General features: G+C 36.4%; 1 protein-coding gene across 1 annotated transcript; it reads right to left on the bottom strand.

Annotated features, from left to right (window-relative positions):
• Window positions 1-17,528: 17,528 nt before the first annotated feature.
• On the bottom strand, window positions 17,529-456,544 carry Cbl (E3 ubiquitin-protein ligase CBL; the record flags this gene model as incomplete). The annotated part of the gene is made up of 10 exons (XM_090412949.1): window positions 455,997-456,544; window positions 397,809-397,955; window positions 397,547-397,678; window positions 372,682-372,819; window positions 363,788-364,007; window positions 316,725-316,892; window positions 281,762-281,836; window positions 203,301-203,431; window positions 26,716-26,807; window positions 17,529-17,858 (listed from the first exon to the last, which is right to left on the bottom strand). Coding segments are annotated over exons 1-10 (1,981 nt in total), but the record flags the coding sequence as incomplete, so codon positions are not given.
• Window positions 456,545-504,325: the final 47,781 nt, after the last annotated feature.

The raw sequence follows: 504,325 nt of genomic DNA, 5'->3' as shown, positions 1-504,325 counted from the left end.
GGAAAGGACGCAAGTTTTTGGATGTATGGAATGAGTTTGGAATATTCATTTGTGTAAGAGGAATGGCCTACACTTGAATGTGTTTGGTATCAGAAGTCTTGAAAAATCATTAATCAATATAAAACCTAACACAGCCAGAGAAACTGAATTCTAATAGGAGGAATCATGTGTAAGATCTGTGTAAGAGTGACAATATTAGGTAACTGTATTAATGATGGGAACGTTATTATTATGGAAATGATTATGAAGAGATAACAATTCTGTGTTCATCTGGTTCGGACCTATCAAGCATCTGTAACGATGTTGGCAAAAGTAACAAACTAGATAAGAACAAAGATCTGCAAGTTGTCAAACTGTGTCATGTAGAGACAAGTGCATGCAAAAGAGCTTCCAGGTAATTTATTATGTCTGTACACGAATGCTAGAAGCATCAGAAACAAAGTAGTAGAAACTCTACTCCTTTTAACCAAGAAATATACAAAAATTCACAAAATTAACCAAGGCAATAAAATGTTGCCTTGGTTATTATATTGGAACCTCATGTTATAGGTATTAGTGAGACTTGGCTATTAGAAGCAAATGTACTAACTGTTATCGAGTGCAAAGAGTAAAGTATTTTTAGGAAGGATAGATAAGATAGCAGAGGAGGGAATGTGCTCCTAATAATATCAAATGTTTTGAATACAGTTAGAGTTGAGACCTATGACTGCAATACTAGTAGCAATTTTTCATGTGGCAGTGAGTTTGAAGCTATCTGGTGTGAGGTGGGATGTATCAAGACGATGGGTGCGAAAAAAGTAATCATAATAGGGGACATTAATTATCTGAACATTCTTTGAGTAGTTATGAAATCACATGAGAAAAATGAAACTGAATTTATTGAGCTGTTGCGAGACAACTTCCTCAAGCAGCATGTGACAGAAGGAACTCAGTGTCAAAGAGTGTTAGATCTGATTATAGCGAGAGAGAGAGAGAGAGGGGGGGGTTCAGTTAAAGACATAACTTTCTGCCTCCGGATGGTAACAGTAATCATGCAGTAATCACTTGGGAAGTGGCGACTAAGTTTATGAATGTTCCATTCAGAAAAGGTTACATGCTGAACTACAAAGCAGGAAATTATGACCACCTGAGGGGTATACTGGGTTTGTTGCCATGCTATCAGTTATTGGATGGGAAGGATATCGACAGTGTGTGGGAAGTGTTTAAAAAATACTTAAATGCTGCAATATCAGAATGTGCCCCTAATGTTTGAAAAATAAATAAAGTAGGAGTGAAATGGGTGTGTAATCTAATTAAGCAAGAGATTCATAAGAAAAAGAAAATGTGGAAGGAATATCATGTGCATAAGAATAATGTCAGTTATGACAATTAAAAATAGATTTGAAAGAAAGCGATACTGAATATAGATGGTATGTGGGTGGCTGATGTATAAGTGATTGTTCAATTAATGACCAGCCATTTTGCTAAAATCTATCAACCCGGTATGTGAAACATTGAACTAACTGCTATTTCTTCACTGTATGAGGAAACTCATGTGGATGAGGAGGAAGTAAGAGAGATGTTGCACAAATTTACTAAGAATTCTACTCAACAGGAACTGACAGGATATCAGCACAGATACTAAAAGAGTGTTCAGCTGAACTGGCTATTCTCTTGACTAGGCTATATGATTTGAGTTTCAGAACAGGGAAGATTCCACAGGAGTGGAAAGAATGTAAGGTATTCCCATTGTACATGGGTGGCATAAAGACTGATGTAGCTAAATACTGACCAATCAGTATCACAGGAGTGGTGGTGAAGATTGTGGAACAGTTGTTTAGGGCTTGCATTCAGAAATGAGATGACAGGGATTCTCTACTTTGTAACAAACAACATGGGCTTACTAAAGGAAGGCCATGTTTTAGCAACTTGCTCACATTCTATAATAATATTACCATTCAGTTAGACACGGGGAATGGATACTCCATGATACTTTTGGATTTTACAAAGACTTTTAGCAGAATACAGCATGGAATACTGTTGCATAAATTGGAGAATATGGGATTGGATTATAAACTATTGGCATGGATAAGAGGATGGTTGATGGACAGATATTACAAAGTGATATATTGGGGGGGGGGATGTGAATCAGCAAGATTCAAGGTAACCAGTATTGTGCCTCAAGGATCACTCCTTGGTCAATTTTATTCAGTCTGTATATTAATGACATTAGGAAGGATTTGACATGTGCAGTTATTTGCTGATGATGCAAAGATAGGTGGGATAATCAGGAGTGCTGCTGATATGCAGTACTTGCAGAATGATTTGAATAGGCTGGAATTGTGAGCATGTGAAAATTGCTGTGATTAGATATCTAGTGTCATATTATATTGATTGAATTATGCTTGAAGAAACTGATAGAGATCTTGGAGTTTTAGTAGACAGAAAGTTGAAGTTCAAAGGGTCGTATAGCAAAACTTGTAAATACAACTCAGAGAATAATGGTAATGCTGAAACAAAGCTTGACATGTAAAGGTGAGCAAGTCATTTTGTATCTTTGCAAGGTCTTGACAAGACTGCACCTGGACTACAGCACTCATGTCTGATCTCCTGGTTTCCATGGTGATTCTGATACAGTGGAAAGAGAGCAAAGGAGTGTGTCAAAAATCATATCAGGATTGTTGAATACAGATTAGGAAGACAGATTGAGAATTTGTAGATTGCAGATACTAGCAAACAGGAGAAAGAGGGATTCTGTATAACCCTTCTGAAAGGGTTATAAAGAATTTCAGTAAATGGAATTTTTCATTTTATAGAGGGTGGGGAAAGGACATCCATGGAAGTTGAGAATGAACGTTGTCAAGAAAGGGGTTAGGGCTAGATTTTTCTATCACAGAGTAGTGCGTAACTGGAATGGACTGCTGTTGGATGTTGTGTGTACAAATAGTGTGAATGAATTCAAGAACAGGTAAGACAGCTGGTGCAAATGGTATGGCCTCCCTTGATGAGTTCCTGAAGGTCTCTTAATAAGAATAATAAAAGAAGAAGAAGACATACATGGAAGACAAAACATAGCCTACAAAATATTATACACAGTGATTAGCATTAATTTTACACAAATTATGGACACCACAACTGTGTTATAAATAATTATCTTAATTTCCTGATGTTTCGACCTTCATATTAAGGTCATCAATCTGGAGCGCACGCGCACACACACACACACACACACACACACACACACACACACACACACACACAGAGACAAGCTATATTACATTTCAAGTATGCTGAGAGACAATGATTTGATCAACGGTTATTCTACTGGCCTGACCTCTAGTGAAAATAAAAAAAATTACAATAAATAAATGAATTAAAATAAATTAACTACATCAAAGCTATATTCTATTTAAAACAACATCAGAGAAACATTCTTTCATACAGATAGTTTTGTTACAGTAAAATGATGTCCTAATTTAACATGACAATTGTTATATTAGATTTAGGATCCAGGATTACCTATGGTCCTATTTATAGTTAACTCTTAGGGCGAAAAGTTAAGTGGGTAGAATATGTGCCTTCCATATGCTTGGGATTTTTAGAACATCATTATTGTTAAGATTAGGGTGATTGATAAGAATCTCACAGGCCTCTTTAAATTTACGTTCGTACCATGTTTTGGTGTGATGTAAACAACAGGTGCTTTTTCCAGTCAATTCTATATAAAGTGTTCAGGGCATGATCAAAAAGACCAGCTTGACCATAGTTATTATATTTAATTAGGAATTGTGTTTCTCCTATATAGGGCAAATTATAGGTGCAATGAATACGGTATACTCCAGGGTGAACCAGCAGAGGGAGTCGATCCTTGGATGAGCTGAGTAAGTTCTTTAATTTTGCAGGAGGTTTAAAGGTGGCTTTAAGGTTGTATTTTTGAAGTATTCTGTTTGTTTTATCTGATATCCCTTTAATGTATGGAATGGTTATAGTTTTATTGTAGTCTTGTTTATTTTTGTTTTTAAGTGAGGTCTTGTACAGAATTTTGTGGATAGTATTTTGGCTGTAAACATTTTTTAGGAAGGTACTGCTGATAACTTTTAATTCATCTTTTTAATGTTTTGAAGTGTATTAATGACTCCTAGTTTTTGTGTTCAGAGGTGGTAGGGGTTTTTGCGTATATATTGGCCAGTATGTGTTGGTTTCCAGTAAACAGTAAAGGAAAGACTGCCAGAAGGAAGACATATGACAAGTGTGCTTTTCAATCTCAATTGTGAATTGTATGTGTTTGTGTTGTTTGTTTAGGTGGCTGAGGAAAGTGTCTGGTGGCAATGGGGCCAGATAGCGAAAACATCGTCAATGTATCTCAGCCAGACTTTGGGTTTTAAAGGAGAGGAATCTAGAGCACGTCGCTCAAAATGTTCCATGTAAAAGTTAGCGATAGGGGGGGATAGTTTACAAAAAAGAAAAACATAATACATCACAGATTCCTAAAATTAATAAATAACTGTTGCAGGAAATGCAAAGTTCCAGCAGATTGGTCAAAAGCTAAGATTAAATCTATATTTAAGAAAGGAGACAGATGATGATTGTGGAAATTACAGAAGAATCAGGAATGATAGTTTCAGATACAGAAGATTGTGTATAGACAATATTTGTGTGTGTTAAAACAAATTATTGCAAAAAGATGAGAATTTAATTTTGAGATTCATCTGGCCTTGATAGATTGTGAGAAAACTTTTGATAAAATACACAGAGCAAAATTATGGAATATAATGAAAAAACAAGGATATCCATTACATCAGGTACAAGCTATACAAAGTTTATATAAAGGATACAAAAATGCACTTACAGTTAGGTAACTGAAATTAATCAAGGTTAATTTATCAATTAATCCAGGGAGGAAAGTAGCTTATATCCATTTCTATTCAATATATATAATATATTGATCAGATTATTAAAATATGGAAAACAACAACAAAACCAGATATCCAGTTAACCAGAACACCTTATCAATATAATGAAGATTACTTTCAAAAATTAATTTATGAATTAAACAAAAGAAACAAACACTCTCAGGCAATATGTTTCACATTCCTACAACACTCACAGAAAAATACTACTTCTCACTTTGCACTTGCCACTTTCTTTTTCAACATCCAGGGTTGTCCCTTGTCCTTGTTTTATTTTTACTGGTGACTCTATGAAAAATTTCAGAATAAGTGTCCTGAGAGAATACGAAGAAAACAAACAAACCAAGCTATGTGTAAAACTAGCTTAACAAAAGTCATGAGGAACCATTGGTATGGGTATTATATACAGTAGACTCTCGACTATCCAGCCTCCGTACTATCCGGAGCCCAGATTTTATCACGGAGAATTATAATAATACAGTAATTCTCTGTGATAAAATGAGGAATACATACATACTGTAATTTACTTTGCCAAGGCGCTGCAAGCGAGCATTTGCTACAATCCTCCTACGTGCTGTGTGCATAACACAAGTTGAGACATGCAAAGTGCGGATTTCCCCGCCTCATCAGTTGTGTATCGGATGTACACAAGTGCAGAATAAGTTTGCCACTGTTCCTGGTTACATTAGTAAATTATTGTTTGGTGTGCTTCATTGTTTTTTTAATAAAGATTATGAAATGGGTGATAAACGAAAAAAGGTTGTAGTGACTATGAAGGAGAAACTACGCGCTATAAAGCGACTAGACTATGAGGTAATGGCAAAAACTATTGCTTCGGAGGTAGGAGTCGGGAAAAGTACAGTTGGAGACTGGAAGAAAAATCGAGCAGAAATTGAAAAGTGGTGTGCTGCCCAAGCTAGTGGAAGTGGAATGAAAGTAAGAAAAACGATGCTGAAAGGTAAGCATAAAGAAGTTGAGGAAGCTTTATTTTTTTGGCATGAGCACATAAGAGGAAAAGGCTTGCCTGTTACTGGGCCGATATTGCAGGAAAAAAGCATTGCAATTTAAGCGACAAATACATGTAGAAGGAGAAGATTCGGAATTTAATGCCAGTGATGGATGGTTAGATCAGTAGAAAAAACGATTCAGTATTCGCCAGATTATCATAAGTGGGGAGGCTTTATCCACTGATAAAGAGGCTGTACCTTTGTTCAAAGACTATCTTTTTAAGCTTATTGAAAAGGAGGGAATTTCTGGGGAGCAGTTGTACAACTGCGATGAGACCGGTTTAAATTATAAGATGCTCCCTACAAAAACAAAAAAGAAGCCGCTGCACCAGGATGCAAGGAATGAGTCACCATCTTGGCTTGCAGTAATGCAACTGGCAATCACAAGCTTAAGCTTACGTTAATAGGAAAATCAAAGAAACCTAGAGCTTTTAAAAAACTGAAAAATCAGGAATCACTACCCCTATATTACACACATCAAAAGAAAGCATGGATGAATTCACAAATCTTTAAAACCCGGTTCCAAAATGAATTCGTACCGACTGTAGAAAAACATCTGAAAGACAACAATTTGCCGAGAAAAGCTGTGCTACTTCTTGACAATGCACCTTTGCATCCCGCCAATGACGAACTCACAGATGGAGACATCAAAGCTTTATTTTTACTACCCAATGTGACTGCTGTTTGTCAGCTGATAGACCAGGGGGTATCCTTCAAATGCTAAAGAAAAAGTATCGTCAGCATCTTCTCAGTTTGTTGATATCTTAAAAAGATTGACTTGCTAGATGTCATAAGGTAGTTGGCCGAAGCATGGGAAGAGATTCGAAACATATCACTTGTAAAGTCTTGGAAAATTCTTTTGGACCATGAAGGTGGACATTTTAACCTTGAATCCGTGTGTGAAACCAAAGAGGAAGATGCAAATGATAAACTTGTTTCGTTGCTCAAAAATGTACCGAGCTGTGACGATGTCAATGCACAGGACATTACAGAATGGATGTCAAACGATGAAGTTGATGAAATAACTGACAACGATATTGTGGAAATGGTGACACGGGGGAAGAAGAAGAGGAGGAGGAGGAGGCATCCTTAGATGATAGGAAAAATCTCATCTCACATTTGGAAGCGTTCAAGACGATCGAGGCAGCACTGCAGTACATTAGTGAGCAGGAGGAAGCGACGTCAGCTGATATCATCTGCTTGTGTAAGTGGAGGGACATTGCGTCACAGAAGAGGGCTAAAAGGCTGAAAGATAGAAGCAGTCATCTATCAGGGACTTTTTCAAAAACTAAAAACTGTAAGTTTTGACTCTTTCATCTTAGGCCTACCTTTCACATTTGTGTGAAAAGGTAGGCCTAGAACTCCGGCCTGCCCTTCCGCCACATTAGGCCGGATAGTCGAGAGTCTACTGTATTCTTTTTTCTTTTTATTATTATTACCCAGGGATATGCACAGATGATGGCAGACTCATCATGGGAGGCTCACACTAGCCATTATTCACACAATACGAATCATACTTCTTAAACTCATTCATTATAAGAGCATGCACAACCATCTCTGACAATCCATTCCAGTCATTCAACTCTCTCTCTCTAAGCTCGGTAACCAGATTCTTACAAAACTTCTAAGAGTGACCCCCCCCCCATTTTTCTCTCCCTACTTGCGATGTATGAAACATTTCTTTTGTATTAAGGTTATTACAGAAATTTAAATAGGGAACAGCATTCCACAGCCCATCGTTGTGATGGGCTGTGTCAAACTAGCTTAACAAAATTCACGAGGAACCATTGGTATGGGTATTATATACAGTAGACGCTCGACTATCCAGCCTCCGTACTATCCGGAGCCCAGATTTCATCACGGAGAATTATAATAATACAGTAATTCTCTGTGATAAAATGAGGAATACATACTGTAATTTACTTTGCCCAGGAGGTGCAAGCGAGCATTTGCTACAGTCCTCCTACATGCTGTGTGCATAACACAAGTCGAGACATGCAAAGTGCGGATTTCCCCGCTTCGTCAGTTGTGTATCGGATGTACACAAGTGCAGAATAGGTTTGCCACTGTTCCTGGTTACGTAGTAAATTGTTGTTTGGTGTGCTTCATTATTTTTTTTTATTAAATGGATCCAGTTTAAATGTTTTTTTATTAAGAGGATCCAGAGACAAATGATAACGATGTTACCATCGTTGTCATTTGTCTCTGGATCCTCTCCACCACTACCTCATCTCAGGCAACCAAAATCTATATATAGTAGTGAAGATGCAGCTATAGCCTATTCTTATAAGGAGGGATAATAATCTTCCTATCTCTACTTGGCACTTTGTTCTTCAACATTCAAGTAATCCTTTGAAAAAATTTTCCCCACTTTTGCAACATATTTTATTTCAATTCACTGTCCACATCTTCTAATTCCTAGCCTCATCAATTTCCTGCTGTCCAGTACTGTCAATGTAATATATAGTATGTAATCTTTCAACCCTAAACTGCATAACTTTGCACTTTGCCCCATTAAACTTCCAACCATTACCTGCCCACAGTACCAATTTAGTTAATTCATTCTCTATATTTAATATACAATTTACATAGAGCCTTAAGGCATTCAACTAGTCACCCTCAGTCTACTGGACTTTTCTTTGGTGAATTTATTTAACTTATATGTTGGTTAAACATTAAAAGAAATTTAATGGTTATTCACAACACAGATAAAAAATTGAATAATTATTGAATAATTTTATTCTAATATTTTGCATAAGACAACTGAAGCATTGTCAAGGATAAAGATAGTTTAAAATTCAATGCAGCGTAAATTTTCCCAATTTTTACTGCATCGACTTTTACAGGGGTCACATCCAAAAAAGTCACAAAGGTAAATTTGTAACATTATATGTAAATAACACTAAAAGCCCATGTATAAAAACCCAGAGGAATTAACATGCTAAACAGAGTAAACAGAAGATATCTTAAAATAGAAGTTCAAGGGCAATACTTTAGAATTCGGAAATGTATTTGATGTTAGTATTTAGTATTGTATAAACCTATTGTATCCAAAGCCAGTTCAATACTGCCTTCAAGGTCAATAGTAAAAGAAGGTATACATCAGAAGCTGGTCCACTATGCTGTTAAAAGGATTAAATGTGCACTTCAGGGAGAGCTAGAAGTCTGTGCTTTCAAGAAGGTTAAGAGTTTGAGCGTGAAAGTATGGGAGTCTCAGACCTTTGTTGAAAGTTTCCATGGGAATGTTTGGGGGTCCCAAACCTTCGCCCAGAGTCCCGTGAAAAACCAAATATAAGGATCGTAAAAACGTTATCGAAGATCGACCATCGGCAGAGTTGACTCCAGAAGAAAAAGAGGAGGGAATCGATCCATGGACTATGTGGAATTCGGATGAGGTCGTGGAGGAAGAACTGGAGGCAAAAACTTTCAGAGCAAATAGCAGCCCAGGACCAGGATGACTAAGCCTTGATCATCTGACCTCACGTCCAAGTATCCATAACGCCGAAGAATCGCAATCTAGGCCCTGTGAGCCTTTCCAGAGGAGAACACGGTATCCATGAAACCTCTAAAGTGATAGCCCAAGACTTGACATAGAGAGGAATCCAGGAATTCTGTAAAGGAAGTATGAAAAGGTGCACCATACTGATAGAGGTGTCATGTGAGTTTAATTTTTGTGTAATTTTTCTTATGTTGTGAGGGACTGTTTACAAGGACTGATAAGTTTTAGAAATACTATACACAGTATAATGGAAATTAGTTTGCATAAAGAGAAGTTATTTTTTAGGTAATTTTGTCTATTGTAAAAGACTGTTTAAGAAGGACTGATAAAAAATATTATGAAAAATAGTTTGCAATGAAGGCTAGAATTCATGGTTATAGTTAATCAAGGCATAATTATTCCTAAATTGTAAATGGACTGATAGTTATCTAATTAAATTGTTTAAATTATTTGTATTTTATTGCATGTTTAAGTAAATGTCCTAAAGAAAGTTTCCTCTAAAGTGTTTATCTTAGAGAGGAGTAAAAAGTAGCATTTCATTAGTGCATAATTTGTATGATTGTTTCAGCATAAATAAACATGTTTGTTTTATTTACAAAGAGTGGCGCCTGATCTTTTACACAGTGCACTATTCCCAAAAAAAATGCAATTCTGTGAGCAGGGAGTTTAAAAATAGGTACGAATTAGAGTTAAGAGTTAGCCATGCCTGTAAATAATTATTAAGGAGGGCCTTTAATGGAAGTATTGATATTTTCTTATGCCACGTGGAGATCTAGTGGCAGAGTCTTTAATAGAAAAAGAAATTTCGAGAGATCTCCAGTATAAGGAAGGAATACTGAAGGTAGAGCAAAGAGATTAAAGTTAAAAGGAGGATTAAATAAGTTTAATGAAAGAATAGAGAAATAGAAATAATTTATAATAGTAATAATAAATCAGAGTATAGATAAAGCAAAGATAAAGAAATTAATTATATAATAAGTGCACAAAAATAAAGATAGACATAGAGATCACACAAAAGCCACAATAAACATCACGTTTACAATAGCATAGTAGAGAAAGTAAATTAAATAACACAAAACAAAGCATTCAGTTATTTTGAGTATATAAAGCATTCAATTATAAATGCTGGTTTATAGGACTACGTCCTATAAATCAGCATTTTTCAAAATTTTCCTATAATGGAACACTTCGCAAATCCTGAAATTTTAAATGAACACATTGGTTAGAGTCGAGTATCATCGGTCTCGTATTCAATGTAAAGCTAAGCACACACTATCACTGAAGCAGGTTATATCACATCACAAAATGTGACAGCGCACACTACAGGCATGCTGAACCACAGCACATCACATTGACCTTGCTTGTGATGTGCTGCGATTGACTGCACATTTCCTAGAATAGATACCTCTGTACTTCACTCGCGCTCGGAGGTGTTGATCACCGCGTGCGGCTGAGTCGAGACCAGCGTGTGCTGGCCTTAATACCACAATCCACAGGCAAAGTGAGGAGCGCCTGATTTTCAAACATGTTTGAACTTGTTGTAGCATTTAAAACCATTCTAGGCTCATATCAATTTTGATAAATTTTTCATGGAACACGTATTCACTTTCCGCAGAATACTGGTGTTCCAAGGAATATAGTTTGGGAAACTCTGCTCTAAACAACACTCACTTTTTTTTTTTTTTGATTTAAACAGAATTACATGTAATTTACCTCCAAATTGAAGGAATGACAATGGACTTTCCTATTTTGCTGCTGTTTACAATTTTTTTCATGTAAACTTTGAAGTGTTATCCCCCCCCCCCCCCACACACACACCAAAACCCTCCTGGTTGTATTATGTTGCCAGCAAAGGTTGGTCGATTGGTAGAGCCTCTGCTACTAATGGTTCACGCAAAAAGTTAAGCAAGTTTGAGCGCGGTTAGTAGTTGGAAGGAGTTCAATCGTTCGATGCTGTTGACACACTCTCCCTCAATGAGTCTTTGGACTCCCTGGAAGTGTGAAATAATAATAATACATTAAAAAAAAATAATAATTAATAAGTGTTCACTATCTGTCCAGGAGAGATTACTTATTATTAATACTTGCTTACAGAAACACTGAAGTACTACCTACATTTGAACATCAAATACTGATAGTTCAAGGCACTAAACGTAGCACATTGAAAGACAAGCATCTTTGATTGTATGCATATCTGCTGCAGGATGCAGCAAAAGGTTAGATGTTGTTTCTGGAGGCTGATGAGGAAAACATGCTTGAAATGCTCTGGGAAAATGTCACGCGGAAAAAAAAAGAGCATATTCCCTGGGGAATACGGTAGATGTTCCAACAATTCAGAAAATGCCACTGCCAAAACACCTTTGTGGGCAAAGCATTGTCCTGATTATTATTATTATTATTCAGGCCTCCATGCAGTCAAAAGACTCATCGCAAGGGGGTCCTTCCTAGGAAACACAAAGTCTATCATACCACTCCTTGAACCCGTTGACCATTCTCAACACTCTATCAGGCAATGCATTCTACGGTTCAGCCATCCTTCATGCAGAGAAACCACTCCTCACTCTCTTGCTCACAGCTTCCTTTCATAACTTCCAGGGATGGCTCCTTGTCATCACTCCTTCCCACTGCTCAAGAAAGTGAAAGAACTCCACAATATCAACCCTGTAAGCACCTCTCAACAGTTTAAAAGTCACAATCATATTACCTCTCCTTATTCTATCTACCTACCAAACTCTGCAGTTCACATTCCCTTAACTGATCCTCATAACTAACATTGTACAGTCTTGAAATCATCTTTGTTATCTGCCTCTGTACCCCTTCCACTGTTAATTTATCTCTTTCAAATCCTGGGGACCAAATTTGAGAACAATACTCTAAGTGTGGTCTGATCAGGGTCTTATATTGTACAATGGAATGATAACTCTTTTATCTCTGCAGGTCAGAGTATTTCTCAGTACTCCAGCAATCCTCTGTGTTACCTTCACCACCTTTGCAATATGTCCCCTGAATTTCAGGTTTCTATCAATCAACCCCAGATCTCTTGTCCCCCCCACTTTCTCCAGTACAACTCCTCCAACAGAGCATGAAGTGTCCCAAACCTCAAGACCTTACATTTTGATGCATTAAACCGAACCCCCATTCATTTGCCCATCTGTCTAGTTTATTCAAATCGTCTTGCAGGGCTACCACATGTGCACTATTATTACTAATAACCTTTCCCAGCTTCACATCATCTGCAAACAACTGAATATTCCCTGCAATCCACTGACAATGTCATTGATATAAAGGTTAATCAATATAGGTCCCAGTACTGAGCCCTGTGGGACCCCACTTGAACCTTCTGCCTCTTTGAAACTGCCCCACCATACACAACTCTCTGATACCTACCAGACAGCCAACCCTGAATCCAGTTGATCAACCATCCAAACCCATGTGCTGCAACTTAAATATCAGGTTATCGTGTGCCACTCTTTGCTAAATCCAAGAAAATGGCAGTATATACCTTGCTGTCATCAACTGCTCTTGTAACTTTATTATAAAAGGCTACCATATTACTAAAATAAGAGCGTCCCTTAACAAATCCATGTTGACTCACAGATAACATTACCCTCACCTGAGCAACGTTGTATATGGTCTCCCACTAATTTCTCCAAGATCTTAACAACTACTGATGACACATAAACTAGTTAGACACTTCCAGTCTGTTACCACCGTTATGCAATGGCATTATCTTACCTTCCTTCCATTCCCTGGGCACTTTTCCTGTAGCCATACTTTCATTGAAAAGCCAGGTCGAAGGAGCTGTCAATTCTTCAGCACATTCTCTCAAAACTCATGGTGAAATACCATCCAGTCCCCCAGCTTTACTGACATCCAGAGTACTCAGTTTTGGAACACACTCTCCTGCTGCACCTCTAAACCTCAAACATGCCCTATCCCTCTAGTATTCCAATTTACTCCTCCAGGATGAAATACTCCAATAAAGTGTTCATTGAACGATTCCACTATGTCCTCTGCATCAGTCACTCTATTCCCATTGTTATCCCACAATGTCATTCTTCCACAATCATTTCTCCTCCTACTGGCCACATGACTAAAAAATTCTCTAGGATTTTAAATTATATATTTAGTTTAATCCTTTATCCAAATGTAAGCAAACAAAGTTTGCACCTGAAGTATCTTCAGGACTGGGGCAACTTGTAGTAAAGTTGGTATATGTTCTCATCACTTGCCTTAGTATCTATCTCCCATAATGCAAAGCACATCTCCTTGCAGACGTGTATAATGCTATGCATTAAGGGAAGGGCCACTACCCAGACTGGTTATGACCTTTATTGAGGTCTCATCAGTGGGAGCCAAACTTAGTACTAGTGATACCAAGGTGGAAGTAATGGAGAAGTCATATTTACCTATACGAGTTGTCAAAAGGTGTCACACCTCATTATTAAATTACTGTGGATTAGAGAAAGATGTTGGAAGTTTTTCCACTTGGGTAGACTATAAATTATATATTTAGTTTAAGAAATATTTGGTAATTTAATAAGGTGTAACACGTTTTTGCAACTCGTATAGGTAAACATGACTTTTCCATTACTTCCACCATGGTATCACCACCACTGGGTCTGGCTCCCACTGATGAGACCTCAATAAAGGTTGAAACTGGTCTGAATAGTAGCTCTTCCCTTAACATAGCATTATACATGTCTGCAAGGAGATGTGCTTTGCATTATGGGAGATACTAAGACAAGTGATCAGAACTTATACCACCTTTACCACGAGTTGCCCCAGTCCTGTAGATTCTTCAGGTGCAAACTTTGTTTGCTTAAACTTGGATAAAGGATTAAACTAAATATATAATTTATAGTCTAACCAAGTGAAAAAACTTCCAACATCTCTAGGATTTTTTTCTTTGGATCTTAGGGCCAATCTCTTCTCATATTCCAGTTTCACCTTCCTTACCATACTAGTCACTCTCTTGGCCTGTGTCTTATATTCTTCATGCATCTGTTCTTCACCCGTCTCCTTATATCTCTTCCATAGCCTCTTTACACAAGCAGTTCCTGTTTATATTGTTTGTCATCCACTTTATGCCAAATTGTGTTCTGTTCTTCTTCACTTGTGGAATACAGCTTACTATTGCAGCTAACAAATATTCCTTCACAATTTCCCAAGCACTAATGATATCTTGGCCTTCCAATTCCTCCCTCCATGAAACTTCTCCAAGTTGATATCTAAGACTATTTGTAATCATCTGCCTTATAATTCCACATGCATTCCCGTCTCTCTTTGATACTCCTGCATGTCTATTCAACTTCCAAGTCAAAATCACGTGGTCACTCTCTCCAACTGGTGGGAGAGATGTCATCTCAGTTATTATCAACTCTTCTGATGCTATGACCAAATCCAAAACTCTTGAACCTCTTGTTCCCTCTATTACATGTTGCCTAAGATATTTGTCCCTCAAAAATTCTAGAAATTCCATTCCCTTATTACTAAATGCATTTTCCTCTTCCCAGCTTATACTGCTGTACCTAAAATCTCCCATAACAATCATTCTTTTTGCACTTGCCAAACTCAATTGCCTAAACATCTCCTGCTCCCCACCCTCTCTGCTCCTTGGTTTGTAGCAACACCCCACTAAATATTCAAGATACCAAGTAATTTTCTATAAACTTGGTTTTTAATCCTATTTCCCAAGTAAGCAAACAGAAAGTAAGTCAAGTTTGCACCTGCACATAGCAAGTCTGAGGCAACTCGTGGTAGTGCCACTCTAGGCAACTCGTGATAAAGGTGGATTAAGCCCTGATCACTTTCCTTAGTATTTTTCCCTTAATGTAAAGCACATTCTCTTGTGGAGATGTATGATGCTATGCATTAAAGGCAATGGTTACTACCCATACTGGTTTCGACCTTTATTGAGGTCTCGTCAGTGGGAGCCAGACCTGACAATGCTAAGATTGAAGTAATGCAGGGCTTATGAATTTTACCTAAACAAGTTGCCACGAGGTGCTTTGACCTTATTAAATAAAATCTCAGGATGAGAGATAGATGTAGAAAGTTTTTTAACTTGGGTATATTATGTATCAAGATACCAAGTAATTTTATATAAACTTGGTTTTTAATCCTATTTCCCAAGTAAGCAAACAGACAAGTAAGTCATGTTCACGCCTGCACGTATTGCAAGTCTGAGGCAACTCGTGACATAGCATCATACATCTCTGCAAGGGGATGTCCTTTACATTAAGGGAAAAATACTAAGGGAAGTGGTCAGAGCTTAATCCACCTTTACCACAAGTTGCCTCAGACTTGCACTACATGCAAGCGCAAACTTGACTTACTTGAAATAGGATTAAAAACCAAGTTTATATAAAATTACTTGGTATCTTGAATACATAATATACCCAAATTAAAAACTTTCTACACCCTACTAAGTATCCTGTCTTGCCCACCTCTACCTCACACCATATGCATTCAAAATCATTAGTGTTCCTCCTTCCAAAGCCTCCACCCTTAGAGGACATAAGTTGTCACTTATCATAAGCAGTACTCTACTACCACGCTTTCCCTTCCTATCCTGCCGAGAAATGAGAAGTTTCCGCCTGAAGTATCATCAGGACTGGGACATTTTGTGGTAAAGGTGGTATAAATTCTCATCACTTGCCTTAGTATCTGCCATAATGCAAAGCACATTATGGAAGAATCAATATTACTGTTCTTCTACTCAGCTCATAACTATCATACCTAGGCAACATGCACACTATCTTTCCTCTCTGTATTTTCTTTTGTACAACCTCAAGCAAGAATCTCATATCTCTCACTGCCCAATTTACATTGCCTCTCAAGTCATTCGTTCCTACCATCACAATCATCTCATCCACCCTTTCACCCCTCTTAATTGCCATATTTAAGTGTTCTGACACTAGTGATATTCTGGCCATCCAATTCCTCCCTCCATGAAACTTCTCCAAGTTGATATCTAAGACTATTATAATCACCTGCCTGATGAAAGATGATTTTATTTCTCCTGCAAGCCGGGTCTTTTCTCACAAATTTTTTCATCTAGTCTGGTTAAAAGATCAGAATAATATTCCTTGGTTACTGTTTTGTCCTTTTCAAGATAATTAATAAACAAAATATCTTTAGCATACCGCTGCCATGACCTTTCCTGCTGATGGAACCGACTTTGTCTTCTTTGACGATGAACACCGGCTTGTGTCCACTGTGTTGACTGCTGTTTGGATTCTAGTGTGTAATGGTGAATCCAAGTCTCATCCATAGTAATAAATCGACACACGAAATCAGTTTGTTCTTGTTAAAATGCTCCAAGCACTGTTCAGAGATTTTCATGCGAGTGCGTTTTTGATATGCTGTGAGCAAGCGCAGCACCCATCTTGCGCAAAGCTTTTTCATTTACAATTCTTCATGCAAAATATATCCTACACATTCTTTTGAAATGCCTATAGTCTCAGCAATTTCACGTACTTTGACTCACCAGTCATCCAATACCATATTGTGCACTTGATCAATTATTTCCGGTGTTGTTACACTTTTTAAACATCCTTCGCATGGATCATTTTCAAGACTGGTACAGTCACATTTAAACTCGACAGTTCATTTCTTAATTGTCGAAAACAAAGGAGAAGAGTGCCCATAAACTTTTATGAACTTTTAATGAATTTCTTTTGCTGTTAAACTTTCTTTTACAAAGAATTTTATAACTGCACGATACTCAAATTTATCCATTTCAAGTGATACAGACAACACATTTGCTTTAGACAGCTGTATAAAACAAACTACTTGATAGAATGACTTGAAATTTCACATGGATGCTTATGACAGATGTACCAACTTAGAAAAGAAAAAATCTTGCCGATAGTGTTGCCATTTATGGTTGAGGCTGAGAACTTTTCAGTTCTCGGCCTCAACCATAAATGGTTGTTAATGTAAGTAAGTTTATATAAAGCCATTTACTTGGTTGTGATGGTGCCATAATGCCTAAACATGTTGAGGGAAGATCAGATGTTCCATGCCAATACATCCTCATAAAAATGTATGCATGGTGGTTGTGATTTGGGAAATTAAATCATAATGAAAAAACAAGCCTAATCTGGTCATAAAAACTGAAATACATACCAGAATTTGTATTAATATCAGTATTAGCATAATTAGGTTCCTCCCTAATTTCTTCAAGTTCAGCATAATGTATAGAAGCTCCTGCTGTTGCTTTTGGCGTGTTTCTGGAGAAGGCAGAATTAGAGGGCTCAGATGGCGGAAGTTCTGGAGTTGGAGTAGAACTAGGAGGAGAGAGGGTGGACAAACTGATTCCAGGGGAAGACCTTGGCCATGTACTACAGGATGCAACTGATGATGACTGTGGAGTTGCAGGTACAGTTACAGGAAAGGATGAAGTCATCTTCAAAGGTGCAACAGTACGCTTTATTTCTGAATAGGATACAGCAGTGCCTACAATTATTTTAATGAAATATATTTTAATGAAAATTAATAGGAAAATCAAACAATTTAAAAAAGAAAGTTTTGCATTTGATTCCATGTGTCAAATTGTATAAATTATTTGACAAAATGTTATATATATTTTATATGTAAGCAGTGAAATTTGTTCAATGACATTTGTGATAAATTAAAAAAAAAAAAAAAAATCAATCCTGAATGACTCTATATTCTATAATCTATTATACATAATCGAATAACAATAATAAACGTAACATGTGTGTAAAGTTAAGGGGATAATAAAATCCTTCATTATTTTAAAGCCGGATACAAAACACGGAGATCGAAATCTATCTTACATATACCCTTATTATACGAATTGCCAGACTGCGTACCCATATATTATTATTACTACAATAAAGAGCCAAGAGGCTATTTTTTTCCGGTGCCATGAATTAAGTTGAGGGGATAATAAATCCCTCATTATTTTAAAGCTGGATATGAAACTCGGAGATCGAAATCTAAGAGTTTCATGCCGAAGAACTATCATATACCCTTATTATACGAATTGCCAGATTGGTGTACCCATATATTATTATTACTACAATAAAGAGCCAAGAGGCTATTTTTTTCTGGCAGCATAAATTAAGTTAATTTAAGTAAGTTCGGTTTGCTTAAACCTTGGTATTATCTAGGTCTACCTGCTCATTGATGAGACCTCAATAAAGGTCGAAACCGGTCTGGGTAGTGACCTCTCCTCATAATGTAAAACAGTAATACATCTCCTAGGAGCTGTGTTTTACACTGTGAGAAAATATTAAGGATAGTGATGGATCTTGCTCCACCTTTGCTCCGAGTTGTCCTAGTGTTGTACTACCCAGGTGTTGACTTACGCTTGGACTTGCCGATAGTTCTTCGGTATGAAACTCTTAGATTTCGATCTCCGAGTTTCGTATCCAGCTTTAAAATAATGAGGGATTTATTATCCCCTTAACTTAATTTATGCCGCCGGAAAAAAATAGTCTCTTGGCTCTTTATCGTAGTAATAATAATATATGGGTACACCAGTCTGGCAATTCATATAGTAAGTGTATATGTAAGTTCGGTTCACTTAAACCTTGGTATTATCCAGGTCTACCTACTCACTGATGAGACCTCAATAAAGGTTGAAACCGGTCTGGGTAGTGACCTCTCCTCATAATATAAAACAGTAATACATCTCCTAAGAGCTGCGTTTTACAGAAATATTAAGGATAGTGGTGGATCTTGCTCCACCTTTGCTCTGAGTTGCCCTAGTGTTGTACTACTCAGGTGTTGACTTACGCTTGGACTCGCCGATAGTTCTTCGGTATGAAACTCTTAGATTTCGATCTCCGAGTTTCGTATCCAGCTTTAAAATAATGAGGGATTTATTATCCCCTCAACTTAATTCATGGCACCGGAAAAAAATAGCCTCTTGGCTCTTTATTGTAGTAATAATAATATATGGGTACACCAGTCTGGCAATTCATATAATAAGGGTATATGTAAGTTCGGTTCACTTAAACCTTGGTATTATCCAGGTCTACCTACTCACTGATGAGACTTCAATAAAGGTTGAAACCGGTCTGGGTAGTGAACTCTCCACATAATGTAAAACAGTAATTCATCTCCTAGGAGCTGCATTTTACATTGTGAGAAAATATTAAGGATAGTGGTGGATCTTGCTCCACCTTTGCTCTGAGTTGCCCTAGTGTTGTACTACCCAGGTGTTGACTTACGCTTGGACTCGCCGATAGTTCTTCGGCGTGAAACTCTTAGATTTCGATCTCCGAGTTTCGAGTCCAGCTTTAAAATAATGAGGGATTTATTATCCCCTCAACTTAATTCACGGCACCGGAAAAAAATAGCCTCTTGGCTCTTTATCGTAGTAACATGTGTGTGTATACAGAAAGTCCTCAATATATGTAAGAGTTACGTTCCAAAAATTTTATAATTATAATAATTAAGAGACACTTTCAGGGAGTCAGGGACTCATCGAGAAAAACCACATACTACAAGCACCAACTATCATACTTATTCTTGAATTCATGTACACTGATTGCACACACAACATCAAATAGCAATCCATTCCAATCACACAACACCCTATAAAGAGAAAAATCTAGCCCTCACCACATTCTTAGCAGCATTCATTCTTGGCTTCCAAAGATCCCTGCATGTCCTTTGAACATTCCCATCAACTGTATGATCCATACAGAAGTTTATAAGTCTCAATCATATCATCCCTCTTTCTCCTGTTTGCTAGTGTCTACAGTCTACAAATTCTCAATCTGTCTTCATAATCAGTATTCTACAATATGCATTCTCTCTCTCTCTCCATTGCATCAGAATCCCAACAGAAACCAAGAGACCAAATCTGTGCACAACAGTCCAAGTGAGGTCTTATCAAGGCCTTGTCAAGAGGCAAAATGACATCCTTATCTTTACATGTGAAAGTTCGTATCAGCATTGAATTATCTTTAGTGTTGTATTTGGAATCTTTGCTACATGGGCCCCTGAACATCAACTTACTGTCTAACTAAACTCCCAGATCCCTAGCTTGATCAGTTTCTTCTAGCATTATCCCACCAATATAAAACGACACAGGATATGTAATCATGCCAAAGTGCTTGATTTTACATTTATTAACATTGAAATTACAAAAATTTTCACATGCCCACAATTCCAGCGTATTCAAATCAATCTGCAAGTAATGCATATCAGCAGCACTCCTGATTACCCTACCCACCTACCTTTGCATCATCAGCAAATAGCTGCGCACATCAAATCCTTCCTAATCATTAATGTAGAGATTGAATAAAAATGGACCAAGGAGTGAGTTACCTTGAATCTTGCAGATTCACATCCCATCCCATTCACCACTTTTTGATATTTGTCCATCCGCCATCCTCTTATCTGCCAATAGTTTATAATCCAATCCCATATTCTCCAATTTATGCAATAGTCTTCCATGCTGTATTCTGTTAAAAGTCTTAGCAAAATCCAAAAGTATCATGGAGTATCCATTCCCCTTGTCTAATTGAGTGATAACATTATTATAGAACGTGAGCAAGTTGCTAAAACATGACTTTCCTTTAGTAAACCCATGCTGTTCATTTCAAAGCAGAGATTCACTGTCAACCCGTTTCTGAATGCGAGCCCTAACCAATTTTCTGAAATCTTCACCATCACTACTGAGAGTGATTGATCAATAGATGGATACATCAGTACACCACCCTTTTGCAATGGGATTACCATACATTCTTTCCATTCCTCCAGAATCTTCCCTGTTCTGAGACTAATATTAAATAGCCTGGTCAAAGGAATAGCCAGTTCAGTTCAACACTCTTTTAGCACATGTGCTGATATCCCATCAATCCCTGCTGAATTGTTATTCAATTTGGGCAACAGTTCTAATATCTCCTCTTCATACACCTGAGTTTCTTCATTCAGTTAAGAGATAAGAGTGAACTCAATTTGTATACATATTAAATAGCCTGATCAAAGGATTATTATTAATATATTAATAATTAAGCCCCAACCCTACCTTGATGCCTTATATTAATATCAAAGGATATTAATATAAGGCATCAAGGTAGGGTTGGGGCTAATGGGGGTCTTAAATTCATGTACACTAATACTAGGAGTATTAGGAACAAGAAGGAAGAGTTTTTGGCCATGGTTGGCACTTCCAGACCACAGGTTATAGGTATTAGTGAAACATGGCTGACTGTAGATGATATAACTAGTGGGATTGAATGTGATGGGTATAGTGTGTTCAGGAATGACAGAGAGAATAAAATGGGGGGAGGAGTATTGTTGATGATAGCTGATGAGCTCCAGCCAAGGAGAATAGAAGTTGAATTGCAGGATAGAGAAAAGAGCACATTTGAGGCCATTTGGTGTGAGATTGTGGCTAGCAGAACTAAATATACAATTGGGTGCTGCTATAGACCAGGTGATGGAAAAGATGGTGGTGACAGTATGCACAAGCAAATAGAAGAAATGGGTGGAAGGAGAGTGATTATTATGGGAAATTTCAACTATGGTCGCATTGACTGGAGTGAGGAGAGGACACACGGAAGGAAGGAACTGGATTTTATGCGGTTATTAAGGGATAACTATCTGGGACAGCATGTAATGGAAAATACTAGGGGTCAGAGAGTGCTTGACCTAGTAATTACATCTGAGGATTTGGCTGTAACAAATATGACCACATTGCAACCAATCGGTGAGAGTGATCATAGGGTCTTACCTTGGGAGGTGGCTAAAGGTGTAGAATTTTCAATTAAGACAGGGTACATGTGGAATTATCGGGCTGGAAAGTATGACAAGCTTAGGAGTTTGATTGGTTCAGTGCCATGGCATGTACAACTGCAAGGACTAGAAGTTGATAGTGCATGGGAGGTAGTTAAGAAGTGCTTTCATGAAGCAATGGCTGACTGTATACCTAGAGTCCGAATAATAAATCAAGTAGGGGTTAAATGGATGAATAACACCATTAAGCTTGAGCTGCAAAAAAAGAAATAACTATGGAAGGAATTTAAGGAGAAAGGTGACCGACAGGCACACGAACGGTATAAAGCGCAGGCCAGAAGGGTAACGAGTGTGGTAAGAAAAGCAAAAAAGGATTACGAAAGAACATTGGCCATGCAGGCTAAAGAGAATCCTAAACAGTTTTTTAGATATGTAGCAAGTAAAAGGAAAAATGTACATGGCAGATTGATTTTAAAGAATGCCGATGGTAGGGAGGTAACTAAATCAGTTGAGATAGTTGAGTTACTGAGTGAGCACTTTGCAAGAGTATATCATCCAGGTGGTGACATTGCAGAAACGAATAAACCAGTAGATTATACGGGAATTGTGGTGAATGATGTGTAGGTGAGTAGTCTATTGCATAACCTCAATGTCAATACATCTGTGGGATTGGATGGTATACCAGCTCGTGTTGTACGAGAAGCAGCTAAAGAATTGTCAGTACCCTTGACCATTTTGTTTAATTTGAGTCTCGGGTCTGGGTTAGTCCTGAGCGGGTGGAAAGAGGGGAAAATAGTTCCACTGCATAAAGGTGGTTCCAAGACTGCTGTTGTAAATTACCGACCGATTAGCATATCAGGAATCATTGTCAAGGTCTTAGAGAAATTAGTCAAGAAAAGAATACAGGATTGGATAGATGAAAATGGGATATTGTATGGGGGACAACATGGTTTTGTGAAGGGTAGATCATGCCTCAGTAACTTGCTCACGTTTTATAACACAGTGACGGCTGAACTGGATAGGGGTAATGGGTTTACAGTGATACTACTGGACCTTGCCAAGGCCTTTGATAGGATACCACATGGAACCCTAATCAGTAAACTGGAGCAGATGGGTATAGATATAGGGTTGGTGAGATGGATAGGAGGGTGGTTGAAGGAGAGATATCAAAGAGTGGTTTATTCAGGAGTGGAGTCTAAAAGACGTCTTGTGACTAGTGGAGTGCCACACATAGCTCTGTTCTTGGACCACTGCTTTTCAATTTGTTCATCAATGATATTGGAAAGGATCTGAGAGGAAGTGTTCACTTGTTTGCTGATGATGCAAAGTCGGGTAGAGCAATTGTGAGTGCACAGGATGTCAAAATTTTACAGGATGATTTGGATAGTTTGGAGGACTGGGCTAGGAAAAATGGATGTCAATTTAATGTGGCAAAGTGTAAGGTTATGCACTTTGGGGTGAAAAGAATAGCAGCAGTATATCGCATTGGTGGAACCATACTCCAGGAGATTGATGAGGCCAGGGATTTGGGAGTGTTGGTGGATAGGGAGTTGAAGTTTAGGGGGCACATTGCAAAAGTAACTAAAACAGCTCACCAAATCACTTGGCTTCTGAAAAATACTTTAACATGCAGAGACGAACAAGTTGTTGTTTCTCTGTATCGAGCCTTGATAAGACCCCATCTGGACTTCTGTGCCCAGTTATGGGCACCAGGGTTTCTTTGTGATGGGGAGGAAGTGGAGAGGGTACAGAGACGAGTGACCAAGATGATAGCAGGTCTGTGGAATGAACCTTATGAGAATAGGTAGAAGATTTGTGGGTTGCAGAAATTGGACGATAGGCGAAGGAGGGGTGATATGATTGAGACATTCAAATTACTGAAGGATTTTTATAAGATTGATCCAGAAGATATTTTTGAAAATATGACTGGTGGTAGGAGGACTAGGGGCCATGAATGGAAGCTGGGCAAGAGCGTGGTTGACAAGGGTGTTAGAGCTAGGTTCTTTACTTGGAGAGTGGTAAATGAGTGGAATAAGCTTCCAGAGTCTGTTGTGGGTGCTACGACCGTGAATGAGTTCAAGGCAAGGTATGATAGATACTGTGTGAATGTTGAATAGTTGTTCTTGACATGATGTTAGGGCCTCCCTCGATGAGTCTGTCGACTCCTTGGAGTTCCCCGGAACAATAATAATAATAATAATAATAATAATAGCCAGTTCAGTTGAACACTCTTTTAGCACATGTGCTGATATCCCATCAGTCCCTGCTGAATTGTTATTCAATTTGTGCAACAGTTCTAATATCTCCTCTTCACACACCTGAGTTTCTTCATTCAGTTAAGAGATAGGAGTGAACTCAATTTGTATACATCAGGTTGACCTCTTCTGCATCTGTCAACCTCACACCATCTGCATTCAGAAGAGTTATTCTTTCATATTTATTCTTTCTTTTACTTGCAGCATATCAATAGAATTCTTGTGGACTGTCTTTAACTTGCAGAGCCAGTTTCTTTTCTTACTCAGACTTAACTTTCTGTACAACAGTTATGACTATTCTAGCCTGCTGGTTATAGTTTTCATAATAGGCATCATCTTTATGCACATGGTATTATTTCCACAGCATCCGTTTCTTACGAATCGCTTGTTTAATAGATCATACATCCATCTGATTCATACCCTATTTATTCTTTGAACTTTCGGGACGCATTCTGATATCATATCATTTAAGTATTTTTTAAATGCTTCCCATGCACTATTGGTATTCTTCCCATCCAGCAACTGACACCATTCCACCGAACTCAGTATTCTCCTCCTGCTTTGTAGTTCAGCATGTAACCTTTTCCAAATGAAACATTCACAACCTTAGTCACTTCCCAAATGAGTACCGCATGATCACTGTCACCAACTGGGGCAGAATAGTTACATCTTTAACTGAAATGCCCTCTGACACTATAATGAAATCTAACACTCTTTGTCCTCGAGTTCCTTCTATCACATGCTGCTTGAGGAAGTTGTCTTGCAACAGCTCAAGAAATTCCTGTATTTTTTTATAGCTCCTGTTTTAATGCTACCCATCCATTTAACTGCCATTTTATCCTCCTGATTTGGGTATGCAATCTGATACTGTTTCCCTCAAACAATCTCTGACTTCCACTTCACTACTAACATTCTTCTCTTGTAGCTTCTTATGCTATGGCATGATCCCAAGCTGACTCCTAAGTTTATTATAATAGTTCAGTTTGTGGTTCCACATACATCCCTTCTTTATTAAAAACTCCACATGTTTAGCAAGGCTACAAGGTGACTTGTCCTGATTAGTGGTAGAGTGAATACCTTTCATGTGATTATCAGATTCAATCCTCTCAAACCCAGCTCTCCTCCATTACATGCAACTCCAAATCATTACCCATAACAAATTATACAAATTCCATGTCCATCTTGCCATGTAATCTTTATTGCAGACTAACAATATATTTTGGCTGAAAGTATCTATCTCACACCAGACAGCCTCAAATGAACTCTCAGTCTTAAAATCCTTCTTGACTTCTACTTTTGCTGGTTGTAGTTCTTTGGTTATCATCAGCAATATCCTCTTCCCATTCTTTTCCTTCTAGCTTCCCTGAAAATACAATATCCTTTACAGTCTATCTCAATAATTAAACCATCTTCTATCAACCAAGTCTCACTGATGCTGATAATTTTTGGCCAATTTAGCAAAGTTGACCAATGCTAAAATCTCCAATTTATTTCTGATGCTACCAACATTCATATATATGCATTTCAGTATCGCATTGGATCAATAATTACCCCCTGCATAATGTAATTCACAATCACTTCATATTATAAACCTGGGAAATGCCACTCAACATTGCATGATCATTTCTGTGCACACATTCATTTGTTCCATGGTGGCTGAACTGATATCTGACTGCATCTCTCCCATTTTTCTTGATTTTACACTCCCCACCTTTCACTGACTTCAGTGAAATGCAGTTCGTTAAGCATATACAAGTCCTTTCTTCCATCAAATTCACACAACAGACAACATCTATAAACTGTACATTATTCCTTCTGCACAAGTTCTTTGTTGAATCATTCTCAATTATGGCCCTTCTAAATTCATTCCTATCATATGTCAGCTGACTTACAATCTTAATAGAAATACCGCCAAAAGACAGTAAACAATGAATGGCAAATATCATTCACTGTTCTCGGTGAACAAACTGCTTGTACAAATCAGACAGAATGAGCTAACAGCCAAAAATACCTGAAAAGAGCCAATGAAGTTTTGAAATATCAATATATTATTATTGTTGTTGACCAGTGTCATTATTATTATTATTCAGTGTGTTTATATGACATATTAAATAATTGTTGAAAGTTTTTCAACTTGGTTATACTATAACTTAAAGATACCAAGAAATTATACACTTGGTTTAATCCTTTATCCAAGTGTAAGCAAACAAAGTTTGCAACTGAAGTAACTTCAGGACTGGGACAACTCGTGGTAAATGATCATACACCATATGCAATCCTGTTTCAAAAAAATTTAGTTTTAAATTTTCACTGTAATTTAAATTTAAGATAAAATTTACCTGAATTGTCGGGTGAACTGGATGGTGTGACCATAACCTTTACCCCTGATCCACCATTAGAATCATCTGGTGACTTGTGAACAAACTGATGCCTAAAAACAGAACAAACTCTCTTAGTTTCCTTAATTATCACTAATAGCAGCATTTTTGTGCAATTTCCAACATGCATAAGTTCATATATATTCAAAGTGTAAAGTACACTAGATATAGTAATAAATATTCATTATTGTATTGTATTCTATATTGAAATTTTTCCTGATTATTAACTAATAACAGCAGGCACAAGCTAGAAGGATCATATCAAACAGGTAATTAATGTAAACAGCATAAAGTACATTAGATATAGTAATAAATATTTTGTACTGAAAATTTTACCTAATTGTTAACTAATAACAGCACATGCTAGAAAATCATATCAAACAAGTAATTAATAATTTTTGATATACACACACTGGATGAGGTTCCCAAATGTTTGGAATAAGAAGCAATTATTTTAATTTACATCTGGATGATGCATCTGAACTTTGAACCCCAATGTCCAATGCTTACATCCCTGTAGTTTGCCCCATTACTAAGCAACCAGAATACTGAATGATTAAGGATGGACTAACAATTTGGGATTTAGCATATAACCAAGACCAGAAATAAATACATAGAAATATGTCATTCCAGGGACAGCGTTGCCCAATTAAACAAAGCCTTCACATAAGTTTAAGGGAGATGGTAAATCTCATATTATTGTACAGCCGGGTATGAAACTCGGATCGAAATCCATCGAATCCTAGAGTTTCATGCCGAAAAAACTATCGGCGAGCTCAAGTGTAAGTAATCACTTGGGAAGTACAACACCAGGGCAACTCGGAGCAGAAGTGGAGCAAGCTCCGTCACTGTCCTTAATATTCTCTCATAATGTAAAACGCAGCTCCTAGGAGATGTATTACTGTTTTACATTATGAGAATAGGTCACTACCCAGACCGGTTTCAACCCTTTTTGAGGTCTCATCAGTGAGTTGGTAGACCTGGAATATCAAGGTTTTAAGTGAACCGAACTTACATATACCTCTACTAACGAATTGCTAAAATGGTGTACTTATATATTGTTATTACTACTATAACAGTAATACATCTCCTAGGAGCTGCGTTTTACATTATGAGAGAATATTAAGGCCAGTGATGGAGCTTGCTCCACCTTTGCTCCAAGTTGCCCTGGTGTTGTACTTCCCAAGTGATTACTTACACTTGGGCTTGCCGATAGTTTTTTCGGCATGAAACTCTAGGATTCGATGGATTTCGATCCGAGTTTTGTACCCGGCTGTACAATAATACAGGATTTACCATCTCCCTTAAACTTAACTTATGGTTGCCAGTAAAATGGCCTTTTGGCTTGTTAAAGCCCTCACATGTTCATCAAGAACTGGGTCTAACGATAAAAGGACAGCTACAGGAAAAATTTCAAATTAACTAAGATATAGAGGTACCATCAACACAAGAAGCATGTAGATGAATATTTACAATTCACTCAGCATGGTTGGTAGGTAAGCAGGCATGCCAACCACTTAGCCTTAACCTACTTATTGGCTTAGTAATGTCATCATGAAATTGGCTGTGGGTTTGAATCCTTCTGTGTGGACATAGATAGTTGTGAATGTCAATAGCCAGTAGATGAATTTCATTGCCCAGCATCAAATTATCTTCTTGTTTATTTGAGGGCTGAAGTAGATTGAAAGAGTTCCATGTTTGTACTCTAAATTGAGAGAACAAATGAAACTGGAAATGGCATGATGCAGGAATCTAAAGGGGAAAAAACTGAAAGAATGAATGACAGCGAAAGTTGAAACGAAAGTACGGAAGCACAGAAGGATAAATGAGAGTGAAAATGAGAAGAGGGTGTCGAGAGTTAGAAAATTAGAAAGAATGAATGATAGAGAGAATGTGATGTGAGAGTTGAAAGTTGATTAGATGAGAAAAGAGATGAAATGGATGCGGAATGAAATTAAGAAAATTCAGGTAAAAACTATTAAAACTAATCATGATGGCACGAAAAAGTTAACAAAAGATGAGCGAGTGGCGTTATATGGCGACTCCATTATTAAAGGCGTGCTGGATGATAGGATGCACAAGGTATGTTTTCCAGGCGGTAAAATGAGTAGAGTGATTGAGGCATTGGATATGAGGAGGAGTGAGCAAAGGAGTTAATGGTTTTAATTGGCATGAATGATTTGACAGAGGAAAAAGAGCAAGTCAGAATGGATATCAGGAGGCTGCTTAGAAGGATAAAAGAGAATAGTGTGACAGGAAGGGTAGTCAGCGTGTTGCCTAGGTATGACTGTGGTGAGATAAGACAGAGAGCAAGAATTACGAATGATATGCTGGCTGAAATGTGTGAGGAGATGGGGGTACAGTTTGTTAATGTATGGAATGAGTTTGAAGGAAGAAGTGAACTGTATGGGAGCGATGGACTGCATTTGAGTGGTTATGGTGTGAGTCGCTTGGAGAGACTTCTGCTGGAAGGTAGAGAAGCGAGTAGAGTGAAAGAGAATGAATCACATCAAGCAGGAAGTGATGTGGAAGAGCAGGAGAGTAAGACAGGAGAGATTGAAGAGGTGGTTATGAATGAGGAAGCGAGTGATATGATGAGAACAGAAAATGAGAGAATGGGTGTGCAAGAGGAGCAGGGAAAAGGGGAGGCTCAGGGTGGACACGGGTACACAGCGTGAGAAAGGTGGATGCTCTGAGAGCACGTGTAGACAGGAAAGAAATGGGATGACCTGGGATCAAGAGGAAACAGTTGGAATTGATAAAGGGTTTTAAAAAGAAAGGGAAATGGCCCAAGTCAAGCATGGAGAGATCACATTGCGTGAGTGGTATCAGTGGAACTAGCTGTAGATTCAGAAATGAGCTGTTGTGTTTGTATACAAATGCTAGAAGTATAAGAAACAAGGCAGATGAAATGGTTGCATTAATTGCATCTGTTCACCCAAAGATTGTAAGAATAAGTGAGACATGGTTGGAAGAGGACAACATGCTGACAGGAATAGAGATGGAAGGGTATGATGTGTTTCGTGAGGATAGAAGGGATAAAAAGAGAGGGGGAGTGCTATTGATGACAGAGAAAGAGTTATGTCCATACAAAGTAGAGATGCAAGACGGGAATAGTGCCAGTGGTTTTGAGGCAGTATGGTGTAAGATAGAGGTGAATGGAATCAAATACTTGGTGGAATGTTGTTATAGACCAGGTAATGTGGATGGTGGAGATAATGATATGTATAATCAAATTAGTCAAGCAAATAAGAAAAGGGTTATCATTATGGGTGATTTTAAATATGGCAATATAGACTGGAATGATGAAATAGCAACTGGAAGTAAAGAAAATGAGTTTCTTGAGTTTTTGAGGGATAACTACCTCAGACAGTATGTAACAGAGGGCATGCAAGGATTCAGGGTCTTGGATTTGGTCATCTCATCAGAGAATGTAATTATAAATGAGGTGTCAAATCATTCACCAATTGGTAAGAGTGACCATGAGGTGATTTTCTCACCTCTGTGAGAAAAGGGTATATGTGGAACTACAAGGGGGGGGGGGATTATGAAGAGCTCAGGAGACAGCTTGCAGGTGTAGCATGGAATGAGGAGTTAGCTGGAAAAAAGATCAATGCAGCTTGGGGGATTTTCAAAAGCTATCTAGTACAGTGGTGGCGTACCTTTTTATGTGCGCGTGCCAAAAATTTACAAATCCGGTTGCTGACGTGGCAGTGCATGCCAAAAATTTACCAATTGAGTTACTGACGTGCCAGGAAGTTTTTAATAGGGGAAAATTAATAGAAAATTAATCTAACTTAATTTATTTATAAATTTATAATATACATATTTATTTATAATATTTTATAATTATTTATAATATTTTATAATTATTTATAATATTTTATAAATAATCTTTGTTTACAATATATATAAATTTATAATATTATTTAGTGTAAAATAGATTATTATATTATTAAATTGATAGTAAAATCAGGGTTCGCACCCCTGATTTCACTTCATGAACAAAGACATTAAAACGTTTTGCATATATCTTGCACACGAAAAATGTTTGAACATTGAAACTTTTTTCACTTGGTTAGACTATAAATTATATATTTAGTGTAATCCTTTATTCAAGTGTAAGCAGGGGTGGCAAGTGCATAGGTACTGTGGAACTGCAGCACCCTCAATTTTTCTCGACATATAATATATATTTATTAATTTATTTATATTTGCTTGTAATATTTAATTTTATCATCAACAATCCTACACAATTCTCTTATTTTGTATAAAAATTATTTTCTTATTCTCTAAATTCTCTTATTTTGTATAATAGTGAGATAGGAGCTATTAGCATAATGCAGCACTGTCAGTTGTGCAGTTTCACTGTTGTTTATATGCAGTTTGGGAGAGCAGTTGAGTGTTCATAGTGCTTATCATGTTTACTCAGTCTCTTTAAATATTTGGACATTACAATTAAAGACATAACATTTGTTATAGTTTTTATTTTAGAACATTATTGGGGTTACGATAATGGATTTTATTTTTAAATAATTTTGAATTATACTAAACTGTATAATTTTATCGATAATAAACAATATTTTTTCACGAAACAAAACAAGAAGCATGTATTTTATTTTTTACGCAATTTTGAATTATACCAAACTGTATAATTTTATCGATAATAAACAATATTGTTTCTTGTTTAATTTTTTTTTTAAATTTTTACCATAATTTTGATATTTTATCCAAACATGTATATACTGTACTCATAGTGTGTATGTATATTTCAAAAGTTGCAGCACTCCCACGATTTCAAGCCACGAACTGCCACTGAATGTGAGCAAACAAAGTTTGTGTCTGAAGTATCTTCAGGAATGTGATATGACTTCACATCACTTGCCTTAGTATCCCATAATGCAAATCACATCTTCTTGCAGACATGTATAATTCTATGTATAATGGGAAAGGTCACTACCCAGACCAGTTTCGACTGTCTTTCAGGTCTCTTCAGTGGGAGCCAGACTCAGAGGTGATACTAAGGTTGAAGTAATGCAGAAGTCATATTTTCCTATACCAGTTGTCAAAAGGTGTCACACTTTTTATTAAATTAATCTGGATTAGAAAAAGATATTGGAAGTTTATTCACTTGGTTAGACTATAAATTATATACATGTTTCATCTGAAAAGTTCTCGGCTTAACACAATGAAAAAACAAATTTATAATTTTGAAATTATTTTTATTTTTCGACATAATCTCCCTGAAGACTAATACATTTATTCCAGTGATGCTCCAGCGCCATTATCATGTCCCCATAGTAGTTCTCAGTAAGATCTGCAAAATACCCCTCTACAGCTGCAATCACCTCTTGATTCGAAGAAAAATGTTGACCGGTGAGGAAGAGTTTTAGTTTTGAGAAGAGATAGAAGTCAGAGGGAGTCAAATCTGGGGAATAGATTGGATATTCCAAAAATTCATACTGCAGATCCATTAATTTTCTCATTGCCAAAACACCTTTGTGGCAGACGCATTGTCCTGATAAAGGATGATTTTTTTTTCTTCTGCAAACCGGGTCTTTTGTAACGAATTTTTTTCTTCTAGTCTGGTTAAAAGATCAGAATAATTTTCCCCGGTTATTTTGCCTACCTCACTGGCTGAGTGGTTAGCGTGACCACTCTTCAGCCAAGAGGCTGCAGATTCGAATCCCGCCATGGGCATGGATGTTTGTGATTGTCTTACAAACTTTGTGTGAAAAGGGAACCTGCGACCCTACCACTTATTCTAGCGGAAGACATCATTGTCAAAACCATGTGAGTTACAGCAGTGACCATACGGTGTCTACGGACAGCAATGTGAATTTTTTTTTTTTTTTTACTGTTTTACCTTTTTCAAGATAATTAATAAACAAAATGAGAGGCAGTTTTTTTCATGCAGAGTTGTAAATGATTGGAATGCCTTGCCTGAGAGTATGGTGTCTGCAGGGAGTTTGAATGTGTTCAAGGCATGGTATGATGAGCTGTGTGTGTGATAAAAGGACCTCTCAGATGAGTCTTTGACTCCATGAGGTCTTGGGGTAATAATAATAGTAATAATAATAATAATAATAATAAAGCAGGCTTTCCCCATTATGTAAAAAATAAAAGAAAATACAAAAAATATATATTAAAAAAAATCCTTTTCATGCCCACAGTACTGATGTATTACAGGTTTATGTTTCGTGGGTGGGTGTCATATTAAAAAAAAAAAAATCCTAGCAGAGGAATTACAAAAACACCATATTGACAGGAGTTGTATCACAGATATGAAGGAGGAAAACAACAAACAGGCAAGAACTTTCTAAATAAGTACTATAAGCTGTTATCATAATAATAGTGATCACAGAAAGGAAGGAATAGTCTTCCACAATAATATCAACACAAATTTCTTCAGTAGCAGGCACTTTAGATTGATGTACAATAATTTCAGAATGGACAAGGAGATATTTTATGCCAATGGTAACACAAAACTTTCTAGGAAGAAAGAAGTAGTGAAATTTTTTTAGTGACCAGTAGTGACCAGACTTGAGCACAGTAATCCAAATATGTAAGTATCAATGCTTTAGAAACAGGAATAATAACCTCTTTATCTCTGGATGTTAGTGTGTTCTTCAATAACAAGTAATCTTATGTGCAATCTTGGACACCTTAGCAATGTGGCCTCTGAACTTCATCTCTCTATCCATCAACACCCCTAAGTCCCTAGCCTCGTCAATCCTTTGGAGTACCGTTCCATCAATGTGGTACATAGCCGGTAATCTTTTAATCCCAAAATGCATAACTTAACACTTTTCCACATTGAACTGACATGCATTACCTTTTGCCCATTTTGTCAGCTTATTTAAATCATCCTACAAACTCTCAACATCAGCTTGATTTTTTATTGTGCTACCCAACTTTGCAATATAAGCAAACAACTGAATATCTCCCTTCAAGCCATTTCCTATATCATTTATGTACAAATTAAACAACAACGGCCCAAGCACAGAGTCCTGAGGCACACCACTTGTCACTTGCCTCATGTTCGACTCTTCTCCTCCATACATCACTTTCTTGTATCTCTACATGGGCCATTCTCTTATCCATATCACCAGTTTAGTATTCCTCCCCATCTGCTGTAATTTGCACAACAGTATTCCATGGGGTATCCTGTCAAAAGCCTTAGCAAAATCCAGAAGTATCACTATGTAGCCATTCCCCCTTGTCCAACTCAGATGTCATTCTATTACAAAAAGTTAATTAATTACTAAGGCAGGAATCACCTTTAACAAAACTATGTTGGCCCTTATAGAGTATCATATTCTGATCTACCCATTCTTGAATTCTGTCTTAACCAACTTTTCTGATACTTTTACCACCACTCCCAAGATGGTATTGTTCTGTAATTAATTACCACAGTCTTAGAGCCACCTTTATGAAAGGAACCACATTGCCTTCCTTCCACTCCCTAGGGACCATACCAGAGTTCAAACATAAGTTAAATAACCAAGTAAGAGCTGATGACAATTCCGTTGCACATTCACATAACACCCGAGCTGATATTCCATCTAAACTTACACAGTGTTTGCATTTAAATTCTGCAGTATACTAAGTACCTCTGATTGATTAACTTGAATTCTCACATTAGTTATTGCTACAGGTACAGTGATATCCTCACTTGGGTGATAGACTTTTGAAAAGTCATTCATTCATTCATTTCGTATGGTGATTCAACGGCCATGAGCCCCTTTTATGGGGAGGTATATGGCACCACCTCAATTTTTATCTGTGCTCGGGACCGGCATAGCTGATGATTCAGACCTAAGACTGGAAGGATTGTCTTAAGTATTCCTGACTGTATCCATGTGTGTTCACGGGGCCAGTTTGCCTGCTTGAGGGATGAAAAACCCAGCTGTCTACTGGGTTTTTCAGACTGGTTAACTTGATTATGGCTGAGGAAGATCCTTAAGCTCCTCACGTCGTCGATGGGAATCGAACCTCGGACATTCCTTCCCCAGGCATGTGGTTGCAAAGTGCATAGCCACTAGGCTAACCGCACAGACCTTTTGAAAAGTGATCACTCAATAACTCTACTATTACATCTGAATAGGTCACCTCAATACCACCAGCACCTACTAAGATTATCCTTCCAAAGTCATTCTTCCTTTTACTTGCCACATAGCGGAAGAACTCTTTGGAATTACCCTTGATCTCCTTGGCTAAGGTCTTCTCATAATCTGATTTAGCTTTTCTTACTATGCTGGTAACCTTCCTAGCTTGAGCCTTGTACTGCTCATGGGTGTATTGATCACCTTTCTTCTCGTAAATTCTCCACAGCATTTCTTTTTTTGCAGATCAACCTTGATACTACTACTCATCTATCTAACACCTATCTTGTTTGTCTTCCTGACCATATGAATACATTCTGACATTGCCTTTCTCAGATACCCACTGATTATATTCCATGCACTGCTAACATCTTCCCCTGGAATTTGTTCTGCTATGGGATGGCTGTAAGCTTACTCTGAAGCTTGTTATAATTAGCTAACCTGTAGTTCCTTATCTACCCCTTTTTAAGAGTGAAATCCACAAATTTTGCAACCTCTCAAGTCAATACCACGATTGCTCTCATCAATTGGAGGTAACGAGAACACCTTACTTATGCATGTGTCCTCTGAACCTGTGACCAGATCCAACACGCACGCCACGAGTCCCTTAAGTTATGTGCTGTTTCAAGTAATTATCTCTTAGAAAGTGTATGAATTCCATTTCCTTTTTGTCACGTGATATTTTTTCCTTCCAATTGATATCACCATAATTAAAATCCCCCATAATAATCACTAACCCGGCACTCATTGCACTAATTTGCTGATGCATGAATTTTCAATATCATCCACCTAAGCATTCTCATCTCTGCTACCTCCATCCTGCTGATGTTATTTTTCCTCAGGGCCACAGTATCCATAGCATACGTCATAGCTGGTCTCACTACTGTCCTGTAGAGTTTGCCTTTTAGATTGATTGGCACCCTCTTATTGCATAGCACTCCAGCCATCTCTCTCCAGTTCCTTCAACCCGCTTGTATCCTGCATCCCACTTCCTTCTCAGCTCCTCCATCTTCTTCCACTGTTGAACCTAAGTATCTAAAGTCTCTCACCTTCCTGATGACATTTCCTTCCAGCTCCAGATCTGTCTCCTGTCCGTCTCCCACTATGCAACACATATACTCTGTCTTACTTCTGCTCAGTCTCATACCTCTCGCTTCCAGTACTTTTCTCCATCTTTCCAGTTTAGTTCCCACTTCTTCTCTTGAATCTGCACACAGCAAGATGTCATCTGCATACAACATTGTCCAAGGTGCATCTTCTCTCACCTCCTTCACAATATTAAACAGAAACGGACTTAATGCTGACCCTTGATGCAAGCCAACTGTTACTTGAAAACTTTCTGTCTGTCCCAGACAGGTCCGAACACGTGTCTTCACATTTCTGTACATTTCCCGCACCAACCTGACATATTTCTCCGGAACCTTCTTCTCCCTCAGACACCTCCAGACTTCTTGTCTTGGCACTCTATCGTATGCTTTCTCCAGATCAATAATTGCCAGATGTAGCTCCCTTTGTTTCTCTCGATACTTTTCCATCATCTGCCGTAACCCAAAGATAGCATCTGTTGTTGATCTACCAGGCATGAAGCAAAATTGTTCCTTTGCAATCTCCACCTCAATCTACCATCAAGAACCCTTTCTAGGATTTTCATTGTGTGGGACATCAACTTTATTCCTCAGTAATTTTTACAGTCTTGTGCATCCCCTTTACCCTTGTAGATGGGAACAAGAGTACTCTCCCTCCATTCCTTGAGTATATTTTCTTGTTGGCAAACTTTCATGAACAGGTCCCACAGCAGGTCAATTCCCTCTTCCCCCAGTGCCTTCCATGCCTCCACTGGAATTCTGTCGGGGCCCACCGATTTTCCATTCCTCATCCTCTACATGGCCTCCGTCACTTCCACTCTACTGATGTTCTGCACCATTCCCTCAGAAGGCTGCCCATCTTCTCTGTGAGTCCTTGCATTTTCCTCATTCAAAAGTCCCTCAAAGTATATTTTCCATCTGTTTCTTATGTCCACATCCCTCCATAATACTCTTCCTTTAGCATCTTTGATCTGCCTCACATGTAAAATGTCCTTTGCTGCTTTAGAACTCTGTTCTTCAAATTATTCCACAAAAAAGGATCAACAAATATACATTCACTGCATAAGTTTCTCCCACTTACACTCAACCTTTTCAATTTTAGTTTCCCTGCCCAATTTCTTCAACTTGTTCAGAAACAGTAACTTCTTCAAACGTTTATGACCTTCCGTGTTTAGATGCAACCCATCTCTTGCATACAGCTGTCTTTTGCCTTCAAACACACACTTCAGACATCAACAAATTCCAGATCTCTTTTTTTTGCACATGCTTGCAATTATATCATGCATTATTATCGCTCTTCTACTTAATTCATAATTGTCAAAATGAGGTTGATACTTTCTTTCTTCACAATATCTAAAAATGTTCTTAAATATTTTGCTACCCGATTAATACTATGACTCAGGTCATTTTTACCCTGCATCATGCCCTCTCTTTATTGCTAAAGTCACTCTCTGTATTGTTCCACCAGACAAGCACTCCTCAGGCATACTACCCATTCCGTTAATCATTGAATCACCATATATTATACCACTCATATCTTCATTCAAACCCAAAAAAAAGCGTCACTCACAAGCTAATTTTCTACACTATTCAGCATGACTCTCCAAGTTTCATTACTTCCCTCAACACTCTTTTACTTACTCTCTCATTTTCACAAAATCTCATTTCATCTAGACCTCTTGTGCTTTCATTCTGCTGACTCCCAATCACTTCTATACTATTCATTCATCATTCACCAAAGTCTCTCCCTTACTTAAACTTGTTCTAGTTACTTCAGCTAAAGTAATCTCCATAGTCTTAATTTTTCTATTCAACACATTTAACTCAGTCTTAACATCCTGAACCTCCTCACTGAGCACTTCCAATTCCTCTTACAGGAGATGAAGGTCGCTTTTCATTTTCACGAACTCCTGCCAAAGCTCTTCTGCTATGGTTCTGACATCATAAATGATATTGGGAGAGGGAATTTTTCATTTTATGGTGGGGAAATTACAAGAGGGCATTCTTTCACGTTGAGAATGAATGCTGCCAAAAAAGAGGTGAGAGGTAGATTTTTCTCTCATAGAATGGTGTGTAATTGGGGTAGATTGCCATCGGACATTATGTGTGTGCAAGTACTGTGAATGAATTCAAGAACAGGTACTTGCTCCGACTCCCTGCTGGAAGGCTCTCCTAAAATAATACATCGTTTTATTTAATATGATTCATTTTAATCCTCAGTATAATCCTGCTCCAAACTGAATGCTTCCTATTTCATATCTTCTGTATATGCTTGTATCCTGAACCAGTTTGGAGATATTGCATGGTTAATAGGACTTCTCTTATAAATTAAAGATACCAAGAAATTATATACTTGGTTTAATCCTTTATCCAAGTGTAAGTAAACAAGTTTGCACCTGAACTATTTCCAGAACTGGGGCGACTCATATATAGAAGCTTATGACTTCACTTCACCTGCCTTAGTATCCCACAATGCAAAGCACATATTCTTATGGGCTTTGCATTGTGGGTATATATAATTCTATGCATTATGGGAAGGGTTACTACCCAGATGGGTTTCGACCTTTATTGAGGTCTCTTCAGTGGGAGCCAGACCCAGAGGTGATACCAAGGCTTGAAGTAATGCAGTCATATTTTCCTATGAAGTCATAAGCTTCTATATATGAGTTGCCCCAGTCCTGGAAATAGTTCAGGCTCAAACTTGTTTGCTTGCACATGGATAAAGGATTAAACCAAGTATATAATTTCTTGGTATCTTTAATTTATGGTATTAAAGATACTATAAATGTGGAAAAACTTCCAACAAAACTTCTCTTATTTTGTGAGTGTTCTCACCATGTGAGTTCATGCATATCTATGTTAGAACATGATGTTAGTAATTACTAGTTCATCTTCTGTACAAAAATCCACCAGGTTCTCTACTATTGTTAACTTTACTCTTTTTTTCCACATTTGCTCAAGATATTATCTGGGATTTGTTTCCTACTGTTGATTAAGTCTCCAACAAGATTTGTGGGATACAGAAACTGGTTGATAGGTGCAAAAGGGGTGACATGATTGAGACATTCAAATTACTGAGGGGTTTTCACAAGATTAATTCAGAAGAAATTTTTCAGAACAAGTGTGGTGGTGGAAGAACTAGGAGCCATCCATGGAAACTGAGCAAGAGTATAGTTACCAAGGGTGTTAGAACTAGGTTTTTTTTACTTGGGGTGGTGAATGAGTGGAATAAGCTGCCAGAGTCTTGTGTGAATGCTGAATAGTTCTTGACATGATGTTTAGGGCCTCCCTTGATGAGTCTAAGGACTCCTTGGAGTTGCTCGTAATAATAATAATAATATGCCATTGAAGATGTGGTTCAGCAGCACAAGGTGATGGAATGCATAAAGGTGAGGATGAGTCAGGAAGGAATGGAAATTAGAATGAGGATCAGGTAAATGGGAGTGGGTAAACCAAAGAGAGAGAGAGAGGTGCAGTACAGTAGCTAGAATAGAGAATATTGGTGCTGGTAGAATGGCCTCAAAGACACAGGAATTGTGATATTTGTACACAAATGTAAGAAGTATTTGAAACAAGAGGACTGAGTTTGTTGCATTGATTGAGTCAGTATGCCCAAAGATAATGGGTAGATGAGCTGAGTTGAAAAGGTGATGACAATGCATGGAAAGTCAAAAGGCAGTATCTGACAAAAGCAATGTATACCAAAGATTCAGTGAATAAATAGAGTAGGAGTGAAATGGATGAACAGTGAAATCAAGCAAACTGTGCTGGAAAAGAAAATGTTATGGAGGAGGTACAAAACAGTTGGTGGTGATCAGATTCACGAAGAGTATAAAACACAGGCTAGAAGGTGACAAGCATAGAAAAGAAAGAAAAGGTGCAGAATGAGAGGCAATTAGCTAGTCAGGCCAAGGTTAACTCAAGGGAATTTTTCTGCTATATGGCAAGCAAGAGAAAGAATAATTATGGCAGGTTGACACTGGTGAATAGTCATGACAGAAGAATAACAGTTGCAAAGGATATTGAAAGAGCACTTTATCAGTGGAATTAATGAAAAAGCACTTCATCATTTACATCATGCTGGTGTAAATTATGAGGTGCAATATATAGAAGGAGAAACAAGTATTACGAGAATTGGAAGTGAAAGTATTAGAGGCGTATTAGGTGTTGGTTGGGTTAGATGTTAATAAGGCTGTGGGAATGGATGACATATGACCATGTATTCTTAAGGAATCTGCACTACAATTGGCTATGCCCTTAACCTAGCTATTAATAAAAGTCTTGCAGCGGATAGCATTTCTAAGGAGTAGAAAGAAGGCAAAATAGTACTACTCCACAAGCATGGTTCTAAAGCAGATTTCCAATTATAGACCAGTCTGTATAACTGTGGTTGTGGTCAAGATGTTGGAGAGATTGGTTAGGAATAGAATACAGGACTGGGTTGATAGATATAGCGTTCTTTATGATAGTCAACATGGATTTGTAAAGGGTAGGTCTTGTTTAGCAATTTACTTGCATTTCATGATAGGGTAACAAGTGTGTTAGATAAGGGAGAATCATATACAGTGATATTCTTGGACTTTGCAAAAGCGCTTGATACTTTACCACATGATAATTGGTGTACAAACTGCAGAGGATGGGAATAGATAGTATATTGGTTAGACAGATTGAAGATTGGCTCTTTGAACAATACCAGCAAGTTGTGTATGATAGAGCAGTGTCTCAAAAAATGAGGGAAACCAGTGGGGAGGGTCTCAGAGTTCTGTTCTTGGGCCCCTGCTGTTTAACGTGTTTGTAAACAATATATCATGTGAACTGACTGGGGATCTTCAGTTGTTTGCTGATGATGCAAAGTTGGGAAGAATTGTAAGTAGCACCTGATGTTAATTCCCTTCAGGAAGATTTGAATAGACTTTTGACTTGGACAAAGGAGTGGAGTTGTAGTTTTAATATCGATAAGTGCAAGGTATTGCATTTTGGTTTGCAGAAATATAAGGCTGTGTACTATATCAATGGTGCCATATTGTAGGAAGTGGATGAGATTAGAGATTTGAAAGTGAAGGTTGAAGTAGGCTTAAGTTTACAGAGCATATTGCTGGTGTCACAAAGTTTGCACATTATGGTGCTCCTCCATACACTACTCTCTGGTATCTCTCCCTGAGCCATTCTCATATCCATATCACAAGTTTAGTATCATCTCCATCTGCTCTAATTTGCGCAACGGTATTCCATGGGGATCTGTCAAAAGCCTTAGTGAAATCCAGAAGTATGACTGTGTAGCCATTTCCCTTGTCCAACTCAGATGTCATTCTATTATAAAAAGTTAATAAATTGCTAAGGCTGGATAAACCTTTAACACAGCCATGTTGGCCCCTATAGAGTATCATATTCTGATCCACCCATCCTAGAATTTGTGTTTAACCAACCAATACTTTTACCACCACTCCCGAGATGGTGATGTTCTGCAATTAACTACCGAAAGTCTTAGAGCCACCTTTATGCAAAGGAACCACTTTGCCTTCCTTCCACACCAGAGTTCAAACTTAAGTTAAATAACCAAGTAAGAGGCCTTGACAGTTCCTTTGCACATTCACGCAACACCCTAGCTGATATTCCATCTAAACAACAGTAGTGTTTACATTTAAATTTTGCAATATACTAAATACCTCTGATTTATTAACTTCAATTCTCATATTAGTTATTGCTACAGGTACAGAAATATGCTCACTTAGGTGAGAGACCTTTGAAAAGTGATCACTCAGTAACTCTACTATTATATCTGAATTGGTCACCTCAATACCATCAGCACCCACTAAGGTTATCCTTCCAAAGTCATTCTTCCTTTTAGTTGCCACATAGTGGAAGAACTCTTTGGGATTACCCTTGATCTCCTTGGCTAAGGACTTCTCATAATCTGATTTAGCATTTCTTACTATGCTAGTAACCTAATAATGATGTTAGGAAAGGCTCAATTCCAGGAACTTAGTCATTACAATTCATTCTATCCATGCCTGTAAGTTCCTGGAATTGAGCCTTTCTGATATCATTTGTCTTCATCCTTAAACCAGTACTGATGAGAGAGAGATCTGAGGTTGAGGGGACTTGGATATTGAGAGTACTGGATCTTATGACAGCATCACAGGATTTGTAAAAAAACAAGATGGACTCAGTGCTCCACTTAGGGAGAAAACTGAAGAACCAATGATTATGGTGAACTTAAGAGACAGTTTAGAGCAGTACAATGGCATAAAGAAGGGAAGAAATTAATGTGAGAAAGTGTCAAGTTATTCATTTGGAGCAAAAAAAATTACCAGTTGCTTACTACATTGATGGAACCGTAATCCAGAAAATTGATGAGGCCAGGGATTTGAGGGTGTAAGTAGACAGGGAGTTAAAGTTTAGAGGGCATATTGAAAAAGTGGCAAAAGCAGCTAATCAGATTACTTGGTTACTGAAGAATACTCTGACAAGAAGAAACAAGTATGTTATGCCTTTTTATTGAGCCTTGGTAAAATTTCATCTTGATTATGATGTGCAGATGTGGTCACCTGGGTTTCTTGATGATGAGGGGGAGGTGGAGAGGATCCAGAGACAAGTGACCAAGATGGTAGCAGGTTTATGGAATGAACTTTATGATGACAGGTTGAAAATTTGTAAGTTACAGAAATTAGTTGAAAGGCAGAAAATGGGGTGATATGTTCGAGACATACAAATTACTGCATGGTTTTTATAAAATCAATACACAGGAAATTTTCAGAATGGGTCTGGTGGTGGTGGGAGAACTAGGGGTCATCCTTGGAAACTGAGCAAGGGTGTAAGACAGGGATGCACAAACTTGTTAAGGCTGCGGGCCGCATAGTTCCACAATATAAGTAACAGTTCCACTGTTACTTATATTGTTTATTTTATTTATATCTATCATAATTGTTACAAAAAAAGTAAGTGAATTTAATTTGATGCATGACATTGTATTGATTTGACAATTGTTTTGATATTTGATTCGAGTTTTGTAGTAGCCAACTGCAAAATTGATTCTAAATTTTTATCAGTCAAGCGGCTCCTATTTTTCGATTTGTTAATATTCATGACTGAAAAAGTTTATTCACAAATATATGTTGAACCAAAGAGGCTTGCACATTTTAATGCATTATCTAGCAACCATTTATAATTGTTTTTATCGATACAACGATAGAAGTTCAATAAATTGCTTTCGTTAAATTTATTTCGCAGGCTCTCATCGTTTTGAATGTTGATGAGTTCAAGCTATGCTGATTCGGGTGCATTTTTGGGCAAAATGGCAAAAGGATTGATAAATAAATCTAGCAAAGGTTTCACTTTTTTAAAATCAGAAAACCGATCCTTGAAGGCTGATATCAAGTTATCAATCTTTTCAACATACACAGTTTTGAAGTTGACATAAAACTTTTCAGAAACTTTCTTATAATTAGGAAAATGGATGTAATTCCCTGACTTCAGTTGGATTTGAAATAGATTTAACTTGCACTGAAAAGACAAAATGTGACTGTAAAGTTGAGTAACCAATTGATCTTTGTGCTGAAGTCGCGTATTTAAATGATTAGTAATGTCAACCAGAAAGGCTAAGTCACATAACCAATCCGGATTTTTTTATGTCAGGGACGTTTTTGTTTTTTTCAGTCATGAAGATTTCAATTTCATCAATTAAATTTAGGAACCGCTCCAATGTTTGTCCATGACTTAGCCACCTCACTTCTGTGTAAAAAATTAAGTCACCATATTCACTTTCAATGTCTTCAAGAAACTTTTTAAATTGTTGGTGACGGATTTTATAAAATTAATCGTTGAAACCACAACTTTCATGACATGTTCAAATCCAAGTTTCTTAGGGTACAAGCTCTCCTGGTGTAATTGTATATAATACAGTGGAATTGTATCAACTCATCGTCGTGCTGTCCCAAATGCTGTTTCAATAATGTTACCAATCCAGAATTAGCTCCTATCATGGAAGGAGCTCCATCAGTCGTGATACCAGATCTAAATCAATTTTGGAACACTGTTCCAAAAGCCCAGTGAACATGTCATTACCTTTCGTTTGATCTGACAATGAATAACTCATTCCAATCAGCTCCTCACTTACCTCAAACTCTTGCATTATTCTATGTGCAAATATTAACGACTGGGCTGTGAAGTAATAATGTTGGTTGATTCATCAATAGCTAATGAAAAAAAGGTAAATTTCTTTGAATAAGATGTTAATTGGTCCTTTACATTTTCCGACATTGCAGTAATTCTTCTTTGCACAGTCATCCTATTTAATTGAATTTTCTCAACATTTTTGGCTGATTCAGGACAAATTTTTTTAGCAGCTATCTCAAGGTAATCTTTAACGAAATCTCCGCCTGTAAATGGTCGGCACCTTTTTGCTATAGGCAAGATATTTCAAAACTTATTTCTGTTGCGATTTCTGAATCTTGAGTAGAGTTTGTAAACCTCACTTGCTGACCTGTCAATTCTCGTTTCAAAAATGAAATCTTTTGTTTACGTAGTTCTTCAGGTAGATTTGAAAATGTAGAATGCAGACTTTCATAGTGTCTCCTTATATTATATTCTTTTGGTATGGCTACAGCACTTTTGCAAATCAAGCACACGATATTATTAAATGATTGCACAAAACCATATTTTTCGGTCCAGCTATCCTGAAACTGCCGTTTTTCATCCTACAGTTTGCATTTCCTACTTGGCCCTGCTTTATCCATTGTAGAATTTATTTTTTACCGCTTCCTAGGGGGTGATAATTAATTGTAGCAACTGCACCTACGAAAACAAAATACTCGTATGACAAATAGACGAATTATGAAATTTGTTAACATTATTACTAACTGATTATCGTAAGTAGACAGGCAATCGTGATGTCAAAGCTACTTTGCTTTGCGCATGTACCATTTTTAAAAATTACCTATCGTGTAACTTGTTAAGGTTAAAATAATACACGGTGAGGCAGGCTGCCAGCAAATCAACGGAGGGCCGCATGCGGCCCACGATATGTGCATCCTTAGTGTAAGGACTAAATTTTTTGCTTGGAGAGTGGTGAATGAGGGAAATAGGTAGCTAGAGTCTGTTCGTGCCATGACTGTGAATGAGTTCAAGGCAAAGCATGATAGCTACTATGCAAATATTGGATAGTGCTTGTCATGATGTTTGGAGTCCTTGATGAGTCTAAGGACTCCTTGGAGTAGCCCATAATAATAATATTATTACCAGTGCACATGGGAAATTATCAAGGGTATGCTTGAGTGAAGTAATATCAGAGTGTATACCCATGTTGAAAAGGAAAAATCAGATGGAATTAAAATGTGATTACCACCATCAAACTGCAAAAAAATGAGGGAATTTGGTAAAAAAAAAGAGACTGGAGTAGGGGCATGGCATGAAGGACAACCAACATAGTGAACAAAACCAAAAGAGGAAACTGCTGATGCTGGTTAAAAGAAATCCCAATGAGTTTTTTTGCAACATGGCAAAGCAAAAGAAAGAATAATGATTATGGTAGGATAGTTTTAATGAAATCTGATAACAGGGAGGTGACAGATGCTGAAGCAATAATTACAGAGTGATCATTCTGCAAAGGTGTATTATTCAGGTGAGGTTAATGTATTGATTGATGTGAGAATAGAGGCATATAACTATAGGCACTGAGGATATTACACACACTCTCAATATGAACTTGGCACAACACTTTAAATTGGTGTACAGCAGCTACGAAACGGGTATTCACGTAACAGTGATTTATGAAAAGTCAAAATTCAAGAATTGAAGAAAAGATTGTTATCATAGCAGTTATGTTTCATTAAAATAATATCAAACTCAGAGACAGCAACAACTGCATCGTTAAGAGTGAGCCATATTCTTGCCAAATGTAAGAAACCCTTTAGTGATGGTGCAAGTTTTAAAAAAACATTTCTTGCAGCCTAATTGTTAATTTGTAATTCTGAAAATAAATCAGAAATAGTTGCTGCTATCAACGAAATACAGTTGCAAAATGAGCAGAAGAAATAAATTTGGATCTAAAAGTGCAACTAATGCATATTAAGGATTGCCAGGCCTTTTCACTTCAGTTGGACGAATCTACTGATGCAGTTGACATTGCCCAAATGATTATTTTTATTAGAATGGTTTTTAAAGACTTTTTTACTAAAGAAGAATTACTTACTGTCATTCCTTTAAAGGGGCAAACATGGGGTGAAGATATATTTACCAGTTTTATGAGTTACAGCAAGACCATTCAACTGCCTCTTTATAATATTACCACAAATGGAGCACCAGCTTTAACAGATGGCCGATACGGTTTTATCATGCTATGTAGGCATGAAGAAGATTTTCCTAATTTCTTTACAGTATCATTGTATTATACATCAACAAGTGTTGTGTGCTAAAGTTTTAAATATGAAAGAAATTATGAACATAGCTTTCAAAATTTCCAATTCAATTTGGCAAAAACTCTGCAAAGGTGCCTTTTTAAGTTGCAAATGGAAGAAAGTGATAATGATGGACCTTCTGAGCTGCTTATGCATACTGATATCAGGTGGTTAAGACGGGGCAAATTTTTTCAAAGATTTAGGGATTTAATTGAAAAAATTAAATAATTTCTTGCCGATAGGGGCGACAAATATGAACAGTTAAAAGATGATATTTGGCTACTGGATTTAGCTTTTTTGACCAACATAACCAGTAAATTAAATGAATTAAACCTAGAACTTCAGGATCCTGGAAAACAATTTTTGATATGATTAGTTCTATCAATGCTTTTAAAGAAAAATTGAATCAACTGACAGTGAAGCTTGAAAATAACAATTTATGTAATTTTCAGAATATGACCGCACAATTAAGTAATTCTGCTTTTGCTAATTTCAACAGAAATAAATATATTGGTGAAATTCGGAAAGTAATTACAGAATGTGACAACCGCTTTCAGGATTTCAAGAAACTTGAGAATGTAATTCTCTACATGAGTTTTCCATTTGATACCAATGTAAAGGCAGAAATAATAGCAGAAAACCTTTCCTCTATTTTTGATGTGCATATTGTTATTCTAGAAAAAGAAATAATAACAATAAGAAATGATATTTACGTCAAAGCAAAGACACATGAAGAGAGATTTTGGAAATATTTACCGGAATGCAAGAATCCCAACTTAGAAAATGTGCGGAAAATATTTATGCTTGTTTTGGTTGGACATACTTGTGCGAATCGGCATTTTCACAAATGAACATTATTAAGTCAAAATATCATACCACGTTAACATTAGAGCATTTGGAGTCATGTTTGTGAAATGCATTGACTAATTACACATGAAATTACGCAAAAATTGTGAACTCGTTGCAGTGTAGAATAAGTAATGTTGGTTCATCAGGAAGTTCAAAATGAAATGTTTATTTTAATCAGTGTGGTTAAAAAACTGCAATATTCTTTTAAGCATTATAACTAATTAATATTACGATAATTATAATAATATATTGTAATAATAATAAATAATATTACGATACATACGATACGATATTATATAGCATACAATATCTCCAGCACACAAGAAAGATGTAATGAAGAACTAAAATACTTAACACAAATCCTCCAACAGAATGGATATGAAACAAAAACCATCAAGAGAATCCTTAAAATGCCTCCAGCTAACAACACAATAAAACAGGATTACAAAAATGCAATCTCGCTTCCTTATATCAAAAATGTTACAGACAAGCTAGCCAAATTAATGAACAAACACAATATAAAAGTAGCCTTCCTTCCTATGGAGAAAATCTCAAGATTCCTACATCCACCAAAACCACCTCGTCATCCTCTTAAAAAACCAGGAGTCTACAAAATCCATTGCTCTTGCAGGATTTGCTACGTAGGACAGACAGGAAGATCTGGAGAAATACGCATGGCTGAACACCAAAAAGACATACAATACAAAAGAGAACAAAAAACGGGTCTTGCTTTCCATACCACTTCCACTGGACATGATGTACTCTGGCAAAAAACGACGATGTCATACATAGAAAACAACAGTTATATAAGAAAATTTAAAGAAGCTGCTAATATGCTAAAAAACCCAACCCAATGCAATAAAAATCAAGGTTTAATTCTCCATCAAGTGTGGTCAGCTCTAATAAAAAATCTACCTCAATCTGAGCTCGGACTGTATGAACGAGAACAAGCACACGTGACATCATCCAGTATTGTTCAACGTGAATAACGTTATATATCTGCATTCTGCTATTCGAGTTTTATGAATAGCCAGACGGTTATGATTTGTATTTATTAATTCTCTTGTTTAAACTTTAAGTTATACTATTTACCCCCTGAAGATGTAAATCCTAAGATTTACGAAACTTGTCGGGAACTATTATTTCAGTGTTTTATAGAACTGAATAATAAAAAAATGTGGTGTAATCACTGAAATATGTCTTTTGAACCAATTAGCCACAGAAGTTTACGCCTGCAATATTACGATAATTTTTTTGTGTAAATATAAATTAGAAATCTTATAACTTATACTCCAATTTTGAAAAAGGTAGATCGCAGGTATGTCTGTATGGACAATGTAGATCTTATGCAAACATTAGTTGACACCCCTGCCTTACACTTTACCACATTAAACTGGTAGCCATTATCCCTTCACCTTACTGGCAGTCTTTCTAAACCATCCTGCATTTCTTTATATATTCTTTATCAATTATTGCTCTACTCAGATTTTTGTAATCAGCAAACAACCAGATAAGTCCTTCTAAATCAGCTCATATCACTGATGTACAAATTAAATAAAAGCAGTCCAAGTATAGTGCCCAATGATACATGATTAGTCACTGCCTTATTCTAAATTAAATTCTCACTTATACTACTATGATGCTTGTCCATCAGCTTCATCATTTAAGGTGACCAGTGGTGTACCACATGGATCAGTCCTTGGATCACTGTCATTTAGTCTATACATTAATGACACTGGGAAGGGTGTGACAACAAATATTCAATTGTTTGTTGATGATGCAATGATAAGCAGCACAATCAGGAATCCTGTTGATTCTTTCTTTCAGGGTTACAAGGTGATCAGCAATCGCCATGTTCAAGAATTTACTTTAATTAAAGTAAAACAAATTTCAACATTTCAATCTTTATATCAAGGCCATCTTCAGGAATACATATATACATCAGGGATCACAAGCTACATTGGTTCATTCTACATTGCACTGAGAATAACTGCTTGGTTGCTCTACTGTTGAAAATAGCCTGACTTCTGGGAAAATAAATAAATAAATAAAAATAAAATAAAAAATAAATTTAAATAATAGTAAAATAAAGAAAGCCACAAGTATATTAGGGCTGCTGATTCCTTCAAGAATTGGCCCCAGTAGTATGTTATTTTTATGCATTTTTTGAAGGTTGTAAATTTTTTGGGAGCATGATAGTGCAGTAACTTTTTAACTGCTTCTGTAAGCTATGTGGTTACTGACTTAAGCAATTGTGTTGTTTTCTATCTAACACATTCTGTTGAATTATAGTTAGCCGATTGGTATGTATTGTGTTGGATATCAGTCGGTTCATTTTTTCTAGGTAAGCTGTTCAGTTAAGAATGACAGTAGCATTATCGTTGTCAACTTTGGTACTGTATCTTGATCCATTTTAAGTGATTTTATGGCTACAATTTCTTCTTTAGTAAAACTGTTCTTCAGAGGTTCTTTTAGAGATTGTGCTTTAGATCCATCACTGTCTATTGTATACCAACACACAGATCAATATATACAAAGATTCGTACCACCATGCTACACAGTGTTGTCATCACCTTCAAAAACAGAGTCTTAACAATTTACAATGATGAGCAGGCTCTGAAAAATGAATTTCAAAATTAGAAAAATGTTTATAAAAATGAATAAACTCCAACAAGAAAACAATCTACAGATTCCTTTGCAAAAATACAACCAAAAAATAAAGATTACAGTGAGGCCATACCCATCTCCTATATATGAAGATTACAGAAAAGAATAGACAATATACTGCAAAAATACAACATTAAGACCACATTTAAGCCACCAATGAAAATTATGCTAAGTTCTAAAGATCCTCCTTTCCTCCTCTTGCCTATCAAAATGTATACCAGATCCACTGCACCTGTAACCTATTCTACATAGATGAAACAGGTCGGATTGTGACAGTGAAGCTGACAGTCATCCTCAACTACTAGAGAATGCAAGGAGAAACAGAAAGAATACATGCAACACATCACGTACCTTCATTACAGAAAAGCAGTCCTTGTACCTGAAACATACCACTGGATTGTCACCCAGTCCTTACATCAGACTAGAACATGGTATGAATGTAATGTAAATTAAAAGAAGTGAAATGCTCATCAACCAAGCAAGTTCTCAACAGAAATGAACACCTGAAAGTCCCACAGATAGTATCTGGTAAAATAAGAATAACTAAACCTAGTGAACACCAAAAGAAAAAAAATTTAATTGGATAACAACACTGTAACACCCAGACAGTAAACAGAAATTTAACATAGCAGGACTATAGGAAAGGAATAAATGCTGATATAGTTTTACTAATATTATTATTACCACCCCGAAAACCTCATGGAGTCAAAGACTCATCTGGGAGGTCCTTTTATCACACACACAGCTCATCGTACCATGTTTTAAACACATTCAAACTCTTTGCAGACACCACATTCTCAGGCAAGGCATTCCAATCATTCACAACTCAGCACGAAAAAAACCTGCCTCTCAATCCCCTACTCACACCCTCTTTATACAGTTTCCAGGGATGACCTCTGGTTCTCCGCTGATCTCACACTATTCTCTGTAAAACTTCTCCAGCATTGATCTTATAACAACCCCTTACCAACTTGTAGGTCTCTATCATATATCCCCTCTTCCTCCTGTCCACCAGACTCTGCAAATTACATCTTCTCAATGATTCATCACACTCGACATTCCAGATGTCAGAAACTACCTTAGTCAGTCTCCTTTGGACCCTTTCCAACATCTTTTCATCCTTCTGAAAACTTGGTGACCAAATCTGGGCACAATAGTCCATGTCTGGCCTAATCAAAGCCTTATACAATGGAACAAGAATCTCCCTACTTCTACACGTCAGTGTCCTCTGCATCATTCCCAGAAACCTTTGTGTTGTCTTCACAATTTTGGCAATGTGTCCCCTAAATTTTAGATCCTTATAAACTATCACCCCGAGATCTCTTATTTCTTCCACCTCCAACAATATATCCTCACCAAGCATAAATTCTGCATCCCATCTTCGTTTTCCAAATTTTAAAACCTTACATTTTGCAACATTGAACTCGCATCCCCATTTCCGCACTCAATCACCCAATCTATTCAAGTCTTACTGTAAGGTCACAATATCTTCACTACACTTCATGGTTCATCCCAACTTTGCATCACCTGGAAACAACTGAATATCTCCATCCAAATCTTCACCTATATAATTAATATACAAATTGTTTAACTTGTATATTAATTATATAGGTAATGGACATAAAACAGAACCCTGAGGCACTCCATTAGTGACTTTCCTTTTCCTGGATATCGCTCCCCCATACACAACTTGTTGATACCTATCAGACAGCCAGTCTCCAATCCAATGCACCAATCTAATATCCAACCCCATATGCTCTAGTTTGACTGTCAACCTATCATGAAGTACTCTATCAAAAGCCTTTGCGAAATCCAAGTATATTACTGTGTATCCTTTTTTCTGTCAAAGGAAGTAGTCACTTTATTGTAATAAGTAAGTAGATTACTAAAACATAACCTCCCTTTAGCAAATCCATGTTGTCCATCAATGATAATACCATTGTTATCAACTCAATTCTGGATCCTAGTTCTCACATGCTTCTCCCACAACACCTGATACACAGATAGGCCTATAGTTTGATGCTTGAGTTCTATCACCTCCTTTATGAAGTGGCACAATCTTGACTTCCTTCCACTCCTTAGGAACTTGACCGAGTGCAAGACTCATATTAAAAAAATATGTCAAGGCAGGTGTCGACTCCCTGGCACATTCTTTCAGAATACGTGGTGATATATTATCAAGTCCGACAGCCTTATTAACATCTAGTTTACTCAACTCCCTATACACCTTTTGCTCACCTACAGTCAGTCTCTCCTCCCTATCATCAACTGCTCTCAATTCCTCCATGAAGTCACATTCACAAGATTGAAAGATCTTTATGAACTGCTCATTAAGTATCTCCACCACACATTCTGCATCAGCTGTCTTTAAATCATTTTCTCCAATCAATGTTATCCTTCCATAATTATTCTTTCTTTTGCTGGCTACATATCGAAAGAACTCCTTAGGATTCTTTTTGGTTTCATTAGCCAAACGCTGTTCATACCTCTCTTTAGCTACCCTCACCAACCAAGTCACCCTCCTTGCCTGGTCTTTGTAGACCTCATGGAATTGGTTATTTCCACTTCTCTTATGCTGTCTCCACAATGCCCCTTTTTTTTGTATTGCATACTTAATCTCTTTATTCATCCATCTCACACTCACCTTATTTAACCTTCTCACCGTTGGAATACATTTAGACATTGCATCTACTAAAGTTTTTGAAAATCCTCCAAGCTGCATTGATCTTTTTTCCAGCTAACTCCTCATTCCACGCTACACCCGCAAGCTGTCTCCTGAGCTCTTCATAATCATCCCCTTTGTAGTTCCACATATACCCTTTTCTCACAGAGGTCCTTGCACTCCTGGCAACCACCCAGGTAATCACCTCATGGTCACTCTCATCAATTGGTGGATGATTTGACACCTCATTTATAATTACATCCTCTGATGAGATGACAAAATCCAAGACCCTCAATCCTCGTGTGCCCTCTGCTACATACTGTCTGAGGTAGTTATCCCTCAAAAACTCAAGAAACTCATTTTCTTTCCTTACAGTTGCTATCTCATCATTCCAGTCTATGTTCATAATTAAAATCACCCATAATGATCAACCTTTTCTTATTTACTTGGCTAATTTGATGGTACATTTCATTATCACTACCATCCACATTACCTGGTCTATAACAACATTCCAACTAGTATTTGATTCCACATTCACCTCTATCTCACACTATACTGCCTCAAAACCACTGGCACTATTTCACTCTTGCATCTCTACTTTATATGGACATAACTCTTTCTCTATCATCAATAGCTCTCCCACTCCCTTTTTACCCCTTCTGTCCTCACGAAATACATGATACCCTTCCATCTCTGTTCCTGTCAGGATGTCATCCTCTTCCAACCATGTCTCACTTATTCCGACAATCTTTCAGTGAACAGACACAATTAGTGCAACCATTTCATCTGCCTTGTTTCTTATATTTCTAGCATTTGTATACAAACACAACAGCTCATTTCTGGATCTACAGCTAGTTCCACTGATATCACTCATTCGATGTGATCTCTCCAGGCTCGACTGGAGAGTTAAGGCATTTTTTTAAAAATTGTGTGTTTAATTTTATTTGTTTTTGTTTTAATTTTATTTATTTTTCACTATCAGGCTATGGTGGATTGACCAAGGAATTATTCTCAGCCCACTGAGAATAATTATAAAAGTCGATTCAATGTTTGTAATATGTAACAATGTAACATTTGATCCACTGTATGTATGTATCCTGAAGATGATCTCGATATAAAGGTCAAAATGTAAATTTTACTTTATTAAAATAAATTCTTAAACACAGTAGCATATCTCCCAAATTATTCATGAGGGATGTTGATGATACTCATCAACATATAGAATAATTCTGAATAGGCTAGAACTGTAAGCAATTGATAATGGCTATTGAATCAACATTAGTAAGTGTGAAGTTACAGATTATGGAGGATAAGATTTGAAATTCAAAGGTCACATAATAAAAACTGCAAATACAGCTCAGGGGATATGTGCAATGCCAAAATGAACAGTGACATGTAAGCATAAGGAAATCATTTTGCCCCTTTACAAGACAGTACCTGGTAAACTATGCATAAATTTGGTCTCATGGTTTCAAGAATGAAGAAGCTGTGGGAAGGGTGTAAAGAAGCTGATATCAAAATTATGGAATTTAGATTATGTGCACAGCTTGAGAGTATATGGATTTCAGACAATGATAAACAGGAGAAAGAGGAATGATATGAGAGAGATCTATAAACTTCTAATAGGCTGCTATTAGATATTGGTTGATGACATTTCTCTTTATATGGAATGTGGGGGAGAGGACAAGGGTGAATCCATGAAAGTCAAGTCTGTGTGCAATAAAGAAAGGGTTGAGAACTAGAATTTTTTTTTTCTTACAGAGCAGTAAGTGAGTGGAATGGTTTGCCCATTGAAATGGCAAATGTGCTTAGTGTGAATAAGTTTAAGAGAAGGTACGATAGCTGGTGTGAGTGATATACGGCCTCCCTCGATGGGTCTTTGACTCCCTGTAGGTGTCAGATAATAATAAAGTTTGCACAAATTCACATGGTGAAAAGATACAAGAAATAAGTATTTGACTATGTTATTGTTAATAAATACCGTAATGCTAGAGGGATAGGGCTGGTTCGAGGTTTAGAGGTACAGGAGGAAAGTGTGTTTCAGATACTGAGTACTCTGGATGTCAGTAAAGCTTTGGGACTGGATGGTATTTCACCATGAGTTTTGAGAGAATGTGCTAGGGAACTGAGAGTGCCTTTAACCTGGCTTTTCAATGAAAGTCTGGCTTCGGCAAAGGTGCCCAGGGAATGGAAGGAAGGTAAGATAGTGCCATTGCATAAGGGTGGTAATAGACTGAAAGTGTCTCTAATTATAGGCCAGTCTGTGTGTCATCAGTAGTTGTTAAGATCTTGCAGAAAGTAGTGAGGGACCGTGTACAGCATTGGGCAGATGAGGGTAATGTTATCTGTGAGAGTCAACATGTATTTGTGAAAGGGTGCTCTTGTTTTAGCAATATGCTAGCCTTTTATAACAAAGTTACAAGAACATTAGATGAGGGAAAGGCATATACTGCAATTTTCTTAGACTTAGCGAAGCCATTTGACAGGGTGCCGCATGATAAGCTGATATTTAAGTTGCAGTACATGGGTCTGGATGTCAGATTGATCAACTGGATTCAGGATTGGCTGTCTGATAGGTATCAGAGAGTTGTGTATGGTGGAGCAGTTTCAAGTGGGGTCCCACAAGGCTCAGTACTAGGACCTATATTGTTTAACCTTTACATCAATGATATTGCTAGTGGATTGCAAGGGGATATTCAGTTGTTTGCAGATGATGCGAAGCTAGGAAGGATTATTAGTAATAGTGCAGATGTGGTAGCCCTGCAAGAGGATTTGAATAAGCTAGATAGATGGGCAAATGAATGGGGGGTGTCAGTTTAATGCAGCAAAATTTAAGGTCTTGAGGTTTGGGAAACATCGACGGGATGCAGCATACTCTATGGGAGGAGTTATGCTGGAGGAAGTAGAGGAGACAAGATATCTGGGGTTGATGGTTGATAGAAACCTGAAATTTAGGGGACATATTGCAAAGGTGGTGAAGGTAACACAGAGGATTGCTGCAATTATGAGAAGGACACTGAGTGCAGAGATAAGAGGGTTATCATTCCGTTGTATAAGTCTCTGATCAGACCACACTTGGACTATTGTTCTCAGATTTGGTCTCCAGGATTTGAAGGGGGGATAAATTAACTGTGGAAAGGATACAAAGACGGATGACAAAGATGGTTTCAGGACTGTACAAGGATAGTTACGAGGATCGGCTGAGGGAATGTGGACTGCAGAGTTTGGTGAATAGAAGAAGGAGAAGTGATATGATTGAGACTTTTAAACTGTTGAGAGGTGGTTACAGGGTTGACAATGGGGAGTTCTTTCGCTTGGTTGATCAGCAGGAAGGAGTGATGACAAGAGGCCATCCCTGGAAGTTACGAAAGGAAACTGTGAGCAAGAGGGTGAGGAGTGGTTTCTTTGCATGGGGGGGGCAGTTGAACCGTGGAATGCATTGCCTGATGGAGTGGTGAGAGCGAGAACGGTCAATGAGTTTAAGGAGTGGTATGATAGACTTTGTGTTTCTTAGGGGGATCTCCCCTCGATGAGTCTTGACAGACTTGATGTTCTTAGGAAGGACTTCCCATGATGAGTCTTTCGACTCCACGGAGGCCTGAATAATAATAATAGGTATCAGAGAGTTGTGTATGGTGGAGCAGTTTTAAGGAGGCAGAGGGTTACAAGTGGGGTTCCACAGGGATCAGTACCAGGACCTATATTGTTTAACCTTTATATCAATGGCATTGCCAGTGGACTGCAAGGGGATATTCAGTTGTTTGCAGATGATGTGAAACTGAGAAAGATTTTTAGTAATAGTACAGATGTGGTAGCCCTGCAAGAGGATTTGAATAAGCTAGATAGATGGGCAAATGAATGGGGTTTCAGTTTAATGCAGCAAAATGTAAGGTCTTGAGGTTTGGGAAACATCGATGAAATGCTGCATTCTCTATGGGAATTATACTGGAGGAAGTAGGGGAGACAAGAGATCTGGGGTTGATGATTGATAGAAACCTGAAATTTAGGGGACATATTGCAAAGGTGGTGAAGGTAACACAGAGGATTGCTGCAATTATGAGAAGGACACTGATCTGCAGAGATAAAAGGGTTATCATTCCGTTGTGTAAGTCTCTAATCAGACTACACTTAGACTATTGTTCTCAGATTTGGTCCCCAGGATTTGAAGGAGATAAATTAAATGTGGAAAGGGTACAAAGGCAGATAACAAAGATGGTTTCAGGACTGTACAATGATAGTTATGAGGATTGGCTGAGGGAATGTGGACTGCAGAGTTTGGTGGATAGAAGAAGGAGAGGTGATATGATTGAGACTTTTAAACTGTTGAGAGATGGTTACAGGGTTGACAGTGGGGAGTTCTTTCGCTTGGTTGAACAGTGGGAAGGAGTGATGAAAAGAGGCCATCCCTGGAAGTTACAAAAGGAAACTGTGAGCAAGAGGGTGTGGAGTGGCTTCTTTGCATGGAGGGTAGCTGAACCGTGGAATGCACTGCCTGATGAAGTGGTGAGAGCGAGAACGGTCAACGAGTTTAAGGAGTTTTATGATAGACTTTGTGTTTCTTAAGGGGGGGGCCTCCCCTCGATGAATCTTGACAGACTTTATGTTCTTAGGAAGGACCTCCCACGATGAGTCTTTTGACTCCATGGAGGCCTGAATAATAATAATAATAATACACTGTATTTGAATTTTACATCAGCAAAAGGCATATGATGAGGTTGCGAAAAAACGTCGTTCAAAACACTACAATTATATAATATAAATGATATGTTCTAATGAGCAATAAAGACTACATTTGAGTTCAAAAATCAGCAGTTAGAATTAAAGAGGCACAGGAAGATGGTTTGATGTTATATCAGGAGTAATACAAGGATGCACTTTATCTCTGGTTATTCATTATTGATTCATTTTTTCAGTGTTCCTGCCTATTTACATAGCTTTTATTACATGATGAAGGAAAGTGGCATTAGGCCTGATATCAAAACTGGAGATTTCAAATCAGATTATGTTTGTAAACATAATCTGCATAAAATGTTCTAAACAAATCCAGTAGACTGTTCTAACTGTAATAGGAGTAATAAATTTGGCATAAAAATCAGTAATAAAAGCAATGAAAATAGGCAGGAACACTGAAAAAACAAATAGCCACTTGAATGCAAAACCTATAGAACAAGTAAAACATTTCAGCTATTTAAGCAAACTTAAAGTGAAGATGGCAAAACACATGGAAACAGACAACAGAACTAGCAAAGCTGGAATGGTAGGAAATCAACAGAATAAATTTATATAGAATGAGAGGGGGAGAGAGAAATTAGTCGAAACATTAAACTGGCTGTATACAAGATAGTGTTTAAAGCAATTTTAACTTATGGATCTGAGAAATAGGTTAGAAATGAGACTTGATTAAAGACTAGAGACCACAGATATGAGTGTGCTAAGAAAAATTAGAAGAGTGAAGAGATGGGCATCAATGGCAGAATCATATTAAAAATTAAGATATTAGAAAAGAACTTGACATTGTTAACATTCAAGAATGTGTGAACAGAGCTTATCTTAGGTGGTGTGACCACTTAAACAGTGAATAAAGGTCAGCAAAATAGGTGTTTGATGCCAAGATGACAGGAAAAAGACCCAGAGGAAAGACCAATATCTAAATGGACTGATATAATAAGAAGCACCTTAAAAAACTATATAAATATAAACTATACTATAAAATTCCTCAGGGGCTCACTTTAGTGAGTACGGGTGTGGCAAACCCGAGGTACCTTCATGTAATATACATCTGTTATATAATCTGTAGACTGGTCCCTCCTCTTCCTCCCTTGCTTCTTTCTTTCTTCTCTTCTTGCTCCTTCCCCCGAATGCTATTAGAGTATTCGAGGGGAATCTTTCCTATTTTTCTGTGTCATTTCGTCTTGTGCTAACAGGACATTATCAAACACTGTAACATGATCAGGCCATCAAAAAATGTTCATACCGCATCGTCCATCACGCGGAAGGAACGTGTTCGGGTTTTAGGCAGAGGGAACCGTTTGAAAAATATGTTACAGTCTCCCTTAGACACCATTCCTCAGCACTCTGCTAGAGGAAACTTCATCAATGGGCCCGCTACCCATTTGAGGAGGTGTTTAGGGGCAGCGCAAAGAAATGGTTCTGCAAAAGGATGGAAATGGCAATGAAAACGGCACCAGACTATGGCTTTAGGCAACTGGAACATCTCTCTGACAGGGAAGAAGTTGGAACTGGTTGAGGAAGCCAAGTGCTACCAGCTACTCTGGTGTGAGCCCGACAATGTCTGCTCAGGCAGGTGTGGGGATACTCACAAGCCCCCAGCTGTCAGACTGTGTTGCTGGGTGGATCCCATCGGGGGTGACGGGTATGTGTGTTAAGGCTTCAGATGAAAAACCATGATTTGGCTGTGGTGCAAGCCTATGCACCTAATCTGAAGTCAGAATACTCTGCCTTCCTAGAGGAAGTGGATGCTGCTTTTGACAGGGTGGCAGACATGGAATCAGTCCTGCTAATGGGTGACACATGTTGGAACAGATGACCAGATATGGAGGGGTGTGGTTGGGAGGAATGGTGCCCCTGACCTTAACACGAATGGGTTGAAATTATTGGACTTCTGCTGTACTAACAGCTTGTCCATAATGAATACCTTCTTCCAGCACCGAGAAGTCCATAAGTATATCTGGTACAGGGATACACTAGAACAAAGGTCTCTGACTTCTTTATAGTCTAAACAGACCTATTTTCCTCAGTGTTGGACGTTTGTGTGAGAAGAGGGGCAGAACTGTCAACTGACCACCACCTTGTTGTGTGCACTCTACGGCTTCAGAAACCAGATGCTACCATCAACGCTAGTAGGCCTAAGCAGCTATGCTGCGTGAAATGGGAGACATTGGAAAATGAGGCTGTGAGGAAGAATTTTGCAGATGACATTTCCTCCAGGTTCAAAGAGATTCCCAAGCATACTGCAGATGTTGAGGAGGAATGAAAGCAGTTCAGAACAGCTGTCACTGCCTCTGCACTCTCATGGTGTGGCAGAAAGCAGCTCAGCGTGGCAACGGGCAGTGAGAAAGGGACACCTTGGTGGAACCAAGAAGTCCGAAAAACTGTCTGGGCAAAAAAGGAGTCCTACCTAACATGGCTTAGAGTCAGGTCACCTGAGATGCGTTTGCGGTATGCTGATGCATGAAAAGCTGCTGCTAAGGCAGTAAAGACAGCAAAGCACAAGGCTTGGGAATCCTTTGGAGAAAGATTAGACTCATCCTATGCAAATGTAAACAAAGTATCTGGCAGACCATCCACCGCCTTCGAGGGAGGAAATCGTGCACAGCAAGGGCAATTAAGGCCTCTGATGGTGCACTTTTAACAACCGAGAAGGATATCCTCCACAGATGGAGGGAATACTTTGAGAGCCTTCTTAACCCAGGTGGCCCAGCAGTTGTGGACATCCAAGAGGTGCAGATCAGGGCAATGAATAGTCTCACAGCAGAAGAGATCCATTTAGCAATAAAATCACTAAAATTGGGCAAGGCTGCTGGCGATGATGAAATTTGGCCCGAAATGCTAAAAGCCTTAAATCGAGACAGTTCTCTGGCTGACTCGAGTGTGTCAGGCTGCTTGGATATCTGGGCGAGCACCAAAGCAATGGCAGACAGGCATAATAATACCAGTCTTTAAGAAGGGAGACCAGAAGGACTGCAGTAACTATCGTGGCATCTCTCTCTCTCTGCTCAGCCTGCCTGGGAAAGTGTATGCTAAGTGCTTGGAAAGACGGTGCAGGAGCATAGTTGAGTCAAAGTTCCAGGAAGAACAATGTGGCTTTCATCCTGATAGAAGCACAACTGACCAAATCTTCACTTTAAGGCAAGTCTTTGAGAAATCTTGGGAATATGCCAAGAATGTCTACACATGTTTTGTGGACTTGGAGAAGGCATATGACCGGGTTCCTCGGGATAAGCTTTGGCAAGTAGTACAGGAGTATGGAGTGGATGGCCAACTATTAGCTGCCATCACATCCCTGTATGAATGCACAGAGTTTTGTGTCAGGGTAAACAGCACAAAGTCTGAACCTTTCACAGTCTCCGTTGGCCTCCGCCAAGGATGTGTTCTGTCACCCCTCCTTTTCATAATATTTATGGACTGGATCGATAGGCACAGCTGAGGCAGTGAGTGTGTCAGAATTGGAAAATGTAGCATTGGACGTCTGCTTTTTGCAGATGACCTAGTTCTGCTTAGCTCTTCCACAGATGACCCTCAGCGGACCCTGGATAGGTTTGTAGCTGTTTGTGCAGACGCCGGAATGAAGATCAGTGTGGCCAAAACTGAAACATTTGTGGTCTCAAGAATCCCAGTGCACTCTAAATGTAAGTGGAGTCCCAATGGGGCAGGTGGAGAAGTTTAAATACCTTGGGTCCATATTGACGAATGATGGAAAATGGGATGTAGAGCTAGATACGCAAATTGGCTTAGCAAGCTCAATATTGTGGGAGCTTGGCCGTTCGGTAGTATTGCAGCGGGAGTTAAGCCAGAAGGCAAAGCTGGCTGTCTTCAATACAGTCTATGTCCCCCATCCTCACCTATGGTCATGAGAGTTGGGTAATGACTGAAAGAATGCAGACACGAATCCAAGCGGCTGAAATGAGGTTCCTTTGAGGGGTTGCGGGGCTGACAAAACTCGACAGTCAGAAGCTCTGCAATTTGGGAAACCCTCAATATCCAACCGCTGCTTCTCCGTGTTGAGAGATCACAATTATGTTGGTATGGGCACCCGGTCAGAATGCCACAAGAGAGGCTCCGTCAGCAGGCCCTCTTTGCCAAGCCAGATGGTGGGAGGCCACGTGGAAGGCCAAGGACTCACTGGATAGATTATATCCAAAACCTTGTGTGGACACGTTTGGGAATCCCACCAGAACACCTGAGGTTGGTGGCAGAGGATCGTGACCATTGGAAGTTCCTCTTGCAGCTGTTGCCCCCACAACCCAATTAGGAAAAGTGGGCCTTGAAGATGTATGTAATATAAAAGCTGATGATATTTTGGTACTGACAGATAACAGATTAATTTGGAATGAAAACTGTCAACAGGAAATTAGTAAAGATATAAACTATTCACATCATAATATCTCACATACACCACCTGAAGGTACAAATCAGGAATTTGATGATGATGATTTGGGGAGAAGGTCTCCATTTGTTTTTCAATGCTTCTAAACTGTTGAGAGAAATAGTTAATAAAAGAATGTAGACATTCTGCAGGATACATAATATATAAATAGATAAGCAGTTTAGGTAAAAGGATAATGGATACAAATTTAATGTGTCAGTGCAAAGTTATGTATTTTGGGACTAATACTATCTGAAAATGTATTGAAGAAAGAGATGAAGCCAGGGATTTAAGGAAATAGTGAACATGGTTGAAGTTTAAGGAACATATCACAAAAGTGGGCAAACCTGGATGTTAAGAAATACACATATTAGGGATAAAGAAGTTATTATCTGTCTTTACAAGACTTTAATGTGACTAAACCTGACCAGTCTGCACAGAACAGGTCATTTGGGTTTCATGGGGATGTGGAAGTAGTGGAGTGATTGATTCAAATGCACTTACCAATACAAAGATTGGTGTATGCAGAAAAGTGGATATGCTTAACAAGTCTTACAAAAGCACAAGTTCCAAAGCAATGTATGGAAGGCAAAATTGTCCCACTTCACATAGGTGATGATAAGGCTAAGGCTACAAATTATAGGCTAATCTGTATATCTGGAGTTGTAGTTAAGGTATTTGAGAAATTAGTGAGATATAGGATACAAAAGTAGATTGATAACATTGATATTCTTTGTGCTTGTCAGTATGGGTTTGTTAAACTTGCTTATGTACTATAACAAGGTGATAAATGTACTAGACAAGGGAGATGCATATACAGTGTTATACTTATATTTTGCAAAGGCTTTTGATAGAATGCCAAATGACAAGCTGTTAAATTAAATGAAACAGATGAGAATGGATAAGAGACTTCTGAGCTGGATCAGTGTCTGGCTGTTAGATAGGTATCAGGATGTTGCATATTGGGGTGAAGTATCCTGAAACAGGAAGGTCACTAGTGTGTGCTGCATGGGTCAGTTTTGGAACAATTGTTATTCAATTTGTATATTAATGATATTGGGATAGGTTTAATTGGTGATTATACAACTGTTTGTAGATGATGCAAAACTCAGGAGAGTGATGAGGAAACCAGCAGATGTTGTGGCCTTACAGGAGGACTTCAATAGATTGTATGAGGGCAACAGTATGAAACTATCAATTCAACGATGCCAAGTATACACTTGGCAGGGAAAGTTTGGAGGAAGTTGAGGACATAAGAGACCTTGGAGTGGTAGTAAACAAAGTAAGGGGGGCAAGAAACTGGCCCGGCATTTAGCCAAGTCGCTTTCCCCCCTTACCGGCAACTCTTCTACTTTTGTAAAAAATTCAATCCATTTCAAAACACTGGTTAAAAATCTAATCCTAAAAGATTCAGACATAATGGTTAGTTTCGATGTCATCTCCTTATTTACCAATGTACCACTTATAGACACTCTCTTGATTTAATCAAGTCTAAATTTCCACCAGATATTTTTGAATTATTTCAATTTACCATGAATGCAGGTAACTTTACGTGGGGGGGGGGGAATTCTACAAACAGATTAATGGTACTGCTATGGGTTCCCCCCCTTCTCTCCCCCGTTAGCAAATTTTTACCTGGAACACTTTGAAAACAAAGTACTTACCACAGCTACATACAAGCCACAAGTGTGGTTACACTATGTAGATGATGTGTTTGCCATCTGGCCCCATGGACAAGATACTTTGGATGCTTTTGTCACCTACCTAAACAGCCAACACCCCAAAATTCACTTCACAGTAGAAAAAGAATCAAATAACTGTTTACCATTTCTTGACACATTAGTCACCCACGTTTCAGATGGATCACTATCTTTTCTATTTACAGAAAGCCTACACACACAGGAAGATACCTACATAAACAATCACGTGATCATCCAGTCCAACAGTACGGCATTTTAAAAACACTTACAGAGCCAGAGCCATTTGTTCTAACGATACAGCTCTGACCACTGAACTCCAATACCTGCACCATACGTTCTTAGCCAACGGCTACAATCCCTACAAAATAGATAAAATACTACATAGGCCCATTACTCTGCCCTCCCCTAATACACAAGAATACAACATGACCATTTCTATTCCCTATATCAGAGGTAAATCGGAAAAGATAGCCAAAGTATTGTTGAAACATGGCCTTCACACCACTTTCAAACCTCATGTCAAGCTGGCAACTCTGATCCACTCGCCTAAGGATAAACTTCATCCTTTAGCACACCCAGGAGTGTATGAAGTTCCGTGTGACTGTGACTTGGCCTATTATGGGCAAACAGGAAGATGTTCACTGATCTTCCTAGTGAACATCTGCCTGGAAGAACATGAAAGATACATTCTCTACTATTACTATGGCAAGTCAGGACTGGCAGACCACGCTTTGGACACTCCTTCACACAGGATTAGATGGAGGAAAACGAATGTGCTATTTAGGAGTCGTTATAGATCTGAAAGATTATTTTTTGAGTCAGCAATGGCTTTGAAGAATTCTCCCAACCTTAACAAATATGGTTGCATTAATTTGCCAAAAATTTGGGACTGTCTTGATGTATGTTTGTGTGTGTGTTTGGCAAGCAAGGAAGGATGTAAGGGATGTGATTTTGTTTGGAATGTGATGAATGAGTGGAATGGGCTGCCAGAGGCAATCAAGAGTGCACTCTCAGTGAGTGAGTTTAAAGAGAGACATGACAAGCATTGTATCAATAACGGTTAACACACACGCACGATATCCTATAATAAGCATTCAGACTGCAAGAAGATGCTGGTATAATAATAACATCTAGTTTGAACAACAGATGTGCCAAGCACGGCTTGATGGGCTATTTTATGAGCCTATTTTATGCCACTCATTGCCCTACACATAAGTCTTTCTCAACCAGAATTCTCTAGAGTCCATTAATCTACCATTCCTATCCATTTTCACAATTTAAACATTAATTTGTCATGTGATAATACCACATCAAATAACTTTGCCAAATGAAGGAACAACACAGAATATTCATATCTCTCTATTAATGGCTGTTGTTATTACACCATTAGAAAATACTACTGCATTATTAAAGCTTGATCATCTGTTTAAAGAGTTTCTCAAATTTTTCTCTTCATGGCCCACTTGGATAACATGCATAACTGAAGTTCAAGCATTAAAGAAATTAAGTTAGTATTAAAAAAAAAAGTACAAAATATATTTAATATATTAATTTGAATAATGCTGGCTTTCCAGACCAGTAAATATGTCAGGTTCCAAACTGAAGAGTTTCAATCTCACATCCAGTTCCAAGTTTAGCCAATTTGTTTTTTGTTTGCAGATAAAGCACTGAAAACCAGAGTTTTATATCAGAAAATTTTCAATATTGCAATAAAAAAAAAAAAAAAGTATACAATTCTCTCATGGCTCATTAATGGGTCACAGGCCACACTTTGAGAAACAATGCATAAATACCCCCTGAAGGCTCACATACAGAAAGAGATCAATCTTGTATATATCTGAGTCCTAACTAATTTCTTCAAACTTCCATCCTTGTATTGCAAAAAGACTCACTCAATAACCAGAATAATGGTGATTCACTTTTAAAAAAGTATGTAAGCAACTACCATGTTATAGCAAAACTTCAATTTCACAAAAATCAAAATAATTACCTGACATTTCAATGCCATCATCTTGAGCGCACACAGATATATACAAAGAAACAAGCTACACTCCAATCTGCCATACCAAGTCAATTTGACTTGGTATGGCAGATTATTAGTTAATTTGACTTGGTATACATAGTATACCAAGGCAAATTAATTTGGTAAAAAAAAAAAACCTTAATGAAAAAGTTCTATTATTTGGTGGTGAATAAAAGCAGAAATTACTGCTTAGAGTCTTAGCATGAGGTTTGTTGGAGAACTTGAAACAGAAGTAATTATTATTATTATTACATGGTATCTCCTCGGAGTCCCAAGACTCATTGTGAAAGACCCAAACTAAATATTTTACTCACAAAACCTAAACTCAACTAATTATAGCAACCCATTCCACTCATTCACCACTCTCCATTAAAAAAATATAGTCTGTACACCCTAACTAACCACACTCATGCACAACTTTCACAGATGATCCCTAGTTCTCTGACTATTTGTCATATATTGAAAAATTTCCTTTGCAACAATTTTATAAAACCTCTTTAATATCTTATAAGTTTTGATATGTCCCATTGTTTATGCCTATCAACCAAACTTTGTAACCAACACATCTTCAACCTATCCACATAGGGAGTATTCCATAGACCTGTGAATACTACTACCACTCTTGATCTGCCCAAGAAACCCAGATGACCAAATCTGTGCATAGTAATCAAGATGGGACTGAAACATAGCTACCCTTTTCTATCTTTACTTGTTACTGTGTTTTTCAACAACCAAATAATCCTTTGAGCTATATTACCAACATATGCAATATGTCCTCTGAACTTCAACTCTCTGTCCACCATTATCCCCCAAGTCCCTAGCCTCGTCAATTTCCTGCAATTCAGTATACAGTATGTAACCTTTTCAACCCAAAGTGCATAAACCGTACATTTTGCAACACTGAATTGACAATCATTATCCTTTGCCCACAATGCCAATTTATTTAAATCATCCTGCAGAATATCTAAATCACCTTTATTTACTAATCCTCTCCCCAGTTTTGCATAATCAACAAATAACTGAATATTGCCTCACAAATCTTTCCCTATATCATAAATATTCATATTAAACAGTAGTGATCCTAGAACAAAACCTTGTGGTACTCCACATGTCATCCTCATTCTCCTAGATTCCACTCTACCACATGCTATTCTCTGGTGTCTGCCTGTCAGTCACTCCCCTATCCATGCTACTAGCTTCATATCAATTCCCATTTGATCCAAAGTTTGTTATAGTTTCCCACTTGGTATGCTTCAAATGCCTTTGCCAAGTCCAGTAGTATCATAGTATAGCCATTTCTTCTATCCAATTCTGCTGTCACTTTATTATAAAATGTAAATAAATTAATAATACAGGACCTAACCTTTACAAAGCCATGCTGCCCACTATAGAGTATCAATCCATATCTACCTACTGTTGGATTTTACCTTTAATCAACTTTTCCAATACTTTAACAATCACTCCTTATATACCATATTCACTTGAATGTAACTCACCCTCACATATATCTCAACCTCCTGATTTTACTTTATGGAAAAAAGAAATTAAAAAGTTTTGCATATACCTCACACAAGAAAAAAGTTTAAAACTTTAAGAAATAGATAATGAATTTTGTTATGTATTTTCATATTTTGGAATTCAGTTGAAGAGAATCAGCATTTCCACGCAAATTGTCAGCTTGCCTTTGTCGCTGAGTTGCACAATCTTTTGTTAATACTGCACCAAATCATATGCACGTCATCATAGCTGCACTATTTCTACCAGCCTATGTTTGCAGTCTACTTCGTGCTCCACTTCTCATTACTCATCCGTGAAGGATTGTTCATAACGTATCTCAAGTCTTGTAAATTACTGGTAATTTTTGCTTGAAAGATGGAGAAATGTTCAAGTTATTGCCACTAAAGATTCAAATAAATTGCGTGATGAAGGTGAGCACCTGATTGCGTAAATAATGTGAGCAATTATAAATTATAACTGAGGATTTAATTATAAACATCAATTTTTTTTCCTGAAAAACTTGAGTAGTTTCTGAAAAATAAGTCCTGCATATATCTCGCACCACAATTTTTTAAGGAAAAAAGTGTGAGTTATATTCTAGTAAATAGTATTAATTGGTCTGTAGTTTACTTCTTCTGCCTTGGAGCCACCTTTATACAATGGAACTAACTAACTTACTTACTCTCTTTCCACTCCCCTGATAACCTGTCAGAGCTGAGGCTTCGAACAACTTCATCTGAGGCAATGCCAATTGTTTGCACATTCAAATAGTACACAGACTGACATGCCATCCAGTCCTATTGCTGTATTCACATGGATATTTTTCAATATGCTGAACATCTCCTGTTTCGCATACATCAATTTTGATATGCATCTCTGTCACATCAACAAGTGCAAAATCTCCACCTGGATGATACATATTTTTGAAAAATGATCACTCAGCAACTGAACTTTTTTTTTTTTTTTGCCTCTATCACCTTCCTACCATCAGCATTGTTTAAAGTCATCCTACGACAGTCATTATCCCTCTTATTTGCCACATAATGAAAAAACTCTTTTGGATTTACCTGCTTAGTTAATTTTCTCTCATAAAATGATTTTGCCTTTCTTACCATACTAGTCAACTTTCTTGTTTGCACTTTGTACTGCTCCTCAGTATACTAATCACCTTTTTCTTTATATTCCCTCCACGGTGTTTTCTTTTTTGGGAGCTGTTGCTTTATATCTCTACTCATCCAGTTAATCTGCATTTGGCTTATCCTCCTGACCTTGGGCATGCAGTCTATACTGCTTCTCTCACACAATTTCTAACCACTTCATATGCACTACTGTGACATATATTCCTTGTAGCTTCTCAAGTCATGGCACTGCTCCATGATGACCCCTAAGTTTGTCATAATTATCAGCTTTAGACAACATAAACCCTTTCTTGATAGGGTTTATGTTGTTATAATTCCACATGTTTGGCAACTTCCCAAGACAAGACTACATGGTCATTCTCCCTAATTGGAGGCACCATGTCTATCTTGGTTATGGATATATCTTCTGATGCTATTATCAGATCCAACACTTTCAAACCGCTGCTCCTCTCTATAACATTGGTTTCAGATAATTATTCCTTAGCAACTGTATAAATTCCACTTCCACTTTGCCATGCCCCCTTTCCTCTATCCAATCTATGTCCCCATATTTGAAGTCTCCCATAATACTATTCAGCTTTCACTCATTGTGCTAATCTACTGATGCATGGCATCTATATCTTCCTGTGGACCCTCCCCCAGTATACAACAGCAACCAACAATGTATTTTATCCTATTGGCCTCTATCTCACGTTGGCCTTTATCTCACACTATAATATAATAAATAAAAACCCAATATAATAAAAATTGGGGGTCGTCTTATACAATCGACATAAGTTTAAAACCTAAAAATAGCCTAAAATTTAGGCCTAATATTATATGCTGGTCATCCTATATGCCGACATATACAGTAATTATTTATATTAATTATAAAAATAAATAAAAATTGCTAATGCCTTTTATTCCCATATAGGGAGTAGGTGAGGTGATTTTAGCTATATCTAACTTTTGGAGACTGAGTGGGAAGTTCAATCTCCACTGGTACCTAATCAGAGATAGTTGGCCCAAGGCTATCTAATTAAGCACAATCAGATGGCTCAACAAGTGCAGACATCTCATGGTCCCTAACACAATATACTTAAAGTCTGAAATAGTGTGGTTTCTATGGTCGATTTTCTTGAGTTTATAGGATGAAAAAACCGAGTTTCTGGGAGAAAAAACCCATTTGCCTGTGCCAGAGATCGACTAACTTGAGAACCGGTTGACAAAAGTTTAAAAAAATTTCCTCTAGTTGCAGACTAGATTTGAAACCAAGTCTTCCTTCATGCGATCAAGTGCTGTGGTGCGTAAACGATCATATCCACTGAGCTACATAGGCTCCTATATTAATTATTTAATTAATTATTTATACCTGCCATATTTATTCTATTAAACCTCCATAATGAGTCTTCTCAATCTTTTAGGTGGATTATAGTTCACAAGTTGAGAAGTGTTAATATCAGAGACTAGTGGATTCATTTGTGAGGGTAAGTAGTCTCTTTAAGATGACCATAGCATAACCTTTGTCAGTCTTTGCTATGACAATATTTTTATTGACTTTTAATGACTTCATTGCTGCTAGGTCTGTTTTGGTGAGACTGCTACTTATGGCTTTCGTATTATTCGAAATACAGTATTACAAGTTTCTAAATGAATTTTATCTGCTATATTACTTGAAAGAAATTTAAGGCCCATTTCAATGGTGGTATTATTAGATATGGACACCTCCATGGAATCTACAAAACCTTCACGGAAGGTCAATTTCAAAAGCATTAATAATCAACTATCAACACGTCATATTTTGCCTTGAAACCATTCACCAATGAAGAACACACAAATGATTCTGATAATCTAATCTACTCATTCACTGTTTTCCAAGCAAAAAATCTAGTCCTCACTCCCTTTCTGACCACACTCGTACTGTTTCCATGCATAACCTCTAGTTTTTGTCACATTATTCATGTGCTGAAATATTTCCTCTGCATCAATCCTATAATCTCTTCCCTCCCATTATCAACCAGCTTCTGTAACCCACAAATCTTCAATCCCTCTTCATATGGAGCATCACAGAGACCTGCCATCATCTTGGTCACTAGCCTCTGAATTCACTCAAACTCATCCACATTTCAAAGAAAACCAGGTGACCAGATCTGTGCACAGCAATCCAGATGAGGTCTTATTAAAGCCTTATAAGAAGGAATAATAATAACATTATTATCTCTGAATGTCAGGGTGTTCTTTGATAACCAGTTAATCCTATGAGCTGTTTTAGCATTTTTGCAATATCCCTTCTGAACTTCAAATTCCTATCCACCATCATCCCCAAATCCCTCCTGGTTTGATCATTACATGAAGTAGAATTCCACCAATATGGTAATCTTTTCCATCACAGCTGGTAATATTTTCACCCCAAAATGCATAACCTTATTTAAACTTTGTGACATTAAATTGACATCCACTCTTTTTTGTCCGTACTGCCAGTCGAGTTAAACCATCCTGTAAAATCGACATCATTTTATTGACCATTGCTATATCTTTTGCATCATCAGCAAACAACTGATTATTTCCCCTCAGATCATTTCCTCTCTCTTATCCACATCACCAGTTTCATAGCCATATCCATTTAATGTAATTTATATAACAGGATTCCAGACAGTATCTTGTCAAATGGCTTTGCAAAGTCCAACAGTATCACCATCATTATCCAACTCAGCTGTCACTTTATTATAAAAAGTAAGTTACTGAAGCATGACCTGCCCTTCACAAAGTCATGCTGGCCCATACAATATCCCATTCCTGAATTTTGTCTTTAACCAACTTCTCTAATATACTTTGACCACTGTTCTTGAAATGCTAATGGGTCAATAATTTGCTAATTCAGTCCTGGAATCTTCTTTATGCAATGGAGCAATTTTCACCTTCTATTCCTTTGGTACTCTACCTGAGCTGAGAATCAGTTTAAACAATCTAGTTAACAAGATTACCAATTCCCTAGCACATTCCCATAATACATGAGCTGATATCTCATCCAAACCCATAGCTGTATTCATATCCATATTCTGTAATATCTGATGTACCTCGACTTCCTCTATCCTTACTTCTAGATTAATTCCTTTCACATTTACTACTGTAATATCTTCAACTGGATGATAAACTTGCAAAATGACCACTTAATAAACTAGTTCATATGCTTCAGTCACCTCCTGCATTCTTCAAAATCATTCCACCATGGTTATTCTTTTTTTTACTTGTCACATACTGAAAGAACTCTTTCAAATTACTCTTGGCTCATTCGGCTAATTTTCTCTCATACTCTGATTTTGCCTTTCTTACCATACCAGTCACGCTTCTAGCCTATGCTTTATACTGCTCATGGGCTTGCTGGTCACCTTATTCAATCTCTTCCTCTTTCTTTCTAACTCCTGCTTAATGCTGTAGTCACCCATTTAATTAAGATATTTAATAAAATTAAGATAATTAATACATTAAATGTATTAATTCTCTTAACTCTTGGTATGCAGTCAGCTACTTGCTCCTTCTAACATTGCTTTACTACTCCCCATGCGCTACTAACATTTTTTCCCTGAAGTATATCCTCCCACGGTACCACTCCCAGCAATTTTAAGTTTTTCATAGTTCTCAAGCTTTACAATTCCACACAAAACCATTCTTTATTGAATATTCGATATGCTGAGTCATCTTCCCAAATCAAAACTGAATAATCACCCTCAATGATTGGCAGCAACATATCCATCTTATACACAAATCTTCAGATGTAATCACAAGGTCTAGCTCTCTCTCGATCCCCAGTACCTTCCATATGTACATGTTACCTTAGGTAATTATTTGTAAGAAGCTGCATAAATTCATTTTCTTCTGCCCATATGACCTTTCCTCCTCCTAATCTATATCCCCATAATTAAAATCACCATAATAATTACACGTCCTTTACTTATTGAATTTATTTGCTGATACATATCTCCCACATCATCCTTTGAATTCCTTGGCCTATAGGCAGCCAACCAAATACTTTGTCATTGTATCATCAGACAGCCTCAAATGCACTTTTGTACTACTAATGTTTTAGACTGCAACTCATCTGATATCAGTAATATCCCCCCCCCCCCATCCTATTTGCTCTATCTACCTTAAAAGTACTATAAACTTCACTTTCAATGCCCATTATTATATTGTCCTCAGTCAGCCATCTCACTAATACCAATAACTTTTGACCAATAGGAACTAATCAATGCTAAAATTTCATCCTTGTTCCTAATATTTCTGGAACTAGTATAAATAAATGATATAAACCTCATTGGCTTATAATTAACTTTATGCTTTTTATCCACAATTCCATTCTTATTTCAAACCTTAGAAACTAAAGACAGAATTATCTTTCCAATCACACACCCATTTGCTTTATTGATGTTTATATGTTCCCTCGCTTGCTTCCTCTCTAACAACTGGTTGAAGGTTGAAGAAAGCCAGAATGCGAGTGAAAATAGTGGATCAATAGGGAATTGCGGTGTACAAGATGGCAATGTGAGCGGTGATCTAAGAAAGAGCGAGAGCAATTATACAGAAAGACAAAATGGTTTGAATGATAAAAAAAATGAGGAATTATTTGTAGGAAGTGAGATCGCTAGGCTGCGCGCAGTGATACAAGATGCGCAGCGGCAATTAGAGCACCTGCAAAACTCTTTCCAGAGTGATTCGGCTAACGTAAATAAACAGCGTGGGCGAGTTTCCGAAATGAAGGAGAGAGTGTTGTATGGTGACTCGTTATTAAGAGGAGTAATAGATGGGAGTGTAACTAAATCCTACTTACCAGGTGCGAAATTTAAGGATGTAAGTGAGAGCATTAGAGTGCAAAAACAGAGGGTGAAAGAAATAACAATTGTGGCTGGTACGAATGAATTGAAAGGTGATAAATTTTTTATGAGAGCGGACTTGAAAGTATTGTTAAAGGTAGCGAAAGAAAAGAGTGACAGAGTTAGAATGGTGAGTCTGTTACCGCGGTATGATAGAGAGGAGTTTAGAAGGAGGGCCATAATCGCAAATGATATTATGCGCAGGTTATGCGGACGGTGTGGTGTGGAATTTGTGGACGTGTGGAATGAGTTTGATGGGCGAAAGGACTTATACAAGATGGATGGCCTGCATTTGAATGGACTTGGTGTGCGGAGACTGGAAAAAGTGTTGCTGAATGAAGTGAAAATGGATGTGCAGAACCAGGGAAACTAGAACTACCAAGGAGGGGGGGAAAGTGGATATCCAGACATCAGTGAGACAGTTGAGTGTAAAAATGTATATAATGTACCTGAGCCAGCAAAAAGGACAAAAAATGGGAATGGGATATTTAGAATAACGCATCAAGATAGGGGTGGGACAAAGGGAACACTGCAATTCATGTATACTAATGCCAGGAGTATTAGGAACAAGAAGGAAGAATTTTTGGCCTTGATTGGCATTAGTGAAACATGGCTGACGGAAGATGATATAGTTAGTGGGATAGAATGTGTAGGTTATAGTATGTTTAGGAGGGACAGAGAGAATAAAATTGGGGGAGGGGTGTTATTGATGATAGCTGATGAACTGCAGCCAAGGAGAATTGAAGTATTGCAGGATAGTGAAAGGAGCTCATTTGAGGCTATTTGGTGTGAGATTGATACTGGCAGAATAAAATATACAGTTGGGTGCTGCTATAGACCAGGTGATGGAATAGATGGTGGAGATGGTATGCATAAACAAATTGATGAAATGAGTGGAAGGAGGGTAATTATTATGGGGGATTTCAACTATGGTAACATTGATTGGAAGGAGGAGAGGACACATGTGAGGAAGGAAATGGATTTTATTCAATTATTAAGGGTTAACTATCTGAAACAGCATGTAATTGAAAATACTAGGGGTGTGAGAGTGCTTGACCTGGTAATAGTATCTGAGAATTCGACTGTAATGAATATGACCATGTTGCCACCTACTGGTGAGAGTGATCATAAGGTCTTGACCTGGGAGGTGGCTAAAGGTGTGAAATTTGTGATTAAGACAGGGTATATGTGGAATTACCGTGCTGGCAAGTATGACAAGCTTAGGGGATTGCTTGGATCAGTGCCATGGCATGTACAACTGCAAGGGCTGGACGTCGATAGAGCATGGGAAGTGATCAAAGAGCATTTACAGGAGGTTATGGCTGATTGTATACCTAAGGTCCGAATAGTGAAACAAGGAGGGGTTAAATGGATGAATAACACCATTAAGCTTGAGCTGCAAAAAAAGAAACAACTATGGAGGGAATTTAAAGAAAGGGGTGACCTGCAGGCACACGAACGGTATAAAGTACAGGCCAGAAGGGTAACGAGTGTGGTAAAAACAGCAAAAGCCGATTATGAAAGGAAACTAGCTATGCAAGCAAAAGAGAATCCCAAACAGTTCTTTCAATATGCTGCAAGCAAGAAAAAAACTGTACATGGCAAAATGATTTTAAGGAATGACGATGGTAAAGAGTTCACTGAACCAGTCGATATAGTGGAGTTACTAAGCGCACACTTAGCAAAAGTATATCATCCAGGTGGTGACGTTGAAAAAATGAAGGAACCATTAGTTTATATGGGAATTGTGATGAATGAAGTGGAGGTGAATAGTCTATTACAGAACCTTAATGTGAATACATCTGTGAGGTTTGGATGGTATACCAGCACGGGTCTTGCATGAAGCGGCTAATGAATTATCAGTGCCCTTGACCATGTTGTTTAATCTGAGTCTCAGGTCTGGCTTAGTCCCGAAGGCATGGAAAGAGGGGAAAATAGTTTCACTGCATAAAGGAGGATCCAAGACTATGGTTGCAAATTACCGACCGATCAGCATATCAGGAGTCGTTGTCAAGGTCTTGGAGAAAGTAGTCAAGGGAAAAATACAGGAATGGATTGATGAAAATGAGATACTGTACAGAGGACAGCATGGCTTTGTGAAGGGTAGATCATGCCTCAGTAACTTGCTCAAGTTTTATAACAAGGTGATGGCTGAACTGGATAAGGGAAATGGGTTTACAGTGATACTGCTGGACCTGGCAAAGGTGTTTGACAGGATACCACATGGAATTCTAATCCGTAAACTACAACATATGGGAATGGATATAGGGTTGGTGAGATGGATAGCTGGGTGGTTGATGGAGAGATATCAAAGAGTAGTTTATTCAGGAGTAGAGTCCAAAAAACGGCCTGTGACTAGTGGTGTGCCACAGGGTTCTGTTCTTGGACCACTGCTGTTTAATCTGTTCATTAACGATATAGGGAAGGGTCTAAGTGGGACAGTTCATTTGTTCGCTGATGATGCAAAGTTGGGTAGGGCGATAGTGAATGCAGAAGATGTCAAAGTCTTGCAAGATGACTTAGATAGATTGGAGTTCTGGACTAAGGAGAATGGATGTCAATTTAATGTGACAAAATGTAAGGTTATGCATTTCGGAGTGAAAATATTAGCAGCAGTATACCACATTGGTGGAACTGTACTCCAGGAGATTGATGAGGCCAGGGACTTGGGAGTGTTGGTGGATAGGGAGATGAAGTTTAGGGGGTACATTGCGAAAGTAGCTAAATCAGCTCATCAACTCACTTGGTTGTTGAAAAATACCTTGACGAGCAGAGAAAAACAAGTTATTGTACCTCTGTACCGAGCCCTGATAAGACCTCATCTCGACTACTATGCCCAGATTTGGTCACCTCGGTTCCTTCTCGATGGGGAGGAGGTTGAGAGGATCCAGAGGCGAGTGACTAAGATGATAACAGGTCTATGGAATGAACCATATGAGAACAGGTTGAAGATTTGTGGGTTGCAGAAACTAGTTGATAGGCGGAAAAGGGGAGACATGATTGAGACATTCAAATTGCTAAAAGGATTCTATAGGATTAATTCAGATGGTATTTTTGAGATCAGGACTGGTGGTGGGAGAACTAGGGGACACCCATGGAAGCTGGGCAAGAGCATGGTTAGCAGGGGTGTTAGAGCTGGGTTCTTTACTTTTAGAGTGGTAAATGAGTGGAATAAGCTGCCAGAGTCTGTTGTGGGTGCTATGACAGTGAGCGAGTTCAAGGCAAGGTATGATAAATACTGTGAGAATGTTGAACAGCTGCGTGAACATGATGTTTAGAGCCTCCCTCGATGAGTCTAAGGACTCCTGGAGTAGCCCGTGGTAATAATAATAATAATAACTGTAGTGTCCTGGTTTTGCATATCTAATATTACTATGGTAAACAACACTTTTTCTAAAATCCTAACACCAAATCCATTTAAGTGCAGCCACCTGCCTTATGTCTTTTTTGGCCATCAAAGTCATTCCACACATCCAGAAACTGATTTCCACTCTTCCTCTTACACAATCTATGCATTGAGTCATTTGCAATTATGGACTTTTGTAACTCACCTTTATCAAACGTTAGCAACAGATTCACTATCTTTACATTCACATCCTTGTCTTTCGTTACTGTCAGGAACTCTTTCACATACCCTCCCTCATACCACACCTTTCTCCGTTCAGATCATTTGTACTTGCCAAAACAATCAACTCTTTTACTTTACCTTTCTGCATGCTAATAGCATCACTAATGTAATTAATATCTGCACCTGGGAAACAATTTTACCATTCCCTCACAAAGCACTCCTCTTATCATAGAATCTCCATACAAAAGTCTCACTCCACTCTCACTATCATTCTTTGACATATATTCCTTTCTCTTGGTTGGTATCTCTTTTTTTTTCATTCTTTCCTCAGCAGCATCACTTGCCAATTGTTTATTCAGTCTATGAAGACTACACTCAAGCAAGCTATCTCTCTCTTTCTCATTACAGCTAACACTTCTACCTCTCCCTCCATGCTTCTTACAAAATGATGATGATGACCATGCTTTTATTTGCACCTATACTAGCATCCTTTTTTCTCAACATCTATCATCCTCAACACTATCACATATGGATCTCACATCATCAAGTCTTCCATTCATCCCTCCTTTACATACTCCCTCACATTTTCTTGGAATTTTCTAATTTCCTCTCTTACCATTATACTTATCCCGCCCAGGCTTTCATTTGTTTTTTTCATTCTCTTGACTCTCTCTCTCACATTTCCTCTTGAACTTTTTATATTAGCTAATCTTATCTGAAGTGTCCTAATTTCTTTATTCGCTGTTTTCATCCGAGTCCTCAAATCATTTACTCCTTTCTGAATACTTCTATTTCTTTTTCCGGAGAACGAAGAGTAGATGATGCAGGGCCAGAAACTAAAAGACAGGCAATCCTCACAGGTCTTAGAATCCAACACTGAAAGCATAGTCTTGAAATATAGACTGATAGAAGAAATATCCATATCAGATATCTGATTGGTACTTGGTCCAGTGATAGCAGGCACCTCAAAAATATCCTTAATACTGCTTCTATTATCTCAGTGTAAAATATCACAAAAGATGAATGGGGAGGCTTTTCAGATAAGGGTGGAGACCTTGGGCTTTAAGTCCTGGATGATATCATGAGTAATCTGAGTGGATGTGAAAAGCTCAGAGAGTATAGAACAATGGACTAAGGCTGATCATCTTCACATGCTTCTCATAAATTTAAGATGAGGTTAAATGTTAACTAATCCAACAGTGGTAAGTACAGGCTGTTTGTTACATGGAATTAACATATCGTCTTGATGACATGCATCAGAAGATCCACTATTTGTTGTTGACATCTGTGTTAATGGTGGTAACTCCATGTATCCTTTCCAAATAGTGATCCATTCACCATTACAGAACACCAACCATCAGAAATTATTTCTGAGTCACCAGTGTTTATAAATGAGGAAAAGAAAGTTGAGCTGATGGATGGTTAAGCAATGAGAAGGCATTCTCTTGTAATCAACATTGCCTCCTCATTAATATCTTCAAACTCTTCTGTTGATAACAGCTCTATGGTTCTTGACTTCACCTGTTCCTTTATACAGTTATCTGATGCAAGAAGTCTTCTCCAAGGTCTCTTTTCCACCAACTTAACAGAAGCACTTCAGCCTCATGTTTTTATTGTGGCCCAGTAGGAGGCAAGGCCTGTACTTCTAATTACATGCAGCCTGAACATAAGATGATTGTCAACTAATCCAGCACTACTAAGACTGGATACTTCATCAGTAACTGGGGATTAACACAGTATCTTGATGCAGACTATCTGAAGATACAGACATATGGTTTGAAGTATCCAGAAGCTCACCCGAAGCCTCTTTAAAACTTTTACTTGTTCAGCAAGAGTAAGAAGCATAGACAGCTGGCCTTGCAAGATGTTTGCTTCATCACTTTCAGATCTGTGAATTTTATGTAGTTGAGGATCACTATGGAATAAATACAAGAATTTTCAATAAATAATTGAAAAACAATGGGATGCATGAAGATCAGTGGTGTAGCTAGTTTTTGCCACCCCTCTCAATACACACCAAAATTACTACAAAAAGTCAAAACAACATATTGGGAAGTAAATTAAAACACTATACTTAAATATAGAGAGCCAATAGGCTTCACTTTTCACTATACCCTTTGGTATCTATTTGGTCTAGCTACTGACTGATGAAGCCTCAAAAAAGGCTGAAACTAGTCTGGGTAGTGACCTCCCTACCATAATGTAATAACAGCATACATTTCCTAGGAAATGTGTTTTTACATTATGGAAAATACCAAGAATAGTGATCAGAACTTTACCACCTTTGCTGCGAGTTGCCTGAGATTGTACTATGTACTAGGACTACTTGCATTAGCTCACGCTAGTAATCGCTGAAACTTTTATAGTTTACTATATTCGGCATGAAACTCTCTGATTCCAATCTTTGAGTTTCTTATTCGGTTTTAAAACAATGTGGGATTTAATATCCCCTTAATTTAAACTAAAACACTATGTTTATTTTTTAAGTAAAACTTTAATTTCAATATTCTAAAATGTTATTTTTCTTGCTTTTCTGTTAGCAAATTCGTCGATGACATTGGCGAAGTCTATTTCGTAATAACGTAGGTAATTCTTAATCTATTTTATTTAGAAAAACTCCTCTCAACTAGAAACACTAACAGCAATTGTGAGGAAAATTCGCAGTAGTATTACAATATTTGGAAATGAGTTCTCCAGAGTGTATTTTAGAATTAACTGTGAAAGTTCAAAAAGGTTAAAAGTGACACCTGGGGCAGACCGCCCCCTCCCTAGCTACGCCCCCGATGAAGATAACACTATTCTGTGAGCTGTGAGGCTCTTACTTTCGCATGCTAAAGTTACATTTACAAAAGCATTCCTAGAAGGTAACTGATCAAACACAGGTAACATATTGCTGCAGTGACTATTCCATTTCAAGCAAATAGTTTACCCCTTTAAAACTTTTAGCAATAGTAAGAAGCACAGACAGCTGGCCTTGCAAGATCTTCATTTCACCATCACTTTCAGATCTGCAAATTTTATAACGTTGAGGATCACAATGGAATGAATACAAGAATTTTCACTATATAATTGAAAAAGAATGGGCTACATACAGATAACACTATTCTGTGAGCAACGAGACCTTACTTCCACAGCTAAAGCTACATTCACAAGAGCTTTCCTAGAAGGTAACTGATGAAACAACATAGGTAACATATAGTTGTGGTGATTGTTCCATTTCAAACAAATAGTCTGAGTTTCCATCCTTATGAAAATTAGTTATAATTAATAAACAGATTGACAGCAGCAATCCCCAATGTTATGTTTACATTGGCAGTTCAACATGCGTGTTGTGTTAGGATTATTATTAACATCTGACCTCCATAGAGTCAGAGACTCATCGTGGGAGGTACACACTATCTCACACAATGCTCATTCAACCATGCCTTAAACTGATTCAATGTATCTGCATTCACAACACACTCAGGCAGTTCATTCCACTCACCAATCACTCTTCATTAAAAGAACCTGCTCTTCACTCCTCTGCTAGCACCCTCCTTATACAGTTTCCAGGGATGGCCTCTTATTCTACCTCCCATGTCAACCTGATAACAACCCGACTAGCTTACATGTCTCAATCATATCTCCCTCCCCATCCTCCTGTTCACGAGGCTTTGCGACTTATATTCTCTGAATCTGTCCTCGTACTCCACATTCCAAAGACCACTGACCACCTTTGTGAATCTTCTCTGGACCCTTTCCAACATATCACCATGAAAACCCAGTGACCAAATCTATGCACAATAATCCATATGAGGCCTGACCAAGCATTTATTCAATGTCATCATAACCTCTCTATTTCTGCATGTCAGGGTCCTCCGCATTATTGCCATTATCTGATGTGACGTCTTCACAACTTGTGCAATGTGGCCCCTGAATTTCAGGTCCTTGTCCACCATCTCTCATTTCCTCTACTTCCTTTAAAGTTTCCCCACCAAGTGTATACTTTGCATCCCATTGTTGCTTACCAAATCTCAAAACCTACACTTTGCAACATTAAACTGATAGTTCTACTTATCTGCCCATTCGTGTAATCTATTCAAATCCTTCTATAAGGCCATAACATATGCTTGACTTTGCATTGCTCTCCCCAGTTTTGCATCATCTGCATATCACTAGTTATACCCATTCCAATATCATTAACATACAAATTGAACAACAATGGTCCCAAAATTGACCTCTGCAGGACACCACTATTGTGAACCAAATATGACAGAATCATATTAAATATGAGAAAATTTTCTCAAAACTGTCATATCCCTATAGTCTTAAGTCTTTGTTCAGCTTTTTACTTCTAACCCAAATCTCAAATCCCTAAGTCGAAATTGGTTGAATATGCTAATTTAGAATTTTGGATAATTTCTCCATTAGTGCTTATAAATTTATTATACTGGCCTCACCTCCACAAAATCCTTGCTTATTCTTTTATCTGTTTCCAAATTTAATTTTTGTCTTTACTATCATTTTTAGCTAAATAGACAGCTGAAAAATATTACACTACATGTTCTCTATTAAGGATGCAGCTGATGTTTCCGGTCTTCTTTAGAGTAAACATACAATTCAGTTATAAAAAAAAAAGTCCAGAAGAATTATTTAGGAGTATAACATCATCTTCAAACAGATAACGTAAATATTTGTAATTGTGATAACACTTGAAATAAGTGATCCAAACTATCAATAAACAACAGTAGAAATAGCATCAATATCAAAGCATATTTCTGTATATGCCTCCTACTGGTTACATTTTTGCATTTTGGATAATTTCTCCCGTATTAATTATAAATTTATTACATTGGCTTCACATCCACAAAACCCTTGCTTATTCTTTTATCTGTTTCCAAATTTAATTTCCATCTTAATGTTGATATTTCTCTATATGTCTCTCAATTCAAACTGGTTGCAACTCATGTAAGCTTTATACTGCTGTCTATAATGTAGATTGATTGCTTATAGCATTTCCATTGGCACATTTTATATGCTGTTTACAGACTTCATCATCATCGAAAGCAACAAATTCCTGATACATAATCAAGTGATGTATGGGATAGTATGATAGATCTACACAGATAACTCTACATTATTTCTAACTTCCTATTAACATTTTCCTCCAAATTACTCTATTATTTTTTCAAGATGTCAATATTATCAGGTCTTATATTTAAACTTCTTACAGACTCAATCTACTTGGATCTTGGGCTTTTTTCCTGCCATTAAATAATTGCTTTGATAACCTTTCTTCTTCCATTCTGTTTAAGTGACAATAGTAGCATAGATTAGCTCTGCTCACATGTTTCAGACAATGTCAAGTTCCTTCCTAATTTCATTTTTAATATGATTCTGCAAATGATCTGATTATTCACCACTCTAAATTTCTTATTTTGCATGATTTGAATGCCAAATTTGTTATTTTATTTAGTTAATGACTCAAAGTTGGATTTATTTATGAGTATAAAATCATCTACATAAACTTAAATTAACATCTCAAATTTTGATATTGGGTTTAATGCCACTAGTGAAGATAGTATACTCTAGTCTTATACACTATTTGATTTCATATCAAATGATCATCTTTCTGTGTCACATTAAATTTTAAGTTAATATTGACAATAATTGCTCTGTATAATGTGCACCATACTTAAACTGCTTTTCTCTTTGCACCATATGTAGAAAACTTAAATCTGGATCCTTGATATATTCTAATAATTTCTCAAGTATCTGTCTTAAAGTGAAAATCTGATCTTGACAACCTCTATTCAGCATGTCCCATGCTTTTTCTTTTCCAATTTCTCTTTACCATTTTTCTTAGCCTATTATCAAGCATGAATGTATAAATCATACCAGAAACACTCCTCTGTCTTTTCACAGTTTTATTTCACTTTTTTTTTTTTATGGTTGAGCCGTGGAATGCATCGCCTGATGGAGTGGTGGGAGCGAGAATGGTCAGTGAGTTTAAAGAGTGGTATGATAGACTTTGTGTTTCTCAGGGGGGGGGGACCTCCCCTCAGTGAGTCTTGACAGACTTTATGTCTTAGGAAGGACCTCCCTCGATGAGTCTTTTGACTCCTTGGAGGCCTGAATAATAATAATAATAATATAGTGGGTACTATAAGAGCTCTACTCTAATCATCTGAAATTCAACTTCTGTTTATGCTTTCTGATTATACAATATATAGTCACATAAAGCTTTCATACCTCTACATTTCCATCAAATATCTACTCTGGCTGACTTTCCACCCTTCAGGTGTTTGATGGCTTTTTACACTCCAAGTACTGTTATGCTTTGTAGTTGGAAGGGGACCAATCGTTCGATGCTGTTGGCACACTCTCCCTCAATGAGTCTTTGGACTCCCTGGAGGTGTCTAATAATAATAATACTTCTGATATTGCACTCCTCTTGAATACTTTCTACCACCATTCTGGTAGAAAGTATTCAAGGAGTACAATAAGTGGGACAACAATATGCTACTTTACTAGGGAACAGGGGTGTGCCGGCCATATGTGCAATGTGTGCAATGCACACAAGTACCAGGATAGTAAAGGCGCCAAAGAGGAGGAAATACTTTAAAAAAAAAATATTTTTTTTTTTAAAGTGATTTTTTTTATTGGAGGGGGTGGGTGATAGGGTCACCAACTAAAGTTTTGCACACAGGTGCCGGACACTACTTGCGTGCCCCTGCTAGGGAATAATGATTTATGGAACAAAGTGGTTTCTTTCCTTCCCTGCAGTAAGTATTAATGTCTGGAGATGTGTGTTCACAGGACCAGTTTGCTTGTTTTGAGGGATGTAAAACCCAACTTTCCAGGAGAAAAAAACCCCTCCATCTCCATATAAGACTGGCTAACTCACCTTTGGATGAAAAGACCTGATAAAGGTTAATTGCATCATGGACAGGAATTGAACCCTGGTCTTTCCAATCAAAGGGCTCTGTCTAGACTAAGCTATGGAGGCTCAGAATATCTTTATCAGTTTTTATGTCACTTTTGTGTCATCTGTGATTTCTTTTTATAGTACTCTTTCCACCATTTGTAGGTGTTTTTTTTTTTCAATAGCGCCCACCTGTCTGATAATATCTATCTTTTATATGGTCGACAGTAGATGGCATTAATGTAGTTACGGTCAGTTGGTGGATTGAGTGGTGGAGACAGTTGTAGATCAGGTACCCACCCTAGATGAGTCTTTGGACTCTCTGGAGGTGTCAAATAATAATGTTCTTGGCAAAGACTTCATGACTTTTAACTACTTTTACACATTGTAATTCTGTCTTACTTCTCTGAGAGCACATGTTACTTGTTAGGGACTTTCAATATGCTCTCTTCTTTTCCACAATTGCCTCTAATTTCCTCAGTCAACCATGAAGAGTTCTGATTTTTCTATTCTCACTGACACTGCACTACATGCCTCCAATGCTGATTCAATTAATATTTTCTTGTTTGGCAGTGAGTGTTCAAGATTGTTTTTTTCAACCACTCATTTTTTATTCTTGAATATTTATATCCCCCCCCACACCTCCAAAAATTTTTTTTTTATAACTTTTGTAGATATATATTTTTTTCAATTAGAAATTAGTTTTCATCCTAATCTAAATAAAATAGTGATCACTTCCTATTTCAAATCTCCTATATACCTATTCTACTGTATTTCTAGTCTTCTTTTCATGTGAATGTGTTTTAGTCACCAATTTTTCTGATAAGAAGTCAACAACAATCAGCTAATCAAATTCCATGTTCTCTGGAAATGTTTATCCACAGTGCAAACATCTGTGATCCCTACTCACAAAACTTATAAACCTCTAGTGCATTGATACCACGGATGGGATAGAAGAATTTTTTTTTTTTTTTTTGAAATTTATTTATTTTTTTTATCTGGAAACCCATGTCCATGGAAGGATCTAATCCTTCCATGGACATAACCTGCTTGATAAAGAACAAGTATGCTATGACTTAGTCAACCTGGCTGGCAATATAAATCGCAATGTCCAAGCTGGAAGGATATTCAGATAAACAAGAAATTCAGTTTTCACAACAATTTACAACTCAATGTTTAATAGTATCTTATCTTCTTCAAAATATTAACAGACTTGACATTATCAAAGAAGTGTGAACAAATTGACATAAACAACAACACTGAATTCAGTTTTAATTCCCCCCCCCCCTCCCCCCAACAATATCAGTTTGTTTTTTTATATCTGATCCACACAAGAAAGGCCACCAGACCTATAGCACATTAGTGTTGTGTGTGGGCAAGAGGAAACATTTTGTTGGAGCATTTTCTTAACTTTTTGGTCATTACCAAAATTAAGATGCATAAGGAAATGGATTTTGGAAAAAATAAAGTTGATCTTCTTCCAAGTTCAAATACAGGACAAGGTTATTCTGGCATTCTAAAGAATTTCAATCTTTTCTTAGGTCTTTTTTATCTCTCCTTTCCCTTTAGATTTATATTTAATTGATTCCTTATGTAATCTTCTATCCACTGTTAAATATAGTACAGAGTGGTCATGATGAGTACTCAGACTTCTTGGAGGTGTCAAGTAATTATTATTATGTAACACTTCCAAGGAGTCCAAAGAAGCACTGAGAGAGAGAGAGAGAGTGCCAACAGCATCAAACAATTGATCCCCTTCCAACTAATAACATGCTCAAACTTGCTTAACTTTTTGCGTGAGCTATTAGTAGCAGAAGCTCTACCAATCAACCAACCTTTGCTGGCAAAGGTTGATCGATAATAAAAATAATAACATAAATTATACTTGCCAAGAAATTCATATTCTTGTTTAATCTTTTACCCAAGTGTAAGCAAAAGTTTACATGTGAAGTATCTTAATGACTTGAATGCTGATTATATACAGAGGTTAATGACTTCACTTCAATTGCCTTAATATCTCATAACGTAAAGCAGACTTCTTTTCAGAAGTGTATAATGTTCTGCATTAAGGGAGGATCACTATCCATACTGGTTTTGACCTTTACTGAAGTTTCATCAGTAGGAATCAAGCCCAGGATAAAGGCTTGACAAAGGACAAAACCAGTCTAGGTGCAGACTCTCTCTTAATGCATGCCATTGTGTACTTCTGAAAGGAAATGTACTTTACATTATACGATATTAAGGCAACTATCAAAAAGTCACCAGCCTCTATATACAAGCAGCCAAGTTGTGAAGCTACATCACAGGTAAACTTTGTTTGCTTACATCTGGATAAAGACTTAAAGAATATTATTATTATTCATAGGAGAGACCTCCAAGGAGTCAGAGATTCATCAAGAAAGGCCATATACTAAATGCACCAACTATCATATTTATTCTTGAATTCATTCACACAGTTTGCACATACACACATCCAATGGCAATCTATTCCAATCGTGCACCACCCTATGAGAGAAAACGCGTGGATAGGCTTATGTATTCGTCAGACATGTTGTAATAGGTTTCACGGTATAAAAAGAACACAGATGGTTAAGAAAATAACTATTTATTAACTTAAAAGCTAATATTTCACTGGTATTATATCCAGCATCTTCAGAGCACACAACACAAAGTTTGTTACAAGGGCAAGACAACCACAATCCGGTGTAACAGTGGGGACAGTATAAGTGATTGCAGCGTGCAACCCAAGACTAAAGTCCTAATATGGCGCCATCTAGGTTAAAAAAAAAAAAAATTCAAAGTTTTGAAATAGTAGTCCAAATGATAAAAATAATAAATATTAATTTGGTCTTAGGATGAATGTCTCCCAAATCTTTGGTAGATTTATACAGCCATATTTGTTAAGGTTTGGAGTATGTTTCAAGGCTTCTGTTGATTCCAGGAACAACCTCTCTGACTTGTAGAAGCTTCTGTGCATTACTTTTGTTTCTTTCCAATTGATCCTGTGTGCAGGGGTATCCAAAGCATGGTTTGCCAGACCCGACTTACCATAGCGAAAGTGTCGGATATATTTTTTGTGTTCACTGAGGCGGATGTCCAGATTTCTTCCTGTCTGTCCGTAGTAGGCTTGATGGCAAGAACAGGGCACTTCATAGACACCTGGATGTGATAAAGGAGTGCATTTGTCCTTAGGTGAACGGATGACAGTTGCTAATTTTATATATGGTTTAAATACTGTGCGTAATTGGTGTTTGTTAAGCACCCTAGATATTTTTTCAGATGTGCCTTTAATGTATGGGATGGTGATGGTTTTGTTGTAGTCTTCTGTGGTAGACAGAGGGGATTTATGGGTAGCATTTAGTATGTTATCTATTTTACGGGGATTATAACCATTGTTTAAGAAGGTTTGACGTAGGTGAGAAAGTTCAGCAGTGAGAGCAATGTCATTGGAACAGATTGCTCTAGCTCTATGGGTTAGTGTTTCTAAGATACTATATTGTTGAGAAGGGTGATGGTGTGATTGTTTGTGTAAGTATCTTCCTGTATGTGTGGGTTTTCTGTAAACAGAAAATGATAAGGAACCTTCTGGAAGACGTGTGATCAGTGTGTCCAAGAAAGGCAGGCAGTCATTGGCTTCTAGTTCCATTGTAAAGTGGATTTTAGGATGCTGGCTATTTAGATGCACTAAAAATGTATTCAATGTGTCTGGGCCATGTGGCCAAATGGCAAACACATCGTCAACATAGCGTAGCCAGAGACTAGGTTTGAGAGTGGCTGTGTTGATAGCTAATTTTTCCAGATGTTCTATGTAGAAGTTGGCTAAGGGGGGAGAAAGAGGTGAACCCATAGCTGTCCCATCTAACTGTTTGTATATTTTCCCTTTCCATGTAAAATAACCTGCCTGTACTGTGAATTTAAATAGCTGGAATATATCTGGGGGAAATTGTGAATTTAGTAAGTTAGTGTTTCAATCAGTGGTACATTAAGTAAATTAGCTTTTAAGTTAATAAATAGTTATTTTCTTAACCATCTGTGTTCTTTTTATACCGTGAAATCTATTACTACTATGAGAGAAAAAATCTACCCCCCCCCCTTCTTAGCTTCTGTCTGCATGGTTAGCCTAGTGGCTTTGTGCTTCGCAACCATATGCCTGTGGAAGGAGTGTCCTAGGTTCGATTCCCGTCAACGACGTGAGGAGCTCAAGGATCTTCCTCAGCCATAGCCAAGTTAGCTGGTCTTGGGCATGGACAGCAGGGTTTTTTCTGCCAGTTTATCTGGCGTTTTTCATCTTGCAAGCAGGCAAACTGGTCCGAGGACACACACACGGATTACAGTCAGGAATACTGCCCCAGCCATAGGTCTGATTCATCAGCCCAGATAAAATTTGGGGGGGACTAGATGGTACTGTGAATGCCCGGATAAAGGGGGAATGCTGTATCATCACATGGAATTTATTTATTTATTTATTCTTAGCTTCCAAGGATGACCTCTTGTCCTTATCTCACCCTCCATAAATCGAACTCCCATCTACTGAAATCCTGTATGATCTTTTCAAAAGTTTGTACATCTCAATCATATCACCCATCTTTCTCCTGTTTGCTAGAGACTGCAGTCTACAACTTCTCAATCTGTCCAAATAATCAGTATTCCAAAATCCTCATATCATTTTTAACACTCTCCTTTGCACTCTCGCTCTCCAATGAAACCAGAACACCAGATCTGCAACAATAGAACAAGTACAGTCTTATCAAGGCCTTGTAAAGAGAAAAATGACATCCTTATCTTTACATGGTAAAGTTAGTTTCAGCATTGCAATTATCTTTTGAGTTGTATTTGCAATCTTTTCTACATTGTCCCTGAACTCCAACTTGCTATCTACTAACACTCCAAGATCCCTGGTCTGATCGGTTTCTTCTAGCATAATCCCACCAATATAATAGGACATTGGGTATCTAATCATGCCAAAAGGACCGACTTTACATTTATTAACATTGAAAGACATCCGTATTCCCATGTCCAAAATTTCAGCATTTCAAATCATTCTGCAAGTACTGCATATCACCCTCATTCCTGATTACCCTACCTATCTTTGCATCATCATCAGCAGCAGCAAAGAGCTGTATCTCACCTGTCAAATTCTTCCCAATATCATTAATGCACAGATTGAATAACAGAGGACCTAGGACTGATCCTTGTGGTACACCACTAGTTATCTTAAATTTTGCAGACTCGCATTCCCCATATACCATGTTTTGATATCATGAAATTATATCAAAACATGATGAATGTCATTCCTCCTTGTCTAATTCAAGGTAACATTACAGATAATGTTATTATAGAATATGAGCAAGTGGTAAAACATGACTTTCTCTTAGTAAACTCATGAAAAGTGACCCACTTTTTAATGCAAGTCCTAACCAATTTTTCCAAAATCTTCACCACCAATCCTGAGATACTGACTGGTTGATAGTTGGATATGTCAGTCTTTGCACCACCTTTGTGCAATGGGATTACCACACATTCTTTCCATTCCTGCAGTATCTTCCTTGTTCTGAAACTCAAATTATACAGCCTGATCAAAGGAATAGCCAGTTCAGCTGAATACTCTTTTAGCACCCATGCTGATATCTCATCAGTCTCTATTGCTGAATTCTTATTCAGTTTGTGCAACAGCTCTAATATCGCCTCTTCATCACCTGAGTTTCTTCAGAAGCGGTAGTAGTGAACTCAATGTTGCATATAAGTTGATAGCTTTTAGCAAATGGGCACTCATTAGTAGAACAACCTTTTCTGCATCTGTCATTTCACACCATCTGCATTCAGAAGACTTATTCATATTCATTCATTCTTTCTTTTACTTGCAGCATATCGATAGAATTCTTGTGGGTTGTCTTTAGCTTGCAGAGCCAGTTTCTTTTCATACTCAGACTTAGCTTTCTATAAAACAGCGGTGACTCTTCTGGACTGCTGCTTATAATTTCATAACAGATATCATCCTTATGCACATGATATTCCTCCTAAATCATTCATTTTTTCCAAATCTCGTGCTCAGTGGTAGCTCTTGGCATTTCCAAGGCATTTGATAGTATCTAGTATTGTGTCCTTCTTATCAAGTTACCATCTATAAATTAAAGATGCCAAGAAGTCATATTTCTTGGCATCTTTTAATCCTTTATGCAAGTGCAAGCAAACAAAGTTTGCACCTAACTGTTTTCAGGACTAGGGACTAGTATAAAGAAGCTAATGACTTCACATCACTTGCCTTAGTATCTCATAATGCAAAGCACACATCTCCTTGAGGATATGTATAATGCTATGCATTATAGGAAGGGTCACTACACAGCCTGGTTTCGACCTTTATTAAGGTCTCATCAATAGGAGCCAGAACCAAAGGTGATACCAAGGTTGAAGTAATGCAGAAGTCATATATCCATATACAAATAGCCAAAAGGTGTCACACCTTATTATTAAAATGCTCTGGATCAGAGATAGACGTTGGAAGTTCGTCCAGTTGGTTATACTATATATTAAAAATGTCAAGAAATTATTGCCCCAGTCCTGAAATTACTTCAGGTGCAAACTTTGTTTGCTTACACTTAGATAAAGGATTAAACCAAGAATGTAATTTCTTGGCATCTTTAATTAGAAATGCTTGATTGTATTCAATCAATTCACTTAACTGAGGATCCTTCTTTCACTGATTCCCTCCAGTTTCTGCATCATGCCTTTCCTATACATATTTCCATGAGTAATGATCTACTGAACTGGCCACTACCTTTTCTCTGATGATGTATGAACACGAGCAGCTGCTAGTCAACATTAACATACAGTTCACCTCCAAGCTTATCAAACCGACTTCTCTTTCATTCTCTACACCTCTACTTTTTTGGAACAGCTTCACCCATACTGATTGTCCTAATGAAAGAAATTTGTTTCTTCTTTCTAACAACTTTCCCACATGTCACTGTCGTGTTATAGTACTGGGGACTTGTGTATGGGGCTGAAATAATGGGGGAAAATGTACATTATTAATAGAGTATTACTGTATTACATTATTACTATATTCCTACTATATTGAATATTATTATTATTACATTGAACTTTCATGGAATCACAGAACTTATCACAGAAAGCCACTCCCACTGATATACAACACTACAGTCTCCAGTCTTCACTACATCTATTACACACTATGTATTATTTCTGTTTATTAATTTCATGCACTCTTTGGTTGGGGTGGCATGTATTATTTCTGTTTATTAATTTCATGCACTCTTTGGTTGGGTGGCATGTCCTACAGGATGGAAAGCTTCTACCTCCATATGAGACCAACTACCTCACCCTCATTTGTAAAAGTTCATACAAAGATTCATTGTGTCATGATGAGAATCAAATCTAGGTCATTTCCAATAGATGGATACATATTTCTATATTGATATATATTATTTGGAGTGATCATTATGGGGGACTTCAACTATGGAGATATAGACTGGAAGGAAGAAAGATCACATAGCAGAAAGGATATAGAATTACACCTACTAAGAGATAATTACTTAATGCAGCATGTGATGGAAGGGACTAGGGGTGGGAGGGTATTGGACCTGGTCACAAAATCAGAAGAGCTATCCATAACTAAGGTGATCACATTGCCTCCAATTGGTGAAAGTGACCATGCAGTTTTGACTTGGCAGATTGTACAACATGAGAAATATTCTATCAAGAAGGGGTATATGTGGAACTACAAGGCAGGTGATTATGACAAGCATAGGAAGAAGCTTAACCCCCCAACTGGCCATGATGTCTATAGACATCCAGCTAAATCTGGATACAATTCTGTAACACCTGTTGAATAACGTGGATAATAAGTGCAATTTGGTCTCATTATTCATCCACCTTTTCCAGCAGGGAGGTTAAATCTGTCCACGACATAAAATATTGCAGGGTAACAATGTTAGTAGTGCATGGGATATAGTTAAGGTTCATCTAGAGGAAGCAGTAGTAAATTGTATACCTAGGGGAAGGAGGGTTAATCAGACAGGAGTTAGATGGATGAGTAATATCATTAAGCATGAGCTGCAGAAAAAGAAAATACTATGGAGGGTATATAAAGAGAAAGGTGACGAGCATGACAAGGCAGGTGATTATGACAAGCATAGGAAGAAGCTTAACCCCCCAACTGGCCATGATGTCTATAGACATCCAGCTAAATCTGGATACAATTCTGTAACACCTGTTGAATAACGTGGATAATAAGTGCAATTTGGTCTCATTATTCATCCACCTTTTCCAGCAGGGAGGTTAAATCTGTCCACGACATAAAATATTGCAGGGTAACAATGTTAGTAGTGCATGGGATATAGTTAAGGTTCATCTAGAGGAAGCAGTAGTAAATTGTATACCTAGGGGAAGGAGGGTTAATCAGACAGGAGTTAGATGGATGAGTAATATCATTAAGCATGAGCTGCAGAAAAAGAAAATACTATGGAGGGTATATAAAGAGAAAGGTGACGAGCATGACAAGAAAGGCAAAATCAAATTATGAGAAGAATCTAGCCAAGCTGGCTAAAAGAATTCCCAAAGAGTTCTTTCATTATGTGGCAAGTAAGAGAGAGAATGACTATAGAAAATTAACCTTAATGAGTGATGATGGTCATGAGAAGACAAAAATGGATAAAATAGGAGTTATTGAGTGACCACTTTGCAAGAATATATCAATCCTAGTGAGGTTACTACTTTAACCTATGTGACAGACACTAATGTGAAACTACTGCCATATCTTAAGAACCTTCAATTCATCCACCAGAATTCAGGTGGATGAATTGGAGGTTCTTAAGATATTGCAGAATATCAATGTAAATACAGCTGTGGAATTAGATGGGATATCAGCTAGGGTTTGCAAGAGAACTGGCAACGCCTTTGACTAGGCCATTTAATTTAAGTCAGCTCTGGTAGAGTTCCAAGCGAGTGGAAAGAGAGCAAAATAATTCCCTTGCATAAGAGGGGGTTCCAAGACTGCAGTAGCAAATGACAGACCAATCAGTATCTCGGGTGCGGTGGTAAAAGTACTAGAAAAATTGGTAAAAAAAGAGAATTAAAGAATGGGTAGATAACAATTCATACTGTATAAGGGTCAACATAACTTCATGAAGGGTAGGTCATGAAGTTAGTAACAGCTGAGTTGGATAAAGGAAATGGTTACATGATTATTTTGCCAAGGCATTTGACAGAATCCCACATGGAACTCTGTTACACAAATTAGAACAAATGGGGGATGGATATGACACTGGTTAAGTAGATAAGAGGGTGACTGCTGGACAGATATCAAAAAGTGGTATATGGAGGGGTAGAATCGAAGGAAAAACAAGTGACTAGTGGTGTGCTGCAAGGTGCAGCAGTGCTGGGACCACTGATGTTTATTTTGTACATAAATAATATAGAAAATAATCTGAAAGGAAATATTCAGTAGTTTGCTGATGATTATTATTACGGGCGACTCCAGGGATCCTTAGACTCATCGAGGGAGGCCCTAAAGATAATATGCAACCCACAAATCTTCAACCTGTTCTCATAAGGTTCATTCCATAGACCTGCTATCATCTTGTCGAGTATCACAGTAGTCGAGATGGGGTCTTATCAAGGTTCGGTACAGAGGTACAATAACTTGCTTGTCTCTGCTCATCAAAGCATTTTTCAACAACCAAGTGAGTTGATGAGCTGATTTAGCCACTATTGCAATGTGCCCCCTAAACTTCAAAATGATGCAAAATTAGGTAGAATAATAGTTCATCAAGGCAATGTGGAGAGCTTGCAGGACAATTTAAATAGACTGTCAGTTATGGGCAAAAGATAATTGGGTGATAGTTTAATGTGGAGAAATGTAAAATTATGCATTCTGGAATAAATAGATTACAAGCTGTGTATCACAATGATGGTACTGTACTCTAGGAAACAGATGATGCTAGAGATTTAAGGGTGGTGGTAGACAGAGAGTTAAAGTTTAGAGGACATATTGCTAAGATAGTCAATAATATTACTTGGCTATTGAAGAACACATAAACAGAGATAAGGAATTTATTCCTCTTTATAAGGCCTTGATACACCAACATCTAGATTACTGTGCTCAAGTCTGGGAGTGCTTTGTCTGTTAATGGGTTCAAGGAGAGGTATGATAGATTGAGTTTCCCACAAGTTCTTCAGGCTCAATGAAGGTGCCTGACCCCAATTAGTCTCCACAAAGTGAGTAACTCATCGTGGGAGACCGATCCATACCAATCATTATTTACACAATATCTATTATACATCTTCTTAAACAAAGTTCCACTCACAGCTTCCTCTGGCAATCTGTTCTTGTCATTCCATACTTGCCAAGAAAATATTCTAGTCCAGACACTTACTAACCACACTCTTAAAAAATTTCCCTTTATTCTGTCTTCACTTGTCATGTACTGAAAAATTTCTTTTCTGTCAATCCAACAGAACCACTTTAGTAACTTATTCTATGATGTCTTTCTCTTCCACTTGTCAACTAAATTCTGTAATCAACAACTTCAAATTTATCCTCATAACGAGAATTCCACAGACTTCTTGCTAGCTTGGTCACTCGACCCTGAATTCAATCCACTACTTATTAATCCCTAGAAACCTAGACAACAAAATTTGTCCACAGTAGTCATGAAGTGGCAAAATCATAGCCTTACAAAGTGGGATAAAAACTGCTCTGTTTACTTGTCATGTTTTTCAACATTGAATTAATTTTTTTTAGCTAATTTGACAACTTTTGCAATACACCCTCTGAAATTCAACTCGGTCTGCCGTCACTCTCAAATCCCTCATCTCTCTCTCTCTCTCTAAAAGCACTACAATTAGTGGTAATTACTACAATTATGTGGTAAATATTACATTATACTGGCAATACAGAGTCTACATTTAAGCTGTAATTCAGCAGTTTAGAACTGAATTATTATTACATGACTATCTCCACAGAGTCTGAAGATTTATCAAAGGAGACTCACACTAACCTTTATACACACAATATCTATCATACTGCTCTTGAAACTCATTCACTGTCAGGACACTCACAACTAATTCTGGTAATCCATTCCACTCACTCACCACTCTCCAAGCAAAAAATAGGTGATCTCTAGTTCTCTCTCTATTAATGAAAATTTTCCTTTGTGTCAATCTTATAGAACCCATTTAATAACTTAGAAGTTTCCACCATACCCCCTCTTTTCAGTCTATCAACTAAACTTTGCAACACACACTTTCAATCTATTATCATAGGGAGCATTCCACAGACCTGTCACCAGCTTAGTCATGTCTCCAAATTCTCTCCATCTCCTGATCCCCAAGAAACCAAGGTGATCATATCTAAATGAAGGTGATACAAGAAAATGGCTTATGTAAAATCAGGTATCTGGAAATAGACAACAGAATAAGCAAAGCTGGTAGGGGTGGGTAGCCAGGTGAATATATTTATATGGAATAAGAGAGAAATTAGCCAAAATACCAAACTAGCAGTATACAAGATAATGTTCAAACCAGTTTTACGTATTTGAGAATTGGGTTAAAAATAAATAAATCACATGACCAAAGACTAGAGGCCAGAGATATGAGAGTTCTAGGAAAATTAGGGAAGTGAAACGATGGCATTAATGGCAGAATCATATTAGAAAGGAAGTTGACACTATTAGCATTCAAGAATGTGTAAGCAAGGCTAATAGAATGGGTGAGGAAAGATTATCAAAACAGGTTCGATGCCAAGGTGGCAGGAAAGAGACCGAGAGGAAGACTAAGGTCTAGGTGGATTGATTCAGTCAGAAGCCTTAGAAGCATGGAATGTTAGATACAACAATATTGGAGGAAAATTGTTGATAAGAGATTAATAATAATGTAACCTTAATCATGTAGTGCTGTCATAGTAACCTGAACATCCTTTGGGGATACATATCAGGAAATTGATGATGATAACGATGATGTAAAATCAGGTATAAGACTAGGTTGCATCATATTTCAACTGTTATTATTTGCCACTTACATGGATCACAATATAGAGAAAATCACATTATATCAAAATTGGAGATGATGTTAATCTCAGTTCTTTGCTTTATGCAGGTGATGTTATACTCCTAAATAAATGCAGTACAAGTGTGGATGATTCTTTAACTAAACTGAATAATTAATGTAACAAATTTGAAAACAGCAACAGAAGGAAGGAGACAAAAATTATGAAATTAGAAGTAGAATGGAGGATGTACAACAATCAGGCTGTAATTTGAAAAGTAAAACATTTCAGCTATTTCGTCCCATTTTTCAGTAAAGACAATAAATTATATAAGGAATAAATGAACAGGAACAGCCAGTGTGGAATAAAACTGAATAAATTTATATGAAATAACAGAGAAATTAGTCAAAACACCAGCTAAAAATATGAGTGTTCAAACCAATCTGATTTATGGATCTGAGAGCCAGTTGATTAAAGACATATATAAATGTTCTGAGAAAAATTAAGCAATTAATCAGATGACAATAACAGAATCATATTCAAAATGACGATAGTAAAGAACTTGACAAACAGCATTCACGATGGTGGGCAGGTGGTGTGATCACTTAAACAGAATGGGAGAAGAAAGATTAATAAAGCAGATGAGGAATAAGACTGAGAAAAAACAATATCAAATGAATCTTGATAATTTGCTATAAGGTCTGATGACACTGGAATCCTGAAAGATAATCAAATTTGGAGTTATGTTGTTTTCATGTAGAATACAATGAAAGTACTATATGGAAGAGAGTGCTCGTGAGGCAAGCGTAGCGGCAGTGTGTAAGAAAAACTCTGGATTCAGATGTTATTTTTGAAATAATTAATTGTACGATTGTACTTTATCTCCTGATAAAGAGATATCAGGAGGCTGCTTAGATGGATAAAAGAAAATAAATACTGTGACAGGAAGGGTAGTAAGTGTGTTGCCTAGGTATGACAGTGGTGAGATGAGGCAGAGAGCAAGGATTATGAGTGATATGTTAGCTAAAATGTGCGAGGAGAAAGGAGTACAGTTTGTTAATGTGTGGAATGAGTTTGAACAACGAAGTGAACTAAATAAGAGAGATGGACTGCATTTGAGTGAATATGGTGTGAGTCGCTTGGAGAGACTGCTGCTGGAAGGTAGAGAAGCTAGTACAGAGAATGAATCAGATCAAGTGGGAAGCAATGTAGAAGAGCAGGAGAATCAGACAGGAGAGATTGAGGAGGTGGTTATGAATGAGGAAGTGAGTATGGAAAATGAGAAAATGGGGTGCAAGAGGAACAGGAAAATGGGGAGGCTCAGGGTGGAAAGAGGTACACAGCATGATAAAGGAGGATGCTCCAAGAGGATATGAAAGCATGTAGACAGGAAAGGAATGGGATAACCTGGGATCAACAGGAAACAGTTAGAATTGAAGAGGTTCTAAAATGAATAAGCAGCAAGGGAAATGGTCCCAGTTGAGCATGGAGAGAGAGAGAGCACATCGAATGAGTGGTATTAGTGGAACTAGCCATAGATCCAGGAAAGAGCTGTTGTGTTTGCATACAAATGCTACAAGTGTAAGAAACAAGGCATATGAAATCGTTGCAACTAATTGAGCCTGTTCACCCAAAAATTGTTGGAATAAGTGAGATATGGTTAGATGAGGATGACATCCTGATAGGAACAGAGATGGAAGGATATGATGTGTTTCGTGAGGATAGAAGGGGTAAAAAGTGAAGGGTGCTATTGATGAGAAAGAGTTATGTCATACAAAGTAGATATGCAAGGGGGAAATAGTGCCAGTGATTTTGAGGCAGTATGGTGTGAGATAGAGGTGAATGGAATGAAATACTTGGTTGGATGATGTTATAGACCAGGTAATGTGGATGGTAGTGATAATGAAACGTATGATCAAATTAGCCAAGCAAATAAGAAAAGAGTGATCATTATAGGCGATTTTAATTATGGCAATATAGACTGGAATGATGAAATAGCAATTGGAAGTAAAGAAAATTAGTTTCTTTAGTTTTTGAGGGTATGACAGTATAACTCAGACAGTATGTAACAGAGGGCATGCAGGGATTAAGGGTCTTGGATTTGGTCATCTCATCAAAGGATGTAATTATAAACGAGGTGTCAAATCGCCCACCAATTGGTGAGAGTGACCATGAGGTGATTACCTGGGTGGCTGCCAACAGTGTGAGGACATCTGTGAGAAAAGGATATATGTGGAACTACAAATGAGGGGGGGGGGGTGATTATGAAGAGCTGAGGAGACAGCTTGCTGGTGTAGCATGGAATGAAGAATTAGCTGGAAAAGAGATCAATGCAACTTGGGGAATTTTCAAGAACTATCTAGTAAATGCAATGTCTAAATGTATTCCACGGGTGAGAAGGTTAAATAAGGTAGGTGTGAGATGGATGAATAAAGAGATTAAGCATGTGATGCAGAGAAAAAGAGCATTGTGGAGGCAGCATAAGAGAAGTAGAAATAACCAATTTCATGAGGGCAACAAAGACCAGGCAAGGAGGGTGACTTGGTTGGTGACAGTAGCTAAAGAGAGGTATGAACAGCAGTTAGCTAATGAAGCCAAAAAGAATCCTAGGGAGTTCTTTCGATATGTAGCCGGCAAAAGAAAGAATGACTATGGAAGGATGACACTGATTGGAGAAAATGGTATAAAGACAGCTGTTGTGGAATGTGTGGTGAGATACTTAATGAGCAGTTCATAAAGATCTTTCCATCTTGTGAATGTGACCTCAGAGAGAGATTGAGAGCAGTTGATGATGGGGAGGAGAGACTGACTGTAAGTGAGCAAGAGGTGTTTGGGATGTTGAGTAAACTAGATGTAAATAAGGCTGTAGGACTTGATAATATATCACCACGTATTCTGAAGGAATGTGCCAGGGAGTTGACACCGGCCTTGACATATTTTTTTAATATGAGTCTTGCACTGGGTCATGTTCTTAAGGAGTGGAAGGAAAGTAAGATTGTGCCACTTCATAAATGAGGTGATAGAACTCAAGCATCAAACTATAGGCCTATTCGTGTGTCAGGTGTTGTGGTTAAGTTGTTGGAGAAGCTTGTGAGAACTAGGATCCAAAATTGAGTTGACAACAATGGTATTATTTTTGATGGACAGCATGGATTTGCAAAAGGGAGGTCATGTTTTAGTAATCTACTTACTTATTACAGTAAGGTGACAGCTCCCTTGGACAGAGGAGAAGGATACACAGTAATATACTTAGATTTTTCAATGGCTTTTGATAGATTACCGCATGTTAAGTTGATATTCAAACTAGAGCGGATGGGGTTGGATATTAGATTAGTACATTGGATTGGAAAATGGATATCTGATAGGTATCAACAAGTTGTGCATGGGGGAGCAATATCCAGGAAAAGGAAAGTCACTAAGTGGTGTACCTAAGGGGTCTGTTTTAGGGAAATTACTGTTTAACTTGCATATTAATGATATTGGTGAAGATTTAAATGGAGATATTCAGTACTTTGTAGATGATGAAGTTGGGATGAACCATGAAGAGTAGAAAAGATGTTGTAGCCTTACAAGAAGTCTTGAAGAAATTGAGTGATTGGGCACAGGAATGGGGTTGTGAATTCAATATTGCAAAATGTAAGGTTTTAAAATTTGGGAAACAAAGATGGGATGCAAAATTTATGCTCGGTGAGAATATATTGTCGGAGGTGGAGGAAATAAGAGATCTGGGGGTGATAGTGGATAAGGATCTGAAATTTAGGCGACACACAGCCAAAATTGTGAAGACAACACAAAAGCTTCTGGGAATGATGCGGAGGACAGTGACTTGTAAAAGTAGGGAGATTCTTGTTCCATTGTATAAGGCTTTGATTAGGCCACATATGGACTATTGTACCCAGATTTGGTCACCTGGTTTTCAGAAGGATGAAGAGATGTTGGAAAGGGTCCAGAGGTAACTGACCAAGGTGGTTTCTAACCTCTGGAATGTGGAAAGATGAAGATGCAATTTGCAGGGTCTGGTGAACAGGAGGAAGAAGGGAGAGATATGATAGAGACCTACAAGTTAGTAAGGGGTTGTTATAGGATCAATGTTGGAGAGGTTCTACAGAAAACAGTGGGGGGATCAGGGGAGAACCAGAGGTCATCGCTGGAAACTGTATAAAGAGGGTGTGAGTTGTCAAATGAGAAGCAGCTTTTTTTGCATGCAGAGTTGTGAATGATTGGAATGCCTTGCCTGAGAGTGTAGTATCTGCAGAGAATTTGATTGTGTTTAAATCATGGTATAATGAGTTGTGTGTATGATAAAAGGACCTTATAGATGAGTCTTTGACTCCATGGGATCTTGGGTAATAATAATAATAATAATGAAAATAACATAACTCCAAATTAGACTATTATCTTTCAGGAATCCAATATTGTCAGATCTCATAGCAAAAGATCAAGATTCACTTGATGTTGATCTTAATCAGTCTTTTGAGGGTGTATGTATACACATATCAGGAATTTGAACATAAACAGTATGAAATACTGTTTCATGTATAGTGGGGAAGAAATTGTTCATAGAATGGGGAAAAAATGGTTAAATAGCAGGATGTCTCTAGATGCTGAATAAGGAGGATGTGAGAGGAGATTAAAGAGCAGATTTTTTGTGTGTGCGTGGAGTGCAGATAGTGAATGGAATACATTGCTTGAGAGTATGGTGAATATGGGAACAGCAAATGAATTTAAGGACAATTTGATGAGCTGTGTGTTTGTGACAGTAGCCTATTAATGAAGAAAATAAACTTAAACTTTTATTTGATGAAGTGGATGCTTTAAAAAACATTAATTAAGCAGTACATTAGAATTAGAATGACAACAAATTTATAAACATACAAAATTTGTCTTTCTAGGGCAATTGTGATATCAAAGTGTAGCATGGTAATTATAATCCTGTGAAAAGAGAGCAAATGGGGAAAAGGAAAGCTGCAAATGCTTATCAAGAAAATTTAGACTATGATCAATAACATACTAAATTCCTATATGGGGTAAGAGTGTTCTTTCTTTTTTTTAAAAAAAAATCATCACCACACAAGTCTCAGGACCTATGACATGATATTGCCATGTGTGGACAAGTGATAAGAGAAAAGAAAGGAAATCGTTGATGTGTTTCTTGAATACCAAGGGGATTTGCAATCATTAGAGAAAACAGTATGGATAAGATTGCTCCAAAGAACAATAAGTTTGGAACTGAACTGTACATGGGTTTTGATCAACAGCTACTCATGTTTGTATATGATTAGAGGAGGATGGAAGAATGGTAGTTGCCAGTGCAGCACAGCAGTGTCAATGGAAATATTTTCAGTAAAGATATAATTCAGCAGCAGAGCATCTATGGGAAAGCAAGTGAAAGGAATGTGTGTGTGTGGGGGGGGGTTCCTCTGTTAAGCAAATAGCTCTTTTCTGAAAACAATCAGCATTCTGAGGGAGGCTTTAAGTCACACTAACCCAAATGCGAGAATATTCCTAGGACAGGCAAAAAGTGCAGGACTTGAGCAGAAGAGAAGTATTGTTTAGAACAAAAAGGCATACCAAGCTTTTTGGGGAATGAAGATGCTATGGTGATGTCTTTCTGTCAGGATATACATATGATCCAAGGCAGAACTATCATAAGTGAGGAAAAGTAAAGCACCCCCCCCCTCCCAAGGAAATGTGACAAGATTGCATTTTGGTGGCAGTAAAACTCACCAGGTTATCATCATCACTCCACTTGGGAATGGTAAGAAAGTATGTGTTTTAGACAATGTTTATAGAATAACTTTAATCAGTCAATGACATTAATGAGAAGACTGCGCAGGAGGTGTGCAGTTTATATATGTGTGGAGTGAATTTGATGGGACATAAGGACCTGTATATGCCTGATGGATGGCACTTAAAACCTGCATCATCAAAGCTAGAGTCCAGTTAACTAGCTAGAAATTACTAACAGATAAATTAACTAAGGTTAGGCTAGAGATTACTCACAGATAATTTAGAACAAAAACTGTGATAGTGACCAATATATATATAAAATAAGAGCTGAAATTATTGCTAAGAGTACTAAAGTGAGGGCTTGCTGGAGAACTTGAAACAGAAGTTATGTAGGCTGAGCTCAATGTGTGTGGCAATCAGATGCTTGGCCTGATTTAACAATTTTTTTTTTTTTTTTTTTTTTTTTTTTTATGGACTGGAATTGTGCATTCAGTCTGACCAATATAAGGTAAGTTGCAAGTGCAATGGATTCAATATACCCTAGGGCAAGACCAGAGGGATCCTTAAATATACTTGCTCGTTTCACTAATTTTTTTTTTCTTTGTTTGAGAAATTCTAAAGAAAAAGTGATGGAAACATACAACCTATACACAAGTAGAGAAACAGATATAGAACCTCTACTAAATTTAAATGGGAAAGATACAGAACAAACAGATGAATTATGGAAAGTCCTCAAATCAGAAGAGAAGATCAGATATTAGCAGAACACATAAAATCAGGAAGTTCACAGTTTCATGACATTATACTAGATATGATCAATGATATTTTAACTACAAAAAAAATTACATTCCAAGAGATGATATCCATAACAATAGACTAATCACTTTGCTATCACAAATTGTACAAAATGTTCATATCTTGTGATTGCATAGAATCACAAGATTTTTGGATGATACACAGTCATATAAACAATCAGGCTTCTGAGCAAGATTTGCAACAACAGATTATATCCATACTATTAATCAAGTAATACAAAAAAGTAAACAAATATAATCATTCTGCATATTTAGTGCTTGGAAATTTTGAAAAGTCTGATTCTTTATATCAGAAATAAAATGCAGCTTAAAGCAAAAACCATCCACCCAAGTACACTGATTATTAAAAATTGTATATCAGAACACAACAGCCAGTACAAAAATTAGATCAAGGAAAGGAATTCAGCACTGAGAGAGGCAAGGAGATCCTATATCAATCAAATTGTTTTTTTGCTACATCAGCAGTATTCCATTAACATCAATGGAAAAAATCTAAATCTTTACATTCTAAAAATGACATTGTTCTTTTAGCAAAAAAATAATGGCTCAGGAAATGCTAAATGAAACTGATAAAGAAAGCAAGTAAAAAAAGGTTTAAAGGCTAACATCCTTGGAAGTTACGAAAGGAAACTGTGAGCAAGAGGGTGAGGAGTGGTTTCTTTGCATGGAGGGTGGTTAAGCCATGGAATGCATTGCCTGATAGAGTGGTGAGGGCGAGAACGGTCAATGAGTTTAAGGAGTGGTATGATAGATTTTGTGTTTCTTAGGGGGAACCTCCCCTTGATGAATCTTGACAGACTTTATGTTCTTAGGAAGGACCTCCCATGATGAGTCTTTTGACTCCATGGAGGCCTGAATAATAATAATAAACTAAAACAAAATCATTATTATTACATAAACACCTCCAGGGAGTCCAAAGACTCATCGAGGGAGGGCACCTACTCTACGACTCCCCCCAACCACACTAACACCATCTACTACCTAACACAGCCACTAGTATTTCCACAGACAATCACAAACATCCACACCCACAGTGGGATTCGAACCCACAGCCTTTTCTGGCTGAGAGTGGGTATGCTAACCACTTGGCCAACCAGGCTGGCCTTATTGACATTGTGTCAATAAGGCCAGCTTAACCCCCAACAACACCTCAAAGAATTAGTTTCTAAGGAAAAATAAGATAAAGAAATAAACAGAAGAATTACAAGGAAACAAAGCATTTTGGCGCAAAACGTTTATCTATTAAGAGACTTGCCTGTATGCTTAAAAAGATGGCTATTTAATAAGTGAATTATTCCAGTGATTTCCTATGTGAAATGGGAAACATGGGAAATGGCTAAAAAGGAGAGTGTGTGTGGCCCAGAGAGTCTTGGAGGGAGGAATGTCTACATAACAAAGGGATAAAATTAGACAGATGACTGGAGTAGATGAAATTGTGAAGCACGTAAACAAAGATGGCCACATTTGCAGAGTAAATGATGAAAGGTAAACAATAAGCACTCAGTGGATATCAAGAGAAAGAAAGATTACTAAAGAACACGAAGGGATGATTTACAATGACGATATGAGATGGTGGACAAAGACTAAAGGCAAAAAAACTGTAAATTTAAGTGAGAGGCCCAGAAAGAAATGGAAACATGTTAAAGAAGAATATAAACATACTGGACAATGCTAATTCATCTAATACCTATGGTGTCTGGTACTGTACTTCAGAAGTTTGTCTTTTTCTGAGAGGTGTGGACAGATGCTAAACCTTGATATTTATTATGTTGGTTATTACGTTGGTTTACTCTTGGAGAATCAGCTGATGGGATATTATATATAGCATTACTAAGAGATCTACAAATTCATTGGCAAAGGAACTGGTTGAAATGAACTGAATGTCAATTCAATCAGCATTTTAGATTTTTACGGTTTAGCATAATAGTTGGGTACTACAAACCATGTATTTTATTTGGATACCTCAAGAGGAAATCTACATTTCACATTTATTTTTAGGCTTGAAATCATTCTAATAAAATTATTTTGTTACATACAATATGGCAATTCATGCTGAGCACACAAGTCTGTCTGGGTGAAAAATTACAGTGGCAGGGATAAGAGTTCTAATCTGTTCATTCAAGTAGGCTTGATAAAAATGTAGTAATTAGGATGTTTGTCACCTCAAATCCTCTGTGATCACTAGTGATATGCACACAGGAATCATCGATTTTTACACACACACATATTAAAAATTAACTAATGAAACAATGACAGAAATTAGTTAACATAAAAGTATCCTTCAGTATTACTTGTCAATAGTGAAGATCACACAGTAGGAGGCTATGAAGAAGAAATTATACAATAAATTCAACTCATTTGGTAGCCACTCGAAAGAGACTTCCCAATTCTGCCTTAAAAGAAAAATGACAGTTGTATACTTCCAGTCATGACATATGGAAGTGAGCAGGTAATGACTAAAAAATTCACAACCAAGTTGATGATTAGCCAGAGGACAATGGAAAGATCATTGCTCAATATTAACATTCAAGACAGAAAACACAATAACTAGGGTCAGAACTCAGATTAGGGTTAAAGACGACATAACAGCCATTAAAAGATCCAAATGGCAATGGACAGATCATACTGCACGAAGTACAGTATGATTTGTCGGCACATAAGACACATTTTTTTTCTTTGAAAATAGGTCTGAAAAACAGGGTGCATATTATATGCCGATAGTCAGTTTTTTATTACTTTCATTTCTGGAAATTTTCTGTTCCAAGTTAAATGATTTCTTTCTTGCGGTGTGTGAAAGCATTCCAGTTACAGAGTTCAGTGGATGTGCATGCGCTGTCATTGACGATCACAGCTGTGTTCCTGTTCATTTAAACTTGCCAATTGTTGTCATGGTTGTTGTGAATGGTGATAAATTTCTGCAGTTAAATTTTCTCTAAATTTCTTGGCAAATTATGGCTGAAAAACATCGGCATTGCTACAATATTGCATACTATGTGTGATTGTGTATGCTAAAGAACATGTTAACAGGGCTGCATAGAGGCATTTCAGGCCACCCCCAACTGAGAAAATGATAAGAACTCGGATAAAGTTTTTTCCCTAAAAAATGTGTACAAAACAGCGGGGTGCATCTTATACGTTGGCAAATACGGTAACACTCGAACCTGGACAATTGATATCTGAATGGTATCTCAGAGATTAAAGAGATGGCTAGAATTCAGTGGCATATAAAAACTTAAGATAGGGCTATATGGAGGACATTGAGGAAGGCCTTCATCCAGAAGTGGATAGAAAATGACTGATGATGATTATTTATTATACTGCTCTTAATTGTCCTATAACTTTTTATTTTTGAAAAAAAAAAAGAAAAAAGTGTTTTCATTTTATATAGAGTTTTTAGGTTAAACAACTCAAATCACTTGGTCAGTTACCAATATCATATACCAAAGCCCCTACTTACATTTTTTATGAATGAGAAAAACTGTATGAAATTTTAAATTACAAAAAATAAGTAAAATTAACTAAGAACTTACCTTATACTAATACTGATTTGTCTAATAAAATTAACAGCAGATGGAACACAAACATATAATTATGACCTCTCTTGGCATATTTAAAATATTTCTTAAATTTGCATTTAATTCTGTGTAATTATACACTTGCAAGCCCTACTAATTTGCAGCTACTCCAGTCATTCATGAATTTTTCACTATCTTGTTTACTTAAGAGATTGCTACCAAACGTATAAAATATTGCATGCAAACCCATAAACCCAGTATAACTCACTGTTAGCATCTTGTAATATAAAATACATTAAGAAAGCATTACTCATAGCTTTTCATTATCTGATTGCAATCCACTGTTTCATTTTAAAAAATCTATCACACAGAACTGCTAAAACAATGCATAATTTCTAGCTAAACTGAATCTCCAATATGCAGACAGCAGAAAACTATGCTAAACAAAATTAAAACTTCGATGAAAGTAATTATAGAATCACACACATACCACAGTAAAAATTAAATGGTACAGGGGTTTATAATTATGGATACTCCACAGGTTGCATTATACAAGAAATGTCTTATCTGGGTAAGGTGGTGCTCAAAAGCACTCACTTATAAGGATAAAATATTTCCAGGCTATATAGTGAAATTCCATTTTTATATAACATCAATTCCAAGAATTCAAGTTAAAAGAAAGAAAAATTAATGGAATACACACAAAAAACCCATTATCCAGTGAGATATTTTATTTTATTTTTTTAACATATCAATCTTATTTATAAAATTCTGTTGTACACATATAGTACATAATATTATCTTTGACCAAGAATTATATAAGTCAGAATATTAGCTGGAGCAAAGATGGACTATGTCACTACATACCTGTAATAAGCAAAATAATGGTATCAAAATATACATAATACACATGAACAAATGCCACAAGTTGAATAAAAACACCAAAATATCAATACAAAATAAGTTTATTTATTTCATAATATACACAAATTATCACAGTAAATATTTTGATTTGTGACTCATGTTTCTGAAGCAATTCAGAAATATATGGAAATACATTTTTATGTTCTCAACATTATTAGATAAATAAAAAATACACCTTACATAAAAGGATTTAAAATGTAACAAGCACTGGCAGTTATCAATTATACTAAAACTGAAATGTACAAGATTCTCAAACTAGAATAAAGTAATTTGTTCAAAAGCATTTTGGAAATGATACATTATACACTTTTCCAAACTGTGATTTATTTAACAAACTACTGACAATAATTTATATAAAAACCCAACAAAAATTTATATAAATGATACAGAACTACTAAGTTTAAACCCTTTATTTTTTCTTCTGTTCATGAAATTTTTGTCAATTTATGCAATAACTCCATATCACTATCTAAAAATTTCTGCAATATTTTTATACATTTCTACCATCACTGGTTGCACAAGTATTTTGATATATATATATATATACACACATACTGGAAGGCTTATTTATATATTTATTTTATTTTTTTTACAGGAAACTTTTTTTTTTTTGGTGGTACCTCTGAACAAAATACACATTTTGATACTCCAGATAGACAGAGAGAAACTGTTACAAGAGAGAGAGAGAGGGATGCATGTGAGCAATTGAGAAATACGGTGGCAAGAGGTGTAATGTATGGCGACTCAATGATCCGTGGTGTTCAAGATAGGATGTGTGAGGAGTGTTTGCCAGGAGGAATGATAAAAAGTGTGGCTAAGGCAATTAAGAGAGGTGAAAGGGTGGATGAGATGATTGTGATGGTGGGAACAAATGACTTGAGTGGTGGTGTAAATAGGGCAGTGAGAGCTATGAGATTCTCGCTCGAGGCTGTACGAAAGAAGACACAGAGGAAAGATAGTGTGTGTGTGTGTGTGTGTGTGTTGCCAAGGTATGATAATGTCGAGCTGAGCAGAAGAGTGGTGATATTGAATGGCATAATAGTGAGAATGTGTCAGAAGAGAGGATTTGAATATGTGGATGCTTGGAGTGCGTTTGAGAGCAGAGAGGAATTGTATGCGAGAGACCACTTGCATTTGAATGAGGAAGGATGTAGGCATCTGGAGAGATTGCTGTTTAGAATGATTCAGTGTGTCCCAGTGTGAATGGTAGCAGGGGTGGCCTCTTGGGGGAATGGGTACTTGGGAGAAGGGGGACGACATCAGGTAATGCTGAGCCCAGTGGAGTCTAGAAGGGATAATGCTGGGTATAGAAACAATGCAAATTTTATGCTTTATACCAATGCCAGGAGTATTCAGAATAAGGGAGAGGAATTGGTGGCATTGATAGCATCAGCCGGGCCAAAGGTTATTGGGATCACAGAGATGTAGTTGACAGAAGAGGTTATAAAAACAGGAATAGAAGTTGCTGGGTACAGCATTTTTCATCAGGATAGGAAGGGAAAGCATGGTGGTGGGGTACTGCTTATGATAAGTGATGACCTATGTCCTCTAAGAGTGGAGGCTTCGGAAGGCTGTTACACTAATGATTTTGAAAGCATATGGTGTGAGGTGGAGGTGGGCAAGACAGGATATTTAGTGGGGTTTTGCTACAGACCAAGGAGTACAGAGGATGGGGACCAGGAGATGTTGAGAAAGTTGAGCGTGGCAAGTGCAAGAAGAACGATCGTAATGGGAGATTTTAACTACAGCAGTATAGATTGGGGAAAGCATGCACGTAGCAATAAGGGAATGGAATTTCTAGAATTCTTGAGGGACAAATGTCTTAGGCAACATGTAACAGAGGGAACAAGAGGTTCAAGAGTTTTGGATTTGGTTATAGCATCTGAAGAGCTGATAATAACTGAGATGACATCTCTCCCACCAGTTGGAGAGAGTGACCATATAGTTTTGATTTGGAAAATGAATAGACATACAGGAGTATCAAAGAGATGGGAAAGTATGTGGAATTATAAAGCAGGTGATTATAATAGTCTTAGACGTCAACTTGGGGAAGTTTTGTGGAGGGAGGAATTGGAAGACTGGGATATCATTAGTGCTTGGGAAATTGTGAAGGAATATTTGTTAGCAGTAATGGTGAGCTGTATTCCACAAGTGAAGAAGAGGACACAATTTGGAGTAAAGTAGATGACAAACAATATTAAACAGGAACTTCTGCAAAAAAAGAGGTCAAAGGTCAAATGGAAGAGATATAAGGAGACAGGTGAAGAGAAGATGCACGAAGAATATAAGACACAGGCCAGAAGAGTGACTAGTATGGTAAATAAGGCGAAACTGGAATATGAGAAAAGATTGGCCCTTCGATTCAAGGAAAATCCTAGCGCATTTTTTAGCTATGTGGCCAGTAGGAGGAGAAATGACTGTGGAAGAATGACATTGTGGGATAGAAATGGGAATAGAGTGACTGATGCAGAGGACATAGTGGAATTGTTCAATGGACACTTTATTGGGGTATTTCATCCTGGAGGAGTCAATATGAATACTAGAAGGATAGGGCAGGTTCGAGGTTTAGAGGTACAGGAGGAGAGTGTGTTTCAAATACTGAAACACACTTCAAGTACTCTGGATGTCAATAAAGCCATGGGACTGGATGGTATTTCACCATGAGTTTTGAGAGAATGTACTAAGGAACTGACAGTGCCCTTGACCTGGCTTTTCAATGAAAGTCTGGCTGCGGAAAAGGTGCCAATGGAATGGAAGGAAGGTAAGATAGTGCCATTGCATAAGGGCAGTAGCAGACTGGAAGTGTCTAATTATAGGCCAGTTTGTGTGTCATCAGTAGTTAGTAAGATCTTGGAGAAAGTAGTGAGGGACCATATACAGCATTGGGCAGATGAAGATAATGTTATTACCATTAGGTGAGGGAAAGGCATATACTGCCATTTTCCTAGACTTAGCAAAGGCATTTGACAGGGTGCCACATGATAAGCTGCAGATTGGTCAACTGGATTCAGGATTAGCTGTCCGATAGGTATCAGAGAGTTGTTTATAATTGAGCAATATCAAAGCATCAGAAGGTTACAAGTGGGGTTCCACAGGGCTCAGTACTGGGACCTATGTTGTTTAACCTTTATATCAATTACATTGTCTGTGGATTGCAAGGGGATATTCAATTGTTTGCAGATGATACAAAGCTGGGAAGGGTTATTAGTAATAGTGCAGATGTGGTAGCCCTGCAAGAGGATTTGAATAAGCTAGATAGATGGGCAAATGAATGGGGTGTCGGTTTAATGCAGCAAAATGTAAGGTCTCGAGTTTGGGACACATGGATGGGACGCTGCATACTCTATGGGAGGAGTTAAACTGGAGGAAGTAGGAGAGACAAGAGATCTGAGTTTGATGATTGATAGAAATCTGAAATTTAGGGGACATATTGCAAAGGTAGTGAAGATAACACAGAGGATTGCTGCAATAATGAGAAGGACACTGCCTACAGAGATAAAATGGTTATCATTCCATTGTATAAGACTATGATTAGACTACACTTAGACTATTGTTCTCAGATCTGGTCCCCAGGATTTGAAGGGGGGGATAAATTAACTGTGGAAAGGTTACAAAGGCGGATAACAAAGATGATGTCGAGACTGTACAATGTTAGTTATGAGGATTGGCTGAGGGAGTGTGGACTGCGGAGTTTGGTGGATAGAAGAAGGAGGGGGTGATATGATTGAGACTTTTAAACTGTTGAGAGGTGGTTACCGGGTTGACAGTGGGGAGTTCTTTCGCTTGGTTGAACAGCGGGAAGGTGTCATGACAAGGGGCCATCCCTCGAAGTTACGAAAGGAAACTGTGAGAAAGAGGGTGAGGAGTGATTTCTTTGCATGGAAGGTGGTTAGTTAAACCATGGAATGCATTGCCTGATGGAGTGGTGAGAGCGAGAATGGTCAATGCATTTAAGGAGTGGTATGATAGACGTGTTTCCTAGGAGGGACCTCCCTCGATGAGTCTTGATAGACTTGTGTTTCTTAGAAAACCTCCCACGATGAATCTTTTGACTCTATGGAGGCCTGAATAATAATAATAATAGGATGTTCATTAATCTATGTTTCAGTCTCAAAGACTGAAACATAGATTAATATGATTTATTAATAAATCAAACAAAATTGAAATATTAATGTTATTACTTTTGTATGGTTGTAAATGACAAATTTCTGATTAAATTCTGTCAGATGTTTAATTTTTAGTGATATGTTAACAACCTCCATCAACATGAATAAAGGTGCATTCTGAACATCAAACTATGATAACACATGGCCTAATTTTCTCTTGAATATAACATTTACCTTACAGCTTGAATTAGTATTCCAACTATCAATAAATTAAAAATGCCAAGAAATTATATACTTGGTTTAATCCTTTATCCAAATGTAAGCAAGTTTGCACCTTAACTATTTTCAGGGCTGGGGCAACTCGTGGTAAAGGTGGTATGACTTCACATAACTTGCCTTAGTATCCCATAATGCAAAGTACATCTCCTTGGGGACATGTATAATGCTATGCATTATATGGGAGGGGTCACCATCCAGACCAGTTTCTACCTTTATTGATGTCTCATCAGTGGCAGCCAGAGATGATACCAAGGTTGAAGTAATGCAGAAGTCAGACTTTTGGCAACTCATACAGAAAAGTATGACTTCTGTATTACTTCAACCTTGGCATCACCTCTGGGTCTGGCTCCCACTGAGGAGACCTCAATAAAGGTCGAAACTGGTCGGGGTAGTGACCCTTCCCATAATGCATAGTATTATACATGTCCACAAGGAGATGTGCTTTGCATTATGGGATACTAAGGCAAGTGATGTGAAGCTTTGTCCACCTTTGCTACAAGCTGCACAAGTCCTGAAGATAATTCAGGTGCAAATTTGTTTGCTTACACTTAGATAAAGGATTAAACTAAATATATAATTTATACAAATAGTTTCAGTGGTGATAATGTTCTCTTCCATCCAGTAATAGAGAGTATATTTGATAAAATATCTGATCACCAACTTATAAATCTCTAATATTTCACTACTGCCTACAAATTGCACATTCTAACCTATTATCATAATACAACTCTGACTTGATACATTCTGCAGTCAAGGCATTTCTCTATCTACAAGATATACAGGAAACTAAATCAGTGCACAGGGTCAAGAGGGCTGAATTAGTGCCTTATCCCAACTAAAACATTGTCTACTTTAATATGACGATAATACTTGAGAAATTTACCTCAAAATTTAAGCTCTTTATCATTAAATCTCTTGCTTTTCACAACTTCTCAGATGCAATTCCACCAATAATATAGTAAATTTCTAAATATTCATATATTTTCATCTTACAACTTTCAAATTATTTATATATTATATTAGTGATATAATTGAAGGTGTTAGAGAAAGTATTGAGATGTTTGCTGTGATGCTAATTTAGTAAGAGCAATCACAGAAAGTTCTAACATGATGTCATAGCAAGAGGATTTGAACACATTGGTGCTTTGGGTTGAAGAATGGGAATGTCACTTCAATGTTGCTAAGTATAAAGTTATGAACTATGGCCAGGGAAGATGGAATGAGGTGTATCATATGGGAGGAAACTTGCTTCAGGAGGTAGAGGAAACAAGGAATGTGGGGATCTTGGTAGATAGGGAACTGAGAGGAAATATCAAGATAGTTATAAGATTTACCCAGAAAATTACTGCCATAATGTGAAAAACCTTCGAAAGTATGGATGAGGAAGTAATAATTCCAATGTATAAAGAATTAATCAGGCTTCATTTTGATTTCTGCGCACAGATCTGGTTATTCAGATTCAAGAAATGTGGTCTGCAGAGCTTTGCAGATAAGAGGATGTGGTGATATGACAGATGTACCAACTGGTGAGAGGAGCCTGTCAGGTAATGCAGGGAAATGATTGCATAGGGTGATGAAAGAGGTCATGCGAGTAAGGATGTGAAAATTATTATTTTTTTTTTTTTTTGCATGGCAAGTGGTTAACCAGTGGAATGCAATGCCATAGTGGGCAGAGAGTGTTTCAATAGTGAATGTCTTCAAGACAAGGTATGATACTTGTAGTATGGGAATGTTCAACATCCGGCGATGAGTCTTCGGAAGCTTAGAAGTAATACTAATACTAAATATCACAACATAGAATCAGTTTAACACACTCTTGTCTGGGATGATCAGAATACTCTCACAACCAGCTGGACTTTCTGGTGGGTCAAGAGGAAACATCATGTCCAACCACAATTTCCTGTTTGTGTATTAGCAGATGAACCACACCTCATATGATATCTTCAAATCTGCACAAAGGAGGAAGTGAACGTGTTTTAGAATATATTAGAAAACAATAATTAAGGAGAATGTTATATTTGGTTTGTATATTTGAATTACTAAAAGGTGTAAATATGTCATCCAACATTAATGAACCATGTGAGAATGGCAAGTAAGAGCAAGAAAGGACAGGTATAAATGGAAAAACCTTCAATAATAGTAAATGAATTATTAATAATTTAAATGTGTGATATTATATATCCTATAAGTTACTGGGATGGAGTGAATTACATGCAATTCTAACAGTATAAACTCTAGATATGCATGTTTGCATTTATGATGGCCACAATTAATATATATATAGGGAGAGAGAGATTTGTTTGCAAGACATAAATAACAAACCAACAGTAAATGGTGCTGGATACATTGATAGCTCAGTAAATAAATATAGGTATGGAATTATCCAATCAACTAATAATGCTGACCAAGCAATTCATCTATGCATGGCAGAAATACACGTGGGTTGATGAAGCAGCAAATCATTTTGTACAACTTGTTCTGCATATTTATTTCCATGTTTTATTTACTGTCAGGTCTCCAATACTATTAGATATTATATTTCTGCCTTCTAAAGCACCGTTTACTGTACAGTCCACCTAGATCTTGGTCTTCCTCTGGGTCTTTTTTCTGCCAGCCCAGCAGAGAGCAGCTGTTTTGCTAATCTTTGCTCTCTCATTAACACTGTTTAAGTGACAATACCACCCAAGATTAGCTCTACTAACACATTCCTAAATGCTAACAATGTCAAGTTATTTTTCCTAATATCATAATTTTTAATGTGATACTACCACTGATGCCATCTGTTCACTCTCCTAATCTTTCTCAGAACTCTCATATCTCATTTGATGAAGATTTGCCATCTTCACTAAAAACTGTGCATTAATAACTGAAATGCTTTAGTTGTTCTTCCTTCAGGATGTAGTTGACATTTTCAGTTTTTCTGCTAATTGTCACTGTCTTTTTATTTTCATACCAAACTTCAATTTACTGAAAACTTCATATTTAGTATATTTAATGAAAACTAGTGCAATGAGAATGAAATGACTCTACATAATGACAAACACCTCTCTCACAGGCACCATGCAGCATATAGTTTCTAAATAAATATGAAATAAATATTTCATATTTACTTAGAAACTAGTAAGAAAATATGTAGGAAGTATTTTGAGAGCAAGTGTCAGAGTGTAAACTATTATTATCTCAAGACCCTGCAGAAAAGTACAGAATACTGCAAGTTAGTTTTGGCAATATTTTTAAAATCACAATGGAGGAAGGAGAGAAAAATGAAGAGGATCTAGTGAAAGAAATAGCATGCTTATGTGGAGTCCCTGACAGGACAAAAAGAGAGATTGAATGATTGTAGAAAGATCAGGCAAATGGTAATGCTGGAAAAGAGAAAGAGTTGTGGGGTAAAAAACAGGAAAAAGTTTCATGGTGATTCTATGATGCAGGAAAATTTAAGAGGGGTGTGACTATTATTTACATGGTACGAAAATTAATAATTTTAGTGAAGCTGTCTGAATGCATAAAGGTAATCTGAAAGAATTAATTTTTTTTTGGCTAACACTAAAAACCTGAAAGGTAAAAGTCGGAAGTTTTTCCCACTTGGTTATACTATAAATTAAAGATATCAAGAAATTATATTCTTGGTTTAATCCGTTATCAAAGTGTAAGCAAAGTTTGTGCCTGAAATAATTTCAGGACAGGGTAACTCGTATATAGAAGCTAATGACTTCAGATCACTTGCTTTAGTATCCCACATGGAATACTAAGGAAAGTGATGTGAAGAACCTATGAGACCTCAATAAAGATCGAAACCAGTCTGGGTAGTGACCCTTCCATAATGCATAGCATTATACATACCCATAAGGATATGTGCTTTGCATTATGGGATACTAAGGCAAGTGATGTGAAGTCATTAGCTTCTATATATGAGTTGCCCAGTCCTGATTATATTTCAGGTGCAAACTTTGATTGCTTACACTTGGATAAAGGATTAAATTATAAAATTTCTTGGTATCTTTAATTTCTCAGTGCTGTTTCACTCCATTTAGCCTCTAACATGAGTTTCTCCCAGCACTTAAGACTTAACATATGGATTGTGATTTAAACTCATTCAACATACTTGCATTCACCACATTATATGGCAATGCATTCTGCTCACCAACACTCTCCATGAAAAGAACATGTTCCTTACTCCCTTGACCACACCATCTTTAAACAGTTCCCTCAAAATGTCTTCTACAACTTTTGGTAACAAGCCATTACCAACTTATGGCTCTATAACATACCTTCCCTGCCTATTCTTGAGGCACTGCAAACTGCATTCCTTCAATCTGTCTTTTCATATCTTACATTCCAAAGACCAGATATTTTCCCCTGCCCCAGTCAATCTTCTCTGGATGCTTTCAATGTACCCTCACACTCTCATAAAAAACATATGATAAAAACTGTGCAGAATAATTCAAGTGTAGCCTAATCCAGGCCTTATATAAAGAAACCATAACTACTTTATTTCTGCATGTTAAGGTCCTCCACATCAATACCTTAATCCAATGTGATAACATAACTTGTGCAATGTGACCTCTAAACTTCAGATCCTTGTCCACCACACTAAGAGATACCTTCTCTAGTCTTCTGGGATGAGTTAAGGGAGGTATTACAGAGAACAGGTGCAGAGGGTTGTTCAGTAAATTGGATGCTGGACAGTAAGTGAAGAAATGATGGGTGCTTGGTTAGAAGAACACATCTTTGAAAATACCTATAGAACAGGCATAGGATACTAAGAGAATTCCAGATAGTATAAAGCATTCTTTGGGAAGCTTCCTTTCAACTTTCATGTATTTCCTCTCTCTCTTTCTATTATTCGCCCTTTCTTTATTTCATATATATATATATATAAAAAAAAAGATAAGCCGAAATTTGAAACTTTTTTTATGTCACGTTTTTTTGTCTCTTCATTGTTTTGAAACATCCAACAATGTGTTTGCCTTCATGAGACAAACCCATTGTTGTCTCATGTCTCGAGTCATCAGAATTGAAGGAGAACTAGCTTACCAGTCCGGAACTCATGGGGTTGGGTGGCGTAGGCACCAGGGGCGTGGAACCCCCTAGTATATATATATGACTTTCACTCTTATACCAATTCCCTCATCTTTGATATATCTTTCCTCTTAATGTTTCACTGCATTATCTAATCTTATTTACTCATCAAAATTTTCCAGCCCCACACTAAGCTTCATGCACACAATATCTACGAGTATCGAACCTCAACTTAAACTCCTCTTAAACTCGCGCAAGATTTGGTCAACTGATTTATAAATTAAAGATGCCAAGAAATTATACTTTTGGTTTCATTTTTTATCCAAGTGTAAGAAAACAAAGTTTGCATGTGAAGTAACTTAACGACTGGGCTACTTGTATATAGAGGCTAATGACTTCACATTAATTGCCTTAGTTCAATATACATGTTTTTTTCCAAGTGAAAAATCTTTCAACATCAACTGAATTTCTTGATTATCTGGAAGTTGTGGAGTGGATCCAAAGATGAGTAATTAAGTGGGTGACAAGGCTGAGGAAAGCTCCTTGAGAGGATAGATCAAAGGTGTGTGTGTGTGTGGACTGCAAAATTTCTTTGATAGGTAGAAAAGAGGCAACATGATAGAAACTAAGTATTAAAAGTGTTTTATAATATTGAAAAAAAATTCTCAATACATGACAAATAAAGAGAGAACTAGAGATTGTCCCTATAAAAGTTTGGTTAGTAAGGGAGTGCATATTAGATTTTTTTAAGTGGTGAATGAGTGGAATGGATTGTCAGAATTAGTTGCGAGTGCCCTGACAATAAATGAATTTAAAGAAGGTATGATACGTATTTTTGTGTGTGTGTATGTGATTGAGAGAGATGAGTGTGGATCTCCCACAGAGTTTTTGGAACTCCATGGAGAATACCTGTATAATAATAATATTTTTATTTTACTTTGAATTGTGTAATATACACCATGCAAAAATCATTTCAAGCAAAGTACAGAATTTAATTCCAACACTTTTTTTGGTACTAATATCTTGATTACTGTAACCTGAATGTTAAATGCAGGTTTCTAGCTCTACAGATTATATAGTGTGCTAAATAATTAAAAAAAAGAAATGCATTTAATCCTGATCAAAGTGTAGCAAGATGTAAATTCATCTAAGGATCAATTTTATGACTAAATGTCACAAAATTTAACTGTGCAGCCCTCACAATGCCATTGAAGGCAAATAAGCAGTTTATTAGACAGATGACAAGGAACTACGAACAGATTTTAGAGGAACACAGGGAGAATAAAAAAGTTTAGAAGGAAAAATGGAAACAAAGCACAGAATCAGGTAAGTTAGTGTGTAATAAGAAAAATCTGGCAAGTTAAGAATATAAAAAGAAGAATATTAGTTTGTATGGCGACGCCATCATAAAACATGCCATTGATGAGCAGGTTATGACGTCATGAGAACAACCTTTCGTTATCGGAAAAAAAAAAAAAAAAAAACAGTTAATTGAGCTTCCAAGTTAGTGGACTTAAAATGCAATTCTGTGATCTTGGTTTGGCCCGATTCTGGATCTCGCCTTCAGTGAGAAATGAATTTCCAATTATCTGAAGAAGCATTGAAAATCATCATGACGTTTTCTACAACCTATCTTTGTGAGAAAGGATTTTTATCGCTCCCTCAAATAAAAACAAAATACAGAAATGTTATTGTGTGTGCCGATCTTCAACTGAAGTTGACCAACATTGAACAAAGTTTCAATAAAAATTAAAACTTTGTTCAATGATGATACACTTTTAATCATTTACTTCTAATTTAATTATGTTTCAATATGTATTCAAAACATGCTTTTAAATTTATTATGTTATAAATAGCACAGTTTTTCCCAAATGTTGGTAATCCCCACATAGGTTTTTAAAAAAATTACATAACTTAGTGGTCTGTAGAATTGTTTTAGGCATTTTACTGGTCCTTGGGGTTAAAAAGGTTGAGAAATGCTGCTTTAATGGATCTGGCATCAGGAGTCTATAAAAATTATAAGACCTAACAGAGTCAGGGAAACTGAATTCTGATGGGAGGAATGGTGAGAATTTGTACATAAGAGCAACAATATACGGTAACCATGTTAATGATGGGAATGGTTATTATTATAGAAATGATTATAAAAGAAAGAACAATTCTGTGTTTGTCCAGTTCAGTTCTATCAAGCATGTGTAACTATGTCTGCATAAGTAAGGAACTAGATAAGAACAGAGATCTGCAAATTGTCAAACTGTGTCATGCAGACCACAGACAAGTGTATGCAAAAGAGCATGCATGCAATTTATTATGTCTGTACCCATTTGTTTCTGATACTCCTAGCATTCGTGTACTCACATAAAAATTACATGTATGCATACAATATATTAACCAAGGCAACAAATTGGAACCTCATGTTATAGGTATTAGTGAGACTTGGCTATAGAAGCAGACATACATAACAGGTATCGAGTGCAAACAGCCAGGTATTTTTAGTTTTTAGGAAGGATAGAAAGATTAGGATTAGAAGGATTAGGAAGGATAGGAGGGGGGGGTCATGCTGCTAATGATATCGAATGTATTGAATCCAGTTAGAGTTCAGACCTATGACTGCAATACTAGTAATAATTTTTAATATGGCAGTGAATTTGACGCCATCTGGTGTGAGATGGAGTCTAACAAGATTAAATATATACTAGGGTGTTGTTGGAGACTTGGTGGATAGGTTGCTAGTGACGAAGAAATGCATCAACAAATAAATACGATGGTTGAAAAAGAGTAATCATAATGGAGGACTTTAATTATCCCAACATTAACTAGGTAGCTATGAAATTGCATGAGTCAAATGAAACTGAATTTACTGAGCTGTTGTGAGACAACTTCCTCAAGCAGTATGTGACAGAAAGAACTCAGTGTCAAAGAGTGTTAGATCTCATTATAGTGTCAGAGGGGATTTCAGTTAAAGACATAACCATTCTGCCTCCAGATGGTGACAGTGATCATGAGGTACTCACTTGGGAAGTGGTTAAGTTTGTGAATGTTCCATTCAGAAAAGGTTACATGCTGATTTTTTTTTTTTTTTTTTTTAATCTGCAAAAGACATCAAAAATCATACTCTACCAGGACACAGGTCACAGCAGTACATATAGTAATTGGTTTGTAGGATAATCACAAACATCCATGATCTTGACAGGATTCGAACCCACTGGCTTGAGAGAGGATACACTAACCACTTGGTCAACATGCTGAACTACAAAGCAGAAATTATGACTACCTGAGGGACACATATGCTGGGTTTTATGCCATGGTAAGTTAAATAAATGGGAAGGATATCAACGGTGCATTGGAAGTTTTAAAAAAATACTTAAATGATGCAATATCAGAATGTGTCCCTAGAGTTTGAAGAATAAATAAAGTAGGAGTGAAATGGATGAGTAATCTAATTAAGCAAGAGATTTGTAAGAAAAAGATTATGTGGAAGGAATATTGTGTGCATAAGGATGTATGTCAGGTATGATAATTATAAGCAGCAGGACAGAAGAGTCGCAAGAGTTGTACAGAAAGCTGAGTCCAAGTATGAAAAGAAACTGGATCTGCATTTAAAGAACCTACAAAAATTCTATCAATATGCTGCAAGTAAAAGAAAGAATGAATATGAAAGAACAACTTTTCTGAATGCAGATGGTATGTGGGTGACTGATGTAGAAGTGATTGTTCAATTAATGAGCTGCCATTTTGCTAAAAGCTATCAACCTGGTATATGCAACATTGCACTCACCACTACCCCTTCACTGTATGAGGAAACTCATGTGGATGATGAGGAAATACAAGAGCTGTTTGCACAAATTGAATAAGAATTTTGCAATAGGAACTGATGGGATATCAGTACAGATGTTACGAGAGTATTCAGCTGAACTGACTATTCTCTTGACCAAGCTATGTAATTCGAGTTTCAGAACAGGGAAGATTCCACAGGAGTGGAAAGAATGTAATCCCACTGCACAAGGGTGGTGCAAAGACTGATGTACCTAATTATCGACCAATCAGCATCTCGGGAGTAGTGGCGAAGATTCTGAAAAAGTTGGTCAGGGCTTGCATTCAGCAATGGATAGACAGAGCATCTCTACTTTGCAATGAACAACATGGGTATACTAAGGGAAGATCATATTTTAGCAACTTGTTCACATTCTATAATAATTTTACCACTGAGTTAGACAAGGGGAATGGATACACCAGGATACTCTTGGATTTTGCTAAAGCTTTTGACAGAATACAGCATAGAATACTGTTGCATAAATTGGAAAATATGGGATTGCATTATAAACTATTGGCATGAATAAGAGGATGGCTGATGGACAAATATCAATAAGTGGTATATGTGAGGGATGTGAATCTGCAAGATTCAAGGTAACCAGTAGTGTGCCTCAAGGATCAGTTCTTGGTCCCATGTTATTCAATATGTGCATTAATGACATTGGGAAGGATCTGACACGTGACATACAGCTATCTGCTGATAATGGAAAAATAGGTTGGCTAATCAGGAGTGCTTCTGATATGCAGTACTTGCAGAATGATCTGAATAGACTGGAATTGTTGGCATGTGAAAATGGCTGCGATTTCAATGTTAATAAATGTAAGTCATGAGCTTTGGTGATATTAGATATTCAATGTTGTATTATATTGGTGGGATTATGATTGAAGAAATTGATGAGGCTAGGGATCTTGGAGTTTTAGAAGACAGGAAGTTGAAGTTCAAGAGGCATATAGCAAAAATGGTAAATACAATTCAGAGAATAATTGCAATGCTTTAATGAACCTCGCTTGGAGCATTGCATGCAGGTCTGGTCTTCTGGTTTCTGTGGTGATTCTGATACAGTGAAGAGTGCAAAAGAGAGAGAGAGAGAGAGTCAAAAATGATATCAGGAATGTGGAATACAGATTATGAAGACAGATTGAAAATTTGTAAGCTGCAAATACTAGCAAAGAGGGTGATATGATTGAGACTTACAAACTTCTGAAAAGGTTATTCAGAATTTCAGTAGATGGAATTTTTAATCTTATGGAGGGTGGGGAAAGGACGTGAGGGAATCCATGGAAGTTGAGAATGAATGCTGTCAAGAAGGGGGTTAGAGCTAGATTTTTCTCTCACAGATTAGTGCATGATAGGAATGGATTGTGTGCAATAGCATGAATGAATTCAAGAACAGGTATGACAGCTGGTACAAATAATATGGCCTCCCTTGATGAGTTCCTTATCCTCTGGAGGTCTCTCTTTGTTGAAAAATGGTCTAAAAAACTGCTATTATATCATAATTTAAGAGACAGAAGACTAACTTCAGAAGAATAAGTTTTGTAATGTGGAGAAATTTCTGAAAATGTTATTTCTGTACAAAAGGTTTTACTCAAGATGTGATTGGTAATATAACACACAATGGGTTTTATTAGGCCATAACAGTATAAATGATTATAACAACTAGTTCTGCCACAAATGCAACTTCTTCTGGGTTAGGAAGAACAAAAAAATAGAATAAAGGGATAAACATGAACTAATATGTAACTAAAAAAAACCAGAATATGTAGGAAACCATTACACAGGTCAGCCGTTGTTCAAGTTTGAGTGAAAACATGTTCCCCATTTTTTTTTAATGTTGTGTAATGGTTTCCTACATATTCTGTTTTTTTTTTTTTAAGTTATGTAATGGTTCACATTTATCCCTTTATTGTATAATTTTTTTGTTCTTCCTAACCCAGAAAAAGCTGCTAACATATGTGGCAAATTTAGTTAGTATAAGTAGGGAGATTCCAGTACCACTGTATAAGGCTTTGATTAGGCCATACATGGACTACTGTGCCCAGATTTGGTCACATGGTTTTAACAAGGATGAAGAGATGTTGGAAAGGGTCCAGAGGAATGTCGAAAATGAGGAAAGATTGAGAAGATGCAATTTACAGATCTGGTAGATAGGAGATATGATAGAGACAAGTTAGTAAGGGTTGTTATAGAATCAATGTTGGAGAGGTATTCTACAGAAAACAGTGGGAAATAAGGGGAGAACCAGAGGTCATCCCTGGAAACTGTATAAAGAGGATGTGAGCAAGAGAGTGAGCAGCAGGTTTTTTTGCATGCAGAGTTGTGAATGACTGGAATGCCTTGCCTGAGAGTGTGGTGCCTGTAGAGAATTTGAGTGTGTTTAAAGCACGGTATGATGAGCTGTGTGTATGACAAAAGGACTTCCTAGATGAGTCTTTGACTCATGGGGTCTTGGGTAGTAATAATAATAGTAATTTCACATTAAATTTGATTTTTTTGATTGAAAATTCTATATACTCATCATGATTTTATTCCTAATTTTAGAAGTGAGTAAAATATATTATTCTTATTTTTTTTTTTAGCACTTGGTATTTTAGATGAGCCACAATATATATTCTGAAGCTAATGTTAAAACTCCATAAAACCAGCAGTATCTAAGGAATTCGCACAATAATATTTACAAATTCCATATTCAACACATAACCATTACCATCATCTACAGTGGTACAACCTCAACAAGCTTACCAGACACTGAGAGCTCATTTAGTATTACGGTGGAACCTCAGTTATTGAACGACTCTCATCTCAAACAAATCAGTTCCCGAACAGGCAAACCTGTTCTCAGCAGCTTCTTGGTTCGAACTCGCAGCCTCCCCATGTCTAACCACACTATGTATGCCACTTCTCCTCTTAAATTTCTCAAACCACCCTACTAGCCTTGAACACATCAGTATCAGCACTCTGTACATCTCACCCCACTGGGCTGAGATGTACGGCAGGAGAACGGCAGTTATACCGCAGCCTCTGCTCAGTGCAGACACCTGCTCAAATTTGCAGTACTTTTTCTTGATTTTCTATAAATTATTTAAAAAGCCACCATGGGGCCAAAGAAGGATAATGATAGCAGCAAAGCAAAAAGAAAAGTTGTTAGAACCACAATGGAGGTGAAAAAATAAATCATATCCAAACATGAAAATGGCATTTGTGTCTTGGATCTTTCTATGCAGTTCGGTATGGTGAAATCAGCGATCTGTACAATACTCAAAAATAAAGAGGCAATCAAAGGTGCTGATGTTGCAAAAGGAGTGAAAGTTTTTGCTAAACAAAGATCACAGATGACTGAAGAAGTTAAAAAATTGTCGCTGATTTAGATAAACGAGAAACAGTTAGCTGGTGATAGTGTTTCTGAGGCTGTAATTTGCGAAAAATCAAGCGATTACATGATACCTGTTAAAGAAAATCCCTGGTAAGAGTGCTGATACTGATGTGTTCAAAGCTAGTAGGGTGGTTTGAGAAATTTCAGAGGAGAAGCGGCATACATAGTGTGGTTACACATGGGGAGGCTGCAAGTTCGAACCAAGACGTTTCTGAGAAATATGTGCAAGAATTTAGTGAGTATGTAAGGGCTAAGGGTTTTCTTTCCCAACAAGTGTTCAACTGTGATGAAACCAGCCTATTTTGGAAAATATTACCAAGGAGGACCTACATCACCCAGGAGGAAAAAAGCACTACCAGGACACAAGCCAATGAAGGCCAGGCTGACTCTTTTGCTATGTGTAAACGTAAGTGGGGATTTCAAGGTCAAGCCATTGCTTGTGTACAACTCTGAGAATCTGAGGGTATTTAAGAAAAATAACATGATGAAAAGTAAATTGTCTGTTATGTGGAGGGCTAATAGTAAGGTTTGGGTAACCAGGAAATTTTTTATTGAGTGGATCCATGAAGTCATTGCCCAAAGTGTGAGAAAATATCTTCAAGAAAAAATTTGTCAATAAAATGACTTCTTGTGATGGACAACACTCCAGCTTAACCTCCAGGCTTGGAGGATAAGTTTGGAGGAGTTTGATTTTATCATGATGAAGTTCCTGTCCCCTAACACAACTCCTCTAATCCAGCCCATGGACCATCAGGTCATTTCGAACTTTAAGAAACTCTACACCAAAGCATTGTTTCAAAGGTGTTTTGAAGTGGAAAAAACTTCAAAACACTTTTGTGTCAACTTCCAAGCATTGGCTTGGAAGTTGACAATACTGATGTGGAGGACCACAGGACTGAGCTCACCACAGAAGAACTGGAACACCTTCAGAAGCAGCAGCAAAAGACGATGGTGAAGGAAATGTCTTCAGAGACAGAGGAAGGATGGGAGGATGTTCCTAGTTCTTTGATCAACAAAATGTGTGCAAAATGGAGCGATGTGTGCAAAGTTTTGTGGAAACATATCACCCTGACAAAGCTGTAGCAAACCGTATCATAAACCTTTTCAATGACAATGGTATGTCTCACTTCAGAAACATTTTAAAATGCAGGCAAAAACAAATCTCATTGGACAGGTTTTTAGTGAAATAGAGGCCCAGCAATCATCTGGAGTTTGGGAATGGATTAATCCATTTTTACATTAATTCTTATGGGAAAATGGTTTCAGTTTTCAAACAAATTGGTTTAAAAACAGTCTTTAGGAATGAATTATGTTTGACAATCGAGGTTCTGCTATATATAGTTTCCAATCAACAATTTTCTTACAAAGTGGGCAATTATTTGTTAAGCTTCTAATCTAATCAGCTCTTTCATCTTTTAAAGCACTAATAAATGCATCATCCCACTACATTTTAATTTTCCTCCGAGTCATTTTTCTGCTTAAAATATCTGTTTTTATGGTCTCCAATTATGTATAAATTACCACATCATCTTAAATTAGCACTGCTTCCATGTTCTTGAATAATAATAATAAAAATTCAATTTCTTTTTTGATATCTTTATTTTACATAGTTCTGCTACTTATGCCATCCCTACACCTCCTTCAGTCTTTGATCAACCTACAGGTTAAATCTGATTTGAACCATGTCTTCTAAAATCAACTTGTGTTTTGGCTGATATAAAGTATACAGCAGTTTATGTATTATATATAAAAATTACAAGGTCTTTTTGATCACCTGTTTCTTTTCTAATGAATTATCAAATCCATGTTTTGGGACCTATCATCTAACTGTTATCAGTTAGCTATAACAATCAGATCCTCATTTCCTTCTATGCTCAGATATGTTTAGCTGAGTTAAGAGAAGTTACAACTGAAAATGTGTTGTAAAAGTCAGAGTAATTGATGGAAGAGAGCAGATATAATAGAAATGTAAGTTGGTTACGGGATCTTACAGTATAGACAAGTGAAATGTTGTCCATGGAAGATCAGGAAGCATATGAAGTCCAGGTTCTTCTTAGGGAATAAGTCTGTGAAATAGGCTATCAATGGATATCAGTGATCTTCAGTGAATATTTTAAAGAAAGATATGATAGGTATTTAGGCACTGATATGTTATGTTCTTAGCCTGCTACTGTGTAATTTGTTCATTAATGATATAGGAAAGGATCTGAGAAGAACTGTTCAGTTATTTGCTGATGATGCAAAGTTGGCTAGACCAATAGTTAATACAGATGATGTCAAAATTTTGCAGGATGATTTGGATAGATTGGCAGACTGGGCAAAGGAGAATGGATGTCAGTTTAATGTGGCAAAGTGTAAGGTTATGCATTTTGGGGTGAAAAGATTACTAGCTGTATACCACATTGGTGGAACTGTACTCCAAGAAATTGACAAAGCCAGAGAGTTGGGAGTGGTAGTGGATAGGAACTTAAAGTTTAGGGGACACATAGCAAAAGTGGATAGAGCAGCTCATCAGATCACTTGGTTACTGAAGAATACTTTGACGAGCACAAACAAGCAGGTTATTGTTTCTCTTTATCGAGCCTTGATAAGACCCCAATCTTGACTACTGTGCGCAGATCTGGGTGCAGGGTTTCTTGATAATGAGGAGGAGGAGAGGATCCAGAGCTGGTTGACCAAGATGGTAGCAAGTCTACAGAATGTACCTTATGAGAACAGGTAGGTTTGTGGATTACAAAAACCGGTTGATAGGCAGAAAAGGGGTGATATGATTGAGAGATACAAATTACTGAGGGGTTTTTACAAGATTAATTCAGAGGAAATTTTTCAGAACAGGTCTGCTGGTGGGAGAACTAGGGCCATCCATGGAAACTGAGTAAGGGTGTAGTTAGTAAGAGTGCTAGAACTAGGTTTTTTGCTTGAAGAGTAGTAAATGAGTGGAATAGGTTGCCGGAGTCTGTTGTGGGTGTCATGATTGCAAATTAATTCAAAGCAAAGTATGATAGATACTGTGCAAATATTGGATATTTCTTGACATGGAGATTAGGGCCTTCCTCGATGAGTCTAAGGTCCTTCGAATTGTCAGTAATAATAATTGTGCAATCTGGAAAACACACTCCTTGATGAATTCTTGGCTCCCTAGAGGTGTCTGCTAAGTAGATTCTGGTAAGGACAGGGAAGACAATGTGAGCATGCACTAAAGAACAGATTGTGGTGATGGACTGCTCAATGAACATTTTCCATGAAAATATCTATATACGATGCAAAAGGCAGAAACAAGAACATCTATGAAAAGGTGACTGAAGTGAATCCATGAGAATTGGAGAGAGGAATCATCAGTTAACTAGTGATTCCTCTCTCCAATTCTCATGGATTCACTTCAGTCACCTTTTCATAGATGTTCTTGTTTCTGCCTTCTGCAACGTATATAGATATTTTCATGGAAAATGTTCAATGAGCAGTCCATCACCACAACCTGTTCTTTAGTGCATGCTCATTGTTTTCCCTGTCCTTACCAGAATCTACTTAGCAGACACCTCTAGGGAGCCAAGAATTCATCAAGGAGTGTCTTTTCCAGATTGCACAATTATTATTTTTGTAATACCCTCTTTTGTAAAGATATGGCAGATATGGGATATATACTGTGTGAAGAGTAATATCTTGAGGAAAAGGACCCAGTTTTTTGAGACTGAAGTCTATGTGCAGTGTTAGTGACAGGAAAGGATAGAGGTATAAGTAACTCAAGAAAAATCATACTCTTATTATAATTATTATTATTACATGACACCTTCAGGGAGTCCAAAGACTCACTGAGGGAGGGCACCTACTCCACAACTACGTCTCCACCACTCAATCCAACTACAACAAACTGCAACTACTTTCATCATCTACACCAATGCCATCTACTGCTTACCACCACAACTAGTATTTTCACAGACAATCAACAAATGTCCATGCCCACAGCAGGATTCGAACCCGCAGCCTTTTGGCTGGATAGCGGATATACTAACCACTCGGCCAACTAGGCTGATTTGGAAATCTGGATATTATGATAAGGGGAAATAGACTAGTGTTTAGGCTATATGTTGATTTTATAGCATTGTGTTGTTTAAGGAAACTGACAACATAGGATAGATAATAACTAAAAATATTTAAATATTACTTCCTATATTTCACAGAAGTTAAATCAGCATCTTCAGGGATTAATATACTGATATTAAACATCTGCACACAGGCACACTTCAGGAACAAAGATGGAACAGGAGAGATAGGGGGATAACCTAAAGTCCTATAATTTCACCACCTATTGGCTTTGGTTGGGTGTTCTTGGCTGTTGGGCTGACTGTCTGAGATGAGGGTTTCCCATATCGAAGGTAGTTTGATAAACCATTGTTATACTGTGATAAGTTGGAACATAAAATATTTCATCTTACCATTGTATAACAGAGCGAACACACAATAAGAAAAACATTATACCATACTTGCCTCTGAGCATTAAAATAATGCACTGTTGATATATCAAATATTTTATACTATGAGAAAACAAATAAGTATGCATTTTGTACCACTGACAAACTAGTTAAATAATAATGGAAGTGTAGACCTTTAACAGTTTAATAGAGCATTGTGTATTAAGAGATATAGAATGTTAGCACAAGTTCAAGATGGGGGGGGGGGGGGAGGTGAAGTCCAAAGGTCACGGAGCAGCAATGCAAAGGAGCTGTTCACCCCAAGCAATCGCGTGCCGTCAGCACACGTGGGATATAGCAGAGAAAGTTGGATGCCGTAACATGAGCCCACGTGAGTGCATTGGGTGGACATCGCGGAATGCGAGAATCGCCGAGAAAGAAAGGTGAAAATATAAGGGTCTAGCACCCCTGAAAAAAAAACTTTTTTGTTCCTGGATCTCCTGGTGTTCGTCTCGCGATGTTGTGAGCAGGTGAAGGGTGGCAGTGTCTCCATTCTGGAGGATTTTGATAGAGGCAGCGGTGGAACTGAACATAGTATCTCCACGGAAGGAATAAGCCCGGCCATCCATAGGAAGCCAGATTGGAGCACATGGACATTTCATCTAAGGAGAGGCAGATTCTGGTAGACCTTTGACGCAATGCAGAACCAAGGACAGATAAGTAGACTTTATTTGTATTTGGCTAATTGTGAATGAAAGATTTGTGCCACGTTGTAAAAACAGAGGAAGGAACATTAATGATATTAATTAAGACTGAGCTGCAGTGATCTAGAGAGGGTTACCCTTAAAATCTTACTGTCTCCTATTGTGATAGTTACATAATATGTTCTAGGAGGTTAAGAATATGTTTAAAGTAAGGAATTGCTATCAACGAAGGGATTGTAAAAGATATAAATGCTATCTTGTGTGGTTTGATTGAACTACCAAAAAAATAGAGTTATTGTGATAATCATGTATGATTAAGGTATTTAAGGGTAAAAATAAGAAATCTTACTTCAGAGATTTACAGTTTAATCAGTTTGAGTATACTTATATTATTATAATGTTCTAATTCTATCCTGACTGTCAGGAACTCCCTTAAGGTGGGAATTAAGTTTATTGTATTGAATGTACACGTTTATGATATCTAATAAACCTTGCTTTTGTACCCAACTAAGACTATCTGTGATTTCTGGAATCCGATGCACCGCTTACAAAAAAAAGTACTATGAACCTAGGCGGGAGACTAGAATGAGTATAGTTATGGCCACGTCTGCAAAATTACAAGGGAGCACTTAAATACTGTCTTGAGATCACCTCTTGATTGATAATATTGTCTAATCTAAAAGTGCTAAGTGGTGCAGCAAAAAATATAAATTTCTTAGTGTTTTACGAGGGGTTGATCTCAGACAATCTGATACTCTGGTTTTGGCTCGATCTCGAGGTAATTTCTTTGTCCCCCAGATGTACCACGTAATACCTGAATGAGAGTTTAAAGGGGAATTGACCCAAAGACTAAAGGATAGATATATGAGTAGAAAGTACGACACAACACCATATTTGTATAAGGTTGGGATAGTTGGTTAAAAACTATGAGATTCGAGGAAAAGCCTCTCGAATTTAAATTTGCTTCAGTGGAGTAAAGTGGCTTTTTTCCAATGGATCCTGTGCTGGGTATCCATGGCATGGTCTGATAATCCTGAGCAGCTGTAGTGGAAACAGATGTAATCCTGTTGCTCTGATATACAGATGTTGCCTGTCCTACCTGTTTGGCTATAGTATGAATGACTGCAGATGCAGGGTACCTGGTACATTCCAGGTAAATCCAAATTGTAGCTGGTCTTTGCAGGAGCAGATAAGGGTTGCAAGCTTTCTGTGTGGTTTATAAGTGGTCACAAGGTTGTGCTTTTTTTTAAGATCTTGGACACACATTCTGAGACGCCACACATATAAAGGATGGTGATGGATTTGTTGTGATCTGTGTTTGTAAGGGGAGTGGGGCAGTACATGGCATTAAAATTCTTTTTATCTGGTGGGAAGAGAGGTCATTGATCTAAAAGAGGTGTTTTTTTGTGTGTGTGAATTCTGTGTTGAGTGCAGTGTTACTTGAGCAAATTAATTTTACCTGGAGGACTAAGGTTTTTATAGTTCCATATTGCTGGGAGGGAAGGATGATGTGACTGTTGATGGATGTATTTACCTGCACGCATGGGTTTTCTGTAGATTGTGAAGGTCAGAGATCCATTTGGTTGTCTTGTAACTATGGTGTCTAGGAAGGGCAGATTGTTGTTGCTCTCTATTTCTCTAGTGAATTGGATCCTTGGATGTCGGTCTGTTCAAACAGGATAACAATATGTGTAAGGTGTCCTGGTCTTGTGGCCAAATTGTGAACACATCATTCACATACCATAGTCTAAAAAAATGTATGTTTATGGGGATGGCCAAATTGTGAACACATCATCCACATACCATAGTCTAAAAAAATGTATGTTTATGGGGGAGAATATAGGGTATTATTTTCAAATGTCTCCATGAAAACATTAGCCAAGGGAGGAGAAAGAGAGTTTTTGTAGAATTTTCCCTTCCAAACAAAGTAGATAGAGTTCATAGTGAGCTGAAACAGGCTGAGATATTGGGAGGAAATTATCCTCGAATAAGAGCCAGGGCATCCTTAAGTATCTGGGATGGGAGAATCAGATAGGGGAACAGTCTTCAGATATGGAAACTAGCTACCAAAGTAGCCCTGGACAAGCAGCACCAATACCAGTAGAGCACGGAGGTGCACCCCTGGTAAGGACACTCTTTTATATGCTGCAAGGCTCCATGATAGTATTGGGGCACCGGCAAGTCAATGCTGCCATTTCAAAAAGGCACTTACCCTGGCAGCCATCAGCAGGACTGTCAGTACATCTTGAAGGCAGAGGATCCCGAGGACAGACATGGTTCCTGTGATAACCATGGGTAATGACGAATTGTTCGTCTCTGTGGTCATGACACTGCAGTAGAGAAGGCAATGGGAAACCACTCTACTATGATCCCAGGATAACCTTCATGATGATGATATAATAGAGAACAGATTTATAATAGAGGGCGGCTGTCAGCCTGGTATACCATGGCAGTACCTCTAAGCACATAGGGGAAAGAAATGCACAACAAAGACCAAATTTGACTAGGCTGAAGAATAATGACGTCGGCAAGACTGATGACACTCCCAGCCCACAAAAAATCACCAATCAGATCATCATAAAATAACTTTCAGAAAGACCTTCAAGATTTGAACGTTAGAGGACTCAATCAACCTGGGAAACCAGACATAATATAGAATGAAATGGAATAATAAGATACTAATCTTAGGGTTGGCTGAAGCCCACTGGAAAGAACATAGCCATTTTACAACACATAAGGGAAACAAGGTGTTTTTCTATGGGCCAGACCATAACAGTGAAAAGGGAGTTATCACTGTTAATAAAAATATCAGTAGACCAGCAAAAGGATGCAACCCAGTCAACGACAGAATTATAACGGTAAGATTAAACACCAACCCAATCCCAACAACGATTCGGGTTTATGCACCCACATCCAACGCAGAAGGTAAAATAAATCAGAAATTCTACAAAGACCTAAATAAAACTATGGATGCAATACCAAGAAAAGATATTCGAATAATTCTAGGAGACTTCAATGCCAAGATGGGATTCAATACACATGATGATCACTTAAATGGAATCATTGGAAAATACGGACTGGGAATTAGAAACAAACGAGGATAAAAACTACTGGGAATTAGCAATCACTAACACTATGTACAAACATGTACATAGTGTTAGTACATGTACAAGAGGAGATTATACACGAGTAGTGCCTGGGAATCAATGTAAGAATCAAATCGACAGAAGATGGAGGACACTAATCAATAACACCAAAACACACTGTCAGGTGTGCAGACTGTGGATCAGACCATCAATTATTAATTTCTAATGTAAAAATCCATCTGAAAGCAAATAAGTATAACAGCAACAAAAGATATGACTTTTCACAAATGGACAACAAATTTACAATGGACATTGAATCAGAGCTAAGAAAAAAAAAAAAAAAAAAAAACCTCAGGAACAAAGCACCAAATTATTATTATGTGACACCTCCAGGGAGTCCAAAGACTCATCGAGGGAGAGTGTGCCAACAGCATCGAACAATTGATCCCTTTCCAACTACTAACCTACTCAAACTTGCTTAACTGTTTGTGTGAGCCATCAGTAGCAGAGGCTCTACCAATTGCCCAACCTTTTGCTGAATCATACTGGACCTAAAACAAACCATTGTAAAATATGCAGACAAAAACATCCCAATAAAAAAGATGAATGGCAGTCCATGAATTACAAAAGAAACCCAAGAATTAATTGAAAAAAGGAAACAAATTAAAACAACAGATTGGCAAAACTCAAATTACATGAACCTGAACAAAGCTATTAAGAAATCTTGCCAAAAAGATAAAAATAGCTATATCCAAAACATCTGTAAAGAAATAGAAAGACACTCCAACTCTAATGAAACGACAGATTTATTCAAGCAGGTTAAGGATATAACCAAAAAATTCAAACCAAAACTTAATATAATTGCAGAGGAAAATGGCAAAATCTTAAATGACACTAATGACACAGCCAAAAGATGGAAAGAGTACTGTGCCAAGCTTTACAAGAAACCAGCTATTCAACAGGAAGATGAAGGAGCCATAGAAAACATGGAAACAGAACCAAGATCCTCAAAAGAGAAATAGAACAGGCAATCAAAAACAGGAAATAACAAATCTCCAGGTCCTGATTCAATATCAGCTGAAATGCTGATGGAGAGAATGCATGATTTAAGCAACAAATTGATTTAAGCAACAAAAAAGCAACATGATTTAAACATGGATACATGATTTAAGCAACAAAATCTAGAAGATGGCGAAATGATTGTACTAGTTCCATCATTATCCCAATCTACAAAAACTTTCTCATACTAGCAAGATTTTACTATACATTATCAAGAAAAGATTACAAAGTTTCATTGACTATCAAATCTCAGAAGAACAAGCAAGATTCAGAAAAGGTCGAGGAAAGAGAGATCATATATCTAACATTGGTATCACCAACAGGGTGCAGCATAGAAGCAGCCTGCTTAACAGTGCTGCTTAATTAAGGGCACTCATTCAGCCATATTGCAGTAGGCACCGTATTAGAGTAACAAGTTATTTTACATCTGATGTAGATGCAATAGATTTATTTGAAGAACTAAAATTTCCCTTAAAAATAATACAAGAGAAAAGTAGTCCTCATCAAATTTTATCATATCACATACATATATATATATATATAAAACCAAAATCTTGTAGAAATTTATCCCAATGTAACCACTGCCCTAAAGATGCTAACAATTCCTGTTAGCATAGCAAGTATGGAAAGAAGTTTTTCCAAGCTTAAACTGATTAAAAATTATTTGCAAACTGCAATGACCCAAGAAAGACTGGTTGGTCTAGCAACTATATTGATAGAGGCAGACACAGCATATAATTTAAATTTAGAGGAGCTTATAAAGAGTTTTATTGTGTGATATCCCTGTAGAGCAAACATTTAATTAATATTATTACGTAATTGTTTTGCACTAATGTTTCTCTTGTAATAAAAACAAAATAGCAATTTGAGATTTTCTTATATTTTTGTCTTATAATCCATCAGGGGTGATATTTAATTGTTTGCTTCAGGGAGCAATCTAATCTGGCGACGGTCCTGTCTAACATCAGACAAATAATCAAAAAAAGCAAGGGAATTCAACTTAAGCCTTTATCTATGCTTTATAGATTACTCCAAGGCCTTTGACTGTATGAGATGGGATATTTTATAAGATATCATGCAAGAATCAGGAATATCAAACCATCTAGTAAACCTCATAAAAAACTTATATCAAGGAAATCAAGCAACAAATGAAAATCAAGTAAGAAGTGAAAACTCAATGTCCCCTGCATTCCAATTGGAAAAAGGATCAAAACAAGGGAAGCATACTTGCACCATTACTATTCAACCTTTGCAGCGAAACAATAATGAAAAGATCTCTAGAGAAGTGGAATGGAGGCATTAAAATAGTCGCCCAAAAAATCACTAATCTATTATCACAGATGATACAGTGATAATAATCACAAACAAACAGAAATTAAAATCCATCCTAAATCAATTAGAATAGGAAAGCTTAAGCCATGGTTTACGAATAAATAAAGATAAAACCAAAATAATGATTTAAAACAATGTAGAAGAGATAGACATAGAAGGAATTTAAATTGTTGACAATTTAAACTACCTTGGAGTGATAATAATAAACAAAAGATGGATGTAAAAAAGATATAAGAAGAAGAACAGCGCCAGCTAAGAAAGCAACGACTGATTTAACTAAAATCTAGAAATATAGACACATTCCCAAAAAGACCAAAATTAAGCTTGTAGAAACTTTAGTCTTTTCGATTTTTCTCTATGTTTCTGAGTCTTGGACAATGACAAAAGATGACAAAAAAAGAACTGAAACGTTTGAGCTCTGGTGCTGGAGAAGATTGTTAAGAGTGTCTTGGATAGAAAAACGAAAAAACAAAAGTATCCTAGAAGAACTGAATATCCACACAAGACTGACAAACATAATTGACAAGAGAACTGCACAATATTTTGGACATATATGCAGAACTGTCTGGAAAAAATAATCATCCAAGGTAAACCGTGTGTAAAGAGAAAAAGAGGGAAATCCCCCAACAGATGGACTGACTAAATATCAAGAATCACCGGACTTAAACTAGAACAAGCGATAAGAGAAGCACAGGGGAAAAAGAAATGGTGAAGCATCACCAGGAAGGTCATGAATACTCAGACATGAGGAGATTGAAGAGAGAGAGAGAGTCCTTAAGTAGAACATTTGTGAATAAGGAGGAGACATTGAAACTGACTATTAGGTCATGGTTGTTGAGCATAAGGTCATGTATACTGGACTTAAAATGGGCGGAGTTTTTCATATGTGAAGAGGTATTGCCATAAGTATAACAAAGAACTTTGGCTAAATGTGTAGCTAGTTTGTACGTGGGTGACAATATACAATCTATAATTGGATGTAGAGGTACATCTTTTTTGTGGATTTTTGGAAGTCTACAAATATGGGAAGGAGAGGTGTCTGGAAGTGTATAGGCATTTTTTTAGTAATCTATGGATGGTTGTGATCTGTGTGTAGGTGGGGAGTCATAATTTAGTTAGCAGTAGGTGGGTCAGCCTTTAAGAAGGGTGGTCACTTTTTTTTATTATAATCTGTGTAGTTTAAAATGCTAATACCATTGCCCTTGTCTACTTACAGGATTATTATTATTACTATTTCTAAGATATAGAACAGCTTTATATTTTCTGTTGGGCAGCTTGCTTGCAGGAGGTTTCACCTGTGATAGCATGTTGGCTATGTCTAGCATAAAATTGTTAGCCTCAATTTTTTAAATTGTATTAACATTTTTCAACTAAAGTGAGTTAGCTAGTCTGGATACTTGAGTTTTCCCTCTGTAAACAGGAAAACAAGTCAGTAAACACAATATAATTAACAAAAAAAAAAACATTTAATATGTGAAGTATCTGATGGATTTTAGAGCGACTTCTTTCTCCAATGCAGTTGCCAAAGAATAATAACGAACACTTATAAACTAGGGAAGGGGGAGGAACAAAGCATTTAAGGTAATAAAAGTCCCCATACTCTAATCTATGCTAAAATTATATATTATATTAATTATATTATATTATTATATTTTATCAAAAAGGATTATTAATTTGACATATCAGTATATGCAGTTATGGAAGGTAATGATGGCATAGTACTTGGTACAGAACTTGATAGCACATAATTTTGAAAAGAATGTTGGGCATAGAAACTTTTTGAAAAAATTTATATTCTCACCAATCAGTGAGAAATATTTATCAAATAGCCAAAATAAAGCACAGAATAAACCCAACTAAACTATGAATTAAGTTTTACAGTGGGCAGAAGGCAGAATTTCTGATGATTGGAGTAGCTGTCACAGAATCCATTTACAAAAAATGGGAATTAAAACAGAATTACAGAGGAACTTCTCTACTAAACATTGCACATAAGATTTATAGAAGCTTAGGAAAACTGTCAAAGAGAAACTTAGAGAAGAATAAGCTGGATTCATGCTAAATAGGGATTGTCAGCAGGTGTCAATAAAGATGCTCATCCATTGCATGTGGGGAGTATATTTTCACCAGTTGGTGAGTAGCTTCAGACTCGACAAAAACTTTATATATGCACTAATTCAACCTTAGTATCACCTCTGGCTCCTACTGATGAGACCTTAATAAAGGTCGAAACCGGTCTGGGTAGTGGCCTTTCCCATAATGCATAGCATTATACATGCCTGCAAGGAGCTTTGCATTATGGGATACTAAGGCAGGTGATGTAAAGTCATTAGCTTCTTTATACTAGTTGCCCTCCTGAAAATAGTTCAGGCACAAACAACTTGTTTGCTTACACTTGGATAAAGGAGTAAAGTATATAATTCTTCTTGGTATATTCAAGTTAAATCAACAGTTAGATTTAAAGGAGGTGAAAGAAGATGGTTTAATGTAAAATCAGGTGTGAGACTACTGCACACCATCTCCAAAATTATTCATCATCTGTATAGATCCCATTATGAAGGAAAGTGGCATTAAATCTGATATCAAAATTGGAGATGCTAATCTAACCTCTTTACTTGATGCAGATGACTGTTATACTCTTAAATAAATCCAGTAAAATACATGTTTACAGGATTCTTTTATTAAACTGAATAACTGTTGCAACAAATATGGCATGAAAATCAGCAATAAAAAGACAAAGACAACAAAAATAGGCTGAAACATTGAAGATATCAAGAGCATTCTGAATGGAGAACTCATATTGGATGGATGGATGGATGAATTCAATAAAAATTGTGCCTATTTAGGCACAATTCAATAAAAATATGGCAAATTAAATATGGAAATACACAACAGAATAGTGAATATGGCAAATCAAATATGGAAATACACAACAGAATTATCAAAACTAGTATAGTGACAAGTCAACTGAATAAATTTAAGTGGAATAAAATGGAAATTAGAACACTAAAGTAGCAGTATACATGACAGCATTCAAGCCAGTTTTAATTTGTGGATCTGAGAACTGGGTTAGAAATAAAACAGTTGATCGAAGATTTCAGACCATAAATATAAGACATGAGAAAAGGAGAGTGAATATATGGCATCAATCGTGGAATTATATTAAAAATAAAGATTTTTGGAAGGAACTTGTCATTGTTAACATTCAGGAATGCACGAACAGAGCTTATCTTAGATATTATGGTCACTTAAACAGAATGGGAATGGAAAAGTTCGTAAAGCAGGTGTTTGATGGCAAGATGAAGGAAAAAGACCAAGATAACAGTGGATTGATGCAGGAAGAAGTTTCTTAGAAGACCAAAATATAAGATTATTATTATTACGGGCGTCTCCAGGGAGTCCTTAGACTCATCGAGGGAGGCCCTAAACATCATGTCCACACAACTATTCGACATTCATACAGTATCTATCATACTTTGCCTTGAACTCATTCACCATCATAGCACCCACAACAGATTCTGGCAGCTTATCCCACTTATGTAAAAAACCCAGCTCTAACAACCTTACTAACCACACTCTTGCCCAGCTTCCATGGATATCCCCTAGTCCTCCCACCACCAGTTCTGTTCTCAAAAATATCCTCTAAATTAACACTATAGAAACCCTTCAGCAATTTGAATGTCTCAATCATATCTCCCCTTTTTCACCTATCAACCAATTTCTGCAACCCACAAATCTTCAACCTGTTCTCATAGGGTTCATTCCATAGACCTGCTATCATTTTGGTCACTCACCTCTGGATCATCTCCACCTCCTCCCCATCAAGAAGAAACCTAGGTGACCAAATCTGGGCACAGTAGTCGAGATGGGGTCTTATCTCTGCTTATCCACTTTTGCAATGTGACCCCTAAACTTCAACTCCCTATCCACCAACACCCCCAAGTTCCAGGCCTCATCAATCTCATGGAGTACAGTTCCACCAACGTGGTATACTGCTGCTAATCTTTTCACCCCAAAATGCATAACCTTACATTTTGTCACATTAAATTGACATCCATTCTCCTTAGCCCAGACCTCCAATCTATCCAAATCATCCTGCAAGATTTTGACATATTCTGCATTCACTATTGCCCTACCCAACTTTGCATCATCAGCAAACAGATAAGAGATGATATATTGGAATCCTGGAAAATAAACTAATTTGGAGGAAAATTGTTGATAATGATGTTATTTCATATTCTTTTACAATTACAGTATGATCATTTCCAGATACACTTGCTTCTAAAATTAATGAAATGACATCCTTGCATTTTATTTCTTTCCTAAGAGCATGACTGAAGTTCCTAGTGCCATCAATTCTAGAAAAACTGAAGCAGTTATCATAATTTATCAGTTAGTTCCAGTGAGAAGATTAAAATCTTTCTCAGAAAGTCACCTGTTACATAGGGCTTAAGAAGTGAATTCTTTCTTTTAATTAGGAAGTGAATGCTATCCTGCTACAATTTATTCACATGGCAAATTGTACTGTCACAAATGTCTTCAAAAAAGAACTGCATCTTTCTTTCTCAAAAGCAAACAAATAAAAAAAAAAAAATGTTTGTTGGCCTCCTATCGAACCACTTACTATATTTTATTAACTACTTTATCCATGATGGATAAAATAGTTCATAATTTTTTTTCTACATTATCAAGCATATCTGTGGTTTTGAGCATTATGATATAGAATGTTCAGAAATTACCTAACACACTCTTTCCTTACATCATAATACTTATATATAGGCACTAAGTAATGCTAACATTGTAGTGCTTTAAGTATACTAATATTGACATATGTGCATCTTATGATATATTACCAGATATGAACCAAATAACTGGGAAAACAGTGAACACAAATTGTATTATAATTTAATATATCAGGTATTTCAGATCATCTACTTCAACAAGTGTTACAGAATAAACTGAAAAAACATCTGAGATCTATACAATTGAATGGTTCAATGAAAAAAGACTTCAAGGAAGTGGCAGAGAAAATCACATACACAATTGTCTCCAATTAGAACAATATGGTTGACAATTAGAATAACCTACCTATTGCAATTTCAATTTATCCTCTTTACAATATTATACAGATAATGCAAGTGAGACATACAGTATAATTATTTATATACATCATAAACCCCACCCTCCCACACACAAACATACACTAATCTTTCTCATCGTAATGCTACTGTCTCTCACTCTTTCTTTCTGCCACCCAGATAATCATCTCCTACCATCACAGTCAAGACAATAGAACTCCATAGACTTTACAAGTATGTGGGCTAAACAACCCATAATCCCAAACAACCATCACCACTTAGCTACAGTTAGAACTAAGAGTATTATGTCTGTAAATTGTGTTCTTCTGGCCAGTTTTCTTGTTATACAAGATGAAAAACCCAAGTTTCTATGAGGAAACATTCAAGCTCCATAAGATGGGCCAACTCACCTTTAAAGAAAAAAGCCCTTATAAAGTTCTTCACACATAGACAGGATTCAGACCCAGGTCTTTTCACCCACAAGCCATCATCAATATAGATTGAGCTACAGAGTCATCTCATTAGCAATGAAGAATCCTCTCCAGTTAATTCTTGGTAGACTATTAAGGGACAACAAGACCCTAAATACTCTGATTAGAAGAAAGCAATTCACCATAATTCAAAGTACTGGTCACTCTTCCTCTTTCCTTATCTATAACACTCAGGGAATCACTTACACAGGAATTGCCACAAACAGCAGAATGCTAGGAACCCCACACCTGCAGCATCATATGGATCTGTGGAATTATTTGAATTTCAAAGGTAGTACTTTTAGTCTCTGATGCAGTGGCAAACAGTGCTTCTGCTCTTGCATGGATAAGAAGTAATGCCATCTAGCCATGAAGGTGTTCCCTGAAATATTTATGGGACAGACTGTGAATTCCTGGTTAATCAAATTATTTATTACTATTTTAATTAATTAATTTATTTGAAACACAAGACAAACAAACAAAAAAAAAAGTTTTTTTTTTCCCATTACACAATAGCCTTTTATTGTATTTTTTTTTTTTTTGGCCTAACCTAGAAGAAGCCACAAGTAATTCAATTTTACTGATCAAAAGGCTCCACATTAACCATACTACACTTAATGTTTCATATATGATGATGACAGCATCAGGATATTAACAAAATTACCATTCAGTCATTGGTAAGCATAAGAAAATATTAAGCTTAACAGACTGTGGTCCAAAGAATCAGTTCTGACCCACCCTGTTGTTATTATTATAATTTTTGAGTTACAGAACTCACTGAAAATAATATAACTAATTTCTGCTGGTGCATAATGTGCTTGCGTTGCCAGGAAATACTAATAGCACGTGTTGCATTATTAGTAAGTGCATCTCCTCAAAGCATTAACATTTATCAAAACCTCAATTAAATTTTATGCCCATCCGATTTATAATAATAGCTATATGAAAGTTATCAAGATAATTCTGATACAAATTTCGTTTTGTTGTTTGGCTAAAGTTACAGAAGTTTTAAAAAAAAATTTTTTTTTTTAAATGTGTGTGTGTATATATATACAGGGTGTTCGGGATAAATTTGACATATTTATAATTAATTATATTTTTCCGTAAGTTACATGTATTAACACACACTTCTCTTCATTTAAAAGTTTGGACCCTTCTTCATTCATATACAAGATGTCAGAAAGGATGGATAGCTGGAACCCACCTGAATCATGGAAGAGAATAACTTGTATCATGATGATTCGTGCCCGCCATCAAAATAAGGATATTACGACTGCTGCCCAATGCTCCCTGAATACAGTAAAAACAATCAGGCATGAACTAGAGACTTGCAATGGTGACTACGAGGATGTAGCAAGAAGAAAGATCCCTAGCAGACGATCTGATTGCGTTCGTACAGCAGAATTCCTCGCAAATCTGCAGGAACAGGTGTTGAAGAACCCTGGCATTGGAATTCGGGCTTTGTTCGTGGAGTTGCTAACTGTAGTCAAGCCCTGGATAACAAGGGTAGCCAATGGTAGGCCGTATGTATGGCAGCAGGATTCGGCCCCTTGCCACACCTCTGGGAAAAGTCAAAAATGGTTGTCTGAAAATTTCTACGACTTCACCAGTCCAAATGTTTGGCCTCCAAACTCCCCAGACCTTAACCCCATGGATTATTTTGTATGGGGCGCAGTTGAAAAAGACACCAATCGCACTTCCAGTAATACAAAAGCCCAGTTAATGGATAAAATTAAAACAGTTTTTGCGGCCCTTCCCAGGGAGACTGTAGCATCAGCTTTTTCGAGGTTCCGAAGCAGAATTGAAGCTGTGATCGATGCTAATGGTGGTTATTTTGAGTAAATCTTGTTGATAGTATTGTAATTAACTCTGCCTGTAATGTTTTTTTGTCAATTCATTAAATTTAATAGATACAAAGAAGATTTTCTTTTTCCTTACGAAACTGTCAAATTTATCCCGAACACCCTGTATATATATATATATATATATATATATTTGTGAATAGACAATCTTGAAGAGTTCATCTGCTTGATTACCATAAAAAAAACATTTGATCAGCTTATAATCAGTAAAACTGATTATAAGCTGATCTAAACTTCTGAAGTTTACTCTCTTCCATCAGTAACTAATAAAACAAAAATGATCTGGCACATGATGAAACACTGACAATTAAGAATACTTGTTTACACTTATATCCTACTTTGGTAACATTTTGACCATAAATATGGCTTTTAAAGATAAAACCAAATAAATTTATGTTTGTGATAATTTTATGATTTTTAAGCCTCTTTTTTAAGATGCTGGAAGGTATTGCAGTTTCCACAACCACATGGGCTCTTGTAGATACATTGGCACAACTCTAATGGAATCAGTTTTCATAAATCAGTTACAGCTGAGGACTACTAGTTAGCATCATTAAACAGACAAACAAAAGAGATACAGATAATAATGCCTTTGGTAACAAAATATAAGACACTACAGGGAGAAGGAAATTACTGGCATATCTAAATCAAATCATGATTGGACTGTCTTTGATCTAAAAAGTTAGAGTTTTTCAAGAGTAACAATAATATCAGTCAAACCATGCTTTAAAAGTGCACACACACACACACACACATATATATATATATATACATGTTAAAGATACCAAGCTATTTTAAACCTGCACATATATATATATGTGCAGGTTTATAACTTTTGCATATATATATATATATATATATATATATATGCAAAAGTTCAAAGATGGCACACAAAGTTACTTAATAGCACAATGATTTCCTTCCCATGTAGATTACCAGAAAACATACTATTGAAGCTCTTTTCATTCTTGTTAGTGTTTTAATAATCTAATAACAATTATGTGATAATTTTTGGGAAGGTGATGGTAAACGAAGTTGTTTTCATATTGCAGCCAGGTAAAGACCTGCATTTTAAATTCAGTGCATATTAAAACAAAAAATTTAAAAAAAACAGCTATCTTATGCATTTTGGCTTTGGCTACTCTTAAATCAGGTACTTGCATATGTTATTCTCAGTTTAATAAAAATCAATAAAAAAATGAAATTAAATACAAACAAATCATGTTGTACAGTTATATAACAAAAATTATGCATTCATTTTCCTATAAGATATTGATGCAGATATTAGCAGACTGCAAAAAAAAATTGATCACTGAAAGATTTTCACCACATATACTGCATATATGTGTGAGCACACGCACACTACTTTATAATATAAATTTTCATAAGAAATCATTCTCATTTTTTGGACTTTTTTTTTTTTTTTGCTTGTATGCTTTACAATAGTAAAATTTATCACCAAATCCATGATATTACACTTTCAAAAAAAAAAACAAAAGAGCAATACATTGTGGTTATAAACAATGTTTATGATTTTCTTATTATTATTTTATGAATCTCAAATATGATACAAGAGATATGAATCCTTGAGCATAATGTGCTGCAGTTCAACCTAATTTATAAAAACAATGTATTCTAAAAGATGCATTTCTTCCAAATGATTTCACTTTTATTCAGTGTTCTTTCCCATCCTCTTACTTCTCCCCCCCCCACCCCATACCCGCTCCTTGATCCTCCTGCTTTCTCGAGAATGGTCATTTCCAAGTTTTTCTTTCAAGAAAGATTTTCACAGATGTCTATTCATGATCTATGCTTTATCTGTATATACAAGCAGTTCATGATGCTATCATTTGATTCGTCCTTTGATATACCTAGAATGATAATAAATATTAAAACTGCCTTTTATTAATAATATTATTAATTCATGCAAACAACGATGCAAATGCAAATATTACTTTGACACTAATAATTATTTTGCAACATGCTGCACTGCAGTGCATTTACATATTTTCATAACTACATATCGAAAATACTTGCAAAATTTCAAACGTGCATTGATTAACGTGAAAAAGAAGGTACCCATACTTACCAAGTAAAGAACTTTTGCCATCATTTTCATGAATTTGTACTTGATAATTTAAGCACAAATATGCCATCATAAGAGATGCAGATTCATTCACACAAACATGGTGAATAGTTGACTTCAACAGCTGAAGCATTCTTGAAAATGATGAAAATTAACTGAACTTTGAAGAAATGAAGTAAATAAATAGAAAAACTATTCTCTGGTGGGAAAAACTTTAAATATATTATAATTATCTGTACACTCAGACAGGAAGAATTTTAACACAAGTGCATAAACAGCTGAATTATTTTATGTTTTATAAAAAAATGTGCATCCATCAACTGTAATTTATAAATCTAAATCACTTCTGTGCATCGCAGAATAAACACTGACCAATACAATATTAAGTACTAATAAAAAAAAAAATAAAAATAAAGGAAGCAAAATGTGTAAAACTTGGCAAAGACATATGATTTATACATTTCAGAAACGTATCTACGATTTAAATATTTAACATAACAGTAATTCATTTTCACACTGCAAAAAGAATGAATTACTTTTTATTATTATTATTATTTGGAAAGAGTTCATTAGTTTCATGGTTATTTATAGCTTTTTTTTTCATTATATGGAAAACTGTTTATAAATTTCTCAAATATTCTGTTATTACTTCTATATCCTCAACACATAAAATTAAAGGAAATACAAAAGTTTGCATGCCAGTTTTCCATAAATAGTAATTCTAAAACATGTTAATAAATCTCTATAAAAGTTATTATTGTATCTCTAGCTGAAATGCTGATAACATGAATTACTCATATGTAGAATATATGGTCAACATGCAGGTGGATGCACGTGTCCATTAGCAAGAAGCTCATTATATATACAAGTGGACTGGCAGTTCAGATTTAACAAATAATCTCCAACACAAATATATTCTTTATAATATGAAATAATAACAAGCATTTAATAAAATGTGACAATTCATGTTTCCACTCACAGTTCACTCATACTTTCTCTATTATAGTATGCCCACAGATTCGAGACCCTTCGACACTTCTGCGCATGTCAACAGGAGGAGAATCCATTCCGATAAGAGGGTAATCAGTGGTAATCAGTCCGTATTGTGGGATGAGTTGTTTATTGTTACACATCGGAAAATTAACTTCTCTTTTATGATCATTGTAGTTAACTGTTGCTTGTATAACAGTTGGAAAATTTTACCTTCAAAACACGTGATTTTGGGTGTTGGCGACCAATTCGTACATCCTTCATTTATTTCTCCCCTTCAGCACGAATAGACTATTCTTGGCAAGACGCCAAGCAGAGATCTACAAACTGTGGGCGAACTATATTTTATTTATTTATTTTGTAGTGTTTGCTATAAATCATTCAACATAAAAATATAAAATGCTCACCTGTCATTTGAATATATAAAGGAACTGACTGCCTCCTGACAATTTACATACCAATTCACAGATCATTCACAGAATCATTATGCAATAGTTACATAACTAATAAGTCACAAGTTTATAGCTACTCCAAAAATAATAAGAGTGAATCACAAATAAGAATAAATCATGTCCAGCAAACAAAAATAATTATTATAGGATATCCCCACAAAGTCCACAGACGCACTGTGGGAAGCCCGCATTAATCATTCTTAACCTTTCACTGCTAAGCTTAATTATCTCAAGCCGTTTAAAAATGGCATTCTTGGGTGCACTTCTGCATTAAAAGAAAAAAATAGTTTCCACTAAAACAACATTTGAATTTACAGACATGTGGAGACATCCATTATGAATATAATTCATAACGGAGGTAAATATTTGTCACCCTGATTGACCAAGTGGTTAGCATATCTGCTCTCCAGTCAACAGGCTGCAGGGCACTAATGTTTGTGGTTGGCCTTTCGTAGGTGGAAGATAGATTTCATCAACTGGTGTGAGACCACCTCCACCTCAAAGTAGCTCGAAAAAGTTCCATGTTTCTAGAGCAGGGTTTCTGGATTATGTAAAATATTACATATATAATCAATAAAAACAGAGAAAGAAATCCTTAGCCCACCCAGGGAGCAAAGGTAATATAAGTTTATAAATAAATCTTTCATGGGTAGGAGAGACATAAAAACAAACAAAAAGTTCCATGTCATAATATATATATATATATATATATAGCAGAAGAAATCGGTTTATCACTGTGCTTTGTAGTCAGTATACGTGCTGAGCATAATTCATAAAAATTATATGAAATCACCAGGAAAGAGATCGGCACATAGACCAATCAGCAAATAATACTATAAGAATAACATGAACAGCTGACATGTCATACATGATGAGAAAAGAACTTTCCATATCACTTCAAGTCCTCATAAACTCTGTAGAATGTTTATATGAGGACATGAAGTGATATGGAAAGTTCTTTTCACCTCTAGCACATAACAGCCCTAAATTCTCAAATGCTGTATAAAATAAATACAGGGAAAAACATATTATATGTAGATCTTCAACTGTCTGATAAGAGAAATTTTTCAAATCTTCTATATACCAACATATACCATGAACAACCACTGCAATGGGGTGTGTGTTATCTGGTGACCTCCCTTACCCTCCACGACAGAAAAGACATTTGCAAAGCTGATTCTTCTTACTAAAAAAAAGAAAAAATCCCACCAAGGTAGTATGCATATCCAAACAGAGAAGAAAAGGAGAGAATGACAGAGCAGCTATAGCTGTGAAAATATATAACTGCTAAATTTTGAATGTATGGTGGAGGTGATATAGAATTTTCAATATTGCATGAAAATAGTGAACAAGATTTTCAATAAAATGCAATTTATATGTTCCTTTTTTGATTAACTTTGAACTAAAAAGAAAAAGATAAAGTTTTATATGTAAATTTTTCAATTAAATTATAAAAGACAACAGGTCAGCAAGGAGAGTTTGGCTGGCTCCTATATTCTCAGCAGCGAAAGGATTTATTTAATACCTACTGTTCCATAAGAAACTCATAACTGCCTCTGGCAATGGTGGAGGTGATATAGAATGTTCAAATATTGCATGAAAATAGTGAGCAACAGTTTTGCACATATATCCTTCTTACACACCTTTCAACTTTGTTCTCTTCACGGTGTACTGAAAAATATTCTTCTTATAGAACCACTTGAGTAACTTATGTTTCTATCATATCCTGTCCCTTCTGCCTATCAACCAAATGTTGTAACACAAAAGCATTCAATCTCTCCCCATAGTGGACATTCCAAAGACTTATCATCACTGCAATCACTCACTTCTCTATACTGTTACACCACTTGCACATTTCCAAGAAACTCCAGGTAACCAAATCGGTACACAAGTAGTCAATAAGTATATGCTTTAATATTCAAAGAATCTTTTGAGCTATTCTGACTATTTTTATAATGCTCTCTGTTCAACTTCAGTCCAATTTCCTAGCCTCATTAATTTCCAGCAGTCCAGTTCTGTATATGATTACACATATTGTATCATTACACCTATAAGAAGGTTATTATTATTATTACCCTAAAACCAAATGGAGTCTCATCTAAGAGGTCACTCTTGTCATACACAGCTAATCATACCATGTCTTAAATCAAATTCTCTGCAGATACCATGCTCTCAGGCAGTGCATTCTAATCATTCACAAGTCTCTATGCAAAAAACCTGCTTCTCACTCTCTTGCTCACACCTTCCTTATACAGCTTCTAGGGCCCGCTCGGTGTCCCATCCCAGTCTCCCACCATTTTATGAAAAACCTCTTCGAGGTTAATCCTATAGCAACCCCTTACCAACTTGTCTCTACCATATCATCCCTCTTCCTCCTATCCACTAGACTCTGCAAATTGCATCATTTCATCCTTTCTTCATATTCAACTTCCAGAGATTAGAAACTATTTTGGCCGATCACCTCTGGGGCCTTCTCCAGCATCTCTTCATCCTTTTGAAAACCAGGTGACCAAATCTGTGTACAGTGGTCCATATGTGGCCTAATCAGGGCCTTATACAATGGAACCAGAATTTCCTTACCAGTCAGTGTCCACTGCATCATTGTCAGAATTCATTGTGTTGTCCTCACAATTTCGGCAATATGTCCTCTAAATTTTAGATCTTTATACACTATCATCCCAAGATCTCTTATTTCCACCAACTCCAAATAATATTATCTTTTTTCACAACACTTTGAGCATTACCTCTGCCCACAATGTCAGCCTACTTGAATTATCATGTAAGATCTCTATATAACCATTGTTAGGTTTCTCATGCATGTTGGGCATCTCATGAAAGCTTACTTCACTGTATATCAAATCCCTCCTGAACTGGGGAGTTTACAAATTCCCAAATATATAATACATTTTACTCTTTTGTGTGTGTGTGTATGCATGCAGGTTTATCTCAAAAGTAATATCTTATTTCAATTCAGGAAAATTACTTTTTGATATACTGCCCATTACATAAAATGGCAGGGTTTCTGCTCCTGGTGATATATGTATGAATACCTAGCAATATTTCAATTTTATAATTATATAAGACTGTATTATGCACAAAAACAGTAAAAGAAATCAAAGCAATCATCATAATTGGGGCTCACCCCTCCCCCCTCCCCCATAACACCAGCAATATCAAAGTAGCACTGCATGTAATTATGAACAGAGCTCCAGAAATACAACTTAAATCTACTAGCCACAAAAAATTTTACTCAATCAAGCTATCAGTCTACTTTATTTAAATATTAAACAATAGATTACATAATAACAACAATAATTAACTTTAACGAAATGAAAATATGGATATTTCGTTAAAATTAATTACTGTGGTTATCGTGTAATTTATTGTTTATAGTCATGCCACAGGTACCTTTAAAGATTAGATTTGTTTAAATATTGTTATAAGTAATGTTTTAAAAAGCAATGTTATGATAAAATAAAGTAATACATTACATGTAATTATTCAGAAATATCCTTTCAATGTGGGTTTAAATCTCATGCCACTAACACTTACTGTTTTATTATATTAGGGCTTCATATGTCTTCCAGTATGTCTTTTCTTGAATAAAATCCTGGGGAAAGGGACCATTCATATATCTTCAACAAATATTCAGGGTGTAGGGATTCACTGATGACCTCAACTTCCCTTTTATTAAATTCACTTAACTAAAACCTTAATTTCTTCTTCCTGAAAACCTTCCGGATCTTCAAAACCATGTAACTTTCAGAAATCTCTAAAATACATTATGCCTTCATCTATTAGATATTTTCTTTCAACATTGGAATATCTCTCTGCATGCATTCTCTGGATACCATTATATGTTTACTTTTTTATTATTATTATTTTAAACCTTTTGATATTGCAACATCATCGCGTTTTCCATTTGCTATTTCCTCCAAATGCATTTCTGTTGCAGAGCAGTTAGCAAGTGCAGTCAGTACCCTGCTCTATTAGACATTTGCCTTACTGAATGCTGATACTTGAACTTCAAGATTTTTGTTTATAACATGGCTGCTACTTTTCTCAATTCTTTGTCTTTTTGGTGAATTCCAATAAAAGGTATATAATTTTTTTATTATTAGTATTTCAATTTCAGCAACAAAGAGAACATCTTTTATAGAATTTAAAACAGCAGTTTCAAATTATGTGCAATATGATGTGTTAATATAAGATCTGGCATGTCTATCTTTAATATTGCCAACCAGCTCATTATTTTTCCCCAGTATGTTATTTGCTCCATCAGTTCCAATGTCTATTAACCATTACAAGTTTTTCATAATCAAAAAACTGCTTTTAAGGCATCTTCAAGGCTAGGCTAATTGTATATAGAGACACTGTTGAATCCACTTCAATTGCTTCACATCACTAGCCTAGTTGTGAATATACTTCACATGCAGAGTTCGTTTCTTAGCCCGGAAGGGAGTGTGTATTTATGGTATTTATCATAATATCATTAAAAGCAAAAAGATATTACAAGAATGCCATAGCCATACCATACATTAGGGGAATATCAGAAAAAAATAGATAGACCACATAAATACAACATTAAGACAACCTTCAAACCGCCTTCAAAATTAAGAAGTATACTCAGCACACCCAAAGAGCCCCTTTCCTACCTTGCCCATCCAGGGGTTTACCGAATTCAGTGCACCTACAACCTACCCTACATAGGGGAAACAGGGCATATTATCCCAATAAGAAAACAAGAACACAAACACCGCATTAAATTCCTCCACTATGGTACCACAGGCATGTAAGAATATGATTCAAACACATCACAGAATCAACTGGAAAAGCACCAAGTCCCTACACTGCAACAAAACTTAGTTTTAAAGAAAGTTCAAGGAAGCTTGTGAGATGCTGAAACATTACCCAAATCTAAACAAGAATGATAAATTACTAATTCCAAGAATCTGGAGGACCCATCTACTATACAGCATCCAGAACATGATGGCAGAACCCCCCCCCCCCCCTACATGAAAACCTTAATATAAAAGAATTGTAGAGATGTGTTTAATGTAGTTCTACTATAAACCTTTATTATAAAAATTATTTTATATTTTTGTATACATTTTATTTCTTTATTATTTTTATTTCTTTATTTATTTATTTTTTTACCAGATGTCACACTAGGGTAAATGAATAACAGAGCATTTAGATTTATCTTACTTTTGTGTAATGCCATGTAGCTTGTGTCCTGTGCATATGCTTGTTTTCCTGATGATGATGATCTCAACACAGAGGTCGAAACGTCATGTTACTTTCTTAAGTAAAGTAAAGTAATTATTCCAAAGGTGTGCTTTTATAAAGGTTTAAATAAAGGTGTGTTTTTGTCTCCATAAATTCTTCACTATGAACAATATATCCAATACATCAGAACACACACACACACACACACACACACACACACACACACACACACACACAGGATATATTGCAAATCTATATAACAAACCTACATAATTTTATTTTCAGAATTTGAAATATCAAATTAATATTGCAGTAATCACAATTAACCAATAGGATATGGATTGGATTAATTCCCAAAGGAATATTTTTTTAAATAATGAATCTGCACTATTTTTATGATTTTTTGAATACTATTACATTGTTCAATTTTGCAACAATGTTCAAACACCCTCCACTTCCTCCCTGTTGATATCACAATGCATATGGAAGGGGAGCTGCATCATGCTTCCATTAACAACACCAATATCCCCATGTTCACTATAAAGAATCAATCAAATGGGTCTTCATTTCATGATTATCTTTTGACCACCAGATTTCCAAAATGCTTCTTAATTTCTATATAAACAATATAGGAATTATATATGATTAAGATATAGAACCCAATATATTATTAATTAATAATAATAATAATAATAATAATATTATTATTATTAATTATATATGATTAAGATATAGAATGCTTTCCAATACAAGGCTAAGAGCCTGTGTAGCTCAGCGGATGTGGCGTTTGCACACCGCCGCGCTTGGCCGCACGAAGGAAGACTTGGTTTCGAGTCTAGTCGGCGACTAGAGGAAATTTTTCTAAGCCTTTTTTCGACCGGTTCCCGAATTAGTCGATCTCTGGCACGGGCAAGCAGGTTTTTCCTCCCGGAAACTCGGGTTTTTCATCCTGTAAACTCAAGAAAATCGACCGTAGAACCCACATTATTTCAGACATTAAATATATTGTGTTAGGGTTAGGGACCACGAGATGGCGGCACATTTGAGCCGTCTCTCTTCACTTGCACCGCTTAATTAGTGATAGCCTCGGGCCATCTGTCTCTGATTGGGTACCAGTGGAGATTGAACTGCCCACTCAGTCTCCAAAAGTTAGATAGGGCTAAATGGCCTCGCCTACTCCCGTATACGGGAATAAAAAGGCGTTAGCTGATTTTTTTTTTTTTTTTTTACTTTGCTTTCACAAAAATATGACCATATCACTTCAAATGATTTCTTAGTGAATAGCTTGAAGGTTGTGTAATAAATAAAATATTAATTATAATAAAAAGATAAAATATTAGATAAAAAGTATACCATATTCCATTTCCAATATTAGAAAACACATCACTAAAACTTGAATAATCCTTAGAAAATTTAATTACCGCATTTTGTTGGCAAGGCTAAGTGATGGAAGTGATTCATCTATGTTTTTAATAGTATTAAACGACATCAAGAAAATAAATGATAAAGAAATTTCTATCACTGGTTCCTATTGAGATTTCACTGGATTTCAAAGTAGCATCATCAGAGTACAAACTATTGCCATAGTACACAAGGGATGATAAGAGAACAGTTCACAATGTCAAAATAGTCATAACTTGGCACCCTTTAACACTATATAAACAGCAGTTTCAATAATCACTGCATTGGAGTTGTTCTTGTAATGATTGTCTCTGGAATTTTAGATAATTTAATGTAATCGCATTTGTTACGGTTGGGAGAGTTTGTCATTGCTGACAAACTCTCCTAAATGCATCAACATACGCACATAACAGCAACATATGAGATGGCACTTTGCTGAGACTTGATAGGGAGTTCTTACCATGTAGCTGTCTACAAATGAGTTGAATGACTGGTCATTACACTTAGAACAAAGTATCCTGTAATAGGGAAATATGAGTAACTGTTTCACTCCCTCATAGAACAATTTTCCTGCAACAGTATAATAAGAGTATTACTATTTCATTCCAATCATAGAACACTGATAAGAATTCTGCTGAATTCTAATCCTAACAGCTTGTTTCTGTAACCCTGGTGGTTTTCTAACAAATTGTTCAGTATCAATATCACATGCAGAAGGTGCTTACTTTAGAGAAGAAGGTTCATATCAAGGTCTAATGAAGTGCTGTCTGGTAGCAGAATTAATGAGATCCAGCATCTTGGAATAATTCAGATAGAGTAATGAGAGATCTTTTACTTTTGCTCATTCATGAGGTTCTTAGAACATTTGAAAGAGTTCTGTTGAACTCTAATAGTTTTGAAAGAATTGTCCAACTCATTAAGGTCACCAGAGGATGTCAATAAGACACCTAGAATATCTCAGAGGAAATGAAGTGGGGTGATGAAAGATGTAAAGCATTATACATGTCCTATGAAGGTGTGCTGTGAATTATGGGATATGACAAGCCTCAAATAAAAAGTTAACTTTTTTTCTGCACATAAGAAGTGCAGCCGCAAAGAAATTCACAAGCAAATTTTCATTTATTTATACGATGATAAAATTTAATCTATCATCGTATCATCATTGTAATCTATCTATGAAACACTCCTATCTCTTCATCTGCAAGCAGGGTCTTATTGCTGTTAAGCTGCTTAACTGCTTTTTCAATCTTACGCCTAAGTGGAGGAGGTTCAAAATTGAAATTTTCCTCGTGAAAAAGCTCCTCCAAATTTAGGTACAAAGACATATAATTCTGAGATATAATTATTATTTCCACATGTCTCTAATTAGTTTTGTATCATTTTTTTTTTTTTTTGTATACATCTTTGTAAGAGTTGTAAGATAGTTAAATAACAAGAGACATTTTCTGTATCTCATGTTGATTCAGGCCAGACCTGGTGTTAATAGTAAGAATATATTCACTTCTTTTAATTTATGTCACTTAACCAGTCTGTCCATGTTGTATAACTGATTTTGTAAAACTCTTCCAAAGAAGCATACAAAAGTTTATATATGAAGCTAGCAGAAGTGATAGATATTTCTGAGATAAGTTTTATTTCAGAAATATGCAGTCTTTATACCAGAACTTGCAAGAATTTAAACATTACAGAAATCTCAGAAGATCAAAATGCTTTCTTGCCAAATATATATACTTTCCAAATTCCAGATTTCTTCTATTTCAGTTCTCACTAGCACCTGCACACATCGTTTAGTGTTATCTCACCCACTTCTAATTTTTTTAAGAAATAACAACGTAAATTAAATTATTAATTATAAAAACTTTAATAACTGCCTATATATCGGGGAATGTTACATTGCCATCTTCAGGGATGACAAAACAATGACGTGCACTCAGGCACTCACACTAAGCAAATAAGGCTGAAGAAATAATAAATTTAGTTTAATCCTTTATCCAAGTGTGAGCAAACAAAGTTTGTGCCTGAAAGTATCTTCAGGACTGGGGCAAGGTGGTAACAACACTGGGCAACTTGTTGCAAAGGTGGAGCAAGCTAACATCACTCCTATCTCAGTATCTCCCATAATGCAAAACACATCTCTTTGCAAATATGTATAATGTTATGCATTAAGGGAAGGGCCACTACCCAGACTAGTTTTGACCTTTATTGAGGTCTCTTCAGTGGGAGTGAGGCTCAAGCAGAGATACCAGGCAGAAGCATTAGCAAGGTCATCTGTACCTATAGGAGTTGCCAAACGGTGGGCCACCTTTTTATTAAATTACTCTGGATTTAGAGAAAGATGTTGAAAGTTTATTTTTCACTTGGTTAGACTATAATAAATTTAGTTTAATCCTTTATCCAAGTGTGAGCAAACAAAGTTTGTGCCTGAAAGACCTTGCTAATGCTTCTGCCTGGTATCTCCACTTGGGCCTGGCTCCCACTGAAGAGACCTCAATAAAGGTCGAAACTAGTCTTGGGTAGTGGCCCTTCCCTCAATGCATAACATTATATATCCGAAAGGAGATATGTTTTGCATTATGGGAGATACTGAGATAGGAGATGTTAGCATGCTCCACCTTTGCAACGATGTGTCTGGTGTTGTACTACCTTACCCCAGTCCTGAAGATACTTTCAGGTGCAAACTTTGTTTGCTCACACTTGGATAAAGGATTAAACTAAATTTATTATAGTCTAACCAAGTGAAAAATGAACTTTCAAGGCTGAAGAAAGGCAACTAAAGTCGTTCCTAGAATCCTAAAAGGTGCCCCCTAGTGGGCTAAATTGGGCTGTCTTGGCCGCTGGGCTGGCGATCTTGGAATGTAAGCTCCCCAAACTTGGGGCAGTCTCAAGCATCCACATTTATTGAGGTTTGGGAATAAGGGACACCATTTAGGACTCTAGGACCGATTTCAGTTGCCTTTCTTCAGCCTCATTTGCTTAGTGTGAGTGCCTGAAGATTGCAATGTAAGATTGCCAAAATATAGGTAGTTGTTAATTAAGGTTTTTATAATTAATTACATTGTCATTTCCTAAAAAATTAGAAGTATGTCTAACCAACGTATGAGAGTATCTACAAGCAATTATATATTTGGTTTAATTCTTTATCCAAGTGTAAGCAAACAAAGTTTACTCCTGAATTATTTTCAGGACTGGGACAACTCGTGGTAAAGGTGGAATAAGTTCTGATCATTTGCCTTAGTATCTCCTATAATGTAATGCACGTCTCCTTTTGGAGATGTATAATGCTATGCATTAAGGGAAGGGCCACTACCAAGACAAACTTTTTCACTTGGTAGCATAGCCAAGTGAAAAAACTTCCATCAAGTATCTACAAGCATTGCTATTTCGCCTCTCATGTCTGGAAGATATATATGAAAAAGCTTTTTTGCCCCTGAATTACTTGTGACAGTGATGAATGGTATAACTGATTTCTATCCTTGAAAACTTTCTTTCCTTTATTTTTAGTGCATCTTTAATTCTGTTTTTCTCATATTTTTTTCTTTGATTTCTGATACTGCTTATATCTTCATGATGAATTTGCAGCTTTTCAATGAGGAGATTATAATAACAATTCTTATTTCTTTCTTGTTTTCAGTTTAAATAAAGTAAAAGGAAAAATGTACATGGCAGATTGATTTTAAAGAATGCCGATGGTAGGGAGGTAACTGAATCAGTTGAGATAGTTGAGTTACTGAGTGAGCACTTTGCAAAAGTATATCATCCAGGTGGTGACATTGCAGAAACGAATAAACCAGTAGATTATACGGGAATTGTGGTTAATGAAGTGGAGGTGAGTAGTCTATTGCATAACCTCAATGTCAATACATCTGTGGGATTGGATGGTATACCAGCTCGTGTTGTACGAGAAGCAGCTAAAGAATTGTCAGTACCCTTGACCATTTTGTTTAATTTGAGTCTCGGGTCTGGGTTAATCCCGAGCGGGTGGAAAGAGGGGAAAATAGTTCCACTGCTTAAAGGTGGTTCCAAGACTGCTGTTGTAAATTACCGACCGATTAGCATATCAGGAATCATTGTCAAGGTCTTAGAGAAATTAGTCAAGAAAAGAATACAGGATTGGATAGATGAAAATGGGATATTGTATGGGGGACAACATGGTTTTGTGAAGGGTAGATCATGCCTTAGTAACTTGCTCACGTTTTATAACACAGTGACGGCTGGACTGGATAGGGGTAATGGGTTTACAGTGATACTACTGGACCTTGCCAAGGCCTTTGATAGGATACCACATGGAACCCTAATCAGTAAACTGGAGCAGATGGATATAGATATAGGGTTGGTGAGATGGATAAGAGGGTGGTTGAAGGAGAGATATCAAAGAGTGGTTTATTCAGGAGTGGAATCTAAAAGACGTCTTGTGACTAGTGGAGTGCCACAGGGCTCTGTTCTTGGACCACTGCTTTTCAATTTGTTCATCAATGATATTGGAAAGGATCTGAGAGGAAGTGTTCACTTGTTTGCTGATGATGCAAAGTTGGGTAGAGCAATTGTGAGTGCACAGGATGTCAAAATTTTACAGGATGATTTGGATAGTTTGGAGGACTGGGCTAGGAAAAATGGATGTCAATTTAATGTGGCAAAGTGTAAGGTTATGCACTTTGGGGTGAAAAGAATAGCAGCAGTATATCGCATTGGTGGAACCATACTCCAGGAGATTGATGAGGCCAGGGATTTGGGAGTGTTGGTGGAGAGGGAATTGAAGTTTAGGGGGCACATTGCAAAAGTAACTAAAACAGCTCACCAAATCACTTGGCTTCTGAAAAATACCTTAACATGCAGAGACGAACAAGTTGTTGTTCCTCTGTATCGAGCCTTGATAAGACCCCATCTGGACTTCTGTGACCAGCTATGGGCACCAGGGTTTCTTCGTGATGGGGAGGAAGTGGAGAGGGTCCAGAGACGAGTGACCAAGATGATAGCAGGTCTGTGGAATGAACCTTATGAGAATAGGTAGAAGATTTGTGGGTTGCAGAAATTGGACGATAGGCGAAGGAGGGGTGATATGATTGAGACATTCAAATTACTGAAGGGTTTTTATAAGATTGATCCAGAAGATATTTTTGAAAATATGACTGGTGGTGGGAGGACTAGGGGCCATGCATGGAAGCTGGGCAAGAGTGTGGTTGACAAGGGTGTTAGAGCTAGGCTCTTTACTTGGAGAGTGGTAAATGAGTGGAATAAGCTTCCAGAGTCTGTTGTGGGTGCTACGACCGTGAATGAGTTCAAGGCAAGGTATGATAGATACTGTGTGAATGTTGAATAGTTGTTCTTGACATGATGTTAGGGCCTCCCTCGATGAGTCTGTCGACTCCTTTTAGTTTCCCAGAACAATAATAATAATAATAATAATAATAATAATAAATTTGCTGAATGAGGTTTGCATACAGAATATTTTCATAAATTGAGAAAATACAGAGTCCATCAAAAAAATGTATACACACTTCAGCAAAAGAAAAACCTGTATAAAAGTTGTAATACTAAATTATACAGACATCAATGGATGAATGCAAGTCGCCTTTGACTTCTACAATTACACGAGGTGCTCAAAGTGGTTGCCATTAGCGTCCAGACACTTATTATTATTATTATTACAGCAAACTGCTGCTTGGCCAACGTTGTCCAAAGTGTCCAGTGGATTGCTGCACATGCCGTTTCAATTTCTTTCCAAAGGGCCACCAGTGTAGCTGGTTTTCGACAATACACTACATCCTTTAGATTAGGTAGAAGTCCAAGGGTGTTAAATCAGAAGAATGTGGTGGGAACGCAACTGCACCTCTTCGTCCTATCCATTGTCCCTGCAAACTCTCATCGAGGTAAGGCTCATGTCTCAGTAGTAGTGCACCATTTGTGTTGAAAGAGAAATTGATCATTCCCATAAAGTGCATGAATGGCAGGCAAAATGGATGTGCATAGCATGTCTAAGTACGGCTGACCACCGTATCTTCAAAGAAGAATGGTCCTATTAAATCCCTAGATGACAATCTACACTAGACACTGAGCGCCGGTAAATTGACTGCCTTGTCCACATGAACCCGGATTTTCCTAAGCCCAGTAAACACAATTATGCTGATTCACTGTTCCATTAAGCTTAAATTGTGCTTCATCAGACCAAATCATCTTCCTCAAAAACTCCTCGTCTTCATCTACCATGTGTTGAAACCACTCACAACACTGCATTCTTCGATCAGGATCATCTTCATTCATTGCATGTAATAATCTTGGGATATAAACTTTCCATATTAGCTGCTTTAAGAATGTTTGAGAATACACCATACACCATATGCTTGCACTGCTAACTCCTCTCTCATGTGCACATTGTGTGGTAGACTTCTTTGGCGAGCGTGTAAACTGTTCCAACACCATAACCAAGGAAGCAGGACTTGTTGTGTAAGGCCTCCCTGATCTTTCCTTATGCACATTACACACGGTACCATGGAGTCTCAAACTTATCACAAATGCATGCAATTGTCAGGCGTGTTGGAGGTTATGTTGCAAACTCATGACTTCATTGTCGTTGAATTTCAACATCATTCTCAAATTTGAAATACCACCTTAAAATGGTCTTGCATTCCTTGAACAACAATCATGACTCGGCCATTTTGTTTGACTGTCCTACCAGTCAGGCACTGATGCTAGTATTCATGTGAGTAATGACATCTTTTGAGAGAACATCATACTACACATTGCTACCGTAATTTGATCCAACTTCGAAAAAAGTCCATAAATGACATCTGCTCAAGTGTGTATACATTTTATAACAGACTCTGTACACTGGATAAAAATAAAGATTAATATAATGACCAAATAAGTGCTGCTTTACATAATTATGAATAAAATGAATTAAAACCAAAGAAAATGAAGAATGCTTCAAGTTTGAGAGACTGCCAATCTTCCAGTTCAGTTGGGAAATTTACTTGCCAGTCAGTTGAGGACATGATTACATAACGCTGCTCCAGGATTCATTTGATATGTTAACCTATTCAAATGAGAGTCCTGAGAAAGATTAGGGGCATGAACAGATGTCATCAATGCAATATCATATTAAAAACGAGGATATTAGGAAAGAACTTGACATTGTCAGCATCCATGAATGCATTAGCAAAGCTAATCTCAGGTGGAATTGGTCACTTAAACAGAATGGGAGAGGAAAGATTAGAAAAACAAGTGATTTCTGCCAGGTTTGCAGAAAAAGACCCAGAGGAAAACCAAGATGAGTGGATTGATACAGAAAAGTGTCTTAGAATATAGAAATATCTTCCCCATCATCTCGTCTTCCCTCTTTTACCTTGCTGTGTCAAGGGTTTATTAATCATCGAACTCAAACCGTTCACAGGATAAGGTGGTTAGCCCTACACCCCAGTGTATGCTATGTCCGTAGTGCTGAGTTCTCAAGGCCAGTTTGTCTGCTTTGCGGAATGAAAAACCCCAGGATAAACTGGAGAAAAAACCCTACTGTCCACACCCAAGACCGGCTAACTTGGCTATGGCCGAGAAAGATCCTTCAGCTCCTCACGTCACTGATGGGAACAGAACCTAGGACACTCCTTCCCCTGGCATATGGTTGTGAAGTGCACAGCCACTAGGCTAACCACACAGATAGAAATATAAGATCTGATAATGTTGGAGTTTTGACAGGTAACAGAGTGATTTGGAGGAAAATTGTAAATAGGAAGTTAGTAATTATGTAAATTTTTCATGTAGTGCTAGTGGCGTACTTGGGGGGGGGGGGGGGGAATCCACCATGACAGCACTTTTCACGTGAAACACAATTTTATTTTTCGACGATTCTTTTATTTATGTTAACTTAGTAAATTTTATTACTTAATTATTAATTAGTGTTTAACAACTATACTTACAACTAAAATAAACAGTGTTCTAATTTATTTCCCTATTGAATTTTTGTAGTATTTTTGGTAGGTATTGAGAGGGGCGGCAAACTCAGAAACCACCCCGGGCGACAAAAGCTCTAGCTATGCCACTGCGTAGTGACAAAAGCTCTAGCTATGCCACTGCGTAGTACTATCATATCCTGTACATCCCTTGAGGGTACAAGGCAGAAATTTTATGATGATGATCTATTCAAAGTTAGGTTGAGAGAATGTGAATAATATTATGAGAATAATGACAATCAAGGAATGTGAATTAGCCACGTTTTTTTTAATAAATTAAAGATACCAAGAAATTATATACTTGGTCTAATTCCTTTATAAAAGTGTAAGCAAATAAGTTTGCGCATGAACTATTTTCAGGACTGGGGCAAATCGTATAAAGAAGCTAATGACTTCACATCACTTGCCTTAGTATTCCATAATGCAAAGCACATCTTGCAGATATGTATAATGCTATGCATTATGGGAAGGGTCACTACCCAGACCGGTTTCGATCTTCATTGAAGTCTCATTAGTGGGGGCTAAACCCAGAGGTGATATTAAGGTTGAAGTAATGAAGTCATTTTCATATATGAGTAGCCAAAAGGTGTCACACCTTACTATTAAAATTCTCTGGATTAGGAATAAAGAATTAATCTAAGTATATAATTTCTTGGTGTCTTTAATTTATAGTATAATCAAGTGGAAAAACTTCCAACAACTTTCTCTAATCCAAAGTATTTTAATAATAAGTTGTGACACCTTTTGGCTACTCATATATGAAAATATGACTTCATCATTACTTCAACATCACCTGGTGAGTAATTGATCGTGAGATGTGGTGATTAATACCCTTGGAGGGTAAGATGGCAATGCTGTAGCCAATAAAGTTCTAACTGAGGCTCAGCTATTATTATTATTATTCTGCCATGATCAGAGCTTTAATAGCTCAATAACACCTTATCCTTACACTGTCCTCTACAGATAACAGGGAATATGAAAAGCATACTTGCTTCGCCCCTTTAAGCCAGTCCTTATAAGGACAGTATCACCTCTGCCTGGCTCACACTGATGTGACCTCAAAGGAAGTCAACAATACACATGCTTTGCGAGGAATAACTAGGAAGGAAAATAAGGTATTAGCATATGCCGATGTTGTAATGGGAACTTGGAAAGATAATGATTCCATATATATATATATATTTTTTTTTTGGGGGGGGGGGAATTCAGCAAAAGCAGTGGATTAATTATTAATGCAGACAAGACAAAATTAAAAGTTTATGGAAAGTGGGATCTTGGAAGTATTCCTTTTGGACTAACCCCTAAGAGAGAACCCCTCATTATACTTGGAATTCTCTTTTCCACTTATCCAATATTACTAGTCCAAGAACTTATAAACTTCGAAATGTTAAAAGACTGGAAAATAGCGCCACTCTCCTTTTCTCTTAAAGCCACAGTACTCAAAACCATAATTTTTCCTGCTCAGCTGTACACAATAAATATTACAGACATCACAGAAGCTGAAGAAAAGCAATTATATAGTAAGCCTCTGGAATTTTTTTGGTCCAGTCAATACCAAGAAGTTAAAAAAGGAATTTCTTCAACTATCAAGGAAGTATGGAGGATTTGTACTTCCAGTCTTAAAATTCTGCTATCTAAGCAATGCAGCTTCTAAAATCCATAAAATATTGCAGACCTTCTCCATTACTACTTGGGTTCTCATCTTCCCCTGTTTAGAGTTAATGATTATACAGGTCCAAAAGCTGAGATTGCTCCTGAACTACAAAACCCTGTGCTTAACTCTAACACTGTTAAAACACTCTGGAATTGACATTCTTTCCATTAAAAAAACGAAAATTTGGTATAAAGAAATCTTAAATCTCTTTCGTCGAAGTTCCACAGTTGGGTATGGACAACAATATTTTGTTTCATAATTTGTTCCAAGGGTAGCCTAACAGGAGGGATCTTGCCTGGAGAATTGCATATGGCCACCTTCCAGTCAATACCATCACAAATGGAGGTACTTTAATATTGGTGATCCAATCTGTGACATCTGTTACCGAATGGAAACAGTAGAGCATGCATTCTACAGCTGCCTTCTTGCCCTGCATATTTGGAACAGATTATGTAATGTGTTGGGCATTCCATTACTTACAACAGGACAGATTATTATTATTATTATTTTTTTTTATTTTTTTATTTTTTACAATACCCACCACCTGTCAGTAATGGGAAGAAAATTTTGATTTTTATAATGAATGAATTAAAATACCATTTATGGAAGGGCAGAAAGAAACGTGGATTTGAAAACCAGCAATATGACATCCAAATGCTTTATAACATAGTATTGTGGAAATTTTATTGTTCAGTCAGATGATTTTTGTATTTAGAAAGAAACATTCTAGGAGATATCAAATTTATCACCAGATGATGTAGACTACCCATATTATGCAATATTCACTGGGGGTGATAAAATTCTGCATCTTCTTGCTATGAGAGGTTTTTTAAATAGTTCCATCCTCTTAATTCAATGTGGTCTTATAGTCAATTGCAGGGATGACTGGAGAGCAATCCCAAGCGGATAAGGCCAATTCAAGGCAGTTAAGCAGTTAACCCAAATGGGGCTAACCACTTGGGTATTAGTCATCTATGCGCTTTAGTTTCAATTAGTCTTTTGATTGTTCAAAATGAGATTTTGAACACTACATGAGATTGGTGAAAAGGAAAACTGATAGTCATTGGCTATATGATGACATAAAAGAGCTGAGGCCTTTTCTCTATCTCTCATGAATCTATCTGTCTTTCTTTGTCCTAATACTATCAAGCTCTCTCTAGCACCCCCATACTAACTACTCTAGGCCTATGATGAGCAACCCTTTACATTTTCACATCAATGAAGCTCGAAACTGGTCTGAGTAGTGATCCTTCCCATAACAGACAGCATTATACATGTCCACAAGGAGATGCACTTTGCATTATGGGATACTAAGGCAAATGATGTGAAGACATTAACTTCTTTATATAAGTTACCCAGTCTTGAAAATAGTTCAGGTGCAAACTCGTTTCGTTATACTTGAATCAAGGATTAAACGAAGTACATAGTTTCTTGGTATCCTTAATTTACAGCATAACCAAGTGAAAAACTTCCAACAAGTTTTTTTTTTTTTTGTTTGTCTCTTCATTTAAAAAAAAAAATAAATAAATAAAAGGTTGGGTAGACTCCATGGAGGCCAGATGAAAGCAACATTGAGTAACTGATCAAAATACCAAAAAAGGATTTAACTGATTGCAATAATAATAATCCAGATTATTAATAATATTATTAATAATCCAGGAAGAACAAAGTAGTGCACCTCTGGCAGCCACCTACAACACAGCCGATTATACTGGAGGCAAAATCAGACGACGAACTGAACAGACAGAAAAAAATGCAGGCGAGTCCTATAATTTCAACTCTTCAAATATACTAATAGAAAACGATCTAGAGACTAGACTATAAAAGCCGGCTTAGTAGATCTTCTGCAAGAACTCTTTGACAAACAGAACGAACAAATAACAACAAAAATCTAGCGAATATGAAGATTTGGTCAAACATAATAATTTAGCAGAGATGCAAATGGTAAAAGACATTAAAATCAGCATTAATGCACTAAATGACAGGCAACACAATTTGATGAAAGCGACATCCGAACTTCATCAAGAACTTCATTCTCTAAAACTACAATACAAACATTTAAATCAGTAGCAAGGCTTAAACGTTGGTCATACATAACAGGTAATTAGCTTACGGAATTAACAATGCATATAAAGGATATTAATTAAAGGCAACTTTAATGAATAACTTCAATATTTCGGCAACATCATGCTGCCATCTTCAGGAACATAAAAATATGGTATGTGCACGCAGGCACTAACAAAAGCAAATGAGGAAGAAGGCAAGAAACTAATATTGTTACTAAAGTCCTAATGGTGCCCTCTGGTGGGCTAATTTGGTTGTCTTGGCCATTGGGCTGAAGTTCTCATAATGTAAGGCTCCCAAATTTGGGGTAGTTTCATGCACCCAAATTTGTTGAGGTTTGGAACGTTTTTTTAGAGCTGCTGATGATTCATTGAATAATCTTTCGTACTTAAACTTGCTGCGGTGTATTATTTTAGTTTTCTTTCAATGAATTCTATGGTGGATATCTAAGGCATGATCTGCTAGCCCAGAGTGACTGTACTGGTGAAACTGGATGTAGTCTTTGTGTTCTGAAATCCTGATATTTGCTGTCCTGCCTGTTTGGCCAAAGTAGAACAATTTGCAGCTGCAAGGGAACTGGTATACACCAGGTAGGTCTAGGGGAAGTGGTTGGTCTTTGGTAGAGTGGATAAGGGATACCAATTTTTTATGTGGTCTATAACAAGAAGTCAGGTCATATTTTTTGAGGATATTGGTTATTTTCTCAGAGGTGCCTTGGATGTAGGGGAATGGTGATAGATTTGGTGTAATCTTTATTGTGGAGGGGGGGGTTGTGGTTTACTGGTTTCAGTATTTTCTGGCTTGTTTGGGGGGTTATAGCCATTGGCTAAGAAAGTGTTGAAGATGTGATTTAGTTCAGTGGTTAGGGCATCGTCATCTGAGATTAATTTTGCCCTGTTATATAGTGTTTTTATAACCCTGTATTCTTGTGAGGGGGGAGGGGATTGCTGGTAAATGTATCTGCCAGTGTGGGTGGGTGGGTTTTCTGTAAACAGAGAAAATCAAAGATCCATCAAGCTGGCGAGTGATTAAAGTGTCTAGGAAGGGGAGGGTGTTGTTTTCCTCTTTTTCTAAGGTGAACTGGAATCTTAGGTGTTGGTTGCTTAAGTGTGTCAGGAAGGAGTGGAGTGTATCTGAGCCATGTGGCCAAATAGCGAACACAGCATCCATATATCGAAGCCAAATAGTGGGTTTTTGTGGGGCAGAGTTTAAGGCTTTCTCTTCAAAGGTCTCCATAAAGAAATTGGCCAAGGGTGGGGAAAGTGGTGAACCCATGGATGTCCCCTCTATCTGTTTGTAGAATTTTCCTTGCCAAACGAAATAGCCTGAGTTCATTGTGAACTGAAATAGGGCTGAGATATCGAGAGGAAACTTGGCTTGGATGAGCTCTAGGGTTTCTTTGAGCAGGACATTAGTGAAAAGGGAGGAGACGTCAAAACTGACCATTATGTCAGTGTGTTGGAGTGAGAGGTTTTCTATACTGGCTTTAAAGCGGGCTGAGTTTTTTTATGTGTGATGGTGTGTTGCCAGTATAGTGTGTGAGCGTTTTGGCTAAATGTTTGGCTAATTTATGTGTGGGGGAATCAATGCCATCCACTATGGGACGTAATGGCACATTTTATTTATGTATTTTTGGGAGTCCATATAATCGTGGGGATCTAGAGTTATAAGGTTTTAGTTTGTTAGTGACTTCCACAGGCCAAGAAGTGACTTTCTTAAGGAGTCAGTGGAGAGTTCTAACCTGAAAGCTGGTAGGATTATATTCAATAGGGAGGTAGGTAGTACGGTCTAGTACTAAAGCATTAAGCTTACCATTGTAGTCTTTTTGACTGAGCATCACAGTGGCGTTTCCCTTATCCGCTTTGGTGATTACTACTTTTTTTGTTTTTCTTCATTTCTAGTAGAGCTGCATATTCGTCTTTGGATAAGTTAATTTTTGGAAGTTTTGCTTTGATGAGAACACCGGCTACATCTAGTCTGACGTTGTTGGCGATATGGTTAGGAAGGTTGCAAATACCACATTCCATTTGGATCATGATTTCCTCAGCAGGTATTCTTTTAGGAGCTAGGGCAAAATTGTGGCCACGTGAAAGTGAGGCGAGTGCTTCAGGCTTTAAAACTACGGATGAGAGGTTGACTACAGTCTTGAGTGGTGGCTGTGGTAAGGAAGTAGAATTATTTATCAGGTTTTCGTATTTTTTCAAGTGCCGACTACGTATTTTTTCGAATTCTTTTCTTGCCAAAGTGCATGAGACATCATAAAGAATCGTCCAAAGATATGCCGAGCATATCTGAAAGCTCTTCCTCTAGTGCCCGTAAGGGTTTGTGTTCATCAGCAAGGAGAACACGCGTCACGGTAATTTGTTCTCTTAGTAGGGCGAAGCTAGCGCGATTATAAATACGGAGAGCTTTCTGTGAAGTAAAACGGCGCTTAAATTTAACACAATTAGGGATTACCTTGTTATCCCGGCAGCCTTTTAGGAACATCAGATGATTTAGTTGTCTCGATATCTAAAACCTCATTTTGCCATATTTGACAGACCTTTCGTTTATGGAATCTTTGTGGATGATCGTAATTCTAGTACGTACCAAGGCTTATACGTTGGTCATACATAACTGGTAATTAGCTTACAGAATTAACAACGCATATAAACGATATTAATTAAAGCCAACTTTAATGAATAACTTCAATATTTCGGCAACGTCATGTTGCCATCTTCAGGAACATAAAAATATGGTATGTGCACGCAGGCACTAACAAAAGCAAATGAGGAAGAAGGCAAGAAACTAATATTGTTCCTAAAGTCTTAATGGTGCCCTCTGGTGGGCTAATTTGGTTGTCTTGGCCATTGGGCTGAAGTTCTCATAATGTAAATCTCCCAAATTTGTTGAAGTTTGGAACGTTTTATAGAGCTGCTGATGATTCCTTGAATAATCTTTCGTACTTAAACTTGCTGCAGTTTATTATTTTAGTTTTCTTCCAACGAACTGATTCCCCCACATATAAATTAGCCAAACATTTAGCCAAAACGCTCATACACTAGACTAGCAACTCACCATCACACATAAAAAACTCAGCCCGCTTTAAAGCCAGTATAGAAAACCTCTCACTCCAACACACTGACATAATGGTCAGTTTTGACGTCTCCTCCCTATTCACTAATGTCCCAATCAAAGAAACCCTAGAGCTCATCCAAGCCAAGTTTCCACCTGATATCTCAGCCCTATTTCAGTTCACAATGAACTCAGGCTATTTCGTTTGGCAAGGAAAATTCTACAAACAGATAGAGGGGACATCCATGGGTTCACCACTTTCCCCACCCTTGGCCAATTTCCTTATGGAGACCTTTGAAGAGAAAGCCTTAAACTCCGCCCCACAAAAACCCACTATTTGGCTTCGATATGTGGATGCTGTGTTCGCTATTTGGCCACATGGCTCAGATACACTCCACTCCTTCCTGACACACTTAAACAACCAACACCTCAGAGTCCAGCTCACCTTAGAAAAAGAGGAAAACAACACCCTCCCCTTTCTAGACACTTTAATCACTCGCCAGCTTGATGGATCTTTGATTTTCTCTGTTTACAGAAAACCCACCCACCCACACTGGCAGATACATTCACCAGCAATCCCCTCCCCCCCTCACAATAATATAGGGTTATAAAAACACTATATAACAGGGCAAAATTAATCTGCTCAGATGACGATGCCCTAACCACTGAACTAAACCACATCTTCAACACTTTCTTAGCCAATGGCTATAACCCCCAAAACAATCCAAAAATTACTGAAAACAGTAAACCACAACCCATCCCCCCCTCCACAATAAAGATTACACCAAATCTATCACCATCCCCTACATCCAGGGCACCTCTGAGAAAATAACCAATATCCTCAAAAATTATGACCTGACTTCTTGTTATAGACCATATAAAAAGTTGGCATCCCTTATCTGCTCTGCCAAAGACCAACCACTTCCCCTAGACCTACCTGGTGTATACCAGGTCCCTCTGCAGCTGCAAATTGTTCTACTTTGGCCAAACAGGCAGGACAGCAAATATCAGGATTTCAGAACACAAAGACTACATCTGGTTTCACCAGTACAGCCACTCTGGGCGGGCAGATCATGCCTTAGATACCCACCATAGAATTCATTGAAAGAAAACTAAAATAATACACCGCAGCAAGTTTAAGTACGAAAGATTATTCAAGGAATCATCAGCAGCTCTACAAAAACGTTCCAAACCTCAACAAATTTGGGTGCATGAAACTACCCCAAATTTGGGAGAGTTACATTATGAGAACTTCAGCCCAATGGCCAAGACAACAAATTAGCCCGTCAGAGAGCACCATTAGGACTTTAGGAACAATATTAGTTTCTTGCCTTCTTCCTCATTTGCTTTTGTTAGTATTACCATACACATACCATATTTTTATGTTCCTGAAGATGGCAGCGTGACGTTGCTGAAATATTGAAGTTATTCATTAAAGTTGCCTTTAATAATATTCTTTATATGCATTGTTAAATTCCGTAAGCTAATTACCAGTTAAACATTTAAATCAGCAACAACATAAAGATCTTGTCATAAAAGGTCTGCCTGAAACTGCACCTACAGAAAACTTCAGAGACATAGTTTTAAAATTAGGCCATGCAATTGATATCCCCTACAGCTTAACGGCGTTAAGCTGTAGGGGGATATCAACGGCGTTAAGCAAAAAAACAAGGCTTGCCACGACCTGCACCAGTCATAGTTCGTCTTACAAGCAAGTCCACAAGAGACAATCTCATAAAAGCCAGCAGACACAAAAAACTAGTTGCCAAGGACTTGAATGCATTGAAAGACAACACACCAATCTTCCTATCTGAATATTTAACACCATTCAACCAGAATCTGTTGTACCAAGCAAGGAAAACAAAAACAAAAAAAATTACCAATTTTTGTGGATCAGAGATGCCAAGATATTCTTGAGGAAGTCACAAACTTCAAAACCTCAGTTATTATCAGTTCTTCTGATGCTATGACCAAATCCAAAACTCTTGACCTCTTTCTCCCTCTATTACATGTTGCCTAAGACATTTGTCACTCAAGAATTCCAGAAATTTCATTCCCTTATTACTACATGCATTTTCCTCTTCCCAGCTTATAGTGCAGTAGTTAAAATCTCCAATCAAAATCATTCTTCTTTCACTTGCTAAGCTGAACTGTCTAAACATCTCCTGCTCCCCACCCTCTGCACTCCTTGGCTTGTAGCAGCACCCCCACTAAATATCCTGTCTTGCTCACCTCTACTTCACACCATATGCTTTCAAAACCATTAGTGTCACTGCCTTCCAAAGCCTCCACTCTTATAGGACAAAAGTCATCACTTATCATAAGCAATACTGCACCACCATGTTTTCTCCTCCTATCCTGCTAAGAAATGCTGCACCCTGCTATTTCTATTATTATATCTTCTTCCATCAACCATGTCTCGGTGATCCCAATAATCTTTGGCCAGGCTGGTAGCATTACCAATTTATTTCCTTTATTCCGGATACTCCTGGCATTAGTATAAAGCATAACAATGTCACTGCTTCTATACTTATCATTATCTCCCTCCAGACCCCACTGGACTCAGTGTTACCTGATGTTGTTCCCCCTTCCCCCAAGCACCCATTCCCACAAGAGAGCACCCCTGCTGCCATCCACCCTGTGAACTGTAGTTTCCCTGCATTGACACACAGACTTGTTCAGAAAACAGCAATCTCTCCAGATGTCAATGCAAGCGGTCTCTTACATAGTTCCTTTCTGTCCTCAAATGTCCTCCAAGCATCTACACATTCCAATCCTCTCTTCTGGCTATTATGCTAAGCTTCTCATTATCATACCTGGGTAACACACATGCACACTATCTTTCCTCTCTGCGTTTTCTTTTGTACAACCTCAAGCATGAATCTCTGATCTCTCACCACCAATTTACTCCGTCTCTCAAGTCATTCGTGCCCACCATCACAATAATTTCATCCACCCTTTTATCCCACTTAATTGCCATAGCCACACTTTCTATTCCTCCAGGCAAACACTCCTCTGGCATCCTATCTTGCACACCATGGATCATCGCATCTCCATCCATCGCATCTCTTACCACTCTGTTCCTTGATTGCCCACTTGCATCCCTCACTCTCTCTCCTCTAACTCTTTCACTCTGTGTTCCAATACTTATCTGCTGTCCTGGCATCACTATTCCTGGTTCCAGCACTCCCTCACATTCTTCTCATTGCTCTGACTGTTTCTATTCTCTGCTCTTCTATCATTCTCATACCTCTCTCTCTCATTCCCTCTCTTCTATCATTCCCATAACTCTCTCTCACTCCTCCTCTGATTCACCTTGCATTCATCTCTTCCATCCGCCTACTCTCATCTTTCGTACTTCTCATCTTATTCCTGAGCCATTTCACCTCCTCTTTCAAACTCATCTATCTCTCTGCAAGTTAGTCACTCTTGCCATTCATCCTCCCAATTAAGACCATCTTTGAAAACTTCACAATCATTCAAGTCTTCCACACTTCCCACTCATATTTTTTCATTCATATTTTGCTCATTATTCTCACCTATTACACTACTCATCTCTCAAGATTCTTCCATTCCTGATGCAACGAGGTTGGATATCATAACATCTAACTCACTGAATTCCTCCTATTGCCTACATTTTACGCATATACGCACTCACCTGCTGGGACGCATACATGCCACAAAATCCTTTATGTTATGCAAAATAGAGTCCTTGAATGGGGGAGGACTTGGTGACACGCCATTTGTAATTGGAGCTGCAGTTACTGCCATCATTAACTTAATGCCAAGGAACTACTACAACTATACTAAATACTATTATAACTAAATGCTAAATACTATGTTATTCGCTCTACTAAGCTAATTTACTTATGCTATACCACAAGTATAAACTATATTTAATATACTAAATAACAAAAACTTATCTTCTCTTCCACCACAGATGCGTCCGACTCTGACCTCGCCTTCTCGGTAACCCAAAAATAACACAATATAACAACTTAAGTCCAAAAGCAATACCACTAAAGAACACTTGTGTTACTGAGAAAAAAAAAAAAATGTAGCACAATTCATGAGTCACACCATACACTGTTTAAAAACATTTTTTTTTTTTTTTTTACCACAGCTCAAAATCCACTGCCACAACAAGAATACTAGAAAGAATAAAAAAAAAAGAAACAGACCAAATAACAATGCTAAGAATAATAATAATAGAATAGCACTCAAATCTTTATATTAACTTTGTTGATATTATCAACAAATATTTGAAACAGCTTTTGACAGCATTGACAGAGAAGCAATATGGAAATGAATGTGATATTATGGTACACCATGTAAGATTATTATCAATATAGTTTAAAAATTTATGAAAAATATAAAATACAAATCATACTCAATGGAGAACTTTCAGAAAAGTTTGGAATTCACACAAATTAGATTGGGTTATGAGAAATGCCATGAAAACACAAAACGAATACAGTGGAATTTAATGGAACAGCTACATGGCCTGATTTTGTAGATGATATATATTTACTGGCACATACATAACAATATATGAAGACAAAAGCAATAAAGCCCATTGAAGAAGCCTTTACTGTTGGATTAAGAATAAATAAAACAAAAATAATGAAAATAAATAATAAACAAAACGAAGAAGTATTACTGGAAGGTAAAATTTTAGAAAGAGTGGAGAACTTTAACAGGGTGGAACAGAGGAAGACATAAAATCAAAGTTACAAAGCACAGCACATAATTTTTAATATGTTAGGAAAATATACAGATCAAAGCAAATAGACTTAAAAAACAAAATCAGGTTATTTAATACAAATATCAAATCAGTTCTACTCTATGCATCAGAAACATGGACAACAAGAAAAGCAATTAAGAAAAAACGGCAAAGGTTTGTAAATAAATGTTTCAGAAGAATTTTACAAATAAAATGGTCAGAAAAGATATCCAATAAAGAGTTAAGTAAAAGAAAAAGTCAAACAAGCATTAGAGTGAAATCTGAAAGGAAAGAGAAAGAGAAGTAGACCAAAGATTAGCTGGCAGGAAGAAGTAGACCTCAGAAAGATTGAAAAGTACAGAAACAAAGAGAGAAGCACATAACAGAGTCAGATACATATCCATAGTCAAGGCCCTATGCTCACCATTAAGTGAAGAGCAGCATTATGCAACTGCATGTTCAATAAATCATATTCTCAACTGACTGGCAAATAAACTTTTTTTTTTAGAGACTGAGGAAGATTTTGATGTCCTGCCATAAATGCCAGGAAAAGCTTGGAGAAAGATATTCTCAAAAGCAGAGGAGAGAGATCTAATCCTGTCTGATGATTATTATGCAAGGATTACAGTGCAATATTCTGCTATTGATGAATAGGTCAGATAGGTCCTCTTGCATAAAAACTGTTTCACTTTCAGTAAGATCTGATGGTCATGGATTTTGCAAAGAACTTAAATCAGTTCTTTCAATAAGGAACTGAAAGAACTGATTTAAGTAAATTTACTGCAATCAACACTAATCTTTTGCGTTTTCATCACCTGATGTCCTTGTTAAGGTAGTGCTCTGACATGTAAGAAGATGACATGAAAATGTTATCAAAGAAAGTGACACAAAAATTGAAGATATACCCTAGAGGTCTGGAGTAATTTGAAAGATTCCTAAATGAAACATACAAAAGAATGCCATCAGGAAGGAATATCAATACCTGTAGTAGAAAAAGCATCATAGACCTAAAACTTAGGATGACGGCTGGAGATGATGATATTCAACCATCATCATCATACGTATCAAGGATTTAGGCCTAGCATGGCCTGTTCCGGCCTTAGAAGTCATCGTTTAAGAGGACATCCTGGTTTTCTTTTTCCTAATGGCTTGTACTTTAAGGCTTGTTTTGGTAATCTTTCAGTTTTCATTCTTTGAACGTGTTCCATCCATTTATGTTTATATTTTTTAATTTTTTCTATTATTGGTTCTTGGTTTAATTCTTTCATAATATCTTCGTTTCTTTTGTGATCAAATAGGGTATACTTTGCAGTTTTTCTCATAAACTTCATTTCTGCTGTTGTTAATCTTCGTTTGTCTTTTTGTTTTATTGTCCAGATTTTGCATCCATACATTAAGAGTGGTAAGGCTAATGTATTGTATACTTTTAGCCTGGTTTGTTTTTTGAACTAGGTTTGGTTTAAATATAGAGTTAATTACACCTGTTATTTTTAAATATTTTGCAATTTTTACGTTTATATCTTTTTCATTTTCATATGTGATCATACATCCTAGGTAGTTAAATGAATTCACCTATTCTAAGATCTTGTTATCTATTACTATTTTAGTTCTTGCTGGATCTTGTCCTTTAAAGACCATAGTTTTTGATTTTTCTGTTGATATTATCATACCATAATCTTTGGATATCTCATTTAGATTTAAAATAGCTTTCTGCAAGTTATCTTCAGAATTTGTAATTATTATTTGGTCGTCTGCAAAGAGGAGAGTGTTTAAGTTAACTGTAGGTGAAAGTTTAATTCCTTGGTGTAAATTTTTACTCCATTTTATTATTATTTTATTTAAGTAGATATTAAAAAGAGTTGCTGAGAGGGGACATCCCTGTCGGACCCCTTGGTTTATTTCTCTTGTATATGATAGCTCGTGATTTAATCTTATTTGTATTTGATTATTTTCATATATACTTGTGATAGCTTTTAGGATATTATTTGGTATTTGTCTTTCTTTTAATATGTTAAATAATATGTTTCTTTTAACTTTGTTAAATGCTTTTTTCAAAGTCAATAAATGCGATATGTGTTTCCAAATTATATTCTCTTCTTTTCTCTACTATTAATTTTAGGCAAAAGGCTGGGTCTATACATGATTGTCCTTTTCTAAATCCATTCTGTACCTCTAGAATAAAGTTTTCGGAATATTTCATTAGTTTGTTATTCAAGATTCTGCTATATATTTTGTAACAGGAATTTAGTATACTGATACCTCTATAGTTTTTAGGGTCATCTCTATTACCTTTCTTAAAGATAGGAATCACAATTGCTTTTTTCCATTCTATTGGGGGATACCAGTTGAGTAAATTTTATTTAAAAATAGTAAGAGTCTTTTTTTGAATCTTGTTCCTGCATATTTATATAGTTCTGAACCTAGCATATCTTCTCCAGGTGATTTTCCGTTTCTTGTTTCTTTCAGGCTGATTTCTAATTCTTCTTCAGTTATTTCCTTTTCATTTTCGTTAATTGTTTGCCAGTTGTCTTTTTTAAAATATTTGTCTGTCCACAGTTCTCTGTAGTAATTTAGAAATTCTTCTAATTTTAATTCAGTGTTTAATTTTATGTTTTCTTTGGTATCTGCATTTAGGTGTTTCAAAATCTAATATACATTGGGTCTTATTTTATATAAATCATGTTCTAAATTAGAAACAAATTTATTCCATGATTCTCTATGTCTTTTTCTGACTTCTCTTTTAGCTATGGCTCTTATTCTTTTATATTCTATTTCATCTTCTAATCTTTTACTGCTTAACCATTTGTGATAGGCTTCTTTTTTCTTTTTAATTATTTCTTTGATTGTATCATCCAAGATCTTCAGTTTTTTTCTTTTATTGAATTATTTGGTCTTTCCTAAGCTTTCATTTGCTGCTGCATTTAGTATCGTTTTTATATTAAGCCATTCTATTTCTATTTCTTCATTTTATTTTATTTTATCTAGATATTCAACCAGAAATACTCAAATATGGAAGCATAAAACTTTTATATGGCTTTAACTGTATAATCCAGAAGACCTGGTCAGAAGGTTAAATTCCAGATGAATGGAACAGAGCTTTCACAGTACTCATTTATAAAAAGGCAAATAAAACTGAATGTTGATATAATAAATTTAGTTTAATCCTTTATCCAAGTGTGAGCAAACAAAGTTTGCGCCTGAAAGTATCTTCACCACCTTAACCCAGTCCTGAAGATACTTTCAGGCGCAAACTTTGTTTGCTCACATTTGGATAAAGGATTAAACTAAATTTATTATACTCTAACCAAGTGAAAAATAAACTTTGAATGTTGATAATTATAAGGCAATTTTCCTACTGAGTTGATAAGATTTATGCAAAAATACCTGAGAAAATTATTATTATTATTATTAACACCCGAAGAGCCTGTGTAGCTCAGTGGATGTGGCGTTTGCACACCACGGCGCTTGATCGCATGAAGGAAGACTTTGTTTCGAATCTAGCTGTCGACTAGAGGAAATTTTTCTAAGCCTTTTTTTGACCAGTTCCCGAGCTAGTCGATCTCTGGCACGGGCAAGTGGCTTTTTTCTCCCGGAAACTCAAGAAAATCGACCGTAGAACCCACATTATTTCAGACATTACATATATTGTGTTAGGGACCATGCGATGGCGGCACTTGTTGAGCCGTCTCTCTCCACTGAGTGCCGCTTAATTAGTGATAGCCTTTGGCCACCTATCTCTGATTGGCTGCCAGTGGGGATTGAACTGTCCACTCAGTCTCCAAAAGTTAGATAGGGCTAAATGGCCTCGCCTACTCCCATAAAAATAGGGAATAAAAAGGCGTTAGCTGATTTTTTTTCAACACCCAACCTCCATGGAGTCAGAGACTCATCATGGGAGGTACTCACTATTGTATACAATGCTCATCCAACCGCATCTTAAACTGATTCAATGTGTCCACATCCACAACACACTCAGGCAATGCATTCCAACCACCCTCCATGCAAAGAACCTACTACTCACTCTTTGCTCACGCCCTCCTTATACAGTTTCCAGCAATGGCCTCTTGTTCTACTCCCCTCTCCAATTCTATGAAAAATCTCTTCCATGTCTACCTGATAACAACCCCTGACCAGTTTATATGTCTCAATCAAATCTTCCCCCTCTTCCTCCTATTCATGAGGCTTTGCAACTTACATTCTCTCAATGTGTCCTTGTACTCCACGTTCCAAAGACAACTGACCACCTTTGTGAATCTTCTCTGTACCCTTTCCAACATACCCTCATCACCATGAAAACCAGGCGATCAACTCTGTGCACAATAATATATATGAGGCCTGATGGAGGCCTTATACAATGGAATCATAACCTCTCTATTTCTGCATGTCAGGGTTCTCTGCATAATTGCCATTATTCGATGTGATGTCTTCACAACTTGTGCAATGTGGCCCCTGAATTTCAGGTCCTTGTCCACCATCACTCCTAGATCTCTCATCTCCTCTATATCCTTAAAAAGTTTCCCCAGGTGTATACTTTGCATGCCATCGTTGCTTACCAAATCTCAAAACCTTACACCTGGCAACATTGAACTGATAGTTCCACTTACCTGCCCATTCATGCAATCTATGCAAGTCCTCTTGTAATCAGCCTGTGTGTGCATTGCTCTCCCAGTCTTGCATCATCTGCAAACAGCTGGATATCACTAATTAAACCCAACCCAATATCATTAACATACAAATTGAACAGCAATGGCCCCAAAACTGATCCCTGTGGCACACAGGGGTCAGTTTTGGGGCCATTGCTGTTCAATTTGTTCTTGAAAGAGAAAGGTCACCATTGACCTTTCTCTTTCAAGATACTACACCCTCATATACAACTTTTTGATACCTATCTGACAGCCAGTCACTGATCCAACACAGGTTTGTTATCCAATCCCGTCTGTTTCAATTAATTTAAGAGCTTGTCATGTGGCAGTCTATCAAAAGCCTTTGCAAAATCCAATTACACCACTGTATATGCATCTCCTCTGTCCAAGGTATTTGTCACCTTGTTATAGTACATAAGTTAGTGAAACATGATCTTCCCTTAACAAACCCATGCTGATAACCACAGAGAATACTGCTGTTATCAACTCATTTCTGTATCCTACTTCTCACCAATCTCTCCAGGACCTTCACCACAACTCCAAATATACAGATCAGTTTATAATTTGAAGCTACAGCCTTATCACTGCCTTTATGAAGTGGAACAATTTTACCCTCCTTCAACTCCCCTGGAACCTGTGCTGTTGGAAAATTCTTGTAAAACAGGCATGTCAATGCTACTGCCAGTTCCCTGGAACATTCTCTTAAGATGTGTGGTGACATTTCATCAAATCCTCTCGCCTTATTAACATCAAGGTTATTTATTTCCTCAAATACCTCCTGCTCACTCACATTAAGCTATCCTCTCCTATGTCCTCTACACTTAAGTTCCTCATGATTCCACCCTGATCAGAATGAAACACACCTCAACAATGTCTTCTTGCAGCAGTTACCATTCTACCACTTTCATCCCTTAACTTCATCTTTTCATGATCATTCTTCTTCTACTTGCCACATATCTAAAAAACTCTCTAGGGTTTTTCTTAGCCCGATTTGCCAATTTCTTCTCATACTCTACTTTTGTTTTCCTTACTAACTGAGTTACTCTCCTGGCTTGTTCTTTATATTCTTCATGTGACTGATTATCATTATTCATCTTGTAATTCCTCCAAAGGATGTTCTTTTTCCAGATTTCATGCTTAAGCTCCACACATTCATCCATTTTACACCAGCCTTATTCAGTCTTTTGGCCTTTTGGATACATTCGTACATTGATGCCGTTATGCATTTCTTTGTAAGTTCCCATGCAGCATTTATTTCCTTATCGCTCAACTCCTCATTCCATGTTACAGCTCGAAGTTGTCTCCTAAGCTTGTCATAATCACCAGCCTTATAATTACACATATATCCTTTTCTCTCAAAAGCCTGCATATGACTAGCCACAACACAAGTGATTACTTCATGATCACTTTCACCAACTGGAGGAAAAGGTGAAATCCCGCTAACAATTACATCCTCTGATGAAATAATGAAATCTAGAACTCTTGAACCTCGCATGCCTTTCTTTACATGCTGCCTGAGATAGTTATCTCTCAAGAACTCGAGAAATTCACTTTCCTTATTCCAAAATGCTATCGCTTTATTCCACTCTATACCACCATAATTAAAATCACCCATAATAATTACACTTCCTTTGTTCACTAATCCAAGTTGTTTATACATTTCTTCATCACCACCTTCCACATTCCCAAGCCTATAGCAACATCCAACTACATATGTCTTCCTCTCAACCTCCACGTTACACCATAATTGCCTCATAACCATTGCCACTATTTCCCCCTTTCATGTCTAAGAAAAAAGTGTTTTCACTTGAAGACAACTGAGAAATCATGGGAATATAACAAGGCTCCATATATATGTTTTGCAGATCTAGAAAAACCAGATGACAAGGTGCCGTCCCCCTTCCAAAAAAAAAAAAGTGTTCAAAATGTTGCAATCATGAAATAAAATGGGTCATTATATAGCAAGCAATATATATAGTCTATATTTGACTTATGTCAGCAGCAAAAATTGAAGGGGGGGGGGGGGGGGTAGAGAAAGATGGCTTGATGTTAAACCCAGTACGAAAGAAGGGGGCACATAATCTTCATCTATATGGATCACATCAGGAAAGAAAGTGGAATTAAACCTAGTATTAGAATTGGAGATATCAAATTTAGCTTTTTGTTTATGCAGTTGGTGTTATACTTCTAAATAAATCCAGTACAAGTCTGCATGATTCCCTAACTAATTTGATTAACCGCTGAAATAGTTTTAGTATGAAAATCAGCGATAAAAAGATAGATACTATGAAAATAAGTATCTGTACCTTGAATAGAGAACATATAGAACAATAAAACATATTGGCCATTTAGGCATGGTTTTTAATGAAGATAGCAAATTAGATTTGGAAACAGACAAAAGACAAAGTTGATATGGTAGGAAGTCAACTAAATCAATTTATATGGAGTAAGAAAGAAATCAGTCAAACACTAAGAGATAGTTATGTAATTTTCAAATGACTGTCTGAGATTTTAAATAAGAACTGCCATAATAACCAGATATTTTAAAGAAAATGTGCAGCAGACATATATTTTTAATAATGGATGACATGCACAGAAAAAAACAGAATTTCTTAACTCCAATATGTTGGATAGGTGGTATGTTTGTCAGAACATCGCTGGTTAAAGCAGCAAGATAAGTTTTATTTTCTGTTATAAGGTGAAAAATTCTCTGCATTTAGTGATAACTGATTTAACAGCAATAGTTTAGACAATGTATAGTAACTGTCAAGGTTGTTGCTAGTCATTTTGTGTTATACAGATGTTCTACGGTTTAAGAAGGCAAAATGGCAATGAGGACGAGAAGCAGCACCAGACGTGTACTGTACAAATCACATATGGTGAGTTGTGTAGCTTTATTAGAGATAGTTCATTGCAAGTAGAGGGAGAATGTGAGGACTGATATGCAGAGATCACTGAGGAGAGTGAAACGCAACAGAGTGGTAGGAAGGGTAGTTTTGTGTTGCCTCAGTATGATGATGAAGTGAAGCAGTGAAGGCAAAGATCATGAATGGCATGCCAGCAGCAGAATTGTATGAGAAGAAAAGAGTGCAGCTGGTCGACATGCAGAATGCATTTGGGGAGTGAATGGAAATGTACAAAAGAGATAGATTGCATTTAAATAGATTTAGTATGAATCAATTGCAGAGACTGTTGCTAGAAGGAGGTGTAATGAGTAATGTGAACAAGGGATTAGAGGTGATATGAATGAGATGAACAAGCAAGAGATTGCAACAGCTGAGATTGAAGTGCTTGTGACGGGAAAAGAGAGCAGTGGGTGAGAGTGAGAGAGGGAAATGAGGAAAAGTGAAAGAGGAAAAGTCAAGGCAGACAGGAGACAGCAAAAGGAGAGTGGATTCTGGAAGCAGATGAATCCATAGATGTGGATGATCACCATAGGAACAGAATGACCTGGAATGCATGAGTAGATGAGTCTGGGGGAATTATTATTAACATTTGCCCTCCATGGAGTCAGATACTCATTGTGGGAGGTACTCACTATTGCACACAATGCTCATCCAACCGTACTTTAAAACTGATTCAATGTGTCTACACCAACAACAACACACTCAGGCAATACATTCCACTCGCCAACCACTTCCCCCCCCCTCTCCTATGCTCACACCCTCCTTATAAAGTTTCCAGCAATGGCCTCTTGTTCTATTCCCCCCCCCCCCCCCCTCCCAACATTCTATAAAAAATCTTTTCCATGTCGACCTAATAACAACCCGACAGTTTACGGACAACTCATAGTGGAAAAATTTAGCTGTAAATGTTATTCGCTAGAAAATTTAAATGATATTGCATTAATACAGGTATCCTTCACTTTACGCGATTAAATGGTTCTATGAAATAATCACTTAACACGAAATTGCGTAAAGTAAGTTGAATTTAGCATGGGTGAGAGGGATGGGGGTTTCTTCAGAAGGATAAAAAAAAAAAATGAAAACTTTACACCTGTGAGCAAAAGAAATTTTAATGAATGAATTATTTAAACTTATAAGCAAAACACACCAATTTTAATGAATGAATGGCTGGATGAATGAATTTAATTAATACAATGTCATAAACACCTAAACACTACATACTCCTGACAGTCTTCAATCGGATAATGAATGGACTGGGTCTGGTAAGTCTGGATCATCACTCTCTTGAAGTCCCTGGGATGATAGGCTGATGATCTTCAACTTTTTTTAATGAAACAATCAAGACTCAGCTGACGGGCAGCATTCTTCCTCTCTCTATAAAGTTCTTTGTAGCAAGTCAAAGAATTCTGAATTTCTCTTGCAACTTTTAGTCTCATTACAATCGTTTTCTTCAATTATTCTGATGGCACTGTCAATGTGTTTAAAAAATTCAGTCATTTGTTTTGTTGAAAGCTGTTTGATGGGCTCAGCAACAACATTTGTCTCATCTACATCCTCAAATCCAATAAATTTTGCCATTTTAACTATATCATGTTTTGAGTTGACAAGTTCACTTTCAGGATCAAAATAATTAGAATCAGAAACTGCAGGCCAAATTTTCTTCCAAACTCCCTTCGTGCAGGACTGCTTAACTTCTGCCCATGCCTCTCCAATGTTGTCAAATTGCCATTTTTATATCATATTTCTTCCAAAATTCTTTCACTGAAATTTTATCTTCACCATCAGTACATTTAGCTTGAACTTCCTGTGAAAATGTTCTGCGGAAATAATAACTCTTGAAAGTTGCAATAACACCCTGATCCAAGGGTTGAATGAGGGATGTTGGCAAAAAATAACTTTGATATTATCATCAATTTTGGTGATGCATGGGGGATGTCCTGGTGCATTGTCCAGAAGCAGAAGAATTTTGAAGGGTACATTTATCTTGTCACAATAAGCCTTCAATTCACGATGCAGTTCGTTGCAAAAGTAGGATTCAAACACAGCTCCAGTAATCCATGCTTTTTTATTTGACCGCCATACAACACGCAAATCATCCTTTGATTAGCTCTTGAGTGATAAACCATCAGTGGTTTAATCTCCAGATGTATTTCCTCCTAACAGCAAAGCGAGATGGTCCTTGGAAGCTTTAAAACCTAGGGGCCCTCTTTTCTTGCACCGATAGAAATGTTCTACTAGGCATACACTTCCAAAATACCCCATTTTGTCGAGATTGAACACTTGCTGAGGCAAATAACCATGTTCCTGAACACTTAGAAATTTTGCTGGAACGTTCTCGGCAGCAATAACATCAGCTCCCGCAGCCTCACCAGTCAGCTTGAGATTATGGAATCCATGTCGCACCTTGAAACATTCAAACCACCCAGCACTTGCAGCAAAAGATTACACTTTAGGATCAGGATCTCTAGAATTCTCGTCACACTTTTACAACTTTTATTTTCTCTGCTTGATTTCTTATTGTTCTTAAAGTTGATTCTGAAATTCCTGTAGTTCTGACTATGTCGACTGTGCACTCATTATGTTCATACCTCTTTATTATAACTTCTAATTTTTCCTCCAGTGTTATAGCTTTTCTCTATCTTTTTTTTAGTCTTGGAAGTATTTTGATCACAATTACCTCTTTTTTCCATAATGTTTGTGTTGCAGGAGATTCCAATAATGGAGCTTACTAGTTCAACACTTTCTGTGAGACTGACATGCAGCACGATGCCACCTTGCCAAAGAGGTGCATGCACAAAGTCACGTGAGCACACACAGGGTGACACGGAATTGCTACTGGTTGCGATTTTTTAAATGAACTTTTTAAAATCGCATTATAGCGAAAACCCGTAAAGTGAGATCACATATAATGAGGGATACCTGTATATAAAAAGTGAATGCAGTGAAAGATAAATTTCACAAAATATAGTTTTTTTATGTATTTATGTATTATTTGTTTAGATTTTAATTAGATGTTCATGATATTTTTATTCTTATAAAATGAAGGTAATGTATTTATTGATCGTGAGTTTCCTAATTTCAGTTTCATTGTAATTTTTATTCGTTTAAACCTGGTTCGGAAATCCTGCTCAAATTCCATGACCAAACATGGAAACTACTCAAGCCACTTCAGGCCTCCAATAAGCAGCACTGTGGTCTAACATCAGACAACAAAATTCATCTCACCAAAAAAAACCAATTACAAACATCCATGCCCATTGCAAGTTTCCAATCTACAGCTCGTTGGTGGGAGAGGATATGCTATCTAATTGGTTGTTAATGACAAGATATTTTTTATAACTGTTTCTTTTTGAACATTTCACAAGAGAAGTAATCAATTACTTATTTCACTTTGGGAGCATGCATATATATTATTATTATTTTTTTTTTTTAAGTAAAGAAGACTAAATATTCTTCTTCTCTCTTCCATCATCCATGTGGATGATGATGAGGCTGAATGAACTCTTTCCACTTCTGTCTGTCCCAGGAGAGTCCGAACAATTCTGTCCAGTTTGGTGTCACTTGTTGTGATTTGGTTTTCAAGTCCTCTTTTATTTTGTGTATCCATCTAATTCTGGGCCATCCTTTCAATCTTTTACCTTCTATCGTTGTATTCAGGGCTTTAGATGGTAGCCTTTCTGTTCCCATGGCCAAACCATCACAGTCTTCTTTCTCGGATTTTGTCCATTATTGTTATTTCTTGTTTTAGTCGTTTCCTTATATCTTCGTTTCTTAGTCGATCCAGCAGAGATACTCCAAGTAATCTTCTTAGGCAACCCATTTCGGTAACTAATAATTTTTTCTCTTCAGCCTTTTTGAGATTCCAGCATTCACTTCCATAAAGGAGTATTGGGAGGACCATTGTTTCATAGATTCTTACTTTTGTCACTTGCTTTGATGTCTCTTGACTTCCATATTTTATTAAGTCATCCAAAAGTTTGGGATGCTTGACTGATTCGTCAGTTTATATCTTTTAAAATTTCACCATTGTACTCAATAACTCCTCCAAGGCAGGTGAAGTTTTCTACCTGTCTAGATTCTTACTATCAATTTCAATTTTCAGATTGGTGCTTCTTTTTCCTATTTGCATAATTTTTGTTTTGTCTATATTTATGTTTAATTTAGATTTTATACACTCCTCCTTTATTTTATCAGAAATTCACTGTAGATTTTCTTCTGTGCTTGCAAGTAATGCAATGGTGTCTGCATATTTTAAATTTGTCACATTTTCCCTATATATTTTGATTCCGGAGTCTTCATTGTTTAAGGCCTTATTGGATGCTTCTTCCAGTGTAAGATTGAACAGGCCTGGTGACAGATTACATTCCTGTCTTACTCTGCTCTCTGTGTGGAACCAGTTGGTTAAGGTGTCCATTCGTACTGCACTTTCAGATTTCTCATACAGATTCTTTATTATTCTTATGGTTTTGTTGGAAATTCCAAATTCTTCCATAGTTTTCTTCTACGGACTGAATTAAATGCCTGACGAAAGTCTATGAAATTTATGTAGCAACTTTGGTTGTACTCTAGTGTCTTTTCTATTAGCTGTCTTAAGGTGAATAGTTGATCAATTGTGCTTCGCCCTGGTCTGAAACCGGCTTGTTCTTCTCCTAGTGCCAGTTCTATATATGGCTTAATTTGTTTTTGAAGTACTTACATAAAAACCTTACTTGGAATACTGAGAAGACTAATGCCTCTGTAATTATTGCATTCTGTTTTATCTCCTTTTTTTTTGTAAATAGGAGTTAAGGCTGATTTGGTCTAATCAGTAGGCACTGCTTCGTTTTTGTAGATCCTTTCAAATAATGTTTTTAATGGTTCCAAAAGTTGTTCCTTTCCTGCTTTTAAGAATTCTGCATGTATTTGATCAATGCCAAGTGCTTTCCTGGTTTTGAATTTTTCTATGCTGTGTGCTATTATTTCTTTGGTAAAGATATTTGTTTCCTCTTCCATTTCAGTTGCTGGAATCGTAATATCCTAATAATGGAGCTGTTTTTATTATATAAATCTTTGAAGTATTCTTCCCATCTGGCCATTCTTTTTGATCAATTAGTTGTCCCTCTTTGTTTTTGATCATTATAATTTTTGTTGTCCGTGTCTTACTAATTTGGTCTATTTGTTTATAATAACACATGAAGGTTATTTTCTTTTGATAGCTTTTCTGCCATTTTGCATTTTTTTTCTAACCTGTTATTCTTGTCTCTTTTAACTAGTTTTCTAATTTTCTGGTTAATCTATTCTATTCATTTCTGTTATAGTTCTTTTCATACGGTATTAGTGCTCACCATGGTATTACTGGCGCCCTGGAACTCATCAATGATGTTCTGTGCCAATTGTAGCCAGTTTTAGCTTGCCACTCATTTTTACACCCTCCTGTACCTGTCAGTCACTTTTGGTAGTTGCCCTGGGTGTTTTCCTGCACTGGTGATGCCAGAACATCTCCATTTGAGCAGCAATGGCACGTACGGATATGTCACCCAAATGCAACAGCCCACGATGACACCTCTCTCAAAGTCTGAGTTCATGTCGTGTTGCCATACTACCTGAATTCAACTTCTATGATGAAATACTGCTTCCTAATATCTGTACACCATATTTTATGTTATTAACAAACCTGGAATGTTTCATAACTTCAAATAACAGGGGTTTCCAGACAATTATTGGTAGATAGTGTATCAATGTCATGAAATAGGCAAATTTATATCGGGATGTACATATGACTAAAATAAATTGTGTTCAAAGATACCTTTATATTTGTAAGGGGGAAACTGGAGCACTCAAAGAAGCAGCTGTGGTTCACCCACAGCCAAATTCTGAGACCCACTCGACGCTTAATGGGGGTGAAAAAATTAACAGTTGGTGAACCACATATTGACTAAATTTCTCTTGTATACCAACACTAATTGATATCACTTTCACTCCCACATAAATTCAATATCTTCCCTGCTTATATGTATTACTCATAACAGAATCATCTAACATGGGATGAAATCGTTACCTTGGTTTGTGGGCTGCTGCTATTCCATGTAAATCCAGAAAATCTAGTTCTTTTCATACAGTATTAGTGCTCACCATGGTGTTACTGGCACCCTGGAACTCGCCACAGATGTTCTGTGCCAAATGTAGCCAGTTTTAGCGTGCCACCCATTTTCACACCCTTCTGTCCCTGTCAGTCATTTTTGGCAGCCGCCCTGGGTGTTTTCTGCACAGTGATGCCAGAATATCTCCATTTGAGCAGCAATGGCACGTATGGGCATGTCACCCAAATGCTGTCGCATTTGGGTGACATATCCATAGTGTCAACAGCCCAATTTGGGCTGTTTGATTCTATTTCATAAACCAGATAACCTCAAATGCACCACAGCCTATTATCCTGCTTTCATTTCTACTCTTGTTTACAATTCTTGTTAACAATAGCTATTCTCTAGCACTGTTCATCCCTTAAATACAAAACCTTTCATATTCTATCCTGTTATTATATTCTCATCTCAACCAAATTCACTTACTGCCTTCAATTTTCAGCCAAGCGAAGCTACTCAATGCCAAAAATTGTCATTCTTTTTCCTGGCTTCTTTTACCAGTTTACATGTATACTGGTAAAATATCCCCTTGCACATCCAGATACTGTTGCACTTTTAATGAGTATTTTCCATTCTGATTTCAAATCTGATAAACCGCATCAGTGCTGCTTTGATTTCTTTCCTATTCTCATGCTCACTCACCTCAAGGGTGACTGCACTCATGCTCACCTACATCACCACTAATAGCCTTTTCTCTGATTATCACTTCCAACAAAGGTTGGTCAATTGGTAGAGCTTCTGCTACCAATGGCTGATGCAAAAAGTTAAGCAAGTTTGAGCATGGTTAGTAGTTGGAAGGAATTCAATCGTTCGATGCTGTTGGCACACTGCTCCCTTGATGAGTCTCTAGACTCCCTGGAGGTGTTACATAATAATATTAATTTTCTCACTAAACAGCACTTTTGTTCATACATCTAACTCAAAATCATTGCAAGTAGAATCTTTTTATGTAACCACTTCAACCTGTACATCATTTTTCCTGCACAACCTACGCATTAATTAGTTTGAAATCATGACTTCCTATTCAGATGATATAATACTTAGCATACCATGGCAATAAATATCCTTTACACTCTCTTCTTTTCCACCTCTTTCATATACTACATATACTTGTCACCTTTCAAATCATACCTGCTAAAAACCATCACTTTATCTCAATTGCTCTTTCATAGTCTGTATTATAATAGTAAAATGCTACTGCTGTATCATTCAGCAGATGCTGCTCCAGTCACTTGAGCTTATACTTTTTCCTGCAAAAAGTCTTAAGTAGATTGTTCCTCATTATGACCATCTTAATAATTTGTCCATATCAGTGTTTCTCAAAATGTGGTATGCGTACCCCCAAGGGGTACGTGACAATTTTCAGCTATGCATTCATTAACACATGGAATCATTATTAAGAAAAAAAAAAAGAATTATTTTAATCGTATATATTTCTCAATAAGTTATATATCATGTATAAATTCTCCTACTGAAATTTTGATAACTGCTTCATTTGAATAGTTCGCAAATTCATGGGTGAGTACTCGTGAATCTTCATTCTGCTTCATACATGAAAGTACATTATTATAATTATTGTTCAGGGCAACTCCAAGGAGTCGACAGACTCATCCAGGGATGCCCAACATCATGTCAAGAACAACTATTCGACATTGACACAGCATCTATCATACCTTGCCTTGAACTCATTCACAGTTGTAGCACCCACAAAAGACTCTGGAAGCTTATTCCACTCATTCTTCACTCTCCAAGTAAAAAACATAGCTCTAACACCCTTGTTAACCACGCTCTTTCCCAGCTTCCATTCATGGCCCCTAGTCCTTCCACCACCAGTCATATTCTCAAAAATATCTTCTGGATCAATCTTATAGAAACCCTTCAGTAATTTGAATGTCTCAACCATATCACCCCTCCTTCGCCTATCATCCAATCTCTGCAACCCACAAATATTCAACCTATTCTCATATAAGGTTCATTCCACAGACCTGCTATCATCTTGGTCACTCATCTCTGGATCCTCTCCACTTCCTCCCCATCACGAAGAAACCCTGGTGCCATTAACTGGGCACAGTAGTCCAGATGGGGTCTCATCAAGGCTCGATACAGACGAACAACAACTTGTTTGTCTCTGCATGTTAAAGTATTTTTCAAAAGCCAAGTGATTTGATGAGCTGATTTAGTCACTTTTGCAATGTGCCCCCTAAACTTCAATTCGCTATCCACCAACACTCCAAATCCCTGGCCTCATCAATCTTCTGGAGTACAGTTCCACCAATGCGATATACTGCTGCTATTCTTTTCACCCCAAAGTGCATACCCTTACACTTTGCCACATTAAATTGACATCCATTTTTCCTAGCCCAGTCCTCCAAACTATCCAAATCATCCTGTAAAATTTTGACATCCTGTGCACTCACAATTGCTCTACCCAACTTCGCATCATCAAACAAGTGAACACTTCCTCTCAAATCCTTTCCTATATCATTGATGAACAAATTGAAAAGCAGTGGTCCAAGAACAGAGCCCTGCGGCACACCACTAGTCACAAGCCGTCTTTTAGATTCCACTCCTGCATAAACCACTCTCTGGTATCCTTCAACCACCTATAACGTGTGGACAGACTTATGTGTTCGTCGAACATGTTGTTTATTATTTTAACGGTATAATAGAACACAGAAACTAAGTAAATAATTAATTTATTAACTTGATGCTGATATTTCGCTGGTATTATAACCAGCATCTTCAGAGCACAAAAACACTGTTTGTCACAATACGCGAGACTAAAACAACATGGTGTATATTAACAAAATTGTAGCAGCAACACAAAGACTAGAGTCCTGATTTTGGCGCCCTCTATCTGAAAAAATATACACCATGTTGTTTTAGTCTCGCGTATTGTGACAAACAGTGTTTTTGTGCTCTGAAGATGCTGGTTATAATACCAGCGAAATATCAGCATCAAGTTAATAAATTAATTATTTACTTAGTTTCTGTGTTCTATTATACCGTTAAAATAATAAACAACATATTCAACCACCTATATCTATCCCCATCTGCTCCAGTTTACTGATTAGGATTCCATGTGGTATCCTGTCAAAGGCCTTGGCAAGGTCCAGTAGTATCACTGTAAACCCATTAACCCTATCCAGTTCAGCCATCACTGTGTTATAAAACGTGAGCAAGTTACTGAGGCATGATCTACCCTTCACAAAACCATGTTGTCCCCCATACAATATCCCATTTTCATCTATCCAATCCTGTGTTCTCTTCTTGACTAATTTCTCTAAGCCCTTGACAATGATTCCTGATATGCTAATCGGTCTGTAATTTACAACAGCAGTCTTGGAACTACCTTTATGCAGTGGAACTATTTTCCCCTCTTTCCACCCCATCGGGACTAACCCAGACCCGAGACTCAAATTAAACAAAATGCTCAAAGGTACTGACAATTCTTTATCTGCTTCTCGAACGACACGAGCTGGAATACCATCCAATCCCACGGATGTATTGACATTGAGGTTATGCAATAGACTACTCACCTCCACTTCATTCACCACAATTCCCGTATAATCTACTGGTTTATTCGTTTCTGCAATGTCACCACCTGGATGATATATACTTGCAAAGTGCTCACTCAGTAACTCAACTATATCAACTGATTCAGTTACCTCCCTACCATCGGCATTCTTTAAAATCATTCTTTGCCATGTACATTTTTCCTTTTACTTGCTACATATCTAAAAAACTGTTTAGGATTCTCTTTAGCCTGCATGGCCAATGTTCTTTCGTAATCCTTTTTTGCTTTTCTTACCACACTCGTTACCCTTCTGGCCTGCGCTTTATACCGTTCATGTGCCTGCCAGTCACCTTTCTCCTTAAATTCCCTCCATAGTTGTTTCTTGTTTTGCAGCTCAAGCTTAATGGTGTTATTCATCCATTTAATCTCTACTTGATTTATTATTCGGACTCTGGGTATACAGTCAGCCATTGCTTCATGCAAACACTTCTTAACTGCCTCCCATGCACTATCAACTTCTAGTCCTTGCAGTTGTACATGCCATGGCACTGAACCAATCAAACTCCTAAGCTTGTCATACTTTCCAACCCGATAATTCCACATGTACCCTGTCTTAATTGAAAATTCCACACCTTTAGCCATCTCCCAAGTCAAGACTATGATCACTCTCACCAATTGGTGGCAATGTGGTCATACTTGTTACAGCCAAATCCTCAGATGTAATTACTAGGTCAAGCACTCTCTGACCCTTAGTATTTTCCATTACATGCTGTTGCAGATAGTTATCCCTTAATAACCACACAAAATCCAATTCCTTCCTCCCGTGTGTCCTCTCCTCACGCCAATCAATGCGACCATACTTGAAATCTCCCATAATAATTACCCTCCTTCCACTCATTTCTTCTATTTGCTTGTGCATACTGTCGCCACCATCTTTTCCATCACCTGGTCTATAGCAGCACCCAATTGTATATTTAGTTTTGCTAGCCACAATCTCACACCAAATGGCCTCAAATGTGCTCTTTTCTCTATCCTGCTATTCAACTTCTATTCTCCTTGGCTGTAGCTCATCAGCTATCATCAACAATACTCCTCCCCCCATTTTATTCTCCCTGTCATTCCTGAACACACTATACCCGTCACATTCAATCCCACTAGCTTTATCATCTACAGTCAGCCATGATTCACTGATACCAATAACCTGTGGTCTGGAAGTGCCAACCATGGCCAAAAACTCTTCCTTCTTGTTCCTAATACTCCTAGCATTAATGTACATGAATTTAAGATCCCCATTAGCCCCAACCCTACCTTGATGCCTTATATTAACTATCCCACTCTGATTTGTTGTCCTTATTCACTCGGGCATATTATATTCATTCATACATTCAACTGCCTCCCTAAAGACTGTATATCTATCCCCCCCCCTAATAAATCTAGTTTCCCTGAATTTGCACATCCACCACATTCAGCAACACTTTCTCAAGTCTCCTTACACCGTAACCATTCAAATGCAAGCCATCCATCTTATATAGATCCTTTCGCCCATCGAACTCACTCCACACATCCACAAATTCCACACTGCTCGTCATACATAACCCACGCATAAAGTCATTCGCAATTATGGCCCTCCTTTTAAGCATTTCACTGTCATACCGTGGCAAAAGACTAATCATTCTAACTCTCTCACTCTTTTCTTTTGCTACCTCAAACAATTCATTCAGGTCTTCTATAATTTCCATTTTATCTCCTTTCAAATCATTCGTACCTGCCACAACAATAATTTCTTTCACCCTTTCCTTTTGCTCTCTAATAGACTCAGTTACATCCTTTATGGTCACACCAGGTTGGTACGATTTTGTCAAATCCTCTACTAACACACCTCATACTAATGAGTCTCCATACAGCACTCTATCCTTCATTTTGTTCATGTTCACACTCATACGCCTATTTTTCCTGTCATACTTATTATTATAGGCTGGTTCATTCAGTCGACTTTTGCTCATAAGCTCCTGTTTTGCCCTTTGTATCGCACCATTCAACAATGTGATCTTGCTAATTTCATCTATCTCATCTTTTTTTATTCTCTGTAAAACCATTAATACTATCATTCACAATTCTCTGGTACAACCTCACCGTTTCTTGTCATATCCCTATTTTCTTTATTCTGAAGTTTGACAAAAATATCACACTCACGATCCGAAATACACTTCAATTCCTCATTCTCCCTACATTTTCTACACACATTCACTCCTTTATTATCATCTAACCACACTCTGACCGCAATCCGCAAAGTGTACATTTCGCAGATAGTACACTGAATCATCTCCTTTACATTACCGTTCTTGAAAGAAGATGGCGAACCATCATTACGGCCACCATTTTCCTTTGTACTGGAGCCATACTTACTAGTAACGTATTTTATCAAATTATAAATTATAAAACACCAAAAACACACAAACAGATGCACTAAGATACACAAGGCAAACAAAACTACGCAATATTAAAGTAAATTTATCAATGATAACTGAAAATAACGCTTATTTTATCAGGAGCTTTCACGAACACTACACACTACGAATCCCTCTAGCGGCGACTTCCCAACATAGATTATGTTATAAAACACTTTAGTACACTAACTACACTAATAAAACTACAATAATATACTAAAATTACACAATTAAATCTAACAAAATATTAATAAATCAACAAAAATCACAAATCTTTCAGGAGCTCTCCGACAGTACCAAAATTTCCTCTAGTCGGTGATTAGATTTGAATCACCAAATCCTTTTTTCGTGCGGTCAAGCGCCCTAGAGTGCAAATGCCACTTCTACTGAGCAACACAGGCTCTTACTTTATTGCGAGTCTGCAACAACACGAAGAGCATACGATAGCAACTGATAAAAAAATACTTATGAATAATTAGTAGATGTAATTAAGATAGTTAAGCAGATATTAATAAATGTGCTTTATTATTTGGTCATATTACAAATTTGTTATTAGTTAAAATAGCGATTAATAGGGTTGTACTACTTTTACAGTGATATAATTGCTTTAATAATGTACGGAAGTTATAATACCTATAATAAATATGATAATTTTAGCTTTCAAATTCTTAAGTATGGACCATTGGTTAAAGACTGGATTTATACAACACACAAAAGAGAGTGATATAGCAGATACAATTAGCTGTATCAAGAAAACATTGATACTGTGTCTGGATGAAATGAAATTGATAATGTGTATCATCTGACACATAAATTGATAAGGTGTATCATCTGACATCTCTAAAGAACCAACTAGGAAGATGAAAAAACTTCATAATTACGACATGAATTACTTGAAATGTGGATTTTCATGGAACCTATTCCACTATGTATCATTTGTGGTGAAACTTTAAAAAATGAAAGCATGAAACCATCTAATTTAAATCGCCATTTTGAATCAAAACATAATGAATACAAGAACAAACGTAGAACTATTTTCAAAATAAACTAAAAAATTTAAAAGAATCTCAAAAAAATTATGTCAAACGTGTCAGGAGGTGAAAATAAGAAGGCTTTAGAAGCTCCATATCGTGTGTCCCTATTAATAGCAAAAAGTGGTGCAGCAGATATTGGTGAAACTTTGGTCAAGCCTGCAGCAAAAATAATAGCAGAAATTATGATCGGAGATAATGCAAAAAGGTCTTTTGATCAGATTTGCCTTTCAAATAGTACTATTCATTGAAGAATCACTGAAATGGCTGAAAATATAAAACAAACATTGTTACCTGATATACATAAGAGTCGTTATGATCAAAAAATCAAATTTGATGTTATCAAAAACTTCATGACGACCTTTTATTTTGGCAGCCTTTGTCAGAACATACAGCAGGAGAAGAAATATTCAACAATATAAATACATTTATGCATCAAAACAAGCTTGATTAGAAACGTTGTGTTGGAATAAACATGGATAGAGCGAAATCCATGGTCAGATCTAAAAAAGGGCTTGTTTCAAGGATTCAAGCTGTTGCACCAGATGCAAAGTCGACACTCTGCTGCATACACAGGGAGGCTTTGGCTAAACATATGTCTACAGATCTAAGAAAAGTTCTGGATGAAGCTGTAAAAATCAAATTATATTAAAGGCCATCCTCTAAATGCCAGACTTTTCTCTCAACTTTGCGAAGAAATGGGAAGTAATTCTACATAACTACTTTTCCATACCAATGTTCTGGCTTTCTCGTGGAAAAGTCCTTACTTGTTTATTCGAACTTTGGAATGAACTACTACAAGTTTTTCTTGATGAAAGGTTTGAATTGAAAAAACATTTATATAATTGGAAATGGCTTAGCTATTAGCATACCTGGCAGATATATTTATTGAATTAAATAATCTTCATTTGTCTTTACAAGGCAAGGAAATTTCTATATTTCATGTCCAAGATAAAGTGAATGCCACATTGGCAAAGATGAAATTATGGCAAAAGCAGGTTGGTAATGGAGAATTTGACACGTTTCCATCTCTTCATGAATTGCTCACAAGTTCAAATGAACAAATTGATGATGATGTGAAAATTACTATCATGCAGCATTTAGAAAGCTTACAAATGAATCTAGAAAAGTATTTCCCTGAATTGGACATTAATATTGAGTGGATAAGATACCCTTTTAATATCAACAAATCTATGCCAAAGGGTCTGTTGCCAATAGAAGAACAACTTTTAGAACTAGCTTCTGATGGTTTCCTAAAAAATAAATACAATGAGAATAAGTTATCATTTTGGCTACAAATACAGAATGAATTTTCTGAATTAACAAATAAAGCTGTAAGGTTCATTTTTCCATTTCCAAAATTCATATTTGTGCCCTTGTAGATATTAAGACAAAGAAGAGGAACCGCATTTGAGATTGAAATTAACAACTATACGGCCAAATGTTTCTGAAATATTATCCCACCATAAGCAATTTCACTCCTCTCATTAATGATATATTATTTAAATTAAGTAAAAATTTATAGTATCCTTAAAAATATTAAAAAAACATTTTTTGTTTACATGTACATCTAAATTCAAATAAAATAGACATTTTCAATGAAATATACTTTATTTTATTATTATCATTTGATAAGGGGTACTTGGTAAAAATGAAAATTTAGGATGGGATATACAGATATCTGAAGTTTGAGAAACAATGGTCTATATCAAAAGGATTAATTGTACTAGTGCTTCATGTATAAATGACACCAAGAGGAAAAAAAAAGCAAATTAATGTACTGAACTTACTAATATTTTGCTGCCTTTCTACCCAGTATCTTCAGAACACAAATTATAACTGTGATAAACATGCAGGCACTACACAACATTAGAAACAATTCCATTTGTAACTGACAGAGAACTAATGTACTAACAAGGTGCCATCTATAGCCAGTTACCTATAACATTAATCGGAGAACTCAGGCTATCTGCTCTCAAAATGACTGTCTCTCAGATTTTTGGCAAATTAATGCAACCATACTTGTTGAGGATGGGAGAGAGTGCTTCATAGCAGATGATGATTCTAAAAATAGTCTATCGGATCTATAGCAACTTCTGTGTATAGCTGATGTCTTCTTCCATTTAATCCTATGTGAAGGAGTATCCAAAGCATGGTCTGCTAGTTTGGACTTGCCATAAAGATGATCGCAGATGTAATTTTTATGTTGTTTAAGGCAGATGTTAACTGATCTACCACTCTGTCAAAAGCAGGTTAAACTGCATACACATAAAGGAACTTGAAACATCCCAGGAATGGATGAAGATAGCTAGCTACATGAGTGGTTTAAATTTATTTTTTATTTATTTTATTATATTTTCTGAGATGACCTTAATATAAAGGAATTGGAATAATTTCGCTGTGATCCTGTGTGTTGGTTACAGAAGGGTGGGGTGCATATAGTATTTTATCTATTTCATACAGGATGTAGCCATTGGTTAAAAAAAAGGTGTTACAAGGTCCCTGAGTTCAGCTTTAAGGAGCGTCATTTGAATAAATAGCCCTGGGTGAGTGAGTGAATGTTTTGAGGATGCATACCGTTGGGATGGATGGTAGTATGTGTAGCTGCTATTAAATAAGCAGCCACACAGGATAATGAGCCATTAGAAGTCTTGTCACTAGTGTATATCTAGAAAGGGGAGATAACTGTTACTTTCTTTTTCTGTGGGAAAGTTTATTTTAAGATGCTAGCTGTTTAGACGTGCTAAAAATATATTCAGTGTTTCTGGGCTATGAGGCCAAATAGCAAGCACATCATCAACATGGTGCAACTAGACTAATGGTTTGAGTGTAACTGTGGTGACTGCTTGGTTTTCAAAATGTTCCATGTAGAAGTTGGCTAGTGGGGGCGGGGGCACAGTCCCATCCAGCTGGTTATATATTTTTCCTTTCCATAAGAAGTAACTGGAATAAATAATGAATTTGAATAATTCAATTATATCAGAAGGCAAATGTGATAAATTCAAGGATCTGTACCAAAGGTGGTGAACAGCGAAACAATGTAATTTCATTAAATTAATTTATTTTTTCATCTCTTGGTGTTCATACTGTGAAGCACTATTATAAATGAACATCTCACTAATTTCCTCATATTTCATTAGTTCTTTAATGTCATCTTTCTTCTGATTCATTCTCCCATTATTTGCATTTCATTCTCCTTGATTCACTCCAACAACAGCATTTTTATCTAAGAACTACCTAACACTTCATGCCTTCTGTCATTAACATTCACCTCTCTCGCTCTTGCCACTAGCCATGCTTCTGGCACTCTAAGCAAAATTTTAACAGTCTCTCTCACCATTCTTCCACCCAGAAGCCTCCCATCCTCATTAATGAATACATTACACACACACACATACACACTCTCCTAGGACTTTAGGCTAATAATTTCTGTGCACATTATAGTTTTAAATATTAAACCAACATGAGAGCTTCAACACTAGCACTTAAACACATGGTGATGAAAAGAAATATATAAATTCATGTCAAGTGTAACATACGAGAAAAATATTGTTTTCAGAATGTGAACGTAAAACCATAAGTATAAAACCTAAATTACTTCTCACTTAAGAAAATAATTTATGACCCCACACAAATTCAATCTCCCCTGCTAATCTGTATTATTATTCAGTATTTCGGAATACACTTCTAGTGTATTATTACCGCCCAATGAAATATACTGAAAGGACATCATCTTATTGAGCAGTGATTTTCAACCAGTGTGCCGCGAGATTTATGAAAACAAATTAATTGAAAGAAATAATGTTATAATTTGCGCATTTATTTATTAGTATCTGGTCTTCCCTCTTCTTGTGTGTGTAAATCAATCAAAATTATGCCTATTTTTGCCAGATCATCAAAAAAATTAAAAGAATATATTTTTAGTGTGTCGCAGAATTTTAGTAATTAGTTTAGGTGTACCGTATTATGGAAAAGGTTGAAAATCACTGTTATAGAATATACCTCCAAGTAGTATAACAGAAAATATGTCTAACATAATATTTTTATTTCATAACTTTTTTCTTATTGACAACACTCTTTCCAAATTTGTATATTATTTCTCTAGTCTCTAATTTGATCAACTTTTAAGTTTCAGTCTTCTAAAGTATACCTAACTACATCTCAACTGATCTAGTCCTCAACTTACACAGATCCAAGTTATGGGGATTCATAAATATGTGGTTGTGGTACTCTGAATTACAAAAGCATCATCTATCAACCACTACTCTGTGAACATAACAGATGACTAAAATATAAAGCCACAAGGCTTTAATTTGGCATAGCTAAGAATTTAAAATGGAAGATATTATGAATTAATTCTTATTTTATAATCATATATACAAAGACACTTAAAAAGTTCCAAAAATTTACCAGAGAGATTATGAGAATATTATCTTTGGAATTGGAGTTGCCTTGTGAGTCCTGATTATATTTCAGGTGCAAACTTTGTTTGCTTACACTTGGATAAAGGGTTAAACCAAGTATATAATTTCTTGGTATCTTTAATTTAATGTGGAGTTGCTTTGGTTTACACTACTTAAAAGACATAAGCTGTTCCCAGAGCCTGTATGTTTACTTTTTACTGGGCAAGGCATGCGGGCTTCTAAAATTAGAAACTTTTTAAAGTTGCTTTCTATATTTGGCTATAAAATATGACGCGATACATAATATCCTCTATTTTAATATAACAGATGGCTTTCCTGGTAAACTGATGCACAACTGATGTCATCATCATTTTATGTCTACCTTGTTAGTTAACCAGGTATTTATATTAACTAAATATAAACACTAAATATGTCTGAGCAATGTATTTAAAAGTGATGAGAATAAATACATGTATTGACAATGATAAGAACAAGAGCACTGTAACTATGGAGACTAATAAGTTCATAGACAGAACTATGCATTATGCAGCACATGGAAAGTTCAGTCAGTACAGTCCACGATGATTCCAAGAAAGAGACATATTAATAGAAGAAATGGAAAAATTGTTGCCAATTTGATTGAAGACCTGCAACAATGAATGCTAAGTTTTATGCTTATTACAAGAGGAAAAAAAACAAAAAAAACCAGGTGATATTGCATGTTATAAATTGATTTATGATAAGGGATATGTAATTATATATGTAATATATAATAACTGTTTGTATTAGTTCTATTATTATGACACCTTCAAGAATTCATCATGGGAGAGCACTCTATTCTACTATACTATACACACATCTCACCATCTCTCCTACTACTTAATTCTCCAACAATACAGTATTTTTTGTCCATAAACTGCATGTGTTCTTTTCTGTATGATTTTATATTTTATGTACTCCATAGGATATGAAATTTTATTTAGTACCTGTTGTGGCTTAAATTATCTTTTAAACTGAACATATGTCAAACATTCAATGTATGTAAGCACAATTTGACTTATGCAGATTTTCAACTTGCAAGGAAACTTTCGTAACAAATTAACTACATAAATCAAGGACTTACAGTATTGTTTTTCTTCTGAAACTTTTTTCCCCCCGTCATTTTTGCTCAAGCACCTATGTATATATCTTCTTCTATAATCTATCTTCCTTACCATTTTAGATTAGCTCTTCTTACATAATCTTGAATATTAGAGTTAATTTTGTTTCTGATATCTTCATTTTTAAAATTATTTCTACCAAAGATGTAATTTGTTAATTAACACTAAATTTTAGATCGAACTTGAATATCTGTGATCTCCAGCCTTTCAACAAATTGTTTCTTTTTTTACCAACTATGTGATACATATGTTAAAACCTGTTTTGTATACTCCTACTTTTATATTTTGACTTTTTTTCTCTGAAGTTTAGTTATCTAAACAAAGAAGAATTTTTATTATTAGAAGATTTAAGTGCTTCTATATTGTAAATGTTTGCAAGTCTTGACAGAGAGAGTAATAAATGGAAATAAAAGCTGCATCACTGGAATTTCCTATATTTTTGAATCAGAATTGATTTCTGAGAATCACACCCTTCTGAAATGAAGTGTATTTTACTCTTCTGTTAATCTTAAATAACAATTTCTCTCTCAAACCGTTCATACTCAATAACTAATTTTATTCAAACTCTCCTATGAATTTTAAAAAAAGTATGCTAGATGACATTAGAATACTGTTATTTATCTAAACTTATAGAAATAAACCAACCACTTAAAATTTTAATATTTTATTACTAGTCAATAATAATCATACGATTGATCACTATAATTATTGGATTGGGGTGCTTAAGGGTCAAAGCTGTATAACTGAGAGGAGACCTCCACATAGCCTTTAAAGGAATGCGGAGAACCGACCAGGGCTTCTGACCTAATGTCCAATCCTCACCTTCTCGTGGTGCACCCTGTTGGGTATCTACTTTGATGCTGAACGAACGAGGATGGGCTGGCAATTTGGGATTTAGCCGACCAAATTGTATTCTTATTGGTTAAACCAAAATAAAAAATGATGGTACAACATGACAAAATTTCATGCCGGCTGGGGCATCGCCCGGTTAAACAAGGCCCCCATTGTTTTCGCCAGGGAACCAGGGTGAACAGCGAAAAGTCAGCTACTGGAACAAATCTGAAAACAAACCCCAACTCAACATCACCAGAGTTAAAGATCGGTACTATCAACGTAAGAAGCCTGAATGGCAAAGAAATGGAGCTAGCTGAGGAATTAGATAAGTACCAGATCGACATAATAGGGGTGACTGAAACAAAAAAGACCAAAACTGGTGAGATCTTTCTGAGCAATAAATACAAAATGTTATATTCAGGCAATGACAATCAAGGAAAAGAAGGAGTAGCCATAGTATTCAACACAAAATACGAGGCTAATCTTCTTGAATGGCAGTCAGTCTCAAGTAGAGTAATGTGGGCAAATATGAGAATGGGGAACTGGACAATGAGACTTATTTGTGCCTATGGTCCCACAGAAGGTTCTACTAAGGTAGAAGTGGAGGAATTTTTTGAGGCTTTAGAAAAAGCAACTGACACAATGAAAAAGGAAAAGTTGGTCCTTGTTGGGGATCTAAATAGTAGAATAGGAAATGATTGTGAGACATACAAAAATATTCTGAGAAAATTTGGAGAAAAGAGCAAAGCTAATAATAATGGCAAATATCTGTTGGATTTCTGCTCAGGACATGGAGACTGGTTATTACTAACACCATGTTCCAACATAAAAATGTGCACAAATTCATATGGAGAGAAGAGGCTAGGAATAAGAAAAGTCTCATTGACTATGTTATTGTTGATATTGATATTTTCTCCCTGGTGCAGGACACCAGAGTGTACAGAGGATTTGAAATTGGAAGTGATCACTATTTAGTCTTGAGCAGGATAAAATTGAATTTCATATTGAAAAGAATAACATGTAAGAAAGTTTTAAAGCGAATAAAAGTTGAGCAGCTCTCAGATGTGAACTGTAGACTAAAATACAGAAATATTATTGAAAAGAAAATGAAAGAGTTTGAGAACAGGAATCAAACCTTGGAGATTCACTGGCAAACTCTGAAGGAAACATTGATTGATTCTGCCAGAGAGGCATGTGGTGAGGTTGTGTGCAAGGATAAAAAAATCAGAACTCCCTGGTGGACACAGGAAGTTAAAGAGGCAGTGAAGGAAAAGAAGAAAGCATATCAAAAGTTCCTGGCAAATAAGTCAGCTTTTACTCTTACAGAATACAGAGACAAATGTAAGAAAGCTAAACAGTGTGTAAAACTAGCTAAACAAAAGTCATGGGAGGACTTTGGCAAGAATATAGAAAATAAATATCAAGAAGGTGGCAAAATATTCTGGAGGTTGTTGAAGAAGCTTAGGAATGGAGGAAAGAGTGCTGTAAAAGGAATTGGAGATGATAAAGGTGAAATGAAAACAGGAGAAAAAGATATCCTTGAAGTATGGAGTAATTACTTTGAAAAACTGCTAAATGAAACAAGCAGTGATGACAGCGCAGTGATAAAAAACACTGACCAGGCATGCAGTCAGGAATACATATCCATACTTGAAGTAGAAAAAGCCATCAAAGGCTTGAAATGTGGAAAGGCAGCAGGAGTAGATGATATTCGACCAGAAATGCTGAAGTATGGTGGTATAAGAGTCTTACAGTGGCTGCACTGCATAGTTCAGAAAGCCTGGACAGAGGGACGAATTCCCGATGATTGGAGTAGAGCTCTCATAGTACCCATATATAAAAAGGGAAATAAAACTGAATGTGAGAATTACAGAGGTATTTCCCTACTGAGTGTTCCTGGCAAGATCTATGCAAGTATACTTGAGAAACGGTTGAGAAGAATTGTGGAAGAAAAGCTTGGTGAAGAACAAGCTGGATTCAGGCCAAATAGAGGCTGTCAGGATCAGATCTTCACTTTACGACAAATAGTCGAGAAAGCATGGGAATATAACAAAGATCTGTATTTAAGTTTTGTCGATTTGGAAAAGGCATATGACAAGGTGCCAAGAGAGAAGCTATTCAATACGCTGCAGTTATATGGTGTCAATGGGGCATTATATCAAGCAATACTTAGTCTTTATTTGAGTTGTGAGTCAGCAGTTAGAATTGAAGGAAGTACAGGAAGATGGTTTAATGTTAAATCTGGTGTGAGACAAGGATGTACATTATCCCCTCTGTTATTCATTATCTATATGGATCACATTATGAAGGAAAGTGGTATTAAACCTGATATCAAAATTGGAGATGTTAATGTCAGCTCTTTGCTTTATGCGGATGATGTTATACTTCTAAATAAATCCGCTACAAGTCTGCAAGATTCTCTGACTAAATTGAATAGCTATTGTAATAGATATGGTATGAAGGTCAGCAATAAAAAGACAAAGACAATGAAAATAGGCAGAATCATTGAAAATGTCAACTGTGTTGTGAATGGAGAATCTGTGGAACAAGTAAAACATTTCAGCTACTTAGGCACAATTTTTACTGAAGATGGTAAACTAAATATAGAAATAGACAACAGAATCAGCAAAGCTGGTATCGTGGGAAGTCAATTGAATAAATTCATATGGAATAAGAAAGAAATTAGTCGGAACACTAAATTAGCTGTATACAAGACTGTGTTCAAACCAATTTTAACTTATGGATCTGAGAGCTGGGTCAGAAGTAAAACACTTGACCAAAGACTAGAGACCGCAGATATGAGAGTCCTGAGAAAGATTAGAGGTGTGAACAGATGGCATCAATGCAATATCATATTAAAAACGAGGATATTAGGAAAGAACTTGACATTGTCAGCATCCAGGAATGCGTTAGCAGAGCTAATCTCAGATGGTATGGTCACTTAAATAGAATGGGAGAGGAAAGATTAGCAAAACAAGTGTTCTCTGCCAGGTTGGCAGGAAAACGACCCAGAGGAAGACCAAGATATAGGTGGATTGATACAGTACAAAGTGCCTTAGACGATAGAAATATAAGATCTGATAATGTTGGAGTCTTGACAAGTAACAGACTGATTTGGAGGAAAATTGTAGGTAGGAAGTTAGTAATGATGTAATTTTTTCATGTAGTACTGTCATATCCTGTACACCCCTTGAGGGTACATGGCAGGAATTTGATGATGATGATGATGATGAATTATTGGATTGCATCTTTTTATTATTATTATTATTATTTAATTTTGTAAACAAATAATAAAGTATTTTTAAAGCTGATCTGGATAAAACCATTTTGGAAATATGTCATTCCACTCTGATACATTAAACTACATTCTCAAACCAACCAACTAATGTAATAAGAAATAGGAGAGCTATAGGAAAAAATAACAATATATTTCACAACATAGTCTATGGCTCATATGAGTCTTCATATAAATAGCATACAGTATCAGAAACAAAGGAGAAATGTATTATTATAAAGAGAGACCTCTAGGGAGTTAGGAACTCATCGAGGGAGGCCACATACTACATTCACCAGCTATCATACTTATTCTTGAATTCCTTCACATTGCTTGCACTCACAACATCCAATGGCAATCCATTCCAATCATGCACCACCATATGAGAGAAAAATCTAGCCCTTCTTAGTGGCATTCATTCTCAGCTTCCAAGGATGCCCTCTTGTCCTTTTCCCACCCTCCATAAATTGAAAAATTCTATCATTTGAAATCCTGTATGACCTTTCTGTAAGTCTCAATCATATCATCCCTCCTTCTCCTGTTTTTAAAGCTGAACTGGATAAAATCATCTTGGAAACATGTTTGTCATTCCACTCAGGTACATTAAACTACATTCTCAAACCAACCAACCAATGTCTGCAGTCTACAAATTTTCAATCTGTCTTCATAATCAGTATTCCACAATCAATATTCATTTCCATTACAGAGAAAAGTTTTCAAACTCAGTTCTGAAGAACCAGTAAATAAGTACCCTCCTTTTATATATATATATATATATATATATATATATATATATATATATATAAAAATGATAATTTTACTCGTGAAAGACTGTAAACCTATAGCACACTAGTACCATGAGTTGGTATCAGATAATCAGGGAACCTTGCACTAGAGATCACACATATGGTACTTTTTCAGCTTTTTTTTCACAGACTTGCAACATGTGCTCACTCAGAAGAGAACAATTTAATGTTGCTCAACTACAATCAGCAGAAAAAAAGTGTAATCACTTACCTTAGTGCAGAGATGTTAGAATATTTATCATATAGAATATGTTTGGCAAGGTGCATGCATAGCCTCAAAAAGAGTCTACATATGATAGCTATATCGCTAGATTATTAAAATCATCCACAAGCTAAAGATCTTCACAAAAAAAAGATTCAAATCATGGTATGTAGGATGGAAATTGAGGTATTATCAGCTCTGTCTGGAACAATATGACTGCTTTTAGTAAGGGTCCATGAGAGGAGACTACATTATTAAAGTACACTAAAATGTCTTGAGGGAAATAAAAAAAAAATAGTAAAAAGTCTTTTTGACACTTGCACAATTAAGATGTCTTTTTTTATTGATTTGTTATATTCTAACTTTTTTATTGATTTGTTATATTTTGACAATTCAATCCACAAATAATAAGTTCAGAGTGATCTCTTTTGACAAATTCAGACCTAGATGTGATAATGTTTGGGTCTGCAAAGGAGACTATGTAAGGTGATTCAAAAAGCTGATCAATATCATATTAATGTTCTGCTGGTAAACATGCAAGCTTTGTTATTACATTATGCACAAATTTCACTCTAATCGTGTAAAATTCATCTGTCAAACAAATCTTTCTGACTGATGATAAATTTGAATACTATACTACCACATATATAAACTTTACAGTAATGCTTAATGCATTTGTTAGAAGAAGTAACAGTCTAGAAGTAAAAGTAAAATGCTGAAAGCATTTAATAAAGCCTATTTAGCCAGGTTCTAAGAAGTTCAAATATACAAGAGATGACAATACCTTATCCAATCTTACAACTAAAATAGAGTTCATGCCTCCTCCCCCTGCTTGGATGACTGACAGACAAAGCATTTTAGCATGACAATTCACACAAGGCACAAAAAATGTGAAACATTTACAAGTTACCAACATGAAAACCACGACTAATACAAATGAGTAAAAAATAAGTGAAGCGAGTAAAAGACAAATGAAAACAAATAACATTATTGATGATATCAGACTTTTGGGTATCCACAGTTGAACAAAGTATCCTAAAAATGTACTTCAAGTCCTCCCCACCTCCACCTATTGAGAGAGATGAAAAAATTAAAATTATGTGAAAACATTATTCACAAACTCAACTCAGTATACATGATTATAATCTTCAATTTTCTGTTCAGTTTTTCCCTCCCTTCTCTAACCTATGCTAGGAGGTGGCAGTATGTGCATATTATAATGTATATTTCAATACATTATAATACAGACTTTATTGTTCTAACTGAAGATAAGTATGTGATATTTTATTATTAAAAAACTTTACAAAATGCCAGCTGATAACGTAATAAATTCACTTCCTGATATTTACAAAAAATGAACATCTTGGAAATACTGATAGCTTCCAATGATTATGTCAACAAAATCACATAAAATGTGAAGAAAATTATGATAGAACCAACTAAGGTCCCTGGATACAAATAAAAATTAGGCACTAACCGTGGCGAAGTTCCTGGAGATTGCCCAGGTGAAGCACGGCGGGGAGGAACAAGGGGAGGAACACTAGAAGGGGGTCTTCTGTTTGCTTGAGGAGAGGCTCGGGGGGATACCATAGGAGAACGACTGTTTGACTGTAAAATAAAGGTATAAGGAGAAAAGATGCTGATGAATTAATTTTTATGTGTTATATGAGTTATCTGCTACCAACTCACTTCATTTCATAAAACAAAAACAAAAAAAAAAAAAAAAAAAAACTATTGTTTGAAATTCTTATTTTCTATAAGAAAACAGACATGCTTTAAGTAACGCATGCTTGTTCTCATCATATATCAAATTGTTTGAAAGCAAAAATTTAAATAGTTTTCTTTTATCAAAAGAATTTTATCACAGAAACACTTAAGTAGAATAATGCAGAAAATTTTAAAACAGAAAATTGAAAAATGTGACTCATTTAGTAGCCCATGTGGTGCAATTTGACTACTATAAGATTACACTACTGTTCTCAAGTATGGCCAAGGCTAGTCATCAGGATCAAGCTAGTCAAAATTAGAAAGCTGACAGGTGATTTAAATTAGGAAGTCATTATGTGCAAAAGAATTGAATCATACGATAAAGCAATAATTATTAACATTAGGTGGATTAAGCTTACAAAATATTTATAGCCAACATAATTTTGCCACTCCAACACTCTAGTATAGTTGGCCAATTTCACCTATCCTTACCAACGATTTCATGTAAAACTTCAAACATATCCTTAATGCCCTCATTTCTTGTCCTTCAGTATGGCTATAATATATGGATAATATAGTCACTGTCGATAATTCCTAGGGGGATTTTTAAAATCTAACGACATAAAATCAATTTATCACAGTCTTTAGTTTATCTCAGCTGATTAATCAAATAATTATTACTAATTTTCAGGATTTTATTTTAAGGCAAATGATAGCTCCCATTTTGCTATAAACAGAAATAAAACCACCTTGATTTTTTTTTGAAGTTTAATTTAAAAAACAAAAATTAAGACATATATTTAATGACTTAGCTTGTAATATTTTGCTTGTTTATATTCGGCATCATCAGAGCACAAACAAACAACATAAAGAAATAAATTTGATGCCATTCTATTGATGGTAAAGAGAAGTTTCACAAGAATCTGATTTAAACTGACTGTCTACCAGAAATCTTTGGAAAAATTATACAGACATGCTTGTTCGGGTATGGGAAATGTTTTACAGGTGCTGATGACTCCAAAAAACAGTCTCTTTGACTTCATCTCAACAAGTATGACTGTATCAATTTGCAAAATTCTGGAAGATACCAATTTGACATTAAAATGACCACCAGTAAAACTTCACTTTACCCAATAACAGATGTTCACCAACCCACCACAATTCCAGATAATCCTCATCATTCTCCCCAAACAAACTTCTTTTCATTTTATCATTCTCCCAAAACCAACCAACAATTTTACCAGCTTTTGCGATATGCCCTATGAATTTCAACTCTCTATCCACCATTATCCCCAAATCCCTAGTCTCATCAATTTCCTGCAATCCAGTACCATCAATATGATACACCATATGAAACCTTTTCAACTGGAGTGCATAACCTTACATTTTGTAACATTAAAATGATAATCATTATTCTTAGACCACAATGCCAATTTATTTAAATCAATATCTACATCACCTTTATCAACTATTGCTCTCCCCAGTTTTGCATCATCTGCAAACAACTGATGATGCAAAATCTTTCCCTATATCATTGATATACAAATTAAACAGTAGTGGCCCTAGTACAGAACCCTGAGGTATTGCACTAGCTTCATATCCTTTCCCATTTGCTCCAACTTTTGGAATAGTTTTCCATGTGGTATCCTGCAAAATGCCTTTGCAAACTCCAGCAATATCATGGTCTAGCCATTTCTTTATTTCTTCAGCTGTCACTTTACTGTAAGATAAGTTAGCTTAAAAAAAAAAAAAAAGTAAATATAAATAGTAAATATAGTAATGTCAGTTAGCTAACTTTACTATAAAATATGAATAAATTACTAAAACAGGACCTACCCTTTACAAAGCCATGTCACCCACTATAGAATATGCATCCCTGTCCATCCACTGTTTGATTTTACCATTAACCAACTTTTCCAATACTTTAACCACTCCTGATATATTAATTGGTGTGTAGTTTGCTACCTTTCTCTCTCTCTCTTAGAGCTACCTTTATACAATGGAACTAACTTACCCTCTTTCCACTCTGCTGAAAAAATGCCAGGGCTGAGACTTAGATTGAACAATTTCATCAGATGCAATGCCAATTCTTTTGCACATTCACATAGTACACGGGCTGATATGTCATTCAGTCCCAATGCGGTGTAAATATTCATTTTTTTCAATATATCAAACACTTCCTGTTCATCTACCTCAATTTCGATATGCATTTCTGTCACATCACCAACTGCAAAATCTTCACCTAGATACCTTTGAAAAATGATCACTCGGCAAAACTCGACGTTTTTTCCCCCCTCTGTCATTTAAACAAAGACTTTAAACAATGCTGATGGTAGGAAGGCATTCTACCATAATTATTTTTTCTCTAACTTGCTACATAACAGCAACAACAAAAAACTGTTTTCAGTTTACTTTGGCCTAATTAGCTAATTTTCTCTTGTAACCGGATTTGCCCTTTCTTACCAAACTAAGTCAGTCACCTTTATTGCTTGCATTTTGTATTGCTTATGAGTATGGTGATCACCTTTTTCTTTATATTCCCTGCACAGTTTTTTTTTCAGCTTGTTTTACATTTCTACTCATGCATTTAATTTCCACTTGGTTTATCCTTCTAATATTGGGTATGCAGTCTGATACTGCTTCTCTCAAACAACCTCTGATCACTTCCCATGTAATACTGACATTATTTCCTTGTAGCTTCTCAAACCATGGCACTGCTCCAAGATGATTCCTAAATCTGTCATAACAAAAAGCTTTATAATTAAACATAAACCCTTACTTGAAAGAAAATTCCACGTTTGGCAACTTCCCCAATTGCAGGCAGAGTGCCTACCTTGGTTCTGGATATATATTCTGATGCTATTATCACATCCAAAATCCTCAACCCCCCCCCCCTGCTTCTTCTATAACATACTGTTTTATGTATCTTGCCATGTCCCCAACCTCCCTCCAAATCATCTGCACTGCTTGGAAAGCAGTCAACAGCCACAGTGGCCATCTTAATAAGATGTAGGACCTCCATTAACTGCAGCAATCCTATGGGACATACTTTCCACAAGTGTTTGATAGCAGTCAATAGAAATTTTGGACCATTCTTCCTGCAGACATGTAATGAGATCCAAGACTGTTGTGGGACAGATGTCCTTTGACCTAGCTGAAGGCCCCAGTTCATCCCTCAAATGTTCAATGGGGGTTGAGATCAGGGCTCTGTGGAGGCCAATCAAGTGTGGTGACATGTCCACAAATCACGCAATTACAGCATCAGCAGATTTATGTCATGGTGACATACTCAGTTCCATAGAGATGGCACAAAGTAGAAGGCACTGCACTGTCCAGAATGTTCAGACATCTCTCAGAGTTCAATGTCTGTAGTAAACAAACAGAGGACTAGGGCCAAAACAGGATAAACAGAACCACACCACCACTTCCATATTTCATAGCTGGGGTTACACGCACTATGGTAAGAAATGTTCACTGGGCATCCTCCACACCTGTCCATCTGCTTGATAGATTGTGTAGCGTGATTCATCACTCAATAACACAGATTTCTAAGTTTCCACGTCCCCCTGTGTACACATTCTTCGAACCAGTGTAGATGATGCTACATACTGGTTCGAGTAATGTGGGGCTTGCATATTGTGGTCCTACCATGGAAACCCACGTTTGAACCTCAGTTCTGAATGTCTTTGTGCTGATTTGTGTTTCAGTCAATTTTCGGAACTCCATTCCATGTGTCAACCAATGAATGACAGTTTTTACATATTATCCTTCATAGCATCCTATGGTCATATTTGGTGAATGTGGGCCGTCCATTGCAGGTAGCACTTCCATCTCAGTATTGGTATCACTGACTGCTGTCTTGGGATGGCACAATCTAGCTAAACAGATAGGCATCCTATCTGTTTGGCAAATTGCAATATGGCATCCTATCACAATGCCTCTTTCAAACTCCGTCAGTTCTCTTCCCACAGCCATTCTGCCTGGACACTGACTTGGGAGCATCATATTCCTCCAATTTATACCAGCTATAAACATGTGACTTGTTACATGGCATGATGAACCTTGCCCATGGGGAGTGTCCAGACTTCTTTCCAAGCAGGGAATGTCCCTATAGTTAAAATTTCCCATAATAATTGATCGGCCTACACTCACTGTGTTAATCTGACAAACATGGCATCTTCCTGGGGACCCCGTAGTCTATAGCAGTACCAAACAATATATTTTGTCCTATTGGCCTCTGTCAACCAAGTCTCACTGATGCCTATAATTTTTGGCTAGGTTGAGCTAACCAATGTCAAAAACTCCTCTCCATTATTCCTGATACTTTTTGCATTCATGTACATGCATATCAACCAATTCAAATCAGAAACCTGTGAATTCATTTTCAGCATTGTGTAATAATTTCTGAACACAAGCTGATTTATCACAGGGATGGCCAGACACATGCTTGATCACATCCCATCCCCCCTAAATAGTTTCCCTGGTTTTGCACTTTCAAACTCTCACTAAACACACTCTCTCCAAAACCAGTAAAATGTAGTTCCATCAGGCACATATGTATATAAGCCCATTAGTTTATCAAATTCATTCCATACATCAATAAGCTGTACAAAGCTAAGCGTCACTACACATTCCATAATATATATATATATATATATATATATATACAGAGTGTTCGGGATAAATTTGACATATTTATAATTAATTATATTTTTCCGTAAGTTACATGTATTAACACACACTTCTCTTCATTTAAAAGTTTGGACCCTTCTTCATTCATATACAAGATGTCAGAAAGGATGGATAGCTGGAACCCACCTGAATCATGGAAGAGAATAACTTGTATCATGATGATTCGTGCCCGCCATCAAAATAAGGATATTACGACTGCTGCCCAATGCTCCCTGAATACAGTAAAAACAATCAGGCATGAACTAGAGACTTGCAATGGTGACTACGAGGATGTAGCAAGAAGAAAGATCCCTAGCAGACGATCTGATTGCGTTCGTACAGCAGAATTCCTCGCAAATCTGCAGGAACAGGTGTTGAAGAACCCTGGCATTGGAATTCGGGCTTTGTTCGTGGAGTTGCTAACTGTAGTCAAGCCCTGGATAACAAGGGTAGCCAATGGTAGGCCGTATGTATGGCAGCAGGATTCGGCCCCTTGCCACACCTCTGGGAAAAGTCAAAAATGGTTGTCTGAAAATTTCTACGACTTCACCAGTCCAAATGTTTGGCCTCCAAACTCCCCAGACCTTAACCCCATGGATTATTTTGTATGGGGCGCAGTTGAAAAAGACACCAATCGCACTTCCAGTAATACAAAAGCCCAGTTAATGGATAAAATTAAAACAGTTTTTGCGGCCCTTCCCAGGGAGACTGTAGCATCAGCTTGTTTGAGGTTCCGAAGCAGAATTGAAGCTGTGATCGATGCTAATGGTGGTTATTTTGAGTAAATCTTGTTGATAGTATTGTAATTAACTCTGCCTGTAATGTTTTTTTGTCAATTCATTAAATTTAATAGATACAAAGAAGATTTTCTTTTTCCTTACGAAACTGTCAAATTTATCCCGAACACCCTGTATATATATATATATATATATTAGGGTTACCAAGTAATTTTATAAACTTGGTTATTTTACTCCTAATCCCAAGTAAGCAAACAGTTAAGGTTGCACCTGAAACATAGTTCAAATCTAAAGGTGGTGCAACACCAGGGCAACTCATTGTAAAGGTGGGTAAAGCTCTGATCACTATTCTTAGCATTTTCCATAATGTAAAGCACATCTCACTAAGAGATGTATACTGCAATGTATGACCCCACCCATAATGTATATTGCTGCAGTATACATCTCTTAGTGAGATGTGCTTTACATTATGGAAAATACTAAGAATAGTGATCAGAGCTTTACCCACCTTTACAATGAGTTGCCCTGGTGTTGCACCACCTTTAGACTTGAACTACATTTCAGGTGCAAACTTAACTGTTTGCTTACTTGGGATTAGGAGTAAAATAACCAAGTTTATAAAATTACTTGGTAACCCTAATATACATTATTCCCAAGGTAAAAAAAAAAACATTTATATATATATATATATTATATACAGTCCTGTGACACCCCCCCCCTTGACCATCCTCTTATCCTACTAGACTCAGCACCTCTATATTATTCTGATACTTGTCATTCAGTCACTACTACCTCAGAAGCCAATTCTGCATACTTATTCCTTTGCGTTCCCTTTAATCAACTGTTGGTGTTATAAAATGTCTGCAAATTGCATGAAAGACCAAATTTTAACAGAGCTATATTGTCCTGTACATATGATAAAGTGCATTCCCATTTCAATCACCTCTGGATGCAGATTCTGTTAAGCCACGCCAACACCTTAATAACTAATCCAGATTCTGAATGGTCTAAACCAGGGATCGGCAACCTGCGGCTCTTTGAATGAATAATTGCGGCTCTTTTCTTTATTAAAGAATCTATTTTTGAATAATGCAAAATTAATGTTATTTATTAAATTAGAAACTAAAAACCCTAAATTTAGCATTTGCAATAAATTAAGGACATTTTACATTAAGTCAAGGATATTTTACAATCGAAAATAGTACATGCGATGCTGAAAAAATTAATACTTTCATTTGAACTCTTTGAAATCATATGCAATAATCCTTCTTTACATTCTATTTACATTTTACAAAAATTCTACTTTATGGTGGATATGACTTTCCATTTAAACACACTAAATAACAAACTACAGGGAAAAGGAAATACAGCAGTTTTGCTTTTAGAAGAAGTGATTTCGTATGAACAAAAATTATATTTGTTTGCGACAGACTTAGAGAAAGGCACATTATTACATTTTCCTACGTTGAAGAAATATCAACAATAACAAGCTGATAATTCCATAAATTTAACCTTTTTCAAAGAAATTGTGATAAATGTGTGATCTGCATTTAATGGGAGATTTGAGGAATTTAGAAAGAACAAGGCAACTATGTCATTTTTATTGTGACCACTTGAAATTAATTCTGCCGAATTAAATTTTTCACCTTCTGCTGGAATTGATGAGGCTGCATTTCAACTTCAGTTAAAGGACCGGAAAACCCAGGATTTGTGGAATTCAAAATTTAGAAATCTTAAAGCTGACCCGGAGGAGTTGGAAAGACAGAAAAATCTACCTTTGCAATACAAAAAAATGGTCTGAAATAGAAGATCTTAAAAAGCAAGATCAGATTGTATTTGACACGTGAAATTGTTTACCAGACACTTACATTCGGTGATTTCAAACATACACATTTGGACTTCTATCGATTTTGATCGACATATTTCTGTGAGCAAATATTTTCTAATATGAATTTTATTAAAAAAAAGTTGAGAAACCTACTAAACAACATGAGTCTTTCATCATGATTGAAAATGAAAATTACGGCATAATCGCCGCATATTGAGAAACTATCCCAAGAAGTTCAACAGCAAAAGTCGCACTAAGAAGATATTTTAAATTTAAAAAAAAAAATTAAAGAAATAGGTATGTTATTGGATTTTATACACATGTTTTTGTAAGGAGAGCAATATTTGTTTTATTATTTAATATTTAAAAATATCATATAATTTCGTGTGACATGCCACCCCTGTGTTTTATAAGTATGATAACATGTTACTGTAAAAAAACTGAATAAATAATTTAATTATAATATTTTTCAATGTAGTTTCTAAATTTAAAGCAGTGATGAGCAATTAAATAGTAAATCAAATACTGGGTTCAATCCGCATAAAGAATATTGTCTTTCTCTTTGATAAGAAAGTATTAATTTATTTTCCATTATTTAGCAATATTTCAATTTTTTAACCTGCACAAATAAATCCACATGTAAAAATGAACATTCATAAAATAAAATAGATTTTTAATTAAAATATACTAATTCTGCCATACAAAATGAACACCATGAACCACACAAAAAACCTGAGGGGGCCGCATACAACCCACAGACTATTGGTTGCTCATCACTGCATGTGGCTCCCTAAATTTTTTTTTAACAGATATAATTTTAAAAATGGCTCTTCAATCCAAAAAGATTGTCAACCCCTGGTCTAAACCAATTAACTATTTCTAGCTTTACCACTGTATAACAGTTATCTTGCTGTTTTATCCACTCACTAGGAATTGTGTTCATGCATGCTGAGACTCCTGATGAATAACCAAGTCAAACATGCTGCCGATTCTCTTTCATGTTCCTAAGCATTGCATAAGACAGCCTGAAAAGTATGCCTCACGAAAGCGAATGCTTTGCAACTGAACTTTTTTTTTTTAATGTCAACCCTACAACACAAAAGTGCTATGCTGTGGATGTGTTCCTGAGAGAGAGGAATCTGTTAATGTTTATCTTGAAAGGTTGAAGGTTGTATTCACTAGGGAAAATGATACAGGGAAGATTGTTCCAAAAGTAAAAACTGATGAAATGAAAGAAGAGGACGTTAATTTTAGAAGTGAATTGTGTATGGATGTTGAATAGCAATTGCTCATGTTAGGATTAGAGGAAAGAAGTGACCAGTTCAGTGGAGTAGCATCCATGAAAATGCCTATATAAAGACATATATAGTGTAATGTGATGCTAATAGTAAAACCATGGGTCAGTGAAAGAATGGAATTAAAGGACAGTTACAATGTTGGAGAATTAAAGCCATCTAAGTAGCATGAAATGTTATATGTTGCAAAAACTTCTTATACTCTTACTACTTCCTTTTGTAACTTCCAGGGATGGCCCCGTGTTCTACCATATTGTCAATATGGTAAATACCCTTCAACAGCTTAAGTGTCTCAATCACATATGCCTCCATCTTCTATTTGCCAAACTCTTAGTTTGCACCTTCAGTCTATCCTCATAACAAACCCTGTACAGTCCTCATACTTTATTATCTGCTTCTGCGACCTTTCCAAGGTAATTTCTCCCCCCCCCCCCTTCAAATTCTCTGGACAGATCTGAGCACAGCAAACCAGATATGGTCAGATCAGTGCTTCATAGAACTAAACAACTAACACTCTGTTTTCTCTGCTAGTCAACATCCTTCTCAATATTGCAGCAACTTTCTGGGTTGTTTTCATACCCTTCACAATATTATTGTTATTATATGAAACCTCCAGGGAGTCCTTAACTCCCTGGAGGTCTCATATAATAACAATAATAACATCCATTCTGTTAACCAGAGTTTGTAGTCCACATACTCTAAATCTGCCCTCATGATCTATACTCTAGTACTAGTGGTAGACAGTAGATGGCGTTGGTGTAGATGATGTGGTTGGTGGATGAGGTTCAGTGGCAGAGACAGAGAGTTGCAGAGGAGGTGACTGCCCTTGATGAGTCTTGGACTCCCTGGAGGTGTCAAATAATAATAATATTTGTAGCTCTTCTTTGCATCCTTTCCATGCTTCTTCCTGCTGGAACCAAGGAGACAAATCTGTGCACAATAGTCCAAATGGGTCTTATCAAGGACTTATAAAGAGGCAAAATGACTTCCATATCCTTACATATCAAGGTTCATTTCAACACTGCAATTATCCTCTGAGTTGTATTTGCAATTTTTGGTACGTGACCTTTGAACTTCAAATCCTATCTACCATAACACCAAGATCGTTAGCCTCATCAGTTTCTTGTATCATAACCCGGTACTATAACATGCCATTGGAAATCTCATTATTCCAAAGAAATATCTTTACAAGGTATCTTTATAAGTTTAATTACCATTGAACTGACAATCATTTTCATTTGTATCTGGATTAAACCGATAAAATCCCCTCACTAACTTAAATGTCTCTATTTATTTCACCTCTTTCCCTCCTAGCCAGCAAACTCTGCAATCCATATTTCTTCATCCTCCTTCCGTAGGCCAGCATTCCAGAGTCCTGATATTGTCTTAGTCACTCTTTTCTGAATCCTACCCCAATGATTCCACATCACAATAAGAATCACTCATTCAGAATAAATCCTCTCCATTCACTTCTAATCCTTCACTCCTCATCTCTCTAGGAGTAAAGCCTACTTTATAAGAATGGAATACCATAATAAAGTGATCATTAAACAGTTCAATTATATCATCTTCCTTACTCGTTGGTCACCCAATTAATGTCTCCATCCCGCATGATAATCTGTCAACAATATTTTTCTTCCTACTGGCCACGTAGTGAAGAAAACTCTGGGATTCTATTGGAGTACCAGTCTCCTCTCTTTTTTTCCACCCTCTTCCTTTCTACACCTTGCATAACCTACCTCTTTTTAATCTGCAATTCCTGTTCAATTTCTCTAGTCATCCATTTTATTTTAAACTGCTCTATCTTCTTCAATTTGAGATACTGTTAAAGTGCAAGAGTATCCCTCTCAAAATTAAGTGAAACAAGATCACTCTACATCTCACTCAGTGACATTCATAGGATCATTATTAAACTTATAAAACTCATCACTCCTGAGAAGAATCACTCTAGGATGTGACACTCAGCAGTAGCACTGATTAATATTGGGCAAAACATGCCACTGAGCAGAACCATTCTGCTCTCAGGAAGAAAAGACAAACATTATTAAAACATCATCAGTGGGAACCAGAAAGATGCCAAGGCTTAATTAATGCAAAATTCATATTGCATTAATTGTATATTTTAGATATACAAATAGTCAAAGGATGTATCCTTGACCCTTTCTACTTTTAATTAAACATCTAGCATGTTTTTTTTGTAGAAAGTTTTTTCACTTGGTTACAAAGTAAACTCACCAACCACTCTCCATGCAAGCAACATCTCACTCCTCTGCTCACACCTCTTTATACACTTTCCAGGGATGGCCTCTTGTTCTATTCCCCCCCCCCCATCTCCCATTCTATGAAAAATCTCTATGTCAACCAGATAACATCCCCACACTAGCTCATATGTCTCAATCATATCCCCCCGCCCTCCTCCAATTTACAAGGCTTTGCAATTTTCATTCTCTCAATCTGTCCTCGTACTTCACAAGCTGACCTCCTGGCATCATTCTTTTCTTTCAAATACTACATCAGGTGATTATCACAAAGTATCCTAAACATTACCAAGAACTGCAGAGTGCATGTCTCCTCTAGTCTTATGTCATAAAGACATCAGAAGAATTCTGAGTAGCTTCAATAGAAACAAAGCTTTTTGTACTGATGGTATCCCCCTCCACCCCAACTGCAGTTAACATACACCCTGTTGTCTACAAGCTCTCATATTCATCTGGCTTCTACCCTTCAGAATAAAAACTAGCATATATCCAACCAATCCTCGAGAAAGGAAATAGAAGCTAGCAACCAAACTATTCTCCCATTGCATTCAACTTAGTTCTATTGAAAACAATGGAGAAAATAATCATCAATCAACTCCTTCGACACTCGGAAACCGGACTTTTAATTAGTGACTACTAATATGGATTCTGCCATTCTAGAACAAAAGCAGATATTGCCAACACCACCCACGTATGGGTGGTGTTGGCAATACCACCCATACATGGAGCTAAGCTTTGGAAACATTTATGAAATCATGTGGCCACTAGATATTTCCAAGGCCTTTGATCAGGTCTGGTACAAAGGCCTACTTACAAATTTCCTCTTTGGTCACTTACTGCATATGATAGTAGATGTCTTCCTTCCTTAGATTTCCCCAAATGCTGAAGTACACTAAGGATCTATACTTTTTCCCTATTTATTATTAAAACACTTAAGGAATAGAACAACGTAGTTAAGGATATAAATTAAATTAAACTTTAATAAATATTTTCCGATATTTCGGCAACGTCACATTGTCATTTTCTAAAGGAACTTACACAAAAGTTACGTGCACGTAGGCACTACAACACAGAAACTGGGAATGAAGAGATGAAGCTATTGTTCTCCTAACAGTCCTGATGGTGCCCTCTAGCGGGCTAAGTAGGTGTTCTTGGCCGTTGGGCTGAAGGTCTGCAGATGTAGGCCTCCCAAATTTGGGGCAGTCGCATACAACCAAATTTGTTGAGGTTTGGAGAATTTCTTATGGCTGAGTTTGATTTAAAAAAATACGAGGCCGACAGATGAAAAAGTTCGAAAAATTAAAAAAGAACTCTACCGTCTTTCCAAAACCTGCTACCAACACGGTAATCAACCTTTCTTCAGTCACCCTGAAGCCTGAAGCACTCAACGCGCTGTCACGTGGACACAACTTCGCCATTGCTCCCAATAAAATACCTAGTGAGGATATTATGATCCAGATCGAGCACGGAATCCGCCAACTTCCACATCAAGTCGCCAACAGTGTAAGACTGGATGTAGCCTGTGTCCTTTCCAAAGCAAGACCACCAAAAACCAACATAATCAAACAAGGAATATAAAGCTCTACAGGAAATGAAGAATAATAAAGAATTAGTTATCACCAAAGCGGATAAGGGAAATGCAACTGTAGTACTTAACCAAAAGGACTACACAGGTAAGCTGAATGCTCTTCTATTAGATCAGGCCACTTACCTCCCTATCAATTACAATCCCACCAACTCTCAAATTAGAAAACTTCACAGGCTCCTTAAGAGAGTCACTTCTTGGCCTGTAGAAGTTACCAACAGATTAAAGCCGTTTAACTCTATACCCCCCCCCCCGTATTTACGGACTCCCAAAAATACACAAAGAAAATGTGCCATTACGTCCCATAGTAGATGGCATTGATTCCCCCACATACAAATTAGCTAAACGTTTGGCAAAAGAGCTCACACACTATACTGGCAACACACCATCACACATAAAAAACTCAGCCCATTTCAAAGCCAGCATAGAAAACCTTACACTCCAACATACTGACATAATGGTCAGCTTTGATGTGTCCTCTTTATTTACAAATGTCCCACTCAAGGAAACTTTAGAGCTAATCCAAGCTAAATTTTCTCCCGATATCTCAGCCTTATTTCAGTTCACAATGAACTCAGGCTATTTCGTTTGGCAGGGAAAATTCTACAAACAAATAGAGGGGACAGCCATGGGTTCACCACTCTCCCCACCCTTGGCCAATTTCTTTATGGAGACCTTTGAAGAAAAAGCCTTAGCCTCTGCCCCACAAAAACCAACCATATGGCTTCGCTACGTTGATGATGTGTTCGCTATTTGGTCACATGGCTCTGAAACACTTCTCTCCTTCTTAACACACTTAAACAACCAACACCCCAGAATCAAATTCACTCTGGAAAAAGAGGAAAACAACAGCCTCCCTTTCCTAGACACACTAGTCACCCGCCAGCCTAATGGATCCTTGGTTTTCTCAGTTTACAGAAAACCCACCCATACAGGCAGATACATTCACCAACAATCCCCCCCCCCCTCACAACAATATGGAGTAGTGAAAACACTATACAACAGGGCTAAACTAATCTGTTCAAACGACTTGGCCCTAAATACTGAACTAAATCACATCCTCAACACTTTCTCAGCCAATGGCTACCCCCCAAAAAATCCAAAAAATATTAGAACCTACAAACCACAGATCCCCTCCCCCCACACACAACAAGGATTACTCTAAATCCATCACCATTCCCTACATCCAAGGCACCTCGGAAAAGATTACCAAAATCTTAAAAAAACATGACCTGACCTCCTGTTACAAACCTTACAGAAAATTGGCATCCCTTATCTGCTCCACTAAAGACCAACCACTTCCCCTAGACCTACCTGGTGTTTACCAGGTCCCTTGCAGTTGTAAACTGTCTTACTTTGGCCAAACAGGCAGGACAGCGAATATCAGAATTTCTGAACACAAGGACCACATCCGTTTTCACAAATACAGTCATTCTGGGCTTGCGGACCATGCTCTGGATACACGCCACAGAATACGGTGGAAGAAAGCTACAGTGATACACCGTAGCAAATACAAATTTGAAAGACTCTTTATGGAATCAGCCTCAGCCCTAAGAAATTCTCCAAACCTCAACAAATTTGGTTGTATGCGACTGCCCCAAATTTGGGAGGCCTACATCTGCAGACCTTCAGCCCAACGGCCAAGAACACCTACTTAGCCCACTAGAGGGCACCATCAGGACTGTTAGGAGAACAATAGTTTCATCTCTTCATTCCCAGTTTCAGTGTTGTAGTGCCTACGTGCACGTAACTTTTGTGTAAGTTCCTTTAGAAAATGGCAATGTGACGTTGCCGAAATATCGGAAAATATTTATTAAAGTTTAATTTAATTTATATCCTTAACTACGTTGTTCTATTCCTTAAGTGTTTTAATAATGCATAACCAATGTATAAGCCTGTCTATGAGAATTTTTCCCTATTTGTAAATGACCTTCTATCACTAACCTTAAATCTCATCTCCAGTGCTGATGACAATATGCTGCATTCATCTATTTCTTATAACAAACCTTGAAATGCACACGTATCTCAAGATCTTCCAGTAATCCAGGATCTTAACTCTAATATAACAACTCTCATCCCTGGAAGTTACGAAAGGAAACTGTGAGCAAGAGGGTAAGGAGTGGTTTCTTTGTGTGGAGGGTGGTTGGACCGTGGAATGCATTGCCTGATGGAGTGGTGGGAGCGAGAACGGTCAATGAGTTTAAGGAGTAGCATGATAGACTTTGTGTTTCTTGGAGGGGGGGGGGCTCCCCTCGATGAGTCTTGACAGACTTTATGTTCTCAGGAAGGAGGACCTCCCATGATGAGTCTTTTGACTACATGGAGGCCTGAATAATAATAATTATAATTATAACAACTCTCATGCTAAATTAGGAACAAAACTTTTGCTTAATAAAACTATCTATATGAATTTGTTCTCTGATGATGCCATAAATAGAATATTGCCTTGATGTAGTTCCCCCCCCCCACTAGTCAGGAGAATAATGACTGATCAAATCATTGTCTCTTTGGCATACTGTTTGAAATGTAATTTTATAGCTGTCTCTCTCTCTCTAGATATGTGTATATTCCAGATGATGACTTTAATATTATTGTTATTATTATTATCATTACATCACACCTCCAGGGAGTCCAAAAACTCATCAAGGCAGGGCCTCTACAACTCTTCGTCTCACTACTCCACCAACCTTCATCATCTAACACCAAAGCCATCTACTGCCAACTGAAGTACACTAAGGATCTATACTTTTTCCCTATTTGTAAATGACTTTCTATCACTAACCTTAAATCTCATCTCCAGTGCTGATGACAATATGCTGCATTCATCTATTTCTTATAACAAACCTTGAAATGCACATGTATCTCAAGATCTTCCAGTAATCCAGGATCTTAACTCTAATATAACAACTCTCATGTTAAATTAGGAATGCCACTTTTGCTTAATAAAACTATCTATATGAATTTGTTCTCTGATGATGCCATAAATAGAATATTGCTTTGTAGTTTTTTTTCCCCCCACTAGTTAGGAGAATAACGATTGATCAAATCATTGTCTCTTTGGCATACTGTTTGAAATGTAATTTTATAGCTGTCTCTCTCTCTAGATATGTGTATATTCCAGATGATGACTTTAATATTATTGTTATTATTATTATCATTACATCACACCTCCAGGGAGTCCAAAAACTCATCGATGCAGGGCCTCTACAACTCTTCGTCTCACTACTCCACCAACCTTCATCATCTAACACCAAAGCCATCTACAGCAGACTACCACTGCTAGTACTTTCACAGACAATCACAAATCTGCCGTGGGCATGATGTTTGTGAACTGCGAACCCGCAGCCTTTTGGCTGGAGGCTCTCACCTTTACAATATACAAATCTCCACAGAAATTATTTCCTGGATAGACTTACACTTCTAGTCTCTTCTGGCATAAGTACACACATCAAGAGCCTCCTCTGCATCCAAAGGAAACTAGTGGTTGTGCTTTTCTGCTAAGACATTACTTATCACCTGTGAAACTCCTACCACTATACATATCGCAAATCTACCATACCTTAGAATATTGTTCACACATATGGGACAGTGCACCAAAAACCACACTAAATATTGATGAGGTCTATAAGATCTCGTATGATTCAGTTAAATGGTGTTGACTCACTTACAGATTCATTCCAGTTACTACTACATGATACACATATTTCCACTGTGCCTCTTCTACACGTATTTTCATGGACAATGTCCTGCCAAACTCGCTGATGCTATTCCTCCACTTCACCTCAAACCTATAAACATGCAAGTTACTTCTGGTCAGCAGTCAAGGTCTACGACAAACTATCAAAAATTTTTGTAATTTTCCTCTTTCATACCTTCTACCTCTGTACTCTAAAATAGTATTTCCCGCGTCATTTCCCTAAGGATACAATCTTCAGTTGTTCAAAAAACATAAGGAAAATCTAAAAAAAAAAACTATCTACAGTGTAACAAATGTCACTATTCATGACTTCTTTATCAAGATAAACCTCTTCAAGATCATATTAATGAATGCAGACACACCTCTGGTCAAAACTTCTGGTCAGCATTCATGATCTACTACAAACGTATCAAAAATTTTTGCCATTTTCCTTTTTCATACCTTCTACCTCTGTCCTCTAAAATAGTATTTCCCACATGATCTCCCTAAGGATACAATCTCCAATTGTTCGCAAAACATAAGGAAAATCTAAAAGAAAAAAACTATCTAGTGTAACAAATGTCACTATTCATGGCTTCTTTATCAAGATAAATCTCTTCAAGAGCATATTAATGAATGCAGACAAACCACAAGTTGAAATTTTACTTACCTCAGATTGTGGGATGTTTTTAGAAAATTGGGTCTATATACCCCTTATAGGTTTCCAATTTTTCAATAAGGTTAAGAGTTATGAGGGTGGTTTGAAAAGTTCTCAGCCTCAAACATAGGTGGCAACACTTTTGGCAAGATTTTTTTTTTTTTTTCTAAGTTGGTACATCTGTCATAAGCATTCATGTGAAATTGCAATTCATTCCATCAAGTAGTTTGTTTTATACAGCTGTCTGAAGCAAAAGTGTAGTCAGTATCCCTTGAAATGGATAAAATTGAGTATTGTGCGGTTATAAAATTCTTTGTAAAAGAAGGTTTAATGCTAAAAGAAGTTCATAAAAGCTTATGGGCACTTTTTTCCTTCATTTTCAACAATTAAGAAATGGGCTGCCGAGTTTAAACGTGGCCGTACCAGCCTTCAAGATGATCCACGTGAAGGATGTCCAAAAAGTGTAACAACATCAGAAATAATTGATGAAGTGCATGATATGGTATTGGATAACCAGCGAGTTAAAGTGCATGAAATTGCTGAGACCACAGGCATTTCAAAAGAATGTGCAGGGCATATTTTGTATGAAGAATTGCAAATGAAAAAGATTTGCGCAAGATGGGTGCTGAGCTTGCTCACAGCAGATCAAAAACGCACTCGCATGAAAATCTCTGAACAGTGCTTGGAGCGTTTTAACAACAGAACAGAAGCCAGTTGTTCAGCACCAAAGACAAAGTCAGTTCCATTATCAGGAAAGATCATGGCATTGGTGTTTTGGGATACTAAAGGCATTTTGTTTATTAATTATCTTGAAAAGGGCAAAACAATAACCAGGGAATATTATTCCAATCTTTTAACCAGACTATATGAAAAAATTCGTGAAAAAAATTCATGAAAAAAGACCCGGTTTGCAGAAGAAAAAAATCATCTTTCATCAGGATAATGCACCTACCCACAAAAATGTTTTGGCAATGGGAAAATTAATGGATCTGCACTATGAATTGTTGGAACATCCACCCTATTCTCCAGATTTGGGGAATAGGGTGGATACTCTGACTTCTATCTCTTCCCAAAACTAAAACTCTTCCTCGCGGGTCAGCGTTTTTCTTCAAATCAAGAGGTGATTGCAGCTGTAGAGGAGTATTTTGCAGATCTTACTGAGAACCACTATAGGGATGGGATAATGGCGCTGGAGCATTGCTGGAATAAATGTATAAGTCTTAAGGGAGATTATTTAAAAAAAATAAAAATAATTTAGAAATTATAAAATTTGTTTTTTTCATTGTTAGGCCGAGAACTTTTAAGACCACCCTCGTATTATTTTAAACCTTCTTAATAGCTTTTAAAAAGGAATGACACTTTGAGAGGACAAGTTAGTAGTGCATTACATGAAAGATTTGATCTTGGAGGCTGTGTAAAATTCGATGCAGTAAGATTTTTTTTTTCTTAACTTTGCATCGACTTTTACAGAGGTCACAAACATTGTATATAGAAGGAGATTGTAATTTTAACGCTGATTGTGGAATTTTGTAATTACGAATTTTGTATATAAAGGTTACATTAGCTGCAGTTATTTGCTTCTTTCTCCTCTCCTTGCTCCTTCCCCCTGATGCTATTAGAGTATTCGAGGGCTAGGGGTGAGTCTTTCCTATCTTGCTAAGTCATTTCGTCTTATGCAGCCACCGAAGGAGGCAAGCTAGCCTCAATAGGTGCTGGTCCCAAGCCCGGATAAATGCGAGGGTTGATGTCAGGAAGGGCATCCGGTCGTAAAACTTCAGTGCCAACTCAAACTATGATTATGAGTCGAAGAGAAAATGATATAAGGGCTAGGGTGTACCCCTTAAGCGATGTGCAGCCACATCGCCCTACAGCTGTGAGAAGTGGACGAGGGCTACCGCATCAAGGGCGGGTGCGGTTAAAGAAGCGAGCCCAGCAGGTGGAGAGGATGATGCGAGTGGGAACACTGAATGTTGGAAGCATGACTGGAAGGGGAAGAGAGGTGGCAGACATGATGAGGAAGAGGAAGTTGGACATTTTATGTGTGCAGGAGACAAGGTGGAAAGGCAAAGGAACTGGGAGATGGATATAAATTGTTCTACTCTGGAGCGAATAACGAGGGAAGAAATGGTGTAGGAATTGTGGTGTGTGGCAGAATGAAGGGTAAAGTACTGGACGTGGGTAGAAGGAACGACAGGATCATGCGAATGAAATTGGGTCTCGGAGAAGAGCGGGTGGTCGTATTATGTGTATATGCCCCGCAAGTTGGCTGTACAACAGAGGAAAAAGATGAGTTCTGGAACGTGTTAGATGAAGAAATGAGGGAATTGGAAGAAAATGAGATGGTGATTGTCGGAGGAGACTTGAACGGGCACATAGGAAGACAGAATAGAGACTGTGAAAGGGTGTATGGTGGCCACGGAGTGGGAATGATGAACCAGGAAGGAGAGAGGGTTGTGGACTTTGCAGTAGCATTTGATCTGGCAATTGTGAACTCGTTTTTCTTCAAGAGGAAAGAACATTTGATAACATTTAGAAGCGGTAACAACAGCTCACAAATTGACTACATTTTGACTAGAAGAAAACATCTTAAGGTTGTGACAAATTGTAAGGTAATTCCAACAGATCAAGTAGCACAACAACACCGACTGCTGTGTGCCGACTTTAAAATAAGATCGAAGATAAGAACTTCTGGTTGCCATGGGATGAAGACAATTAAGTGGTTTCGCTTAAAAGAAGAGAGTGTGAGGAATCGTTTTAGGGAGAGAGTGTTAGAGAGGATTTCGGATGGACTGGAAAGTGTACAAGATTGGTGGAAACATAATTCAAAAGTAATCCTGAGCTGTGCAATCGAGGTGCTTGGTGAGACATCTGGAAAGATTAGAGAGCAGAAGGAGGGTTGGTGCTGGAATAATGATGTACAAGTGGCAGTGACAGCTAAGAGGAAAGCAAAGCAGAAGTGGGATGAGTCAAGAGTGGAAGAGGACAGAGAGGTGTACAAAGAGAGAAAGCAAGAAGCCAAGAGAGTTCTGGCACAGGCGAAGGCCATGGCATATCAAGATCTGTATGATCAATTAGAAACAAAGGAAGGACAGAGAAAAATTTACCAACTAGCGAAATGTAGAAATAAAGCAGCTAAGGACATCTTACATGTGAGGCAGATCAGGTTTATTGTTATTAATATAAGATTGGTGTTCTTGTAATCATTTTTCAACATAACGCTCTGTTTGTCCAAAGTATGAATGGAGGCACTCCCATTGAATATTGAACTTAGTAAACACCAGAAGGGGGGGGGGGGGGAGGCTGTTTATATTTCGTGGATGGGAACCAAGAGGAGATTTTGTTGATTGGGAAAAAAGTAAGAACTAAATTATGTCTTTTCATAATTTTAGCAATTGTCTCAGAGATGCCTGCAAATATATCAGATAGGGACTCTCTGTACAGCTTCAGGGTTTTGGGCAATGGGCTTGTAAGATTCCAAGATGCATTTAAACTTCTTTGAGGTGAAACCATTCTATAGTAAGATGCACTGGATGGTGTACAATTTTGGTTGAAGAGCTTGGGAATTAGAGTAGATAACATGTGGTCTGTTCAGCAAAGATTTGAAGATGCCTATTTTTTTTTAGATGGATGATGTGCTGAATCTTGCAGTATGTAGCAGCCTGTGAAGGTAGGTTTATGGCGAATAGAAGTAGCAAGTATTTCAGAAGAGGTACAGTAAAGGAGGATGTCCAGGAAAGCTAATTGTCCATCCTTTTTTTTTTCTTTCACAGTCAAGTTGATGTGTAGATGTAGGCTGTTGATTTTGGTTAAAAAGCTAAGTACAGATTCTTCTAAGTCTGAACAGGTGGCAAAAACATCATCTGCATAATGAATCCAAAAGGAAGATTGGGGTGGTATTGATGAGAATAGAGAATATTTCTTCAAGATGATCTAACTAGAAATTAACAAGTGCAGGTGACAAGGGGCTTGCCATGGCAGACTGGGTGTTTAATTTTATTTCAGATAACTTGATTTTAAATTTAGGCCTTAATTTTAATCTTATTCATTGTGAACCACTCACTAGGTGACATTTGGCACATGGCTCAACTCTGTAAATTGGATTAATATTCTTTGTTGTAGTTTCACCTTGTGATCATGCTGATGTTTACCAGTTAGTTTCTGGCTGAAATATTTTCAGTAATAAAATTACTATATTCTTGAGAATATGTGCATAATAATGAACATGGTTCCTATATATAGGAACCACACTCATTATATAATGGTGGATCTAGGACAGAATCAATTAGTTACAAATCAGTATCTTTGGAAACACTAATTAGGATCAGCAACCAGAAGTGTACACTGGTCTCTTAAAGAGGATAGTGGATAACATGTGCTCTGTTAAATGTAGGTACATTAGAAACATTATACACATTTTATAATAGTGACTACAGCATTCAATAAGAGGGATGAATATATTGATACTCTTGGACTTTTTCCAGGACATTTTACAGTATTTCACAGAAGTGGAGATTGTTATACAAATTCAAGTTACTTGGTATACAAAATGCCTATAACATGCATAGAGGAAAGGGGTGGAGGGTGACAGGTATCACAGTGCATGGAGATTCCATGTCTGAAAGAAGGAGTGAAGTATCACAGGTTTCTGTAAATGGTCCAGTGTTGTTTAACTTGTATATTAATGATAGTGGAATTGGCCTGGATTGTGAAAAGTAATTTACAACTATTTCCTGATAATGCAAAGTTGAAGAGATAAAAGACATTTCCGATAAAGAATCATTGCAGGCTAATTCTCACAAACTGGGTCATAAGGGGAAAATGACAATGAATATCAGTAGAATGTTTCTAAGTGCAAGGTTGAACATCTGGATTAAGGACACTGCAAACAGAGGATCTGATTAATGATAATTTGCTGAACGTAGTTGCCCAACCAGAGAATTCGAGGATGATGATAGACAGTTATTAAGTTTAGGGACCTCATTGCTAATGCAGTCAGGTTGTAAAAATAATCATAATTTAAAATTCTGAATATTTTTACCAATTGCTTATGTTAAAATGTTTACTAGTTTTAGTTTCATAACATGCATTCTCAGCACTTGCGATGTGCCCATTTTTGAAATTATTTTGTTAAAATGATATGTAAAGTAGTTAAAAATTTATGTACTTACCGGATTTGAATAGTTGTGTTACTTTAAAAAATTTTGTTGTGGTTTAAAGTATTAAGTTGCATTTTATGAAGACATTCTCTTATCGCTAACGGAGACAACGTGTCAGCTATTATACCTAGTTTCTCGCTTGCCATTTTCAAGGAGTGCGCATGCTTGCCAAGAAGTTTGATGTGTGATTGAGAGCTGACAGAAAACATTCGGTATCGTAGTAATGAAGAAAAAACAAGAGAGCGTTCGGAAGAAAATTAGAACACAAACTGGCAGATATTTAGATTCGTAGGAATTTGAGTTTTTATATGTGACAGTCGGAGAAAAATCAATAGTATATTCCGAAAAAGGAATTGTGAAACTATGAAGTTTGAAAGTGGAATAAGTATTGATAAATCAAAGAAAATATTGCTATAGATATTTTAAAAGGAATATTCGAGGAAATGCTAATTGGAAGATTAGTAGTAGATTCCGAAAATGGAATCACAGAACTGTGAATTTTTTTAAAGTGGGAGAGTTAAGACTGTCAATAAGTATTAGTGAAAAAAAGAAATTGCTATTTACGTTCTAAAGGAATGCTCGAGAAAACTCTGATTAGGAAGTTTCATCTGTATTAAAGACGCCAAATCTAACTGTTATTTCTACTAAAAAGAAGACAGAATTGAGTCAGGAAGAATTAATGTGTGCTACATAAGTGATGAGAAAGGATCCTATGAAAATGAAGAATAAAGTCATATATCTTCGGAAAAGAGCCTCGACAGAGAGAGAGAAACTGGCTATGAACATTTTGTCATTGTGAAAGCAAAGTGTTTAGTCTAGTCTTAAGTGTAAGTTTCTTTTAAAAGGCCTTGGATCCAATTAATTCTGTAGTTAGTTATAGATTTGTAAAATTGTTTGAAGTGTATATATATTGTTTTTGTTTTATTAAATGTTTTTATTTTGTATTTTGGTCTTGAGTCAGTGATTTATTTGGATTCTGAAAGAAATAGTAAAAAAGAGGTCATTGCACCAATCGGAGTAAACACTTGTGCATATAATAATATATAGGTACGTTCGGAATTTAAAAAAAATTGTTGAACAGAGATCATCTCTATAGGTAGGATTAATATTATGATAATACCCATTATATAAAAATCTCTAATTTTTTAACAAGGTCATCAGATTAGATAACCAAAATGTTGATTTGCAGGAGTAAGTAAGTTACTCTTTCTTGTACAAGGCTTGGATAAGACTCTTCTCTCTGTTACTAACTAATCTGCATGGATATGATCAGCTAAGTTCAGAGATGAGAAGACAACTGAAAACATTTAGCAGTAGGCAATAAGTAAGATATGCACAAGTGTTTACTCCGATTGGTGCAATGATCTCTTTTTTACTATTTCTTTCAGAAATAAACATCAGGATTGCAAAGGGAAGAACAAATCTGAAGGCCATGGATAACATCTGGAAAAGTAAAGTGATCAGTCTGCAAACAAAACTAAGAGTATTGGAAACATGCATCTTCAGCGGTGTACTGTACGGATCTGAAACGTGGGTAATAAATAAGGAATCAAGAAAAAGAATTTTGGCATTTGAAAGAACTTGTTACAGGAAGATTCTAAGAATAGGATGGGTACAGAAAATCACCAATGAAGCTCTATCAGAAGATACAACCAAAACAGAATCTAATGCAGAAGATTATAAAAAGTTGCAATTATTTGGACACATCTGTAGAATGAGTGAGAACTGGAAGATAAAGACATTTATGTTTGGTATTTTGGATGGTTTCAACAGAAGAGGTAGACCATACAGAGAAGATAGACGATATAAAAGACTGGTGTGGAATGGGTGTACAAAAACTGCGACACTGTGCATTGGGCAAAGAAAGGTGGAAGAAGATAGTGAAACAGGCATCAGGCATCAACGGGCAGTGAGCCCATGATTCATGATGATGATGAATAAGCAAGATATTATAAAGCTTATGAAATTGAGAATATGAAAAGTGAGTGAATATGGTCTTCAAAGTTTGAGAACAGACTTTGATAAGGGGATATTACAGTATAGAAACAAATGAGATTTTAATTTGTGGCAGGTGAAAGGGGAACTCAGGATCATCCCAGTAAACAGAGTACGTGTGTTTAGAAAGTATATATGATTCAGGTTTTTCTCATGGCGTGTGTGTTGGAAAATGTGGAATCTGAATACTCAATTGCTGTTTTCAAGTAGAAATAATGTATTGTCTGATCTGGAAGACCCCCCTGAATATATCATTGTCTTATTCTTATTTAGCTTCTTATTTAGTAGAAATCTCCCTTGTTTCAATCATCTTTGTTTTGATAATACCAATAATTTTGATTTAGTACTTTTGTCAATTCCACTCCTTTTTCCATCAATATTCATACATTCATGATGCATGTCTTCAATTCTGCTGATGCCGAGGTGGAATATGTTCCTATAGCTGACTTTTAACTGTTCCTGATGGCTTTGCTTAACCAGACAATGCCCAAGCTGGCATGACATTTCACTGGATTATATCACTTTCTTTTGAATTAAGCAACACAGAACAGAGTTCAACTTCTTCATCAAATTCATGAAGTGTACCCTCGAGGGGTATGAAGGATATTATGACATTATCATGTGAAAAAGTTATATCATCATTCACTTCCTATCAACTGAACAAGCATTTGCCAAAGTTAAAAGAAGCATTTTATTTAAATTAAAGATACCAAGAAATTATATACAGGTAATCCTTGTATAACGGTACTTATACAACGCAGTTTCGCTATAACATGGTCTACAAATTGTAGCAGCCCTTGTTCAACGTGGAACTTATATAACATGGTCTACAAATTGCAGTAACCCTTTATCTTTTCATATATTTTTCAAATTTTACCTTTGTTAAATTTGTGACTGCCCATATCGCGCATGTAGTTATAAGTAGCGAATTTATATTAGGGGAAATACCCTTTAGCACGCATGTATGTCAATTGTTTACTGTATAAAGTGTTTATTGTTGAAAATTGTCTTCGTTTTCTGCCAGGAAAGTGCATTAAAATTAAGCTGAGCATTTTATTTTCTGGTGAGTTACATACATAATTAATATGTAATGCTTTTTTATGTAAAAAAATTATTTGTATAGTAATGACCACTAAAACTGCAATGAAAGGGGAAAGACCAACATTGCAAAGAAAATTCATTTCTCTTGAAGAAAAAATTAAAATCTTGAGTCGGTTGAAAAATGGAGAAAAACCAGTTGTTGCAAAAGGATTTCGGAACATAACCTTACTTTTTCTATGTGATCTGAGTCTTGCATAATGCAATTTATATAAAGCGGCATTTCTATGGAACCTAATATTCCTCATTACACGAGGGTTACCTGTACTTAGTTTAATCCTTTATCCAAGTGTAAGCAAACAAAGTTTTCCCCTGAAGTATTTTCAGGACTGGGGCAGTTCATGTTAAAGGTGGTATGACTTCTACAAGGAGATGTGCTTTGCATTATGAGATACTAAGGCAAGTGAAGTCATACCACCTTTACCACGAGTGTCCCCAGTCCTGAATATACTTCAGGTGCAACTTCGTTTGCTTATACTTGGATAAAGGATTAAACTAAGTATATAATTTTTTGGTATCTTTAACTTATAGACATTTTATTTAACATATTAAAAGAAAGACAAATACCAAATAATACTCTAAAAGCTATCATAAGTATATATGAAAATAATCAAATACAAATAAGATTAAATCATGAGCTATCATATATGAGCGAGATAAACTAAGGAGTCCAACAGGGATGTCCCCTTTCACCAACTCTTTTTAATATTTATATTATCTATTATTATTGTTATTTGACACCTCCAGGGAGTGCAAAGACTCATTAAGGGAGAGTGTGCCAACAGCATTGAACGATTGGGCCCCTTCCAACTACTAACCGTGCTCAAACTTACTCAACTGAGCCATTAGTAGTAGAGGCACTACCAATCGACCAACCTTTGCTGGCTATATATAAATGAAATAATAATAAAATGGAATAAACATTTCCATCAAGGTATTAAACTTTCTCCTACTGTGAACTTAAACACTTTCCTTTTTGCCGATGATCAAATAATAATTACAAATTCTGAAGATAACTTACAGAAAGATATTTTAAATTTAAATGAGATAGCCAAAGATTATGGAATGATAACATCAACAGAAAATTCAAAAACGATGGCCTTTAAAGGACAAGATCCAGTAAGAACTAAAATATTAATAGATAACAAGATTTTAGAATAGGTGAATTAATTTAACTACCTAGGATGCATGATTACATATGAAAATGAAAGAGATAAACCTAAAAATTGTAAAATATTTTTTAAAAAAAGTGTAATTAATTCTATATTTAAACCAAACCTAGTACAAAAACAGATTAATAACAGCAGAAATAAAGTTTATGAGAAAAACTGCAAAGTATACTCTTTTTGATCACAAAAGAAATGAAATTATGAAAGATGTTGGAAGTTTCCCCCCCCCCCAATTGGTTAGACTATAAATTATATATTTATCCAAGTGTAAGCAAACTTAAGCAAGTTTAAGCATAAGCAAACAAAGTTTGCTCCTGAAGTATCTTCGGGACTGGGGCAACTTTGCAAAGGTGGACTTAGTTTTCATCACTTTAGTATCTAATAATGCAAAGCACATCTCCTTGCAGACATGTATGATGCTATGCATTATGGGAAGGGCGACTACCCAGATCCAGAGGTGATACCAATGTTGAAGCAATGCAGAACTCATATTTCCCTATGCCAGTTACTAAAAGATGTCACACCTTATTATTAAATTGCTCTGGATTAGAGAAAGATGTTGGGCATTTTTTTCTCCATTTGGTTAGACTATAAATTATATATTTAGTTTAATCCTTTATCCAAGTGTAAGCAAACAAAGTTTGCTCCTGAAGTATCTTCAGGACTGGGGCAACACATTGCAAAGCTGTACTAAGTTTTCATCACTTTCTTAGTATTCAATAATGCAAAGCACATCTCCTTGCGGACATGTATGATGCTATGCATTGTGAGAAGGGTCAGACCGGTTCTGACCTTTATTGAGGTCTCTTCAGTGGGAGCCAGACCCAGAGGTGATATCAAGGTTAAAGCAATGCAGAACTCATATCCACCTTTGCCACGAGTTGCCTCAGTACTGAAGATACTTCAGGCACAAACTTTGTTTGCTTACACTTGGATAAAGGATTAAACTAAATATATAATTTATAAATTATGAAAGAATTAAACCAGGAATCAATAATAGAAAAAGCTAAAAAATATAAACATAAATGGATATAACATGTTGAAAGAATGAAAACAGAAAGATTACCAAAACAAGTCTTAAATCAGAAACCATTAGGAAAAAGAAATCCTGGACGTCCTCTTAAGAGATTCAACGATGACTTCTAAGGCCGGAACAGACCACTCTAGGCGCTTAAATCCTTGACAGGCATGATGATGACTTCCTATCAACAATTTTCCACCAAATTAATCTGTCATCTGTGAAGACTCCAATATTATCAGATCTCATATTTCTCTCTTCTAAGGCATTTTTTTACTGTATCAATCCACATACATCCTGATCTTCCTTGGGGTCTTTTTTCTACCATCCTGCAAAAAACTCGTTCAGCTAATCATTCCTCTCCCATTCTGTTTAAGTGGACATACCACCTGAGATTAGCTCTGCTAGCACATTCCTGAATGCTAACAATATCAAGTTCTTTCCTAATATCCGTATTTTTAATATGACACTGCCATCTGTTCGCTCCTTAATTTTTCTCAGAACTCTCAATTTTGTGGTTGCCAGTATTTGATCAAGTGTTTTATTTCTGAGTTCTCAGATCCATAAGTTAAAATTGATTTGAACTAATTTCTCTCTTGTTCTATAAAAATTTATTCAGTTGACTTCATGCCAACCAGCTTCACTAATTCTGCCATCTATTTCCATATGTAATTTGCCATCTTCACTAAAAACTGTGCCTAAATAGCTGAAATGTTTTACTTGTTCTACAGGTTCTCCAATCTTGATAAAGTTGATATTTTCACTGTCATTATCTTTTTATTGATGCATTTCATACTAAATTTATCACAGCAGTTATTCAAATTAGTCAGGGAATCCTGTAGACATGTACAGGATTTATTTAGAAGTATAACATCATTTGATATTTTAACATCTCTAAGTTTAATACCACTTTCATTATAAAAATTATGGAAATGATTATTGTATTAGGGTAAAACTTCAGTTTAATATAAACCAAAATAATCAACCGAAGTTTCAAAATATGTAATCTTATACACTCAACCCTGGGATGCAATGTCTGTCTTAAAATTTTATTATGGGTTGGACTGTTTCAGCCCACGGCACGGTACCCATAGAACATGTGTTTTATTGAAGCAATAAAACATGCATTCCTGTTTTTGGTTCATCTTTTTCTGATTTGTGAAAAAAATGTTCATTACTGTTATGAACAGAGACCAGTTTGTTTGCTCTGTGTCTATGAGTCAATGAGTGAAGTGTGAATTGTAAATTTATAGTGAAACAAATTTAAACAGAAAAATACATTTTTAAAAGGTAAGTGTATATAATTTAATATTATTTTACTTGTTAATTTTATGATTTTTTTTGCTTTTAAACTGAAATAATTTAATTTAGGATTTTGGAATTAATTAGTTGATTTGTAATTAAATATGCATCAATTTTTTTTTATATATGAATTTGTGCTAAAAAACGAAATTCTGAATTTTGTTTTTTCCCCCAAGAATTAAAGATCATTAAAATCAATGTAAAATGAAAATAATGTATTTACAGTATACATTGACAAATAATTACATCAAAAAATGCTAAAAGACATTCACTGATGTAATTATTTAATTAAATCAATAATTATAAAAATTTATTGATGTAATTATTTGTCTCCAAGTCCCCCCCACCCCCCGGAAAATTTTCTGCAGGCACACACACACACACACATACGGTCAAACTGACATGAAAGCACGGGTTGCATAACCCGCACTACAACACATCCGACCGAAATGGGCACAAGATGCCACTGAGTATAACCAAGTGGAAAACTTTCAACATTTATCTCTAATCCAGAGTATTTTAATAACAAGGTATGACACCTTTTGGAAATAATGACTTCTCCATTACTTCAACCTTGGTATCACTTCTGGGTCTGGCTTCCACTGACAAGACCTCAATAAAGATCGAAACCAGTCTGGGTAGTGACCGAAATATAAGGCAAGTTATGTGAAGTCATTAGCTTCTATATACGAGTTGCCCCAGTCCTGAAAACACTTCAGGCCAATAAGTTATATACTTATTGGCCTGAAGATGCCAATAAATTATATACTTACCCCAAGTATATAATTTATTGGCATCTTTAATTTATAGTATAACAAACTGGAAAAATATCTGGGAAACATGTTTGTATTGTTTTGCATAATTCTGAAACTTAAAATAGTCTAATTTTTAGTTTTCAAATTTTTAAACAAAACATCTTATAAAACAAATAAACCCCATCATCAGAAACAAGAGATACAGCAAGAATATAAAACAAATAAACATCATCATCAAAAACGAAGTGATACAGCAAGAATAAGTGAAGCAGAAATAGGAAGAATGTACAGAACAGCGTTAAAAGAGAAACTTAAAAGAGTGGACAAAGAAAAAAAATCAAATCTAAGAGTGAAAGGAGTAATGAAGGCAATAGAAGACGCAGTTGAAGAAACAGTATCAGAAGAAGAGAAGTTCAAGAAGTGGATTAGACAAGAAAAAATAAGTTAGTACAGGAGAAAAGAATGTTGAAGATAAGAATAGATACATCAGAACAAATAGAGGAGCAATATAGAAGAAAGCATAATGAGGTGAAAAAAGCAGTCAGAATGGATAAGATGAAATGGTTAGAAGCTCAATGCAATAATATAGAACAGCACTATGGAGAGCATAAAACTAGGGAGGTGTACAAAACGATTAGAACCATTAATAGAAGGTGGCAAACAAAAAAGACCACAATTAAAGATGAAAAAGGCAAAGTATTGATGAATAAAGATAAAATTGTAAAGCAGTGGACAAGCTACTGTAGTAAGTTATATGAAGAAAAACTAGATTTTGATAGCGTTGGGATACTGACTGAAGAATTGAAGCAGATATCACCACCATCATCATACTCATTACCTGGTGGTGATATCTGCTTCAACTTTAAGAGGAGAAGCAGAAAAAGCAATAGGACGGCTAAAACACAACAAGAGTCCTGGTAATGATAACATCACTGGAGAAATGATTAAATATGGTAGTGAAAGTATGGTTACAGAAATACTCCAACTATGTAATATGGTATGGAAAGAAGAGAAAATGCCAGAGGAGTGGGTGAAATTGATATTAGTGACATTATACAAGAAAGGAAATAAGCTAGAATGTAAAAATTATAGAACAATTGTCTTGACAAGTCATCTTGGTAAGGTGAGGATGATACTGACAGAAAGATTGAGAACACAATTGGAAGCATACCTTGTAGACAGGCAAGCAGGATTTAGGAAAGATAGAACTACAATTCAACAGATTTTGACAATGCGGTTAATAGCAGAGAAAGCTAGGAGAAAAAATAAAAACATATATGCTTACTGTGTTGATTTTCAGAAGGCATTTGACAGTATCGACAAAAAAGTGACATTAGCAGTGCTAGAATTCTATGGAATTAACAGAAAACTAATAGCTACATTAAAAGATGTTTATAAGAATGCAGTTGCAGCAGTTAGAATAGGTGATGATTTGGGGAAATGGTTTAAAACAAGCAGAGATACTAGACATGGGGACCCAATATCGCCAAGCATTTTCATTACACATTTAGAAAGAGCAGTGGATAAAATGAAGGAAGATGAAAAAGGAATATCAGTGCATGGGATTGAGAATTAACAATGAGATTTGCAGATGACATTGTTATTACTGAAGAAGATGAAAGAGAACTACAAAAAACATTGAAACTGTTAAATGAGGAAGGGAAAAGATTTAGACTTGTTATGAACTTTGAAAAAACAAAGAATGGTATTTGGTGAGAAGAACATGAAACAAAAGATACAAGTGGATGGAATTGATATAGAAAACGTAGAACAATTCACATATTTAGGAAGTAAAATTACACATGATTTGGACTGTAAAAAAGAAATAAAGATCAGGATTGCAAAGGGAAGAACAAATCTGAGGGCCATGGATAACGTCTGGAAAAGAAAAGCGATCAGCCTGCAAACAAAACTAAGAGTGCAGGAAACATCAACAAAAAATCAGGAAAAAGAATTTTGGCATTTGAAAGAACTTGTTAGAGGAAGATTCTAAGAATAGGATTGGTACAGAAAGTCACAAATGAAGAGTTCTATTGGAAGATACAAACAAAGGAGAATCTAATGCAGAAGATTATAAAAAGGAAGCTGCAATTATTTGGACACATCTGCAGAATGAGTGAGGAGCAGAAGATAAAGACATTCATGTTTGGTATTATGGACACTGTAAACAGAAGAGGTAGACCATACATAGAATGGATAGACGACATAAAGGACTGGAATGAGTGTACAGAAACTGTGCACTGGACAAAGAACGGTGGAAGAAGATAATGGAAGAGGCATCAGATACCAACAGGCAGTGAGCCCATGGTTTGTGATGATGATGAAGGTGATGGAGAATAAAGACCTAAAATTTGCAAATTAGGGTGCACACTGCTAAGATTGTGAGGACAGCATAACTGATGTTAGCAATGGTGCAGAGGACACCAAAATGTATACAAATAAGGATGATATGGTTCTAGTATGTATAAGGACTGATCAGACTACATAATGATTACTATGCATTATGTAGTCTTAATTTAGACACTTAATTTGTTAAAATAATAAATAGATACTACAAAAGACAGGAGGAGGAGGTGCAGAGAAGAAAAAGAGGTCATGCCTGGAAGCTGTATAAGGAAGGTGTGAGCACAGGAGTGAGAAGCAGATTTTTCTGGATGGAGAGTAGTGAGTAATTAGCATGCTATGCCTAAGAGTGTGGCGAGTGCAGAAATGGCAAATGCATTTAGAGCAGGGGTGGCTAACCTATGGAGCATGCACCAAAAGTGGTGCATTGCATGATTAGAAGTGGCGCACTGAACCCCAGAGAAAAATTTAACAAAATGTTGTATTCGATTTATATATATATATATAAACACAATTAACCTATCACTGAATTCTAGAGTGCGCACTTATTATACTTGTTTGATCTCGAAGCAACAGGCACCGGCAAATGCTGACATGCGTCACCAGTTACTCAATCAGTTTACAGCTGACTCTCGTCATAACATTCGATGAACTTCTGATTCGATGTGAATGAACAATTCTGTGTTTTTGAACTTATATGTTTTTATTAACAGTTCTTTAAGTTTAAGATAAGATTTCTGTTTTCATGAAGGCTTAATATAGTTCTGTAAATTTAAAAATAATTTTTTTTCATTTTGAGCGCGTATGTCAAGTTTTTGCCTGCTCCCTTAATTTGCTGATATTGAAACTTGCAATTATTCGGTGTATTTGTATGTGTGTGTGTTTTTATGTTTTTTTTTAATACAATATCTTTCCATTTTATTTACTTGTAGTAGATTTATTCCTAAAATTTAACTGATCATCAGCAAAGCTTTCGTAATGAGGATGTTTGGGTTGTGTGTGTGATTGCCAGCTAATCGACTGTTTTATGGCAGGAAGCAAATCTCATATTTCATTGGACATAATATATTACAAGAGAGAGACGAAAACACTCTATGAAAATATATATATATAATATTTTTAAATTTATAGACCTGCATTAGGCCTTCATGAAAACAGGAATCTTATCTTAAACTTGTAGAACTGTTTTTGAATGTTCATAATGTTTAAAACCATAAAATAATTTAAATAAATTATTTAATAATAAACTTTACTTTTTGAAATAATTTTTTACAGTCAGTTACCCATTACTTTGCAAAAGAAAATGAGCAGAAGAAAAGCAGAAGGTGATAGCAAATGCCAGTTTAATGAACTGTGGGAAAATTAGTTCTTATTTAAGCACTCTCTCAGGTAATAGAAGACATGATCTTAACAGACACTATAGAAAACATCAAGCTGAATTAGAAGAAAAACTGAAGTTAGTTCCTGGGTCTGAGTTGCAGAAAGAATAGGTGGTTAAGAAAAAGGAAGAAATAAAAAAGAGACAAAATATATTTGTGAGATGAAGTTGTGAAAGTGTGGCAATGCTGGAGGCATCTTATGAAATTGCCTTTGTGTTGGCTAAAAAACACATACCTTTCTCTGATGAGAGGAAGTTGTTAAGCCTTGTCTCGAAAAATTTGCAAAATGTCTTGGTGATAAGAATGTTGTAAGAAAAGTAAACCAAATTGCTCTGTCCAAGCAAACAATTACAAAATGCATCGAAGAACTTTCCCATGATGTTACTGAGCAATTAAAAGACCATGTTCATGCTTGTGCTTTCTTTTCTTTAGCCTTGGACGAATCCGCTGACATATGTGATGTAGCCCAATTAAGCATTTTTATAAGAGGAATTGATGGTAATTTTAACATCTTTGAAGAACTTATCTGTCTTGAGTCACTTCATGGAAAAACCAGAGGGTCAGACATATTTGACAAAGTAAAGTCATGTCTGCAGAATCAACAACTATTCTAGTAAGCTCATCAGTGTTTGCACTGATGGGTAGAGTTTCTGGGACTGTAACTTGAAAGGTTTTTTAGGTCATTCTCTACTAAAGTATCACTGTATTATACATGAAGAATCTTTGTGTGGAAAAACTCTAAATTTGAAGCATGTTATGATACCAGTTGTAAAGTGTGTGAATAAAATTAGAGCAAGAGGGTTAAACAGAAGAGAATTCAGAGAAAATAGTTCCTGGGTCTAAGTTGCAGAAAGAATAGGTGGTTAAGAAAAAGGAAGAAATAAAAAAGAGACAAAATATATTTGTGAAACGAAGTTGTGAAAGTGTGGCAATGCTGGAGGCATCTTATGAAATTGCCTCTGTGTTGGCTAAAAAACACAAACCTTTCTCTGATGAGAGGAAGTTGTTAAGCCCTGTCTCGAAAAATTTGCAAGACGTCTTGGTGATAAGATTGTTGTAAGAGAAGTAAACCAAACTGCTCTGTCCAAGCAAACAATCACAAAACGCATCGAACAACTTTCCCCATGATGTTACTGAGCAATTAAAAGACCATGTTCATGCTTGTGCTTTCTTTTCTTTAGCCTTGGACGAATCCGCTGACATATATGATGTAGCCCAATTAAGCATTTTTATAAGAGGAATTGATGGTAATTTTAACATCTTGGAAGAACTTATCGGTCTTGAGTCACTTCATGGAAAACCCAGAGGGTCAGACATATTTGACAAAGTAAAGTCATGTCTAGAAAATCAACAACTAGATTCTAGTAAGCTCATCAGTGTGTGCACTGATGGAGCACCGTCAATGATGGGTAGAGTTTCTGCGACTGTAACTTTACTTGAAAGGTTTTTAGGTCGTTCTCTACTAAAGTATCACTGTATTATACATGAAAAATCTGTGTGTGGAAAAACTCTAAATTTGAGGCATGTTGTGATACCGGTTGTAAAGTGTGTGAATAAAATTAGAGCAAGAGGGTTAAACAGAAGAGAATTCAGAGAATAGTGTGAACTGCTAGATATGGAATATGGTGATCTCAACCTTCATTGTGAGGTGCGCTGGCTTTCTAAAGGACAAGTTCTCAGTAGATTTTGGAAGCTGAAAGAAAGTGTTCGTAATTTTCTGGAAGAGAAGGATGAGCTGCATGAGGAAAAAGTCCTGTTATGTGATGAGAAATGGCTATTTGATTTAGCATTTTTAGTTGATGTTACCAGCCACCTCAATTATCTAAATTGGAAACTGCAAGGCAAGAACAAATTGCTTCCTAGCTTAGTAAATGACATCAGTGCATTCAAAATGAAATTAAAACTGTTCATCTCCAGTTAGAAAATGGGGATTTAAGTTAATTTCCACATTTAAAAGAACATAGTGAATCTGTTGAAAATAATGGTAACCTTACAGAATATACCGAGAAACTCGGATTATTACAAGAGTCCTTTAACATTCGTTTTAGGGACTTTGCCAAAGAAGGAGTCTGCATACTTGCATTTATAAATCCTTTTCACTTACTGAACAAAAAATCTCGATGCTTAGTAACATACAAATGGAACTTATTGATCTCAAAACCAATTCTTTATTGAAAATGAAATTTAATGAACTTCCATCACTCCCAGATGCTTCTGATATAATTAATTTCTGGCGATCATTGCCCTGTGAACATTTCCCAGAACTGAGAAAATTTACTCAGAGTTATATCTGTCATTTTGGAACTACATACAGATGCGAACAAGCATTTTCATAAATGAAAATGATTAAGAACAAACTACGGTCGCGAATGACTGATTCAAATTTGAAAAACTATTTGATGCTTTCTGTAACCGATTTAACTCCAAACATTACAAGCTTAGCAAAAGCAAAGCAATTTCAAAAGTCAATAAAATAATTAATGTTTATCTTGTCTTTATATGAAATCCTTTTATTTAAAACTGCTAAAAGTGTCTATATTACCATTTATATAATAAATCATTTTATGCATAACTGTTAAATATATCCATATTACCATATTTTAAAAGCACCGAAAAGTGGTATAAGTTTGTATGGCGCATCTTAACTAAGAAATGAAAAAATTGAGGCATGAACTATAAAAGATTGGCCACCCCTGATTTAGAGCATGGCATGATAAGCTGTGTAGGTAAGAGATATAAGACCTCTGATGATGAGTCTCAACTCCATTAGGATCTGATGATGATAAAAGCATTCTCTTTCACTCAAAATAATTTACTATTATTATTATAATTATTATTATTAATACTACTTAACACCTCCAGGGAGTCCAAAGACTCATCGAGGGAGGTCTCCTACTCTACAGCTCTCTGTCTCCACCAATCCATCCAACCGCAACTACCTTCCTCATCTACACCAATGCCATTTACTGCCGAACACTAGTAATTTCATAGACAATCACAAACATCTATGCCCACGACAGGATTCAAACTTGCAGCCTTTTAGCTGGAGAGAGGATACGCTAACCACTCAACCAACCAGGCCAGCAGAATAAATCAGTGCAAGTTCACTGTTATTCATTTTTTATAAACCCAAAATTCACAAAAAAAAAAAAAAAAAAAAAAAAAATCAATATTTATTTTTTGGAGGTGGGTGGGTGGGGGGATGAAATAATACCCTACATAGCAAAGTATCTCACCACTATCCCTCCTGTTTATTGTCTCCTACAAATTAAGTGAATTTTAATTTTAAAAAAAAACATACAGTAGTATGAAAAATTTTCCTTCTACTATAAAATTAGATTCCACAAAAATGACAAATACCAGTTGAGTGGATGTAGTTTTATTTGATAATTTATAATTACAGAATATTGTATGAATATGCACAATTCGGTCTAAAGATAAACAGAGAAAAAACTAAAATCATGTTTAATCGTTTAGTAACACCAAAAAACATAATAATAGAAAACATTTTTTTGGAAAGAGTCTCTTCATATACATACTTAGGTCATCTCATTGACCTAAACTGTGGACTCCAAAAGGAAATAAATAGGAGAGTTCAACTTGACTGGAGTGCATTCAGAAAATTGAAAAACATTTTTCAAAACGATGATGTCCCACTCTGTTTAAAAAGGAAGACATTTAACCAGTGTATACTTCCAGTCATCTCATATGGTTGTGAAACTTTGGTCGCTAACAAGAGTACCGGCAAATAAATTAACAACAACTCAAAGAAAAATGGAGAGGTTAATGCTAGGCATCACATTAAAAGACAAGAAGCAAAACACCTGGATAAGAAGCCAGACTCACATCACTGACATTATTCTTCACCACAAGCGACTAAAATGGAAATGGGCCAGACATTTATCCAGAAGAGAAGATGAACGATGGACACCATACTTATGAACTGGATTCCTAAAGAAGGGAAACGAAGCCGAGGATGTCCTAAAAGAAGGTGGAGTGATGAACTGTCAGAGTTTATTGGGGAAAGTTGGTCAACCATTGCCAAGAACAGAGAAAGGTGGTAAAAACTGGAGGAGGCCATCATCCAGCAATGATGGCTGAAAAGAAGAAGAAAGATGTACAATTGAAGTAAATCTCATACTTATTTTGTTCTTCTGATATCATATTAGTCATTTCTTTTCTGATGTTTATGAATGTATGCCAATTAATCTCATTATTGTTATTCTGGAAATGGTATCATACTTGAAACAGTATTCCTAGATTATTATCTAAGTATTCCTGGATTATTATGGATTATAAGCTAAGAGATTATTATTGCTCCTCAATAAATAATTCTTGACGAATAGTAATATTTTTACTGTTCTTGAAATATGTCAAAGGTAGAATTAAAAAGATTATGAAAGATTCAAACTGTATTTAAAATTAATATAAACTACATTGTATTATTATTATACAGACTCCTCTATGGAGTTGACAGTTAATCAAGAAAGGGAACCCTTTATACCCAATTCCTAATTACTTTTCATCCCTATATCTGAAAACAGTCAATGAAAATGCATTGACAACAACTAATGGTAACCCAATCCACAAACTCACCACACCCAGAAGAACCTGAACTACAAATGATTCACATCTTAGTCATAAAATATATGGGTTTAATAGTCATTAGTATAATGCATGTGTATACTGACTAGGTATATAAAGTATATTAACATTATAGGAAGAAAAATGAAGGTGTTTGCAGATGAGAATCAAACATTGGGGACTCTGCAGAAAATACTGACCGATTCAGCCAGAGGTGCATGTGGTGAAGTTGTTTGCAAAAACAGAAATATCAGAACCCCATGGTGGATTCAGAAAGTTCTAATTTTTCTATCCTCGCATATCAAGGAGGAAAGAGACATAGCCATGGAAATCAAGAAAGCTTATAAAAGCAGATCTTCCAGTTTGTCCAAAATAAGATAACCCACAAGAGCAAGAAATCTGTAGATGCCTAGAAAACCTATTATTACGTTAAGCTCCCAGGGAGTCCAAAGACTCATCGAGGGAGGGTATCTACTCTACAACTCTCTGCGTACACCAACGGCATCTAGCGCCCATCATCACCAACACTACAAGTATTTCCACAGACAATTACAAACATCCATGTGTACGGCAGGATTCGAACCCACAGCCTTTTGGCTGGAGAGCAGATACACTAACCACTCGGCCAACCAGGCTGGCAACCTAGAGGTGGAAGCCTGTCTTTAGGAGAAGTGAGAGAGCTAGGAGATTTTTATGATGGCACAAAAGGCAACAAAAATATTCTGTGGTTTTAAAACTTTAGCTATGTGTTCAGAAATGCCTTGCACACATTAGAGATATTTCACCAGGTGTCTACCAGATTCCTTGCTCTTGTGGGTTACCTTATTTTGGAGAAACTGAAAGATCTGCTTTTATTCATCTAGAAGAACACAAGTCTTATATTAAACATCATGAGCATGAACAGTCTGGGCTTGCTGAACACTGGAACAAGACAAGAGACCTTCATAAAAGTCATTGACTCTTTACTTTATTATCCTAACTGAAAACAGATCCAATGGTATTGGTCTATCCTCTTTGTGGGAGATAGGAAAGATTACCAGATTTAAAAAGTACTAACATTGTGTGTGTGTGTGTGTGTGTGTGTTTATCAGTGGCACCACTGTCGTGTTGCTTATGCAACTCACGCTACAAAATTCACATCAGTTTGACCGTATGATTGCATTTTTATCGATGTATGAAAGTTTTAAGAGTGCATAGAGCATCAGCACTCATCTTAATTGGTTCAATGCAATTAATTGTAGGATAACTTTGAATACGTTAATTTGGCAATTAATTACAACTAACACTGTAGTTGTCTCCATAATTTTCCATAATGTATTCTGATCATCTTGTAAGCATGAAAGAAAGTAATTACAACTAATTCTCCATGTGTTTATTTTAAGATATATTAGAAAACAATAATGAAGGGAATGCTATATTTGGTTGGTATATAACAATTACTCAAAGATGTAAATATAATAGTAAATTTGGAAGAGGAGGATGAGGCTTACCTTCTTCGACTACTATCATACAATCCGCAAAAGCTCTGGCAGAAAACAGGACATTCAGTAGATCGTAAACACTGTTTCCCATTGTAAATATGGGCAAAAAGGTTATAAATTATTTATAGAAAATTATATATTAAAAACTTGTGTACATCAGCATCCTAAACAAGTCAGTTCACACGCAACAACAACTTGTGACAAATGACAACATTCAATTGGATTGAATGTGACAAAAGAATCAATCAAGAATCTTCTGGGTGGTTTAAAACCACTGGAATGCTAAGAATATGACTTGCTGTGCCATCTGTATGTCTATTCAAAGGGCTCAAAGGTGGCTCTATTTGTGACCACAGACCCAGGTTATTAACGCAAATGTGATGCAATGTTTTAGAACTGTCTGTTATTGTTTATTTGCCATTCTATGATTCTGTACTGAAGATGCCTATGACATTTATGCAAAAATATTGCATTAAATAAGTTTTTTTTTGCGAGTTTGACTCTGTTTTATATTTATTTTGATTATACCAACTCATGGTATTCTATCATTGAAACAAATCTGCTTTTTTTCTTATTCTGAAGTTCCTAATTTCTTATGAGTCATAATTTTTTTCTTATTGTTTAATATAGCTCAGAGAATTCTATTCTACTAATCTTTTCTATATCTCTCTGCATTTCTCTTCTATTTCTGACAAGGTTTAGAGTGTCTTCAGATAATTTTCTTTCATTCTTCCCTTGTTTAATCCCACTAATTTCTCTGGGCATTATTCACTAGGGGTCTCCTCTGTCATTAATTGGTAGTTTTTATCCAAGTCATCATTCATATCAATATTATCAAACTTTTCTCTTATCTCTTTTTAGAAAATCTTTGTTTTTTTTTAGATTTAATAAATTAACTGAGACTTTTAATCGTTTTCTGTCTTACCCAGTTTTTGTTGATGACAATTTTCGATCTCACTAATCTGTGAGATCGAAAATTGTCATCAACAAAAATCAACATCTGCCCATATTAAAACCATTATATCTGTATCTTGGATAATATATTATATTCTGAAGAAGGTATACATCATTATATGAATTCCTCTGCTTTCAGCAAATGTTATCAATCTTTCTCTATTTAATAATAATAACATTAATAACAGTCATGGCAGCAGAGTAACAGCTGCAAAGGATAAAGTGGAATTATTGAATGAGCACTTTATCAGCATATATCATAATGGCATAAATTATCCGGTACAATATATAGAAAAGAGGCAGGTATTAGAATTGGAAGTGAAAGAAACAGAGTTGTATCAGATGGTGGCTGGGTTAGATGTGAATAAGGCTGTGGGAATGGATGACATATCACCACATATGCTTAAGAAATGTGCACTACAGTAACACTGCTGATGCTGAATCCCTTCAGGAAGATTTGAATAGACTTTTTACTTGAACAAAGAGTGCAAGTAAAAGTAGTTTTAATATCAATAAGTGCAAGGGTTGTAGTTTTAATATCAATAAGTGCAAGGTGTTGCATTTTGGACTGCAGAAATATAAGGCTGTGTACTATATCGATGGTGCTATACTGCAGGAAGTAGATGAGATTAGAGATTTTGGAGTGATGGTTGACAGTAGACTGAAGTTTAGAGGGCATATTGCTAGTGTTACAAAGGTTGCACATCATAGTGCTGCTATGATAAGAAGTACTCTAGCATGCAAGGATAAGGAGATGGTTGTGCCACTGTATAAGGCACTGGTCAGACCACTTTGACTATTGTGCCCAGATCTGGTCACCTGGTTTTCAATGTGATGTGGAGACATTGGAGAGGGTCCAGAGACAAGTGACTAAGACAATATCAGGAGTTTAGAATGCTGGCTATGGAAAGATTGAAGAGATGTGGATTGCAGAGTTTGGTGGATAAGAGGAAGAGAGGTGATATGAAAGAGACATTTAAGTTCGTGAGAGGATTTTATCAGATTAATCCAGAGGGGATTATAAAAAGAGTAGAAGGTGAGAGGGGAAGAACCAGAGGTCATTTGTGGAAGTAATGTAAAAGTGTGGTGAAGAAGGGTGTGAGGAGTAGATTTTTTACATGGAGAATTGTCAGTGAATGGGATGCATTACCAGAATGCCAATGGCATAATGACGATAGCATAGTGATGATAATAATTATTATTATTATTATTACACCCTCCAAGGAGTGTTAAGGACTTTAAGATTCTATATGATAAATATGTTGTCAGTTGAATGAACCTCCCACAATGAATCTGTCGACTCCATGGAGGGCGTAATAATAATAATTATTATCATCACTATGCTATCGTCATTATGCTTTGCCAATTTTAAATGAGCACATGATACAGTACCAAAAGAAAAAGCTCTTTAAACACTCAATATGAATGATGTAAACTTATACACACACACACACAGCAATATATAGCATATAATTTTGTTATTCAACAGTTAGAACTGAAGATGGTATGATGTTAAACGAGGTGTAAAGCAAATCACAAATTAAAGTTAATTTGCCATTTGAATAAGGGTTACTCAGCTTAGTTCTTTACTTGGGTCCTTTCTTTCATAGTTACATGTGATCAGCAGTCAATATAATAAAATTATGATAAAATTATTATAATAAAATTCAATTTAATATAAACCAGAATAATTACCCAATATTTCACCTTCATATCGAGATCATCATATGGGTATACATTACATATACAAAGAGATGAGCTACATTATAATACACATAGTATGTCAAAGTAGCACGATTTTGGTCAATTGCTGACACTACTGGAATGATTTCTGTTGAAAAAACCAATTACATAAATGCTACAGTACTCTTATCTGTTTGGCTGGAGGCTACTAACAGAAAAATTAGCCAATAAATGAAATATAAAATCATTGCTTAGATTCCTGAAGCGAGGATTTGCTGGAAAACTTGAAACAGAAGATATGTGGGCTGAATATGTGCCATCCATATTCTTGGGATTTATAGACCATCATTTTTCTTTCGATTAGGATGGCTGATCAAAATTTCACAGGTTTCCTTAAGTTTGCATTCATACCAAGCTTTAGTAATGAATGCAATGTAATGAACAGGTTCCTTTCTAGTCAATTTGAAGTAGCGTGTTAAGAGTGCGATCAGAGAGGTGCTGCGTTGTGTTTCTTTTTTGGATCAGAATTCATACTTTCACAAATGTAATGTAAATTACATGCTTTTCGGTTTTTTAGAGGATTTAGAAGTAGCATTAAAGTCATAACTGTTTGGCATTCTACTTATTTTATCTGATCTCTTTAACGTATGGAATGGCTATGGTTTTACTGTTCAATTTTTAGGTATAGTTTTGTTAAACATTTTATTGATGGTATTTTTGCAGGAGCCACATTGCTAATAATTTGCAATCATGCTTAAGAGATTACTAATTAGACAAATCCCCCCACCCTTTATGAAGGTGCTATTGACTCCAAATTTTTGAAGGATGATGGTAGACTTAACATGCATGTGAATTGCTAACTGGAGAAAGTTATTATAGAATTTTATTACAGAAATTTCTGTAATAAAAAAATAAAAAAAATAAAAAAATTTCTGAAAAGTTATTACAGAAAGTTTATTATAGCTTTATTTATTGAGAACTTTTACTGCTGATTAAATTTAAACAATGCCACAGATTTTGAGAGTGATAGATTATAAAGATATTAGGCTCTAGAAAATTACTGAAGTAGTTCCAAAATAAAAAAAAATTTGCAACAAATCAACTTATATACATTGTGTTGTTTCTTCAGGTGGCTCAGGAAGGTGTTTAAAAGTCTTGTGGCCATATGACCAGATAACATCAACAAAACCTCAATGTATCTAAGCTAAACTATAGGTTTTAAAGTAAAATATTCTAGACTGCATTGCTCAAAAGCTTCCAGATAAAAATTAGTAATAGATGAGGAACAGTGGCAAGCCCATGGCTAAACCATCTTTTTGTAAGGAAAAATGATTTTGCCATACAAAATAATCAGAAAGTAGCATCCTTTCCTTTAGTGTTAAACAGTAATCAGCATTCATTTTAGACAAATTATGGACTCTACAACCATGTTAGAAATAATTATTTTAATTTCCCAACGTTTTGACCTTCATATTAAGTCGTCATCTGGATTATACACACACACACACACACACATATATATATATATATATATATATATACAGAGACAAGCTATATTACATTTCGCACGGTATGCTAAAGAGACAATAATTTGATCAATGGTTATTCTGCTGGCCTGACCTCTAGTGAAAATAAAATAAAATTAAATTAAAATAAATAAATAAAATAACTACATCAAAACAATGCTCTATTTAAGAAAACATCAGAGAATTTTTTTTTTTCTTTTCATACACAGTTTAGTCCTATTTATAATTAACTCTTAAGGAGAAAGCTTATTTGGGTCGACTATATGCATTCCATATTCTTGGGATTTTTAGACCATCATTGTTAAGATTAGGGTGGCTGATAAGAATTTCACAAGCCTCCTCAAATTTACATTCATACCACATTTTGATGTGATGTAAACAGCAGGTGCTTTTCCAGGCAATTCTATGTAAAGTGTTCAGCGCATGATCAGAAAGACCAGCTTTACTATAGTTATTAAATTTAATGTGTCAGTTATGTTCCTGTTTTCTGACAGGAATTGTGCATCCTGTTTCTCCTATATCGAGCAAATTACAGGTACAAAGAATACAGTATACTCCAGGGTGGGTCAGTGGAAAAAGTGGATCCTTGAATGATATGAGCAAGTTCTTTAATTTTGCAGAAGGTTTAAAGGTGGCTTTATGTTGTCTTTCTGTAGTATTCTGTTTATTTTATCTGATATCCCTTTAATGTATGGAATGGTTATAGTTTTATTGTAGTCTTGTTTATTTTCGTTTTTAAGTGAGGTCTTGTGAAGAATTTTATTGATAGTATTTTGGCTGTACCCATTTTTAGGAAGGTACTGCTGATAACTTTTAATTCATCTTTAAGTGCTTGTTCATTGGAGTAAATCTTCAAAGCTCTGTTTTTAGTGTGTTAAAAGCACCTAGTAATGGATTGTAAAGAGCAATCTTTACAATCCATTACTCCTCCAGAAAGGATTAAAAAGAATTTAATACTTCCTATATTTTTCGTCTCAGTCACTGAGACTTCTTCAGGGATTACAAAAAAACTAATGTAACATCCACACAAATACCACACAATACTAAGTCCAACCACATGGATGACTCCAAAGTCCTATCTTGGAGGAGCGCCCTCTAAGGGCAGGTGTAGGTGGCCTGGAATGTAAAGTGGGATCTCTGATGATAAGTGTTTCCCAAATCTTAGGAAGCTTAATGCAACCATGTTTATTAAGATTTGGTTGATTTCTAAGAGCAGCTGCTGATTCTAAAAATAGCCTCTCTTTTTTGAATTTGCTGTCGTGGAGCATGGTGGTTTTTTCCCATGAGATCCTGTGGGTTGTATCCAAGACATGGTCAGCCAGGACTGACTGACCATAGTCGTGGTTGCAGATATACGACTTGTGTTCCTCCAGGCAGATGGTTGCTGATCTGTCTGTCTGGCCAAAGTCTTGGATACAACCCACAGGATTTCATGGAAAAAATACACTATGCTCCACCACAGCAAATTCAAAAAAGAGAGGCTATTTTTAGAAACAGCAGCGGCTCTCAGAAATCAACCAAATCTTAATAAATACGGTTGCATTAAGCTTCCTAAGATTTGGGAAACACATCATCAGAGATCCCACCTTACATTCCAGGCCACCTATAACTGTGCTTAGAGGGCGCTCCTCTTAGATAGGACTTTAGAGTCACACGCATGGTTGGGTTTAGTATTGTGTGGTATTTCTGTAGATGTTACATTAGTTTTTTTGTAATCCCTGAAGATGTCTCAGTGACTGAGATGAAATATAGGAAGTATTAAATTCTGTTTTAATCCTTTCTGAGTTCTGTATACAATCCATTAAGCCTCCAACATGATGTCCTCACAGCACTTAAGCTTCTACATACAGTGGTAGGAGTTTATATGTATATATTTGCCAGTATGTTAGGTTTCTGGTAAACAGTGAAGGAAAGATTGCCAGAAGGAAGATGTGTGATAAGTGTATCAAGAAATGGAAGTGTGGTCTGCTTTTCAATCTCAAATGTGAATTGTGTGCATTTGTGTTGTTTGTTTAGGTGGCTGAGGAAAGTGTCTAATGTCTGGCGGCAATGGAGCCAGATAGCAAAAACATTGTCAACATATCTAAACCAGATTTTGTGTTTTAAAGGAGAGGAATCTAGAGTACATTGCTCAAAATATTCCATATAAAAGTAAGTAATTGGGGGGGGGGGGGGAATGGTGAGCCTATTGCTATGCCTTCTTTTTGTAGGTAGAAAGTGTTTTGCCACACAAAAAGAACATGAAGAATTGTCTCATGCTTTTTGCTTCTGTACTAGGCAGGAATATTACAAATTTTTGCATTGTCTTTCAACTGAATCCAGTATTAAGTTTATACACACAAAAGATTGCAAGACCAATTGGAATATCAGTACCTCATGAATGTATGTAGAAGAGTAAGAATCTTTTTAGTTCATGAGCTATAATTAACCAATCATTAAGAGTAGTTCCACATTTGGATTACTTGTTAAATTAGAAAAGAGTGGAATGAATTACTGATAATCCAGCAATAAGAATGATATGTACATAAATGGCAAGTTTAAGGCAGAGAAAAGTAAAAGTTAGAAAAGAGATCCGATGCAGGAAAATTATTATTATTACTATTATTATTATTATCTGAGACCTCCAGGGAGTCAAGGACTTGTCAAGGGAGGCTATAAATCACCCAAACCAGCTATCATACCTTTCCTTAAATTCATTCACACTAGATGCACTCACTACCCCTAAGGGCAAACTATTCCACTCACTCACTGTTCTCTGGGAGAAAAACCTGGCTCTTACCCCTTTCTTGACTGTGAACAAACTTAACTTCCATGGATGCCCCCGTGTTCTTTCCCCACCTTCCATATAACGAAAATTTTATCAGTTGAAATCCTATAACATCCATTCAAAAGTTTATAGACCTTTATCATATCACCCCTCTTTCTCCTGTTTACCAGAGTCTGCAATCCACATACTCACAATCTGTCCTCATAATCTAAATCCCATAATCCTGATATAATCTTTGTAACTCTTCTTTGCACCCTTTCCACATCTTCTTTATCCCCTTGGAACTTGGGAGACCAAATCTGAGCACAATAATCCAGGTGTGGTCTTATCAAAGCCTTATGAAGAGGCAAAAATGACTACCTTATTCTTACATGTCAAGGTTCACTTCAACATTGCAATTATCCTCTGAGTTGCATTTGTAACTTTTGCTATGTAACCTTTGAACTTTAAATTCCTATCCACTAACATGTCAAGATCTTGTGGCATAACCCCCACATTACCTAATTCTTGTAGCATAACCCCGCCCCACTAATATAATATGCTGCTGGAACTAATCACACCAAAGTGCATAACTTTACACTTACTAACATTAAATTGATAGCCATTTTTGTTTGCCCATTCCAGTCTATTCAAATCATTTTGTAATTGCTGAATATCAGTAGCATCTCTGATTGCCCTGCTTATCTTCACATCATCGGCAAATAATTACACATCTGATGTTAGATCCTTCCTGATGTCATTAATGTATATATTGAACAATAATGGCCCAAGGACTGCACCCTCTGGTGCACCATGGGGCACCTTAAATTTGGCAGATTCACACCCACTGTATACCACTTTTTGAAATCTGTCTGTTAACCATCCCCTGACTCAAATCACGAGTTTATATTCCTCCATATTCTCCAGTTTATGCAACAGCCTTTTGCATGGTATCCTATCAAATGCCTTAGAAAAATCCAAAATTATCAGTGCATCCATTTCCTTTATCCAACTCAGCCATAACATTGTTATAAAATATGAGCAAATTGTTAAAACATGACCTTCCTTTAGTAAACTCATGCTGCTCCTTGCAGAGTATAGTTTGTTTGTCTACCCATTTCTGTATGCGAGTTCTTACCAACTTATCTAAAATCTTCACTACCACACCAGAGATACTGATTGTCGGAAGTGCAACACATCAGTTTTTGCACCACCCATGCACAATAGTACTGTCATACACTCCTTCCCTTCCTGGGTATGATTCCTGAGCTGAGACTCAAGTTATATAAACACGAGAAAGGCCTAGCCAATTCGGCTGAACATTCCTTTAGCAAACGGGCTGATATTCCATCTGTCCCAATAGACAAATTCTTATCCAGGTTATGCAAGCGCTTCAACCTCATTTTCACTGTGCATGAGTTTCTCTACATGAGTTACAATAAACTACTATCAGGAATGAACTGCATACAAAACCTATCATCTGTCAGAATGGGGGAAACAGAAAAAAGTACAGGGAGTGAAATTCACTGTATTGTGCAAAATAAAAAAAAAAAGTTATAAACGGTATCTGCATATACTGCAGTAGTAGCTTTTAATATGAGGAGTAAACCCATTTGACCATAACATATATATTGCTAAGATGATTCATTTGAGTATAACATAAGTTTAGAAATTTAATTCCAAGAAGATAGAGAAAATGCTTGCTAATCTTTTAATCTTATTTTTGGTCATTCCCTGTGGTAAAAAAATAAAAATAAGAAATTGGAGCTTGATGCTTGATCAGTATTTGGAAATTTCTAAAGACTACTTCATTTAAATAAAAAAAAAAAGCTATTTTTAGAGAATTTGAATTTTCTTTTTTAAATGAAGAAAAATATTTGATAGTTTAAAAAAGTAATATAATAAAAAAGTGCAATAATAATGATTACGTTATTTTTTTGTATGTAATGTTTGAAATGCTTTATTCTATCATCAATAGCTATATTGAAGTAAGGAGGAAAACAATGAACATGCAATTCTCAGTTTGATATTTCCATTCAACAGCTTGACACACACACACACACACACACACACACGTACAAATGCTAACCTCTAATTGGCTATTTTCTTTTAATGCATTTGAAGATCATGCTATAATTATAAAGTTCTGATATGGTTACATAAGTAACTTCACCGCAAAAAAGTCAACAAATTTCAATTATAAACAATATTTTGACAGTTATATAGTTGTTTGACAGTTATATGTTGCTGGCCTGGTTGGCCGAGTGGTTAGCGTATCCACTCTCCAGCCAAAAGGCTGTAGGTTCGAATCCAGCTTTGGGCATGGATGTTTGTGATTGTCTGTGAAAATACTAGAGTGGTGGTGGGCAGCAAATGGCATTGGTGTAGTTCATTGTAGTGGTGGAATGAGTAGTGGAGACAATGAGTTGTAGAGTAGGTGCCCTCTCCTTATGAGTCTTTGGACTCCCTGGAAGTATCACGTAATAATAATATAGCTTTTTTAATTACTTATGCATATTTGTAAAATAACACTACTTTTGAAAGTTTTCTATGACAGTACATCATAGTCTAGTTCAAAAATACTCGTTTTTCATGAAAATTCTAATAAGCAAAAATGAAATTGACATTCTAGGGATGATGAATTTGTAAACAAGTGCATGTTCAATGCAGAACAGTCGAGCAAAAGGGCCAGTAAGAGATCCTACCTGATCTACAGCATGCATGAGACACAGTCCCCAACATTAACTAACTTGGCACGTTAAATTATTCTATGAAAATTTTGATTCAAAAGCCAGCAATAAAAACACTAAAGCTGAAAACAGACAAGAAAGAAGCCTAAAGAATAGTTCACATATTTTAGTAATTTAGGCACAATTTTTAGTGAATACAGGTATCCCTTGCTTAACGAGATTTTGCTTAATGCAGGATTTGATTAACAACGAAATTAATTGTGGTGATCCCTTGATATACGTGACAAGAGTTTTGATTAACATGCCTTTAACCCTGCAGAGCTCGCAGCTGATCTGACAGATACATGCAAAATGTTTAATATAAATATTCATACACAATTCAGTGTACAGCTTGGAGGTCATAGTAGCTGTGCATTCATATGTTACAAGTGATATTCCACACTGTTTTTTGCTGTCAGATTGGTTTAACACATGTCACGTAATAATAATGATAATATTATCAAAGTGAATAATCATGTGCCATGGAGTCAGTGTAGTAAAATGTTATTTTTACATTGGATTAGAGAAATCAAAGCAAGAAATGTGGATAAAACTCTATAGGAAAGTTAATTTTCATAAAGGTTTGTGATATTTGACAGTAAATTGTATCTGAGAGATATACCGTGACCTCCGTTGTCAGTATAGTATGGTTTAGTTGTTTTTTTTATTTTTTGTGCAATAATTTCTAGATTGTAACTGAAAAAAAAATAAACCATTATGTATTACTGAAATAGAGAACCAAAGGCTTATTTATCATACATGTCCTCTAGGAGATGTGCTTTACATTATGGAAAATACTAAGGAAAGTGATCTGGAGCTTACTGTACCTTTACTACAAGTTGCCCATAAGGTTGCTTATGCTTGCATCCACCGAAACTTTTAGTTTTTATATATTCGGCACAAAACTATTGTAGTTTCTATATTCGGCTATGAAATAATGTTGGATTCAATATTTATCATGCATGTCCTCTAGGAGATGTGTTTTACGTTTATGGAAAATACTAAGGAAAGTGATCTGGAGCTTACTCCACCTTTACTACGAGATGCCCATAAGGTTGCTTATGATTGCGTTCCCGAAACTTTTAGTTTCTATATTCGGCTATGAAATAATGTTGGATTCAATATCCACTTAATTTGTACCATCATGTTTTATATTTGCAGTGTTTTTTCTTTATGTTTTATTGCTTGTTTGCCGAGGTCTGGAGAGTCATTTTGCTTGTTATCGTAGAATTTACGCCGATAAGAAAAAAAAAAAAAAAACTGTTCAAAATGACTCTTGATAACTTCTTTTGATAAAAAAAATTTGCAGTAACTAATGTAGGTACGAGTATTTATTAAACATTTACTTTGCACTCATTTTTTATCTTTCCTAAAAGAGTACCATATAAAACGAATTATTAATACCGTAATCAATCATGGACGAATTGTAATTTTTACCATCGATTATTAGATTTGATTAATGCGATTTTGATATACACGGTAATATCGAGGGATTAATTAACCGCATTAATTGAGGGATACCTGTATAACTAAAGATATAGATATAGATTATTCAAAGGAGTAATTTATATGAACAAGATGGATATCACATAAATACCAAGCCAGAAGTATACAAGTCCATGGGCAAATGAATTTTAATATATCATCAGAGTTGAAATGGAAATAAAGTAATTCAAAGACTGGAAACCATAAATACGAGATTTCTTGAGGAAAATTATCTGACTGAATAGATGGCATCATAATGCATGAAACAAAACTGAAGAGGCCAAGATATACAAATGGCATTCCACTCCCCATCCAAAAATATGGAAGCAAAATAAAATAAACTGAAACAAAAAGCGAAATGAAATGAAATACTTTATTTTGATACACTATTTCTCAACATCATATCATCCTCCCAAAAAAATGCATTTTCATCACCAAGTATCAAAATTTTCAAAGCCAACCATTTCTTCCCCTCTGACCTGTATATCAAAATGATATCATTCAACAAACATTAGAAAGCAACCAAAATCTAATGGAACTAAGTTCAGGATTTAAATCCTATCCTCCTGAATAGTGTCAAAGCAAATGGCTATTGCCTGGCATCTGCTTCCTCAATCCATCACAAAAAATCTTCAAATATTGCAGAATAAAGTTTTATAGTGACTACAATGAATAATTTAAAGATCTCGTCAGAAATCAAATACCAGGTGATTAGAGCACCACAAACAGTATCCATCTATAAACTGGAAAACAAAAATTGAATGTGAGAATTACCTACTCAGTGTTATGGGTATGAGTTATGTGAACATACCAGCAAAGAGGCTAAGAAAAAATTCGGAAGAGAAACTTGAAGAATAAGCTGGGCAGTCCAGGTCAAATGAGGGGTGTTGTGACCTTCATTCCCTACTAAAATAAAATGATGTTATTAAAACTGAAAGGTCAACCATTAGATGTCAATCTTACACAGACCTATGCCCCTACTTTTGAGAACGATACCAAGATCGAAGAATTTTACGATCAATTAAAAGAACTAATGAAAAATACAAAGAACCACATTAACATCGTCATGGGTGATTTCAATGCTAAAGTTGGGAAAGGCAGAAGTGGAGATATAGTTAGTGAATGTGAAATGAGAACAAGAAATGAGAAAGGAGATCGTCTTATTCAATTCTGCCAAGAACTACAATCACAAACAAGTGGTTTAAATTACCATCCCAAAGGCTATATACTTGGTGATCATTGCAGGATAATAATTCAAATATAGTCAGAAACCAAATTGATTATTTGCTAATTAATCAATGATTTCAAAGTTCCATAAAGAGCACAAAAACCTATCCTAGTGTGGATACTGCTTCTAATCATAATCTACTGGTGACAGTTAAAACTTAGACTGAAAGCCAAAATTTTAATACTAGCTGTTCATTCTGTTCTCAAAGAAACATCAACAAGAAGGATTTGATCTAGGAAAGTTAAAAAAAAAACAGAAATAAGAAAAAAACTGAGTCAAGATCTGAATCAAGAGATAGCACTTATCAAGAATGATGGCATCATGAAGGTTAATGAACCACAGGACAAGAATCTGTCTTCATAGAGAAATGTGTCAATACTTTGTGTCCTGATATAGCAGTAAAAAAGGAAGATTAGATAACTGATGAAATTCTTTCTCTCGTGGATCAATGCAGATCATATAAAAATCATAGTCCAACAAAATATAAAGACCTTCAGAAAATTATTAAAGGCAAGATCAAAGAAGCAAAAAAATCCTGATGAATAAAAAATGTAAAGAAATAGAATTTCTACAGGAAAGGCATGACAGTTTTAATCTACACAAAAAGCTGAAAGAGACCTTAGGTGCTGGAAGTTTTTCCACTTGGTTATACTATAAATTAAAGATTCCAAGAAATTATATACTTGGTTTAATCCTTTCAAGTGTAAGCAAACAAGTTTGCACTTGCACCTGAACTACTAAGGCAAGGAATGTGAAGTCATTAGTTTCTTTAAACAAGTTGCTCCAATCTCGAAAATAGTTCAGGTGCAAACTTGTTTGCTTACACTTGGATAAAGGATTAAACCAAGAAACACATTAAACCAAAAGTATATAACTTCTTGGAATATTTAATTTAGACCTTAGGTGTATCAAAAAACAACTATGTATCCTTTGAAACAAAAAGGGAGAAATATATCTGAAAAGATTTATAAAATACAAGAATGGATGAAATGTGTAGAAGAACACTTTACTGATAACAGACAAAACCCAGAAAATACTTATGAACAGAGAGAAGGTCCATGCATTCTAAAATCAGAGGTAGGATATGCACTGAACTCAGCTAAAAATGGTAAAGCCTTAGGCTCTGATAGAATGCCAGCTGAAATAGTCAAGTTATTAGAAGGCGACAACATTACTATATTAATAAAGCTATTTAATAAGATCTATGATACAAGTATAATCCCTCAAAACTGACTACAGTGATTTTTATCATGCTACCTAAAGAAGCAAATGCAAAAACTTGTAATGACTATAGGATGATCAGTCTAAAAAGTGTCATGTTATCAAAATGTTTTTGAAAATAATTAAAAAAAAGAATATAAAATATGAAGATACCATCAGTGATACCCAATTCAGCTTTAGAAGCAAGTCTGGGAACAAGAGACTTTTTTCTGTTCTCAAATCTTATTCCAAAAATGTAGTGACCAAAACAAGGAAGTATTCATTTGCTTCATCGACTTCGAGAAAGCATTTGACAAAGTCCAACACACTAAATGATTGCATTATTAAACATAACTGGATTAGATGGTAAATACACCAGGATTATCGAAAACTTATATTGGAACCAATAGCCATCTGTTCAAGTTGATGACATTATTGTAGACTGTATTAACATCAAAAGAGATGTAAGACAGGGATGTGTGCCTCTCCTTTTTAACATATACTCAGAAGCCATATTTCAAAAAATGTTAAAAAGTGAGGAAGGGATCAACATAAATGGTGAAATCATCAATAACATCCAATATGCCAATGATACAGCTCTTCTGGCTGACAATATTCAGGATCTTCAAAATCTTATCAAACTAGTTAATGAAGAGAGTGAAAAAAAAATGGGATTAAAAATAAATATCACCAAAACTAAATTCATGGTCATAAGCAAGAAACCAATTCTTAATTCAGAACTTTCTTTAAACAGGAAACAAATAGAGAGAGTGGCAAAATTTAAATATTTCGGATGTGGTTAAATGAAGAATGCAACCCAGAAATGGAAATAAAAGCTAGAATTGAAATGGCAAGAAAAAATTTTCTCCTGATGAAATCAACCTTGAAGACAATATCAATCAAAAAACTTGAAGCTTTTGAGATGCGGTTATACGGATGAGTGTTAAAAATCCCATGGACAGCAAAAATGTATAATCAAGAAGTACTGGAACAAATGAGAAAATCTGTAAAAAAAAAAGAAAAACTGTATATCTCTTGGTTACCTACTTCGTAATGAAAAATATAATACTTGAATTGATTATAAAAGGGAAGATAAATGGAAGAAGAGGACAAGGAAGACGAAGAAGATCTTGGCTGGCAGACATCAGAGAGTGAGTGTACTGACATGAGCTCAGAAAGACTATTCAGAATGGCTGAAGATTACTCAAAATTTGCCTAGGTGGTCGCTGATTGATAGGGAAAATGAATACAAATTACCAAAAGAAAAGATGGTCAAAACACTACAATCATATGAGGTGAATGGGACACTATTCAATCTAGCTAATTTACAACTGAAATATAAAGAAAAGGAGGGAAAGTCACTCAAGAGTGAAAGTTAGATAACTAGAAGGAAACCTTCATTCTTCATATAGTCTTTTAAGGAATGAGGAGAACTCACTCCAGCTTTTGAATAATGTCCAATCCTCATTTTCTTATAGTGCACCACATATCAGAATTTCAAACCAGATGGAGTATTACCCAGTTAAACATCACCACGATTTTTGTTAAGGAACTAGAAAGAACAACTAAAGTCAGCTACTGGAAAAAACTCCAAATCACCATCATCAGAATTGTAGCTGTCGATATAACAAATGGAACTGGCAGAAAAACTAGAACAGCACCAGAAATAAAATAAAATTTATAACTGGTTTTACTGGTTTCAGTAAAACCAGTTATAAATGGTTTTACTGAAATAAAAAAGACAAAAACAGATGAGATTCTTCTAAATAACTATTATAAAATAGCATATTCAGGCAAGTGGTGCTTAAGAGTAAAAGCTGTATAACTGAGAGGAGACCACCATATAGCCTGTAAAGGAATGCAGAGAACCGACCAGGGATTCTGACCTAATATCCAATCCTAACCATAGTCAGCCACTGGAACAAATCTAAAAGCACACCCCAACTCAAAATCACCAGAGTTAAAGATCAGTACTATCAACATAAGAAGCCTGAATGGCAAAGAAATTGCACTAGCTGAGGAATTAGATAAGTACCAGATCGGCATAAAAGGAGTGACTGAAACAAAAAAGACAAAAACTGGTGAGAACTCTTTGAGCATTGCAATAAATACAAAATGTTATATTCGGGCAATGTTAATCAAGGAAAAGAAGGAGCAGCCATAGTATTCAGCACAAAATATAGGCTAATCTTCTTGAATGGCATGCAGTCTCGAGAAGAATGATGTGGGCAAATATCAGAATGGGGAATTGGACAATGAGACTCATTTGTGCCTATGGTCCCATAGAAGGTTCTACAAAGGTAGAAGGAGGAGAATTTTTTGAGGATTTAGAGAAAGTAACTGGCACAATGAAAAAGGAAAAGTTGGTCATTGTTGGGGATCTAAATAATAGAGTAGAAAATGATTGGCAGACATACAAAAATATTTTGGGAAAATTTGGAGAAAAGAGCAAAGCTAATAATAAAGGCAAATACCTGTTCGATTTCTGCTCAGGACATGGAATGGTTATTACTAACACCGTGTTCCAACATAAAAATGTGCACAAATTCATATGGAGAGAAGAGACAGGGAATAAGAAAAGTCTCATAGACTATGTTATTGTTGATAGTGATGTTTTCTCCCTGGTGCAGGACACCAGAGTGTACAGAGGATTTGAAATTGGAAGTGATCACTATTTAGTCTTGAGCAGGAAAATTGAATTTCATATTGAAAAGAATAACATGAAAGAAAGTTTTAAAGTGAATAAAAGTAACCAGCTCTCAGATGTGAATTGTAGACTAAAATACACAAAGATTATTGAAGAAAAGATGAAAGAGTTTGAGAACAGGAACCAAACCTTGGAGATTCAGTGGCAAGCCTTGAAGCTAACCCTGATTGATTCAGCCAGCGAGACATGTAGTGAGGTTGTCTGCAAGGATAGAAAAATCATAACTCCATGGTGGACACAGGAAGTTTAAAAGGCAGTGAAGATAAATAAGAAAGCATATCAAAAGTTCCTGGCAAATAAGTCAGCTTGTGCTTTTAGAGAATACAGAGACACATTTTTTTGTGCCTGGATGGTATTTCACCACAAGTTTTGAGAGAATGTGCTAGGAAACTGACAGTGGCTTTGAGCTGGCTTTTCAATGAAAGTCTGGCTGCGGGAAAGGTTCCTATGGAATGGAAGGAAGGTAAGATATTGCCATTGCATAAGGGTGGTAGCAGCTGGAAGTGTCTAATTATAGGCCAGTTTGTGTGTCATTAGTAGTTAGTAAGATCTTGGAGAAAGTAGTGAGGGACCGTATACAGCACTGAGCAGATGAGGATAATGTTAACTGTGAGAATCAACATGGATTTGTGAAGGGGTGCTCTTGTTTTAGCAATATGTTAGCCTTTTATAATAAAGTTACAAGAACATTAGATGAGGGAAAGGCATACCGCCATTTTCCTAGACTTAGCAAAGGCATTTGACAGGATGGCACATGATAAGCTAATATTCAAGATGCAGCACATGGGTCTGGATGTCAGATTGGTCAACTGGATGCAGATTGGCTGTCCGATAGGTATCAGAGTTGTGTATAATGGAGCAATATCAAAGAGGCTACAAGTCGGGTTCCACAAATCTCAGTACTGGGATCTATATTGTTTAACCTTTATATCAATGATATTGTCTGCGGATTGCAAGGGAATATTCAGTTGTTTGCAGATGATGCAAAGCTGGGAAGGGTTATTATTATTACTTACTTAGCACTACTACATCTGCACTAGTAATAGTGCAGATGTGGTAGCGCTGCAAGAGGATTTGAATCGGTGTCGAGGCTAGCTGATGAACGAACGTGCAACCGGAGAGCTCCTGAGAGATTTGTGTTTTTTGTTGATTTATTGGTGTTTTGGATTCAATTTAATGGACTTAAGTGTGTAATTTTGATATATTATTGGAGCTTTATTAGCGTGGTTAGTGTACTAAAGTGTTTTATAACATAATCTATGTCGGGAAGTCGCCGCTAGATGAATTCGTAATGTGTAGTGTTCGTGCAAGCTCCAGATAAGATAAGTATCATTTTCAGTTATCGATACAAATTACTTAATATTGTGTAGTTTTGTTTTGTTTGCCTTGCGTATTTTATTGCGTCTATTTTTGGTGTGTTATAACGTATAATTTGACAAAACACGTTGCAAATAAATATGGCACCTGTGCGAAGTAAAATGGCGGCCAGTAATGAAGGTTCGCCATCGTTATCAAAGAACGGTAGCATAAAAGAAATGAGTCAGTGTACTAGCTGTGAAATGTACGCTTTGCAGAGTGCGGTCGGAGTGTGGTTAGATGATAATAAAGGATTGAATGTGTGTAGAAAATGTAGGGAGAATGAGGAATTGAAGTGTATTTCGGATCATGAGTGTGATTTTTTTGTCAACCTTCAGAATGAAGGAAATAGGGATATGACAAGAAACGGCAAGGTTGTACATGAAAATTGTGAGAGTGTGAATGTAGAAAGTGTGAATGATAGTATTAATGGTTTTACAGAGAATAAAAAAAGATGAGATAGATGAAATTAGCGAGATCACATTGTTGAATGGTGCGATACAAAGGGTAAAACAGGAGCTTATGAGCAAAAGTCGACTGAATAAACCAGCCTATAATAATAAGTATGACAGTAAAAATAGACGTATGAATGTGAACATGAACAAAATGAAGGATAGAGTGCTGTATGGAGACTCGTTAGTACGAGGTGTGTTAGTAGAGGATTTGACAAAATTGTACCAACCTGGTGCGACCATAAAGGACGTAACTGCGTCTATTAGAGAGCAAAAGGAAAGGGTGAAAGAAATGATTGTTGTGGCAGGTACGAATGATTTGAAAGGAGATAAAGTGGAAATGATAGAAGACCTGAATGAATTGTTTGAGGTAGCAAAAGAAAAGAGTGAGAGAGTTAGAATGATTAGTCTTTTGCCACGGTATGACAGTGAAATGTTTAAAAGGAGGGCTATAATTGCGAATGACTTTATGCGTGGGTTATGTATGACGAGTGGTGTGGAATTTGTGGATGTGTGGAGTGAGTTTGATGGGCGAAAGGATCTATATAAGATGGATGGCTTGCATTTGAATGGTTATGGTGTAAGAAGACTTGAGAAAGTGTTGCTGAATGTAGTGGATGTGCAAATTCAGGGAAACTAGATTTGTTAGGGGGGGGGGGGAGAAGAGATACAGTCCTTATGGAGGCAGTTGAATGTAAGAATGAATATAATATGCCAGAGCAAATAAGGACAACAAATCTGAGTGGGATAGTTAATATAAGGCATCAAGGTAGGGTTGGGGCTATTGCGGGTCTTAAATTCATGTACACTAATACTAGGAGTATTAGGAACAAAAAGGAAGAGTTTTTGGCTATAGTTGGCACTTCCAGACCACAGGTTATAGGTATTAGTGAAACATGGCTGACTGCAGATGATATAACTAGTGGGATTGAATGTGATGGGTATAGTGTTCAGGAATGACAGAGAGAATAAAATGGGGGGAGGACTATTGTTCATGATAGCTGATGAGCTCCAGCCAAGGAGAATAGAAGTTGAATTGCAGGATAGAGAAAAGAGCACATTTGAGGCCATTTGGTGTGAGATTGTGGCTAGCAGAACTAAATATACAATTGGGTGCTGCTATAGACCAGGTGATGGAAAAGATGGTGGTGACAGTATGCACAAGCAAATAGAAGAAATGGGTGGAAGGAGGGTGATTATTATGGGAGATTTCAACTATGGTCGCATTGATTGGAGTGAGGAGAGGACACACGGGAGGAAGGAACTGGATTTTATGCGGTTATTAAGGGATAACTATCTGCGACAGCATGTAATGGAAAATACTAGGGGTCAGAGAGTGCTTGACCTAGTAATTACATCTGAGGATTTTGCTGTAACAAATATGCCCACATTGCCACCAATTGGTGTGAGTGATCATAGGGTCTTATCTTGGGAGGTGGCTAAAGGTGTAGAATTTTCAATTAAGACAGGGTACATGTGGAATTATCGGGCTGGAAAGTATGACAAGCTTAGGAGTTTGATTGGTTCAGTGCCATGGCATGTACAACTGCAAGGACTAGAAGTTGATAGTGCATGGGAGGTAGTTAAGAAGTGCTTGCATGAAGCAATGGCTGACTGTATACCTAGAGTCCGAATAATAAATCAAGTAGGGGTTAAATGGATGAATAACACCATTAAGCTTGAGTTGCAAAAAAAGAAACAACTATGGAGGGAATTTAAGGAGAAGGGTGACCGGCAGGCACATGAACGGTATAAAGCGCAGGCCAGAAGGGTGACGAGTGTGGTAAGAAAAGCAAAAAAGGATTACGAAAGAACATTGGCCATGCAGGCTAAAGAGAATCCTAAACAGTTTTTAGATATGTAGCAAGTAAAAGGAAAAATGTACATGGCAGATTGATTTTAAAGAATGCCGATGGTAGAGAGGTAACTGAATCAGTTCAGATAGTTGAGTTACTGAGTGAGCACTTTGCAAAAGTATATCATCCAGGTGGTGACACTGCAGAAACGAATAAACCAGTAGATTATATGGGAATTGTGGTTAATGAAGTGGAGGTGAGTAGTCTATTGCATAACCTCAATGTCAATACATCTGTGGGATTGGATGGTATACCAGCTCGTGTTGTACGAGAAGCAGCTAAAGAATTGTCAGTACCCTTGACCATTTTGTTTAATTTGAGTCTCCGGTCTGGGTTAGTCCCGAGCGGGTGGAAAGAGGGGAAAATAGTTCCACTGCATAAAGGTGGTTCCAAGACTGCTGTTGTAAATTACCGACCGATTAGCATATCAGGGATCATTGTCAAGGTCTTAGAGAAATTAGTCAAGAAAAGAATACAGGATTGGATAGATGAAAATGGGATATTGCATGGGGGACAACATGGTTTTGTGAAGGGTAGATCATGCCTCAGTAACTTGCTCACGTTTTATAACACAGTGACGGCTGAACTGGATAGGGGTAATGGGTTTACAGTGATACTACTGGACCTTGCCAAGGCCTTTGATAGGATACCACATGGAACCCTAATCAGTAAACTGGAGCAGATGGGTATAGATATAGGGTTGGTGAGATGGATAAGAGGGTGGTTGAAGGAGAGATATCAAAGAGTGGTTTATTCAGGAGTGGAGTCTAAAAGACGTCTTGTGACTAGTGGAGTGCCACAGGGCTCTGTTCTTGGACCATTGCTTTTCAATTTGTTCATCAATGATATTGGAAAGGATCTGAGAGGAAGTGTTCACTTGTTTGCTGATGATGCAAAGTTGGGTAGAGCAATTGTGAGTGCACAAGATGTCAAAATTTTACAGGATGATTTGGATAGTTTGGAGGACTGGGCTAGGAAAAATGGATGTCAATTTAATGTGGCAAAGTGTAAGGTTATGCACTTTGGGGTGAAAAGAATAGCAGCAGTATATTGCATTGGTGGAATCATACTCCAGGAGATTGATGAGGCCAGGGATTTGGGAGTGTTGGTGGATAGGGAGTTGAAGTTTAGGGGGCACATTGCAAAAGTAACTAAAACAGCTCACCAAATCACTTGGCTTCTGAAAAATACTTTAACATGCAGAGACGAACAAGTTGTTGTTCCTCTGTATCGAGCCTTGATAAGACCCCATCTGGACTTCTGTGCCCAGCTATGGGCACCAGGGTTTCTTCGTGATGGGGAGGAAGTGGAGAGGGTCCAGAGACGAGTGACCAAGATGATAGCAGGTCTGTGGAATGAACCTTATGAGAATAGGTTGAAGATTTGTGGGTTGCAGAAATTGGATGATAGGCGAAGGAGGGGTGATATGATTGAGACATTCAAATTACTGAAGGGTTTTTATAAGATTGATCCAGAAGATATTTTTGAAAATATGACTGGTGGTGGGAGGACTAGGGGCCATACATGGAAGCTGGGCAAGAGCGTGGTTGACAAGGGTGTCAGAGCTAGGTTCTTTACTTGGAGAGTGGTAAATGAGTGGAATAAGCTTCCAGGGTCTGTTGTGGGTGCTACGACCGTGAATGAGTTCAAGGCAAGGTATGATAGATACTGTGTGAATGTTGAATAGTTGTTCTTGACATGATGTTAGGGCCTCCCTCGATGAGTCTGTCGACTCCTTGGAGTTTCCCGGAACAATAATAATAATAATAATAAGATAGAGAGATGGGCAAATGAATGGGGTTTCAGTTTAATGCAGCAAAATGTAAGATCTTAAGGTTTGGGACACATCGATGGGACGCTGCATACTCTATGGGAGGAGTTAAACTGGAGGAAGTAGGGGAGACAAGAGATCTGGGTTTGATAATTGTTAGAAACCTAAAATTTAGGGGACATATTGCAAAGGTAGTGAAGGTAACACATAGGATTGCTGCAATAATGAGAAGGACACTGACCTGCAAAGATAAAAGAGTTATCATTCCGTTGTATAAGACTCTGATTAGACCACACTTAGACTATTGTTCTCAGATCTGGTTCCCAGAATTCGAAGGGGATAAATTAACTGTGGAAAGGGTACAAAAGCAGATAACAAAGATGGTCTCAGGACTGTACAATGTTAGTTATGAGGATCGGCTGAGGGAATGCGGACTGCAGAGTTTGGTGGATAGAAGGAGGAGAGGTGATATGATTGAGACTTTTAAACTGCTGAGAGGTGGTTACAAGGTTGACACTGGGGAGTTCTTTCGCTTGGTTGAACAGCGGGAATGAGTCATGACAATGGGCCATCCCTTGAAGTTACGAAAGGAAACTATGAGCAAGAGAGTGAGGAGTGGTTTCTTTGCATGGAGGGTGGTTGAAACATGGAAGGCACTGCTTGATAGAGTGGTCAGATGGTTTAATGTTAAAGCTGGTGTGAGACAAGAATGTACATTATCCTCTCTGTTATTCATTATCTATATGGATCACATTATGAATGAAAGTAGTATTAAACATGATATCAAAATTGTAGATGTTAATGTCAGCTCTTTGCTTTATGCGGACAATGTTATACGTCTAAATAAATCCGCTAGAAGTCTGCAAGATTCCCTGACTAAATTGAATAACTGTTGTAATAGATATTGCATGAAGGTCAGCAATAAAAAGACAAAGACAATGAAAATAGGCAGAATCGTTGAAATTTGTTGTTAAAAGGATATATGTGCCATAAGACTGAATGATATAATCACGTAACCACAAGAAAGATATTTATTTAATCAAATATTTTGGTCTGGAAATAGCAGACCATCTTCAGTGGTATTACAAGAACAGTTTAAAAAATACAAGCCAGAATACTAACAATAGATTGTTAAAATTAGAACACGATGCATGATGTTATATCACTATGTATGAAATGGAATATTTTGAAGTAGAAACATGATTGAATTTGCTATTTAAAAAAAATAAATAAATGAGTAATCTTGATTAGACTTTCCCAGATTTTTGATATAGATATACCGTCATTACGATTCAGGTTGGGGAGATGGAGCAAGGCCTCCACGCTTTCCTTGAACAAACGTTCGAACCTATAATGGGATCTATGTAAGAGGCGAGTCCTGGACCAAATTAACAAATTGACTTCTCATCTTCCTTCTCCTAAAGACAAACGCTCAACTTTATATTTTCCTGGAGTTTATCAAATTCCGTGCAACTGTGATCTCTCTTAATTTGGACAGACTGGACGTTCTCTTGAAAAAAGAATCCAAGAACATCAATCTTCCATTCTTCACAACAAACCTGAAAAGTCTGGATTGGCTCAACATGGGATTGAAACTGACCACAGCATCTTTTGGTCCAGGACTCCCCTCTTATATAGATCCCGTTATAGGTTCGAACGTTTGTTCAAGGAAAGCGTGGAGGCCTTGCTCCATCACCACAACCTGAATTGTAATGACTGTATAACTATATCAAAAATCTGGGAAAGTCTAATCAAGATTACTCGTTAATTAAATTTTTTTTTTTTTAAATAGCAAATTCAATCATGTTTCTACTTCAAAATATTCCGTTACATACTTAGTGATATAACATCATGCGGCGTGTTCTAATTTTAACGATCTATCGTTAGTATTCTAGCTTGTATTTTTTTAAACTGTTCTTGTAATACCACTGAAGATAGTCTGCTATTTCCAGACCGAAATATTTAGTTAAATATCTTTCTTGTGGTTACGTGATTATATCATTTAGAATCGTTGAAAATGTCAACTGTGTTGTGAACAGAGAACCTGTGGAACAAGTAAAACATTTCAGCTACTGAGGCACGATTTTTAGTGAAGATGGTAAATTAAATATGGAAATAGACAACAGAATCAACAAAGCTGGTATGGTAGGAAGTCAACTGAATAAATTCATATGGAATAAGAGAGAAATTAGGCAGAACACTAAATTAGTGTATACAAGACAAACCAGTTTTAACTTATGGATCTGAGAGCTGGGTCAGAAGTAAAACACTTGACCAAAGACTAGAGACCGCAGATATGAGAGTCCCGAGAAAGATTAGAGGGCATGAACAGATGGCATCAATGGCAATATCATATTAAAAACGAGGATATTAGGAAAGAACTTGATATTGTCAGCATCCAGGAATGCGTTAGCAGAGGTAACCTCAGGTGGTATGGTCACTTAAACAGAATGGGCGAGGAAGGATTAGCAAATCAAGTGTTCTCTGCCAGGTTGGCAGGAAAAAGACCCAGACATAGGTGAATTAATACGGTACAAAGTGCCTTAGACGATAGAAATATAAGATCTGATAATGTTGTAGTCTTGACAAGTAACAGACTGATTTGCAGGAAAATTGTAGATAGGAAGTTGGTAATGATGTAAATTTTTCATGCAGTGCTATCATATCCTATACATCCCTTGAGGGAACATGGCAGGAATTTGATGATGTTGATGATATTCAGGCAATAATGATTGCACAAGGGAATGAGTAACTATAGTATTCAACAGTAAACACTTAAGTTTCTTGAATGACAGGCAATATCAAGCAGAGTCATGTGGGCAAACATCAAAATGGGGAAATCGACAATAAGACTTATTTGTACATATGGTCCCAGAAAAGATTCTGCTAAGGAAAAAGTGGAAGAATTTTTCAAGTCACTAGAGAAGGCAGATGGCACAAAGAAAAAGTTGGTTCTTGTTGAGATCTGAACAGGAGAGTAGGAAATTAATATTACTCACATAGAACTGCTTTGGGAAGTGCAAAGCAAATAATTATATTAAGTACATCCAGAATTCTCTTCAGGGGTGCTTAAGGGACAAAGCTGTATAACTGAGAGGAGACCTCCACATAGCCTTTAAAGGAATGCGGAGAACCGACCAGGCTTCTGACCTAATGTCCAATCCTCACCTTCTCGTGGTGCACCCTGTTGGGTATCTACTTTGATACTGAACGAACGAGGATGAGCTGGCAATTTGGGATTTAGCCGACCAAATTGTATTCTTATTGTTTAAACCAAAATAAAAAATGATGGTACAACATGACAAAATTTCATGCCGGCTGGGGTGTCGCCCGGTTAAACAAGGCCCCCGTTGTTTTCGCCAGGGAACCAGGGCGAACAGCGAAAAGTCAGCTAGTGGAACAAATCTGAAAACAAACCCCAGCTCAACATCACCAGAGTTAAAGATCGGTACTCAACATAAAGAAGCCTGAATGGCAAAGAAATGGAGCTAGCTGAGGAATTAGATAAGTACCAGATCGACATAATAGGGGTGACTGAAACAAAAAAGACCAAAACTGGCGAGATCTTTCTGAGCAATAAATACAAAATGTTATATTCAGGCAATGAAAATCAAGGAAAAGAAGGAGTAGCCATAGTATTCAACACAAAATACGAGGCTAATCTTCTTGAATGGCAGTCAGTCTCAAGTAGAGTAATGAGGGCAAATGTCAGAATGGGGAACTGGACAATGAGACTTATTTGTGCCTATGGTCCCACAGAAGGTTCTACGAAGGTAGAAGTGGAGGAATTTTTTGACGCTTTAGAAAAAGCAACTGACACAATGAAAAAGGAAAAGTTGGTCCTTGTTGGGAATCATCTAAATAGCAGAGTAGGAAATGATTGTGAGACATACAAAAATATTTTGGGAAAAGTTGCAGAAAAGAGCAAAGCTAATAATAATGGCAAATATCTGTTGGATTTCTGCTCAGGACATGGACTGGTTATTACTAACACCATGTTCCAACATAAAAATGCACACAAATTCACATAGAGAGAAGAGGCTAGGAATAAGAAAAGTCTCATTGACTATGTTATTGTTGATAGTGATGTTTTCTCCCTGGTGCAGGACATAAGAGTGTACAGAGGATTTGAAATTGGAAGTGATCACTATTTAGTCTTCAGCAGGATAAAATTGAATTTCATATTGAAAATAATGACATGTAAGAAAATTTTAAAGCAAATAAAAGTTGAGCAGCTCTCAGATGTGAACTGTAGATTAAAATACAGAAAGATTATTGAAAAGAAAATGAAAGAGTTTGAGAACAGGAATCAAACCTTGGAGATTCAGTAGCAAACTCTGAAGAAAACAATGATTGATTCTGCCAGAGAGGCATGTGGTGAGGTTGTGTGCAAGGATAAAAAAATCAGAACTCCCTGGTGGACACAGGAAGTTAAAGAGGCAGTGAAGGAAAAGAAGAAAGCATATCAAACGTTCCTGGCAAATAAGTCAGCTTTTACTCTTACAGAATACAGAAACAAATGTAAGAAAGCTAAACAGTGTGTAAAACTAGCTAAAAAAAAGTCATGGGAGGGCTTTGGCAAGAATATAGAAAATAAATATCAAGAAGGTGGCAAAATATTCTGGAGGTTGTTGAAGAAGCTTAGGAATGGAGGAAAGAGTGCTGTAAAAGGAGTTAGAGATGATAAAGGTGACATGAAAACAGGAGAAAAAGATATCCTTGAAGTATGGAGTAATTACTTTGAAAAACTGCTAAATGAACAGTGATGACAGCACAGTGATAAAAAACACTGACCAGCATTGCAGTCAGGAATACATATCCATACTTGAAGTAGAAAAAGCCAACAAAGGCTTGAAATGTGGAAAGGCAGCAGGAGTAGATGATATTCGACCAGAAATGCTGAAGTATGGTGGTATAAGAGTCTTACAGTGGCTGCACTGCATAGTTCAGAAAGTCTGGACAGAGGGAGGAATTCCCGATGATTGGAGTAGAGCTCTCATAGTACTCATATATAAAAAGGGAAATAAAACTGAATGTGAGAATTACAGAGGTATTTCCCTACTGAGTGTTCCTGGCAAGATCTATGCAAGTATACTTGAGAAACGGTTGATAAGAATTGTGGAAGAAAAGCTTGGTGAAGAACAAGCTGGATTCAGGCCAAATAGAGGCTGTCAGGATCAGATCTTCACTTTATGACAAATAGTCGAGAAAGCATGGGAATATAACAAAGATCTGTATTTAAGTTTTGTCGATTTGGAAAATGCATATGACAAGTTGCCAAGAGAGAAGCTATTCAATACGCTGCAGTTATATGGTGTCAATGGGGCATTATATCAAGCAATACTTAGTCTTTATTTGAGTTGTAAGTCAGCAGTTAGAATTGAAGGAAGTACAGGAAGATGGTTTAATGTTAAATCTGGTGTGAGACAAGGATGTACATTATCCCCTCTGTTATTCATTATCTATATGGATCACATTATGAAGGAAAGTGGTATTAAACCTGATATCAAAATTGGAGATATTAATGTCAGCTCTTTGCTTCATGCGGACAATGTTATACTTCTAAATAAATCCACTACAAGCCTGCAAGATTCCTTGACTAAATTGAATAACTGTTGTAATAGATATGGTATGAAGGTCAGCAATAAAAAGAAAAAGACAATGAAAATAAGCAGAATCGTTGAAAATGTCAACTGCTTTGTGAACTGAAATGTTTTACTTGAACCTCTGGAACAAGTAAAACATTTCAGCTACTTAGGCATGATTCTTAGTGAAGATGGTAAATTAAATATAGAAATAGACAACAGAATCAGCAAAGCTGGTATGGTGGGAAGTCAATTGAATAAATTCATATGGAATAAGAGAGAAATTAGCCGGAACACTAAATTAGCTGTATACGAGACAGTGTTCAAACCAGTTTTAACTTATGGATCTGAGAGCTGGGTCAGAAGTAAAACACTTGACCAAAGACTAGAGACCGCAGATATGAGAGTCCTGAGAAAGATTAGAGGCGTGAACAGATGGCATCAATGGAAATATCATATTAAAAATGAGGATATTAGGAAAGAACTTGACATTGTCAGCATCCAGGAATGTGTTAGCAGAGCTAATCTTAGGTGGTATGGTCACTTAAATAGAATGGGAGAGGAAAGATTAGCAAAACAAGTGTTCTCTGCCAGGTTGGCAGGAAAACGATCCAGAGGGAGACCAAGATATAGGTGGATTGATATGGTACAAAGTGCCTTAGACGATAGAAATATAAGATATGATAATGTTGGAGTCTTGACAAGTAACAGACTGATTTGGAGGAAAATTGTAGATAGGAAGTTAGTAATGATATAATTTTTTCATGTAGTACTGTCATATCCTGTACACCCCTTGAGGGTACATGGCAGGAATTTGACGATGATGATGAGAATTCTCTACAGGACACAAGCTAGTCATCACTAATACCATGTTCAAGCATAAAGATGTGTACAAATTTGCATTGAGAGGAGACACAAGAAAATGTTATAAGGATTAATGAAGAACAGAAGTAGCAGCAGCAATGAGGAACTAGTTTGTTTGTTTGTTTTTTTTTTAAATAAATGGAGATGGAAATGGTGTGGTTACTAGAAGAAAGAAATGAGAGAAACAAGGAAATAATTCTGTCTGCAACAGATGATTTGCCCATAAACAATAAATTGCACAATAAAGTCATCACACAGGTAACTTTAAAGATTAGATGATTTGACTGTTGAATTAACCAGCTTATCTGGTAGTACAGGATTGAAATGGTTATGTGACAACTTCAAACTAATCTGGAAAAAGAAGATAATACTGATGCTAGACCATGGGGATTATTGTTCCTTTATAAAAAGGAGGGTCAAGGAGGGAGTGTAATAGCTATAGATGAATAACATTATTATGTCATGTTGGAGGCTTAATGAATTGTTTACAACACTCAGAAAGGATTAAAACAGAATTTAATACTTCTTATATTTTGTCTCAGTCACTGAGACATCTTCTGGGATTATAAAAAAATTGTAACATAAACACAAATAAGAAACAATACTAAGCCCAACCACGTGGGTGACACTAAAGTCCTATCTAGGTGGAGAGTCCTCTAAGGTGGTTGTAAGTGGATTGGAATGTAGGGTGGGACCTCTGGTGATAAGAGTTTCCGAAATCTTAGGAAGCTTTATACAACCGTATTTATTAAGATTTGGTTGATTTCTGAGCGCTGCTGCTGATTCTAAGAATAGTCTCTCGTTTTTGAATTTACTGTGGTGGAGCATGGTGATTTTTTTCATGAGATCCTATGGGTTGTATCCAAGACATGGTCAGCAAGGCCTGACTGACCATAGTCATGGTTGCAGATGTATGACTTGTGTTCCTCCAGGTGGGTGGTTTCCGATCTACCTGTCTGTCCAAAGTACGCCAGCTTACAGGAACAGGGTACTTTATAAACTCCAGGCACTGAGAGAGGAGGGAGCTGATCTTTTGTAGAACAGATAAGGGTAGCCAGTTTGCAGTGGGGCTTAAATGCTGTGTGCATGTTGTACTTTTTTAAAATCTTGGTTATTTTTTCGGATGTGCCATGGATGTAGGGTATGGTGATGCCATTTCTAAACTGTTACTGATGAGAAGACAGGGGAATGGTGGAGGAACTGATTTTTTTTTGATACTGTGATCACTGTAGCCATTGGAGAGGAAAGTGTTGTGTATATGTGGTCAAGTTCAGTTGTAAGGGCGGTTCCACTGGAACAAAGATTTTGGGCTCTCTTGGTAAGTGTTTTAATAATGCCATAGTGTTGAGCAGGGTGGTGGTGGGAGAGTTTGTGAATATATCAGCCTGTGTGTGGGGGTTTTCTATATACAGTGAAGGAAAGTGTACCATTAGGAAGGCATGTAGCTAAGGTGTCTAGGAAGGGTAAAAAATTGTTCTTTTCCCTTTCCATCGTAAACTGGATTCTTGGATGTAGGCTGTTGAGGTGACTGAGGAAGGAGTCTAATGTGTCTGGGCCATGAGGTCAAACAGAGAACACATCATCAACACATCTTAGCCAGATAAAAGGTTTGAGAGGGGCTGAGTCTATGGCTCGTTTTTCAAAATCTTAAATATAAAAATTGGCAAGAGGAGGTGAGAGGGGGGAGGGAAACTATGGCGGTTCCCGCTATCTGCTTGTAGATTTTGTTCTTCCAAGAAAAATAACCAGAATTGATGGCAAAGGAAAAGAGATCTAAGATGTCAGAAGGAAAAACGTTTTCTAAGAGTATTAAGGTATCAATTAAGGGGATATTGGTAAAGAATAAGGAGATGTCAAAGCTTACTAATATGTCTGTGTTATTTAAGGTTAAATTTTCTATGAGAGTTTTAAAATGAGTAGAGTTTTTTATATAGGATGTGGAATATCCAGTGAGAGGGGTCAGAGAGTTGGCCAGTTGTTTTGACAAGTTTGTAGCAAGGTGCGTTAGTGGCATCTACTATAGGTCTTAGTGGGGAATTGGATTTTTGGTAAACCGTATATTTGGGGGGGGGGGGAGACGGAAAGGCTCGAGTTTTTCATAATGTCCGGGGGGGGATGATACTTTTTAAATTTTTTAACTTGTGTTTTTGTGGGGTCATGTTCTATTCCATTTTTCGATTGTATTCCATTGCATTACCATTATCCGCTCTGGTGATGACGATACTTTTCTCTTTCCATAATTTCATGAGAGAAGTGCGTTGGGCGGAGAATCCACCTAGTTAGGACTTCAATGTCACCCACGTGGTTGGGCTTAGTATTGTTTGTTATTTGTGTTCAGGTTACATTGTTTTTTTTGTAATCCCTGATGATCTCAGTGATTGAGACGAAATATAGGAAGTATTAAATTCTGTTTTAATCCTTTCTGAGTGGTGTAAAAAATCCATTAAGCCTCGAACATGATGTTCTCACAGCACTTAAACCTCTACACATGGAACATTATTATGTCACAGTGTAAATATTTATGTAAAGAATAATGGAAACAAGAATAAAATAGAGGAAGGTCTAAGAGAGGAACAGTTTGGTTTTAGGAAAGGACAATCAACTGCTGGATTTTTGTTGCAAGGATTACGATGGAAACATTGGAATTTGGGAAAAGTCTATTTTGGTGATGTATAGATGTGAAAGCTGGATTATTAAGAAGATAGAAAGCAAACTGATTCATTTGAATTATGGGTATGGAGGAGACTATTAAGAATCCCATGGACTACAAAGAATGACCAATAAGAAAGTTTTAGAGAATATAAAAACAGAATGCTCCTTGGAGGCAATGATTGCTAAATAGAAGTTCATGTACTCTGGGCATATTATGCGAGCTAATGGATTATTGGAAAATGCTGTTATGTTGGGGAAGACTGATGGAATGAGAAGAAGAGGAAAACCACAAAAGAGTTGGATGGACAACATAAAAGAACTTACCAACTTGAATTTATAATTACTAAAAGGACAAGAGGAAGTTGATCCTTTGTTCACAGGATCACCAAGAGTCGAAAAACGACTGGATGGCACATAACTTTATAGTTTCACATATGCCCATTCTTAGTCAAGGCTTTTACATACATTGTCACCATCTCCCAAGTCATGACAATATGATCACTCTCACCAAGTGTTGGCATAATGGTCAACTCGGTTATAGAGATTTTCAGACATTATTACTAGAGAATGTTTTTTGTACTGCGAGTCGCTTTCGTCACGTGATGCTCCTGTTTAAGAAAATTATTTCTGAATAATTCTGTATATTCACTTTCTCTCATCTTACATGCTTTCTTTCTCTGAAGTTCATATCCCCATAGATGAAATCACCTATTATGTAGTCCTCCTTGTATCCACAACATATATATGCAGTTCACAGTCCTCTTCAAATGATCCTGGTCTACGGCAGCATCAAATTGAGTACTTGGATCCATTAATCTCTATTTCATACCAAATAGTACAAGGGTTGTTTGAAAAGTTTGGTAAATTTCCAATAGACGGCGACACAATTCGCTCATTCATACCAGTGTCGGCACGTATCATCTTTTTCATGATGCCTGGTAAAATTTTAGTCATGTGTGACGCATAGTTCTCGTTTGGTAACATTTAAAATGACTGTGTTCGTATTTTTCATAAAAATGGAGAAAAATGAGTTTTGTGCAATGGTAAAACCCTTTTATTTAAAGAAGTGGACAGCCTTGCAGATCAAAGCCGAGTTAGATGCAGTTCATGGGAACTCTGCACCAGCAATAAAGACTATTTATTTTTGGATAAATGAGTTCAAACCTGGTCAAAGATGAAACGTGCTCCGGATGCCCGACTGAGGTCACTACGAAGGAAATGATTGACAAAATCCATGGTATCATTATGGAAGACCGCTGAGTGAAAGTGAGTGAGATTGCTGAGATTGTAGGCATCTCAACTGAATGGGTGTATAATATCCTGCACAAAAAATTGTACATGAAAAAGCTATGTGCACAATGGGTACCACAATTGTTGACTGTCGATCAAAAACACATGTGAAAAGAATTTCAACACAGTATTTGGCGATGTTTAATCGCAATTCACAGGATTTTTTGCATTGATTTGTGACTGTAGATGAAACTTGGATCTACCACTACACACCTGAGTCTAAGCAGCAGTCAAAACAGTGGACAATGCCTGGTGAAAGAGCACCGAAAAGAGCAAAGACCATTTTGTCAGCTGAGAAGGTGATGGCCACTGCTTTTTGGGATTCCTAAGGAATTATTACGATAGACTATTTGGAAAAGGGTAAGACAATAATAGGAGTCCATTATGCATCATTGTTAAAAGAAGAACTGAAGAAAAACAGCCAAGACAGGCACACAAAAAACCGCTCTTTCATCAAGATAATGCGCTGTCCTACACAATTTTGCCATTGCGATGGCCTGGCCATCGCAATGGCAAAATTGCATAAATTGAGGTTTGAATTGGTTCCACATCCACCATATTCACCAGACTTGGTCCTGTGTGACTTCTTGTTCCCAAACTTAAAAATTTGGCATGTGGGAAAAAAAATTTTTAGAACGAGGATGTCATCAAGGCTGTCAATGACTATTTTGCACAATTTGACAAATCCTACTTAGATAGAATGAAAAAAATTGGAGACTTGCTGGACCAAATGTATAGACCTCGATAGAGACTATGTTGAGAAATAAAGGTGATTTCCAAAAAAAATGTGTTTAACTTATTTTTTTTTACCAAACTTTTCAAACAACCCTTGTATGTGGAATCCATTTAATGTATCCATACTATCTCCCCGACAACTACTAGAGATTTCAACTCTGGTGGATTTTTCTACAATCCATGTATACCATTTCTAACTAGTTAAAGTCCTGAAAACTATTGCATTTCCATAGGTTTGTGGTTCATTTCCTACACTAATGTTTAGGTCTCCAAGAAGACATTTTTTTCAAAAAATCGGGTTAAATTTTTTTAACCTAATTTTCTAACACCAAAGGTGTCAAAGTGGTCTACCTCCACCCAAACACAATGTCTCTAATTCAGCCTCCAGACCAGAAGGTCATAAGGATCTTAAGGCTCGTAACACATGGTATACTTTGGAAAGGATTGTCAGCGCTATGGAAGAGAACCCTGATAGAGAGGGGAACATCATGAAAGTCTGGAAGAATTACACCATTGAAGATGCCATCATAGTTACAGAAAAAGCCGTGACAGCCATCATTCTTGAAACAAATTCATGCTGGAGAAAATTGTGTCCAGATGTAGTGCATGACTTCACATGATTTACGACTAAGCCAATTGAGGAAATCATGAAAGAGATTGTGGATATGAAAAAAAAAAAGGGGGGGGGAGTTTCAAGATAAGGATCTTGGAGAAATTCAAGAGATAATAGACACTACACCAAAGGAAAATTAACAGAAGACGACTTGATGGAGATGAGTGCTTCCGAACCAGTGTATGACAACAAGGAAGATGTAGAAGAAGCAGTGCCAGAAGAAAATAAATTGACATTAGACATCGTTCAAAACTACTTTTGACTTCTTTTACAACATGGACCTTTCTATGATATGAACAGTAAAACTAAAGCAAAAAATTAGTCTGTGCAGTTAGCCTAGTGGCTGTGTGCTTCGCAACCATATGCCTGGGGAAGGAGTGTCCTAGGTTCGAGTCCCGTCAGAGACGTGAAGAGCTGAAGGATCTTCCTCAGCCATAGCCAAGTTAGCTGCTCTTGGGCATGGACAGTAGGGTTTTTTCCCCCAGTTTATCATCCTACAAAGCAGATGAACTGGCCTTGAGAACTTGAGTTCACTATGGACATTGGATATAGTGGGGTGTAGGGCTGACCACCTTATCCTGTGAGTGGTTTGAGGTCCGTTGATTAATAAACCCTAGATACCGCAAGGTAAAAGAGGACAAAAGGAAGATGAAAACTAAAGAAAATGGCAGGATTGGTATCATATAGAAACATTTTTAGAGAAATGAAAAAGCAAAAAAAGTCAGACAGAAATTACAATGTATTTCTGTAAAGTTACACCGCGTGTGCCTGCCTCTTCTTCCACCTCTTCCGGCATTACCACCCATGAGACAGCAAAACCAAATGCTCGTCCTCATCCTACTAAACGTGAAGACAATGATCTCTATAATGATCCACTTCCACTTAATGGATAGTAAATAATCATCATGCTGTACAGTTAATAAACATCTGTTTTGTATGTGTGTGTGTCTTCATTCATTGTGCAGAACATTATATGCAAGACCTCTATGGATGTGAATAGGCTATCCTTACATAGACATAAGGTGAGTGATATTTAATATAAAATGTGTTAGTCTTCTTACTGTTTCATAACTTTTCTTTCAAAGAGTACATTACCATACAGTATGCCTCTCTCTCTCATAATTGGAGAAACTGTGTATCAGCCTATTATCACAAGTAAGAGATTCTTTTAAAAATGTAACAATTTTTCCAGTACTGGATTATGAATATGACAGTAATACTGTATGCCATAAAAGTTTTATAATGATTCATTCATTAATCTATAGGGAAGGCTACCATGAAGCAATCGTATCGATTACACTAGGCAACCATAAAAGCAATCATATTGCTGCTTCTTCATTATCAATGCATGAATCGTTATACCTGTATATAAATAGGAATTTCTTTTTCTCATTATCTCTTCATTTTTGATGTCTAGTGTTAGTAATATGTATAACATTTACAGGGTTTTGCATCATATATGACAATATTGAATGTTTGCAAGGTGAATTGTCTGTTCTGACAGGCGATTCACCTTGTAAACAGACAACATAAACTTATAGTATCAATAAATACAGTACAATAGTGTAAATATATTTTCTCTTCCTTATGATTTTATTAATAACATTTTTCTTTTCTGGTAACTCAATTTCTTGTAAGAATACAGTACACAATACATATAACATACGAAATATGTGATAGTCCAGGGTTTCACAAACTTCTTGCTAAAGTGAAGCGCTAAAAGCAAGCTAAATTTTTTCACGGAGACCTCAGAACTCAATCTTTAAAATAAACATGATAAAAAAAAAAAAAAGGAAGAAATCAATAAACTCTTTTTTCCCTTTAGTGCTCAGTAAATTTTTAAAAAATGCAAGTTAATTTTAATGACTGCAGTGCAATTGTTGTTTTGAACTGCAGAGTTTTTCAAAGCCTGGTATGATAGGCATAACGTAGCATAATATCATCAATTCATTAATTAAAAAAAAAAAAAAAAAAAAAAGTTTGTAAACAAGATTCACGGAGATCTAGAATTTTAGCTGCAGAACCTGCTTTGGGAAACCATGTTAATCGATTGTTTATATTATCGGTAAGGCTTCCGGTCAATAATAGGCTATTACTAGTTAAGTTTCAGAGAAGTCAAAGGTTATATGCAGATTTGTGACTGCACTGGGAATTGCTGCCCCTAACCTCCATGTTGTTCAAGGGTCAGCTGCATATTCATTTAGATTTGGGTTTTTTTTTTTTTTTGTAAATCTGCTACTGATTACAAGCAAATTAAACCTATTAAAACTGTTTATTTAATTACTTCTTTATACTGTTCACTTCTTTAAACCTAATTATGAGCTGAAACTAGCAGTTGAGCCTTAATTATTATTATCATTATTATCCAAAGATCTCCAGGAATCAGACTAATCTAGGATGTCCCTTTTGTCATACACACAGCTCATCACACTGCACATTAAACACATTAAAATTCTCTGCAGACACCACACTCTCAGACAATGCATTCCAATGCACAACTCTCCATGCAAAAAAAAAAAAAAAACCTGATTCTCACTCCCCTCCTCATAATACAGCTTCCAGGAATGACCTCTTATTCCCACCCCCCAATCTCTCACATTTTATGAAAAACCTCTTCAACGTTAATCCTACAACAACTCCTTACTAACTTGTACATATCTATCATATCACTCCTCTTCCTACTAACTACTAGACTCCACAAAGTGCATCATCAGAAACTATTTTGGTCAATCACCTCTGAACCCTCAACATCTCTTCATCCTTTTGAAAACCAGGTGAACAAATTTGTGCATAGTAGTTCATAAAATTTGCAGATGACAATGAGTGAAAGATGCAGTTTTAGGCCATTTTGCAGACAAAAGTAAAATCTTGTATAGAAGAAATGTGGAATAAAATTTCTTCTATACTGATTTTACTTGGAAAATGAAATTAATTTAATATACTTGTAATTTGTTAATACTTAACCAAATTTTGCGGTAATAAACCTGAAAAAAAATGTTTGAATAAATTGTAATGAGAAAATTGTACAGACAAAGAAATAACTCAGACGGGATTAAAAATGCAAGACCTGAGGCTATCGCAACTCGTGAAGATCAACGATGTATGCGGTTTCCCGACTTAACTCAGCAACCGGTGGGTGGCTGAGAAGACCCTTCAAGAAAATCCGGGCAATTCAATATGTAAGAGGTCCAAGGTTGGTAGAGCAGAATAAAAGGGGGACGAATTGAAGGAAAAGGAGCTTTCTGTTCCTGCTCTTGCTGTGAGGGATTTCCAGTGTGTCCTGCTGTTCCAAGGACAGGGATCCACGTCCCTCCAGCCGAAGTCCGACGATGATAGGAGTTTCATAATAGCAGTGACGGTCTACTACAGAATTTCCACAGCTAAATTCCTTGACGATCTCCGCGTGTGAAGTATCATCAATGTCGTAAAAGGTGCCAGTGTGTGAAATTAACCTGGAAAGTAGAAGAAGGTGTCAACAATTTCTAGGATCTTGTGTAATGAACTGGATGACAAAGTAGCAAGTAAGACTTTTGTATAGGACTTTCCTAGATGTGAAATTAATGACAAAGATTGCTGAATTTTTTTGTTTGTTAGCATAAGGAATAGTAGTCAAGACGAAAAACCGTTTTGTTAAAATAATTGTGAAGTAGTTTGCAGAGTTATGAGGAATTAGATAATGTTATATATTGAAGAGGGATAGTATGTGAAAGTTTTAGTTAAACCTAATAATGTTTATAGTCTGAGATAAATTAATAGTGTATGCAAGTCTGTTTCCGTGTCTGAATTATATGTGAGCGTATTTATTGCATTAGTCATTGAGCTTAAGAGAAAAATGTTAAGTAATATACATGAGAACCAGACATGTGATTTTTATAGCATTTCCATGTCATTTTAATTAGTAAATTTGAGTTGGATTATTTTAGTATGTGTAGTGGTACCCTTTATATGTATCTTGATTTAGCATGAATAAATTGTTTTGTTTGTTAAATAACTTGCCTAATTCTGCCTGATCGATGCACTTCTCATAAAAAGATAAAACCTGTGTGACCTTAAGAGTAAAAATAGCCAGGACTGCTATTTTCTCACCTCATCTCACCTGGGCAACAAACTGACTACCTTTCCTATCACACTATTATCTCTGATCCTTCTCAACAACCTCCTAACATCCAATCTTACATTCTCCTTTTTCCTAGTCAAGTCATTTGTCCCTACTGCCACTACCAACTCCTTTGCTTGCTTAGTCTTCATATCTAATGCTTCCATCACTCTATACATTTTACCTCAGAAAAACAAACCTTGTACATCTTCTCGTTTAGCACACCTCTAATAATCAAAATCACCATACACTACTCGCAGGTCTTTCATTACCATTTTCATACCGACATCATTGTTTTTGTCTTCTTCACTCTTCCATACATATCTACAATTCTCTTCATTACACTCTGCATCTGCCTTATTTCTTGCCTTATCTTCATCACCTCAGCTTTCAAATCTTGCATCCTTCTTTCAGTACCATTCACTTTCACTATTTTATAACCCACCAATCCCACTCATCACTTTACCATTAACTGCACTATGTTTTTGAATGTCATTAATGCCCAATTTATCATCAGTCAAACTTTTTTTCGTTATATAATTTCCACATATTCTCTGAAGATTCACACAATCTTCAGTTGCCATGTCAGTTACGACACCATGTTCCTTACTCATATTTAAACTATTTACACTCATATTTACGCAAGCTTCATGGTCCATTGGAATATCACATTTCTTACATACCAACACTCATTATTTTCTCCTATTCAGCTTCTCCAGATAAACAAATGTGACATACATACATACATACATTCACAATACCATACCATTTTTGAGAAATCTATCTGTCTACTTTTGTGTTTCACACAGCCCTATGCAATGATTTGCCTTTCACTGCAATATTGTATCACTGTACTAAATTTAACGATTTTGTAAAAAAAAAAACAATTAAACAAACAAGCCCACATAACAAACATTGCAAGCGCATGACTTCTACCACAACTCTTACACATAAACACACACTTATTTATAGTTAATTAGTCAAAAAAAAGTTATGTGAACCAGGAGCCTTCTTTACACAAACCTTAATATACCCAGTTCTATATATATCTGCTGCTTTCTCATATATTTCGACTTCTTCACTACTGATATCTTCAGTTGAATGATGAGTTAAACTCATACTAAAATGAGTTTAACTCATTAAAATCTGACCAAATCATAATACTTACAATTGACTAATCATTCAAGAAGTTTATCTTCATGTTCGGTATTAAATACAATCATAAGTATTTCTGCTTCCTTTTCCTGATGAATATTGCCAAAACAAATCAACTTAGAGCTATTATTTATAAGCATTCTATAACTAAAATGGCAGATCTGGTTGAAGTAGACAAAACCTGGGTGCAGCCACTGTAGCCAACATGACATCTGATTATGCTGAAATAATATACTGTATGTAGTTTCAGCCAATACAAATATTTTTTCCCCCCAGTTGGATGCCTACTAACAAGATGCATCCCCCAGAAGTGTATTACTAAATACTGGATCAGCAATCTAGTAATTTCTTATAAATTATATGGAAGCAAGTTTCTAGTTGCATTGCTTTGATCTGTAAAGACACTTCTTCAGATCTTCACAGAATTAACTGTACCAGTTAAACACACATATATCAATTTCCAAAAGTGGGGGAGGGGGATCACAAATTATTTGCACCATTTATTTTCACTATTTTTAGCTAATTTGATGGGACATTTATAAATGAGAAATTACACTTACTCGACTTCCATCTGTTGTATCTGATCTTGGAGAAAGAGCTAATGCTTGTAAACATGATGTCCATGTATTTGGATCCTAAAGAGACAAATTAATATGTTAAATATATTACAAACATTATTAGAAGCAATCATTAGTTTACTTTAGAAACAGCATCACACAGTGATAAAACGATGGAATCTATAATCTTCCTCCTATGAAGTATACTCTGTGAATACAAAAATGGTAAAGCATGATTTATTATTCTAATTTTGGTTCTTTTTTTTTTTAACGTGGTTCCCTTCACATTTTTTTTATGGAAACCTGTAATGCATTAGTGCCATAAATGGGATAAGGATTTTTTTTTCTATTTCTGTTAATTTTTTTTATTTATTTTTAATTTTTTATTCATTTTTAGCTGGCCTGGAAACCCTGCTCTAGAGATCAAACATGGGCTTTTACAAGCCATTCCAAACCTTCAATAAGCATAGTGGTGGTCTCACATTTGGCAATGAAATTCATCACCCCCAGAAAAACAATCACAAATATAAATGCCCACAGTAGGATTCGTGCCTGCAGCCTGTTGGTTGGAGAGTGGATATGCTATCCACTCAGCCAACCATGCTGGCAATTATTCTGGATATTCTTCTAACTGATATTAGGAAGAAGAGATAATTTTGAAATCAGCTCCCATTCGTAACCAGTAATATTTGATCATGTGCATCATTACATAAGGAAACTCTTACAAATATCTACCTCTAGAGTAGTTGTTCTTTAAGAAATACTCATGCTAGACGTACTTTAATTCACACAAAAAAATACAAGGAAATAAGTACTAATATTTTATTTCAGCCTGAATATTACAAGCCATCATCAGTTGCTATGAGAGTTAATTACAACAAGGTAGAACGCATGATGGATTGATTTAAAATAGTAAGAGCTGCAAGATGTTATAAATAAAACAATAAAATAGTATAACTGAGGAAACATTGCATAATTAATTATTCATTAACTGTATTAAAAAAAAACTTTAGTAATTTGTGATTAGAATAAGTCTTTTCCATATCTTAGATAATGAGAGGCAGTCATTCTGATTTAAGTTCAGATGGTGAAGTAAGACCTAGCCCTTTCTTTAAACAAATGTTCAAATTTACAGCAACACAGATGACATAAGAAGACCATAGGATATTGTGTGCATCTATGCCATGCTGTAACAAGTCAGATTTCACAGATTTCCTGTTGCTAATGTAACACTGGAGTTCTTGTATTCTCTTTTCCGCTGAGCATCCAGTTTATCAGAAGCAAGAACGATGATAGTCACAAGGAACTTAGTAGATACCAGGAAGAGCCAGAGGAGAATGTTTATCTTTGGAAGATAAAAAAAAAAACATGATAATAATTTGTTGATAGGAAGAAAAGTAGCTGCTAAATTGTATTTCTTAAAAATTCTGGAAATGGGTTCTGAGAAGCCAGAAATGTATGGGATTGGAACTCGATGCACTGTTTCCTTGTTATTTGAGTTAGAATTATAGGAATTAAAAAGATGTTGTGTAATCCTTTCTGAGAAGCTATTCAGTTTTATATATTGTTCGATGTTTACGAGTTAATTCTGTAATTGTTATGGGGGTGTAGAACATACAGTGCAAGTATGTTGTAATAAAGTTTTTATAATTCCAAGTCTTCTGTGAGGGATGGTGAAAAAATTCTATTTCTATGGTGTCTCCATCTGGGCAAGTGTTCTTCAATCACCAGGCAGCGGCCTGGTGATTGAAGAACACTTGAAGAATGTACAGAAACACAACTCGTTGAAAAAATTAAAAAAAATCAAAATTATTTTCATTACAACTGGACGAATCTACAGATATTCAGAACAACATAATTTTACTTATGTCTATAAGATATATTGATCATGATGAAAGTGACATGAAGGAAGACATTAAGTATTTCTGAATTACCTACACGCACTATCAGCAGTGAAATTTTCAAAGTTTTAAATGGTTTCATTGAAGAGAAAGGTCTAATGGAAAAATTGCATTGGAGGTTGTACTGACAGCAATGACTGTCTTACAGGTAGAAATTCAGGTTAAGTCACTAAAATTAAGGATATGGTAGGCAATAACTTATTGTCAACGCATTGCTACACTCATAGGCAAAACCTGATCTCAAAAAAAAATGGCACTTGAGCTTAATGAAGTCCTGTCTCAATCTGTTAAAATTATTAATTACATAATAAACAGTGCTTTAATACAAGACTGTTAAAAGCATTGTGCAATGAAATGGGCTCTGATCATCAATATCTTCTTTTCCATTCGGAAGTTCGTTGGCTGTCCTGCGGTAAAGTTCACAAGAGGTTATATGAACTCTGAAAGGAAGTTGAGCTGTTTCTAACTGATAAGAAAAGTGACCTGTCCCATTATTTCCAGGATAAGAAATGGGTGGCCAGGCTGGCATATCTACAGGGACATATTTTCTTACATAAATGAATTAAATTTAAAACTTCAAGGTCAAGATACAACAATATTTACTGCTTGGAACAAGATCGAATCATTCAAAAAAGAAACTCAAACTCTGGCTTAATATGATCGCAGAAAGAAATAATGAAATGTTTCAGTCATACTCAGATTATATTATTGAAGCAGATGATTTCTTTTCACAGAATTCAGTTTCAGATATTATTGCAGCCCACTTGAAGATATTGTCGTTTGAAAGGTATTATCCTGAACGTGAGGATCTCTGGAAGCAAAATATGTGGATTGTGAACCCCTTTGTTCAACACAAAGAGATGGCCCTTTCCCATGAAGAAACCCTCGAACTTATTGAATTATCATTGGACAAATAAATTGGAAAATACTTTTACTCTGGATAAGAATGAAAAATGAATATCCAAATTTACATGAAATAGCAATGAGATTTCTTTTCTGTTTTTCCACCACATATCTTTGTGAAACTGCATTTTCTGCCATGACTGTGCTTAAAACGAAACAGAGGATCTACCTGCAACTTTCTGTCTGTCTCCGTTAGGCTATCACTCCAATTCATCCTACAATTAGTAAGCTAATGGACAGAAAACATCAACAAAAATCTCACTAGCCTAACTAAAAACTAAAACCTTCAAAAACTCAGTTGTAATAAAAGGAACTAAGTTTAGTTTTTTCAGTAACTTATAATTGCTGTGTTAAAGTGCTGCATTTTTAAATTCAAATATTAATTAGTGTTGGAACAAGTGTTTAGAATTAAGAGATTCATACATTTTTATTTATCAAATTACATACTTTGCATATATAAATATTTGATGTGCGTGTGTGTGTGATAATAAGTGTTTTGCTGACAAGTTGACATCCTGCTGCTGCTGCTCAGCTGACTTCTATGGTGAGTTACAATGCATAAATATTTTTCTCACTATTGTTTTTATAAAACCAACATTATTAAAATCAATTTAATAATACAATAATCAATTTTACACTGAATAATATAACTTTTTTTGGTGATCAGAATGGGATATGTCAATGAAAATCAGACAAATTAATTTAAAGATGTTTCCTGAGGAAACTACAATATTACTACAAGATTTCATTAGTCGAGTGATTGATAACTAATTTAAATGTAATTTTATATTTGTCAACATGTCACACTGTATACATAAGTGTACTAATACTCTTTATGATTATGCCATAATTAATTATTAATACTTATTTGGGAAGCAAAGATGGGATGCAGAGTATAAGATTTGGTGGAGATGTTTTGGAGGAGATGAAGGACTTCGGGGGTTGTGGCGGATAGGAACTTGAAATTTCATGGACATTTTGCTAAAATTGTGAGGATTACACAGTGGATTATGGGAATGATGCAGAGAACACTAACGTGTAGAAATAAGAATGTTTTGATACCACTGTACAAGACTTTAATCAGACTGCATATGGATTACTGTACACAGATTTGTTTGCAGGTTTTCAGAAGGATGACCAGTTTAATGTATGAACTTTAAAAAAAAATTGGAAAGGTATTTATGAGTAAATTTGTTGGGACCGGGCCCTCATCTTATAAAAAAATAATTTACTGGGCTGCGGTCTCACAAAGGTTAAGAACCACTGATCTAGGCTGACAACTTCATCTAGTAGTGAGTTCAGTTTTCTGAGTTGTCTGTTCGTAGGGTTGAGATTCAATTCCTAGTGCATCAATAGATCCCTTAATAAAAGACAGATATTTATTTTATAATGAGCAGTATCCATAACTACTGTAGCTTTCCCCTTGTCAGCTTTAGCAATAATGAGATGACTGATGTATCTTAAAGATTGCAAAGCTTTGATTTCAGTTAAAGAGATGTTTGTAGACTGAAGATTTAATTTCAGTAGGACAGATGAAACTTCGAAACAAAGTTTATTAGCATACTCACTACAGCAAGTGAATAAGTTCTGTTCAATGTTAAAAAGGAAATCTAAAAAAAATCAGCTAACACCTTTTTTTTTTTTCATTCCCGTATAGGAAGTAGGTGAGGCCATTTAGTCCTGTATAATATAAGCATGTACACACAAGAAAGATATTTAATTAGCCAAATATTTCGGTCTGAAAATTGCAGATCATCTTCAGTGGCCATACAAGAACAGTTTTAAAATACAAGGTGGAAAACAATAGATCATTTATAAATAGAACAAGCCACCTGATGTTATATCACTAAGTATTAAAGAGAAATATTATTAAGCAGAGACGTGATTGAATTAAAAATATTAATTAATAATTTCAATAATTTTAAATAACAAAATTAATATGAATTAATGAGTTATCCTGATTAGACTTTCCCAGATTTTTGATACAGATATACAGTCATTCCGATTCAGGTTAGGATGATGGAGTAAGGCCTCTACGCTTTCTTTGAATAAACATTCAAATTTATAGCAGGATCTATGTAAGTGGCAAGTTTTTGACCAAAGGATGTTTTGGTTAGTTTCTATCCCGTGCTGAGCCAATCCAGATTTTTCGGGTTTGTTGTGATGAATGGAGGATTGATGTTCTTAGATTCTTTTTTATAGAGAGCATCCAGTTTGTCCAAAATAGGAGAGATCACAGTTGCAGGGAATTTGATAAACTCCAGGAAGAGACATAGTTAAGCATTTGTCTTTAGAAGGAAAATGGGAAGATAATTTGTTAATAGGTGAATAAGTAGTTGTTAACTCATATTTCTTCAGAATTCTTGAAATAGGTTTTGAAATCCCGGAGATGTAGGGAATTGGAACTCAACGTATTGAATCTTTGTTGTTTAGTGGTGGATTAAAAGAATCGAGAAGATGTTTATTCAAAGAAAGCATAGAGGCCTTACTCCATCATCCTAACCTGAATCGGAATGACTGTATATCTGTATCAAAAATCTGGGAAAGTCTAATCAGGATAACTCATTAATTCATATTAATTTTATGTTATTTAAAATTATTGAAATTATTAATTAATATTTTTAATTCAATCATGTCTCTGCTTTAAAATATTTCTCTTTAATACTTAGTGATATAACACCATGCGGCTTGTTCTATTTATAAATGATCTATTGTTAGTTTTCCACCTTGTATTTTAAAACTGTTCTTGTATTGCCACTGAAAATGGTCTGCAATTTTCAGACCGAAATATTTAGCTATTAAATATCTTTCTTGTGTGTACGTGCTTATATTATACAATCTTTATGTCACAAGTATCCTTAAAATATCAAATTTTAATCTTTCACGGGGAAAACGCCGTTTAGTCTTATCTAACGTGTTGGAGACCGAGTGGGCAGTTCAATCTCCACTGGCAGCCAATCAGAGATACAAGGCTGTCACTAATGAAGCATCATGCAGTGAAGAGAGATGGCTCAACAAGTGCTGCCATCTTGAGGTCCCTAACACAATATATTTAATGTCTGAAATAATGTGGGTTCTACGGTAGATTTTCTTGAGTTCACAGGAAGAAAAACCTGAGTTTCCAGGAGAAAAAACGCTTGCCCGTGACAGAGATCGACTAACTCAGGAACCGGTTGAAAAAAGGCTCAGAAAAATTTCCTCTAGTCGATTAATAGATTCAAAACCAAGTCTTCATTTGTGCAGTTAAGTGTCGTGGTGTGCAAATGCCACATCCACTGAGCTACACAGGCTCTTAAAAGGAAATCTAGGTATGGTATTTTTTGGGGGGGGGGGAACTATGGCCAAATCACGTCCTTTAGAAAGAATGAGGATTTCACTTTCAGTTAAAGGGCATCCTGAGATGTCAATTACCCAATTTTCTGAAACAGTATGTAGTGCACTTTGCTTAGTGACAAGGGCATCAAATTTACGATCTAAATATTGATTTCGTTAATTAAATAAATGCCACAGAGAGTGTTTAGCCACAGTTACAACTATATGGGAGAGTTGAGGGTCAACAGCAGGTAATACAATTCCGGAGATGAGAAATAAGATATACATTAATTCACATTTCAGATCTCGAAGTTGACTGCAGACGAAGATAGGCTTAAGTTGAAATAGATATTATGTGCACTGGGAGACCCGATGGTTTCCTTCAGCTTTGCAAAGTTGGGAATAATCTTGAGATCGCAGCATCATTTTGAGAAAGGATATCCTTGCAGCTTACCTTGTAACACAGATAATATTCCAAATTTACTGACCTTCTTGGTTATTTTTTCCCTGTGAAGGATTTATAATTGTTCTATAACAGACAGTTTAAGAGATTGCTGATCTGATTACTGCATTTCCAATCACTGTGTTCTATGTCCTAAAGTCCATCTGATTGGACTACGGAGGTCTGGCCTTGCTTGGCATGGGATTGAGGACCCTAACCATGGGATCCACTTGGGGGGGACCCCCCCAAGTGGATCCCATCTTCACAAAGATGGGATCATCTTCACATAGATGTGAAGATCCCATCTTCACATCTACTCTTCACAAAGCCATTCTGTCCCCCCATACAGTATCTCATTTTCATCAATCCATTCCTGTATTTTTCCCTTGACTACTTTCTCCAAGACCTTGATAACGACTCCTGATATGTTGATCAGTCGGTAATTTGCAACTGTAGTCATGGATCCTACTTTATGCACTGGAACTATTTTCCCCTCTTTCCACACCTTAGGAACTAAACCAGACCTGAGACTTAGATTAAAGAACATGGTCAAGGGCACTGATAATTCTTTAGCCTCTTCACATAAGACCTGTGCCGGTATTCACAGACGTATTCACATCAAGGGTTCTGTAATAGACTATTCACCTCCACTTCATTCATCACAATTCCCGTATAAACTAATGGTTCCTTCATTCTTTCAGTATCACCACCTGGATAATATACTCTTGCAAAGTGCTGTCGTGGATCCTACTTTATGCACTGGAACTATTTTCCCCTCTTTCCACACCTTCGGGACTAAACCAGACCCGAGACTCAGATTAAACAACATGGTCAAGGGCACTGATAATTCTTTAGCCTCTTCACTTAAGACCTGTGCCGGTATACCATCCAATCCCACAGATGTATTCACATCACGGTTCTGTAATAGACTATTCACCTCCACTTCATTCATCACAATTCCCATATAAACTAATGGTTCCTTCATTCTTTCAGTATCACCACCTGGATGATATACTCTTGCAAAGTGCTCACTCGGTAATTCCACTATATCGACTGATTCAGTGACCCCTTACCATCAGCATTCCTTAAAATCATTCTGCCGTGTACAGTTATTTAGCTTGCATAGCTAGTTTCCTTTCATAATCCGCTTTTGCTTTTCTCATCACGCTCGTTACCTTTCTGGCCTGCGCTTTATACATTTCGTGTGCCTGCAGGTCAACTTTCTCTTTAAATTCCCTCCACAGTTGTTTCTTTTTTTGCAGCTCAAGCTTAATGGTGTTATTCATCCATTTAACCCCTACTTGTTTTACAATTCGGACCCTAGGTATACAATCAGCCATAACCTCCTGTAAATGCTCCTTGACCACTTCCCAAGCTCTATCGACATCCAGCCCTTGCAGTTTTACATGCCATGGCACTGAACCAAGCAATCTCCTAAGCTTGTCATACTTGCCAGCATGGTAATTCCACATATACCCTGTCTTAATCGAAAATTCCACACCTTCAGCAACCTTCCAGGTCAAGACTTATGATCACTATCACCAATAGGTGGCAACATGGTCATATTCATTACAGTCAAATTCTCAGATGCTATTACCAGGTCAAGCACTCTGAAACCCCTAGCATTTTCTATTATATGCTGTCTCAGATAGTTATCCCTTGATAATTGAATAAAATCCAGTTACTTCCTCACGTGTCCTCTCTTCCTTCCAATCAATGTTACCATAGTTGAAATCCCCCATAATAATTACCCTCCTTCCGCTCATTTCATCAATTTGTTTATGCATACTATCTCCACCATCTATTCCATCATCTTGTCTATAGCAGCACCCAACTGTGTATTTTGTTCTGCTAATCACAATCTCACACCAAATAGCCTCAAATTAGCTCTTTTCACTATCCTGCAATACGACTTCAATTCTCCTTGGCTGCAGTTCATCAGCTATCATCAATCACACTTCTCCACCTTGATTTATGCAAGTATACTTGAGAAATGGTTGAGAAGGATGGTGGAAGGGAAGCTTGGTGAAGAACAAGCTAGATACAGGCCAAACAGAGGCTGTCAGAATCAGATTTTCACTTTACGACAAATAGTTGAAAAATCATGGGAATATAACAAAGATCTGTATTTAAGTTTTGTAGATCTGGAAAAAACATATGACAAGGTGCCAAAAGAAAAGCTATACAAAACGCTACAGTTGTATGGTGTCATTGGAGCATTATATTAAGCAATACTTAGTCTTTATTTGAGTTGTAAGTCATAGTTAGAATTGAAGGAAATACAGGAAGATGGTTTTATGTTAAATCTGAGTCAGACAGGGATGTACATTATCCCATCTGTTATTTATTATCTATATCAGGGATGCACAAACTTGTTAAGGCCGATGGCCGCATAGTTCCACTGTTACTTATGGGAGGGCCGCCAAAAAAAAACTTGAAAGTTATCTACCATATATTGTTTATTTTATTTATACCTATCATAACTGTTACAAAAAAGGTAATAAAAAGTGAATTTAATTTGATGTGTGACATTGCATTGATTTGACAATTGTTTTGATATTTGATTCCAGTTTTGTAGTAGCCAACTGTAAAATTGATTCTAAATTTTCATCAGTCAAGCGGTTTCCATTTTTTGATTTGTTAATATTCATGACTAAAAAAGTTTGTTCACAAATATATGTGAGCCAAAGAGGCTTGCACATTTTAATGCATTATCTAACAACCATTTATAATTGTTTTTATCGACACAACGATAGAAGTTTAATAAATTGCCTTTGTTAAATTTATTTCGCAGTCTCTCAACGTTTTGAATGTCGATGAGTTCAAGCTGTGCTGATTCGGGTGCATTTTCAGGCAAAATGGATAAATCTAGCAAAGGTTTCACTTTTTTAAAATCAGAAAACCAATCCTTGAAGGCTGATATCAAGTTATCAATCTTTTCGACATACACAGTTTTGAAGTTGACATAGAACTTTTCAGAAACTTTCTTATAACTAGGAAAATGGATGTAATTCCCTGACTTCAGTTGGATTTGAAATAGATTTAACTTGCACTGTAAAGACAAAATGTGGCCATAAAGTTGAGTAACCAATTGATCTTTGTGCCTGAAGTCACATATTTAATGTATTTAAATGATTAGTAATGTCAACCAGAAAGGCTAAGTCACATAACCAATCTGGATTTTTTATGTCAGGGACGTTTTTTTTTTTTTTTTTTCGGTCATGAAGATCTCAATTTTATCAATTAAATTTAGGAACCGCTCCAATGTTTGTCCACGACTTAGCCACCTCACTTCTGTGTAAAAAATTAAGTCACCATATTCACTTTCAATGTCTTCAAGAAACTTTTTTAAATTGTCGGTGATTAAGGCCACGGGATTTTATAAAATTAATCGTTGAAACAACAACTTTCATGACATGTTCAAATCCAAGTTTCTTAGGGCACAATCTCCTGGTGGATTATACAGTGGAATTGTATCAACTCATCGTCGTACCATCCCAAATGCTGTTTCAATAATGTTACCAATCCAGAATTAGCTCCTATCATGGAAGGAGCTCCATCAGTCGAGATACCTGATAATTTTGTCAGATCTAAATCAATTTTGGAACACTGTTCCAAAAGCCCAGTGAACATGTCGTTACCATTCGTTTGATCTGACAATGAATTCATTCCAATCAGCTCCTCACTTACCTCAAACTCTTGCGTTATTCCACGTGCAAATATTAACAACTGGGCTGTGGAAGTAATGTCAGTTGATTCATCAATAGCTAATGAAAAATAGGAATTTCTTTGAATAAGATGCTAATTGGTCCTTTACATTTTCCGACATTGCAGTAATTCTTCTTTCCACAATCATCCTATTTAACTGAATTTTCTCAACATTTTTGGCTGATTCAGGACAAATTTTTTTAGCAGCTATCTCAAATCTCCATCTGTAAATGGTCGGCACCTTTTTGCTATAAGAGGAGATATTTCAAAACTTATTTCCAAATCTTCAATACGTTTCAAAAATGAAATCTTTTGTTTACGTAGTTCTTCGGGTAGATTTGGAAATGTAGACTTTCATAGTGTCTCCTTATATTATATTCTTTTGGTATGGCTACAGCACTTTTGCAAATCAAGCACATGATATTATTAGACTACTGCACAAAACCATATTTTACGGTCCAGCTATCCTGAAACTGCCGTTTTTCATCCTGTAGTTTGCGTTTCCTACTTGGCCCTGCTTTATCCACTGTAGAATCTATTTTTTACCGTTTCCTAGGGGTGATAATTAATTGTAGTAACCGCACCTACGAAAACAAAATACTCCTATGACAAGCAGACGAATTATAAAATTTGTTAACATTATTACTATTATTACTAACCGATTATTGTAAGCAGACAGGCAATCGTGACGTCACAGCTTCTTTGCTTTGCGCATGTACCATTTTTAAAAATTACCTATCATGTAACTTGTTAAAGTTAAAATAATACACGGTGAGGCGGGCGCCAGCAATTCACCGGAGTGCCACATGAGGCCCGCGGTCTGTGCATCCCTAATCTATATGGACCACATTATGAAGGAAAGCAGTGTTAAACCTGATATCAAAATCGAAGAAGTTAATCTAAGCTCTTTACTTTATGCAGATGATGTGGTACTTTTAAATAAATCCAGTACAAGTCTGCAAAATTCCTTGACTAAATTGAATAATTGTTGTAATAAACTTGGTATGAAAATCAGCAATAACAAGACATAGGCAGAAACACTGAAAATATCAACTGCATTGTGAATGGAGAACCTATAGAACAGGTTACAGGAAAATTCATCGAAAGACAATTCATCGAATGAACCGTTAATCGAAAGACAATTTGTCGAAAATGCAATTCATCGAAAAACAATTCACCGAAAATTTTAAATTTTCGATAATGTTATGGTAAAAGTAATCCATTTAGAACAAAAACTGAACCATGCAGACAGCTTCTTGTACCAACAACTTCTACTAAGTCATTCAAGTCAGAGAGTTTTTGTAATACAGTACATAATTTGGACACGTTATTTCTTTGTTGCCCCGAACATAGCCGAACTGAAAACTGGAATGGTTCGACATTTTCTTGTAAAAGTTTCAAATAGCGAATCTGAGTAAAATTCATCCCATAATAATTGCTGTATTGAAGTCACATATTACTACTAGCAACAATAATAATAATGGAGCCTGCCTAGTTCAGTCAATAAAAACGAAGCCGTTTAGTTAGAAAGACCTGGGTAGTTGGATCCCATTTAAGCATAATTTTTATCAGTCCTGTTCTGCTAAAGGTAAGTTAGCAAGCATAATATAGAAACAGGCAAATCAGTCCTATGAACAGACATGAAACAGTTATCGGACAAGAAAGACTATAAGAACTATATTGTTCTATAATTTTTCCCTATGAAAGTTAGCATTGTAATCTCCTTATTCACGGTTCAGGTTTTGTTCTAAATGGATCAATTTTATCATAACATTTTCAAAAATTTTAAATTTTCGGTGAACTGTTTTTTCGATGAATTGCATTTGCGACGAATTGTCGTTTGATGAATTGTTCATTCGATGAATTGCCTTTTCGATGAATTACCTTTTCGATGAACTCTCCGGATACCATAGAACAAGTAAAACATTTCAGCTACAAAAGTACAATTTTTAGTGAAGATGGTAAATTAAATGTTAGAAATAGACAACAGAATTAACATAGCCAGTATGGTAGGAAGCCAAAGGAATAAATTTACATGGAATAAGAGAGAAATTAGTCAAAACACTAAATTAGCTGTATACAAGACAGTGTTCAAACCAATTTTAACTTACGGATCTGAGAGCTGGGTTAGAAACAAAACACTTGACACAAAGACCATAGATATGAGAGTCCTGAGAAAGAACAGAGGCATGAACAGATGGCATCAATGGCAATATCATATTAAATACGAGGATATTAGGATAGAACTTGACATTGTTAGCATCCAGGAATGTGTTAGCAGAACTAATCTCAGGTGGTATGGTCACATAAACAGAATGAGAGAGGAAAGATTAGCAAAAGAAGTGTTCTCTACCAGGTTGACAGGAAAAAGACCTAGAGGAAGATCTTATATTTCTGTGATCTAAGACAGAAATATAAGACCTAATATTGTTGCAGTCTTGACAGATAATAGATTGATTTGGAGGAAAACTGTTGATAGGAAGTTAGTAACCTTGTAAGTTCTTCATCTAGTACTTTTGTTAATAATTAGATATTTTTATATCGAGGATGTTATCATAATATTAATCCTACCGGCTGCGCCATTGTTTAAATATAGGATTTTTATTTATCTAATCCTGTATATAGAGATGATCTCTGTTCAACAATTATTTTTAATTTTATTTCCGAGTGTACCTATATATTTATTTATTGCACAAGGGTTCACTCCGATTGGTGCAATGACGTCAACTCTTTCTTTCAGAATCCAAATAATCATTGACTCAAGACCAAAATAAACACATTTAATATAACAAAAACACTATATATACACTTCAAACAAATATTACATAACTACAAATTTAATTGCATCCATGGCCTTTTAAAAATAAACTTACACTTAAGACTAGACTAAACACTTTGTTTTCACAATGACAAAATGTTCATAGCCAGTTTCTTTCTCTGTCAAGCCCGTTTTCCAAAGATATATGACTTTATTCTTCATTTTCACAGGATCCCTTCTCATCACTCATGTAGCACAGAATAATTCTTCCTAACTCAATTCTGTCTCTTTTTAGTAGAAATAATAGTTAGATCCGGAGTCCTTAATCTTCCTAATCAGTTTTCTCGAACATTCCTTTAGAACGTAAATAGCAATTTCTTCTTTTATTCACTAATGCTTATTGACAGTCTTAACTCTTCCACTTTAAAAAATTCACAGTTCTGCGATTCCGTTTTCGGAATCTACTACTAATCTTCCAATTAGTGTTTCCTCGAATATTCCTTTTAAAACATCTATAGCAATATTGTCTTTTATTTATCAATACTTATTCCACTTTAAAACTTAATAGTTCCACAATTCCTTTTTCAGAATATACTATTGATTTTCCTTCGACTGTTACATAAAAAAACTCAAATTCCTCCGAATCTAAATGTCTGCTGGCCTGTGTTCTAATTTTCTCTCCGAACACTCTTCTTGTTTACTCCCATTACTCTGATACTGAACGCTGTTCTTGTCAACTGTCAATCACAAACTTCTCAGCGTGCATAAGCACTCCATGAAAGTGCCAAGCGAGAAACTAGGTATAATGGCACATGTTGTCTTCATTAGCGACAAGAGAATGTCTTCATAAAACACAACGTTTGATAATTTTAAACCACAATAAAATTCCTGCAAGTAATACAAATATCAAATCCAGTAAATACATCAATTTTTAACTGCTTTACATATCACTTTGACAAAACAATTTCAATAACGGGCACATCGCAAGTGCCAATAATGCGTGTTATGAAACTAAAACTAATAAACATTCTAACATAAATAATACATATATTCAGAATTTTAATTTATGATTGTTTTTACACTTTCATATTCTGTACACCCCCCCCCGAGGTTATATGTCAGGAATATGATGATGATAAATGATGTAGTGAATGATAAGATCTATTATAAGCATGAATTCCAACATAAAATACACATCTACAATGCCCTAAGAATTTGTGAGTAAAAAGCCAATGACATTAAAACAGGGGCACTCCTAAACAGAAGCAGGCAAAATAGCCATAAAAATAATAGCTTTAAGAGGTGTAACATGGGATTTATCCCAGAAATAATACCTATGAATTCTAACTTTTATTTCTGTACTAATTTTGTTATCTTGAGTAATCAATGTTCCAAGATGAGAGGTGGTATTTTTAAATTTCAGGTTATCAATGGTAAAATGATCATCTAAATGTTGTTCTAATGTGTTCAGCATTTTTCTCCACAAGGCATATATCATCTGTATATGATAATATTACCGTTCTGTTTAAGTTATCTTTTACAATTTGTTGTATACATTTTTCTAATGCTAAATTAAAAACAATGGGCAAAAGGAAATTTCCTTGCTTCAATCCTGTCTTAATATCAAAAGGTATTTTTAATCAAAATCTGCACCATTGACGGTGCAGATTTTGATTAAGCATGTTATCTTATGAGGTATTCCTAGTTCATCTAAAAATCCTCAAAGGTCTTCTTTATGAATGCTATCATATCCTTTTCTAAAGTCTACAAATAAAACATGGACCTGCAAATTATATTCCATTTTTTTTTTCTAGTATCTGTCTAAGTTAAATATTTGCAACTGTTGATATATTTCTTTGGAATCCTGCTTGATATTCACCAATATTCGTCAGCCTGGTTGGATAAGTGGTTATTATATTGGCAAACCAGCCAAAAGGCTGCGGATTCGAATCCTGCAGTGGGCATGGATGTTGTGATTGTCTGTAAAAATACTAGCAGTGGTGGTGGTGGGCAGTAGATGATGAAAATTCGCTGTAGTTGGTGGAATGAGTAGAGACGGAGAGCTGTAGAGTTGTAGGTGCCCTCCCTTGATAAGTCTTTGGACTCCTTGGAGGTTACACGTAATAATAATAATAATATTTTCTTCAGCATAAGGTAAGATTCTTTTCAGTATAATATTAAATAAAATTTTGTAGCCTGCTGAAAGTAGCAATATTTCCCTGTAAATTTTCACATTCATTTTTGTTTCCCTTTTTATATACTGGAATGATTAGCAATTCTTTCTATTCTGCAGGCACGTCTTCTTTTTCCCATATTAAATTTACCAGCTCACATATATATATATATATATATAAAACCACTGTATATGTATGAGTGGTTAATTCGCTATCCCCGTATTTAATGAGTTCGTCTGCTATTCCATCAGTACCTGGTGCCTTGTTGTCTTTGAGCTGCTTTATACTTTCCTCTACTTCGGCTAATGAAAGTTTAATTTTATGTTGAGCACATACACAAGAGGTTGGTTGATCAACCTACAGTACATTGTTAATTTCATTGAAAAATTTTCTAGGATTTTTACATAGGCAAAGTGGATATTAATTAAATCCAACATTATTTCAAAGCCAAATGTTTGTAGTAACTATGAAAGTTTCGTAAGTTGATGTGAGAGCTTACGAGAATACAATCCTCGGCATTCCCGAGCTACCTTAAGCTTGGACTACTTAAAAGATATGGGTGCTGCCCAAGTGTTCATATATTTGCCTTTAATTAATTCATTTGATAAAGGTTTTACTTGCCTGACAGTTGTTTCAAACTGGCTGGTTCTCTTCAGAGACCAGGTAAAAACCTTGAGAGCAAAATTTCTTGTTCAGTACTGTTAAATTTCTCTTTTTACTTTATATTCTTACCTTGTGTGTGTGTTTGTTGTGTTTATAATTTGTTATTGTTAAAACTTAAGATTATTATCTTTAGTGAAATTCCCTATTACTTGATATAATTTCTTGCGCTTGCTTTCACCCTTTCCGCTCTGTGGCCACTACTTAAATTGATCATGTGTGCAAAAACTTGGTAGATAAAGAAATTGTCCACGGCTAGAGCCAAATTTCTTTGATACAAATCTGGAATTAACTCCATGTCAGAATATGGAAAAATTTGTTTGTTAAAGCTACGCCATCCAAATTCTTAGACAGGAGAATCTTCCTTGTCAGAGAGTTAACACTCAGAATAACACACTATTCAATAATCAAGCAATTAAAATTCCCCTTAAAAAAAACTTTGTATATCTTTACTCTTACTGCAGTCATAGCTATCCCCACAATTTATCTCGCACTGGTTCTATTTTTATGAGTGGTGCATTGAGTTCACAGATCAGGCAATTTGTTAGATAAGAAAAAGAAAGATTTATTCATTACTCTAATACGATATACAAATATTAAGATCACTTAACAAAACTGAATCTCTCCTACAAAATTAAAAACGATTAACCAGACATAACCTTAATACTCCTAGTCATAAACAATATGAGACAATATCTATTACCAGTTAAATTTCTGACTTGATCCTATTCAACTAACATTCTTGTGCAAGCATTTATCTTATTCTAGATTCAAGAACTATCAGGCTATAACATACTTTAGCAATTCAATACCACACTGTACATGAATTCTTACTCAGAGCTAAGACAATCTACCAGTTGATTATTGCACACTGTCTCTTGCATACAAAGGAATTGAAAAGTTTCTACATTACCGAGCATCGGGATCTCTCTTACCTTTTCTCTCTATCTTCCAAAAAATTCACACGGCTTGTTACCCTCTCTTATGGTCAGTTGTCTTCAGGTAGGACAAACTAGTGATTACGATCACGAATCACCCTTTCCGATGTGGGCGAAGCTGCTGTGCCAGATTCGGTCCACGTGGTTCCGCATGTTGATCAGTATGCGCTGGCCTTTCCGCTGCACCAATGATTATGCCCGCACTGAATCGCTATCCGGCTGCATGGCTGCCACTGGGCATCGTTCTTTTCGACCACTCTCACACAACTTCTCCAGGAACGACTGGAACAGGAATCCCAAACAAAAAAAAAAAAGAGCCCAGAGTTGGCGTCACCTAGCTCTATATATCCTTGCTGAGCTGTTCTCCCTCTTACGTCACTCTTTTCCGGCCGGCACCTAAAATTCTTGCACTCGGTACTGTTCTCCACTAGCGCAACTTGGACCTCGCATACGCGACTGCCTGGGATCATTTCTTTAAGCCGATTATCTCGTTTATCTTGAGAAAGAGATCTAAGTCGATTATCTTAGATCTCTTTCTCATGTTAACATAACTTTCACTAAATTGCAACCCTTATCGGTTTTACAAGGACACTTAACCATACATAGGAGAATTTACAATTAAATTCTCCTATGTATGGTTACTTATGTCAACAATTTCAATTAAACCTGTATACAAGCATTTTCTCTGGGAATTTTTGTACCTTTTTAATCTGAATGAGATATTTTACAATATAATAAACTTTCATTCAAAATTTAACGGTACTAAGGAAATCAAAAAGTCAGAGAAATGTATTTTTCATATTTGTCATGGTCTCTGAAGAGAACCAGCCAGTTCGAAACAGCTGTCAGGCCATTGAAACCTTTATCAAATGGACTAATAAAAGGTGAATATATGGAAGCTTGGGCAGCGCCCATGTCTTTTAAGTAGTCAAAGCTAAGGTAACTCAGGGATGCTGAGGATTGTATTCTTGTAAGCTTTCAAGTTTCGTAAGTTGACTTTCATAGTTTCTACAACCATTCAGCTTTGAAATAATGTTGGATTTAATATTCACTTTGCCTATGTAATTTTACATCATCAAAATGAAGCCTTTTGGCTCTTTCTTTAGTAATTTTTTAGGATTATTTACTGTAAAGTATTTCTGGATTTCTTCAATCTGTTTACAAAAAATTTTTTTCCTGTTATCTTATTATTTTATTGGCTTCCTTGCTGCTCTCTTTGTATCTCAGAGTGGTATGAATATCAGCTGGGTTATTAGGCCAAGTGCTTCTATCATTTTTCTTTTTCTTCACTGCTTATTCACATTCTTCATTGAACCATTGTTACACTGTATTTTACTTTGATTTCCAATTGAGTTTTCTGCTGCTACTTTTATGCCATCCTTAATACTTAATATGATTCTATTCAAATGTTTTCATTTCATATCTCTCCCAGTTGCATATTTTTCAATTTCTGTTTCAATTCATTCTGATATTTTCTTCTCTCTTTGGTTATATCTAGTGTGTTAATATTGTATCTCAGTTGATTTGTATGTGCGGAAAATTATTTACTGTTTAACCTTAAGAATGAAATTAGAAAATGGTCGTTTTTACTGCAATTTCCTACTAACAATAAATGTTCAGTCAGTTCTTTATCAAGTTTTCATTAAAATCTAAACCTTCTTAACTTCCATAAGACTATGAAATATTTTGTTATTTAGCACATATTACACTGAGCATATACTATTACTCTGAGTTTAAATATTCTTATCTTAGGCAGTTTTATTTCAAGACTCATAAACTTATTTTGTACAGTGTTGTAATTTGGTGCAACACTGTACCAAATTACAGCTATTCATTAAGGCCACATAACAATTTCAGATTTCACTAGTTCCAATAAAGTAACTGATATTGCCAGCATCCTTGAGACAGAAGACAAGACCTTTTATTTTGTGTTTCTTTGAATGAGAACTTTTAAAGTTAAATATGCCAAGAAATTATATTCTTGGTTTAATCCTTTATCTAAATGAAAGCAAACAAAGTTTGTGCTATTTGTAGATAGAGGCTAATAACTTTACATCAATAGTCTTAGTATCCCTATAATGCAAAATGCACATCCTTTTGGTTGTGTATGATACTATGCATTATGGGAAGGGTCACTATCCAGACTGGTTCTGACCTTTATTGAAGTGAAAAAGTAAAGAGGTGTTCATCATAGGCCTAGAGTAGTTAGTATAGGGATGCAAGAGATCCTGACAGTATTAGGAGGAAGAAAAGACAGACTGGCCTCAGCTCTTTTATATCATCATATAGCCAAAGGTCCATTGGTTTTCCTTTTTCACCAGTCTCATCCAGATGAACAACCAAAAAACCAACTGAAACTAAACCTCTCATAGTAATATCTCCTCTGGTGAATATTGCATAATGTGGGTGCCCTACACCAACTAGCCAAAAATTTGATCCTAGAATGCTTCTTTCTAAATACAGAAGTCATCTGACTGAACAATAAAATTTTCACAATACGATATAAAGAATTTGTATGTCATATTGCTGGTTTTCAAATCCATGTTTCTTCCTAACATTCCACAAATGGTATTTTAATTTATTAATTATAAAAGTCAAAATTCTCTTCCCACTGCTAACAGGTGGTGGGTACTGCAAAAAAAGAAAACTTGTCATCTGTTCCTCCAAATATGCAAATTCCAAAAATATTCCAAATATGTTCTACTGTAACAGATGTCAGAGATTGGATCTTTGATGTTAAAGTACATCCATTTGATGGTATTGACTAGAAGCAGACCATATGCAATTCTTCAAGCAAGATTTCTCTTGTTAGGGTATCCTTGGAACTTCAATAAGTTATGAAACAAAATAGAAGTTCATGGTGGACGTTGGACCTTTATAATCATTTACTCCAAACAGGGGAAGATGAAAACCCAGGTAGTACCGAAGTTCTAAATAGCGTACTCGAGTGGGCTAAACCAAGTGGTCTTGGCCAATGGGATGAAGATCTGAGGATGGGCAGTTTCATGGTATACGCAAATTTATTGAATTTTAGGTTTCTCAGGACTGAGGCAGATTCAAAGAACATCCTCTCATATTTGCTGCAGTGGAGTAGAGTAGAGTTGCATACTCCTTGCTAACTACTTCATGGAAACCTTACAAGAGAGCTTTAAATTTTGCCCCCATATAAATCTACTGTTTGGCTACATGGCCTGGATACTTTCAACATTTTCTTAACACGTTTAAACAATCAACATCCCCAGACCCAGCTCACCTTAGAAAAAGAAAACAACAGTCACACACCCAGCCTCGTGTCCTCTGCCACTACAAAAATACAAAGTGGAATGATCTCTGGAACTACTCTTCTTTCCCATGGCATGACTATTGCTTCTGCTCTTCTGATCCAGACACCTGCACTGAGCGAGTCACAGAAATCATCTGTAGCAGAGGCATTCATCCTTCATTCCATCCAAAATTCCCATCCATTATATGAACTCTGGTTCAACAGAAGATGTATGAAAAACAGTTGAAGAAAAAACTCAGTTTACTGCAGGTGCGACTTGCATCAAGAACCCAAGCTTCATACCCGGCCTATGTGGAAGGCACATAAATATAAATCGACTATCAGCAAGTCTATAATAAATTCGGTTTAATCCTTTATCCAAGTGTAAGCAAACAAAGTTTGTGCCTGAAGTATCTTCAGGACTGAGGCAACTCATGGTAAAGGTGGACCAAGCTCTCATCACTTGTCTTAGTATCTCCCATAATACAAAGCACATCTCCTTGAGGACATGTATAATGCTATGCATTAAGGGAAGGGCCATTACACAGACCGGTTTCGACCTTTATTGAGGTCTCATCAGTCATCACCTCTGGGTCTGAGCCAGACCCAGAGGTGGTGATACTAAAGTGGAAGTAATGGAGAAGTCATGTCTACCTATACGAGTTGCTAAAAGGTATTGTCTCTCACCTTATTATTATATTACTCTGGATTTAGAGAAAGATGTTGGAAGTTTTTTCCCACTTGGTTAAACGATAATAAATTTAGTTTAATCCTTTATCCAAGTGTAAGCAAACTTATTAAGTCTAACCAAGTGGGAAAAAACTTCCAGCATCTTTCTCTAAATCCAGAGTAATTTAATAATAAGGTGAAACACCTTTTGGCAACTCGTATAGGTAAATATGAATTCTCCATTACTTCCAACTTAGTATCACCACCTCTGGGTCTGGCTCCCACTGACGAGACCTCAATAAAGGTTGAAACTGGTCTGGGTAGTGGCCCATCCCTTAATGTATAGCATTATACATGTTTGTAAGATGTGCTTTGCATTGTGGGATACTAAGGCAAGTGATGTGAATTCATTAGCTTCTATATGCGAGTTGCCCCAGTCCTGAAAATACTTCATGTGCAAACTTTGTTTGCTTACACTTGGATAAAGGATTAAACTAAATTTATTATAGTTTAACCAAGTGAAAAAAACTTCCAACAGCAAATCCAAATCCAACTTCATAAAGGCCAATAGTAGAAAACTGTCTCTTGTCCAAATAGTAGCCCTGCTTCCTGGTCCCTCGCAAAAGTCATCAGATGCAATGTCTACTCACCTGCACTCCCAACTCTCATCCATCCAGATGGCACCACTGTTACAACACTCAAAAGAAAAAGCTGACCTCTAGCATCGCTCTTTTTCCTATAAATCCTGCACAGACAATGAAGGTAAATCACCTTCTTCATGCCAGCAATTGAGCATGATATGCCTCCTGTGGCCTTTCAGCAGAAAGACATAAGAAGAATATTATACAACCTGAACACTACGAAGTCATCTTATCCTGATGGGATATCTCCTATTGTACTCAAATGTTGTGCTCCCGATTTAACATATATTCTCTATTGTCTCTTCAATCTTCTATAGTCAGCTGGCACCTATCCCATCTCATGAAAACTAATATATATTCAACCCATTCCAAAAAAGGAGACAAAAGCCTTTAATCGAACCATCAACCAACTGCCATCATGTCAATCCTCAAAATAATGGAGAAAGTTATCAATGGTGAACTTCTTTACTACCTAGAAGCTCACCAGTTAATTGGCAACCACCAATATGGATTCCGCTAATCCAGATCTCCCGGCTGATGTCTTAGCCTACATCACTCACAAGTAGACACATGCCATGGAAAGGTTTGGAGAAATGTGTGCTGTTGCCCTTGTCATTTCCAAGGCTTTTGATTGTGTTTGGCATCAAGGCCTGCTTTGCAAATAGCCTTCCTTTGATCTACCTATGGCACTATAGCTGGATAGCCATCTCTCTTTGATCACTGACCGTGTATCATGGTGAATGGCACTTCTCTTTGAGCTTTGTAACCAGTGCAGGAGTGCTTCAGGGCTCTGTTCTCTCACATAAATGACTACTCTCAATCACTACAAATCCCATCAATAGTTTTGCCAATGATAGCACTCTTCATTCATCCTACTCCTTTGACAAACCATGTAGTTCCCAGATATCCATTATAGCAAGATCACCTGCACAGTGCCTTAAACAATGATCTCCATACCATCCTCACTAGGGCAAGGATAACTGCCAAAATGCAGTCCTGCCTTTTCTCTTGCAAAAGGGATCTCAGCTCACTTTCCTTCATTCTCAATAATACACACATCATCAGGATGAACAATCTCTCCTTGGACTGACATTTACCCCAACTTCTGATGACACAAACACATCGCATTACATCAATAGCCTCCTCAGCTTCTAAAAACAGCTAGATATTCTTTTCTGCTCAAGAAGATATTTTAACCCCCCAGCTACTATCCTATCTCTTAAGTCATACAGCTGGTGGGGATAGCTATATGCTACCATGATAGGAAATGATTATGAGCAACATGGTTTCCTGTTGCCTTCCTTGCCATAGCATATTTTATGATTGTAGCTGCGTGCGTTTACTGGTCCGGTTTGCCTGTTTTGAGGAATAAAAAACCCGAGTTACCAGGAGAAAAAATCCTCTATCTCCATATGAGACTGGTTAACTCACTTTTAGTAGAAAGAGACCAGATAAAGGTTCCTCATATCACTAACAGGAATCAAACCCAGGTCTTTCAGAACAAAGGGCTTCATCTACACTGACAGCTACAGAATAAAGAATACAAATGCATAATGAACTCATGGAGCAGCATATAAATGCTGCTCCATGAGTTCATATATTTATATTTATTATATGCATATTTACATATATGTATATATATGCTTTATATTTATATATATAAATATAAAGCAGCATATAAAACAGTATTTATTACAATTAATATTCAGTATACTTGTATACTGTAATTTCCTCAAAAATAATAGTTTTCTATATTATTAACAAACAAAGATCTATATTTAAGTTTAGCAAATGTGGAAAAGGCATTTAACGAGATAGCAAGAGAAAGGTTGTTCAAAATGCTATAATTATATGGCATAAACAAGATATTATATTGAGCAATATATAATACACAGTCTTTATTTTAGTTGTAAGTCTGTAGTGAGAACTAAAGGAGGCACAAGTGATGGTTTGACATAAAATCATGTGTGCAAACTATCTCAACATTCATATGGATCACATTATTGTCGATGTTAATCTCACACCTTTATTTTTGCCGATGCCATACGCTTAAATAAATCCAGAATAAGTGCTTAAATTGAATGACTGCAGTAACAAATTTAGTATGAAAATTAGTAATAAAAAGACAGACTATATAAATAGGCAGAAACATGGGAAAACATCACACTACATTCTAATAGAAAATCTTAGAACGAGTATAATATTTTAGCTACATAGGCAAAATTTTTAGTGGAGATCAAACTAAATAGGGAAATAGTTGTAGAATTACAAGAAGAAATTATATTCTTGTTTTAATCCTATACCCAAGTGTAAGCACACAAAATTTGCATGTGAAGTATCTTCATGACTAGATTACTTATAATGGCAGTTGACTTCACATCAATTGCCTTAGTACCTCATAATTCAAAGCACACTTCCTTCTTGAAAGGGTATATTTCTATGCATTATGGGAAGAGTCCCATACCTGTACTGCTTTCGACCTTTATTGAGGTCCCCCTCAGTGGGAGCAGGACTCAGGAAAATACTGAGGTTAAATCAATGCAGAAGTAAAACAGTGTATTTTATGTCTTTAAAATGAAAGAATACTTGATAACCAATCAACAAAACATTCTACAACTATGTCTGATCTGGATACTTTTACTACTTCAATATGGGAAATATGTGATTCTGCATCACTTTAACCTCAGTATCTTCCTGGGCCTAGCTCAACTGAGGATACCCCAATAAATGTCATAACTGGTCTGAGTAGTGACCCTTCCCTTAATGCATAGCAATATACCCTTCCAAAAAAGGAAGTGTGCCTTGCATTATGGGGTAAGTCATAATGCAAGGTAAGTCAACAGCCTCTATATACAGGGTGTCCCAAAATTCACGCAAGAAGTAATTTTGATAGAAAACACAGGTTTTTAATTAAAAATTGTAATTTCTTATTGATTCATAAAGTATACAGTATAGGGTTATGCATGGAATAGCATATCGGGTAAATGGCCTCCACGGCTTTGCTGGCACATATGCACTCTTTTGTCGAAATTTTCCATGACCGTTTTGCATAAATGTGGCTGAATTTTGTTGAAAAAGTGCTCAATTTCCTCCTTCAAGGCGTGGATGGTCGTGGGCTTGTTGGCATAAACCTTAGACTTCAAAAAACCCCAAAGAAAAAAGTCCAACAGCGTTAAGACACATGATCTGGGTGACCAATTCTGATCACCAAAACAGGAAATTACACGACTACGAAATGACTCGTGCAGTAATTGAATTGTTTCTCGGGCTGTATGGCATGTGGCACCATCTTGTTGAAACCACGTCGTCCACATCCATATCTTGCAATTTAGGCACAAAAAACTGGATTATCATGTCGCGATAATGAGCACCATTAACTGTTATTGCCTTACCAGCCGCATTTTCGAAGAAGAATGGACCGATGATGCCGCAAGCCCAAAATCCGCACCAAACAGTGACAGGTTGTGGATGCATTTGTTTCTCAACAATCACGCGCGAATTTTCTGAACCCCAAATGCGACAATTTTGTTGATTAACGAAACCATCAAGATGAAATTGAGCCTCATCGCTGAAGATGATTTTGTTCGAAAAATAAGCATCCACTTGTTGTTCCATAATCCATTCAACGAACTCTCTTCGCGGTGTGTGGTCAGTAGGCTTAGTTCTTGAGTCAATTGAACTTTGTAAGCATAAAGATGCAACTCTTTCGTGAGAATACGCTGTAGAGAGCTTCTCAAAATGCCCAATTCAAGACCACGGTGCCGAATTGATGTTCGTGCACTCTCAGCAACACTCTCATGAACTACTTCGATGTTTTCTGTTGAACAACTTGTTGAAGGACGGCCAGAGTGTATAAGATCACTAATTGATCCAGTTTCCTTGAATTTTTTAATTAATCTTTTCACAGTTGATGAAGTTAAATCACTATTCCGACCATATTTTGTACGAAAATTGCGAACTGTAGCTGCCAAACCGTCATTATTTTTAAAATATTGTTCAACAATGAAAATGTGTTGTTCTTTCGTGTAGCGCTCCATTTTTAATAACCCTGAACTGTCAGCTGTCACGCTGTCTTGTTTTTCTCGTTAGCAACACTTTATTGCACAAATGGCGCTAAATTTAAATCTTGCATGAATTTTGAGATACCCTTTACAAGTGGCCTAGTCATGAAGATACTACTTTGCAAACTATTTGCTTATGCATAGATATATAATTGAAACAAGAATATAATTTCTTGCATATTATAATTTAAATATGAAAATAGATAACAGAATTAGTAAAGATAATATGTATGGCAGAAAACCAACTGAATAAATTTATGTGGAATAGTAACATAGTATACAAAACTGTTCAAATTAATTTTAACTCATGGATTGGAGAGTTGGGTAAAAAATAAAGCACTTGATCAAGTACTGGAGACCATAGAAATGAGAGTTCTGAGAAAAATTAGGAGAGTGAACAGATGGCATCAATAGTAGAACCATATTAAACATGAGGATATTAGGAAGGAAACATTATTAGCATTCAGGAATACGTGGATTTGTTTCAATAATGAAATACTGTCATATATATATAATGAAATACCGTTGGGGGAGACCTTCGTCCAGCAGTGGACAGAACCAAAAAGTTGAAGAAAAAGAATGAAATACCGTGATTAGGTATATTTAAAAAATTATAATATTGGTTAAAAACTCGTAATATACACTGCTCAAAACAATTAGAGGATATTTTAGTTTCTGTCGGATAATTATAAATTTCTGCAAATAATTATAACTATTATACATAAATAAATATTTCTTACTTATGGATAGGATGTACTTGATGAGATATTGTTTAAATAATTGATATTTATTACAAATTTAACAACTTATACATTTTAGTGTGAAATAATTTTAACAAAAGTAATAATAAGAATAGCCAAAACAGCAATACATCTTGATTGCATGGACTGGATAAGATGATCAAACAGTTCTTGTGGGATATTTAGCCACTCTTATATGAGAGCAATTTTGAGTTCTTAAAGCGATCATGGTGACACCAGTTGAACAGAAACACGTCTACCTAAAGCATCTCAGGCATATTCGATTGGATCACAATCCAGTGAACAGGCAGGACAGTTCATTCTTTCGATACCTTCTTCCTAAAACCACTCGTACCAAATTTGCACGGTGCAAATGAGCATTGTCATCCATAAAAATGAATTCTTGGCCAATTGCAGCAGCATATGGACTGTAGGTTCCAAAATCTCATTGTGATACCTTGGGCTGTTAAGAAACCGTTTCTGATAAAATAGAGATCAGTATGGTCACCTATACTTATTCCAGCCCATACCATCAAACTCCCACCTTGTGTTGGGGTCCTTCATGAACAAACTGTGGATTATTTCTTGTTTCAGTTTCAATCAAGACACGTCGGTTATCTGGTTGCAGACTAAACCAGGACTCATCACTAAAAAGTGCACGAACCCAATCCTCATTTCACCAATTGCGGTGTTCCTGTGCCTAAATTCTTTGGGCTCTTTTTTGTGATTTGCAGTAAGTGTAATGCATATACACCTATGGCATGAAGAGGCTTTCATACTGTCTGTGTCGATACCAGCTTCCCTGTTGCTGCAGCAAGTTCACTTCAAAGTTGTGTTGCATTAAATGTTTGATTTCTTCTGGCAAGTAATGCCAAATACTGATCGTCTGTTGGAGTTGTTGTGATGGGCAACCTTGACCTTGTCTTTGGCAAACATTTCCCGTTTCCAGAAAGTGATTCCGAAGTTGCAAAATTACACTCTGAGATACACGACAAGGTATCTCAGAAATTAATTGAGCGGCAACTTGCTGTGTTTGTCCAGCTTCTAATTAACCAATGGCTCTCCAAGCCATGGATTCCAGGATATCATGTTCTGATTTTGTATACAATAATGTTGCATGTTCTACATTATTGTATATTAAGAATATTTAAAATAAATGTGTTGCATTTGTAAATTATTTTTATAAGAAAACCAAAATATCCTTTAATTGTTTTGAGCAGTGTATTTTATAAGTGTAGAATTTACGCCTAAGTATAGTGCAAGAACACATAAAGGCAATTGAACATTAACATACAATTCTAAAAAAGCCCTACCTAAGTAGCCAATGCAAGATAACTAAAAGGGTCAGTAAATTTCCTAACTTATTTAAAAATAAAAAAAAATAAATAAAAAAAAAAAAAAAAAAAACGATATAGATATTTAGACAAAGTTAGGAAGATTAGCTGATTTAAAAAGTACTATCACCAAGGAGGATAGATGTAGACCATGATATCTGTTTTTAGTTAGGAGAGTGAAGTAGTTTCATATGACTCTTTATAAAGCCATTCCATGAGAACCGACTTTTATGAAGGGCTTTTGTCTTGTTTCAATGAATGTCTAGTGTTAATAGCATGCTCTGCAAGTCAAGACTATTCAGGCTCAAGGCATTGAAGACTTGTCATCTTCTAGCCAAAAAAAAAAAGCAGATCTTCCTGTTTGTCCGAAATAATAAGATAACCCACAAGAGCAAGGAATCTGGTAAATGCCTAGATAACTGAGATGCGGAGGCTTGTCCTTAGGAGAAGCGAGAAAGGTGGGGATTTTTCTGATGGGAAAAAAGGCAACATAGGAATGTGAGAACAGAGGTAACCTAAGCTGGTGTTGGTCACTTAAACAGAATGTAAAAGGAAAGCAAAACAGGTAATTTTTTTTTTTCTAGGATGGCAAAAAAAGACCCATAGGAAGAGCAAGATTTAGATGGATTAATACTGTCAGCAGCCTTAGAAGACTAAAATATAAAATCTGACAATACTGGAGTACTGACACTACTCCAGTATGAGCATCCAACACACCTCTTCCTACAGATATCAGGAATTCAATTATGATGATTTCTGTATCTCTCAGAGCATTAGCTAACTTACTTCCAAAGATCATTTAATACGCTTTGTTATTTCCTATTCTTGGGTCCACCATGAAATCCTGCAATGACTTTGCATCTCTCTAGTTGATGTTTTCTTTAGATCTGTCCCTGAGTCTCCAAGGCTGGTCCAAATTCTTTCTTTTTATAATCAATAATTTTTCAATATCTGAGTCTACAGTTCAGTTCGGCTCTGGAAGTTGCAAGATTATGATTCTCTTTTTTTTTTTAAATATTTTTTATACATTTTTCTTTTCAATTTCATACTGCTCAATAAATGGTTTCAATTCCTATTTCATTCCTATATATTCTTGTGTTCTGAACATGTTAGTCAATAATACATCTTATTTCTTTTAAAAGTATTTCATCCTCATCAGTGTAACATCATCTGAAACTCAACCAGAGGAAAGGAAAGAGGGCAAACTGCTGGTGATTGAGCATGATGCATATAAGAAATTAAGTAGAGTTAATGTAAATAAGGTAACAGGATTTGATGAGTTTTCACTGCACCACTTAAGGAAATGTACCAGGGAGTTAACAGCAGCCTCGGCATACTTGTTTATCGAGTCTTGCACAGCATCTTCTTAAAGTCCTAAAGGAGTGGAAAGAGAGTAAGTGTTCCACTTCACATTGATGGTGATAAGGCCTACAAATTAAAGGCCAACCTGTGTAGAGTTGCAGTTAAGTGGTTTGAGAGAAGAAGATATATAAGTGGGTTGATAAACAGTGTTCTCTATGGTGGTCAGCACATTTGTTAAAAGCAGGTCACATTTTACTAAGTTACTTATATACTACAAAGTGACAAATGCAATAGAAAAGGAAAATGCATATAAAATGGTATACTTAGATTTTGATAGTACCACAAAACAAGTTAGTAACTAAATTAGAACAGATAAACATTAGATGCTTCATCTGATTCTTCATTAGTGAGTTAGATAGGTGATTAGCTGTCAGATAGGTATTAGCAAGTCGTGCTGGGGGAGGGGAGGAAACAAAGAGGAAAGTCAGTAGTGTGCTGCAGGGGTCTGTGAAACAGGGGTTTAACTGTATATATCCAACTTTTTGCAGATGCAAAATATATAGAAAATACTCAAAAGAAAAGCAACTAGAGTAGATGATATTCAATCAGAAATGCTCAAATATCATCTTTGTCATCATCATACTTTTCAGGGATTTAGGCCTAGAGAAGCCTGTTCTGGCCTTAGAAGTCATCGTTGAATATATTTAGAGGACATCCTGGTTTTCTTTTTCCTAATGGTAATTTAAGAGGAAGACCAAACAGAGAATGGGGCAATGACATCGTCAAATGGGGCAGAAACTCTGTACACAAACTGAGTCAACTTGCACAAAATAGAATGCAATGGAAGAATCAGATCAAGATGGCATCAGACACCTATGGGATTTGAACCCATGGTTGTTGTCGTTGATTGTAATTTAACTTGTTTTGGTAATCTTTCTGTTCATTCTTTCAATGTGTCCAATCCATTTATGTTTATATTTTTTAATCTTTTCTGTTACTGATTACTGGTTTAATTTTTTCATAATTAATTCATTTCTTTTGTAAACGAATATAGTATATTTCGCAGTTTTTCTCAACTTCATTTCAGATGTTATTAATCTTCATTTGTCTTTGTTTTATTGTCCAGATTTCACTTCGATACAATAGGACTGGAAGGGCTAATGTCTGTATCCTTTGAGTCTGGTTTGTTTTTGAACAAGGTTAGGTTTAAATATAGAGTTAATTACACTTTTTATTTTTAAATATTTCACAATTTTTAAGTTTATATCTTTTTCATTTTAATTCATCCTAGGTAGTTAAATGAATTCACCTGTTCTAAAATCTTGTTCATCATAATCATCAAATTCCTGACATGTACCCTCAAGGGGTGTACAGGATATGATAGTACTACATTAAAAATTTACATCATTACTAACTTCCTATCTACAATTTTCCTCCAAATCAGTCTGTTACTTGTCAAGACTCCAACATTATCAGATCTTATATTTCTATCGTCTAAGACACTTTGTACCGTATCAATCCACCTATATTTGGTCTTCCTCTGGGTCGTTTTCCTGCCAACCTGGCAGAGAACACTTGTTTTGCTAATCTTTCCTCGCCCATTCTGTTTAAGTGACCATACCACCTGAGATTAGCTCTGCTAACACATTCCTGGATGCTGACAATGTCAAGTTCTTTCCTAATATCCTCGTTTTTAATATGATATTGCCATTGATGCCATCTGTTCACGCCTATAATCTTTCTCAGGACTCTCATATCTGTGGTCTCTAGTCTTTGGTCAAGTGTTTTCCTCGTTTTCTAATATCCTCGTTTTTAATATGTTATTGCCCATATATAGTACCCATATATGTTATATATGGGTACTATTAGAGCTCTCTGAACTATGCAGTGCAGCCACTGTAAGACTTTTATACTACCATACTTCAGCATTTCTGGTCGAATATCATCTACTCCTGCTGCCTTTCCACATTTGAAGCCTTTGATGGATTTTTCTACTTCAAGTATGGATATGTATTCCTGACTGCATGCCTGTTGAGTGTTTTTTACTACTGTGCTATCACTGCTTGTTTCAATTAGCAATTTTTCGAAGTAATTACTCCATACTTCAAGGATATCTTTTTCTCCCGTTTTCATGCCACCTTTATCATCTCTAACTCCTTTTACAGCACTCTTTCCTCCATTCCTAAGCTTCTTCAACAACCTCCAGAATATTTTGCCACCTTCTTGATATTTATTTTCTATATTCTTGCCAAAGTCCTCCTATGACTTTTGTTTAGCTAGTTTTACACACTGTTTAGCTTTCTTACATTTGTCTCTGTATTCTGTAAGAGTAAAAGCTGACTTATTTGCCAGGAACTTTTGATATGCTTTCTTCTTTTCCTTCACTGCTTCTTTAACTTCCTGTGTCCACCAGGGAGTTCTGATTTTTTTATCCTTGCACACAACCTCACCACATGCCTCTCTGGCAGAATCAATCAATGTTTTCTTCAGAGTTTGCCACTGAATCTCCAAGATTTAATTCCTGTTCTCAAACTCTTTCATTTTCTTTTCAATAATCTTTGTGTATTTTAGTCTACAGTTCACATCTGGAAGCTGCTTAACTTTTATTCGCTTTAAAACTTTCTAACATGTTATTCTTTTCAATATGAAATTCAATTTTATCCTGCTCAAGACTAAATAGTGATCACTTCCAATTTCAAATCCTCTGTACACTCTGGTGTCCTGCACCAGGGAGAAAACATCACTATCAACAATAACATAGTCAATGAGACTTTTCTTATTCCTTGCCTCTTCCTCCATGTGAATTTGTGCACATTTTCATGTTGGAACATGATATTAGTAATACCCAGTCCATGTCCTGAGCAGAAATCCAACAGGTATTTGCCATTATTATTTGCTTTGCTCTTTCCACCATTTCTCAAAATATTTTGGTATGTCTTACAATCATTTCCTACTCTGCTATTTAGATGATTCCCAACAAGGACCAACTTTTCCTTTTTCATTGTGTCAGTTGCTTTTTCTAAAGCATCAAAAAATTCCTTCTACCTTAGTAGAACCTTCTGTGGGACCATAGGCACAAATAAGTCTCATTGTCCAGTTCCCCATTCTCATATTTGCTCACATCACTCTACTTGAGACTGCCTGCTATTCAAGAAGATTAGCCTCGATATTTGTGTTTAATACTATGGCTACTCCTTCTTGTTATCTTAAAATCTTGTTATCTATTGCTATTTTAGTTCTTATTGGATCTTGTCCTTTAAAGGCCTCATTTTTGATTTTTCTGTTGATATTATCATTCCATAATCTTTGACTATTTCATTTAAATTTAAAATATCTTTCTGTAAGTTATCTTCAGAATTTGTAATTATCTGGTCATCAGAAAAAAAAAGAGAGGTGTTTAAGTAGAAGTGTAATAACTTCTTAATTTTCTTCTTCTTTAATAACTGGAAATTTTTATTCCATTTTATTATTATTTGATTTAGATAAATAATAAAAAGAGTTGCTGAAAGGTGACCTCCCTGTCGGATTCCTTCGTTTATCTCTCTCGGATATGATAATCCATAATTATTCTTATTTGTATTTGATTATATTCACATTACTTATGATAGCTTTAAGAATATTTGGTATTTGTCTTCCTTTTAATATGTTACATAAAATACTTTTAACTTTGCCAAATGCTTTTTCAAAGTTAACAATTGTAATATATTAACTTTGAAAACTAAAACTAATATATTATATATAATTAATATATATAATGTTGGATTTTTCTAAGGCATTTGATAGGATACCACGCGAAAGACTGTTGCATATGGGATTAGAATATAAATTCTTGACTTGGATCATTGGATGGCTGACAGACAGATATCAAAAAGTGGTATACAGTGGATTGAACTTATATTTAAATCTATACTGAGCCTGTGTAGCTCAGTGGATGTGGCGTTTGCACACCACAGCTCTTGGCCGCACAAAGGAAGACTTGGTTTCGAGTCTAGTCGGTGACTAGAGGAAATTTTTCCAAGCCTTTTTTCGACCGGTTCCCGAGTTAGTCGATCTCTGGCACAGGCAAGCAGGTTTTTCCTCCCGGAAACTCGGGTTTTTCGTCCCGTAAACTCAAGAAAATCGACCGTAGAACCCACATTATTTGCAGGCATTAAACATATTGTGTTAGGGTTAGGGACCACAAGATGGCGGCACATTTGAGCCGTCTCTCTTCACTGTGTACCGCTTAATTAGTGATATCCTTGGGCCATCTATCTCTGATTGGTATCAGTGGAGATTGAACTGCCCACTCAATCTCAAAGTTAGATAGGGCTAAATGGCCTCGCCTACTCCCCATATACGGGAATAAAAACGCGTTAGCTGATTTTTTTTTTTTTTTTTTTTTTTTTTTAATCTATACTTAAAGTTATACTTAAATCTATCAGATTTAAAGTGACCACTGGTGTTCCTCAGGGTTCAGTCCTTGGGCCATTGTTGTTTAATCTATACATTAATGACATTAGGAAGGGTCTAACAGGAGATGTGCAATTGTTTGCCAATGATGTGAAGATTGGCAGGGCAATCAGGAATGCTACTGACATCCAGGACTTACAAAATTATTTGAATAGGCTGAAAATTTAGGCAAACAAAAATGGCTACCAGTTAATGGTGAGATTAGTTACCAATTAAGTAGCCAGTAATGGTACCAGTTGATGTTAGAAAGTGTAAAGTTATGCACTTTGCCCTGATGGGATTTTCAGTGGCACATTATATTAACGGGGTTATGCTACAAGAAATTGATGAGGCTAGGGATCTTGATGTAATTGTGAATAAGAATTTGAAGTTCAAAGGTCACATAGCAAAAGTTGCAAATACAACTCGGATAATTGCAATGTTGAAGCGAACAGTGACATGTAAGGATAAGGAAGTCATTTTACCTCTTTATAAGGTCTTGATAAGACTGCACCTGGATTATTGTGCACAGATTTGGTCTCCTGGGTTCCAAAGGGATAAAGAAGCTGTGGAAAGGGTGCAAAAAAAAGTTACAAAAATTATATCCAAATTATGGGATTTAGATTATGAGGACAGATTGCAAGTATTTATATTACATAATGGTTAACAGGAGAAAGAGGGGTGATATGATAGAGGTCTATAAACTTCTGAATAGGTGTAGTCAGAATCTGATAAAATTTTTCATTATATGAAAGGCAGGGAGAGAACACGGGGGCATCCATAGAAGTTAAATTTGTTCACAGTCAAGAAAGTGATAAGAGCTAGGTTTTTCTCTCACAGAGCAGTGAGTGAGTGAGTGGAATAGTTTGTCTTTAGGGGCTGTTAGTGTATTTAGTGTGAGTGAATTTAAAGGAAGGTATGGCAGCTGGTGTGGGATTTATAGCCTCTCTCGATGAGTCCTTGACTCTCTGAAGGTCTCAGATAATAATAATAATGTAGCTATAATAATAAATAACAACTTCCAATAAATTATGAAGTAAATATGTAAAAGTGATAATTTTAAGTAAAAATATTCTTTCTTATACTATGATAAAACAGACCTGTCAGACCATGCACTTCAAACATCTCACGGAATCAAATGGAAAGGCACTAAGTCCTTAAACTGCATCAAAACCTGGTTTGAAAGGAAGTTCAAGGAAGCTTGTGAAATGCCCAAACAAAAATCTCAACAAGAATAATGGACTGGTAATTCCTAGAATTGGAGGACCCATCTACAACCTATATAGCATCCCAAACATGATGGCAGAATCCAAACAAGAAAAAAATCTTAATATAAGAGGGCTACATGTAGAGATTTGTTTTAGTTCCCCTATGGAACTTTTATTATTTTTTTTTATCACCTGTATATTATTGTACTTATATGGGGGAAAAAAGTTTTTTTTTGTTAATTATATTTGTGTATAATTTTTTGTTATTTTTTTTTCAGCAGAGATCAGGCTAGGGTAAACGATTAACAAAGCATTTAGATTTATTTTACGTTTGTGTAGCTTGTGCCCTGTTCATAGATATATTTTCCTGATGATGACCTCAATACAGAAGTTGAATTGTCGAGTATTATTTTCATAACTAAGTAAAGTAATTCCTCCACATGTGTGTTTCTGTCTCTATAAATTCCTCACAATGAATTAGGTAGAAATATTTTATAAGAAAAACATAAAAAAAAAAGTTACCTCTAAAGTCTCATCATCATCAATATCTACAAGGTTCCCAATATGAGAAACATGAGCAGCATCATTCTTTTTGAATGTTCGTCCAGTTGGATCAAATGGATCAACAACTACTTGTTCTGTACCTTTAATCTCAGCTCTACAAAAAGGGCATCCTTGACCTTCAGAGTCCTTGTTAAAAAAAAAAAAAAAAAAAAAAATATATATATATATATATATATATATATATATATATATATTAATAAAATTAATATTTAACTGACTAGAACCAGAGAAAGTACAACACAAAAAAATTTAATAAATCACAACTAGTTTCATCAGTGTCCCTCTTCTTCAGGTGAGTAAGAAATAATACAAAACTTATAAAACTAACAAGGTAAAAAACATGGACTTTCCAGCTTAATAAAAAGAAGAAGAATAGTAACAGTCATATTTGAATAGGTGACCGCGTGCTATTGTTAGCATGAGTTGAATGTGTGTGTGACAGCTAATTTTAGAGAGCGCCAGTATTGGATTACTGCGCTATGGGAATCAGGCAAATTGTAGCTCAGATTGTTGTTCATGTGTGAAGGGTCCAGAACTATTTCTTTGGATTCTGTAATTCATCTTTCAAATTCATCCTTACTTTCAAATTCTCTCCGCTTTCTCCATTCCCTCATTCCTCATTTGTACGGCCTGCCTAAGATCCACAAGGCTGACACTCCTTTAAGATCTATTGTGGAAGGTATTGACTCACCTACTTACAATCTGTCTAAATATCTTGCAGCTTCCTTAAAACATCTAGTTGGCAATTCCTCCTCCTTCATCAAAAACTCTGAAGATTTCATCTCAAAAGTAAAAAATTTACATCTCAAAGACTCTGACAGAATGGCGAGTTTTGACATCATCTCTCTTTTTACAAATGTACCTACAGATGAAGTTCTGACTCTTCTTAAGGACAAGGTTTCTAAGAAAATATTTGCTCTACTAACACACTGCATTAATTCCAGCTATTTCTGCTACGAAGATAAAATATATAAACAAACAAGCAGGTTAGCTATGGGCAGCCCTCTATCCCCAGTCTGTCTTAGCTAACATCTTTTTACAAGATTTTGAAGAGAGAGCTATTTCTATAGCTACTTTAAAACCAAAACTGTGGTTACGTTACATAGATGTGTCTTCCTTATCTGGGAACATGGTTTAAAGGAACTACAAAACTTCCTAAACCATTTAAATAATCAACATCAGAACATTAAATTCACATCAGAACTAGAGATTAACGGCATTCTCCCCTTCTTGGATCTAAAGATCAGTAGATTACCTGACTGTCATAAATTTTCAATTTTTCGAAAAAACACCCACACTGATAGATATTTGCATGCCTCTTCTCATCACTTCCCTCCTCAAAAACTTGCCATCATCTCAACCCTTGCCCATCATGCAAGATGTCTTACTTCCACAGAAGACCTTCAGACAGAACTTAACTTCCTGAAAAACACCTTCTTAAATAATGGATATTCATCTTGTAACATCACTAAACGTTTGAGACCATGCCAACAACCTCGACAAGAAGATGAATCCAACCCTGTCACTCACATACAGTTACCGTTGATTAGCTCTCTTACCCCAAAACTATCTAGGATTATGAAGAAATTCAACATAAAGACTGACTATACAACTCTGTGAAAACTTCGTTCTTTTCTGAGTCGACCAAAACCGAAACACAACCAACTGCATTTTCCTGGTGTTTATAAAGTTATGTGCGACTGTGGTCGACCTCATTTTGGCCAGACATGAGCGAGCACCCTTTCCAGTCATGTTCTTTTCTCTGCCAACTCTAACCTCGAAGAACGTCAACACCAAGTTGATTGGAACAGCACAACCAATTTATATATATGCAAGAAAGGATTGACTCGGGATATACATCCCGAGTCAATCCTAATAACAATATATATATGACAGAATGATCATTGACTCAGTTAACATACATAGTTTTATGAAGAATTAAATGACTAGAACCGAGATTTTAGTTCTAGTCATTTAATTCTTCATAAATATATATATATATAACTTGTAAACAATTATTTCAAGGATAGACAAGTTATCTAAACTTCTGTAGAGTAAATGCTAACATATTCACTACTTGGTAGATTTAATTTAAAAATTGAATGCTGGAAAAATATTTTCCTTACTAGAGAAATAAAGTTCTTACTGTGTACAGTAAGAAGCTGCAAGATGGAATGCAAACCTTCTATGAAGAAATACTACTCTGAGGTATACTTACATCAGTAAGTGAGATTGAGAAGAGAGGAAAAATACCAGGTTGTTGTGTGTTTTTTGCCACTGGGTTGATTGCCTGATGGCCCTAATTACTAGAAGTCCATATTCTCTTATAGTTCGGATATGCATCGACTTTCCAATCTCAAATTATTTAAAAATTTTAACTTTCATTTCTAACAAAAAAAAAAAAACTTTCTTTGAATATATTAATGAGGATGCACTCGCAACATGTAATGGTTGCTAATTACACACACACACACGTTTCCTGATCACACCCTTTCTCATCTTCCAGGAATGATCCCAAATTCTGCTCCACCCCATAAGCTGCAAAATCTCATTTGTATTTAATGATCTTTTCCCCTTTACTAACTTGAATATTTCTATCATATCTCTTCTCTATCTATTCCTCAAACTCCGAGGACTACATTCCATTAACACGTCCTCATAGATGTAATTCCACAGAGCAAGTATCATCTCAGTTACTGCTACTGGATCTTTTTTAACAATTCTATCTCCTTGGAACACAGATGACAAATCTGCACACACTAAGTATGGTCTTATTAGTCTTGTGATGTGGGAGAACTTTCTCTCTCTTTCTTTTTAATACAAGTTTACTGGGTGTCAGTACAAAGCTGGAGAAATTGAAAAATACATGTATTTTTGCACATGTACTCTATTAAGAAAATAAATGGGTTTAAGCTGACCAAGAAATTCTATGAAACCACATTTTCTCTTTTCATGTGGCAAAGATCATGTAGAAATAACAGTAAACTGTATTTCTAAAATAAAATATTATATGATTTATTGTGTTAGTTTAAAGGAACCACAAAATATTCCTCTGCCACCAACCAGTAGGTATACTACAGTGTAACTCTCATTACAAAGTCTATCTTATAATCAAGTTTTCTGCCCATAGCAAATTAACCATAGTTATTTTTCCCTGTGTCAAAACACCCCCCCCCTCGTTATAAACAACCTTCAGCAGGATCATGAAATTGGAAGACATCCTAGTATTCAAACAAGGTATGTACAAAATTTTTCCACCTCTTTTATTCTGCTATAATTGCCTTCTATACCCACCCAAATGCCCTAAAATATATCACTTTTTTGAGTAATAACAGCCAATGTATTTAAAATAAGGGACACTCCTAAACAAAAACAGGCTATAATAGCCATAATTATAATAATAGTTATTTCTATTTCAATCTACTGATTCTTACATTCAAGTTGAAGCCTACTATACTGGAGTCATTCATTAAGTATAGAAAGCTATCAGAAAATTTTACAGGCAATAATGTGACTGGTTAAATATAAAGTCACTCTCCTCTCCATATAAACAGGCCTCATACAGTAAATGTAACTAACAATGAACCAGAAGATGATTTTATCCATCAGTGGATCGAACAGTTGGCTATTTTTTAATGAGAGAAAAATCCATCCATATAAAAATAAATAAATAAAATAAAAATATGTCACATCTATAAAAAAATAAAAATAAGCCTGGTTCTACCTGAATAGAAAAGTATTTAAGATCACTGAACTTATGTCTATGTCTATGTATATTATGTCTATGTTATGAATATGTCTTAAAAAACAGCAATAAGAGATTAGTAACTTACCTGGTGTAGAAGTGGTGGTTATGTAGTCTACAGTGATGCAAAAGAGGCATATTTCTTGGTTTTAAGTTAAAGTATGAAGAACGTTTGAAATAACCTCAAAATCAGACATTGGACCCTTAAAGATACAAATCGACAATAAACAAATTGAAAATGTAAACAACTTCGCTTATCTAAGAAGCACGCTGAGTTAAGATGGTCGCTCCAAAACCGACATTAAATACCAAATTGCTAAGGCAACTGTTGCCCTACAAAAGTTAAAACCATTGTGGAGATAACAGAATAGCAATCACAACCCGACTAAGACTAACTGACACTTTGGTGAATTCTATCCTCTTGTATGGTTGTAATGCCTGAACTTTAATTGAGGGAAGATGAGAGGAGACTCCTGACTTTTGAAATGAAAACTTACAGAAGACTTGAGAATTCCCTATACTGCTCATAAAACCAATGAAAATGTTTGGAAACTGATTAATTTAATAGAAAGGAAAAATATTCTGACAGTCATCAGAAGAAGACAGATGAAATGGTTCGGACATGTGGAGAGGGCTAATAGCATTCCAAAGCATACACTAGAAGGAATCGTTCCAGGATCAAGGGTTAGGGACCAACATCGATTAAAATGGACTGACAACATCAAATAATGGACAATTCCTCCCTTTCTCAACTGACATCAAGAACAAGAGACCAAGATGATTAGAGGAGGATAACAAAGAACATCTGCCATTCAACCCTATGAATCAGGAGTCTCCACTGTGTCAAGAGAATGTTACTGCGTCCAAGGAAACCGACACAACTGATCCTAGATCACAGGGAGCAGTCAAGAAGTTTAGTATGTGGTCAGCCAATAGAGTTTTGCATCTCTTAACCTTAAATATAAGAACACTGTTAAAACCTGGGAAAATAAATTTGATGGAAAAAGAACTTGGTAGGATTAAATGGGCATTATAGGTTTGGCTGAAACCCATTGGACAGGAGAAGGAGTTATAAATCTAAATTCAGGAAAACTATTCTACTCAGGCAGAGAGGACACTATACATAAAGAACGAGTCACCATTTTAGTGAATAATAGTCTACAAAATGCAGTCATGGCCATAGAACCACATGGCCCAAGAATGATTGCCATCAGATTAAAAGGTAAAGAAAAAAAAATGTTCACTTTACAATAATTCAAATCTATGCCCCAGACCAGTCACATGAAGATGAAGAAATCGATACCTTTTATGATAAGTTGTAAGATCTAATAGACAAGACCAATAAGAAAGAAAGAATATATTAATAGTGATGGGAGATTTTAATGCCAAAATTGGGAAGTTCACCCCAGGCATGGAGGATGTGATGACAGGTTTGGAGTTGATAACAGAAACGAAAGAGGAGAAAGAATATTAGAATTTTGTAAAGCAAATAATCTATTTATCTGTAAGATCTTTTTTTTTTCCATAGACCTTCCACACAAATACACATGGACTTAACCAAATGATACAATAAAGAAATGTATTGATTACATTCTAATCAAAACGCAATTGGAAATCATCAGTGCAAAATGTTAGAACTTTAAAAACTCTAGACTTCGACACTGACCATGAACTGCTTGCAGCAAAAATTTAACTAAAATTCAAGTATTGTAAATCACGAGCTCCTATCAACAAAGTGGACCTGTCAAAACTGAAAGAGAAATCTATGCAAGATAACTATCAGATACTAATAGGAAATAAGATTGGAAGATTATCCTATGACAGTATAGAAAATACATGGAATCAAGGTAAAAAAATTGTTACAAGTACTGCAAGAAACATATTTGGTACAAGATCAAGACCAAATCATAAATGGATAACCCCTGAAATTCTAAATACTTTAGAAGAAAAAGGAGCAGCAAAGCATATATTAAATATAAAAAATACAGAAGAAATTAAACAACATAGGAATCTTAAAAACAAAATTGATAGAATGTGCATATCTGCCAAAAATAACTGGTTGGAGGAAAAAGCAAAACTGTGCAAAGAAGCTAATAAAAGAAATGATAATAAAATGGTATACAAAATTATCAAAGAATTAACTAAGATCTATAAAAATAAACCATAAACAATGAAAGATAAAAACAATCTAGAAACTGGGTCAATACAAAATATTAAAATAATTTTGAAGGACTACTATCAAACATTATTTCAAAAAGAACAGGAAGAAAGTATAGCAAAAAAGATTATACATGAAAAGGCACTGCCTATAACTCCAACAGAAATTATAAATGCAATAAACCAAATGAAACTTTCAAAAGCTACGGGTAAAGATGAAATATCTATAGAACTGTGGAAATATGGTGGCAAGCTATTAATTTCTTAATGAATTTATTTAATCAAATTCTTTATACTGGAGTAATTCCAACTGACTGGAAAACAGGAATTATTAAACCAATTCACAAAAAAAGGAGACAAAAGAATATATGAAAATTATAGACCCATAACACTCTTAAGTCATAGTTATAAACTATTCATTCGAATTATACAAAAGAGAACACAGGTGCTTACAAAAAAAAAATCATACAGGAAAACCAAGCAGGATTCAGGCACATAGATCCACTATTGACCATATCTTCACCATTAATAATATAGCAGAAAAATATTGGGAATACAACCTGCCCATATACTGTTGTTTTATAGTTTTTAAGCAAGCCTTGGATTCAGTTAATAGAAACAAATTAGTGTCTGACAGTTATCACTATCCTAAAAAACATAAAAATGGATTCTGATATTTTAACACTTATTACAAATTATTATGAAGACACCAAAGCTTTTGTTAAAATGAACAACATTAAAACTGAGGATTTCAGAGTCGAGAAAGGTGTAATGCAGGGATGTCTTCTCTTACCTCAACTCTATCATCTTCCTAGAAGTAGTCTGTAAAACCATAGCTAATGAACCAGGTGTAAAAATCAATGGTACCAACATTAATCACATAAAATACGCAGATGATATTATTATTTTAGCAGATTCTAAACCACTACTAGAAAAAACTATTAATATTTTAAATGATCTTGTAAAACTTATGGTATGAAAATAAATCATCATAAAACAAAAATAATGAAGATAGGTAGAGAAAAAGAAAATATTTCTATAAATCTCAAAAATCACCTGCTCAAACACGTTAATAAATATGTTTATCTTGGCAGTCATATATCTAGTAACCTCAACAATATGAAAACAGTAAAACACAGGCTAAACCTAGGTTGGACCAACATGAATAAACTAAACAAAATATGGAAAAATAAAAAAATTCCCAACGAGTCTAAAATTATAAAAAACAATTATTATCCCAACGGCTACTTATGCTTCAGAAGCCTGGAGATTAACTCAACAACCAATCAAGAAACTTCAAGCATTTGAAATGAAATGCCTTAGAAAAATTAATAACGCCCACTGGATGCAACATAAGAATAATCATCAAGTCAGAATAGATATAAACTTATTAGATAATATAATAGACAATCATTAAGCATCAACTTAGATGGTTTGGTCATATTCAGAGAATGGCCCCTCATAAACTCCCATATTTAGCTCTGAATGGATATATAGGAAGAAAAAGACCTAGAGGCAGACCAAGAAGTACTTGGATAAAGAACATTCTCATCTACCCAGCTATAGAGTCATGATCGAGATGCCTAAAGATCGCAATAAGTGGAGAACCTTTCTTCTTAGTGGACTCAACCCATTATCAAGTGGGTTGATAATGATCTAGTAGGATTTTAAAAAAAAAGTTCTGTTCACTTTGGTGACTAAGCATTTCTGCATTTTGAATGTGTGATCTTCTTCTCTCCTATGGTCCTAAATGGACCATTGGGGCATTCATGGCTGATAGATGAACAAAGAACATCATCTATCAGCCATGAATGCCCCAATGGTCCATTTAGGACCATAGGAGAGAAGAAGATCACACATTCAAAATGCAGAAATGCTTAGTCACCAAAGTGAACAGAACTTTTTTTTTAAAATCCTACTAGATCAGAATGCAAAATTAATACAGCAGTCATGCAATGGTCCAACTCCTAACCAATTAAATCTTCCATAAAGAAGAATGTGTTGGACATGCAGAATCAGAATGACTGTCTGGAAAATATCAAGTGAGAGAGAAATGAAACATGGTAATAAGAAGCCCTACTGAGAGGCGAATAACAATTGCCTCTGTAGTGGTGTTGAAATCAGTTAAGTATGCCCAAAAGTATGCCCTCTATAAACAACCCGGGCTCAGCTGGCTCCGGCTGTCAGTACCCGGTTAGGGCCCCTGCCTAGGGTTACAAGGAAAAATAAAGGATTCACTCCTCTGGCAAAGGGAAGCAGCTTTGTCAGTACTGACACAACATTGAAGTCTCATGATGACGGTAAAGCTTGTGATTAGAAAATTGCAGATGGCAATACAGTTTATTGTGTACGTCTGTAATACTGCAGAGCAGAAAGCAAATGGAGAAACAACTGCTCTATTCTCTCTCCCGACTAACCACCATGGCGAGCAAATCTACACAAATGGCCCCGAGTTACCGGCGTCCCTTAAATGGGACAGGGGTGAGAAGAATCCCCGGGCTCAACATGGTGCACTCAGTAAAACTAGGAACCTGTAATGTCAGAACCTTGTATGAAGCAGGTAAGCTAAGAAATGCTATCCAAGAAATGAAAAGACTTGAAATTGGAATTTTAGGAATGAGTGAAGTTAGATGGCCAGGATCAGGCAAAACTCAAGTCAATGACATGACAATGTATCACTCTGGAAGTTGTGAAAACAACCATCAAAACGGAGTTGGAATAATAATAAACAAAGATATCAATAAGTCACTGTTGAACTTCATCCCTTACTCAGATAGGAAGATGTTATTAAAACTGAAAGGACAACCACTAGATGTTAATCTTATACAAGTCTATGCCCCTACTGCTGACAAGAGTGATACCGAGATTGAAGAATTTTATGATCAATTAAAAGAACTAATGAAAAACACAAAAAAGCATGATATTAACATAGTCATGGGTAATTTCAATGCTAAAGTTGGGAAAGGTAGAAGTGGAGATGTAGTTGGCGAACATGGACTGGGCACAAGAAATGAGAGAGGTGACTGTCTTTTTCAATTCTGCCAGGAAGAGGAGCTAATAATCACAAACACATGGTTTAAGCTACCACCTCGAAGATTGTATGCTTGGCGATCACCACAGGATAATAATGGGAATATAGTCAGAAACCAAATTGATTACTTACTAATTAATCAACGATTTCGAAGTTCTATAAAGAGTACAAAAACCTATCCTAGTGCAGATATTGCTTCTGATCATAACCTACTGGTGGCAGAGTTACAACTTGGACTGAAAGCTATGCTTAAGAAACATCAACAAAAAAGGTTTGATTTGGGAAAATTAAAAAACACAGAGATAAGAAGCAAATTGAGTCAAGATCTGAATCAAGAGCTAGCACTTATCAAGAATGATGACATCATGAGGGTTGATGAATCGTGGGACAAATTGAAATCTGTCTTCATAGAGAAATGTACCAATACCTTATGTCCTAATAGAGCAGTAAAAAAGAAAGATTGGATGACTGATGAAATTCTTTCTCTCATGGATCAACGCAGATCATATAAAAATCATAATCCAACAAAATATACAGAAGTTCAGAAAATTATTAAACACAAGATCAAAAAAGCAAAAGAAATCTGGATGAATGAAAAATGTAAAGAAATAGAAATTCTACAGGAAAAACATGACAATTTTAATCTACACAAAAAGATGAAAGAGACCTCAGGTATATATAAGAAAAAACAATTCTGTATCCTTCGAAACAAAAAGGGAGAAATTATATCCAAAGAGGATGACAAAATACAAGAATGGGTGAAATATATAGAAGAACTCTTTACTGATAACAGACAGAACCCAGAAAATACTTATGAACATATGGAAGGTCCATGCATTCTAAAATCAGAGGTAGAATGTGCATTAAACTCAGCTAAAAATGGTAAAGCCCTAGGACCAGATAGAATACCAGCAGAAATAGTAAAGTTATTAGAAGGTGACAACATTAACATATTAGTAAAGCTATTTAATAAGATCTACGATACAGGCATAATCCCTCAAGACTGGTTACAGTCGACCTTCATCAAGCTACCTAAAAAAGTAAATGCGAAAACTTGTAATGACTATAGAATGATCAGCCTAATGAGTCACGTTCTCAAAATGTTTCTGAACATAATTCAAAAAAGAATATACAGAAAATGTGAAGACACCATCAGTGATACCCAATTCGGCCTTAGAAATGGCTTGGGAACAAGAGAGGCCCTTTTCTGTTCTCAGATCTTATTTCAAAAATGTATTGACCAAAACAAGGTAATATTCATTTGCTTCATCGACTTCGAGAAAGCATTTGACAAAGTCCAACATGCTAAAATGATTGTACTATTAAAAAGAATTGGATTAGATGGTAAAGACATCAGGATCATTGAAAACTTATATTGGAACCAAAAGGCATCTGTTCAAGTTGATGACATTATTACAGACTCCATTAACATCAAACGAGGAGTAAGGCAAGGATGTGTACTGTCACCTCTTCTTTTTAACGTCTACTCAGAAGCCATATTTCAAAAAGTCTTGGAAGGAAGAAAGGAAGGGATTAGTGTAAATGGTGAAATCATCAGTAACATCCGATATGCCGATGATACAGCTCTTCTGGCTGACAATATTCAGGATCTTCAAAATCTTTTGGAACTAATAAATGCAGAGAGTGAAAAAATGGGATTAAAAATAAATATCGCCAAAACTAAATTCATGGTAATAAGTAAGAAACCAATTCTTAATTTAGCACTTTCTTTAAATAGGAAACAAATAGAAAGCGTGGCAAAGTTTAAATATCTCGGATGCTGGTTAAATGAAGATTGCAATCCAGATATGGAAATAAAAGTTAGAATTGAAATGGCAAGAAAAAATTTTCTCTTGATGAAATCGACACTGTGTAACCGCAGTTTAAACTTAGAGCACGCATGGTTAAATGCTATGTATGGTCTGTACTGCTGTACGGTGCAGAAACTTGGACCTTGAAGACAACATCAATAAAAAGACTTGAAGCCTTTGAGATGTTATACAGACGAATGTTAAAAATCCCATGGACAGCAAAAACGTCCAATCAGGAAGTACTAGAACAAATGGGGAAATCACGTGAACTTTTAGATACCATAAAAAGAAGGAAAACTGCATATCTTGGTCACCTACTTCGTAATGAAAAATATAAGATACTTCAATTGATTATAAAAGGGAAGATAAATGAAAGAAGAGGACAAGGAAGACGAAGAAAATCTTGGCTGGCAGATATCAGACAATGGACTGGTATGAACTCTGAGAGACTGCTCAGAATAGCTGAGAATCGCTCAAAATTTGCCAAGGTGGTTGCCAACCTCAGATAGGAGATGGCACTCAAAGAAGAAGAAGATGCCCAAAAGGAAATCAACTTCTCCATGGCCAGATCCAGTTGCTGACCTTTCCTTACAAATGATGATTCAGTACAGAAGAATAAAAAAATACAGAGTGCTCTGCATGTATTAAACAGATGCAGGTAGACTGATGACAGAATAGGTGATTCCTTAGCTGAGGCAGTAAGAAGCTGCAAGATGGAATGCAAACCTCCTATGAAGAAATACTATCATGTACAGTGCAGGTAATGTTCCCAATGTTCATTCCAAAGTTAAGTTGGCATCATCAGAGGCACAATATTCTGAGGTATACATACATGAGATTGAGAAAAGAGGAAAAATACCAGGTGGTTGTGTGTTCTTTGCCACTGGGCTGATTGCCTGATTGCCCTAATGAACTAACCAATCTCAACAAATATGGTTGCATCATGGTGCCTCTCATATCGAAAACTCTCAAACACAGGCAAACTGCCCAACAGCCAGCACACTCACGCTCTATTCTTCTTCAAGTATCATCCCCTAGAAGGAGGTTGGTAACCATGTCGCAGAATTTTTTTCTTTCTTTTTTTTCATGCTCTATAGTTGGTGCTAATTAGGACTTTAGGCTTCCTTAATTTTCCTCTTTTCTCAGTCTCTCTGATGTGCTTGTATGCATGTATCTATACTAGCATATGGTTTGCCTGAGGATGCCTATTTAACTTTAGCAAAAATATCAGAATTAATAAATAAATATTCAATTATTAAATCATCTATGTTATCATTGAAAGAAACAACAAAATGAGTAACAGCCAAAGTATAAGCTTAAACAGAAGAAACACCATAACCCCCAACCTGTTCTCTTGTAGAAAGATCCACAAAAGAGGGTGGAAGAGTGTTCTAACATCTCCTAATGGATGTAATCAGTCCATAATCCTAAGGCACTGGTATGAGAAAGTAAAATAGCTCCTTTTAGCTACTTAAGAGGATACAAAGTTGTTGCTCAGATTCTAGCAAAGCTTTCTCTAGTCTTTGCAATTGATCTGAATGCAATAAGTACACATTCTTTCATTTTATGGATTTTATCCAATACAATTTTTACACTGGTTGCATGATCGAAAGATATAAAATTGATCAAGAATGTTTTTGACTCCAACATCTAATGGGCTTTGGCCAGAGGATATTTAAAAGCTAAAAAAAATCTTAAAAAACATAGGACAAAGTGCCAAGAGGAAAGCTCTCCAAAACGCTACAGTTATATGGTGTAAATGGAACATTATATCGATACAAAGTTCTTTCCTAATATCCTCATTTTTAATATGATATTGCCATTGATGCCATCTATTCACGCCTCTAATCTTTCTCAGGACTCTCATATCTGCGGTCTCTAGTCTTTGGTCAAGTGTTTTACTTCTGACATAGCTCTCAGATCCATAAGTTAAAACTGGTTTGAACAATGTCTTGTATACGGCTAATTTAGTGTTCCTACCAATTTCTCTCTTATTCCATATGAATTTATTCAATTGACTTCCCACCTTACCAGCTTTGCTGATTCTGTTGTCTATTTCTATATTTAATTTACCATCTTCACTAAGAATCGTGCCTAAGTAGCTGAAATGTTTTACTTGTTCCAGAGGTTCTCTGTTCACAAAGCAGTTGACATTTTCAATGATTCTGCCTATTTTCATTGTCTTTGTCTTTTTATTGCTGACCTTCATACCATATCTATTACAACAGCTATTCAATTAAGTCAGAGAATCTAGCAGACTTGTAGCAGATTTATTTAGAAGTATAACATCATCCTCATAAAGCAAAAAGCTGACATTAACATCTCCAATTTTGATATCATTTTTAATACCACTTTCCATCATAATGTGATCCATATAGATAATGAATAACAGAGGGGATAATGTACATCCTTGTCTCACACCAGATTTAAACATTAAACCATCTTCCTGTACTTCCTTCAATTCTAACTGCTGACTTACAACTCAAATAAAGACTAAGTATTGCTTGATATAATGCCCCATTGACACCATATAACTGTAGCGTATTGAATAGCTTCTCAGTTGGCACCTTGTCATGTGCCTTTTCCAAATTGACAAAACTTAAATACAGATCTCTGTTATATTCCCATGCTTTCTCGACTATTTGTCGTAAAGTGAAGATCTGATCCTGACAGCCTCTATTTGGTCGGAATCCAGCTTGTTCTTCACCAAGCTTTTCTTCCACAATTCTTCACAACCGTTTCTCAAGTATATTTGCATAGATCTTGCCAGGAACACTCAGTAGGGAAATACCTCTGTAATTCTCACATTCAGTTTTTATTTCCCCTTTTATATATGGGTACTATGAGAGCTCTACTCCAATCATCGGGAATTCGTCCCTCTGTCCAGGCTTTCTGAACTATGCACTGCAGCCACTGTAAGACTCTTATACCACCATACTTCAGCATTTCTCGTCGAATATCATCTACTCATGCTGCCTTTCCACATTTCAAGCCTTTGATGGCTTTTTCTTCTTCAAGTATGGTTATGTATTCCTGACTGCATGCCGGGTCAGTGTTTTTTACCACTGTGCTGTCATCACTGCTTGTTTCATTTAGCAGTTTTTCAAAGTAATTACTCCATACTTCAAGGATATCTTTTTCTTCCGTTTTCATGTCACCTTTATCATCTCTAACTCCTTTTACAGCACTCTTTCCTCCATTCCTAAGCTTCTTCAACAACCTCCAGAATATTTTGCCACCTTCTTGGTATTTATTTTCTATATTCTTGCCAAAGTCCTCTCATGATTTTTGTTTAGCTAGTTTTACACAGTGTTTAGCATTCTTGCATTTGTCTCTGTATTCTCTAAGAGCACAAGCTGACTTATTTGACAGGAACTTTTGATATGCTTTCTTCTTTTCCTTCAATTCTGCCTCTTTAACTTCCTGTGTCCACCAGGGAGTTCTGATTTTTTTATCCTTGCACACAACCTGACCACATGCCTCTCTGGCAGAATCAATGTTTCCTTCAGAGTTTGCCACTGAATCTCCAAGGTTTGATTCCTGTTCTCAAACTCTTTCATTTTTTCTTCAATAATCTTTGTGTATTTTAGTCTACAGTTCACATCTGAGAGCTGCTAAACTTTTATTCGCTTTAAAACTTTCTTACATATTATTCTTTTCAATATGAAATTCAATTTTATCCTGCTCAAGACTAATCACTTCCAATTTCAAATCCTCTGTACACGCTGGTGTCCTGCACCAGGAAGAAAACATCACTATCAACAATAACATAGTCAATGAGATTTTTCTTATTCCTTGCCTCTTCTCTCCATGTGAATTTGTGCACATTTTTATGTTGGAACATGGGTGTTAGTAATAACCAGTCCATGTCCCGAGCAGAAATCCAACAGGTATTTGCCCTTATTATTAGCTTTGCTCTTTACTCCAAATTTTCCCAAAATATTTTTGTATGTCTCACAATCATTTCCTACTCTGCTATTCAGATCACCAACAAGGACCAACTTTTCCTTTTTCATTGTGTCAGTTGCTTTTTCTAAAGCGTCAAAAAATTCCTCCACTTCTACCTTAGTAGAACCTTCTGTGGGACCATAGGCACAAATAAGTCTCATTGTCCAGTTCCCCATTCTCATATTTGCCCACATTACTCTACTTGAGACTGACTGCCATTCAAGAAGATTAGCCTCGTATTTTGTGTTGAATACTATGGCTACTCTTCCTTTCCCTTGTCTTTCATTTCCTGAATATAACATTTTGTATTTATTGCTCAGTAAGATCTCACCAGTTTTGGTCTTTTTTGTTTCAGTCATCCCTATTATGTCGATCTGGTACTTATCAAATTCCTCTGCTAGCTCCATTTCTTTGCCATTCAGGCTTCTTATGTTGATAGTACTGATCTTTAACTCTGGTGATGTTGAGTTGGGGTTTGTTTTCAGATTTGTTCCAGTAGCTGACTTTTCGCTGTTCGCCATGGTTCCCTGGCGAAAACAACGGGGGCCTTGTTTAACCCGGGTGACGCCCCAGCCGGCATGAAATTTTGTCATGTCGTACCATCATTTTTTTATTTTAGTTTAACCAATAACACAATTTGGTCGGCTAAATCCCAAATTGACAGCCCATCCTGGTTCGTTCAGTATCCAAGTAGATACCCAACAGGGTGCACCACGAGAAGGTGAGGATTGGACATTAGGTCAGAAGCCCTGGTCGGTTCTCTGCATTCCTTTAAAGGCTATATGGAGGTCTCCTCTCAGTTATACAGCTTTGACCCTTAAGCACCCCATTTTGGTTTTATATTGATTTATTTGTAAAACCGTGGCTTAGGCTTTCCCATTCTAATTGATTTAGGATGGATTTTAATTCATGTTCGCTTGTTGCTATTATCACTGTGTCATCTACATATTCCACTTTTCTAGAGATCTTTTCATTATAGCTTCACTGTAAAGGCTGAATAGTAATGGTGAGAGTATGCATCCTTGTCTTGATCCTTTTTTCAAATTGGAATGGAAATTCAAATTTAATTTTAAGTAATTTTAATTTCAGCCCAGTAGTTTTTAATCCAGAAACATGTGACTGTATATTTTGTGGGTTAAAGGGAATTCAATTTAAGCATGTGCACTACTGTTTTTTTTAATTAAATTTCTATTGTTATTCATTAGTTGTACTGATGATGTCTTATGATACATAAGACAAAATATTTACTTAATAAAAAATTATTTACTGTGGCATACGTGTTATTCTATAGTTATGTGATACCCCGCAGGTTTCACTATATATATATATATATATATATATATATATATATAAAATTCCTCCAGATTAGCCTGTTATCTGTCAACAATCCAATATTTCTAGATCTTATCACTTTTTACTGTATCAATCAACCTACATTTTTGTCTTCCTCTGCATCTTTCCAGCCAACCTGGCAAAGAACTTGTTTAGATAATCTTTCCTCTCTCCATTCTGTTTAAGTGGCCAACCATCTGAGATTAGCATTACTAACACATTTCTGAATGCTAACAATGTAAAGTTCTTTCCTAATATCCTCATTTTTAATATGATGCTACCACTGATCAGTCCCCTTATCTTTCTCAAGACTCATCTCTGTGGTCTCCAGCCTTTGATCAAGAGTTTTATCTCTAATCCAGCTCTCAAATCAATACGTTAAAATTAGTTTCAACACTGGCTTGTATAGTGTTTTGACTAATCTCTCTCTTATTCCATATAAATTTATATAGTTGACTTCCTACTAGCTTTGCTAATTCTGCTATTTCCAAATTTAATTTGTCTTCATTAAAGATAGTGGCTATATGTAAATTTCTTTTCACATAGGTCGCAAGTGAATGGTTGCTCACCAGTATGAACTTTTAAGTGCCGTTTTACTAGTTTTAATAAATGATAGATGAAATATCTACATTTATTAAAACTCCTTGTATTGATTCTCCATTCAGGATGCAGTTGATGTTTCCAATATTTCTCCAATTTTCATTGTCTTTTTCTTTTTAATGTTGATTTTCGTGCCAAATTTATTACAGCAGTTATTCAATTTGTTCAAGGAATCCTGCAGAATTGTCCTCGATTTATTTAGGAGAATAAATATCAACTGCATAAAGTAAAGAGCTGAGACTAATATGTCCAATCTTGATATATATAGTTTAATACCACTTTCCTTCATAATGTGATGCACATGGAGGGGAACTTTGACCTGGGGAAAGTTCCCTCCACTCCAACAAGAATGGCCTCTTTCATATCTTCCACAGTCTTCCAACAAAAAGAAATCCCAAAGAATCACTAATAACCTGAACAAAAACAAGGCATCTCATCATGATGGTATCCCACATATTGTGTTAAAAAATTGTGCCCCAGAACATACACCGATCCTGTATCACCTCTTCAATCTATTCAACTGGCATCTACCCTACAACATGGAAACAGGTCCACATCCAGCCCATCAGAAAAAAAGGTAATAAAAGTAAATCAATGAACTACCATCCAATTGCTCTCATCTCTGTTCTCTCTAAAATTATGGAAAAGGTCATCAACAACCAACTCTTGAACTACCTAGAGTCATACCAACTGACCAGCAGTATGGATTCTGCCACTCGTGATCTACTGCTGATGTTGATTTCAGCACCCACCTCTGAACTCAGGCCATGGAGAAATTTTAAGAAACTCACGTGGTTGCCCTCAACATATCAAAAGCATTTGATTGGATTTGGCATGGGGCCCACTAACTGATCGCTCCTGGAATTACCCTAACATCAAACCTCTCCTGGCATAAACTCATCACAACCATTGCATTCTCAGCTTCAAAGAAACTACGATTTCTCTTTTGCTCAAGATATTTCATGCCTGAACAGACAGCTGTTAACATTACACAAATCTGCCCAGCTATTGAATACTGCTCTCACATATGGGGTGGGGGGGGGCCCCTAAAAGCTCCCACACCCCATATGTGAGAGCTTGACTCAATACAGAGGAGAGCAATTAGACTTATTAATGACCCATCTCTTACCAACTCACTCCACCCCACCCACCCACCCCCCAAGTTTGCACAGACATTTGGTTTCTACAATATGCATATTCTACAAATATTTCCATGGTAAATGCTGATCTGAAATAACATCAATAATTCCCTCACTTAGTACTAAGCTCGTTGGAACACGTGCAGCTCCTGCTCAACATTCCTTCACAGCAAACCTTGAAACAAACAGAACAAGCTTCTTTTCATCTTTCTTCATCCCTGCAACTGCTGTATTGTGGTACAGTCTTCCCCCCTGTTGTGTTTCCCAAGGAATACAATATATAATCATTTAAATCAAATGTAAACAAGTTCCTCCTTTCTCAACCCACCACCCAGTACTAATGTACTATAGGTTGATCAACTGATCTCTTGTGTATGGACACAACATAAAATGTGTTTTGGTGAACAGTTTACTATCCTCAGATTTCCAAACCAATGCCAGAGTACTCCAGGGTTCTGTTCTTTCACCCACTCTCTTCTTCTTGAATATAAATGATCTACTCTCACAGACTTCCAATCCTATCTTTAGCTTTTCTGATGACAGTACACTCCATTCCTCCTTTTCATTTGATAAACCTTGTAGTGCTCAAGTATTAGAATCCTCAAGATATACCATGAGTCTGCGCGGCTAGTCTAGTGGCTTTGCGCTTCGCAACCACATGCCTGGGGAAGGAGTGTCCTAGGTTCGATTCCCGTCACCGATGTGAGGAGCTTAAGGATCTTCCTCAGCCATAGCCAAGTAGCCAAGTTAGCCAGTCTTGGGCATGGACAGCAGGGTTTTTTCTGCCAGTTTATCTGGGGTTTTTCATCCCGCAAGCAGGCAAACCGGCCCCGTGAACACACAGGGATACAGCCAAGAATACTTACAGGCATAGGGGTGACCATCCTATCCTCGTACTTCGGTTACGAAATCAAAACATGCTTGGAAGGTTGTGGGCCTTAAAGCCATTGGGATAGGAAGATCTACCATGACAAGTGACCTGAATTCAGATCTCCTAGCTATATCCTAGTGGGGCAAGAACAACCTTCTAAACTTCAATACCACTAAAACTCAGTGCTGTTTGATCACTCACAAGAAAGAGTTCACATCCCCCTCTTACCTTCAGTAATATTTTTCAACTATAGTTTCTGCAGCCGCCAAAAAATTTGGTGTACTTTTTTTTGCACAAGACACTATTTCACACCTTCACAGCTGCTAACTCTATACAAAACCCAAATCTGCCCATCCATGGAATACTGCTCCCATATTTGAGGTGGTATCAATTATGAAAATTACAAATTATAAAAATTGGTGATAATCTTAGCTTTTTACTTTATGCAGATGATGTTTTACTTCTGAATAAATCCAGTACAAGTCTGCAAGATTCCATGACTAAATGAAAAAATTTTGTAATAGTTTTGGCATGAAAATCAGCAATAAAAAGACAAAGACAATGAAAATAGGCAGAAACATTGAAAACATCAACTGAATCCTGAATGGTGTGCCTATAAAACAAATAAAACATTTTGGTTATTTAGGCACAATATTTAGTGTAGATGGTAAATTAAATATGGAAATAGACAACAGAAAGAGTAAAGCTGATATGGTAGGAAGTCAGCTGAATAAATTTATAAGAAAGAAATTAATCAAAGCACTAAATTAGATATATACAAGACAGTGTTCAAACCAATTTTAACTTATGGATCTGAGAGCTGGGTTAGAAATATAACACTTGATCAGAGACTGGAGGCTACATATATGAGAATTCTGAGAAAGATTAGTGGAGTGAATAGATGGAACCTATTCTGAGCTCTTACAATAGCCTGCAGAATATTTTACCCCCTTCCTGATATTTATTTTCAGTGTTCTTATCAAAGTTTTCCCATGTCTTTAGCTAATTTTACATGATGCTTATTTTCTTACATTTTTCTTTGTATTTTCTAAGAGCACAAGGTGACATACTTGACAGGAACTTTTGATATGCTTTCTTTTTTTCTTTGACTGCCTCTGTAACTTCCCGGGTCCACCAAGGAGTTGTGATTTTTCTATTCTTGCAGATTATTTCACAAAAAATCTCTTTCATGACATTAGTCATGCCATAAAGATGAAAAAAGGTAAGGCGAAAGATCTAATTGCTAATTGTTTTGGTTGGCACAAATGATCTGAGAGACAAAAAGTATTCTATGAGGGAGAATGGAAAGGAGTTGTTAAACAAAATAAAATTAAAGAGTGAGAAGGTGAAGACTGCAAATCTCTAGCGCATTATGATAGATGCGAAATAAGGATGACAGCATTGATAGCAGAATGAATCAACATGTAGACTGTGCAGAAGATATGTAGGATTTGTGTATTCTGTGTTCGAAAGAAAGAAGGATTTTTATAATTCTGATGGTTTTGGTGTTAGGTGCCTAGAGAGAGCTTTGTTCACCAAGCATACCGAAGCAGAAATTCAGGAAAACTTAAGCAATTGGGGCAGAAGTTTGTATGAAGGCACCCATAAGGCAAGTGAGTGCAAGAATGACGAAGTGTGGAATCAAGTCTCTCAAGCAAAAATACTGAAGAGGATAGGCAATCAGGAAGTAAAAGTGATTGGAGTCTTAAGAGATGCTTCACTTTCTATATAAGAGGATGGTCTGAAAAGTTCTCGGCCTAGACCATAGATGGCAAGACTATCGGCAAGTTTTTTTTTTCTAAGTTGGGACATCTGTCATAAGCATTCATGTGAAATTGCAAATCATTATATCAAGTAGTTTGTTTTATACAGCTGTCTGAAATGGATAACATTGAGTATCGTGCAGTTATAAAATTCTTTGTAAAAGAAGGTTTAATGCCAAAAGAAATTCCAAAGTTCATAAAAGTTTATGGGCACTCTTTTCCTTCATTTTTGACAATTAAGAAATGGGCTGCCAAGTTTAAACGTAGCCATACCAGCCTTGAAGATGATCCACATGAAGGACGTCCAAAAAGTGTAACAACACCAGAAACCATTGATCAAGTGCACGATATGGTATTGGATGACTGGTGAGTCAAAGTGCATGAAATTGCTGACTGTAGGCATTTCAGAAGAATGCGTATGATATATTTTGTATGAAGAATTGCAAATGAAAAAGCTCTGTGCAAGATGGATGCCGCGCTTGCTCACAGTAGATCAAAAACGCACTCACATGAAAATCTCTGAACAGTGCTTGGAGCGTTTTAACAAGAATAAAACTGATTTTGTGTGTCGATTTATTACTATGGAATGAGACTTGAATTCACCATATTACATATCAGAATCTAAATAGCAGTCAAAACGGTGGACAGAAGCTGGTTGTTCAGCATCAAAGAAGACAAAGTCGGTTCCATTAGCGGGAAAGGTCACGGCATCGGTGTTTGGGGATGCTAAAGGCATTTTGTTTATTAATTATCTTGAGAAGGGTAAAACAATAACTGGGGAATATTATTCCAATCTTTTAACCAGACTAGATGAAAAAGTTTGTGAGAAAAGACCCGGTTTACAGAAGAAAAAAATCATCTTTTGTCAGGACAATGCACCTTCCCACAAAGGTGTTTTTGGCAATGTGTAAATTAAGGGATCTGCACTATGAATGGTTTGAACATCCACCCTATCCCCCAAGATTTGGCTTCCTCTGACTTCCATCTCTTCCCAAAACTCTTCCTCGCTGGGCAGCATTTTTCTTCGAATCAAGAGGTGATTGCAGCTGTAGAGGGGTATTTTGCAGATCTTAATGAGAACCACTACAGGGATAATGGTGCTGGAGCATAGCTGGAATAAATGTATTAGTCTTAAGGGAGACTAATACATTTATTAGTTTCTTTTATACATTTATTTATTAAGACTGAACTTTTCAGACCACCCTCGTACTAATGCCAGAAGTATCAGGAACAACTGGAAGTACTTTTTGACATCGGTTAATGCAACCTCGCCTAATGTTATAGACATTAATGAAACTTGGCTACCAGCAAATGATGTAGTTACAGGAATGGAATGCAATGGGTTTAGTATTTTCAGGGAAGACAGAGAAAATAGGATGATGGGGGGGGGGGGGGGTAAAGTTGATGATATTGGATAAACTGCAGCCAAAACGAATAGGAGATAGACAGGAGATTGGCTGTTCATTTCAAGCAGCCTGGTGTGAGATCAAATCCAATAAAACAAAATATACAGCTGGTTGTTGCTATATGCAAAGGGAGGAAGAGGGTCCACAGATGATCCGAAAGTCATGCATTGGCAAATTAGTACGAGTACAGGTCAAGTGATTATTATGAGGAACTTCATCTATGGAGATATAGACTAGCAGAATGATCATGACAGGAAGGAAATAGAATTTATACACCTACTGAGAGATAATCACTTAATGCAGCATGTGATGGAGGGATTACGGGAGTTAGAGTACTGTGGCAAGGTGGCACATTGCCTCTGATTGGCAAAAATGACCATGCAGCATTGACATGGGAGATTGTAAAACACGAGGATTATTCCTTCAAGGGGGTATATGTGGAACTACAAGGCAGGTGATACTGACAAGCTTAGGAGGAAGTAGTGCAGGCATGGGAAATAGTTAAGGGTCATCTAGGAGAAGCAATATTAAATTCTATACATCTAAGGTAAAAAGGATTAATTAGGTAGGAGTTAGATGGATGAGTAATATCATAACTGTGTATTGCAGAAGAAGAAAATGCTGTAGAGGTTACATAAGGAGAAAGGTGACAAGCAAACTCATGAACAGTACAAGGCTCAGGCAAGAAAGGTGAACAGGATGGCAAGGAAGGCAAAATCAAATTATGAGAAGAATCTAGCCAAGCAAGCCAAAGGAAATCTTAAGAGTTCTTTGGAATTTCCTATGGAAGATTAACCTTAATGAGTGATGGTGATGGTCATGAGATGACAGAATCAGATAAAATGCACGCAGTTGAGTTAATGAGTGACCACTGTGCAAAGTATATCATCCAAGTGAAGTTACTGCTTTAAGATATGTGACAGACACTAATGTGGGAACAGATGTGGATGAATTAGAGGTTCTTAGAATATTGCAGAAATATCAACATAAATGCAGTTGTGATATTAGGTGGGATATCAGCTCAGGTTTTCAAGAATGTGCAAGGAACTGGCAATGCCTCTAACTAGGATCTTTAATTTAAGTCTCAGCTCTGGTAGAGTCGAAAGAGGCTGTAGTAGCAAATTTCAGACCAATCACTATCTCAGGTGTGGTAGTAAAAGTACTGGAAAAATTGGCAAAAAAAAATTTAAGAATGGGTGGATAAGAATATGATATTGTATGAGAGACAACATGGCTTTGTGAAGGGTACGTCATGCCTTAGTAATTTACTAACTATTTGTAATAAGCTAACAGCTGAGCTGGATAAAGGAAATGGCTACACGATGATTTTGCTGGATTTCAACAAGGCATTTGACAGAATACCACATGGGACTCTGTTAAGCAAATTAGAACAACTGGGGATGGATATGACACTGGTAATGTGTATGAAAGGGTGGCTGCTGGACAGATATTAAAAAGTGGTATATGTAGGAGCAGAACTAGGCAAATACTGATGGCTAGTGGTCTGCAGCAATGTTCAGTGCTAGGACCACTACTATTTAATTCAAACATAAATGATATACAAAATAACTTGAAAAGAAATAATCAGTTGTTTGCTGATGATTTGAAATTAGATAGAATAATATAAGATAGAATAGAATAGATAGAAAGTTAATCAAGGCAATGTGGAAAGCTTGTAGGATGATTTAAATAGGCTGTCAGTATGGGCAAAAGATAATGGATATCAGTTTAATGTGGAGATAAATAGATTAATAATAGATAAAGTTGTGTGGAGATAAATAGATTACAAGCTGTGTACCACATTCATGGAACTGGACTCCAGGAAGTAAATGAAGCTAGAGATTTATGGGTGGTGATAGACAGAGAGTTAAAGCTTAGAGGATATATTGCTAAAGTTGCTCATAATATTACTTGGCTATTGAAGAACACACTAACAAGTAGACATAAGGAAGTTATTTCACTTGATACGTCCACATAAGGATTACTGTGCTGAGGTCTGATCTCCTGGATTTCTTGGGGATGAGGAAACAGTGGAGAAGATTCAGAAGTGAGTGACCAAGATGGTGAGTATTATTATGTGCCCCTGTATTATGTGCCCTATGAGGTTAGATTGAAGGTGTATAGATTGCAGAAATTGGTTGAAAGGAGAAAAAGAGGGGATATGATAGAAACATTTTAGTTAAAGATTTTATAGGATTGATACCAGGAAATATTTCAGCACTTTGCTAGAGGGACTAGAACAGGAAGTCATCCCTGGAAGCTGACTAAAGGAGTGGTGAGTAGGGGATGTGAGGACTACATTTTTTGCTTGGAGAGTTGTGAATGAGATGAATAGGTTGCCAGAGTCAGCTGTGAGTGTGTCTCTTAATATGTTCAAGGAGAGGTATGATAGATTGTGTGAATAGTTTGGGTTTCCCACAATGAGTCTTCAGACTGCATGGAAGTGCAAGCACATTAATAATAATAATATGGATGAGATTTGATGTAGTAGTGTAAAAATTCGATGTTGCCAAAATAAATTATCTAAAAACATACTTTTTATAGTAGGAATTCACCTGAATTTTTTTGTAAAAATATATATTTTAACCACCTATGTAAAGCTATCTGTATAAAGAGCAAAATAAGCCCAAAGGGAATTAACTCGCTCATTGCTTAAGAAGGGTTGTAGGTATTGAAACCAAGAGCATCGTCCGAAATTTGGCATGTCATTTGAAGATTGTTTGCAAGACCCTTCGCAGGTGACCTTCAAGGTGCAGCAAGGGGCGTAGCACAAATCAAAAAGAAAGGCCTGTAGGCAAGATTAAGGCAGTAAAAGGTGGAAGTAAGATTGGCGACGAATTTTCGAGAAACATTATTCTCCAAACTACTAGCAAGACTTGCACGGGGATGCTAAGGGTCCCAAAAACTTAATCTAAGGTGCAGGGACTCTGGTGTATAAAAGGGTTGGTTTGAAGATGAGACGGGCTTCCTTTTCTTCATCCTGAGTGAACCATCCACGAGAGAGGACCCGAGGTGTAAGTTCCGGATGAGAGGGTGGAGAGACCCATCCACTGACGTCGTTCCAGTCACAGCCGAAGATATCCGGAGGCGATAGTTAAGGAGAAATCTTGCCGTAAAGGTCCTGTAGTCGAATAAGTGCAACCAGGCCTATGCAGAAATCCTTTGCCGGGCAGTTCAAGATGCCGGAACACCTACCCTATATCCCGCCTGCTGCTACGACTATTCATCAGTGGTTGGTGTCGCTTCGAGGAGAATTCCAAAACACGGAACAGAGGAGAGAAACCCCACTCAAGCACCGGAATAAGGAAAGAAGGACGGAAGACACATACAAGAGAGGAAGAGACCCATGTGAGTCTACATATTCATTTATTGTTTATGAATTAAGAAAGAATTCCCTATCGCACTGTTAAATTGTCTAGTTTAAAGAAATAGTATTTAGAGCAAATGCGTGTAATCGCAAAATGAGTGAAGCATGAGCGCAGTTGATTTCCCTTGGAGAAAATGTTGAGCTGTTGAAATTTCTTTAATGAATTATAGGTGTACTTACGCATGAATTACACATGTAAGATAGGAAGAGCCCCATGCGAGTCTACATATTCATCTAGTGTTTATGAATTAAGAAAGAATTCCCTATCGTACTGTTAAATTATCTAGTTTAAAGAATTAGTATTTAGAGCAAATGTGTGTAATTGCAAAATGAGTGAAGCATGAGCGCAGTTAATTTCCTTTGGAGAAAATGTTGAGCTGTTGAAATTTCTTTAATGAATTATAGGTGTACTTACGCCTGAATTACACATGTAAGATAGGAAGAGATCCATGTGAGTCTATACATTCATTTATTGTTTGTGAATAAAGAAAGAATTCCCTATCGAACTGCTAAATTGTCTAGTTTAAGGAGATAGTATTTAGAGTGTTAATATTTCTCGTAAATGAGTGTAATCGCAAATGAGTGAAGCATAAGCGCAGTTGATTTCCCTTGGAGAAAAGATTGAGCTATTGAAATTTCTTTAATTGATTATATGTGTACTTATGATTGAATTTTGTGATAGAGTATGTTCCTGCTATCGTATCAGTGGAATGTTTGAAACACAATGAGGTGGATTGTATAAATATAATTGCCTAGATTATGATTAAGTGTTTGAAAGGAATGAGATTCTGAGAGATATATTTGTATACATGTATGTTGTATTTTGATTGATGCTAAATTAGGAATGTAAAGCGCGACTAACGATTTCATGTTATAGGTATAACGTCCTGATATTTGAATTATAAAGTATGCTTGCTGAAGGTCCAACTAAGTAGGTGCGAGAGAATTCAATAGAAACCAAGTTGAGTGATTGAGAAAGACTAAGAATTACCTTTCATAAATGAATCTTGTGATTTCAAGTGATATGTATAATTATGTGATCAGAAATTAAACTTGTTATTGTTGATAAAAATAGTTATCTGATTCAATCTTTTTGCAATGCACTGATTCAAAGAAAAAAACACTATTTCGGACCCGATTGCGGAACCTCATTGATTAGTAGTGATTTACGAGTAAATTTTGCCATTACTGCAAACCTTGGCTAAAATAGGATAAGTGATTAATTGACCTACTAGGGCAGTGGTTGATATCAACCCCCAGGAGTCAATATAACATTGTTAGGGGTCGACAGAAAACTATAAGACATCAATCTACGGGTAATATTTAATTCTTAACTTGGATTACCTCTATCCTGAATGACAACACAATTAAGAGTGAATCGTGGGAACAGTGACATGAATAGGACCTGTAAGATCGAGAAAGGTCATGAAAATAGTTACAGAAGCCAATCAAGTAGGCCAAAATAACATATTTACCAATAAATGGATGTCAGTGTTTCCTGCCCAGCAACGAAGCACACCTTTCAACATTGACAACGTTAGTAAATTGTATACTAAGTTAATAAAAGTCTTATTTTCATATAGGTAAGGAAGATTGTATTATTGTTATTTTGTTATCTAAATTAAATTTTATTTTATATATTATTTATCCCTCCTATCGAATATGTAATGTTAAGAAGGACATCAAAAACAAAAACATATCCCTTTGACGTTAAGCCAATATAATAATATATACTATATTATACATACAATAAACACTGTAACTACAAAACAAACAATCTAAAAACTACATAAGCATCTTTTTTTTTGCTTGTCCTATTATAATTACGTAATAGTAAAATAGAGGGGGTCGATAAAAAGTCAAGAAACTCTTGAAGGGGTCGACGGTCAAAGAAGTTTGGCGACCCCTGTACTAGGGTATAAAGACTTTCTTTTGCCTATAGGGGAATTTCAGAGGCACAGTCTTCAATCAAATAAATATCTGGTGATCCCAGGCAAGAAAAATTTTACTTAAGGTAGAACAATAAAGAAGGGAAATAATAGAAAACGAATATTAAGTTAAAGAAACATATAAGCGAAGATAAGATTATAGAGAGAGAACAAACAGGTCCCATAATATATTACAGTAGGTTATTTCTGAAATAAAATATACCCATGCTCTGTCTTTATCATAGTTGACTGCTTGCCAATCAAGGTTCCACCATGGCATTGGATAGAAGGGAAATCAAAATGATGTTTTTGAAATTGCAGTTATTGCTGCCTGGATAACAGAATCTATTACATACATCACTGCTTCATTGAGATACATTTTGCTTAAGTGTCTCAGCATGAAATTTTGCAAGATAGGAATACATATTGCCAGCATGGTAAATTTTCTAAAAGGATATCCATGTAGGTAGACATGGTTCCTGTGAGGATATTATTATTATTCCTGATACCTCCAAGGAGTCCGAAGATTCATCGCGGGGAGGGCATCTACAACTGTCTCTACACCTAACCTCTACTACGAATCATCTCCATCAACGCCATCTACCGCCAACCTCCAACACCACCACAACTAGTAATTTTTGTCTGTAAATTGCGTGTGTTCTGAAGGGCCGATTTGTATGTATGTAGGATGAAAAACCAGAGTTTCCGGGAGAAAAAACCCTGCTACCTCCTTATGAGATCGGCTAACTCACCTTCGATTGAAATCGACCAGATAAAGATTCCTCCCGTCGTGATGAGAATCAAACTTAGGCTTATTCCAATCGAAGGGCGCAATGTACCGTCGTTCTTCCAATTGCGCTACGGAGGCGTTATAAATACAGAAAAATTAATGCTTCCAAAATCCGGTGGTAATTAAATGGAACATACTGTAATATGGTGGATGGTCACCAGCAAGAATCGACCTTCTGGTTTTGTCCTTATTAATAACAGTGAATTCCCGGTAACGATGTTAAGTAGATTCCTAGACTATTATTTCATGTCCTTATACACATCTTTGTTGTCAATCTTTAAATCCAGTCATTTGATTTTCTTTTGAGACCCGAAATCACTGGGTTTCTTGGAGATATGGAAGTTGTGGAGAGGATGCAAAAGCAAGTCACCAAATTGGTGACAAGTTTTTGGAATGTTACCTGAAAGACTGAAGGTCTGTGAATTGCAAAGTTTCACTGACGGGCAGAAAAGAGGGAATATGATAGAAATGTTACACTGAAAGAGTTTTATAGAATAGCTACTAAAGATATTTTCCAAAATATGTACATAAGGATAAGAGAGAGATTAAGAAGTCCCCTTGCAGTTGGCAAGAACTAGATTGGTAAATGATTAGAAAGAGTTGAGCGGTAGATGCAAATGCTTTTTGGTGAATATATATCGAAATATAAGGAAAGGTATGATAGACATTGTGTTCATAATTCTCTCTCTCAAGGTTACACAGTGGTTAGCATTCTCTGTTTTTGTCTGCATAAATTCTAATTTATGCAGACAAAAACAGAGGTGTTAGAGCAATTACTTTGCTTACAATATTTTATTATACTTTCATCGTAAAAATTTTTATGTTTAAAAATGCTTTACTTTATTCAATTTTTTTTTAACTCTTGCCATTTTTTCTTTCCATCACCATTGGTCAGGCTAGTGTAAACAGTTAAAAAAAGTTGTTGCACTATAGCTTATGTGTAATGTCATGTAATTTGGGTTTCGTTCATATATATGTATTCCTAATGATGATATGGAGGTCGAATTGTTGAGTGTTATATTTCTTAATTGTAAGAAAAATAATTACTTTAACATGTATGTTTCTTCATAATCATCAAATTCCTGATATGTACAGGATATGACAGTACTACATGAAAAATTTCCATCATTACTAACTACCTATCTATACAATTTTCCTCCAAATCAATCTGTTACCTGTCAAGACTCCAACATTATCAGATCTTATATTTCTATCTTCTAAGGCACTTTTTACTGTATCAATCCATCTATATCTTGGTCTTCTAATGGGTCTTTTTTCTGCCAACCCATTCCTGCTAACTCATTCTAGCATCCAGGAATGCATTAGCAGAGCTAACACATTCCTGGATGCTGACAATGTTATTAAATTAAGCAAATTAGAACAATTAAGTTCGTTCATAATATCCTCTTTTTAATATGATATTATCATTGATGCCATCTGTTCATGCCCCTAATCTTTCTCAGGACTCTCATATCTGCGGTCTCTAGTCTTTGGTCAAGTGTTTTACTTCTGACCCAGCTCTCAGATCCGTAAGTTAAAATTGGTTTGATCACTGTCTTGCATACAGCTAATTTAGTGTTCCAGCTAATTTCTCTCTTATTCCATATAAATTTATTCAGTTGACTTCCTACTATACCATACCATCTTTGTTGATTCTGCTCTCTATTTCCATATTATTTTACCATCGTCACTAAAAATCTTGCCTAAGTAGCTGAAATGTTTCACTTGTTCTATAGGCTCTCCAATTACAATGCAGTTGACATTTTCAATGCTTCTGTCTATTTTCATTGTCTTTGTCTTCTTACCTTCATACCAAATCAATTACAACAGTCGTTCAATTTAGTCAGGGAATCTTGCAGACTTGTACAGGATTTATTTAGAAGTATATCATTATCCACATAAAGAGCTGACATTAGCATCAAACATGTGAAAAGGCTTATGTGTTCATCGTACATGTTGACTGAATTTTAATGGTATAGATGCGAATAGAGAATGATAAGAAAATAACTATTTATTGACTTAATTGCTAATATTTCACTGGTATTCTATCCAGCATCTTCAGAGCACACAAAGTTTGTTACAGTAGCGAGACAACCATAATCTGGTATAACAATGGGACTAGTATGAGCAATTGTAGAGTACAATAGAAAGACTAAATTCCTAAGTTGGTATTAAAAAAAATAAAAAAAAAAATCGAGAGAGAGAAAGCAGGTATTAATTTGGTCTTAAGATGACTGTATCCCGGCACTTTCGCTATGGCAAGTCAGATCTAGCAGACCATGCTTTGGATACCTCTGCACACAGGATCGACAGGAAAAAAACAAGTGCTGCACAGAAGCTTTTACAAGTCAGAGAGATTATTCCTGGAATCAACAGAAGCCTTGAAACATACTCCAAACCTCAACAAGGATGGCTGTATAAATCTACCAAAGATTTCGGAGACAGTCATCCTAAGACCAAATTAATACCCTTCTCTCTCGTTTTTTTTTTTTTTTTTTTAACCAACTTAGATGGTGCCTAATTAGGACTTTGGTCTTTATCTTGCACTCTACAATGGCTCATACTAGTCCCACTGTTATACCAAATTCTAGTTGTCTTGCTACTGTAACAAACTTTGTTTGTGTGCTCTGAAGATGCTGGATAAAATACCAGCAAAATATTACCAATTAAGTCAATAAATTGTTATTTTCTTATCATTCTGTGTTCGCATCTATACCGTTAAAATTCAATCAACATCACCAATTTTTGATATCAGGTTTAATACCACTTTCCTTCATAATGTGATCCTTAGATAATAAATAACAGAGGGAATAATGTACATCCTTGTCTGACACCAGATTTAACATAAAACCATCTTCCTGTACTTCCTACAATTCTAACTGCTGACTTACAACTCAAATAAAGACTAAGTATCGCTTGATATAATGCTCCATTGATACCATACAACTGTAGCATTTGCAATAGCTTTTCTCTTGGCACTTCATCATATGCCTTTTCCAGATCTACAAAACTTAAATACAGATCTTTGTTATATTCCCATGATTTCTCAAAAAATCTGACTCTAACATCCTCTATTTGGCCTGAATCCAGCTTGTTCTTCACCACGCTTCCTTTCTACAATCCTTCTCAACTGTTTCTCAAGAATACTTCCATAAATCTTACCAGGAACACTCAGTAGGGAAATACCTCTGTAATTCTCATATTGTTTTATTTTCCTTTTTATAAATGGGTACTATGAGAGCTATACTCCAATCATCTGGAATTGGTCCCTCTGTCCAGAACTTCTGAAGTATGCAGTGCAGCCAATTTAAGACCTTCATACCTCCATACTTGAGAATCTCTGATCGAATATCATCTATTCCTGCTGCATTTCCACATTTCAGGCTTTGATGCCTTTTTCTACTTCAAGTATGGTTATGTATTCCGGATTGCATGCCTGTCTAGTATTTTCTTTTTTACCACTATGCTGTCACTGATTGTTTCGTTTAGCAATTTTTTGAAATAATTACTCCATACTTTAAGGATATCTTTTTCTCCAGTTTTCATGTCAACTTATCATCTCTAATTCCTTTTATAACACTCTTTCCTACATTTCTGGGCTATTTCAACAGCCTCCAGAATATTTTGCCACCTTCCTGATATTTATTTTCTATGTTCTTACCAAATCTTCCCATGACTTTTTTTAGCTAGTTTACATAGTGTTTAGCTTTCTTACATTTGTGTCTGTATTCTCTAAGAGTATGTGGTTTGAAATCGTGGGGGGGATGCTGCAACTTTCAAAATATACATATACACCCTGTAAGTACAGTGTATACATGTTTGGATAAAATATCAAAATTATTGTAGAAATTTTTAAAAAAATTAAACATGAAAAAATATTGTTTATCATCAATAAAATTATACAGTTTGGTATAATTCAAAATTACTTAAAAATAAAATCCATTATCATAACCCCAATATTGTTTTAAAATAAAAACTATAACAAATGTTATGTCTTTAATTGTAATGTCCAAATGCTTAAAGAGACGGAGTAAACACGATAAGCACTACAAACACTCTACTACTGGTACAAACTGCATATAAACACAGTGGAACTGCACGACAGACAGTGTCGCATCTCACTATGACGTGCATATGCTTGCGCATGTAGCAATATGAAACTGTGGTAAACACAGTGCTGCTAGCGTCCCTCGCCCTCCTAAGTGCTAGAAGATGGATTTTTATTATTTTTTTTATACAAATAAGAGAACTGCATAGGATTGTTGATGATAAAATTAAATATTATGAGAAAATATAAACAAATCTGAAAATATGAAAACACACCCAAACTCAACATCACCAGAGTTAAAGATCAATATTATCAACATAAGAAGCCTGAATGGCAAAGAAATGGAGCTAGCTGAGGAATTAGATAAGTACCAGATCAACAAAATAGGGTGACTGAAACAAAAAAGACAAAAACTGGTGAGATCTTTCTGAGCAATAAATACAAAATGTTATATTCAGGTAATGACAATCAACTAAAAGAAGGAATAGCCATAGTATTCAACACTAAATATGAGGCTAATCTTCTTGAATGGCAGGCAGTCTCAAGTAGAGTAATGTGGGCAAATATCAGAATGGGGAACTGGACAATGAGACTTATTTGTGCCTATGGTCCGACAGAAAGTTCTACTAAGGGAGAAGTAAAGGGATTATTTGATGCTTTAGAAAAAGCAACTGACACAATGAAAAAGGAAAAGTTGGTCCTTGTTGGGGATCTAAATAGCAGAGTAAGAAATGATTGTGAGACATACAAAAATATTTTGGGAAAATCTGGAGAAAAGAGCAAAGCAAATAATAATGGCAAATACCTGTTCGATTTCTGCTCAGGACGTGGATTGGTTATTACCATTACCATGTTGCAACATAAAAATGTGCACAAATTCAAATCGAGAGAAGAGGCAGGGAATAAGAAAAGTCTCGTTGACTATGTTATTGTTGATAGTGATGTTTTCTCCCTAGTGCAAGACACCAGAGTGTACAGAGGATTTGAAATTGGAAGTGATCACTATTTAGTCTTGAGCAGGATACAATTGAATTTCATATCGAAAGAATAGCATGTAAGAAAGTTTTAAAGAGAACAAAAGTTAAGCAGCTCTCAGATGTGAACTGTAGACTAAAATACACAAAGATTATTGAAGAAAAAATGAAAGAGTTTGAGAACAAGAACCAAACCTTGGAGATTCAGTGGCAAGCCTTGAAGAAAACCGTGATTGATTCAGCCAGAGAGGCATGTGGTGAGGTTGTCTGCAAGAATGGAAAAATCGGAACTCAATGGTGGACACAGGAAGTTAAAGAGGCAGTGAAGGAAAAGAAGAAAGCATATCAAAAGTTTCTGTCAAATAAGTCAGCTTGTGCTCTGAGAGAATATAGAGACAAATGTAAGAAAGCTAAACACTGTGTAAAACTAGCTAAACAAGAGTCATGGGAGGACTTTGGCAAGAATATAGAAAATAAATACCAAGAAAGTGGCAAAATATTCTGGAGGTTGTTGAAGAAGCTTAGAAATGGAGGAAAGAGTGCTGTAAAAGGAGTTAGAGATGATAAAGGTGACATGAAAATGGGAGAAAAAGATATCCTTGAAGTATGGAGTAATTACTTGGAAAAATTGCTAAATGAAACAAAAAGTGCTACCACAGTGGTAAAAAACACTCGACATAGTCAGGAATACATATCCATACTTGAAGTAGAAAAAGCCATCAAAGGCTTGAAATGTGGAAAGGCAGCAGGAGTAGATGATATTCGACCAGAAGTGCTGAAGTATGATTGTATAAAAATCTTGCATGGCTGCACTGCATTATTCAGAAAGCCTGGATAGAGGGATGAATTCCCGATGATTGGAGTAGAGCTCTCATAGTACCCATATATAAAAAGGGAAATAAAACTGAATGTGAAAATTTCAGGGGTATTTCCCTGCTGAATGTTTCTGGCAAGATTGATACACCAAGCTTTTCTTCCACAATTCTTCTCAACCGTTTCTAAAGTATACTTGAGAAACGGTTGAGAAGAATTGTGGAAGAAAAGCTTGGTGAAGAACAAGCTGGATTCAGGCCAAATAGAGGCTGTCATGATCAGATCTTCGCTTTACGACAAACAGTTGAGAAAGCATGGGAATATAACAAAGATCTATATTTAAGTTTTATCGATCTGGAAAAGGCATATGACAAGGTGCCAAGTGAGAAGCTATTCAATATGCTACAGTTATATGGTGTCAATGGGAGGGCATTATATCAAGCAATACTTAGTCTTTATTTGAGTTGTAAGTCAGCAGTTAGAACTGAAGGAAGTACAGGAAGATGGTTAAATGTTAAAGCTGGTGTGAGACAATGATGTACATTATCTCCTCTGTTATTCATTATCGATATGGATCACATTATGAAGGAAAGTGGTATTAAACATGATATCAAAATTGGAGATGTTAATGTCAGCTCTTTGCTTTATGCGGACAATGTTATACTTCTTAATAAATCCACTACAAGCCTGCAAGATTCCTTGACTAAATTGAATAACTGTTGTAATAGATATGGTATGAAGGTCAGCAATAAAAAGAAAAAGACAATGAAAATAAGCAGAATCGTTGAAAATGTCAACTGCTTTGTGAACAGAGAGCCTCTGGAACAAGTAAAACATTTCAGCTACTTAGGCACGATTCTTAGTGAAGATGGCAAATTAAATATGGAAATAGACAGTAGAATCAACAACGCTGGTATGGTAGGAAGTTAATTGAATAAATTCATATTGTTACATCCTGAATAAAGAACTTTTAAAAGGAAACAATTCATTCAGAATTTAACATGTCAGAAAAATCAGCTGAGAGAAAAAACTTGTACTTGAGCAGAAGGAATAAAGTACTAACTGTAAATAGATATAGAATTACTTCCTTTTAGTAGAATTGTAATACCATGTAAAGAACTTTGTGTATTGATTGCCGGCCCGAGGCATTGGCAATCTTGGAAAGCAACACGCATTCATTTCCCGGAAGACACTGCTAGAGATCACGCGACGTGCCGAAATCCCTGCAGGCGGGAAAGGATTGCTGAAGGAAAGAGGGCGCTATCGCAGCTAGTAACACGGTGCTTAAAAGGGGGGAAGTGAAGGGAGAATAAAAAGGGTTTGCGCCCCTTTCTCGAGGCTTTTTTTTTTCACCTATTTTGCTGGATGATGGTTCGACTTCTTCCATGGACTGGAAGTTCCTGATGGTGTTTCTTGGCGATAGTACGATATCGGACAGTGCGCTTTTCCCTTCGATGTCTGAATTTCTGGTCGGTGCTAAAGTATAAGACGTCGGCATATGCCATCTTCATTCCTTCACTAAAAGTTGCGATGGAATAATATCGCTGACGTATCCTTTGAACCGCCAGTAGAAACGAGGATGGCCCGAAGCAGATCTAGAAGAGACGTAGGAACAACGCCAGGTGCAGAGCATAGCATAATCTGATGACCATAGTGACCCACCATGTGGACGCAGGCTTATGGAAGTATCAAGTAATCCAAACAAAGGATAGGTCAAACGGACCTGGAGATCCTGCCCCAAGAAATGGGAAAGTACAGATTTTCTTGTATAATTGCCCATTCAGTAAAGAGAAAGATCATTGTAGTGTAATAACAGCGTATGGAGTATTTAAGAACTTTAAGTGATTATTTAGCAGTGGCTAATGTCCATAAAACAAATTGTTTGGAATGATTATAGACGATTGTGACTAGTATAATTTGCGAGACTAACATAGTAGGTAGAATGTTGATTAGAAGTGTATAATGTGTAAATTGTGTGTGTTTAATCTCTAACTTAAAAGAAGGATTTATTGTTCATGCATTAGAGTATTAATCAGTTTGATACAGTTTGATTTAGCATGTCATTGAACTAATTGAATGTGGGATTGGTCTAAGTGTATATGTCTTTAGATTCCAATAAATATGTTTTTTCTTCTATACCTGAGTTTTGCCTATGATATGAATCAAAACTACCACTCATTAATCTGGACCATAGCAGGGGATTGAAAGAGAAGTATAATATGTTGTCATAGAGGTTACGACTGCAAACCAGAATTTACTTTGCCATTTAGTAAATATTTATTTAGTAAATATTTACTAAATAAATATTTAGTAAAGCATTTGGTTTATGAGTTTAAGCTAAATTTACTCACTTATGTGCACCAAAATCCGGAAAAGTCTCCCTGAATAAGAGTCCCTTTTAATGCTGGCGCAGCATTAAAAAACAAATTTGTCAATATCTGAAGAGGAGACAGACCCAGAAAGAAATTAAAGGATTCGTTTCTTTTATCAAGGAATAACGTTTAACAGTCAGGGAAAGCACGTGAGTAAAAATAGGAATCGGCTAGAGATATAGAATTTGTTTTCATTGTAGAATGAATAGGTAAGAAGTGATATAGATATTAGAGTCAGAGAAATTTTGTGAAAGTCTTGTAGTTATTGTAGAGAGGTAAATTCATAAAGAAAGTAAATTATTTTAGGAAAAGTAATGACATAACAATGGCACAGCCGGTAGGATGTGATTAGGTCCCGGAAAAAATTAAGTAAATTGATCTATCACAGTGAGTTGGTCTTTGGTTCATATCAGGCAATCAGAAATAGTAGAAATTTTGAGAAAATAATCTTATATTCCAGTGTAAGCTCTAGTACAAGTATGTCTCTCCTGACTAGTTCCGAGATGAACGATTCTGAATTTTTCAGAACAATAAACCCACAACAGGTATTCCCACAATTCTCTGAAGTATTAGATGATGTGATAACATTCTTTGAATATATTGAGGAACTGAGAAAGATTGGTCGATGGAGTGACTTCCAAGTAATTATTCTGCTATGCAGCAAGCTAGGGGTAGACAAAAACATATTTGTACTCCTCACCAATTCTGAAACAGACCCTGAACTACTCGAAATTTAAGGAGATCCTGATATCTCAGTTCTCGAGGGTAAAGAATGCAAGGCCAAATTTATGGAAGCTCCAGAAAATGATACAAAAGAATAAAGAGAGTGTGTTGGACTTCCATAATAGGTTGTTGACTCTCGCCAGTACTCTAAGCATCTCGAATGAAGACAAGCACCATTTGGACTGGGCGGTTTTCCAGCACTTTAGGATAGGGTTAAAACAAGAACTAAGGGAGACAGCTTTTGGAAAGAAAATATCCAACTTAGAAGAGTGCTATGCTGCCATAAAAGAGAGAGAGAACAGCTGATTGAAGACATCTGTCCTGCAGCCACTGTTGGATCGGTTAACGTAATTAGGGAAGAGAGAGATAGCAATAGGGATCTGGGCACTGTGAAGGAATACCAAGAAAAGAAAGAAAGACAGAAGGCCCAGAAACAAAACAAGGAAAATAGAGCCGAGTCAGTTTGCCAGGTTACTGCTTGTGTTCCTGATCTAAGCAAGGTTTGCTCACTAATTAGGCAAGAAGTAGAAAGATTACAGCAGCCTATTATGGAACACCTCGATGCTGTGCTTGGACAGTTGACGGCAGCCTCTACAAGAAACCAAGAGAGTACCCTCCTTCAGGATGAGAGAACAATTAGTTTAATTCACAAGGAAGTTGAGAGGTTGCAGAGGCCATTGATCGATAAGATGGACATGGTAATGCAATGGTTGACAGAATTGTCTAATAGAGACACTACTGAATCTCCTTTGTCCTTGGACAGAGACATTAAGAGAGTCAACAAGAGAGAACCTCCACGGTGCTATAATTGTAACAGAATAGGGCATCTTGCCGAAATTGTATTGTGGCAGGGGAACTCAAAAGGGGATTATCACCCAGAGGCCATGTCCCATGTGTGCACCAAACAAGCATGGGGAGTGGGGTGACGAAATCAAAGACAAACCCTTGGAATTACAGTAGAGGGAAAGATTTGTGGAAGTAAGTTCAGGGCACTGATTGATACAGGTTCTCAAGCTTCCATTATCTCAGAAAGCTTTTTCAGGGAGCTGGAGCCCTATGTGAAAGGGAGAATCAAACATCTGAGAAGACCTATCAGGCTTCTAGGAATATCCCCCTTTACCATTCATGCAACAAAATTGGTAAGATTGAAAGTAGGATTACCCGATTATGATATGTACGTATGGCATAATTTTATAGTCTTGCCAAGAAACTCCCTCCCACATCTAACACTGATTCTGGGAGATGACTTCCTTACAAAATATAATTTCTCATGTAATTATTCTAGAAGGGAAGTCTGTTTTCAGGAGATAAGGAGAAGTAAGAAAGGGAGAAGGTGATCACGAGCTCAGAGTGATGCTCATATGTATTGGAAATCCCAGGGAGAGAGTAAGGAAAAACCGACAGAGGGAGACACTCAGCATGGTGCACTTACTAGGTCAGAATGTAGCAAGATCTCCTAGTCGAAAATGCTAGAATGTCCTGATATAGTTGACCTAAAAGTAGGAGGGACACACACACACAGATGATGAAGGTAAAAACAAGAGTTAGAATGAGAGTGAGGATACGTTGGCAGTCAATAATGCATGTATTAAGCAGAGACCAATGACCTCCTATAAGAAACTAAAGGATAACCTGTACATAACTCGGGAAGAACAAGATAGTCTTGACAGTACAAGTTATAGGAAAGGAAGACCAATTAGAAAGGATGCAGAGTCCGTTTTCTTGCCTAAGCGTACGTTAAAAGATAGACCCAGGCGAGATGGAAGGGTCATTCCCAGAGGATTGAGGGACGTCTAAAAAGAAATTTTCTGGAGAAAAAATTTTTTTTTTAGAAAGGGGGAACCTTTGTTACATCCTGAATGAAGAACTTTTAAAAGGAAATAATTCATTCAAATTTAACAAGTCAGAAAAATCAGCAGAGAGAAAAAACTTGTACTCGAGCAGTAGGAATAAAATACTAACTGTAAATCGAAATAGAATTACTTCCTTTTAGTGGAATTGTAATACCATGTAAAGAACTTTTTGTGTATAAATTAGTATTATATGAGTGCATCATGTAAACAGTGAATGGATATATTAGATGTAAACAACAGTCCAAAGGTCACGGGCCGGCCTGAGGCATTGGCAATCTTGAAAAGCGACGCACATTCGTTTCCCGGAAGACACTGCTCGAAATCACGCGATGTGCCGAAATCCCGTGGGCGGGAAAAGATCGCTAAAGGTAAGAGGGCGCTAAAAAAAAAAAAAAAAAAAGGGGGGGGGGGGAGTGTAGGGAGAATAAAAAGAGTTTGCACACCTTCCTCAAGGCTTTTTTTTGCCTATTTTGCTGGATGATGGTTCGACTTCTCTCATGGACCGGAAGTTCCTGATGGTGTTTCTTGGAGATAGTACGATATCGGACGGTGCTCCTTTCCCTTCGATGTGTGAATTTCTGGCCAGTGCTAAAGTACAAGATGTCGGCATATACTATCTTCGCTGAAAGTTCCGACGAAATAATATCGCTGACGTAACCTATTCTTAGATCTGAACCGGGCTACCTCACTCTAAATGAGGTTACCCTTCCAGAGTCTAACAGTAAACATAAATTAAATAAGCATACTTATCATTTAGCACAGCGTGACCATGTTTTATAGGAAATAACATCTTGCAAATTAAATTTAGAAGTGTTTAAGATGAAGTTAATGTATTTATATATCAAATGAAAATGTAAGTCAGCAAAAAGGGGCAATTATAAGAGAAATTTTCAGTAATATTCTACAAGTAAAAGAATGCCAATAATTCGGCAGGATGGGGCAAAGGTCGCCAAAACGCTACAAGAGCAGCGTAAGCGCCTGTGGGTGTTACATCTGAGAAAATTTCATGATGCATACATTCTCGGAATCAGAAAGCCCCGTATAAGGATCGGTAAGGTCACCCAGTCGGGGACCAATCGGCAGGACGATAGGAGAAATCAAACTCGGAAAGGTGCCGCTCTTGGGGAGCGAATAAAACCCACAACACAGAGAGAAACCCCCCACGTTTTTGTTTGTTCCTGTATTCTCACCATGTGCTACAAGTGTTCATCGTGGTTCAGTTCTTGTTTTTAAGAGTTAATCTTCGAAAAGTTCCAGCATGGCACCGCTACAGAGCATGGCAAGATCGAACATAGGCCGTCAATGAAAAGAAGCATTGACGTAAATCCATAGCAAAGAAACAGCATCCATTTCTTTGCTATGGATTTACATTATGGAAAACACTAAGAATAGCGATCAGAACTTTCTCCACCTTTGCAACGAGTAGCCCTAGTTTGTACTATGTACTTGAACTACATGCTTTAGCTTACACTAGTAGCCGCCGATACATTTATAGTTACTATATTCGGCATGAAACTCTTTGATTCCGATCTTTGAGTTTCTTATTCGGTTTTAAAACAATGTGGGATTTAATACCCCTTAATTTAAATAACGTTTTACATTGCCAAAATGAAGCCTATTGGCTCTTTACTTTAAATTTAAAAAAAAAAAAATTATCAATATCTGAAGAGTAGACGGCCCCAGAAAGAAATTAAAGGATTCGTTTCTTTTATCAAGAAATAACCTTTAACAGTCAGGGTAAGCACGTGAGTAAAAATAGGAATTGGCTAGAGATATAGAATTTTGCTTTCCTTATAGAATGAATACGTAAGAAGTGATACAGATATTAGAGCCAGAGAAATTTTGTAAAAGTCTTGTAGTTATTGTAGAGGGGTTAATTCATAAAGACAGTGAATTATTTTAAGAAAATTAATGACTTATTAATATGGAATGAGAGAAATTAGTCAGAACACTAAATTAGCTGTATACAAGACAGTGTTCAAACCAATTTTAACTTATGGATCTGAGAGCTGGGTTAGAAATAAAACACTTGATCAAAAACTAGAGACTGCAGATATGAGAGTCCTGAGAATGATTAGGGACATGAACAGGTGGCATCAATGGCAATATCATATTAAAAATGAGGATATTAGGAAAGAACTTGACATTGCAAGCATCCAGGAATGCATTAGCAGAGCTAATCTCAGGTGGTATGGTCACTTAAACAGAATGGGCGAGGAAAGATTAGCAAAGCAAGTGTTCTCTGCTAGGTTGGCAGGAAAACGACCCAGAGGAAGACCAAGATATAGGTGGATTGATACTATACAAAGTTCCATAGATGATAGAAATATAAGATCTGATAATGTTGAAGTCTTGACAAGTAACAGACTAATTTGGAGGAAAATTGTAGATAGGAAGTTAGTAATGCTGGAAATTTTTCATGTAGTACTATCATATCCTGTACACCCCTTAAGGGTACATGGCAGGAATTTGATGATGATGAAATATAAATAAATTAATAAATATATTTATGTATCGAGAAAAACTGGGGATGCTGCAGTTCCCCAGTGCCTATGCATGAGCAACCCTTGAGCACAAGCTGACCTATTCTCCAGGAACTTTTGATATGCTTTCTTCTTTTCTTTAATTTCCTGTATCCACAATGAATTTCTGATTTTTCTATCCTTTCAGACAACTTCACGCCTCTCTGGCTGAATCAATCAATGTTTTCTTCAGGATTTGCCACTGAACCTCCAAGGTTCGGTTCCTGTTCTCAAACTCCTTCATTTTTTCTTGAATAATGTTTGTGTATTTTAGTCTACAGTTCACATCTGAGAGCTGCTCAACTTTTATTCGCTTTAAATCTTTCTTACATGTTTTTCTTCTCAATATGAAATTCAATTTTATCCTGCTCACAACTAAATGGCAATCACTTCCAATTTCAAATCCTCTGTACATTCTAGTGTCCTGCACCAGTGAGAAAACATCACTATCAACAATAACTTAGTCAATGAGCCTTTTCTTATTGCTTGCCTCTTCTCTCCATGTAAATTTGTGCACATTTTTATGTTGGAACATTGTGTTAGTAATAATCATTCCATGTCCTAAGCAAAAATACAACAGGTATTTGCCATTATTATTAGCTTTGGAATGTTTTTTCCAAATTTTCCCAAAATATTTTTCTATATCCGACAATCATTTCCTAATCTGCTATTTAGATACCCAACAAAGACCAACTTTTCATTTTTCTTTGTCAGTTGCTTTCTCTAAAGCCCCCAAAAATTCCTCCACATCTACCTTAGTTTAACCTGCTGTGGGACCATAGGCGCAAAGAAGTCTCATCCAGTTCCCCATTCTGATATTTGCCCACATCACTCTACTTCATACTGCTTGCCATTCAAGAAGCTTGCCTCATATTTTGTGTTCAATACTATAGCTACACTTTATTTTCCCTGATTGTCATTGCTTGAATATAACATTTTGTATTTATTATTCACAAAAATCTCACCAGTTTTTGTCTTTTATTTTTCCGTCATCCCCATTTTATATCGGTCTGGTACTCATCCAAATCCTCAGCTAGCTCTGTTTCTTTGCCCTTCAAGCTTCTTATGTTGATAGTACCAAGCTTAAACTCTGGTGATGCTGAGTTGAGGTGTGTGTTTCAGGATTTAGTCCAGTAGCTGACTTTTCACTGTTCGCCCTGGTTCCCTGGCGAAAACAACGGTGGTCTTGTTTAACTGGGTGACGCCCCAACCAACATGAAGTTCTATCATGTTGTACCATCATTTTATATTTTGGTTTAAGCCAATAAGAATACAATTTGGTCAGCTAAATCCCAAATTGCCAACCCATCCTCGTTCGGTCAGTATCAAGGTAGATACCTAACAGAATGCACCATGAGATGGTGAGATTGGACATTAGGTGAGAAGCCCTGGTTGGTTCTCAGCATTCCTTTAAAGGCTATGTGGAGGTCTCCTCTCAGTTATACAGCTTTGACCTTAGCACCCTATAGGTATGTAATAATGTTTTTTGTTTTTTTTATCTCCATGAATTCCACACAATAAATTGTGTCAATAATGGTTTAGCATAGGCTTCCTACAATTAGTCTTACAATTCCATGGAGATGCTTGTATTATAACAACAGGGTGGTGAGATGAATAGGCGAGTGGTTGATAGATAGATATCAGAGAGTAGTTTATTCAGGAGTAGAATCCAAAAGATGGCCGGTGACTAGTGGTGTGCCACGGGGTTCTGTTCTTGGACCACTGATGTTTAATTTATTCATTAATGATATAGGGAAGGATCTAAAAGGAATAGCTCATTTGTTCGCTGATGATGCAAAGTTGAGTAGGGCAATAGTGCAGAAAATGTCAAAATCTTGCAGGATGATTTGGACAGATTGACAGACTGGGCTAAGGAGAATGGATGTTAATTTAATGTGACAAAATGTAAGGCTATGCATTTTGGGGTGAAAAGATTAGCAGCAGTATACCACATTGGTGGAACTGTACTCAAGGAGATTGATGAGGCCAGGGACTTGGGAGTGTTGGTAGATAGGGAGATGAAGTTTAGGGGTTCACATTGCAAAAGTGGCTAAATCAGCTCATCAACTCACTTGGTTGTTGAAAAATACTTTGATGAGCAGAGACAAGCAAGTTATTGTACCACTGTACCGAGCTTGGATAAGACCTCACCTCAACTACTGGGCCCAGATTTGGTCACCTAGGTTTCTTCTTGATTGGGAGATGGTCGAGAGGATCCAGAGTCGAGTGACCAAGATGATAGGTGTATGGAATAAACCTTATGAGAACAGGTTGAAGATTTGTGGGTTGCATAAATTAACTGACAGGCAGAAAAGGGGGAGATACGATTGAGACATTCAAATTGCTGAAGGGTTTCTATAGGATTAATTTAGAGGATATTTTTGAGAACAGGACTGGTGGTGGGAGAACTAGGGGACACCTATGGAAGCTGGGCAAGAGTGTGGTTAGCAAGGGTGTTAGAGCTGGGTTCTTTACTTTTAGAGCGGTAAATGAGTGGAATAAGCTGCCAGAGTCTGTTGTTGGTGCTATGACGGTGAGTGAGTTCAAGGCAAGGTATGATATACTGTGAGAATGTTGTATAGTTGTGCGGACATGATGTTTAGGGCCTCCCTCGATGAGTCTAAGGACTCCCTGGAGTCGCCCATAATAATAATAATATTTTTATGTCTGGATATTCTGCTGATTTAAGTCTCTAACAAAAACAAATCCTTACTTTTTATTTTTGTATGTCAGCTGTCCTGTCTAATGACTCAATAAATTCCTCTGCATCTTTGCTAACCTATCAGAGGCACAAATACATTGTCTCACATCAAAATTCCCAATATGAAATTAAGGCATCTTGAATGCCAGACAGTTTACTTGAAACTGCCTGCCATTAGAAATTTATTTTAAATTAAACCTTAAAATGAGTTCAAACCAGCACATAAGTTTAAGCAGTTGATTTCTATATGAAATATTGAATACATACATAAAATTCCACAGCTACTCCATTTCTCTGGTCCCTATTACCGCCAAATCTAACTTCTTTTAGATTTAGATCTCAATAACACAGTTATGTCAATGTAGTATAATTACCCCAATAGCTCTACTTCATTTCCTCTGATATTACATTGCTTGTGACTTTGCCAGCAGATGACAAAAACAGCAGTGGGCTTGTTTAACTAAACAGTGACCTAGCAAACAATACATCTGTGCATGCTCAATAGTTGTTCTTCTGAGTGGGTTAAGTCGATGTGGAATACAACTGACAAGGTAACTCCTTGTCAGTTGTTATTCTGAACAGCTCCCTGTATTTGCCTATTGTTGTGCAGTTTGTACTCTTGCTTGCTATTTTCATCACTATTATCAAATTCCTGACAAGTACTTTCTGGAATGTACAGGATATTATGATAGTACTACGTGAAAATTTTACACCTATTACTAACTTCCTATCAACAATTTTCCAAATTAATCTGTTAGTTATCTATCAGACTCCAATATTATCAGATCATATATTTCTGTCTTCTATGGCACTTTATTTAAACCAAACCTAGTTCAAAAACAAACCAGGCTAAAAGTATACAATACATTAGCCCTACCGGTCTTAATGTATGGAAGCGAAATCTGGACAATAAAACAAAAAGACAAACAAAGATTAACAGCAGAAATGAAATTTATGAGAAAAACTGCAAAGTATACCCTATTTGATCACAAAAGAAACGAAGATATTATGAAAGAATTAAACCAAGAACCAGTAATTGAAAAAATTAAAAAATATAAACATAGATGGATGGAACACAGAAAGATTACCAAAACAAGCCTTAAAGTACAAGCCATTAGGAAAAAGAAAACCAGGACGTCCTCTTAAATGATTCAACGATGACTTCTAAGGCCGGAACAGGCCATACTAGGCCTAAATCCTCGATACGTATGATGATGATGATGGCACTTTTTACCGTATCAATTCACCTAGATCAGGAGTTGGCAATCGCAGCCCAAACATGCATTTTTGGCAGCTCATAAAAGGTTGAATATAGTTACATGGCATGTATGTTGAATTATTTAAATAATTCATTTTATAATATGAATAATAAATTAAAAATAATTTTACACCTATACTTCTTGATATCGCCGTGCAACTTGGTGAGAGTCAATCTTGTGAGTCATCATGAGTGGGGATAACAAAGGCGACTTCTTCCGATAACAACTGACATTTTGGCGCACATTAAAGAATGCATTTTCATTAGAAAATATCCAAAAATTTTATCGATGCTTACCAAAAATCAGGGAGACATGCATATTGTGATGCATAAACTATATTATTTTGTTTTTGTGATAATTTTTCACTGAGTTTCATTTTCATGCTTGTTTCATATCTCGCTTTAAATATTTCTGTGTTGTTTAAGATTGATATGATAAAAACTGATTAGTATTTTTTTCACTTACTATTTTCGTTTAATTAAACGCTTCCGGTTTGATGATTAAAAATAAAAGTTGAATGTGGCTCGCGAGTATGAAAAGGTTGCCGACCGCTGACCTAGATCTTGGTCTTCTTCTGGGTCTTTTTTTTTCCTGCCATCCTGGTAAAGAACTTGTTTTGCTAATCTTTCCTTTCTCATTCTGTTTAAGTGACTGACCGTACCACCTAAGATTAGTTCTGCTAACACATTCCTGGATGCTAACAATGTAAAGGTTCTTTTCTAATATCCCAATTTTAAATACAGTACTTCCATTGATGCCATCTGTTCACTCCACTAATATTTCTCAGAACTCTCATATCTGTGGTCTCCCATTTCTGATCAAGTGTTTTATTTCTAACCCAGCTCTCAGATCCATAACTTAAAATTGGTTGAATGCTATCTCATATACAACTAATTTAGTATTTTGATTAATTTCTCTCTTCATCATCATACTTCTCATAGATTTAGGCCTATAATGACCTATTCTGGCTCAGAAGTCATCGTTCATCAAATTTCTCTCTTATTCTATATAAATTTATTCAGTTTATTTCCTATCATACTGGCTTTGCTAATTCTGTTAGCTATTTCCATATTTAATTTGCCAAGAAAAATTATTCCTAAGCAGCTAAAATGTTTTACTTGTTGAACCTATTCAGGATACAATTGATGTTTTCAATTTTTCTTCCCATTTTCATTGTCTTCTTATTTTGTTGTAATATAACTGTTGTAATAAATTTGGATTTTCATCCAAATTTATTACAACAGTTACTCAGTCAGGGAATCTTGCAGACTTGTTTCTGGATTTATTTATAAGTAAAGCATCATCTGCATAAAGTAAAGAGCAGATTAACAACTCCAATGTTACATTAGGATTAATACTACTTTCCTTCATAATGCAATCCATACAGATGATGAATGACAGTGCTGATAATGTATATCCTTGACTCAGAACTGATTTAACATCAAACCATCTTCCTGTACTTCCTTCAATTCTCACTATGCATTGTTAAATATAATGTCCCATTTATATCATATAACTGTGGAGTTTTGAACAGCTTTCCTCTTGGAACCTTGTTATATGCCTTTTCTAGATCTACGAAACTTAAATACAAATCCTTGTTATATTCCCAAGATTTCTCAACCGTTTGTCTGAAAGTGAAAATCTGAACCTGACAACTTTTATTTGGCCTGAATGCAGCTTATTCTTCACGTAAAGACCATTTTCTGCCAACTCATTATACAGACAATAAATAAGTTTGAAAATGCAATGTAGACAATTTTATTTAAATACAATGGATTTTACAACCAGTCTTGCAAGGATCTTATGCTTATTGAAATAAGAATGAAAAAATGTAGGTAAGGTATTTTTATATAAACTGCAAAGCTCACCTGCCAGGATGTCAAACATGGAGTGCAAAGAAGATGACCACAGGGTTCAATCCGAATGTCTTTGTCATTTTCTGCACAAATTTTACACAACTGAAAAGTAGAACCCATTTCACAATAAAGCTCATACTGCTCTTGTGTAACTTTGATATGATCCTCAGGTGTGGCCTGTACTGCCCAACTAAGGTCGGGGTTAACATTTCTACCATCGGGATATAAATAGCTAAAAAATAAAAAATTACAAAACAAATAAATGGAAAGTCAACATAAAATAAGAATGCACAAAATAAAACTAAGTAAAAAAGCATTAAAGAAATGACAAAATATTGGATCATAAAAAAATGATTTAAACAGAATTAGCAGTACCACTTTACATGGGTTTAGTGCATTTCGATATCGTAAATGCCAACAGGAATTGTACCTATTCTTCTTTGCATTCTGCTCATGGTATGCACAAGTGAAGATGTACAGAAGTTATAAAGCAAGAAACTTGGGTACTACTTATTCCGATTCTGTTAACTAGCAATTAATTGCTCTGTATTAAGGAATATTTTTATGTCTAGTGCAAATTCTTGGTTGATTCACCTAAAATTAATGATTCTTCTAATTCTCTATATGATAGAATGTAATTGTAAATGATATTTGACAAGACACTATTATTAGGAAAGATCATCAGGAAGTCAAGGACTCATCAAGGGAGGACATACTTCACCATTCCAGATGTCATACCTTCTCTTAAACTCATTCACAGCAGATATACTTACCACTTACTGTTTCAATTATTCGCTGCTGTCCAAGAGAAAAATCTAGCTCATAACCTTCCTCAACCACACACAATTCTACAGATGTTGCCTTGTCCTCTCTAAACCTTCAATATAAAAAAATGTTATCCTTTCAGCTTAATACTTATATGCTGGCCTGATATTCGCAGTGGTCTGCATATCTGTTCTCCAGCCAAAAAGGTTCCGGGTTCAAATCTCACCATGGGCATGGATGTTTGTGATACTGGTGGGCAGTAGATGGTATTGGTGTAGATGATGCGGTTTGCTGTAGTTGGTGGAGACAGAGTTGTAGAGTAGGTGCCCTCCCTCGATAAGTCTTTGAACTCCTTGGAGATGTCATGTAATAATAATAATAATTGTAATAATTATTATGCAGCAGCTTATACACTTCTATCCAATCACCCTTCTTTCTCCTGTCTATAAGTGTCCAGTCCACAACATACACTGAATCTGTCTATGGAATGTAGATCTTGTCATCTACATTCCATAAACCCAATATCATCTTTCTAACTCTTATCTTCAGTGCCTTTCCATAGTTTTTAATTATCCTCTTGGAACTCAAGAGACAAAATCTGTGAATGGCCCAGATGCAGTCATATCAAGGCCTTGTAAAGATGTAAGAGTTACTTATCCTTATATTATATTTTCGCACAAGTATAATTTACGTTCTAAGTAAGCAAATAAACTTGGCTATAGTTTGCTCTTGACATTTCCAAGGCATTTGCTCTGGTCACGGAAGCCTGGTCAGCGAATTACCAGCTTATGGTTTGCCTTCTACTCTTTGCAAAAGAACTGCCAGTTTTCTTTCTAGTCATTCCTAACAGATGACTTCTGACATAGTGGAAGCCATCAATTGTAATAGAAGAGGAAGCCATCTATCATCAGAGGAAGCTATCTGTCATAACAGATAGCCTCCTCTTTTCAGATTTCCCCACTAATAATTGGGTAAGGCAATAGTGAATGCAGATGATGTCAGAATTTTGCAGGATGATTTGGATAGATTGGAGGACTGGGCTAAGGAGAATGGATGTCAATTAAATGTGGCAAAATGTAAGGTTATGCATTTTGGGGTGAAAAGATTAGTAGCAGTATACCACATTGGTGGAACGGTACTCCAAGAGATTGATGAGGTCAGGGATTTGGGAGTGTTGATGGATAGGGAGTTGAAGTTTAGGGGGTACACTGCAAAAGTGGCTAAATCAGCTAATCAAATCACTTGGCTGCTAAAAAAAAAAATTGACGAGCAGAGACAAGCAAGTCATTGTTCCTCTGTATCGAGCCTTGATAATACCCCATCACGACTACTGTGCCCAGATTTGGTCGCCTGGGTTTCTTCTAGATGGGGAGGAGGTGGAGAGGATCCAGAAGCGAGTGACCAAGATGATAGCAGGTCTATGGAATGTACCTTATGAGAACAGGTCGAAGATTTATGGGTTGCAGAAATTGGTTGATAATATATTTTTATATATTATTAATATATTTAAGCATCCCTAGTACAAAAATACACTAGAATCAGACTATATAATGTCTTGTCAAAACCAACTCTACTATACGGAAGCGAAACATGGACCATGAAAAGGAAAGATGAAAAACGAATTCAAACAGCAGAAATGAAGTTCCTCAGAAAAACAGCTGGATATACCAAGTGGGACCACAAAACAAATGAAGAAATCTTACAATCCCTGAAAATAAAACCAATCAATTACTACATAAGACAGTATAAACAAAAATGACTAGAACAGTTAAATCAAATGGACAACAGCAGACCACCAAAAATATTATACACATACAAAATAAGTGGAAAACGAAGAATCGGAAGACCAAGAAAGAGATGGCATGAGACCAGAACAGGCCACTTGGCCTAAATCCCATGTTAGGAAGAAGAAGAAATTGGTTGATAGGAGGAAAAGGGGAGATATGATTGAGACATTCAAATTACTAAAGGGTTTCTATAGATTAATTCAGAGGATATTTTTGAGAACGGGACTGGTGGTGAGAGGACTAGGGGCCATCCATGGAAGCTGGGCAAGAGTGTGGTTAGTAAGGGTGTTTGTTAGAGCTAGGTTTTTTACTTTTAGAGTGGTGAATGAGTGGAATAAGCTACCAGAGTCTGTTGTTGGTGCTATGACTGTGAATAAGTTCAGGCAAAGTATGATAGATACTGTGTGAATGTTGAATAGTTGATGAACATGATGTTCAGGGCCTCCCTCGATGAGTCTGGGGACTCCTTGGAGTTGCCCGTAATAATAATAATGCTGTATTATGCTAGGCCTCTGTATTTTCATCTATTCTATTCCTCTTGTACACAAATAACCTTCAATCAGTGATCTCAAATACCATCCATAGCACTATTGATGACAGCACAGTGCAGTACACTATTTCTTTTCTTTATTTGCCTAAACCTTATAATACACAATGATTTGTAGTTTCAAGGTATTCCATAATCAATGCCTTAAACTTTTATCTCCTTGCTATTCATCAGAGGAATAAGAACAACAATGCAAACTACACTGATGTAAAAAGAATCATGAATGGCAAGTAGTTTCTGATGTGGTGAGACAAGTTTATTTGCTTACTCAGAAAGTAAATTATTCTTGTACAAAAATATAATATAAGGAACCCTTATATCTTTACAAGGCCTTGATATGACTGCATCTGGACCATGCACAGATTTGGTGTCTCTTGAGTTCAAAGAGGATAATTAAAAACTATGGAAAGGCTGAAGAGAAGAGTTAGAAAGATGATACTGGGATAATGGAATGTAGATGACAAGGACAAATTGAGTGCATGTTGCGGACTGTAGACACTTGTAAACAGAAGAAAGAAGGATGATTGGATAGAAGTGTATAAGCTGCTGAAATAACCTTTGGAGTGGCTTAATATAACCTTTGCTGTCCTTGTGCCAATAAATCACAAAACAAATCACTAATAACCAACCCATTAGAAGCCCCAAAAATGCTGCCTGGTTCCAGACTACTAAATTCTTGGCAGTGCAACGTCGGAATGATTCAAAGGAACTGCAGAGTTGGTTGGTTGGTTGTTATAAATTTATTGGTTCAAGGCAAAAGTCATATTGCACTATATTAAAGGTTACAGCAGTATACAACCTCTTTCTTAAGTCAATCTTGCATTCCCATGGGGTGGTATTTCCATAAAAGGGACCTTGGCAAAGTTAGTGAGCAGGAGTGAGCATTCCTGCTGCAAAAGGATACCTTCCTAGTTGGTGGATATGCCAACTAGACCCATTAGGTGGTGGATAAATTTCATCTCCTGGTGACAACAACATCACCACCCTGCTTATTTGGAGCCTGAAGTGGTGAAGACTATGTTTGGCCTCCAGAGCAACGGTTCCAGTTTGTTTCCCTCCAACCACCAGTTGTCCATGTAGTATAAGTGATACTCTTCAAGGGCATGCCAAACAGAGACCCAAGACCTCTATTTCAAAGCTATATCAGTAAAAACGGTAGTACCATAGGTTGGTTTCCAGACTGTACATGGGCACAAATCATTCAGTAATGAGTCAAGAGAATTCCCTGTCAGGTAGTATATAATTCTGCTGCCACGTACAGTCTGATTAGTGGTATGCAGGATGTGCTGTCAAGAGTATCTCCTCTCAATGCATGTCCCCCCACTGTTTCTTTTCATTCAACAATACACCAAAACTGAAATAGATAAACAATGACAGTGACACTGCAATCAAAACAAGTCTCCCTTGAAAATTCATCCATTCATCACACAAATCAAACAAGCACAATATTCCAAACATACCAGAATTCCTACCAAAAAAAAAAAAAAAAAACACTTTCACATCAACTTAGCACACCTCCATGGCATAAATTCCAACATAAATGGCGTGCATCACAACTTACAGACATTCAGACCAGATCTCCTACTCTTTGAAAGAAATGCAAATTACAGTTACGGTCCACCTTCAATGCCCAAATTACATTCTTCATAATTCATTTCACCATAAGGTTGGCATCTATGCTTTTGTGCAATCTAACATTGCTTGCTGGAGAATGCAGAATTTAGAATTCCGTTTTCAACCTCCTCTGAATCAAGGTTTCCTTGCCCCATTTAGCAATATTTACTGCTGCATTTATGGGTCTTCAAACTCTGAAACCACTCTGTCTGTGAAGCACAACCATCCACAGCAATCCATCCATCTAAATAGTGAAATCATCTTCCTAGATGACCTTAATGTCTACAACTCCAACTGGCTCCCCTTTTCCTAATGCCATTGATCAAGCCAGCCACAATGTGGAAGTTTTTGCTATAAGACCCAACACAAATTGTACATGTACCCTCTCCACTTTCCCAATACCCTTGATCTTTTTTAAACCAGTTTTCCTTCCGGACACAATGCAAAGGTCACCACTTCTCTTGGGAACTCAGATCACAATCTCATGCAAGCTCACAGAACAACCTACCCTCCTCCCTCCAACCACATCCAACCTTTTGTCCTTTGACACTACAAGGATATCAAGCAAAATGACCTTTGTATCTACTACTTTTTCTTTCCATGGTCTCACTATCACTCCCGCTCTTCTGAATCAGACAACTTCACCAAGTGAGTCACAAAAATCATCCTCAATAGCATGAAGAGCTTCATTACACATTCTACCCTAAATTCTTTCCACTTTCCAAGCCCTGGTTCAAAAGAAGATGTATGAAAGTAGTTCAAAGGGAAAAGTCAGCTCACTGCAGTTGGCTTGCAATGAAAACCTCAGCTTCACACACTGAAGCATGCAATAAATGTAAAATAACCATCAGCAAATCCATCTTCATAAAGACCAACAGAAAACTCAGCAAATGGAATCCAGATCTTATGGTCACTTACAAAACCAATGAATGTAACTTCTGCTCACTGGCAAATCTCTTTCTCTCATCCAGATGGCACCACTGTTACAGTACCCAAAGATACAGCTGATATCCTGGCATCATTCTTTTTTTTTTCCAACTCCTGCAAAGATGACAAAGGCAAATTGCCTCCTTCAATGCCATAAACTGAACACCACATGTCTCTTGTGGTTTTTAAGCAAAAATACATAAGAATACTAAATAACCTGGTACAATATTTTAAAATAACGACTTCACACATGTAAAAGAAAACTAAGTAGAATTGATTATTCCTATATATTTCACTCAATATGTCATAAGCTTCATTCAGGAAGAAGGCAGGGGAATTGGCTACAACCTTTAAATTATGAACACAAGAACATGTCATACAACATGCATATACGTCTCGATCGCAGCTGTACAAGCAGGAGAAATCACTATTAGAGTTCAGAGAAGAGAGTATTTACAGCAATCACTTCCCAAAAGTTAGAGATGAGCATAAAATCTTTTTGATTAAGATTAGGACAGTTGTATAGGGCTTCACACAATTTAAAAAACAGACAATCAAATTTGTACCTAATGTAGTGCATCATCTTGGTTTGGCTTTGGTGAACTGTGTCTAGTGCCAATGGCAAAAGAAGCAATGCATGAACTTCTAACTCCAGAAATCTTATGTAATCTTGATGTTCTTGGATTCTAATCATAGTAGAATGGCCATTCTGTCCAAAGTAAGGATACAAGGTGATAATATATCTTTGATAGGTGATAAGGATGATAACTTCCAGACTGGTGTGAAGTTGATATACAGATTATATATGCAATATATGAAAAGTTTGCATCTCCAGTATTTTCAGGACTGGGGCAACTCGTGGTAAAGGTGGTTTTGACTTCACATCACTTGCCTTAGTATCCCATAATGCAAAGCACATCTCCTTGCGGACATGCATAATGCTATGCATTATGGGAAGTTTCGACCTTTATTGAGGTCTCACCAATCGAAGCCAGACCCAAAGGTGATACCAAGATTGAATATTGAATAATATAAGCACGTAAACACAAGAAAGATATTTAATTAGCCAAATATTTTGGTCTGAAAATATTTATATATCTATAAATATGGTATCTTTACTATATGGCCTCACAACAAAGATTCCTTACCTTCTTTTTTAAACAGTATCAATTCCTTACATCTTCGTATAAAGTTTACTATGGAAATGGAAAAAAACAACCAGTTATCATTTTTAGACGTTCTCCTCATCCGGTCACCTTCAAATACTCTTACAACTACAGTTTACAGGAAACCAACATTCACAGTCGGTATATTCTTAAAGAATCAGCCCATTATCCTTGTCAAAAAATAGGAATTATAAAATGTCTAATCAGAAGAGCCAAAACTAATTGTTCTACTTCTAATTTTCTACAGAAAGAACTTTCTACTATCCAACAACACATGAAACTCAATGGCTTTTCCAAAAAGAGTACACAACATCTTCTTGATTCTTATAATCCACCATGAAACAACAAAGATTCAATACGTCGAGTTCTAATTCCATACATCTCCAGGATTTCAGAACCTATCTCAAGAATTCTGAAGAAATATGAGTTAACAGCTACATATTCACCTATTAACAAATTATCTTCCCATTTTCCTTCTCCTAAAGACAAATGCTCAACTATGCCTCTGACAAATTCCCTGCAACTGTGATCTCTCCTATTTTGGACAAACTGGATGCTCTCTTGAAAAAAGAATCCAAGAACATCAATCCTCCATTCATCACAACAAACCTAAAAAATCTGGATTGGCTCAGCACAGGATTGAAACTAACCACAACATCCTTTGGTCAAAAACTCGCCTCTTGCATAGATCCCGCTATAAATTTGAACGTTTATTCAAAGAAAGGCATTACTCCATCGTCCTAACCTGAATCGGAATGACTGTATATCTGTATCAAAAATCTGGGAAAGTCTAATCAGGATAACTCATTAATTCATATTATTTTTATGTTATTTAATATTATTAATTAATATCTTTATTTCAATCATGTCTCTGCTTAATAATATTCCCTTTAATACTTAGTGATATAACATCACTTGGCTTGTTCTATTTTTAAATGATCTATTGTTAGCATTCCACCTTGTATTTTTTTTTTTAAACTTTTCTATGGCTAATTAAATCTTTCTTGTGTTTACGTGCTCATATTATTCAATCTTTATGTCACAAGTATCCTTAAAATACTAAGATTGAATATGAAAATATGACTTCTGCATTACTTCAACCTTGATATCATCTCTTGGTCTGGCTCCCACTGAAGAGACCTCAATAAAGGTCAAAACCAGTCTGGGTAGTGACTCTTTCCATAATCCATAGCATTATGCATGTCTGCAAGGAGATGTGCTTTGCATTATAGGATACTAAGGCAAGTGATGTTCATGTGTTACAAAAGAAATTTAGAAAAGAAATTCATACCACCTTTACCACGAGTTTCTCCAGTCCAGAAAATACTTCAGGTGCAAACTTTGGTTTGCTTACACTTGGATAAAGGATTAAACTGAGTATATAATTTCTTTGTATCTTTAACAAATATATGTTTTATCCAACATTTATCAAATAACAAAAGTCCTATAATTCATTAACCTCATTAACCTCAAATCACTATTAGTCTTTCCTTATGGTGTTTGTTGCTGAATGAAAAAGAACATCACTGTAAAGATGTTTATCATATTCAGTCTCATATTCTTACACAGTAAACATTAAAATGCAATGATCGAGATTTGAGAGCAAGTCATCAGCTTGATTAATTTAGTTGTCAGGTCTCACTATAATGAGAGAAATTTATACAGATTCAAACAAACTACTATTATTACCATTAATGTGCTACACAAGAAATTTAGAAAATTTTGAAAAGAAATATAAAAATAATTTAAGCCCCCACATTCAACAACCAAAGAAATGAATGAAATCTTTTGCAGTCTATTGGTGGGCTTCTAGTTTTGGTACAGAAAACCTTTCTTATTTTGAAAATAATGATTATCAGTGAGTCCTAAATAAAATAATCTACCTCTTTATCCGACCTTCAAAACAATGATGACTCTTGGTTAACCAATTCTCGCATGGTAATTAACTTCTGGTGGAGTGCCATGTAATTGTACTTCAATTATTGAACCCTTAGTTATCAGAATTGAGCATTTTGATAGCTGAAGGGTCAAATAAATGGTAGATTACTGTAAATGTGGAACTACTTAAGTTGCATACCAAGTAAGAATTAGTATACTTACAAGCCTTCTCTATATCCATCCAACAGAGCTTGACAGAGAGATTTATTCTGAGGAATAGTCTGAAGAATGGTACCTTCTGTTGTTACATAACCAATTGCCCATTGACCTAGTCTCGTACAACTCAGCCTGAACACATAACTATAAAGAAGAAAACATCAAAATTTAATTTCAACTTTTAAATCTTAAGATAGCTATACTCAAATTGCATACTAAATAACACATTAAATATTAACACACTGTTCAATTTTTTAAAGTTAATCTAACAGATAAGCTTAGGTGTTGATGGTTATTCGTGACTTATTTTTCACGGTATTAACAACACTACAAACACTTTTATCAACAAAGATGTTTTATTAACGTTATATTTCGCTGATTTTCAACTCAGCATCATCAGAGCACAACACACATGTAAACGTGACAGTGAGTGAGTGCAACAATATAATTGTAAAAGACAAAAGATCTAAAGTCCTATTTTTGGCGCCCTCTAACGAGAAAAAAAAAAAACCGCAGTTATCCAGGAGTTTTTCTTAGGATAACCGTCTCCCAAATTTTTGGCAAATTAATGCAACCATATTTGTTAAGGTTGGGAGAATTCTTCAAAGCCATTGCTGATTCAAAAAATAATCTTTCAGATCTATAACGACTCCTAAATAGCATATTCGTTGATGGAGGAAAACGAATGTGCTATTTAGGAGTCGTCATAGATCTGAAAGATTATTTTTTGAGTCAGCAATGGCTTTGAAGAATTCTCCCAACCTTAACAAATACGGTTGCATTAATTTGCCAAAAATTTGGGAGACGGTTATACTAAGAAAAACTCCTGGATAACTGCAGTTTTTTTTTTTTTTTTCTCGTTAGAGGGCACCAAAAAATAGGACTTCAGTTCTTTTGTCTTTTGCAATTATATTGTTTCACTCACTCACTGTCATGTTTACATGTGTGTTGTGCTCTGATCATGCTGAGTTGAAAATCAGCGAAATATAAGCGTTAATAAAACATCTTTGTTCATAAAAGTGTTTGTAGTGTTGTTAATACCGTGAAAAATAAGTCATTTTTAAAGTTATTTGAATAGGCTAAGTTAAAACAAAGAGTTCAAAAAAGCAAAGGCCTGCATTTCACCTAATTTTTTTAATAAAAAGGAATAACCTAATATGTTAATCACCAGCAGACTACTGGGGTAAAAATTACGCATAGTTGATATCATGCATTATACTTGTATGGCTGATATATGGCCTAAGACTATACAGTAATGAGACAACAAGCATACTGAACTAATGCAATGACAAAGCATATTATATTTTAATTGAATTATTTAGGGATAACAAGACTAACTAGTTTTAGACAACCAGTACACAACAGTATACATTTAGAAATATGGCACTTTATGGAAGAGATGCTTATCACATTGGTTTGGTGGGTGAGCTAGCATTCAACACAAATTTTTTTGCTGAGAAACTTCTTGAATGGCAAGCAATTTCAAGTACAGTTATGTAAGCAATTTCAAAACAGGAAATTCAACAATATTTGTGTTTACATTTATTTCCAAAGAAGGTTATCCTAAGGAAGAAGACGAGAAATAATTCAGGTCATTAGAGAATGCAGTTGATATAAAGAAAACGGACATTCTGGTCATCATTAAAGATGTAAACAGCAGGGCAGGAAATGAATTCAAGACATACAAAAATGTTTCAAACATTGCTGTATGTCTTGGATTCAGAAATGTTTCAAAAAATTTGGAGAAAGGGATAAAGCTAATAATAATGGCAAGTGCCTGCTTGATATCTGTTCAGGAAATGGACTAGTCATCACTAACACCATGCTTCAGCATAAAGAGGTGCACAGATTCACATGAAGAGAATACACAAGAAAAAAAAAAGTATTATTGATTATATTATTAATAGTGATATCTTCACACTGTTTCAGAAATGAGATGAAATTTGAGCAGGATAAAAAACGGAATATCATATGGAAAAGAAAGGTATATAAGAAAGTTTTAAAAGGGGAGTTCTGCAGCAGTCAAAGGTGAACTGAAGATGATGCAATTTTATAAACATTATTCAAGGGGGGGGATGAAAAAACTTGAAGATAAGAATCAAATTTTGGAGATTCAGTGGCAATCTATGAAGAAAATATTGATTCAGCCAGTTCTCTGCAAGGACAGAAAAATCACAACTCTATGATGAATGAAAGAGAAAAAAAGTGCTGGAAAAGAAGAAAGCATATCTAAAGATCCTAGTATGTAAATCAGCAGAGAGCCTTAAGAGATTACAGAGAAAAATGTAAGCGTTAAGCTATGTGTAAAAGTAGCCAAACAAAATTCATAGGAAGACTTTGGGAAGAATATAGAAGATAATAATACACAGGGGATTATAAAAAGAGTGAAAGGTGACAGGGAAAGAACCAGAAGACATCCCTTTGTGTAAGAGTGTGATGAAGAAATGTGTGAAGAGTAGATTTTTTTTCATGGAGAACTGAGAGTAAATGGAACACATAGAATATGTTGTGAATGCAGGGAGTGTTAAAGACTAAGGTTCAATATGATAAATATGTTGTTTGAGTGAACCATCCACAATGAGTCTGCTGACTCCATGGAGTCAACAGACTCATTGTATGATGATGATTAGAATAATATTAATATTATGATGATAATTATTAGCATCAAGAAGGTAGAAAATGTTCAGAAAGCTATTAAAAAGAGTGCTGTTAAAAAAAAAGTTGATAATGAAGACATGAAAACAAACTAAAGATATTCTGGATATCTGGAGTACTTTTAAAGACTTAAATGAAACAAACAGTGACAGAACAGCAGGTAGAAAATATACAAGAGGAATGCAGCCAGGAGTACATATCAATACTTGAGGTAGAAAAAGTTATCAAACACCTGAAATGTAGAAAGGTTGCCAGAGCAGATGATATCAATCATTATAAGAGACTTCCAGGGAGTCAGGGACTCATCGAGGAAGGTCATATCACTCACCTTAGCCACCGTACCTCTGCCTTCAATTCATTCACACAACCTGCACTCACCATCTCCTAAGTCGAGTCATTCCAATCATACAGCTTTAAGAGGGGAAAAAAACCTGGCTCCTAACCATTTCTTGACTGCATTACTTCTCAACTTAGATGGATGCCTTTTCTTCTCAACTCCTATAAAATGAAAAACTTCATCCACTAGTATCCTGTATGACTTTCCAGAAGTTAAAAGGTCTATCACATCACCCCCCCCTCTTTCTCCTGTTTGCTATGTCTGTATTCCACACAATTCTCAATCTGACTTAATCTACATTCCACAATTCTGATATCATCTTTACCACTAGCCTTTGTACCCTTTACTATTCTATGCCCGCATCACCTCAAAAACCAGGAAACAATATCTACTAGTCCAGGTGAGATCAAATAAAGACATTCTAAAGAGGCAAAATAACTTCCCTATCCTGACATGTCAATTTTTCACTATTGCTGTTATCCTCCTAATTGTATTCACAGCTTGATCAATTTATTTCAAACACAATTAATTCTTCCAGTGAATATCACATTACACCAAATGTGCATAACTCTACATTTACTAACATTGAACTGACTGCCCATTTTCATATCCATAACTCCAGCCAATTCAAATCATTCTGCAAGTGTTGTATGTAAGCCACATTCCTGATTACTTTGCTAATCTTTGCAAAAAGCTGCAAGTTTCCTGTAACATCCTTCTCAATATCACAAATGTAAAGACTGAATAACAAGGACCAAGAATGGTGCCTAGGATATATCACACATGGCCATAAACACTGATCTAAATCACATCCTCAACACTTTCTCAGCCAATGGCTACCCCCCCAAAAAAAATCCAAAAAATTATTAAAACCTACAAACCACAGCCCCCCCCCCCCAACAAGGATTACTCTAAATCCATCACCATTCCCTATATCCGAGGCACCTCGGAAAAAATTACCAAAATCTTAAAAAAAAAACATGGCCTGACCTCCTGTTACAGACCTTACAGAAAATTGGCATCCCTTATCCGCTCCACTAAAGACCAACCACTTCCCCTAGACCTATCTGGTGTATACCAGGTCCCTTGCAGTTGTAAACTGTCTTACTTTGGCCAAACAGGCAGGACAGCGAATATCAGAATTTCTGAACACAAGGACTATATCCGTTTTCACAAGTACAGCCATTCTAGTCTTGCAGACCATGCTCTAGATACATGCCACAGAATACGGTGGAAGAAAGCTACAGTAATATACCGTATTACTGTAGCTTTCTTCCACCATTATTTGCTACAGTAATACACTGTAGCAAATACAAATTCGAAAGACTATTTATGGAATCAGCCTCAGCCCTAAGAAACTCTCCAAACCTCAACAAATTTGGTTGTATATGACTGCCCCAAATTTGGGAGGCTTACATCAGCAGACCCTCAGCCCAACGGCCAAAAACATCTACTTAGCCCGCTAGAGGGCACCATCAGGACTTTTAGGAGAACAATAGCTTAATCTCTTCATTCTCAGTTACTGTGTTGTATTGCCTATGTGCATGTGCCTTTTTTTGTAAGTCCCTTTTGAAGATGGCAACATGACGTTGCCAAAATATCGGAAATATTTATTAAAGTGTAATTTAATTTATATTCGTATCTACATTGTTCAATTCCTTAAGTGATTTAGTAATAGGATATATCAGTGGTCACTTTAAATCCTCCCTCAACTGAGACTCAAATTATACAACCAGGTCAAAAGCATAGCCAAGTTCAGTTTTAGAATCCATGCTGATATACCATCAGACCCTACTGCTGAATTCTCATTCTGTTTAGCTCCAGTATCTCTTACTCATACTGAATGCTACTTCTTCAGTGAAGAGGTAGAATTCAGCTTCATGTTGAATACACCAGGTTGATAGCTCTCAGCAAAACAGGCTCTCATTAGTTAATCTCTTCTACATCTGATACTCACATACCATGTGCATATCCTTTCACATTCATTCTTCCTTTTACTTGTTCAGCAGTTCAACATAACAGAATTCTTTTGGGTTCTCTTTAGCTTGTAGATCCAGTTTTTTTTTTTTTTATACTCAGGGAGCTTCCATACAATACTTGTAACTCTTCTAGTAACCACGTTTAAACTCGGCAGCCCATTTCTTAATTGTCAAAAACAAAGGAGAAAAGTGCCCATAAACTTTTATGAACCTTGAATGAATTTCTTTTGGCATTAAACCTTCTTTTACAAAGAATTTTATAAATTTTAACCATTTCTGTATCCTGTATAAAACAAAATATACAGACAACACTTTTGCTTCAGACTGCTTTATAAAACAAACTACTTGATAGAATGACTTGCAATTAAACATGGATGCTTATGACAGATGTACCAACTTAGAAAAAAATAAATCTCTTGCCAATAGTGTTGCCATCTAAGGTCGAGGCCAAGAACTTTTCAGACCATCCTTGTAGCTTCTGCAGCCACCAAAAAACCTGTTGTACGTTTTCGCATAAGACACTATGTGACCCTTCACAGCTGCTAACTATATTATTATTATCATGGGCAACTCAAATGAGTCCTTAGACTCATCGAGGGAGGCCCTAAACATCATGTCAAGAACTATTCAGCATTCGCACGGTATCTATCATACTTTGCTTTGAACTCATTCACAGTCACCCACAACAGACTCTGGCAGCTTATTCCACTCATTCACCACTCTCCAAGTAAAAAACCTAATTGTAACACCGTCGCTTACTACACTCTTGCTCAGTTTCCATGGATGGCCCCTAGTTCTCCTATTCCAGACCTGTTCTGAAAAATTTCCTCTCAGTTAATCTTGTAAAAATCCCTCAGTAATATGAATGTCTCAATCATACATCCCTTTTCCACCTATCAACCAATTTCTGTAACCCACAGATCTTCAACCTGTTCTCATAAGGTTCAATTTATAGACCAGCTATCATCTTGGTCACTTGCCTCTGAATCCTCTGTACCTCCTCCCTATCAAGAAGAAACCCTGGTGCCCAGGTCTCGGCACAGAAGTCAAGATGGGGTCTTATCAAGGCTCGATAAAGAGGAACGATAACCTGCTAGTCTCTGCTCGTCAAAGTATTCTTCAGTAACCAAGTGATCGGATGAGCTGATTTAACCACTTTTGCTATGTACCCCCTAAACTTCAACTCCCAATCCACCAACATTCCCAAATCTCTGGCTTCATCAATTTCCTGGAGTACAGTTCCACCAATGTGGTATACTGCTGGTAATCTTTTCAACCCAAAATGTATAACCTTACACTTTGCTACATTAAACTGCCGTCCATTCTCCTTAGTCCAGTCTGCCAATCTATCCAAATCATCCTGCAAAATTTTAACATCATGTGTATTCACTACTGCTTTTACTTGCCTCTGAATCCTCTGTACCTCCTCCCTATCAAGAAGAAACCCTGGTGCCCAGGTCTCGGCACAGAAGTCAAGATGGGGTCTTATCAAGGCTCGATAAAGAGGAACGATAACCTGCTAGTCTCTGCTCGTCAAAGTATTCTTCAGTAACCAAGTGATCGGATGAGCTGATTTAACCACTTTTGCTATGTACCCCCTAAACTTCAACTCCCAATCCACCAACATTCCCAAATCTCTGGCTTCATCAATTTCCTGGAGTACAGTTCCACCAATGTGGTATACTGCTGGTAATCTTTTCAACCCAAAATGTATAACCTTACACTTTGCTACATTAAACTGCCGTCCATTCTCCTTAGTCCAGTCTGCCAATCTATCCAAATCATCCTGCAAAATTTTAACATCATGTGTATTCACTACTGCTTTACCCGAAGCCCAAATCCACCCAGGCATGAAATATTGCTTCCAGGGAGGAGCACCAAAATCCTCTCTAAGATTGCTTGATTCTATCCAGAAGAGAGCAATCTGGCTAATTCATTATCCCCCTCTCACATACCCAATTCAATCCCTCTCTCACAGACATTCAGTTTCTGCCTTGTGCTTCTTCTACAGATACTTTCATGGACAGTGCTCTACTGAATTGGCCTCTATTATTCTTATGCTCTCCTCCGAAATCATTAAAACAAGAGCCACTGCTAACTAACATCCCTTCACAATTCATTTTGAAACTCACCAAACCAATTTCACTGCCTTCTCTTTCATTCCATCTACTTCAGTCCTTTGGAACAGTCTCCCCACTCTGCCTTTCCCAAAAATTATAAACCTCAGCTGTTAAAGCAAAATGTGAACAGATTCCCCCTTTCTTCTATTCCTCTTGTCCACACATGACACTAATGTGCTATAGGTCTTGTGACCTTTTACATATAGTCAGATATTAAAAAAATATTTCATCTTGTTGGATTCCTGATCCACATCAAACAGCTTTAAACTCACTACTGCATGAAAAACTGTTAGAAATTTTGCATTACAGCTTTCTATCTCACTGGATTCAAATCATCCAGTATAATAAGCAGCAAACCCCTCCTCTCCTGTGTATACGTACTAAAAATACTGTACCTTTTACACTCAATACCAGTTAGTATATCTGGCTCTAAGAAAAAGGTCTCACTAATGTCTATAAATCTTCATGCCACACCGTATTTACCAAGGCAGCGAACTATCCCTTAGTTACTCACACTGCCAGCATTTGTGTACCACCAGGCTTTTGGTATACTTACCACTGTAGTCTATATGATCAGTTGGATAATTTGCAGATCCCTCATTTATGAAGACACCCTTGCACAAACTAAATAAGTTTGAACCAGAGTAGCACACAATCATCCTCTCATCATAATCACCCTTCCTGATTATGTAACTCTCATATCATTAACACAGTTGCATATTTTAATCACTCTTATACACAGATTCTCATCAACATTCCTCCCATCAAAATCTAGTTGCCTTGACTCTCGATATTAGGGTCTCATACCAATAAACAATTTCCTCCAGAGTCCTGATACCAAACACATTCATTTGCAGGTCATCCCTCTTATATAAATCTAATCTTCCATCAAGTTTGTATCAGATGAGACAGTTTATGCACATCCAAAAAATCGCAATCATTACTTCTACACAGCCCGCACACTGAATTGTTTGACATCGTAACCCTTCTTAATTCAGTACTATCACATGGTCATAAAAGGCTAATTTTCACTCTTACTTTCATTCCACAATCCTTTCAAATCTTATCTCATGTTGCATTTACAATTAATTAAATCATCTGGACTTACCAAAATTACCAACTATTTTACATTTCTTTTCCATTTTATCAATTACATTTGATATTTTTGATTTTCACTCCCAAAAAACTTGAAGCAATAACATATTCATCAGTAGCATGTTTAATGAAGTCACCATACCATTCCATACATATAACATTCTTTTTATATTCTACTTTATTTACCTAATCAATTAATATTATCAGTGCCCATGGGTGTCTGATCTGATGCTTGTTTCACCATACTTTGCCATTTCTCTCTGCCCATTGCCATCATCAAATTCCTGACATGTACTCTCAAGGGGGGTGGGGGGAACAGGATATGAGAGTACTACATGGAAAATTTATATCATTACTAACTTCCTGTCTACAACTTTCCACCAAATCAGTCTGTTACTTCAGAATGTCAACATTATCAGATCTTATATTTTTATCATCTAAGGCACTTTTTACTGTATCAATCCACTTATATTATGGTCTTCCTCTGGGTCTTTTTCCTGCAAACCTGGCAGAAAACTTGTTTTGCTAATCTTTCCTCTCCCATTCTGTTTATGTGAATATACCACATGAGATTAGCTCTGCCAACACATTCCTAGATGCTGACAATGTCAAGTTCTTTCTTATATCCTTGTTTTAAATATGATATTGCCATTGATGCCATCTGTTCATGCCACTAATCTTTCTCAGGACATTCATATCTGCAGTCTCTAGTCTTTGGTCAAGTGTTTTATTTCTAATAAAACACTTGACAAAAAAATCTGTTTTATTTATTTCATAGTAAAGGTGGACCAAGCTCTCATCGAGTTGCCTCAGTCCTGAAGATACTTCAGGCGCAAATTTGTTTGCCTACACTTGGATAAAGGATTAAACTAAATTTATTATAGTCTAACCAAGTGGAAAATAAACTTCCAACATCTTTCTCTAAATCCAAAGTAAATTAATAATAAGGTGGTACACCTTTTGGCAACTCGTGTAAGTAAATATGACCTCTCCATTGCTTCTGCCTTAGTATCACCACTTCTGGGTCTGCCTCCCACTGACGAGACCTCAATAAAGGTCAAAACCGGTCTGGGTAGTGGCCCTTCCCATAATGCATAGCATTATACATGTCTGCAAGGAGATGTGCTTTGCATTATGGGAGATACTGAGACAAGGAGTGATGAGAGCTTGGTCCACCTTTACTATGAGTTGCCTCAGTCCTGATGATACTTCAGGTGCAAACTTTGTTTGCCTACACTTGGGTAAAGGATTAAACTAAATTTATTAACTTCACTCTCCTAACTTAAACAAATCTGATTGTCTGATTCCCTTTATGGAAGATAGTACTTTTTAAATCAGCTAATCTTTCCTAACTTTATTTTATGAAATTGTATATACAGCAATCCCTCGATTAATGCGCCTAATGCGTTCTTTAAAACGGGCATATTATCAAAAACGCACTCATCAAATATAATAACCTATGAGAAAAAGTATAATTTGTTCCTCCTCAAATTTATTTTTTTTTACCCTTTTTTTTTTTTTAAATAAAAGAATTAAAAAAAAATTCACCACAGAAACCGAACAGAATGAATCCATCAATTTCTTAAACTCCAGAACACACAACAAAATAGCCACGAAAATATACCACAAACCCTCGCATATCGGAAACTACCTCCATTTTCACTCATACCATCCATATTCTGTTAAAAAAATCTGTCATCTTATCACAATTCATAAATGCCTACAAATTTTCAACCAATCAGAATAATCTAAACGCAGAAATAAAAAACTAACACAGATCTTCATAAATCGCAACTATCCCACACAACTGATTAACTACGCAAACAAGACGGCAAAAAAACGCCAAAACAACCCAAGTACCAAAACGAACTTCCCAACACAAAAAATTATCAAACTACCATACACCCAAAACACATACAAAGCTTATAAATACATCTTCAAACATACTGACTATAAATTGGTATTCACCACAAACCAAAAACTGGCAAATCTCCTAAAATCCACCAAACCTCACACACAGAAAGAAATATTTGAACATCACAATGTAGTCTATAAATTTCCCTGCCAAAAAGACTGTAATATTACCTACACAGGTTCCACCATCAGGTCTTTATGGGCAAGACTACAAGAACACTACCGTGATTGTAACATCCCTATTCCAGAACATCTAAACACTAAAAAACGTAACATCAAAAAGAAAAATCGAATACAAAGCACAGGAAAAACGGAAATAGCTGTTCACGCCCTTGAACAAAAACATACCCCGCAGATCGACAAGGCCATCATAGTAGACAGACAAGACAATGAAACAATGCTAAGAATATCGGAAACAATAGCCATAAAATGTGACGCGAACTCTATCAACGTACACAGGCCCTACATAATCTCCGGGGTTTGGAAGCTTCACAACATAAAATTGAGGTCACAACCCCAACCAATAGGCGATAACACAAACACTTTAAAAACAGAAGCACCTACCCGACCTGACATAGCATCCACTTTCCCAATGTGTTCAGATGACGACCGAGAATAGTTAAAACGGACCGCACCCCGTCAACCCCCTTTCCCCTTCCCCCTATATAAATAATCAACCCTTTCACCTTTCCCCCACCCTACGTAATAAATATGTTTATATATATATTACGGAAAAAAACTCGGGTTTTTCTAATTTAATTCTCCCAAATTGCCTAACCCCCCCCCCTCCACACTCAATAGTTTTCGGACATTGCATAAAGAAGAAAAGCTGCAACACCCAGAAAAAGGTATGTGTAAATTTCTCTTCCTTATGCTACATATACGTTTTGGTAAATTTACATCTACAATGCCCTAAGAATCCGTGAGTAAATAGCCAATGACATTTAAACAGGGGCACTCCTAAACTGAAACAGGCAAAATAGCCATAATTATAATATAAAAGAATTAGAGTATGTCACAGGATCTAGTTAAAGGAAAACCATGAAGCTGAAAGACAATAATGCATATTGCCGGCCTGGTTGGCCGAGTGGTTAGCGTATCCGCTCTCCAGCCAAAAGGCAGTGGGTTCTAATCCTGTCATGGACATGGATGTTGTGATTGTCTGTGAAAATACTAGTGGTGGTGGTCGGCGGTAGATGGCATTGGTGTAGATGATGAAGGTTGGTGGATTGGTGGAGACAGAGAGTTGTAGAGCAGATACCCTCCCTCGACGAGTCTTTGGACTCCCTGGAGGTGTTACATAATAATAATATTCAGAATATAAAGTTCTTCTTAACAAAGAACTGAGCTAACATAGTTTGATGGTCATTCTATATATATATTTTTTTTTTTTTTTCATACGACTGATGGTATGGCCCTGTTACCTCTTCTGCAAATTTTACTGTTTTTATTTTAAAAAATTTTATTTTTTAAAACATTACTGCTTGAAAACTTCAATTGTATGAAAAATATTATCAAATTGTTTATGTGAGATCTCTTTTGGCTGACTGTCAGTGGTCAAATTTTTTTCATATTCTTGTTTCTTCCTGCTGTGCATCTAAGTTTAGCAGGCTAGAATTACTCAGAATTACTAAGAATGAGATTTAATTAACTCTTGGACGTCATCATTGTCAATCCCAAAATCAAAATCCAGTTCACACCCAATGTTGGCAATTTCCTCAACAACATTATCCAGTTCATTTGAAAAAGCCTCTAAAATCATTTGCACAATGGGGAAGAATGTGCTTTCAAATGGCTCAGATATTGCTAGCAGTAATTTCATTTGACTTTGCAACTTTATAACTAGGCTGAGATTTTGCTGATTTGGTTAAGAAAAATCTTGGAAAGCATTTGCTTCCAAAAAAGGCTGGTTTCATCAACATTAAATATTTGTTGATCATAATAGTTCTCATTCTTCCAAATTTCTGGATAATTTGCAGCCACCTCCTTATCTGCACTTGCAGCTTCGCCTATGATTCAAACATTATGTAGGCTATTTGTCTTTTTGAAATGCTCAAACCACCCAGCACTAGCATGGAATTCTTCTTTTCCATCATTGATAGCCCTTTCTTTCAAGGTTGAAAAGAGACTTAATGTTTTTGATTTAATAAGGTCAGTGCTTAGCAGGATCCCATTTTGGTTACAATCTTCAATCAATGTAAAAAGAAGTCTCTCTAAATCAATTGTTATAATACTTTGATTTCGAGTGGTCTGCATGCATGATGAACTCAAAGTAGCCTTATCTTTCTCTTTGTATTCAGTAGCTTTGCTTAAAATTGCTCTTATAGTTGATTACCTATTTTTTATTTTTGTCCTAGCTTTGCTCTGAACTCTCCTTTTTCATTTTTCTTCATTATTTCAAGTTTTTCTTCCAATGAAATTACTTTTCGAATATTTTTCACAGTTCCACGTTTTTTCTCACTAATTCTGTTACTCATGATTAAAGGTTGGGAAAATATTTTAAAATAAGAAAGTAAGGAAAACAATTGCAAAGGAGACACAAGATAAGATCAGCAAAATGCTATGCAATTAGCAGATAAATTCTGGTGGTGATTTAGAACATAGTATACATGGAAATAGTGTAGTATGCCATTAAAAAATAACTTTGTAAAATGTTTTAAATTGGTAACTAAATGATTTCATCCTGGTGAGTGTTTTTTTTAAATACTTAGCTATAAAAAAACTGTATAGATAGAAAATTTTTAAAATCTGTAACATTCATTTTTAAGATGTATATAGATGAACTAATCAAATTTTAGAAGCACATTAATTGCATTTGGGTATAGAAAAAAATGACGCACTAATCAGAGATGCATTAATCGAGGGATTGCTGTGTGTACGTGTGTGTGTGTGTGTGTGTGTATACTGTATATATATATATATATATTTTTAATAAGTTGGAAAATTTCATTATCTTTTTCAGTTATCTTACATTAGCTACTTATTAGGTGGTGCCTTTTGGAATTGTCTGTTAATGTTCTATTATCATTAAGCATTCTTGTACCGAAGATGTCATTGATGCTTAAGTAAAAATTCTATGATAATAAAAGAATATATTAGCAAGTTTCATTCCAGTATTATAATTTATTTAGATATAATGTACTTGCCTCTGTTCTGCTGGTGTGGCAACAAGACTCATTGCCTCTAGGTACCAGGAGGTGCTGGCTAACCATCTTTCTGGAGCAATGGTGGAGTTTTATGGAAATGCAACTGATTGTTTCTTCCAGCAGGAAATGTGCCATGCCATGCTGTGCATACAACACAAAAGTAGTCACAGAGGTTGGCATTAACCTGTTACCTTGGCTGGTCCAGAGTCTCAATTTGAACCCAACTGAAGTGATGTGGAATATTCTGGAGTGACATATATACCAGTGCAAGCAATCTGTCATCAACCTCCATCAACTGTTGGAAGCATTTGAAGGCCAAATGGCAATGTATCCCACCAGAACAGTGTCAGCAACTTACAGCTTTCCATGATGTGTTGAAGTGGTTATTGCTGCAAAGGATAGTCCAATATGTACTGACTGCATTCATCATGTATGGCCTGCCAGACAAGTAGTGTCCAGATACTTTTGCAGGTATGATATGAGAGGAGGTGATTTGCTGTGGAATCCATGCAACAGTTAGAAGAGAAGAGTGATACCAGGCAGTGGTGTAGCTAGAGCTTTTGCCGTGCAGGGCGGTCCCCGAGTTTGCCGCCCCTCTCAATACACACCAAAATTACTACAGAAAGTCAAAACAACGTATAGGAAAATAAATTAAAACACTATGCTTATTTTTGAAGTAAAACTTTATAATTTCAACATTTTAAAATGTTATTTTTCTTGCTTTTCTGTTAGCAAAATCGATGACATTGACAAAGTCTTTTTCATAATAATGTAAGTAATTCTTAATCTATTTTATTTAGAAAAACTCCTCTCAAAACTAGCAACACCTACAGCAATTGGGAGGAAAATTCGCAGTAGTATTACAATAACTGGAAATGAGTTCTCGAGACTGTATTTTAGAATTAACTAAAAGTTCAAAAAAGGTTCAAGTGCCGCCCAGGGCAGACCGTCCCCTCCGTCCCTCCCTAGCTATGCCTCTGATATCAGGTCAACTTTATATTTAGGTGCTGCAATGGTGCCATCTGTATGTGTGAGAGAGAGAGAGGGAGGGAGATGGAACTATAAGCAAGCAGAAGTTGCAAATGATGGCCTTTTTAAAGAGCCAGAAGGCAGAATTTCCATCTGGACAGGACCAGTTTTCCACTATCTGCCATTTGAGATGAGACTGGATTTGCTGATTACTGTTCTGCACTTTTTTTGCATGAAATCCAGTTTCAAACTAGGGTTTATACTTCATGCCACATGCAAGTATGCTGAAATTTTTTTCTTCGATTGTTTTGATACACCTTTTTTGAAAGCGTGGCTTGGAAATGGTTTTTAACTGAATGGGGAATGAAAGCCTTCAAAGGCTGGCAGGGATAATTTCTGTGACTCACTCAGAGGAAATATTTGGTTCAAAAGAGTGGAAGCTGTATCTAACCATGAAAAAGAAAAAGTTCTGAAGGTTCCCATTTGGTACCTTTGTAATGTGAAAGAGATTGGGAGTGACTGAAGAGCAGTTTTCTATGTGAGTGAGAAAACTTGTACAAGATTGTGACTTCAGTTACCAAGAGGAGAGGTGATCTCTACAGTATATCTGAAAAGAGAACTGGTTACTGCAAGAAGGGAGAGGATTATCAGGTATATGGGTTGGTAGTTGTATGATTTGGATGAGGTCGTTAATTAAGCAAATACCTCTGCATCTCATCCACCTGGTGATGGAAAAGGAAAGCTAGTTTGAGTTATTGACATTTGGATAGCTGGATTGAAGAACTGAGCATCAGAGATAAGAAGGTGAAGAGGCCAGATTTCAGAATTTTGAGAGAGCAGTAAATATAACAGATTAATGTTACTAAATGGGAAAAGAAAACCTTAATCCAGAGGAGATTAAAAGAAAGATTCTAAATTTGGCATTCTCTGGCAAGCAATGTCTGATCTTGCAAAGTCACGGGTGCCACCCTTCTGGCAAAAGAACTCCTGCAATGTGTAATTTGAACAGCATATGTGGTCAATGGTTGCTGTGGCCAAAAGTTGGGTTTTGGTCAAGAATAGGTGGTCTGCTCTAGATGTCTGTCATTTATGCTGCTGTTTGATTAAATCCACATATGATACAAAAGCTATTCACTAAATTTCAATTTCTTCCACTTTTTTTTTTTGTTTTTGTTTGTTTGTTTAAATTCTAGGTCAGTCCTCTATAATAAAACTAAATGAATATTATTTTAATTTAATTTATCTAATGAATTACAATATCTCTGGGTATAAGCAGTGTGGCATACATCACTTGTTTTCAGAAACACAGAGATATGGATTCGAATCCTTCATGTGGCAAGAAGAAGTTTCTTATTAGGCCTTCTGACAGCAATATCTTATAGCAGTAAGAATGATACTTTGGTTGGAAAGATCTGGATTCAGTTCCCATTATAGTAAAAGAGGAAAATTTATAAGAGATCTTATTTTAATTAATAGTGAGTTTGCAAAGGTGATAGGATTTCTTGATTTATATTTCTCACATTTATAGACACACTCATCTCACAGTCTCAGTTAACTGGATGTAAATGAAACAACAGCAAGTTAGCCAATCTTAAATGGAGACAGTAGGGTTCCCCCACTGGAAACTTTATTCCTAAAACAGACCTAAGAGCACACAGAAAGAGAGAGAGAGATGCAACAGATTTTCAGGAAAGAATAATCATCAGAATTTATCAGATTTACGAAAGCCAAATTACTTAGCTGTAACTAGCCTGATATGTAAATAGAAGACAATAGTACGTATTCCTATTATCACTGAACTCACAGAACATTTACTGAATTTTTTTTCTATAAATACTCATTACAGGTAATGGAGACACCCTTTCTAAAAGTTTTGTTATTAGTTTTGAAATGCTATGTAACACAGCCTTCTGTAACATCATGAAATTAATATTCTTTTAATTCATTTATTAATGTTTGCAATAATCCCTGAATTATCCAATTCTGGGAAATCAATTTTCAAATCATATATGGGTACAGTTAACTAAGGGACAGTTACACGGTATCAAAACTATTTGTTGAAAGTTTATTTTTCACTTGGTTAGAGTATAATAAAATTAGTTTAATCCTTTATCCAAGTGTGAGTAAATAAAGTTTGCGCCTGAAAGTATCTTCAGGACTGGGGTAAGGTGGTACAACGCCAGGGCAACTCGTTGCAAAGGTGGAGAAAGCTACCAACACTCCTATCTCAGCATCTCCTATAATGCAAAACATCTCCTTGCGGATATGTCTAATGTTATGCATTAAGGGAAGGGCCACTACCCAGACTAGTTTCGACCTTTATTGAGGTCTCTTCGGTGGGAGCCAGGCCCAAGTGGAGATACCAGGCAGAAGCATTAGCAGGTCATCTCTACCTATAGGAGTTGCTAAATGGTGTGCCACCCTTTTTTAATAAATTACTCTGGAACAAGGTCGAAACTAGTCTGGGTAGTGGCCCTTCCCTTAATGCATAACATTAGACATATCCACAAGGAGATGTGTTTTGCATTATAGGAGATGCTGAGATAGGAGTGTTGGTAGCTTTCTCCACCTTTGCAACGAGTTGCCCTGGTGTTGTACCATCTTACCCCAGTCCTAAAGATACTTTCAGATGCAAACTTTGTTTGCTCACACTTGGATAAAGGATTAAACTAATTTTATTATATTCTAACCAAGTGAAAAATAAACTTTCAACATCTTTCTCTAAATCCAGAGTAATTTATTAAAAAAGGGTGGCACACCATTTGGCAACTCCTATAGGTAGAGATGACCTGCTAATGCTTCTGCCTGGTATCTCCACTTGGGCCTGGCTCCCAATGAAGAGACCTCTCACTGATGAGACAAGTTCCAGATTTAGCGGCCCCGAGAGAAAGCTCCATGTTCCAGTCTTCTTTTAGATTCCAGTTGCCAGTTACCAGATCCCGAGAAAGAGCTCCTATTCCAGTATTGTTTGGTAAGAACCCTTCTAGTTTTTCTTTTGTTGGTTTTTATTTTTTGCGGCCTCGTCCCAATCGGTGCAGGTCCGTTTTAGGGTATTTCCTTTTGGGGACTGAAATTTGGTATTCCATTGGTAAGGTATTTGCTTTTAAACAATGTCGAAATTCTTGCCAAGAGTTCGTACTCTCGGGATCGAAATTGACCCAAACATCGACAAAGCGACGTTTGTGAGAGCTCTTCTCAAAGTCATCAAAGCAGAAAGTATTTACGGGCTTACCCCTTACGGGGGGGGGTAGATTCCAAATAGTAACAAACAACATAGAAACAAGAGAAATGCTCCTTAAAGGCGTAGAATGTGAAGGGAAAAAATACCTACCCTTCCTAGTCGGGAGTATTTTAAAATCCGTAATAATTGACAGGTTTCCACTTGAATATCTAGAGAAAGGGGAGGAAATCATTAAAACCATTTTCTCCAAGTGGGGGACTGTCCGAAACGTAACAATCGGACAAGACGCGGATATCCCAGAGTGGAAATCAGGGGAAGTGAGCATTTCAATCGATATGAAAACCGAGGTCCCCAACTTGATTTTTTTAGGCTCAGCAAGAGTAATAGTCAATTATCCAGGCGTAAGAAAACAATGTTTTCGGTGCACCGCTTTGGGTCACCTTAGCGCTCACTGCCTGAAAAACAACACATGCCGCAACTGCTTATCGACAGAACACACATTGAATCAATGTGAGTCACCGTGCCGTAAATGTGGGAACACATCCCATAAAATAGATATTTGTCCTAATAGGACCCTTGCAGAAAGAGCAGGAGGCGCCATAACACCTGCGGCAGTAGCCATTCCTAAGCTCACAACACAGGACTCTCGAGCTACCGGCCAAACAGTAAACGAACCACAAACAACTGAACCAGAAGAGTTTCCAGCCCTCCAACCGCCAGTTACCGCAACGACTACATTAGGAAATCAGGCAATAACTGGGAGGAACGCAGAAGGGAGAATTAGGAAGAAAAAGAAACAGAACACTAAGAAATCTTACACCAATGAATCGGAAGGCAACAATAACAGCACAGAAACAGAGGAAATGGAAATCAACACCAGTACAACAAAACGACCCATCACGCCAGAAGAAGAAAGAGAAATGAAACGAAATAAACAGGACACTGAAAGCCAAATAGAAGCCTCAAGTTCAGATGAGGATGAGGAAGGAAATGAGATAATATCGCGAAACAACACAGAAAATGAGGAAGAAACCTCTCAATCCAGAAACTAAGGAAGGAACAAACTTGGTTAAAAGCAATACTCCAAACGGCTCTGTCATTTTGAAGAACTTTAAGGGATCTCCAAAAACGGCAGGAAAACTATTTCAGATAATGACCACAAAAGGAGAGCCAACTTTCTTGCTCTTTAAAAGGAGCAATAGACTCATATGGGGAGAACTCTATGTAAAGGATATAACCAAGGTCGAGCCCCAGCAACTGGACAGTCACCTCGACTTAACAGAGGAGGAAAAACAAAACTTATGCGACACATTGAAGTCGCTGACACGAGTAGATCTGGAAAAGAGATACCCAGGGATAATGAAGGAATTTGAAAAAAGAACTTTACCAGTAGATACAAACACCGGTTCTTCTCACGCCATTACAAAACCGGTAAAAAGAAAAGAACCCCTATATGAATATTCGAATGTAACAGAACGAATCCTATTCTATCTTAGGAATAAACCCGAGATAAAAAACAAAGTCCACACAGCAGTACAGGAAAAGGGAGACGTGGGTTTGCAATGTGAAGGTGAGCTAGAGAGTCTTAGAATATGGCTCAAGTTTGGGAAAGTCTCTTACGACCGAGCGGAATGGAATGAATGCTTGAAGAGAATATGGCAACTTAATGATGAAGAGTCAGTACACGTACTCACAGTGATGGAAAACGTGGTAAAAGACTATGAGGTAGCGGTAAAAGATAGCAGGGCAAATATGACTTAAAAAAAAAAAAAAGAAAAAAAAAAAAGCCCCTTCTAAGTTTCTTGGTTCTATTTCTGTATGTTCACGCTTAATCCACATAGGAGGGGGAAGACCTGAGAACCCGAGCGGCGAAGGCTTACAGCGAGGCGGTGCAGCTCCTTGCGGGCTGCATCACTCGGGCCAGGCTCTTCCCCCGTTCTTGCAGTACTTTTATGTTAATTCACCGACTTTTGTTGTTCTGTTTATGTGTATTCTAGCTCCTTTGTCGTTTCTGTTTATGTGAATCTTAGTTCTTTTGATTTTCAATTTATGTGTGTCTTCCTGCATTTGTCTTTTCACTTCTTTCATCGGCCAGACATCTGAAGAGGTGGCTGGCCGGAGAACGCGGAGGAGAACGGATGGAGGGAGATGATGTCGGAGATCTGCTTGGTGCTGGCATTTAAGTCAGGCCAAGTAGATCGACTGAGGCCTCTTTTAACTATCTACTACTATCCATTCTACCTTTCCTCTCCTCTCTCACTATCAGGCTGACTCTCAGCACAACTTTTTTTTAAATCTAAAGAGGCCAGTGATGAAAGGCATGAACTCCCATTCTACCTCAATAAAGGTCGAAACTAGTCTGGGTGGTGGTCCTTCCCTTAATGCATAACATTAGACATATCCACAAGGAGATGTGTTTTGCATTATAGGAGATGCTGAGATAGGAATGTTGGTAGCTTTCTCCACCTTTGCAACGAGTTGCCCCGGTGTTTACCACCTTACCCCAGTCCTGAAGATACTTTCAGGTGCAAACTTTGTATGCTCACACTTGGATAAAGGATTAAACTAATTTTATTATAGGTATCAAAACTAAGCTGACATTTTAACCCACTCAAGGATTGGTTTTAAATAAGGATTTGGTTATAAGAAACATAACCATATATAACCAAATTATAACTAAATATAATGAGAATTGAAAAAAGGAAACAAATTAAAACAACAGATTGGCAAAACCCAAATTACCTGAATAAAGCTATTAAGAAATCTTGACAAAAAGATAAAAATAGCTATATCCAAAACATCTGTAAAGAAATAGAAAGACACTCCAACTCTAATGAAACAACAGATTTATTCAAGAAGGTTAAGGATCTTCTTCTTCTTCTTCTGCAGCTTCTCCCACTTAAGTGGGGTCACTGTTTATTATGAGTCTCCTCCACACCTTCCTGTCTTGGGCTGTCACCACATCCAAGTTCTTCATCTTCAAGTCCTCTTCTACCAGCTCCCTCCATCTCTTCTTTGGCCGCCCATGCTTCCGCCTTCGTTGCACATCCATCTGCATGACCCTTCTTCCCACATATTCGTCCTCTCTCCTCATCACATGACCAAACCATCTCAACCTTGCCTCCTGTATTTTCGCTCCTAAGTTCGTAACTTTCACTGTTCCCCTGACATAGTCATTTCTCAGATGATCCTTTCTGGTCACACCGCACATCCACCTAAGCATTCTCATCTCTGCTACTTCCATCCTGCTAATGTTATTTTTCCTCAGGGCCACAGTTTCTATAGCATATGTCATAGCTGGCCTCACTACTGTCCTATAAATTTTGCCTTTCAGATTGATCGGCACCCTCTTATCACATAACACTCCAGCCATCTCCCTCCAGTTCCTCCAACCTGCTTGTATCCTGCATCCCACTTCCTTCTCACCTCCTCCATCTTCTTCCACTGTCGAACCTAAGTATCTAAAGTCTCTCACCTTCCTGATGACATTTCCTTCCAGCTCCAGGTCTGTCTCCTGGCCACCGCCCACTGCGCAACACATATACTCTGTCTTACTTCTGCTCAGTCTCATACCTCTCTCTTCCAGTACTTTTCTCCATCTTTCCAGTTTAGTTTCCGCTTCTTCTCTTGAATCTACACACAGCAAGATGTCATCTGCATACAGCATTGTCCAAGGTGCATCTTCTCTCACCTCCTCTGTTACCACCTCCATCACAATATTAAACAGAAACGGACTTAATGCTGACCCTTGATGCAAGCCAACTGTTACTTGAAAACTTTCTGTCTGTCCCAAACAGGTCCGAACACTTGTCTTCACATTTCTGTACATTTCGTGCACCAACCTGACATATTTCTCTGGCACCTTCTTCTCCCTCAGACACCTCCAGACTTCTTGCCTTGGCACTCTATCGTATGCTTTCTCCAGATCAATAAATACCAGATGTAGCTCCCTTTGTTTCTCTCAATATTTTTCCATCATCTGTCGTAACCCAAAGATAGCATCTGTTGTTGATCTACCAGGCATGAAGCCAAATTGTTCCTTTGCAATCTCCACCTCCTCCCTCAATCTACCATCAAGAACCCTTTCTAGGATCTTCATTGTGTGGGACATCAACTTTATTCCTCTGTAATTTTTACAGTCTTGTGCATCCCCTTTACCCTTGTAGATGGGAACAAGAGTACTCTCCCTCCATTCCTCGGGTATATTTTCCTGTTGGCAAACTTTCATGAACAGGTCCCACAGCAGGTCAATTCCCTCTTCCCCCCAGTGCCTTCCATGCCTCCACTGGAATTCTGTCGGGGCCCACCGCTTTTCCATTCCTCATCCTCTTCATGGCCTCCGTCACTTCCATTCTACTGATGTTCTGCACCATCCCCTCAGAAGGCTGCCCATCTCCTCTGTGAGTCCTTGCATTTTCCTCATTCAGAAGTCCCTCAAAGTATATTTTCCATCTGTTTCTTATGTCCACATCCCTCCATAATACTCTTCCTTCAGCATCTTTGATCTGCCTCACATGTAAGATGTTCTTAGCTGCTTTATTTCTACATTTCGCTAGTTGGTAAATTTTTCTCTGTCCTTCCTTTGTTTCTATAATAGATTTAGTTTAATCCTTTATCCCAGTGAGAGCAAACAAAGTTTGCGCCTGAAAATATCTTCAGGACTAAATATAGTGTTGTACTATCTTATCCAGTGAGTAGTGCAACACCAAGGCAACTCGTGGCAAAGGTGGAGCAAGCTACCAGGCACTTCTAACCCAGTATCTCCCATAATGCAAAACACATTTGCTCTCACTGGGATAAAGGATTAAACTAAATCTATTATAGTCTAACCTAGTGATAAATAAATTTTCAACTTCCTTTGTTTCTAATTGATCATACAGATCTTGATATGCCACGGCCTTCGCCTGTGCCACAACTCTCTTGGCCTCTTGCTTTCTCTCTTTGTACACCTCTCTGTCCTCTTCCACTCTTGACTCATCGCACTTCTGCTTTGCCTTCCTCTTAGCTGTCACTGCCACTTGTACATCATTATTCCAGCACCAACCCTCCTTCTGCTCTCTAATCTTTCCAGATGTCTCACCAAGCACCTCGATTGCACAGCTCAGGATTACTTTTGAATTATGTTTCCACCAATCTTGTACACTTTCCAGTCCATCCGAAATCCTCTCTAACACTCTCTCCCTAAAATGATTCCTCACACTCTCTTCTTTTAAGCGAAACCACTTAATTGTCTTCATCCCATGGCAACCAGAAGTTCTTATCTTCGATCTTAATTTAAGGATATAACCAAAAAATTCAAACCAAAACTTAACATAATTACAGAGGAAAATGGCAAGATCTTAAATGACACAGCCAGAAGATGGAAAGAATATTGCACCGAGCTTTACAAGGACCCAGCTATTCAACAAAAAGACGAAGAAGCTATGGAAAACACGGAAACGGAACCAGAGATCCTCAAAAGTGAAGTAGAACAAGCAATCAAAAAATTAAGGAATAACAACGCCCCAGGTCCTGATTCAATACCAGCTGAAATGCTGAAAAACTTTGGAGAAAATGCAGTCAACTGAATACATGATTTATGCAACAAAATCTGGAAGATGGCCAAATGACTGGACCATGGAAGATGGCCAAATGACTAGTTCCACCATTATCCCAATCTACAAGAAAGGCAATCACAACAAATGTGAAAACTACACCATTGCCCTTATCTAACATACCAGCAAGATTTTACTACACATTATTAAGGAAAGATTACAAAGTTTTATAAACCATCAGATCTCAGAAGAACAAGCAGGATTCAGAAAAGGTCGAGGAACTAGAGATCATATATCTAACATTAGACAAATAATCGAAAAAGCAAGGGAATTCAACTTAAGCCTTTATCTATGCTTTATAGATTACTCCAAGGCCTTTGACTGTATGAGATGGGATATTTTATGAGACATCATTCAAGAATCAGGAATACCAAGCCATTTAGTAACCCTCATAAAGAACTTATATCAACAAAATCAAGCAACAGTAAGAATTGAAAATTCAGTGTCCCCCTGCATTCCAATTTGAAAAAGGTTCAAGACAAGGATGCATACTCTCACCATTATTATTCAACCTTTACAGTGAAACTATAATGAGAAGATCTCTAGAAAAGTGGAATGGAGGCATTAAATTAGGTGGTCGAACAATCACTAACTTATGATATGCAGATGACACAGTGATAATAGCAACAAATTAACAGGAATTAAAATCCATCCTAAATCAATTAGAATGGGAAAGCTTAAGCCATGGTTTATGAATAAATCAAGACAAAACCAAAATAATGGTTATAAACAACGCAGAAGAGATAGATACAGAAGGAATTGAAATTGTCAACAATTCGATTACCTTGGAGTGATAATAACAAAAAAAGATGGATGTAAAAAAGAGATAAGAAGAACAGCACTAGCTAAGAAAGTGATGACTGATTTAACTAAAATCTGGAAACACAAGAACATCTCCAAAAAGATCAAAATTAAGCTTGTAGAAACCTTAGTTTATTTGATCTTTCTCTATGCTTCTGAATCTTGGATAATGTCAAAAGATGACAGAAGAAGAACTGGGGCATTCAAGCTCTGGTGCTGGAGAAGATTGTTAAGTGTCTTGGACAGAAAAATGAACAAACAAAAGTATCCTAGAAGAACTGAATATCCATACAAGACTAATAAACATAATTGAAAAGAGAATAGTGCAATATTTTGGACACATATGTAGAAGGGAAAGCAACTGCCAGGAAAAAATAATCATCCAGGGTAAACCGTGTGGGAAAAGAAAAGGAGGAAAACCACCCTACAGGTGGATTAACCAAATATCAAGAATCACTGGACTTAAACTAGAACAAGCAATAAGAGAAGCACAGGAAAGAAAAAAATGGCGAAGCATCAAGGTCACGAGTCCTCAGACGTGGAAATCCGAGAGAGAGAGAGAGAGAGAGAGATAATGAGGGTGCTTGAAAAGACTGGTTCAAATCTGTCTATAATGCAAGGAACATCTAAAAAGACTATTCAAACTGCTGGTGAAAGTTTCATAAAGAGATGACACAGTTCTTCCCTATCTTCCTGCTGGCTGGAACTATTGCAAAACAGATATATTATCCCAAAATACATTCACTGACTGGTGAACCATTCTATCATTACCAAAATTAGTTTATAAGAAGCAAAGTTATTTGGCTGTAACAGACCAGTGGACCAAATACATAAAAAGGAAGACACAAGAGAATGGAGAGTAAAGCCTAATAGAAACTGCCTAAGTTTCTATTAGGCAGTTTACTACCTTATAATAACCATACTGTCATTTCACAACTGTGATCCAATATTGTCTATTTTCCTTGAGCAGATTGAATTAAAATTGCAATGAATGTAACTACAAGCTTATAAAAAAAGCTTCACCTGTATATAATTATTTATCAACAAACTAACAATTTTATTAATAAGTTTTTAAATTACCTTCCTGGTTTGTTAATATATTTCTGCAGCCTTGCTTTTACCTCATCATATGTTAGGAATGCAACATATCCTGGATGAGTAACTGCTAATATTTGCCAGTTCTGTAATAATGTTGACCATGGCTGGAATAACCTATAAAAATAAATGGTCTTCCTTAATAATGATACATGAAAACAAATATGCACATTATGGTTTATTAAAGTACAGAATTTAAACCCCACCCCACACACATGTGCAAAGAAAAAAAAAAAAAAATACTGACCTTGTAAACACATCAAATTCAAAATTGGATATGTAATCATTACAGGTAAGATCTATTGTTGATTTCAGTGCCATTGCTTCTAAACCAGAACTGATGGGATGAACCTGGTGAAGAGTTTGTCGGAAAACTCTCCATGGAACTATTGTGCTACAGGTAAAAAAAAGATAAAAATCTAAATTACATATCTGTTTGTTAATAAATACACAGCTATTTATTTTGCTGTCAAATAATGTATCAATAATGATAACAGAAATTAAGAAAACATCCTTGCTGCTATATTATCTACTTTCATATTAAGTTATCCATACTTCAGAATTTAGCATTTAATATGACTGAACAGTTATAACAATCTGTTTCTCATATTATCCTAGAGATGAAATCCAAAATGGGCACTATAAATAATAACTGTATTACAGGATTATATAAATAAATACAAGCTGAAAATGATACATATGTATATATACTTTTTTTTTTCATCTTGCTTCATAATTAACATTATGAATACAGAAACTAAAGTAAACATTAATATCACCCATATTGTAGATACCATGCATATTAACAATACGACAGATTATGAAAGGTAATCTTATCAAATACATAGCAGTAGCTATACAGGAAATTAGCAGCTTAGCTTCCTGAATCAAATGAACCAAGTTAGAGACAGGAAGCCAGTTGACCATAAAGTGAAGTGACCTATCCTTTAAATAAACTTCATGAATATAAGAATGAACTCAGTTTTAAGTACAAGTGCATATATCATTATCAAAAAAAAAATAAATAAATAAATGAAAATAATAATAGTAAGTGAAACATTAAACTATTATATCTTAAACAATAGTTAGTAAAATATCAAGGAGCTGCTTAGCATTTGAGAAATGGCCATGTAAATAAAACAAGAAAAGAAAGTTTTAATTTGGTTAATGAAATAAATTATGATTAGATAATTTATGTAATCATAATTTATTTCATTAACCAGATGAAAATATCGTCGAAAGATTACTATATGCTACCTCAAAATATCTGTTTTTATCACCAAAAAATAGTGAATACATTAATGAATAGAACAAATAACACAAGAAATGAACTGACACAATATAAACAAAAGCAAAAAAATATATGCATGAGTGAGCATTAAATTGATGACAATTTAATATTTTCTTTGAAATAATATTAAATTTTGTTTATATTTCATTTGATGACTTAAGTTTGGAACAAGCCTTATTTCTTGGGCTCTAACCTCCATAATACATCCCATTCAATGACAGATCTCCTCATTACTACTGGTGATAATTTAGATTGCTATACATACCTTGTTTGACAGAGGGATTGAAAAATTGGAACTTTCTATATTAGTTTGATCAAATGATAGTATATTAGTTATAATTCTTATATTTCAACAGTTACTACAATTTCACAAAAATACATTATCACTTGCTAATCATATTTTGGTTTGGGTCAATCCTCTTTCATCTAGAATAATGTTATAAAACTTGATTAACTCCTCTCTTCTTTACACCAGCTTATATTTATTTGCAAAAGTGGTTTTGCATCTTACTCAAAATTTAAAAATACTGCTCCCTCTCCCAAATGAGGGTGAGTTAGCAAGTCTTAAACAGAAATGGAAATACTTCCCTTAACCCCAGAAACTCAGACTTTTTATCCATTATTGGCCTAAGAACGTGAAATTAATGCACAAATACATCTAATGGACTTGAATGAGTAAAGTGGGCTCTCAAAAAAAAGATCCTGAGACTCCATGAAGAATCAAATAATAATAAATTTTGATTTTCATTACTTTTACTATATACTGTTATCATTAACAAATCTACCTACTTTTTAAAAACTAACATAGAAAACCTCTCAATAGGTCTGCTTAACTACTAACAATGGGGCTGTGAAAAGAAAAAACTTAAATTTCCACTCTCATCAAACCCATCAATGCATTCCCCATGATTAAAATCTACTTCTCACTCTCTTAATCTTCTAAAAGATTAAGAGAGTGAGAAGAGATTAAGAGAGTGGAAATTTATTCTGCCCTCTTCCTTTCCTTTTTTTCTACTCTATAATCTCCTCTGTATTATACTATTAAATATCTCCTTGCTAACATCATCTTATCCAAGATGATATGTAAATTGCATTCCCTCCTCCTATCTAACACTCCAGAGGCCAAAAAAGGGGCAACCAGTTATCCCTCTGTGGACTCTTTCTAGGATTTCTTCATCACTCTGAAATTAGGTGACCAAATCTACATAAAAGAGTAGAGGTACTATGTGCTCAAGCATTATACAGTGGAACATTAACTGATCATTATTTGCCAATATCCTCATCATTCCTTGCTATTATAGCTGTTGTGGATAAAAATCAATGGTCCATTTACTTCTTTTAATTCTGCATATAAACTAAATGTAACTGTTAACTGTAGATAACTTAAGTCATTTACTGAGGGATTTATGTTTAGGAAAAGGCTGTCTTGCTATCAGAGTATATTCAACAAAAACACTTCTAGTTTCGTCCTTATTTTATTGAAAAGTAGCCAGAATGTTGCATGTGAAACATCTTCACATCAAGTTGCTCTATATACCATAATGCATGCAGTATACTCAATTCTCAGGCATGTATATACTGCATGCATTATGATAAAGATCACTATTCAAGACCAGTTGTTTTTTAACCTTTATTGGAATTTTTGAAAGTTATCTCTAGACAGAAAACTATCAACATATAACAATACTACCTTGAGTGAACTTCCATTGAGAGGAGGCTCAATATTAGTCACATCTGATCTGAACAGTGACTCTCACTACAATATATGGCAGTACACACATTTCAGACAGAGGTATACTATGTATTATGGAGTAAAAAGTAACCTGAAGTAAAGTTAACTGCTCTACATACAAATAACTTTGTTGTGAAGTTATTTCACCTGCAAAACTTTTGTTTGCTTCCACATGGGTAAAATAATTTCTTGTTAAGTATAACATACTTTCCAACCCAGCAAAAACAAACCTGCAAATTGTGGGAGAGCTTTGTTGTTTTTAAATGATGACAAAATCATCATGTTAAATGGCAACCTCAATTCATAACAGGCTCTCTGATTCTTAATGTTTGCAGCATTTATCTGCTTGCTAGTCTAGGGTTCCAAGGAATACAAACCTTAATAAAGAGAAAGCAGGTAAAATAGACATACAAGATGGTAAATGGATTTTACAGAACAGCAGATGAAATCTTTCAGTATATAAAGAGTGTCCCAAAATTCACGCAAGATTTAAATTTAGTGTCATTTGTGCGGTAAAGTGTTGCCAATGAGAAAAAAAAAACAGCGTGACAGCTGACAGTTCAGGGTTATTAAAAATGGAGCGCTACACGAAAGAACAACGCATTTTCATTGTTGAGAAAATGCGTTGTTCTTCCATCATTTTAAAAATAATGAAGGTTTGGCAGCTACAGTTCGCAATTTTTGTACAAAATATGGTTGGAATAGTGATTTAACTTCATCAACTGTGAAAAGATTAATTAAAAAATTCAAGGAAACAGGATCAATTAGTTATCTTATACATTCTGGCCGTCCTTCAACAAGTCGTTCAACAGAAAACATCGAAGCAGTTCGTGAGAGTGTTGCTGAGAGTGCACGAACATCAATTCGGCACTGTGGTCTTGAATTGGGCATTTCGAGAAGCTCCTTACAGCGTATTCTCACGAAAGATTTGCATCTTTATGCTTGCAAAGTTCAATTGACTCAAGAACTGAAGCCTACTGACCACACACAGCAAAGAGAGTTCGTTGAATGGATTATGGAACAACAACAAGTGGATGCTTATTTTTCAAACAAAATCATCTTCAGTGATGAGGCTCATTTTCATCTTGATGGCTTCGTTAATCGACAAAATTGTCACATTTGGGGTTCAGAAAATCCACGCGTGATTGTTGAGAAACAAATGCATCCGCAACATGTCACTGTTTGGTGCGGATTTTGGGCTGGAGGCATCATCGGTTCATTTTTCTTCGAAAATGCGGCTGGTAAGGCAATAACAGTTAATGGTGCTCGTTATCACGACATGATAATCCAGTTTTTTGTGCCTAAATTGCAAGATATGGATGTGGACGACATATGGTTTCAAAAAGACGGTGCCACATGCCATACAGCCCGACAAACAATTCAATTACTGCATTAGTCATTTCCTGGTCGTGTAATTTCCCGTTTTGGTGATCAGAATTGGCCACCCAGATCATGTGACTTAACGCCATTGGACTTTTTTCTTTGGGGTTTTTTGAAGCCTAAGATTTATGCCAACAAGCCCACGACCAACCACGTCTTGAAGGAGGAAATTGAGTGCTGTATCAATGAAATTCAGCCACATTTATGCAAAACGGTCATGGAAAATTTCGACAAAAGAGTGCGTATGTGCCAGCAAAGCCGTGGAGGCCATTTACCCGATATGCTATTCCATGCATAACCCTATACTGTATACTTTATGAATCAATAAGAAATTACAATTTTTAATTAAAAACCTGTGTTTTCTATCAAAATTACTTCTTGCGTGAATTTTGGGACACCCTGTATAGTAGGAGAGGTGAGAATAAGGAATCAATGAAATTCAGTTAAAGTGGGATTAGGATGTCACAGATTTTTCATTGAGTGGAATTGACTGCCAGTTAGAAGTGTTAAGTACACCATCTGTGAATAAATTTCAAGAAAGCATTGATAAGTGATGTGTAAACTGAGAACTTATGTGATGGGCACTAGAACCTCCACCCACACCCCCAAGTTATATCCATGACCAATAATATGCTTGTAAAGATTATGTATAAACACTTAAAAAAAGAGCTCAAAAGCTTCAAATTGCCAAATAAAATTATTTAAAGAAAAAATATTAAATATCTTTTTTTTTCAAGCCAAATATATTGAAACTATAAAGTTTAGACCTGACAGCTGTTTTCAACTGTTTGGCTCTCCTCAGAGGCCAGGCTGAAACCTTATGAAGGCAAAATCCCTGTCTCAATACTTCAACAATACCATGTCAGAAAGTTCACTTACATAAGTGAACTCATTAACATGAAACTGGAATGAATATAAATAACTTACTGACTAAATTAGTTATTTAGGTGCCAACATTTTGTCAGCTTCAGCATTTATCAAAGGCACTTTAAAGACACACAATCAGCAAAGACTAAGAATAAAATGAACTCAAGAAGGATAGTCACATATACAGAGAGTGACAGTGGTGCACTCTGCGGTAATCCTCTGTGATTACTGTTGATGGGAGGATAGAGCAATATACTGAAATTTGCATAGGGTTCCACCATCAGTATGTAGGATTATACTGTCATTCAGTGAAGGTCTTTAAAGTGCCTTTGATAATGATAGCTTAGGCTGGCAAAAAGTCAGCAAGTAAATAATTGATTTAGTTAGTAGATTACTTTCATTCCAGTTCCATGTAGTTTTTGTTCCAGAAACTTAAACATCAATATTACAATAGTCCAGGAAATTTGAATATGAAATAAGTAATAAATATCGATAAAAGAGCCTAATAGGTGGCAGACGAATCAGCAGACTGAGATATGCTGATGACAAGGACAAAATAGGAAAAATCCTTGACAGAAAACTGATGAAATCAGCAAGAACAAAGGACTTAAACTCAACCTAGCATGAAAAAGATTATGGTTCTCAAAGAAAATATAGACAGGGAAGTTTCTGAGAAACAAGTGTGCCTTAATGGAGTAATAATTGAAGTCAACAAGGGATCAAATGGATCTACCATTAATGTGAAGAATTGCTGTTCAGAAGATCAGGATGGCTAAAACAACAGTCAGCAACTTGTCCAAGATCTGGAAGGATGGATCTATCTCCACAGGAGCAAAACTGAGGATTTGGAATCAGCTGTTTTTTCATTAGCAACTTATAGACATGAAACTGCCCAATAATCCACAATAATCTGTGCACGATAATCCATATGAGGTCTTGATCAAGCCTCATATGGATTATTGTGCACAGATTTGGTTGCAGGATTTTCATGGTGATGAGGATATACTGGAAAGGGTCCAGAGAAGATTCACAAAGGTAGTCAGTGGTCTTTGGAATGTGGAGTACAAGGACAGATTGAGAGAATGTGAATTGCAGAGCCTCATGAATAGGGGAAGGGGGGGGGATATGATTGAGACATATAAGTAGTCAGGAGTTGTTGTCAGGCTGACAAGGAGGAGATTTTTCAAAGAATGGGAGAGGGGGTAGAACAAGAAGAGGCCATTGCTGGAAACTATATAAAGAGGGTGTGAGCAGATGAGAAGAAGGTTCTTTACATGGAGAGTGGCTGGTGAGTGGAATGCATTGCCTGAGTGTGTTTTGAATGTAGATATACTGTTTAAAGCAAGGTTGGATGAGCATTGCGTGCAATAGCATGTATACCTTCCACGATGAGTCTCCAATTCCATGTAGGTTGGTTGTTAATAATAATAATAAAATCATTGACAGTTTTGCTCAACATTCTCCAAGGGAGTATGACGTCTGCAGAATTCCTATTTTTTATATTAAAAGGTGTTTCTGAATATGTAGCAAAATTTCCAAGAAATTCCAACTCACCCATTTTTAAATCCATCAACCAAATCTGCAATCTCTTATCTTCTCCAAAAGACCAACTGTCACTAGTGCTGTTACCCATCCCATGTTACTGCAACTTGTCTTATTTTGGCCAAATAGTAAAAACAGTTAAAAAGTATATGTCAGAACACTAGAGCCATATCCAGCTTATCTACTTCATGTTGGGTTTGGCTCAACATGGAATTGAATACACTAGCCATAGGATACAATGGGATAGTGCCAAACTTCTGCATAGCTGTACTTATAAATATGAGCATTTATTCAAAGAAAGTACTGAAACCTTGCTCTGCCAGCCTAACTTAAATTGTAATAATTGCCTTTAATCTAAAATAATTGGGCAATTGTTATCTTTAATTGCATTAAATAATTTATTAATTTATGTGTGTGCGTTATATATAAAACATGCACACACATATCTCAGCTTAATTTTAAGCTACTATACAATTAACAACTCCTCATAGAAGGATTCTATTGTTGTAATGCATGTATTTCTCTATTCTTTGGTAGTATTGAAATGTCTGTTACTATTCTTCAACTTACACAGATGATGTTTTAGAATATATATAAAACAAAATATTTGTGATTAATAAATAATTTTTCAGTGTAACATATGTTCTGTATAAATAAATATGGAAGTGCCACTGTATCTTTCTACAAGAAAATAAGGCTCAAAGCCAGTGAATTATATCTGTTAATTGTGTGGCTCTTCAGTCATGATTATTAGTTTATCTTGAAGGATGAAAAACCAAAGTTTCTAGGCGGGAAAATCCTGCCACCTCCACATGAGACTGGCTAACTCTCACAACCTAAAGGATTCAGAGTAGATGCACTATCCACTATGTCATCTAGACCAGCAAAGCATATGAATCAACTGTAGATCTCTCTCTCTCACACACACACACAATACAAATGAATCGGTATTGTTGGCATCATGAGGACAAGGGCTATGGTTGAATTTATATGTAAAGTAGCATTTAGGATAAGTATCCTCCTCCACAGTATGTCTTTTGATACCACGGATATAGACTATTACAATATAGTTCTCAAAACATATAAAAGGTTTCACATGATATGGAGCTTCGAGCGGTACATCGAAATGTCTGTTCCACACAGGATTTGAATGCACTCAAACCATCCTGTATTATATGTGATATCCAGCAATGAAATATAGAATGGTTTATATGCTTGGCAGCCATAATAAACTACTCAAATTTTCTTGTAAGGGTATCAAAAACACCAAAACAAAGTATTAAGGAGGGAACCAGATGTTGGCAGCTTGAATCTACACTGATCTAAAATAATTCCACAAAGAAATCTCCTTTGCCTGATCTGCATCCATAGCTTCTATTTTATTATTATTTTTTTTTATTCTGACCTCCATGGAGTCATGATCCATTGTGCAAGGACCACATTAAACAACACAAAGTATATTGTATTACTAGTGAAATTGATTCACCATTTGCACTTTGCCATCCTCTCAGGCAATACATTCCATACTCCTATGACTCTCCATGAAAAAAAACTTACTTCTTGCCTTCTTACTTCCTTTTTTCAACTACCAGGGTTCATCTGCTTGTCCCTTTTCCTCATTCTACCATATGAAAAATCACCCAGAAACAGCAACCCTGTAAATGCTTTTTGACAGCTCAATGTCTCAATCACATAACCTCTTAATCTTCTATCCACCAAGCTCTGCAGTCCACATGTCCTCAGTTGCAACTAACTCATACTAATAACTCCCATTATACAAGTCCTGATATCATTTTTATTATCCGCTTCTGCACCGTCTCCCAGGTTAATTTGCCTTCAAATCACAGTGACCAGATCTAGGTACATGTGGTCTAATTAGAGCTTTATACAATGGAACCACTACCACCATTTTACCTCTGCTTGTCAACACTGCTGCAATTTTCTGTGTTGTCTTCACAACCTTTGCAATGTTGTCCTCTGAACTTCAAATTTTATCTCTATTCACCCTAAGATCCCTTGCTTGTTCCACTTCTTCCAGTATAACTCCACTAAGTGAGTAGAAAGCATTTCATCTGTGGATCCCAAATTTTGAAACCTTACATTTAGCTGCGTTAAACCAGCAACTCTACTCATTTGGCCAAATTTCCAGCCTATTCCTATCCTCTTGAAGAGCCAGAACATGTGCACTATTACTAATAATCCTCCAAAACTTTACATCATGTGCAAACAACTGAATATCTGCTTGTAGTCGAATGAAAATATCACTCAAGATTGAACAGCACTGTTACTGGCTGTACCCTGTGGAATTGCAATTGTATGAGTCCTGCTCCATATAAACTCTGATATCAGAAAGCCAATCCTATCTACGAATCTGATATTACTATTGGTACCCATAAGGGTACCAAATGAGTGATCATTATGGGTGACTTTAATTTTCCAAACATTGATTGGGTAGAAGAGAAATCCCATGATAAAAAAGAAGAGGAATTTATTGAACTGTTGCGAGACAACTTTCTCAAGCAGTATGTGAAAGAAGGAACTCGAGGTCAAAGAGCATTGGATTTGCTCATAGCATCAGAAGAGGGTCTCTATCAAGAATATGGCTATTTTACCACCAATTGGTGACAGTGGTCATGCTGTACTTTCCTGGGAAGTATCTAATTGCATTGATGCTCTGATTAAAACAGGTTACATGCTGAACTACAAAGCTGGAAATTATGATCAACTTAGGAGAATACTATCTTTGGTCCCATGGTATCAGTTACTGAATGGGAAAAATGTCAGCAATGCATGGGAATCTTTGAAAAAGTGCTTAAATGAGACAATATCTGAATGTATCCCTAGTGTTCGAAGAATAACTAGGCTGGAAATGAAATGGATGTGCAACCTTATTAAACAAGAGATCCGCAAGAAGAAGGAAAGAATATCGTGCAAATAAGAGTGGGAAGAGTTATGAAATATATAAAGCTCAGGCCAGAAAAGTAAAGAGTATTGTGAGGAAAACTAAATCAGAGTATGAAAAGAAATTGGCCATGCAACCTAAAGGCAATCAAAAAGAATTTTGTGGTTATGCTGCAAACAAAAGAAAGAATTATTGTGGAAGAATAACGTTATTGCACGCAGATGGTACTCTAGTGTCGGAAGCTAATGAGATTGTTCAGTAAATAAGTGCTCACTTTGCTAAGATATCAACCAACTGTATGTAACATAGTGCAGTGCTACTGCTACATTGGATGAAGAGTTAGAGGTTCATGAAAATGAGGTTGAAGAGCTGTTGCATAACCTAGATAAGAATTTGTCTATAGGGACAGATGGAATATCGGCCCGTTTGCTAAAAAGGAATGTTCAGCCAAACATTCCTTTAGCCAATGCTAAAGGAATGTTCCGCTGAACATTCTTTTAGTCAGTTGACTATGCTTTCGCATGTTTGTATAACTTGAGTCTCGGCTCGGGAATGATACCACAAGAAGTGGTATCATTCCTGATACCACTACCAGACCAGAGATACTGGTGTGGTAGTGAAGATTTTAGAGAAATTTGTAAGAACTCACATACAGAAATGAATAGGGAAACATGCTAAACTCTACAAGGAACAGCATGGGTTTACTAAAGGAAGGTCGTGTTTTAGCAATTTGCTCATATTTTATAACAATGTTACGGCCGAGTTGCATAAAGGAAATGGATATACTATGATAATGTTGGATTTTTCTAAGGCATTTGATAGAATACCACACGAAAGGCTGTTGCATAAACTGGAGAATATGGGATTGAAATATAAATTCTTGACTTGGATCAGGGGATGGTTGTCAAACATATATCAAAAAGTGGTATACAGTGAGTGTGAATTTGCAATATTTAAGGTGACCACTGATGTACCTCAGGGTTCAGTCCTTGTGCCATTATTGTTCAATCTATACATTAATGACATCTGTCAATGATGCAAAGCTAGGTAGGGCAATCAGGGATGCTACTGATATTCAGCAACTACGAAATGATTTGAATAAACTGGAAATTTGGGCAAATGAAAATGGCTGTCAATTTAATATTAGTAAGTGTAAAGTTATGCATTTTGGCATAATTAGAGTTCCAGCAGCATATTATATTAACAGGGCTATGCTACAAGAAACTGAAGAGCCAAGGGATCTTGGTTATTGGTGGACAGGAATTTGAACTTCAAAGGTCACATAGCAAAAGTTGCAAATACAGCTCAGAGGATAATTGCGATGTTGAAGTGAACCTTGACATGTAAGGATAAGGAAGTCATTTTGCCTCTTTATAAGGCTTTTGATAAGACCACACCTTGATTATTGTGTGTAGATTTGGTCTCCCAGGTTCCAAGGGGATAAAGAAGCTGTGGAAAAGGTACAAAGAAGAATTACAAAGATTATATCCAGATTATGGGATTTAGATTATGAGGACAGATTGCGAGTATGTGGATTGTAGACTGGTTAACAGGAGAAAGAGGGGGTGATATGATTAAGGTCTATAAACTTGAATGGGTGTTATAGGACAGTGGTAGCAAACCTTTTTATGTGCATATGCCAAAAGTTTACAAATCAAGTTGCTGACATGCTGGCGTGTGCCAAATATTTACAGATCAAGTTGATGACATGCAGGGAAGTTTTTAATAGGGGAAAAATTAATAGAAAATCTATTAATTTATAATAATATATATTTTATAAATAATTACTTATAATTTTATAAAATATTTTCTTTTATTTACAATATTTATTTATATATAAATTTATAATATTATTCAGTGTAACATTGATTATTGTATTATTAAATTGATTTTAATGTTAGTTTGAAAAAAAAAAAACAGTAGTGAGAAAAATATTTATGCATTGTAACTCACCATAGAAGTCAGCTGAGCAGGGAAAGCTCAACTTGTCGGTGAAATGCTTACCGTATTTACGCGAATATAACTTGCCCTCAAGTATAACTCGCAGTCCTGATTTTACTTTATGAAAAAAAGACATCAAAAAGTTTTGCATATTACCTCACATACAAAAAATTTTTAAACATGTTCACGTCGAGACGATACTAGCTCACCCTCTCCTTGGTTAAAAACACGCCCTCCTCGATGTCATTTCCTGCAGATGCAAGAAAAACAAGTGTAGTTTTATTGTATTCCTTAATAAGGTACAGAGGCTTTTGCAGTCTGTGTAATATACAATATTTCTCAACAAATAGTGTGATTCATTAGTTAGCAGCCAGCGTTTTTATTCCAGCTGTCTCTAATTACACCATTATCATCCCCTCCCACAGAAACTATGCTGTACAGACTCAAGTCAACAACTGTGTTTCAGTGCAACCATATGTTGCACTGAAACACAATATCTAACTAAAAACTATTGTCCAATTTTTCAATTACATGAAATAAGTATTTGTTTTATTGCATTTGAAATTCTCGATGTCATTATGACAGATCACAAAGACTAACTTAAATTAAAATTCTACCACGAATCGAAACATGCCATATAATTACGGTGACCATACGTCCTTTATTTCACTGCTCTGTCCTTTAGATTTTTTTTTTCTATAATGGCCATTTTATCCTTTATTTTGTGAACTGAAATAGTAAATTGAATATTAATACCAACATATTTAAAGATGCAATTCATAAATTTTACCAAACCTGCATCGATTATTTAAATAATTGAGACAGCTGTTTCGTGGAAATGGAAGTATCTGAATGGGTCCTACTACTACAAGAAATCCCTCTGCGAGCAAAGATCGAGAAAAGTGTTTTGTTCATTTCCAGTCACTGGAACTTGCATATAAATGATGGTGAACTATTAAAATTATTTGTGTGTTTTGTTCATTTCCAGTCACTGGAACTTACATATAAATGATGGTGAACTATTAAAATTATTAATAAATTAAAATTATATTTTAAAAAAGTTGAATAATTTATAAGCATATAAAAAGATATCACTTGTAAATCGTTGACTTGCCACCTCTGGCACGTGTGCCATAGGTTCGCCATCTATGTTATAGGATATCAACTGATGAAATTTTTTGTTATATGGAAGGTGGGGAGAGAACACAGGGGGCATCCATGGAAGTTAGTTTATTCACAGTCAAGAAAGGGGATAAGTAAGAGTTAGGTTTTTCTCCCAGAGAGCAGTAAGTGAGTAGAATAATTTGTCCTCGGGGGTAGTGAGTGCATCTAGTGTGAATGAATTTAAGGGAAGGTGTGATAGCTGGTTTGGGTGATTAATAGCCTCCCTCGATGAGTCCTCAACTCCCCGGAGGTCTCAGATAATAATAATAATTATTATTATTACATGACATGTCCAAGGATTCATTGTAGGCAGGCACTCTATACTATGCAGTATTGTTGCATGCAACAATACTACACTATGCAGTATTGTTGCATGTGTTCTCATGACCGATTTGCTTATCCAATACCCAATTATCCAAACCAAAATGAGATATTCAAACCCATATGTTTGCAACTTAAATACCAATTTGACATATGGCAATCTGTCAAATGCCTTTGAAAAGTCCACAAATATCGCAGTATATCTTCAACCACTGCTCTTGTTCCTCTATTATAAAAAGCAACCAGATTATTAAATCAAGAGCATCCATTAACAAATCCATGGTGGCCAGCATAAATGATACTGCCCAATTCTGTACATGAGTTTTTACCAAACAACCACAGAAGAAATAGAAACTGGTTTAAGTTTGATACTTCCATTTTACCATCCTTATGCAATGGCAATATCTTACACTACTTCCACTGCTCAGGAACTTGTTCCGTTGCAAGATGTTTGTTAAGATTTTGCCAACACAAATGGCAAAATCTCATTCCCGTGCTGTACTGATATTTATCATACTCAATATTCAAAATACATCCTCTTCATTCCCTTCTAATACTTAACTACTACTTGTCTTTCTAGGGTGCCAGGATGGAACAATTTAATAAAATGATCATTAAATAGCTTAACTATGTCATCTACCTTTGTTACCTGATTTTCATTTCCATCCAGCATGGTAATCTTTCCACGATCATTTTTCCTACTGACCACTTATTAAAAAAAAATTTCTTGGGATTCTCCTTTGACTGCAGTGCTAGTCTCCTCTTATATTCTAATTTTTCTCTCTACTGTACTAGTCTGACTCCCTGGCATAAGTCTTATATTCCTCACATACAAGCCTTCCATAACCTGTTTTTTTTTTTTTTCTATAAGTCCTGTTTAATTTCTCTAGTCATCCATTTGACTCCAAATTGCTTTATCTTCTTCACTTGAAGTATACAATCTGTCAATGTCATCAACAATTTTTTCCTAAGTATCTCCCATGCACTAGTGACATCTCCTTCAAATTCTTTCGCACATTGCAATGCTCTAAGCATTTCTAAATCTGTGATAGTCATCTGCCTTATAATTCCATATAAATTCTTTCCAAGTTGATAATTCATCCTTCCTCCAAGTCAGGACTACATGGCCACTCTCACCAACTAAAGGATAAGTATTACATCTCAGACATAATCAGATCTGATGCCATAACCAAGTCCAAACTAATGATTGTTGCAGTCCCTCCACCACATGCTGCCTAAGACAGTTGTCCTTATAAGCCCAAAATTTAGTTCCCTTACTACTGTATACTACCATGTAGAAAGGCTTATGTGTTCGTCGTACATATTGTTTAATTTTGATGGTATATATATCAGAACACAGAATTATAATTAATAAGTAAATAATTATTTATTGACTTATTGCTGATATTTTGCTGGTATTATAACCAGTATCTTCAGAGCACAAAAACACAGTTTGTCAGTACGTGACACTATAACAATGTGGTGTAACAAAATTGTAGCAACAACACAAAGACTAAAGTCCTAATTAGGTGCCCTCTATCTACAAAAAAAAAATATTGTAGTAACACAAAGACTAAAGTCCTAAAAAAACAGAGAGAGAGAGAGAGAGAGAGAAAGCAGGTACTAGTTATGTCTTGAGATGACTTCTCCCAACTCTTAGGCAAATTTATACAGCCATATTTGTTGATATTCAGAGTACGTTTTAAGGCTTCTGTTGCTTCTAAGAACAATCTCTCTGACTTGTAAGAGCTTCTGTGCAGTACTTTTGTTTTCTTCCAATTGATCCTGTGTGCAGGTGTATCCAAAGCATGGTCCGCTAGGCCTGACTTGCCATAGTGACAGATGTATCTTTTATGGTCACTAATGCAGATGTCCACAGTTCTTCCTGTTTGATCGTAGTAGGCTTGATCACACAAGCAGGGTACTTCGTAGACTCCTGGATGTGATAAAGGAGGGATGCTGTCCTTGGGTGAATGGATGAGAGTTGCTAATTTGACACACGGTCTGAATACAGTTTGCAGTTTATATTTATTGAGAATTCTAGATATCTTTTCCAATGTATGGGATGGTGACTGTTTTGTTTTAGTTATCCGTGGTGGATAGTGGGAGGGGTTTCTTAGGAGCATTTAGTATTTTGTTTATCTTATGGGGATTATAGCCAAGAAGGTGTGGCATAAGTGAGCCAGTTCAGCAGCAAGAGCATTGCCATTGGAACATATTGCTCTTGCTCTGTGAGTTAGCATTTTTAAGATACCATACTGTTGAGAAGGGTGATGGTGTGATTGTTTGTGTAAATATCTCCCTGTATGTGTAGGTTTTCTAAAAACTGAGAATGATAAAGAACCATCTGGAAGACGTGTGATTAGTGTATCCAGGAAGGGCAGACAGTTATTAACTTCCAGTTCCATCGTAAAGTGGATTTTTGGATGTTGGCTATTTAAATGCAGCTAAGAATATATCCAATGTGCCTGGGCCACGTGGCCAAATAGCATGCACATTGTCAATATAGTGTAGCCAAAGTGTTGGTTTGAGAGTGGCTGTATTCTTAACTAGTTTATCCAGGTGTTCTCTATGTAGAAGTTGGCTAAGGGAGGGAGAAAAGGGGGAAACCATAGCTGTCCCATCTAATTGTTTGTAGATTTTCCCTTTCCATGTGAAATATCCTGCATATATTTTGAATTTAAATAGTTCAAATATATCAAGGGGGAAAGTGTGACTTTAGCAGATTAAGGGTTTCAATTAGTGGTACATTTTGTGAATAGTGAGGTGATATCAAACCTCACCATTAAGTCTGAGCTTTTTAAGGTATGGTGTTTAAAATACTTTTTAGATGGGCAGAATTTTTGACAAAAGAGGAAGAATTGTTTATGAGAGTGGCTAGTAGCTTGGCTAAATGTCTAGCCAGTTTGTATGTGGGACTATTTATATTATCTTCAATAGGGCGTAAGGGTGTACCTTGTTTGTGAATTTTTGGTGCTCCATATATCCTGGGTGTTTTAACGTGGAAAGGAGTTTGTTTACGGTTTCTTTCGGCCAGGAAGCGACTTTTTTTCAGTAATTTATGCACCTTATTCTTTTGCGTGTTGGTGGGATTGCGATCTATAATTTTGTATGTTGACTGATCTTGTAAAAGTGTGTCAATTTTGTTTTCATATTGTGTTGTGTCCATCACCATGGTTGCGTTCCCTTTGTCTGCTTTCGTTATGATAATCTGGTTATTATTATGCAACTTTTTTAGAGCAATGATTTCCTTATGAGGGATATTATTTCTGGGAGGCTTGGAATGATTAGTATGTTGGCCACATCTAAACGTATGTTATTGGCTACTGCTGGAGGCAGGTCGTATATTCCCCATTCGACGGAAGCCATTATTTCAGCTTTTGGAATTTGTTTGGGAGTAACGACAAGATTGTGCCCCCCCCCCACACACACTTAAAGCACTAATGGATTCTTTGGCTAAGGTGAGCGATGATAAATTCACAACGACGCAATCTTGTTGTAATTGCAGTCATTGTGTAGCGCTACATTGTTGGAGATTTTCAAACTTTTTTGGTGCCAGTTTATGACTATGATGAATTATTTTCTAGCTGTTGCTTTGGTGATGTTGTCTAGGATCTCCCATAGTTTCGTTTTTAAAATATTACATAGTAGTTCACATAGCACTTTGATGGTTGAATTTAATTTTGATAACTCAAGGCGAGTACCGTTAATCTGTTCTCGTAAGAGCACTACACTCGCTCATTTATAAATAAGTTGGGCTTTGGCCGAGTGGAACTTGTTTTTAATTTTCATACAGTTAGGTATTAAATTGGTGTGTCGGTACCTCTTTAAGAAGGCTAACCTGTTCAGTTGCCGTGCCAATTTTAACTTCCACTTACCGTATTATCATGTCTTGCGTACGATATCGTCTCCGTAAAGAATTCTCCAACGTCTAGAAAGTCTTATGTGTTCGTCATACATGTTGTTTAATTTTGAAGGTATATATCAGAACACAGAATTATAAGTATATATTTATTGACTTACTGCTGATATTTCACTGCCATTATAACCAGCATCTTCACAGCACAAAAATACAGTTTGTCACAGTATGTGAAACAATAACAACATGGTGTAACAAAGGGACTAGTTTAACAAAATTGTAGTAACAATACAAAGACTAAAGTCTTAATTAGGTGCCTCGATCTAGAAAATAAAATAAAATTGTAGTAACAACACAGACTAAAGTCCTAAAAAAAACAGAGAAAGAAAGCAGATACTAGTTATGTCTTAAGATGACTCTCTCAACTCTTAGGCAAATTTATACAGCCATATTTGTTGAGATTCAGAGTATGTTTTAAGGCTTCTGTTGCTTCTAAGAACAATCTCTCTGACTTGTAAAAACTTCTGTGCAGTACTTTTGTTTTCTTCCAGTTGATCCTGTGTGCGGGGGCATCCAAAGCATGATCTGCTAGGCCCGACTTGTCATAGTGATAGATGTATCTTTTATGTTCACTGATGCGGATGTCCACAGAATTTATCCAATTTAATAGGCTTGATCACACAAGCAGGGTACTTCATAGACTCCTGGATGTGATAAAGGAGGGATGCTGTCCTTGGGTGAATGGATGAACATTGCTAATTTGACACAAGGCCTGAATACTGTGCATAGTTGATGTTTATTGAGAATTCTAGATATCTTTTCCAATGTGCCTTTAATGTATGGGATGGTGACTGTTTTGTTATAGTTATCTGCAGTGGATAATGGGAGGAATTTCTTAGGAGCTCTCTATTCAATCCATCAACTACAACTAATCGCAACTATACCAACGGCATCTACTACCCGCCACCACCACTAGTATTTTCACAGGAAATCACAACATCCATGTCCACAGCAGGATTCGAACCCGCAGCCTTTTGGCTGGAGAGTGGATACGCTCTCGACCGAGTGGATATCCACTCGGTCAACCAGGCCAGCTTACGATCTCTGACAAATTTCTAACAACTATGGCAGAAATACAATGCCCTGTATAGTTTGATGCCTGCATTATACTACCACTCTTGTGTAATGGCACTATCTTACTCCTCTTCCACTCACTAAGCACTTTCATTGAATAGCCAGGTCAACAGAGCTGTCAGCTACTTGGCACATTCTCTCAAAAAAACATGCAGTGAAATCCAATCCAGTCCCACTGCCTTACTGAACTCAAGAATACTTAGTATTTGAAACATTCTCCTCATTAACTTCTAAACCTTCAATCCTTTCCATTCCTCCAGGAATAAAACCTGTTTTACACTAGGATGAAATGTCCCAATAAACTGATCATTAAATGGCTCCATGGTCACTTTAACTACTTTTTTCCATCTAATAAGGTCATCCGAATAAAATTATCATTAAATGGCTCCAGTACATTACAATGGTCATCACTTTAATTACTTTTTCTATCTAATAGGGTCATTCATCCACAAATCATTTCTCCTCCTACTGGTCACGTAATGAAAGAATTCATTAGGATTTCCCTTGGAATGAAGAGCCGATCCCTCCTCATACTCCATTTTGGTCTTCCTTACTATACTAGTCACCTTCCCAGCATGAGTTTTAAATTCCTGAATGCTTTCTTTATACTTTTTTCAACATCTATTTCATCTGCAGCTCCTGTTTAATTTCATTAGTCATCCACTTTACTTTACACCAAACTGCTTTATCTTTTTCACTTGAGGAATGCTATCTGCCATTGCTATAAATATTTCCTTACTAGCTCCCATGCACTGCTCACATCTCTCTTGCAATACTTCGATCCATGGAAGCATTGCAAGGAAATCAATCAGCTGTCCTAAGCTGATTCATAAGATCATTATAGTCACCTACCTTATCTATAAATTCTCCTTGAAACTTCTGCTATATGTTTACTCAGCCTCCACATCAAGACTGCATGGTCAACTCACACCAACAGAGGTGAGAGTGACCATGCAGGGGAGCAAGATTGACACCTCAGTTACAATAAGCAAATCTGATGCAAGGACCAAATCTAAAACTCATGATCCTTATGTTCCCTCTACTACATGTTACATGAGACATTTGTCCCTCAAGAATTCTAGAAATTCCATTCTCTATACTGTATTCAATTTACACTGCCCAATTTATACTGCTAGAGTCCAATAATGATCACTTGCTTTGCACTCCCCAAACTGATCTACCTAAAAATTTCCTGCTCGTTACCCTCTATGTTCTATGGCCTATAAAAAAGTCCTACTTGCACTAATCTTCCCAGATGCCTATACACTTCCATGTTCAAATTCAGTCCATCTCTTGCATATAGTTCTCTTCTATCCTCAAATGCACTCGAAACATCCACATATTCCCAACCTCTTTCAACACATCCCACGATCACGCCGTTCATTATTACTGATCTCTTCCTCAATTATGTACATTTATATCTGGGTAAAACACTCATCTTTTCCACTTAATCTTTCCCTTCGCACAAATCAATTCATTTTTCATACCCTCCACTTCCTCTCTCAATACCGCTATCTCCCTTTCCAAGCATCCTATTTTCAGAAAGGGTAGCAAAATCTCTTGCCTATTCACTCCACCTTTCAGATAATTTGTACCAATCATCACTATTTATATCATCTACATTTTCATCTCACTTTAATGCTACATAAACACTATAATTAATCCAGTCAAGCACTCCTCTAACATTCTATCCTGCATATCATGAATCACTGAAACTCCATATACATCACTCCATCCACAGATACATTCCTTGATTACCTGCATTCCTCACTCACTCACTCTCCTCCAGCATCCCATCCCCCTCCCCTTCCTTGCTCTTCTACTTATGTCTTCCTCTCAGTTTGCTTTCCCTTTCTCCTGTACCCTCTCTCTCTTGGCTTTCTCTCATTCCCTGATTTGTCCATTCTGTCTCTCTCTCTCCCATTTCCATAACTTTTTCTCAATATTTCTTGTTTATTTCTTATCATCGGTCAACTTCTCTAGTCTTTTAATCTCTCCTTTCACACAAATTAACTCACTTTTCATATCCTGCACTTCCTCTCACAATACTTCTATCTCCCTTCCAAGTTCTCTTTTTCCACTCAAGATTCAGTGACAAAGTCGCCACCATCCTATAGAACTTTTTTATCTCCAGTCACACTACTTAATATGAAGTCTGCAACATGATGCTCTCCTTATCTCTCTTGATCGTGCTACTCATAATTCTCACTCAGCAAACATGTTAATTCCCTTAGTACCATTGCTGCCACTGAAACCCTCAGTGATGTTGGAGTACATTTCACACAGTGTACATTTCATATAAACATGTACTCCCATGTATCTTACCTGCCACATTTTTAAATGGCATGAAGCATACAATGCCACAGGCAAAGCATGCTACAAAATCCTGTATTATACTTCATAAAATGTGATCTGCAAATAGTGGCAGGCTGGATAAAAATTATGGTAATGATAGCTAGATGATTACAATTTTTTTTTTAATTATAGCGACCGTCATAATTCTAAGAATGAATATAATGCATAAAATATACCAAATATTTAGTGTGTGTACTTTGAAATTATCATCATCATCAATTTCCTGATATTTATCATCAAGGGTGTTCAGTTAAGTTTACATTATTAATCTCCTATCAACAATTTTCCTCCAAATCAGTCTATTACTTACGAGGACTCCAATATTGTCATATCTAACGTTTCATGCTGCTAAGACACTTCTGGTTGAATTAATCCACCTAGATCTTCGTCATCCACTAGGTCTCTTTCCTGTCATCTTGGCATCAAACACTTGTTTTGCTAAACTTTCCTCAATCATTCTATTTAAGTGGCTAACCACGTTAGATTAGCTCTGCTGACACATTCTTGAATGCTAACAATGTCGAGTTCATGATGCCATCAGTTAACTCCCTTATTTTTCTCAGAACACTCACATGTGTGGTGTCTAGTCTCCGACTAAGTGCGTAATTTCTAATCCCACTCTCAGATACATAACTTAAAACTAGTTTGAACACTGTCTTACTCCACATAAATTTGTTCAGCTTGCTACCCACCATACCGGCTTTGCTTATTCTGTTGTCGATATTTTACTAAAATATTTTACTTGTTTTATAGACTCTCCATTCAGAATGCAGATGAAGTTTTCTATACTCCTGCTTATTTTCATAGTTTTAGTCAATCAACGTCTTTCTTCAGAGTTTGCCAATGAGACTGCAAAGTTTGGGTCTTGTTTTCAATTTGTTTCATTTTTTCTTCAATAATGTTTGCATAGTTAAGTCTACAGTTAATCTGTAAAAGCTGCTCAATTTTAATTCTTTTTAAAACTTTCTTACATATTTTTTTCAATGTGATATTCATTTTTATCCTAATTAGCACTAAGTAATGATCACTTCCAATGTCAAATCCTCTGTACACTCTTGCATCTGGAACCAGCATGAAGATATCCTATCAACAATGACATAGTCAATCAGGCTTTTCTTATTTCTTGTGTCTTTTCTCCATGTGAACTTGTGCACATTCTCATGTTGGAACATGGTCTTAGTAATGACAAGTCCATGTCCTGAGCAGACATCCAGCAAATACCATTATTAATAGCTTTGCCCTTTTCTCCAAATTTTCCTAAAATGTTCCTATATGCCTAGTGGAATTCATTTCCTTCTCTGCTGTTCAGATCTCCAACAAGGACCACTTCTCCCCACTTTCTTTATGTCAGCTGCCTGTTGACTAATGAGTCAAAAAATTCCTCCACTTAATCCTTAGAAGAAATTTCTGTGGGACCAGGCACAAATAAGTCTCATGCAACTTCTGAACTAATGTTCAATCCTCACCTTAACATGGTGCACCCAGTTGGCATCTAGTTGAATAAATGATGAGCTGGCAATTTGAGACTTGCCATATTGTACTCTCTACTGACTTAAACTACAAATGCATATAATGCTATAATGTGGTGAGATTTCAAGTCAGCTAGGGCACTGCCTGGTTAAACAAGAATCTCGCTGTTTTCAGGGAACCAGGGTGAACGGTGAAAAGGCAGCTACATTAACAAGCTACATCACATTAGACTGATTCTGTCAATATCCTAAAACACTATCCTAAAAAATTCGAATCTGCATAAGATAGAAGTTTATGCGATTTATAATTAAGCGACGACTAATTTAAAGTAAGGATATGTATATATATATAAGCAGGAGAAATAAAATATCTACTTTGTCTTTGATTTAAGATCTTATAATCTAGCACTCAATATATAGTCTAACTGGTGCAGTCATAAAACATTTTGTTAGACTAAAGAGTGTGGGAAATAAGATATAGTAGAAATAGATAGATGTCAGCAGGCAATAGTTAAGGCAGTCGACCACATTTACAATTTCACAAATAATAAATAAAGAAAACAAGGACAAAGCAGGGTAAGAAATAAAACAGAACGTTTTTATAACACTGTTGTCATTTTTTGACTGAGCATCCTTTTTGTCCAAAGTATGAGCAGAGGCAATCACAATGGACCTGTTAGATCCCAGTGGGGAGGGGAGAGAGAGCCCTGATTGTCTTTTACGGATGGAGTTTGTGGAGAAATTGGATAAAATTATTATGGAGCAAAATTATTTGCCACAGCAAATATTTAATATGGATAAGACCTCCTTGTTTTGGAAGAAAATGTCCGAGCAGACATTCATCCAAAAAAAGCTAAAATCTATGCTTGGTTTCAAAGCTCTTAATGACTATATTACGATTCTGTTAGGGAGTAATGTGGCTGGATATAAACTGAAACCATTTGTGATATGCACAGTGAGAATCTACGAGCCTTCAAAAACATTAGGCAGCATATTCTTCCAGTTCATTATTGGAGCAATAAGAAGTGGTGAATGACTCAAAAATTGCTTGAGGATACCTTAATCAAATGTTATGCGAGTGAAATGGAAAGCTAATATGTGAAAGAAAATGTACAATTTAAAATTTTATTAATTCTACATAATGCTCCAGGTCATCCACCTTACATCGGTGATCTTCACCCCAAGATCAAGGTCATATTTTCTCCCTCCAAACACTACTTCATCGATCCCACTGATGGATCAGGGAGTTCTTGCACGTTTAAGGCTTATTATCAACGGAGAACTTTTTCACAAGCCATTTCTGCAACTGAAGGAAATAATCAGACTCTCATGGAATTCTGGAAAGCATTCAATATTTATCATGCTATTAAAAATATTGCTGTGGCTTGGGACGAAGTGACCTCTTAATGTATGTGTGGCATATAGAAAAACACATTAAAAAGGTTTATGCACGAATTTGGAAGTTTTGAAAAAAATGAAGACCTTCATAAATTGATTGAAGAAATAGAGGGCCTAGCAAATAATCTGAATCTTGAAGTGAATGATGAAATTCACAGAAAGTGTGTGGCGTTGTCCAACGAAGAATTGGTCAAAATGGAGGAACGTGTTGTAGAAGAGGAAGAATGAGAAAACGAAGAGGAAAAAGAGAAACACAAAGAGGTAGTTAAACAATTAACAGTGAAGGATCTTGTTCTCCGCGGTTAGCGATGTTCTCAAAATGGCTGAAGACATGGACCCTAATGTGGAACACTATTTATTAGTAGAAAGGAAAGGACATGATTTGCTTGCTATAAAAAAAAAATTATGATGAAAAGAAGAAGAGAAATAAGCAAAGCACATCGAACATTTACATAAAAAAAACAAAGGTTATACCAAAATAACTGCAGCCTGGTCCTTGACATAAGGAAGGTAATGAAGATGTGATTGTGGAGGAAAATTTGGGTGATTATTCTCCTGTTTTATAGTGACAGTTGCACAGTACAGTTTTATGAGGTTTAAAAATTAAAATGACAGTATACTTATTACAGTCAAGTCTCTAATCCCTATAACTCTGTTGATTTAATGTATTGACTTACGTCCTGCTGGATGGAATGGAATCCTGACATAAATCGAAAGATGACTGTATTTAAGAGAATACAAAGAAAATGTAAGATGGCTATGCTGCTAAAAGAAACAAAAGTTATGGGAAGACTGGTCAAAAAGAAGAAAATACAAGTGGCAAAATTATCCATTGTGTATTAAAGAAAGCTTAGATATGGAGAAAAGGAGTACTGTAAAAGGAAGCAGTAATGAAAAAAGGAACAAAAACTGAAAAAACAATATTCCCTAAGTATGGCTGGGGTAATTACTAGGTGATAATAAGTAAATAGATGACTAAAACAATCTTCCTATAGCAAACTCACATTTATCAAAGAGAATGATGCTGTTGTCAACCCAATTCTGAATCTCAGTCCTCACTAACTTTTCCAATATAGACTGTCTTAATTCAAATCCTTGTTCAATAATTTTTGGATTAGAATAATTCAATTCTAATCCAAAGTTTTAGCCATATCACCCACCTTATGAAGAAGAAATAATTTTGTCCTCTTTCCCTTCCTTCGTAACCTGATCCATCCGAATGCTCTCACCTTCTAATCTTTATAAACTGTCCATTTTACATCTCAATTAATCCTTTTAGCCAAGCATAAGCAAACAAAGTTTGTGCAAGCAAGTTCACGACTAGGCTGCATGTATACAGAGGCTGATGACTTCACATCAACTCCTTTCAGATGTGCACATGATATCACCATTTATCAGACTGCTGCTTCACCTCTTCATTCATCCATTTTAAACCTTGCTTGTTTAGTCACCTGACTTTTAGAATACATTTGGATACAGCCCATCCCAGATATTATGAGTAGGGCAAAAGAAGCACTAATTTCCTTTCCATACAATACTTATTCCATGATATTATTATTACACTCAATGGACAAAACATTAGAGATAGGGGTGATGGAAAGCTGACACTGGCATTCTCTGCACAGAGTGAAACGTATTCAAATCAAATGCAGACGGTAAATAGGCAGACATTGGGGCTTCCCAACAGTGTATTGCAATTGACAAACATGGGTCAATGTGGATCTTAGCAACTTTGATCGTGGGCATATTATTGGTGCAAGACAGATGGGCCATTCTATCGCCATGAGTAAGAACCCTAGGGTTCTCAAGGGCAATCGTATCAAGGGTCTACCACAAGTATACCATCAACAGACATATCAGCACCTAGTGAGCAAGTAGTGGCCCACCACATGCCATTGATAACTGGGGTCAATGTAGATTGTCCAGCTCGTACAGACCAACTGCAGGGCAACGGCAGCACAAATCACACCCAGTTTAAATGTTGAAGGTCCAAGTAGCATCAACGAGTGAATGTTACAGTGTATCATGCATAACATGGCCTACAGGAGCCAATGCTCTAATCGTTTACCACTAATGACAGCTCATCATCGGGCAGTGCACCTTGCCTGGAGTCAGGACCATCAAAACTAGACCTAGAGAGTTGACCAGAGTCTTGTGACCTGATGAATCCTGTTTTACCAAGTTGACAGAAGGATGTAGTGTTGACAGCATGAGGCCATGGCCCTGTTGTGTTGGGTTGACGCTGTTCAAGGTGGTGGCTCTGATAGTTTGAGGAGCCTTCTAATGTGACACATTAGGTCCCTTAGTGCAATGGTTCTTAACCTTTTAGTAGTCGCAGCCCCCAAGTATCCTAAAATATTTTCGCGGCCCCCTAGTTTGTAGTAACATAATAATTAAACTTTTTTTTAAATAGTGGTTTTACTTACTGATTATAATAACAAAAAAAAAAAAAAATAGAAAACAGAAATCAACTTCAATTAAATGTATTTTAATGAGACCTCTGTTGTTGATCACTCTCTAAATTTGTCTATTCTTGCTTCAATTGTGTTACTCAGTGCTATTCATATTCAGGAGTCAATTTCATTCTTTCATTTTAATATTTACCATTGTGGAAAATCCCTTTTCACACAAATCTATTGAAAGAAAAGGCAACAAATTTTGAACGGCAATTGTAAACAGGTGCGGATATTCCCTCTGGATATGTATCCAAAATTGGATCAAACTTTTGTTCTTGAAAATGGAGATCAGACATTAAATCCATTGTCAATTCCAGTAATATGTCGGCATCTGTTGGTGATAAATTTGTATTTTCACAGTTATTATATGGATCGACTCAATTAAAATGATTCAATGTGTCTACATTCACAGCACACTCAGGCAATGCATTCCACTCACTAACCACTTTCCATGCAAAGAACCTTCTCCTCACTCCTCTGCTCACACCCTCTTTATACATAGTTGATGAGTTTCCAGGGGTGGAAACTCATCAGCTGACTGCTGCTTGTATTCCACTTTTGCTACTCTTACCAGATGCCATCTTCCTCACCTGCTCTTTGTACTCCATTCCATGCAAATAACTATTACTACAAGAGCTTTTCACTTAGTTAAAAAGTAAATTATAGTGGTCAAGATACAGCTGCAAGATATCTGTTTCTGAGTGTCATAATCACCAGCCTCAACAGTCTTTATAGTTCCACATACATTCCTTTTTCACAGAAATCTTCATATGGCTGGTCATCACCCATGTAATCACTCTCACAAACTGGAGGAAGATTCGACACTCCATTTACAATATCCTCTGATGAATTGCCGTACTTGTGAACTGGCACTCAAGGCTCCGGCAGAGGGGATGGGGGCTAAAATTATGGCTAATTTAAGGGCTCCCAACAATGAGGTGGGTCCCCAGAGCACTCTAGCAGGCCCTGCTCTCATCAGGAAAATGTAAGTACTCTGATGAGATGATCAAATCCAACCCTGATGTTCATGTGATCTGTTATGTACTGCCTAAAGTAGTTGTCTCTAAAAAATTGAGAAATTCAATTCTCTTTGCCCCTAGGTTATATTTCTTCATTTCAAAAATCACCCATGATGATCACTCTTTTCTTATTTGGCATGCTAATTTGCCTATGCATTTCCTTCTAACTGCCCTCCTATAGCAAAGCCCAACTAAACGTTATCCTGTCCACCTCTGCCTACATCATCAATGCACAAAAACCAGAGCCACTATTTGTCCCTTGCATCTGCACCTTGATAGGCATATCTACTCTACCATCAACAGCTCTCCTCCTCCCTTTCTGTTGTAATGAAAAACATCATATCGCTCCACCTCTATTTCTGTCATGATGCTATCCTCCTACACTTATTCTGACTATCTTTGGATGAATGAACTCAATCAATGCAACAATTTCGTTCCCCTTATTCTGGAATTTGTAAACATAACAGTTAATTTCTGGTTCCATAACAAGTCTCATTGACACTTCTTAGATTCAACTCCTCCATAACTCCCTCTTAGCCACTCCTCTATCATCACGAATCCTACAACCCTTCTTAGATCCAAATGCTTTCTCTATATCTCTGGCCATAATTTCTTGTCCACTCACACATTCACATCTGCATCCACATTTCTCATGCAATCGTTCTACCCACCCTGACTCTCTCCACTTTCCTATCTGTGGTGCATTCCTGCTCTCTCACATTCCTTTCACTCATGTTTCTCACCTCTATTGATAGCCTTCTTAAATATCTTGTTACTTTCCTGCTCTTTTATTATTATTATTGTTGTTCCGGGCAGGCCTTCCGAGGGCCCTAACATCATGTCAAGAACAACTATTCGACATTCACACAGTATCTATCATACCTTGCCTTGAACTCATTCACGGTCGTAGCACCCACAACAGACTGGAAGCTTATTCCACTCATTCACTACTCTGCAAGTAAAAAACCCAGCTCTAACACCCTTGTCAACCACGCTCTTGCCTAGCTTTAATTCATGGCCCCTAGTCCTCCCACCACCAGTCCGATTATCAAAAATATCTTCTGGATCAATCTTATAGAAACCCTTCAGTAATTTGAATGTCTCAATCATATCACCCCTCCTTCGCCTATCGACCAATTTCTGCAACCCACAAATCTTCAACCTATTCTCATAAGGTTCATTCCACAGACCTGCTATCATCTTGGTCACTCGTCTCTGGATCCTCCCCATCATGAAGAAACCCTGGTGCCCATAACTGGGCACAGTAGTCCAGATGGGGTCTTATCAAGGCTCGATACAGAGGAACAACAACTTGTTTGTCTCTGCATGTTAAAGTATTTTTCAGAAGCCAAGTGATTTGGTGAGCTGTTTTAGTCACTTTTGCAATGTGCCCCCCTAAACTTCAATTCCCTATCCACCAACACTCCCAAATCTCTGGCCTCATCAATCTCCTGGAGTACGGTTCCACCAATGCGATATACTGCTGCTATTCTTTTCACCCCAAAGTGCATAACCTTACACTTTGGCACATTAAATCGACATCCATTTTTCTTAGCCCAGTCCTCCAAACTATCCAAATCATCCTGTAAAATTTTGACATCCTGTGCACTCATAATTGCTCTACCCAACTATGCATCATCAGCAAACAAGTGAACACTTCCTCTCAAATCCTTTCCTATATCATTGATGAACAAATTGAAAAGCAGTGGTCCAAGAACAGAGCCCTGTGGCACTCCACGAGTCACAAGCCATCTTTTAGACTCCACTCCTGAATAAACCACTCTCTGGTATCTCTCCTTCAACCACCCTCCTATCCATCACACCAAGCCTATATCTATCCCCATCTGCTCCAGTTTACTGATTAGGGTTCTATGTGGTATCCTATCAAAAGCCTTGGCAAGGTCCAGTAGTATTACTGTAAACCCATTAACCCCTATCCAGTTCAGCCGTCACTGTGTTATAAAACGTGAGCAAGTTACTGAGACATGATCTACCCTTCACAAAAACATGTTGTCCCCCATACAATATCTCATTTTCATCTATCCAATCCTGTATTCTTTTCTTGACTAATTTCTCTAAGACCTTGACAATAATTCCTGATATGCTAATCGGTCGGTAATTTACAACAGCAGTCTTGGAACCACCTTTATGCAGCAGAACTATTTTCCCCTCTTTCCACCCCCTCGAGACTAACCCAGACCCGAGACTGAAATTAAACAAAATGGTCAAGGGTACTGACGATTCTTTAGCTGCTTCTCGTACAACACGAGCTGGTATACCATCCAATCCCACAGATGTATTGGCATTGAGGTTATGCAATAGACTACTCACCTCCACATCATTCACCACAATTCCTGTATAATCTACCGGTACATTCGTTTCTGCAATGTCACCACCTGGATGATATATTTCTGGCAAAGTGCTCACTCAGTAACTCAACTATATCAACTGATTCAGTTACCTTCCTACCATTGGCATTCTTTAAAATCATTCTGCCATGTACATTTTTCCTTTTACTTGCTACATATCTAAAAAACTGTTTAGGATTCTCTTTAGCCTGCATGGCCAATGTTCTTTCGTAATCCTTTTTTGCTTTTCTTACCACACTCGTTACCCTTCTGGCCTGCGCTTTATACCGTTCATGTGCCTGTCGGTCACCTTTCTCCTTAAATTCCTTCCATAGTTATTTCTTTTTTTGCAGCTCAAGCTTAATGGTGTTATTCATCCATTTAACCCCTAGTTGATTTATTATTCGGACTCTAGGTATACAGTCAGCCATTGCTTCATGCAAACGCTTCTTAACTACCTCCCATGCACTATCGACTTCTAGTCCTTGCAGTTGTACATGCCATGGCACTGAACCAATCAAACTCCTAAGCTTATCATACTTTCCAGTCCAATAATTTCACATGTACCCTGTCTTAATTGAAAATTCTACTCCTTTAGCCACCTCCCAAGTCAAGACCCTATGATCACTCTCACCGATTGGTGGCAATGTGGTCATATTTGTTACAGCCAAATCCTCAGATGTAATTACTAGGTCAAGCACTCTCTGACACATAGTATTTTCCATTACATGCTGTCGCAGATAGTTATCCCTTAATAACCACATAAAATCCAATTCCTTCCTCCTGTGTGTCCTCTCCTCACTCCAATCAATGCGACCATATTGAAATCTCCCATGATAATCACCCTCTTTTCACTCATTTCTTCTATTTGCTTGTGCATACTGTCACCACCATCTTTTCCATCACCTGCTCTATAGCAGCACCGAATTGTATATTTAGTTCTGCTAGCCACAATTTCACACCAAATGGCCTCAAATGTGCTCTTTTCTCTATCCTGCAATTCAACTTCTATTCTCCTTGACTGCAGCTCATCAGCTATCATCAACAATACTCCTCCCCCCATTTTATTCTCCCTGTCATTCCTGAACACACTATACCCATCACATTCAATCCCACTAGCTGTATCATCTACAGTCAGCCATGTTTCACTAATACCAATAACCTGTGGTCTGGAAGTGGCAACCATGGCCAAAAACTCTTCCTTCTTGTTCCTAATACTCCTAGCATTAGTGTACATGAATTTAAGACTCCCATTAGCCCCAACCCTGCCTTGATGTCTTATATTAACTATCCCACTCTGATTTGTTGTCCTTATTTGCTCGGGCATATTATATTCATTCTTACATTCAACTGCCTCCCTAAGGACTGTATATCTACTCCCCCCCCCTAATAAATCTAGTTTCCCTGAATTTGCACATCCACCACATTCAGCAACACTTTCTCACGTCTTCTTACACCGTAACCATTCAAATGCAAGCCATCCATCTTATATAGATCCTTTCGCCCATCGAACTCACTCCACACGTCCACAAATTCCACACCACTCGTCATACATAACCCACGCATAAAGTCATTCGCAATAATGGCCCTCCTTTTGAACGTTTCACTGTCATACCGTGGCAAAAGACTAATCACTCTAACTCTCTCACTCTTTTCTTTTGCTACCTCAAACAATTCATTCAGGTCTCCTATCATTTCCATTTTGTCTCCTTTCAAATCATTCGTACCTGCCACAACAATCATTTCTTTCACACTTTCCTTTTGCTCTCTAATAGACTCTGTTACATCCTTTATGGTCGCACCAGGTTGGTACGATTTTGTCAAATCCTCTACTATCACACCTCGTACTAACGAGTCCCCATACAGCACCCTATCCTTCATTTTGTTCATGCTCACACTCATACGTCTATTTTTCCTGTCATACTTTTTATTATTGGCTGGTTCATTCAGTCGACTTTTGCTCATACGCTCTAGCTCTCTAGCTGCTGTTTTGCCCTTTGTATCGCACCATTCAAGAGCGTGATCTCACTCATTGCGTCTATCTCATCTTTTTTATTCTCAGTAAAACCATTAATACTATCATTCACACTTTCTACATTCACACTCTCACAATTCTCTGGTACAACCTCGCCGTTTCTTGTCATATCCCTATTTTCTTCATTCTAAAGTTTGACAAAAATATCACACTCACGATCCGAAATACTCTTCAATTTCTCATTCTCCCTACATTTTCTACACACATTCACTCCTTTATTATCATCTAACCACACTCCGACCGCTCCGCAAAGCGTGCATTTCGCAGCTAGTACACTGAATCATCTCTTTTATACTACCGTTCTTTGATAAAGATGGCGAACCATCATTACTGGCCGCCATTTTCCTTCGTACTGGAGCCGTACTTACTTGCAACGTATTTTATCAAATTATAACACACCAAAAACACACAAAAAGATGCACTAAGAGATGCAAGGCAAACAAAACTACGCAATATTAAATAAATTTATCAACGATAACTGAAAATAATACTTATCTTATCCGGAGCTTTCATGAACACTACACACTACGAATCCCTCTAGCGGCAACAGCCCCAATAAAATATGTTATAAAGACACACAAAATACTCTAAAAACACGAAAATCGTTCTAATATACTATAAAACCAATTTTCTAAGGAAAAACACCAAAAATCACCAATTTTACACGAGCGCTAAATTACACCGACCACTCACCATATAACCTCGAACCCAAGTATTTAATCCCACTTTCTTCAGATCTTCTATTCACTGCAGTCATTATTCTTACTTATACAATTTCATCTGTTACTCAAATTCATCTTACATATTCACAAAGTGCAGTTCCTTTCTCCTCACATAGATTTACTAGTATACCATTAATGATCTTCATTTGCTATCAAATGATCACTATAATGCCTTGACAACACACTACTTTTCCTCCTACACGTATCTTTTACTCTCTTCAACAACTGCCTGATATCCAATCTACCCTTTTCCTTGATTCCAATCAACTCATTCATTCTTACTACCACTATTAACTCATATGCTTGCTTACTCCTCATATCAAATGCCCTTACTCTGCTCATTCTACTTTCAAGAAAGCAAACCTTATGCATCATCTCATTCACCACACCTCTAATAAGTGAATCTTCAAACAAAGCCACTCACTCTTGAATCATTCATTACCTCTTTTATATGGCCACTGTTCCATTTTTCATTCCATTCTTCCATGTATATGTATATTTCTCCTCATTTCAGTCTGCATCACATCATTACCAACTCTTCTTTCATGTCTCGAATCACTTTCTCACTGTAATTCACCACTGCTTTGTCTGTTGCACTCTCTGGCTGTCTTTCAGGCTGTTATTTCACTAATGAAAGTAAAAATTAATGTTCATGTCGGGGTGATAGTAACTCACTTACTGTAGTAAACAACACGCCCTCCCCAACAACCACTATACTGCATACACAAGAAAAACAGTACTATAGTTTTATTGTATCACTGAATAGGGTACAGAAACATTTGCAGTCTATGTAAATTTGTCAACAAATAGTGCAATTAGAGACTACTGGAATAAAAACGGCACTAACTAATGAATCACATGTCCCCTCCCACAGAAACTATGTTGTATACTTGAGCAAAAAAATATACTGTACTTCCAAGCACAGTATCTATTGTCCAAACATTTGTAAAAAATTGGAATTACATGAAATAAGTGTTTGTTTAATTGCATTTGAAATTTTGGATGTCATTAGGACAGATCACAAAGGCTAACTTCAAATCAACTTCTACTACCGCATTGAATTAACATGACGTATAATGTGCATGTGAGTCCACATGCCAGCCTGACACAGAAGTGGCATACAAACAAGCAGCAATAAAATTCAACTGAAGAGCTGAAATGTTGTGTCAGTTCAGCCTGCCCACCCGCATGATGCAAAAGTGGTCCCATTAGGAACTATTAACAGGCAAAACACCATGCCGATGTGAACATGTTAAAGCTAAGAAATATATAGTGAATGTTGTTATGGCAGTTTTAGATATTTTGGATTCAGTTGAAGAGAATCAGCATTTCAACTCAACAATTGTCAGTCTGCCTTTGTTGAGTCACACGATCTTTTGTTAATACCACACCAATCATATGCAAGTCTTCATAGCTGCTCCATCTCTACCGGCCTACCATTGCTGTCCGTTTCGTGCTCTGCTTTCACTTCTCATTAGTCATTCATGAAGTATTGTTCATTACACATCTCAAGTCTTGTAAATTACTGGTAATTTTTGCTTGAAATATGAAGAAACGTTCAAGTTACAGTGCTGGTTTTAAACTCAAAGATCTTACGATTCCGAAATGATAAAAGAACAAGCAAGAATGAAACTGTTTTAAGTTAATTACAAAAGCATTGTCGCTAAAGATTCAAATATATCAAGTGATGAAGGTGAGTGACCAATTGCATAAATAACTTTGATAATTAAAATTTAAATACATTAATTTTATAAATAATGTCAGCATAATAAATTAGAATGAATACCGAGGATTTAATAATAAACATCTTAGTTTTTGCCTGAAAAACTTTACTCACTGAAAATCCTCACATATATCTCACACCATGATTTTTGAACTTTAATTTTGGCGAAAAAAGTGCGAGTTATATTCAAGTAAATATGGTATGTACCCTCAGGGGGATGTACAAGATAATTATGATAGTACTACATGAAAAAGTTACACCATTCCTAACTTTCGATAATTAATTTTTCCTCCAAATTAATCTGTTATCTGTCAAGACTCCAATATTATCAGATCTTATATTTCTGTCTTTTAAGGCACTTTTTACTGTATCAATCCATATACATCTTGTTCTTCCTCTGGGTCTTTTTCCTGCCAGCTGGAAAGAACACTTGTTTCGCTATTCTTTCCTCTCCCATTTCTGTTTAAGTTACCGTACTACCAGAGATTAGCTCTATTAACACATTCCTGAATGCTAACAATGGCAAGTTCTTTCCTAATATCTTCATTTATGATATAATACTGCCATTGATTCCATCTTTTCACTCCATTAATCTCGGAACTCTCATATCAGAGGTCTATAGTCTTTGATCAAGTATTTTATTTGTAACCTAGCTCTTGGATCCAATAAGTTAAAATTGGTTTGAACACTGTCTTGTATACAGTTAATTTCGTGTTTTGACTAATTTCTTTCTTATTCCACATAAATTTATTCAGCTGACTTCCTACCATATCAACTTTACTAATTCACTTGACTATTTCCATATTTAATTCACCATCTTCACTAAATATTGTGCCTAAATGAAATGTTTTACTTGTTCTATAGGTTCACCATTCAAGATTCAGTTGAAGTTTTCAATGTTTATGACTTTGAATTATTTGAATTTCCTGAATTATTTTCATTCAATTGAATGAAAATTTCTTGTCTTTGTCTTTTCATTTCTGATTTTCATACCAAACCTATTACAACAGTTATTCAATTTAGTCAGGGAATCTTATTATTATTATTTTTATCTAATCTCCACTAAGTCAGAGACTCATTGTGGGAGGAACAAACTATTGCACACAATACTCATCCAACCGTGCCTTAAACTGATTCAATGTGTCTACATTCACAACACACTCAGGCAATGCATTCCACTCACTAACTACTCTCCACGAAGAGAACCTTCTCCTCACTACTCCGCTCACACACCCTCCTTATACAGTTTCCAGCAATGGCCTCTTGTTCTACACCCCCGTCTCCCATTCTATGAAAAATCTCTTCCATGTCAACAAAATAACAGCTCCTAACTAGATTATATGTGTCAATTATATCCTCCCTCTTACTCCTATTGAGAAAATTTTGCAACTTACATTCTCTCAATCTGTCGTTATACTGCACATTCCAAAGACCACTGACCACCTTTCTGAATCTTCTCTGGACCCTTTCTAACATATCCTCATCACCATGAAAACCTAGTGACCAAATCTGTGCACAATAATCCATATGAGGCCTGACATTGTACTTATACAATGTCATCATAACCTGTCTATTTCTATATGTCAGGGTCCTCCACATCATTGCCATCATCTGATGTGATGTCTTAACAGTTTGTGCAATGTGGCCCCTGAGTTTCAGGTCCTTGTCCACCATCACTCCTAGATCTCTCATCTCCTCTACATCCTTTAAAATTTCCCAACCAACTGTATACTTCGCATCCCATCGTTGCTTACCAAATCTCAAAACCTTACACTTTGCAACACTGAACTGATAGTTCCACTTACCTGCCCATTCATGCAAGTTTTCTTGTAAGGCCATAACATCTGCTTGACTCTGCATTGCTCCTCCCAGTTTTGCATCAACTGCAAACAGCTGCCTATCGCTAGTTAAACCCATCCCAATATCATTAACATACAAATTGAACAACAATAGTCCCAAAACTGACCCCTGCGATGAATCACTAGTGACCTTTCTCTTTCAGGATACTGCATTCCATATACAATTTTCTGATACCTAACTGATAACCAGTCATCGATCCAACTCAGGTCTATAAAGATACCAAGAAAATGTATACTTGGTTTAATCCTATATCCAAGTGTGAGCAAACAAAGTTTGCACCAAAAATATTTTCAGAACTGGGACAACTCGTAAATAGAAGCTGATGACTTCACATCACTTGCCTTAGTATCCCATAATGCAAAGCACATATCCTTGTGGACATGTATAATGCTATGGGAGGGATGACCAGAGTTGATACCAAGGTTAGTCATATTTTCCTATATAAGTAGCCAAAAGGTGTCACACCATGTCTACCTTATGTGGACATAATTTCCCTGTTATCATCATCAGCAGCATCCCCCCCCCTCCCTCCCTTCTGGTCCTTTTTATCCTCGGGGAAAAATACTGTATCCTTTGATTTCTATTCTGGTTAGAATTTCATCTTCATTCAGCCATGTTTAACTTATTCCAATGATTTTGGGGCAAATAAACTCAAATCAGAAAAATTTCATATCCCTTATTTTTGATACTTCTGGCACATTTGTAAACAAACAGTAATTCATTTTTAGATTTATAAACAGTCCTATCCAAGCCATTTGTTGGCTGTGATTTCTCCACCACACCTGCCCAATCACATTTATCACCACTTACCACATATATCTGCTCAGTCTCAATTTCTCCACCCATATCGTAATACACTCCATCTTCATACACACACATTTACTGCCACTTTCAACATTCACTCTGCCTATGCCATGTCTCCCTGTCCACCCAAGCTCCCTACGTTTTCCTGTTCCTCTTGCATTCCCGTTCTCTCTCCTCATCTCTCACACTATTACTGTTTTCACTATCAAGCACTTCTTTCTCTCCAATATCACTCTCCTAATTTTTCACATCCCTTGTTTCTGATCTCTTGCACACATCACACACTGTGCTTCCATCCAGCAACACTTTCTCCAGTGCACTCACTATAAAGCCATTCAAATGCAACCATCACGAAGGTATAATTTCATTCTTCCTTCAAACATATGTCACACATCCACAAACTATACTCCCTTCTCCTAACACAGCTCTGCTAGCATACCATTCATGATTTTGGGTCTCCGTTGTAACTCATCATTGTCATACTTGGGCAACACACTAACACTCATCATGAAGATTTGTACTGAATTTATTCAGAAGTACAACATTATGTACATAAAGCAAAGAGCTATGATTAACATTGCCAATTTTGATATCAGATTTAATACCACTTTCCTTTAGAACGTGATCCATATAAATAATGAACAACAGTGGAGATAACATGCACCCTTGTCGCACACCTGATTTAACATCAATCCACCTTCCTGTCCGCCTTCAATTCTAACCACCAATTTACAGTTTAAATAGCCTATGTATTGCTTGTTATAATAGCCTATTTATCCTATCCTATCCTTCTCGTCCTTCCTAGGACGGGTTGAGTCCCCTCCTAATGAGGGGTTACTGGCATATTAATGCAGCCAGTTCACCATTCCTCTGCTGCATCCTCTAAGGGTTATATTCGTGACTGTAATCCATGTGTGTTCACAGGGCTGGTTTGCCTGCTTGTGTGGATGAAAAACCCCAAATAAACTGGGGGGGAGAAAACCCTGCTGTCCACGCCCAAGACTGGCTAACTTGGCTATTGCTGAGAAAGATCCTTGAGCTCCTCACATCATTGACGGGAATCGAACCTAGGACACTCCTTCCCCAGGCATATGGTTGCAAAGCGCAAAGTCACTAGGCTAACCGTACAAACAATGCCCCCATTTACACCATACAATTGTAGCATTTTGAAGAGCTTTCCTCTTGACACCTTGTTATCTGCCTTTTTCAGACCAACAAAACACAAATCCTTGTTATATTCATAAAATTTCCCAACCATTTGTCTAAAATGAAAATCTGATCCTGACAACCTCTATTTGGCCTGAATCCAGCTTGTTCTTCACTAAGCTTCCCCTCCACAACTGTTCTTAGATGTTTCTCAAGCATATTTGCATAAATTTCACCACTCAGTAGGGAAATACCTCTGTAATTCTCACACTCAGTTTTATTTTCCTTTTTATAGATGGGTATTATGAATTACTAGGCCTTCTGAGTTATGCAATGCAACCACTGTACAACTTTTATCCTTCCATATTTGAGCATTTCTGGTTGAATTTCATCTACTCCAGCTGCCTTTCCACATTTCACATTTTTTGATCACTACTTGTACTTCAAGTATGGATATGTATTCCTGCCTGCATTCCTATTGGAAATTTTCTACCATTGAGCTGACACTATGCTTTTCATTTAGCAGTCTTTCAAACTCCAAACATCTAGAATATCTTTATCTTCAGTTTTCATGTAACCTTTATCACCTCTGATTCCTTTTACAGTACTTTTACCTCCATTTCTAAATTTTTTCAATAACCTCCAGAATATTTTGCCACCTTCCTAATATTTATTTTCTGTTTTCTTACAGAATCTTCGCATGATTTTTGTTTAACTGGTTTTACAAAGTGCTTTCTTACATTTTCTCTGTATTCTCTAAGAGCACAGGCTGACTTACTTGCCAGGAACTTTCCATGTGCTTTCTTCTTTTCCTTAACTGCCTCTTAAACTTCCTGAGTCCATCATGGAGTTCTGGTTTTTCTATCCTTGTGCAAACAACCTGTTTGCACAAGGTAAGGTTGTGAATAGCACATGGTGAGGTTGTGCAAACAACCTCACCATGTGCTATTCTGGATGATTCAATCACTGTTTTCTTCAGGGTTTGCCACCGAAGTGCCAAACTTTGGTTCTTGTTTTTAAACTTATTTTTTCTTAAAGGCGGTGCTTAAGGTCAAAGCTATATAACTGGGAGGAGACCTCCATGTAGCCTTTTAAGGAATGCAGAGAACTGACCAGAGTTTCTGACCTAAAGTCCAATCTTCACCTGGATTGGACTTTAGATCTACCTGGATATTGAACAAACGAGGTTGAGTTGGCAATTTGGGATTTAGTCATGCTACTTAATATGAATGCATATTAAGTAGATAAGAATGCAACTTAAACCACAATGTGAAATGATGGTACAACATGACAGAACTAATTTATATATATATATATATATATATATTCATATTTTTATATACTGACTTAGATCCGAGAGTTAGAACAAGCAATTAAATTTTATTCACAACGCAACATGTTTCGTAGGAAGGCCGACTTCTTAAGGCATTAAGAAACACAGAAAGCAAATAAAAAACACTATAAAGAAACACTGTGTCAGTGAAATTCGACTATTATAAACTTCAGTTAACTTTGAACTGGAGCTACAGTCCGTGTTAAAGTTCTATTGTTAAGCATCTGCGAGCAAGTGACTTCACGAGTGCGCCAATATTTAATAGAGGAGTTGAATGAGTCCGGTAAATTGTAACTAAGGTTACTGTTTATATGATGAGGTTCCATAACAATTTCCTTAGACTCTATTATGCGGCGTTCTACCTTGTCGTGGCATATAAGAAGGTTTAAAGTTGTTGTCCAGTTTATCTCATGTTGGCGGCCTTCATTATTTGTGTTTACTGAAAACAGGACATGGCTTGACAGAGCACTTGCTCTAGTTCTGTTGTAGGCAATGTCTCTCTGGTGTTCTTCAAGACGTAAGAGGATAGATTTCTCAGTCTGGCCATAGTATGGCTTACCACAGTCGCACGTAATTTTGTACACTCCTGAGAACTGTAGATGGTTGTGAGCTAGTTTGTGTTTGCTTATAATTGATCTTAATTTGGGAAGAGTAGAGAAGCACATTTTTATGTTAAACTTTCTTAAAATTCTTTGCAGTTTCATGACCTAGGTTCATGCCAAACATCAGTTCTCAAGATCAGATTTTTACTTCAAACAATAACGCTGTATCCTTTTTGAATACCTTAATAATTTGAAATCCTGCAGGTTATGTTGAATTTTCAGTTTATCAAAAACCAACCTTTACTGGCAATACATTCACTCTTCCTCACACCATCATTTATTACAGAAGAGGTATCATCAAGTGTCTTGTACACAGAACTCATAAGATCTGCTCTTCTGACTGCCTTTTGTTAGATGAAATAAAATTAAAACCAATCACATGTCTAATGGATAGAATGAAACTACCACTCAAAAAATTACTGATACTTATCATCCATACACCAGACTACAATCCAATGTGTAGGGAATTTCAAGACCCTATCTTCAAGGAACCCCAGAACGAATAACATACATTCTTCTAAATTTCAATCTACACACTTCCTTCAAACCAGCTTGGAAAACGTCTTCCTTCTTACCATCTAAAAAGAATACATTACCACCTCTCTCTTTACCAGGTGTCTATCAGGTACCCTGCTCATAGCATCTTTGCTATTTTGGACAAACTGACCATTCTGCTCTGATTAGAATATAAGAGCATCAAGACTATACTGCATTTCTGGAATCAAACATCTGGCCTTGCTTCTCATGCTACTGACATTAGGCATAGCATTCGTTGCAACTTTGCATCTTTGACTTGAAACATATAAAACACTATGATATCACCAAAACCTCAACTCTGAGTGTATGCAAATCTCTACATTTTTCATAACTCTTTTTTATTATTAATTTTCTACCTATGCAGCTTTTACAACTGTTTCTTTGAACCCTAATATTGTAATCCTCTCCCCTAAGCAGTGACAAAGATACAAGATTGGAGGCACATGCTTTATGACTCATTCTTATGATTCCTGCTTTGAATGTAATTACTGATCAGTCTCCCTGATGATATCCATATTATGTTGGATGAAATATATATGAGTCTTTGACTCCATGAGGTCTTGGGGTAATAATAATATTATTATTATTATACGGGCACACCTGATTGGAGTCCGAAGACTCATCGCGGGAGAACCAATCTAACATACCTCTCCTTGAACCTGTTAACAGAAAAAGCACTCACAAATGACTCTGGCTACCCATTCCACTCATTCACAACTCCCCAAGCAAAAACAATCTAGTCCTCACACCCCTACTGACCACACCTTTATTAAACTTTGGGATGACCCCTTGTTTTGGTCCCTCTAGCCAAATGCTGAAACATCTCCCCTGCATCTATCCTATAAAATCCTTGAAGCAAATGAAATGTTTCTATCATATCTTCTCTTTTTCTCCTATCAACCAACTTCTGCAATCCACACACCTTCAATCTATCCTCATAGGGCACATTCCACAGGACACTCACCATCTTGGTCACTCGCCTCTGAATCCTCTCCACTGCATCCTCATCCCCAAGAAACCCAGGGGACCAGACTTGAGCACAGGAATCCAAATGTGGGAATATCAAGGCCTTATAAAGAGGAATTACAACTTCCTTATCTCTACTTGTTAATGTGTTCTTCACTAGCCAAGCAATCTTATGTGCTACCTTAGCAACATAAGTCAATATGTCCTCTAAACTTTAACTCTCTGTCTACCACTACCCCTAACTCTCTAGCTTCATCGATTTCCTGGAGTACAGTGCCATCAATGTGATAAATAGATTGTAATCCATTTATCCCAAAATGCATAACTTTACATTTCTCAACATTAAACTACCACCCATTATCTTTTGCCCATACTGACTAGCCTATTTAAATTGTCCTGTAAGCTCTCCACATCGCCTTGATTAACTTATTAGTCTACCTGATTTCGCATCAGCAACAACTGAACATTTCCTTTCAGGTTATTTTCTATATCATTTATGTATAAATTAAACAGCAATTGTCCAAGCACTGAACCTTGTGGCACACCACTAGTCACCTGCTTTCGCCTCCATTCTGCCCATCCAGCAGTCCTCTTATCCATTTAACCAGTGTTATATCCATCCCCATTTGTTCTAATTTGAGTTCCATGAGATATTCTGTCAAATGCCTTTGCAAAATCCAGCAAAATCATCGTGTAGCCATTTCCTTTATCCAACTCAGCTGTTACTCTATTACAAAAAGTTAGTAAATCACTAAGGCATGAGGAACCCTTCACAAAGTCATGTTGATCCTTATATATTATCATATTTTTATCTACCCATTCTTGAATTCTCTTTTTTTTACTAATTTTTCTAATACTTTTACCACCATTCTAGTAGCAAGGCTTATACGTTGGTCAGACATAACTGGTGATTAGTTTACGGAATTAACAACGCATATAAAGTATATTAATTAAAGGTAACTTTAATGAATAACTTTTACCACCACACCTAAGATACTGACTGATCTATAATTTGCTACTGTAGTCTTAGAACCTCTCTTATGCAATGGAATAATTTTGCCCTCTTTTCACTCTCTTGAAACTCTACCAGAACTGAGACTTAAATTAAACAGCTTAGTCAAAGGCATTGTCAGTTCTCTTGCTCATTCTTGCAAAACCCTCACTGATATCCCATCTAATTCCATCACTACTCTACACTTCGTATCCATCACATATTTCAATGTAATATCAATGGTATTATAATTTTAATATACACTTCGCATTCATGGTAACTTGGACGTATATATACGTCCTGGCCGGTTGGGTGGTTAAAACAGTAACCTAACTAGGAAGATATATGCTTGCAAAGTGGTCACTTGGTAACTCAACTATTTTATCTGCTTCCATCTGATCATGACCATCATCACTCATTAAGGTTAATCTTCCATAGTTATTTTTCCTCTTACTTGCCACATAACGAAAGAACTCTTTGGGATTTCCTTTGGCCTGCCCAACAAAATTCTTCTCATAATCTGATTTTGCATTCCTTACCATGCTGGTCACCTTTCTTGCCTGAGCCTTGTACTGTTCATGAGTTTGCTGGTCACCTTTCTCTTTATATACCTTCCACAGCATTTTCTTTTTCTACAGCTCGTGCTTAATAATATTACTTATCCCTCTAACTCCCACCCAATTAACCCTCCTTACCTGAGGTATAAAATTTAATACTGTGCTTCCTCTATATCAGTGGTTCCCAAAGTGGGTGGTGGGGTTACTTAAAGGTGTGCCAAGAGGCAAGCAGGAAGGCACTGAAGGTGTGCTGCAAAATGCTGAAATGTGCAATAATTAATTGCTGGTGTGATTATTATTATTATTGTTTCCAAGACATTTTTCATTTTTTTCCATGTTGTTGTTTTCCAAAACATTTTTTGAGTTTTTTTGTTGGTAATTTCTGAAGTGGTCCTTTTTTACCTTAATAGTATTGAGTGTGTTATAATGTATTTTTGCATATTAGTATTTACTGAACAAAAATGTGAAGCTTTTAGCTATGTAAGTGTTGTGTCACAGCTTGGCAAATTATAGGTTCTGTTATATTGTGAGGATATAAAGATAAAGATTATTATTTACAAAAACTGCTTTCAAATATGTATGTATGCTTATTTCTGCATGTTCCAGAATAGAAATGGCAGATGCAGATACATCAAAGAAGAAATGTAGGCAGTATAGTATTGAATACCTAAAATATGGATGCATACCAACACCAACAAACCAGAAGCTGCCAATGTGCCAATTTGTGAAAGGGTCTTTTCTAATGAGGCCATGAAGCCTTCAAAATAATTGAACATTTCAAAAAATACATCCTGACAAGGCAAGTAGCTCAAGGATTTACTTTCGTTGGAAGTTCCAGATTAAGTAATAAATCCATTTTCCGATACTGAGGTAGTGTGAGCCATGGAGTAAGAACTAATTGAGCTACCAAATGACTTTGAGCTGAAGCCAAAATTTAAGAAATCTTAAAATCTTATGAAGAGTTTTGGTTGCAGAAAGAGATCTCTGCTCTTTCTGCAAAGAGATTTCAAAGCCGAATAGAGAAACTACAAGAGTTTAATGCCGAATATAGAAACTATAAAAGTTTTGGCAGATCCAAGCGAAGCAAACCTTTCGTGACAGGGGCAACTCGTAGTAAAGATGAAGTAAGCTCTGATCACCATCCTTAGTATTTCCCATAATATAAAACACATCTCCTAGTGGACATGTATGATGTTATGCATGTCCACTAGGAGATGTCTTTTACATTATGGGAAATACTAAGGACAGTGATCAGTATTTTACTCTGCTTTTACTACGAGTTGCCCCTGTCATGAAAGGTGTGTTTACGCTTGGATCTGCCAAAACTTTTATAGTTTCTATATTCGGAATGAAACTCTTGTGGTTTCTCTATTTGGCTTTGAAATAATGTTGGATTCAATATCAACTTAATTTGAATAAGACTCCAGATAACTCAACGTGGAAATTTAAGACGCCTGCTAAGTGATTTTAAACCAGACATAGGAAAACTGATATCACTCCATGAAGCCCATCCATCACATCAAGGATTTTCAGAACATTCAAGTTAGCTGCTATTGAATAGCCTTATTATACAATGTTTTATTAGATTTTAATGTAATGTTGTTATTAAAGTTAAATGGTTTTTTTTGGATTTAAAATAAATTTAAATTATAAATTAATAAAAGGACATATAAGGTATGAAAAAAGATTCAGGAAATGAAAGCTGCATAACATGGGTAAGCATGAGGAATAGGTTCTTTGCATGGAAAGTGGAGCATATTGCCCAAAAGTGTAATGAGTGCAGAAGCAGTAAATGTGTTTAAAGCATGGTTTAATGAAGGGTGTTTGTATGTGTGATAGAGAGAGTGGAACCTTTCACAACGAGTCCAACTCCTCCAGAGACATGCTAATAATAATAATAACAATATGAGAATCATTTAAGAAGTTCTGCAATGTGCAGAACTGACCCACTCTGTGGAAAATGCCAGTGATAAGGTTTTTACTCAAGTGACCCGATTTATTAACCACATTAACTAAAAAAGATTTGCTCACAGGAATACGACTTACTTAGATACCAGAAAGCAGTGATAAGGAAGAATGGAGATTGTTACTGAAGGCCTGTAAATATATTTCGTTAAATAAATAGATGCAGGGGAAATGTTTCAGCACTTGGCTAGAGTGCTAAACATTTCCCTTTAACCCTGGAAATTGGATAAAAGGTGTGGTTAGTAGTGGTGTGAAGATTACATTTTTTTGTTTGGAGAGTTGTGAATGAGTGGAATGAGTTACTAGAGTCAGCTGTGAGTGCTTTCTCTGTTAATGGGTTCAAGGAGGGGTATGACAGATTATATGAATAGATTGGGTCTCCTGCGATGAATCTTCGAACTTCATGGAGGTGCCTGTATAATAATAAATCTTTGGTCTTAATAACAGGAGGACAGTATGCAGAACTTCTGAAACAGACCCTTGCACATAACTTATAAGTTGCTCACAACTTGTGAGTCGGCAGTTAGAAGGATGTATAAGGATGCTGTTGCATCAGGTGTAAGATATAACCTTAGATGTATAACCTTCATCATCATCAAATTCCTGCCATGTATCCTAAAGGAGTGTACAGGATATGATAATACTACATGAAAAATTTACATCATTACTAACTTCCAATCTACAATTTTCCTCCAAATCAGTCTGTTACTTGTCAAGACTCCAACATTATCAGATCTTATATTTCTATCATCTAAGGCACTTTGTACCGTATCAATCCACCTATATCTTGGTCTTCCTCTGGGTCGTTTTCCTGCCAACCTGGCAGAGAACACTTGTTTTGCTAATCTTTCCTCGCCCATTCTGTTTAAATGACCATACCACCTGAGATTACCTCTGCTAATGCATTCCTGGATGCTGACAATGTCAAGTTCTTTCCTAATATCCTCGTTTTTAATATGATATTACCACTGATGCCAACTGTTCATGCCTCTAATCTTTCTCAGGACTCTCATATCTGCAGGCTCTAGTCTTTGGTCAAGTGTTTTACTTCTGACCCAGCTCTCAGATCCATAAGTAAAAACTGGTTTGAACACCGTCTTGTATACAGCTAATTTAGTGTTCCAACTAATTTCTCTCTTATTCCATATGAATTTATTCAATTGACTTCCTATCATACCAGCTCTATTGATTCTGTTGTCTATTTCCATATTTAATTTACCATCTTCATTAAAAATCGTGCCTAAGTAGCTAAAATGTTTTACTTGTTCCACAGGTTCTCCATTCACAATGATTCTACCTATTTTCATTGTCTTTTTATTGCTGACCTTCATACCATATCTATTACAACAGTTATTATTAAATTTAGTCATGGAATCTTGCAGACTTGTAGCAGATATATTGAGAAGTATAACATCGTCCACATAAAGCAAAGAGCTGAGATTAATAGATTTTCTTGAAAAAATCAAGGATATAAAAATTACAGATTCTGAAATATTAGTCAGTTTTGACATCATTTCTCTGTTCACCAATATCCCATTAACCGACACAGTCAATTCATTATATGAAGATTACCCTCCAGATATTGCAAGGATATTCGAATATGTCATCCACTCAGGTTATTTCAGTTGGAAAAACAAAATCTACAAAAAATTGAAGGTACTGCCATGGGTAGCCCTCTGTCTCCACCTTTGGCAAACTACTATTTGAAACAATTCGAAGATACTATGTTCTAATCCATTCATCCTCAACCATCTCTTTGGTATCGTTACGTCGATGATGTGTTTGCTGTTTGGCCATACACTGAAGATGAACTTTCCACTTTTCTACAACGGATAAATAACCTTCACCCACGCATCCAATTCACTATGGAAAAAGAAATCTCTGATACTTTACCATGTTTGGACATCCTCCTTACTAGAACGTCTACTGGTACCTTATCTACAAGCGTCTTTTGAAAACCCACTTTTACTGGCAGATACATTCAGAAAACATCTGTGCACCACGTCTCAAAAATTTGGCATTCTTAAATCTCTAATTCATAGAGCACATAAAGATTGCTCTTCCCCAATAATCTTACAACAAGAACTTTCCATCATTAAAAAGTTAATGGAATCAAATGATTACAATTCCAATCAAATCCAACAGATACTTGACTCTTATGTTCCAAAATCTACAACCTCTTCAACAGTCCACAGAGTTCCTATTCCGTACATTCCAGGAATCTCAGAACCTATAGGTAGAATTCTGAAAAAGTATCAACTGATTCCAATATATATTCCTATCAACAAAATTTCTTCTTTATTACCTTCTACAAAGGATAAACTGTCTTCTCTATCTTTGGCTGGCGTTTACCAAATACCTTGCGAATACGATGTCTCTTATTTTGGACAAACTGGACGTTCTTTGGAAAAAAAAGAATAAAAGAACATCAATATTATATTGATTATAACAAACCTCTGAAGTCTGGTCTGGTGCAGCACAGTATTGACTCTACTCATAGTGTCCAGTTGGATAAAGCAGTTCTCCTCCATTGATGCAGATTCAAATATGAATGCTTATTCAAAGAAAGTTGTGAAACTATCTTACACCAACCGAATTTAAATAGAAATGACTGTATGTCTCTCTCAAAGATCTGGGAGACTTATCTTATGTAAAAATCCATTGATCTTAATAGATTAAATTTGTTATTTCTATTATTTCCTAGAACGCAGTAACAATTATATTTTAATAGGTGATCCACCGAACGTTTGCCTGTATTCCATTCCTATTACAGACACTGAAGATGTACTATTACAGGGTGTTCGGGATAAATTTGACAGTTTCGTAAGGAAAAAGAAAATCTTCTTTGTATCTATTAAATTTAATGAATTGACAAAAAAACATTACAGGCAGAGTTAATTACAATACTATAAACAAGATTTACTCAAAATAACCACCATTAGCATCGATCACAGCTTCAATTCTGCTTCGGAACCTCAAACAAGCTGATGCTACAGTCTCCCTGGGAAGGGCCGCAAAAACTGTTTTAATTTTATCCATTAACTGGGCTTTTGTATTACTGGAAGTGCGATTGGTGTCTTTTTCAACTGCGCCCCATACAAAATAATCCATGGGGTTAAGGTCTGGGGAGTTTGGAGGCCAAACATTTGGACTGGTGAAGTCGTAGAAATTTTCAGACAACCATTTTTGACTTTTCCCAGAGGTGTGGCAAGGGGCCGAATCCTGCTGCCATACATACGGCCTACCATTGGCTACCCTTGTTATCCAGGGCTTGACTACAGTTAGCAACTCCACGAACAAAGCCCGAATTCCAATGCCAGGGTTCTTCAACACCTGTTCCTGCAGATTTGCGAGGAATTCTGCTGTACGAACGCAATCAGATCGTCTGCTAGGGATCTTTCTTCTTGCTACATCCTCGTAGTCACCATTGCAAGTCTCTAGTTCATGCCTGATTGTTTTTACTGTATTCAGGGAGCATTGGGCAGCAGTCGTAATATCCTTATTTTGATGGCGGGCACGAATCATCATGATACAAGTTATTCTCTTCCATGATTCAGGTGGGTTCCAGCTATCCATCCTTTCTGACATCTTGTATATGAATGAAGAAGGGTCCAAACTTTTAAATGAAGAGAAGTGTGTGTTAATACATGTAACTTACGGAAAAATATAATTAATTATAAATATGTCAAATTTATCCCGAACACCCTGTATTTTTAGTACGAAATATGTTTTTTTTACTAATTAAAGATTTCACTGTGGTTTTTACATGTTGCTTTATTATTTAATATAGATTATTATTATTATTATTATGGATATCTCCATGAAGTCAGTAGACTCATCGCAGGAGACCCAAACTAGCAAAACAATATCTATCATATCTCTTCTTTATTACATTTACAGACGAAGAACTCACAACTGTGTCAGGCAATGAATTCCACTCATTCGCCACCCTCTAGGCAAAAAACCTCATTCTCACATCCTTGTTAACCACACTTTTCTTTAATTTCCAGGGATGACCTCTTGTTCTTCCATCACTATCACACAGCTGAAACATTTACCCTGCATCAATCTTATAAAAACCTTTTAGTAATTTAAATATTTCTATCATATTACCCTCTTCTCTGCCTATCAACCAACCTCTGCAATCCACAAGCTCTCAATCTATCAATGTAGGGAGCATTTTTTACATCACTCACAAACCTCTCCTCTGAACCCTCTCCACAACCTCCTCATCTCCAAGGAATCCAAGCGACCAGACCTGAGCACAGTAATCCAAATGTGGAAGTATCAACACTTTATCTCTGGATGTTAGTGTGTTCCTTAATAACCAAGTAATCCTATGTGTAATCTTGGACACCTTAGCAATGTGTCCCCTGAACTTCATCTCCCTATCCACCAACATCCCTAAGTCCCTAGCCTCATCAATCTCTTGAAGTACCATTCCATCAATGTACACAGCAGGTAATCTTTTAATCCCAAAATACATAACTTTTACACTTTTACACATTGAACTGACATCCATTACCCTTTGCCCATTTTGCCAGCTTATTTAAATCATCCTGCAAACTCTCAACATAAGCTTGATTTTTTATTTCGCTACACAACTTATGCATCATCAGCAAACAACTGAATATCTCCCCTCAAGCCATTTCCAATATCATTTATGTACAAATTAAACAACAGATAATGAATAACAGAGGGGAAAATGTACATCCTTGTCTCACACCAGATTTAACATTAAACCATCTTCCTGTACCTCCTTCAATTCTAACTGATGACTTACAACTCAAATAAAGTATTGCTTGATATAATGACCCATTGACACCATATAACTGTAGCATATTGAATAGCTTCTCTCTTGGCACCGTGTCATATGCCTTTTCCAAATTGACAAAACTTGAATATAGATCTTTGCTATATCCTCATAATTTCTCAACTATTTGTCATAAAGTGAAGATTTGATCCCGACAGCCTCAATTCGGCCTGAATCCAGCGTGCTCTTCACCAAGTTTTTCTTCCACAATTCTTCTCAACCGTTTTCTCAAGTATATTTGCATAAATCTTACCCAAAACACTTAGTAGGGAAATACCTCTGTAATTCTCACATTCAGTTTTATTTCGCTTTTTATATATGGGTACTATGAGAGCTCTACTCCAAACATCTGGAATTCGTCCCTCTGTCCAGGCCTTCTGAACTATGCAGTGCAGCCACTGTAAGATTTTTATACTACCATACTTCAGCATTTCTGTTCGAATATCATCTACTCTTGCTGCCTTTCCACATTTCAAGCCTTTGATGGCTTTTTCTACTTCAAGTATGGATATGTATTCCTGACTGTATGCCTGTTGAATGTTTTTATACCACTGTGCTATCACTGCTTCTTTCATTTAGCAATTTTTCGAAGTAATTACTCCATACTTCAAGGATATCTTTTTCTCCCATTTTCATGTCACTTTTATCATCTCTAATTCCTTTTACAGCACTCTTTCCTCCATTTCTAAGCTACTTCAACAACCTCAAGAATATTTTGCCACCTTCTTGATATTTATTTTCCATGTTCTTGCCAAAGACCTCCCATGACTTTTATTTAGCTAGTTCTACACAGTGTTTAGCATTCTTACATTTGTCTCTGTATTCTCTAAGAGCACAAGCTGACTTATTTGCCAGGAACTTTTGATATGCATTCTTCTTTTCCTTCACTGCCTCTTTAACTTCTTGTGTCCAACATGGAGTTCTGATTTTTCTATCCTTGCAGACAACCTCACCACGCCTCTCTGGCTGAATCAATCAGGGTTTTCTTCAAGTCTTGCCACTGAATCTCCAAGTTTGGTTCCTGTTCTCAAACTGTTTCTTTTTTTCTTCAATAATCTTTGTGTATTTTAGTCTGCAGTTCACATCTGAGAGCTGCTCAATCTCTTTAAAATTGCTTTTAATCGCTTTAAAACTTTCTTACATGTTATTCATTTCAATATGAAATTCAATTTTATCCTGCTGAAGTCTAAATAGTGATCACTTCCAATTTCAAATCCTCTGTATACTATGGTGTCCTGCACCAGGGAGAAAACATCACTATCAACAATAACAGTCAATAAGACTTTTCTTATTCCCTGCCTCTTCTCTCCATGTGAATTTGTGCACATTTTTATGTTGGAACATGGTGTTAATAATAACCAGTCCATGTCCTGAGCAGAAATCCAACAGGTATTTGCCATTATTATTAGCTTTGCTCTTTTCTCCAAATTTTCCCAAAATATTATTGTATGTCTGAAAACCATAACCTTATAAGAGTATATATAACCTTAGTTGTTGAAAGTTTTTCACTTGGTTATGAAGTCATTAGCCTCTATATAAAAGTTGGCATATCATGAAGTTAATTCATGCACAAACTTTGCTTACACTTAGATAAAGGATGAAACCAAGAATATTATTTCTCTGCATCTTTAATTTATAATATAACCTTATTGAAAGTTTATTTTCCACTTGGTTAGAGTATAATAAATTTAGTTTAATCCTTTATCCAAGTGTGAGCAAACAAACTTTGTTTGCTCACACTTGGATAAAGGATTAAACTAAATTTATTATACTCTAACCAAGTGGAAAATAAACTTTCAACATCTTTCTCTAAATCCAGAGTAATTTATTAAAAAAGGGTGGCACACCAATTGGCAATTCCTATAGGTGGAGATGACCTGCAAATGCTTCTGCCTGATATCTCGACTTGGGCCTGGCTCCCACTGAAGAGACCTCAATAAAGGTCGAAACCGGTCTGGGTAGTGGCCCTTCCCTTAATGCATAACAATAGACATATCCGCAAGGAGATGTGTTTTGCATTATAGGAGATACTAGGATAGGAGTGTTGGTAGCTTGCTCCACCTTTGCAACGAGTTGCCCTGGTGTATACCACCTTAACCCAGTTCTGAAGATACTTTCAGGCGCAAACTTTGTTTGCTCACACTTGGATAAAGGATTAAACTAAATTTATTATAATATAACCTTAGCACTAATTAATGCAGATGAAATTATATTCCTAAATAAATCCATACAAAAGTCATCAGCATCCTTTAACTAAATAATTACTATAAGAAAACTAACATGAAAATCAACAATAAAAGACAAACTATGAAATTTATTAGTTGTGAAGGAATGTGTGGCTCTGATATCAAAATCAAGATGCTAATATATAGCTGTTTACTTTAAACAGATGATGTTTATACTCTTAAATAAATCCATTACAGAAGTGGAAGAGTTTTTTCCCTCCTAGAAACATGGATTTTTCATTCCACAAAATAGACATATCAGCCATAAGAATACATGTAATTAATAAACAATACCTTATATCAAAGCCTGAGTTGCTTCAGCTGTAAATCCAAAACTAACTATAAATCCAGCAGAAGTGTACAGAATTGGGTTCCTCAACTAATTTGAATAACTGCTGCAACAAACAAAAATGTGGTCATGATTTGGAGGATGAATTCAGACGTATCAGGAAGGAAGAACTTGACAGGTAAAGGCATGTGAATAAAAATCAAACTTAGAAAAAACAGTTAAGGGCAGTACAGTGGATAGCAGAATTTGAATTTAAAAAGATCAGTAGTGCATGGCGACTAATGAAGAAATATTTGTGAGCAGCAATGGCAAATTGTATACCTCAAACGAAACACAAAGCAATCTGGGGTGAAATGGATGACTAGGGATATCAAACAACCTTTTTTGATGAGACCTCAAAAAAGGTTGAAACCGGTCTGGGTAGTGACCTCTCCTCATAATGTAATGACAGTATTACATCTCCTAGGAGCTGTGTTTTACATTATAAGAGAATATCAAGAATAGTGAGGGATCTTGCTCCACCTTTGCTTCGAATTGCCTTCGCCAATAGTTTATCGGCATTGAAACTCATATAGATCATAGTTCTCGATCTTGAGTTTCACTTACTGGCTATATAACAACATAGGATTTTTATCCGCTTAATTTCTATTAAGTTGCCAGAAAACTAGCCGTTTGGCTTTTCATTTTAATTACAAAATATAAGCACACCTTTATGGCATTCGTATAGTGAAGGTATGCAAGTTCTTTTCACTAAGCTTTGATATCTTCCAGGTCTACCTACTCACTGATGAGACCTCAAAAAAGGTTGAAACCGGTCTGGGTAGTGACCTCTCCTCATAATGTAATGACAGTATTACATCTCCTAGGAGCTGTGTTTTACATAATGAGAGAATATCAAGAATAGTGAGGGAGCTTGCTCCACCTTTGCTTCGAATTGCCTTCGCCGATAGTTTATCGGCATTGAAACTCATATAGATTGTAGTTCTCAATCTTGAGTTTCACTTACTGGCTATATAACAACATAGGATTTTTATCTGCTTAATTTCTATTAAGTTGCCAGAAAGCTAGCTGTTTGGCTTTTCATTTTAATTACAAAATCTAAGTTCTTTCGTTAGGAGGAGAAATGATTAAACAATAACCTTGATGGCTGAGATAGCAGTTTCCATCCAGATGGTAAAATAAAGCTAATTAATGATTGTGGTTCGAATAGCAAATATCATAGTTGTCAGTGAAGTGTGTGGGGGGGGGAGAATCCAGATAAAATTTCACATTTTAAGGAGGAAATGTGCTAAAATTGACCATGCCACTGACCTGACTTATGTGTTGCCTACATACAAGGATGCTGATAAATCAGAAGCACAAAACTTAGACCAGTTTGTATTTCTGATGTTGTGACATTATTTCTTGAAAAATTATTCAAAGCTCATATTCAGAATTAAGCAAATGAGTTTATGAAGGTTAGTATGGAATTATTAAAGGCCATTATTATCCTAGTAATCTGGTTCCTTTTATAATAAAGTAACAAGAGCAGTCGATGAGAGGGAAAGTATATATACAGCAATACCTCAATTAATGCTCAGAATGCGTTCCTAGAAGACAAAGCACTAGTCATTTTAACACATAGTAAATAGGGATAGGAGAATATGCGATGAAGAATAAACAAGTTTTACTTTAATTTTAAGTAAATTTAAGCATTTAAAATATGTGTGCTTTGGCATTCTCTTCCGGAAAAGTCCTGTTTCATCAACATTAAAAACTAGTTCGGAAGTATAATTTCCTCTTTCAGTTATGTCTCTTAAAGTTGATGGAAAGGCTGAAGCAGCTTATCTGCACTTGCCACTTCTCCAGCAATTCGAATATTATAGAGGTTGCTTCCTTTTTTAAATCTATTGAACCAACTTCTGTTAGCTGCAAAGTTTTTGCTCGTATCCTCTCTTTGTTTTTGAATATGATTAAAAATACTTCTGGCCTTTCCATGATTATTGCCTGACTTAATGGCAGGTTGCATTTGGTTTCATCATCAATCCAAATGGAAAGACATTCCTCCATTTCCTCTAAAACACTGCTTCTGGATCGGGTTACCTTTGTTGCAGAAGACATTGTGGTTGCTGAACACTTAATTCTGTCCTTGTTTTTTTAAATTGTTTGTTTAGTAGAAGTAGACAAATTTAAAGCGGTTTCAATGTCAACTTGACGTTTACCTTTTTCTAATTGCCTCGGCACCTGCATTTTAATATCGAGCAAATTGCTTTTTTTTGTATCGGTTTTGTTTTGTTTTAACCTTTTGCTGATTGGTTCGGTTCAGTTCAGGAATAATCATATTATATACAAATTAAGGGAAATACAGCAATAAATTCAATCAGTGTAAATTTAGTGCTTTTTAGGCTTCGAGTAGAACTGCGTTATATTGAATCATGGAATATTTAGCACTTTTTTTTAGGGATCAAAAAAAAAAAAAACTGCATAAAAATGCTGGCCTGGTTGGCAGAGTGGTTAGCATATCCTCTCTATATCACACGGTGTTCGAATCCCACTGTGGGCATGGATGTTTGTTTGTGAAAATACTAGTGGTGGTCAGTGGTAGATGGCATTGGTATAGATGATGAAGGTAGTTGCAGCTAGTGGAGTGGTGGAGAGTTGTAGAGTAGGTACCCTCCCTTGATGAGTCTTTGGACACCCTGGAGGTGTTATGTAATAATAATAATAATAATAGTGAATCAGTGTTAATCAGGGTAGCGTTAAATTGGGTCTTACTGTATTGTCATTTTTCTAGATTTTGCAATATATGGGTTCAGATATCAGGTTATTGGATTGAAAATGGGCTTTCTAATTGATATCAGAAAGTTGTGTATGTGGGTATAATATCAGGGAGAAGAAACATTACAAATGGTGTTCCACAGGTCTCAGTACAGGGAATATTAAACTGCATATCAATAATACTCTCACTGGGTTGCAGGAAGATATTTAGTTGTTTGTAGATCATGTGAAGGTTGGTAGGTGATTAATCATAGTGTAATGCTGTGGCTCTTCTGGAGGATATATGAATAAGCTGGAAAATTAGGCAAATGCATACAGTGATTGTGGATAGCAATTTGAAATTCAGAGAACATACCGAAATATTGTAAAGACAATTTAGAAACTTCTGCAATACTGAGGCGAACACTGACCAATAGAGATAAGAGGATCACAGTTCCACCGTATAATGTCCTGAAACCATTAATTCAATCTGGATTACTGTGCTCACTGGTACTGGGGATTTGAAGGGAATGAAATAACTTTAGAGAGAGGAAACAAACATAAAAATATTGAGACTGAGGACGTGTAATCTACAGAACTTGGTGGACAGAAGATGAACGGTGATATGAGTGAGACATTTAAACTGTTGATAACTAATTAACTGTTAGACACTGGGGAGATTTTTTCATATGTCAGAACAAACTGGGTTGTTTGTGAAATATTTATGGCAAGAGCAACTAAGACTAACGTATGATGCTTGTTAACACACTCATGGCAAGCACCAGACAAATTATAGCAAGTCATAGTTGCCATGGGAAGGAAGCAACAAATAATTTTGTGGCTCAGATTTGCATATTGGATGCACACACACAACAAATCATTAAATCAAATGATTTGCTGAATGCTCGCTTCTTTGTTAAATTAAACAAATGTGCTTGAAAAGTATATTTATTTCTGTATTTTTTTTTAATTTGTATTTCTCTTTATTGTCTTTTAAAAATAATATCCCTAAGTGAATAAACAATATATTAACACATCAATTTCCACCCTACCATAACAATGCACAAAAAAAAAAAAAAAAAATTTAAATTTTTTTTGCAGCACGAAGTACAGTATCATCTCCTAATAATGTGTTTCGAAATATTCATAAGGAAAATTTATTCTAAGATTATCCTTCTATTTGTTTACTACTATAGCAAACTACTTGAAGTTTATTTCCAAGAAAATACTTGATAAAAAATTGAAGTAGAACTGATGCAGACAAAATAGTTGAATTATTGAGTGATCACTTTGAAAGGATATATCATCCACTTGAAGCATTTCAATAACAGACATGACAAGGGTTAATGTGGACATAGGGGTAGAGGAAGTTGTAGCATGTAGGATATTACAGAATGTCGATGTGAATACAGCTATGCATTTGGATGGAATAGCTTGCATATTATGAGATATGCAAGCTATGCTAGGGAATTGGTTGGATTATTTAATCTGAGTCTCCACTCTGGTAAAGTTCCAAGGGAATAGAAAGAGGAGACAAACAAAATAAAAAAACCTTATAAAGGTTCTTTGTGCCCTAGATGAGATTTGGTCTTCTCAGCTACATATTGTTGATACTACAGAAGCTCTATGGAAGCCAAAAAAGGAAGTGTTGAGTAAAAGGTGAAAATTAGTTTTTTTTTTCTTTTCCATGGAAAACAAAGAAATGAGGAATGCACTGCTTGAGAGGGTAACAATAATTTAGACAGTGAATAAGTTCAAGAAGTGGTTTGTTATCAGACTGCATTATCTAAGACAGACCTTCCCACTTCCATGGTCCTGAATATTATATGTATAAAATCTCTCTCTATGAAAATCATTCATGGACAAAACACTCAATCACTCCAGCAACCCACTCCATGCATTCACCACCCTTCAAGCAAAAAAATATAGTATTTAACTTCACTCTTATACAGTACAGCACAAAAAAAAAAGTACTGAATAACTACGATATATATCATGGAGTAAACGGGTTTATCAATAAAGAAATATAGTTGTAGATGTATATATCATCATGTTTACACATGATGATATATACATCTACAACTATCAATGGAATCGTGGTCAAATAAAGCTTTAACGACAGTAGATGACATGTTCGAAATGGGCACCTTTTGACAGGTACTCATTTCGAGACAGGTTTGCAGCACATGAGAAGGTTCTCTGTCATCTTGGAGAACAAGGGTTGGGATATATCATGCACTTTTACCCCTTAGTTCATCAAGGTTTGAAGGAGAGGATGTTTTAATACCCATTCCTTCAACATACCCAATATAAATCACATCACTTGATGCCTTTTATAGTTGTGTAGGAGAATGTGAAGGATATGGGAATTCTGCGAACCTCAAAATGAGCTTCCTGGGGAAGCATTCTGATAATAGGCTCTAGAACCACACGATGTGAGATAAGTTGCTCCCATTTGTTGGAATACACATGCATGAAATGTTTTCTGCACAACACATCCCATGCAAAACCAATACATTCTCGATGTAGCATCCACTATTCAAGGTCACATTACACCATCCTTCAATGAAGTAGTGCCCAATTATGCCATGGCCGGAAACTGCACACCATACAGTGACCTTCTGACTGTGAAGAGGTTTCTCTTGGAAAAATTCAAGTCTCGCGAAACCAAGAAAGCTGCAGGTTTGTCTGTTTACATGACTGCTTAGATGAAAATGCACTTCATCCAAGAACCAGACAATATGGAGGAAAGTTGGATCTTCATAGGATTGGCCAGCACATGTGCAAAGTATCCCCATGATGCAGCATAATCTGTTGCTGTTAAACACTGACCAACCTGAATGATGTATGAAAAGCCACCCAGCTCCTTAAAGATTCTCTGTAGCGACAGCCTCAATATCCCAAGTTTTACCACTGTTTGGTGTCGACTGGCATTTTGGAGACTAACACTTGCTCCATCACACATCCATAATCCTCATTTGTGTAAACAGTTCAGAGTCTCCCCAAATGCCCTTTGATTTGCAGCAGAACACCTTTGGTATGTTGGAAACTCTCAATTAAGGCAATGATGACACTAATGCTGGGGGTACATTTACAGAAACGAACAAACTGCTCACCAACATGTCCTAGGTGTGGACTATTTGTTCTACCAACTCCATATGAAAGAAAATAATGTTCAACAATAAACAGCTTTTCTTCCATTGTCAACACATCACTACAGCTAAATGTAATGGCATTGACTATAGATGTCCTTTAGATTTTATATATCCAGTTTAAAAACAAAAAACTTGTCTAAAAATATATGCATATATTTTTAGACAAATTATATATATAATACCTTTACCATATGCATTTATTTTATTAGTTTATGATTCAGCAGGTCCCCTTAATAGAAAAATAGCAAAGCTTAGTATTCCCTTTATTATTTTATTTATATGACTTAAATTAGCACATGTCAAAAGTTCTACACCATTCTCCATTTTTTTTTGCGGGGGGGGGGGTTCAACCTCCATCCAAAGGACAGCATTTATGAAATCAAATTAGAATAAAGACTTAATATTGTTGGTTCATGTGCAGTTCAGAATTTATCAAATGTATTACATTAAGTGTTTAAAAACAAAAATAGGTAAACATGTTTCCCTTGAGGATGTATTGAAATTTGTATGATTACACATTTTCCAACTGTGTTAGCGGCAATTTACGGAAGGAAGGAAGGAGGTGCCGAGGAGGAAGGGAAGTAATTGTTATCACCTGTATACAAACTTCATTTGTCATAATCGATAAGCAAATTATATGTTTTTAAATCACGATTAATTTATGTCCCCCAGTCAGCTATTGTTATATCCACTTAACAGAACTACGAAATCCATAAACTCAAAAAAGGGCATTCAGAAATATAACTCAGAAATTATTCAAATTCTAATTGTTCCAAATCGTCGCTTTAGAAATCTTACCTCTCACCAAATGCTGTTTTCCAAAAGTCTGCAGCATCACTTTTCGTAATACGGAAACTGTCACCGGCAAAAGTGCCGTTCGGGTATATAGCTTTCAGTTCGGATAACATATGACTGAACACCAAGCTCAACTTAGTTAGGTTTCTTCGGTAATGTGAAGTTTCATCAAACATCTTCTCCTTACCTTCTTTAAATAATTTAATTGCTTGCTTACACTTCCTATTAAGATTTTCTATGAATATTCTAAAATACTCATTCTCGTTTAAAATGTGCATTTTGTCCTCGTGTTTTGCGTAAATTACCCGCAAATGTTGATACGTATCTGGAAGAATATCTAAAATAAACGGCGGACTGTTTTTCAGATTGATTTTAGGATGCTGACACAGTTTTACTACCTTGTCCATAAGTTTCCAAGTTTTTTCAATTGTTCGTCTATCTATAACAAACTTAGGGGTGGCCATGGCTTCAGAAAAAGCATCTTGTAAACGACTGAATAAAGACGATATATTCATTGCTTGCAGATTCCTAGCCCTGTTGCTCACCGCCATTTTGATTCTTGTTTCTCATAAGGCCTATAGTGGTGGGAGTGAATGGATGAACAAATGAATGAATAGGTGGACGAACGAATGAATGAATGAATCACCCTTGAGAATAAATAAACAACCTTTTTTTTTTTTTAATTTTGATGGAGTTATCATTATTTCATGTCTCATATTACTCTTTTTAATTATAGTTTAAACAGCTAAAGTGGTATTTAAAAATTTCTTTACCGTACAAATTTAAGATTTATTTCATTTATGTCAATAAATAAAAAAAAGAAAACATATATATATATATATATATATAATTAACTAAATGAAAGAAACAAAAAGAAGAAGGCACCATGGTAATTCCTCAAGTTTATAAAGAAATCTTATATTATAACAGAGATAAAAACAGGCAACAGTTAGCGCGAAGAGTGTGAATATTAAAAGAAGGGGAAAATGTAGTGCTGTATGGGGGATTCTACAATTAGGGATGTAAAAAATTATAATCATTAACACATGTCATCCAAGTTAAAAGATTGCTGGTATAACTGAGACCGTTACTTTGCAGATAGTGAGATTATTTAGGTAGTGGAATGAAAGATTTTCTACGAGACATGGTTTCAAAGACTTGACGACAACAGCTAATGCGAAGAAAGATCATGAGTGTACCACCAAGCTCTGAAAATGAGGAATTAAATAGATGACCGGTTATAGCAAATGGTTTTATGTCGAGATTGCATAAAAACCTTTGTAAAGAAACGAAACTGAATATTCTTAGAAGTTTTTTCACTTGGTTATACTATAAATTAAAGATGCCAAGAAATTATATGCTTGGTTCAATCATTTATCCAAGTGTAAGCAAATAAAGTTTGCACCTAAAGTAGTTTCGGTGCTGGGGAAACTCGTGGTAGAGGTGGTATGACTTCACATTACTTGCCTTAGTATCCCATAATGCAAAGCACATCATCTTCTGGACATGTATAATGCTATGCATTATGGGAAGAGTCACGGTTAAGTACAGGGTTACCTCTCCAGAAACTCATGAAATCACTAAGATTACCCAACAATGAGTGACTTGAGTGATAATTTAACTGAGTAGTGGCTCTGCTCAGTGATAGGCTCCCCCCTACCACCAAGCAGAACTCCTCATATTCCAGGAAAAGCATCAGCCAAGGAAGTCATAATACAGGCCACCCCAATGGATCCAAATCCCTGGATGCTCAAAAGCTCCCTAAAGTAAAAACCTTAAGGGAGCAAAAAATCTGCTCCCTGGAATCAAACCACCAACCAGTTTGCCTGTTTAAGTATGGGGTTACCTCTCCAAAAACTCGTGCGATCACTCAGATTATCCAACAATGAGCGATCTGAGTGATCATTTAACTCAGCATTGGTTCCCCCCAGTGGCAAACACCCTACCACCAAGCAGGGCCATAATCTCAGCGATGGCCCCACTCAGAGACAGGTAAAGCACTAACCCCAACTAGGGTAACTCATATCTCAGGGAAAGCACTGCCCCTTCTGTGCAAAAGAACATCCGTGAAAGCCAGACCTGGAAACAGCAAAACCCAAGCCTCAGTTAAAACTTCATTGGCTACTGCCTTGCAACAACCACTTCTATACAAGAGCACAACCACTTCTGTACAAGAGCACATCAGTTGGAGCCAGACCCAGAGGTGATTGTCATTAACCATTAACGCTACTGTCAGGATGGGTGAAGTATAAGTGCTTTTAATATTCCCCTTTGTCTGTAATGAGAGTTATTTGAGAAGGAGTTTTTTTGAGTAATTAAGCTCGCACTCTGGAGGCAGTTGTATTAGGTATAATCTTCAGTCTTTTATATTTGTAGTAATGTGTTTCATTGTAATTGACAGCTTGTATGATCAGCGGGTTTGAATGTGAACGAAGACGAATATTTTTCTGCGAGATCGCGGAGAAGGGAGGAAATGTATGGAATGCCAGTTTTTCGATGAATCTGTGAATTTCTGATAAACCATAGGGCGTCAAGAATCATCCTCAGACATTTAAATTGGATTTTTTGTAGTTTTGAAATGTTTGATCATGAAGTGTGACTCCATGCTGGTAAGGCGTAGGTCATAACTGGACATATGACCATATGGTAAAGTAGTAATTTATTCTGTAAGTTTAATTTGTTCTTGCGGTTGATGATTGGATAGAGTTGTGCAATGACTTTGGAAGTCATGGAGCCAATGATATTGATGTGTTTGCTAAAAAGGAGTTTATTGTCCAACAATATCCCAAGGTATTTGGTCTTTGATTGCCATGGAATCTTTTGACCAGAAAACAAGATGTCTTCTTTAATGCAGACCTTTCTTCTTGAGAACAGCATAGCTGAGCTTTCGAGGGGGTTCACCTGAATTCTTCAGTTGGTGAACCAGTTTTCTAGAGTGTTAATACTTCCTTGGAGTCTAGTGATTGCTAGGCGAGGGCTGAGCGACCTTGCTAGAATAGCAGTGTCGTCGGCATAGAGGGCTATAATGGTTGTTCTTGAGTTAAGAGGATGTCTGATACATAAGTTGTGAAACGTATTGAGGCCAGGAGAGAACCCTGAGGTACTCCAGCCAGGATTTTACACCTTGATGGCACAATTCCGTTGTTTTTCTTACATGTATCTTTTACTAATGTATGAGTATATGTTTCACTAGTTTAATTGGGATATTGTTTTCAATTAGTTTGAAGATAAGGCTATGATACCAGACCTTATCAAAGGCCTTGACAACATCTAAAAATACAGCAGCAGTATGAAGGTGCCAGTTAAAACCATGGGTGATATGTTCTGTAAGTTAGTGAATTTGTTGCACTGTGTTGTGAGCTTTCGAAACCCAAATTGCTCATTTGGAATTATTTTCTGTTTGTCCATTGATGATTGTAGTCTTGATAGGATGACATTTTCTGTTATATTGCTGAGGCAGGAAAGAAGACTGATGGGGCTGTAGCTTTGGGGAAGTTGTGGGTTATTACCAGGCTTTTTCAGAGGTATAATGTCAGCGATTTTCCAATCTGTGAGAAAGTACTGGAACATTAAAATGGAATTGGTGATATTAACTAGATAAATTATGGCTTTCCTTGGGAGTAGTTTTATTATTCAATTGGTAATGCTGTCGGGGCCAGGAGCCTTTTTCTTCTTCAGATGGGAAATAATATTTATTATTTCTGTTGGAGAAGTGGGGGTGATGGTTTCTGAATCATCCGTAGGCTGTCATAGTGCATTTTTAACTTTACAATGAACTTTGTAAATAAGATTGATATTTACGTTTATGTAAGATGGGCTGCATTGATTTTCCAGATTGTCAATTAGGGCTTCTACTTTTTCTTCATCTGAGTGTGCAATTTCAAGTTTGGGTTGTCTTTTGGTACGAAGAGATTTTACAAATTTTCACATGGAGTTATCTTCTGGGTTGATTTCCGTGAGTTTGGATTCCCATTTGGAATTCCTGTGTATCTGGAGGGCTCCTTGAACCTGTCTGTTCAGGTTGTTTAAGGTAGTTTTGTCCTGCGGGGCTCTAGTGTTGTGATGTCGTTTTCTGGCTTTTTTTGACCCAAATCAGGTCCATTATCTCTTCTGAGATCCAGTTGGATGCGTGCAAGACAGTAGTTTGAGTGACTGATACTATTGCTGTGCTGATTTGCCTAGTTAAATTGCTTACAGCTAGGTCAATGTCTTCTTTTTTTGCGAATGATAGGGGTGGGCCAATGTGGACTGGGAGGACCTTAGAGAGCTAGTCCCATGCTAAGAAAGAATGATGGGGAGAGCTGATCCTGGAGTCCTAGATTCAGTAGGATGGGATTATGATCTGAGTTAGGCTCTTCTAATGCCTCCAGCTGCTATTGATATCTGGTGTTCCTGAGGGTAACTGTCTAGTATGTCAGAACTTCTTGATGGGCTGTAGTAGGTGGGCTCAGTGGTTCCAGCTACTTTTGATGAATTGAGTGACGTGTAGTTGAATAAGGTACGTCCTTTGGAGTTGATGGACGATCTGAACCAAGCAGTATGTTTGGAGTTGAGGTCTCTAGCTATAATTATGGAATCTGTGGAGCCAAGGATGGAGTCTAAGTCTGCTGTCAATAGTGGAATGCCGGGAGGATTGTACGCTGCATAGATTTCGAATTTGCCTGCGTTATTTGTGTGCACCTCTACACCTGTCACTTTAAAGTTTAAAGTTTGGGGCTGGTCAGTGCATTGTGGCTTAAATAATTTTTAATAAAAATAATTGTGCCGCCACCACTAGAGTTAAGTCTGTCTGTCCTAAACTTCTTAGTCTTGGGTTGGTTGATGGTCTGAGGTGGAATTCAATTATTAAGATTATATCTGGATTGTATCACTTTGCGAATTCTTGCAGCTCAAGAACTTTATTTGTTAAGCCATCGGCATTCCATGCTGCTGTTATCATGAGGGAATTCGATTTGAATTTTTTAAACATTATAGAGAACTGTTAATATGGATTGAGTTTCTAGACAAAATCTCTTTCTGGAAGATGGCGAGGTGCTTTGCTGAATTCGTGCAGCATTGTAGCAAGTAAAGAGGTTAGAGTTGATGTGAGTTTGGAGCTTGTTTGCTCTTGCGATGAAGGAGTCTGAGTTCTTATCGCTTCCGCATATGATTTGGACATGGGTGAAGATCGAGTGCCTTCCTCTGCTGCTGAATGTGAGGTATTATGATCTGGAGGGCGACCTGCTTGTTTATTGTGTTATTGCTTGGAGGAGCGTGGTTCGTTCTTGTTGATCCACGGTTTTTTGGATGGAAAAGGCATCCCTTGTAATTAGCGAGACGTGGTCCTCTACAGTTGGCACAGCAGGCAGGTGTGGATCTGAGCTTGGTGCAGGTGTTATTCTGGTGACCCTCGCCACATTTCAGGCATCTGTAGGCAGCTCTGCATAGCTTTTTTGCGCATGCCCGAACCTTTGGCATCTGTGACACTGCCCTGCTGATGCCTTCTTCCTTAGCGGTTAGGTTGTAATTTTGAGCTTACAAATGTCAGTTACTTCATAAATTTTTTTTTGTGTATTGTCGATTTCGACCAACACCAGCGGCACTGGCCTTTTATCTGAACTCAGCATCCTGCTGACTTTGATTGGGGTAAATCCTTGACTGAACCCCTCTTAGAACCACTTTTAGATTTTTCTTGCTTGCTAGTGCAAAGGTGTGGAGGGGCAATTTGGAGTTGTCCAGCATTTTCGTCATCATGCGATAATCTGTAACAGTTGTATGATGAATCTTTACACCCTCGTCAGTATTTCTTGCCCAGGAGCAATTGATATTTTGTTCCCTGGGGACTTTGAGACTGTGGTCCATTTGTATTCATCTCGAAGGATAACTGGAGGGACCTTTTCTTTTCTATTTTGAGTGACTTGTGTGTCGTATGTTGTTACATCCTCTTCTATTTCATCTACAGATGATAAAGATGTTTTATTAGATTATTCCTCCTGCGAAATTTCGAACTGTCTGGGAGGCTTTGTAGATGGAACAAGTGTAAAGTCCCCTTCCGTGTCCACATTATCTTCTTCCGTGTCATTAACTATATTTCAAATTTCAAATTTCTTTAAAATGAATTTAAGAATGTCAAGTGACATATCTTTTTTTTTAAATTTTGAATGGCATCCTTAATGTCTTTTACGTTCTCCATCCTTGCACACCGTTTGTATTCAAGCAAATATTCCAATGTCTTTAAATATTCCATTTTACCTTGGAGGGTTTAATAACAAATCCCATAGACTTAAGCAAGTCTACCAGCTAAACAATATATAATCGCAAAAATAGTCTCTAAAAGAAGAAAGCTTACCTCTACTAATTATCCTTCGGAAATCCCGAAAATATCACACTAATCAAAACGCGAGACTAATAATAAATACACATAAACGCTAACTAACCAACTTTTTAACCTCGCAATTCTCTCTCCTTTACCCAGAGGTGACAATTGACAATTGACATTTATGTCTTTAAAGGTGAAGCAATATGCTTTTCATATTCCCTGCTATCTGTTGCAGTTACAGTGAGGATAAAATTTATGAGCAGTTTGCTCGCCCTGATTGGGCATGGAGATTATGTCGCTCTAGGAGATTAAAATAGCTTTTGGTGTTCTATGCTTGAATTTGTCCGTTGCCTCGTATGCTACAGCTTGCTGAACCAAATCGTTGTGGTGTATAGAGGTCTTTAGGAAGAACTTAGATGCTCAAGATTGTAGAAAAGACAAAATGTAGGGAATATTTGTATCTCTATGAAGTTGATTGTTTCTAACATACTATGGGGCGTTCAGAATCATTCTCAAGCACTTGTTCTGTACTCGTTGTTTTTTGATAATGTTAGTATTTGAGGTGTGACTCCAGGCTGGAGAGGCGTAGATGATGATAGGACGAATCGTCATCTGGTATAGCTGCAATTTGATTCTGTACTTAGCTTGCTGTTTCTATTATTTAACGGATAGATCTGAACGATGGCTTTAGATGCCTTTGCACATGCAGACTTGATGTGTTGGTTGAAAGTTAGCTTTTTGTCGAGAATTGCACTCATGCATTTTGTTTTCGCCAGGGAATTTTAGTATTGAATAGTAATACATCTCCTGCAGGAGATAATGGCCTTTTCGAAAAAAGAATAGCTGAGCTGTTTTGGTGGTTGCCTTCCAAACATGTATGACATCCCGCACAATTAGATGCCTTCCATCTTGGCCCTGTATTAGGATGACACAGCAATACTAACCAGATCTGTATATGGAAAACAGCAGTGGAGCTAACAGGGATCCCTGCAGCACTCCAGCAAAGATATGGCGCTGGGATGAGGTAGAACCATTGATTTTTGACTTGCATTGATCATTCTGAAGATATGAACCGATTAGATGAAATTTTTAGTGAGATACCGGCTGAGATTAGTTTGTGTAGGAGTCCAAAATGCCAGATTTTGTCAAATGCTTTGGATAGGTCTAGAAAAACAGCTCCTGTGCACTGGCCCAGTTATAGCTGATGGTGATGTATTCCACAATTCTGTGAATTTGCTAGGTAGTACTATGGTGTTGCCGAAAACAAAACTGTTATTTAGGGAGGATGTTTAGGTCATTTACTGAGATTTGGAGTCGTGAGAGGATGACCTTCTCTGCAACCTTACCCAGATAGGAGATAAGACTGATTGGACGATAATTTTGCGGTAGATGTGGGTCCTTGACTGACTTATGTATAGGGATTACATCTGCCAGTTTCCAGGTGGAAAGAAAATAGTGAAGTATTAGGATTGCATTTATTATAATAGTCAGGTGCACTACAGTTTTTTGAGGCAGTAGCTTCATCACCCTGTTTGAAATGCCGTCTGGACCAGGAGCTTTTTTGTTCTTTAAGTAATAATATTATATATTTCGCCAGGTGATGTAGATACAATGGAATCAGTACCGGTAAGTCCTTATAAGGACTGGCTTAAAGGGGCGAAGCAAGAATGCTTTTCATCTTCCCCGTTATCTGTAGAGGACAGTGTAGGGATAAGGTGTTATGAGCAATTAAAGCTCTGATCATGGCATGAGGGTAACAGCAATAGCCGAGCCTCAGTTAGAACTTCATTGGCTACAGCATTGCCATCCATTACCTTCCAAGAGTATTGGATTGAATGAATCAATCACCGCATCTCATGGTCGATTGATTCAACCAAACCTCAGTACCGGTAATTTGAAGTAATGCCGAAGTCATATATCCATATACGAGTTGCCAAAGGGTATCACACCTTATTATTAAATTACTCTGGATTAGAGAAAGATGTTAGAAGTTTTTTCACTTGATTATACTATAAATTAAAGATACCAAAAAATTATATACTTGGTTTATTCCTTTATCGAAGTGTAATAAATATAGTTTGCGCCTGAAGTATTATCAGGAGTTTTCCCATAATGCATAGGATTATACATGTCCGCAAGATGTGCTTTGCATTATGGGATACTAAGGCAAGTGATGTGAAGTCATACCACCTTTACCACGAGTTTGCCCAGTCCCTGAAAAAATACTTCAGGCATAGATTTCGTTTGCTTTTACTTGAATAAAGGATTGGAGCAAGTATATAATTTCTTGGTTTCTTTAATTTATAGTATAACCAAGTTAAAAAACGTCTAACATCTTTCTATAATCCAGAGTAATTTAATAATGAGATGTGACTCCTTTTGGCAACTCTTTAATGAAACTAAATATTACGTTATAAAAGTCTGAGATGAGTTTGGTAAAAGGGAGGATTTTTTTAAGGGTGATGGTTTGCATTTCACTGGAGGAGGTTCAAGCCATTTAGGACATTTATTGATAAGGGATAGAGTAAATGGTCAAAAACAGGGAAATGGGATTTGCGAAAGAGGCAGCGCTCGACACTATTAACGTCAATAATCTCTGTGAATGTGTTATTAAATGATGATAAAAAGTTTGGATGAACTATAAGGAGTAGGGAAGAAGTTGTAGCCTTACCACAAGAGTTGAATAGACTGAGGACATGGGAGTGGGAATTCCGGTTTAATGTTGTGATATGTAAGGTTTTAAAATTTGCAAAACGTAGATGGGATGTAAATTTATTATTGGTTGGGATATATTGTTCGAGAGGACGAAATAATAGATATTGATGTGATAATGGAAAAGGATCTGAAATTTATAGGACATTTTTTTTCCAAAATTGTGTGGACAACACAACGAATTCTGGAAAGATGCAGAGGACACTGACTTGTAATCTCCTTACTTCTACAAGTTGTAGAAGTAAGGAGATTCTGGTTCCATTGTATTAGCCTCTGATTAGGACACATTTGGATTACTGTGCACAGATCAGATTTTGCGTTTTCAAAAGGATGAAGAGATGCTGGAGATGGTCCATAGCAGATTGACCAAAATAGTTTCTGATCTTTGGAATGTTGAATATGAAGAAGGGTTGAGATGACGCAATTTTCGGAGTCTAGTGGATAGGAGGAAAACATGTGATATGATAGAGACTAATATTAGTAAGGAGTTGTAGTAGGATTAACACTGAAGAGTTGTTTCATAAAATATTTGGAGATTGGTGGAGAACAAGAAGTCACTCCTTGAAGCTATGTAAGGAAGGTGAGAGAAAGGGAGTGAAAAACAAATTTTTTGCATGGCGAGTTGTGAATGATTGGAACAGTGGCACACCCAGGGGGGGAGTGATAGGGGGCCTTGGCGATCCCAAACAAAATGGAAAAAACACTAGAAAAGTTTCCAAAAGTCTTTTTCTAATTAAAATTCATTTTGTTATTTATGTGTCGTGCCTTCTATTTCTATACTTATGAATTACGGATCATTGCAGATGCTCGGTCTTACGTCGTACGCAATGCGTAGTGTGTATTCTCAAATCGTCTAATCATCTCGACCTCCCCCCTCAGATTAAATCCTGAGTGCGCTACTGGATTAGAATGTATCGCATGAGAACGTGGTGTCTACAGAGAATTTGAATATGTTTACCGTGTGGTGTGATGATCTGTAGGCATAACAAAAGGGACCAATTAGATGAGTCTGTGATACCATCAGGTCAAGATAATAATAATAATAATAATAATAATAATAATAATAATAATAATAATAATAATAATAATAATAATCTCCCCAAAGGAACACGCCCTTGTCTTGGCGGTGATGCTGGCGTGCTTCAGTGACTTTGAGAGCTATCTGGCGGTAGCATAGTTGCAGTTGGGCCATCCTGGTCAGATAGGTCTCAACTGATGAGCAAGACTAAGAGTGTTCCATCCCGCATCTTCATGGTGACAGGTAAGAAGAAATCCATATCGGATCAGTCGATGCCTGGGTCATCAAGGATTGCATCAGATGTTGGGGATCCTGGGAATCAGGCGACAAGTGGGCTACAGGACCCAGCTCTCCTTGCTGGGCAATCAGGGCAGGAAGCTGAAAAGCGACTGGAAGAAACCAGACATAAAACATGGACTGTAGAAGAAAACACAGAAGTTATGAAATGTTTTTACAGATCAACACCAGAAAAACGGGGTTTTAGAAAGTGTATGCATTTAATTTGGAAACAGAAAATCCCAGAATCTTCAATAACAGAACAAATATTTATTGACCAAAATAATTTTCTTTTCCAGAACAAAATATTTACTGAACTTGAGCTGCAAGAGTTACGTAATAAACCAACAACTCCAATAACAGAAAATCATCAGGAGGTAGCTATATCAAACTTTGGAATTCAACTCAGTAAGCATCAAGTTGACGACTTACTTCAGAATGTTTTGACAGAAGTGCAGTGTAAAATGAAGTCAAGGATTTTGGAACATATGAGCTTCATAAATGAACATTAAAAGCTTTACATAAATCTGAGATAAAACAGATCCTCTTAGACGCAAATGCCGTGATTAAAACCATCACAACCAACAGTATAAAAGAAACAAATCAGCTCCTATACAGCACAGTCTATATCATTACCGTTAAGCTTGGTTACAAACAGCAATAGCAAAAGCAGAGGATGCGACAATCTGCACAATGGAAAATCCGGTTGGAACGAAAAGTCAACAAACTTCCAGCTGATCTGAGCAACTTAAAGAGTTTTAAAGAAGGATGGCTGAAAAATAATAACATCAAAAACAAACTGATTAACACATATAATTTGGCCAACAAAACAATTGCTGAAATTACCGAAGAGCTAAAACAAAGAATTATAGCGACTGCAGAGAAAATTAAAAGATATGAAGCAAGAATAAACCAATTTGTACGAAATATGCAATTTCAACAGAACCAACGTCAGGTCTTTCAGTCTCTCCAGAGAAATACAAATGCAAACAATCTTTCACCAGATTATCAGATAACCATTGAGCAAAACAGCAATTTTCAAAAATCTTGAGGGACAAAAGACATGATCCTTATCAATAAAATAATTCCCAAAAATTCAAAAAGACGAAAAACTAACTTTAACAAGTCACGGATAGATTATAAGAAAGCATTCGATTCCCTTCCACACTTTTGTACCTAAAATCACTACAAATATTTGGAATTTGTAAAAACATAGTTAATTTCTGGCTGCTGTTCTGAAATCATTGAAAACAATTTTAATAGTCAATCTTGAATGATTCGGAGATATTAGCATTAAACGTGGAATTTTGCAAGGTGATTCTTTGTCACTATTGCCCTTGAACATTTCTTTGATATTAAAATTTACCAGTTGTATTTGAATGATTTGAAGTTATATGGAAAATTGGAACAGCAAAAAGACTCTTTGCCTTTCTTTATCTCGTCAGTATATCAAAATGGAATTTAGTTTAGATAACTGAGCATTTTTATCTATTAAACGAGGAAAAATTAATGACAGTAGCAGTTTTAATTTTGATCAGGAGAAATATATAGAAGCAATTTCAGCTGATGAATACTATAAATACATAGGAATATTAGAAGCCAGAGATATTCTCCACTCGAAAGTGAAACAACAGGCAATAGCAGAATACATCAAAAGGGTTAGAAATACTCTGAAAACGAAACTAAACGGATTAAACACAATTAGAACAATGAATTCTTGGGTTATACCGGTGTTCCGATACACAGCTGGCATAACAGATTGGATAAAAGAAGACCTGGTCAAATTGGACCGCAAAACTAGAAAATTAATTACTATGCATCACGCATTACATCCACGAAGTGATGTTGACCTGTTGTACCTACCAAGGAGAATAGGTTGACAGGATCTGCTGCAAGTGAGACAGATTGTGGAAGAAGAAGAAATTAGTTCAATAACTTATATCGACAACAGCTGTGAGCCAATGCTTTCGGCTATTACACAAGAGGACTTTTTAAAAGCAACAGGAAACAAATCCTATAGACGTTATATCGTTTATAGGATATAACGTCTATAAACGTTATATCCTATTAAGGTTATCATAGATGCGAAGTGCATATTAAAATTGCAATACCATTGATATTACATTAAAATATATGATGGATACGAAGCGTATGATGATAAGTATTTGATCCATAATGGCCGGTAAGTGATTAACAACAAAGAACTGGAAAAAATGACTAAATATCGAGATCTGCCAATCGACGTTGGCCGGCTGTGGCTTAAACACACCGAAATCATCCCAACAGTTATTGGTGCACTTCCCGGAACTTCAAAACTATCCAACTATTTACAGCAATTAAACGTCAACGAAGGGACCCCCATATAACATATAAAAAACAGCATTTCTTTGAACAGTCCATATTTTACGACGCTACATGACAGTCCGTCTATTCTTACATTCTTTGGTAGAATCTGAATTGTTCTGTATCACCAGTCAAATTGCTTAATATAATATCTGGTTTTGACTGTGTATCAGTTATGTGAATTTTTTTTAAAATTAATAATAACAATTTATTACATGTGATACATACATTACATAGTTTTGGTTACATATGATACAACATTATATACATTTACAACATTACATGCATTTGTTTACATATGATACATACATGTATTCTGATAATTAATAATAATAATAATAATAATAATTTTTATCACAATAATAATTATGATAATTTATAACATATGATACATACATTACATACATTTGTTTACATATCAGGATTGGCCTATTCCGATAGGTATCAGAGAGTTGTGTATGGTGGGGCAGTTTCAAGGAAGCAGAGGATTACAAGTGGGGTCCCACAGGGCTCAGTACTGGGACCTATATTGTTTAACCTTTATATCAATGACATTATCAGTGGATTGCAAGGGGATATTCAGTTGTTTGCAGATGATGCGAAGCTGGGAAGCCTTATTAGTAATAGTGCAGATGTGGCAGTCCTGCAAGAGGGTTTGAATAAGCTAGATAGATGAGAAAATGAATGGGGATGTCGATTTAATGCAGCAAAATGTAAGGTCTTGAGGTTTGGGAAACATCGATGGGACGCTGCATACTCTATTGGAGGAGGTATACTGGAGGATATAGGGGGAGAGAGGAGATCTGGGTTTGATGATTGATAGAAACCTGAAATTTAGGGGATATATTGCAAAGGTGGTGAAAGTAACACAGAGGTCAGTGTCCTTCTCATTATTGCTGCAATAATGAGAAGGACACTAACATGCAGAGATAAAACAGTTATCATTCCGTTGTATAAGACTCTGATCAGACGAAACTTGGACTATTGTTCTCAGATTTGGTCCCCAGGATTTAAAGGGGATAAATTAACTGTGGAAAGGGTACAAAGGCGGATAACAAAGATGGTTTCAGGATTGTACAATGATAGTTATGAGGATCGGCTGAGGGAATGTGGACTGCAGAGTTTGGTGGATAGAAGAAGGAGAAGTGATATGATTGAGACTTTTAAACTGTTGAGAGGTGGTCACGGGGCTGGCCATCTCGGGGGTGCAGTGGGTGTAATGCCTCCGGGCCCCACGATCGAGTGGGCACAGTCGGTACACATTTGTGGAAACGTATTATATTTCGAATGTGTTTTTTTGTTTGTTTTCCTGTGCCAAAATTTTGCAGGTAAGAGGTTTTACAATACGTTTATTTCGAATCCTTTAATTTTTACCTTTGAAAAATATTTTACGCCCCAAAAAGGTTTCTTGCACTTGGGCCCCTTTATAGAGAAGGTCGGCCCTAGGTGGTCACAGCGTTGACACTGTGGAGTTCTTTCGCTTGGTTGAACAGCGGGAAGGAGTGATGACAAGAGGCCATCCCTGGAAGTTACGAAAGGAAACTGTGAGCAAGAGGGTGAGGAGTGGTTTCTTTGCATGGAGGGCGGTTGAACCATGGAATGCATTGCCTGATGGAGTGGTGAGAGCGAGAACGGTCAATGAGTTCAAGGAGTGGTATGATAGACTTTGTGTTTCTTAGGAGGGAACTCCCATCGATGAGTCTTGATAGACTTTGTATTTCGTAGGAAGGACCTCCCACAATGAGTCTTTTAACTCCATGGAGGCCTGAATAATAATAATAATAATAATAATAATTCATTAAATACATGTATTTACATATGATACATACATGTATTCTGATAATTAATAATAATAATAATTTTTTTAATCACAATAATAATTATGATAATTTATAACATATGATACATACATTACATACTTTTGATTACATGTATGTAATGTTATATCATATGTATTCATATAATAATATCATACATCATATATCAAATATAATAATAATAATAATAATAATAATAATAATAATAATAATAATAATAATAATAATAATAATAATAATAATAATAATAATAATAATAATAAATGTTGTCAGAAAGTAAATTATGCACAGTGTAAGCTAATTCACACAAAGGGCAGTTATGGGATGAAGGAAGTATTGCAGTTGATATAAACTAATGCCAAAATTATACAGAATAATTGCGAGGAATTTTAGGTATTAGTAAAACTTGAAATTATAGAAATCAGTGAGACTCGGTTGATATAGACATAGGGATAGAATGTAAGGGACACAGTATTTTATCAGATGATAGATGGCAGCATGGCAAGAAATTTGCTGATAGCCAAAGAATTGAAGCCAAAAGAGAATATGTGTCTGAAGGAAACAGGCATGCAGAGGGCAGTTCATTTGAGGCAATTTGGTGTGGGATGATAGATAGTACATCAGGATGAATTATATAATTGGTTGCTGCTATAATCCGAGGGGTACAAGGAAGAATGGCATGCATTGGAAAATTTGTGTGATGAGTGCAGGTCGAGTGATTATTATAGGGAATTTTAACTTACATGGAATTTTATAGAAAATGAGGACTTATATTTGGAGATGAAATGGTCAAAATGAAGGAGGGAAGGGAGCTTGAACAGTTGTTAAAAGATAATCAGCTGAGTAGCATGTAAAGGGGAAAGAGGTTTCACAGTGTTGGATCTGGTTACAGCATCAGAGAACATATGAATAACCAATATAGCTATACTGTTTCCACTTGGAGAAGCCACCGTGTGGTCCTTAAGATTATGGAAGAATAACTTTAAATAGTTTTGATGGTAGGGAAGTAAGAGAAGCAAATCGAATAGTTGAGGTATTAAGTGATCATTTTGCAAAGGTGTACCATCTTGGGTGAGCTATTACAATGCTGGATGTGAGAATGACTGATGGGAAAATACAGATGGGACAAACGGAGGTCCTTTGTATATGGCAGAACATTAATTCGAACACTACCATAGGGTTAGATGGCACATTGTTCCATGTATTATGAGAATGCGTAAGAGAATTAGCAACTCCTCTCACAAAGCTGGTTAATGTTTGCCTCAAAGTCGATAGGATTCCAGTAGACTGGTAGAAAGGGAAAATAATTCCGTTGAATAAAAGAGACTCCTAGACAGAAGAAGCAAAGTATAGGTCAATCAGTATATCAGGAGTGGTGGCTGTGGTTTTGGAGAAGTTGATAAAATCAAAATACATGATTAGATGGACAATTATAAGGGATAACATGGTTATGTGAAGGGTAGATCTTTCCTTAGTAATTTACTTACTAACTATAATAATGTAACAGTGGGGACAGATAAAAGAAATGCTTACTTGGTGATACTTGATACTGCTGGTCTTTGCAAATGCATTTCACGGGATTCCACATGGAATTCTATAGCATAAATAGAGTCTCCGTAGCGCAATTGGAAGAACGACGGTACACTGCGCCCTTCGATTGGAATAGGCCTAAGTTCAATTCTCGTCGCGACGGGAGGAATATTTATCTGGTCGATTTCAATCGATGGTGAGTTAGCCGATCTCATAAGGAGGTAGCAGGGTTTTTTCTCCCGGAAACTCGGGTTTTTCATCCCGCATACATACAAATCCGCCCTTCAGAACACACGCAATTTACAGACAAAAATTACTAGTTGTGGTGGTGTTGGAGGTGGGCGGTAGATGGCGTTGATTCGTAGTAGAGGTAAGGTGTAGGACAGTTGAAGATGTCCTCCCGCGATGAGTCTTCGGACTCCTTGAAGGTATCAGGAATGATAATAATAATAATAAATAGGAGCAAATGTGAATTCATCTGAAGCTGGTGATTTTAATACGACGGTGGCTAATGGCGAAATATGAAAGAGTGGTTCTTGGTGGAGGTCACTTGCCCTCTCCTGGACTCCTTTTGGAGGAATCCAGGAGAGGGCAGGTAACCAGAGGTGTACATCACACCTCAGAACTTTATCCGCTGTTGTGTAATTTGTACATTAATGATATTGGAAATAATTTGATGTGATATATCCACTTCTTTCCTGATGATGGGAAACTGAAAAGAGCCATAGTCAATGAAAGTGATGCAGAGATCATGCAGGATAGCTTAAATATGCAGGTGGTGTGGACAAAGTTAAATAGCTATCAATTTAACATAGCTGATTGCAAAGTGATGCTCCTATACTAATGGAATTGAACTGAAAAAAAAATAAGATCAGAGAGAGAATTGAAGTTTAAAAGAGAGAAAGGTGTCAAAATAGCACCTCAGATTACATGGTTGTTGAAAACACACTGACAAGCAGCGACGGGAAGTTATTGTTCCACTGTATAAGGCATTAATAAGGCCACATCTGAACTACTGTGCACAGGTCTAGTCGCCCGGATTTCTTCATGATGATAAAGAGGTGGGAGAATTTACATGCGAGTCACAGAGATAATGGCAGGTTTGTGAGATGGGAATTCCACTGACCAGCCTTCCTATCAGAAGTGATTGAACGTCTGTGTGCTCTAAAAATTAGGTGATAGGCATAAAAGAGGAGACATGATAGAAGCATATACGTTATTAAAAGGATTTTGCAAGATTGACACTGATGACTTTGTTCGGTACAATACAGGAGGGAAGAGAACAAAGGGTAACACCTGGAAATTGTGTAAGAGTATGGTTAACTAGGGATGTTAGGAGTCAATGTATTGCTTCAAAAGTTGTGAAATCCGTTGCTACAAGTGATTGTGAGTGCTTCGTCTATGCACGAGTTAAGGAGAAGTGGTATGATAAATATTCTCTGATTAATGGCTAGCATATCACTATAGGGTATTCCGCGATAAGTCTTCTGATTGAATGGAAATTTTAGTATATAAAAAAATAATATACGAAAAGCTATTTAATCCTGCTAGAACTAATAATCGAATAGTTATTACATTAAAACGATTTATTAGTGAAATATGGTCAAAATTAGGAACCAAAAAGAAGCAGTGAAATAACGGTTTCTGATAAGGTATACAGCTCAGATTACTGGATACAAAATGCAAATTCATACAAAATAAATAGGGTAGGAGAATAAAATACAAGAAAATCCATAATCTTAGCTTTTAAATGCAGACCTGGTTGGCTGAATGGTTAGCATACCTGGCTAGCATGCCGCTAGCATGTTAGAAAGCGGTGGTAAGCATACAAGTCTGGTTGGTCGAGTTGTTAAAGTATCTGCTCTCCAGCCAAAAAGCTGCAGGTTAAAATCTCCCCCTAGCATGGATGTTTGTGATTGCAAAAATACTAGTGGTGGTGGACAGTAGATGGCTTTGGTGTAGATGACCTGGTTTGCTGTCGTTGGTGAATTGTAGTGGAGATGGAGATTTGTAGAGTAAGTGCCCTTCTTCGATGAATCTTTGGACTCTTGTACGTGTCACGTAATAATAATACCTGATCTACAACCAACAGTTTGTGGGTCAGAATCCCGATATGGACATGGATGTTTGTGATTGTCGATGACTTTCATCGCCCGGTGTGAAACCACGAACAGTGTCATTAAAGGAATGAAGTGGCTTGAAAAAGTTCCACGTCTAGAGCAGGGTTTGTAGACTATGTAAAAATAAATAAAAAATATATAAAATTGATAAAATTCGAAAAAAATCCTTATCCTACCCACTATAAGAATCGTACCATAGATTTGTACATAAATTTTATAGAGTGTAGCAATATAAAAAAATACGCTAGGAAATGTTAACAGGAATGAGGATAATCTGTATCAGTGAGATTGATTTTCTTTAGTGCTAAGGGTTTCAGGGGGATTCGGAGAGATAAGAGAAATAGATAATCCCTTCAGTGGGTATAGTAGATAGATTAAATAAGCATTTATTAAATTATACAGTCACCACCACTTGTCATGTTGAAGAAAGGGATGTATAATTCATTGAAATAGGCTAAGTAGGAGCCAAATTTCGTGTGTTGAAAGTTGTTAGAAGAGTGGACTGTGGTTACCAAGGAGTGAAGAATAAAGGATTTCGCCATTTTTGCAGTCACACTGAAGTTGTTCAAGGGAAGAAAGGTGAGTTATGAAGTGTAGCAAATGCCTATATCGTCCTCTGAAATTCATGTAACATTAGAAAATGGCTCAGGTACCTACACTTTACATGTGCTGGCCTTTCAGAAACAACCTAGAAACTTTAATCCAGTGGGAAACTCGAGGAATGGCTACCTCATGGAGAACAAAGAAATGCAGCCGCAAACGACAGGATATAAATTAACAACGCAGCCGATTTTACCGGAGAAAGAATCAGACGATCAACAACAGCAAACGATGGGTTAACCATGCAACAATGGAAGCCATTTTAGCAGTCATACCAGGATCTTCAAAACCAGAAAGCAGATCAAGTGGTACCAATCGCAGGAAGACTTAAGTAAAGGGCCAAAGAAACATGCCTTTTCTCTGTTCAGGATGGTCTCAGTCTACATTGCAGCAAAAATCGAATTGGAGGCGTGACGTTTGAAAGTGCCTATGCATTAGGTAAAACAAAGTGATGCCACCTCAGCTGCAGAGAGTAAACAGTCCACTGAACAAATAATAGTGTGCAGCAAACAGCAAACTCAACAAACAAGAGTAAGCTTCAAATTGTCAATACAGAAGCCAACAGTAATCGAAGTGAAGAACAAAGAATATCAAAATCCAAAATCAGCTGATGCATTTTATTCCTTTATAGGAAGTAAGAAAGGCCATTTGAGCACTAACTTTTGAAGACTGATTGGGCAGTTCAAACTCCATCAGTAGCCAATCATAGGTAGCTCGCCCAAGACTATCACTAATTATAAACAGTAACTGACACAGAAACCGGCAAAGAAATGCTGCCTTCTCCTGGTCCCTAACCCTAAGACAATATGATATTTAGTGAAATACTTTGGGTTCTACAGTCGATTTTCTGGAAATTACGAGACTAAAATCCCGAGTATTGTAGAGAAAACTACGCCTACCCTCTCTAGCTATCGACTATTCTTGGAACCGGTCGAAGAAATATTGTTCTTCTATTTGGCGACTAACTTACATCTGTCTTCGGGCGGCCTACCTCAAAGGATGAAAGCGTCACTTCCACTTGGTTACAGAAACTCAGGTGAGCCTACTTTGAATCTATTACTTTAAAATTGTCTACAAATCTTGAAAGACTGCTTAATCATATTTGATCAATAACTATTCAAGAAATATAAAATCAATTTACGGTAAAATTTGACCAATGCAAGGAGATTATTAAGATTAATACCAATTATGTGTACATGAAGTACTGCTGACCCTTAGAGAAATTAAAAACAGAGTAAAACTGAACAATTAAGCATGACTAAATTATAGAGACAACAGAACTAAGGCAAAAACGAAATTCCCTAAATTAGCATTTTGAAAACCAACAATTGCATAAAAATTATCGCCTCACCAACTGCCTTCCAGAAACTACATCCACTAAACATTTAAAAGACAAATAATTAAGCTAGAAAATTAGTGCTTCTATTGCACCAAAGGATATCCAGATATATCGTTCATCGTTTCGATTACTTCAAAAAGGGAAAGGAGAAGTTTTGCTGTGACCTCCAACCATCCAAGGATGACTCATAAACAACCCTACAAAAGTTACCCTCATAAAGGATCGTAATGGAATTTAAGACAATGCACCAGTCGACCTGGTCGAGTACTTAACACTATATTACCAGAAATTATTCTATCATACCTCCAAATTTTATAGTTTGAGTTATGCACTCTGGTAAGAGAGGTTCACCGGCTATATGTTCACCATTTCCACAAAGAACACAGTAACATCAGCAGCCTTACAGCAAGGTGCATTGTCCCGCTGAAAGGGACAACGGTCAGTTCTGTACATACAAACACCATAAAATACGAAGCATTGCATTGTCCAGAATATTCAGACACCTCACTGATTTGAATGTTTGTGGTATCAGATTCAGAAGTCTGATGTCAAACCAGGAACCACAGGACCATAGAATCATACCGCTACCTACTCTAGCAAAAGACCTTCACCAGGCCGCCATATCAACACCCGTTCATCTGCTGGGTAGACGGTGTAACGTGATTCGTCGGTCCATAACCCAGCTTTACAAGCTTCATCTTCTTACTGTGCATGCTCTTTACATCACTGAAGGTGACACACTGAATGTTGGTTTGGGTAATATCAGACTTGCTTATGGCGGTCCTACCATGGAGACCAATATTGTGAGCCTTCGTTCAGAATGTTTTTGTGTAGATACGTGTTCCATACGATGCCCGGAATATTGGATTCAACGTCTCGGCCAACGACTGGTGATGAACGTGTGATGGATGACCAACCCACAGTGGATAACCACTGCGGCACTTGCAGTTGACTCTCTGCTTCCATCTCAGTACGGTATCACTGATTGTTGATCAGATTTTCCTAATTTGGACATCACACAGGTCTACATGGAATCCTATGACAACACCTTTTTCAAACTCCGTGAGTTCCCTTGTAGCAGACATTTGACACGAACGCAGTTGCACTCACTTGGAAACATCATGTTCCTCCTATATAAATAGGAGGAACATGATGCTCCCAAGTGAGTGCAAGGGTGGCATGTTACATAACAAAATACGCCTTTCCCATGGTGGTGGTGTCAGTTGACTTTTTTTCCCAAACAGGTGTGGTCAGTATCGATATATTAGTATTAACAGACGAAGAGGCAACCAGTTAACAGTCAAAGTTTCAATTGCACAAATACTGTCGACAAACTATGCGCTGGAATAATGATATTTAGTAAGCAAAAATTACAATTGAAACAAATAAACTATAAACCAAAATATACGTAAAATACATGCATTGAAGTAAGAAAATATCAAAGAGACCTTCATGCTATTATGCATTATCGACAGACCACCCAAATTAAGCACAATCAAATTTCTAGATAATTAAACAGAGATGGATTTCTACCATAGAAGAAGGCTCCTCAGTATACCTGTTAACATATTCCATAAATATGGGAATTATGAACACTTATAGCAACATGGCGCAATACCTAGACCACCTATAAGCATACAATTTAAACCAATCTTTAAGGTCGTATACAAGAATAGAGATAGACGTAAACACAATCACCTCATCCTGTATTGATCACATAAATATACGGTCCCCACCACCAATTATGCTGTAGTCGTCATAACGTGCAAACCAGGTCATTATGTCACTGCACTATAGCTGCATAGTAAGGCTTCGCTGACACTTCTTCTTCTTCTTCTTCTGCAGCTTCTCCCACTTAAGTGGGGTCACTGTTTGTTATGAGTCTCCTCCACACCTTCCTGTCTTGGGCTGTCACCACATCCAAGTTCTTCATCTTCAAGTCCTCTTCTACCAGCTCCCTCCATCTCTTCTTTGGCCGCACACGCTTCCGCCTTCCTTGCACATCCATCTGCATGACCCTTCTTCCCACATATTCGTCCTCCCTCCTCATCACATGACCAAACCATCTCAACCTTGCCTCCTGTATTTTCGCTCCTAAGTTCGTAGCTTTCACTGTTCCCCTGACATAGTCATTTCTCAGATGATCATTTCGGGTCACACCGCACATCCACCTAAGCATTCTCATCTCTGCTACTTCCATCCTGCTGATGTTATTTTTCCTCAGGGCCACAGTTTCTATAGCATATGTCATAGCTGGCCTCACTACTGTCCTATAAATTTTGCCTTTCAGATTGATCGGCACCCTCTTATCACATAACCCTCCAGCCATCTCCCTCCAGTTCCTCCAACCTGCTTGTATCCTGCATCCCACTTCCTTCTCACCTCCTCCATCTTCTTCCACTGTCGAACCTAAGTATCTAAAGTCTCTCACCTTCCTGATGACATTTCCTTCCAGCTCCAGGTCTGTCTCCTGGCCACCGCCCACTGCGCAACACATATACTCTGTCTTACTTCTGCTCAGTCTCATACCTCTCTCTTCCAGTACTTTTCTCCATCTTTCCAGTTTAGTTTCCGCTTCTTCTCTTGTATCTACACACAGCAAGATGTCATCTGCATACAACATTGTCCAAGGTGCATCTTCTCTCACCTCCTCTGTTACCACCTCCATCACAATATTAAACAGAAACGGACTTAATGCTGACCCTTGATGCAAGCCAACTGTTACTTGAAAACTTTCTGTCTGTCCCAAACAGGTCCGAACACTTGTCTTCACATTTCTGTACATTTCCTGCACCAACCTGACATATTTCTCTGGCACCTTCTTCTCCCTCAGACACCTCCAGACTTCTTGCCTTGGCACTCTATCGTATGCTTTCTCCAGATCAATAAATACCAGATGTAGCTCCCTTTGTTTCTCTCGATATTTTTCCATCATCTGTCGTAACCCAAAGATAGCATCTGTTGTTGATCTACCAGGCATGAAGCCAAATTGTTCCTTTGCAATCTCCACCTCCTCCCTCAATCTACCATCAAGAACCCTTTCTAGGATCTTCATTGTGTGGGACATCAACTTTATTCCTCTGTAATTTTTACAGTCTTGTGCATCCCCTTTACCCTTGTAGATGGGAACAAGAGTACTCTCCCTCCATTCCTCGGGTATATTTTCCTGTTGGCAAACTTTCATGAACAGGTCCCACAGAAGGTCAATTCCCTCTTCCCCCAGTGCCTTCCATGCCTCCACTGGAATTCTGTCGGGGCCCACCGCTTTTCCATTCCTCATCCTCTTCATGGCCTCCGTCACTTCCATTCTACTGATGTTCTGCACCATCCCCTCAGAAGGCTACCCATCTCCTGTGTGAGTCCTTGCATTTTCCTCATTCAGAAGTCCCTCAAAGTATATTTTCCATCTGTTTCTTATGTCCACATCCATCCATAATACTCTTCCTTCAGCATCTTTGATCTGCCTCACATGTAAGATGTCCTTAGCTGCTTTATTTCTACATTTCGCTAGTTGGTAAATTTTTCTCTGTCCTTCCTTTGTTTCTAATTGATCATACAGATCTTGAAATGCCATGGCCTTCGCCTGTGCCAGAACTCTCTTGGCTTCTTGCTTTCTCTCTTTGTACACCTCTCTGTCCTCTTCCACTCTTGACTCATCGCACTTCTGCTTTGCCTTCCTCTTAGCTGTCACTGCCACTTGTACATCATTATTCCACCACCAACCCTCCTTCTGCTCTCTAATCTTTCCAGATGTCTCACCAAGCACCTCGATTGCACAGCTCAGGATTACTTTTGAATTATGTTTCCACCAATCTTGTACACTTTACAGTCCATCCGAAATCCTCTCTAACACTCTCTTCCTAAAACGATTCCTCACACTCTCTTCTTTTAAGCGAAACCACTTAATTGTCTTCATCCCATGGCAACCAGAAGTTCTTATCTTCGATCTTAATTTAAAGTCTGCGCACAGCAGTCGGTGTTGTTGTGCTACTTGATCTGTTGGAATTACCTTACAATTTGTCACAACCTTAAGATGTTTTCTTCTAGTCAAAATGTAGTCAATTTGTGAGCTGTTGTTACCACCTCTAAATGTTATCAAATGTTCTTCCCTCTTGAAGAAAAACGAGTTCACAATTGCCAGATCACGCGCTACTGCAAAGTCCATAACCCTCTCTTCTTCCTGGTTCATCATTCCCACTCCGTGGCCACCATTCACCCTTTCACAGTCTCTATTCTGTCTTCCTATGTGCCCGTTCAAGTCTCCTCCGACAATCACCATCTCATTTTCTTCCAATTCCCTCATTTCTTCATCTAACACGTTCCAGAACTCAACTTTTTCCTCTGCTGTACAACCAACTTGCGGGGCATATACACATAATACGACCACCCGCTCTTCTCCAAGACCCAATTTCATTCGCATGATCCTGTCGTTCCTTCTACCCACGTCCAGTACTTCACCCTTCATTCTGCCACACACCACAATTCCTACACCATTTCTTCCCTCGTTATTCGCTCCAGAGTAGAACAATTTATATCCATCTCCCAGTTCCTTTGCCTTTCCCCCTTGTCTCCTGCACACATAAAATGTCCAACTTCCTCTTCCTCATCATGTCTGCCACCTCTCTTCCCCTTCCAGTCATGCTTCCAACATTCAGTGTTCCCACTCGCAACATCCTTTCCACCTGCTGAGCTCGCTTCTTTAACCGCACCCGCCCTTGATGCGGTAGCCCTCGTCCACTTCTCACAGCTGTAGGGCGATGTGGCTGCTCGTCGCATAAGGGGTACGCCCTAGCCCTTATATCATTTTCTCTTAGACTCATAATCATAGTTTGAGTTGGCACTGATGTTTTACGACCGGATGCCCTTCCTGACATCAACCCTCGCATTTATCCGGGGTTGGGACCGGCACCTATTGAGGCTAGCTTGCCTCCTTCGGTGGCTGCATAAGATGAAATGACTTAGCAAGATAGGAAAGACTCACCCCTAGCCCTCGAATACTCTAATAGCATCAGGGGGGAAGGAGCAAGGAGAGGAGAAAGAAGCAAAGAAAGAAGAGGAGGGACCAGTCTACAGAATAATATAACAGATATATATTACATGAAGTAAGGTATGGTCCAGCATCAGGTACCTCGGGTTTGCCATGCCCGTACTCACTAAAGTGAGCGCTTGAGGATTATATATTATTATTATATATGACACTATATATTATTATTATGTATATATATTATGTATATTATTATATATATAATATATATTATTATTAGAGCCTGTGTAACTCATTGGATGTGGCGTTTGCCAACCACGGCGCTTGGCCTCACGAAGGAAGACTTGGTTTCGAGTCTAGTCGGCGACTAGAGGAAATTTTTCTAAGCCTTTTTTCGACCGGTTCCCGAGTTAGTCGATCTCTGGCACGGGCAAGCAGGTTTTTCCTCCCGGAAACTCGGGTTTTTCGTCCTGTAAACTCAAGAAAATCGACCGTAGAACCCACATTATTTCAGACATTAAATATATTGTGTTAGGGTTAGGGACCACGAGATGGCGGCACATTTAAGCCGTCTCTCTTCACTGAGTACCGCTTAATTATTGATAGCCTTGGGCCATCTATCTATGATTGGTACCAGTGGAGATTGAACTGCCCACTCAGTCTCCAAAAAGTTAGATAGGGCTAAATGGCCTCGCCTACTCCCGTATACGGGAATAAAAAGGCGTTAGCTGATTTTTTTTTTCTGATTTATATTATTATTACTGGTATTTTATTCACATAATTGATACACAGTCAAAACAAGATATCATATAAATAAAAATATGACTGGTGATTCAGAGCAATTCAGATTCTACCAAAGAATCTAAGAATAGTCCGTCAAGTAGCGTCGTAAAATATGGACTGTTCCAAGTAATGCTGTTTTTTGCAGGTCATATGGAGTCACTTCATTGATTTTTAATTGCTGCAAATAGTTGGACAGCTTTTTGAAGTTGCACCAAGTGCACCGATAACAATTGGGATGACTTTGGTATGTTTAAGCCACAGTCGGCCAACTTCGAATGCCAAATCTCGATATTTAGTAATTTTTTCCAGTTCTTTGTTGTTAATGCTATATTATTATTATTATTATTATTATTATTATTATTATTATTATTATTATTATTATTATTATTATTATTATTATTATATCTAACTAAAGCATTCGATACACTTACACATCAAACCTTGTTAGAAAAGCTGAGACATGTTGGAATAGATGGGCCTCTTCACAGGTGGTTTACAAACTACCTTCAAAATAGAAAGCATATCACACGTATCGGGTCAAAGCGAAGCAGAGAGCTACCAGTAACCTGTGGAGCAACACAGAGAGCTGTACTCTCCCCAACTCTATTCAACATTTACACGCACGATATTAATCAGCTACCACTCAAAGGTAAGATATTCCAATAATGGTTATATATGATAACAAATATATAACCATCCAACATCCACTTTCCAACATACAAAACACACAGAACAGCAAAACCACTACAATCACTCAGGTTGAAACAATACGATATCTTGGAGTTTACTTCGATGCAGATATGAACTGGAATAGCCACATAAACCATCTATACAACAAACTCCGAACAATAAGTGGCAAACTCTACAGGTTAAAAGACATAGTTCCCATACGCCTAAAAACACTAATATACAAAGCACTATGCCAGAATATACTAAGATACGCTATAACAACGAATGCTTTCTGCGCACCCTACAAATTAAATAGATTAATGTCGCTACAATACAAAATAACAAAACCGATCTTTTGGGAACAAAGAGAAAATCACGACCTTATAAACATTGCAATGTCAGAACACAAAATACTGAGAGCAAAACATTTATGTCACTATGCAGCTTTGCTAAAACATTATTTCGATGCCAACTACAGGACAGTCAGAAATACTTACCGTATAATAAGACCTCAGACTACTAATTATATCACATATAAATACAATAATCACTACGGAAAGGCCACGCGAAACTTCTTCATCCCAGACATGAAAAACAAATTACCTTTTGAATAGAGAAACCTTACAAATTACAATAGCCTGAAAAGAGCCTCTAAGGATATACTATGAACATGAAACACGCACCCAAAATACCATACAAAATTAATGAAACACAATATATTCGTTCAGGCTTCCAGTTCAGCGATGCATCAATGCATTCCAAGTTATTGTGCATGCGTGCGTGTGTGTACGTGTGATTGCGTGTGTGTACGTGTGAGTGCGCGCGCGCGAATTTCTCAATCACAGATTTCGCAGCTTCCCAACACAGCAAAAAAAAAAAAAATTCATAATAACCAACTGGTGTCATCCTCAGATAAGCTTACATATAAGCTTCGAGGATGAAAGCAAAGAAATTAGTTCTCATCCAAGATGTATCATATGTAACCAAATGCATGTAATGTACGTATCACATGAAAACCAATGTATGTAACGTATGTATTATATGTAAACCAATGTACGTAATGTAAGTAACACATGTAAACAAATGTAAGTAATGTATCATATGTAATCAAATGTATATAATAACTGTAACAAATGTATGCAATGTAATAAAAAAAAATTCTTTTAAATGTAAAGCATGAGTTTACACTGTATGTTTGTGAGAATAAGGAAACATAATATTCAGATTTCATATGTGTAAATACTGTTGTATAATCACACCTTTTCAAACTTGAAAAAAAAATAGTAAACTACAATATGTAATATAATACTACTTATGTAACTCTGAACAATATAATTGTAAATTATTATTATGATTGTTATTTAAAAAAAAAAACTGTTATCAGCATTACTATTTAAATCTCATTATATGTAGCATAAAGTAGTGCTGAACCTTGTAAAATAATATACTGAATAGATGATCATTGTACATATGTAAATATTTGAAAGAACAATAAAAAAATTTTTTTTTTTAAATTATTATTATTATTATTAACCATGATGTCTATTTTGATTGTGATCTAAGTGGAGGGTCACATTTTGTGATTGGGGGAATATTTCTGTGCAGTTCTTGGATGGAGTCTGCAAAGTATTGGTTAAAGTCATTCACTAGTTGTTGGATAGGTTTTGCATCTTTCATCAAACTGTGTTTTATCGTTTCGGAGGCGGTGGTGTTGGGAACACAATCTAACATCTCATTGATCAGATGCCAGGTTTGTTTCATGCTGTTTCATGTTTGTTTCATGTTGTTTCATGTTTGTTTCATGTTGTTTTGTGCAGAGGTTAGTTTTTCTCTGTAGTAGCTTCTTTTTGCATTTCTGATTTCTGTTGTAAGGCTATTCCTTGTTATCTTTTATTCAGTTTTTAAAGTTGTGTTATTTGGATATCGCTTTAATTCTTTCCATAAAGCGTCCTTTCTGTGTATTTCTAGAATTAAGGTTTTGTGTTATCCACGGATTTTGTGTTGTTTTCGAACGAATTCTGACTTTCTTTGCGGCTTTCTTATATATTTCCTCCAGTGAGTTTAATCTGGGAACACCTGGCATCTGCTGAATCTGATGCCAGGTGTTCCCAGTCTGTTGTTCTTATTTCGTGGTTGACTATTTCTTCGTCTATTATTGTTTTCTGCACAGGTGGTTTACAAACCACTTTCAAAATAGAAAGCATATCACACGTATCCGGTCAAACCGAAGCAGAGAGCTACCTACAACCTGTGGAGTAACACAGGGAGCTGTACTCTCCCCAACTCTGTTCAACATCTACATGCACATTATTAATCAGCAATCTCTCAAAGGTAAGATATTCCAATACGCAGACGATACAGCAATAATATCCATCCATAATAACGCAAGCTTAGCCCAAACAAATATGCAACATGACAGAAATCTGATCACAGACTGGCTCATGAAAAACTCCATACACCTAAACTGAGAAAAGACAAATTTAATGATATTCAGAAATCCACTGACTCGACCAGTTGATAACAAATATATAACCATCCAACATCCACTTTCCAAAAAAAAAAAAAAAAAAAAACAGAGAACAGCAAAATCACTAGAATCACTCAGGGTGAAATAATACGATACCTTGGAATGTACTTCGATGCAGATATGAACTGGAATAGCCACATAAATCATCTACACAACAAACTCCGAACAAGAACTGGCAAACTCTACAGGTTAAAAGACATTGTTCCCACGCGCCAAAAACACTAATATACAAAGCACTATGCCAAAATATACTAAGATACGATATAACAATGTATGCTTTCTGTGCACCCTACAAATTAAATAAATTAATGTCGCTACAGTACAAAATGACAAAACTGATCTTTTGGGAACAAAGAGAAAATCACGACCTTATAAACATTGCAATGTCAGAACACAAAATACTGAGAGCAAAACATTTATGTCACTATGCAGCTTCGCTAAAACATTATTTCGATGCCAAGTACAGGACAGTCAGAAATACATACCGTATAACAAGACCTCAGACAACTAATTATATCACATATAAATACAATAATCACTACGAAATGGCCACGCGAAACTTCTACATCCCAGACAATAAACAAATTACCTTTCGAATACAGACATCTTACAAACTACAATAGCCTGAAAAGAACTCTAAGGGCATACTATGAACAAGAAACACGCACCCAAAATACCATAGAAACGCAATGAAACACAATATATTCGTTATATATTCGTTCAGGCTTCCAGTTCAGCGACGCATCAAGACATCCCAAGTTGTCATGTGTGTGTTGTCATGTGCGATCGTGTCTGCGTGCGCGTGCGAATTTCTCAATCAACTGCTGCAGTGGAAATCGAGTCAATTAAACATAGATTGATTTCATAGCTTCCCAGCACAGCAAATAAACCAATAAATAATTACTGGTGTCATCCTCAGATAAGCTCATAAATAAGCTTCCAGGATGAAAGCTGAGAAAATACATCTCATCTCATCCAAGATAAAAAAAATAAAAAATAAAAGTAATAAAAAAATAAATGTATTATATGTAATGAAATGCATGTAATATATGTATCATATGTTATGAATTGTTATAATTATTATTTGTGAAAAAAAATTATTATTATTATTATCGGAATACATGAATGCATCAAATTTAAAGAAATGTATGTAATGTTGTAGCATACGTAAACAAATGTAAGTAATGTTGTTTCATATGTAAACAAATGTATGTAATGTTGTATCATACGCAATCAAACCTATTTAATGTATGTATCATATGTAAAAATTATTATTTAAAAAAAAAATATATTATTATTACCAACAGACTTCAATGGAGTCAAGAGCAGGGGTGGCTCATGCATAGGCACTGCAGAACCCTCAATTTTTCTCGATACATAAATATATTTATTAATTTATTTATATTTGTTTGTAATATTTAATTTTATCTTCAACAATCCTATACAATTCTCTTATTTTGTATAAAAAATAATAAAAATCCATCTTGTAGCACTTAGGAGGGCGAATGACGCTAGCAGCAGTGTCATATTGCTACGCGCGCAAGCATGTGCACGTTATAGTGAGATGCGAGCTATTAGCGTAATGCGGCACTGTCCGTCGCACAGTTCCACTGTTGTTTATATGCAGTTTGCCAGTAGTAGAGTGTTCATAGTGCTTATCGTGTTTATTCTGTCTGTATAAATATTTGGACATTACAATTAAAGACATAACATTTGTTATAGTTTTTATTTTAGAACATTATTGGGATTATGATAATGGATTTTATTTTTAAGTAATTTTGAATTATACTATACTGTATAATTTTATCGATAATAAACAATATTTTTTCATCTCTAAAAAAAAAAATTAAAATTACGTGACACTTCCAGTGAGCCCAAAGACTCATCGAGGGAGAGCACCTACTCTACAACTCTCTCTCTCTCTCTCTCCACCATTCAACCCACCAACTACAACAACGAATTGCAACTACACCGACGCTATCTACCGCCCACTACCACTTTCACATACAATTTCACAGACTACACCGTCTACTACCACTAATATGTTCACTGACAATCACAAACATCCATGCCCAGGGCGCGATTCGAACCCGCAGCCTTTTGGCTGGAGAGCGGATACACTAACTACTCCGGCCATCCAGGATGGGTAATATACACGAATGTTAAACTTAACTTTAATTAAATATATAACAAAGCAATAACAAAAATATAAAAATACGCTCCAAACCAGACAGAATCTAGGGATAAAAGAAAACATATTAATAAATATGCAAATAAAAGATGACCAATGGATACAACTCAAGAGCTTGCCCAAAAAAAAAAGGTGAATACATAAGAAAAAGAATAACGTAAAGCATAGAAAACATACGGCCTGTATACCTCGGTGGAAGTGGCACTCGCATCCACTATTATTCCTCCACTCTCCTCCAAAATTCATACAAGAGCAACTGCTACTCAACACCATTATAGTCTATCTTAAAACTCATTGAACCAACTTCACTGCCTCCTCTTTTTTATTCCCCATTTACTTCTGTCCTTTGGAACATGTCTTTCCCCACTCTTCCTTTCCGAAAGATTACAACACTGGGCTGTTCAAGCAAAATGTGCACGGATTCCTCCTTTCTTCTATTCCTCTTACCCATACGTGGCACTAATGTGCTACAGGGCTTGTGACATTTCGTGTGTGGACCAGATACATATTTAAAAAATAATAAAATAAGAAACATCCCCAAAACACCATATGACTTTCAAATAAATAAATAAACAAAGGAACAACAACACTACTGAAGATTTGCCTGAATAGTGTTCGTTGTTTTTATTGACCTAACAAAAGCGTTTGTCACGCTAACACACTAAACTTTGTTGAATAAACTAACACATATCTGAATAGATGTCTGTCTACAACTGTGATTCAATGCATAGATGGAAGACAGAATGCACATCACACGTTTAGGATCAGAGCACAGCGAAGCGCTACCGGTAACCTGTGAAGGAGCGGCTCTTTTTCCGCTTCTGTATAACATTATTACTTACAACATTAACCAACTTCCCTTAAAAAGTAATATCGTCCAAAACTCAAACTACATGACCACAGTGTCCATTCACAACGATGCTAACACAGCCTACGCAAATATTCAACAATATGAATCTGATCATCAGGTAGCTAACTGAAAACAGCATAGACATAAACCATCAAGAAACAAAGCTAATGATGTTACTCCCCCCCCCCCCACCATCACACACACACACACACAACCCATCATGCTACTTTCTGACCACAAATGAGAGAACCCAGGCTGTCAAATTGCTAAGAAGAGTCGATTCGTGTTGGAAAGAAAGATATAAGTAGATGTACGAATTCATCACCAAGACGCGAAATCACGTGCTATATACAATTTTCCAATTGTTGCACAAGCAAAATAGATACCACTTTAAAAAAATAGAATTTTCATAAAAGAAAAGCTAATCTTTAAACGTATAATAATGACCACTGATCACATGAAACGCATTGATTACCCTATTATCAGAATGGATTCGCCTTCTTCTGCCATGCGCAGAAGTGTCGAGGGTCTCGTATATGTGGTCGGACATTTAAGTATCTTACTGTCTGACATTATGTACCAAGCACTGATCCTAAAACATCAGTCATCACACCGGTATAAACAACAAGTTATCTCAGACTTTTAGGTGAATATTGATCAAAGCTGGAATAGCCATACAAATTATTTATGCAGCTAAGACCTTTTATTCCGCTGTAGAGAGTAAGCAAGGCCTTGTAAGCTTTATCTAACTTTTGGAGATTGACTGGCTACAACAGAGCTATTAGTAGGCAAACTATACCGATTAATAGATATTGCTCCTTCATAATTAAAAATTATATTACTGCTCTAAACAATTAGGGGATATTTTAGTTTCTATCGGATAATTATAAATTTCTGTAAATAATTATAACTATTGGGTACTTTATACATGAATAAATATTTCTTACTTATGGATTGGGTGTAATTGATGAGATATTGTTTAAATAATCGATATTTTTTACAAATTAACAAATTATACATTTTAGCGTGAAATAATTCCGACAAGAATATCCCCTAATTGTTTTAAACAGTATATATGAGGCATTTTTTCAAAACATTTTAAAACACGCAATTACTTCATACGCATTCTGTGCATACTTAAGAGATTACAATCATTGCAAAATAAAAAGGTAAAAGTCTTCTTATGGGCACAAAGTAAAGGTCTCACACTCATACGGGCCACTGTGACAGAACACAAAATTATTTACGTTAAAATCCAATACACATTCACAATACTTCAGTCTAAACTTCCAGATAGCAGGACCACAGTAAAAAAACTTCATAACATATCAGCTTAATGACGCCAACAGATAAGTTACCTGGAACTTACAGTTACCTGACATAATCAACAACTGACACTGGATGAGATAAACCTAGGGATTTGCAATTGGCACTATATTGATAATATTGCAAGAGTAAAATTTAAAAATAAAAAATACACAATTAGGCTTTTCGTGGGTACTGAAGCAAAACAATGCACCCATCGTCATCTAATATCTTTCTCAAATATATTAGGTACTTAAAATTAATTTAAAAAAAAAAAAGGGTTCAACTCTGACACTATAGTCTCTATAGAAGTTCAGCCCTTACACTGTAGAAGAGTTCAGCACAGCACTAACGTAAACAATCACGATTATTTATCCAAAACATAATTCTCAGTATTTTGTAGCGAACAGTAAATGAAATAATAAAGCTTAAACTCTATTTCAAAAAATTAGCTAATGCCTTTTATTCCCTTATAGGAAGTAGGGAAGGCCTTTTAACCCAATCTAGTTTTTGGAGACCGAGTGAGCAGTTCAATCTCCACTGGTAGCCAATCACAGATATCCAGCCCATTTCTATCACTAATGATAGGCAGCCACCGATAAAGAGACCAACAAACAAGTGTTGCCATCTCTTGGTACCTAACCCTAACAGGATATGTTACTGTTTGAAATAATGTGGGCTGTACGGTTGATTTTCTTCAGTTTGCGAATGAAATACCCGCGTTTCCTTGAGAATAAACCTACATAGGACACAGATCGAGGTTGAAGATAAGCCTAGAAAAAGTTTCTCCAGTCGGCGACTAGACTTGAACTTAGGTCTATCTTCGGGCGGCCAAGCCTAGAGAATGTGATTGCCTCTTCCACAGAGCTACACAGGACTTCTTAAACTATATACATGTAATTTTTTTTTATTGATTTCTAAAATATTTACACAATTACAATAATCGTCTTCAGTGACATTCCTGCTTGTAATTTTTAAAAATTCAGCACTAAGTGCTGCATTTGATTCAGTTTCTACAATGCATTTCAATTAAAATAATAATAATAATCAGTACAGAATGCTAGGAAAATACATTATTTAAATTGCATAAATAATGATATTAACAATGTGCTTTTCATAATTTTTCACATTCATATTTACAATGATTTCTTTAAATTTACAATGACTCATTTTTTATTAAATCGATTATAATATTTACTTGTTTCTTTGGGTGGTTTCTTCCTCGAAGCTTTGCAGAGCTTAGCTGAATATTGTTATAAGTCTTACTGACTGTTCTGTTACATAATCTGCAGTCTTTGGTTATGAGGATTACGTGCAGATGAATCAGGCGGATTAATCCCACCTACTTCGAAGCTTGGGTTAGCTTTTATGAAGAGAGTGAGATTAGCCTTCACTATTTATGTTGTTGTTACTGTTTATGGATGAGATGTAGGCATTGGATGCTGGTGATTTGTGATATGTGTATTTGTGTCAATGGTATATTAACTTTGTTGATATATTTTCCAGAGTTCGTGTTTTAATGTTCTGTAGCAAATATCTTGGTAGGTTGTTGAGTAGCGTGCGTATCTGTTGTGATCTCACAAAAGAACTGTATGAGTTGTTGAAGGGTGTCGAGATGTAGAGAGTTGTTATAGGTCGTGCTATACGAAATGTGTCTCTGTTGTTTTGATAGGTGATGTTGAAGTAATTCCTTATTAAGGTTATGTAGTGTTTAAGATTTTTAATGCTCAGGATTCTTTATCGCCATGTGCTGGTCGGATATTGATTGTTGCATATAAGATGTTTAAACGACTGTTGACACTATTTTCCTATGTAATATTTCTAATTTTGTTAGGTGCTGTTTGATGTGATTGCATAGACTGTTATACCGTATCTGAGTAGGGATTCACAGTTACTCTGATATTGGAGTTTTTTTATGAGTTTGGTACGTAGGTATTCTATGTTTTGTCCATTTAAGGTGACAATCTATGTAGAAACGAAGGTATTTTGCATGTGTTACAGGTTTGATTTCGGGACATTGGCATGTTTTTTTTTTTTTTTTTTTTGTTGTTGTCGTTGTTAATGCAGCGGTATGTGTGACAGTGTATCGATAGTGGTGCGGTGTGCGTGATTCTTGGATTGTGTATTATCAACATCTGTGTTTTAGTGCTGTTGATTACAATTGCGTTTTGGTAGAAGTATGTTGTGATTTCATTTAGGTCTTGTTGTGCTTTGAACAGAGCCGTGTTGATCTCTGTGTGGATTGCTAGTAGTTCGTTGCGTAATTGCGGAGTCATCTGGGTACTGAAATATTTGACTTCTTATGGTCATGTTATGAACATGGTTAATATATATGTTGAATAGAGTGGGTGATAATATGGCGTCTTGAGGGACACCTTGTTTTATTTGTATACCCCGAATGATATATGCACGTAAACACAAGAAAGATATTTAATTAACCAAATATTTTGGACAGACTGGACGTTCTCTTGAAAAAAGAATTTAAGAACATCAACCTCCATTCTTCACAACAAACCTGAAAAGTCTGGATTGGCTCAACACGGCATTGAAACTGACCACAGCATCTTTTGGTCCAGGACTCGCCTCTTACATAGATCCCGTTATAGGTTCGAACGTTTGTTCAAGAAAAGTGTGGAGGCCTTGCTCCATCGTCCCAACCTGAATCGTAATGACTGTATATCTATATCAAAAATCTGGGAAAGTCTAATCAAGATTACTCATTAATTTTTTTTTTTCCAATCATGTCTCTACTTCAAAATATTTCGTTTTATACTTAATACTTAGTGATATAACATCACGCGGCGTGTTCTATTTTTAACGATCTATTGTTACTATTCTAGCTTGTATTTTTTTTTTTTAATTGTTCTTGTAATACTACTGAGGATGGTCTGCTATTTCAAGACCGAAATATTTGGTTAATTAAATATCTTTCTTGTGTTTACGTGCATATATCATTCAGTCTTATGTCACAAGTATCCTTAAAACAGCAAATTTGTATACCCCGGCTGTGACATGTACCTGTTTTTGTTACTTGTGTTCTGTTTGAAAGGTAGTTCCTGAACCATGTATGCAGTGTTCCTCTTACACCTATTGAGTATAGTTTGGTGAGTAGTATATCATGTTCAAGTGTATCAAATGCTTTGGTTAAGTCAAGAAGTATAAGGTAGGTGTACTTGTTTTTGTCGAGAGCTTTGTTTATTGCGCCGGCGATGTCTTTTAATGTTTTGGTGTTTTTTGTTTTCTGAAAGCCGTATTGGTTTTGTGAGATGATGTTGTACTTCTGTAAATAGTTCGGTAGTCTGGTGTGAGTTATTTTTTCTAGAATTTTTGAAATGACTGGTAGGGTAGCTATTGGTCTGTAGTTCTGTGTATCGTTTCTTTTACCATTTTTTTTTTTTTTTTTAAATAACGAAACCTGTGGTGCGTTCATAATTAGAAGAAACACACGTATAAACCACAGTGAAAATTATTTAATTGTAAATATTTCATCCTAAGTATCTTAGGACATCATCAGTACATTATTTAAACAAAAATTAGGAATAACATACAGTTAGGGCGCATGATTACAATAGAATCTCATGAAAACGTGCATAACGTACTAAAGTAGTACAAAAAAAAAAAAAAAAACGTTAATTATTTAACACAGTTTTGTATGATAATTTCCCATACTTTAGGAATAGTAAGAACGTCGTTGCGGTTTAGGTTTGGTCTGTGTAGTAGGGCTTCAGAACTTTCTTTGTATAAACGTTCATGTTTAAATATAGATCTATGTAAAAGTTTAGCCTTTTCCCAATGGATCCTATGGTTTGGATTTTCAATTCCGTGTTGAGAGAGGCCAGATTTCTGCGGTTTAAGAAGACGAATGTGGTCTTGATGTTCCGAGATGCGTTTCTGAACAGACCTACCTGTCTGTCCAAAGTAAGATAATTTGCATGAGCATGGAATCTCATAAACACCAGGTAACATCAAGGGTGAGAATTTGTCCTTAGGAGAAGGTAATAAGTTGTAAATTTGGTTGATAGGTTTGTAAGTAGTGGCAAAATTGTATTTCTTCATAATTTTAGAAAGACGTTCTGAGATGCCTTTAACGTAAGGTATGGGAATCCTATTCAGTTCTTCCTGTCTGGTTTGATGTATGCAGAAGTGACTGATGCTTATTTGAGTTGTTTTGGAATTATATCCATTTAGGATGGCTGTATTTTTGATAACTTCTAATTCCTGGTTTAAAGATTCTTCAGAGGAGCAAAATTTGTGTGCTCTGGAAACTAGTGATTTAATAATGCCAGATTTCTGAGATGGATGATGAGCAGAAGAACTGTGAATGTAGCGACCTGAGAATGTAGGCTTGCGAAAGACGGAAGTGGCGATGGAACCGTCTTCTTTTCTTTTGATGTGTAAATCCCAAAAAGAGATACCCTGTGGAGATTCTTTTTGTAACGTAAAGTTGATGCGATGATGAAGAAGGTTAATTTTATCTAGAAACAGTTGTAATTCAGGTTCGGGATGATTCCATACTGCAAATACGTCATCGACATATCTTAGCCAAATTTTTGGTTTGGGTTCAAAAGTGAATATTTTTTCTTCAAGGTGTTCTAGAAACAAATTTGCTAGGTTTGGTGATAAAGGAGATCCCATTGCTGTTCCTTCCTCTTGCTTATAAATTTGACCTTTCCAGGTGAAGTAACCTGATGCAATAACAAACTTGAACAATTCAACTATATCAGACGGAAATTTTTGAGTTAGTAATTCTATTGTTTCTTTATGGGGAATGTTAGTGAAGAGGGAGACAATGTCGAAGCTGATTAACAAGTCAGTTTTTGATAGTTGAATGTCTTTAATTTTTGTTTGAAACCCATTAGAATTTTTGATTGAAGAGACTGAGTGGCCTATGTGAGGGCGAAGAAGGTTAGATAAGAATCTTGATAACTTGTACGTTGGACAGCCGATACAGTCTACGACAGGTCTTAGTGGAACATTAGTTTTGTGTAGCTTAGGTAAGCCATAAATTCTAGGAGGTCTTGCATGGTATGTCTTAAGTTTTTTGATTGTTTCTTCATCTAAGAAGGAAGTTTCATTAAGTAGCTTATTTAATTTTCTGAGTTGACGATTCGTAGGATCAAAATCCAATTTGGATTAAGTATTACGATCTCGAAGAAGTAAATTAATTTTTCGGTCATATGAATTGGTATCAAGAACCACAGTGGTATTTCCTTTATCAGCTCTAGTAATGATTAAATTTTTGTTAAGTTTTAAGGAAATAATAGCTTTCAATTCCGACGGTGGGATATTTAATTTTGAAGGTTTGGCATTGTAGATCACTTTAGCTACTTCGAAACGAAGTTTGTTGGCTTCAATACTGGAGAGATGCTTGATGTTTCTTTCTATATTATGTATAAAGTCTAAATATGGGAAACACTTTGGTGAAATCGCAAATTTATGGCCTCTTTCTAGAACATTTAATTCATCTTTTGTTAGTTGACGGTTAGATAAATTGACTACCCATTTTTCCGTTGGTAATTTGTTAGTGATATTTTTTGATCGATTTAATAGATTAAGGTATTTAATATGTAGAGCACTATTGCTTTTATCAAAAGCTTTTTTTCCCGAATTCTTTGAGACAGTTATAATTAATTGTAGCAATTCTTGATTTAACGTATTTGACAAATCTGTTTCTAGTTCAGTAATATTTAAATTGTTTTTTGCTAGTTCATGCTTAGACACTCGAAACTGATTGAGTAGTAAGGAATGACTTGCTTTTTGATAGATTTTATGGGCGCCTGGAGATTTGATGGTTTCTTTCAGTTTTGCAAAGGTTGGAATAAGATTATCACGTCTGCACTTTTTTAAAAAAGAAGACGGTTCCATCGCCACTTCCGTCTTTCGCAAGCCTACATTCTCAGGTCGCTACATTCACAATTCTTCTGCTCATCATCCATCCCAGAAATCTGGCATTATTAAATCATTAGTTTCCAGAGCACACAAATTCTGCTCCTCTGAAGAATCTTTAAACCAGGAATTAGAAGTTATCAAAAATACAGCCATCCTAAATGGATATAATTCCAAAACAACTCAAATAAGCATCAGTCACTTCTGCATACATCAAACCAGACAGGAATAAGTGAATAGGATTCCCATACCTTACGTTAAAGGTATCTCAGAACGTCTTTCTAAAATTATGAAGAAATACAATTTTGCCACTACTTACAAACCTATCAACCAAATTTACAACTTATTACCTTCTCCTAAGGACAAATTCTCACCCTTGATGTTACCTGGTGTTTATGAGATTCCATGCTCATGCAAATTATCTTACTTTGGACAGACAGGTAGGTCTGTTCAGAAACGCATCTCGGAACATCAAGACCACATTCGTCTTCTTAAACCGCAGAAATCTGGCCTCTCTCAACACGGAATTGAAAATCCAAACCATAGGATCCATTGGGAAAAGGCTAAACTTTTACATAGATCTATATTTAAACATGAACGTTTATACAAAGAAAGTTCTGAAGCCCTACTACACAGACCAAACCTAAACCGCAACGACGTTCTTACTATTCCTAAAGTATGGGAAATTATCATACAAAACTGTGTTAAATAATTAACGTTTTTTTTTTTTTTTTTTGTACTACTTTATTGTAGATTCTATTGTAATCATGCGCCCTAACTGTATGTTATTCCTAATTTTTGTTTAAATAATGTACTGATGATGTCCTAAGATACTTAGGATGAAATATTTACAATTAAATAATTTTCACTGTGGTTTATACGTGTGTTTCTTCTAATTTCTTTTACCATGTTTGTAAATTGGCGTAATTATTGCAATTTTATTTTTTGTGGAATAATGCCGGTGTCGAATATTATGTTCACGAGTCTCAAATGTATTGGATTTATTTGTTCAAAGGTCTGTGTGTCTTATTTTATCTATTCCTGGAGTGGTCTTTGGTTTTAGTTGTAAGAGTACTTCTTTCAGTTCCTGTTTTGTTACGGGTGGAAAGTATATCGTTTGTTGTTGACTTTATATCGAGTTTTTTGTGGATCGTTGGTAGATTGTCTTTTTTTTTTTTTTTTTTTTGAGTTGTGTGATATTGTTTGTGAGGGCATGGTTGAATGAGTCTGCTAGTTCCTCTTGGTTTGTGTGCTGACCGAAACGTTTTGCAATAAAATCTTGTGCTGATGTTTTATGTTATCAAGTTACTAATTCGTTGAGTGTAACCCATGTTTGCTTCATGTTGTCGTTATATTCCATGAATTTTTGGAAGTAGTAGTGTCTATTTGCCCTACGCATTTTTGTCGTTAGTTGATTTCTTGTGTTTTTGTACAAGGTTTGTAAATGTATGTTACTGAGTGACTTTTTTAGTTTTTTCCATAGATTTTCTTTTACAGTAATACTATTTAGCATGTCGCCATTTATCCATGGATTCTTGTCTGTTAGTCGCCTCGTTTGTGTAGGCTTTGTTGCTTTTTTGTATTTTTCTGTGAACTTTAGTTGGAAATTCTCATATAATGTCACAGCATCATTTATTTTAAATAGGCAATTCCAGTCTGTATTTTTTACATGGTTATCGACAACGCTCTTTAATACGATCGAGTTCTGTCGACTTTTGAAGTGGTGGTGAGAGGGGGGGGGGGTAGGTAACGTAATAAAACGAAATTGAGACAAAGTAGTGATCGGCAATTGGATGTTAATTACTGATGATGTATATGTATGGATGGGAGCTCGTATGTTGATATGATCAATGCATGATTGTATTAGTGAATTGTTGAGCATTTCTTCTCTTGTTGGGGAGTTAATGGTAGGGTTTTTGTTGTACTCACTTAGTATTGTTAAGTTCTGAATGAAACTGAAACTGTATTAATTTATATTTTCTTCAGAACTTAACATACATCTTACATTTTGACATATACTGATATATCAAGCAGAAAATATTGCTTGTAAATTACCAGAAACGTTAATAATTTAAGAATCCTTTTATTTGTTCATTTACTGTGAATAGTCCATTGTTTAAACTTTGCTAAAATTTGTATAAATACTTGTATATTACTGAGAGAAGGCTAATCGGATTAAGTACAGATAGCTAGAGCAAAACATGTACGTTAAAGTACACTGTGGAAGGAGAGCACGCAATCCCCCCCCCCCACTACCACCACCAGAGTATTCCAGGGGAGATTATGGCGCTAGGTGCTGGGAGATGTAAGGTGACGTGAGCAAAGAGGAAGAGATTTAATGACGTAGTAAAGAAGTGTTGGCGCGGAATTTAAAAAGCGAAGCAGCACCAGCTCAGAGCTTTTTGGCTGGCTTTTCTTTAGTCGTTCTCTTCGCTTGTCGATGTTCCTTGGAGAGGATCGTCAAAGCAGAGATCGTGGGAGAATGCCGAGGAATCCTTGGGAAATCGCCGGTTAAAGATTTTGCCCAGCAAAGCTGAATTCCTGTTTACCGCAGAGACAGCTAAGCCTTGCGAGCCTGATGACTAGTGAACGGCGAGCACGTGTCTTCGTCGCCAAAGATATATCCAGTCCGGACCATTCAGTGGGGTAATGCAGACTAAGCAGAAAGAAAAGTGGACCTGGAGGTGATGTTATATCGTGATATGTAATGTTCTAATGGTTCCCAGGAATTGGTAAAGTAGAAACTTTAATCTGTTTAGAGAATGTATAAAGGAAGAAAGACTGTAAATTTTAGTTTGACATTAAGTTTAGAAGGTTGTGACTTTTATGCAAGGACTTTAGAGATATAGTTTAAGAGGACAGTGTAACTCTGAGACATGAATGGAGAAATTAGGGTTAATTTTATTGTCTATGAATGCATATCCTTTAGTATTGTGGAGTTTAAGCTCATGATTTACCTTTGATAGAATGTTTAACTCTACTGATATTAATACATGCTAAGAGAGAGTAAGAAGGGTTAGATAATTATGAAATCAATATTTTTTGAAATCAATATTGAAGCTAACATGTGCCAAAGTTTATTCATGATGTGTAATCTGAGTAGAGTGTAATTAAATGTTTTCTTTAAATTCAATAGTTGACTTGCCTGATTTCATTTTCTATTGCACCGCTCATAAATAATCGAATCACGGCGAGAAGTAATTTTTAGGGGAGGCTACAACTGCTTACTAAGTTAGAGAATGATGAGGTTTCTACTACTTGATATAGTTTAAGAAATTAGGGATAGTGTGCTATGCTAAGTTCTGGTTCTTTGATTTTTCATTGTTCAAAAATCTAGGAGTCAGGTTGGTGCAGTATAATATAAATTTTCCCTGAATCCGAAGAGAGAACCAGCACCAGCACTGAAACAAAGCAATTGCCATTGTCTATTGGGAATCTCTTTGTCTTCTACCCATGTGCAATATCCTTAAAGTTGTTAACGGCCCAAAATAATTGTTGAGACTTCATAAATTAAAGAGTTAGATAAATAAACTGGTATAATTAAGGTTATAACAGAAAGTGTTGAATTAAGGAATTAATAACGATATAGACACGAAGTAAATATAATAAGCCAAGTAATAAGAAGAAATATAAGGAGGTGAGGACGTAACAGTATATCAAGGTATGTGTTAGTGGTTGAAGAAGCGTAGTAAAGAGTATTTATATTAATGCCTGCTATTAGGATGAGCCCATGTGTTGTATGGGGTTCGATGCTGCTTAGCCATACTTGTAACTCATGAAGAAAGCTGAGTGGATTATTAGCTGGGGGTCTGTATATTGCGTATTTGATACTATGTTTGTGTCTGTTTTTGATTTCCAAAATTAGTGTTTCCGCATGTTCAAAATGAATTTGTTTTTCAGTCACATTGTATTTTTCTTTGATAAATGCCACCTCTTCTTTTGTTTGGTCTTCATAAGTTGTAGGTTCGGTAATTATTAATGTTGTATGCGTAAATTTCTGTGTCATTTATTGCAACTTCGGTCAGTATTAGCGCATTTATGTTTGTCATGGTGTAGTTGAGCAGTGTTATCAATGTAAGCCAGTTTTTTTTATACTTATGTTTGTATATACGATAGTGAAGTCGGTATTGGTGGAAATGTTGCTGATCATTTCTTCAGAGTCAAAGACCTTGAAGTTTATATTGTCTGACTGGATATGTTCGCCTATATGTGAGATTTCCTTTATATAGTTTTTAAGTGATTTTCTAATATCTTGTTCTTAAGGATGGGCAGTGTTAGTGTTTTATATTGGTAGGCTGTGTAGGTCGGATTCTCTTACAATTATATAAACTCCAGTGTTTTCATTCTTTCTCAGGAATATCTGGGAATCCTTAGTCCACAGGGAACTTGTAGTTTTTCTCTGTTTTTGTCTTCCTTGCTTGGTATAAAAGATTTTTAAAGTATAGAGTCCAGTGTTCAGATATATAGATTGGTGTTGGTAGTTTCTTGTCAGTTAAGATCGATGTTGTCGGCCTTGTTTTCTTGCTTGCTTCAAGAATGAAGTCTCTCAGACTTCTGGTAAAACGAGCGATGATTGGTGGGCGTCTTTCTTTGTTTTTTGTGGACCTCGGTTAATAGAGGTGATGTCTGTGGTTGCAACTTCAATGCCAATTTTGCTACCGATCAGTTATTTATGTTCATTAAATCTTCTGTCTTTTATTTTGTTATTCCCTCAATTTGAAGTTCTTTTTTCTTTCTTTTCGTAGTGTGTGCTCCATTTGACACTTGAGTGTGTTTACTTCTTTCCGCAAATCTTCATTTTCGCGTTTGAGTGTTTCTATCGCTACTGTTAATTTTGTCTTTATTTCTCGCATAGTCCCTAACATTTCTTCAGAGGTCACGTTATTAAACTGCATGTAATGTTCATATTCCTCAAATTTTTTGTTGATTTGTTCCATGTGTGTATTTAGCAAATATTTAACCATAAGTTTGAAAGAGTCTAAGTTATCTCTTTCAAACTAATTTTAGAATCAGGAAGGGGCTTACTTTGATGTGCATCATTTGATTTTCTTTGGTGTCGGTTCTTTGTTCTTCGTTTTATCACGGCATTGTAGACAGCGCCATGCAGTCGTTTGGCGGCTCCTTTTGCTTTCTGAGATCCCAGAACATGTGAAATGTTGTCTTCGGCCACATCCAGAACAATGCAGCCCGTTCCCTTCGTCGCTTAATGGCTTATTGCACTTGTTACAGATCATTGTGCTTATCCTTCGCTGTCTCAGTGACCTTTAGACTTTCTTCTCGTTAGCGACTGTAGTGCAACTTCTAAGATGGTGTCTTCTTTTGTTGATTGGTGACTGCAGTTCACTCTATGACTTTCAGCACTGAAAATTTGGATATTACTTAGAAGATTTTGATGATTTAATCGTTCCTATCTTCAGCGTGACTAGAAGAATTAAATAGTAGCACTTTCAAATTAAAAACATGAGTTAAAACCACTTTAAACCTTTAAAAACAGGAGAAACTATAACTTAGTGCATGCATCTGTCTGCCTACACAGCGCCCTCTGTGTATAATAATAGAAATAATTTATATATATATATATATTTTTTTTTGACAAAGTTTATTATCCTTTTCATATATACAAAATATTTACAAATATACAATTGAAGTAATACTATTACATTTTTGTTCACTACAAATATTCAGTATTTAATGTAAGTGAATATCTTATTTAAATACATAAATAATAATAATAACTAGCAATGCATTTTCTATTTTTCCATACATATTTACAATTATTCATTTTGGGTTAAGAGAGAGAGATATTTTTCATATTAACGATATTGGTTGTGGAATAATTTTTTTTTTTTTAGATAAATATACATACTTTTTTTCAGCATTTTGTCATTTACATTTCTATTTTCATCAGCAGTTCAATTAATTCTCAAATTATATTAATAGTTTCTTTTTGGGTATCAGCAAGGAATGCTGAATGGATTCATTTCACTTTTTCATAATGCTATTTTCAATTTGAAAAATAATATTAATAATATTTTTTATTAATAATAACACTGCATTTTACGTTTTTTTTTCACATACATATTTACAATTATTAATATAATATGCTAAGAGTAATCTCTTTCGTTTTGACAATATTGGTTATGGATTAAGTTTGTATAAATATATAAACTAGTTTTTTTCCTACATTCTATCTATTACATTTATATTTCAAAATTAACAACAAATAATAATAATAATAATAATAATAATAATAATATTTTTTTTACATTAAAAAAATTTTTTATTACATTACATACATTTGTTACAGTTATTACATACATTACACACATTTAATTACATATGACACAAGATTTCTTACATTTGTTTACATATTATACTTACATTACATACATTTGTCAAAAAAAAAATCAACTAAATGCCTTTTATTCCCTAATTGGGAATAGGCGAGGCCTTTATACCTATCTAGCTTTTGGAGACTGAGTGGGCAGTTCAATCTCCACCGGTAGCCAATCAGAGAGAGCTGGCCCATGTCTATCACTAATTATAGCAGCCACCGATGAAGAGGCTGGCAAACAAGTGCTGCCATCTCTCGGTACCTAACCCTAACAAGATATGTCACTGTCTGAAATAATGTGGGTACTACGGTCGATTTTCTTGAGTTTACGGGACGAAAAACCCGAGTTTCCGGGAGGAAAAACCCGCTTGCCTGTGCCAGAGATCGACTAACTCGGGAACCGGTCGAAGATAAACTTAGAAAAAGTTCCTCCAGTCAGCGACTAGACTAGAACCTAGGTCTAACTTCAAGCAGCCAAGCGCAGAGGACGCAAGCGCCACTTCCACTGAGCTACACAGGCTTACATACAGTACATTTGTTTACATATAATACATACTTTACGTACATTGGTTTTCATATGATACGTACTTTACATGCATTTGGTTACTTACGATACATACTTCTTTTTTTATTATTATTTATTATTTTTGTCTTGGACGAGATGTAATTTTTCAGCTTTCTTCCTCGAAGCTTATTTTTAAGCTTATCTGAGGATGACACTAGTTGATTATTATTTATTGGTTTCTTTGCTGTGTTGGGAAGCTATGGAATCTATGATTGAGAAATTCGCACATGCGCGCGCGCGGGCACACACACACACACGAAACTGGGAATGTATTGATGCATCACTAAACTGGAAGCCTGAAAGAATGTATTGTGCTTTGTTAAATTTATATGGTATTTTGGGTGCGTGTTCCTTGTTCCTTAGAGCTCTTTTCAGGCTATTGTAGTTTGTAAGGTTTCTGTATTCAAAAGGTAATTTGTTTATCATGTCTGGGATGTAGAAGTTTCGTGTGGCCGTTCCGTAGTGATTATTGTATTTATATGCGATATAATTAGTTGTCTGAGGTCTTGTTATACGGTATGTATTTCTGGCTGTCCTGTTGTTTGCATCGAAATAATGTTTTAGCAAAGCTGCATAGTGACATAAATGTTTTGCTGCCAGTATTTTGTTCTGACATTGGAGTGTATATAAAGTCGTTATTGTCTCTTTATTCCCAAAAAATCAGTTTTATCATTTTGTACTGTAATGGCATTAATCTATTTAGTTTGTAGGGGTGCACAGAAAGCATACGTTGTTATATCGTATATTAGTATATTTTGGCATAGTTCTTTGTATATTAGTGTTTTTAGGCGTGTGAGAACTATGTCTTTTAACCAGTACAGTTTGCAAGTTATTGTTCGGAGTGTGATGTGTAGATGGTTTATGTGGCTATTCCAATTCATATCTGCATTGAGGTAAATGCGAAGGTATCGTATTGTTTCAATCTGAGTGAGTGTAGTGGTTTTCTGTGTGTTTTTTATGTTGGAGAGTTGATGGTTATATATTTGTTATCAACTGGTCGAGTCGGTGAATTTCTGAATATCATTAATTGTGTCTTCTATGAGTTTCTGTGTATGAAGTTTCTTCTGAGACACTCTCTGATCAGATTTCTGTCATGTTGCATATTTGTGTGAGCTATGTTTGCGTTATTATGGATGGATATTATAGCTGTATCATCTGCGTACTGGAGTATCTTACCTTTGAGGGGTAGCTGATTGATATCGTGCATGTAAATGTTGTATAGAGCTTTGGAGAGTACAGCTCCCTGTGGTACTCCACAGGTTACTGGTAGCTCTGTACTTCGGTTTGACCCTACGTGTGATATGCTTTCTATTTTGGAGGTAGTTTGTAAACCACCTGCATAGGATCATCTATTCCAACATGCCTGAGCTTTTCTAACAAGGTTTGATGTGTGGGTGTATCAAATGCTTTAGTTAGATCTATAAAGACTACCATGGCAATTTTCTTTTTGTCTAAGGCAGTATTAATTACGTCTCTAAAATCTTCCAAGAGAGAGAGATGTTGTTCCCTTATTTTTCTGAAAACGATATTGTGTTTTGGGGATAATATGAAAGGTCGCTGTATACGCTGTGAGTTTCTTCAGTGCGATCCGCTCCATAATTTGATTGATAATTGGTAATGTTGCTATGGGTCTGTAATTGCTGATTAAATTTCTTTTTCCATGTTTTTATATGGGTGTGATTATGACGGTCTTTAGCATACTTGGTATCTGTCCTGTTTTAAATATTTTATTTATTAATTTTAGTAGGATAGGACCTAAGCTAGTTGCATGTTCTTTGGTTTGATTTGATGTATTACAGAGAGAAGTTCTGCTTCTCTCTGTAATACATTGTATTACTGCTTTTATGGTTGGGAACCATAATGTCTGTTGTGATTGTGGTCCAAGTGGAGGATCTCCTTTTGTGATTAAAGGAATATTTCTGTGCAGTTCTTGGATGAAGTCTGCAAAGTATTGGTTAAAGTCATTTGCTGGTTGTTGGATAGGTTCTGCGTCTTTCATGAAGCTGTGTTTTATGGTTTCGGAGGCGGTGATGTTGGGAGCACAATCTAGCATCTCATTGATCAGATGCCAGGTTTGTTTCATCTTGTTTTGTGCAGAGTTTAACTTGTCTCTGTAGTAGTTTCTTTTCGCATTTCTTATTTGTGTTGTAAGACGATTCCTTGTTATGTTATATTCAGTTTTTAA

The sequence above is a fragment of the Typopeltis vanoorti genome, chromosome 23 (assembly GCF_054136105.1).
Source record: "Typopeltis vanoorti isolate ZY-2024b chromosome 23, IOZ_Tvanoo_1.0, whole genome shotgun sequence".
Lineage (NCBI taxonomy): Eukaryota > Metazoa > Arthropoda > Arachnida > Uropygi > Thelyphonidae > Typopeltis > Typopeltis vanoorti.
This window is presented reverse-complemented; position numbering and strand designations above follow the sequence as displayed.